Source organism: Odocoileus virginianus, chromosome 15 (assembly GCF_023699985.2).
Source record: "Odocoileus virginianus isolate 20LAN1187 ecotype Illinois chromosome 15, Ovbor_1.2, whole genome shotgun sequence".
NCBI classification, from domain to species: Eukaryota; Metazoa; Chordata; class Mammalia; order Artiodactyla; family Cervidae; genus Odocoileus; species Odocoileus virginianus.
Window position 1 is genome coordinate 35,179,127 of NC_069688.1, and position 576,716 is coordinate 35,755,842.

The window sequence follows — 576,716 nt, forward strand, 5'->3', positions numbered from 1 at the left end:
TACTGGGTAAAGTAAAACAGACAGAGAAAGACAAATATTATATGATATCACCTATACGTGGAATCTTTAAAAAAAAAGGTACAAATTAACTTATCTATAAAACAGAGTTACAGATGTAGAAAATAAATGTCTACCAGGGTTATGGGGGGGAGGGGTAAACTGGGAGACTGATATTGACATATGCATACCACACTGTATAAAATAAGTAACTAATAAGAAGTACTGTATAGCACAGGGAAATCCGCTCAGCATTCTGCAACGGCCTCCGTGCAAAAAGAATCTTTAAAAGAGGGGATAAATGTGTATGTGTAACTGATTCACTTTGCTGTATACCTGAAATGAACCCAGTATAGTAAATCAACTATGCCCCAATAAAAAAAAATTTTTTTTTAATTCCTTTTAGCTAAAGCAGTTTAAGTTTTCTCATCTGAAGCTGTGGGGTTAGCCTTGGTGAGGAAATGCTAATCCTAAAGTCCCCATAGCCAAGAAAATTTTCTTTTCTGACAGCACCTGGAAGGTGCTTCTTGCTCTTGCTGATCACTATGTCTATCCCTTAATCTATTCCTAATCTATCCCCTAATCTATAATCAAAATATTGATTATATTTTTCCTTATTACAGCAAAAGTGTGCCCTCCCTCTGTGGGATTACTTCATATTCACCCTGATGATCCCTGGGTTGGGAAGATCACCTGGAGAAGAGAATGGCAACCCACTCTGGTATTCTTGCCTGGAGAACCCCATGGACAGAGGAAGCATGGGACAGTCCATAGCGCTGCAGAGTCGGACATGACTGAAGTGATTTAGCATGCATGCACACACCCTGAAAGAAGCTTTAAATGTCTCTTACCTCTTTACAACCTAAGAGACCCCCATTTGGTTTACATACACATACATACACATACGTAAAGCATAATGAAGAGATTTTAACATTTCTTTTATGGCAAAAGAGTCTCACATTGTGATTCAGCTGGTAAAGCATCCACCTGTGATGTGGGAGACCTGGGTTCGATCCCTGGGTTGGGAAGATGCCCTGGAGAAGGGAACGGCTACCCACTCCAGTATCCTGGCCTGGAGAATTCCATGGTCTGTATGTATACATGTATACTGTATGTATACATCCATGGGGTCGCAAAGAGTCAGAGACGACAAAGCAGCTTTCACTTTCATTTTCTCACATCACCCTCAAATAAAGTAAGATGTCGAAAAATAATAATATGTGTGGCTGTTGTTTCTGCTCAGTAGGAGAAAAGGACACCTGATGGAGGTTTTTAGAGTTAATAGGATGGGTGAGGCATGCTGTACTGACTTCAGGGTTTGAATTCATAGCAATGGAGTTATTTTGAAAACTAGGTTAAGTCAAGGAAACAAACAATGTCTTAGTATTTCTCTCTAGTACCCAACAGGCATACATCTTTTCTTTTTCTTATTTTTACTTTTCTAAATAAAGTAAAATTTAGAAATATGTGTTTTATTTAACCAAGTGACACAAATAGCTTGAATGTTTTCCTTGTAGCAGTTTCTCAAGTATAATCACTATTACACTTGAATTGTTATGATACGTTCAGTTACCATGATTAACAAGTACAATAAATGATACATTTTAAATCATAGCATAAATCTATAGAAGTGAAGTAAAAACCTCTCATAATTTCTTCACTCCCCTTTCAAAAGTCAAACAATTTTCTGCCCAAAAGATAGAGCATGTGGTGCCAGCTTACTTATCCTCTTATGCCTGGTGGGGGGGGCTCATCTATAAAATAACGGTCAGATTATTTACTGAACAAGGTTGTCATGCCTCACACATAGAAAGTGATTAATAAGTCCTAACTTTTGCTCTCTGTTGGCAGTTACCTTTTTTGAAAGAAATACCCTTTTTTAATGTACCATAAAGAAAAGAAAAAAAAAAAGAAATGGTTACCACTTAAATTGTGAGAAAGAGCTGTCCTATTATGTAGTTCAAACTGGAAAGTGACAGTGAGAGGGTTAGTTTCTCAGTCCTGTCCAACTCTTTGCGATCCCATGGACTGTAGTCCACCAAGCTCTTCTGTTCACAGGATTTTCCAGGCAAGACTACTGGAGCTGATTGCCATTTCCTTCTCCAGGGGATCTTCTTTGATCCAGGGATCAAACCTATGCCTCCTGCATTGCAGGCAGATTCTTTTTTGTTTGAGCCACCAAGACATACCATAATTCCTGAATGTTAAAATATGAAAATATCCTGTTTCATAATAAAAGATATACATATACGTTTTAGATATATATATATATATATATAATTTTGTTTAGAAAGGAATCATTCACACATTCATTCATTCATTTATTCATTTAGAAGACATTTCCTTGGCACTAATTGCCAAAGGTCAAAATAAAAGGTTTAGTTTTAGGTTACACAGTTATTTATAGCACTTTAACAAAAGATGGAAATAAGAGCTAGCATTTTAATATGGTACAGAATTAATCATTTCTTTAAGAATAGACTTGTTTTCCATTTCTTAGAAAAGATATCTGAGCCAAGCTTCAGCGTAGATATTTAGACAGAAAGATGATAAGGAATTGAATCCTGTGCTGAAGGCATTCATGGTCCAGACAGAAGACAGACAAGAAAATAAGTAATTATATCACAGTGGAATCAAACCACTGTCAGTAGAACAAGGGAAGGGAGCAAATACTGTGCCTGTCTCAATACACAGTGACCGAAAAGTAAGGTGATTTCCTCCATCTTCACAATAAAAGTGAAAAAAGAGAAGGAAAATAACTAAACAATGTTTTGGACCAACTTGAATTAATATTTTAGGATGATGAATTAGTTAAGCACAATTTCTGCTATTTAGTTTGTTGACTATAACATCTACTTAAGATATAAAGTTAGCAATTCTGTTTTTACACACCATTCGCATATTCCATGAAGCAATTTTTTTCAAACTCTTCCTAGCACTTTAATATCAATGTCTTTATCATCACTAGAGCTGCTCCTGACCCATCAAACAGGTTTTCTGGAGCTTGTTATCTTCATTTTGTCTAAATTGTTACAGGTATAGCATTTGTTTAATCTTGGTATCATCACTGAAAATTTTGTCTAAAGTCTCAAGTGCCTATGTAAATAAACATTGGAATCACTTAAAAATATTTATCCTTTTCAAATACTTTTATGATCTCCACATTATAAGTACTTCCTATATTACATTTTTAAAGTGACTGTTACAAGACTTATTTTCAATAATATAATTTTTCCGGTGTGATATCCCATGGGAAAAATAATTTTTAAATCAGTGTAAATATATTTGCCAACTTTTATTACCCAGTTTCATCACGGACATCTTTAAGAACCAAAAGACATTACTTCTGCATAATTTGACTTCCCCCAAATAAATTGTTATGAAATGCAAAGAATTCTCCAGAATAGAAAATACTTTAAAAAGAATTAAGATGCTCCTCCTGTTTTTTGAAAGATAATGTTGAGGAGGAAACTCACTTTACATTCAGGCATGTATAATATTCCTGAGACCATCAAGGGAAATTTTATCTTTGGAGAATATGTGAGGACCTGAAGGGTTGGTTGGATGTTGTTAAGAACAAAATGAATGAAAGAGGGGGAGGAATAAGTGCATTCCATGCAGAAAGAGAATGTAGACTCAAATATAGTATCTCAGGAAAAAAGTAATGTATTCAGCTGGAGCTCAAAGTACAATGTAGACGAGAAACTGGACATGAAAAAAGAGAAGTGTATTGGGGTTAGATCATATAGAGCTAATGGATTTCACTTTTTATCTTAGAGGCAATAGGAACTTGTTTAAAAACCTTGTTTTTAAATGACTATAGAAAATATTAGATTCTTTCTAGGTACATAAAATAGCTAAATGCCAGTGACCTTACACTAAAAGAAATATAATGAGATAGGTATAATGAAAGCCAGTTTATGCAAAATGAATTACTATCACACTGATTATTTTTGTTTCTGTACCCATTTCCCCCTCTATAGTAAACTCATTTCTTTTCGTGCTACTTACTTTTAAATCCTTACCTTAAATCCTTTAAATCCTCCTTTAAATATCCCCATGTGCTCTGCTTCTTCTTCCTCTTTCAAAAATTTCTCTTGGAGAAAGATAGGAAATCTGTCATGGACTGAACATCTCATTTAACTGAACAACCATCATGAATAAGCTATATTATCAGTATTTTACAGACAACAAAACTCTGCCTTACAAAGGTTAGGTAAGATTTAGAGCTAGAATTTCAGAAACAGATCTATGGGAACACACATCCTTGCTCTTAATATGCCAGTTTAAAACTGTGCTGAGTTTAATGTGCAATATTGAGGAACTCACAATCCAACCGGGGAGGAAAAAACTAACAGTTGGGAGAACAAAGAGGGAAGACGTCAAGGGTGTGTGTAATTTAGTAGTACATCCAATTAGAGAGCTAAAGAGATCTTTGGGAGACTGAAGAGTCATGAAAAAAGGACCTTGAACATAGAACTTAGATAGCCAACAATGAGCAGGGATGATGGTGAATCTGAAGTGGGAAGTGCAAGAACAGACACATGTGTATAGAATGTTCAGGATCATAAAGAGTGACTGAAATAGGGAGAGGTTCCAGTTGTAGGAAATGAGGCTGGATATGGGTAAAGTGTTTATGGGCTTCCCAGGTGGCTCAGTGGTAAAGAATCTGGCTGCCAATGCAGGAAATGCAGGAGACGCGGGTTTGATCCCTCGGTCAGGAAGATCCGCTGGAGGAGGAAATGGTCACCCACTCCAATATTCTTGCCTAGGACATATCATGCTCAGAGGAGCGTGGGGGGTACAGTCCACAGGGGGACAAAGATTTGGAGGTGACTAAGCAACTGAGCCCAAACACACAAAGTTTATATGTAAAAACTCTGATGTCATAAAGAGCTCACACCAGATGCGCTAGTCCTTGTAAGTGATGATATGCTGTAGGTTTTGATATGATAAAAAAGGTAAATATCCAAAGACTCATCTGGCAGCCATTTACAGGATGGATTAAATTTGGGAAGGGACAGAAGAGAAGCAATAACAGGCGGTTTCAGTAATCCAGGTGTGGAATGATGACCGCCTTGACTTTTTTTATCCATTATGTAAAACTCATGGCAACTGTCATGTCTCTGAAACTTTTCAGAAAATAATACAAAAACATGGCCTTGCCAGCTTGGAGATTACCAGTTTCACTGGACAGAGGCCATAGACCAGTGAGTCACTGGAGACATTTTAAACAATGCATTCAGACAGTCTCACTTTGTATTCAGCTGCTATATACCTGGAAGGTAGGGTAAGGTTATCATCAGAAACTGTGCTGAATAATTCTGTGATGCATAGACCAGCCATTCAACTTATAAAACTACAGCCCATGACCTAACCGGCAAATGGAATTATATGTTGAGAAAAATGTCATCTACTGTTCTATATTCACGTCAATAGGTCCCACTAATTGAAAAAAGGTTGAGTTTATCAAGATTTAGAGAAAACAACAGTTTCTGTGGTCACTCTCAAATTATAGGGAAAACCCCTCAATTTGCTGTCATAAACAACGTCTTTAATTTAGGAAAATGGGTGAAAAAATGTTGATGTTGTTAAGCACTTCAAATGTTTTGGATTCACATTCATTTTCTATTTGCTTTTTCAGAACGTTTCTGCCTGTGTGCCCTGTTTACTAATGTGGGCAGTGTAATAAAGGCTTCCAGGATAGAAGTACTGCTTCCCATTGGTATTCTACAGGGTAGACAGAATCTACTTTAGGAGCCTAGGATAAGCACCTGAATTTATTCAGATGCTCCTGGCATTTCAGAGAACTTGATGCTTCTCTCTGCTTTACCCCTTTAGATCTTATAGGCGAGGCAGAATCTACACGTGCCTAAAATAATTCACCGAGGCGCAGGAATAGAACTAGGAGTGCCACCCATGATTTAGTGACTGATGCCTCTCGAACCATTGTCTCACCAGATATGGAATGTGCACTCTGCTATTAGGCTGCGGTCATTCTGGGAGAAAGGAGAGGAAGCCAGGCAACCTCTGAGGATAGCAACAGGGGGAACTAGGAGAGAAAGCGGGGAACCGGAGTAGTCCGGCCACAGTATCGGTTCAATACAGACCAGTGCTGTCCAACAGAAACGTCATGAGAGCCAAGATGTGAGCTGCATATGTAATTTAAAATTTTCTTGTACCCACATTAAAAAAGTAAAAATAAACAGGCAAAATTTGTTTTAATAATATATTTCATTTACTCTAATATATTCAAACTATCATCATTTCAACAAGCAATCAATAGAAACATTATTTCTACAAATCTTGTGTTCTATTTTGTAAGAAATCCGGTATCTATTTTACATCTTCAGCACATCTCAATTTGAACTAGCCGCATTTGAATTGTGTAATAACTACATGTGGTTAGTGGCTACCCTGATGGACTCTAACCTTTTGCAAAACTGCTTAAATCAAGAAAGGTGTTCTCATTCAAAAATAAGCATGTGATGTCACTGAGATAAGCTAATCAGAATTGAAGGAGAAAAAAGGGGAAGAAGATGAGGGAAAAAAAGAACACCTCAATTTTACAATCGTGCTAACCCAGTGTTGAAGTTTATTCTCACAAGGGAATTCTCTCCTTGTACCAAATGCAGACAGAGTGCTTGCAAATGAGGACACGATAGTAAAGGTTAAAATCGACTGATGGTGAAAGGTTGCTGGCCTACAACAAAATGAGCAAAACAAAGACAATATACTGAGATTTCCGTAAAGTCAAATGCATTTAAGTTAAAATGCTCCCTTTTATTGTGATTCTTTTTCCTCTTGTGTGTGTCAAAAAGCAATCTCTTCTATGAAACTTTAGTAATATTAGTGGTGGGTGTGTCTTTAATGTCTCTTCTGGCAAAATAAATCTTGGCAAATATATATTGATTCTGAACTTTCAAAATGTCTCTTTGAGATATGAAAATTAGGAAAATAAGTGTAGAGACAACCGTTAAAGGTGATAGAGACCTATTTTGGGAATCAGAAGTTCAAGTCCTGTTTCTACTAATAAACACCTTCAGTGAGTCTATTCCAATTTTGTTATTTTGTTCTAACTATCCATTTGTCTTACTTTTTTATGTTTGTTTATGTATTTGGCTGCAGTGGGTCATAGCTGTGGCATGTGAACTCTTAGCTGAGGCGTGTGGGATCTAGTTCCCTGACCAGGGATTGAACCTGGGCCCTCAGCATTGGGAGCAGGGAGTCTTAGCCACTGAACCACCAGGGAAGTCCCTGTCTTATATTATAAGTTCCACATATACTGAAAAAATACAGTATTTGTTTTCTTCTCTCTGACTTATTTCCCTAACTATAATACCCCCCAGGTCCACCCATGTTGTTCCAAATCATAGACTTACAGATACAGAGGACAAATTAGTGGTTCGGTGGAGAGAGAGGCGGGTCGAGGGGCAAGGAAGGGAAAAGGGATTAGGAAGTACAAACAACTCTGTATAAAATAAAGAAGATACAAGAATGAAATGTACAACATAGCAAATATACCCAATATTCAATAATAACTTTGGAGTACAATCTATAACAATATTGAATCACCATGTCATGTACCTGAAACTACTATTAATATAATATTGTAAGTCAACTATATTCAACAAATCAATCAATCAATCAATCATTTACTTAAAGCAAAGACAAAATACATTCAATGGCCTGAATCCACTCACTGAGATTCCCCGGTCCTCACATACTAATCTACAAAATGAGAGATTTGGATCAGGTTACACTAGAGTAGATTATAGCCATGAAAGTTTTTGCTTTTATAACTCAGCTAAGATCTGTTACTAGGGCAGTGGCAAGGTACTGAAGGCCGACTATAGTGGCTCCTAACACAGAACTGGTGCGTTTTTCCACCAAAGGCATATTATGTGATCCCTTTTTGAGAAACTCCTCCTTGAATGCCTATGAAAGAAAATGTGCTACGTAAATAAATGATCATCAAAGGAAAGATTTGCTTCTAAAATACAACCTGTATGTACATGGGGGTGTAGACTTGTAATACCTTCTGAGTCATGTCCACATTGCTGCCCCATCTCCTGACATGACTAACACACCTTCCCCAGTCCTTATGAGAAGCTGCATTATGGTTTTGGCAGTTAAACTGATTGATATTTGGCTTTATCATTTTAATACTTCTATAAAATACCTGTTTAACCTGTTCTAATCTGTTGGTGAGTAGGAGTTGAAATAGTTTCCAATAAGTAAACTGAAATGCTTCTCTTGATTTATTACCTAGAGTTAGAAGGAAAAAGAATTGAGTTCAGTATATAATAGTATTTGAATACATCATATAAAACTGAAAATTATTCACTGTACAATAGTATTGATATTTCACTCAAGTTAATGATGTGATATATTAAGTCCCTGTAGAAATTTGCATAGCTTTAAGTTTGAATTCTGCTACCTCGCACTTGCTGGCCTTTGGTAGTACTAGCAAGGATCAGTCTTCTATGCCAAAGCTTTCAAACTGATCTTTTGGTTTAATTGTCTTGAAAATGTGCTGAAATTGTCTTGAAAACTTTCAATAGCACAATTAACTTTGTAATGTGTGTGGGGGTAAACTTACTTTATGTTGCTTAAAGTTTATGTGTGGATATTATCAAAGGAACTCTGGTTCCTTTCCGTGTATTTTCTGCTCCTCATGACAGCAAACAATGAATGAATGAAGAAATAAATAAAAGTAAAGTTTAAAAAAGTTTGTCCCCAAACAAAAGTCATGCCTCCAAACAAGTTCTAAGTGCTTCAAACTTCTGTAAAATATATATATATATATACAAGGAAAATATAAAAATTAAAAGGGAGGGTTTTTGCAATATGACTCTCTAAATTCTAACCTTTCTAGTCTGATGTTTACTTATTATAGAGGACACTTCCCAATATAGACCTTTAGCTACCAAAGAGATAAATTTAGCTTGATTTCTATTTACCTTATACACACACACACACACACACACACACACACATATATATATATATATATATATATATATATACCTTAAATGAGTCAGGTTCAACAATTTCTAAACAAAAGTTTCCATGATTTCAGAAAGTGAGAAAGTTCCATGTAACAGATCAGAGTGCCATGTAGTAATAGGCTGATCACATTATCTTTTTCCTCTTCACACTGGAGAAATAAATAAGCTAATTTGGACTTCCTTCTGAGTAAGAATTCTATTATTCAGGAATTGTATGTATGTTTATTTTCTGAGAAAAAATAACTATATTCTAATCATTTTAAATAAAGATGAAAATACATAGAGAAGGCAGTTCACATAATTTTTCTCTGTCCCAATAAATTTTTGATTGATAAATATAATAGATTATCTATATGCACATCTTACTAAATACTGTAGAAAACATATTATTTTCTGAAAATTTAATAGCTAATGTTTTAGCAAAAGCAAGGAAGTAAACCAGATTTTTTCCCCAGAATTACTTAAAGCAATTCCTCTTAGTATATTTAGAATAGAACTAAATGTATGTTTCTAATGTGCCTTTTAAAATCTGAACAGATGATTTCTTTCATCTGAACAGTTGAAGATAATGAAGTCATTTTTGTAATAATAAATCTCTTCTTTGCAAGTATTTGTCCACCAGTAATGAGCAAGTTAGGCTATCTTAGCATTTGTTGAAAAATTCCACTCTCTTTTAAGCATATGAATTATGTTATTGAATCTGGAATTAATATTACTGAAGTAGTCACATTCAATCCTTTGTGGAAACAAGAATAAAATATAACTGATCATTTCCTTGTTTCTGCACTTAAAACTGAGTTGTCTAATAGTATGGGACACTGAACTGTTCATCTAATAAACTTTTCTGGAGGCGCTATTGTTCATACATTTGTCCCTCTGTCCTGCAAGTATTTTTTGAATCCCTACTATGTATCAGTCATTGTGTTGGACACAGAGGACACATCAGTGAAGAAGACCTTGGCTAACTACCATCTCCATGGAGCCTAGAGTCTAACATGGAGTGAGCCACATCGAATCAGTGTGCATGTGTGATGAATGTTGTAAAAGATAAGAGAGCCCAAAGCAGATTATAAAAGACAAAGGACAAATGAAGTGGGAGTTTTTAATAGCTCTTTCTGCTTTGAGAAGCAAAGGGGAAAGATGATCATGAGGAAGTGACATGTAAACTAAAAAGTGGAGAATGAGTAAGAGTTAATGTTAGGCTGCAAGAAAAAAAAGAGGGAAAGGACAGAGCATTTTAGACAATAAACCAATAACAGGTTGAAGGTCCTCAATCCTGAGAGATGTTGGACATTTGAAGTATAGGATGAAAAGATGGAAGAATGCTACAAGATGAGGTCTCCAAGAGCTAGTCAGGAGAGAGAATCTTAGGGGCTGTGATGCTTTGTATTTTACCCCAGGTGCAGTGGGAAGCTAGAGAAAGGTGCTAAACAGGAAGAGCCAATCTCAGGATGGAGCGTGGAGAACAATTTGATGAAACGTGAGAAAAAAAACAGAGAGACTATTCTGAGGTTATTGTAATTGTCTAAGCAGTAATGCAATCTAGAGGCAAGGCTGTGAAGATTGAGAGATGAGAGTAGAATTTAGATAATTAGAATATCAACTCAGTAGGACCTGGTTATTAGTTTAACTAGGTAGACAGTGATAGACTCCTAGATTTCTGGTTGGGCAACTGGGAAGATGGTGGATTTTTTGTGGAAATTGGACCAGGAAGACCAATTCTGGGGAAGTCAGGTGGACTCACTTTGAGCATGCTGCACTTAAGGTGCCTGTGAGACACTCAATTGTTGATGACAAGTAAGCATTTGAAAACATGATCTGAGGCTCAGAAAAGAGGTCTGAGCTGGAGATATACATTTCAGATTTGCTTTTATGAATGGTAATTGAAACCATGTGAGTATATGAGATTGCCTAAAGAGATGGTGTATAGAATGAGCAAGAAAGAAGTTACAGGACAGAGTTCTGAGAAACCTCACTACCTAAAGTGAAGAGAAAGAGGAGTGAGAAGGAGAAACTGGGAAGCAGTGGTCTGAGTCATAGAAAGAAAAGCAACAGAGGAGCCCAAGAAAAGAGCGTTTGGAAGAGAAAATTGATCAAAGTGTTAAATACTGCAAAGGTCAATTCAGGTATGTGTTGTGTGGAAGAAGTTATGCTGAAGACTTTGGGAAATGCATAGATGACAAGACATGGAACTCATCCTCAAAGAGCTAACTAACCAGTAGGGGAAATGGACATCTAATTAACTTCTGACAAAGTAGAGTACTTTGTGCTTGCTAGATTATGTGCAGACCCAAGGAGAATAAGGAAAAATGAATATTATTGTGGAAATGATTTTGAGAAATTGGTTTGAAGAATTGTAGACAAAATTTATACTTGAATGCATTTTCAAGGTATTCACTTTAAACACTGTTCTGCTTAATGTATGCCTTGTTTGGCTGGTATAAAGCAACCACGTATATCAAAGGAGAAAGAAACACTTTCATGTTCAGGAATCTGAGAGTTTTTGACATTGGCTTAATAATTCAGCTATGTATTAGCTTGTTCAAGGAAGTTTGGGGTCTGTTTTTGTTGGTTTTGCCACCATCCTGGCCACTTCATAGAAATCCAAGAATTTGGCCTTAAAGAAGACTGGACCTTAAGGAAAAGGAAGATATTGTTCTTTCCTCTTCAGGGTGACAAAGTGGCCCATCTGTTAAAATGATCAGCAGTAGCTGGGACAAATGTCATAGGCACTTAGTAATTCAAAATTGGAGATAATGTGAGCACACCACAATTCAATTATTACTTCAACAATCATTAATTCTTTAAAAGTTGATCCCAAATACTTGCACAATTTGCATGTATATTTCTCACTTTACCTTACAGTTCAAAACTTAAGCTTTCAAGAGAAACATATTCAAAACTTCAAAAAGAACTTTACTAAAAAAGTAAATTTGTGTATTACCAATTTCCTTTAAAAAGTGATCTCGCCCATGAATTTAACTTTTGTTTTCATTCATTTTTCACTTTTGTTTTACCAAAATTTGTTTACCAAAATTGCTTTTATTGCTGTTTTAGGAATACTTTTGTTGTGTGAATGAGATATTGTTGTAATATTCTTATTAATACTTTTTAATATCATAGTAGAAACTGCCTTATGCTTAAAAACACTGATATTTAAATGATTTAATTTAGAATATTCATTCATCAGCTGGAATTTCTATTTATATTTATGATAAGCTGATGAAACTTTACAGACTATAATTAAAATTATCAACTTAATTTAAATACCTTGAGAGACTTTGTTTTGGATATTGATTTTATCTTACCATAGAGTGTAGTAGGCAAAAAGTGGTTATCTTTCAATAACCCTGCTGGTATTAAGATGCTCTTCATGTCCAGAGCCTCCCTGTTTGCCTTAAGTATGTCACTAAAGTGTTGTTATTATAATCTTAAAATACTTAAAGTTTTGAAAGGAACAAAATAAAATGCTGGTTGTCTTGTGGCATAGTGAATTCTTTATATAAACTACTAATTTCAAACAAATTGGACAAGCCTTTATAGATGTACCTATTGAACTCTGTATATTTTGGTCAGTGGTTACATCTTAGGTGACATTTAAGGCTTTTTTGACAGGAACAAGCCAGGAATTAAAATTTATTTTTTTCCTAATATATTCTAAGAGAGTATCATTTTGTTTCTCTGGGAAATTTTTTATTGACGTTTCAGAGTATCTGTCACGAGAGTTTATATTTATCAGCTTGCTTAGTGCTTTTAAATTTAATCCCCAGCAATTTTGTCATCAGAAAATAGCCATATTCATAACAACCCACTTTGGGTTTAATTCACATGTCAGACACTCAACACATGTGCTTTCCTTTGGGCTCTGCTGGTTTTGACTCAATATATAAAGAGCTGAAGTAATGCAAGTGCCAGACTCTAGGCTGTATTCACCAAAGGATGCTGAAGGGAGCTGGGTGAGGGGGAGGGAGCATGAAACAGCACGGATGGGTGATCCAATTTTTGTTTAAAAAAAAAAAGAGTTAAAGGGATATGTTTAAACACATATGTGAATAGGGCAGTGAGATGATTTTTTTAAACCTTCGTTATATTTTCTATTATGTTTGAATTGTTTTTACTAAAATGTAGTCAATAAAAATATCTATCTTGCTTTCATTTCAGAGGGAAATGATATAGACTGTTATTGAGAGGGCACATGTTTCAAACTTGAATATTTAATTATTAAGCACAATTTTGAACAAGAAGTAGCATTAATATTTTGTTCTTATGTTTTAATATTTAAAAATGGCCAGTGTAAATCTGAGTTCCATTACAATTCTGAGTCTTTAAATAAGATACTAAACAGATTCTGCACATTGATTTTACAGACATTGGTTTCCAGATTTCAGATTTGAGGATGCACACCTTCCTCCACAAATTTGTTTAAAATTTCTACAGTGTTCACTGGTGTGCACAGAACATCATTTCAAAACTCAACTCTCCCTTCCACACAGAGACATCTTAGAATATTTACTCCAAAATTAACCTCATCAATCCCCATCACTCTGTTATACTCCTCCTGCCATTTTTCCCATTCCTTTTCACCTTTCTCTTCTCACTGTTGCTCTCAAGCATTCCTAGGAAAACACTTTGATAGATGAGAAAGAAATTCAAGTTGGACCACTTGGACTTGAATCACATCTCAGTCACTTACCAGAGAATGACCTGGAGTATCAATTAACCTTTCATATAATTGTCTCAACTTCCTCATCTCAGCAAAGCAGAGATAATTGTACCTGCCCTAAGTGCCCCACTGTGTGATTAAGTGCCCCACTGTGTGATTGTAGGGATCATATTATAGGATATACATATACTTTAAAATAGTATACAAGGAAAAGGTAATAGTGTAATTATTAACACTATTTTCAGTAGGTTCAGGAAAGCTAACAAAGACCATCTGTTGCCTCTTGGTTGTCTTTATTTCAGACTACAAAAGATAAAGCATTGAGAGTTTTGAAAATTAAAGTCTTACGAGCATTGATAGAAGGCCACAATTGTCTGGAGAGTAAGGGAACAGGAAGGCAGGAGAGAAATATGAAATACGTAAATATGAATGCATGTTCATTGGTAAGGGAAAATTGAGTCTCATTCTTACTGGATCCATGTATATTTCCCAACAGATGTAGAAGTAGCAAAGATAAACTTTCTTTAGTTTATCTCAAAAATCCTGTTATATAATTTATTTCTTTCTCTGTCTTAATTTGTAAAATGAACTTGCTGCTGCTGCTGCTAAGTCACTTCAGTCGTGTCTGACTCTGTGCGACCCCATAGATGGCAGCCCACCAGGCTCCCCCATCCCTGGGATTCTTCAGGCAAGAACACTGGAGTGGGTTGCCATTTCCTTCTTCAATGCATGAAAGTGAAAAGTGAAAGTGAAGTCGCTCAGTCAAGTCCGACTCTTAGCGACCCCATGGACTGCAGCCCACCAGGCACCTCCGTCCATGGGATTCTCCAGGCAAGAGTACTGGAGTGGGTTGCTATTGCCTTCTCCAAAAATGAACTTAATAACATCTAATAAAGGATTTTAGGTACTGCTTTGTGGTATGATAGAAGGATTTAATCTCATGACAATTTCAATAGATTCAATCCAATAAATATCAACTAGTTAGTGACTATGTGCAAGATAGTATACTTGGAAGGCAGAGAAACCACTAAAACACAAGATGTAACCCTTAGCAAAACATCTGTCCTGAAAAGTAGATAATATGTGCAAATAAATATGATATAAATAAAAAAGGCAAGTGCGTGATGGGAATAAAAGCAAATTGCCACAGAGTTCCAAGGAGGGAAGAAGCAATTTGGTTGCTTTAAAATCAAGAAGCTTTCCAAGAAGCCAGAGGGAGTGTGATATTTGATGTGAGTAGTTTGGTTTGGCTGCCAGATGGGTTTGTCGTAGTGACATCTGACAAAGACCTCAAAGGATTGTGATAAGGAGGAAGAAAGGAAGAATTCACTCATTCATGTCTTTGAAATTCATCGTGAGAGCATTGTTGGCATGCATTGTGCAAGGGCCTGAGATTAGGCTGGTGAAGCAATCACCCATGGGCGGTCATTAGGGAGAAAACCAGAGGAGGTGAACGTGAGGCAGCCCGTTCAGTTTGGTGGGAGCTGCAAGGGGAGATGGTCATAGAATGTGTCCTGGGAATAAGGACATGCTGAAAAGGACACAGAAGGGTCGGTTGAAGATGAAAAGGCATTTATGAACCTAGAGTTGAAATATTCAGGAATAGGTTTTGAAGTTTAAAATGACAGCCGAGTTCAGAATGAAATGACATGATCTTAAATGACCAGGTACACCCTGAGAACTTTATGTGAACATAAAAGATTTTAAGTATAGTCTTTCCTTTATTCCTCACACTGGTCTTGGAGGGAAGTGTCATGATTCCAATTTTAAAGATGAGGAAAGTAAGGTTCAGAAAAGGAAAAGGGGGCTTCCCTGGTGGCTCAGTGGTAAAGAGTCCGACTGCCAATGCAGGAGACATGGGTTCGATCTCTGGTCCAGGAAGATCCCACATGCCAAGAAGCAACTAAGGCTGTGTGTCACAACTATTGAGCCTGTGCTCTAGAATGCCCATGCCACTGCAATGAGAAGCCCATGCCCCGCAGCTAGAGAGTAGCCGCTGCCTGCCACAACTAGAGAAAAGCCCTCGCATCAATGAAGACCCAGCACGGCGAAAAACAAATAAATAAAATTATTTAAAAACAGAAAAGGAAAATGACTTCTTCAAAGCTATAGCTTCTATAAATGGCAGTACTAGGATTTCAACTCTGATGTTGACTTCAAAGTCTGTGATCTTGAACCCTGCCCTCCACTGAATTCCAGAGAGAAAGAAGTGAGCAGATAGAACCAAGCCATCAACCTCAACCTTCAGCACTGCCCTCGTGGAGTTATTCCATCCTCTTGACTCATCTTCATAATAAGGAGTTGATAAACAAAGCAAGACTTTCACATGTTATTCATTTATTCACTCCAACAAAATCTTTATTATGCCAAGTGGGGTGCCAGGTGTTTAGATATGAAATGAATAAGAATTTTTGCCTTCAAAGAGCTTAAAATCTAAAAAAGGGGAGATTTGGGTCAACAGGATAATTTGGGGCATTGAGGTAAATGGTATGGTAGGAGTCAAGGAGAGGATCTACAGGAAGAAATAAAAGAGGCCCCTAATTCAATGTGGGGAGGGTCAGAGAAGAAAGCTGGAGGAGCAGCTTCCAACATGAAATGAGAAAGGTAAGGGGTGCTGGTTTTATCAGTGAAAGTCAAGGAGACAGACGTGGAGGCCAAGAGCAAGTGGAATCTTGGTGGGCCTGTGGGTAGTTCGAACAGCCGCCTAGCCTAAAAGGTTTATCCTAGTGGTGATACAAGAGGGGAGTTCTAAAGAGAGAATCAAGATTTTTCTGGGGCTGGATTGTGAAGAGTTGCTCAGTCCTTTGGAAAAATGACAACTATACATTACTTTCTTGTTGCTAAGTCGAGTCCGACTCCGTGATTCCATGGACTGAAGCATAGCAGGCTCCCCTGTCCTTCACCATCTCTCAGAGTTTGCTCAAACTCAGGTCCTTTTGGGAGTGCAAATGTATCTTTAAACAACTTATTACAAATGCTCTAGATTTGTCATATTCTTTGATTTCATTCCTATGACACTTCTAGGAAATTCCATTAAAGGAAATAATTTGACATGTGGACACAGATGTCTGCAAAGTTATTCACTGAAGTTTTATTGATAATACAAAATTTTATAAAAACCTAAATGCTTAACAACAAAAGGACAATTCAGGCAGTGATGGTGCTTCAGTATGAATGTGAGATACGTCATCACTATATTATAGAGAGTTGAACCTCATTATTTTGGATTCCATATTTTTAAATTGGCCAACTCACTAAAAGTTATTTGTATCCCTTCAAATCAATACTCATGCACTTTACAGTCATACGCAGACATGCAGAAAACAGCACAAAAGTTGAATCACCAGAGACATACCTTCCCAAATGAGGTTACCAAGGTAACACTCTGTCTTCTCCTTTCAACCCTCATACAGTAAACTTGGGTTCTTTTTTTTAATCAACTAATTTATTTTAATTGGAAGCTAGTTACTTTACAGTATTGTGGTGGTTTTTCCCATACATTGACATGAATCAGCCATGGGTGTACATATGTCCCCCGTGCCGAACCCTGCTCCTACCTCCCTCCCCATCTCATCCCTCTGGGTTGTCCCAGTATACCAGCTTTGACTGCCCTGTTTCACTCATCGAACTTGGACTGGCGATCTATTTCACATATGGTAATATACATGTTTCAGTGCTATTCTCTCAAATGATCCCACCCTTGCCTTCTCCCAGAGTCCAAAAGTCTGTTTTTTATATCTGTGTCTCTTTAGCTGTCTTGCGTATAGCGTTATTACCATATGTCTAAATTCCATATATGTCTAAATTGCATTCCACCAATACAGTATATTGGTGCTTTTCTTTCTGACTTACTTCACTCTAAATAATAGGTTCCAGTTTCATCCACCTCATTAGAACTGATTCAAATGCATTCTTTTTAATAGCTGAGTAATATTCCATTGTGTATATGTACCACAGCTTTTTTATCCATTCGTCTGCTGATGGACACCTAGATTGTTTCCATGTCCTGGCTATTGTAAACACTGCTATGATGAACACTGGGGTACATGTGTGTCTTTCAATTATGGTTTCCTCGGTGTGTATGCCCAGCAGTGGGATCCCTGGGTCATATGGCAGTTCTATTTCCAGGTTTTAAGGAATCTCCACACTGTTCTCCATAGTGGCTGTACTAGTTTGCATTCCCACCAACAGTGTAAGTGGGTTCCCTTTTCTCCACACTCTCTCCAGCATTTATTGTTTGTAGACTTTTGGATAGCAGCCATTCTGACCAGTGTGCGATGGTACCTCACTGTGGTTTTGATTTGCATTTCTCTGATGATGAGTGATGTTGAGCATCTTTTCATGTAAACATGGGTTCTTCACACAGTACACTTAATTCTACCTTTTGTACACTTTTTGTGGGTTTTTTTTCTTCTTGGAGATTTTGCTATTTAAAATGGTCCCCAAGAATAGGGCCGAGGGCTGAGGTGTGGTCTAGAGATTCTATTTTTGAGGGGTGGGAGGCACGCCACACAGGGCTTGCAGGATCTTACTTCCTTGACCAGGGACTGAGCTCGCGGCCTCTGCAGTGGAAGCACCAAGTCTTAACCACTGAAACACTGGAAAATTCTCTCTATTTATCCTTAGCATAGGAAGGCTATGGTGTGGCTTACAGAGAAAGTTCACGTTAGATAAGACTTGTTCAGGTCTGAGTTACAGTGCTGTTGGCTGTGAGTTCAATGTCAGTGACTCAACAACATATATTCAATAGGGTGTCTTTAAATAGAAACACAGAATGAATGGTACATATTGATTGACTGATCAAGACGTGACTAGAGCTTCCCAGGAACTTAACCTCATATTTCCCCTAGGAACGATGGCTCAGGATTTGCTAATTCAGTATTAACAGCAACTCTAGGAACATAACTAGCTCAAATAGCAATTATACATATACACATATATACATATATATATGTGTGTAGATACCTATATTTATACATGGATGCACATAGACACCTGTGTATTTATACACAGACACACATTACCCAAATATTAACAAATTGCATATCTTTTTGCATTATAGAAGAGTGACTTTCTAATAATTTGTTGTAATATTCTATATGCCCTATACCCCTAATTCAGAACAAAACAATATTGGAAATACTTAACTAAGAGGATCAGCTTTGACTTAGGGGCTATTAATTCATAGTGATAGAATAATGCCACTTAATAGCAGCAAACTTAGATATTTAATTCTGTTTCAGTTGCATGGCGTGGGTATGGCTACAAGGCTTGTTTGATATTGTGCTTGGAGGAAATCGAGGGCTGGAGTTAATATTCTCTTAACCTCCCCCTGTGAAGAAGGCTGAGACACCATCACATCATAAGCTTATTCTCCTTAATCCTGTCTCCTCTATAAATTACCTCAGTCTTTGCTGATGTCATGAAACTCAGTTGATGCATATCTCAACTACAAAGCTGTTTATATCTCTTGGACAAAGTCCATGTGGGAAGGGTGATTTGCTGAAAGGATAACTTGGAATATTTTAAAGATAACCGAGGGAAAAATCATTGGCTCAAAAATAAAATCAGCTGACTGGGATCAAGAAAAGAAAACACACATACACAAAGTTTATGATGGCTGCAGGAGAAACACATGAGATGCCCTATGGTAGCAGGATTAATTGAAGGATTCCTTCAAGGTCCCACCACGTGGGCACAGGCAACAGAAGGAGATTTAGTGAGTTCTTCTGTTTCTTTAGGATTCTTCTTTCCTGTTTAAGCAGAAAATGCCATGATGGCAGTTGTATGGTTAAGACCAAGATGGCCAGATTTGGACTGACCAAAATTTGGAGAATTTTGACAAGGAAACCACAGAGTTTAGAAGGAGCCTTTCAGTGGGTCTGTGCACAATACAACTCAAAGGAATCAAAGAAATTGACTTCCATCCCCCCTGCCACCTTTTGTGGGAATGCGCCAGTTTGGAGGTCGAATTGAGGAAGCCTGTTTCTGGGAGCAGATATCTGAGAGGGGATTCCCTCTGTCATTTCTATTCAAAGTACTAGCATAATTCCTCAAGCACAGACTCTCTAAGATACCTTGAGTTATTTATTAATATTTAAATAGGTTATTTGGCATGAAGCATGGAGTATAATTCTTAAAAGGAGCTGACAGCAGAATACATTTGTTAACTAGAAAGACGTGTCTAAACTTTGCCAAAAGAAATATTGTGCATATCAAGAAGTCTTGGTGGGGAGGGTTGTTTTTCCTATGGACGTGTTTGTGTATGTGTGTCTGTGATTTTGTTGTTTCTCCTCAATTTCCACTGAGACACCCTGCCCCTGTGTCTTGGCCCATTTTTGAACAAAATGCTAATGACAATGAAAAGACAGACTTTTAGAGGCTGTGAAGACCCACACACACACCCCCCACCATGTCTGCTCCTGGGGCAATCTCTTCTTCTGGCTTAGGATTTAATAGTAGACCACCCTTACTGTCCTCCCATCTAACTTGTTTATATTTTGTTCATTTTCTTCATTTTAATGAGGTGATGAATAAATGTGCTTTACAAGGAAAAAGCGACTGTCAGGGCTGGAGACTGGAGCGCTCTGTTCATTCATACACTAGGTAAGGTACAAACAGGCAAAATGCAACTCTGTCTGTCAGTAATCACACATTTGGCCTAGGGGGAGAACTCAGTTAAGTGAAGGTAGTTAATTTTTCCTCCTGGCTGCTTCATTCCTGGGCCTCTTCAGAGGGGAGTTAGAGTTCTGGTTACTGATTTCTTTCTTTCCCCAGACCACTGACTAACACACTTTGTTTCTCCTGCAAGCTTCATCATACCAAGATTTTCAGCACGTGGTACAAACGTTGAAGTGTGCGGACAGCAAGTAAAGACAAATCAATATTGTATATACTTGTTTGAAAATGCTCTGAGAGCATCGGAACTATCAAAATTAAATACCAAGTATATAATGTCTAGGGGGTCAAGCTTGGGTGCCAAAGCCATATAAATAAAAGCAGTGGCAATATTATTTAAACATCAGGATGGTGGTTACCTTTGAAGGGAGGCAAGAGCTACAGTTAGGATGAAGCTTGTGGAAGGGCTTTGGGGTAGCTGACACAGTGCAGATTTTCTAACTTTGTTGTAATTTTTGTCCACCTCTTTGCGACCCCATCGACTGCAGCATGCCAGGCTTCCATGTCTGGATGCTGGGTATTAAGAAAGTGGTGACTTCATATTAGTTCACTAACCTCTCTAAAAAGGTAAGTAAAACTTTAGGATAGTGGGTGCCATTGGTAGAGAGAAGGGACCAGCCTGAGAGGTACTCATCCCTGGGATGCTGGCATTCACCGTTTGTCGGCCCAGAGTAATGGAGATATGAGTTTGTCCAGTTTGTGAAACTTCTTCCAGCAGACTATTTAGCTACAGTAGTTTATACAGAAATTATGTTTCAATCAAAGTGTAAAAATTCCAAACTAGACTTCTCAGAAGACATTAAAAACAGTTAAGATTTCACCCCAACTCTGTTTCTACATCCAATAAATAAATAAATCTCATAGCGATTAACAAAAATTCTTTCAATTTTCCTGAACTTTTCAGTGGAAAAGTCTAACCAGCTACCAGAAATACAAACTGTGTTCACGTAGGGGTGCGTAGGAGGGGACGGAGGAATTTAGAAGGTGGATTTAGAGAAAAACAATTTATCTAGGGAATGCCATAAGACTTCCCGAGGCTATAACTTTCTATAAATACAAAACAACATTGAACAACTCAAGGCAGCAGGTCAAAATAAATATATAGTAGCTTCTCAAACTTTGACCTTGTATGTGTTAGGATAACCAAACAGCACTCAGTAAGAGTGGTTGATTTGTTTTTCAGTTTGCTGATAGAAATTTTCTTTCTCCTGGGCTGTAAGGTCCTGTTAGGACTGAAGCCAACAGAGATATTTTGGTAGCTGAATTAACTTTTTTTTTCCCCATCTATTGAGAATGCTTCTCATTGAAAGTCAAGTCAGAGTCCATTTGGGATGTAATCTAATCTTTTTAATAGCTGATAAACGGAAATGAATCGCTTCTTGGATGCCACAGAGGTGGAGCAGGTTTGAACAGCTGGCATTCTCCTTTTTTTTACATGTCCATGCAAAGATAAACAGCTCTTCTAAAATATGGTATGGCTAGAGAATCAAGGAAGAAGATTAGTAACCATGTTCTAATTTTTTCCCCCGGCTTTTTACACGAGGCTTTTTCAAAATAGGTTTGTGAAAACGTAGGAACAGTTTTGAAAATCCTAATTTAAAAAAAAACAAAACCAAAAAAAGACTGCATTATTAGTGCTGCTGCTGCAGATGGAGTTCGTGGATGCAAAGACTGTCGGAATGATAACAATAAAGGGTGTGGGAAGACTTTCCCTGGCGTCATGAAAATTAACGTGGGCAGATTGCCTTTAATCATCACCTAAACTGACAAAAAGAAAGGGCAAGGATTCCTGAGTGACAAGAGGAAGGTGCTCTTTTTCTAAACTAGGATTACCATATAGTTCCCCAAGAAAAGCCCGAGTGAAGGTAAAGGAAATACAGTTTAGTGTAACATCCCTTAATTATTTACAGATGTTTATGAAAGTCCTAGTTGTCTCATCAGTTCAGCAAGGGGGAAAAACATAAATGGAAAAACAGGGATCGTATCCCTCTGTCTGCTATCAATTAAATCATCAAAACAAAATTATCATTCAAATTACAATGTATCATTTCACTTTTAGAATGTATGGGGGAAAACCATCTTATGGAAGAAAAATCTGTAAGCCATCATAGCAACAAAGCGACATTAAAGTTCAATAAGCAGTTTGTTCATGCATGTTTTAATCTAGTTAAAAAATGGAAACCATGTTCACGTGGTCAAAATAACACTTGCGTCAAAGGAGTCTTTGAGGTTCAATCCAGTGAGACAGGCAAATGATTTCTGTGAAACCCCAAAATATTTTCAAGAGGAGACAGGGTTCCCTAGAGATCTGAATACGGTGGCATTAGTGGAATTTTAATGTGGGAAAGTATCTAGCAATAAGACAAGCTTGTTAGAGGGAGAAAATATCAAATGCTCGACTTCTAAACATGCTCTCTTCCATGATTATGTAATTGAGAACAGTTTTTTAATTTCTATTAATACTTACATTCTATTGTTTCCTATCATGCATATGCTAAGCTTGCTTTGTATTAAGTCCTGTGTTATTGTGTCTTGCCATGTTAAAGTAATTATCTGTCTCTACAAAAGAGATTTATTACCTTCATGAAGCTGACCATACATACATCTTAAATAAATTAATGGACTGACAAACAAAGAGTGCCCCTTCATTCTAAGTAGCTGACAACTTTTAAAAGGCAGTCACATTGCAGTGACAAAAGTTTTAAAGAGATGGGCACTTTTGGAGGTGGAATGGAAATTATTGATATTTTCTGAATATCCAAATATCCTAACTGGATCTAAACTTAATCAAAAATCAATGCTATGACACCATTTTTTTCTAGAAAATGGTTCTGTTAGAGATCATTGAGTTATTTTCTACCAGGAGACCATGTCACCCTGCTGTTTCTCAAGAAGCCTTTCTCTGGATTGGCTTAGTAACTTTATCCAAAACATACTGACCAGTATGATTTAGTAATTTGAGACCAGGTATGTGGAATTTATTAAAGATGAAAAAAGATTATTTATTTATGGGCATGTGTAAAGAATTGGCAAAGAAAACAAACACTAGATATGTTTAAGTAAAAATAGTTTTCTCCAATAAAAACTTTTTTTAAAAGATTGTATTTCTTTAAAAAAGACTGCGTTGGCATATTTTTAATCTGACATTTAAATGTTGACTATTCCTTAGGTCTCCCGAATTATCTCTCATTCTCCAAAGAATAAAAAATAAGGGTCCATTTCTCCTTGTTCATCCATGTTGTTCTTTGAAATTTTAAAATTAATTGCAGGAGGAAGATAAAACTGAAAATTCTTGACTGAAGAATTATCTTGACCTGATTTTACCATAATTAAAATATAGGAGAGAGACACAGAATTTTCTCTCAGCTCGATGTCTGCTGGGCTAATTTTCTTTCACATAGCTAGCAGAGTATTATTTTCTTATTAAATTTTAAATCACTAAAATGAACACCACAAACATTTGACACATCAAAGAATCTGAGATGCCTCGTTTCGCATTTAAGAATCAGCATAGGAAGCTAGGACAGTGTTTACTTCTGAGCTTCATGGATCACGAGTTTTAAAAAATTATTGAGACAACTGGTCTCTGCTAGGAGCACGAGTAAGTAATTCCCAAACATTATTTTTAGAGTTTGACAATTATTTTTTTTCCTCATGAGCAAGGCTCCTAGGAAGATTTGGAAACTTGATTCCAAGAGAACTTCTAAAGAAAATGTCATGAGAAACAGTAATTCCTCCAGCACACAAATGTCTTCACTGTTGTGATTTCTTGAGGATTCTAGACGTGTTTTTTAACCTGCCAGGTTATATGTGAGGATTATAAAAACTATTTTGTAGAACTAGTTAACATATCAGGCCCACATTTCAGAAACTAGCTTTTCCAGTAAACAAAAGCCCCATATCCCCCTAGTCAAGTATAATCCTACATTTCTCTAAGCTGCTTGATGCAATTTTAAAATTTTTATTCCAACAGATTATCACTTTTGATTTACTAATAGTGGATTGATGTTGATTTTCTTTCCTTAAAATTCAAAACTAAATGCTTAACCTGAAAAGTGAAAACTAAATTTCTATAAATTTAAGGTGTAATTTTTATAAAGATATAAAAAATATCCATTACTAATATAGATCTATTACATCTTTTTGTAAACCCAGAACACTAGATCTTAAAGTTAAATTTTTAAAATTTTCTGTGCATGACAATATATATAAGTAACTATACCTTGCAACTGGGCTGCACTATAGTAGTTACCACTTGCTCCATGTGTGGCTGTATTGTATCATCATCATCATCATATCACAACGAAAATTTTCCAAGCACTTGTGTGCGATGCCTTGTGCTAAGTGCATTAAGTGCATCATTTCATTTCTTTATTTAGCTCTCACTTCCAGGAAAATCTCATAAAGTCAGTCAGCGATGTCTAATGTGAAGGTGGTTCCTGATAGGAAGATTTCACCTAACAATATCAGTCAACATATTTAATGTCCCTATTTGAATTAATGGAAAAAAAAACAACTCCTAACAAATTTGTACACTTGTGTTTTTCCAGTACACAGCAGAAAAGGAGATATTGGTGAGGGAGGGGTTGAGAAGAAGGAGGATAAAGATAATTGCATTGGGAGAAATAGGCAAGTAGTCTCTAGATTGGAGGGAATGGAATTATTCTCAAATAAGACACTTATTTTCATTATAATTTTCCCATTACATGTAGAGGAATGCAATTTATTGTGGATGCTATTTTCAATGAGCATTCAACAATTGTACCACTCTAATAATTCAAGTACACACAAAACTGAGTACTCTGAGGCCTGTGTTAGAACTGCCATATATTTCCCGCCCAATGAAAAGTTATTTCTTTAGAAAGGAAATACTCCAAGGTTAGCAATATTTTCTTGAAGCTGTGCATTTCAAATTTGATTCTGTTGGGTAACTTTAAGAGAAAGACAACATCTGAAAAACATGCAAACTTCATTTTATCTTTCATGTCATTTGATACCATTCCACACTTCCAGGAATTAATTTATGTTTTTATATTCTTTCACAAATGAAATAATTTTGAGTTGAGCTTAATTTTAACCCTGCTGCCAAAACATAGAGCCTTTTAATCCCCCAAACTCAACATTTTAAAAACATTGATTTCATATTTCTTAGGTAATTAAGAAGTGGTAATTTACAGATAACATTTTATTACCTAGGTTAGTTTTTTGGTTACTAAAGTTTCCTGATGTTAATCTCAGTACAAATAATTTTCTAAGAATCCTTTCTTTTTCCTCTTCCCTGTTTCATTTTTATTGACTATTTTGTCTCATAAATATTCCATAAATACTCCATAAATATTCTTGGATAAACAGTGCCTTGTAAATGCAAATATGATTTAATGACATTCTACCAAATGAGGTGAGTGAACACTCATTATTTTGCATGTCCTGGAAGAAGATCATTTCCAGAAGTAAGTTGTGCATGATATGAGTTCATGTACTCTGTCCCCTCATGCATTCCCCATTTCAGCTCTCCACCAGGAACGTTTTCTGAGAAGTCGAACTTTGCCAGGCCCTTTCAATATATTCCCTGGATGCTCAGATGATAAAGAATCTGCCTGCAATGCAGGAGACTCAGGTTTGATCCCTGGGTCAGGAAGATTCCCTGGAGAAGAGAATGGCTACCCACTCCAGTATTCTTGCCTAGAGAATTCCAAGGACAGAGGAATCTGGCAGGCTACAGTCTATGGGGTCGCAAAGAGTCAGATATGACTGAGCGGCTAACAGTTTCACTTTTTCAATATATATAACTTGATTTTCCTGTCCTTTGGCTAGAAAACAGTCTTGTTTTCAACTTTCAAAGAGTTCAGAGTAAATATAAAGTTGTATGCTTCCAAAGCAGAATATCCTGTCCTGTATGAGAATCTAATCTTTACCTGGTCATGAGGAAGGGGTTTTTCCTTTGTGAAAGTTTTAAATGGGCCAGTCACATTTATGTAAATTATGCAATGCAATAAGAGTCTTTTTTTTTTTTTTTAATGCCACCTACAGAAGAAAAGGAAAGAGAAAAGCTGTTCCTTTAAGATAGAGATCTTTTGGGGCATTCCTCACCCATTCAAAAGAATGTAGGTGTGGAGAATTAAAGACTGTTTCACCTGGAAAATTAGAGGAACTAAATCCTTAAATTGTAGGAGCAAATTATATAACGTATTTCTCAATCACAAAAAAATAAGCAAGTCAGAAAGTAATGTAAACTATTCAGTAGAAACCGGTTTATGTTTGTAATGTGTATATTAGTTCTCCTAAGAGTATCACCTATTTGTTAAATCAATTGAACTAGTCCCGAGATGCATTAACTTAAAGGGAACACTGGACGTCACAATAATTTTAAAAGGTTCATTTTTCCATAAACTAAAGTTATTTAACTTTATGATTTCTCATAGAGAGAAACTTTTAAAATCAGCTGAATTTGCCTACATGCAAACAGTTTTGAGGATAAAAATGGTTATTTAAAAACAAGGGAAATTTGGTCTGCTTGCAGAGAAGCAAGTGTAGCATATTTTTTTCCTTCTTCTAATCTTTCCACAGGTCATCAATCATGAATTTTCCCTGGTATGTTGCCAAAGCAGGGAGTGAAATGTGCAGCTGTGGGTCTACCAATAGGAGAGGTTTCCCGTACCTGCACATTTTAATAAGTCATCTAAACATAGCCAGAAGGAAACCCAAACTTTGTTTTTTTACCTCATCTGTGATTGTAGCTGACATCAGAGTGTTTTGGCTGAATGTATTATTCACTTCAAATAAGACTCCTGCATGTTAAAAATGAGAAGACATAGTTTAAAATTAATAATGTTAATAAGTTTATAAATTAACAAAATCAATTATATATTCTGGACGTTGCTGTAAGTTTCATTTCTCATCCTTCTTTTAAAAAAAATCTTAGTCCCATTAACTTAATGGCTTTACCTAGTACTTTTTCTGTGTTTTGATGTTTTTCCTCTTCATATCTGGCATTTATAATTACAAATTAGTTCATCAAAGCAATATGACTGGCAGGTTATGTGATATACATTTCCATATTTCCAGATAATAAAAAATTAGGATATTTATCTAAAGGTCATGAACAAAATGTGCTACAAAGAAAGACAAGACTTAGAAGCAATGAGTTTCTAATTAATTTGTTGAATCATTCTCCACTACTGTTTCTGAAAAGGGTCCAAGGTTTCAGAGCTTATGCTACAGTTTTCCACTAAAAATGTGATGGCATATTCATATTTTGCCTTCAAGAGTTTGATGCACTTTCAAAAGGGGAAAGTGGAAAATTTAAGTATGTTTGGTTTAACTCAGAAAAATTACTGAACATCTATAATATGATAGTGTTATCTTAGGCACGTGGATCACAAAGGTGATCAAGACATGGTCCTGCACCTTAAGGAACTATAACAGGAAATAAACACATGGAAAGAAGCATCCAGGGGCATATTGGAAATATCATAATGAAAAGGGAAGATGCTGCAAATCCGAGAAGACTTCCTGAAGGAAAGAACACTTAAGATGAGTTCAATATTATTGCTCTATTGAAATCTGTGAGATGTTGTGGGGTGGTCTGGAGAGGTTGACAGGTGGGAGCTAGGTCTTGAGAGGAAGAAGCATGGGTTTTCTCTCATGCCTGAGAAGGGCTTTAAGCAGCAGACATAGATTGTTTTCCAATTCATTCTAGAGTCAGTGTAAAGGGAGGCTGAGGTAAGAGGACAGTTGCAGAAGCAATGTACACACTACTGTATATAAAATAGATAACCAACTAGGACGTACTGTATAGCACAGGGACTGCTGCTTGATACTCTGTAATAGCCTAAATGGGAAAGGATTTGAAAAAGAATAGAAACATGTAAATGTACAATTGAATCACATTGATGTAGACCTGAAATCAACACAACATTGTAAATCAGCTATGCTCTCACATGAAGTAAAAATTTTAAAAAGCTGAGAGAGGAGATGATTCTAAAGTGTGATCTGCAGACAGCAGTGTGGGTATAACCTGGGAGCAAAATCTCCTCTGGTTCCACCCAGACCGCAGTGAGTCACAATCTGCTTGGTCTGGATCCCCTGGTTATGCATGTGCTCCTTGAAGTTTAAGAAGCCCTGATCCACACTGGATGGGATGAGGTGCTGGCTCTGAGAGCTATTGAGGAGGAGGAGCCTAAAGCCGAAGAAGTGAGAGGCACTGCAGGGCTCTTGCACGCCTTCCGCTAGAGGCTAACACATTCATGAACCATAGACATGAAAGTCCATCATCTGACTCTGTTTAAGGGCTGGAGAAAGTAACACGCATCACAAAGCAGGTGCAGAGTAAAGAACAGGTGACAAAGAAGATATGGGAGAAGATATTTTTAAATTTTAGCAAAGTAATATCTTCCCTGATGGCTCAGCAAGTAAAGAATCTGCTGCAATGCAGAGGATGCAGGAGATGTGAGTTTAATCCCTGGATTGGGAAGATCCCCTAGAGGAGGAAATGGCAACCCACTCCAGGATTCTTGCCTGAAAAATCCCCTGGACAGTGGAGCCTGGCGGGCTACAGTCCAAAGGGTCTCAAAGGATCGGGCAAGACTGAGCTCTATATCTCCATTAAGGTTATTGTTTCTTTCTGATGAATCGACTATTTCATCACTGTGCAATGTCCATCTCTGTCCAAAGAAGATGTGAGCTAACTGGGAAATTCAAAGGGAAATGTCCATTAGGAGTTTTGATTTACATATCTGTAGATCCGAGGAAAGATCAGGGTAGAGCTAAAGATGTGGGAGTCATCAGCCTATTTCTGGTTGTTAAAATCCTGATAGCGGGAGGTGATCACAGCGGGGGTGGGGTGGGGACTACATTGACTTAGAAGAGCATTGGGATGCAGAATTCCTGAGTACAACCCTGATTTAAAGAAACTCAGAAAGAGAAGTCAAAGATGCCTGAGAACATCCAGGAGCCCAGGGAAAGAAGTATTTCAAGAGACTGTGTTCAACAAATTCCACTGCAGCAGGGTTCCAAGAAGATTTATGTCTCTGGGATTTGGCAATCGTTTTAGTTCGAAAGCTGGAATATTAATTTCTTAAGGAGACTCACATTCACAGTCTTCTGCTAGCTAGCTCATATTACTTTTATAAGTGAAATAGAAATCATTACTGAGTCAGAGTCAAAAATGCAGACTATGTTGGTGGTTTTATGCAGTATTTAATTTTCCTTTTGACATTGAAAATATATCAGGTTTCAGTGGGACTCCCTAAGATGACACCTGAAGATCCAGGTGCAATGGAGCACCAGTAGCCCTAAAATCCCTTGGGGAGTGAGTCACACTCTGAAGGTTAATTTCCTGGCAGATTAGCTTGGCAGCACAGGATTACTTGTAGATAGTGTGATCCCGAGTGTGTGATTTGAAGCCGGGCATCTCTATGGTTAAAATCCATTTATGACAGTTACTAGTATATTTGTTTTCCTGGTGTCATTTTGCCCATCTAGAAAATGGGATGAATAATGCCTATGAAATCACTGAATTATGTAAGGGAGAGAGGGAGAACTCTTGCAGTTTGGCAGCCTCGATCATTCCCTCCTTCCCACCCCTACAGAATCACATTTGTGACTCTTACCAAAAGGTAGGTATAATTAAAAAGTTACTTATGTCACCTTCAAGTTATTTAGAAAATTATAATTTGGATGATTAACAGGGCCAGTATAGTATCTGTAATCGGAGTATTTGTAATATCAGAAAAATTACAAATATAAGGATTTAGAGAACTGCATGGAAGTTTCAGGTCCCTAACTAATTGGGTGAGCAAGTCATTTTTCTAACATATATGTAGCATACTCATTGTAGCTCAATTCTTTGGTAGGAAAAACAAAATGTTAATTCCATGAGGGAAAGTAAATTCCATGTTACTATTTATTTGGTTGTTTTAATTCGTTGCTATAACTTAAGATATAGTAAGAACACTCAAATATCTGCATTTACCTAGGTATATAAGCATTTTAGATTTTTGTTGTACATCCAAATTATTGTAGACCTCAATTTTATTGTATATAAAGTGGTATCTAGGGTGTTTTTCTGTTCTAAGACACTTTAAGTTTACAGTTATGGATAGAATACAAGAGATAGACAACTGTATATATAAATCAGAACATGAGCAATTAAAGTGTCCACACAGTTCATATAATTTTTTATTAAGTTTTGGGACTGGGCTGCCATAAATAGTCCATGTGGAGAATATTCAGCATATGTTTTTGTGTACCTAGTGTGTGCTAAGTACTGAGAATTGGTAAACAAATCTGATGCAGGCTTTGCCCTCACAAGACCGTAGCTCACCTTCTCTTCTATTTCCTTGCACCCAATGGCATTAACTGTGACATATCTGGCCAGGAGTTCACCTGTAGTTTATATGAATAGCCGTGGTACAGAATGAATTAAACTGATCTATTGTAGAGTCAGTTCCATTCCACTAAATGTTACCAAAAGACGGTGGTTTGCAAAAGATGAATCGATACTAGAATAATTTCTTCCTAACCACTACAGTTGTTTGAGATAAACAAAACAGATTATAGTCTACCATTGTAACAATCAGCAACCTGACCAAGTAGGGAGAAAGTATGCAGGCAAGCAGAGTAGGAAAAAGAGAAATAAATAAAACCACACAGAGGTAGAATCACAAGGGCGGTAAAAGAACAAGGGTGACATAAGTCACGCTGACAGCCTACTTGGACTGGGCCTGATGCAGAAGAATGTCTCTGCAAGCCATGGGTTTAAATCCCATGGGCTGTTGCTGAATGTTTAGTTGTATTTCCTGGTGTCTGGTGATAACCCCTTCCATACATCCCAGGAAGATATTCATCACCATGTATATAAGCCTTTCCATAACTTATCAGCCCCCCTTTATTATGTAGACAGTTTTATTTCACATATGTTTAGAAATACCATCTAGCTATTCCTACTGGTTGTGCTACTATTTATTTAATTTTGTTACACAGTGATGAATTTTAAAGTGTTTTTTAGAACTTTTGCTTAATTTTGCAAAGCAATTCCATTTTTAAATTTCTGTATGTTTTCCATTTTTATGGTAATAATGATTATCATTTAATTTGTCTTGATTTTCACCTAAAAATGCTATCAGTAATTCTTTAACCTGAGAAATTAAGATTAATATTATTCCTGTTTTTTTATATACTAGCATGTTGTGTGCATTTGTAATCTATCTTTAATAAGTTGAAGTTTTTCAACTATTTTGCCTGAAAATACACTGTTTTGGCAGATGTTTATATACAAAAATAAAGTCACATTTCTCTGAAGCATTAGCACTTTTCGAGCAAAACTCAAAATGTTTTTATATGTATGGTTTAAAAAGTGATGTAGTGAAGGTGCCTATTTGTATGCATAGCTGCTAATTAATGTTTCCTTATACTGAGAGTAATACATAAATGTGCACATATTGACATGTATTTCGTATAGGCAAACCTGTGTAAATAAATCTATTTAGCCATATGTTAAACAGTTAATACATATCATCTCCTAAATACTAAATACTAAAAAGGGAAACCCAAAATGCCTTGTAACATGTTTACAAAGTATTCAAAAGACCTCAAGTCATTGGTTCTTCCAGGATCCTTAAACCTGAGTGTCAGATGAATTCCCAATCTTTTACAGGACCTTGTATCCATGTTGTCTTCACAGAACTTCTACTAACCGTTGTAAAGTCTGCAAGGTTTAGAAAAACAAATTTTCCTGTCTTTCAGAATCTTTTAAAAAGGAAACTTTTAAACATACAAAGTAAAAGTCACAAAGATGAGCATATGTGCTAATAAAAATCCAAAACTTGATTTTGAATCAAGTTTTATTATTTGATTTAGAAACAAACCTTTCTCCTGATTTTACAACAACTTATTTAACTTAAAAAATAAGATAAAAGGAAACTGTTTTTAATGATCCTCTCATCACTTAGAAAAAGTATTGTGGAATTCAGATTTCATCTTGAATCAATCCCATACTATTTCTGTATGAGGGAGGTCTCCATTGCCGTGACTTGAGAAAGTCTCTGTACACTGATTAATATTAATACTTTTAATTACTAGTGATCAGAATGCTGACAATAAAAATAGATTTTTGTTGTTCTTGTTAATGCAACCGTTTTATTTCCGAATATGAACAAGGAAGGGTTATCCACATTGCTTAAGAAAGATGTTGTAATGTTAATAAGCAACAACAAAAAAAAAATAAGCAGAACTACACAAATTATTTTTTACCAACTTTTCTATCAAGGAGCATGATCTTGAAAACTGGAAAAGTTAGAACAAACATCGTTAAGAGGGAATTGAACTCCAGGATAGATGAGGAGATAGTAGAAAGTATTTAACCCTTCAAATGAGTTCCAGTCTCCTTGTGAATAACCTCCCGTGGTGCTGAAAGAACTTGCAGATGTGATGATGAAACCAGTGTCAGTAATATTTAAGAAATCATGGACAACAAAAGAGGTGCCAAAAGACTGTAGACATGAAAATATTCCAGTGCTCTAATAGGGGCAAAAGCAAATTGCATCAACACCATGTTGGCAAACTTGTCAGCTCCCAGTCAAATTTGAGATCAGGTTATCAAATAGATGGCTTATAAGTAAGTAAGAAAAAATGCAGTAATTACTAGAAGTCTTCATGGGTAACCTAAAAATAAAACATTGCCCAACACCTCATTTCTGAATTTCATCACAAATCACTAAAATGGTTATCAAAAACCATAATTTAAACCAAAGCAGTATAGTGTTTTAGTTGATAAAATTATTTACTATTTCAGGAGAGATAACAATGTATATATCAAGAGCTGTCTGAAAAGTACTTGTGGTTTTTAATTGCCAACATACTGTGTTAGGCCACTGGGTGACAGACGGCAATGCTAAAATGGTGACAACGTGACAGAGTCTATTAATGTTAGTTGAGGGAAAACAGTATTACCTTTGCATCTACGACTAGTCAGAACCCATCGTGACACTTTTGTTTCTGGTTTTAGTGGCACCAACATTTGGATGATATTGCCAAAATTAAGCCTGTCCAAACAAGAGTGAAAAGGTAGATGAAGGGCACCCCCATCCTAATGGCAAAGCACTGAGGGACTTAAAAAGATTGAAAGAGTCCTTATCAAAGATGTAAGTAGAAGGACACAGTCGTGAATAGATTGTTTTGAGCAGATCCAGCGTCCGTAGGCAGGAACAATTGGTGGATGTTGCAGGAAACCAGGGAAGAGGTTTCTTTCAATTTGAAATACCAAAAACTGAATCCGCCTATCTTATGAGGCAATCATTTTCCTGTCTCTCTTTGGGAGTGTTTAGGGAGAGACTGAACAGAACAAAGGGATTTCTACATTGCTTGGGCAATTGGTCAAGTTTTTAGATTCCTTTCAATTCTGTGATTATTTGATTCTAAGTATTTCTAACTCCCACTTAGTATTCTCTGGGTACAAGTAAAAAAAATAGTAAAAGAAACAGAGACAAAATATCGTGTGTGTGCATGCGTTCAGTCATGTCTGACACTTTGGGACCCCACGGACTGTGACCCGTCAGGCCGCTCTGTCCACGGGATTTCCCGGGAAGAATATTGAGCGGGTTGCCGTTTCCTACTCCAAGGGATCTTCTCAATCCAGGGATTGAAACTATGTCTCTTGCATCTCCTATATTGGCAGCCAGATTCTTTACCACCGTGCCTCCTGGGAAGCTCACAAAATATCTTAAACTCTCTAAATATTTAGAAAAAGTTGAGTGAGTATAGTAGTGTTTTATTACCATGAAGAAATGTACTCAGATGTCATCATACAAGATATCCCAGAAAAAGCTTTATTTTAGCTTTCTTCTTTGGTTATAGGCACAACATTTATATCATCTTAACAATGAATATAGATTTTGCTATTTTATCTGACTGGTTGTTATAAAAGAAACATGTTTAAGTTGTATACTTATACAAACTCAACATCATCTTCTCTTTACTGATTTAATTAAATATAGATTGCAAAACTCTGAAATGAGCAATTGGTTGATGATTCTCAGAACTTTTTTGTGCTAAAAATTTATAACTGAGAAAGTAAAGACTTCCAACCAAAGAAGACCAGTTGTAGCCACAGCCCACAGGTTGGAAATAATTTGCTAATGTGAAAAATACTACCATGTTTACTCTGTTTCCATGAGCTACTAAAATTCAACCTACATAGTAAGATATGTCTTCACAAGTGGCATACCTATACAATTTTTGGATTCCTAACTCAGGAAATTTGCATGTGGGTTAAAGATAAAATCTTTGAAATGTATATTCAAATCAATGAACCATATGCAAAAAACGAAACAGTCTCTAAATTGGAACACTTTTTTGAAAAATGCTAGTACCTTATAGCACATATTTCAGAGAGAATGGGAAGTTTTAAGATATAGAGAAAAGTTGATTTACCAGTTAGAAATATATGAAGGGTCTCCTTCAAAATCAGAGAAAGCAGTTTTATTGTCTTAGAGATTTTGCTCACTGCATCATAAATATTTCATAGACTTAACTCTGGACTGATAACATCAAGGAATATTTTTGAACATATGCAAAACATAAGCAATTTAGCTAACATGACTTTACATATTCATTATATAAATTTCAATGCTTGCTCAAGTTGAAGAGAAGTAATTTAATCATCGTAATGAGTGCTTATAGAAGAATTACACTATTGGCAAAAGTTACAATATGGAGTTGGATTTTAAAAATAATGTTGTACAGCGAATCTCATATATAATATATTGCATTGTAACAAGGACTCATATATGCCAAAAGGCAAACTAACCCATGCATTCACTCATTCCAACTCCCAAGCCTATAAGAACTATGTACAAAAAAGAAATAAAGAAGAATCTTGATGTATCTCTTTAGCCTTTGTTTTAGATATGACTCCTAAATGCTATATCCAAACATTGTAAATTATTTCATGGTATTTCAAAAATGAGAAGAGCTACTGTATTTTATAGTTAAAGTAAACAGATATGAACAGAAAACAAAAATCTTAAGGTATAGAACCTTAGAAAAAGAGAATAAAAATATAAGAACAAATTAGTTTTAGGAAAACATAGCATTTCTCAGAAGAATGTGAAATGAGATGAAATATTTATATTTCAAAAAAGCCTTAATTTTTCTTCCTAAATAACACTCACTGAATTAATTAAGCATCAAGAAAAAAATATATGAAAGAAAAAGACCAAAAATACAAAGAAAAAAAAAAGTTGCTCAGAGTATATTGTGTTACATAAAGGTAGTTAGAGGAGATTACACATATATTTTCCTTTAACTTCTTAAAGACAAGAAAGGCAGCTATATTAATGGAGTTTGCAGTTGAATGCCAACATTATATTAAATTGTCAACACTAAGAAATATGTTAAAAGATGAGTGTTCCTAAAGAACTGAAGATGGTTACAGAAATAATGATATAAATTAAGCAAATATAAAGCAAAATATCTGTGGAAAATCACTGAAAATGTACTATTCTGTGGTGAACCTGAAAGACACTTAAGAATTGTCATAGATCATTGGTTCCCTTCCTTGGGTCGTGACCCGGATTAACATTGCGGAGGGCCTACAGAAGGGTCAGGAAGGATCCTCAGGGGGAAAATATGTTCCCTGACCTCCTGGATAAACACAGAACGACACAGGGGAAGGTGGTGTAGTTTGGTTTTCTCTCTGCCCTTCCCCGCTGTTCCCTCCACCCAAGGAAAAAGGAAATAGCAGTGAGGAAAAATAGGGTGCTGAGAAGTCCCTCTCTGGGCCACAGCATCGGAGCTGGCAACCAGTATTTACAGATCAACATCACACAAATACCTTCCTCTCTCCACTGTCATCCACAACCCTCACTGCCTACCTGGGATTCAGGGAAGCCAATGACCCCCATGTTTTATTGCAATGATCCTTTTTTTATGTTAATTTCAAAAAAGCAAATAGGTGGAATTCTTTTAGTAACTTTTTTAGTCTGGCCAATGAAACCATTAGGATGACTCATTTATGGCTTCCTTAAGAGAAAATTGAGAAGCAAGGTAATAGATGATAGAAACTGAGCAGAAAGTTTGTTCACAAAGAAATATGTTGAGGTCCAAAAAGGAAGCAACATGTTTTGTGGTGTTTTTTTTTTTTTTTCTCTTTCTGGGATTCAAATAAGGAAATTTGGAGCAATTTTGATTTTTCTGAATGAGAGCCAAAAACAGCTAAAGTAGTGAAGACACTCCAAGGATATGTTGGAGGAGCAAAAGAATGTGTCAGTTAAGCTGCAGAAAGAGGAGCCTGCAAAAAAAAACGAGTGCGGCAGGCAGTTCAGGTGACTGGTAAGAATGACCTTGTAACTAACACTTAAAATTTAGCTTGACTATATGGAGAACTTTTCCCAAAAGATGAGCATCTAAACATCTAAGCTTGGATATAGGCTTTTAAAATGATAGATGGTATATTCATTTCTTCGTAAGATGAAGCTTAGTACTACATTTTCCGAAGTCAACTGCATAATCAGTTGCTATTCCTCTAGTAGCTAAGACTTCTGTTCCATCGACATTAAAGGGAGAGATCATTTCAACCTGATCATTTTCAGTTCTGAAGCTTCATTTTGGGTGCACACTCCAACCTGTATACCATCTCAGGGACTTGCACACTGTCATCAGTGTTGTGCTGTTCACCATCCTTTTCCTAGAACAATAAAGTCCTCCATACCTTTTCAACTTGTCACGTTTTCGCTGCATTAGAGAATTTAAGCAAGCTTTGAAGATGAAAAAGATTGTACACAAAGCTTAAGTGTTACTATTATTATGATGATGATGATACAGTCTACAAGATGCACAAGGGCATTTTGGAATGAATGTATTATGAGTCACAAAGTTGCAACTGAAGACAGCTGTTTGATCGCTACTTGAGAGAGTGGAGTTGAACAAGCCTGAATATGGATGATCTCATTTGGCTTTATAAAACTAAACAGAGCACAGGCAGTTAGTTGGATAATATATCTCCAAGGGAAAGAAGAGTTAGTGTAATTCATCTCTCTGCTGCAGTATATATCATGCTCTTGCTTATAAATGCCAGATAGGATTTCTGTTTCCAAAAGGTCAGATTATCTTTAGCATGGTGACCTCACTCTTTGGTCGCAACACATAAGCTTGTATTTTATTATTATTTTTTAACTTTGGTTATATTTTTAATTTTCTTGTTTTCATTTATTTCTTTCCACTCTTTTATCATCCTTATATTATTGATTTTTAAAATCATTTTCTCCTCCCATGAGAATGAAAAAAATTACTTAGAATATTGGCTAGTATTCATGAGCTCCCTTGCTACTGTAGAGTATGGAAGAAAATATGAATCAGAAATATGCCACCCACTTCATGATTCAAGACACAAAGAAATGAAGACTCAAATAGTTATATACAATTACATAACAAGTAATGTCAAGGCTATCATATGGTCTATTTCCAAATGAATCATATAGACCCAAAGGACTAGAGATTTATGCACAGAATTTATCACAATATATTAACTGGAACTAGTAAAGGTTGTAGCAAAGAAATCAGTAGCATTAGGAAGACAGGAGCAAGAATGTCATTTTACGCTAGAGGAATGATGTGAGACAACTCATAGATGTGGAAAAGACAAGGTGTTTTTCATGAAATAGAATGGTTGGAATAAAGAGCCAATGGAGAGTTTCTGGGGGAAAAAAATGAGAAGAAAGTTGGAGACAGATTTAGACAGATGTTGATTCTAGACTGAGATAAATTTCATTCTGAAAGCCTTTGGTGTCACATGCCGTAAATATCATGGTGTCACATCTGATTCATTCATTGATCTATAGAAAAGACTGATTCGTAGAGGATGATCTGAAATTTGTGTTAACAAAGATTATGAATTGGCTCTGGGAAGGATTTTCAAGATTAAGTTGGAGAGAGAGGTATGAATGAGGACTTAAATGAAATGGCCATATGGATGTAGCATGTACACTAGGGTTAACCCATCTGTAGGTTATGTAATATGGGAGTCAGTGAAGATTTTGATAAGAAGAAAAACTGGACTAAAGGGCTTAAATTAAATATGTAAATATAGATTAGAGAAAGAGGACAATGGAGTAAACTGATGAAGCATGAGATAGAGGTCTTAATAAGGACAAATGGCTGTAATGAAGGAAAAAACAATAGAAATAAATTACACGATAAAGGAAAAAATCAATAAGATTTGATGACTGATTGTTAATACGGGATATGGTTGAGAATGAATCAAAAATGAATACATAATTTTGAATTTGAGTGACTGAGAGGTTTTGTCTCATAAGTTAAAAATGTACTTTTTCTTTGTATGTGCCTATCTACCTTGTGAAACCTGGATCTGTGAAATCTGGGTCACTGAGCGAGCAGATTGTCTATTCTGAGTGAGTAGTACTCCAAAATGGAGTGGAAGGAACATGAGGAATGTTTGGTTGAAGAAAAGAAAAACATATCTAAAATAGAGGTAATTCATTGTCATTGTTGATAATATTTGAATGGCAATAAAAAAAGAATATGTGATTTTTAGTGGCCTATATTGCACAAGTGAAGGGAGAACGTATTATACTTTCTTGACCAAAATGTATTAAAAGGGCCGAATGTGTCAGTTCCTAAAAGGCTGAGACCATATACTTTTGATAACATATTGCTTTTGGCAACAATATAGAAGTAGAAGCTGTTTGGAGATCTCCAAATTAATGTTTTCACTGAAAAGGAAAATATTCAGTAATTTTTTTTCCAGAAATGATTCAATGGACTATGTGAAAATAACATCTTTCTTCCTCAGATCACACAGCTCCTAAAAATATAGCCTTTTAAAACAGAAAATTTTCTTACTAGGGTGTGACACTTTGGGTAGTATATAAGCTAAGTTAGGCACCAAAATATAGTATTTGGGAAGGCTGTCAATGAGAAATTGGTTTAAAAACACTCACCAAGAAGAGCAGTGAAGCTAATCCTTCTTTTTAAAAATTTATTATGAGGCACTATGGCAAGTGAGAACATCCAAGATAAAAAAGATCAAAATTACTAGTCATATACTATTGTTTTGCTATAGAAATATTCATCAAAGACTTAGTCACACATTCCCATAGTATGCTTAAATGTGTTTTATTCATAAGAATTTATTTTAGGAGGAGTTGTGGGAAAAGCTATTTGTGTCAATTCCTGTGGTTTTAATTTGCTGACTTTTGAGAGATGTCTTTCAAATCATGAGTACAGAGCCATGCCACACGACATAGAGCTTAAAGTCAAATCCTGAAAGAGATCACCTACTTCTCCAAATGCTTGACATATTTAAGAATGGCTTGAACTCATATGACATAATATAACCTAGAAATGGATGGAGGAAAATATCATAGCCTGGGAACTAAATTTGGTTCTGTTATTTATTTATTTGTTTTTTAACTAACTGACTATGTGAATATGAGTAAGTTACTAAATTTCTCTGGATTTTCACGTCCTTAGCTGTAAAGGGGGACCTTGCCTGGTGGCTCAGTAGTAAAGAATCCACCTGCCAATGCAGAAGACTTGGGTTCCAACCTTGGGGTTGAGGAGATCACCTGGAGGAGGAAATGGTAATCCACTCCAGTATTCTTGCTTGGAGAAACCCATGGACAGAGAAGCCTGGTGGGCTGGAGTCCATGGGGTTGCAAGAGAGTCAGATACAACTTAGTGACTAAACAACAACAATCAGAAGCTGTGAAGGGAAGAGATTAGACTAGATGCTCTCATGGAACTACATTTTATGAGGTTTTATCATGTGGAATCTGTGTAGGTGAACAAGTAGGCTGAACAGAAACCCATGAATTTCAATTTTGAATCTTGTGAACACAAAGTTTGGTGCTACTGGCTGACTGCTTTTTTTATGTTACTACATTCCTTCACTGATTCACAGAAGGAAAAAATATGAGAGGAATAGTAAATATCAACTTGATTATAGAGCTCCAGGAAGATCAAGGTTAGCTGCTTTAGAAGGTATGAAATTATATAGCCCTGCCCAGTTCCTCCAAGTGCCTTCAAAATAGTCTTGGTTCCCATGGGCACTTTCAAGCCATTCTGTTAAAGTTATAATCAGTGACTTATTTCTGGACATGATTTGGACAGTAGGTACCAGGAGGTGAAATGTGTACACCCTGTCTCCCAGCAATCCCTCTTCTAAGCATTTCGCCTAAGAAGATAACCATACATGTGTGGAAAGTTCTGTTCTGAAGAATGTTCATGACAGTGTGGTTTATAATGTGAAAAATTGGGGACATTTAAAATTCAAGAGGTGAATGCTCTAAACAGCCATTAAAGATATGATGTAAATAGAATGGGAAAATGTGAATATTTTACCAGGCATAAAGAGGAAATTAAAGACCTACATGTCTAATATACCATTTATGAAAAATTTTGTATATATACACATGTATACACACACACACACACACGTATTTGTTGTTGCTGTTTATTCACTAAGTCATGTCGACTCTTTGTGACCCCATGGATTTCAGTGCATCATGCTTCCCCATTCTTCATCATCTCCTTGAGTGTGCTTAAACTCCTGTCCACTGAGTCGGTGATGCTATCTTCTGTCATCCCCATCCCCTTCTCCTCCTACCCTCAATCTCTGCTAGCATCAGGGTCTTTTCCAATGAGTCAGATCTTTGCATCAGGTGAGCAAAGTATTGGCGCTTTTCAGCATCAGTCCTTCCAATGACTATTAAGGGTTGATTTCCTTTAGGATTGACTGGTTTGATCTCCTTGCAGTCCAAGGGACTCTTAAGAGTCTTCTCCAGCACCACAGTTCAAAAGCATCAATTCTTTGGTGCTCAGCCTTCTTTATGGACCAACTCTCACATCCGTACATAACTACTGGAAAAACCATAGCTTTGACTATACAGACCTTTGTTGGCAAAGTAATGCTTCTGCTTTTTAATATAATGTTTAGATTTGTTATAGCTTACCTTCCAAGGAGCAAGAGTCTTAATATATATATATATAAATGAATTGGTAGGATTTCAGAATTTTTAAATTCTTTTTTGGAACTTTCCTACAATTTCTTAGAATCAGTATGTATCAATATTTCAAAAATAGTAAAAGGAATAAAGAATAATGTTGGCTTCTAATGAGCTGAAAAGGAATACAGAACACCAGAGTAACAGCTATGCCAGTGGTGAAAAAAAATTTTTTTTTTTGGATCATAGTTAAGTTGTGAAATATTAAAACTGGGAATACCTTTTTTGCTTTTAGAAAAGTCTTCAGTATCAGGGATTACAATGTCTGCAACTGTGCTTAAGTATATATTACATTATTGTAACTAAAAGATTTCCCTTTTTTTCTAGCTTAAAATCTCTGATGTTACATACCTTTGTGTATTTTGTTATGATTTTTTTTGTTAGTATGTTTTGTCTTTCCTTGGTAATACTTGTGGCATACTTCTTTCTCCTGTCCAACATTCAAACTCACTCTTTACCATGTGAATCTTTGTAAGGAGTAAAGAAAAACCTATCCTTATAGAAGCTAATCATGTGACATACTTGCTTTTATCGTATTCTCGGAGAGAAGGCACAGCCTTCACCATCAGGCACTCCTGCATCAGACTTTAACTAAGGGGCTACAAGAAGAGGAAGAGAGAAAGGATGCTCTTTCTTTCCTGGTGGCAGAAACAGTGGTGATGGCTGCATGGGCAAGATTCTGGGGGCAAAAGTGCTCACTGTGCAAATGTCACATTTTGGGACCAGTCATGACAGCAGATATTTCTTTATCAGTCTAGTTCTGATAGTTTCACATGTTACTTCTGGAAGCTAAGCTCTAGATTGGTTTTCAAGCTCTCCCAGGAACCCTGGGAGCTTTGAGCTACCCTTTGAGCTACCAGGAACCCGGCTTAATACACTCCCACTTCTTTGTGTCCCATCATCAAATGTGCACACACGGTTGCTGTTGTTCAGTCGCTAAGTTGTGTCTGACTGCTTGCAACCCCATGGACCGCAGCAAGCCGGGCAGTCCCTCATTGTCTCTTGGAGTTTGCCCAAGTTTGTGTCTGTTGAATCGGTGTTGCAATCCAACCATCTCATCCTCTGCCTCCTTCTCCTTTTGCCTTCAGTCTTCAATCAGTGTGTATCTTTATCTTCCCTCTGATATCAGGAAGCATGTGTGCCTTCCCCTATTCAAGGAAGAGGGTATGTTGCAGATGCCATCTGTCACCATCTTAAGGACTTGGTTTCTCACTTCCTGCCCTTTTTTATCAGCTTTATCAGTTTCTCCCTTTTTACAGAATCTTTCCCTGTGAACATGTGGACATGTTGATGGATCTGCCCTCTTAAAAAAAATATGTCTTGCCCTCACCCATACTTTCAAATAACCTAGCCTCTGACTCCTTAACTGCCAAGCATCGTAAAAGGGTTATCTATTCACATTGCTTCCAGTTCTTCACCTCTGACTCAATCTCCAACTCTCTCCATTATGGTTTCAGTTCTCATTATTCCAAGGCAAAAGATTGTGACAAGGTCTCCAACACCCGAATGCCATATAATCTGACTTATGTAACTCAACCTCTCACCTTTCCCTTTCTTGCAATATTTCTTTCCTCTACAAGGTGCACTTGCAAACAAGCCCAGAAGATAGTTTTTATCTTTCACATGGTTTATCTTTCACATGGATTTTCCCCCCCAATCTCCTTTACTGGTTGAGAAGAAATGTTTGTCCCTAGTTGATCTCTATAGTCTCAGTACTAAATGCTCAATTTTTTCTAAAATTATTCTAGAAATAATGTGATCTATTTCAATGGCTTGAAAATGTCACTTGTATACTGATGATGATGATGAGATATATGTCTATATCTACCTATCTAGATTTAAATCTAGACATATACATATTCTTTCCTTCCGGATCTCTTTATTATGAGTTCTAGATGTCACAACTCCACTTGAAAGTTTCACTTGCCCCACTAAAACCTATTTCTTCCCTAGCTTTCTCCATCCTCGTAAATGGCACCACATTGCCCTATTTCTTCAGGTAGATACACTAAAGACCATACTTTTATCCTCCTTTTCTCTTATTTCTCATACTCAATACATTGGAAACACCTTATGATTCTACATGTGAGTTAACTTCTCTGCCTCCTTGGACACTACCTTCATCTAAGTACTAAGTAACCTGATAGCCCTATAACCACTCTTGCATCAACCCTTAGCTCTAGTGACTTTTCCCTGTAACACCATCAGCCTTATGCCAGAAGAATTCTTGTTTGGCTGGAATTTCTTGCTCTTAGCCCAGTGCCTTATACATAGTAGGTGTTTGGTAAATATTTGTTTAATGAAAAAAAATATCAATTCATCAACCAATCGATTAGTTCAGTTGGCAGCAAGTTGAGCATTAACTTGGTCTAGAAAGCTGAGAAAAAGCAGATGGTGATATGAATTGAATTCGAGTGCTTTACGAATATAATTAAAATACCCATTATCACAGCTGACAACTAAAGAACCTGAAGGATAAAAAAGGACTATTCAAAGTAGGGGGACTGAGAGGTATATTCTTGTTAATGATGTTGCAGTTTATCTAATTTGCAATGGAAATTGCTCTTAAAATAATATAACACATTCAAATACCATTAATTGATTAATTTGACAAATAATCACTGAGCACCTATTATATGACAGTTACTGTTACCAATGTAGGAATTCAGCAGCAAACCAAACAGACAAAATCCCAGCACCTACAAAGCTTACAGCTTAGTTAGGGAAGGGGCTTCCCAGGGGGCACTCGTGGTAAAGAAACCACCTGCCAATGCAGGAGACATAAGAGACACAGGTTTGATCCCTAGGTTGGGAAGATCTCCTGGAGAAGAGAATGACAACTCACTCCAGTTAGGGAGACAGACAAATCTCAGACAGGTAAATAAGCAAACTTCATATGTTCATGCTGAGTTGCTTCAGTTGTGTTGTGTCTGATTTTTGTGACCCCGTGGACAGTAACCCACCAGGCTCCTCTGTCCATGGGATTTTCCAAGCAAGAATACCCAAGTGGGTTGCCATGCCCTTCTCCAGGGGATCTTCCTAACCCAGGGATTGAACCTGCATCTCTTACATCTCCTGCACTGGCAGGCAGGTTCTTTACCACTGAGTTTCCCTTGTGGCTCAGCTGGTAAAGAATACACCCGCAATGCGGGAGACCTGGGTTTGATCTCTGGGTTGGGAATATACCCTGGAGAAGGGAAAGGCTACCCACTCCAGTATTCTGGCCTGGAGAATTCCACGGGCTGTATAGTCTATGGGGTAGCAGAGAGTTGGACGTGACTGGGTAACTTTTACTTCTTCACCACTAGCACCACCTGGGAAGCTCTAAAATTTCATAGTGTATCTTATGCTGATAAACACGGAGGATAAAGAATAAAGCAAGAAAGAGGGTGTAACATGTGAAGAGGGATTCAACATTTTAAGTGCCCAAGGAAGACGTTGCTGAAGATAAGATTTTTAAGTAAATGCTTAGATGAAGTGAGGGAGAGAGCCATGGGGATATTCATGGGGAAAGCATTCCAAGCAGAGGGAACAGCAGGTGCAAAGGCCCTGAGGAAGTAATGCATTTTCATATAAAATGGTATCAAAGAGGCCAGTGCTGGAGTGGAGGGAATGAAGGAGAGGTTAATAGGAAACTGAGAGGTAAAGTGGGGAGTGGTGGTGGGATTCTTTCACAGGTACAGTGAAGGCTTTGTATTTAACGCAGAATGACGTGAAAGCTATTAGGACACTTTGAATCAAGATGTGGTATATGATCTGGCTTAAGTATCTCATTCTGATTAGCCTACAAGATTAGCTGAGTGATGCAACATAAACCAGGGTCAAAATTATCTTAATTACAGAACTTGTTTCTGTTCAGTCGCTCAGTTGTGTCTGACTATTTGCAACCCCATGGACTGCAGCACACTAAGCTTCCCCGTCCTTCACCATCTCCCGGAGTTTGCTCAAACTCATGTCCATTGAGTCAGTGATGACATCCAATCACCGCATCCTCTGTTGCCCCCTTCTCCTCCTGCCTTCAATCTTTCCCAGCATCAGGGTGTTTTCCAATGAGTCGGCTCTTTATATCAGGTGGCCAAAGTATTGGCGCTTCAGATTCAGCATTAGTCCTTCCAATGAACGTTCACAATGTACAATGTTCATTATAGTTACATACTTCAGAGTATGTTAGTTATATGACTTTCTGATACTTTGGTCTAAGCAAATAAAAAGAAAGAAAGAAAGAAAAACCCATTAAGAATAGTGAAATAATATTCAAGAGCACTTACAGTAGTTATAATTCCTTATTTTAGGAAATTAATTAAAAGCAAAAGTCACTTGATAAATACAGCATTTATATAACTGACTAATTTTTAGTGAAAGAAAAGATTATTTTTAGCCTAGTAATTACTAATATATATCATCACTAACTATAAAATATAATATAAAATATCTTAATTGTTTTTTTGGGAAACTTCTTAGGCCAGACTGCTTACATTTAAATCCTAACCCTGTCCCCCACCAGCCATGTAATCTTGGGCAAGTAATTTCTCTCTATGCCTCAATTTCCTTATCGCTAAAATGTGAATAACAATCATAACTCCTTCAAAGAGTTGTTTGGAGAGTAAAGGACGTAACACTGTGTTTGACATGGAGTAAGTGTTCTATATTAATAATTATTATCATTATTGTGATTATTATCATTTCTTATCTTAAAGTTGTTGCATTTAAGATGGAACAATAGATAAATGAATCTTTAAAGAACCTTTCAGGTCTAACTTTTTATGATTGTATGTGGACTAGAGTAAAATTATGTTACATCTTGCCTCGCACCACAGTTTTATTTTTCTAAACAATATTTCATGAATAAATTGGAAAATATATATTTGAAGGTCAGAATAATTCAAATGTTTTACTTATTTAACAGATTTTTTAGATTTGGCATAAAATCCGAGGCCTAAGCACATCTAGGTCTCTTGTGCTTTTAGTGTCTCACACATTGTCACAGTACATAACCTTGTTTTGATAAATGCTGTGTTTATAGATAAATAGAAAATGGACACCATTAGAGCCATATTTCATAGTTTCAGTAACTAATAATGAAATGCAACACTAGAGGTTCGTATTTAATCCCTATTAAAAATGATAACAGGGCTTCCCTGGTGGCTCAGCGGTAAAGAATCCATCTGCAATGCAGGAGACGAGGGTTCTATCCCTGGGTCGGGAAGACCTCCTGGAGGAGAGCATGGCAACCCATTTTAGTCCTCTTTCCTGGAGAATCCCGTGGACAGGGGACCCTCGCAGGTTAGAGTCCATTGGGTCACAAATGAATTGCACGTGACTTACTGACTAAGCAACAAACAACAACAAAAAATGATGACAGAAAGGTCGTTTGAGTCTATCCCTAGATATGTTTAGGACAATAATTTTTTACAGCTGACAGCTCATAGATTGATGTATATAATCATCATTCAAATACTCAGGCTAACACTAAAGGTAAACTTTGTGCATCTTTTTTCTTTACTATAGTTTATTATAAGACATTGAGTATAGCTCCCTGTGCTTTATAGTAGGACCTTGCTTATTTATTTTCTATACAGCAGTTTGTATCTGCTACCCTCAAAGTCCTAATTTATCTCTTCCCCTGCCCTTCCCCCTTTGGTGACTGTAATTTTGTTTCCTATGTACCAAATAGATTTTAATTTTGTCCCTCATCTTTCTTTGAACACCAAGGACCTCTATGAAATCTCTATTGCCAATTCCTTGGTCATCTTCTTATGGAGACTTTCAAATACCAAAGGATTATCAATGTGTTAGGATGGACATTTTGCCTAGTTAGTCTTTTATTTCCTTCAGCATATTTTCAAGAGTATTGTACAAACAAACAAAAAAAATGTCTTCTACTGACTCAAGAATAGTAATTTGTGAAGTCAAGGACACATGTAATTTAAAATTGTTAAATACAACTGATGATTTAAACAAATACCCCAGAGCTAGAGAGAGGACAGGGGATTTCCTGGAGACTCAGATGGTAAAGAAACTGCCTGCAGTGCAAGATACCCTGTTTCGGTCCCTGGGTCAAAAAGATCCCCTGGAGAAGGAAATGGCTACCCGCTTTAGTATTCTTGCCTGGAGAATTCCATGGACAGAGAAGCCTGGGACCACAGTCCATGGGGTCACAAACAGTCAGACAGCACTGCGCAACTACCACTTTCACTTTTAAGAGAGAGTACAGGATATCTCAAATATTCTGCTATTGTTCACAGCAGTTATTGGAATTTGTTTTTGGATATGTCTATTGCATTTCTAAAACATTTCTAATATCTTCATGTCTTTGCTATTCGGGGGTGAGAGTGGATTTGATGTTGGATACTGTCAAAAATTACACAGAGCCAAGTCTGGCAAGTAAAACAGCTCATCAATCTGTGCAATACCATTTTGGGTAAAATATGAAAATTTATTTGTTTGACTGTCTTATAATTGGATAGAGATGCAATTATAATTTTTAAGTTCTATAATAGTATAGTTCTGTGATGCGTACATATTATGCATACTAAGTCACTTCAGTCGTGTCTGACTCTTTTGCAACCCTATGGACTATAGCTCACCAGGCTTCTCTGTCAACGGGATTCTCCAGGTAATAATACTGAAGTGGGTTGCCATGCCCTCCTCCAGGGGATCCTTCTAACCCAGGGATCAAACCCGCATCTCTTATGTCTCCTGCATTGGCAGGAGGGTTCTTTACCTCCAGCACCACCTGGGAAGTCAATTCACATTGGTTTAAGAAAACTGGAGAACTGACTAAGGAGCAGTGTAATTCAAGGGTCTCAGCAATATTGCAGAACCCAGATCTGTCTCTCCATGTCTAACGTCTGTTTTCTGTGTATTTACTGAAATCTTCTGTGGTGACTAGACAGCTGCAAGAGCTCCATCCTCACATCTTTGCAGGACCAAGTGTGATGGAAAGATCAACATTTCCTCTCCAATTGTTCTCTGAGGGTTCCATCACCCTCACTCTGTCAGGTTCCTGAATGTGAAGCCCTGATAAGCAAGGCTAGAGTTTGATGCTTGCTTTCTCGCAGTGAGCCACCGTTATGGATTAGAAATGGAGGCTTCTCTTCCTTTAGAGGAGACCAGTGTTCTTTGCTAGGGAAGAGAGAAAGGTTGTTGGTAGCTGAAAGCTAGCAGATGACTTACCATAAGTAGGGACACACACACACTGTGTGTGTACACAACACACACTTTGTATTTGCAAGGTTAAGTATCAAGTCAAAATCATAGGTTTTCATTTGAGTCACAATCCTGCCACCAGAATGAAAGCATAGTGTAGTGGGGCATTAAGCCCTTGATCCATCTACTTCTACACCTGACCACCTGACTACATGTGACTTTGGCTGTGTCATTGCATGTTTCTCAGTTTCCTTACCTATAAAATGGGAATAATGGGAAAACATTCTACCTCTTAGAATATTTATTCAGATTAAATGAATTAATAGACGTGAAAGGGACTTCCCTAGTGGTCCAGTGGTTAAGACTCTGTGATTCCAATGCAGGGGGCATGAGTTTGATCCCTGGTTAGGGAACTAAGATCCCACGTGCCACATGGTGTGGCCGAAAAGTGAAAAAACAAACAAAAAAAATAGATGTGTGATATTAAAGCCTGTCACATCACAAACCCTGCATGAGTGTTAGCCATTATTATCACTTGTGTGTCCTTGAGCATTGCAGGCATTCACTGCCTAGGCCTCTGTTTTCTTATTGGTAAAATTAGAGGGAAGATCTGCATTAAATGGAAAGTCCATGCTCCCTAAATCTGTGCTTTCAGAAGCATACCCTCTAATAGGGTTTTATAATAGTCCTTCCCAAGGAAGAGGAGGCCTAACATCCAGCACTAAGTGGTTAAATTTTGCCATGACTTCAGCAGAAATTGGGGCTTCCCTGGTGGCTCAGGGGTAAAGACTCTGCCTGGAATGGAGACTTGGGTTCAATCCCTGAGTCGGGGTGATCCTGTGGAGGAGGGCATGGCAACCCACTCTAGTATTGTTGCCTGGAGAATTCCGTGGACAGAGGAGCCTGGCAGGCTACGGTTCATAGTGTCACACAGAGTTGGACACATGACAAACCAGATGTTACACATGACAAACCAGCAAGATTTTAAGTGTTGACTGATGATGTGAGAAGTCACAGGATGGTATCCTTCTGAGCAGTGCAGACAGTGTAGCTGCTCAGAGCATAAGTTAACATTAGCCAATACTTGAACCATCTTTAGAACATATTCCATATATTAATCTAGACAAATTTTTCAGATGTGCCTCACAGAATTGGGTTGTTTCTGGATGGTTACTTTATGTTCATTTTTAATATTGTGGTCCAAACATAGACTTGCCTTTACTCATCTAATATGAGATAAAGATATGAAGTTACATGTCTCTCCAAATAATAAGAAATTTGGCACCTCAAATCTGTGCTGGACTCCTGACTTATATAGCAGTTAGAAACTCTAAGCATAATTGAAGGAGTAGTTGCATTCTTCATGTATCTTTATATTTGAAAAAGAGTAGGTGATACGCTTTGATTATGTTTCCTTTTTTAAAAACTTCATTATACATGTGAATATATGTATATATATTGCACCATGATATCCTGCATTATATCATAATTAACAATTGGATATGAACAGTTCAAGGATTTTGCCCAGGACTACTTTGAAAAAATAGAAGTTAAAAAATATTGAAAACATATTAGGTAGTACTGTCTCAAAACTTGGTTTAAGAATAATAGGAATAAAATGGTAATTCATATTATTATTTAATAAAAAGCTACTCACAATGATCATGATAGTGTCATCTGTAGTCACTGGCACGTCCCTTCCCTGGTGGCTTAGATGGTAAAGAATCTGCCTGCAATGCAGGAGACCCAAGACTCAGGGGTCGAGAAGACCCCCTGGAGAAGGGAATGACAACCCCCTCCAGTATTCTTGCCTGGGAAATCCCGTGGACGGTGGGGTCTGGAGGACTACAGTCCTTGGCGTTGCAGAGTCAGACACGACTGAGCAAGTAACGCTTTTTTCACTTATCCAAAGACCTTGGCTATTTTGGGGAGAGGTGAATAATATAGCTAGAAGTTTCAAATATTACCAGTGTTCTCAATTTCTAAGTTGTGGATTTCTTGGGGCTCAAGAAATCCTCCTTATTCCCAGGAGTCGTACCTTGTTTATCTTACTGACTTAATTAGCTTTGAACTATGAGTGTCCATGCTCCTCTTTCCAGACAGCGCTATCTCCAGAGTCTAGACTAGAGCAAATTGGAACAATTGCCCAGGGCTCTGCTCTGCTGGGGAAACCCAGCAGCAGCTGGGGCTGCTGCAGCGGGTTTGTGGTTGCTGGCTAGGGAGGAAAAGGAGAGGCTGGGAGTTACTATGATAGAACACAGTGATCGAAGACAATGATCACAGCTTTGTATAGAGTATTATCTATCCCCAACTTTTGACCACCCCATGAAGATGCAATAACCCCCAACTTTTGACCACCCCAAAAAGACGCAGTAACCCCCAACTTTTGACCACCCCTGAAGACACAGTAGCCTCAGGGTCTAAGCTCTGCAAATAAATGACCTTGCCCACCATATATGAAGAACCTTATTCCCCAAATTAGTTCAATCTTTATCAAGGTCTATCTTCACAGTTGTAGTGAATTATTTAATATATGTCATAGTCAAAAGACCACTCTCTCATTCTATAGTGAAGACAAGAATTGCATGGTGTCCTTATTTGAATTGCATTCTCAGGCCCCACCTCCAGTCAATCGGTGAGGCCCGTTGGGCTTTCTAGGTGGCTCAGTGATAAAGAATCTGCCTGCCAATGCAGGAGATGTGGGTTCGACCTCTGGGTCAGGTGATCCCCTGGAGAAAGAAATGGTAATCCAATTCAGTATTCTTGCTTGGGAAATCTCATAGACAGAGGAGTCTGGCAGGCTACAGTCTGTGGGGTTGAAAACATGACTTAGTGACTAAATGACGACAGCATCAAGATACATTTGTACTTTTTAAAAAAGCACTCAAACTAATTTAGTAAGTAATTAATTAGACCATAAAATCCACAAGGTGGATGAGGGTATGTCAGCTCATTTCCGCCTGGGACACTCACACCTAACACAATGTCTGGCATATCACAGTTACTTGACATACATTTGTTTAACTTTTTGAATTATAATTTATTGAATTAAAGGACTCTGCTAGACCCTCAGTTACAAAGAAGATTTTATCAATCAGAATCCAGGAAGATAACACGAGGGGCACTCAAAGAAAAATTTGAAAAGTATTTCATGAGCGATCATTTAAAAGTCATGGGCAGAGTTTAAGGACCTAAAAAGAGATGATGCAATATCCAGGGCCTAAAACCCACCAGAAGCAGTAACCCCTGGGCCTAAAATCACAAGCAGAGTGGGAGGGCTTTTTTACCGGAACCCACAGGACTATCTCCATGGTACAGGAGCTGCCAGGCAGGAGAGAGTTGAAAGAATAAGGACCCTGACTGTCTCTGTTCTCATTTCTTTGAGTTGATGACGTCATTGGTCAAATCCCTCCAGAATCCAGATGGCAAGGAAGCCCGGGGGGATGGAGTGGTCTGCTTCTCATGGTATACAGCACAGAAGAAGTGAAGGGTTGCTGCTTTCCAGAAGTGGGTCATCTTCTGTCTTCCGAGCAGCATACACATTCTGATGAACAAAGTTTGGAGTCGAAATGATACTTCTCACTGAATCATTTGGCCACGTCTACATGGGTGTTTATAGGCCAGGCCCTTCAAATTGTCTAGATACACCAAGGATGAATCAATTGTGTGAACACCAAGATGGAATGTTAACTACCTGGAAGTTGTCATTTACCAGATAGGGGCTTCCCTGGTGGTTCAGCTGGTAAAGAATCTGCCCGCAATGCGGGAAACCTGGGTTCGATCCCTGGGTTTGGAAGATTCTCTGGAGAAGAGAAAGGCTACTCACTCCAATATTTTGGCCTGGAGAATTTCATGGACTGTATAGTCCATGGGGTCGCAAAGAGTCAGACTGAGCGACTTTTATTCACTTTCACACACTCATAGACACATGCACATGTACACACACATGCACACATGCTCACACACACTTCCATGGGATTCATGTAATCTTGTGAAACATGATCTCTGTGAGAACCTGGATGTTTGGATGTTTTACTCCAATTAAGTATCACATAAGTGTTTGATAATTTAATATCTGAAAAATTAATAGCTATTGGTAGATTTGATGTATATTAAAATGATTCAATATTTTTATGTTATACAATAAAGGGAAAAAATACTGTTAATCCTTAAAGAGTCTATCTCTACCTCATTTTTATAGTTTTCCTAATGTACACTTATAATTTCTAAAACTACAAATAATCTCTTCCCATCTAAAGAATTCTCAGCTTTCAACTTCATTTTCTATACCCCCACATTTTAATGCCTAGGATTTAGTTAAAGACAATTTAATTCACTATTTTTAGAGCAACATAGAATTATGAATCCAAAGTTAACGATAATGAGGACAATATTTCAGAAGAGGACAAACGTCTTCTCTGATACGGTGCCAAAAATATGCTGCCGAGATGAAGACCACCCTGAAGCTTCAATTGGCACATAATACATCAGACCATATGTATTAAGGGAAAAAAGAACAGAAAGAAAGGAAGAAAAGGCCACATGGAGCATTTGAAACTTGCACTCCATAGTGTGTTTCTAAGTAAAATGTAAAGAGCCTGTTCCAACCTCCAAATTCAATTTAACAGATGTTACTGAATACCTACGATCTGATGGTCTTCTGCCCTCAAGAATCTTACAGTTTAGGGGGTGGTTAGGTCAACAAACAACATCATACGAGTCACCGTGATGAATTACTACCTAGAGAGAGAACCAAGTCCCATGGAAGCTTACTTCCTGCATTGCTGCTTGTCATTTGGGAAGGTTTCAAGCAGAAGGTAGGATCTGAGTTTGATCTTGGAAGAAGAGAAGGTGTTCAGCATGGAGAGCTAGCAGGAAAGGGTCCCTCAAAGCCTTCAGGGTAGAAGGTGGCAGTAAAGATAAAACAAGCATTTGAAATGTCAGATGGATCTGGGAAAGGGCTTGATCAGTGGATCAGGAGAGAATGGAAGAATGGAATGAAGAATGAGGCCGGAAAGGTGTTCAGCACTGGATTAGGAGGACATGAATGCCCTCATCCCCCCGGTGTTATTCCTTTGGCAGTTGGGAGTCCTGAGATTTTTGTCATGAGGAATAAAAAATGCTGAAGGGAGGTGATCTGACCTGCTAGCTCTGTATAATAATGAATAGAGGGTGAGAGGGAAGGAGGAAAAGCTCCAAGGGATGTCCTGGGAGAGATAATGATGTTTTAATTAGGGAAGAGTCCATGTGGATGGAAATAAAGGCAGTAAGAGGTACAAAAGCCTTTAGAAAGGGAACAATGGGAAGACTGGGTAACTGATTGGATGTGGGGCCTGTGGGGTGGGTATTGCCAAAGATGTCAAATGTCTGAGGTTTCTGGTCAGGATGACTCATGCCTTTAACAGAGATAGGGTTTGTCTATTTCCTTCCTCCTTCCATATTGTCTCTTGTTCATAGCCTCCTCTTCCTAATTTGTGATATTTGACATGTATCCTACCATTCAGATTCACAAGTCTGAATGTCCAGTGGAATACTACCATCTGATATTTAGGCAAAATTTGGTGTTGGGCTTGTGTATATACAACTTAGAATATTATTTGCACAAAACTGGATGAGTGAATGAGATGAAAAAGTGTTATAGCACTTTTTCTGAGAGCAGAAGTTAGAAATACAGAGAAAATTGGAAAACACCTAGTTTTCAGGGTCAGATAGTGAATCTGGGTTCATTCAGATGTAAACTTCTCTCTGATGTGAGAGAAGGGAAGTGAGTCCAGCTGTTTCCCGCACGGGTGGATTTGCATAGACAGTGCTGAGCTAGCCTATATGATTCTACTTTCAATCCAATGGATGGTATACAGTTGGACATTCATAAAAACTAATGAAAAAGGAAGAAATGTTATTATTATTCTCAGGCACCCAGGCAGGGATTGTGTGTGTGTTCATGTGCATGTATGCATGCTGTGTATGTGTGTGTGTGTCCACACCTCAGAAATTTGTTTCCTCTTTTAATTAAATAAAGCCCATGTTTGTTGGCTTTTAGGGTGGGCTGCAAGGCCCATCTGTTTAACTAGGCAGTTGCCTGATATTGCAGGGGGAGGATTGGCAAGTCTAAGTGTGAATTTGAAAACCAGATACAGGCTATTTAAAGCTGAATTTATCTTTAATAAATTCACCCAGAGGTGTTCAGAAATAGGTAGTTTGGAAAATGATCATAATTTGCGCAGAAGAGGGTGTTTTTTTTTTTTTTTTAAAGGTTGAGTGGTGTGTGATTGCAAGAAGAAAGGGAAGTTCACCTTTGATACACACAGTGTTGCTTCAGGTCTCAGTCTGAAGGAGGGCCGCCTGTTTCCATAATTGCTTTTGATATGCTGGGAGGCAAAATGGTCTTCCATTTCCTATGATATAGTACGGACTTGAGAGCAAATAATACGTAAATATTTTCTTGATAGTATGTGGTAAAGCAGTTGGCATTTAGGACCAAGGGTTGTCAATCTTTGAGGTTTCTGAAAGGAATTGCAATTTATGACGTGTTAGAGTAAACAGTTGGATTACATTTCTGAAATACGTGTTCCATCAGGTAAAATCATTGTGATTACAGGCACGGGGACTGTAAGTAAGTTATGTGCTAAAAGGTTGAAAATGTAAGACAAGCATGCTTGTGCGTAACTATTAATTCCTTCTTGCATCTCTGATGAATAAACTACAAGAAAAGGTGGGAAAGGAATGTTTAAAATAAAAAAGTGTATTATGTGATTTTTATAAATAAATAAGCATTAATACAGCTCAAGGAATTGTTTCATCAGTGGTCCAGCCTTGAGAGAAAATTCCAGAATTCAAAGAATTAAGGAAGATCATAAAGAAGTTATTTTAGTTGGAAGTTATTCCTTTTGTTTGCTTTTTAAAATTTCTCTTAATTTCTTCTTTATTTTCTGATGCACCCTTCAAAAAGGAAGGTTGTCATTTTAACATCCAGGCTCCATTGTTCAGAAATGCATTGCATATAAAAGCAAAAGAAGAGAATGGTTTTAAGAGCTTTGCATATGTTTGACAGCAGAAGATAATAAATGTAAATAAATCTTTAATATTTCCCCTAATTCAGTTTGTGCCATGCAAATGTCAGGACTATAAAAACAAATCAACAAACATTTGAAGGAAAACAATATACATAACTTATTTTATATATTAAAAACAACTGTCAAACAATTATGACCTCATGTATTAGCTGGTTGTTTTGAAATATTCCTACTAGAATTAAAAAATGCTAATGCTTCGAGGGCCTTTGAGCTTAAACATATTGTGTCAATCAAGAGCATATGTAATATATCTAAACCATGAGGTAAAAATTTTCTTCATAAATTATTTCATAAATAAATAAGTAATTTGCTTGAAAAGTTCACAAAAAATATTTGTGCTTTTATTAAGTTCTCTACAGATCTTTTGTGGTTAATATAAATGGATTGATACAGACAGCATTTTGATCTGCTATATATTCCAACTCGAAATACTAAAAAGAACATGGAGAGATTCTTCATTTCTCAGGCAAACTTCAACAAAATTGAGTCCGTGAAACTTCATTCATTACATTTTTAAGTGACCATGAATTTGTTGGCTTAGTACCTGAAGTGTAACTTTATCCTTTCAATTAAAGGACATAATTCACCCTCAGACCTTCGGCTTTAACTTTTTATATAATATATAATTTGGGGTACACTTAATGGTCAAATATTTTATTATTACAGGTGGAAAAACACCAGCCATCTCAAGGGTTTTGTGCTTGCAAAAGCGTGTAATTTTATTTTTTTTTAACCAATTTAATCAATGATTGTTTCATGTGAGTAAATTTACACTCTTGACGATTGCCTTAGATTTGAGGGTGACAGAGAGGAAGATCACGTCCCCTTTTAAAATACCATTTAAATCTTGGAGAGCAGAAGGAGATTAGGGACTATTACTTGTGATAGATTGTACTATTTAACTTTGTTGGTAGGATGCTATAGCCTCAGTTTTTATCAGTTCCAAACCAGCCTCATCAGTTTTAAGTGGTATTAACCCTTCAAATACAAGTGGTTTTACTATTTAGATACGTATTTCAAAATTTATTCAATATATTTTTAGTTAGTCATGGCTAAAGAATGTTTCACTCAGATCCTTTTTTTTTCGCTGAATAAAAATGCTTCTCACTGTGCCAGTGCATATTTCCATAAAAGTTGGTAAGCTAATTTATGGCTTAAAAAAGAAAATAAAATTCTATATTTAATATATGAATACTTTTTACAGTGGAAATTGGTGGTGGACAGTATTAAATGACTCTAGTGTGGAAATATGCAGGTGGTCATTAGTAGGTGACTATGAGATTTACTGAAGAGTTTGATATGAATTTTCCCTGAAAGCAAGACCATATATAAATCTTTTTCCAAATCTGTTTAAATTGATGATAACACATGAATAACTCCATGCATATGAGATTCATTGTCTTCTCACTGTTCTCGGGATATACTGTTTACTTCACTGTAGAACTGTGTTTTGACTCTTTTACCTGACTAGTTTCTACTGCAAAAGTGCTGTTGTTTATCTGCTCATAAAGAGTGTATGGGGCACAATTGTGGAACAAAAGTGTTACAAAATGGATTCATGTTATCTGTCTGACTAGTTGTATTAAGCAGAAATGAAGACCTTACAGAAAAAGAAGTTCTTAAGAGCACGTAATTTTTTTAAATGATTGGTTTTTTCACTTCTGATAATAATATGTTTCGAAAATATGCTCATCTTTTCTCTGAGAAGATGGGAGAATCACTTAGTGAAAAATATTTTGGAGGAAATTACTTCATCTTCAACTCACAGATTCATGAGCCATACCTCTCTAAAACTCTAATTTTAATCATTTTGTAGTTTGGAGAAGGAAGGATGTTTTTTCTTGTAGCACAAAATTAGCTTAAACTGAACTTCACTAGAGGAAAAACACGCCAAAGTCACCCCACTGAAGAAAATTAAGTCCAAACGGCTAAGAAATGTTTATTTAGTTTTTAGCACCTACTATACTTCAAATCCTGTCTTGGTCTTCTTTTATGCATTGTTGATCTTTAGAAGTTCAAGAAAAGAAAAAAAGAAGGAAAAAAAAACCCTCTCTCGATTCAGTAACTTCATGTTGAGAGAATTTTATTTCACAATGAGAGTATCTGAAGATGTGAATTGGTAAAAAGAATGTCATGCTTAATTCGGAATCCCTTATCTGCTACTAAAACCCCAAAGAGCAGCAGGTATTAATCTTGCTGCATTTGAATAATGTCCCCATTTTATCTATTTTGTCGTACCCCCTTTAAGCACCTATTGAGCTTGCTAGCTTCTCTCCAGCTCAGAAAACCATAGCAACCTCAGTCCGCACTTCTCCAACTCAGGATAGAGTTCAAGTTGTTCCCCTCCAAGCCCTCTGGCCATCATATGCAAGGGAAACCCTGAGCACCGGCTAGGTGTCCTAAGACTTGCCCGTCCTAGCGAAAGGGCGGGGGAGGGGCCACACACACACACACACACACACACACACACACACACGCACGCGATCCTCCACTGTTTAATTGGGAGCGAGAAGGGAAAGTAGCAACCGAAAAGGTAAACACTTTCAGAGTTCTTTTGATTGTTCAGGAGAGCATCTTCGAGTGTTTGGGGACCATCGGTTGGGCTGCCCTGCACCGGCCCCCAACCTGCCCCCCACCCCCGCCACTCCCCAAGGTAGGTCCTTGTCTTTATCACATTATCCCTAAAGCTTGCGGATTTTTCCTCCTTTTCCAGCCCGCACGTTCCCACACGGGGGGTGGGGGAGGAGGAGGGGGGAGAGGCGGGGCGGGAAGGTAGCTGGGTCCCTGCACCGCGCAGCTCTCATTCGCCGCGCTCCGACTCGGGCGAAGTTCTCGCGCAGCCGGCTGGTCGCGGCCGGGGCCGGTCCGGGCGGGCGGGCGGCGGCGGCGGGTGCTCGGAGCCGGGCGGGGCGGCGGCGGCGGCGGCGGCGGCGCGGGGACGCGCGCTGTCTCTTTAAGGGAGCTTGGTCTGGGGTGGCGCTTTCCTCCGCGAAGGCTCCTTTGATATTAATAGTGTTGGTGTCTTGAAACTGACGTAATGCGCGGAGACTGAGGTCCTGACAAGCGATAACATTTCTGATAAAGACCCGATCTCACTGCAATCTCAAGCGTCCTCTTTTTTGGTGCTGCTCCTGTCTCCAGACCTCGCGTCCTCTCCATCGCTCTCTCGCCTATTTTTTTTTTTTTTAAACAAAAAACAACACCCCCCCCCCTCCCCTCTCCCACCCGGCACCGGGCACATCCTTGCTCTATTTCCTTTCTCTTTCTCTCTCTCTCTCTCTCTCTCTCTTTTTTATAAGGGGGGGGGGAGGGAAGGGAAAGGGGGGGAGGCAGGAAAGACCTTTTCTTCCCCCCCCCTCCAATAATCCAAGATCAACTCTGCAAACAACGAAGACGGTTCATGGCTCTGGCCGCCGCGCCACCATCTTTCGGGCTGCCGAGGGTGTTCTTGACGATTAATCAACAGGTAAGAAGGGGAGGCCCGGGCGGGCCGCGGGGCCGGGGGCCGCGGGGGGCTCGGGGGGGCGCTGGAGCCCCTCTGCCGGGCCCGCGGAGCCGCGACGCGAGTGCTGCGCCCGCGCGTGTGTGCGCAAAATGTGGGCGATCGCGAGCGGGGAGCCCTGGGAATTAAAAGTGACTTTCTTTGAAAAAAAAAAAAAAGGAGCAGAGGGAGAGTGTGCAGAAAGCCAGGAGCAGGCTTCTCGGGTTTCACATGCATTTTCTTTCTTCCTTTTTTGCGCGTGTGATTTCTTTCTTTCTTTCTTTCTTTCTTTCTTCCCTTCTGCTCTCCACCCCCCCCCCCCCCCCCCCCCGGTGGGTCTGAGGCATCTGAGTCTTAGAAACGACAGACTTCAAACTGCAGTAGCCCTGGAGTCATGAGGGTCAAGTTCAGCCGCCGGGGAGGAGGAAAAACAAATCCCCATTTGCCAAAAAAAGAAGTTTCAGGCCGGTGCCCCCTCCCCCTCGCAGCCCCACTCCCCCCTCGCTGTCTCTGGCTGATTTTAATTCTCTCCTACCGGGCGCAGCGGAGGAGCTGGGGGTGGTTGGACCCGAGGGGCCGCCGCCACCGCAAGTTTTCTGGGGCTCCTGACAAGCGGGGAGCAGGTTAGGCACCGGCATGCAGAGTAGTAAGTTGGGAGAACTCGGGAGGGTCGGGAGGGTCTCAGAGAGGGGCCTTCGTGTGGTCCCCCAAAGTGGGAAAACAGCCCAGGACTGGCGCTGGCTTTGAAGAGTTTGCAAAGCCAGGCTTCAAACTTTTTTTTCCCTTAAAGGCCCAGCTGGGCTGGAGGTGGAGGGTGTCGCATCCCTCGGCGCCCCCGCCCCTGCGCGGCTCAGGGCAGCCGGGCCGAGGGGGTCTGTGCCCTGTCCGGGCCATGTGGCAGGCCTCGCCGCCGGGCGCTTCCGTAGGGGCCGAGGAAGGGGCAGACTTCCTCTGCGGTGCGGATGATGCGCCCTGGGTCGCGGGTCAGCGGACACTGGCCGGTGATGAAATGCCTGACAGCGGTGGGACATCCAGGCAGCCGGGCGCTTCGCCTTCTGTTCAGTTCCTGTTTGGGTTCTAGAGAGAGGCATCTTTGAAAGGCCAAGGCAAACACCGCTGTCCCTTCAAATAACTCCAGGATTATGGGACCCCATGAATAATTTGAGGGTGAGGCGGCGGTGGGAGCCGTTTGAAGTGCAAAGCTGTTTTTGTGGCTGGGAAAGCTTTTTTTTTTTTTTGTTAGTACCTGTGTGAGCTGGTGGTGTTTCCCCCTTTTCCCCAGGGAAGTCAGTGACTGTTTTATGACCCTAAGACTCTAAAGCAATTTAAGTTAGAGGGCTAGAGGGACTGGTGGGTTTCAGAGGGAAATCCTGGACGTAATATTAGATGTTAGGTCTCGCTTTACTTCCTCATATCTTTTTAGGCCTCAGAATTGGGACTTTGAAAGTTTTTTGAGTGAGAGCGATGGAGCTTAATGATATATCAAAATTATAGGAGCGTGTTCATCCTTATCCTATTTTGGAAAATCACGGCTAGAGTTTTAAGTGAGGTAAGTGAAGTGAGATGCTTAGCGGAGACGTTCAAATCGCAGACCAGTTAGGCCGATTCATTGAACTTTTGGAGATTCATTGAACTTTTCCTAAACGCACCAGGTGAACGGGAAAGGGGCTGAGAGCGACAAAGTACAAAAGGAAAATACAGATAGGGCCCGAGACAGAATTACCCAAAAATGCTTACTTTAGGCCTGGTCGTTGGCTGAAAATGTGATTGTCCAAAGGAAAAATAAACTAGGAAGCTTCCAACCACTTTTTCGAGTTTTCCAGCTCTTAGGTTAAAACCTATGGATCTTGGCTGGCATCATGTTACTTTTCCTGCTGGTTTTAGGAAAAGTTGATCATTTAGAAAAGCCTGCCAGAGTTAAAAATGCAAGGGGCAGCGAAGAAAAAGTCATGCGGGCGGCCAGTTCTTGACGTGGACAAAATGAGAATGAAAGTTCCTGAGCTCACTGTTGTCAAGTTTCTGACATGCTCCTCATTTGCTTAGACCGCTTTCTCAGATATTCCACCGGTTAATGTATAAAAGCTAACTAGCTCTAAAACGGTGTGGGCTTTTTTTCTTTCCCTTAGTATGCCAGGGTTGTGAATAAATACAGGGTTTGTATGGGAAGATGAAGCGTTTCCTGTAAGTTGTGATGCTGACAGGACAGTCTGGAAATGATACCAATATTTGGAGGATTTTTTTTTTACCTTCAAGTGAAAGTTTATTAATGACGTGCTTAATCTTAACAAGTCAAACATATGGGCCTTAGAGCTTCTCTGTCCTTAGATTTCATAACTTCCTTTTAAAGCTATACCCTTGAATGGAAACATCTCTAGATCCAGTTGTATACCGGGCCACCAGCGTGCTAAAGTTTGATGACGATTTCTGGATATTAGTAATGTGAAAATAAAACTCCTGAAGGGGAAAGAGAGTTTTAGTGCCAACACTCAGACTTGATTTCTCTAAACGTGAGGCATTCCTGGTCTTTATTAATACTCTCTTGGCAAAGTATTACTTACCATCGGCAAGCTGATGTTTATGGCTTCCTGATCTATCTGTTATATGTTAGGATATGTGTGTGCAGAATGCTTTTCCACACGTAGTAACGAAGTCGGACGCTCTCCCAGTAAACGGTGAAACATAGCAAGTTCCTCACAAAAAAGTTAGTCACTCTTTTGAATTTCAGACGCTGCAAGGGTCTTTGCTGCTTTTTAGATTTGGTCCTTTGTCTCTTAAAGGTAACATTAAAAGAAGAAGAGTGTCATCGTGGCTGGGAAGTCTGGCTTGATTTTAGAGCTCAGTGTTTTGAAGAGTAAGATTTTGAAGGGTTTTATAACATCTTCTTCATACTTGCTTAAAAATAGGTTAGAATCCATATGAGAGTGCTAGTCAGAAGTGAGTTACACATGGCCCTACCGTATTTTCAGTATTATTTTTACTTTTAAGTCACGTACCACTCCTGAGTTTACTCTCATTTCCACAGGGTAGGTCTCACTACACACAAGGAAATCTTCATTCATAAGGAAAACCTTCAAAGCAGGGAAGTGAATGCATCTGTGGAAAAGCTGCCTTTTAAGATTCTAGTATTTCAGTGATGTTTCTATTATTGTTATTATTTTTGGGGTGTGTGTGTGTGTGTGTGTGTGTGTATATGTGTGTGTGTGTGTATCTTGTGGAGTGAGCCAGGGAGAAGAAATGCAGAAGAAATATAATTTGCAATTTATGATCTGTACATTTGTGTTAAATACCACAGGGTGGTAAGTTTTAATAAACTCTTGTCTTGCCTTTTTTGAAGTAAATAAACATTACTGAAAGTTTTCAGAGGGCTTGCAGCAGATTGTTTTTGAGCTGAAACTTTATTTTGAATTTGAAATTAACACAGATATAGATAACCACCCTTTGAATGTTTCTTATAATACATATGTGTAAGACTTTTTCCCTTTCAGTATCCCTTTGATAACAATAATATAACAGCACTATGCTATTGCTATTGTGTGTACCAGACTTTAAGAAAGTTAGAGGCAGGTGTTTATAATTGATTTAAAGGGAAAATGATTATTTTTGTAATAAGTGATGCACTGAAAATGACTGGTGCACATTAAAACATATTCTCATTAAGATAGTCCCCGTCTGTAAAATACAGCTATTCATTCAACAGGCTGACAGCTTTCCACTTGGTATTTGCCTTTGCTTAATTTAGTTTCCTTAGGACAGTCAGTGTGGTAGTTTGCATCTGTTTTTGGCAGGCACAGAAAACTATAAACTCAGACAGTCCTGTCCCAAATATTGCAGCTCACAAGTTACAATCAATTTGATAAAAACAGGCAAGTTTTATGGACTTGCTTTTCTGTTGTTCATCCTTGGTCAAGCTTCCAGGTAACAGAGGTTTCTTTCTCTTCCCCTCTTTTGCTGGTTTTCAGTACTAACAGCCTTGATAACTAATTCTGAGTCTTTGTTTACTCATTTAGCTTCCTTATTTATTGCTGATTGAAATTTGGGGAAATTAATGACGGCATGTCTAGACTTGGTTTTACTTTGTCTATCTACGTGATAACTGTGTTCATCTTTTGATCCCACCGTAGACAAAGAAGTGAATTCTTTGTTACTAGTCTAGTTATGATTTATGGAACTGGAAGGTCCCCCTTAGATGAAATATGAAGAAACTCTTACAGCCTTTATCAAGTAGAAATTTAGTCTGATTCTCTCATCACATATAGAGAATACTAACGCACTTTGCAATTTTTACGTTGAAAAAATCGAGGAGACTTTTTTTATATTTAGCAAAATTATTTATCTCCTAGAAACTGTAACCAATAGGTTAAAGGAAATATTTTAAAATACCAAGTGGTGTTTTATACACCGTTCAGTAGCAAAGAGTTTTGCAGAGGGAATAGCCCTTTTAAAAATTTATCCTCGAATGTTAGTAGGTTTTAGGCCGTTTATTTGTATAGGATATTCTATCACTTACATATGACCTTTATAAATAATGCCTTTAATATTGCTATTATGGTCACCTTTAGAGTTGTCCCATCACTCAGTGGTTCTCAGGTTCCTGAAAACCGAATTCGTTGGCCTTTAATTTGGTTCTCTGATGGGTGTAATAATGTAGAACTTGGTTTAGGTTAGAAAGAGAGCATTGGGTTTAAGGAAACCCCTTTGCTGAATTTGCAAAAGAATCTGTGGATGAAAATGATTTGAATTGTTAAGAGTTAGTTAGATGAATAAGCCTAGATGGTCACTGCAGCTGCAGTAGCTGTTATAGGAGCAATGTCTACTTTTTATCGTTAAACTTTTTTTTGTTTCCTAAGAGCACAAATCCAGGTAGCAAAAATGAAGATAAAATTATCTATGTCCTTCACATTTGAAGCATCAGTGGAAATCGTTTTCTGACTCAAAGCTATGATTGAAATACAAGTAGCATTGAAATACCCCAAAGAAAGACATGAAAGATAACGCTTTCCGTTGCTAAGTACATTTCATTAAAAATGAGAAAGAAAAACTTTTAATTTTTAAAATGTTTCTAGCTCTTTAAAAACCTGCAGTAAATACTTTACAAGTGGCTAGACACCTTCCCTGGTGGTTTAGTTTATACAAGCAGGAAACTTTCTCTCCTACTCTTTCTCTCTCTCTTTCTTGTTTTCTTTAAACCAACTGACGTAATGCCAAACTTTGCTTTAAAAGAACAGACAGAAGTAATTGGTAGCTTTTAACTTTTAATAATGTTCTGGATTGGTTTTAGTGGCCAAAATGCCATTTAAAAAAAAAAAAAAGTTCAAGTAAGAACGGGCTTGTGGCCTGAGGAAGAAAGGCTCTGTTGATGCAGTTATTTTTATTCTGTTTTTCAATCTGTTATTAAAAATCTTTCCTGCTGAGCCCTGTTGGATTTCTCCAATTGCTCTCTGTGATGGATGGTGCATTTCAGGTTACCGTAACTTAAACAGTTTTTGGGTTTGGGGGAGAGTGGGTATTTGTATTGCGTTATTTCTTATGGGGGGGGGTAAAACATTTGTTTTTGTTTCATTTGTGATGAATTAATTAAGATTATCAATGGCGACAGGTCAATGAATATGTTTATGTAAAAAATGCTACACCTGTTAGCAAGAGTTTGAAATGTGGAAGTTTCATTCTGACATTAATCATTTTTATGTGCAGTGGAAGGAAAATAGATGAAACTTTACAAAAATATATTTTTAGATTGAAAGCGTTAATTTTAAGGGTCAGTTTGTGTGGGCGGCTCTTTTTTTTTCTCACAATTTTAGGGGATAATTTTTAACCGTGTTATCACACAGTGTTTTTAGTTTCTTTTTTTTTTTTTTCTTCTTATAAAATAGTCATTTTCTCTCTTCCTGGTTTATACAGGCAAATAGAACTTTCTCCAGTTTAGAGATATATTGGTGATGTTGGTTGACATCAGGGCAACTTCAGAAGCTAGCAAGTAGGAGAATCTTTTCAGAGGGCAAAAAGATTTGTACCAGTTTTTCCTTCGTTGGAGAGACACTGCACCCAGAAATGAGGCCCTCTGCCCTATTTGGGGGGCCAGAAGTACCAAAATTTCTGATAGGGATTGTTCGTAAGGTTCAAATCGTAATGGTTACTTGTCTGAGTTTAAGTCTTACAGTTACTTGTCTTGGATTTTGCTTTTAACCCTAAATTTGTGCTGAGGTTCTATTTTCCCCCTTTTACACAGAGTGTGTTTCAGAAATAATGCATACTGAAAATTAGCTATCTCGAAGATACCTTAAAATGTCTTTTAAGGCATTTGTAATTACCATTAAAAGCACCCCGTATATTCAGGGAAGTTAAAAGAGTTTCCTGCACGAAAATTTGACGGTTTTGATTTACCTTAACATTTTTCTCAGTTTTTCTTATAACTATAGACTTCAGTTCAGATCAGAAACATTCTTTCTCTGCTAACCACTCCTTACCATAAGGATGTGTCAGGAAAAACCGTAGGAACTTAAACTATAACTTGTTCATATCAGCAGAGCAGAAGTATCTTAACATGAATCTTGATTTGTTTTATTTTTTACAAAGTTTTCAAATATATCTCTGTCATTACAGTTTTGTTGATTGAATGTTGGTTTATTACTGCAAAACTGAGGTAACAGTAATAAAGTTTTGCAAGAAGGCAAAAAAAGGCAAAGGGAGGTATTTAGTGCTGCAGTCCTTTAATATCAGTAGTTTTGTTTACTGTTCAGTGGTGGGGAGGGGTTGGAGAGGCTTTGTGGAAGATGATACCAAAAAAAAAAAAAAAAAATACATCAATTGCGCATATGATCCCCTCCCCTTAAGCTTTACTTAAACAATATGTTTCGCTTTTGCCTCAAACCATTCCGCACCACTTCTCCAAGAATCCACCACTATCTTCGTTCCTGAGCGATTAAGGATGACACTTTCTGTTGTATAATGTGAGCTGCAGTATTGTTTGAACAAAGGTAACATATTTTAATTTGTGTAATACTTTGGTGATTAGCAGTAGTATGTCTGTAATGTGAGAGGAAATCTAGCACTATGAATACTTGAAAATGCTTGAAGTATCAGGGTAAGTTTCAATTACTGCTGATACATGTGCATGCTCTTGCAGGTATGTTTTGTGTATGTAGTATATGTGCGTGGGTAATACTAAGATACACCTTGATGGTGGAATCCACTTTGCTAAACAATTAACTCTGCACTTTAAACCATCAATCTTTTAAGGCATGACCTACTTTATAAAGTCTCGAAGTTTGAAATGAGTGGAGTTTAAACATAATAAAGCCATCATGATCACAGTACTTATACCTACACTGAATTTACTAAGGAATTTAAGAAAGAAATAAAAAAAAACCCCTTATACAAAAATGCCATCTTTCGGTGTATTTTAAGAAATAGTTCTGCAGATAATTTTTTTTTTAAGTCCCAAATTTCTGTTGAGAGGAGCAGTTAAGTGACAGTGCTGTTCCTGAATATATCTTTTTATGGAATAGCACTTTATAGTTTACAATACAATTCTGTCATCTTAAAACGTTATGTAGAAATAATATGGAACATGTAAAGACTTCGTACTGTGATCCAATGTGTTTTTCCCTAGGGTGATGGATTCCGTGCGTCACCCAAATGTGATGCTATTTGCCAGGCTTGTAATACTGGTTTTGAGGGTTGCTGTATGTCCTATTTCATCAAGCAACACAATACAACAACTTCGGTATCTAGGTAATGGACACAGTCAAAATAAGTTCTGTAAAATGTTCTAAATACTTTTAAATAAGTCAGAAGTTGACTTATATATTCACTTTATATAACGCAAATAAACAAATGACTCAGACCATCAACTATTAATTAAGGCTTCTGTAATAGTATTAGAGGGAAATATTCAAGGGTCCATACTTTATTTTCTGATTTTTTTCCCCTTTATTTGATAGAAGCATGATTCTCTTATTTGCATTTATAATTGCTTTATCTGTTAATTATTTGTATTCATGATAGTGAGTAGTGTAGAATTATAAAGAATAATAAACATTTGTATTACATGTTTGTGCCCTGAGCTTTAAAAAAAGCATTAATATCTTATTATTAAATTGAGTATTATCAGTATAGGATGATAGATACACCACAAATGCTATTTAGACATTGAGTATATTTTTGCTGTAGAAAAAAAGAAATGAAAAAAGATTTTTATTTCAGAGTTTTTTTCACTCGAATTTGGACAGAATTTATGAAAATTACAAACCAGCAAGCACTTTTACTATAACGTGTGTTTCTTGAGTCGATTCTACAGTATGGCTTTCAGTGAATCTTGTGAATCACTAGTTCTGTTTCTCTGTATAGAAGCATGTATTATATCTGAGATCAGATACATCTATAAATAGTGTAAATATAGACGGCAGAAGTTAGTTTGGGGAATCTAATTTCTCTATTACATGATACACTTCATGTGCAAAGGCACCAAGCATTACTAATCTGCTTCAGCTTTTTTTTTCTGTAAGCTATGCACAAGGGCAGGGTATGATTTTGTGAGTTCACACTCACTTTGTGCGAGCATACTTGCACACGCACATGCACATGGCTGTATTCTCACTCGCATAGAATGTTTTTGCATTACAGGCACCGAATGGAATTTTAACATATTACATATTTTTTGAAATGACTTTAGTCTTTGTAATATCCACTTTAATTACCTAATGCATCCCAACACCTATTTGAGGGTTTATTTAATTAAAATTTTGGTTTTGAACTGGGGGTAAGATTGGCAAGACAAATTAGAACGAACTTCTACATGTGACTTCCTTGTGATGTCAGTATTCACATATCCTTAGCTATGAAAGATGTAGAAATAAACATGTCAGCCTGTTTTATCTCTCAATATTATAATACTAAGAATTTCCGAACATACAAACGTTCCTAAAAGAGATTTTGGCATTTGTTTCTGCTTTGCTTTGACACCGTGAAATATTTTTGAGAAGAGAATCTAGGTCGTTTTAATTTTTTAAAATACCATTCAACTGACGGAAATTAAGACTGGTGATATTTATATATACACACACACATATATATATATAACTTCTAATCAGGGCTCATGTTATTAAATGTTCTCTATATATTTAAGTCCGATTATTGAACGATTAATAGTTCTTTACCAGTTGTTTATAGATATACCCTTGAGACTGTTTAAAATTGTGTATTTTTCTATATTTAGCTGCTACATTTTATGTTAATTAAATTATAAATTGAAAAACACAAATGATTATGTCTCATACTGTTTTTAACTTACTATTGGAAGTACAGTGTATTTTTTAAAAAAGATTATTGCAAATTTTACTGCTCAGTTTTGCAAACTTAGGTACGTTTTAGAAGCTAACTTTAGGTATAAGTGGCCAGTGTAAGCAATTACACATTTAAGTAATTATGGGTTAATATGAAACCTCATTTTCTGTAATTTATAAGCAGATAGTAAGGAGATGTTTCTCTTTTGCGTTTAGAACGAATTTGCTTTACATTCATTGGATGCAAGATGTAGTAAATTCAGAAACTCGATGTCATCTAAACCTCAATTATAATAAACTGTTTATTTTACTATCTGTCCCATCGTGTTTATTCTACTTTGAAATGTCCCGTTCTTAAAGACAATTTATGTTGTTGAAAGAGTGCCCTCATTATTTACATTTTACTTTTTCTTTGTACTTTGATAAGCTTTAAGTAAGAAAGCTGTCATTCAAGATTTCAAGTCAGTAGTAAAAATCATAAAGTACACATTTTATGTGTAAATGTTTGTGCATGATCTTGCATGTTCACTTTGTCAGGCATTTAACTCTTTACCGTTCCACATATTTGTGTACACCCCGACACACCTGTCCTGTACTTGTTACTCCTAGCATAGTTCAGTATATCATCATTAACGTTTACTTAGGTGGGTAAATGCTCGTCTCACTCCCTGAATAATTCCACTGGCAGTGATAAAAATTAAGAAGTGAGACCAACGATGATTAGAAATGGAAAGCAGAGTGGTAGATACTGGTGTAAGCAGATGTCCCTTTTTGTTTTTCTCATTTTTGGTTCCTATTTAGAACGATTTGTAAGTATGTATATCTGAACAGAAGGGGGACTTGGATACTGCACAAGACCATTATAACATAGGGAACTGTTGCTTTGTATGGCTTTACTTATTTATATGTTTTTGACATGGAAAACTCTGACCTCGTTGCCTGTGGTACTTGGGAAAGTTAGATCAAGCCCACTGGGGTCCCACTCATCAGTTCCGGCTTTCCTGACATAAAGCATCCTCTGGCTTCTGCTGTGCTACTGTGCTGCTTCCCTTCAGGAGTGGAGGCCCAGTAAGTTAATTTGGCATTTGAAAGCAGAACTAGAAATTTTTCCTTTTTGAAAATCCTCTGGATGGTTTTCAGAGGAGTAAGCAGAGATCACGGGCAGCGTGATGTTGTTCATCTCAGGTTGCTAAAGAAAATTATGCTGAGAGCAAGCATGTTTCCTCTGAATTTTTCTGCTATGGTTTATTACCATTTTTTTTTTGTTGTTGTTTGTTTGTTTCCTCTTTGGGATCGAATATTTCAGGTTTTGGAGGAATAAAGATTTCTCCTTTCAGTGAAAAAATGAGCCAATTCTAGGGTTTTTGCTTCCATTCTTTATAATATTTATATTTTGGGGAGGGAGCTGCATAAAAAAGAGAAGCTTATATACTGTAAACTAATAATTTGATTTTCTTGTTTGCTCTTGAGCAGGCTTTTGCCATTCCATTTCTATGAGGAAATACATCCAATGAAATTAAATAAAGTTTTGGTGTAATTTTTCAACAATTGTAAGCACCAACTGTGACATATTTCTGGCAAAAAAAATAAGGCAATTTTAGTTACTCAGTGCTTCCACCCAACTCTGTATTCCAAGTTTATAAATATGAATTTGATCGCTTGATCATGGATGATGCTTGAAATGAATGTATCTTGATTCAGGGAAGAGAGTACTTAAATTATGCTCACCATCAATATGCTTTAGATTTGCAAGAAATAGAATGCCAAGCATCACGCTTTCAGTCCTTTGAGATCTTTAGTAAAGAGTTTTACTTGTTTATGGTAGCTTATATTCAATAACATCATGCATAGACTGTTTAACATATTTGTGCCTTGAGCTGTAGTGAAGTTCAATAAATGACTGTATTTCCATCAGGGTTTGGGGAGTAATGAAGTGTTAGTAGCCATCTACTAAAAATGGTTCTGAGATTTGGAATTTGTCACTGATTTTTAGGAACCATGGCATAAATATAATAATAGGTAGAAATATTCAGTGATCACCTTTTATAAAGTTAGTTCTGTCTTTCATGTCTAGGAAAATAGAGCAGTGAATATTTGCTTTCTGTATGTTTTGTCTCCAAGCAGAGGAAACTGACAGTTTTATGTTTTAAGTGCTGAAAGTTGTTCTTGGCTATGCAGCCCCTGAGTTAATCACTGAGATGTTAACTTGATTTTTTTTGTCTTCAAAAAGTTTTTAAATTTTAAAACGAAATATGCTTCCATTATTTTCAAATTGACATCCTGCATTCTGGATTGGTTTTTAGAGAAATATTTTCCAAATTCTCTTGGATTGCTTGTAAGTTTGAAATATTGAGTTTTGTTTTTTTAACCAGAAAGGAGAGGAAATACTTTATCTTTTAGAGTTTTCTACTTATAGAACCCTTTTTATCTCCCATAAAGTGCAAATTAAATTTGCATTCATTTTTTATTCTTGTATGTGTATGTTATCTTTTCAGAAACTTATTTTGAGGGCATCAGAAATAGAGCTTCCCTGCCACACCTTCCTGTGATAAGATATTTTGGTCATTTCTAAGGAGTCGCTATGCAGAAATCCTTTCTTATGTCATTTGCATGCATATATTTTTACTTCAAACAGGAGTGGTATCCGAAAATCATATATTTATTCTTTGAGGTTAGTTGCCAAAATTATGAACCGTGTAAAATAACATGATATTTAGTTGTTTTTCAGATGTATCTTTAGGCAATTTGTATCAAAAATTTTGGTTGAAGGAGAAAGAAAAAAAAATATTTAAACAACTTTGAAATAGCGTTAAGGTAGTCCTACGGAATTTTCCAAAATTTGTAAGAAAATGTGAAATATTTTCAAATGCATAGATTTAAAATTCAACTGTGTATACAATGAAGACTTTAACCTGATGTATTTTACTGTAAAAATGTTTTAGTATAAAGAGAAATGTCTCTGGTGTTGCTTGTATTTTGTTTATTTATTTATTTTTGCAGACTGCTTTGCTTAAAATGATTGGCATCCTTAAATTATAGTTTTGTGTAAACCAAATAAGGCTGCTACCCTAAAGAAGCAGTGGCTTTGCACATTCATCTTAAAGACTATTTTGAAATACTTTCATTTGGAGCAAGTGCATCAAGCCCTAAGAAATAGATACCAAATAGCAAACTAGTAACCAGAACACATCACCCAACTATTCCCTGAATGTGGAATTGACTCTCAGAAAGTAACATTATTTCCATTCCGGTCCAGTGTGTTAACAGTATTTTGGTGTCTCCACTGGTAGAAATGTGGACGTTTCAACTAACCACCTTCTTGTTTTGGTTCCCGTGATGTCAGGCGAACGTTTTTCCAAAACTTTTGGTCTGGTTTAATCAAAACCTGTTGTGAAATTAGGCTAATATGATGATTTCAGATCATGTTTAATGTGTTATTTTGAAAAAAATACTTAAAAAAATTACCTATTTGGAGTATGGTGAAAGATCCTGGACAGTGTTATTAGATTTAATTCAAAGCCTTGAGCTATAGATCTAGGACAAAATTCCACAGTACTTCTTTTCCTAATGTAGGAGAAAATGGGGCTTTTTTTGCATAAACACTTTTGTAGAAATAGCTGGTCAACTTTATTTTGGCAAAAGATGATTGTATAAAATTGGAGCAAACTTTGTGAGCCCGACATTATGTGTGCATTTTTGTTTATTATGTTCCATCGATAAAACCATGTACACAAGGAAACTAAGAGGAGAATAAATTTCATCTACTATCTGAGGTTAGATGTAGAGTGAAGTGCTTAGTCAGAGAATTTTCTTAGGTCGGTGTCCTGTCTCCTTGACTGGTGGATAAATTTCATCATGTGCACAAGTGTATGATGTTGCATACGTGTGCACTGGTGGATCTACTCTTGAGAGTCTTTTAAAATTTTTGGTTGAGGAAAAGTGGACCCTGGCCAATGAAACATTTCTTTCTTTAATGGCTGGATTTTCCTTGAATGGTCTGTTTTGTATCTAATGCTCAAGTTTAAATTTTGTTTCTTTGTTTTTCTTTAATTCAGGTATTGGTCAGAGTGACCATTTGGTCCTGTTTTGAGCGTCTAATAGAAGGGACATGGGATTAATCCATTCTAACATACTCATTTTACAATTGAGAAAACTGACAATAAGTGGATTTTCCATGGTTATGTGGCTAGTTAAATAAAAGACTAAACTAGAATTGGCATCTGATTACCATCCTCATTTATACCTAGCACACTAGACAATTTTGATATTTGTTGAGGAAACCTGCCTAATATTTGCTACACATTCATCTTTATTTTTCCTTTTGTGATGGGTGGGAGAATAGAATATCACATTAATGTGCATCGGGAAATTGATGATCATATAATAAATCAATATATTCCATATTGATGCTTCCTTAGTGGCTCAGTGGTAAAGAATCCACCTTCTGGTGCAGGAGACACGGATTCGATCCCTGGGTCTGGAAGATCCCCTGGAGAAGGAAGTGGTAACCCCCTTTAGTATTCTTGCCTGGGATATTCCATGAATAGAGGAACCTGGTGGGCTGTAGACCATGGGAGTTGCAAAAGAGTCCGACATGACAGCGAGTGAATGACAGCAACATATTCTATATTATTTCTCTATTAATATCTATGAAGATATGAGAATCAAATATTTAGTCTAGAAGTTACTGTGAAAGGTTAAAATGTTACTGCAGAAAATCTAGGCTTAATGTTTCTTTCAAACTTTTGACAAGAGATGTTTCTTTGTGTTCATGTATAAAAAACCCAGTTGGTACTGAAGGATCGGTTATGAATTGATCATTAACAAGAACATACTTTGTATTATTATTCTCCCCTTAACTTAAAATACCTCCAACTTTTGTCTGTTTTGAGACCATTTTTTTAAAAAGCAACCCATTGGAATTAAGGATATTTTTTATCTTCTAAGAAACTGGGAGACTGGACATTTATTTGTAACACCCACAAACCCCTTGGCAGGTTGAAAACTACAGAAACATCTGTGAGATTAGGCCTGAAATGTGCAATTAGTTATTAAAACATGGTTGAGAAACAATTTGTGGTATTTTACATAAACTTCTCAGCATTTATGAAAGCAAATTAACAAAAGAATAATGAAGGAATCTCATTTATTTTAAATGCTTTTCTTATTAATCCTGTCTTTTGAATGATGAATTTCAGCCTACATGTAGAGAAAGTGAAATATTTTAAAATATAAATTTAATATATATTTTTAGGCATTTTTTAACATTCCATTTTAATCTATGACCCCACTTAATATGGATGCAGTTAACATTTGTTTACTGATTATAGTTAAGCTAATTTTAATCATTTAATCTGCTGCATTGGAAAAAACAGGAAAAAAAACTGACTTTTTTAGACATCTGAAGTATTTTATGTAATTCCTTGTTTCTTTTTATCTTTCAATTCTAATAGTTATATTTATAATTTAAAGTGTTAATGCAACTCGCTCATGAGTGAAATTTGTGATTTATACCTCCCTCCATGCCATCATTTCCATTTCTGTTTTAAAGAATTGTGGTGAATGCCTTGCAGACAAGTATTGGACCCAACACATTCCCAGACTCTTTCAGAGTGGCTTCAGAAGGCAGAAGGAGGTGTGTCTGCCCCTGGAAATGGGCTGGTTTGGTCCAGGGTCTGTATTTGTACCTGAGTGTTGAGCTGCAATGTGAAGATACCTGTTGGTCTGGCTTTTGTTTGTCTGGATTTCCCTCCATTTGTTTCTTAGCCAGAGGGCAGATTTTTTTTTTTTCCCCCTTAAAATATGGTTGTTTTGTTTCTTTAGTGTTTCTTTCAGGTGAAAATCCTGTATAAATGGCTGTGCAGTTATTCCTTTAAAAGGGTATAGTTTGCTTATGGAAAATTATATCAATCAGTTAGAAATAATTAAGTCAGAGAGTAATGGAATGATCTTTTAACATTAAAAAGCAATTCTTCTAAAATGGATTAAGGAGCCATTTAAACTATTACACTGATCATCCTACATGAAATCTCTTCCTTGGTATAGTGAGCATACAATACAGAGAGAGGCTGAAAACTTCCATTATTATTACATAAATATCTAGGATTTTTCTCCTTCTTTCCTCTGGCTCTTAGCTCTTCATATAATTTCTTTTTTTTTTTTTTTTTGGCCTGACTGTTAAATATTCACTGTATACCTAATCAAGCCATAGGAAATGCTATCAGCACCTATCTTGCCCTAGCCTTTCTTAATGATTTTCTTGATATTATTTTTGGAATTTATTTTTCTACTTGATTCTCTCCCTATATTCCAAGTATCTATTTTTCTCCTTTGACTTTAGGAGATTGGAACTTTATCCCTGTGCTCTTGGCATTGCTGATCAAAATAAATTTAAAGTGGCTCTTACTCTGAGCTTTGTTTATCGAAAGTACTTTTTTGTTGGCTTTTAAAACATATCAAATCCAGATAAGATTTAAATGAGATGAGTTTTTTTTTAATTTCATTCTTTTCTTTCCACTTATTAAGGGATTTGCTTTCCTGATAAAACAGTATACAATTAATTTTATTTGATTCTCCCTGAATCAAAATTATTCTCCCTGAATATTTTCAGCTTCCTTTTGGTAAATGCCTTCTCAAATAATGTTAAAACATTTTTATGCTTGTTCTCATAGGACATATTGTGAACAAAAAGTATCCTGGATGTTTTATAGAAAGTTGTTACATGGCATTTATCTTGTGCTCATTTGGATTATAATCCAACTGCAGTTGTTTAGAGTGTTCTTAAAGTCTCAGAAAAGGTCATTTGCAATTGTGTAGCTATATGGTTACTGAAGCTGAGAGATAGGTTATGGTTTAAGCAGTGGATTGATTTTAGGGAAAAGTTTTGGCAAATAGTATAGTTCCCTTGATAGGTTTGGAAAAAACAAGGTAAAATGAAACAAAAGGCTACTTTTCATTTATTTCCAGATGGATTTCATCTTGTACTTGGCATGGCACAATGTCAAAATGTTGCTCTTTGAGATTTATTAATTAGAATGTTTCTAAGCCAGATATGGAATCCAGTCTCCCTTTTTCAGATAAAAGGTAAACCTACTCAGATGTAAAAATAACTTTCGAGTGGGGAAAATATCGAAAGCCTAAATCTGAGGCTTTTTTCATGTACATCTCCATTTCTTAACTAAGTGAGCTCTGCCAAGATGCCCCGTTCGTGGACACCGCTGTATTGAGGACACCGGTGGCCTTGTGGCAGCCAGACCCAGTGGTCTTTCCATCTGCCTGCACCTCTTAAATGAGTCGGATGCTGCCAGCCATCCTCTTGAGTATCTCTCTTGGCTGGGCTCACGGGGCACTGCATCCCTGTCGCATTTGTTCTCGTCTGTCCTTGACTTTCCTCTTAAGTGCAGCAATTTTCCTTGAGGATTGGATGCTTGCACCTTTTGATCTGAATGAAGTCGCTCCAGGGTTTCATCTCTGGAACCGAGTTGGTTTCTGATTACAATATTATTGTTGTTGTTTAGTCGCTCAGTCGTTTCTCTTTGTGACCCCATGGACTGCAGCCTGCCAGGCTACTCTGTCCGTGGAATTTCCCAGGCAAGGACACTGGAGCGTGCTGCCGTTTCCTTATCGGGCAATCTTCCTGACCCAGGGATTGAAGCTGGGTCTCCTGCCCTGGCAGACGGACTCTTTCCCTGAGCCACATTGCTGGCCTTCAAGTGCACAGGTCCTTGCTTATGAATCTGTTTGTCATCCTTCGCTTGGTATGTGGGACCCTAAACTCTGCTCCCAGTTCACCAGTTCTATCTTTACAGTACCATGTGTTCTATCCTTAAAGTAGTATTGAGTTCCAGAACTTTCTCCAACCTGCCTTCCTTCATGTTCTCCCCTCTCTGAAATGCCTTTGTTTCATCCAGTCTTACTTGTATGAATTCTACTTATTCTTCAAATGATGACGTCTGTATTTCTGTTTCCTGAAGCTTTTCCATTTCTACTCACTGAGATTTAAACACCCTGGCCCTGTGCTTTCACTTATTTATGGCTTTAGTAGAGCCCATACCAGAATCCACTTGGCCATTGCAAGTGTGAGGAAAAGTGTGTAAAAGCACACCCAGCTCAACTTCTATTCTTTATACAGTGTCTTGAATACAGTGGTTTCTCAAAAGTGTTGCATTAAATTGGCACTTAGGAGGAGAATACTTTGGCCAGAAGAGCATAAGACTTTTCGATGTTGAAAAAATTGTGAAATTGGGTTGTCAGGTTTCAGAGAGGAGAAGGATTATCTGATGTTGCATAATTAATAAACATTTTTTGAAGTCTGCCCTAATGTATTGTTCTTTATTTTTTTGTATTGTTCTTAAAATGTCATAGGACTGGTTACAACTTATGTTGTATCTTGCAATGTGCTTTCAAGTTCTGCCTTTCGCTGATTAATGTCCTTGAGCCAGGTGTGACGGCGTCAGTGAAGCTGAGATGAAGGGAGGCCCACGTGCATTTTGCGAACTATAGAAAAATGAAAACCCAGAGTACCTTCTTGTGCTTTATTGACATTGCAGTTGAAGTGCTATGAAGTAGTCAGAGATGCAGGGTGATAAATGATGTGCCCGTAATGCATATATGTTTTAACTAGAAAAATGAAATAGATGACCTTATTTGCAAAGCAGAAATAGAGACACAGAGAACAAATGTATGGATGCCAAGGGGGAAAGGGTTGCCCTGGGAGGAATTGGGAGATTGGGATTGATACATATACACTATTGATACTATGTATAAAGTAGATAATTGAAGGGAACTACTGTATAGCACAGGGAGCTTCACTTAGTGCTCTGGGGTGTCCTAAATGGAGGGAAACCCAAGAGGGAGGACATACATGTTTATGGATGGCTGATTCATTTTGCTGTGCAGTAGAAGCTAACACAACATTGTAGAGCAACTATGCTCCAAAAAATTTATTAAAAAATGATAAAAGAAGAAATGAAAAATGTATCTAAGGGGGAAAAAAACCCAATGTGAGAGAGAACATTAGGCTCCAAGGTCGTTAGTCAGAAATACATTGTTTTAACTTCTATATATTGAATATTTGTCTGCCCAAATGTTGTGTTCTGATGTTTGTGGTTTATGTACTGGCTTCATGGTGAAAGTTACCTGTAAGTGGTTGATGTTTGGATGTTAAGGGAGCAAGAATGATTTAAACCTTAGGAAGGTCTAATAAGGATATTGATGAATAGGGTTTGTCAGGAGCTGAGCAGAACCATAAGTAATGCTGCCTGGGGCAGCTCAGGTTTATGGCAATGAGAGGATATTAGACCCTTCTTTGCTCTTTTTCATATCCATGCCTCCTTGAGAGATGGCCAATAAAGTGGTAACTGAATAATTGCTGCTGAGACGTTTCTTGTGTTGAAACAAGAATGTCTGAGACTTCTTTGAATACTTCATTTTTACTAATCACTTTAACTTTATCTTAAAAGCCAAGGAACAATTTTTGAAGCTTTTTTTTTTAAGATCATATCCTTGGCCTTCTCTCTGTAGTTTTTTTTTTTTTTTAACTAAAAAACTTTCTTTTATCTGAGAATTGGGAAGTCCCTTTGATTTCATATGTGAATCTGTTAAGCACTTAAATATTATTTTAAACAACTCTGGGAAATTATTAAGGCTTGCTGTTATTGTGTATTCCCAAATCTGTATGGACCCAGAACCATGAAGGAGAAATCAAGGAGAGGATCTAGGTAATGAATTTCTTTACTTCTAGGACAGCTCATTACTTGTAGGACTGGTATATGTCTATTTCTTCCTTCATAACAAAACATGCCGAAGCTCCCTAGAGACCTTAGCTAATTGCATCTTTCAAACATAGTTTTCTGATGTCACCTTGTGTCTGTCAGCAACTTTAAAAATCTTTTGAAGGAGATAGTTGGAGTTTATCTGTCTGAAATTTACAAGTAGTTAAGTGACAGGAGAGAGCATTTCCTAACTAGAAAGAGTACATTCTAGTTAATGAGTAGGGACTTTTAAATCTTCTGTACTTTTCCACAACTGAAGGGGTGCATATTTTTGGTTGGAAGTGAGTAGGCGAAATTTAGTCCTGCTGTTCTGGTAGTCTTGATGGCTTAGAAATCTCTTTATTGTAGTTTCATAATCCCTGACATGACTGTCCAGCTCTCGTGTCTGCTAAATACAGAAATAGAGGAAGGAAATGTATGTTTTGGCTCCATTAAAATGGAGCTTATCAGACTCTATGTAGGAGGAGTAGACTTTGTTGAAGATGCATCTATTTGCCAGCTGGATAGCATGTGCACGGGGCGAGTTTCCTGTCTGCTAAAGCTGTGTCTGCCCTTCAGTGATGGGAAGGAGCACACTATTAAATGGGTCGTAGTGTTTTCACTTGTGAAAATCAGGGTGCAGAGGGCATGCAAACTTTGCCCAGAGGCTGGCCACAGTTTGCATAGAAATGAGCGACCTGGAGCCACAACTGATTTGGTGGATGCCTGGTGAGCACTGATCACTAAAAAAATAAATGAGAGCCACTCCTGGCCAGAGGTGAGCTAACTTTTGCCTGGGAAAGACTGCATCCCGAGAGGTTAGTGTTCCATGAGGGGCCACCTGCAAATGATGATAATGGTTCACAGTTGTGGAGCAGTCGGCTGGAGAGGCTTGTCTCCACTTGAGAAAGGAACTGCTGTCATCCCCGTTTCCCAGGGAAATTTAATCAGTTGCTTAACCCACAAACAAGGAGCAGTCGAGTATCAGGATTTGAACCCAGGCAGTCTGGCTGAAGGACTCAGGCTTAGACAGTTCTACTTTATTTCTCATCCAGAGTGAGAAGGGATTTGAGAAACCCTAGGTGACTGTCCTCTTAAAACTGTTCCATTCGGCTTTCTTCTTAAGCTCTAATCTACCTTTATTCATTGTTGGAGAGAGAAAACCATCGCCTGTGTATATAAGACATTTTAAGTCTAGCTTTCGTCATAATTCATGTTCAGTATGTATTTTTTCTATAGCGGGACTGTAATCTCCTGTTAAAAAAGTCTATCTTAGTCTAAGTGACTGCCTCTTCTTGGCTCCATTACAGTAAAAAGGCTGTGATCAGCAAACTCTTGTAAGAGGAAGTTGTTGAATGACATGGGGCTGCAGTGCTGTCCTGGTAATCCTCTGGGCTTTGTGTTTCTTAAATTATTTGCACTCCTGGGTAACTGCCCCAGCTCCAAATGGGGTCTTGACAGCCTGGCTTTCTGACTCGGCTTCTGTTTGTTACAAACACAGAAAAATCAAAGGTTGGATTGGGTGAGACATACAGATAAACAAACAAAACCTTTTGTCATCTAAATATTAGCTGATTTGTCTCTGCTGGATTAATTAAAAAAAAAAGGAATTTCTATTTTATGAATGAACTTTAAAGCCCCAGTGTGTTTTGGTGGTTAGTTAACGGTCCCAGAACTAAAAGCCAAGAGTAAAACTGCGTTTTCATTTCGAAGGAGAACTGAAAAATCCGAACCGCAGGTCAGTCACAGGACCAGGATTCCATTTTCTTGTTAAGGGCTTCTCAGAAAGCGCCAGTCGGAGTTGTCGGCTGTCTGGGAAGGAGGCGGCTTGCTCTCGGGGGCCCCTGCCTTTGAAGCTGCAGCGACCGACCCGAGCTTTGTGTGTGGTGGGTGGCGCTGGCTGTCGCCCGCGCCCGGGGCCGCGGCAGCCACGCGTGCTCCGCACCGGGCCGGGGGCGCGCTGGCGCAGGAAGTCCTGCGGAAGCGGCCGCGCTCGCCGCCGGGCTTCCTCGGCCCGCCGCCGGGTGCGCCGCGCTCCCCGCCCGGCACCCGCGTCCCGCCCGCCGGCCCGGCCTCCCGTCCCTCCGCCCGTCTGCATCGCCCGCCTCTCTGCCCTTCTCCCCGCTCCCCAGCTCGGTTTCCTCTCTGCACTAACTCTCTTTCTCCCGTCCTGGCTTCTCCCCTGGCTCCTCTTCGGCGTGCCCTTCTTGGATCTGACGCTCACGTTTCATTTCCTCCTGCCTGCCCGGTTCCAGGATGGGTTTTCAAACCCTCACTCCCGGTTAAATCTTCTGATTCACCTGTGATCTGGGTGCCAGTGCAGTTAACACGGAGAGAGTCGCCAGTGATGAGAACTGAAGTTCTCGTTTTTTCATGAATTAAAAAAAAAAAAAGTTTTATGAGTCTTTCAGTGTTACACACTTTCTCATACTGAGTTTTCAGGGAGCTGCTTAAACCTCTGTTTCTGATATTTTGAAGTATGTGTACTTAAACACAAAACCTTCTTCAGTAGACAGAGGAGTAGGATCTCCTGTAGTCTCAGTGAGAAAGCTGTGAGTAAAATATGAAGGAAATGGCAACCCACTCCAGTCTTGCCTGGAAAAGTCCATGGACAGGAGCCTGGTGGGCTGCAGCCCATGGGGTTTCATGACTGAGCACGCGTATAGGAGGGTGGAGGGAGATGGGTTGGTAACAGTAAACTGGTAGAATTGGAAAAAAAAAAAAAAAAAAGCTGAAAAATAAAAATAAGAAATAAATAAACATAAAGTCATATGCACCAGATCACAATTTCGATCATAAAATAGTAGTCTTCATAAGCACGTGAAGCCTTCTGGAGTGCCTGAGGCTTCTAATTTTGTTTCTGGTGTTCTGGGAATTGAGACCTTCGTTTTTTTCTTAAATTACAAATTTGGAGACAGTTGCTGAACATGGATCCCTATCAAGTTTTATCCCTCTCTACATTATCAAGTTTATTTTTAAATTAATTCTTTTTAGGGTCATGCTTTTTATATCCTCTCAGTTAACTTCCTTTTCTGGAAGCCCATGTTATTAAGGCCATATCATACATGTAAATCCATGGCTAATTCATTTCAATGTATAACAAAAACTACTGTAAAGATGTAAAGTAATTAGCCTCCAACTAATAAAAATTAAAAAAAAAAAAAAGAAACATCAGTACTTTTAGTAGACCTGCTTTTAGTAGACCTTAGATTCCCTACTACTATAAGAGATATTTAGTAAAGATTGAGCTTTATTGATTCATATAATTTATATCCATTTGCTTCCTTTTTGCCTTGATGACTCCAGTATGCCTGATGTAAAGAAAATAGTTGATAGGTGACTGAATCTGAGGAGGACATTTTAATTTCTAGATGATAGGATTTATATATTGAAGCCTTGGTTGATTTTAAAATTTGAAAAAAAAAAAAGAAGCTTAGATCCTCCTTTTTAACTTGTAATAGATTAATTTCTAGTATTGAGTTCTATTTCCCTGGTGGCTCAGTGATAAAGTCTCCTTTGCAGGAGACTCAAGAGACACGGGTTCAGTCCCTGAGTCAGGAAGACCCCCTGGAAGAGGAAATGGCAACCCAATCCCGTCTTCTTGCCTGGGAAACCCCATGGACGAGGAACCTGGCAGGCTACAGTCCAGCAGCTTGCAAAGAGTTGGACATGACTGAGCACAGAGTAAGGCTGACACCGAGTTCCATACGGAGAGTATATAAATTGATATCGTAAGTTGATTTCATAAGGCAGTATGGAACTCAAGAGGATTGGTTGAAAAAAAGCTGACCCATTAAGTATGTGAAGTGATTTAATATAACACATCTTTTAAAAATAAAATGTTGCAAAAAAAAAAAATGATAGTCTTACGATAAACGTCAACACATACTAAACCAGTTATTAGTAGGTGCTGTTCTGTCCTCAACATTCTAAACTAAATAATTACCCTATGAAAACAAAGTACTGAAGTTTCAGCACCAGGAACACTGGTTCTCATATACAGATAATAAAGACTGAGTCTGCCATGCGTGCCTGCTTAGTTGCCTCGGACTGTTTGCAACCAGATGGGCTGTAGCCTGCCAGGCTACTTTGTCCATGGTGGGACTTTCCAGGCAAGAATACTGGAGTGGGTTGCCATGCCCTCCCCCAGGGTATCTTTCCCATCCAGGGATCGAACACACTTCTCCTGCGTCTCCTGCTTTCTAAGCAGATTCTTTACTGCTGAGCCACCAGGGAAGGCCTGAGTCCACCATGCATTTTACTTATTGTTGGGACCCCCACTCCTGGAGTTTAGGAAACATTTATTATTTCAGTGGTCATAAATGTGCATCACAACATTTTTTTTAAGCCTTTTTGGTTCTGTTTCTTGTTTCTTTTTCAATTATCTGAAGACTTTGGCCTCTTTTCAAGCTTATTTGTTCACCAGCTAGGTAGAACACAAATTAAAATGAAGAGGTTTCAGCCATCTCAGGGACATGTGATCGTCTAGATTAGGTTTATGTCCAGCTGTGTTTAGAAGATCCATCCTATTCATGGAGTAGCTTTGATGGAATAAAATCTGATTAGAGTCTCTAAGATCTCTAGTTTACAGCCTCCCCATCTATAGGCTGTGAGTTATATTACTTGGGCTCAGGTTGTAGGGCAAGGGAAAGAGTCAACTTAAATAATATATGTAGAACAGTTTAGGTGAATGCCAAAAGCCTGTGTGACTATCTATTATTATAATAGTGAGTATAATCATTGTTCTGTTTCTAATCCTTAAAATTTTCATATATCATTAACTATGGGAGTACTCACTAAACTGTTCGAAAATGGTATTCCCAAGGCCTTGTTTTAACTTTTAACTTAAAGAATTATGTTTAGGATATATATATATAGACTGGAATTCTAGCTATCAGGTATTATAGGGAAGACGGGAATCAGTTTATTCCAAAAGACTAGCCGGCGTTGTTCCCTTGGAAAAATATATGCCTTAATTCATCAGTTCTTATGTTTGAATTTTCTGTTGTATAAATTTTCGTATTTGAGGTCACTCGGAGTTGTAAAAGTTGTTGTAAAGAAATGTTTTGGGGTTATTTTTTCACATTGTCCCATCTGTGCTTTATTCTTTCGGTCATTCATGACCTATGCCCTCATTTTTATTTTAAATTGCATTTGTACTGGTACTTAAATTTCAAACAGGACTTTTCTTTTTTTAATACATGACTTTTTTGAAAGCCAGAGATTTCCTCTCATAGCTTACTTTTCGTATCAATTTTATGACATTTCTTCCTCTTCTCCAAAATGAGTCTTACAGAATTCCCCTTCAAAATTAATCACTGTCTTACTTGTCAGTAGGTTGTGGTGACTTGGTTAGAATGATCAGACCCTTCCTGAGGAGTAGTTTCTCACAGATAATATTTTGTGATTCTCTCTGGACATTTCAGAATTTACCTTTTTTATTTTTCCATATACGGGATAAGTGCTACATGATCAATGTACACTTTGTGAATAAAAATGATTTGTTGCTACTGAGGTCACCCAGTTTTTCCACAGGAGGATAATAGATAGTCATATGATTTCATAGCCGCTGTAGGTTATATTCTATGGCATAGTGGTTCTGAGGCATCATTTACAACCACGTGTCCTAAGTTTTCAAGCTAAGTGTGTGTGTGTGTGTGTGTGTGTGTGTGTGTGTTCTCTTTTATTTTCTCAAGAAGTAAGCCTGATTTTAACATCAGAGATGAAGATCTTACTTATTTATAAAATGTCTTTTAAAAATAACAAAATGATTAAAATTAATAAAGCTTGGTTTTTTTTTTAAGGTTAGAAGCCCAAATAATTGTCTTAATAGTAACACATAAGATGCCATTTAGAGTTTCTAGTGGAAATTACAGTGGACCATTGGAACTGTTTTTCATTTGATAGCAAAGAGAGCCCTACTGAGAGCACTAACTCTAAATTTTCTTTGGCAAGTGCCGCTGTCAAATTATATTTGGAGCAAAAAATCCACAAGTTCTGACTAGGGACTTGCAGATTGTATTGATGAGACGACTCAGATTTCTTTTTTTGCTATGCAAGTTTTCAGATAATGGAGGAAGTTTTAGAAATCATTCAAGAATTCCCCAAATGAGACTTTCTGAGGGTCTGAATGATACTGAGTCTCTGCAAACTTCTTTATCATTTTGATACAGTTCCCTATTTATTTTGTGTTCTGCAATACAAGACTCAGTAGGTTCTTGTCTATATTTGTGTTTTGTATTGTGTTTATGGTTATCGTGTGTATATATATGTATATATATATATAGTGTTTGTTAATAACTATGTGCCTATTGAAAAATATTGTTCCTTAGATTTTGGAAATTAAGGAAACTGAAAATGGGCTTTTTCCTCTCCACATCTGTTTTTTTTCCTATACTGCACAGACCTTTAGTAACTGGAAGCCGTTTCTGAATTCCAGTAATTTGATAACCCATTTTGAAATGCTTTTGTTAAGCTCGTTGTAATTCCGTGTGATTCTGATGAAAGGCACGTTAAAGTATAGACTGAGAAAATGAACGATAGTTGGTCCCTGGAGAGACCCTGCTGCCGCTTTTGGGCCATCTTTAACCTGGCACCCAGTAATGTTTTTGCTTAAACGGAGTTTTCAAAATTTAAATGATGTCACATTGGAAAGCGATGCCAAGAAACAATGTGGCAGTTTCTAAATTTTGTGAAGCTAAAATCCCTGGTTACAAGAAAGAGTCCATGTCACAGATGAGTAGTTAGTAATGACTTCAGTTTAACAGGAAAAGAGCAATTCCCATATGCTAATTCTAGTCTCCAACAAAGAATGCTATAGAAAGATTGCACCGTATTTAACAAGCTGTGAGTTAATGTGACAGTGTCAGTGGATCTAGTTCCAGAAGGATAATCACTTTACCATATTTCTTCAGAAATATTTAAGTTCTACAGAAAACTTGCTACAAATGAATCCAGACTGTTCCCCACCACAACCCACCCCCAGTTTAGGCAGTAACATTGAGTTTAGTTAAGCTAATTGCTCAGGACTGCTTGATCTTCAGTACCTGGATACATAAGTAAGTTTCATTGTCAGACTCTGATCCTGAGAGGCATGCCTGCAGTGTAATGGAGACTGGATATAAATGAGAGCCTTACTCCCTGAACCTTGAGTGTCCAAGAGTTGGCTTTCAGTACATCAGTTTATCTCTTCCTGAGAGCTTTACCCCATTTGAACATAGACTATCTCCTTCCACATTGATGAACACCTTAGAAATGGAGACAATGAAGTGAAATTGTATTGCTTTCAACCCTTTGGAATATATTCTGTGGGCAGTCTTTGATTTGATCGATTTGTTATCAACAGTTCATTTGCAAGGTCTTTCCCAGAGGGTTGGCCTCGTATGTATTTTCATATTGGCACTATGATTTCTTTGCTGTGAGCTCTAACAAATGGGTGGGTTTAATTTTGAATTGTAGGCTTGACTGTGTCCCTTCTAGAGCTTAGAACTCATCCATCATTTTGCGGTTGCAAAGATTCTTAAAGGTAGGGAAGTGGGGAGAGGGTCTGATTTCTTTCAGTGATTTAGAAAAAAGTGCACTCTCCATCATGGAAAAAGTACCTTTTTCAAAAGAGAGCATTGTTATATAACCTCGGTAATGAGCCTGTTTCTTTTTCCAATTAGCATATATTGTTGGATGTTAGGAGAGGGAGCTGTGTAAAATTAACAATCTTATCATGAAGAATTTTTACAAAATGCCTTTTATAAAGGATTTCATTTCTTTGAAAGCAATTATAAACTTGATAATTAAATGAAATGCAAATAAAATTATATTTAAATAATATTTTCCAATCTTCCTATTGCTTAAGACCTTCCCTGGTGATAGACTGTGGAATTAAGGCATTCTGACACTATAAACATAGTCTACTACTGCTGGATATTAACTTCTTTAAGATATTAAGGGCTCCTAGTTTGTTAAAGGAGACAAAGTTTTTAATTTGCAGTGATTACCTCATGAAGTGACTGACAAAGGAGACAGACATTCTGGTACCCCCTGTACTTCTAGTATACAAAGTGTTTAAGTGAGATGCTGACTTAAAAGTTAAAAATGCAGTGACACTTGAAAAAAGTGAGAACAAGTGAAATATAGAAAAATTTGCTCTTTTTCTACCCCAAAATATTCAGCTGCCTCCTTTTTAAAAAATCATATAATAACTGAATTCTTGCCTCTCATTCAGTTCAGTTCAGTTGCTCAGCCGTGTCCGACTCTTTGCCACCCCATGGACTACAGCACGCCAGGCCTCCCTGTCCATCACCAACTCCTGGAGTTTACTCAGACTCATGTCCATCGAGTCGGTGATGCCATCCAGCCATCTCATCCTTTGTTGTCCCCTTCTCTTCTCGCCTTCAATCTTTCCCAGCATCAGGGTCTTTCAGAGTCAGTTCTTCGAATCAGGTAGCCAAAGTACTGGAGTTTCAGCTTCAGCATCAGTCCTTCCAATGAACACCCAGGACCAATCTCCTTTAGGATGGACTGCTTGGATCTCCTTGCAGTCCAAGGGACTCTCAAGAGTCTTCTCCAATATCGCAATTCAAAAGCATCAATTCTTTGGTGCTCAGCTTTGTTTATAGTCCAGCTGTCACATCCATACATGACTACTGGAAAAACCATAGCTTTGACTAGAAGGACCTTTGTTGTCAGAGTAATGTCTCTGCTTTTTAATATGCTAGACAGCATAGGTTGGTCATAACTTTTCTTTCAGGGAGCAAGCGTCTTTTAATGTCATGGCTGCAGTCACCATCTGCAGTGATTTTGGACCCCCCTAAAAATAGTCAGCCACTGTTTCCACTGTTTCCCCATCTATTTGCCGTGAAGTGATGGGACCGGATGCTATAATCTTAGTTTTATGAATGTTGAGTTTCAAGCCAATTCTTTCACTCTCCTCTTTCACTTTCATCAAGAGGCTCTTTAGTTCTTCACTTTCTGCCATAAGGGTGGTGTCATCTGTATATCTGAGGTTATTGATATTTTTCCTGGCAATCTTGATTCCAGCTTGTGCTTCATCCAGTCCAGCATTTCTCAGGATGTACTCTGCATATAAGTTAAATAAGCAGGATGACAATATACAGCCTTGACGTACTCCTTTCCCAATTTGGAACCAGTCTGTTGTTCCATGTCCAGTTCTAACTATTGCTTCTTAACCTGCATACGGATTTCTCAGGAGGCCGATCAGGTGATTTGGTATTCCCAATCTCTTTAAGAATTTTCCACAGTTTGTTGTGATCCACACAGTCAAAGGCTTTGGCACAGTCAATAAATCAGAAGTAGATGTTTTCCTGGAACTCTCTTGCTTTTTTGATGATCCAGCAGATATTGGCAATTTGATCTCTGGTTCCTCTGCCTTTTCTAAATCCAGCTTGAGCATCTGGAAGTTCACGGTTCATGTACAGTTGAAACCTGGCTTGGAGAATTTTGAGCATCACTTTGCTAGTGTGTGAGATGAGTGCAATTGTGTGGTAGTTTGAACATTCTTTGGCATTGCCTTTCTTTGGGATTGGAATGAAAACTGACCTTTTCCAGTCCTGTGGCTACTGCTCAGTTTTCCAAATTTGCTGGCATATTGAGTGCAGCTCAGAAACTGGCATTTTAAAAATAAATTTTATTGAGTATAGTTGCTTTACAGTGTTATGTTAGTTTCTGCTATACAGTTGAATTAGCTATATGTGTATATATGTGCTTAGTCACTCAGTCATGTTTGACTCTTTGTGACCCCGTAGACTGTAGCTCAACATGCTCCTCTGTCCATAGGGATTCTCTAGGGAAGAATACCAGAGTGGGTTGCCATGCCCTCCTCCAGGGAATCTTCTCAACTCAGGGATTGAACCTAGGTCTCCCACACTGCAGGCAGATTCTTTACTGTCTGAGCCGCCAGGTAAGTCCAAGCATACTGGGGTGGGTAGCCTATCCCTTCTCCAGTGGGTCTTCCCAACCTAGGAATTGAATCAGGGTCTCTTGCATTGCAGGTGGTTTCTTTACCAGCTGAACTACCTGCGAAGCCCACGTATGTGTAGATATATATAAACACACACACATATATATGTATGTATATCCTCCCTCTCAGGCTCCCCCCCACCCCCATCCCAGCCCTCTAGGTCACCGCAGAGCCCTGGGCTGAGTTCCCTGCACTATATAGCTGCTTCACACTAGCTAGTTTACACCTGATAGTGTGTATATATATATATGTCAGGGATGCACTCCCAGTTTATCCCACCCTCTTCTTCCCCCTGCTGCATGTCCAATGGTCATTCTCTCCATCTGTGGCTCTGTTCCTGTCCTGCAAGTAAGTTCATCTGTACCGTATTTCTAGTTCCACATCTATATGTTAATATTTACTCAGCGTAAAAAGGAACGAAATAGGGTCATTTGTAGAGACAAGGTGGACTCAAGACTGTCCTACAGAGTGAGTCAAGGTGAAAGTTGCTTAACTGCGTCTGACTCTTTTCGGACTCCATGGACTATACAGTCCATGGTATTCTCTAGGCCAGGATACTGGAATGGGTTGTGTTCCCTTCTCCAGGGCATCTTCCCAGCCCAGGGATCAAAGCCAGGTCTCCCGCACTGCAGATGGATTCTTCCCCAGCTGAGCCACCAGGGAAGCCCATACAGAATGAAGTAAGTCAGAAAGACAGGGGTATCTTGGTGTCAGTGTGTGCTGTCCACTAGGGGCCTGTAGCCTCTCGGGGGAGATGTAGACCAACAATTACACCGCATTGCCCTTTACAGTCTCTTGTTTTATGCATTTAATTTGTACCCACTTCTCTTTTTATTCCTTTTAAAAAATACCTGCAAGATAGACATGTTATACATGTTTTATAGGAATAAAGACAATACAGGTAAACTCAAAGAGGATAAAAAGCCTGGCTAGAACCATTCTTGTTTATGGTTTACATGCTTCTGTAATCCTTTACGTGTGCATGTAGGTGTGTGTGTTTACATGTGTATGTTACTCTCTTAATCCTATTCAGTATCAGAAAAATGAGACAGCATGTCAGGGGTTGTTTTTGGAAGTACAAGGAGATCTCTGCCTACAACATTTTGTGAGGCCTATTACTTCAAATCTGAGAACAGTGTGAAATTTTCTGGCTAAAAATGCAGTGTGGTGTGCCTAAGGGCACCTTCCTGGCCTTAACACAGATTCTCCGGTAACCTTGGGTCACTCTCTTTGTTCACTCTTCAGGTTTGCTGCTCTGGTCTTGGAGGAATTATTCTGAATGGGCACAAAGAAGGCTGTTCTCTGTCTAAATGTAACCTGATTTTGGAGTGTTCCTACTTTAGAAACAAATTCCATCTGGATGTAGAACAGCTGGGACACTTGAGTGGTAACCAGGAAATAGTGTTGTAAAACGAAAATTTAGATGGATCTTTGTACTTAAATCTGAGGTCCGCTGAGTCTTCTTGCTATATTGATCTGGCTTGAAATCTTTATTTCAAGATGTGTTGTGTATAATGGCGTTTTTCAATAATTGCGTCTTTTTGGCCATTATTTTAACTACTGAATTCTGTGGGTCAGAATATACTAGTTAGATCGTTATGGAGTTTCTGACCGGGTTCTGAGTGAGTTCCCAGTGGAACTATGAAGATCTGGGATAATTTTGGAAGGCTTGCTTTTAAGTTACTTTGGAAAACTTTTTAAAAGGCTGCAGGTCCCAGAACTTAAGAGTTAGAATGGATTCAGGAGAAACAAGGCTAAAATAAAATACTGAGTATGGTCCCGCAGTTCAGAAACAAATAGGTGTCAAGTAGCTAGGTTAGTGAGCTGATTGATATTTGTACCATTTCAATAAGCTTCAGAAGCGTATTCACTAAATTAAATAACATCAATAAGTCCACTCCACAAATATTTACTAAGTAGTACCTACTTGTTTATGTCTCATACAGTTGATCACTAGACTGTCAATACGAATGACCAAAGGAAAACACTGTCTAGGCAGGAATTTAAATTTTGGAGCAGATACATAAAATATTGTATTGATAGTCATAACTATCAATTTGAGCTGTAGAAATACAGAGTAACACAGAAACGCCTAGGTAATCCAGTACCATTGATGTTTCACAAATGTATGTCAATAACCTCACCCTTTTTTCTGTACTGGTAAGATATTTCTGAGCTTTAAAAAAAAAATTCTTTCAGAATCAGAGTTGAAATACATTTGACTTTCTTTCACATACATGAGAGTCTTCATTTTTCACTTTTCTTCAATGGACACTTTATGCAATGTCTGGTTTGGTTTTCTTAATCTCTTCTATTTGGAAACTTCAAGTGGGTTCCTGTTTTCTAAAAGTGCTGGAGTCTCATCAACTGGGATGAGAGATTCTATCTTACAAACCTTTGTAACCACATGTTTTAGTGATGCAGACTCTTCCCTTGACGTGTTTGTATCAGAGAGTAACCCTTTGTTTTTCTTACGTCTTATTTGCTGCAGTGCTGTTTTCTCTTCCCTAGAATTGTGCATTTCTTATTTCTTCCTAGGGATCATCTTCACTCTCATCTACCTTAAATGTTTCTACTGCTCTTGACCACATTACATTCTTTTATTATGAGTGAAATTAATAGTGGAGATAATAACATTCATAAAAATATTAGTGGACATTTAGGAATTAACTGTTTGTCTCCAAAGGAATTTATTGTTTGCTCTGCTGATTTTGGTGCGTAATCTTATGTCATCCTGTATTGTTATTGAGATGCTTACTGTGAACTTTCTTTGATACAGGAAGCTTGTTTCTTAGAAACCAGTCATTTTCTCTTCAAGTTCCTTTCCCTTTTGGTCATTAGCAGCATTGTTTAAAATATACTATGTGCTCAATAAATTTAGATGGTATGAGTGAATTAATTGATTAGAAATTTTAGTATGAAATGTCCTTGTCCAAAAGCAGAATGTATCCATGATATTCAGCGCTTGTTGTGGTACTTTATGTTCCAATCTGATGAACCAGAATGGTTTTTTAAACCATTAATATTCTGCATTCATGGCAGAGTAAACAGGAACTTTATTGAGAATTAAATGTGTCAACTTTGGCTTCATAGCCAGAATATCAAGCTTTAGGGAAGAGATCAGTTTTCAATAAATTATATGCACTTACCATTAATAGGTTAATATATTAATGAACATTAATTAATCCAGAACATAATGACCCTATTTCCAGGGTTATAGCTAATTGCTTATGATAAGAAACTTTAGGATGGTTGGCACTATCCTATCAGATGGTAAAAAATTGCACCGAAATCAGAGACAGTATTTTTAATATTAAGCTATTTTTATCACAGTAATGCTTTTTCCATAACATATAGAAGTTTTATCCATGTTCCAATAATAAACACTTTGGATGGAAGAGCTTATCTAAAGTTTTGTGAACATGGATGATAAATGAGCTGTGTACTCCTTCCAGAAAAATAGAAATTTCCCACAGCATTTATGCGTTACCCTTTATTTTACAGAATTGGAAATTTTAACCAAAACACCACTGAAATGACTAACACCGCAAAGCCTCCTTCAGTTCCATTAAGAAGTCACGTTCTCTCTTAAGACAGGATGGCCTTTTCCACTTGTTCTTTCTCCTGCCTGACTCCCTTCACCCTCTGCTTGTGTTGAACAGCTTCTACTTTTTTAGTTTGCACACAGTTTTACCCCTAGAACTCTTTCTTTTATACCAGTTCTGGATCAGGCACCTCCCTTTCCTGGATTTCTTTTCTGTGGCTAGACTGGGAGCTCTCTGAGGACGGGCTTCCTGTCTGCCTCCCTCCCAGTTAATTCTCAGCACCTAACTCAACGCCCACAAAAATACATGTTCAGTGAATATATGTGATGTTAATTTATTCTTGAGTATAAGCATCAGTCATCATAGCGTATGGTCATTTTTGTCTTGGTTGCACAAAAAAATAAGGTTCAGTGCTAGATGGACATTGATGCCTGCACTTATACTTGACCAAGGATGCTGAGAAAAACATTCAGGTAATAGCTTGTTTGGGTAAACATTTGGAGTTTTCTCATGAGAGTTAAGGATGCACAAGGGGATAAGTTATAGGACATTTTGACAAGACTAACTTTATTCAAAGTTACTGAATCAGACTAAAACGGTTCTCTTTCAAGCAATATTCCTGGTCATCAATAAGTATTCTTGAGTAATGGTATCTTTTAACTTGTTAGTATTATCAGAGTATTTCATATATTTTTTTCAGCATTCCTACTGTGGACTACGGGGCTTACATTCTATAGTTCACCTACTCTTTTTGCTCATTTGGACCATGTTGATGATACTTTGTGAAGGAGAATTCCATTTTTATTTTCATAAACCAAGGCAGGATATTTGGGAACCTACAACCTGTTTTGTTTTGTTTTTTTTTCCCTCCAGAATATGGCAGCCTATTTAGTGGGCTACAGCTTTCTTAGAGAATTCTATCATGGCTCACTTTTAATGTAATTTGTTCTATTTCAACCTTAAAACAGGGCATTCTTAATATTTTAACAAGATTAATAGGACTGGATGTCACATGATATATTAACTTTTTCCTGAAGTCATTTTGGTAATAGTGTTTTATTTTCTGAATCAAACCTGATTTGTCACCTAAATAACCAAGTCGTCATTTGCAGGTGTGAAGATAACCTTACTAGATCCCAGTATTGTTTGTTTAGGTGAACTCTATCGTCATCTGATTTTGAAATAACTGGGTAAAACTGTCACTGTGAAGTGTCATATCACTTTTGAAATAACTGGGTAAAACTGTCACTGTGAAGTGTCATATCACCATAAGTTCAAAAGAAATGGGTGCTGTCTGCTCAGTTGCGAAGTTGTGTCTGACTCTGCAACCTGGTGGACTGTGGACTGCTAGGCTCCTCTGTCCATGGGCTTTCCCAGGCAAGAATACTACAGCAAGTTGCCATTTCCTTCTCCAGGGGATCTTCCTGACCCAGGGATCATCTCCTGTGTCTTCTGCATTACAGGCAGATTCTTGACCCTGAGCCATCTGGGCAGCCTCGAAAGAATCATGGAAGCAGTTAATTTTAAATAAAACAACACAGGCCTGCTCTTCTCTAGGCATTGTGCTGCTCCTTTCACGGTCTGTCCCATATATGCCTCTAGTTGTTTCCTGGAGTCAGCAGGTTAATGTCTAGAACATTCGTGTTTTGCTGTCCAGGAAGTGTAAGAAGAGGGGCCAGCCACCTAGTTCTTATTCTGCTTTAACTCAAGGTTCTTAAGCTCATTTAGGTGACTATAATCTTGGACTTCGTGGTTCTCTTGGGGAAATAGTGGTAAATTATCATGTCACATAAACCTGGAGTGATTTCCATCAGATAAAATGTGATTATGTCTGCTTGTGCCTAAAAAACAAATAGTAAATGTCCCATGAAATACATTAACACACTACTTTTGAGTTTTTCTGTTAACATTTGTGGGCTGCTTGTTCATTTTTTTTTAGAAGCCACGTGATAATAGAAGGCAAAGTCTTAAGAAAATATTAACCATGTGGAAAGTTTAAAACTGATAGAATTTTACCTATTAACTTATCTTTTTGGTGCAAGATGAGAAACACCTATCATTCTTCAATGTGTGAGATGGAATACCTTATTACATATTAAGGAGAGCAATTACCTTAGGTCAGGGTAGACTCTGCCACTCTTCATTTCAACAGGGCATGGTTCTGCCTTATAAAAATACTCAATTTCGATGTGTGGATTCTCTGAAAAAGCCACAGTATTGTTTGAGTGACTGTTTCTCATCTCTTCCATCCAGTCTTCGCAGGTAAGCGGGTTCCTTTAACCCCTTTTCAATTCCAGTTTTCCTGTTTGTTAAAATAGGGTGAATAGATTCCTCAGTTTCAGTGAGGGCTAAATGAGAAAATTGTGTGAGCCAAGAAACAGGCGACTGGTCCATGATAGATACTCAGCGAGTATCCGTGCTCTTCCTCCTTCACTCAGCCTGTCTCTGTGGCCTCCCGCATCTGCCTGTCCTAGGGGTACACTTGGTGACTGCGGATGGGTCCTTTCTGACCCCAGCCCCGCGCCAGAGTCCCAAACAGAGATTGCTCTCCCGTTTCCTTGTACGTTTCATTCTGCTGTCTTTGGGCCTCTGTTGCTTTTTGCCTCTGTTTTTGTCTCTGACCTCTATTTAATCCTTTTGCCCTTTCAAATCTCTTTTGTCCAGAACTCTTATTTTCTTCTCCCTTCATTTCTCTTTTCTTCTTTCTTCTATTAATACCATCTTGCTACCAACTTGGCACATCCCGGCTTGGCCAGAGTGGCCAATGACAACATTCTACTCCGCTGGATGGCTTGCTTTGCCCTCAGAGAATAGCACCTGAAAGGATTCCTCTCACTACGTTAAGTGTCCTGTGGTCCTGGCAGAGCAACTTCCGACTCTCTGAAAAATTGCACATGCACACACACACACACACACACACACACACACATGCATGCACATAAGCAATAACTTTTTATCTGGAAAATGCATTAATCAAAAGTCTGTACTTCAGTGAGCTATTGCAAAATAAAATACACCTGTATAATGGTCTCTCATGTCAACAAAGAGACACTGCTGATGCCCTCCAGGCCCCCTCCTGTTCTGTTCTTGTCCCTTCCCCAGAAGTTCATCAGTCTCCTGACTGCTCACACTTTAGATTGATTTTGCATGTTTTGAGATGTTGCATGCATTAACACCCAGCATTCATAATGCATTAAAAGTATGCATCCTTTTATGTCTGACTTCTTATCCTCAACATTCCCATTAGTGAAATTCATCCATGTTGTTGTATGTAGTTTATTTTTATTGTGGTATGATATCCAATTGTGTGACCATACATTCCACTGTATGTTGAAATTTTTGAACCTGTTCTGTTGATGTACACCTGAGCTGGTTCCAGTTTTGACAATTCAGATAATGATGTGAGTATTCCTGTGAATGTGTGTGTGTGTACACGTGTGTGCATCCTCACATTTTAAAATTGAACTTCTGGCTTTATGTCATTCCAGATGCTTTAAGTTGCTAGGAGTCTGATCCAGATGTTTGAGACTTTACTGTATTCTTTTATGTTCCAGCTTATTCCTTTAAAAGACAAACATTTATCTATTTTTATGCACTATGCTATTAATAGAGACTATTTTAGATTTTGGAATATTAGAGGATACGTGGTAAAATACTGTGAATAAAATATACATGTATAAATGCATGTAGTTGTGGTAAATATTAGTATATTAATATATCATAAATATATTAAGTACCATATGATATTCACATATAGGAGAAATAATCATGCAGATATATGAACTTGTAAAATTCATTTTACTGATTACAGGCATTATTGAAGAATTATTACTATATAGAATGTACTTAATTTTTAATGACCCTTCCTCTAATTAAGTGATTCAGTTCACAAATATTTTCAGTATGTACATTTATATAGACATATATATAAATATAGAACTCAAGTCAACCCAGCATAGTTGCGTGATTCACAGTTTCAAAAAATAAATAGTTCTTGCTTCTTAATACTTATGGGTTTATTGCTCTGTGACTATAGATCGAGAACTATGATATCTGATCCTTTGTTAAGGCTTAAATGTCAAAATTAGTACTTTGAGTCCCTGTGTGTCTTGGTTTTGTTTGTTACTAGTTGAAGGTAATGCCACCCCACTCCAATACTCTTGCCTGGAAAATCCCATGGACGGAGGAGCCTGGTGGGCTGCAGTTCATGAGGTCGCACAGAGTTGGACACGACTGAGCGACTTCACTTTCACTTTTCACTTTCATGCATTGGAGAAGGAAATGGCAACTCACTCCAGTGTTCTTGCCTGGAGAATCCCAGGGACGGGGGAGCCTGGTGGGCTGCTGTCTATAGGGTCCCTCAGAGTCGGACACAACTGAAGTGACTTAGCAGTAGAAGTGTTAATGATGGGGCATCCCAGGTGGGCTCAATGGTAAAGAATCTGCCTGCCAATACAGGAGACATGGGTTTAATGCCTGGATTGGGAAGATCTCTTGGAGAAGGGAAAGGCAACCCACAGCAGTATTCTTGTCTGGGAAATTCCATGGACAGAGGAGCCTGGCAGGCTACAGTCCATGAGGTCTCAAAGAGTCCAACATGACTTAGTGACTAAAAAACAACAATGCGTTAATAAGACCACTATAACATTATCCTGATGCTGGGAGGGATTGGAGGCAGGAGGAGAAAGGGACGACAGAGGATGAGATGGCTGGATGGCATAACCGACTCGATGGACATGAGTTTGGGTAAACTCCGGGAGTTAGTGATGGACAGCGAGGCCTGGTGTGCTGTGATTCATGGGGTTGCAAAGAGTCAGACACGACTGAGTGACTGAACTGAACTGATAACATTATCCTAGCTTTTATTCTTGTGAGACTAATGTCCAGAGATTCAGGCCTTCCTCAAACAGATAAACACTAGGTAGAACTTTCTAAGTGTGCTAATTTCCGTCTATCCAATAAGAACTTCTGTGAGTGTCTATGGGGTCGCATAGAGTCGGACACAACTGAAGTGACTTAGCAGCAGCATTCTGGTTGGTAGGCTAGGCTCAGTGGGGAGGGCTATGTTAGTATCACTGAACTTGTAAAAAACTTGTATGTCCCTTGACCAAATGTGCTACGCTATTTCCCTCTAATAGTCATTACCAGAGTGTGCTGATACAATAATAATTTCATTGTTCATCATGAGAGTGTGTCATAGCCTCTGCCAATCATTGATAATGTATAATATTTAAATATACAAATTAATTTTTATCAATTTTTATTAACATAGTCACTGACTTGAAGGACATGAGTTTGAGCAAACTCTGGGAGGTAGTGAAGGACAGGGAAGCCTGGTGTTTACGGGGTCTCAAAGGGTCAGACACGACTTAGCAACTGAACAACAATAATACATGAATGGGTCTATTAATACTTTAATTGACATTAATAATTTTACTAATGGTATTTTCTGGTCTGGGGGACTTCATAGCCTCGTGAGGTGTATGTGCGCTTAGTCGCTCAGTCGTGTCTGACTCTTTGTGACCCTAAGAACTGTAGCCCACCAGGCTCCTCTATCCATGGGGATTCTCCAGGCAAGAATACTGCAGTGAGTAGCCATGCCCTCCTCCAGGGGATCTTCCCAACCCAGAGAGCAAATCTAGGTCTTCCGCATTGTGGGCAGATTCTTTACCATCTGAGCCACCAGGAAAGCCCTTACTGAGGTAGCCTAAACCATAAACAAATAATTACATTGTGTTGTGGCAAGTACTTTAAATGGAGACATGCATACATTGCCACAGATGATAGTGGAAAAGACTCAACTTTTGCCCGAGAAAATTGTGAAGACTTTGTAGAGACTTGAATAATTTGGTAACTTTAGTAATGTGCTAGGTATTAGGAGGACAATTCAAAAGTTAGGATAACACTGTAGTCCATGAGAATATTGAGAAAGTTGTATGTTTGCTTGCCACAAGGATAGAACTGATCAAGTACGTTAAGTGCATTTGATGGTCATCTTTGTAAAATGCCATCAGGTAGTTTCTACCAGTTTTATATCTGAATTCCTTGCTTAATTATGATTCATAAAAATGTTAGGGGGTTTGTGAGAAATGCAATGGTAAACCAATTTTGGTTTTAGACTCCTTCAGACTTAATGCTTCTATGTCCTAAGCCTCTGACCTCAGCAAGTTGATTTAACTTTTCTAAATCTTAGTTACTTTGGCTGTAAAATGTGAACAATAATAGTATCTTACTTGAAGAATTGTTAAAAATGAAAATCAAAGGAGATAATACATTCTTGTCATAGTGCCCAGTTCATGGTAACACCATAGGAAATTTTTTGTATTAACTAAAAATTTAGGTTATGATATACATTAACATTCACAATTGTGAGCCTAAAAAAGTGTAGTTCTGAATTTTGTTTTCTTTCAAAATTTGATTAGATTTTGAGGGAATTATTTGTAAAACACCTGCATCTGGAAGTATATAAATATATATATATTTCCTTTACTCTTGTTGTGACAGGTGTCCACAACAAGATTGACAGAGAAAAGAAATTACTAATTGGGGTGCAGGTGGTGAAAATCTTTTCCAAAGATGTATGCGTATGTCTGTCTGTGTGTGTTTAGAGAGATTCTTAAGTTTATATTGAACTTGAATGTGAATATTGAATAGATTAGCTGTATAAAGTATGTAATGAGTGAGCCTGTTTCTGCTCTTATTAATTCTGCAGCCCCACTCATATGCATCACATCACCATTCTTTCTCGATTGGTGAATGGTGAAGGAGGCACTCGGGTCCAAGAGTATCCTGAATACATGCTGCTCCTCTCACATTTGGCCCTCACTGTGACCTCACTGTTATGCTGGCTTTGAGTTTAAAATTAACTTCAAATTAATTCCCTGTTTCACATTTACTTTGGCATCTACCCAGCTATTTCTATTTTTAAATGTATTTTTAATCTTTTGTTTTCATCGTTGGGGGTAAGGGGAAAGCAGTAACAATAGAGTAACAATCCAAAAGCCCAAGGAGCTAGAGCCTTTGATTTGCTAGGGTGATGTAGGGAGTCTACCCTCCATATAGATCGTTTCTCTTCTATATCACCCAGAAACACAAACCAGATTCTATTAAGCTTTATAGGAAAGGATGCAGTCACATACTCAGTCCTAAGACACATGTTTCCTGACAATGGTCCAGGCATTAGTTCTATCTTTTATTACGAGTAGAGATGAATCTGGAAGCAGAGACTGAGCTGGGAATGGGATTTGCATGTGGGTTAGATCTATTCTGTCCAGTATTTTCAAGCAATTGAGAACCACTGATGCTACTGTAGAGTCCCTCAGTACAATTCTGGGTCATTCTCTAGCCTTTATCCACACACTGCAGCTCCCTAAACTCTTTGCCATATTTCTGTTCCTAATTTTAATCAGATAAATTTTAAGGTATTATAAAAGAGTGAGACAGATTTAGTATCCAAGGTGATAGTGCCTTAAATTGATGAACTGTGGTGGACAAAATTTGAAAGAATCACTGAAAAAAAAATCCCATTAAAAAAAATTCTTTATGCAGTTATATCTGTGTAAACTGTTAAGCTCAGAAATAACACTGGGCTTTTATCCATACATGCTTATGCATATATGATTTGGACATCAGAGATTGTAATGTGCATTGATGTTTATCTCCTGCATTTTTTTCCCTTGGCCTTCCAGCATGACTGTGATCTCTACCATTACACATTCTGTTAAAATACTGAATCTAAATCTTTCATGATAATAGATCCTGATCTTCTTTTAATGTTTATAACCAGGCTGGAAAAAAATACAAAACCCTTCAAAATGGTCTACTTTATATCAAAACATCTCAGTTTTCTTGCCAGTTAATGAAGGGATACTCATTTTATTTTAAAACATCACATGTTATTTTATGTAATATTTTAGAAATTTTACATATGTGTAAGACAGGAAGACAGTTATTGTACAGAGCAGCATCCGGCACTGTGCTCAGCAGAACATTAGTGTTGTTGGTAAATGGCAGTAGGTGACTTAAAGCCAAATGCGATTGGGAAATTCCAATCCAAATAGAATAGACTCCCCCGCTGTATTAACTCCCAGGACTTTTCAGAGCTGTAGTAGCTAATGTACACTGTGCATCTATGAAGAGGCAGGTATAAAGTATACAGTTTCCATTAAACTTACTTTGAACAAAGAACTTCCTTACATTTCTTTTTAAAATACTAGTATCATTGAAAGAACATAGAGAAAATTTTTGAGTTTCTTCTTGTCAGCTGTGCTTAAGAAGTTATCAGTAAAATTCCAGGTAGAGCCTAGCTAAATTTGGGGTGAGCATGGGAAGACTGTCCTGAAATAATGGTTTATTCAAAAAAAGGTCTTACAAATTATGAAGGAATTCTGTGTGTACTTTTCTTTCCCTTCATATATAGAGTTTTTGTCATCCTAGGAGTCAGAAAAAAGTGATTTAACCTATTTTACTATAATAAGTTGCTTAGCAGTTTTAAAATACTTTCTGTTTAAGACAGGACCAGTTTTCTTTGGAAAATTTCAATGTACTTAAAAAGAAAAAAGATGAATGATTCCATCCTGTGTCTGTAAAGTTTTTTTCTTTTCATCAGAAGAAAATGATGCTGAGTTGCTTACATTAAGCATTTAGCAATAACTAGGGTATAATGGGCTTCCCCAGTAGTACTCAGATGGTAAAGAATCTGCCTTCAATCCTGGAGATCCTGGTTCAATTCCTGGTTCAGGAAGAAGAGGATAGGCTGGGAAGAGATACCATGGAGAAGGGATAGGATACCCACTCCAGTATTCTTGGACTTCCCTGGTGGCCCAGACGGTGAAGAATCTGCCTACAGTGTGGGAGACCTGGGTTCAATACCTGGGTTGGGAAGATCCCCTGGAGGAGGGCATGGCAACCCACTCCAGCACTTTTGCCTGGAGAATTCCCCATGGACAGAGGAGCCTGGCAGGGTACAGCCTATGGGGTGGCTAAAGGTTGGACATGACTGATTAAGCACAGTGCACAGGGTGGCCTATAAACCAGATATCACATCATTAGTGTGTTATTTGGGCTTTTCTGGTGGTTCAGACTCACCCTTACGGCAGAAAGTGAAGAGGAACTAAAAAGCCTCTTGATGAAAGTGAAAGAGGAGAGTGAAAAAGTTGGCTTAAAGCTCAACATTAAGAAAACTAAGATCATGGCATCTGGTCCCATCACTTCATGGGAAATAGACAGGGAAACAGTGGAAACAGTGTCAGACTTTATTTTTGGGGGCTCCAAAATCACTGCAGATGGTGGTTGCAGCCATGAAATTAAAAGACGCTTACTCCTTGGAAGGAAAGTTATGACCAACATAGATAGCATATTAAAAAGCAGAGACATTACTTTGCCAACAAAGGTCTGTCTGGTCAAGGCTATGGTTTTTCCAGTGGTCATGTATGGATGTGAGAGTTGGACTGTGAGGAAAGCTTAGTGCCGAAAAATTGATGCTTTTGAACTATGGTGTTGGAGAAGACTCTTGAGAGTCCCTTGGACTGCAAGGAGATCCAACCAGTTCATCCTAAAGGAGATGAGTCCTAAATATTCATTGGAAGGACTGATGCTGAAGCTGAAACTCCAATACTTTGGCCACCTCATGCGAAGAGTTGACTCATTGGAAAAGACCATGATGCTGGGAGGGATTGGGGGTAGGAGGAGAAGGGGATGACAGAGGATGAGATGGCTGGATGGCATCACCGACTCAATGGGCATGAGTTTGAGTAAACTCTGGGAGTTGGTGATGGACAGGGAGGCCTGGCATGCTGCAATTCATGGGATCGCAAAGAGTTGGACACGACTGAGTGACTGAACTGAACTGAACTGAGACTGTAAAGAATCTGCCTGGAATGCAGGAGACCATGTTCAATCCCTGGGTGAGGAAGATCCGCTTGGAGACTGGAATGGCTACTGAGTCCAAAATTCTTGTCTATAGAATTCCATGGACAGAGGGGCCTCAGTCCATGGCGTTGCAAAGTGTCAGACATGACTGAGCAACTAACACACACTGTTCTTCATTACACAGTGTGAAAGATATCCATCAGTACTGTTTATTAACTTAAATGAGCTTTTAAAAATACATAATAAACAAAGATCCCTGGCCTCTTGGAACTTACAGAGCAGCAGACACTCTGAACTTACTTTTCATCCTCTTTTATTGCCTGTATGCATTTGCTGATACCTCATGATATTTGTGCCTTACCTGGTAGTCTATTTATTGAACTGTTAGTATCTAATGGGTGAGAATTGTTAAGCTGCTTCCTATGGTGCCTTAGGGATGAGCAAGTAGGGGTTTGTGAGCTACTTACCAGTAACTTGCTGTTGCTATGTTAATAATAATGTTGTAAGCAAGAACTGTTGAATATGATGGCATAAATTTATGTTCCCCATCACTGGCTATTTTACATATATATATATATATATATATACACACATACACACATTTGTATATATGCACACACATTTATATATATATACACACACATTGTTATGAGTTATATATGACATCTGTTAGATTTCATATTATGAAAAATATTATATTTAACACAGAAAGTGAAGGTTAACACAGAACTACATATAAATTAATATTTTAAAATATGTGTGTATATGTGTGTGTGTATAAGTGTGTGTGTGTGTGTGTATAAGTGTGTGTGTATAAGTGTGTGTGTGTGTGTGTGTGTGTGCTCAGTTGCTCAGTCATGTTTGAGTTTTTGTGGCCCCATGGACTGTAGCCCACCGGGCAAGAATGCTGGAGTGGGTTGCCATTTCTTCTCCAGGGGATCTTCCTTACCCAGGGATTGAACCCATTTCTCTTGCCTTGGCGAATTCTTTACCACTGAGCCACCTGGGAAGCCTGTGTGTGTGTGTGTGTGTGTGTGTGTGTGTGTGTGTGTGTCGTGTACACAAAGGACTTCCCTTGTAGCTCAGCTGGTAGAGAATCTGCCTGCAATGCGGGTGACCTGGGAAGCCTGTGTGTGTGTGTGTGTGTGTGTGTGTGTGTCGTGTACACAAAGGACTTCCCTTGTAGCTCAGCTGGTAGAGAATCTGCCTACAATGCGGGTGACCTGGGTTTGATCCCTGGGTTGGGAAGATCCCCTGGAGAAGGGAAAGGCTACCTACTCCAGTATTCTGGCCTGGAGAATTCCATGAACTGTATAGTCCTTGGGGTCACAGAGTCAGACAGCACTGAGCGATTTGCTTTCATGTATATAAAACCAGTATTAGCTCTCGGTATCCTTCATGGCAATTATTTTAATCTTGTGTCTAGTTTTGTACTCTTAAAAACATGAAGAAAATCACAATGAAGAGCAGCCCTGGCTCTCCTCAACTAAAGAAAACCCTGTGCATAGCAATGAAGACCCAGCATAGCCAAAAACAAATGAATTTTAAAAAATGAGCCAAAACTTTGCCTAATACACTTGGTTAAGCAGTTATGTGAAGATGGTGAGCGTTCTTATTGAATTGTTATGGCATGCATCCATTAGACTCACCGTATTTTACATGCGTGTTAATTTACCAAATGGATTTGCAGTGACTGACACAGATTTCTTATGGGAGGACGAGACAGCTGTTCATCAGTTACAGAGCTGGATTGAGGTAATTGAGACTTTCTTGTCAATTGAATAACAGATTGGAAAACAGACAAAGCAACATTGATATATTAAAAGTAAACTGCCTTTAATATACAAAGATGTATTTTGGCAAATGCTAGGAAGAAAGTCGAAGACATTCCTACAGAGTGCAGCACTCGTTATTTTTGTTATCAGTAGAAATCCAATTTACATACAAATGAAATGTCAATTTCTCTCATAACCATCTAGATAAAGAGATGCATGCATACTTTTCCAAGAACTGTTCGTTTTGAACTGAAGTGCTATGTTTGGGTCTTTGCCCTTGGACCAGTTGGAACAGTCTCAGTTTAACAAAGAAGAAAGGATAAAGTTGAGCCTGGCTCAGGCAAACATGCAAAGTCAGATTGGCCTGTTTGAATCAACAGTTGTCATTGTAGATTTTTTTTAATTGTTTTTTTTTTTTTCTTGGAGAGGAAAACAAAAGGAAGAATGACATATGTATGGGCAATGAATAGTAATGTTTCTTAATTTGCCTAGTGAAATTGTGATCTTATTCAAATCAGAGTTTTTAATACATTTGCCTCTCACCTGTTATGAAGGGGAAAATAATGATCCTCCCTCTTTGATTTTCCATAGTGTACACTTACTCTGTTTCACTTTTCCCATTAATGAAGTAGCCACATGCTTCATTTTTTTCAGGTATATCCTACAGTTTCATTTAGACTTTTAAATGTCTAAAAGTCTTTAAAGTCAAACTCCACCCCCCCAATTTTTTTTTGGGGGGAGTAATTGTTTAATAGGAGTAAGTACTTACTGAAATTCTTTCTCTAAGATGTATATGGATACATGGATACTCATTTTGGCAAATACGACATTATTACTTATTTAGTCGACTATCTCCTTTTACCTAGACTAGTACATTTGAAATGAGATATTTAAAATATAGAGCGCATAGCATGATGAAATAAAGCCCTAATAAAATGTATTTGGGCCAGCATCAGAACTCTTTGAAATAGGATATCTAAATAGTGTGCATTTTATCTCACTAAGGCTCCAGTTAGTTCTAGTGTCCAGATGACTATTAATGGGCTTTGTGCTCTGAAGCATATGTTAATACAAGCGATCATTATGGATTAATTTGATGTGAATTAATAAGAGATTTATTTGATGGGAGTTGTTTGAAGGTGATGACATTTAAATCTCAACAGGATTTAAGATGTCCAAAAATACCTTTAAAGATTCAGGAATAATCAATTCAAAGAGAGCAAATTAAATAGACATGGATAGCAAAGAACAGGATTTGACATTGGGTTTATGAAGTTTGAAGCAGTTTACAAAAAAAGTGACCTACCATTGAAGTAGAAACAGAAAACATTTAAACTCGAGCAATTCTTGGGTTTGCGATTGGATAAACAATGTCCTCTTGTGTTTTATAGTTCACTTAAGCGATCTGATTTTGATCTGTATATACGGAGTAGACAGGATTCAAGTTTTTTTCCTCTAAACCAATGAGCAAACACATATGTTCTTTAAAAACTGAACTTTATATGTTGTTCATATGGAAGCTATCTAGTTTGCCATGAGCCCAAGATTCGACCTTCCTTTTATTTTGCTATCATTTGCTTAATTCTTTAAATTCTTTGTGGGGGACTTTTGATCAAAAGAAACAGTGTGTTTTTCTTTTTTTTCTTCTTTCCTTTTAATTTTTTTCTTTAATGAAAGCTATAAGAAATGTGTAGTTAATAACTCAATACTCTTGGGCTGTTGATACAAACAAGCCTGGAAGAAATATATATTAAGGAGAAGACTATCATATCTTTTCTTTTTGTGTTAAGCTTTGATTTTAAATCCTTGAGAGTTTTATGATCTGGAAAAACAAGAAGAAGATGTCATCTGGTATTATATATTATGATGATAAGAACTGCTACTTATAATGCAGATCATACTCAGCAGGATTAGAGATTGAGGTGAGATTACATCATCTTCTTTAATTTTCAGTTTTGTTCAGATTTTATATATATTATACACATATACTGTATATACATATATATGTAAACCAAATTTCATATCATTAGTGTGTGTTCATTATATAGTGTGAAGGATATTCATCAGTACTATTTTTTAACTTAAACGAACTTTTAAAAATACATACTTGGAACTTGATGCATGAAGCAGGGCACTCAAAATTGGTGCTCTGGGACAACCCAGAGAGATGGGATGGGGAGGGAGGTGGGAGTGGAGTTCAGGATGGGGGACACATGTGCACCCATGGCTGCTTCATGTCGACGTATGGCAAAAATCACCAAAATAATTGTAATAAAAGTATTTAAAAAATTAAAAAAATACATACTTGGAACTTGGAGAGTGACACTCTGAAGTTACTTTTAATTCCCTTTCATTGCCTATATGCATTTGCTGATTTCTCATAATATTTGTGCCTTACTTGGGAGGTAGGTACTCATTTTAGGTTTTTCTTTGAGCAAGAGAAGTTCCATATAATTTTTCCTTTACTTTTTGAAGAACGTCCTTCCTCTCTTAAATTGATGACAAAGATTAAAAGTGAAGTCCTCTTGCTTTGTGTTTTCAGCACATAGGTGATGCTGGATGGACAGTTGTTGAATGAATGAATGAGAGTGGAGGAAATGGAGAACAGTGAGTGGTAGGTGTCAGTGATATTTATGCCACTCTTCGTTGTTGATGGCTTAATGTTTTGTAGTCTTTCAAGGAAAATGAGTAAAGGGAAAACTAAAGTGCATAAGCCATTAGCCAGCATCATCATAGAGTCTCAGAGGCAGAGAGCAGGTTAGAAATAATTTATTATAATTCCCTCATTATACACATAAGTAGAGAGGTTCTGCAGAGAAGGCAATGGCACCCCACTCCAGTACTCTTGCCTGGAAAATCCCATGGACGGAGGAGCCTGGTAGGCTGCAGTCCATGGGGTCGCTAAGAGTCGGACTCGACTGAGCAACTTCACTTTCACTTTTCACTTTCATGCACTGGAGAAGGAAATGGCAACCCACTCCAGTGTTCTTGCCTGGAGAATCCCAGGGACAGGGGAGCCTGGTGGGCTGCTGTCTGTGGGGTGGCACAGAGTCGGACACGACTGAAGTGACTTAGCAGCAGCAGCATCAGAGAGGTTCTGAGAAAGAAAGGGGCTTGTCCTTAATTACATCAGCAGGTGATTTGAATCAGGTTCAGAAACTGGCTGTGTGATCTCTGTACCCTTCCACCTTCTTAAAGAGATTTTGATTCTTTATTGTGTTTAGGATCAAGTTGCCACAAAGAGCATAGAGGAGTTATCTCTTAGCTTCAAGGAGTTTCTCTTCTAATGGAAATAAAACTTCACCCTCATCTGCGTTGGATGGTTGTGTGATCTCAGCTCTCTTTTTAAATTACTGTGATAGTTTATTCCTGTGATAGGATAATTATTTTGATTATCTACGACAGGGTTATTTTGAGCAAGTGTATTCCATAAATATGTGTGTATATGGGCCTTTCTGGTGGCTCAGTGTTAAAGAACCTGCCTGCCAATGCAGGAGACATAAGAGACATGGGTTCAATTCCTGGGTCAGGAAGATCCCCTGGGGGGGCACGGCAGCCCACTCCAGTATTCTTGCCTGGAGAATCCCATGGACAGAGGAGCCTGCTGGGCTACAGTCCACGGGTCCGAAGAGTTGGACATGACTGAAGTGACTTAGCGTGCACGCATGTATGCATGCATGTGTGTATATGTTTAGATATTCATATAGATGAAATAAAATTAAATAATGGGCAGTTCAGAACATCTGGGTAGTAATAGAAAACATATTCCTTTGGTTCTAAAGGTGCCATTTTGAGAACATAAGTCACAGTCGTTTATAGAAAAAAATTTTTTTCCTTTTATATTTAAGCATTTTAATCAGTGAGATAAAGTAGTTACCAGAATTCTATTTTAAGCTCTAATGCTGATTATTTCCACTGCATAAACCTGTCCAAGTAATACTGCAACACAGAAATAGTGTGGTACCTTATGCTTTTTTATAGTAAACTCTTTCACTAAAAACGCAAAGAAAACTTTTAGATTTAAGTTTTAAGATAGGAGGAAATAATAGAAATTGAGATTTTCTGCAAATGGAATGTCATATCTAAGTAATAAAAGTTAATATAGATAGAGCATTTTTAGGAAGCTAAATTTATTTTGAACCTGCTTAACTGGACTGCAAGAAGATCCATCCAGTCCATACTAAAGGAGATCAGTCCTGGATGTTCATTGGAAGGACTGATGTTGAAGCTGAAACTCCAATACTTTGGCCACCTCATGCGAAGAGTTGACTCATTGGAAAAGACCCTAATGCTGAAGGACTGGGGGCAGGAGGAGAAGGGGATGACAGAGGATGAGATGGCTGGATGGCATCACCGACTCAATGGACATGGGTTTGGGTAGATTCTGGGAGTTGGTGATGGACAGGGAGGACTGGCGATTCATGGGGTTGCAAAGAGTCGGACATGACTGAGCAACTGACCTGAACTGAATTGAACCGTCATGGCACATAATAGTGTTCATGTGTTAGTATAGGTGGAAAATGATGTAAATGTGGGAATGGTCACTATCACCCTCCACACTCCTAGCCAGTTCCCCGGTCAGTTTTTATCTCATAATTAAATAGAGGACTGAAGTTGTCACTTTTGAGCTTTGGAGTGCTCATTCAGATTCTTCAGCTTCTTTGTCCATTCACTTTTTATTCATATATTGCCCTGTTGCCTAAATGACTGTCTATAGTGGACCTACTTTGATTGTCATTTTGAAATTTTATGGGAGTCAGTGTGAGGAATATTGCTGTATAATAGAATGAAAAAGTTTAAGAGTTGCCAAAACTGATGACTAAGGTACACTGATGTGATTATACATATATATATGGCTTCCTAGGTGGCACCAGTGATAAAGAATCCACTTGCCAGTGCAAAAGACTCAGGAGACACAGAGTCGATTCTAAGGTCGGGAGCCTGTTGGGCTCTAATCCATAGGGTTGCAAAGAGTCTAATACAGACTAAAGTGACTTAGCATTCACACACACACACACACACACACACACACACAATACATCTGTTTAATTATGTTATGACCCTACCTCAATACTTTCAGACAATAAAAATGATGATATAAGGATGGTTAAATGCTGGTTGAGTCATAACTTTACAACCTTATTTATCAAAATGAAAATAGATAGAAAGGTAACACATAAGGTGTAATGTTTCTGTAACTCTTGGTAAGGTGTACTTAGATCTGATACAGAATTCCTTAGGACATTGAAATAGTTCTCTTCTCAGCCTCATGGCATATGTGCACTGGTACTATGAATCTGTAGGAAACTGGTCATGGGCACCACTCCCTGGCTTTAGCTGTGACTGTGCAGCATTGGCAGGTGTACTGCGTATCTTTTCCAGAAGCAGATCCCCTCTATAATTATTAATTAAAATGTTTTATCCCCACTCCAGTATAGGTAAGTATTGTGGTTCTTAGGTTTCAGGGGGAGTTCGAGCTTAACTAATTTTGCCAACATCACAGTCAGCTGTGAGAATGACTTCTCTAATCTTTTGTATTGTGTTCCTCCTTCTCCTGCTGCTTTATTAAAACCCAGGGGAGGGAGAAAATCTTGCCCAAGCTTTGCTTCTGCTTTTATCAGGTATCTTTCAAGCAGCCTGCGGTGCTGGCATATTAATGTATTTTAGGTGTGATCCATTCAAATATGTTTACATCATTTAGGAAGGAAAATATTTTTTTGTTTTGTTTTGCAGATGTACAGATCAGCTCTCAAAATGTCTTCTGTGTCTTCTGAGCATCTTCTAAGACAATTGCATTAGCCCTCCTGCTAGTTGACTAATAGAATTAATAATTGTAAAAAGCACTCTAAAGCCACATGCCTTATGAAGTCAATGCTGGGTATGATTTTACAAGTATGTGATCTATTTTTTCAAGTGAAAATGTTAACTGGAAAAATTCTTGGCACACAGTACAACGTCATGCAATCTGTTATTTGTCTTAGAGATAATAACTTGAGGGTGGGTCTAGTCTTACGGTATCTAACTTATGAGTTGCTAGGGGAGTTTCTTCCACTTAAAAGTATTGCAAATGTGCTTATATTTACATAATATGTCATTCTGAAAAATTATGGCGATATCATTCCAGTAAAAAATTATTTTTTCTCTAACTACTTCAAAGTGTAGTCAAGTAAATTAACCATGATTTTTTTAAAAGCAACTAAAAAGAACATGCCTCGTCCCTCCACAGCAAAAAAAAAAAAAAAAAAAAAAACTAAGTGACCTTTCTGATGCTTCTTTGAAGTTTTAGCAGTTTAACATTCTTTGCAATGTATATTATTAAGGGCCTTATTCAGTGACTCATACGAGTTGTAAAGCTCTGTTTTTGGGTGGAAGAAGGCACTGAAATTTGGAAGGATGATAATTTAAGCAAATCATATTTTCTCTCAAGATAAATGCTTGTTGAATAGTTTTTTAACTATAACCAATTACTTTTCTTCATGATGATAATAAATCAGCAAGATCCATGTATTTTTTTGGAAAATATATTAATTTTTTCAATTATTAACACATTACTATCTGTTCATCTCTAATAAATGTTTTATCTTAGTTGCATTGCTATGTAAGACCTCGCTGTTTTTCTCATCTCCTTGACCTCGATATGTGGGCATAAACCATTTTGGGGCTTCCTTGGTGGCTTAGTGGTAAAGTATCTGCCTGCAATGTAGGAACCATGGGTTCGATCCTTGGGTCTGGAAGATCCTCTGGAGAAAGAAATGGCAAGCCACTCCAGCATTCTTGCCTGGGAAATCCCTTGGCCAGAGGAGCCTGGTGAACCACAGTCTATGGGGTTGCAAAAGAGTTGGACATGATTTAGTGATTAAACAACAGCAACAAAATAAACCATTTTCTTTTCATTTTAATAGAAGGATAATCTTAATGAATTGGATTATTTCATCCTCTTTTCTTCATGAATCCTGACTTTCATATAGATTTTTATCTTTTCTATGTAGCAGTATTTATGTCATTTTGGTGCATCACTGTTGGATTTTATTTATATGATGGAAGCAATGTTAAATCCAATGGAAAAACAAACAGGAAATTCTGGAGGGAAAGGCATACACAATCATCACATTTTTGTATGTAGGCATGGCTGATACCCTGTAAATTAGGATTTCCTTTTCTGTAGGTCAAGTTAAAACAGTATATTTTTTACTCAAACTCTTATATTTTAGGCCATAGCTTATTTCTCAAGCTTCCCTTTTATTCTCTTTTTTTCTTTCCTTCTTAGTTTTCCCTTTGTTGACTACCAGTGAAACTGCCTTCCAGTCTTCCATTCATTGGTACAAGTTCCCAAGCGCTGTCTCTTCTGACAGAAAAATAGAAGTCTCCTAAAATGTCAACATCAGCAAATGAGACATTAAAATGCAAATGTTATAAATTATTTAACCAGTGTTCCATTTTTTTTTTAAATGATGGTTGCATGGCTTAGTTAACTTTAGGAGCTAATGGTTGTGACACCAAGGTGAAGACCACACTCCATGCCCTATCCCCTTGCCAGACTGGCTTACATGGTTCATGACTATCACCTTCCCTTGAAACTGCAGCCTTTCATCCTATAAGTAGTTGTTTTCTTTTTGGTTTATTGTTCTAAGTGAGAGAGTCTTTGAATATTAGATGACTGATGTTTCTGGCATAAAAGAAGAGCAGTGTATTCTCTTAAGTACTGTTATACTGTTTGTGACATTATTCAAGAAAGTGAATTCTTACCTTCTAACCAATTCCTTATTCTATCTAGTGCGTTGTCTTGGTTCAGTGATTCATTTTATAAAAATTTTGCATAAGCAGCTTTTCACAAGCAAAGATTTACCCACATATCCGAAGCCAGTGTGGTTCTTAAGCACTTGTGAGAAATTATACATGAGAACAACTGAAATGTGCTGTTGATTTGGATTCTCCAGTAAAGGACATTTTGGATAATCATGTAACTCTCTCTCTTAAATCTGCCCTTGTGGTAATGTCAGCTAGTAAAGAAGGCTTGGTTTATTGGTTAGTCTACAGGTGGATTTTTCTGAGAGACAGTTGGGGTGATGGCATACAGAGTTCTTTCAGTTGTTTGGTTGGAGAATTAAGGAACACAGGCCATGAACATCAGTTCTCCACAAGCCGTTGTTACTGCATTCTTTTATTGACAGGATACAGTTTGTTTCTTATCTCCTTAGAGATAACTCCCTTAGATTTCTGATTCGTTAGACTCCCCACAGTTTTCTTCTGTGGACCCTAAAAAAGGCACAGTTGAGCTAGCATGTGAGGGTGTACCATAGGCAACTGCTAACAGTTTGCCAGAATGACAATGTCACATGGTTCAACTGAATTATTTCCTTTAGTCAATTTCCATTGTGTTCCTAATGGTGGGATTGGTATTGTTTCCACTACACTGTGCCTGGAAACCTAGGCTCAAGTGGGTCTCCATCATGCAGGATGGAGTACTAGCAAAGCCCAGTCTGGTCACTTTGATGTGTACCAGCTTCCCCTTCTTTCAGGCAAGCCCCCTCAAAAGGGGGCTTAACATAATTTATCGGTAGGGTAGAGATGAAACGTTTGTTATCCTCCATTTCTAAAAGTAAAGAGGCATTTTTCACTTTGTTTATAACATGCTCTTTCTGTCTTTTGACTCTGACGATATTTTGGTTAAAACTATATTTATATCTTGGTTGCGCAGTGTGTAACAGTATTGAGTTTCACTTTATAGTTGTTTATATACACATATACATATCATATAAATAAACACAAAACATATATTCTGTAAACATAAACAACTATATATACTCTATAAACATAACATGTGTACATATTACACATAGTATATAACATGGATAAATATAGACACATTTATCTGTCAACTCTAACTGAAGAAAGAAACTGAGCAAAGAGTGTAATTGGCAGGCAAGATGAACTTATAGGAGGATAGAGCTAGTAATAATAGTTAATACCTTGATACTCATGAAACCATTTTAAAGTAATAAATGAGCCACCCTTTGTGACAAAAATAATTCTAAATGTAAATTGTTGGCTTCAGTTTCATTTTTTTGCTATTTTTAAAACTGATTTTTTTTCCTAGAGACAATTTTTTGTTCTGTGCCTTAAAAAGCCTTGAATAGAGTAAGGAAATTGTTCTCGATTAGATTACATGCCTGCAAATTTCAAATAACCCTGTATCTTCCTTTCTCTTGTGTTTTTACAGATATGGTCCGGAAAAAGAACCCCCCTCTGAGAAACATTGCTAGTGAAGGCGAGGGTCAGACCCTGGAGCCTGTCGGTACAGAAAGCAAGGGACCTGGAAAGAACAAAGAATTTTCTGCAGATCAGATGTCAGAAACTACGGATCAGAGTGATGCTGCAGAACTCAATAATAAGGAGGAACATAGCTTGCATGTCCAGGATCCATCTTCTAGCAGCAAGAAGGACTTGAAAAGCTCAGTCCTGAGTGAGAAGGCTGGCTTTAATTATGAAAGCCCCAGTAAGGGAGGAAACCTTCCCTCCTATTCACATGATGAGGTGACAGAGAGAAATATGTTGGCTTTCTCATCTCCAGCTGCTGGGGGAGTCTGTGAGCCCTTGAAGTCTCCTCAAAGAGCAGAGGCAGATGACCCTCAAGATATGGCCTGCACCCCGTCAGGGGACTCACTGGAGATGAAGGAAGACCAGAAGATGTCACCGAAGGCTACAGAGGAAACAGGGCTAGCGCAGAGTGGTCAAGCCAATTGTCAAGGCTCAAGCCCAGTTTCAGCGGCCTCAAAAAACCCACAAGTGCCTTCAGATGGGGGTGTCAGACTGAATAAATCGAAAACCGATGTACTGGTTAATGACAACCCAGACCCGGCACCTCTGTCTCCAGAGCTTCAGGACTTTAAATGCAATATCTGTGGATACGGTTACTATGGCAACGACCCCACAGATCTGATTAAGCACTTCCGAAAGTATCACTTAGGACTGCATAACCGCACCAGGCAGGATGCTGAGCTGGACAGCAAAATCCTGGCCCTTCATAACATGGTGCAGTTCAGCCATTCCAAAGACTTCCAGAAAGTCAACCGATCTGTGCTTTCTGGTGTGTTGCAGGATATCAGTTCCTCAAGGCCTGTTTTACTAAACGGGACCTATGATGTACAGGTTTGTGCTTTGTATTGTGATCTTTTTTTACAGGAAAAGTTGTCAGTAATGAAATGTGAAATCCTACATGTGTGTTTAAGTCAAGCTCCCAATACCAAAGGGGTAGCCTGCTTGATGAAGCAGAAGAGACAGACACATTTGTTTGATCCAAATGTGTGTTCAAGAGTTATCTTTAGCCTCTCATCATGGAAACTAATCCCAACATTTCTATTAGGCTGGGAAAAGTCTTTTCATCGAATTAGCTAGGCTTCATATTTCTGGACATATTTCATGGTAATTTGATGTTTTCAGAATCTTCCAAAAATGGCACTAATCTTTATGGTTTGACATGATAATAATTCATGCTTTGTTCTAGTTTTAGCTTATAAAAATTGGCTATAGTCTTTCTTTCAGGAAGAGTCTTTCCTTCAGGGAGAGTTTTTCCTGTGTCTTGGATGAGGATTTGATATTACACTGAACTGGACCAGAATTGGGTCACACGGGTGGGTGCAGAGATGTACTACTGAAAAGCAAGATAATTGCAAATGAAACTTTGGAAATAAAATTTTACATTGATTCAGAAAGAAGTCAATGTGATTGTAACTACTAGGGACACCAGAATGACCTTGGTGTGGACCAGTAAAGCATTCCTTCTTGTATTTAAGGAAAATGGCAATTTATGAAAGCATTTAGTAGTTATTTAGATTTCTACTTTTATTAAAAATGGCATACCTTTTTGATCTGCCCTCTGTATTAGTTTATGGCATATGTGAGATGAAAAAAAAAATCCACCATTTGAAATAGAATGAAATGCAGGACGGACTCTTAAGTAATGTATTCATTTCATTTTAGCAATTTTAGTATAGTTGACACTGACGATCAGCTTGAGAAAGTGTATTAGTTTCTGTTACAGTCTGTAGATTTTTATTGTATTATTAGGCCAGGGATTTCAAAACATATTAGGTTTAATATTAACCTTCTTCAGGAATGATTAGAAGAAGTACTGGAGAACTAATGAAATCGCATCACACTTTATTTGACCTCCTCAATCCCTGAAAATATCAGTTATTTTTATCAACTCAGTAGTTATAACACATTTGTTCTAGACCTGTCTTTTGACCTAGTGCCAAATAAGAAAGGCAGGCAAAGGGGTTATATAACAGGGGGTGAACATATTTTGCAATCCTCGTAAGAGAGATCAGAAGAGAAATTTCCACGTCCTTTAAAAATGTCAGAATGGCAGTCTTATCACTTTAAGGGAGATATAAAGAAGATATAAAAAATCCAGTTTCATCTTTGGAAAGCTCTCTTAAAAATTCCATCTTACTTTGTGAATATCCACAAATAGAATGATTTCTGTGGCACAGCAAATTAAGCCAACATAGTTATTATGCATGAAAGCTACATGCTTTGAACTGCTGTCTTATTAAAGATCATTTCACTGTCTTATGTCAGATACACTCTGCTGTCAAACTGTGATTGGAAAGCAAATACGTGTCTTAGATAAAAGGGTTAGAAGTGAATAATGTTAGTATGTGAAATGGTGTTTTACAATTAGCGAGGAATATGATGTTAATACCTGGATTTCCGGTCAGAGTTTCAGTTTGTTCACTCTGGGGACAACTTCTAAGGAAAGCTGATCCTGGCTGTCAGGAAGGCTCTGAAACCAAGATTACTAAGGGCCTATAGTTTGGAAGAATTCAGATTTTTAAACACACTTCCATTTCCCCCAAACAGTTATTTGTTAGGTTCCTAGTTATTTATAGTAAAGTTTATGTTTGGGTAGAATGAGCTGGACACTTTTCCTGGGCAGTGATTTTAGAAATAAAACAGATGTGGGAGCTATCTGAGTTTGAACTAATAGAACTAGAAATAAAACAGCTGATCCTAGACTCTGCTGTCTCCTAAATCCTTGCAGCAGCGCCCAGTAAAGAAGACAGAATGGTAGGAGATCACATGCAAGGAGATAATCTTGTTAAAATCATTTTTTTTTCTTCCAAAGAGAAAAAATATGGTTAAAAATAGGGAACAGCGATCTATGGAAAAAGTGCATGATCCTTTGAAAGAAATGGTTGGAGAGAGAAACCAGCCTAAAGAGAGTTAACTTTCTTCAGTTTGGGAAAAGGCCACTGAATGTACTCCAGGCCAAATGCTAATCTTGAACACTTCATACACACACCAGATGTTGATGCAGAACATGTCTGAAGATAAATAACTTATTAATATTTTTATGCTGAATAAATATCAGATAGCTTCCCTATATGCACAAATTGAATAAAAGCACATCTGAACACTGCCCCCCCCTTTCATCCACATATGTTTGTGTCGCTGAAATGCCATTTGAGAGGTTCTTTCCTTGACACGTGAACTGTGTGGAGACTAAAAGCTGTAGGAAGTAAAATGCTGACTGTAGAATTTCTTTAATGCAGTTTTGTCAGAAAGTGATAGCAAATTAATGGCTTGTGTGTATTCTGATAGAAAGATGTTGGTAAATACAAGGATTACAGACAAATAGTCATTTCATTCCAGGAATTATTAACATCAATCTGTAATTTAAGCCAGTTGAAGTAATAGATGTGCGATTCATTCATCTTTTTCAATTAAGTTTTTCTTTTTTTTTTTTTAACATTCAGGACAGTTGGTGGTTAATGAGAGATTTATGACATTTTAGGCCATGAAAAAAGGAACAGAAGTCAGAAATAGAGGACTTAAGAACTCTGTGGCTTTGATCTATATTTTGGTTTGACATGGATGGTTTTAAATAATTTGAACTGACCTGAGTGCAAGCATGATATATAGGGTTGGGGAAAAAGATATAATTGAAACAAATTTGAAGATTTTAGTTTCAAGTTCAGATTATTTGACATTTATTTGGCTTTAATAATTGAAGTTTGGACTTGTTTGTAACTGACTGTATCCACTTCTGTGTAAATTTTATTATACATCATGAGGTCAAAGAATTACAGATTTGTTAAAAAAAAAATAATGTCAAATAACAATGTCTTTTTCTCCTTCATAATCGAAAAATCTCCAGCCAGATAATGGAGTTTCAAAGGTTCATCATAAAATCAGGACAGGCATTTTTGAGCCTGTTGAATTCAGATCCCTCCTGCCCCCCTCCCCTCCCACACCATGAGGTAGCATACCCAGCCCTGAAATCAGGAGAAAAATATTGATCTTTTACAAGAAGAAACAAGGAAAGATATAATGGCTAGGTTAAGACTCATGGACTTGACCAGGATGTTATTTTCTCAATTTTTAAATTTCCTCTGCATGTTATAGCGATTATTATGCTTAAGTTTTTACAAATAATGAATGCAACATGGTGGGTAAACCCTTCATGTAATTTTTGCTACCTGTGTTCAGCCTTTGAGGCTCACCAATAATAGGAGAAGAGATTGAGTTCTTCTAAAAGTAATTACAGCCTCTTTCTTTTTAATCTTCTTTATTATGCTTATATTTAAACCATTGCTGAGTGGAGGCCTGCGTTGTTAAACACGGATGTTGCTGTTTCATTGGGGCTTAATGTGCGGTGCATTAGGGTGTTTGCGTCATCTTTATGGGGGAGCTCTTAGCCCTCAGATCAGGTTATAAAAGTCGGAGTCTTGTCAAGTTGTACTTCCCACGGGAAAGTGTTTAAGCTAGCTCAAGTTTATAAATGCTCATGATGTGTATGTTGCCTTTGCATATTAGGAAACCTTCCCTGTTATTTTGCATTATTCAAGCCTGGATGCCAGCTATTAAATTCATTTTAGCCCTGAATGAAATTTTTAAGGTCAGCAGAAGTGTCTCAGTGACTGTCTTGTGTTTGAGCTAGGAGCACTACGTTTCTGTTTTATAAAACATGTTTAGCAGAGTTGCACAATATGCCATGTTAGAAGCAAGAAGAACAGATTTTCAAGCTAGGGAGTCGTCTTTTGTATTTGTATTTTCAACATATTTAACTCTATGAGCTTTATAGATTCTTAACATGTTCCCATACTCTCCTTTGAACAGGGGATTACAGTTTGGTCTGGGAAAAAAGAGAAAAATCCAGAGAACATTCATCTCATTTTGGTCGATTTTGACTTTTCTTGAATTTTAACCTCCAAATATTTATTTATTTGCCTTCTGTTTCCTTTGATTTGGAGCAAGAGGGAAGTTGTGGCGCTTAGGAGGTTCTCTTGCTTTATTTTTCTGAGTTGAGGACAATTGCATTTTAAAAAAACTGGTGAATGAGACTTGAGTCACTTCAGACTCTCTCTAGAGTACAGAGTGTTTGGTCTGTGAAGCCATACTTATTTTTCAGGACTGTGTCTCTTTAACAAGTAATAAAGTGTGCAAAATAAAACATATGCTCAACCTAAGGCTGTAAAAGGAAAGCAAAGTTCTGGCATTTACCAGGTTATTTTCATCATGAAGTTAACTGAGCTGGATAATGTAGCCACTGGGTGGAATAGAATAGTTTGACCATTTTCACTAATCCTTTTACCTGCATGATCATTAAATCTTCCTTGGGCTTTGTTACAGGAGGGTCAGCCTGATAAATGTCAATCCTTCTTGGATTTTCAGTTTATCTGCTATCGTTTGGAGAACATGTATCACTTTCTTGAATATCTGTATTTCTCTCTCGGCAGAATGTTTAGAAGAAGGAATCATGGCTATCTGTACGTTCAATCAAATTTAGCATTATTCAACTCTTAATAAAAATTTTATCCCCAAATGGCATGTTCTGCTAGCCATATCAAGTCAGCAGATTATTCAATGTTTTTGTTTCTTGGGTCATTGTAATTACAGCATACACACAGCTGTTGGAGACACAGATACATATGGAGTGTACTAACCCCAGGAAAGTTGGGAGAAGGAGAGCGGTTCTCTTTCATTTTCTGATTTCCTTTATGGAGTCTGTTTCTCAGAACCATTAGCCCGTAGACCTCTTGAATTCTTCATGATGGGATTCTAAAGCTTAAAGTCAGTGTTAAGCATGTTCAGAATATCAAAGAAGACCTTGTTTAATTTTAATTGAAAATCAAATGTAAAATTTTTCTGTATTACTTTAAATTTGACCAATCCTTCTTTTATTTTTTTAGCTTATATAATCAAAATTACATGTATGTCCTGTTTTTTACCCCAATTTTGGATTCAGTCCTAATAATAGCTAGTTTTATTAAGGGTTTCTCATATGTGCATATAGACCTAAGCTCTGTACATGTATTAATTAACTCATCTTCATAAAAACCCTTGAAGTTGACACTACCATTATATCCATTTTAGAAAAGGAGGGAGTAAGCATAGAGGAAAGTAACCCGCCCAAGTTCACAGAGTTGTGGAAGTGGGTCAGTGGGATGTAAACCAGGGTAAATAGGCTACAGAAAACTATCTTCACAACCACTATGATATAAGGCCTTCTCAATTGTAGGACTGAATTTACTCCAACTAGAAAAGCAAATAGGCGAAGGGAGGAGATATAAGATGGTACACCAGGTCTGTTTGATGCATATTCTCTGAGTCACATTGAGTTTGGGGACTTCAGTGATTTTGTGGGACTTTGAATTTGGGGACTTTGTGATGGTCTCTTATCCAGTCTCTGTAGTGTGATGCTGCTTTATTTGAACTTACTAGCTTATAATTGAAATCACTGAAAAGATAATGAGTTTCGCGGCTATGTCTTTTTTCAATTACGGTGATTCATTTTCACTGGTACTTTGGCTACAGAAGATACTTCTGATAGAGTGCGTAAGGGCCAAATTTTGATTTCATCGATTAAGGATGCAGTCTTTTATCCCCATATTTAGGGACACTTTGTCCATGTATTTACTTCATATGATTTACTACATATTCCCCTTGTTTGAAGGACTTATTTTTAGGAATTTATGAGTTAATAGATGATCTCAGAGTTGTATTCCCCTCTTCTGGTTATGAGGCACAGTTTAGGTTGGTTTTTCTATGAAGATTCAGTGTTAAGCAGATGCACCTAGTTTCCATATGTTTTTAAAGTTGTGTAATTAGGTTTTATTCTTTGCCTACAGTAAGTATAGGAATGTGTGTGGAGGCAGAGACGCTCAGAATGCCCTTAGCATGTCTGATTTATGTCATTCCCCATCACATGCTCAGAGCTGTGTGAAGTGTCTGGATCCTAAAAGTAAAGTAAGTTGGGGTTCCCATGAGGAACTTAGGAATTCTACTTGTCCAGTATTGCTCCTTTAATAGTTAGATGACCTGTTGATATCAAAGAGCACATGCATTCCTTCATGGGTCCAGTAACATATTGGGAATCTTACAATAAACAGTAGCTTATTCTAAGACCTGTTTTTCCAGCCGATGGGCAGGTAGCACCACCTCAGTATTCCATCTGGCATCTCAAAGTCAACACATGTAGAAGTAAAGTTGTTAGCTCCTTCCCTGAAACAACTTTGTGTTCCTCTTTTTTTCTAGGTTCCTATTTTCAAGTCAGTCAGGCTGGAAATGTCAGTTGCCTTGGATGTCTTCCTGATTTCTATCTCTCCAAACAATGGAACAATTTGTCCTGTCTTTCTTCTTTATTCCTTCCCCAGCTCCACCCTTAATGTTTTCTAAGTATATTCTTAATGGTTTCTTTGCTTATTTTCTTTCTCATTCTGTTTCCTTCTGTTCTTTTTCCTTCTCAACTCCTACCTCCTTCTCTCCTCTCCTTTTCCTGTTTCTTTCTGTTCTTTTTCCTCTTTCCTTCCTCTTTCTCTGTCCTTCCTTTCCCCATCTCTTCTCATACCCTTCCTTCACCCCTCCCTCCCTTCCTTCCTTTCTTTAATCTTTAAAAATTCCACTTATCAGTCTTCCTGTGTTTTATAGAGTCTAAAAAACTAGATTATTTAAATTATACTTGCATAATTAAATTTTCTATAAATTTTTATTAAACATTATTTTAAGTATACTCATATAATTCAATGTAAATTCTCCATCAAGACATCACTTTTCCAAATTCTCTCTCACCCCCAAAATTCCTCCATGTTTCCTGAGAACAGCCTGCACTGTATCATCCTCGTTTATGTTTTACTCATTTTGTTTCCTGCATCTGAAAAGCCTTTCTGAGATCACCACCTTTCAGTCTCACCCCAAATGCCAACTCATCTGTCCACAGCTCAGTTGTCACCGCCTTTCAGAAACCTTTGCAGACCAGTCAGGGTTAGTTAGGTGCTTTTCCTCTGTGTGATCACGGAACTTGGTACATCTCTGAGCAGAAAGTACATATTCCACTGTTTTCATTTATTTAGCTGGGAACTTTCTGCACTGAAATGCAGACATGTTGGGAGTTTGGGATTTTGTCATTTCTTTGAGTCTTTTCAGCACTTGGCATGTAGTAGGCATGCCACAAATCACCATTCCCTGAAGGAAGGATGTTCCACAGTGATTCAGCTCTCATTTCCCATTAAGACCCTCTTTAGAACAAACACACAATTAATATTTATCTCCATTCTGAGCCAGCAGTGATGGCAAATCAGATGCAGGAGAGGAGTGTTATGGATAATGGACTCAGCCTTATCATCTACTTGCACTGCATTTTCAGTTTTCTTTTGCATATTTTCTCCCAAGAGATTATCTTCTAAATTAGTGAGACTGACTTTAAAGTTTACTGGTTTTCTATCTCTCCAAATACCAAATAACCATAGAAAATTAGATTGATATTAAGCTAAGTAAAATGGGAAAACCAGTTTAAGATAGACTGTTTATTACTGTAATCCAAAAAGTTTATTATAAAAATGTAGATAATTAAAAATGGGCAGTATTTTACCCTTATATTTGCCCCTTCTACCAATTTAAATTATGGGTCCACTCCCACCCCTCCCCCGGCCCCACCCAAATAGTTGGCTTTTGTAAATCCAAATGACAAGGTTGTTTATGGGATTTATTCTGGCTATATATATATATATCACATATATGATATATATATGTGATATATGATAACATGAGACTGAGCTGATTGCCATTTAATTAGGTTTGTTATTGAAATTTTAAATATATAATTTCCATCAAAGATACATCACTGAAGCACACTCTATATTCTGCAGTGTTTTTTTGAAGCACTGTACAATGCAGAAACAGCCCCAATATAGATTAGCACTTTGATCCTGAATTTAGTTATTTTCAGCCACGATGGGCCCTGACAGATTTCTTCACATTATTTGTGAGTTTAGTATTTGAACAGTGATTTTTAACAACTTAGCTTTTTATTGTCAAGAATTTACTTTTTTGATGATCAACCAGTAACCTCAAGTCCTTTTAAATTAGTACCCTCCTAATTGTTTCTGTTGCTGTCAATTACAGTACTTGAAAATGAACCACATCTGAGGAAGAGTTTGTATTTAGTTCAAACAACTCTTTTTGTTCCATTGAAAATAAGTACATTTACTAAAGAGTCATTTTAAGAGTTCTGAGGCTTTAAAAGATCCTTCCCTTTGACATATTCTTTTAGATACGATTCTTACTAGTTTTTGTTCCATATTATTAGAAGGAAAGAGCTAAATTGAGGTTTAAGACCTTGAAAAAAGCCAACCTTTTATATTTTTAACTTCTGTAGTGAAACATTTTTGTGAAAAGCCATATGTAGATAAATTATAAATGAAAGATATGGAACAAACTACATGGAAGGAAGAGTTTTTAGAACTGAGGTTAAAATAGAATAAAAAGACGTCATAGTCCTCCATCAGTAAAAAAACAACTTATAATAAAATCTGTTCTTTTTCATGCCTTAACACATATCTTGGGTGTTTCTGTATAACTCTGATTCACAAGTGAATGACTCCATAATCTGTTTGTTTTGGGGTGAAAGATGCAATTTGTCTCATTGTTTGAAGAAGCCCATTTGTCACGTTGAGTTAATCACAATAAGGCTGTGAATTACTATAGCTCCCATATCCCAAGTAGGTGGGAGATTTCATATCTCCATTCAACCAAAGCGTATGGTGCTCCTGCTTACTTCCAAAGATGAATGAGATACCATTCATTCGGTCCAGTCCAAAAAGGAATGTAAATGAAAGCATTAGGTTAGTAACAACAGAATTGAGCTTTTCTGTTTACAGTTAAGAATACTAGCAGTGATAAGTATTTGAGTTTGACTTTACTACTTCCCCTTCTGTTTAGTCTCTTCAAGTGTCCGGAGAAATTCATGAGATAGTTCATTTTATTAAATAATAGTTTCATTCATGTGAATAGTACTGTAGAGTGTGCTGTCTGACATGGTATTCACAAACTACGTGTGGCTATTTAAATTTCAGTTAATTAAATTTATGAAAAAGTCATTAAAACAACATAAATTAAAAAAAATCAGTTCTTCATTCGTACTAGCTCTGTTTTAAGTGTTTAATAACCACATGTGGCTAGTGCCCGCCATGTTCAACAGGATAGACAACTACAGAACATTCCCATCAGATCAAAGAATTCTAGGCTGATCTAGACTTTTCAAATAACTTTCAAGTGCATTCTATCACTTGATCCTCATAATAATCCTAAAAAGTGGCAAGGCATACAGTAATCTTTATATCCATAAAGATGAGGAAACTGAGATTCCAGAAGGTTAAATAATGTGTCTTTGCACAGAATTTGACTTGAGACTTCCCTTGAGAGCAAACAAATGCAAGTAAAGATAGACACAAATGAATAAAATATTTTCCCTTCAAATTTTTATTATAAAATATAAGCATTTTTTTAAAAAGAGCTTTTAAAAAATGAATTAGTTTTGGCTACGCTGACCCCTTGTTTCTGCACTGGCCTTTGTCTAGTTGCAGTGAGCAGGGGTCCTCTCTAGCTGTGATGCTCACGCTCCTCACGGCAGTGACATCGCTTGTTTCTGAGCGGGGTCTCTAGGGCATGCAGGCTTCAGTAGTGGCGCCCAGGCTTAGTTGTGCCAAGGTATGTGGGAGCTTCGCAGTTCAGGGATCACACCTGTGTCTCCTGCATTAGCCAGCAGATTCTTTTCCACTAAGCCTCCAGGGAAGCCCCCAATATAGGTAATTTAAAAACAGAAGTGAGGTCTAGTTTGTTTACTTCTGTAACCTGATCTCTATTACAGAGATTAGGTGTCAGTTTTGGCCCAAATAGAATTTGCAGTTTAAAAGGAATTTTAAAATGTGGATATCTGTATCTAAGGCATTGCTGGATTAATAGATTTTTAGTAGAGCTCTGGTTAGCAAAAGAAGAAGCATTGAGGTTTATACTCTTTATTCTTCTCTGATCTCTTTTTAGTATAGTCATAGCTAGGGAATAAGTTTTTTTCTATCCTAATGGCTTGGTTCAACCGCTTGGAAAGTTGGAAATAATTCTCTAAAAGTGTAGGTGCTGTTTCCTGGCAATAAGATTAAATAAACTTTTGCTGCAAAACATTGATTTTGCATTAACTGTTCTTGCTGTGTATTTGGGTTTAATCTAGAAAAGAATTGTTTTAAGTCAACATTTGTGAGTCATGAAATTAAATGGACATGGTCAATAGTCTTAAGTATGGTGTCCTAAAATAAGAAATTATATTTTATTTCCGAATGACAGTTAAATGATATACATCAATCATATTTTGCCACATCTCTTATAATGTATAAAAATGGCCACAAATGTAGCCTTAAAACCTTCTTTTTGAAAGAGAAAGGAAATAGAACACTGAGTAATTATGTTTACTAAAGTTGACTTTTATAATGTATAGGATATGTAATTCCAATAGTGTATTAACTTTTAATAATATGTAATACTAATGTGATTAACTGCTGTTTACCAGGAAGGCAGATAGATAATCTGTATATGTCAGTTTTGTTCTTTTCATTAAATGAGATCCTTGTGTTATTGGTTGTTTGAAGGACAGTGAATAATATGAAGGCAGTTTTTAGCATAAAATATATAACCATTAAAAGCATCCTAAATAATGGAGTTCGCTCAGTAGCTCAGTGCATATAGAATCCCCCTGCCATACAGGGGACGCAGGTTTGATCCCTGAATTGGGACGAACCCCTGGAGCAGGGCATGGCAACCCGTTCCAGTATTCTTGCCTGGAGAATCCCATGGACAGAGGAGCCTGGCGGGCTATAGTCCATAGGGTTGCAAAGAGTCTGACCTGACTGGAGCAACCGCACATACCTGCACACTATTTAGACACATGGACACTACCAACTCAAAAAATTTAATACAGTTTTCACAGTAGTTTAATTAATTCCAGACCAAAAAGTTTAACTGGCAGTTTTTGGTATGAAATGTCCTGTTCACTGGATAGCAGTCTTTCTTAGCTTGGATTTTCTGACTCTTAAAGTTGATGTCAAATACTGAAAGAGATATTGTGATGCTTCATAGTCATTTTAATTCATTTCAAAATCTTAAGTTTAGGGCTTTCTTAACACTGGATGAGCTTTTTGCTCAGCCCTTGCAGTGTGGACTTGACACATGAGGCTTGAAAACTGCAAAATCAAAGAAATAGTGATGATGTGTCGTGGTTTCTCAGGAATCCTTGTTCTACAAGCAATAGTTCAAAACATTTTCTGTTAGGGGAACTCGGCAACTCTGAAGAAACATGGTAGCCCAGAGAAGCATATTTCCATCTTTAGAGCTTGTACACTGGCTTTCTTTGCCTACATTAGAGAAGATGGGAATAATTATGAATTTGTGCCTTTCGATTCAAATTGAAGTGCCTGACCCAAGTACCTGAGTAGGTGCCATGCCATTGAAAGCTTTCATTTTGATTTTGAAAGCAAGGATCTTCTCATTTCTAGTGAATTAGAAAATGGAGGAATTTACAGTGTTACACATTACATTTCACTGCAAGTTTTATTTGCTTTGGTTTCTAAAATGCTAGGTTAGAGCGGTGATTAGACTTATCTTGTGTGGTCTGGCCTTGACATCTTTTACACCAGTGATTAATTGTCAGGTTGCTGCCTGGGATGGTGCCCCCAGTCCTGCCCTTCTGATTAGATGATGCTGTGCTGCCAACAGACTGCGATCTGGGGGCTTGCCATGGTAAATTTAGACATTGTCTAGAGTGAAACGTTGTCATCTTCGATTAAGGACTGTGGGAGTCCTTTGTAATTTATTATCTTAATGTACAGTAAATGTTGAGCTGTTGGTGTGTTCATGCACATTTTTCAAACTGTAATATTGGAAGTAAGTTTAAAGGTTGCCCCCAGGGAGGAAGCTGTTGCTAGAGGGGTTAAGTCATTCTGTCCAGGTCACACCCCTCTTTAAGTGGCAGATGGACTTCTGTCTTGGTCCTGTAGAGTAGTGTACAGCCACGTCTCTCAGTGTGCTAAAGGAATATTATTTGCATGTTAAGTAGAATCTTTTAAATGATTTTGAGATGCTTGAGACTTCTTCTCATGGAGTGAATTGGATATGAGCAGTGATCACACATGTCATTTTTGAGCAGCTGTGAAAGAAGGAAGAACACAATTATGCCACGTGCTTAATCTGTTACATCTGGTTGCTGGAAAATTTTTAAAAATTCCCCTGATTGTTAAAAAAGGAAATTTCTCCCCCTTTGGACCAGTTCTGTCAAAACTCTTTCGAACCATGAATTTTGACTGCTGGGTGCTTGCACCCAGTTGAGCCACCTGGTGTGGTATACCCAGAGAAGAGTTTTATAGAAAATGCCCTTTGAAGGCTGTGGTTGCCCTAGCACTGTATACAATTTTTTAAATTTTGGATAAGAGACCAAGCTGTTGTGATTTTTATGGTGGAATTATTTTATTTTAGTCCTTGACTATCCCCATGACCAGCTCATCAGAGCAGCTGAGTCTTTGCTATGAGACAGAGCCTTCATCAAATAAGGCTCATGAAGCTTTTCTTCATTTTATTTGTTCTAGATTGGGAAACATTTTATTAAATTCCTTACCTTAGTCCTCCTTCACCAAGATTTCAAGCCCAGAGATTTCGTTTTTCTTTCAGTCTAACTGCGTACTTGGGCTTTAACCATGAACCATTTTGTGTGGTCATTTAGCACTTTTATTTTACCCGGAAGATAGACTTCATCTTTGCAGCCTCATTGCCGTAGGAACTGAACAGAGGATTTCCTTGGAGAGCGCCTGCATTGAGTAATTTCTGAGCAATTGCCTCTGGTTTTGACAGCAACCCTTAGCTTTGTGACAAGAAATCCCCAGTGATTTGGATGCTTCTGCGGGATTTGAAGGAGGCAGTCGTAAAACCTCTAATTGAAAGTCATCTTCTTAGTCTTTTGTTTAAAAGTATATATTATTAAATCCTTTGAATTTGTTATAGTACTTTTATTACTTACCTTCATCTGATACTTTGGCCAAAAATGTTTAGCATAATGAGCCTCTCAGAGAGTGGCTATTGAGTAATGAAGAGTGAATTTCTTTGGCTCTAATTATTCAAGTGATTTCATCATAAGCAGAAGCACTATTGTATTTTTTGATGTAGAATACCTGGCAGTGTCGCCTCCACCCGCCTACAGAGAACGCTGAATTAATGATTCCTTTAAAGTAACATCCATGTCTTCTCTGCCAGGTCACTTCAGGTGGAACATTCATTGGCATTGGCCGGAAGACACCAGATTGCCAAGGAAACACCAAGTATTTCCGCTGTAAATTCTGCAATTTCACTTACATGGGCAACTCATCAACAGAACTAGAACAACATTTTCTTCAGACTCACCCGAACAAAATAAAAGCTTCTCTCCCCTCCTCTGAGGGTGCAAAACCTTCAGAGAAAAACTCTAACAAATGCATCCCAGCCGTCCGGTCTGGTGATGCTGGAGACCTGGGCAAATGGCAGGACAAGATCACAGTCAAGGCGGGAGATGACACACCCGTTGGTTACTCAGTCCCCATCAAGCCCCTTGACTCGAGACAAAATGGTACCGAGGCCACCAGTTACTACTGGTGTAAGTTTTGTAGCTTCAGCTGTGAGTCCTCGAGCTCACTGAAACTGCTAGAACATTACAGCAAGCAGCATGGTGGAGCGCAGTCAGGCGGCCTTAATCCAGAATTGAATGATAAGCTTTCCAGGGGCTCTGTCATTAATCAGAATGATCTACCCAAAAGTGCAGACGGGGAGCCAATGACCAAGGCAGACAAGGGCTCTAGTGGGGTGAAGAAGAAGGACTTCTCCAGCAAGGGGGCAGAGGATAACATGGTCACCAGCTACAACTGTCAGTTCTGTGACTTTCGATACTCCAAGAGCCATGGCCCCGACGTCATCGTGGTGGGGCCACTTCTTCGTCATTATCAGCAGCTCCATAACATTCATAAGTGTACCATTAAACACTGTCCCTTCTGTCCCAGAGGCCTTTGCAGCCCAGAAAAGCACCTTGGAGAAATTACTTATCCGTTCGCTTGTAGGAAGAGTAATTGTTCCCACTGCGCGCTCCTGCTCTTGCACTTGTCTCCTGGGGCGGCCGGAAGCTCGCGAGTCAAGCACCAGTGCCACCAGTGCTCGTTCAGCACCCCCGACGTGGATGTGCTCCTCTTCCATTATGAGAGCATGCACGAGTCCCAGGCCTCGGACGTCAAACAGGAAGGCAGCCACCTGCAAGGGCCAGACGGGCAGCCGGCTGTCAAGGAAAGCAAAGAACACTCATGTACCAAATGTGATTTCATTACCCAGGTGGAAGAAGAGATTTCCCGACACTACAGGTAAGCCATGGGTGGGGGGGACGACATAGGAGAAAGTGATAGAAATTATCCAGAGAGCTGACTCAAGAATTGTAGGGAGTGATTGTGGTGACCTGGGAAGTTATGGAACAAGATTATGTTCTATAAGATCATAGAACTGCAGATTTCATATTGCTGGACATGATAACCCTAGATTTTAATTGAGTCACTTATTTCAGACTGTTTAGATTTATGTTTCATACCTGTTTTATACCAGCTACTGAATATATTTTAAAATTCACAATGATGCTGATAATGCTGATGGGTTTACCACAATTTGTTGATTTGCCTTTGCTGAGTGTGACCCCATATCCCATGATTTTTCATGGAGCAGCTTCCAAATGAAAGATGCCACCGTAATAGGTTCTATTCTCTATTCCAGCTGGGAAACAATTCACTTGAGAACATATTGCTTGTTTTGCTTTTCAAATGAAATCAGACATTCTTCTAGCTTAAAAAAAACTAAGCAACATCCTTGTTTTGCATACAGACGGTAGTCTGAAGGTGAGAAGTGGGTTTCTCTACACTCTGAATGAGTAAAGCTGCTTAAGTGTTTCGGATTCTTAAATAGATGTAGGGTGTATTAATGTTTCCCTTCTCCTTTCATCCTGTTCTCATTGTAGACATTAACTTTTCCAATTTGTCTTTCTTACTTTTTAGAGATGATTTAGAATTCATGTCTTTATTTATGTATCCATTCCTTAACTAGCTTACTCCAAAAATATACATATTGCCAAGACATTGATTATAAAAGGGAAAAGAAGATAAACATAGATGGTGCCCTTATGGAACTTATGGTTTAGTAGGGAAGATCTTAGCAGCTCATTGTAAGAGTGAAGAGTTTCAGAAAAGATGAAGTGGAGACCACTGCATTTGGATATAATGACAATATAGCCCAGTATGATAAAGGAGGAAATGTCTCTGCTAGGAAGGGGTATTTAAACTGAGACTGGGTTATAAGTAGGAATTAGTTCCACAAAATCTTTGTAGTATAGTGCATTCAGATATTACTTCCCAAGTACTGGGTATTTTCTTGTTGTTGTGCTTCTAAGCATCAAAGTAAAGAGCTTTATTTACTATTTGCAAGAGCTTTTCCATATGCAGATTCAATATCCTAGTTAAAAAATTGTTATTTGAATGTTCACATCCCGAGATTTTGAATAGTTCCTCCCATTCTTTTATAAGTTGTGTGTTCGTACCAGGGTGTATATGTTTTCTCAGTCACCAGTAATGAAGCAGTTTATGTCCAACAATAGGCTAATAATGTTAGATGTTAATTTGAAGGGCATCCTAATGTTCACAGTGAATCTAAATGTTCAGAAAACACTTCCTTGAGATTTACACTGTTTAATTTATAAGGTCAGACCTGGGAAAGACACAGTCCTGCAATCAAATATGAGTTCACACTTGCAGTGAGTGTTTTTGGCTCTTTTGATGTTAGCTGCATGCTAATTTATTTCTGGGGCAGGCAGACGTTAGCTTTCTTCCCAGCCGTTAGTATACATACTGTGCATATACATTTCTTAAGTGATACAAAAATTAGATAACTCATTCTTTTTTTTTTTTTTTGAAGGAGGAGGCTTTTTTAAATCATGAAGATATTAGCTAATATACACACAAACACACACACAGATATATGTAGATATCTGATCCCTTGAATGAGTGACTTTTTTTGAGGAAAGTGAGACCACTGCTTGAAAACTTGGCTGGAAAAATAGTGATTCCATGTTTTGGTTAAATAGACAAAAATCTCCTAAGAAATAAAATATGAATAAGAATATTATTGAATAATCTGAGTTTAGTTAATATTCAGTAATGAAAGTGAGCTCCAGAGACCAGTCTCTGTTTTGTTCACTGTTGTCTCTGCACGATTTAGCATAGTGCCTGGAGGAGTGATAGGTACTCACTGAGTATTTAAATAGATGAAATCCCAGTGAGATTTTGCCTTCACAGTAGTTATGAATGAGTCAAAATCTCCATAGTGAGTTTTAGTTTAACCTTTGATTATTGAATGGCCTTGGAACCCTTCTGAGGACTCACAAAATGATACTCTATTTTGAATGTAAATCAACCTCTCAGCATTTATTAGATTAAAACAAAATTAGCACCCCTTGTCTCTAAAATATTACAATACTCATGCACTTATTTTTAAAACCTAGTGTAGTTTGTGTGGTCCTAGGTCCTTTAGGGTGCTGAGTAGTTTATCTCTAATCAGAGTTCTTACAGAAATATTCTAAATGTGGAGACTTACAGTTTCAGTAGTCATAGCTCAGTAAGAAGTATGAAGAGAGAAAAAACAAACAAACAAAAAGAAGTATAAAGAAACTCTACTGAAAGTTGGACATTGGAGGCTCCAGGGATATAAAAGGAAGTAGTCACATGAATGTTGAAAACATTATCTGCTATCAAAGCACTTTCCCAAAATGCTAATTTTGGAGATACTATAAGAGGAGACAAATTTACCACATTATAACAGTTTCTAGTTAAATTTATATTTATTCATATTATTCATGTTGGGAAACTTTTACCATAATTCTGTTATTACTGTGGAATATTCTAAACTTTTGAGTACTTTATATACAAGACTTCCAATGTAGTAAAAAGATAGTATAAATGGAAAGCTATACAATGTGTGAAATGATGTAGCTATGAAATAACTATAGCTGAGAAGCAAGAGAGTTGATATAAAGCTATCAGAGAAAAACCTCAGTGAGGATTTCATCCCACGGGCTTTTCCCCAAAGAACCAGGTTTAACCTGAGTTGAACTGCCAACATTATCCAGTTAGTAAGTGAAATTTGACCAATTCTCCTTTCTTTATGTTTTATATTTACTTATGATCTCCCATACTTCACATTATGACAAAGTTATGTTCCACTCTTTGAATTTGTTTCTCATACTCTATTTCTTTTATTATGTATTATTTCATTTACCAGCCTGCCCATTTCTCTAATTGACTTATTTTCTTCTTCCGAATTTTCAGTGTTACAATTTAATGCTTCTGGTGTTATAGGAGAAATATATCCTTACAAAGCAACTATACCAGATAAAACATACTTCTTAGTGACATGTTAGACTTCTGTGAATTAGGAGAAGTTTCTGAAATTTTTCTTTTCTCTCCTTCACCAAAAGGGAGCTAAACCCAGTCTGGGGAGAGCAAGTCTGCAATGCAAGTTTGTACAGAGGGCAAATACTGACATTGACATTGCAGTCATATTGAGACTAACCCTGTGATCACTGGCAGAGCGAGGGTGTTGAATTCAAGGGTTTCACTGTAAGCTGGCATCATGAAGGTGACTAACATGATTCTATATTACTGCCTTCTTCTTGAGTCCTGTCAGAGGTAAACACAAATTTGTCTCTAGCAAGATACTCCAGTTTTCACTTCCATGTTTTGGATGGCCTAAGATAAACCTCATGTGAGCTCTCCATTATAACTGTTCACTATACAGGCAAGGCTTTAAATTGTTACATGTGAAATCTGTAGAAAATGGAAATAATAGCTTTAGATACCCAGAAACTTCCGATCAACAGTTTTCATTGAGAAAATAATAATTAATGAATGTTTAAATAAATGAAAATTGCACTTATAAATTGATCAAGCTACATGAAACTATAAATAGCCAGGGATATTAAAGAAAGAAACAAAAGCATTTTTGAGTGAACAATATAATTACTGAAGTTTAAATCATATGGATAGGAGAAGTAACAGATCGGCAAATGAACGAGAGCAAATGAGTTAATCAAAAGTTAAATCTGGAGGTATTAGCCAGAATACTTTAAGGGAGGGGAAAGGGATGGAAAATATCAATGGTGGCTATTAAGATATGAAAATACAAGATGTTCTAACATGAATCTAATTAGAGTCCCAGAAGAAAATAATATCGAATGGAAGATAGGCAATCAATATTTGTGGAGATAATGGCAGAAGAGTTTTTAACACTGATGAAAAACATAAATACCGATGCAAAGTAGGATACCATATACTAAGCATATACTTAGATTTGACTTTTGATGGGTCTTGTTGTTGTTCAGTCACTAAATTGTGCCTGACACTTTGCAACCCCATGGACTCTAGCCCACCAGGCTCCTGTGTGCATGGGATTTCCCAAGAAAGAATACTGGAGTGAGTTGCCATTTCCTTCTCCTGGGGATCTTCCAAATCCAGGGTTTGAACCTGTTTTTCCTCCATTGGCAGGTGGATTCTTTACCACTGAATCACCTGGGAAGCCCAGTATAAAGCCTGTTTTGTAATGAAATGATGAATATTTTATGTAATTCATTGACTATTGTATTGAAAGTGAAAACCAGAATGGTTGGGTACAGAATGGGTGCAACTTTATTGGTTGTTTCTTCTCATGGTCACATGGATGACTGGAAGCTGGGGCACCCGGCTGAGCCCAGCACCATTGTATCACATATCCTGTGTATCATCACCCCAGGAAAAGATCCAAATTAAAAATGCAAAGTACAGTTTGTACTGAATGCTTATGGCTTTTGCACCATCCTAAAAGGTTGAAAGATTGTAAGTCAAGTCATCGTAAGTGGAGGACAATCTGTATGCAAATAAATTCAGTCATAGACTGTTGTAGTAAAAGTTATAATGCCAAGGCAGAGAGATTCCTTAGAGCAGTTAAAGAGAAACAACAGCTCAGCTATTCAGGAAACAGTTTTTGGTTAATAGCAGATTTTTATCAGCAATACTGGAAACCAGAAGAGAGAAGAATACTGTTCACAGTTTTGAAGGGGGAAAAAAAAAGTCTACCTAGTGTTGTCTACTTGTCAAAACTATCTTCCAAAACTAAGAGAAAAGACATTTTCACATAAACAAAGAACAAGGAAGTGTGAATAATTATATTTAACAACCATAGCATGCCTAATTTATGCAGTTATAAAGGGATGGACTGAGATATTGGGCAACACTATTATGTTAATTTGCAGGGAGATTGATCAGAAGTAGGGTGTTTTAAGGTGCTTGAATTGTCTGGAGTTAGTCAGAATTTCGTTATGCATACTTTAATACTTTTAGGGATAACTAAGGAAAGAGTGGGCTTTCCTGGTGGCTCAGAGGTAAAGAATCTGCCTCCCAATGCAGGCTATGTGGGTTTGATCCTTGGGTAGGGAAGATCCTTTGGAGAAGGAGATGGCAACCTGCTCTAGTATTCTTGCCTGGAGAATTCCATGGACAGAGGAGCCTGGTGGGCTATAGTTCATGGGGTCGTAAAATAGTTGGACAGGACTTAACTAAATAACAGCAACGAAGGAAAGAGTAGGAGATGAGTACATGACTTCCAAAGCTCTAGAGGGGGAAAACGGACAACAAAATAGAGAACACCCATCAAATTCAATCTTTTTTTTTAATGGCAAAATAGGATACATGGGGAAAAGTGGACAAATAGATTTTTTTTAAAAAAAGATGGTAAAAAAAAGTCCATATATCAAAAATCTTGAACCTGTGGGATTAAACTTTCCACTTAAAAATATTATCAGACATATTAAAAAAGAATATTTAACTAAAGCTCTGTATAGGTTATTACACTTAAAGCATAAGGCTGAGAGCTTGAAAGAACAAAATATACTAAGTTATAGGAGCAAATACAAACCAAATAAAACTTGAGGTAGCTTTATTAGTCTCATACAGTTTAGACTCTTAACAAGTGTATGTGGGACAAGTCATTATCAATGAGAAGAGGTTTAGTTCATCAGCAAGATATATTAATTACTGATATATAAAATATGAATATAAAATATATATGTAAATAAAAAACGAATCAAGAACTACAGAGAAAATGTGACAAACCACAACCACAGTAGCACATTTTAGGAAACTTCCCATATTAAAGGTGGACAGAGAAAAAATTTTTCAAAATGTAAAATATTTAAGCAACAAATTAAGAAACTTTATTTATGTATTTATTTATTTTGGCCACACTCTGAGGCTTCTGGGATCTCAGTTCCCTGACCAGGGTTGAACCTGGGCCATGGAAGTGAAAGCCCAGAATCCTAACCACTAGGCTACCAGGGAACTCCCTATTTTTTATTTTTTAAACTTGATTTACTTAAAATACGTAATTTCTACACCCAGCAATTAGAGAATGCCTGTGCTTTTCCAGAAGATATAAAATGCTTATAAAACATGTCACATACTAAGCCAAAAATAAATCAGATTTCAAAAAAATAATATATAGAACATATCCTTCTATTCAGTGTAATTAGACCTTCATAGCAGGAAGATGAGGATAGATGACATCACACAAGGTAAGTATTAACCAAAGTGAAAAAATGAGGTCATTTTATTTATTCCAGAAAACATAGATATTAAGACAAAAAATATGTAACAGATAAAAAAATGGATAAAGTGGATAAAATTTGCCAGTACTTAAGCACAGGCTGGAATCAAGATTGCTGGGAGAAATATCAATAACCTCAGATATGCAGATGACACCACCCTTATGGCAGAAAGTGAAGAGGAACTGAAGAGCCTCTTGATGAAAGTGAAAGAGGAGAGTGAAAAAGCTGACTTGAAACTCAACATTCATAAAACTGAAATCATGGCATCTGGTCCCATCACTTCATGGCAATGAAGTGGAGAAACAATTGGGGAAGATGGGGAAGAATAAAGATGGAGAAACAATGGAAACAGTGAGAGACTTAATTTTCTTAGGCTCAAAATCACTGTGGATGGTGACTGTAGCCATGAAAATAAAAGACTCTTGCTCCTTGGAAGAAAAGCTGTGACTAACCTAGAGCATATTAAAAAGCAGAGACATTATTTTTCTGACAAAGGTCTGTCTAGTCAAAGCTATGATTTTTGCAGTAGTCATGTGTGGATGTGAGAGTTGGACCATAAAGAAAGCTGAGTGCCGAAGAATTGATGCTTTTGAACTGCATGGAGATCCAACCAGTCGATCCTAAAGGAAATCAGTCCTGAATATATATTGGAAGGACTGGTGCTGAAGCTGAAGCTTTGGCCACCTGATGCAAAGAACTGACTCATTGGAAAAGACCCTGATGCTGGGAAAGATTAAAGGAGGAGAAGGGGACAATAGAGGATGAGGTGATTGGATGGCATCACTGACTCAATGGACATGAATTTGAGCAAGCTCTGAGAATTGGTGATGGATAGGGAAGCCTGGCATGCTGCAGTCTATGGGGTCACAACGAGTCAGATACATCTGAGCGACTGGACTGAACTGATGACTGTATAAAATGAATTTATCAAATTCTGGCAATTTCAGATGCTCATATTCCTAAAGATCACATCATTTCAACTCTCAGAAGGAAACTTCTTGTTTGGGACCACTAGTAAACAAGTGAAAAAAAAGTTCAAAGTAGTATTTTTTTAAAGAGCAGAACAACCAAAACAAAAATAAAAAACCAAAACAAACAAGAAAAGACCTTATAATTTGTAAGAGATTAGTCACATGACTTGCAGATTTTTCATACATGGAATATTATGCAACAGTGAATTTGCATAAATGACAACTGAGTACAACGTGGATGTCTTTATAATTTTGACTGAATAAAAACAAACCAAAGGCAACTATTTGTAGCTTCACACCATTACAAAGTTCAAAAAACATCAAAATAAAACTGTATACATATATTCACATATATTTACTTATGTTTACACTGTATTGTTCATTACATTTATATACATATATTGAACTGCATCATAAATATTATTTTTCTCCATAAATATTATTTTTCCTCTTTTTGTATATATATGTGTACATAGACTCTGTGTCACTCTGAATCTCTCTATATGTGAAGAATATATATATATAAATCATATTTTATGATTCTATGATTATGTTCCAGTTTTCACTTTTTGCCAAATCTCTTTATAAATGTATATATATTGTGTGTGTACACATGTGTGACTAACATTATACAGTAACATTTTAAAATAAAAATGAGGCATCAATTCTCCTCATACACATATATAACAAACAATTGAGTAAATATTTAACTTCCCTTATCATTAAGGAAATACTTGAAAGTCAGTGATATTGTCATTATCTATCTACTTAACTAGAATGTGGAAGAATGTACATATTTTTTGGTAGTGTATGTGATGACAAGCATCTATATGTTCAGAGTTAAAGTTTTTTAAACAGTGAATATTTTACACATATATATCTCAGGCTGGAGGAAGTAGCATTAGATGCAGTAACTGATTAAATTAATGTAGCTACTGTACAATTTCTATCTTAAAAGAGCTCTGAGAAGGAGCATGAACTGTGTGCCCTGCTAGTTCTGAAGAATAGATTTTATGATAAGCACATAATTATCAACATATCTGAAAAAGCTAAGAACAAAGTGCATTAGTACAGTTTCCAAAAGGGTGAGTACCATAATAGTAACATCTACACTTGAGTCTTTTATGTGTCATGTTCTTTTGAACAGTATGTAATAAATCAGTTGCCTGTAAAACTTTGAAATATAATTCAAGTTGAAAATTCCCATTGTGGCACAAAAAGTTACCCAGGATGATATAGTTCATTAAGAAAATAACCCACAATTATATTACCTTTATTTGGACACATAATTTATTAGAAATTTCAAATTTGATAGTCCTGAAGACTTTATACAAGAACAATTATTGAGTTTTGGAATAAGGTAAGTGTTAATCATGATTTTCATTTCATATTGTGTTGTTTTATATATTACATAATTTATTTCTCACATCTTGTTTACTGTCTATTTCATGGAAAGATTTATCTTTCTATTTCGAACATTTGATAGGGACATCTTATTTTTGAAAGTGAATCATAAATTGAGGGTTTTTTTTTTTTCAGATATGACATTAGTTGTGTTTTCTCCTACCATGTGAAGGTGAAATCACCCCACACTTCTAAAAAAAGGTCCAATTACTCCAAATGAGCAAATACTCATCAGATCATTTCAATTAAGAAATACAGGATGAGCAGGTTGAATGGAATCTTCCTCATTCAGAATTTCAGTTTTCATTAGATTATATATTATGTATTGCCCTTTGCACTTGACTAAGGCTGAATATTCAATTTGCAACATTTAAAAGTTGATTGAACTGGTTATCCACCTACACATCTGTAATTCCTTTTCTTTTTGTCCCTCAAATACTCTCTTCACATGCTTTTCATTCCAATGTTTAGCAGTGCTGGTTACAAGTGCCACACCTGTAGACTTATGACACAAAATATGACTAATTTTATTAGTTGTCACATCTACTGAACTAATTTCAATTAAATTACTTCATTTACTCTGCTTTTGTGACAACTTATTTGTTGGTATTTGTTTACCTAATTACCAAAAAATACCTTGAAGTCTTAATGGATTAGTGTTTATACTTTATTCATTTACTTTGATGTTCACTTAGTCATTGAGGCAGAAAAACTGTGCTTAAAACTACTGAAAGTGAAATATAGGTTACTGGGTAAAGGAGAACTTTTTAAGTGATGGCAAAAATAAAGGAGAAAGGAGAAAAACAAAGTGCTGCTTAGAGCTGACTCCACAAATACTGTGAGCTGTTCATTATGAAAATTGAAATATACAGATATTATCAGAGTAGAGCAAAAGAGAAGCCTCTTAGCTGATTTTTCTAGAATTTGGAAAACCTCAGTTCTTTATGAATTATGAAAATAATTTTTAATCTCTACTAATGAATGAAACGCTTCTACTAGAATAAAAGGCACTGAAATATGAATGGATCTGAAATAAATGCATTTTATAACCCATGAAAACTCTGTCAAGTAGGATAAGGAAAAGTCATTTTTTTCTCAAAGAAATTTAAGCCACTTGAATCAAGTACGATTTGATTTTTTTATGCAGCTTGATCCAGTTTTCTTTGGAGGCAAAAGATGATTATCTCTTTTATCAAAGTTGATTGTCTTCATTGTCTTTGCATTGGACAAATTGAGATTTTATGAAAGTATGTTGGAAACATTGCATGAGACATACTTACACTAAAATATTTGCATATTTTCTGAAATTCACATTTAACTGGGCATCCTGTGTTTTATCTGACAGCCATGGCAGGGCGATCTACAGAATGACATCTTTTTTCTTCAGGTAGCATGAAGAGAATGTTTGCTATCCAGATGGTAGCAGATTATAGAATTTAAATTAGTGCAAATATATTTGCAGTGTCTTTTAAATTAGTTTTGCTTAATGTAGCTATTGATAGAAGTTCTAGAAGTTTTAAAATAATTAAGACTTTATTCAGTGGGCCACTGCGTTATGACTCTATGTATTAAGTCTAGTGTCCCCTGGGCTGTGGTTGTTCATTCATTTGGTTATTAAATAAGATATTTATTGACTCTCTGGATGTTCTGGGTGGGGTGGAAGGATGTGTGGGCTTTGATCTTGATTTTCAGGCAATTACAATATAACTGTAAAGAAAGACCCACATGGTTATTTTTTAAATGGGAGCTTTTTAAGTGATGAAATAAATCTTTTTATGCCATCACTTAAATCAAAGGCCATTTTAATAAAAAGCAACGTGAAAAAAGTCTTCAGAGGATGACAGAGTTTCATTGTAGCTCAGAAGATGTTAGGTTTACTCTTGGGTTGAGTCATTTGGGAAGTTTTTATGGATGAGAAGGTAGTTAAGGTGGATCTTGAGAATTGAAGGGAAAATTCTCTGAACCCTTTAGAGGTTTTTATATTAATGCTGATAAAATGAAGTGCAGGTAGGAGGTTAGAGTGGAGTCCAAACTAATGTAGTTTGTCAATGACTCAACTTTTACTCCTCAGTAATGTTTTTTATACTAGGGATTAAAAAAACCTTTTTATTTTGGGGGGGACACAGCAGTATGTTGAAGGTCTTTTCAGTTATTGTTGAGAGAGTGACACAAGTCAGAGAACATGCCCAAATGTTTCAGGAACTAGTTCCTGAATAAGCTAGTAACATTGCCTCTACCGTCTACCACGTACATACAAGTGTAACCGTGGACATGAGCTAAAACACTGTATCATGCCCTCCATATTCTTTTATGAATTGGCTTGTCTGTACTTCACATTCTTATTTTATGAAGTAGGGATGGAAATAGATAGTTTGTGTGATTGTTGTCGGATAATATATATAAATGGCCTAGCACTAAAGAATACTGAAAGATGATCCCCCAACAGTGAAATAAAGAAGATGAATTACTCTTTGGGGATTATGCTTGACAATGTCATGTTTATAGTTTGAGCTTATAAAGCTGTTAGGGTTGACTCTCAGAGGTGGGAGTATGTGCTTTAAGAGGGAAAATGATGTTGCTCATCATAAAGAATTCATTTGGGAATGTTCTTCTATCAAATACTGAGTATGTATACATTCTAGTCTAACTAAGACTCATCTTGACTGATTTCTGACCATGGTTTCATGAGTCCTACTATGTAAGGTATGGTCTGGGAACCAAAAGCATCAGCATCATCTGGGATTTTGTAAGAAACAGAGACTACTGGGTTCCATCCCAGGCTCCCGAAATCAAAACCTGAATTATGAGATTCCCAGGTGATTTTTCTGAATGTTTAAGCATTAAAGAATACTGGGCTTAAGAATACCTGCTCAGATGTTAGCATAGGTGATTAAAAAGTTCATGTAGCAACTTTTGAAAATAATGTTTTTTCTTACTATATTTCCTATCATTTATTTGATGAATATTATACAGAGAAAGAAGTTCTTCAGTTCTCTAGAGTATTAGGCAGCAAATGCCTTTTCTGCTTCACCTAGTGGTATTCAGTGGCCTGAAAGATGAAGTGCTTTAGCAGTTACTGCTTAATTGTCAAGCTTTGCTCTCTTTTCATTAATAGTAGTCACACTCAGAATCTTATGATTCTAAATAACATAGAGAGTAAAGGCATTACCTGTGCTTTATTAGAGTCAGAGGATGGCTTGAGTCTTGTTCATTCAGTTGTTTAGAACCAGGATATATCTACTAATGTAGTTTGTGACTAGCTCTGTATGGGTGTCCCCTGAAGACTGCTAAAAATTCAGATTCTCAGGTTATGCCCAGAGATCTTCAGTTAGGCATCTGTGAGATGCTGGAGACGTGGATTCAGCCCCTGGGTGGGTATGATCTCCTGGAGGAAGAAACGGCAACCCACTCTAGCATTCTTGCCTGGAAGCTGCCATGGACAGAGGAGCCTGGTGGGTTGTAGTCAGTGGGGTTGCAGAGAGTCAGATATGCCTGAGCATAGAGCACAGAGGCTCTGGAATCTGTAATAGCTAAGAAGCTTCTTCAGTTGCAGCACTGCATGCATCCCATTTTGCAAAACATTGCTGTAGTTGGTCTCACTTCTGTCCATTAGAAGAACTTTCTCTTCCCCTCATATTTTCATTTCTTATCCCCCATGTTTTCATTGTCAATATTGCCAGTGATTTCATTAATTTTTATATAAAGCTAAAAATTCAGGCAACTGAGGATGGAAAACTAGAACATGTGTCTGGAAGGTGGCAGTGAAGTCGCTCAGTCGTGTCCAACTCTTTGCCACCCCATGAACTGTAGCCTATCAGGCTCCTCCATCTATGGGATTTTCCAGGCAAGAGTACTGGAGGGTAGTCACCCTGTATCCTTGAGTTGATGTAGACGAAATGGACAAGACACTGTTTCTCCATTTTACTTATCTGTAAAATAGGCTTTATACATCAGTGGAACGTGAGATCACATATGGGTGAGTGCTTTGAAGTCTTCAAAAGAAAGGTGTGTGCGTTAAGCTTGTTATTGCCACCTTGCTTTAATATCCTTCCTGTTAATATGTGTTTTTCTTTTCAACGTAAAACCCAGTTCTCACTGAGCGCTTATCTCTGCAGTTTCTGTCTTCTTCCTGCTTTATTAAACAGTTGCATTCGGACAGTCCTCCAGTCCCTGTCTTGGTTTTACCTTGATCATTCAGAATAGGAACTCCTCTGTGGGCATATCAGAACAGCTCTTGCTGAGACCTGTAAGAAGTCAGAGAGTTGTCTGTTGGGGCAGGAACTTGGAACTAGAAAACCTAGAAGTCCCAGACATCTTGTTTCAGTGTGATACTTTGTGATGAATTCATTGCCTAGGCGAGACACACTCGGAGCTCCTTGTATATTTAGGAGGACATGTCAGTCAAATACTGGATAAAGGTTAGGTGTATTCATCTTTATTTGGCCAAGGAATAGGTTGGTTCAAGGACATTTCTAGATTGCAGTGTAAAGTAGATATTGATGGCACATAGTTACTGAGATATATTACTAGATATAGTATGGTTTTAAACCACCTTACTGAATACACTCACAAAGCATCCCCACCTCTGAATATTGTAATAAAACACAGGTAATGCCCTTTCTATCTTTGTTATTCAGAATTTTAAGATTATGGATAATAGTACTCATACTATTATTGAAAAAAGAGTAAGACTTGACAATTAAGTAAACTGCTAAACTGCCTCATCTTTGAGGCATTGAATTGAAGCTGAAGGCTTTGAAGCTGAAGGCTTTGAAAAGGCATACAATTCATTCTACCTGGTAATGTCTTAAAACAAAGAATCTTCTAGGAAATAAACATAGTTTTAAGAGAGATGTCTATCATGGTTAGGGTACATGGGAGAATAGAAAAGAATGATACCAAATTACCATTTGGTACAATAACCAAACCAAAGTTTCAGCTCCTTTGAATGGAGTATGGAATGCAAATTCACATATAAGCTGCCCTTTATTTAATTTTAGGATTTATATTGATTAACTCATGCCAGAAGCATTATTATTTTCATTTTGCAGGTGAGAAAATTGAGGCTGGTTCAGTAAATATCCAAAGTTGCATATAGAGTAAAATACAGAGCCAAGACCGAAATTTAGGCATTCTGGTTCTAGCATCTCTTAAGTGGACTAAATTGCTCCTCTAGTAAGAACTGTGAGTCTGCTGTTTTAAAATAATTTTGTCATGTCCTACTCGAGAATCTTTTATTTCCTCTCCTGTTTGTTGAATCTTTCTCCTTGTTGCCCTAAAATGAATTGTCTTTATTTCTGAAATAACATCACTGTAATTCTTGAGAACATTTGTCCTTTGGAATTTTTTGTTTCTTTGGTAGAAGTAGCAGTGGCCATTTATAGTCTTAATTAATAGGCACGGATTTCATCACAGACTTTAAGCAGAGACTCCACCTTGTCAGGGAAACCATCAGCATACTTGCCAGAGTAGATAGTGAGCTCATTAGAACTGTCTTGGGATGTAGGTCAATCAGAGCTTGTGAATGTGCTTCCTGATGGTGGGTTTTGTTTATGTTTAATTTTCCGGATTGACTAGATAATGTGGTATATCTTCAGTAGAGTATTTCTTGGGTATATTTAGACCTTTGACCATTCTGATAATTCATTTTTATCTGTCTGATCAAGCTTTGTAAAGCTAAGCTAACAATTTGGGGATACAGTTTGAGTTTAGGAGTTTATATTCCATTGGATGATAATCAGATATAGTTAGTGCTAGGAAGGTTCTCTGAATGAGGTTCCCAGATGTTCTAAGTCCTAGATTTTGAGTCTTGTCTATTGTCCTTTGTGATCTTAATTCTGTTTCACGTTTTCTGGCTTTGATTTTGGTGGCAAGATTCATCTGTATATTTTCTCCTTAAGAGCTGGCTTTTTTCACTTGAGAATAATTTATCTTACTATTATATTTTTATGGTCAATTCATGATCAAATTATTTATCATTTATTGTATATCTTCTTGTTTTACTTTTGCTACTTAATGAAGAAAAATAAGAGAAAAAAAGATTGAAAACAGCCTCCTTAAAAAGCAAAACTTTATCCTTATTTATTCAACGAAATGTAAGCTCTTAATGATAAGAAGATAACCATGTACTGAGTTAATTGCTCTCAACAAATATTGGCTGAGATTTTGTTACATGTCTTAATACCTTTGAGTTTTGCTTCCTTAAAATGAGAATGTTGTTTTGGATTCTCAGCCATCAAACAGGTCTTGGAATGAAGTCATCCAATACGGAAACTATTAAAGTCCCAAAGCTATTAGAGCACACATTTAACTAAGCTCAGTTCAGTTCAGTTCAGTTCAGTTGCTCAGTCGTGTCTGACTCTTTACGACCCCATGAATCACAGCACGCCAGGCCTGCCTGTTCCACCAACTCCCAGAGTCTACCCAAACTCATGTCCATTGAGTCAGTGATGCCATCCAGCCATCTCATCCTCTGTCGTCCCCTTCTCCCCCTGCCCCCAATCCCTCCCAGCATCAGGGTCTTTTCCAGTGAGTCAAGTCTTCGCATGAGGTGGCCAAAGTATTGGAGTTTCAGCTTCAGCATCAGTCCTTCCAATGAACACCCAGGACTGACTAAGCTACCCCTCTGCTTATAGCCTTACATTTGCTTCCTTTTCTCTCTGAAGAGACCTACCTCCTTGTCATGGTCCACAAAACTCTAGATGATCCTCAAGCTTGTTGATTATTAGCTTTCTCTTACTTATTCCTCTCAAACATCAGTGGCCTCTTTTAGTATCTCAGACTTGCTAGAATGTACTGCCCTTTCCCCTCCCTCCTTCTCCTCCAAGGATAGCTCTTTTCTATCATTTCTTTGATATGCTTCCCTGAGAAAGGCTTTCCTGGCATCCTTGAGGAGCCCTTCCACCCCACTATCACCCCATCCATTTCATTCTTAGCGTTTATCACTCTTTGTCCTCACATATTTATTTATAGTCTAATGTGAAGCTTGTCATTCCTGACTAGACTCTAAACACCAGGTGGACAGAGACTATGTGCCTTGTATTCCCCAGCGTGTGCCCAGTGCCTAGCAGAGTCATACTGTGATAGTTGTCTACAGATTACACAGAGGAGTACCTATGTTGCCTGAGCATTGAGCAGTAGCTCTCAAAACTTATTTTGCTACTTTATTTCAAGTTGTAACTCCTAACATATTTTATCAGTGGAGTAGCAAGTGTTTCACATGGTTATTTAATTAGAGCCATACAGGGTTTTTACAATTAAAGAATGTATGCTTCATTCTATTCTGAGTTGTCTGCACACCTTTCCAGTATGCTTTAGGATACATTGCCTCTGTTCTTCTTTATTAAACAAACGTTTGTCTTCAGTTAACAGTTACTGTTCTGTCTAGCAGCAGGAGATGCTACAAAAGCCAACAATAAGGTCTCCTTGTTTTATGCCTTTTAAAAAGAAAACACATACATAAACCCACATTCACACACCCTCCTTAAATGAATATATCTGCACAGCACCTGTCATGCTGCTTGGCACCCAAGAGATACTCACTTGGTCAAATGATCCTAAGTCCTTAAAGTTAAAAAAAACTTTGTCTTAAAAGTTTTCTGAGCTTCTGGTATATCTTACTTACTAGATTATATAAGGTGCATGCTCAGTTGCTCAGTTGTGTCTAACTTTTTGTATCCTGGACAGTAGCCCACCAGGCTTCCTCTGTCCATGGGATTTTTCCAGGCAAGAATACTGGAGTGGGTTGCCATTTTCTCCTCCAGAGGATCTTCCTGACCTAGGGATCGAACCTGCATCTCCTGCATTGGCCGTTGGATTCTTTACCACTGAGCCTCCTCGGAAGCTCTAGGGTAGTCAGCTTCATTTGGTTGATTCAGTGGATTTGAATTTATGATAGAAAAGAACATTTTAATCAGTTTGGTATAATTTATTTTAGTTTATATGAAGACTATATTGAATACTTCAGCACTAGAAATGTATGTATATTTAGAGTGAAAAAATATCTGTGTAGTTTAAATAAGCAGAAACAGGAAAGTCTGTTGATGAAATCAGGTGTAAAAATGTATGAATTTCTTTTAAATAATACAGAACTGATGATTATGCAGCCGCAGGAAAATGAACAGCGCAGGTCCTTCAATAATAAAGCACATCAACCAGTTTTAATTGTGGCTTGGCTGGTGTGTGTGCACAGAAGTGTGTCTGTGTGTTCATATCCCTGCTATTGCTAATATAACAAACGGGACTATCTCATGCCTCACCTCAATGTAAGAGGCCAGTTCAGTATATGCCAGTTTCTGGGTGCTGAGAAGACTGTATTTCGTTCTGCCTTATTACATCGCAGGGGATAAAATCCAGGTGCTTGAAGACGGTTCTTTTAAGCTGTGTGTGCTAGATTCGGAGTGACGGTTTTCTTCTCCTGCAGGAGAGCACACAGCTGCTACAAATGCCGTCAGTGCAGTTTCACCGCTGCCGAGACTCAGTCACTACTGGAGCACTTCAACACTGTTCACTGCCAGGAGCAAGACAGCACTACAGCCAACGGCGAAGAGGACGGCCATGCCGTCTCCACCATCAAGGAGGAGCCCAAGATGGACCTCAAGGTCTACAGTCTGCTCAGTCCAGACTCTAAAATGGGAGAGCCAGTTGCTGAGAGTGTGGTGAAGAGGGAGAAGCTCGAAGACAAGGACGGGCTGAAAGAAAAGGCTTGGGCTGAGAGTTCAAGCGATGAGCTTCGCAGCGTGACTTGGAGAGGGGCGGACATCCTACGGGGCAGCCCCTCTTACACCCAAGCCGGCCTGGGGCTCCTGACCCCCGTGGCCGGCCCCCAGGAGCAGGCGAAGACCCTGAGAGACAGCCCCAGCGTCGAGGCGGCGCACCTGGCGCGCCCCATCTACGGCCTGGCTGTGGACACCAAGGGCCTCCTGCAGGGGGCGCCCGCGGGCGGAGAGAAGCCCGGCGCCCTCCCCCAGCAGTATCCCGCGTCTGGAGAGAGCAAGGCCAAGGATGAATCCCAGTCCCTGTTACGGGTAGGAAGGTTTCATTTTTTAAAATAATCCTTTTTATCTTAAAGGGGAAGCTGGGGGAGTCCACATTCTCCAGAGTTAGTAGCATGCCTTTAACCAAGTGCAGCTAAATGATGCGTGTCAATCTGGGGGTTTATAGGTAATCCGGCCGAAGCGGGAGGAAGCAGCTGCCTGGCGTTTGTGTGAACGCGACACACACTTGATCGTGTGGGGGTAGAAGTCACTTGTTTGTCACTGCGTTCAGCTCTGATTGAATGTTTGTTAATCATTACTGGTCGTTTTGCAACGCGGCGAGGGTGCTTTTGGAAAAGGGAGGCTCGGAGTCCCAGCAGGATACACATCTGTTACCTTAAAATGACAAAACGGCTTTGAAGTTTTGAAGTGGCGTGACACAGTTGATGGTTAATAAGGAATGTGGCAGAGATGTGAATCACTAAGAATGCAAAGCCCTTGGTGAGATATGAATACAGAAATGTGGTATTTTTAAAACTCACAGCATAGTTAGATACACATGCTAGTTATGCTATTGCCAAAAGGAGGGGAAAAAATGAGATAGACCTAAGTGTGAATGCTGTGAAAAGTATCCAAAGAAGAGAACCATGAATTATATATTATTGGGCTCTCGTAGGGAGAAAGACATAGTCCCACCTGGAGAAAAAAAAAAAAAAACAAAACAAAAGCTAAGATCCTTGAGCACTGTCTTCATGCTGTGTAGACTGTGACTTATCAAGGAATATTTTAGATTTTGAAAATTCGTGAGCTCCCAGTTGAGTGATGCTTGCTTTTTGCCTAAGCCCACCACTTCAGCATCTCACCTTGACTCTGAGGAAGTTTTGAGCTTTCAGGCTGATTTCAAAGCTTTGTTCCTGCGTGGAAGGTAGGATCAGAAACCAGATAACCTTTACAGAAGAACTGGTTAGGAAATACAGTTCAGCCAGCCCAGTGCTTTGACCTGGAAGTTAGAGACCACTGAGTTCTCTTTGGACGTATTCTGGGGAGAAAAATTACTCTTTCCATGATGGCTTGGCTACTCTGCCCTCATTTCCTACAGAGTCTCTAAAGCCTGTCTGTGCTTCTCTGGGTTTTCTCTAGTAGCACTGAGAAATGCCCCTTAGAGGAGCACAGTTAATTGTAAAAGCTGTTACCTTTCCTGTCTGCAGTCATGCCCTGAAGCTAAGGAAGGGCTTGAATGAAGAAGAGGGGATGCCTCCAGCACACTGAAAGACAAAGTATCCTTCCTGCCTCCTGGGAAGGAGCAAGTTGATCCTAAGGAACTGGAAAGAAGAGAAATAGTTCCTGTGCTTTTTAAGTGGGTACTCGATTTAGGGCACTTCTTTCTTTCTTATCATATGCATTTTATCATAGTACATGCTCATCATTTTCTTAGGGAGTCAGGACTCTTCTGATCTCAAGTGGCTATATAACTTAGGAAGGACATGCCCTAGGATTTTTAAATTTTAGGTTGCATCTTGACAGCATGGTGGAATTGATGGCCTTACATATGTATCACTAGAGCACCCATGCTTCCCACCCCCAACTTAAGTGTTTTTTCATCCATGACATCTTCATTTGGTATCAAATTATGTGACTCTTTTACACTGTTTCTGGAATGTTACCTTTTCTGCCTCTTTTTATATACACTTAAGAATTTGGAGTGAGCAGTAATTTATGAAGCGGTGCAGCCTAAAATCTGAGCAGGATAGTTCTATTCTTTAAGCAGCCTGAGGATGATAATACTTTTCTAAAAAAAAAAAAAAAATTGTTTTTCTCAATTCCTCTACTTCCTTAATTCCCTGATTTCAACTTTCTGTTGCATCATTTCAACTGTCTTTTCAGTTCCTCTGCATTAGCTGCTGAAGTAGGAAATCTTCATCGAGAGGTTATCTATGTTTTATAATGACTAACAGATTCCTCACTGTAGGGTTTGTGATACTTAAAGGCCATCATCTACTAAATTTTGAGAGCTGACCCCCAGAAATATATACATGCATATATGCATATATATATACACACATATAATATATATATATATTTTAAAGCATCTTGGATCATTCTTCTGTAATTTCAGTAAAATTTGAATCTTTAAAATTTATATTTTCATTGGACTTGACTCGTGGTTTTGAAAGTCATCCGTTTTATTGGACGTTTGGGACAGGAAGTGTTAGTTGATTTGATTTATTGTGAAATATTTAGTGTATTAACTGAATTTAAAAGTTTTAATGTGCATATAAATTGATGATTAACCTTTTAAGATACTTGTGAGAGTTAAGAAGCATAGCCCATTCTGATTGTGAATTTGACCAGAATTTTACTTTGGTGGTAAAAATTAGTGTCACTAAGTTACCATGGCAAATACATACTTCTCAGTTCTTTTCTCTGCCATTAGTCAGAGGAAACCCAAAAGAATATCGCCATCATATTTATGAAGGCCAAAACAAAGTACTTTAATTCTGTAATTTTAGAGGTCCATAAAAATTTATAAATATACAATTGAAATATGCAAGCACAATTTAAATGTTTTAAATGAAAATACAGTGGTCTTTGTAATATATATCTACAGAATATTATTCATACTTGAATTTAAATAGTAGAATGGAACTTGAAATTAACTTGCTGTTTGGCATGTTTCAAAATAGTAGAGATTTAAGAAATCGAAAATAGCTTTTATAGTGATTTATTAAATTAAGTAGTACATCTGATATATCATTAATAGAACAAGTATATTTATAAATGCATTTATTCATGTAGTTTCTAATACTAAAATAAAAACTTGACCATCATCTTTGACTATTGTGCAGAGTGGTATCGAGAATTAAATGTGGAAAATATTAATTTAAAATAGTTTAACACTGTGCTGGTAAATAATGGAAACATTTTTTAACACATTATTAACTGGGGGATTTTTGCAGAAACTAACGCCTGTGGCATTAATACATCTCCCGTCAATAATGTGTTAAGAGTAAGCTGACTGGAGATAGGCTTAGGTCACAAAGCATGTAATTATAATGTTGCTTGCAGAGTACTGGTTTTTCTGATACTTGTTTTTAACTGGTTGTAGTTATGAAATTTTGCTATACTCCAAGTGAGGAAGGAAATAAAAGAATCACAGAGAAGAGCTCAAGTTTCAAAATATTCATTAGTTTTCTTCACTTCTTTTTTCTCTTTCCTTTTTTCATAGATCAGTGTTTGGCTTTTAATTTTATACTCAGTGGCAGCTCATATATGTATATTTTCATTTGGTGTATGTCTTTAGATTTCCCTTGTTACTAGTATGAAATTCATCTTGTTATAAAAATGTCTAAATGGTGTATGTGATCTGTGTTTATCACTGTGCTTTGAATATGTCAGGGGAACACATTAACATAAGCTTCATCTTGTAAATTGTTTTATGAAAATAGGGTTTTTCTGTGGATTAACAGTATTTCTATAAATCATTTTTTCCCTTTAAGAGTAGAAACACTAAACCCTGTAGATGCTTTGCTAGAAATAGTCCAAGTTTACAGGTAAACTTTAACTGTTCCTCTTTTAAAACTTCTAGATCTTATAAAACATGAATAAGCTCCTGAAAATGTTTTGAATATGCAACATTGAAGTTTAGCTCCGTGAAGAGGTTAACATATTTAATACTGCCTTGCTGAAAGCAAGATTAATTGGTTTTGTATTCAAATAGAGGTTCCCTTCTCATTTTAAACTAAACAGCTTAGTATAGTCATAACTCAGGGTAGGTGCTCTTTTCTGATCAGCATCTTGTAGAAATTTTATTTTCACAAGAGTGTTATTTATTTGGTAGCTTTCTTATGCAGATGTAACTGTATTCATTTTATTATTTCCTGGTTGAGAAATTCTAGGTTTCATTCTTGTAATATTTTAGATTGGACTGTATAACACAGAAAGCTTTGTCTTTTAGCTGATAACCACATTAAAAGGAACCAAACACCTGTCATTAAATTTCACAAAGATTTTACCAAAGTCAAATACATTTTAAAATATTTTTTTGTTTTTTTTTTAATAAAATGCAGACATATAAACATTTGGTTGGCAGATCTTTACTTGCTGTAGTAAACTTCTCCATGTCATATCAGAACAGAATGTCACAGCCAGATAACTGATAGTCTCTAATTCTTCCATCAGTGCAACACCCTAGTTATCAGTCCACTTTGCTCTTGCACTGAGGCAAAAAATAAATCTCTTTGTGATTGATTTTGGTTTGCAGTGTGTATTTATTTAGGGAAGTTTGTCCATTTTAGCATGTACATTTTGCACTGCTTGATTTTGACAGAAATGTCTGGCCAGGGCTGTGGAGTTGAGTTTCAAGTTCTGGGTGTTGAGATCCAAGTTGAACCATTGGCTCAAAGAAAGGGCCTCCCAGGATCCCGTTCATCTGTCTCCCAGAGAGGATCACAATGCCAGCCATCCTCCCAGGAGTACTGCGCAACTTAGTTAATTAATGTTTGTCAGGTCATTTGAGATTGTCAGATGCTGGGTTCTAGATAAGTGCAAAGGAGTATGATGACTTGTTCATTTTGTAAATGTGATACCGAGACAGTATAAAGCAGGTGTTATTTCCCCCTTTCTTCAGCGGCGTTAAATTTATAGTTTAAAGATTGTTGATACCGGACAGTCCATTGAGATGCAAAAATGTTCTTTTGGGGACAGTCCATTGGCAGCCAAACAGACGTTTAAACAAGCGACATTGTTGAATGCCTCTACAACCATTGACAGAAGATCGCAGGAACTTCTTTTAAACTAAAGATGATCTTTAGTGAGAAGTCTGATATTTACTGTTTTGCTTCATGTTTAATGAAAATAGAAGCAGCTATCATTTAAGTACTGTTGTCTTAACATAGTGTTTAGGTACGTAAATATTTTCCTGACTTCATTTGAATTTTGTACTTGCATATGTCAAATACCATAGAGAAGGTCTAAACCCGGACAAATGGGGAGTATGTACTTCCCTGATCTTTAGCATTGAAATAATAGTTTATAAGCCATGTTGGTAAAGTTTCTTTTGAGGTAACTGTTGATTTTGTTTTGCCTAAAAAGAAAATATTAAAAACCATTGACTCTATCCGGAGATGAACAATCCTTGTACATTGTTAGATTATGGTTTAAAACAGTATGACTTAAATTCAAGAATATAATAGGTTTATTTTAAAAATAGCAATCATTCATCCACTTAGTTTTTATTTAATAGTGAACATAATCACTTTGTTTTTATTAAAGAAAATCTAGGTAGCTTTTCTTCCCTTTATTGGCTATTTAGCTTTTGCGTTTAATATACCATATTTGACAATAGATCACTACTAAAATCAACTTGATATGTATATGTTTGAACAATGGGATTTTCTGTTATTCTACTTTCTTTCTTTTAGGTCGGCTCCCCTGGCTCAAGTATTTTTTAAAAGTGCATTTTTTCCCTCTTTTTTGTAACCTAGGCTTTTTGTGAAGTCTGGCATAGTTCTGTTGGCCCAGGTTTCTAAGGCAGGGGAAGCAGATGTATCTTTTAGTGAATTGGGCTGTAAGTTTGTAGTCGCTGTGAAATGGTATCCTTCAGCACAGTTATCTGTTAATTATTTCCTGTATAACTATCTTTTGCTTGGCTTCCTTTTTTTTTTTCACAGACGGCATGAGTCAGAAGATAACAGGGCCCAAAAAGGACCCTATTGTTGAATGTTCTTAGATGTTGGAAGTGAACAGTATCAGAAAGTGGCCCAAGTTTCAAGAGCACAGATGCAGAATGATTCAAAAGTGTGTCAGCCATGAGCTACACACAGCCTTGGAGTGAATCTTAATGTTGTTCTGGCAAAGTCCAGTCTGATGGATGGATGGATTTCATAGAAGTGTTGATTACCTAAAATCCAGGAAAATTTTTTACCTTGTATTTCTGTGTGTTTTCTTATTTGCTTCCACCAAAAGAAGAAAATATTGTTTTCATTGTTATATTCTTTTACTCTCCTTTTTCTTTGATTCTGTTAGTGAACTTTCATTAAGTATTTGTAGACAAGCATGTTGATTACTGGGATGGCCTACGAATAAACTCAAGGAAACTTGGCAAACAGGACCTGGTGTTGTGTTACTAGTTCAAGGAGATTCAAATAGTTTCAGTGAACTTCCAGAAACCTACTTCCTTAATTTTGGTGAAGCAACATTTACATTTATGTTGTGTTGTGTTAGTCCTCCAGTGGTGTCCGACTCTTTGTGACCCCTTGGACTGTAGCCTGCCAGGCTCTCATTCATAGATGTTTATGAAAGTGAAAGTGAAAGTAGCTCAGTTGTGTCCGACTCTTTGCAACCCCATGGACTGTAGCGTCCATGGAATTCTCCAGGCCAGAATACTGGAGTGGGTTGCCATTTCCTTCTCCAGAGGACCTTCCCAACCCCGGAATCAAACCCAGGTCTCCTGCATTGCAGGTAGATTCTTTACCTGCTGAGCTACAAGGGAAGCCCTTATAGATGTTTATGTTTAGCTATAATTTACAATAGAATAGAATCTGGATGATGACCTTATTTGGAAAAAATCTATAATATTCATCTTGTGGTATATTTTTATTCTGTTATCAGTGATTAGAAATAAGGCAAGGGAATATTAACTTTCATCTTATTTTTGTAAGGACAGGACATTTGCTATTTGTAAGTTGGGAGATATCATCTCTCATGTTAGGATGATCAGATAGTTCTCACACATAATTTTACATGTTAACCTGCCTTTTAAAAATGTTTCTCACCTTCCAAGATTTAATTTGGGCATATTAATTATGAAAAGGATGAGTTGTTTCATACCTGGAAATTTACCTGTCTGTAGGATCACGATTAACCTGCAAAACTAAGGATATGCACCTATACTTCTAAAAGGCAAAATACAGTTTATAATGTTTAAATAAGAAAATACATGACTGATAGCAAATGTTGTCCCATGTCATCTAAACAGGTCATTGTTAAGAGACACAATAAATAAATATTGCTTGGAAAATAATATCCTAGAAATATCTAATTAAGAATTAACTGTTAAACTAAATTAACTGGTGATGAATGCAGATAATTAAGGAAACAGCAAATGATATTAATAGCTATTTCTTATGTGTATGAAAAATGACAAATATCCAATAGCCAGACAATGATATGATATGCTTCCCTTATATTACATGTGCAGTACAGTTTATTTTTTAGAGAATTTATTTCTAAGTACTATTTATGTTCTTAAGCAGAGTTGAGTCATATGTCTTAGTGAAAGCAAACTCAGATACACTTACCTTTTGTAGGGGAAAAAAAATCTCTTTATTTTGCTTGTTTTCATTTTGCCTCCATGGATGCTGTTTTCACTACCTTTTACAGTTTCTTGACCTAGTTTTTATGTTCCTGGAGGTGTGTTGGATGTGGTGAATAATAGTGTGGGCTTTGAGGGAATATAAGAGAGAATAACTTAATTTTTCCTCTTTAAAATATGAAATTTAATGATCTTTATTCTTATTTGTTGCTGAAATATTTACATTGATTCCATTAGAAAGTATTTTTCTTTTGTAGGATTTTCAGAATGTCAGATAGAATAGTCTTTCTTTACTACTTCTTAATCAAGTATTAAAATGACAAGGAAAAAAAAAACACTTTCTTGATTAACATTGAATGTGGTTGTTATAGCCTAAAAATACAGAAGCTCAGGCCTTTCTTAACCAATTAATGACATTTATGAAGAGATGTCTGTTGTCACTGACAAAGAGGAGTTAAGTCAGACCTATATATGGAAATCTAAAAATTTACAAATGGAACATTTGAGAGAACTATTCCCCCTACTTGAAAATAATCATTTGCTTTAAAAATAAAACCTCAGTATAGGACTTTCAATATTTCTTCCCTGAAACCTTAAAAAATGAAAATGTTATTTACTTACAACTTTTTAGAAGTCTTATCTGTTTTGCAAAGCATGCTACAATTGAAGCAATGTTGGCCATATTTTAGGAGATACACATTTGGTTAATTTAATTCCTCTTAAAAAGTCAGGAATTCACAACCTAAAATTTTTTTGATAATTCAAGAAAATATGTCTACTTTGCCTGAATCTTGTAACTGATTCAAGGAAAGTTGGAGGTTTATAAAATGTGATTGTCCAGATGGGCAGTCTCTAGTCTACAAATTAAATATCCAGTTACTATGCCTCTCAAAACTATGCTATAGTAATATATCTCACACAGAATTTTTAAAAAAATGAATATTTAGAGCTTACCTAAATTCACAAACAGTTTAAATATTTTTAAGACTCTAAAATATATCCAAATTATTCTTTAGTAATATGCCTAGCCCTCTCAAGTTACAGTTGAGTTTGGAAGTGGGTGTGTTCCGCCTTTAATGGAGTGTCTCTGGTTGTGATTCAGGCTTGAAAGGATTTTATTTTCCAGTAAAATTATACTTTATATTTTCTTTTTTACTCTTCCCTTGTGATGTAGTGGAAAGAGTACTGGATTGGAGGAAAAAGAGGCTTTGTGTTCTAGACTCACTTTGTGACTGACTAACTGTGTGACCCTGGGTGAGTCACTCAATCTTAATGCCCTGTTTTCTTCTTTGGAAAATTATAGAGTTAGAAGCATACAATTGCTCACATCTCTTTAAGATTGCAAACTCTGGGACCAAGCAAATTTTTTATAAAACCTTAAACATTTGGATCTGTGATACCTGACTCAACTTTAAGACAAATATCTTAGTGATTCTGGTGTCCAAAGAGACATCATGTATTTGATATACAAATTTCTAATTCCCCTCTAATGGCTTACAACCCATAAATTATAAACAATGCATTCTAAAATCTTCAACAGTTGTATTATGGGGGCTTATCTTATACAAGAAAGCTCATTCTTTGACAATAACTTTGATTCAAAGACTCATGTTATTAAGGGGCCACTTATGAATGCCAATAAAGAGAAGTCTGCACAATGAGAAATAAAATAATTCTGGTGAGAATATGACATGTTTAAAGTCTATTTCCTCAGTTTCTTGGCATTGAGTGATGATGCCTGTTTTGTTCACAGTCAGATGTTCAAATCAGAATTTTGGATGCAGAAACTAATTTTAGTAGGTGGGGTGCAAATTTCTTATGAGTCCATGAATAGACTCTAATCCCAGCTGTTTCATTACAATTATAAAAATAAAATTGGCTGTGAATCATTCAAACTCTATTTAATGGATGTGAATAATTCAGTTTTGTCTCACTGAAATCTTTAAACTGTAAACCCATCTCAGATTCTTTATGCTCCTTCAGAGTTAATATCTCCAGCATTCTTACCTGGAGAATTCCGGACAGAGGAGCCTGGCAGGCTACCGTCTATGGGGTTGCAAAAGTCGGATACGACCTAGCAACTCAACCACCACCACATTCATGTGTGAATTATTTGCAGTATTAGTGGTCACAAGGAAAAGACCATATTTGTACTCAGTCCCTGTGGGTTTCAGGAGAGGAGGTGGCCTCTAGGGTGGGGCTGATGGTGAAAATGACAAAGAAATTAGGAAAGGTCTATGAAAGAGAAAAGGATATCAAATTAGTGTTTGTTGGCATTTTCTTTCCCATTAAAATATATATGTTCATTAGACATTTGGGAAAATATAAATAAGCAAAAGGAAGAAAATGACTACTCAACACTTTAATGTATTCCACACACACAAAAACATATACATACAAACATAGATTTGTATGTTTATTTTTAAGTAGCCTTCAATTTCACTTTATAATAAATTATCAACATTTTCTCATATTAGTGTATATTTTGCTACATCAGATTTACTGACTTCATAGTCCTTCATTATGTACTGTACTGGTTGTACCAGAAAAGATGATTATTGATCCCTTGTTTCCAGACCTTTAAGTTACTTCCAATTTTTGCTATGGTAGATAGTGCTGCATTGAATATATTGTGACTACATGATTGTATCTTGCTTACAATTTTAAATTGTTCAAACTAGCTTCCTTAAAATCAGTTTCCTCTATGGGGTGACATAGTAGTGGAGTTAATGGTGAGTGTAGGTTACTTTACCAGCCCTATGTGTATATATACTCTTTGGAAATGGGAAAATGTTTTACTGGTGAGAACTGCCTCAAAGTGGTAACTAGGAAATAACAAACCCCAACATTTCCTGTAAACATTATTATGGGAGAAAAGTTAACATGAGAGTTTGAATAAGGTACATTTCTGAAACACCAACAAAGATTTAGTGAGCTATTTCACTTTTACAGTTGAAAGATTCCTTAGTCATCTTGACATTCAAAGCATATTAAAATAGGGAAATGTACTGTAATGAGTCTTACAAGGTAATATATATATATATATATATAGTATACATACATTATATTATACATATACATATATTTAAAATATGCATATATTTAAAATATACATGTATATATTTAATATTTAAAGGGGTTTTACTGTCTCCAAAAAGATTCTTAAGGTTAATTTGTTTTGGTGATCACATAGAGTTGATGCCAGCAACTACTCAGTAAGGTACTTGGCACACACACAAACTCTACTTTAAACTATTTGAATTTATTTTATTTTCCTCAAAGTTATTTACATAGTTTAAGGTAAGGTAAGAATGAAACTCTGGTGTTAAAAGGAAGTGTAGAAAATCACTTTATTCTAAATCCCATTTTCATTTTCTTTTTCAATCATCTCACTGCAAAGTTCTTTCAAAGACTAGAGACTATTTGTATTTATAGTTCGTGAAATTTTAGCAAGATACTCTTTTGTTTGGGGTTTTTGAATGCATAATTGGTTGTATGTGAATTTAAATACATTAATACTCATTTAACAAAAAAAAAAATACTCATTTAAGTTAAGGATATATTTTCAAGGAACCAACATGTTTTGGGATTCCCAGGTGGCACAGTGGTAAAGGATCTGCCTGCCAATGCAGATGTAAGAGATGTGGATTCAATCCCTGGGTCAGGAAGATCCCCTGTGGAAGGAAATCACAACCTGCTCCAGGATTCTTGCCTGGAAAATTCCATGGACAGAGGAACCTGGTAGGCTACAGTCCATAGGTTGCAAAGAGTCAGACACAACTGAGCGACTGAGCATGAGCAACATGTGTTAAACCAAACTAACCTAGACTCAGACTTGAAAGAACTAGAAATCCAAAGTAAATGATAACTTTATAGAATAATTCCCTGGTATACTGGTTTTTAACTTTGCTTGTCCCATAAATAATGATTTAGCACCTACATTGTTTCAGGAACCATGAAAAATCCTGAGTAAATCAGGGTTCTTACCTTCAGGGAATACACAATTACATGTAGGTGATAAGCTCTGAAATTTTTATTTTAGAAGGAAATCGGGAATCATTATAGGATTTAGATCAAATATATTTATAGACAGACCTTTAACATGATTAAATTCTATCACATTTTATATAGAATGGCTGGGAATGGGGTGGATAGGTGGGCAGAACTGTAGACTGATTAGAGTCTGCTCTACTAGACGCTAGTGGATCCTAGTCTATTTTAGGGTAGTGAAAATGAGGTTAGTTTTGTAGATATGCTAGGTGTAGAATATTCAAGAGTTGGCAAAGTTGACACATGTGGGTGACCAAGAGCAGGAAAGTTGTGATAAATGAGGCTTAGAGTTTGGATGATTGGAAGAGGGGACTAACAATAGCTAACATTTGATAATCACCAACTATGGGCCAGATTCTCCTTTCTGTTTGTAGTATCTCATTTAATCTTCATAGTAATCCATGACATAGAAGATATCTTTAACTTCATTTTATAGAGGGAATAGGGCCTCAGAGATTTTAAGTCACTTGCCTCCTGAAGTCACCCAGCTAGTAAGTGACTGAGTCATGCTAGCCCATGTTCATATAGGCTTGGCTTCAAAGTCCATATTGTTTACTAAAGTGCTTTTCAATGAATGGTAGTGCTATTAGCAGAACTCTAGTGTGAGCTATTTTGTAAGTGTTAAATAATGAAGCTGGTCTTACACCTACAACGTTTGTAAGGCGTTCAGATGAAAATATCTAATGGCTAGCAAGAAATGCCTTCTCTCATGGGGAATGGAGGAGATGGAATGACTTCTAAATTAACCAAGATTTCTTTAATAGTTGAATTTTCATGTTGAAAGCCTAGTTTGTACAAAATATTCTAGGAGTGATATCATCATGGACAAGCTATGGATACTGATTCTTTGAATCATTTGTAAACCAGTTTGGGAGATAATGTTCAGAAATATGATTAGGGTTTAAGGAAAGGCTTCCCTGGTGGCTCAATGATAAAGGATCTGCCTGCCAATGCAGGAGACCTGGGTGAGTGACTAAACAACAACAACAAAAGGAAAGGAGTGCCAAGTGCCGTGGAGTGGAACAAATTGTAGTATTTAATTTAATTTTTAGCATTTTTTATTGAAGAATAGTTGATTTATAATGTTGTGTTAGTTTTAGGTGTATTGTCCATTCAGTTCAGTCCCTCAGTCGTATCTGACTCTTTGTGACCCTATGGACGGCAGCATGCCAGACTTCCTGTCCATCACCAACTCCTGGAGCTTACTCAAACTCATGTCCATTGAGTCAGTAATGCCATCCAACTGTCTCATCCTCTGTTGTCCCCTTCTCCTCCTGCCTTCAATCTTTCACAGCATCAGGGTCTTTTCTACTGAGTCAGTTCTTCGCATCAGGTAACCAAAGTATTGGAGCTTCAGCCTCAGCTTCAGTCCTTCCAATGAGTATTTAGGACTGATTTTCTTTAGGATAGACAGGTTGAATCTCCTTGCAGTCCAAGGGACTCTCAAGAGTCTTCTGCAACACCACAGTTCAAAAGCATCAATTCTTCTGCGCTCTGTTTTCTTTATAGTCCAACTCTGACATCCATACATGACTACTGGAAAAACCATAGCCTTGACTAGACAGATTTTTGTTGGCAAAGTAATGTCTCTGCTTTTTAATATGCTGTCTAGGTTGATCATCGGAGAAGGCAATGGCGCCCCACTCCAGTACTCCTGCCTGGAAAATCCCATGGATGGAGGAGCCTGGTAGGCTGCAGTCCATAGGGTCACTAAGATTTGGACACGACTGAGCGACTTCACTTTCACTTTTCACTTTCATGCATTGGAGAAGGAAATGGCCACCCACTCCAGTGTTCTTGCTTGGAGAATCCCAGGGAAGGTGGAGCCTGGTGGGCTGCTGTCTATGGGGTCGCACAGAGTCGGACACGACCAAAGTGACTTAGCAGTAGCAGTAGGTTGATCATAGCTTTCCTTCCAAGGAACAAGCGTCTTTTAATTTCATGGCTGCAGTCATCATCTGCAATGATTTTGGAGCCCCCTCCCCCCCAAAAATCTTAAAACTCAACATTCATAAAACTAAGGTCTTGGCATCCGGTCCAGTCGCTTCATGGCAAATAGATAGGGAAACAATGGAAACAGTGAGGTGTATAGTGATTTGCCTAAAACATGATTCACCTGTAAAGTGATTCATATGTATGAATATAAAACTGAATATATATAGATACACACCATTTTTCAGATTCTTTTCCCTTATAGTTTATTACTAAGTATTGAATATAGTTGTAGTATAGTGTTATACAGTAGGTCCTTATTGGTTATCTACTTTATCTATTTTATATATATAGTATATATGGGGCTTCCTGGTGACTCAGATAGTAAAGAATCTGCCTGCATTGAGGGAGACCTGGGTTTGATCCCTGGGTTGGGAAGATTCCCTGGAGGAGGGCATGGCAACCCAATCCAGTATTCTTTCCTGGAGAACCCCTATGGACAGAGGAGCCTGGTGGGCTGCAATCCATGGGGTCACAAAGAGTCAGACACAACTGAGTGACTAAGCAAAGCACATAGTGTACACACACACACACATATGTATATATATAGTGGTATGCTTATGTTAATCCTAAATTTAATTTTTTTTTAGAGAAGAAAATTCTCTTTTCTTAATTGAGCCAGCAAGAAATGTCTCCTGGAAGAGGTTTCTTACTGGTTAGTTCAAGAATGGTTGGGGTTTCAATAGACGGGCAAGGGATTACTGGGGTGCAAGTATGCAGTAAACCAACGAACAAGTGCTTTGGTATTTGGAGAAGTTGAGGAGCAATTGAAGTGCAAAAGTTAAAACAACTCAAAGGTGAGCTTTATAACTCTGGCTTAAAATGTAGCATAGTAGGTGAGCCCTGCTCTAGGGTGACAGTTACTATTTTGACATTTATGAGATTAAATTTTAAGATCCTCTGTATGGCCAAATTTTTTGTTAATTGATAGGATTCAGAAATTTGCAGAAACATTCATACCTCAGTGATCTTATTATTTGTGCAGTAAACTCAAAGAAATGAATAAATTTTAGAGCAGAGTTGGGTTATTTAAATCAGTCTGAAGTAAGAATTTGATAAATTCTTTAATTAGTGTAAATAAGCAGCAGAAGCATCATTATACTTTATATATGTATAGTGTATATATCATATATGTAAATTACTTTTATTCAAATATAAATTAAAAATAATTCTTCATAGGGCCATACCCTCCATCTATTCAAAAGAAATATAAATGAAAAAAAAAATCTTGAAAACCTGTTTAAAGCATATGCCATACAAACTATACTAGTTTGGTTGATTCATTAGATATAAGAACTATTGTATTTTAGTTTTATTTTTTGGTGTTCTGATTAATTCACTAATCATTTCTCTTAGTTTTAATCCCTTGGCTCATTTTCATGTCCTATTCAATGTATTTAGTCATTGAGAAAAAAGAAATTCTTGTCTGTGATATGTCACCTGTTGTTTAATGGCTCAAACTGTTACATATCTTAATACTGTATTACATTAAGTCATTTTAAAAGCATTGCTTTTCCTTTTGTTTAAATTTCTTACAGTTCCCGGGATACTGGTAGGGGGTTAATGGAAGTCTTGATTCAAATCTCCTAAGCTTCAAGGCTTTCAGTTTTTGTAAACAACTTGGATATGAGAGATAGGTTTATGTCTTTTTACTCATCTATTTACTGATTTAATGGTAATAAAAATCATAAATTTTAAAAATTTTGTTGTAATAAGTATAAATTAAAATGCATTTTAAGTCAACCACCATCCATTGTGTGATGACCACAGAATTTATGGCAGTTTTAAAAAAAATTCTCTGTAGCTAGATCATCATCTTTTAAAAGTAAACAAATTGTCTTCAATGTACAGATATTTCTTTATTAAAGATAAACCTTGTAAGTTTTATATCTAGACTGTTTCTAAGAGATTCTTTCTATACTCACAGGACTGTGAACTCTACTTATGACAATCAGTCTCACTTGGTTCATAATTGCTAACCCCAAACCGTAGGTGGGTAAAAGCTCTGAAATAGGTAAAGTCATAGGGAGTTCTACACTTGGACCCACGAGCTGAGATTCATAAGTTATCCATCTTTGTGACCAGACCAAACTTGTTCTCCCGTTTTGTGACTAGACCCTGACTGCGATATTCAGGTTCAGTCAGATGTCTTAACTGTTCTGTATTTAATGAATCAGATGAGTTTTAAACATGCCTTTGAGTTGGGATTCATGTGGAATTGAGTTTGCATTCTGTAGTTTCCAGTCCTTATGATTTTAATGTATAAATTTCATTGCAGTGTTGAGATTTCTGTGATATTCTCTGGACCTGAAATTGAGATCCACTGAGGTACTTGTGTGTGTGTGTGTGTGTGTGTGTGTGTTTCTGAGGTTTTTCCTCTGAAAGCCAAGGGGTATTTGGACAAGTTTGGAACACAATAGAGCAGTGATATGACAGAAACAGCAAATACCAGATCTTATAATTTATCCCTTTGTGAATTTTTCTCACTTAACAGATTGTGGGCTCCTGAGAGAGAAGGGCTGTGCCATTTTCATATTTGTTTCTCATCAGCCCTGACATATTGCTCATCTCATAGAAGGTCTAGAATCAATACATATTTAATTGAGTAGAATTCTATGAGGATATATGTACTTTTTCAAAATTTGAAAAAAGAAAGTGAAAATGAAGTCACTCAGTCGTGTCCAATTCTTTGTGACCACATGGACTGTAGCCTACCAGGCGCCTCCATCCATGGGATTTTCCAGGCAAGAATACTTAACCACTTTTTTAATTTCTGTGTGAGACTACAATACTGCTTGTATAATTTCCTACCATTAAGTTTATAATTATAGACATTAATATTTAAGTATCCTTTTTAGGACTAAAGGATTAGTTATTACTTATATATTTTTTTTCACAGTAACCTTTAAGTATTTGGTGAGTTGTTTACTCTGAGTCAAAAAAATCATAAAAATATACCAGTTTTGGGTTTACATTAAAAATTGAGCTTTCTCGGACCATTTAAAATATGAACAGTTTTCTGATTTATCTGTTGAAATAGAGATTTCTCAGGGTTGACAGACTTTTTTGATATAGGAATCTATGGAAGCAATCTGCCAATCTGTTTCTAGGCTTAAGAGTTCCAGTAAAACCTGTTTATTTTTAATTCACTTATCCAAAATGTATTTGTGTAAATTCTTTTTTTAAATAATAACTCTAAATTCCATTTTGGTTGAAATCATCAATCTTGTGCACGGCTAATGGTTTTATAGAGCATGAGGCTGAACACTGAAGAAAGTTTCACTATTCTCTACTATCCCTTGTAATACTGGGTTCAAAATAAGAGGGAATGGGCAATGGGACCCTTTATTTCAGTAATTTTATGATCAAGTCAGGGGATCAGAGGTTTGTAAGACTAGAGAATGTGATATGAGGAAGAGAAAGATATTCTAGCACCCCATTTGCTAGAGACAAAACCTGGAAAGGAGCATTTGAAAGCTTTTGTGAACTCAGGAATACATGTGTAGTTTGTACTACAAACTTAATCTCGTCATCTCAATTTCCTTGCTTAGAAGAAATGAATAAAAGTATAAGTTGTGTCTGTGTTGAAATCTATAAAGTCAGAGAGCTTTGTTCTTCAAATGGAGTTCTTGTTTATTTTCTTGACCCTTGTAATCTAGGGAGAAGAGTGAGGAGGGGTATAACTGAAATGCAAGAGAAAGCTGGTGATTTACTCTGTTCTTAGCCCTGATGGTGTTGAATTTTGCCTAACTATAGTATTCCTCTGGTACCAGATTCATTGCCTTTCAGGGCTGGCATCCTGCAAATAGGAAGGATTCATGAAGAAGTAGTCAAAATCAAGAAACACTTTTGCTGCAGTCTTGCTCTGTACAGTCAGTTATTTTTGTCTGGGTGGTTTACAGAGATATAACTCCTTCAATCATCTAAATGTGATGTAGTAAAAGTCATTTGCAGGAAGTGAAACTGTACTTGGTTACTTTTTTTCACTCAAAGGCTAATGTGATTAGCTCTAAAACATTTGTTCATCTTTTTATTCAGTATCTGAACTATGCCTATGGAAGACATATGGATTTAAATAGTACTTGGCTTACCATCTGCTGATAAAGGAAAGTGAGATGCTAAATCAGAGTGGCAGGAAAGTCTATTTCAGTAGAAGCTATTTCGATCTGAAATACTGTAGGCAATCTTACAGAGTATTTTAATTGGGATTATATTGATGTGTGTTAGTAAAAGGAGTATATTTGCTGGTATGGCCCAACTTAGATAATCATTAAATTTATTTAGAGATGTAGGGCAGTGTAAAATTTTGATCCCATTAGTTGTAGCCATTTCCCCCCTGAAACAGTCACTTGTGGGAAAACCTTTCTGATTTATTCTTTTGAGAGCAATGGTACATTGTATATGTCATACCAGAAATCAGAACTTAAAACATCAGCTTTTCAGATAAATTAATTATATATTAAACAACAATTTGTTCTTTTAATACATGCTTATTTGTTGAATATTTTATTGCAAACTGCATTTTTATAAACCCAGTTTAACCTTGGGGATATTAGAAGAAGAATAAAACAGAATATCTGTTTTACAATATGATAAAATGCTGATATATAATGCTGAGAAATCTGTAATTATGCCAAATGTATAAGAGATGCGGGTTTGATCCCTTGGTCAGAAAGATCCCCTGAAGGAGGGCATGGCAACCCACTCCAGTATTTTTGCCTGGAGAGGAGGAGCCTGATGGGCTCCACAGACATACAGAGGAGGCTGGTCCATAGGGTTGCAGAGTCAGACATGACCAAAGCGACTTAGCATGCACGCACATGCATGCACGTATGTTTCAGGGTAAATTTTTGAGAATGTGAAGTCATCTAGGCATTAAGAATTCTATGAAATACAGTATAGTTTGAATCATGTATAAGTACGTGCATAAATGTATGTGTGTGTTTATCTATTACGTATGTTTATAATCTTGATTAACTCTTACACCATATTCATTTTTGTTTCTCAAGTTAATCTGTTATTCTTTTATAAAAACACGTGTTTGGAAAATCACTCTTGGTTGAGTTGGTACATGGTTTCTGCCTCCTGAGAGGAAGTAGAGTAAAAGGTTACTTCACCATGTCCAGGAATTATGCCAAGCGCCTTCATAGGCATCATCTCAGTTAATTCTCTGAACAACACTGTAATGCCAAACAGCTGCAACTCCATTTACAAGAAGGCACAAAGGTATAGAGAAGTTGAGTAAGTTGTCCCAAAATAACACAGCTAGTTAAGTTAGGAAATTTTGTCCTTTGTGCTTTGGACTCAGTGCTCAGGACAAGATGAATAAAAGTCCTTGACCTTGAACAAAGTCTGTGAGATGACGGAAGCATAATGGGATGATGTTATTTTTTCTGGCTGCATCATGCAGAATTTTAGTTCCCTGACCAGGGATCAAACCGGTGCCACCTTCATTGTTTGGGAATATGGATTCTTAACCACTAGACTGCCAGGGAAGTCCCAAAATGGGATGATTTTTAATGCAAAGGAAAAAGGGTAGCCGCAGAGAAGGTGGTACTGTGTGCAGGCAGTTATTTTGGTCTGAGACAATACAAAGACACACTGGAGATGATGCCTGAACTGAATTTTGGTTTGATGAATAAGATGGAACAAGAGGCCAGGGAATCACAGCAGGAGCCTGGTATGGGAGTCCTGAACTTCAGTCTGAGCAGTTTATCTAAAGCGGCACTGTACAGTCTAATAGGAACTTGCCACACATTTTATGGAGCACCTGAAATGCCACTTATTTGAAATGAAATATGCACACCAGATTCCTCAGACTGGATGTGAAAAAGATCAATATTAAAATTATCATATTATACAATTTTATATTAATTACACTTTGAAATATCAGTATTTAAAATATATTTACTCCAATAGATATGCTTAATAATTTTGCTTTGATTCATTTAATTTGAGTCACAGATTTAACAAAAAAGAGACGGTTAAGTGGCTTGGAAACTTTAGCAGTAAAGTGTTACTTCTGTTGATACTTTTTTGTTGGTATGTTTGAGTTATTAAATTGACAGATTTTGGGCACACTGGTCTTTTTAAAGAAAGTTTTGGGCACCTCACCAATTTATCTCCACAGGAAAATATGAGTGAGGTCCTGAAATCTTATATATAATGCATCATTTCTTAGAACTGTTTTTTTTTTTTTTAAATTAGAAACTTCGCATCCAGTTTCTTGCAGGTAGGTTTATGGTTTTTAAGATATTTAAGACTATTTTCTACTCTGAAATAATTGCTCTTTTGAACTTAAATATTTTCTAAACTTTTTTTTTTTTTTTTGCAAAAGTATATATTTTTCAAGACGTGGAACCTCAGAAATTTCTGTTTTACTTTGTTTGCTACCAGTTGCCACCCCTGTCCCTGCCTGGCACCCACCGGCAGCTCAGATGGTAAAGAATCTGCCTGCAGTGCAGCAGACCAGGATTTGATCCCTGGATCAGGAAGATCCCCTGGAGAAGGGAATGGCAACCTACTCCAGTATTCTTGCTTGGAGAATTCCATGGACAGAGGAAACTGGCAGGTTGCAGTCTATGAGGTCACAGAGTCAGACATGACTGAGTGACTAACCCACACAAAAGAAATCTATTACATGGAAATTTAATACATTAATTTTCTTTACTAAGGACACATAAGGATCTAATTGAGAAATCTCAAGCAGTCAGTAAAACCCAGATCTTACGGGGGTTGGAAAAATATAGGTCAGCACTGCAGATTCTACCAAGAAGCTTTCCTTCCTTAAATTACAGGATGCAGCTTCATACTGAATGAACCCCATTCAATTGACTTTGTGAAGTTCCACAGCCAGGTTTGGGCCTCAGACACAGAAAGTGTTTCTCAAAAGCAGTTGTTATATTTATTTTTGTAACTGTTCACTCTTAGAAAGACCACAGTTAGGGTTAGCAGCACAATAGTGTCATTGATTTATTACAGACTAACCGAGAATTACTGATGAGTGAATGTCTTTTTTATATATCAGAGAAAAGCATTCTCCTATCTTTTTAAGTGAGAAAAAACCAAGTTGCCATGTCAGTATTTGAATGTTGGTGATAGCAGATGGTCCACACTCAGTAAACGCTTTTCCCATTTTCCCCCTCTTTCTTTCCCATCCCCATCCTTCCTTTCATTCTCTTCTTTTAGCTATTATCTTGAGTATAATTCTATAACTACCCAGAAACTCTCTTTGCAAAGGAATGATTTGAAATCTGGCATCAGAGAGGAAATAAAGCCTAGCCTCTTAGAACTAGGAGATCATTGATCCCAGTCTTCTCATCTCTACTGCATCATGAACACTTGGAAGAGGAGTTATTTCACTCTGCTCTCCAGTCATCCTGAGAGAGTTGCAGGAAGTACAGGGAATCATATCCACTTTGTGGATTCTACCATGGAAACAGAAATGGAGCCAGCTCACATGAGATTGGTAGTGAGAGGTATCTGGCACGCAATCTGCTCTTCTGCCCATATTATGTACGTGTGACCTGGTGGGTGGTACCTTTCTTAGCCAGGCTACTTGTCTTAGGGATTTGGAAGAGATGTTATCAAGGCAGTTAGAACTCTAAGTCACTGTACCAGTGTTCCAAATTCTTTCTTGTATTTTCCTTGACTATGTTTCTGAATATATAAGAAGACTTTGTCTTGGCTGTGTGTGTGTGTGTGCGCACACACTCAGTTGTGTCCGACTCTTTGTGACTCCCTGGATTATAGCCCACCAGGCGCCTCTGTCCATGGGATTTCCCAGGCAAGAATACCAGAGCAGGTTGCCATTGCCTTCTCCAGGGTACCTTCCCGACCCAGAGATCAAACTCATGTCTCCTGTGTTTCCTGTATTGGCAGTCAGGTTCTTTACCATGGGTGCCACCTGGGAAGCCCTTGTCTTGGATAGAGAGTTTTAATTTTTTTTTTTAAACTGAGCAACTTCCATCACTGTTATAGAAAGTATTCTCAAATATACCTTGTTTGCAGATTCTTCCAGGCTCCATTCCTGGAAGTGTAATTTCTGTGTCGGAGGATGTGCACATGAACACGTGGGCAGGTAATGCTGGATTAGTCTCTTGTTTCTGATATCAGCAGATGGTTGTGTCTGTTCAGAATTTTGCTAGATCAGAATGGCATTGAAGATAGGAATGAAGAATCAATGGGTGGAAAAAATATGTGCAAGCAAGAATTCTTGTACTCACTTTTTCAGTTGTGCTGATGTTTTAGTCCCTTGACGCCATTTATCGGAGCCACTTATTTTCATCATGTGGTGAATCATTTTATCCGTTGATCTCTCTGTCTTTAGAACGAGTATATTTTGGGTTTGACTGATAGCATATGACTTGAGAGTATCAACCAGCCTTTTCTTTCAAAGGTGCAAACTGCTACAGTTGTTAAGAATATTGAGGAACAAAAAATGTAAATTTTTTCAGATGAGTAAGATGTGCAGAGTGATTTAAGGTAAAAAGTGGAAATGTAAATGCTGCAAATACACTTAAGTCATGGAAAGATTATCACAGTTATCTTATCAGACGTCAAAGCAATGGCATTGTCTTAGTTTCTCAATTTTTCCTTCTGTTTTTCATCGTACTTCTTTTCTTTCATAGAACAGTGTGATGGATTTAGAGGTACTAGCCAATTTTAGCTACTTATCTTTTGGAAAAGTTTTTAACTGAACCTGGGTACATTGAAAATGTATAACTAGCCTCGATTTTATTATCACTTCCGTAGCTGTCTTACATTTTTACAGATAGTCAGAGGACCACATTGTGGTGACTTGGTGAAGATTCATCATCCCTATTTGGAAGAATGAGTGGCAAAAGTGATGACATTCTGTTTCTTCTCACTGTTTTCTGATTTCTGGAGCACTGCCATTCTCCACATTTCCTCTGGCCCTAAGAATGCCAGCTGGCTATTTGCAAAAAGAAGAGGAAAGAAAGAAATGCAAAAACAACAACAAGAACCCAGAAACCGTGGCTTAGGGAACCTGGATGCAGCCCTGCCTGAGTGCCCAGTAGCCTGGAGCTCGTTGGCCGAGCTGCTTCTGCTGTTTTTGATACTCTGAGCACCTGGATCCTGGCCATTTTCTATTCTGCCAACTGGCCTTGGGCGATAGATCAACTGTTCTCCTCTTTACTCCAGGCTTGGAGAAGCAGAAGTGTAACTTCTCTCCATAGTTCTAACCTCCCTGCTTTGGAGAAGTCTTGTTAGAGACTTTATTTAACGAAGCCAGCCTGTCTAGATTGCTTCCATGTAGCTTTTCTGATCATCTCCTAAGACCTCAAACAAAGGGGCTGCATGACACATAAACAGATAGACACATACGCACATAAATATGCACACACAAGCTTGTGTAAATGACTGTATGGTTAGATATGAATGGGCATAATGCAGTGTGTCCATTTGGCTTTAGGTTAGCATTTGACCATGCACTTGCCTACCTGTGTGTTATTGTGGAGGTATACCTCAAGGGAAAATAAAATTGCGAGGTAGACAGCGTTACTCATATGTGAACTTAGAAATTCCTTCCCTTTGAAGTTTCAAGTTAATTTTTTTTCATTTCTTTTAATTTGGTGTGATAAAAAATTGTTGCCCTTTGGTGAAATCGAAATTATGGAGCACATGATGCTTTTCATTTTTTGGAGTTTTTTTTTTTTTTTTTTTTTTTTACTGTACTGAATATGTGTATCAAATGGTATATTACCTCAATAGCTTTTGCTCATAGGATCATTTTCTCAGCCAGCTCACCTTGGAAAGACACCTTGTGCAATTTCCACCGAATTGCAGAAGCCGAGACAATCGGGTGGAATTTTTTCCTTTTGTTTTGATTTACTCTGTGCTACTCTGCTATGTCGTACTTTGGCGAGCTCACTGACATATGTATGAAAGCACAGGCTCATGAAATGGAAAATAAAATCAAAACAGGAAGCTCTAGTATGTTTTGTAATAAAGAAAACAAGAAAAAAAACGCATTATCATTTTTTCCAATGCAGTTAATTCAAAAGAGGCCGCTGATATTAACATTTATCTAATTAGTGTCTCTGCGGCGTAAGCCATCCTTCATCTTCATCCACTTCTTTTGACAGGTGTGTATGCTGTCAGAGTTGACCAGCAGAATACACAGTTGGGATTTTGAAAATAGACTTTGCCTCTTGCTGTAGGCCAGCTTGCTAAAAGATGGTGTTGGAAGAACCACTTGTGAGCGCCTTCTGAACTTAAAAAGGAAAACACCTGTGCTGTCAGCGGCACTGCTTCCAATCCAACAAACAGTTCACATTGTTATGTGTCATTTAACTGCTCTCTCTCTGTCAGCAGGAGTCTTTGTTTCACACCTGAGGGTTGTCAGGTCAGAAGTCAGAATAAAACCCCAAAGTCTCTAACTTGAATTTCAACAGTGAATGAAGATGAGGATTTTTTTTTTTTTTTTTTTTTTGGCCAAGCCAATTTTGCGGTTTTGTGTATACCCAGGAGTCTCATATACCCATGTGGCAATACCGTGTTAAACATTATTTTTCCATAAGAATGTTCTTGTCACTCAGCCATATTCTAGAAACCTGGACATTTATTAAAAAAATCTCTATTTGTGTATTATAGAGTGTGTAGAAACGTTTGACTGTTTTTGGTATGACCCTCTTGTTAACATTCAAGGGTATGTGCCACTATTTAGAAATCTGTAAAAGTTACATCCATTGGGGTTAATGTTCGAAACCTATGATGGATGTAGACAGTGGTCAGAGAAATATCCTTCTTCAAAAGGACAGACCTATCTCATCAGTTCGTGTATGTGACCTCCTGCTGAAGCAAATCGTGTTTCTCTTATCCAAGCCTGCTGCAGGAATGGACAGAAATCTTGGGGTCCCAACATTGTGAGGGAGTTGGTTGAATTCAGCATTTTGGCACCCAAAACTGGAAAGAGATAATTGATGGCCCATACGGTATGTGTGTAATGGGTATTATCAGCTGTTTAAACATACACCAGTTATTTTCAAGCTTTCCAAACCCATCTGTCACCATATTGTCCAGTCTCATGAAATAAATTGTCATTTCTCTCTGTATAAACTGATATGGTCCTAATTGATTTCTGCTTCAAACTTTTGTGTAAATAGACTTTCCATCATCAGGGTCTATTGTTTATTTGTTTCTGCTGTTGTTTCCCCTAGCAGTCATTTATTACACAATTTTTGCATGTTTGAAAAAGGAAAAAAAAAAAGCAGGTGTAGCTAGATGGCTTCACCATTAAAAAGAAAGTGTTAAAGACATAGATGTGGGATTAAAAAACACCTTGTAAAAATGACAGTATAGTTTCTTTTCTAAAGTGTATAGTTAAGAAAAGCATAGTACATTTTCATTGTAAATCCAAATAAGTGTCTCATAGGGTCTACCTTAATCAGTGATATTTTCCTGTTTTCTTCTTCACAATGTAAGGTGTGATTTGACATAAGTTCCTGGGCCTTTTAGCAATGTTGGCAGGCTTCATTCGTAACGGGGGAAGATAGGAGAGAGCTATGAGCACTTCTCTCTGCGAGAATGTGTAGGATGCTTCTGGTTCTCTAGAGAATTCTGTGGGGGCATTAGGGGGTGTGTAACTGAAGAGGAAAGTGCACTTATTTTTTTTTTCTCAGTGGTGGTAAAAGCAGATTTCTTGGTAACCGATTGATTGTCTGGTTCCTGAGTATGTTTTACCTCTGGCAATGTTAAATAGACCCAAGATTGCATTGGTTCCCCTAGGAGAGATATACTCCAGAAATACCCATTATCATAGCATGAGTTATCATAGCACCTAATACCTCAGCTGGAGTTTAAGCGTTATGACAGTTAGGGGACTACAGTGAGCACAGTAAAGACTTGGGAGGGCCTGTGAATACAAGTTTAAAAATCACATGGTTGGCTCCCATAGAAGATTTAAATTGCTACAGTAAACGCCTATGGTCACTTGGAAGTCTTAGATTTTCCAAGGAAATTAATGAACAAAGAGTATATCATTCTCCTTCAGTTTCTATGAGTTTTCTTCTCTCTCTTTTGCATTTGCATAAGAGGAAATGAAACAGTACAAAGTTTTAATTCTGCCCACCCCCCCCTTCAGCTAAACCACCGGTTTAGTGATTATCAGAGACTTTTATATTATGTTTTGAGCTCAGTTCTCTGGCTGCAATTCACTCAACCTTGACGTAAATCTGAAATAAGTACTTTGTGAGGGGTTAGCCGTTTGTGCTGGGTGTGTGAGAAATCTTGCTGGACCAGGTTGGTTGCAGAGAGCAGTGTCAAGTTGCCTTTCCTGAGGGGTGACTAAGAAGCAACAGGAAAGTAGGGGAAGGAAATCTGCCAAAGCACATCCTTACCTTCCACTTCCAAAAGGTTCATTGTCCACCTTTGGAGGACTCAGTCTGGTTTCATGATAAGTATGTGTTGGGTGGTTATTTTTTCTTTTTCTTTTTCAAAAATTATCCAGTCATTGCTAGTGGGTACAGTATGTCAGTACAGCAGATACGAGTTTCATTCACAGTACCCACGTTTTTGTGCGGTGCTTGTTGAGGCTGGTTGCTTTCCTTTAATCCATTTGATCGTGTTATTTGCCTTAGGTGATCAGCAACCTTTAATGTAAATCCTAGCCAATCTAATAAAACTAATGGAAAGAGAGGGAAAAAAATGCATAAGCACACACACAGGAACCATGGGCATGCCTTCATTGTTTATGTCTGTGTTGTCCTAGAGCATAAATTATATATCTCCTCCCCACCTTTGAAACAGCTGCTCTTCTTCTCTCTTAATTTTTGTTAAAGGAAGTACATTCTGTTTTCTAGGAAGAGAAGTATGTTTTCTTATCAGTGCGCTGCCTTGTACTTAGAAACTTTTAAAAACATTCAAAATTTTGTTTAGTCCTGAATAGGGTCTATTTCCAGTTAGCCTGAAAGTTGTTTTAAATAAATCATGTTCCTAAAATCCAACCGAAAAATACTTTTCCCCTTCTATAAACTGCAGTACGGCTTTGGTGAAGCATTTTTTTTGGCAATCACACTGACCGACCGACTTGAGTCTCAGCTCTTTTTGGAGAAAGAGAAGAGAGAATAATGCTTTGCTAAGTCCAATTACAGATTTCTATTAAGCACCAACACTAAAAAAAAAAAATGATTTTTTAGTAAGAAACTTACAAAAAATAATATAAAAAAATATCCCACCAAAGAGCTATGACAAGAGTATTGATAAATAGCCATGTTCTTTCTCCATCAGAACAGTCAAAGGGATATTGAGAGCTCGAAAATACAGGGAATGATCTCTTTGCTTCACATACATACTTTAAAAACATCCTGCTGAGTTAGGATTTTCATTTTTAATATCATTGAGTTACTTAAAAAATCATGTTTGTTAGGAGCATGAATTTTACCTGTCTGCAAAAAAAGTACCTCTTATAATTACCTTCTTTGATTCCTTTATTATTCTATCAGGTGTTTTTTTTTCCCCTTTTGGTCCACATTGCTAGAGTCTTGATGTATTGTCCTAGCTTCTTACTCAGGGAACACTTATACAAGCGCTAAAAGCATTTAAATCCTTTTTGGTCATTACGTTTTAAAAAATATTTTAGGATTTGTTGTTCAAGATCTGCAGGTGGTTAAGGCATTTGGCTTTCTTTCCCTCAGCAAGTTTGGTTGAGGTTGATAACCAGCTTTTTTTTTTTTTTTTTTGCTAGCAATTGGAGACCTTTTTAGATGGTATATATACTTTCAGTACTTCAGGATGTGCCTGGGAGTATTGTTTAGGGTGATCAGAACAGGTTACGTACTTTTCCTTGTATTTCTTGCTTTCTTCCTTCAGTAGTTGTGCGTGATTTGAGCCAGTAACTTAAAGATGTATATTGGGTGTGGTTGGATCTTGAGACATTATTCATGTTATCCTTGTCACCTGTAGGAAGTTTCATTTAATCCATTTTACTTGCCTGGTCACTAAGGATAAAATTTTATTTTCATTACTTACTTTTGTTTTTTATATGCCTTCAAAATTGCACCCCATTTTGCTACTGGAGTTCTGCAGTAATTGAGGAAAAAATAAAAACAACATGAAGTTGAGAACAAAATATCACCTTTCCTCCGATACAGCTGATAGAGAAGAATGTGGCTTGTCCTGTATTATTATTCAGACAGGCTTCCTAAAGTTGAACCATATGGCTTTGTACAAGTAGCAAGTGCTCTGTGTGTGTGTGTGTGTGTGTGTGTGTGTGCGTGAGTGTGCCAGGCACCACAGGCTTTATATACAGATAGCCAAGATAAGCCCCTGCCTTCATGGTTTTAGTCTAATAGGGAAGATTAGCCATCATGCAAATGACTAGAATATAGGTTAATATTTAGTAAGTGTCAAAAGTGAATAATAAGCATTTCAAAAATAAATCTAACATTCACACTTATCTCACTTTATACCATTTGGAGTTCTGTTTATAAAATGTTTTGAAACATTCAGATAGGAAAAAGTTGTGTTACTATAAAGTAATCATAGCATTGATTAATGTTAATGTTACTTTCGTCTTTATGAAAATAAAACTGTGCCTTTTGTACCCTGAGTTTTAGTAGATGTGTTAGAGGTGATAACGAAAGGGAATGTCAATGTCAAAATGGTAAGGAAGTTTAGATTCTGTCTTTTTTAAAAAAAATTTATTGGAGTGTCATTGACTTATGATGTAGTTCATTTCAGGTGTAGAGCAAAGTGAAATCAGTTATATCCTTCTTCTTTACCTCCTAAAGCAAGCCTTCTGCATTTGGGCTGAGGCTTTTTTTTTTTTGGTGTTACCAACTCAGCAGGGACTTTTCTGTCTGCTAAGCTGATGGTTCTTAATATTTCTCCAGTCAAAAGGGGAGGGAAAATAATTACTTGTTTCCTCACCAAGCTGTCTGCCAGGTATCATTGTGAAAACACAAACATGCATATCACTTTGGGGCATTTGTCCAGTCTAGTTTCTAAAAGACCCCTAAGTTCTGCCCAGAGCTGATAAAAGTAAAGTTTATAACTTAACAGGCAGTTTACACCAGTTTACAAATTATTTTACCCACTCACAGTTGTCAACGTTTCTTTTAACTTTTCTCACAGTGCATGTAATTTTGCATCTGGGACTTCCCTAAAATGGATTCAGCAGCAATTCCCTGGAATGTTCAAAATAGTTCAAGGCACAGAGTAACCTAGATATTTAAACGGCCTCTTTACACCTTAGCAACGTGGTTGTTATGATTTTATGAAAACAGTCTTTGTTTCTTTTCTCTGCTAACTCCTGGCTTTAGTCAGCAAAGATTCCTCTGCCTCATTAATGTTGTAAGGACTCTAAATAGAATTTTTCTCCCTGGACTGCTTTTGGGACAGACCAGATATTGATCACTGATTTTAGCGCTCATAGTTTTCTGAAAACTATGTTTTCTGTTTTATAGTGTGGGAAGTAGCCTTGGTAGATTTTGAACGCCCACAGTAATCCTTTTTCTATCTTTGGGAAATGATTTGTATCTGTATAAGCTATTACTTAAAGAATCATATAAAGAGGCTTAAAAGGCTACTTATCCATCATGGGCTGTTAATATAAAAACAACAGTTTGATGATTCAGTTTTATATTAAGGGTATACATGGTGGGGGCATGGGTATTGCACTTAAAATACAACTGTAAGGAATTTGAACTTTACAAGAATTTGAAGTTTTTTGAGTGTTTGGAAATTGATGCCAAATTTCATTTATACATATAGCATTATCCTAAAAAGGGTGTCCTCCTATGGCTCAAATAGGTTGATGCTGCATTTTTGCACACTTTCAGTAAACACATCAGTACTTACTAAGAGCAAGACTTTAGGCTGGGTACTGGCTAGTTGGGAGTAGACAAGGTAGAAATAGCCCTGCTCTTTAGGTAGTTACTTTGTTTTTGTATATCTGAACATTTAAGGCTAATAAACGTAAAATATTTGTGGTGCGTGAGGCTTAGTAATAAGTCAGAATAAGCTCACACCTACTTAAGTCTTATTATTGCCCTAAAATTGACACTGTATGAATTGAGTGTTATCCAAAGAATCATTCAATATGAAGATGAATGTCGAGATTTAAAATGCTAAAGCTTGGTTTTAGAAGACCAGTGAATAACATCCTCTCACTTGTATATCAGTACTCTGAGTGCTGCCGGATAACATATTGATATGCAGATACCAAACAAGGATGATAATAAATATGATATTTTTATTCATATTAATAAACTTGTGTAAAATAAATGGCTCAAACATCTTCATAGGATTTCAAAATGGATTTTGTCATTCATAAATATTAATACATTTTGCAGTGCTGAAGCATTAACATGAAGAACTAAAAGCAAGCTTTATCTTGAGATTTTTATAGTGTTTAGTAGATTTTAAGACATGAGTATAATTCAAATAAAGCTCAAACTCCTGTAAGGGCAACTAAAGACCACAGGTATTCTAGCAGGAATGTTACCCTTTCAAATTAAATCTTTAGGTAGAGTGTCTGTAAAAAAATAGTTGTTTTTAAAATCTCACCTCCCTGTCTTTTTTCTTAAAAAAAAAAAAAATTAGCATTCCAAAGATTCTTGATCTTTTCTAGTACCAGCATTTGTTTTTACATTAGCAAGGTGCTTTCATGTATCTGGCAGGTTTGATTCTAGAAAATTGGATAGCCCTAAAAGCACATGCAATCCATCATAAAAATAAAATGTTACAGAAATTTATTTTTTTACAGATTTGCACAGAACCCCACTGACTAGGATGGTAAGAAAAATAAATAAATAAAAGCAACAATGACTAAGTATAGGCCAGTAATGGAGGAGTTGAAATCCATGGAGTGAATCTTATGCTGTCACCAGTATTTTCTCATACTTAATTGCTAAAATGCTTTGCTGCAGTGAGAAATAGTGAGGAACAAGGCCATACTTTAACTTCGGATTCCACATAAGTCTGGTGCCGGGGGACCTAAGTGGATCTGGTCTCTGCTCTAGGGTCTGGTTTTCTGTATGTGTGTGTGTGTGTTAGTCACTCAGTTGTGTCTGACTCTTTGCAATCCCATGAACTGCAGCCCGCCAGGTTCCTCTGTCCATGGGATTCTCCAGGCAAGAATACTGGAGTGGGTTGCCAGTTCCTTCTCCAGGGGAATCTTCCTGACCCAGGGTTTGAACCTACATCTCCCCCAGTTTGCAGGCAGATTCTTTACAGTCTGAGCCACCAGGGAAGAGCTGGAATAGCTGGATTTAAACATTGAGCTGCCATTGCTTCCTCTCCTTGTTTCTGGTTCATTTCAGTTGTTCAGTTGTGTCCGACTTTTCGAGACCCCGTGGGCTGCAGCATACCAGGCTTGCGGCTTCCCTGTCCATCACCAGCTCCCAGAGCTTACTCAGACTCATGTCCACTGAGTCGGTGATGCCATCCAACCATCTCATCCTCTGTCATCCCCTTCTCCTCCCTCCTTCAATCATTCCCAGCATCAGGGTCTTTTCAAATGAGTCAGTTCTTTGTATCAGGTGGCCAAAGTTTTGGAGTTTCAGCTTTAGCATCAGCCTCTCCAGTGAATATCAGGACTGATTTCCTTTAGGATTGACTGGTTTGGTCTCCTTGTTTACTGATTTCCATTTATAATAATCTAAAAATTCAAGAGCTTTCCTGAGAAGCCAATAGTAGATTTTATTTTATCAGCCTTTCTCAATATTAACAATGAATGACTGCTCTCTTTATCAATACTGTAAGTTAATTTACTCAAATATTGTTTACCATCATGTACCCATTTATCCCTGGTCTTAGGCCATAGTTTATAGACTATCCCAGAAATTTTAAGCGTATAACGCTTAATCTTTCATTTGTGTCAATAAGAAGGGCAATCCTAAACTGAATTCACAAAACAGATTCAGTTTAGGATTACCCTTGTGGTTAGGAATCTGGTTCCTTGAGTCCCAGTGTTAGATTTTCTTGGCCAGCATAACTTATGTCTATCATAATTACTAACGTTACATTAAGATTTAGAAGTAGTGCTTTTGTATGTCTGTCATAGACATGTTCCTGATGTCATAGACATCATATGATGTCATATGATGACATCATATGATGTCATAGACATATTCAAGATGTCATAGACATCTTCCTGATGGTTCAGTGGGTAAAGAATCCGCCTGCAAAGCAGGAGACACGGGTTCGCTCCCTGGGTCAGGAAGATCTCCTAGAGGAAGAAATGACAACCTGCTCCAGTATTCTTGCTTGGAAAATTCCATGGACAGAGGAGCCTGGTGGGCTACAGTCCAAGGGGTCACAAAGAGTTGGACGTGACTTAGCATGCACAAACACACAGTGTCAGTGACAAGCGCATGTTTCTTAGAACTAATCTTCCCAATTCTTGAGATGAAAGTCAGACAATAGTTATGATGATTGTAGCATGCTGTGATGTTAGGAGCGGGCATAGTCATAGCATATTCTGTTTTAGGGTCATGTTTGCTCATCTTCATGGGTCTGGTGTAGGTTTTTTACATTTGGTGGGGAAGAGGAGAAAGTTTCAATGTGGTTTCACTCATCCTCCTGTGAATTTGGAAACGGTGAGAATGGGAAATAGTGTCTTAAGTAAACAGTAAACGTCAGCACTGAACCTATCCTTTGCATGGGCTGCATATTAATTACTGGGGTCAGAGTTGCCAAGGCTATGATTGTAAGCATCTTGAAAATATGGCATGTCAGTGTACTTAGCATCATAAAATTTTGAAAATGCCACTAGATATGGTTGAGATCCTAGGTAGATGATTTCCCAAATTAATCAGATCACGAGATTTACCAAATGGATGTTTGTGTTGAAGGAGCAAAAAGTATCAGGGATATATAACAATAGGATATGCTTCTTGGCTTAAGAAGCATGCAGTCTGTTTTGGAAGGAAGAACATAGGCCTGTGGATTGGCATAGGAATGACAGTGGCCCTCCCTTTTAACAGATATGGTATCAGTGTGCCGGATGAACGTGGAAAGGACAGAGAATAAAGGACATTGATTTTCAGGACCTGTACAATAAATGCTGGGATTGGAGCCAGAGTCAGTCCTGCTAACTAGGTATGGAGGCTTTGCAGAAGTAGTGAAGTGTTAGTTGCCAAATCATGTCCCAACTCTTTGTGACCTCATGGACTGTAACCCACCAGGCTCATCTGTCCATGGAATTCTCCAGGCCAGAATACTGAAGTGGGTTACCTTTCCCTTCTCCATGGGATCTTCCTGACCCAGGGATGAAACTCGGGTCTCTTGCATTTCAGGCAGATTCTTTACCATCTGAGCCACCAGGAAAGCTCCAGGATTAGTAGTAGCCAGTATAAGTAGGTTACTTTTGTGTCAGTAAAGAAGGGGATTTAGAATATCAAGGTTTTTCAAAGTAACCATTCAAAAAAATGTATACCTTGTGATCAGTTTCTCCATTATAGTTCTTGAAAAGACCTCATTTTTCCAAAGACAAATTCAAAACTTTTGGGGCGAAGCCATAGTAGCCAACCTGAACCTTGATATCTTCAGGTTGCCAGTATACTAGGTTAATCTTTTTTTCCCCTGATGTTGTAAACATTGGTTTTAAAAATACTGAATGGTTAATCTTTTACTGTCTCTATTTGAGATCAGCACACAGAGTTGTTGGAATATATTGAAATCACACTTACTCTTTAAAGTTCTGTAAGAGGTATAAGCCTCGTCTTAGCAGAAGGTGTTATGTGCTGGTTGCTGGCTTGCATATGTGGAAATTGACTGGTATAAGGTCCGCCCACCTGCCCATATGCTGATGTTATGTGTCAGTATCCTGGCCTCTCAGCCTTCTGCATTACATGGTGTTGTCTGAAGAGGATGGATTCACTGGGATGGGGCCTAGATAATTACTTGCCAAAGGAACCTGATTTTTAAAAATTCATGGAAAAGGTCATAAGTGCTTGATAACATATCGGAAACGTTATGAATGACTGTGAATTTTCCTTTCTCATTTTTAATCATTACAAAAGAACTCTCGGTGTCGAAGTGAGAGACACAAATGTCGAAATAATCTGTTTTCTTTACCCTGGATGCTCCTGCGTTTGGAACGTGTGACCTGGTAATAAAAACTCTTAATTGAAATTCTACTTGGTATTTTCCTGAAAGTTATAACAGCAAGGTTAACAGAGAGGGGAGGGGGAACAAAAACTCAGTTTCACTGTTAATAAATTGTTAGTTTGGAATCATCCGCTCGGAAGAGCTTGACCTGTGAAAGCTCAGTGCCTGTTGTGCTGTGTTTGCCTTTGGCAGTTAATAGCGTCTAGGGTTCGGGTGTTTAGGGAATGTGATTCCTGAAGATATTTGGGGAAGCGATAAGGAGGTGTCTGTAACCACCAAGTGGAAAAATGGCTCAGTGTTTGAGGTGGAACTGTTTATGTTCACCTCTTGGCCCTGTTTCATTCATGCTCGTTATCCAGCTGGTCTCCGTCTCCCTGGTCCTTCCCTGTCCCTCTTCTCACCTACCCCAAGCCTCTTGTCTCCCGCGTTACATCACCATACCTCTCAGAGGGCCTTCTCTGAGCCTGTGCCACCCGGAGCGCCCGCCCCTTTATCTCTCAGCTCCATTGCCTCTTTCTCTTTGGAAGACTTATCTCTTGGTTTGGCCTCCGCTCTGTTAATTTATTTCTGCTTCTATTATTACATTGATAACTCACACCTTTAACCAGACACTGAGGGGTGTGCTATTGAACTGAGGTGAATCTTTAATTCAAGACAGTATTACTTACCACCCTCATTTGCTGGGATGTGTGGCTGTTTTTGCACATAATGATTGCATGGGTATCTCAGTTTAAGATTTAAAAATGAAGTACAGTTCAGCTTTGTCAGCTTAGATCAATTATTTTATGTAGCATGGTGTTTTATTGTGTTTCTGGAGTAAGATTGGTTCTGAGAAAGGCGTGGTCATTGAATTCAGGGCCATAGAAATGCCCTTCTGTGGTTGCCTTGGGTTTGGAGTAGGGCTCTGGGTGGGGCTGGGAGGTCTGACTGTCCTGTCATTTTAAAAGGTTTCCTTTTAAGACAGGTGGGCAGGTGCGGCATCACCCTTAAGTCTACTCTGAGGGCTTGAGAGGAAGAAGAAGCCTCTCCTTTTATTCATTAATGCCTAGGAATGCTGAGCCAGTTTTACAGATTTTCTTTTGTTTGTTTATTTTGCATTAAACGTAAGAATGCTTTTGAGGCACTAGTTTGGTGAATGCGAAATAATATATTAATACTCACATGGAAATCTGTATTAGTATTTCAAACTGTTGAATGTTCCACAATATTAGCATTATTTCTGTAAAGTTAAAAATGTTTTCCTAAAAGCAGTAGACAAAGAAATGTGGAGGATTTTAGGAAAAAATAATAAATTCTTAATTGTCTATACATTTAGAAATTGAGTTTAGCAAATATTTAGTTATCAGAGTCTGATAATACATTTATTAGAGGAATAATTGTACAAGGAAGATTATGAGCTTCAAATATTCCCTGTTTATAATCAGATCAGAAATTTAGATATTTTCTTCCAAAGGCCAGCTCTTACTTGTTAAAGGATTCAGTAATTCTTATATTACTTTACTTACTTCTCTGCTGCTGTGAAAAAGAGGAAAAACATTCAAAGTTTCTGAATGTCAGTAATGCCTGTCATCATTGTATTTTAACCTAGAAAAATAAATGGATTGAAAATTAATCCCCTTAATATATGTCATGATGTTTACACTTTCCTAGTTTGTCTATTTACTTGTTTATTTTTACATCCACTTATAAAGGAGGAAAGTAGAATATTGCAAAATAACATTTATTATTACAAACAACAATAATACTTTTCTGTTCTAGAAAGTATTAGTATGTTATGTATTTGTATGCTAAGGAAGGAAGAAATATGAACTGCTTTTTGAAAAATTGACATACATCTGTCTTTCGAGTGAGTTAAACATTAGGAATATAGCAAGGCTTTATTCACTCATTCCTTTTTTATTTTAATAAATAGGTTTTAGAGCATTTACTCTAAATGAGCCAGACCCTGACCTGGGCATTACAATTATAAATTGATATATACAGATATACAAAGACCCTGACCCTTATAAAGATCACATCACAATAATCTTTGTAAAAGGCATTATTTTTTGAAAGAGTGTTAGTTATAATAATGTAATAGAAAATATACAATTTTGATATTATTTTAAAAATAATTTTTATGCAAAAATTAAAAATTAAAAATTAATTTAAAAATTAAAAAAAATTTATATAAAGTTACAACTGTCCCATTATCATAAGATACATGCTTTGAGTTCCTTTTGCTGTTTCAGCACATTTGTCAGTGTTCTTTTGCATTTGTAAATGCTTCTCGTCTCCTGTTGTCCTTTAGTTGCTAAGTCCTATCTGACTCTTTTTTTGATCCAAAGGACTGTAGCCCTCCAGGCTCCTCTATCCGTGGGATTTTCCAGGCAAGAATACTGGAGTGAGTTGCCATTTCTTTCTCCAGGGGATTTTCCCGAAACTGCGTCTCCTGCATTGGCAGGTGAATTCTCTACTACTGAGCCACCTCTAGAACACCTCTTCCCTATTAGATAGTGGTGCCTTTTTACACTTCAGCATTCTGAAACCAGTGTGGAGGGGGTGTAGCCTGTGACCATTGTACTAGGTTAAATTTGATTAGTCATTTCTTGGATGGACCTTCTCTACTGGATTTTTCCAGGATTAAAGTTTCAAGGTGAGAGTGCTTTGAAGAAAAAAGTAAGTGCTGACAGATAGTGTGTCTTCAGTCACTTGTGTAAAAGGGAGATTGTAAGCTTTACAAGAATTAAATTGGAACACTTTTTATAACGAAATTATTACAGAAATTAAAAGAAGTGTTAATGCTATCGCTCAATGACAGTGCAGTTTTGAGTTATTTTTAGTTAACTGGCTAAAAGTTACTGTGCTGTAGTTTTGAATTTAAAATGCTAATTTATTTCTGTACCCTAAGAAAGGGATGTAAACCACTGTCTCTCATTGTGTAGTATGCTTAGAAATTTCTGTTGAAAAATTATCCTTAAAATTCTTAGTTTAATATACATTTATTTTGTACTCAATGGTAGCTGAGCAGAATTGCTATTTTCTTCTGATATGGACCAATAAAGGGATAGTAGCAGAAGAGCAGATCAGAGTATATCCTATGTGTCTCTTTTTTAAAAGAGAAATTAAGTAACTCTCCCAAGAAATTCCAGCATTTTCAGATTATAAAGCGCATTATGTAACTTCATACACTAGTGTGGATGTCAGGACATTCTTTAATTTTTTTGGAAAGGCCTTGTAGCACACTTAATCTGCCGATCCTTTCCGGGGGGAGGAAGGGTAGAAGCATATCCTGTTAGATTTGGTGACATAAAGGTCAAAAGATAAACTGTAAGTGATACCTATGTTTATTTTTTTGACAGTGTTAAATTAGCAACCCCTCAGACCTCTCCCGGAGAAGTACAACCTGAGTAATTGAACATGTCACTAGGGAGTATGCTTGGTTAAGCTGATTCCTATTATGTTGACTTGTCAGGGGCCAATAATTAAAGCTGAAGAGCGATGCTCATTAGTGTCTGCAAGATGATTCAAAGAGTAAGAGGGAGAAGTCCTTGAGGCACACCTGCAAAAGGCAGGCGTTGCATGGAGGTGAGCGCAGACAAACTGGCTTGCTTTTCTGCTGTGTTAGCGACCCAGCTCTAAAAGGGAAGCACTAAATTAAGTGTTGCAAATGTATTCTCCTCAACTTCGATTTTAGAATGCATTTACTTCTGCCTTTGAACATAATTTTGTTCCTTGTAATCACATTCTGCTCAATTATGTTTTTAATGCTATATGCGATATTTTAGAAAATAAGATACAAGTCTACTGAAAAGCACTTTGAAAAAATTTTATGCGAGTAATCATTTCATTCATCTTACTGGAAGCATCATAATAATCAAAATCTGCTTTGCTTCTTTGAACTCTCAATACCCTGCATATAAAGCATGTGAGTTATCCAGCTTTGACAATAAAGGCTTTAGCAGCATACATTTGTCACATTTACTTTGCAGAAATGAACATATTTAATGTATATTTAACCTGAACCAAAGCACATGTACGTGAGCTTTGGCTCCAGAGAAGCCTAGAAGAAAAGACAATAAATATAGTAGGTGTAGATTTTAAACTTAATCACAACTTGAGTGAAGCTATATGTTTTTCTGGAATAACCCATATTTTTCAGCACTGGAATTGTATGGGAACTTGAATTGTGAAGCCATGAAAAGTTTTTATTCCTCTTCTTTTGAAACTTGCCTTAGATAAGCTCAGTTTTTGCAACCCCATCATGGAATCATGGAATCTTTGCATATTTTGGAAAATTAGGACAGATAATTTGTTGCCCATATATTTTTTTTTTCTTCTGTAATTGGGTTTTGAAAACAAAAATGTCTTAGATTGGTGAACTAGCCTTTTTGTTTCCAGTGTTGTGTCTATGAAATCTATCCTTCATACTTCAGCTGGAGGGATGTACCTGTCTTTTTACAAGTCTTCAGAATTAAGGCTGGAGTCCCCTTAACACAGAGGACACCTGTATTATGTATCCTTAGGATTCAATCTTGAGGGGGCTCTTTGTGAACCTGAAGTTCGTGGAGCTTGTATCGCTGAAAAACCACCTTAGAATGAAATTGTCTGTGTTTCTCTCTCCTCCAATTGAGGAGCAGGGACTGATTCTTGTTAATGTTTTTTTGCATTAACAGTGGTTGAAGCACAGTACAAGTTGGTTAAACTTAGTCAAGGTGCAAAAGAGACCTGCAGGAATAGTTACAGATTTCCAAGAATACCAACGGCTTTAGAAGTCAAGTAGAACAACCTCCTCCCCAGTGCCAAGAATTCCTTACGTGATGTTCTTTAATAGATCCTTGCCAGGCTTGATAGAAGATTTCTTGTGTTAGGAAGATTACTACTTTGCAAAGCAGCTGTTTCTTGATTGGGCAACTCCAGTTGATAATGATAACACATGACAGTTAAAAGGACTGTACTGTACATGAATTTTCATTTACATAAGTGAGACACAGATTATTATCACCTTCCTTTTAAAGATAAAGATGCTGAACTTCAGAGAGGTCAAGTGACTTCCCCAAAGTCCCACAGCTACTTCCTGGTTGAGCTGGCTTGCTGGGGGAGGGGGGCGGTGGGGGGGAGTCCACATGTGTCTGACTTAAGAGCTGGAATGCTTGGCTGCTAAACCTGCACCATGACTGCCTCTCTCTGTTATTGTTACAAAGCTACTTTTGATGACTTTTCTTTCTAAAAGCCCACTGTTAGAGATAGTTAAGACTCCACAAATTATTTGTTACCACTAGAAATTTTTCTTGATTCTTTTTTTTTTAAACAACGAGAGGCTTTTGCCACATTTTTTATCCATTCAAGCTTCTGAGGTCAACATCGCCTATCAGATTGTTGCCGCATAGTTGTAACATGAAAAGTACTACCCCAAACAAGTGGCTTCCTTGAGCTTCTCCAGTTACACTCAATTTTACATTTACTCTTTCGTGTATCTTACATCTTACTCTGAAGGACTGCGTTTAACAAGGTAGTGTAGTGAAAAGTCTGCTTGACCGAGATTCCTAAATCTGTCTTAACTCTTTGAAAAAACTTGGGTGAGCCACACAGCGGAAGTATAAGCCTTTAGCTGTCAAAGGAGGGTGGGCGAATCCTTTTTCTTTGAATCTTCTAGGGTTGATATTATAAAGTGGCCTGTATATGAGAGCACTTTTTATCAATGCATATATTGAAACTTCTTGCTCTTCCTTAGAGGTGTTTATGGTATTGATGCTCTCACTTTATACAGTATGATATTTCCTATAACCTGTCATATTGGAAACATAATCAATAAATAGTGCCTCTTGTGGCAGTAGTGCAATGGTGAGTACATACTCATTTTCATGAAGAAGATTGACAGTGCTTGAATTTAAAAGGCTCTGTCCTAAGCCTTGAGCAGTTTCTCTTGAAGCTTTCTCATAGTGGGGTAGTTAGGATAGGTGGGCAGGATGGAAAGATGTTTAATTAAACATTTTCATTTTTAAATGAATTTATTGATTAAAACTAGAAACAGTTCAGCTTCCACCCAACTCATAAATTTCAAAGATTTCTCTTTGCTGTAGAATGAGATAAACCAATTATATATTCTGCCCAGTATGTCTCTCATCTGTTCCTTTAAAAAATGTTAAAGCGCCATTGAACCAATTTTTACGGTACTATTAATCAGTGTAATCAGTATTAATACACTACTTTACCAGCTCAGTGCCACTTGTCAGTAATATGACAGGGCAAATTTTACATCTTCTTCACAAAGGCTTTCATCTGTTAGAAGGGAAAAAAAAAGGAGATCAGGATTTTAATTGTTAGCAATCAGAAGCCTATGTGATTAAGATTGGCATTCTGAACAAGACACATCAGAGATTTTGCTGGCAATATTTTTCATCCCTTACTAATTCTTTTGTGAATTTGAATATGGTCTTATTTACCAATATCTTGAAACTTTAATTATAGATCCACTGGAAAGTAATACGCCTGTTAGAAAGATAAAAGAATTTGATGTTCAGGGTTTTCAAATGTGATTTCAACCTGCCTTCTTCCCCTTTATGTCTTGGTTTGTAGGTTTATTAAACATATGCTCAACTTCCTCAATCCTCCAAGTGAATCTTACTGATTGGGTTTATAATAGTCCTACTTTAAGCTTTGATTTCTTTGGGTTTCAGCTTGTTATGAGTAAGTGTTTTCTGTGAAAATAGAAGTGATTCTTTGAGGCTGCTGCTGCTGCTAAGTTGCTCAGTCGTGTCCGACTCTTCACGACCCCATGGACTGCAGCCCACCAGGCTCCTCCATCCATGGGATTTCCCAGGCAAGAGTACCGGAGTGGGTTGCCACTGCCTTCTTTGGATTCTTTGAGGAGCCACATGTTAATTTCTTTCTAGTATTTTTACCCTAGTACAATTTAATTTTTAGGTGATTATTTAGCTGTTCAAAGCAGAGAATAAGATCCAAAAGAAAAATCCAGGTAAGTACAATAGGCCCAGAATGATGGAGAGACAGCGACCATAAAGGCTACCACTATTCAGGGGTGAAGCCTTTTCTAGTATGATAGCAGATCCAGATCTCTTTACAGGGAATCTGATAGGAGAAAGCAGGGAGAGAAGAGGGAGCCAAAAAGTTCTGATTTTCCCAGAGCTAGTTATGATGATTGCTTCCCATCTTGACCACTGAATAATGTGTGATGCTTTTAATGACCAGAAGACCAAGTCACTTGCTTAAGATTCCAGAGTGAATGTTAAGAGCTCCCACCAAAGTCATTCTGCAGTGCAGCCCATGAACTTAAACCCCAAGCTTCACTGGCCCAGTTGAAAGCTAGAGAGACTTACTGGATGATTTCAGCTTAGCACAGAGAATGACAGAATAAGGGGAGGGGCATCAGTGGTGGTCCTGTGGTTAAGCGCGTCCACCTTACAATGCAAGGGACACGCATTTGATCCCTGGTCTGGGAAGATCCCACATGCCATGGGGTAACAGAGCCTGTGCGCCTTAACTGCTGAGTCTGTGCCCTAGAGCCCACAAGCCACAGTTACTGAAGCCTGCGTGCCTAGAGCCCATGCTCCACAAGGAACCCACCACATGAGGAGCCCACGCACTGCAACAAAAAGTAGCCCCCGCGCTGCAACTCGAGAAAGCCCCCGTGCGGCCCAAAGACCCACCACAACCAATCATTAAATACATCTTAAAAAATAAAATAGAGAGAAGGGGTAAGAAAGAAACTTCCTGCCTCGATTTAAAACAAAAAGTAATGATAGTCATTTTAACAAACTATGGGTAATAAAAACATCTTTTGATTGTTTGCTATTTGATATGGCATTTTCATGATTTTTATCAGACATGAATTATATGGTTTGATATATTTCTTAATATAATTAAAAAGTAAAATTAAGTAAACTTCCTGTAATTTGGATGCTAGGTTAAAACCCTAATTTCTTGGAAATTACAAAGTCACTGATAAACTTCAAATGTAGTTGACAACTGTTCTGACAGTTTTATTAGTTAAACATTTGAAGTAGGCCTTTGTGGGGAGCATTAACACGGGATTCAGATTTTTTTTTGCTCAGAATTATTTAATAACTGCCTCTTGCCTGTACTTGTGGACATCTGTCTTCTTTTCACCATTCTAGATCTAGATCTAGAATGAACCTCTTCATGTTTAAAAGTTAGCCAGTTTCAGTCAAGGTAGAAGTTGTTTATTCATCTCACAGTCATGTTATGCATTTAACTGCTTTGCCCAAGTTTATCATGTCTGTCTGTATTAAATAATTATAATTGTAGGTAATTTTGAAAAAATTTAAAGTCAATTTATGGAAATACTAATTTAGCTAAACATTAAAAGTTCTGTGCAGGTTAGCCATATTTTTACATGCCAAGATTATTACATTTATACTTCTTTCCTACTTTATCCAATGGTCATATAGTATTTTCTTTCCTTGAAAAACTAAGGATAAAACATGTCAAATTCAGAATGACTTATAGAACAAATACTATTATGTAAGAGCTGTTATATTTCTGAAATTAAATAGCATCCCAGCTGTTACTTACAGATATTGAATGCTGATTTGATTGCTAGAGGAAAGTCACTGATTGGTATAAGGTTTTTATGTTTTTTTGTTTGTTTGCGTTGCACTTTTTGTAGGTAGCAGTGATTCTTGTTCAAAACATATTGCAAATGACTTTCAAATATTTATGTATGTATGTGTTTATACATAGATATGTAGGTATTACATGAAATGGTTTAATTATATTATTACTTATATATATATATATATTTCAATTTGAGGCTTTTTTTTCTTTTGAAAGTTACTTTTGCCTACTCTTGGCGTTTTCTTTTTTGGGCATTTTTTAAATAGGTTCTGGCATATCAGTAATATCAGGTCAAGTTTACAGTTTGGACTCTTTGAAAAGGCTTTTTTGTTTTTCCTTGAGGGAGGGATGGTAATAAATAACAAAGGTATTATCATGTCATTGTTGTATATATGTATTTTCAGATTTGAAAATGTCTTGTATTGTTTTCAGGTTTATTGTATGTATTCTGTGATATCTAGAGATAAAATGATCAAAATTGGTGAAGTGAGTTGTAATATGTGCATTTCACTTATACAACTTCATATTCACTTTCACTTCTTAGAACCTGTTCTTGAAATGAAATAGTGAAGCCATTCATCCTAAAACTAACTTTGAATAATGGATTTATAACGTGTAATTAAAATACACTTTGAGGTTGATTGTTGAGAGATCATTGGTTATTTGGGTTATTTTCATAAATCCTAACTGAAACACCTACAATATGCGTAATGAAATGACTACTGAGTTTTAATATAATCATTTTTAGTAAGTATAGAATATTCTATAGATCTGTTCAGTTGTTTTTATTTTGGCTTTAGTTTCAAATAGTTTCAAGAGTGAAATAACTGACATCACTGAATGTTTTATGACATTTTAATGAATACCTGTTCTTTAAGATTGTTCTATAGTGTCTCATGTTGAAGGCCCTTAGATATAGTAAAGAAGAGATATGGATTATGTAGCTAAGAATTAGAAACACATTTAAAAAAAACACGGTGTTGACTATTGAATAGTTTTGAATTCCTTGACCATCCACTCAAAGTACTACTGAATAGAGGATAGAAAAGTGTAATTCATGTGGTATAATCACACAGGTTACCACACTGACATCAGTAGAAGGAACTTTAATATTGGATCCACAGACAGCAATATCTTAGGTTTCTTAATTTTAGTATCCTTGTTCATCAAAATTTTATTCCTTGTGTTGGACTGCATGTGATAGAAGTAATTTCTGATGGAGTGAAAAGCAAAGTGAAAGCGTTGTAAGGAAATACTTTCTGAAATTATGTATAAGCATCCTCTTCATAAATTACATATAAGAATTTCAAGTGATGAGATTGATAAAGAGGATTTTGTTTGGAGAATTCTCATAAAAAACAGTTGTTAAGATTCGCTCACCTTAAGGCACAATACATAAGCATTTGGATATCATGTATTCTTTATATTTTAAAACGAGTGTATTTAATGGTAGGAACTTTTCTCCTCCTTCTCTACACTGTTACCCTTCTCCTGCTCCTCCAGTTAGGTTCACTTACTTGTAAGTTCTGAAGTCTTTTTGTGGTTCACAAAAAGCGAAAACCAAGAATCCCACAGAAGTTACACTTTCCTGGAGAATGAAGTGACTGAATGTAATAAAATGAGTCATTTGAACTAATACAGATGTTAAAGCATTAGTGGACTTTAGTGACTCTGTCAGGCAAAAAAGGCTAAAAAATGGTTTAAAAATGGTTAGGTTCATGTTGGTATAAATTTCTGCATGTTAGTGTAGGTATTGTCCATTTAGTGGATTTTCTGAGGTTGCTGGATGCCTGTTAGTTTTATTGAGTAAAATAATACAGTACAAATTTTAGCTACTCTTTTCAGGTATAATTAGAAGAAATTCTTCCCACACTGCAATTTTAGCTACAGCACTAACTGGCATCTCAGCTGATGCTGGGGAGACACAGGAACGAGAATTCAGTGCCTTCCTAACATTCCCACATGTGTGCAATCCAACATCATCTAGGTCATGATTACAGAGTTCCCGAGGACCAGATGGGAAAGCATTTTGTATATTAAAGTTAATTCATCAAATCTTCACAGCAATCCCATGACTTAGATACTACTACCCCATCTTACAGATGAAGGAAATGAGGTCTGGAGAAGGCAAGGGACTACTTAGTAATGGGCTGGAATTTAAATTTGAGATTGGGTACCAGATCTTTCCTCTTAAGCACCAGTTTCTTCTGGTTCCTTCCTATTGTTATAGCCACCAAACTGATGCTTCAGGGATTAAGAGATATTCCTCTATTGGCCTGAAATTTCCTTTAAATCATCTGATAATTTAAGAGGATTTTATTTCATATTTAAAGTACATTTTTAGTTCATTTTGCCTTGATAAATTGTAAGTAATGATTTGAGGGAAAAAAAAAATCATGGCCTTCCTGTTGAGGATATTTGCATTTTTCATGTTTTATTGTTAAGGCTGCTGTCAGTACTATGTTGAACAGACATGCATGGTTGCTTAGTCAAAAATGACTGCTACTACATGGACTGTAGCCCCCCTGGCACCTCTCTCCATGGAATTTTCCAAGCAAGAATACTGGAGTGGGTTGCCATTTTCTCCTCCAGGTGATCTTCCCTAACCAAGGATCTAATCTCATCATCTACGTCTCCTTCATTGCAAGCAGATTCTTTACCACTGAGCCATCAGGGGAGCCCATGTTGGACAGACAGGAGCGTCTAGAACATGCTGTTAGAGCAGTTTCAGGGAAACCATTCTTCCAATTGTTGTCAGAGAAAAACATGAGGATTTTATAAGATGAGTAAATGATCAATGCACTGATGAGAGGGCCACTTAAAAATCCAAAAATAAATTAGACTCATTGTCTTGAAGCATCATTTCATTTTTGCTTCATTTTTATTTGACCTTCTCATGATGCATGGAAAGAGACTTGTGCCTCAGACAAGTTACGAAAATGCATCTTGATGAAGGAAAAAATAGGTTTACCATTTTTCAATTTGATAAAGAGCCTCAATTTTTAAAATCTTCACAGGATAAAATTTTTTTTGATACTTCTTTGCATAAACTAAAATCAAAGACATAGTATTTAAAAAAAATCCAATACTCAGTTCTTTCAGAGGAAAATTCATAGATGACTAAAAAATTTAAAAAATGAAATTTTAAGCAGTGTTTGAAAAGTTAATGACTTGGCAGAGTTATCCCTTATCTTCAATGAAACAAAATTTACAAAAACTTGATATTAAATGTGGATGTTCATAATCCAGGGCTTCCCCAGTGGCTCAGCAGTAATGAATCCGTCTGCCAACGAAGCAGATACGGGTTCGATCCTTGGGTCTGGAAGATCCCCTGGAAAAGGAAATGGTAACCCACTCCACTATACTTGCCTGAGAAATCTCATGCACTGAGGAGCCTGAAAAGCTACAGTCCTGGCTTTGCAAAAGAGTTGGACATGACTTATCAGCTAAAACAACAAAATACAGAACCAACAACAAAAGCAACAGAACTCACATAAACTAAAATTTAATTTAATCCTTATCACCAGTGTTGTATCTTAACATCTTTGAAACTGTATCTTTTTCTATAAAACCAGTCCTGCCTCCATAGGAGATGACTGTGGAAATAGTAACAGTTGTACAACTTGCTCATTTTCCCCATACGCTTCAACTGCTGTTGAAAATATCCCGAGTCTTTTATTTTATTTTTTTTCCCTCTCTCTCCTTTGGGCCTCCACATCCCTTAGGATGTCAACCTGCTTCAAAAACTGTTGTAATGACCTCATGAAATTGTTTGTGTCAAGCTTTAAACTTTCGGAGAGTATGGATTCTCTGATTTTTGCAGATAATAAATAGAAAGCAGAGGTTTTGTTCTAGGATTTTGTTCAGTAAATTGAAAAGAGTAATCACCTGAGCTGGTGCTTTTCCTGGTGGACCTATGATTGTTTTGGAGGAGGTCATATTGTGAGACTGAAAATTGTTTAATTATAGCATTTGACAGTTCTCTCGTAATAATAATAGTTAGTATTTATATAGCCTGTTTCATCTTCAAAGCATTTCCTAAGCACTAATTAATTCTCACAACATGCCTGTGAGGGTGGGTATCATCATCCCCATTTGACAGATGTGAAAATTGATGCAACCAAGTTAAGGGTCTTGCCATAAGCCATTCTGGGAGCTCAGAATTTAAAACCAGAATGCAAACGCAGGAGTAGCTGACACCTAAATCCCCTTCCTTAGCCCTGAATTAAGCCTCCTCCCTCTTCCTCCCCATCTTCTCATCTTTTTTTTTTTTTTTTTTTCAGTCCTGGAAAGGACTCAGTGTGATGTTTTCCTTTTCAACCTTCCTTTTTGAGAGTAGTTTTTTTAACACTGCCCCAGAAATAAATAAATCATCTTAGTATAACAGCTTTAAAGACCTAATATGTCTAATCAGGATATAAATATTTCGGAAAGTCAGGAAATGAATTAGGTTTGGGTGCAAGAAAGGATTCCAAATTACATTTTGTCTAATAAATATTGCATCTGTAAACAGTAAAAGTAATGATAGTGATTAGTTAACAGTATCAAATAAAATGTGCATTTAAAATGAACCTGACCGGGCATTTTTGTGTCATCCTGACTGATGTGTACACAGTCCATTCTTTGAAAAATCAAGGCACTCATTTGAATTGTAAATTGCCAACATTGTAGATTGTAAATTGCAGTAGTCTTATTGTGCTGAGATGTGACAAATTACAAATGGAATATTGGCTGGGCTTCCATATCGTGCATTTCTCCTCCACTCGCTGCTCCTATCACCATTAATCTCTTTTGCAGAAGCCACATGGAGGATTGTTCTGGACGTGGAAAGGACATTAAGTCGCATTGTTGGCTTTTGCAGGGCTCTGGGTGGCTCCTCTGACCTCTAACTTTTCATATTGGTGTCATTCAGTACAGCGCTACTCACGTTGGGCCCTGCTGGGTGTGCATATAAGAGGTTCTGGCACAGTTTATGGCTGACAGCTCACTTAATAAATACTGTGTTGCAGTCCAGAATTTTGGCTATAACGTGTCAAATATATCTTAAAATGGAATATGGTCCTTAAAAAAAAAAATCCATATCAGAGTGATAAACTGTATCAAGGATGAGTGGATTCTTAGTCCAGTCTCTCATTTTACAAGTGAGAAACCTGAAGTTGAATGCTCTTTAGTAAAGATTAATTTTTGGATATGAGGCCACCTATGTAACTGTCAGAGCTCAACAGTGTAGTGTTTCCAAGTGGATTACTTGACCTCTGAACCTATTTAATTTTTCTAATTGTGAACTTGTCATCTTAAAACCCAAATAATTTGTGCATGTAACTTTGGAAGTGTATCTACATATAGAAGTTACACTTTCACTGGGTAATATGAAATGCTTCTACTGCCTTGGCATCACCCATGAAAATTGGTTGTGCTAGAATAAAGATTATCATAACTTGTTTTTAATGGTTCATAGTGAAAGCATTAAGGTATATTGAATGCAAGTGGAGTAGATAAGTTTGCACTATGATGATAAAGAAAGATGCATATTATGCTGATACAGTAGAAACCCTCTTAACCCATCTCCCTTGAGCCAGTGCTCCCTAGACCTGGTGGCCACACCACATGCTGAGTACCTCCAGATAGTAGACTATATTCTGTAATGTAATCTACATACACTTCCGGTACTGCTAGCTGACTTGTGTGTCCACCAAGAGTCAGTGGGGATAGTTCAAACCTGTTAGGGCTTTGGAACTTATTATCGTATTTACATAGATCAATTAAATAGTATATGAAGTTATGACATTTAAGGATGAGAAGAAAGTTCTTCCATGACTGCAACAGTGAATGCTTTAGAAAGATTTAATAAAGTATATTCTTGAAGATTCAGATTGTATGGGTGGTACAATTTTTAAAGGAAGGTTAGGTAGCAAATCATAAGCATTTGGAAATCTTAGTGGACCCATTATGTGCATGGATTTGTGTAAGAAAGATAACTTGGTATTTAATACAAAGATTGGTGCAAAATATATTTTATGTGTTCTAGCGTATGGAGAATCCCGTGGACAGAGGAGCCTGGTGGGCTGCTGTTCATGGGGTCACACAGAGTTGGACACGACTGCAGCGACTTAACATGCATGCATGCATTGGAGAGGGAAATGGCAACCCACTCCAGTGTTCTTGCCTGGAGAATCCCAGGGATGGAGGAGCCTGGTGGGCTGCCATCTATGGGGTCACACAGAGTCAGACACGACAGAAGTGACTTAGCAGCAGCAGCAGCATATGACAAACGATTTAATTGAATACTGTGAAAACCAATTAAGATACAAACTAATACTATATATATGGCACTTATAATGATTCCTCACTTTAACTGAGTTTTTTAAACTCTACGGATCTGTCAGCTGGTGAGGTGACTTCTACAGTGATGAAGATCAAGAAATGTTACTTATTGGTCTTGTTCATGCAGGTAAAATCAAGTCTTCAGTTGGTTGTTTTGAGTGTCCTTAGTTGCAGTCACGGCGTCGCTAAGAGTTGGACACAACTGAGCGACTTCACTTTCACTTTTCACTTTCACGCATTGGAGAAGGAAATGGCAACCCACTCCGGTGTTCTTGCCTGGAGAGTCCCAGGGATGGGGGAGCCTGGTGGGCTGCCGTCTATGGGATCGCTCAGAGTCAGACACGACTGAAGTGACTTAGCAGCAGCAGCAGCAACAACTTTATATTATTACTGATTTTTAAATAGCCTTTGATATTTTCTACATTTTCTCCCAAATTATATACTTTCCCAGTAGTATTCTGCTGTGATTATAGCATTTGTGTATTTTTAAATATTGGTATTGATTAGTGTGTCTGTTATGTAGTTTTGCTATTTTGTATGAAAAGTTGTTAATATTTCTTTCCTGATGGAGTTCATAATCCAGGAGACATACAAAGACAATAAATTCTAAATTTTGAGAGAAGAAGCGAGATTGGCAGGCTCAGGAACACAGCAAACACTATTGCAGTCGGGAAAGAAATGGTGTATGGAATTTGCCAAATAGTACCCAATTCTCTTTAAATAGAAGAATAATCGACACAGACTTTGAGGAGTGAGAGAAACGTGATTCCTGGGGGCAAGTCTTCAAATGCTTCATGATAGGCATTTGAGACGGGATGAATTATCCAGGAAAATGAGAAATTGGGAGAGGCTGGGGTTGGACCTAAGGATTTGGAAATGGTGGTGAAAATGGATTAATTGAAGCTAAAAAATTGAATTGGATTCCAGAGGGTTTTTTTTGTTTTTGTTTTTGTTTTAGCTTTACATTAGAAACTAGAGTGAGCTTGATCCTGATCCCATCACCTTTCCTGGTGACGCTTGTTGATGCTTTGCCAGTGAACCTCTTGTGCTGTGTTGCAGACAGCTCTCTGCTGATGCCTTGTCTGCAGCGGAGTGAGGAAGGACTCTTCTGATTTCCTTTCCTTCTGTTTCCAGTATCTGACACAGTATAGGCCAGCAGCAAATTTCACCTGAATGCAACAAGTCAGAATCTAGAGAACTGTTTTAACATACTTACTTTTAGGTTGACTCAGTTTTAACATGATGTGATATTTATAGCCATCTATAATTCACTGTATATGCATTTGTTTTTTCTTTCCCTTGTGGTTTGCTTTGATGTAGATCCTCATGGTAAGTGAATGCTTTACTTTTTTGATGTTGTATTGGCAAGATTGGTTGAAAAAACAAAAGCTTACAGAGTCCAAACTCTAGATCTTCTGCCTCTTACTAGCTCAGTGGCCACAAATAGGTTACTTTGGATCAATCATCTGTAAAATACGAGTTACTATTCCTGCCTTTCAGTATTTTTTAATACTTACAAATAGAAATGATTAAATTAGAATATTATAAAGCATATGGTATCTGGCACATAGTATGTTCTCTGTAAATGTTTTCTGATTCTAAATATTGCTTGCAGAAAAATGAGTACATCTCAGAAGGAATATTTGGAAGCTCACTTTTTTATTTTCTGAAATTGTGGAGAATTTGACACGATTCCACTCTTCAACATTACTTCCTCATGGTCATTTATGTAATTGTATTATCTTTCTTTTGATTTCATATGTGTGTGTGTGTGTGTATGTGTGTGTATAAGAAATTTCCTTATGAAATCATAAGGAAGATAATACAATTACATACACACACACACACATATACACACCCATACATGTATATGGCAAAGAAAGGCCTGAAATACTGAGAAGTACAAAATGGCAGTACTGTTGCAATTCATGAACATTTCCCAAATTTGCTGTCAAGACAGTCTATAAAATGTGTCATTTGTGTATCCTGTTCATAGAACAAACAAAATAATACTTAACAATATAATAATATACAGTATTAAATCCCCCTGGGAAAAGAGTTGGTTTTAAATAACTTTGAAAAGAAACTTTCAAGTTAGTGATTTACACAGTTAATTATAAACAACAAGGCTTGTAATTAAGTGTTGCCATTTCGGGTGGAATTGGTTTCACCCATCACTAATCCGTCTATCCTTGTCTTTGGCCTTTGAGAGATTACAGGAAAATGCACACGATGAAAAGTTTAACTTGTCAAGTATAAATTTAAATGCAAAGTCCGGAATATCAAACACCACAAGTGATAATTATCACCACCTGGAAATAATTTGTACCACTGAGTTAGTAAAGAATTCTCCCTTTCTGCTGATGGAGAGTATTTAACCTCCTGATCATCGAAGCACTCCCTGCAGTTTACAGTGATGTATCTTGTGGTTCATTCCCAGTAGTCAACATAGCACCAAGCAATTAGTAGAACACTGGAGGATAAGTGTTAGCTTTGTAAAATGTGACTAAGATTAAACCAGGAGCAAATTAGAAGCAAGGATGATCAGCAGTCCAGTGTTTAAGTTACCTGAAGTCCAGCCAGCTCAGTTACCTGTTACTTCAGGTGTCAACAAAACCTGGACCTTTTGTTTAAACAATGAATAAATAAAAAATTTAAATAGCTGGATTTTCTGAATTGTAGCTTAATATCTTACAGACACATTTTCATCTATATTAAAAAAATCTTTTTGAAGTCATGAGATGTGCTTATTTTATAGAGAAGTCCCAAAGCATGAAGGTCAGAGAATATAAGTATGGATTTTAAATACATTTTGCATAGTTGACCTGAAAAGTGAAAGTGTTAGTCACTCATCTGTGTCCAGCTCTTTGCGACCCACGGGCTATAGCCTGTCAGGCTCCTCTGTCTGTAGAATTCTCCAGGCAAGAATACTGGAGTGGGTGGGCAGCCATTCCCGTCTCCAGGGGATCTTCCTGACCCAGGGATCGAACCCAGGTCTCCTGCATTGCAGGCAGATTCTTAACTGTCTGAGCTACCAGAAAAGCCCCATAGTTTACCTACTTAGACTTATTCCAGAGTTTGGAAGGCAAATGTTTTTATTCCCTGATGGCTTTTTATATATGATTGAGTTTCTTAGCTTTATTGAATTTTTGTGATTGTTAATGGGATTTCTGTATAGCACTCTGTAAGCAGAGTTGATTTTAAAAGTTTTGACTGCTTATGTTTAACAAGATTTGATTTTCATTCTCAAACATTTACATGTATAATTCTGAGAACACATTTTATTTAACACAATATAGTAAACAAAATGAATCATAACTATGAACATTTCCAAAGGCATTTGTTGGATAAGTTTTTATAAAAAGAAAAACTAAGCTACATGTAAAAGACTTATGAGTAGAAGAACTTAGGTGTTTGAAGTTAGCTTTCCAGTTGATTTGAAATTATAGATTTTTTAAAAGAAGTCATTTAATAGAACATTTAAAACAGCTTTCATTTATCTAATGAGAGGAGATAGAAGAAAATCAGATATGTGTGAGCTCCTTCTGTAGTTCTGTAATAACATTTTATTCATGATATATGATGTGATGTGGAAACTTTTTTGCTAACGTGTCAAACCAAGTTGACTTCTCTAAAGGCAATTTATAATTTTATAAATTTAAAATAGATTTTAAAGGAAAGACCTTCACAATATAAAATGCAGACCTTTGAATATGTGTTAATATTTTTAAAATTATGAAATATTAAGAAAATAAATCTATTTCTTAACAGTGAAAAGGAAAGAAACTTCAGTTGTGTTTTGTAAGCACTCATTTAACTTCCAGACATTACAATAAAATGCAGCATTTATTGTTGTTCAGTCACTAAGTCGTGTCTGACTCTTTGCTTCCCCTTGGACTGTATCATGCCAGGCTTCCCTGTCTTTCACAGTCTCCTGGAGTTTGTTCAGACTCATATCCATTGAGTCGGTGATGCCATCCAACCATCTCATCCGCTGTCACTCTCTTCTCCTGCCGTCAATCTTTCCCTGCATCAGGGTCTTTACTAATGAGTCGGCTCTTTGAATCAGGTGGCCAAAGTATTGGAACTTCAGCTTCAGCATCATCGTATTAAGTATCAATTTGGATTATATTCATGACCAGATTGATTGGAAAACTAGAATCACTTAAATTAATACTGACTTTTATATTGATTAAAATAAGGAAATAAAAGAACACACACAAAAGTACATTGGTGAAAATGTGGAGTAATTTGAAGCTATGTAAATGATATTTTACAATCCTGTGAAGTGCTATTCTATGGTAACTTAGGTTAACTTTTTAAATATGCCTTATAAGTTCAAGGTTCAATGAACTGCATTATATAAATACTTGCTTTTTCCTGTGTCATGTTCCTGTATGCATTTGAGTGGTTTTGGTAACAAATGCCTTAGTACTTTGCCTTTAGTTACCTCAGTGATTTCACATTTTGAATAAGAATTATCTGATTTTACTCTTTTGTGTGTGTGTGTCACTCAGTCGTGTCCAAAGTGTTGCGACCTCATGGACTGTAGCCCGTCAGGCTCTCTTTAGAATTTAATTTTAAGAAATTCTGTTATGACAGGAAATGATAGATTTCTTGACTGTATGTATCTATTTGTGTAATAGTGGGTAATGTAACCCCTCAAAGTGAAATGTGAAATTTTGGGGTTTGAAATACTGCTCACACTCATATGCTACAGTTGCTTAAATAACAAGATTTAAGATGAGCTGAAGTACTAACTTTCTCTTATATTCAAAGCAGGCGAATCAAAAGTCTTGGCTCTGATGTATGATAAGTTTTTACTCTAGATATTATTAAAAAAATTTTTTTTTTCACCTCCTAAAACCGAAGACATTGATTTTGGGGAGGCAACGGGAACTTCCTAGTGAATTTTTAACTTTATAGAGAGCATTTCTGTCTTACTTAAATAATTTTTAGAAATGGTAATTGAAAAAGAATATATAATGCAGTTTATTTCTCCACGTTTCACTCCTTCAGACTCAGTTCCCGTCAGTTAGTATCCTGTCTAACATTTTCTGAAATCTTTGCTGTTGATTTACTTGCGATATCTTGGTCTGTAGAAAAGAGGCAAGAAAGGGATTACTTTTGAGGCATTATCATTTTTCCTTTTACATAATACCAAGTATATATGGAAAAATGTTTTTATCTTCAGAAGTCTTTTGCTGTATGTTATAGACTGAATGTTTGTGTCCCACGTAAATTCATATGTTTAAGCTGTAACCCTCCCCTCACCCCAATCATGTGATGGTGTTTGGAGATAGAGCTTTTGGGAAGTAATTAAGGTTAGATGTGGTCGTGAGGGTGGAAAGTGAAAACGAAAGAGTTTAGTCCTTCAGTCCTGACTCTTTGCAGCCCCCATAGACTATAGCCTACCAGGCTCCTCTGTCCATGGGATTCTCCAGGCAAGAATACTGGAGTGGGTTGCCATTCCCTTCTCCAAAGGATCTTCCTGACCCAGGGATGGAGCCCAGTCTCCTGGTTGCAAGCACATGAGGGTGGGACCTGGTCTAAAGGGATTAGTGCTCTTTAAAGAAGAGACCCAGAGAGCTTGCTATTGCTCTACATGGGTGCCTACAAAGGAGAGGTCATGTGAACACAGAAGCAAGAAGGCAGCTGTCTATAAGCTGGAGAGTCTTTACCAGAAACTGAACTCTGTTGAATCTGTGATTTTGGACTTTCCAGCCACCAGAGAGGTGAGAAAATAAGTTTCTGTTGTTTAAGCCATCCAGTCTATTGAATTTTTAATGGCAGCTTGAGATGACTAAGATACCATGTTCAGAGGGAGTTTAAAATGAAAATTTTAAGTTAACAACATAATGTAACTATTTTTGCTAGTGAGGAAAAGAAAATATATATATGTAGTTGGTAGAAAACTTTTATGTTTTTTATTCTAATTATGTAAGCATTATATTCTCTTAACAATTGGACACTTAAAATATTTTATTTTAACTTAATCACTGTCTTTTGGAAGTGTATTTTCAAAAAGACAAGTTACATGTAGGAAATGGGATCCTTCAAATTTGGCACTGTTCACAGCCTGGTTGGGGGGTAGTTTGAGGGAGGATGGATACATATAAGGGCTTCACAGGTGGTGCTAGTGGTAAAGAACATGCCTGCCAGTGCAGGAGACTTAAGAGACATGGGTTCAGTCCCTGGGTTGAGAAGATTCTCTGGAGGAGGGCATAGCAACCCACTCCAGTATTCTTACCTGGAGAATCCTATGGACAGGGGAGCCTGGCAGGCCACAGTCCATAGCGTTGCAGTGAGTTGGACACTACTGAAGCGACTTAGCATGTTCTTATAGATACATATATATGTATGGCTGAGTCCCTTCACTGTTCAACTGAAACTATCAACAGCATTGTTAATCAAGCTATACTCCAATACAAAATAAAAAGTTTAATAATTTGGCCCTGTTTGGTGTCTAAGCTTTGATATAGGCCCTCCACGTATGACACTGTAGATGGATTTTAATCATTGGCAACATTTCAAATACTGAGCTCATTTTCCACTGACTTCCATTTACAATGTAGTGGGAAGGTACGGGGAGGTATAGAGTATTGTGGACAACCTAACAGATAACCTCACAACTTAAGCCTGTGAATCTTCCATCTTGGAGCCCTTAACTGCTGAAAGTTTTATCAAGCTAGAATTTACTCTCAAGTTCCCAGCATTCACCATTGCCGCTGCAATATAAAAATTTGGACCTCCGGTAAAATTAGAGTGCAGAAATTAGAACACTTTACCTTAGTTTTCTTTACTCATATCTCATATCTGATTGATCGTTCATTTGTCTTCTTATCCACTTCTTTGGTTTGGGCCTTGTTTTCTCTTTTAACTTTCACAACTGGTGAACTTCTCTTGCCTTTGGGTTTGCTGTCTGTAATCCATCGTCCACTCTGCCAGCGGAGTCATCTTTATGAAATCTGATCATGATCCTGTTTCGCTCTTGCTGAAAGCCCATCACTGCCTTATCAACGTGGCATACAGATCTCTTCATGGGCTGGCCACTCTCATACAGCTCATCTCCTGACATCCCCCTTTCATATTTCGCTGTCCCGTGAGATGAACTCATTTACTAATCAAAAATTTTAAGCCCTTTTTGTGCAGCTAGGGATACTAAGGTCATTAACACACTGTGCCTGGGTTCTGAAGGGTGGTGGTTATGATCATATTCATGCTTCAGAACTCAGCCCAGCCACTCATGTCCAAGTAGAAGCTTTCTCTGACTGGTCCTACTCTTAGATAATAACTCTGTCTGTGGACCTTACTGATAGTTCTAAAATTGCACCATAGTGTCATTAGTTGTTTATGGCTCTATTACCCTTCTAGACTCTGAGCTTTTAAGACAGAGGGTATGTCCTATCCATGTGGTCTGCTGCCAAGCTTAGAGCTTGACTAAAGTAGTCGTTCAGTCAGTGTTTGTAGAATTTATTGCACTGGAAAATGCTTGAAAAGCCTGTCTTTGAATTGTACATTCTTCATCTATTCTCTGATTTATAGGTTTTAATCAATAAAAATATCTGGTGTATCATTGCCAGAAATATATAAGAATTACACTCCAATTTCAATTCCACTTCCTTCCTAGACCATGTAGACTTGTTTCAGAAATATTGGGCCAGTTGTAGCTAACTTTACCAGAAAGTCGTGGTTCAGACATGTACTGTCCAGTGTCTGATTATCTAATCTGAGGATTATTTTGTAAATTTGTGACTCCCCCAGTATTTTTTTTTTCCTAAGAGAATCTCAGCCTCTTCAGTGTCAGTAACCTTTACACTCCTTTTTCTTCAGCTTTTTGAGGATGTGCAGTATTTCAGATTTCATCACTTCGTACAAAGACATCCCCTTAAAACAGAGAACACAGAAACCTCAATCTTTGGCCACATCTTCCCATTCTTTCTTTGACCTTATCAGTTTTCTCCATCTTTCTGAAAGGATGCCCAGTCTATGCATCATCAGATGTTTGTATGCTCCTTCTCCCCTGCTGTCTCTCCATGGATGTTTACAATCCTTGCACAGATCTTTATTTGATTACCTATGATCTCCTTCACCAATGAGGGTCTTCTCTTGCTTCTACTCTTCTTGGTTACCATTCTAAACTCTCTCTCTCTCTTTTTTTTTTTTTTGGTAAATAATTGCTTATGTTTTATTGCAAGAGTTTCTGGAGCTTCTGAATAGGAAAAGGAGCTATCCCACTTCTTTCTAGCCTAATCTTTTTATTCCTCTGATCTGTTCTCCTGACTTTTTCATCAGTCCTTCCTTTTCGGTCTTCCTTTCTGCCAATCCGTTCACATCCGTATAAAACTATATTAAGTTATCCCCTATTTTATTAACGTTTGACTATGACATTATTTGGGTTTTTTGTTTTTTCCCTTCAGTTCCCAGCCTCTCGATTTTGAGAGATGTCTGGAGCTGAAAGTTTAGTATCACAGCTAATAGGTTCAGCAATGCCTGTGGCATCAACATGTTACTTGATGATAGTTCTGTCAGGTAGCCCTACTTACCAGACTCATTTCTTACAAGGGTACTTTGGTATTAGTTTAGTATTGGTAGTTAGTTAGGAACTAGGCAGTCTGCCGTCCTCAGGAAACTTCTGTTTCAGTCTACATGATTGTTTTCTTCTCTGCCTTTCTTTTTAGTGCCTATCATTTGCTAATTCATAAAATCACTCCACCAGAAGTTCTTTAAGCACCTTATATGTTTTGATATGAAAATTATTTACATATTCTTTTAGGGCAATTGGCATGCTTAAGAACGTGGTTATGTTTCTAATGTAGTTACCACCTTTATCTTGATATTACTTCATGTTTTCACATTGATATGCACATGTTTCCAAGTTTGATAAGTATGATCACTCCACTTCTCTTCCTTCTTACCCAGGACCACACAGCTGGTTCGTTTCCTCATACTGGTTAAATGCTCTTTCTAAACCCGCTCCCTGGGTTATTCATGCCTGATTTTCCTCAAGCAGACTGCATGTTCTACCATGGCTGGACTTTATCTTTAATTCATCTTATCTCCTCTAAAATGCCACTAGTGGTAATGAATCTGCCTGCCAGTGCAGAAGACACAGGAGACGCGGGTTCGATCCTTGCGTTGGGAAGATCCCCTGGAGTAGGAAATGGCACCCCACTCTTGTCATTCTTGTCTAGAAAATTCCATAGATAGAAGAGCCTGGTGGGCTACAGTCCGTGGTTTCACAAAGAGTAAGACACAACTGAGAGACACGACACAGCAGCCTCTAAAATATTCAGCACAGTACTAGATGTGGAGTTGACATGTGGTGATATATGTCAGCATCTTTAAAAAATACCTAGGGACTTCCCTGGTGGTCTAGTAAGATTAAGAATAAGCCTTTAAATATAGGGCATGAGGGCTTGATTCCTAGTCAGGGAGCTAAGATCCACATGCTGTGGGGCAACTAAGCCCGCAAGTGGCAACTACTGGACCCACACACTCTAGGGCTTGCATGTAGTGACTAAGACCCAATGCAGCCACATAATTTTTTTCTTAAAGAAAATATCTAAAAGTCATGTAAGATACATGTTGATATATTCTTTGTGATGGAATATTATAATGGAATTAAAGTCAAGTTTTTAGAGAATAATAGCATAAAATGCTTGGATTATGAAATGTGTTCAAAAAAGGCTTCAGAAACTAATACCATGAGGGATTTTTTTTTTTAACCATTGATATTTCCAGATTAGGGGGAAAATATAGGAAGCAGGTAAGAAGTCTCAGCTTTTCCTTTTATTTTTCTTTCTTTACCCCAGCCCTCATAGATTTGAATACTCTGATTTAAGTACCTATGCTGATTTAATTTTGCAGAGATTTTCTAAACACAAAGCATCTTTATATATCCCTGCCACTTGTTGTTAGTTATCTGTTTCTGTGAGCTTTGTAGCCCGTGCATTTTGAGGACCTGTGCTTTCCAAGTGCTGGTTTACCGGATGCTGAACACTAGTGTTATCAAGTAACTACCTGGCGTTGATCTCTCAACATCATGGGTACTGTTTGCACAAAAGTAAATGCACCAAAGACTTCCTGTGAGGTACTACAGATTTAGTGCTGTGGGAACAACTTGTGGCTGTTACCACTCCTACACGAATGGGGTGCAAAGTTGGTGTGAAATCTTTCTGCAGGATAAGCCTTCTATTCTTATTTGGGAGAGTTATTGATGCTGACTGCATGAAGGTGTCCTATAAAGGCACTTATTTTCTTTATAAGTTCTGTAAATGCTAAAGACAGCTTTTTCCCACCAATTTCCAGATTGTGTCTTTTAAAAACTATAAAGATATGGGGATGGTTTTAATAGTGAAAATATATATGTGTAATTTTCAATCTATATGTTGTATATACAGTTACTTTAAAAATTATTTAAAACCACAGTAAAACTTTGCATAGGTGTTTGAAAGTGTCCTCTTCAGTTCAGTCCAGTTCAGTTCAGTTCAGTCGCTCAGTCATGTCTGACTCTTTGCTACCCCATGAACTGCAGCACTCCAGGCCTCCCTGTCCATCACCAACTCCTGGAGTCCACCCAAACCCATATCCATTGAGTCGGTGATGCCATCCAACCATCTCATCCTCTGTCGTCCCCTTCTCTTCCTGCCCTCAATTTCTCCCAGCATCGGGATCTTTTCCAATGAGTCAGCTCTTTGCATCTTAGATTTCACATATTTGCTCACCTTACCACTCTTAGGTACACCATTTCTGTGCCTTCCCTGCTAGAAAGTTCAGTTCAGTTCAGTCACTCAGTCATGTCTGGCTCTTTGTGACCCCATGGACTGCAGCACACCAGGCTTCCCTGTCCATCACCAACTCCCAGAGTTTACTCAAACTCATGTCCATTGAGCTGGTGATTCCATCCAACCATCTTATCCTCTGTTGTCCCCTTCTCCTCTTGCCTTCAATCTCTCCCAGCATCAGGGTCTTTTCAAATGAGTCAGTTCTTCGCACAGGTGGCCAAAGTATTGGTGTTTCATCTTCAGCATCAGCCCCTCCAATGAGTATTCAGGACTGATTTACTCCAGGGTGGACTGGTTGGATCTCCTTGCTGTCCTAGGGACTCTGAAGAGTCTTCTCCAACATGACAGTTCAGAAGTATCAATTCTTCATTGCTCAACTTTCTGTATAGTCGAACTCTCACATCCATACATGACTACTAGAAAAACCATAGCCTTGACTATATGGAACTTTGTTGGCAAAGTAATGTCTCTGCTTTTTAATAGGCTGTCTAGGTTGGTCATGACTTTTCTTTCAAGGAGCAAGTATCTTTTAATTTCATGGCTGCAGTCACCATCTGCAGTGATTTTGGACACCAAAAAAATAAAGTCTGTTACTGTTTCCACTGTTTCCCCATCTATTTGCCATGAAGTGATGGAACCAGATGCCATGATCTTAGTTTTATGAATGTTGAGTTTTAAGCCAACTTTTTCAACTCCTCTTTCACATTCATTAAGAGTCTCTTTAGTTCTTCTTCTTCATACTCATTCTTTCCTTAAAGCCAGTTGGCAAACATGTCTTCTTTCTGCCAGTTTTCCTATCCATTTCCTCTTATTCCCAGTGTCACCACACCAACTTGGTTCTTCATCATCTCTTTCTTAGCATCACTTCCTCAATATTATAACCACAGTCTCCAGTGATATTGTTCTTAATTCCACTTCTTTGCATAGTGTCTTTAACTGTCACTATTCGATATGTTGATTTGTGCTCATAATATTTAACTGCTCTATGTTATGTGATTTTATTCTGATTTCATTCAATTTCTATTTTGAAATAGCCTGTATAAGAATTTTAAATAAATACTTTATTACATCACCTTTATATCCTGCATGTTGCATCATCTTTAATCTGAATAGTATTAGATCTAAAGCCCTTGTTTTCTTTTATGAGGGTTAAAGTGATTAGTGGTTGAAGACATACCTATTAGCTAGACCTTTGTTTATCTACTGGATTAGTTTTGAGCTTTGTTTTTTTTTTTTTTTTTTATTGTTTATCCCTCTTAGGATTTTAGCACCATTCTGAGGATAGTAGCTGGATTAATAATTGTCAGTGAGGTTGCAAGTATCATGTGAATGTATTATCCAAATATAAAAGTGAAATCAGGAGTGTTTGAATCTTTATCATCACTTAAAACTGAAAGTCAGTTTTGCTTTTGTATCATTATGAAATCAGATTCTCTTGGTTATAATCCTGACACCCTTCCTTCCTGGCTTAGGAAGGCTTTACTCTCTGAGTATTGTGAGAGTTGAAAGAATATATATATATATAACTCAATTCAGTGTAATATCTGCTGAGATTAAGTGTTCAGTGCGTGTTAGTTATTATTGTAATCAATGTCCTATTACAAAGAGATGTGCATTGGGCTTAGAGTTACTTAACAAAAGATTAATTCAACAACTTTTGTCACTTGAATTTCCCAGTTTACAAGTTACCACACTTAGTAAAAGATTAGTTTTGAGTTTTACATTCTTGTTAAAGGGCGTATCTTTTATGTTATCTATTTAGGTTATTTACTTTTTTTCCTTCAGTAATGCTAAATCAGAGAGAAAACAAGTAAAAAGAGGAGCAGGCAAATTTCAAACTATTATTTTGGAGCTCTACCAACAAGTAATTACTTATGCTTTGATTTTTTTTTTCCAGTTTTGCCTATCCATTGAAATCTAAGATGCCTGGTAATAAAATTGCCCTTATTTCTTTGATAAAGGAATAGGAAGGTTCTAACTTGGGGTGTCTTAGATTCTGACACTTTGAGAATGGATAACAGTGACTGTTTGATTTTTACCTGGACAGAACAGTTTATCTCAACTCTCCTGGCTCAAAGGAGGTAATGTCAGCTGAAATAGAAAACCAGAATAGCTTCTTTTTATTAATACTCAATTATCTCGAGTGTTTGTAGAAGTAAATATCTCCTCATTTATTAACTGCATTTTTTTAAGTTGACTTTTCTCCTCAGGACCATTTTCAAGTGAAGGTATAACTGGCTAGTGAAAGGAGCCTTTACCTCGTATAGTTTCAGCTTTATTATTAATTGCCCATTAGTGTATTAGAAATAAAGTAAAGGAGTACAGTTATAACTGTTCTTTTGTTCTCTTTGTTCCAAGCCTACCACTGAATTTTTCTCTTTCTTTCCTTTTTTTTTTTCTTTTATATAGGAACTCAGCATGAAAGATGTGGGGAGATTGAATGCATTATTGGTTAGATTGTCAGAAAAAGTATGATCCTTAAACATTCATTCTTCTGATTTCAGTAGTGAACAAAGCCTCACACATTTTGGGTTAAATTATTTCACCTTTTGCATTAAATATATAATTTTGCATATCTGAAAAATATATGCTGATATACTTACCTAAATGATATCATTCTTAGGCAGAGCACACATTGCCTTAGGAGACTGGAAATTAGAGGATAAAGATTTAAGTGACTGCTAAAAGCTAAGAAAAAGCTAAAGACACAATGAAAAAAAATGGCTGAGGGTTGAAATCTCTATTTACATCACTTATATAGTCAACACCTTCTTATTAAGCTCTTGAATCTACAAGTAATGAAAATTCAAATTTATTATGAACTTGATATCCCCTGGAATACATGGATATGAAATGCACAGTCTTTATACGTTCCCAAAGGGTGCTGGACCCTTAGGAGAAATACATTAATATACACACTTTGGAGAATAAGTAGGTAGCTGGAAAAAAATTTGTAAGAGGAAACCTCACACCAATATCTCTCTCCTATGAATTAAACCATTCAGATTCTCTTTACTAAAAATTTCTGGTAGAAGACCAAATTTGAATTATTGTTCAAAATTGGGCTACTGGGCAGTGTTTCAAGGGTCAGTTTTGTAATTAATCCTTATGTGACTAGCTAATTTATTGCTAGTAGAAACAAATAGTCTGGTTCTTTGCCACATAATTTAAGGCAGGGCAAGCTGGGGATTCCTTTTCTAATGTACTAGAACTAATGTTTTGTCTTTAGCACATAGTTTATGGCCTTCTCTTAAGTGAAGCATGAGTTTGTGATTTTTAATTGTGATTTCATTATTTTTTAAATTTCTAGTTCTTAGCTTGTTCTCTCTCCTCTCCACTCTCTCAAAGTTAATTCTGTTAACCTCCTTTTAACTTTTTTGTCTTTGTTCAAATTATAGAAGTTGTGTTTTGTTGGAAAACAGAACAAAGAAATTGAGGCAGCTGAAAGATAATAATAACACTACTGTTTTATTTTTATGTTATCTACTAGTTCAAAAATCTTCAGATTATAGAAAAATATGAAACCATTTAACTCAGATTGGGGATGGGACTTTAACTCATGTGCTGGGCCTCAAATCCACATGGCTAGGACTTGAACCCAGCCAAAACCCTGCTTGGGGCTTGAACCCACATGGGTGGGACTCAAACCCAGCCAAAAGCCTGTTTTGGACTTGAATCTAGCTGAAACACACAATACTTGGATTCAGGACCTAGTGAAGTTCAGGTTCTTGGTATCTCATCGCAGAAAGAATTCAGTGAGAGACAAAGTGATAAGTAAGAAATGGATTTATTTAGATTCAGAGAGAAGCACACTTATCAGACAGAGTGTGGGCCATGGCAGAGGGTGAGTGTGGCCTTGAAATGTCATGGTTAGTTTTTATAGGCTGGGTAATTTCATATGTTAATGAGTGAGAGGGTTATTCCAGCTATTTTGGGAGAAGGGGTGGAGATTTCCAGGATTTGGGCCACTCCTTGGTCTTTTGACAGAGCCTTGCAACTGTCATGGCACCTCTGGGTGTGTCATTTCACTAGCTGATTGAAGATCAAGGTCTAATCTTGTCTGCCATCTTGGTTCTATCTGATTATGATTGGTTTATGTTGTGTCCTTAGGCTGTGTCATTCTTTCAAAAGTTGTGCCCCTTTCCCTGCTAATAGACCCCAAAGCAATCCATTACAGCGTTATGAGTATAAATAAATGACCCAGAAATTTCTTGAGTATTTTACATGTTTCCATTTTAACCTGATTTAATCTGATATTGTAAAATCTTTCCAATTAGTTTCCTGCTCTCCATTATTTCTCACTGTTTACTGCCAGTCTCACCATAACTATTTTAAGTGAAAGATTTGCTTAATAGGCAATTGTCATTGTTATTGTTTTTTAAGTTTTATTTGTTAGTCATACCAAACAAAGGAAGCCCTATTTTGATTCCCACTCCTACAAACCCCTCTAAATTTCAGTCTATTTAGACTCTTCCTGTCTCTACTCTCCAGTAGAATTTTCTGTAATATTGGAAATTTTCTGTAATCTGTACTGTCCAAATAGGCTCAAGTCTCTATTGCACCCAAAAGAATTTTTTATTATATTTAATTTTATTTATTTTTAAAGTCTTTATTGAATTTGTTACAATATTGTTTTATTTTGTGTTTTGGGGGGATTTTTTTGGTCACAAGGCACATGAAATCTTAGCTCCCTGATCAGGGATCTAACCTATATCCCCTGCATTGAAACATGAAGTCTTGACCACTGGGCCATCAAAAAAGCTTCCTATGTTTAGTTTAATTATTTTAAATTTAAGCAGCCACATATGGCTAGTGACTACCATACTAAAGATTTCAGCTCTAGAAAATCATTCTTTATTATTACCATTGTTCTAGTATATGTCCATGCTATTAAATTCATCAAATATTTTGTTCTTAAATTAAAACAATGTGATAGGTTTATAAGACCTAATTTCATTTAGTCTCAGCCTAACACACATTTTATATCATTTAGCTGTATTTTAGAAACAAAGAACTTATGGTCTGTGTAAGACCTGTGACATTTATGTTGTGTAGCTAAATGTAATTAAAAAGCTGAAGGTTCTTCCTTTGCATTATGTCATTGACTCTTTCTTTTCATACCTTCTGTGAGACCTTGCTTCATCAATTATCTTCCTTAATTGTATCTTTATTTTCTACCTTCTTACATACCTATTTAGGGCTTCCCTGGTGGCTCAGAGGTTAAAGCGTCTGCCTGCAAGGCAGGAGACCTGGGTTCCATCCCTGGGTCAGGAAGATCCCCTGGAGAAGGAAATGGCAACCCACTCCGGTATCCTTGCCTGGAGAATCCCATGGATGGAGGAGCCTGGTGGGCTACAGTCCACAGGGTCGCAAAGAGTTGGACACAACTGAGCAACTTAACTTTAACTTAACTTACATACCTATTAGCATAAAATGTCTCCAGTAATACCTTAACAAGACCCTGTTATTTAGAGGAGATTATAAACTCCCTGAGGACAGGGACATTGTTGGGTGTGTTATGGCCCCAGGGCTTAGTTCAGTGCTGAGTATTGCAGGAAAGTGAAAGTGTTAGTCACTCAGTCCTGTCTTATACTGTGGGACCCCAGGGACTGCTGTGGGCCAGGCTCCTCTGTCCATGGAATTTTCCAGGCAGGAATACTGGAGTGGGTTCCATTGCCTTCTCCAGGGCATTTTCTCCTCCCAGGGATGGAACGCAGGTATCCTGCTTTGCAGGAAGATTCTTTACCAACTGAGCCTGCACAGTTTCATTTTGTGAATGAAGAAACAAATGTTATTGCCTCCCAATACTCTCTAACCCAGTGTGGTATAAAGACATGGCTTCAAAGTCAACTTCAAACTTAACATTTCTGAATTTCATTCTTCATACATAAAAATGAAAAAAAGTTTTATTCTTAAATTTGAACCAGAGATAAGAAACTAAAGAAAAATGGACTGTTGTATTATAATAAACTGAAATTGTCTAAAGAACAAATTGTAAAACCTGAGAAATAGTAGTGTCTCGTATTTGTCAAATAAATGAGTGCCATTCACTGATGTTATGGTTGGTATTAATTTATGAAATAAATTTATGAAATAAATTCATTAATTTATGAAGTAAATTGCAATTTATGATGGTCAGCTCTCAAAATTTCTCATATATTTATGAAAATAATATTATTGGATTTTTAAAATTATTGCTCTGTTTATTTAGTTCTATCATTTTAATCTTGAACAATGCATGATTGGTCAAAATTTGACATGATAGGTCAAAATACATAGCACTTGTGTCTTGCATCAGAGTGTTGAAAATAACTGTAATGACAAATAAAAGGAATAATTATTGCTGTCACATCATATTTCTTGCTTAGAAAGCTTTGATTCTACCCACTTACTCATGTTACTAAGGTGTTAACAAAAATGAAGGCTATGGTTTTCAGGAATCTTATCTCATAGTCAAGCTGAATGGTTATTACTATTATACTCATAAACCCATAAAATGTGTTTCGTTGCTATTTTCCATCATACCTCCACCATTTTTCTGAAGAAGTATCTTCCCTGTGGTTTAAAAGTGTGCTTATGAGCATAATCTTTGCACAAGGATGGGGATCACTGTGTGAGTCTTTTGAAATACAGAGTCTGCTTTCCTGGTTTCTTAAAAATGCAGGCAAATCCTCATTGTATCTGGGTTTAGAAGTAAAATTTAATTTGTAGGGCACTAAGTTAATAGCATTTTCTCACATAGGCTTTCTGTGTTGGGAATGTTTTCAACTGAATACAGAGCCATATGTATGTAGGAAGAAGAGTAAGTCTGATTTCATTGAATTCAGAATACACCAAAATACCTAACCAGAAGCTTGTCCTTAATACTTAGTTTATGGTACAGTGTTAAGATTTAATGCTCGGATAAAATGCATCAGATGCTTTCAGAAAAGTTTGATACATTTTTTTATCTTTAATCGATGAGCTTCTATATATTAGCCAAAATAAAAAAAAAACAAAAACCTTTAAAGGACAGAGTTGTTTGAACTTGGGCTCCTTCATTAGAAGTCATACTAAGATCTATATAAAAGTTAGAGAAATTCTGAATTCTAGAATGGGATTATAACCACTATCCTAAAGTTATGTAAAGCCAGTTGACTTTGATCACTGTTCTGAGCCAATAAATTATTGTTGAAGACATTAAGATAGTTATTCAGTGCTAGTTAATGTAATTGCATTTGTACACCTGTTTGAAAAATGTCACCAACATTTTAATACCGTCTCTGTTTTATTTGAGAACTTTCTATCCATTGTGTATTTACTACAGATTTATATTTGAGAGGACAAGTTGATACTAATACAAATGGCATGTCCTCTGAATCTTATTCTTAGAAATATGAAGAAAATGCAACCAAAACAAATGTTAGGATTATGTGAACTTTGTGGTATGAAACAATTCAGTAGTCTGTCAACACGTGCCAGTTATTGCTGAAGAATACAAAATAAAATGGCCCACTTAATGCCAAATCCTTGCTTAATGTGTATACTTAACATCTATATAGGCAGATAAAATAAATCTCACCCACTTCTGTGACTATTTTAATAACCTAATCATAGTCATGATTCAAAAATAAATTCAATTCGTATAGTTTTTTAGGAAGTTAAAATAAAAGGAACTTTCTGGACCCAGTGTGTTTTTGGTTAAAGCTCTTTTGTGTATTTTGAATTTGGCAATAACCTTCTTAACCATCCAGTGCCAACAATTCATTACAATTCATAACTGATTTGAATACCATTTTTAGTAGTTCATTTATAAGTTAGAAATGAAGCCCGCTTATTTACCAGCTGAACCTTAACTAGAGACTTAACCCATGTATAAACAGACAGCATTATTATAATACTCTTTCAGGCAGTGATTTTGTTTAGATTGGCTTATCAGTAGTAAAGTCCTGCTGCTGCTGCTGCTGCTAAGTTGCTTCAGTCGTGTCCGACTCTGTCTGACCCCATAGACAGCAGCCCACCAGGGTCCCCCGTCCCTGGGATTCTCCAGGCAAGAACACTGGAGTGGGTTGCCATTTCCTTCTCCAATGTGTGAAAGTGAAAAGTGAAAGTGAAGTCGCTCAGTCCTGTGCGACTCATAGCGACCCCATGGACTGCAGCCCACCAGGCTCCTCCATCCATGGGATTTTCCAGGCAAGAGTACTGGAGTGGGGTGCCATTGCCTTCTCCGAGTAAAGTCCTAGTCTCTAGAAAAACATCCTGATATTCAGATTGTAATTTTAGAAGTAGATCAGTGATCTTTCGAACTAGAGTTTGCAGAGTTTGGGACAACTTTCCATGTGGTTTTCATGGATAGATGCAAGGAACCTGGCTTCTGGATAGTGTGTATGATTTTATGATCATTTTAGAAAAGACATAGCCGTCACATATCCACAGTCTTAGCATGTTATCTCTCTGAAGGTTAGGACAATCTCCTGGGCACCAAACATTGGAGTAACTCCACGGCTAGTCTTCTTGGATGCTTCTATTTAGCAAAGCACCTTAAACTTTTATGCTTCCTGCCTTGCCCTGTCTTTTACATTTCTTACATATTTTTGGCCTGTAAAGCTTACATATTTGGGGCTGTGTTGTAATATTCTGAGTAGAGACTCTTTTCTCTCTGAATTTAAGATCTGATTTCTGAAAAGTAAAATGGAAAGGGTATCAGGGAGAAGCTTTGGGTGACTAAGATAGGACCAAGCTGCCTGAGAAACAATAGCGTGGCTATCCGTTAATCAAAATGACAGTACAAATTTCTAAATTAACATGTGAAGTGAAAGTCGCTCAGTCATGTCCAACTCTTTGCAACCCCATGGACTATATAAGTTCATGGGATTCTCCAGGCCAGAGTACTGGAGTGGGTAGCCTTTCCCTTCTCCAGGGGATCTTTCCAACCCAGGGATTGAACCCAGGTCTCCCATATTTCAGGCGGATTCTTTACCAGGTGAGCCACAGGGAAGCCCTAAATTAACATAGAAGTAACATAATCATAAGGAACCAGAGATGTTTTAGAATCAAAGGCATACCAGAGAAAGCTCAAAGCATAGAGACTTATTCTGGTGAACAGAAAGTTAAAAAATAACCTTTTACTAACCTTTACTCAGAACAGACTAAATGCTCTAAGACCAGTTTATCATTTAGCAGAGATTAAAAATAGATCTGATTTTGCATTAATTTATGGTGAGAAAGGATTCACAGACTTTTTATTTTACATTGTTTTATGAGTAAGTCTATTAAGTTGCCAAAATTAACACATTTTATTACTTTTTCAGGCTTGTTATTTTCTGATATTATTAAACTAATGCAAATAATGTTTCCTTCCCTCAACTCTTACAAAACTTATTGCTGACACTCAAGTTTTATCTTTTATTATACTTGGTCATATTTTGGAGTGACCAGACACTTCACTTTGGAAACTACTTTTTTTTAAAAAAAATTCTCCTTGGTAGACAAAGAACATATTCTATAACTTGCTTCAGTTAGACTTTTCTGCCATTATTGTTTATATGAAATCTTATTCACCATATTAACTATAACATTTAACCAAATTAAGTAATTTCTGTTTCACAAAGAGTCCTAAGAAGTAGATTTGAGATATGACTATTACTCACGACCATTTTATCAGATTTGCAAAGCTCACAAATGCTGTCACATGATCTTGTGCATTCACATTCATTGATTCTATACTTTTGTTAAGTGGAAAAATGAATACTTATATTAAAATGACTCACAGATATAGTCATGCTGAAATTTTGACAAATTGATGATAAGTTTAGAAATACCTCATCTTACTTAGATATTTACTAGTTATCTAAAGATTCATTAACTCAATTATGTTTAGCCTGACAAACTGTAGAAGGTAATTATTATTGATACATAATATTATTATTATTTACATTTTTCTCAGTCCTAGACATTGTGTTGGAAAAATGTTAGCATTTCAATTTAAGACAGCAGTGAATCTAGAATCATTAAAAATAAAAGCAATATTTTTAATTTTTCAAAATAAAAAATAGTTTAGGAATTTCAGGTTAACTGGTTTCTTTATGATGACCTTCCCTGGTGGCTCAGCTGGGAAAGCTGTTGTAAAGAATCCACCTTCAATGCAGGATCCCTGGGTTGGGAAGATTCCCTGGAGAAGGGAAAGGCTACCCACTCCAGTATTCTGGCCTGGAGAATTCCATGGACTGTATAGTCCGTGGGGGTCACAAAGGGTCGGACATGACTGAGCAACTTTCACTTTATGAGGACACAAAACTAAATTTTATTAAAAATGAAATGTAAACTTCAATTATACTTACCATCAATAAAATTAGGGGAAAGATATGTAGTTTTCAGACCAAAATGGTCACAGCAATTGTGGTAATCTAAAAATGTGCATCAAGTGTGTGCTTAGTCACTCAATCGTGTCGGACTCTGCGACCCCATGGACTGTAGCCCGCCAGGCTCCTCCATCCATGGGGATTCTCCAGGCGAGAATACTGGAGTGGGTTGCCATGCCTTCTTCCAGGGGATCTTCCCAACCCGGGGATTGAACCCAGGTCTCCCGCACTGCAAGCAGATTCTTTACTGACTGATCCGCCAGGAAAATGAAGTCACTCAGTCATGTCAGACTCTCTGCGACCCCGTGGACTGTAGCCCTCCAGGCTCCTCCATCCATGGGGTTCTCCAGGCGAGAATACTGGAGTGGGTTGCCATGCCTTCCTCCAGGGGATCTTCCCAACCCAGGGATTGAACCCAGGTGTCCCTCATTGCGGGCAGACGCTTTAACCTATGAGCCAGGGAAGCCCTCAATTATATAAACCTGGATTTGTGTTCTTATGTAAAAATGCTCAGAGCTAGCAGATTCTATGAGGATTGCAGTTGTTTTTTTTTTTTTAAAGACTAGCTTATTTAAATTTTAGAAGTTCAATTTCTTTATTTTCTTAAACTCTGAAAGCATTGGAATGAATGTCATTATACATCTCTCAACTGCAATCATAACATCTCATTTAGCTTCGACAGTATTATATACTTTATTAATACACTCTGGATATAGGAAATTATTTACTGTATAAATTCACACAAATTGATTAAGTCCTTTCTTAGAGAAGCATAGAAGCAGAGTTTTCAGCTCCAATTCTTCAGCCTCATCTATGGGTCAAGAGTAAATAAACATGAAAGTCCCTGGTAGAGATTGGAAATCTTTGTTCTGTTTTCTGTGGATTTGAAACATATTGCTGCACAAACAAATCAACATAAGAGGCTGACAAAGCAGAATTTCTGTTGTCTCATACCCAACAGAGTAGGACCCTGGTACTTGTTTTTTAGTCACTAAGTTGTGTCCTACACTCCTGTGACCCCATGGACTGTAGCCCATCAGGCTCCTTTGTCCATGGGATTTCCCAAGCAAAAATACTGGAGCTCTTTGCCATTTCCTTCTCCAGGAGATCTTTCTGAACCAGGGATCGAACCCATGTCTTCTGTATTGGCAGGTACTGAGCCACTGTATTTACCAGGCACTGTATTAACCACTGAGCCACCTGGGGGAGATCACCCAATGGTCAACAATAGGATTCCCTGTAGTTGGTTATCTCTAAAGGGAATAACTTATTTACTTATGTGCACATCAGAACCAGAACCAAATAAGCTAGCCAAGGACCAAAAACAAAACCAGGAAGAGAAACAAAGAACTGTTCAAACAAAAGTTTTATTGTTGTTTGGGATTCACTTCTGGAACCAAAAACAGAGTGCCTTTGCTTAACTACTTCTGGAAGATCAGTCCACTCAGGTATCTCAGTGGAATCTCCAAAACTGTCCAAGAATAATTTTAGGGAAGTTTAAAACAGTGTACTTGCACAAATATAAGCACATTTTAAAGATTTTTAAAAAACTGATTAATAGGAGAACCAGGAAGATGACAAAGCTGGTTTGAAGGAAAATTAGAGGAACATGAGTTATTTAAGTGCCTCAGGAATAACAGTCTGACTCAGGGACCAGACCTAGTGTCCAGTAGGAGAATGGGAACTGAGCCTTTGGGGTTATCATTTCTTTTGGAAAGAAAATTAACCTGTAACGCCATAGAATCTGAGTCTTTAACAGTAAATAGCAAAGTCAAACAGGTACATTCCCCTGGATAATTCAGTAATTCTTGTTGAGCCTTTAAATAATCCCCCAGTGTATAATTGAAAGAATATGCTACTTCTTATTTGACCTTTTCCCCAAGTTTTGGATAATTTTTCATAATAGGGCTGAGAAAAATTTTTAATGTCAGCTTAAAAATATGCTTGTTAAAATTAGGTCTTCAGTTTTTTTAAGACCTCCATGAACAATAAATTTAACTACAGAATAGACTTACTATCCTTACTATCTATTTCGGGCTTCCCAGGTGGTACTTGTGGTAAAGAATCTTCCTGCCAATGCAGAGGACATGAGGTGTGGGTTCGATCCCTGGGTTGGGAAGATCCCCTGGAAGAGGGCCTGGCAACCCACTCTAGTGTTCTTACCTGGAGAATCCCAGGGACAGAGGAGCCTGACAGGCTACAGGCCATGGGGTTGCACAGAGTCGGAAACGACTGAAGCGACTTAGCACGCATGCACACTCACCATCCAGTTCATTTATACAAAGTGTTAAGTGGCTTGACCAAGCATCAGGAATCTGTAGTTAGTTATGGGAAGTAGAGTTGGAAGATGCATGATCTGAGATGAACCAGGATAACGCCCAGTCCTGTGTTCTTTCTGTTAACTCTTCCTGCTCCTTAGTCTGTTTCTTTTGGTCTCCTGGTGCACAAAATATATATTTCTGTGCATATATACAGAACATTCCTGGAATTTAAACCTAAGGATAATCGTTTTGAAACTGCTGACAGGATCAAAACCTTTTATAATTAACACTGCCAGTCACAATCAGGGCATATATTAATGCTGCTTTTTTGAAGTATTTCCACCTTTTATGTTTTGATAAATTAGCAGAACAATCATGATTACATTGACATTGAAGAGGTATGTATATGAATCAGTGTCTGGAATCTAGATGTGAGTGTCTCCCACCCCGCTTTGCTGAATTGAATAGTTTAGATGGAATCAAGTGGAAACGAGAAATGCCATGAACTGCTGCCAAAATACAGTTAGGAATTTTATAAGAGGTATTTCTTGAAAAGCGTATTCTAGGTTTCTGTGTTTAATAATTAGTATTTTTGAGTTTTGGAAAAACCTTATATCCATTATAATTGACCCTTTTCTTTTGAAATGTCAAAACTTTACTCCTTCATCTGTGTTTTTAATAAATATATAATTCAAGTAACATCCTTTGGTTTTGGGTTTTTTTTTTAATTCTTTTTACATTATCATAATTGTTGTCTTTACAATGTTAGCCAAAGCTTTTTTAATTTAAAGTTGTAATATAGAAAATATTTTTATGTGTACTGGATTTCATGGCTAAATAATTTAGTATTTTTTGTTGGCTTCACATCTATTGTATATTTAAATACATTGGAAAGAGCAAAATGCACATACTTTTAAATTGCAGCTCTTGAGGTTTTTATTTAAACCAATGATCATCTATTGAAATGGACTTAGAGTCACTAAATAAATTATGTTGAAAGAGAACCTTTTTTATTAGATTATAATTTATTCCAAGCCCCTAACTGGAACAGATTTCTAAAGACAACATATTTCAAATTTACATTGTGGGTTTCAAAGTTAATTAAAAATTTAAGTTCAAAGGATTACTCTAATGAGCATTTATGAGAGTAAATCCTCCCTAGGAATATTGTTAAGAAATTATATTCATCTGAAGAATGTGTTTCTATGTAGTTTATACAGCGTGTGCCTCAATGACTGAAATTTGACTTAGTTTCCATGACACATTTGGTTTCGGGGTTTTCTCCTGTCAAGTTCACTGTCCATGAGATACTACTTTTAAGTTAATAACAACAACAAGAATAAAAAGCAGAGAAAGTTGAAATATATTATTGCAAAAATGATACATTAAGATTAAGATGAAATATTAATGGTTTTTTTTTCATCGTTAAAATGGGCACGAGTATGTATGTACTTTGAGATGGTTCCTGCCTTTTGGGAGGATGCTACATAGTGGCACATAACATCCATGACCTTGATAATCACAGAAGGCCAACAGTATTTATGACATATCTTTACACATTGTATCTGTGTATGAACAGTGTTTGTGTTTATTGACGTTATGAGAGAAGAAGTTTATGTTTCTACTAATTTGTAATCTTTTTCAGATGGTCATACTGTTTCTTTAACTTAATGACAAGTATATTCCTGTCCCTAATAATTTTCTCCATTTTGATTAGTATCTACAGGGTGAATCTAGATTTTGTGGCGCCTCAATTAAAGCTTACAAAATTTAGAGGCCTTCCTTTAAGAAGAATATTTCATAATAATGGATTTGCAATTAGGCTAAAAATGGGTATATATTTAGAATGAGAAAATAAATCACAGCACAGGACAGAATTTTAAAAGTTGACAAGTCCCATAACCATCATGAAAATCTAGAAGAATAGTATATTTTGTTGATTATCTTCTTGACCATCTCTCTAATCCCTTTCTCTTACATTCTTGTCTGTCCTGATCTTTGAACATCTTACCACATGACAAGAATTTTGTAACATTTTCAAGAGAGAGAATAACTTTTTGCTTTAGCCTGGATAATCAAAATTTGTCTTATGTGAAAGATCTTTTGTTTCCTTTATCTTCTACTAGATTCATTCTTATTATGCTCTCTTGGAGGCATACTAAATAGTCAAATAATAATCATAATTAACACAAATATGGGTCCAAAACAATTGCAGAAATAAGCGGTAAGTCATTCAACAACTAAGGAAGGCATAGAGGTCATGGTGAAGAGCAGAGTCTAGAGTCAGTTAACCCTAGTTTGAAACTGATGAAGGCTTGTTAGGGCTTTGAGTTCTCCCCAAAGTGGTCTGGAAATCAGAATTTGGAGGGTTAAACTTGAGCATAGTTAGAACACCAGGCATGTTTAAAGTTGTTTTCTATCATGCAGAAAGATATAATATTTAATATATCATTACATTAATTCAAACCATTTATCTGACTTTTTTCCCATATACATAGACTCCTGGAAGCTTCTCCCTACACTCCTGTTACCGTGTTGATGCTGTCCTTGGTAATTAGGTCTTCAGGACCCATGTGAAGTCCTCAGCTTGTTACTCTGCCTCATATTAATAGTGACTCTATCAGAATTACGGGAGAAAAAGGTCCTCAAGTTGAGGCCCTTGATCTTCTTTCCTTCTGTGAGCAGAAAAAGCAAATATCTTCCAGGGAAGGTGTGTGTTTATGCACAGACTTTCAAAAAGTGAAGCTTTTGCATGATTTGAATAAGAAAGTAATTAGAATATCCATTTAAATGATAATAAGAATTCATTGAGTACAGACTAACACTTTGAAGCTTATAGAAAGAAATAAACTTCATATTTTAAAACAATTTGTTAGAAATATCAAAACAGAAATCTTTCCTGTTTTTGACAAACACGGTGATTGTTCTAGACTCAGATGACCTATGGTATATTTGTTTAAAAGCGTGAAAGTCTCAGATTATTTTCTTGCTTTAGGAATGTACATATCAAAGACTATGGAAAATGATTATTTTTTACCACTACCTTTCTCCTGCAGTGATAAAATGAAATAGAATCTTTCTCCTCACTGTTTGCTTTTTTAGCTGTTGTTGTTCAGTTACTGAAGCTCGTGGGACTCTTTGCAACCCCATGGACTGCAGCACACCAGGCTCCTCTGTCCCCTACTATCTCACAGAGTTTGTTCAAATTCATGGCCATTGAGTCAGTGATGCTATCTAACCATCTCAACCACTGCCGCCCCCTTCTCCTTTTGCCTTCATTCTTCCCCGGCACCAGGATCTTTTCCAATGACTCACGTTGCTGTAGAGTAGAAATTGACATTGTAAAGCAACTATACTCCAGTAACAATTTTTAAAAAAGAATATCAGTATATTAGTATGGACCTCAAATGATCTTGTTCATGCTGTTTCTCCTTGATGGACCTCAGTGCTCTGTCCTGGGAAATGGGACTAATTATGTATACCTTGCTTACTTCTAAGTTCATTGTGAGGATCCAATGATCAAATGTGTGTGAAAATGAAAATCAAATTGCTATTATTGTTGTCATCCCTACATTGGCTGTTGTTATTTAAAGATATTAACAAGATGTTACACAATGGTTAAACTTCTAAATGGGCTTCTCTGGTGGCTCAGTAGTAAAGTGATCCTCTTGCAGAAGACTCAGACACAGGTTTAATCCCTGGGTTAGGGAGATCCCCTGAAGAAGGAAATAGTAACCTGCTCCAGTATTCTTGCCTGGAAAATTCCATGGACAGAGAAGCCTGGCAGGCTACAGTCAAGAGGGTTGCCAAGAGTTGGATACCATTGAGCACACATGCACAAATTTTTAAATCCTGTTCTACATGATGTAGATCATTGATCATATTCTTTGTTGTCGGACTAAAGTTCTCAACAGCAGCGTTACTGACATTCTAGGCCAGATGGCTCTTGACAGGTGCTATCCTGTGCATTGTAGCAGCAGCACCCCGACCTCTACTCACTAGAGGCCAGTAGCATCCTCCCAGCCCAGTGTGACACTGAAAAATGGCTCTAGTCTTTGCCGAATGTCCTTTTATGGCAAAATCACCCCAGGTTGAGAGCCACTGGATTACTGTAAAGTGGAAGGTCTCAGGTCAGTTGGTTAATGAACAAACAAAAAAGAAAAAGAGTGGGTGAGTTAAAGGAAGCAGCTATTTGTTATTGCAACTGAAACAAGCAGAACATGACATCGAGGTTTTCTCTTGAGTCAACACTACTGACCGTAGTCTTACCTCCTCTTTTTTTCCTAAACCAACCCTTTAACATGTTTTTTCCAGTTTTGGAGATCTAATTTTTAACAATTGGATAAAAACAGGCAGTTGTGAAATAATTGCAGAGTAGAAGTTGTAGGAGAAGAAAAACATTTTTTCCTCTACCCTCTAGGTGTTTGGCTGAAACCTCCCTGTAATAAAGACAGACTAACTAATAGGAGAAAAACAAACAGACGTTTAATAACATGTAGACCTCTTGTATACATGGGAGATACCCAGAACAACTGGATAACTTTGCAAATTGGCCCAAAGCACCAATTTAAATACCACCTCCAGCTAAAGACAGAAGATGATGTTTGGGGAGAGAGTTGGTGGTGGTGGTGTGGGGGGAGGTTTGGAGCCAGTTTTGAGAGAAACCAGAAAAAGCATGGTAAACCAGGCTAAAGTTGTCATGCAGATTCAAGTTCCTGGTTTTTCCTTTGATAAAAGAGTTTCCAGAGGTTTAGTCATTCTTCTCTTCCTTCAGGAGACACTTCTATAAATGGAGAGAAGTATTAGTCACTCGGTCCTGTCTGACTCTTTGCAACCGCATGGACTATAACCAGGTTTCTCTGTCCATGGGATTCTCCAGGCAAGAGTACTGGAGTGGGTTGCCATTCCCTTCTCCAGGAGATCTTCTCCACTGAGGGACTGAACATGGGTCTCCTGCATTGCAGGCAAATTCTTTACTATCTGAGCCACCAAGAGATATCTCTTATAAATGTAAATATCTTTTATAAAAGGGTATCTTCTCAATTTTCAGTTTCTGATGTGTTTACTATTTTTGTTTGTTTGTTTGTTTGTTTTAATAACCAGTGCAAACTGATCTGTACCAAAGAACCATGTTTTGGAGCCATGTTTTAGAACCATGTTTTGGAGTGGTATCTTTGCTCCCTTTTATCCTCTAGATATTATAACTTTTCTTATTTTTTTATATAAATCATCTGTAGTCAAACCAATGTTAATTTTGTGGCAGCTCATCTTTTTTAAGTCTTTTCAAAGATTTTAACTTACTTTACATAAAAATATCAAATATCCGTTTCTTAAATTTCTTAGGAATACTGACTAGAGGTCAACAGGAAATATAAAATTTAGAGACAAGTAAAAAAATATATTTAAGTTCCAGTATTAAATATTTTAGATTCATTTTCCCATTTGAATGGAGCAGTTTGCCATTTTCCTTCTCCATACACTATGAATGTGAAACACTTCAGTCAGTTCAGTTCAGTCGCTCAGTCATGTCCGACTCTTTGAGACCCCATGGACTGCAGCACGCCAGGCCTCCTGTCCATCACCAACTCCCGGAGTGTGTGCAGACTCGTGTCCATTGAGTCAGTGATGCCATCCTACCATTTCATCTTCTTAGGCCCCCTTCTCCTCTTGCCTTCAAGCTTTCCCGGCATCAGGGTCTTTTCCAGTGAGTTAGTTCACATCAAGTGGCCAGGGTATTGGAGCTTCAGCTTCAGCATCAGCTCCTCCAATGAATATTCAGGTGAAACACTTAAGGCTTATTAAAAGAGTCATTATTAATATCTTGAGGGCTTCCCTGGCGGCTCAGATGCTGAAGACTCTGCCTGCAGTGCAAGAGAGCCAGGTTCAATCCCTGGGTCGGGAAGATGCCCTGGAGAAGGAAATGGCTACCCACTTCAGTATTCTTGCCTGGAGAATTTCATGGACACAGGAGCCTGGTGAGCTATAGTACGTGGGGTCACAAAGAATTGCACATGACTGAGCCACTAAAATTTTAGGTCAGTTACATTAAAAAAAAAAAGAGAGAGATTGATCTGTATGTTTACACTAATGCTACATACCAAACTAGTTACATTTAAAGTCATAGGAAAAGGGTGTCTGGCATTTAATTTAATTTATACTTCATGGCAAAATGTATAAATTTGAGTATTTTGCAGAGTATTAAATTCTTTCTGCATAAAATGGTGAGCTAATTCTAACTTTTAAACTAAACTTGTTAATGTCACTTCATTAAATTTCTGGATCTGTTTAGATCATAATTGTCAAAGAGGAGTTTAGTCTTTGAGAATGTCAGATCTCCTTGACTTCTACGAGATGGTGTCACAGGGGTGACACCACCAAGGTCTTTGTGTCATTTATGCTACATAAAAAAGTAAAGAGTTTGGAAAATGAGGCTATGTCTTTGTATTCCAGCTTGACTCCCTTCAACTTAGTCAATGGCCCTGGAAAAGCTACTTCATTTTTCTTAAGTCCGCAACAAATTTCCCTTATGTACCAGCTTACTTATATCAAATATGTACTTGTATGTCATCTCTGGAGATCCCTTTTGGCCTTTTGTTCTACTATTCTCTGTCATACAAGAACCATATTAAAAAAAAACACACACCAAAATATATCCTGTTTTTCTTATATTGGAATTGACACATTACAGTGTAAAGATCTTTTGATGGTAGACGTCATGCATTTGAACATGAGAACATTAATGGAACCACAGTCATTTCCTATCCTTGCCTGGGAATTATTTTTTCCCATTCAGCTGGTTTTTTGTGTCTCTGCTATTTATTTGAAAGGCTCAAGTGAAATGTCTTTAGAATTATGGTGTGTAATAGTTCACTGCAAAATTAAACTATAATGTGTATAAATGAGAAGTAACATCAGCATGGCAAACTTAAATCATTGTATAAATAATGATAATCATAATAATTTAAGGATATTTTAAAAATAATTTATAGATGAAATTATTAAAAATAATAATAGCTTGAGAGTTGACCATGGGATAAGAAAGAAGGGAAAGGGAGGTTCCTTTTAAACATAAGCTTTATCTAATAAAAACAAATTTTAAACATTCATTACACCTACTGCTGTATTTTCAGTGAAGATCCTTGAAGTGGTCAAGATATTTTCACTCTGATTTTGTATTTGATTTTTACATCAAAATAGTATTTTTGTTTTGGATTTAACATGTTCACTTCCTTCTCTTGCTTTGAGGTTCTTTAGATATTGATCTGTCCATTCAGTTTAATTCTTGATACTATTTATTTTCATCCAGTTTCTGGTGTAAGTAGGAGGTAAGTGGTAGTTGTGAATTAATTGAGAAAGTTCTACAGAGAAAGTACTGAGTCAGGTTCAGCCTTGTGTTTTTGCAGACATTCTGGAGCTTGGATGACTTAGCAAAACCAAGCCAGCCCCTGGGGCAGCAGGCTGGAGACGCAGGCTGGCCCTTTGTGGGTCAGACTATGGAAGTGGGTATCAGACTGCGGAGTGGCATGTGACAGAGCCCTCGGAAAAGAAGAAATTAGAAAAATCACAGGAAGAAAATGGATTTTAGGTTTTAGAGTTCCAAGCTCTGATAACGAAGTCCCAGAGGCAGAAATGACACTTCCGAAAGGGAAGTAGATTGAATTCTGGGAAGAGCAAGGGAGAGTTGGCCTCTGTGTGAGCGGGATTGATTTGCTTTGGAAAGAGGATCACTATGGGTTTGAGGTAAAGATTTCCAATGATAAAAAGTATTCCAAACTCAGATGGTGGGAACTTCCCTGTTGGTCCAGTGGTTAAAACTCTGTGCTTCCAATGCAGGGGGCTAGAGTTCGATCTCTAGCCCGATATCCCATATGCTACATGGCACAGCCAGAAAAAATAAAAACCAGACTGTGATGAAAAGGTTACTTAACTATATAAGTGTTCTAAAATTCAAGAATGGAAGAAAGATAATAAGCCTATGGAGGCCACCTTTTCTTGAAAAAAATTTTGTAAGGAATCTATAGTCCATGAGGTTGCAAGAGTTGGACATGAATGAGCAACTGAACTGAACTGATTTATGGAATTTAGCATATGCACACAAAATTCAAGGGAACTAAATTGTGACTAAAACCTAAGATTATGGTGTGTGTGTATGTTACACAAAGAGAGTATGGATATAAGTATTATCATTTCTTGTGTCCAGTCCCATAAATAGGATTATGGACACCTTAGAAACAGGAACCAGGCCTTATTCATTACTTTTTGTGTGGCATTCCCACTCTTCATAATAGCATTTGGGACAGAGTAATTAGCTATTTTGAGAGGTGAAATAATAGTTAAAATTCTAATATATGTTGAGATGTGTTTGATGCAATACTAGACCAGCCTTATTCATATATGTAAGGACGTATATGTAAGATATATTTTTAGAGGCATGTATACAATAACCTGGGGTTCCCAGGTGGCGCTAGAGGTAAAGAACTCACCTGCCAATGCAGGAGACATAAGAGACTTGAGGTTCACTCCCTGGTTTGGAAAGATCCCCTGGAGGAGGGCATGGCAACTCACTTCAGTATTCTTGCCTAGAGAATCCCATGGACAGAGGAGCCTGGTGGACTGTGGTTGATGTCATCACAGAGTCAGATATGACTGAAGTGAAGTGACTGTACACATGCATGCACGCACACAATGACCTTACTTTTCCATGTGTTGGAAAAGTCTCTTGAGAGTCCCTTGGACTGCACGGAGATCAAACCAGTCAATTCTAAAGTAAATCAGTCCTGAATATTCATTGGAATGAGTGATGCTTATACTTTGGCCACCTGATGGGAAGAACTGACTCATTAGAAAAGACCCTGATTCTGGAAAAGACTGAAGGCAGGAGGAGAAGGGGATGACAGAGGATGAGATGGTTGGATGGCATCACTGACTCTATGAACAAGAGTTTGAGCAAGCTCCGGGAGTTGGTGATGGACAGGGGAGCCTGGTGTGCTGCCGTCCATAAGGTCACAAAGATTTGAACATGACTGATTGACTGAACTGAACTGATTTATGGCATTTAACATATGTACACAAAATTCAAGGGAACTAAATCGTGACTAAAATCTAAGACTTTGGGGTGTGTATGGTAATCTGTTGTGTCCAACTCTTTGTGACCCCATGGACTGTAACCCATCATGCTCCTCTGTTCATGGGATTTCCCAGGCAAGAATACTGAAGTGGTTACCAATCTCTTCTCCAGGGCTGTGGTAGATAGTGACAAATAAATAAAATTATTTATTATATATAAGCATATGTTTTATATATGTGTGCATATATATATACACATATATATATATGTTTTGGTGGAGGCAGAGATAGAAAATATAGTATTCTCTGACCAAAAATATGATGGTGATTCATTGAACTTTTTCACTCATGAAAATAGCTTCTTTAGCTCAGGGGAAAAAAAAGAAGTGATGCATTTATCTTTCAAATCCATATTGGAGGAGAGGACTGTATAGTTATTTCTGGAAACAGTCTTCTGAGAACAATGAGTTTCTTCCCTTCATGATCAGCTCCATTTTAAATTATATCAAATTCGTGAAGAAAGGGGGCCAAACTTTGAATTTATAGTCTGCAGATTTCCATTTTTAAAAGCAAAGTAGTTCCTGAGGAATGCAGATTTTTTTTTAAAAAGGCAACTAAAACCTCAAAAATTCTCTCCTTTTTGTCTTCTGGTGCTTAAAAAAGTACTTGAACATACTGTTTTTAAATTTAGGCTTTTAAAAAAAATGTCCTCATGCTGAGTTCTTGTTTGCCAAGTTTCAGCTTGGAGAGAATTTTTATAGCTTTTATAAACCCCTGAAAATAGAAAATTTTAAGTGGAAATCCTTACACATTCTTAGTAAGGGCCAGAAATCTTGCCACCTTTTGAGAATGAAGGTAGCTTTTCATTGTTTAAAGATGGTGGCAATGGCTTGTCATCATAGTTTTTTCTAAAGACAAAATTTTGTTTAGCTGTAAATTTAATATGTTAAATTTTGCATGGGATAAACATTTAAAAATTTTAGAACACATTTGTCTTCAACTAAGTGTAGTTATGTGGTGAAGCCTTTGTCTTGTCCATTTTGTGGATGTCACATATAGTTTAACTTCTTAATTAAATATAACTTGTGTTTTAGCTGCTAAATATGGTTTAGATTCACTGTGGAAGTTGAATTTGTCATGGTTGAATTGATTATGGCTGAATATCTTTGACAGTATAAAAGATCCCCTATAAAAGTCCTTGTTCTCTCATTTTTATCATATAAACCAAAGAGTCCGTTGTCCTTTGGGGAAACCCAGAATATGTTAGGTCTTTATTGCATCCCAAATCTGTTGTGGGAATTTTATGACATTGGAACCCAAAGTCTCACTTCCATAGTGATAGATAGTATGTGGTACTTTACTGCAAGTAGGAATCAATTTTAGATTGGCAAGCAGAAAGGAAAAGAGTGATTGAAACTTTGGGCACAGGGAACATGTTCTGAGAGGCAGATACCCAACAGAGAGAGTTGGTCATTTTTGTCTGGACCCAAACAAAATTGAAGACATACTGCCAAACAAAGACCAGTCAAATGCATGCATACTCTTTTGGTTGTCTCCTGAAAAAAAAACAAAAAATGGTTTCTAAGCAGCAATATATATATTTATTTTAAAGATAATCTGATAGAGCATAATGTTAGTCATGTAGAAAATTTACAGATAAGTTTTGTTGCCGCACATAATTCAGATTGAAAGAGACAAAAGTCCTTCTTTTCCCTGATACATGTCTGTGGCTTTTTTCCTCCACTGGAAAGGCAATAATTTCAGATTTGGCAGGAGCTATGCTTTTTAAACTCTTGACATGCATAGCCTTTGGCACAAGTGCCCCTAAAAGAAGGCCAATTTGATGAAGGACAACTTTAAAGGGGGAAAAAAAAGTAAAACAAACTACTCTAAGACTAATATTTAGTCCTTGAAACAGGTGCATGAATTAGTGATCCAATATTGCTTGACTACGTCCTTAAAATCCTTTACATTTATTTCTTCAATTGAATGAGACTTTCTAACATCTGTATCTGGAACTAATTCTGATAACCTTGACATTCAAAATGGAGATAAAGGATAGATAGCTTTCCTCAAAATGCTTCAATATGGCAGGAGGAATTATCTAATATTGATAAATAAAGCAATGTGACATCTGTGCTGAATTCCGAATCGACTTGTTGAGCTGTGTAAGAGGTAAAAGAAGGACTTATTTTCAAGATGTGAAATGCATTGGGAAAAGCCAAGGTCAAAGCCAAAACAGGACTCCCTGCAAAGATTTTCAATCTTAATGAAAATCTTTCAATAAGAAATTGACAGTTGAGGAACAGTGTCATTGTCAGAAGTTTAACATTCTTTTCAGAGCCTAAGAGACAAAGTCCCAGAGAACTGAGTTGTAATAATTGCTACTTTAAAATTTATGGCTTAGGAAGAACAGATTAATAGTTTTTGGAGGAAAGCCTGAATTATAGAGGGCTGACCTGAGCTCTGGTGTGAGTGATCAGTGAGTTCAGTGTCTGCAACTCTATCATTTTAAGAACCCTTAAAGATTCCTTGTTGGCCATTGGGGGGGAAAAAAAACATCATAGAGGATAAATCTGTTACAAGTCAAGTGTTGTATATGTGTTTATATGGCTTTATACTTCCAGTGTTTCTTTAAAGAGGAGAACCATGGGGAAATGGCTCTTGGATGTGTATTTCCAGATGTGTATGAGAAGATGTGACTGAACTGGGGTTTGAAGGATTGGGGAGACTCAGATAAGTGGGATGGATTGGGTATAGTGTGGATACTAGCGGAAGATGCAAGTTATGTGGCTCAGTGGTAAAGAAGCCACCTGCCAATGCAGGAGACACAAGAGACACGGGTTCTGTCCCTGGGTCGGGAAGATCCCCTGGAGAAGGAAATGGCAACCCGCTCTGCATTCTTGCCTGGGATATCCCATGGAGAGCGGAGCCTGGGGCGCTATAGGCCATAGGGTCAAAAAGTCAGACATGATTGAGCCTGCATTCTTTTGGATCTAGGAGACCTTTACTTTAAGGAATTAGACTTGAAGGCACAGAATTAGAAACCTTGAGTGTCATGCTAAAAGAATCGAACTTTGGTTAAGAGTAAAGTCACTGATGAAATTCCCTGGTGGCTCAGTAGTAAAGAATCTGCTTGCCAATGAAGAAGATGTAGGTTCACTCCCTGGGTCGGAAAGATCCCCTGGAGAAAGGAATGGGAACCACGTCCATGGGTTTCCCAGACAAGAATACTGGAGTGAGTTGCCCTTTCCTTCTCCAAGGGATCTTCCTGACCCAGGGATCGAACCCGCATCTGCTGCTTTGGCAGGCGGATTCTTTACCACTGAGCCGCCATAGAAGCCTATTTGGTCATATCTTGAAACATTTATTACTTAGTCCTTAGCTTGCTAGAATTTTAATTCAGCGTAAGGAGTCACTGGGAAGAATTTTAAATCATAAAGGAGAATATGTAGTGGGACACTTTTTATTTAGTTCAAGAGAAAGAAAGACAGGCCCCAAATGCTGCACTATATAAAACTTGTCTGAGAAGTGACCCGTCTTTCCAGGATATGCTGAACAGTGCATTAGACACAAATCCTCCAGGAAAGTCGATCAGGAGATGGAGAGTATTTTGGATTCACTTCCAAATGGCACTGGCCTCTGAGTTCTGCAGTAGGGAGCTAAAATCCTAGAAAGGTCTAGGTTCAGAAACAATAGCAGAGTTACAAGAAAAGGTTTTCTAGCTTCTCTTTCTTACGCCATTCAATAAGATTTAGAAGGAAATACAGCCAAATTTAATGGTTGTTACCTGATGAAAAACAGACATCCTTTGGATTATCTTCATGAAGTACTGATCAGGACTAAATGCAATTAGAAGACTCCACTGCGGCCAAGATGGTTGAGGAATCACAGAAAAACTATTGCATATGAAATATGGTCTCACTGTATTTAGGTAACCCATGCATTTTCAAAATAGTATTATAGGAAAAACATTAGAGCAACTGACTATGTCATGAAGAGCACATTAGATTTGTCAACTTAGTCAACTTAGTGTAGTATGAAGTCAGTATTTTCAGGAGGTTTGGAGAATTTTGCTTTCAGTCAGCTCCTCAAAGAATGGAGGAATCCTTCAAGCTTGCTTATCATCCTTTCTTCATATTCTACCCCCTTCCTTCTTTATTATGACATCATTTTTCTCCAAAGAAAGTTCATGCCATAAACATTGATTCCATTATACTAGTGATATATGATGCTTTTTGTTTTTAAAATGACAAATTCCTTGTGTATATTTATAGTAAACTTGGATTTAGTCCTTGTGTTGAACCATGCAGTAATTTTTGCATGAATTGAAGTAGGGCACCTATCTATCTAATTTAAATAATTATGGTAAGGTGGTCATTACTATTCAAGAGAAACTGATGTTTTACTTGTTTATTTCAGAAAGGCAAGTTATTAGTCTTTTTTTGCAAGGAAGAGAGTACAAAAATTATTGTGGTCAGAGCCTCCTTTTGAAAAGCTAGACCAACTCTTTCCTGTACACCAGCCGTGGAATGGCAAGACAATTTAGTAACTTAAGCAGTCATTAGGATTCACAGCCTATACAGAGGCTTCACCCTCGGGCCAGACCTATCGTAGTTGTAAGAAAATGATTTATGTGTTGTAATAAATGTTACTACTCAATCTGTTTGCTTGTTCAATGGTTGAGGTCCCCAAAGAAAAGGTCTATCTCAAATTAGGACTGGCATGTATTATCTGTCAACTTTATATAGTACTGTAAAAGTCATTCAGCTGACAGTAATATTAGCAGAATGTTTTATAGGTTTTGTACTGTGTGAAGCTTTGTATGGGTGAGGAGAGGCGATGGGTCTGTGAGGCTCTGTAGTCCGGGATAAAGTTGCGTGTAGATGAGTCGTTTCAATGCTTCTCTGTAAATGAACATCTGGCTCCCATATTGATTCCATGTGTGAAAATGAGATCAGCCCATATAATGACCAGAATCAATCAGACTTCAGCCGAGGAGTAACATACACTGGCCTTGATTTGTTAGACAACCAGAATTGGCAGCACCTTGCATAATTTGGCACCAATTGACAAAGATTAGGCTGTTTGGGGGCCTGGGTGGTTATTAATTTGAAACCCCCCCTTAAATATTTTGCAGAGTAAAATCAGCTGTAACTTATTTGTACCAACCCCCTCCGTTTCATACTCGCTCTAATTGTTTTAGACAAACAAGTGAGCTTGCGGCCTGTTCACTTTACACAGGAAGACATGAATTCTTTGATCCATACAATATTCTTTAGCTCAACCTTGGAGCTATTTACTGAGGAGATTTATTTGCAGACAGACAGTAGAACAGTTCTTTGTGAGCAGAAATGAGTACAGCTTCCATGGGTTTTCAGCTTGCATTTCGGCTACTTACTGTAAGAGAGATAAAACTGAGCCATCTTTATTTTTAACCTGAACCATTCTTTTTTTAAATGTATTTTTGAAAACCAAATGAGACTCGACCTTTCCGTTTTCTCCTCACCTTTTAGAGATCGAACCCAGAGAATGACCAGATATCATTTCATGTTTGTACTTCGCACAATCATGAAGAAAAAAAATTGTAAGTTTTAAAACAGGACAGACATTAGCTGTAAACATTTTACAAATAGGACTTCTTAATTTCTGAATATACAGGGAACTACTTATGCTATATTAATAGTAGATATTTGAAGAAAAGATATAGCTATAATTGTCCAAATATAATTTAAAAAATTGATTGTTGTTGCCCAACAGTTTTAAAGATACAGACTCTTTACTTTGAATTTAGGTCATCTTATTTAGGTAAGTATCTAAACCAATGGGCTTCCCAGGCAGCACAGTGGTAAGGAACCTGCCTAATGCAGGAGACACAGGAGATACGAGTTTGATCCCTGAGTCTGGAAGATCCTGTGGAGAAGGATATGGGAACCCATTTTGCATTCTTGCCTGGGAATCCCACAGACAGAGGAGGCTGGCGGGCTACAGTCCACAGGGTCACAAAGAGTTGGACAAAACTTATGCATGCACACATGCTAAACCAATGTTTAATGTTTTCCTCCAATTAAATAAGAGTTCTTTGAACAAAGCCTCTCTAAATGCTTTATATATAATGGACCAGACAATGCAATTGTAACAGTAACATGACACTTCTATAAATGTCTTTTTATAATGCTGTGAGATAAGAGCTCCATTAAGACTATTTGATTTCTGCTTAGAGAAAGTTGATTTATGAAATCAACTCTAGGGATAATTCTCAATTCTTAATTATCTCTGACAATTTATTTCTAAACTATATTCTCTTTTATTATCTCAGAACTTCATTTCCTGGGCCCCTTGATCCCCCAGTATATGAAAAGTCGAATCCCTCTTTTAATTTTTTGTCCTATACAAATTTGTAAATTATAAATTAAAATGTATTTCTTTAGAGAAAATTTATAATCTTCTGATTTTATCTCCTGGTTATTAAATCATATATGGCATTCTTTCCCTTACATTTTCTTTTGAATAATTTATTAACAGCATTTTAGAAAGCTGTGTGACATCATATAAATCTTTGTAGTTGGTTAACAAGATAGACTGCTCTCACTGAGAAACCAAAATTGTTTTGACTGAAAAAATAATCACATATTAATCAAATGTTTTATTTTGTAAAATTAAGTTGTGGATTAATGTTGATAGATCTTCAGATTTTCATTATAGTTTTGAAATACTCTTCTTTCCACTTGCTTAGAAAGGTACAAATAAATAAAACTTTGGGAGGAAAGCATTTGCAGACACTTACACACACACACACACACACACACACACACAATTAAATCAGGAACCTTTTAAGTCTAAACAAGCATTCAGCCTGTAAGTCATCATTTTTCAAAATCTTTCAAATTGCTCCGTAAGGCTTAAGACCTAACTTTGGTAAACAAAGGTGTCTAAGTTTTTGCCAATGCTTTACAAGATCACCTTGCAAGAATGATGTATAAAGATTTTGGAACAAATGCATACCTTTGGTAAGTAGTTAGATTATTTGTTATTTGTTAAAAGGATTAAGAGAAAGTTTTAAGAAATGCTATGTATGTATAGGTAGAAATGGCAACCCACTCCCAGTACTCTTGCCTAGAAAATTCCATGGATGGAGGAGCCTGGTGGGCTATAGTCCATGGGGTTGCAAAGAGTCGGACACAACTGAGCGACTTTTCACTTCACTTTCACTTTTCACATAGGTAGAAATGGGCATGCCAAAGGGTTTTATAATTTCAGGCCATTAACTAACACATCACACGTAACACTTATAGAAGATAACACTATCAAGACATCCCATGCAGTTGACATTTTAGAAAAAGGAGGAATGTGTGGTTGTGTCACACATTAAAACAGTTTTGGCACACATGCATTTTCCCGACTCTTACGTCTAGCCTCAGGTAAGTGTTCTTACATATTAAAAATATTACCACCGTGATTTCAAAGTGAGGCCAAGTCCTGTTAGGGGAATGTGTGATAATTTACCGTCCTGTCTACACTGTAAGTGAAACCATGCTAACAGCAGCCGTGCTTAAACATGGTTTTCGTTATATTTCAAACATGGTGTGGACAGCTTTATATTTCATAAGACACTTCTTTCTTGTCTTTTTTGGTACATTGGTTGATTTGGCATAATTCTTTCCTTGAAAGCATCCATAAATGGTAATTGATAATGACAATAACCTTGGAGCGTTCTACCAGATACCCTGAGAAGGACTGTCTTTTATTTCACATTTATTTACAGAGGCTTGCTGAACTTGGTAAGACATATTTTTTTTTGCCAGAATAACAGATGATACGGCTCTCAACTTGGATCTGATGGCATGTATCTTGTGCCTTACAAAAATGTCAACCAAAGTCCCCCACACAATTGCTGTATCTTTGAAGAAAACACTATCTAATGGTGATTTTTACAGTGAATGATTTTCTTATACCTGAATAAGTTCTCCTTTTTTACTTTATTTCAATTTTATTTTAAAGTGTTACTTGAATATATATGAGCTAGCTGTGAATGAATTCTTGAGGTAGGTGTTCATGCATTTCAAAAGCAACAATCTTTGGGGGATTTCAGAAATAAATATGCCTAGCAGATAATAATTTCATGGAAAATGACTCAGCACTATCAGTATCACTCATAACCACATGGGCTGACCTATGCTAAGAAAATTATTTCCCATAACAAGATTTTTGAAGCTGCCTATTCTATCACTTGTTTTTGTTTTTTCGAAAAATGTATTTAAAAATTGGGAAAGAACCAATTCTCCAATTGAGAGCTTTGAGTTTTGTGCATGAGAGCAGTGAGTGATAAGGACAAAAGTTTACATTCTGATGTTGGAGGGGATCTTGAATACTCTGAAATTATCTGGACTTCATGTTTTAGGTGGTACAAGTCATTTGCTCATGGTCCTGTTCCACCCCTATATCATTCAGTAGCTTAAAACAAAAAAGAAATAAAAAAGTATGAAAATGGTTGCTTTTATAGTGGTCCTCAAACATTCCAGAATTTCTCAGTCGATGGTGCCTTGTTCCCATTCCTTTTGTCCTAGGATTAGGACAGGCTAAAACAGACTAAATATTTGTATATGTATCTATGTATGTGTATTTTTAATACACAGTCTAGGTGAGACCTACTAATTTTCTGAAAGTAGAAGCATTGTAGTGGAGTTGACCCACCAGTTTTGGTGACTGGTTAGCTACGAGAACGGTTTGAGGGACGATGAAAAGGATGTAGGGCTTCCCAAGTGGCTCAGTGGACACGGGTTCAATCCTTGGGTCAGGAAGATCCCCTGGAGTAGGAAATGGCGATCTGCTCCAGTATTCTTGCCTAGAAAATTCCATGGATAGAGGAGCCTGGGAGGCTACAGTCCATGGGATCACTAAGAGTTGGACACAACTGAGTGACTGAACACACATACAGAAAGGATGCGAGGAAGTTACCCTCCCTGAGATGGGAAGCGTGGGACCAACAAGCAAGTTGTATAATTTTAAAAAAGCTCTTGGAAAAGTATGTAAGTTGTCATCTATAATGGTAAGGGTACATAAATTTAATGCACCGTCATGATAATACCAAATAAGGGAAAACATGGTTTTCATTGTAATAGTAAGTTGGTGGTACAAATTACATTACCATGTTAAGAAAGGAATGTTTGTTCTTTTCTGTTAACCCAGAAATAACTCCAGAATCAATCAAAATGAGGACAAAATGCAATTGTTTGTATATTTGCATCCTTGCTAATAAATGAGTATGTTTGCCTCTTTCAAAGTTATTTTTAACTTTTTCATTTTGTCATCCAGAGTTACAATTTTTCTAGAGATGTGGCAATTTGAAGAAGCTTGACCAAGCCATCTAATTTTAAATAAAACTGAATTCTGTCCGGTATTTTAGTTTGAAAATACCCTATATATTTTTTTTATACTATATTTTCTCTATTTCAGGATATTTAGATTTATTCCATTATGATTTACTTATGAAATATTTGTGAATAATATTAAATATTATTAAAATATTTCTAGTAATTTTGAAGGAGGCTCTTTCTTAAAATGTAGAAAATAAGAGGGTTTTATCCAAATCTGTGATTAGATTTGAACTATTTCTTTTGACTGTTGTCTTTTTAAAAAAAAAAAACTTATTTGAGTGCAGCTTTTTTGATAGGCAGCACTGAACTTTGGTTGAATTGTATGGTAATTCACCAATATCTTAAGTGTCAATCTTAGAATATTTTGAACACAAAGAGAAACACCATCCAGTAGGGTTTTAGCATTACATTATGGATCAAGGAAGCCAGAGTATTTCTGGGTATTTACATTGAAGACTTATGAAAATAAATTATCTAAAAAAAAAAATCTTCACTATGAATAATGATGACTATGCATCCTGCAAACTTGGGCAAACTCCAGGAGATGGTGAGGGACATGTGTTGCTGCAGTCTGTGGGGTCAAGAAGAATTGGACAGGGCTTGATGACTGAACAACAAAAAATAAAATTTTAAATAAATGAGATGCCATTTTAAAAAGTCTGTGTACATGTACATATATGTGTACTTTTAAAATTCTAAGCATGATTAGTTGACTTATTGTTTTTAACAGTTTCATTATTGTATCTAGTTGTTTAACACTCGAATACACTGCAGTTTTTTGAGCATCTCTTGTGGGCCAGACACAGTATATTGTTTCTAGATATTTTATTTCCACTCTGGACTTTTCTGTGGGCCTGGATACCATATAAACTGGAATATCAGAGAAACTTCAGGTGCTTGGACAACTCAGACCTTATGAATGTCCCCGTTTCTGTTCTGTGGCCTCTGTTTAACTTTCTCTTGTGTTTTGCCTGAATCCTCCATCAAATAGGTAAGGGGGAGGGAGCCAATGACTGGAGGTAGTAAGCCTTTCCTTATTCTAGTTTCTGAAGCTAAGGCTGATTAGTGCCCAGGCCTCCAAGTTATTCTCATCTGCTTTCAGCCGCTGGAGTCTGTCCTCTGTGGACTTTCTCATTTTGATCATTGTGCTTTAGGAGACTAAAATCATAGCTTGGAGGAGACTGTGGTGACGTACCTGACCTTGCCCTGATCCTCTGACTGTATTTTGCTCTATCAAGAAAAAAATGGGCTCAGATTTGTAGTGTATCCTAAGTGGGTGACTTTATTCTTCAACATCAGCAGTCCTCAATGTTTTTGGCACCAGGGATCAGTTTCCTGGAAGACAGTGTTTCCACAGATGGGTGGTGTGGGGGATGGTTTGGGGATGATTCAAGGGCATTACACTGATTATGTGATTTATTTCTATTATTATTATTACATCAGTTCCACCTCAGATCATCAGGTATTAAATCCCAGAAGTTGGGAACCCCTGTTTTAGATGATTCCATTCTTAGCTCATTTGTAGTCCACATAGAATTTATTTCCCATATAGTTAAGTATGTGTTGGCTCTATAATGCCAGGAAGGTAGATTTGAAAGGTGGCTCAAATGGTTAAGAATCAGCCTGCGATGTGGAAGACCTAGGTTGCATCCCTGGGTTGGGAAGATCCCTTGGAGAAGGGCATAGCAACCCACTCCAGTATTCTTGCCTGGAGAATCCCCATGGACAGAGGAGCCCGGTGGGCTAGAGTGACTAAGCACAGCTTGATAGTGAATCACTGAAAATTTAACCAGGGGAGGGACAAGATTGAATCTGCATTTTAGGATTCTGCTGGCAGTGATGGTGTCCAGATAAGAAGATACCAATTAGAAATCAATGGAAGCCCTGAATTAAAACAATGGAATAGATTTAGAGAAGGGTAGTGTTTCTGAGAAATGTAAGAGATTAAGTTACCTAGAGTTGGTGAAGATTAGATACATCCTGTGAAAAAATGACCTCCTATTTTCCCCTGGCTGACAGTGTGAAAAAAATATTCTATTACAAAGATAGAGAACTAAGACGTATTTTTTTTTTTTTTGATGTGTGGGTGGGTGGGAATCATCTTAGTGATAATGATATTGTTTGTTTGTCTTTGAGTTTCACATGTTTGGGTCCACTCCTTAAAAGTGTAAGCGGATGAGAAAGTGGCTCCAGTAGAGATTCTTGTTTTGACTATACAGATTTGGAAATTAGGGGTATTTAAGATTTAGTTGAAATCACAGGCATAAATGAGACTTCTCATTAAAGCTTCAACTGGAGTTTGTGGATACCTAGGTTATAGCAGTTACACTATATCATCTTTTATATTTGCATATTAATCTCCCCACTAGCTGTAAACACCTTGAGGCCAGAATCATCTTTCTTCCTTTTAACATCTCTAACCACCTAATATAGTACCTGGAACATGGGCAGGTATTCAATTATGTATTTAGTGAATGAATAAGTAAACAAATACATGAGTTAACCCAGGAAGCATAAAGTAAGGAGGGACTCTGAGAAAACTTGGTTAGGAATCATAGAACGAATTCTGAAGAGTAATCCCATGATATTGATGACACCTGGGAGAGACTGGGGGCTATAGCTTCAGCCAAGCGAGGAGTTAAGAATTCAGTATTCCCGGTCACTAGGCTCCTTACATGCCGTACCCCTGACTCTGTGGAAACGAGCAATGGAAGAAATCACCCCATAGCTGGATCTTTGCGCACACTGGGGGGCTGTTTGGCTCACAGGCTTGAAGTTTGGGATTCTCTGTCACTGTCAGGAACGCGTGCCATGACTGAACTATATTGGCATTAAAACCAAGTTCTTCATGTGTTTATATTCAAGTTAGCTGAATACCGATGACCTCTTTCTATGTTTTTCCCACATCAAATGATCACGTGGCAGAAATGTTTTTTAAAAGTACAGTTTTTATTTCTACAGAAATTATTTGAAGGTACAAACATTTAGCATGAAGATTCTTGCAGAATTCAGTAAGGAGGTGTTAATAACAGAATGTTGAGTAGTTAGTTGCTGTTGCATTAGAGGAGGTGGCTAGCTGAGACAAATCTGATTAGACAGAACCCTACTCTGTTTGGTAATGACAGAGGGATGGCATTGAACTTGTTAAGTAGCTTAAGGAATAAATCCAGCGTTTTCCCAAAGCTCTTCATGTTTAACCCAGTGTCACAAATACCGCCACGCAGTATCCCAGCTCCGTATATTCGGCCCAACTGTATGAAAATATCTTTATACTGCATAATCAGTTATGTTGCTCAGACTTAGAAAACAAACTCAATAATTTATTTTAATCTGTGTTCATTAAATTTTGTTTAACCTACAAGAATAATGAAGCAGCATTTCTTCTGCCCCCAGGAAATAGTATGGAAACATTTCAGACAGACCGACTCCATTACTAAAGAAAACTGTGTTTCGGGAGACACCCCTAACTTATGGTTTTGATTAAAGGTTCTTCTTGCATTCTTATTGCTTTTAACTTTTCTGTTGTTTGTTGTAAAACCTGATCTATAAAAGATCTCAATTTGAAAATCTTAGACTTTTAAAACCTAGAAAATTTTGCCTACAAAAAACAGGAAATATTCTCTTGAGGGTAAAGAGCACACAAACAGAAAAATGAAGGAAAGAAAAAGAAACCTAGTATTAAAACACAGGAAAGCTGTTGGCCCTGGTTAATCGTATTTTTGTGTATTATTATTAAAAAAACCAAAAATTTTTGTTTTCCAAAGAAGCTGGACATACTGATTCATCAATAGTACATACATGTCACTAGCATAGAGCACCTTCCACTTGCTGAAAATTTTTGTTCAGTAATCATCAAATGCATTATAAAAAAGTGAGCACAATTTTATTGGGAGATAACATGTAATAAATTTGAGTCAATTGCACTTTGTTATTTATCAACATAATTTCAGAGTTTAGGAAATAACCAAGAAGTGTGTCATCTCTGAACCTGCATAATACTTATGCCAAAGTAGGTCTTCATCCATTCCTGAATTTATTCCTCTATTAAGTAAAAATGGGAATAATAATAATTATATCACAGATTCTGCTTGAGACATAAGAATATTGCTAAGTGCAAAAAATATTATGTGGTTTCTGAGGGCTTTATCATTTTTGGATATAAAGGTACTTCATGTTTCAAAAAATTTTAATATTGTAATAAGTAGGCTAAAAGGATGAGTAAACATATCTAGTTTATGGAATTTATTCTGAGGTCTATCACACTTGCCAGGTGGTAAATACTTGTGATAGAAACAGGTTACTTTATTACAACTTCAATAAACAACCAAGACTGGCTCATTTCTGTCTGGAGTTATATGTGTTTTCTTTTAGTGACAAGAAGTATATTTGTGATGAATCATAGTTCCATCAGCCCTCCTGCCATTTCCTCAAAGAAGAAGTTCCTTTTGGTTTGATTTTCATTACTTTGTGTAACACGAACCTTTTGTTTCAAATACATTAAACTCCACACTACAAGATTCAAGTATGTGATCATGGCTTCTACTACATGTTTTTCTGGCTTGTCAAGTCCTACTAAGTGAATTCTCCAAATTCTGAAATTATTCCCCAAGATTAAAACTGGAAAAAAAAGGTTTTGAGGTGAAGTATTCCTAAAGTGTGTGGTAAACTACCTAGTTGAAGTCAATGAAACAACTGTGATATCTTTTGTATCTTTATTGATTTTTAGTATCAGAAGGTAGCAAGCAGCACCCGTTGTTTTCTACACTGCACCTTATATGTTTTTTGCTTTTGTCTTTTTATTCGACATATGACTAATATTTCTGCCTTGCTAGTGATGTTAGATGACCTCTCTTACCCTACACCTATGCCTTTCTCATTTGATGTCTCCAATCTGCTAAGACTTCAAACTGTAAAGAGAAAAGAGAATCTGATCAATTGATCAATAGATACAGTCAATTTTATTGATTCCGTCAATTTTATTTTTAATAAAAGCATGATCTTCATGTTTCCTTCCATTTGTTTTGACTGAGAAGATTTTATCTTTTGCATGTTTATCTTAATTTTGGAGACGGGGATTTATTTAATCCTTGATTTTGAACTTCAAGATTATTCCTAGAGAGAATAGGGCAAAAGAACCAACATAACATTCCATCTTGGAATTGATTGTCTTCTCAAACAGTAAGATTTCGTGTTCAAAAGAGAAAAGAAATCTTAGGTGAAGCACATTCACTTGCTGATTTTCATAACAATTTGTCAACCTCTGTCTGTAGTTCTTAAACACTAGCTTCAAGTATCTTAGTATAGTATAGACTCAGGGGGTGGAGGCATGCCTAGGGTCATGAATTCTTAATTCCACTGTAAGATATTTAACACTTGTTACTAATCTGACATTGTTCCAGGAAGACACTGGGGATACAGTGAACAAAAAAATCCTCAATTTCATGGGAGTTCTTTTAAATGCTAAACATCACCAATAATAAAAGGTCCTTTTTTTTTTTAAATGTCTTTGTTCCTGCTCAGATTAAGATCATGAAGTTAACTGAAAAAGACAAAACAATAATAAATGCTATTCTTGGTGAAATCTTTTCTCCTCTCTTATCTGTACTCTAGGAATATTTGTGTCTCTCAAAATTCTCTTGGCAACTCTTATATTTATTATAAACAAAATTTTATAAATCTTCAACTTCCTATATTCTAAACTCCTTGTATTCAAGGTCCATCTCTTTTAAGTATTCCCCCTATTTCCTATAGGGTTTTGTATATGGAATAAACTCAGATATTGATAAAGCTCATCCAAGCTCCTAGGTCCTTAACAGCATTGAGAATGTCTTCTTCTTCTTTTTTTTTTTGGTGTCTATGACATCTATAAACACTCAATAGATACTGACTTTATATGTATTCCTGTGATATTTTAATATCACAAGGATGCATCTTGTTGGCATATACCCACCTTCAAAACCTCAGCTTACAATAGATGCCTTCTACAGAGGCTTATTCATGTACCATACTTTTAATCTCTGATATTTTGTGTCATATGTATTGTCAAAAATTGAGCAAAGAGATGGCTTGTCTTCTTTGAAACTGAACAACATGAAATGGGAGAATTATTTGCTTAGGTCCCATGGTTGTGCCCCAGACAGAACTGGTAGAATTATCCCTTCCCCTTTAATCACTTTTTCTAGCTTGCTTGTGTACAATTTCCTCTGCTTTTCAGAAGAATTAAAACTTGAGGACCCTTGAGCCCACAATCTCTAGACATGATATACGCTACAACTATCATAAGTAAGGGAAGGAGGGAATGAATGTTTTCTATGGCATAAAACAAGCACTGAATTAGATTAATACTGTGTTTGTGCACACATGCTAAATTGCCTCATCATTTCTGACTCTTTGTGACCCCCATGGACTGTAGTCTGCCAGGCTCTTCTATGTAAGAATTCTGGAGTGGGTTACCATTTCCTTCTCCAAATTCTGTGTTCACTTAAAGGAATAATCCCTGAGCAAAGTGAAGATAATATTTGATATCTACATTTTTTACCTTAATTTTCTAAAGTTGTATCTTTAGTTTTTTTCCCTTGCTTTGGACCCAAGAGAACATTTCTTGAGACAAAAGGTATTTTTAGAGATTGACATTTGATGATTTAGCATCGAAACTTTGTAGCAGCAAAGTTGGTGTGGGAGGGATGTATAAATATAAAAATACATTTTTAGAAGCACATAAAATATATTAAAAATTTTGATTTAAAATTGATACACAAATGTAGGGATTTGATGATATAACACATATCTGTTGCAACTTTGCTGTATGTACTGTTTGAAAGTTCATAATTCAGTGGGTTTATTGATGTTGCTTTTTTTAGTTATGAAGCTGGCATTATCCTTTCTTCACAATGTTGAGAAATTCACTCTACCTCATTTTTCTGTAAGACTTGACCAGAAAAAATGCTGACAGCAAAGTTTATTCTATTTTTTTCCCTCCCTTGGTTATGTAGTAGTAAATGATAGCCATTATATTTCAGAATTAAAAAACCAAGTACTTGCATGCTTTTTAAGACGAACTTGTTATAGGATATTAATCACATTTAAAGTCTTTATCTTCTTTTGTGCCTAAATGATTCATTCTGTCTTTTAACATTAATGTTGATATGTGGCAAAATAGTTACCCATTTGGAACAGAAAGAAATCTTGTCCAGATGTAGGCTGTGTTTTTTATATTTAAAAATTGCGTGTTATATTTTAAAGACTTTATTGCTTATTGTCATAATACAAGGTCTAGAAAATGCTCTTATTTCCAAGGCAATCCATTGATTGGAAAGAACTTGAGTTTTGGAAGAAAAGAGGTGGATTCAGATTGTGTTCCGCTAGTCAGTGCCTGAATCTTGTTGCGAGTTCCTTAGTTCATTAGACTTTCTAAGTTGCAATTTTATTTTCCACCTAGTAGAAATAGCACCTATTTGTGAATAATTATTGTAAGGTTTTTTTTTTTTTCAGATGCAGGTTTTGACATGTTGTAGTTGCTCAACGGATACAGTTCTTAATTTATTATATGAGATGTGAGAAACAATGGGGAAGTTGATGGGTGGTGGTAATGGGAAGAGGACTCCTCAGGTGTTGAATCATTGACTTTAAAGTGACGATTGGAGCTAATCGTCCAGGAAAGGAACTAAGAGACTCCAACTACTCCCTTTTTGAAGGTACCTCCAAATTGAAGAAACACCATGCTTAATTTGGTCTTCCTGGGTAGCGCTAGTGGTAAAGAATCCTCCTGCCAATGCAGGAAACACAGGAGATGCAAGTTTGATCCCTGAGTTGGAAGGACCCCTTCCAGGATGGCATGACAACCCACTCCAGTTTTCTTGGCTGGAGAATCTCATGGACAGAAGAGCCTGAGAGGCTACAGTACGATGTGTCACAAAGAGTCAGACACAACTGAAGCGGCTTAGCAGGCACACATGTATGCTTAAGTCACCTTAAAATTCAGACTGTATAGAATTTTGTTTGGACTGTATGGTGAGCTCAAAACAAGCCATTATTCAGGTTAAACCTGGTCATCTGATTTTCCCATAGCCCTTTCATAGATTTTTATTTCATGTTGCACAGGTAATGGCGAAGCATGTTTAGTAACTGAGAAGGTAAATCAGTATTATTTTGTATAAGCAGTCGCCCTCTTGTAAGTTGTTTCTGTTCTTCAAATGAAAAACACTTTATTTCAAATTCTTTAGGAATAGGAAAAAGTTTCAATAAGATCCCATTCAAAAGGTGATTAACTCAGACCCTTATTTTTTTTTTCCTGCAGTTTCCACCATAATTTAGCTTTTATTTTTCTGACGTAAGATCTCTTAGACTATAGTACAGGTTTCATCACAGAAGTAAATAACAGCATGTTTCCTTGGGAGCAATTGAACAACAGAATAAAACAGTACTTGCTGTTTTTTAAAAGTTGTGTCAGATTGTCATGGTAATACAGAGTTGCCTTATGTTGTCATAGCAACCAGAATTATAAAACGGATTTAAAGAGGATGAAGAGATACCCTTTGGTGTTGTCATTCCTTTAACTTTAAAGGTTTCATTCCTCCTCTACTTCTGTTGATTTCATTTTGCTTCTTTTTTTCTTTGTAAAATGTAGAAGGGGAACTGTGGCTAGAGGGAATAATGGGAACCCACCCATACTTCTTCCCAAATGAAGAGTTGCAGTATAAAGGCCTCAGTCATCACATTTTCTTTGAGCCAGGTAGGATGCAGGGTCTGGAACACGGAATCAGATAAACTGCTGTGTCAAGCCCGACCCCAAGCAAGAGGAAGTCTCAACTCAAAGTGGGTTGAAAAGGTATTTCATCTTTCTTTATGATTATTCATGACTTTTCTTTCAAGCAAAAACATCCCAATCTTCCTCTGAACAAAAAAGCAGTATTGGGCTTCGGGAGCTGATTCATCAACTTGATCAGGCTTTGGGGAAGCCCATTTTTGCTCTGTAATTAGAATGATTTCAGTCATTAGACTTGTTCAAGAGGTTAAACTTTGACCCTTGAGGTGAAAAACTAATTTCAATGCTAAACCATTTCCATTATTCCACAGTAGGGACCAAAAAAAAAAGCTTTACAAGGGCATTGAGATATTTGTTGCTGCAGAATGCATGCAATGACAGATTTTACAAATAGTAACGACTAAAAAAAAAAAAATAATAAGCATGTTAAATATAAAACTTTGCTGAAAATCATTGTTTTAAGTATGTTTTCTCTTCACTCAGCCCTTAGCCTCTTGGCAGGAGCAGTTCCCTCTCATTCTCTTTGTTGCTGCGTTGCCTCCTCTCGACTTGCTATTTAACAGACTCTGCAAGTTGCAGCAAGTTTTAGGCATTAATAGTGGCCAGGTAGCATAATACTATTTTTAATGAATGTCTGTTTTCTATTCTTTACCGTGCTTTCTTTGGAAAGAGGCCCATGAAACAAAGTATTAAGAAAACACACTGCTGCCCTGGAATGTGTGTATTAGCTGCAGATTATTTCCTATTAGCAGATTAGCTGCAAGGCTATTGGCTCAGAAAGGTCTTTGAGAGTATTTTGTTTTGTAACTGATTCAAGCCATGGGAGAGAATTGCCACCATGATTGGAAAGAAGAATTAGCTACTGTTGCCGTGGACACTGGAGTTCACAGTCCCATTGTTACATCTAGTGCTTGAGAATGAGACGCCCCTGCGTGAGTTCAAGCTTTGTTAATGAAATGATCGAGTGTATTTTTTCGGAGCTGTGACAGAATCTTGTGAAAGATACATGAAATACATTTTGACTACAGAAGAATTTTGTTTCGTTTATAATTCAGTGTTCTCCACTAAAATAATTCCCTGTTATAGCACTTTATGGCAACTAATACCTGCATCTCTTTAAATCTTTAATTACCTTTGTAATACGTAACCATTTAGAGCATGTCTTGGAAAATTATGTTTTGGTCAAACATATAAAAATGACATTAAAATGCAAATGTTCAAATAATTAGAAGATCTATACCAGTATGCTAGCAGTATAAATAATGATGGCATTATACATGAGGTATATCTTTTAAAAATGTCTTTATAGAAGCATGGAGATCAAAGCCACCAATATGTTTTAAAGGTGGGCTGTAGACCATGGTGTGACATAGAGTAGATTTCAATTTTTAAAACTGAAAAAAAATTTGTGAAAGTTAAAGACTAGTGGCTTATGATGATGATGTGGGGGGAAACTTGTGAAGTTCAAAGAGAAAGTGACAAAATGTTATCAGCCCCAGACTTCTAATAGTCCAGTCAACAGATATTTAAGTGCAGGCTAAATGCCAAGCATAATGTTCTACACTTCAAAGAGAGCTTGTGGTCTTAACTAGGCTTCCCTTTTTTATATCTTACCACTCCTCTCCATCAAAACCACTTTTGTTCCATTTTTTTTCACCTTTATAGTACTGTTTCATTCATTTACTTTAGAGAAAGATGTAGGTCCCAATCATGTTTCTGCCACTTACTCTTCAATATGACTTTGGGTCAATTAATGGTCTAAGTCTTAGTTTCCTCATCTATAAAATAGGATGGCAAGAGCACCCACCCCTATAGAGATTCATGGATTAAATTAAATTAAAATGATAAATTTAGTGATGCCTGGTGCATGGCATTCAGTAAATGCAATTATTTCCTCAAAAGTTCAGTGTTTCCTATTTCTCACAAGATGCTTAGATATTCTAGCAATGAAACTTGGGCTATTCCTGCTAATTTATTGCCTCTCCAGTTACTTGTGAAAATGTATCTAGATATTGTCCCGATTACCTCCCAAATGTATTTCATGAACATTCTCTCCTCTGAATCTTTGCTTAGCAAAGCCCCTTTTTAGGAGTGCCCTTGCCCCACCCCGCCCCCCCTTTTTCTACCTAAAGTCAATAGTTTCTTTAAGATCCACAGTCTCTGAAGTATTTCCTGACTAATCCAGCCTCCTTCCCCCAATTTTTAAGATTTATTTCTGTTTTTTTTTTTCAAAAATTTAAATATATATATTAGAAGCCCAGTGAGAACTGGTTTGAAGTTAAAAGACTCTTAACTCTTCATCATCATCAGGGCCTCCTTGGAATATTTCATTTATGAAACAAGCATCACAAAAAGGAAGTATATTCCAAGGATATTAGCTTTCCACAAATTTCATTTATTTTAAACATTTGAATTAACCACTTTGTGCTTCGCTGTATTCTTCGTTGCCTAACCTGTTATAGGTCGGGTTAACTTGTCCTCTGGATACGTATCATTAGACAGTGACTAATTCTAATGGCCTTGTTGCTGCCCGGTTCTCGTCAGTAGGGAAGGCAGCATTCTCAGGCTTTCCATGAGTGCTTTCTGTTGGCACTGGGAGGGGAGAGACCGCAGCCAAGCCAAAGCAAAAGGACAAAAGCAAACCAGTAGTACTTCAAAATGTGTTGAGTAACAATAGGATCTGTTACTGGACTGTACATACTCTCTCTCCAGTGGAATATCTTAGAATCCAAGATTCATTCGGTTAACTCCTTTATTTGGAGGTAAAATCTGGCAAATGCAGCTACCTGTGACATGAAAAAGACAGACACAAAGGTCTCATGAAAGAGGATGGTGAGGAACAAAGCTGCACAAAAAGGAGTTGGAACCAACTTCGGCAAAGTCTAATTATTAAACAGTGGAAGTACAGATGTCTACTTCGTTTATCTTCCAGTTAGCACTTCAGAAGAAAAGAGAGTTGTTAACCATAAACTGACATTCTAAATGATACATTGAAAAATTTTTCTGAAAAATTAAAATTGAGAATATTTGTTCCAGTATTTTGTTGTTGTTTCATTATACCATGTTTAGATAATAATGGAATTGGATTATTGAGTATAAAGGATCCTTCTAGGTTTGTAGTCAAAGAGCTGTCGGTCTATCCTTGATTTGATCTGGAAGGAGGAATGATTGATTTCCAGGTTACAGAATTCTGAAAGAATAGTGTGTTTTTGTTTTTGTTTTTTTTTTTTTTAGTCCTCGATAGTAATTTAAAGGAAAGATTCATTAGAAGATAATCACAGTTTCAAATTCCATGAGATTAATTCTGTGGTCTGGAAGAATGGAATTATATGGGCAGATCAACCTGCGACTGTTGGCAGCAACAATAAAAGATAAACGCAAGTTTTAGGAGCAGAAAGGTCCTTTGACTCAAGGAAAGATATAAAATAAAAGACTAAAAAATGCTGATTACTGTACTAAATGTGCAGCCTCTTTTAGTGGAAGTATGAATATATACTCTGGGATTCCAAATTGTTGGACTTTTATTTATTGTCTGTATTAGGAAAAGAGTTATCTTTCTTTACATAAACACACATTTCATACAGATGCATGTATAGAGTATGTTTTTTATGGATTTTAGGATGCAAATTATAATTGAAAGATTATGAATAAATGCAATGGCATAATCAACTATGCTTAGTTATCCTCACAATAAAGATGTTTTAAATTGTCCTCACCTTTTAAGGAAAAATTGTAATGCAAAGAGTTATTTTACAGACTTACTACTTGCTTATTATAATTTCTGGACTTTATGAGAATTGAAACGTTTAAGAATTCCCTATAAAACTTGGTGATATCCCAGAAAAATGCCCTTGTTTTGTTTAGTAAGATAAAATGTTTGTTTGACAGAACCTCTATATGTGCTTTTCACTGATAACTATGTAAAAATACAAGTGTACAGCAAAATGTAGAGATAGCCATCAGACAAATTCCGTAGACACATTCTTTCTTCCTCTTCACAATTTGTTAGGTAAAAATGGGACATTAGATGATCAGTGACTTTTCCCTAGTAGAGGATAGAAGGACACAAAACAATGCAATGCATCTTTATGTATAGCATAGGAAATGACTTAAAAAAAATTAAGTTTAAGATGAATCAAGAAACATTACTTTCTTATAAGGAATTAATATAAGGAAATAAGAAACATACTGCTAGAGATATCAAAATGGTAAAATACCATGCACTTGCTTTTGAATGTTTTTAGAAAACAGTTTAAATGATTCAGAAAGCTGTAACTTTAAAGAAACTCTTAAAAGGTTGAATTCATACTTCTAGGGATTCTAACAAAAGTATATTTCTGATAGCATTTATTGTCATATTCAAAATGTCACAGGCACATTTTTTTCTTCCTGCTTAAAGCCACACTTGGCTTTGAAATTAGAACATAATGTGTCCTCAGAGCATCATAATTCATGATCTTTTGATCCAAGTAAATGAAAACAAAATGCATGCTCTTTAATTAATGTTTAAAAATCTCACTCTGTTAGTAAACCAAGAAATATTTGAATGCCGAACTGAATTCTGTCGTAGGCTGTAAACTTTTTAATTAGAAAAGATTGAATGCTACAGGACGAATTCTGCTTCTTTTCTAAAAAGCAGAATGGGGAGAAGCTTTGCTTTTCCTTAAAAACTTGTTGCTTTTTAAGACCAGTATTCAACCAGAGTTTTAGTTTTGGTTTTATATGTTGGGAATAACTGGGCAATGTGGCTGCACAAAAATGAAATAAGAAAATATGTCCCCACATGCTGTGATGAAAAATGCTAGCATTTTAATAGCATCCCATATATCTCATCCGTTTCTAAATGAAAATGTATGTACCACGTAATTCACTTGAGACTAGGTATGTATCCAAGTTTAAACACAGTGGGAGCTGGATATGGATACTAAACTAAGTCAGATAGATTGTTATCCTGTAGACAAAGGGTGTCCTTATGATGCAGAGTAAAAATCATCAGAATTGTATTCTTAGATAATAGGAATGCTGTCACTATTTAAAAAAAAAAAAAATGTAGAAGTAGTTGTGACGTACCAAAAAGAGTATGTAGTTATTTTTATGGGAACATTTTTTAAGTATTGAAACATGCATACCTTAACCTCAGCTGTGTGTGTGTGTGTGCTGTCATGTCCAACTCTTTGCAGCCCTATGGACAGTAGGTCACCAGGCTCCTCCATCCATGGAATTTTCCAGGCCAAGAACACAGGAGTGGGTTGCCAATTCTAACTCCAAGGGGCCTTTCTGACCCAGGGATCAAACCCACGTCTCTTGTGTCTCTTCCACTGGCAGGCAGATTCTTTACCACTGTGCCACCGGAGAAGCCCTGCCTCAATTTTAGTAAGCCGCGATGACTTACGAGCTGATTATTTTAATTCTGAATTATCCAGTCTGTATCGTCACACATCTTGTTCTCTGCCTTTGGGTATAAATTCTCCAAAGCCATCTTGGATGAAAAGGAAAGGATTTGGTCTCTGAAAGATTCAAGAGGGACTCTTTAAAAACTGTGCAGGGACCTCTCTGGCAGACCAGTGGTTAAGACTTCCCTTTCCATTGCAGGGGTTGTGGGTTTGATCCCTGATTGGGGAACTAAGATCCCACATGCCTCACAGCCAAAAATGAAAAACATGAAAGTGAAGCAGTATTGTAACAAAAATCAATAAAGACTTTAAAAAGTGGTTCACATTAAAAAAAAAAAACTTTAAGAAATAAAAAATAGCCAGTTGCTCAGTGGTTGTCTCACTTATACTAAAACTAAACTAAATTGATGGATCACTGTGACGCTCCCCCAATACATACACAATGACAATTAGAAAAGAAAAATAACAATTGTTTTAAAAGTCAAGAGAAACATGCTTTCTCATCCTCTTCCTGGATGGCCCTGAGGAAGTTACTTTAGCTTTGTGCCTTGTTCCTAGTCCTGGAAGTGGGAAACAGGCTACATTTTGACTTTTAGATATGGCTTTAGAGTCCCTGCTGACACTTCTGCTATTACTATTCACATACGTAAATAGTTCATTCGTTTCAGTTTTGCTTCTTCACTTAAATATTAAACGATCGCAGCTGTTACAACTTTTATTATTTTTTATGAGAAAAAAACATGTCATTAATTGATAATCACTTGACCTGTCACATGAGGCAGGGCATCATGTCATAGCCTATAAGGTTTAGGTAGATTGCTCCTGGGAGCGTAGTCAGCCACACCTTATTGTGTCATGAAAGGGCTAAACTGTGCCCTTTGCTACTAATATTACTAGGAGCTGAAATGAGGCATTAGGAATAGTCTCCTTTATTGTGTATGTCATTTTTACCATGTCATATTTTATTAGCAAATTTATGATGGTGAACCAGGTTTTCTCAGTGTATGAGTAATTAGGAAGTTGTAGAAGCTGAGAATGGTAGCACTCATTTTTATTAAAACTGGAAGTGAGGTGTACAATTTGCAAATTTCACTTTATGCAAGCAGGTTAATTCTTTATTGGATTTATCCGAAAGAATTAATTGTCAGACTCATTTTTTAACGTCTTTCATGTCAAAGCCATGGCTGTAATTGGGTTATAAAGATGTCTCCATATGTGGAAGGGCAATATTTCTCAATCTTTTTAGTCCATGCCCTTTTCTTTTGGATGAATATGAAAACCCTCATCTGTTCCCTTACTTGACTCTCTATCCATGTTCCAATCAAGAACCACTATTCCTGATGTTTAATAAATACCAGCAAACACAAACAATCCATTAAGAATTTTAAAAAATAATCCGTTATCCTTGACTTCAGATTTACAGTAACATCTTCCAATCTGCTGCCTTTGTTTGTATGAGAGAAATAGTGTTTCCTCTATAGAGTACCTTTAACAATAATAGTGTGGTATCAATAGTAGTCACTATTGATTTTTTTTAAAGAGTGAATAATAAAAATAGTAGCTTATTCTCACATCGCGTTTACTCTCTATTGTGCTCCATACAGCACTGTACATATATTAGCTTTTTGCTTCCTAAGAACCCTGTGAGGCAAGTCTTATTACTAGACTCGTTTTATCCGTGAGGAAACAGCTACAGAGAAGTTTGTTTCAGGTTTGTATTCTGACTTTGTTTCTTTCATGGGTATTACCTTTTCTTTAGTCTTTCTTGCACAAAAATTCAAATTGCGCTGGACTCTCACTCTTTTCTTCTCCTTCATCTCGCGTCTGTCATCTTTCTTGCTTATTCAAAGGTGTTAGGCTTTGCGACAGCAAACTTAGCACTGTCTTACATGATTTTTTTTGCTTTTTTACTTTCTGCTTTCTCTCAGAAGTAGAGCTCCTTCAAGGCGTGGTGTTTGTCATATCTCTTACTAGCGATGTGCCTGGCACATAGGGTGTACCCGACGAAGATTTGTTTGCATGAGTGGACTGCGAAGATTCCACTGCCCTCTAAGGTGTAGAAATGAACGTCTCACGGTGTGATGAAAAGGACAGTGGAGTCTAGTCTTTCAGTTATGTCACAGTGAATTCCTCCTCTTTCCTTCCCCTGCTGACCATAGGCCTCTTTCCTTCTCTCTCTCCCCCCACCCTTTTGGCCTTGTCACATGGCATGTGAGATCTTAGTTCCCTGGCCAAGGATTGAACCTGCACCCCCTGCAGTGGGAAGCATGGAGTCCTAACTCCTAGACTGCCAGGGAAGTTCCTTTCCTTCTCTTTTATGCAGTGCCTGTGGTCTATTACCTGGCCTTCCTGATCTCTTTATTCTCTCCTGTCCTCCCAGCAATTTCTGCCAGATAACCTTCCCAAATCATATCATGTTCTAGCTCAAACCCTGCTGATGACTCAGGCTGTGACGTAGATTGTCACTGAGCTGTATTTCCTATGTCCATGCCTTGTTCCCTCAACTCCACACTAAAATCTGGCAAGTATCATGGCAAAATTCTTTACCATTTTCCTTCAGAGTGGCCATACACCATATTGATTCTATCAACTGATTATATCAGTTGACAACAATGTATTTCTGTATCTATTCAGGAAGCATGGGATACATTAAAAGCTAAAGAAGCGGTATAGCCCTGGCATAGCACAGGAGGAGCTCAACTCGATGCTCTGTGATGACCTAGAGGGGTGGCTGGGGGCGGTGGTGGAGGGAGGGATCAAGAGGAAGGGAGTATATTTATGCGTGGGTGCCTGCTAAGTTGCTTCAGTCGTGTCTGACTCTTTGCAACCCCATGGACCCCATGGAATACTCCAGGCAAGAACACTGGAGTGGATTGCCATGCCCTCCTCCAGGGGATCTTCCTCACCCAGGGATTGAACCCATGTTTCTTGTGTCTTCTGCATTAGCAGGCAGGTTCTATATCATTCGCACCACCTGGGAAGCCGAGATATATGTATACATATAGCTGATTCACATTGTTATGGCAGAAACTAACACAACATTGTAAAGCAATCATACTCCAGTTATAAAAAAGGAGACAATTATAAGTGAAAGGGCTTCCCTTATAGCTCAGTCGGTAAAGAATCTGCCTGCAATGTAGGAGACCCGGGTTCGATTCCTGGGTCAGGAAGATCCCCTGGAGAAGGGAATGACAACCCACTCCAGTATTCTAGCCTGGAGAATTCCATGGACAGAGGAGCCTGGCAGGCTATAGTCCATGGGGTCACAAATGTCGGACACGACTTAGCGATTTAACTACTACTACTATAAGTGAAAACTAAAGAATCATATTACTTTCCTACTGCTGTGTAACAAATGACAAGTTTAGCAGTTTAAGATAGCATAAGTCTATCCCCTCACAGTTTCTGTAGGTCAGGAGAGTGGATATCTGCTTAGGGCCTAAGGGAGCTGACACTGAGGTGTTATCTATAGCTGTAGTTTTCACCTGGACTCGGAGACCTCCTGTGAGCTCACTGGCTGTCGACAGTTCATCTCTCTGCGGCCGTAGTACTGAGGTACCGTTTTCCTTCTATTCTTAGCTGTTGACCGGGGGCCGCTCTCAGCTCTTAACTGGCGGTTCCTTGCCCTGTGGCCTCCGTGAATGTTTCTTTCTTCTAGGCAAGCTGGGCTACATCTCTCTGAATTTTTCTTCTGTGTCCAGCCAGAGAAAGCTCTTTGTTTTTATAGGACTGATGGGATTAGCTCAGACTACCTGGATAATCTCCCCATCATAAGGTCAACTGATTTGGGACTTTACTTACATCTGCCAAAACCCTTCACAGCAATACCAAGATCAGTGTTACTGAGTGACTGGAGAAGACGTGTGTCAATCAGGCAGCCAGGAGTCCTGGGGGCCCATTTTAGGGCTCTGCTTATTCCAAAGAGTTCCAAATTCCATTGTCTCACAAAGAAGTGTAGTTCTTGGGATAACGGGTTCTTCAAGACTTCTTTCATTCAACTAATATTTCTGGAATTTCTCTTAAATACATCGAGCGCTATTCTAGGAGTTTTTGAAGTCTCTTTCAATGAGATAAAATTGGGAAACTAATATAGAGTTTGTGTGTGCTCAGTTGCTCAGTCTAGCAATAATGAAGTGATTTTTGTTACTGTTGTTCCGTCGCTCAGTCATGTCCAGGTCTTTGCGACCCCATGGACTATAGACACTCAGGCTACTCTGTCCATAGAATTTTCCAGGCAGGAATACTGGAGTGGGTTGCCATTTCCTTCTCCAAGTGATCTTCCTGACCCAGGGTTCTAACTTGCATCTCCTGCATTGACAGGCAGATTCTTTACTGTTGAATTACTGGGGAAGCCCTAACTAATGTAACATCTTCCCTCAAATACCAAATTTTGAAGATTGTATTGTAGACAGTGTTATTTTACAGAAGTAATATATTTATGATGTTAATTTAATTGAAGCTGAATCACTGAAGTATTCCCAAGACGAATGCTTTTATGATATGTTTCAAAACAAATACCATGGAAGCAACAGCTTCCTTTCTAAACAGCTGAAAGGAAACAGGACAAGGATTTAGGAAACCTGACCTTTAGTCTCTGTTTTCTTCTTGTGGGTAATATTTGAAATGTTTGTAATATCTTGATACTATAGATATTTCTTCTGTTGTATTGACTTGCTTCTCACAGGTTAGTATTATAAGACTAAAAGTTGCAAATCTATATGAAATATTGACTATTCTAACTTTTATTGAATCTTTAAATATTGAATATTAGATATTTAAAATGAATATGCACATATTGTGATAGTCAGTTTACCTATGTTTTCTTTGTCAGAACCTTATTTTAGGCTTAAGCTAAAAAAACTCACAAGCCATTACTTGTTATGTTGAAGATGAAGAATGCTTAGATTTTCTGGCTGGGAAGTAGTCTCCCTTGTTTTCAGATACACAGATGTTGGTTTATTTTAATGAAGAAAGATGCTTTCTGTGTATAAAAGATTTGACTTTTGATGACCTCATCCCATTCTATAGCAAAAATAAAATTATCTTTTCTCCAGAATTACAGGATTATAATGATTAAAGAGGGGAAGACATATTTTATAAAGCAACTATGAGTCAAACACACTTCTCCATGTGAGAATATTTGAAACAGGGAAATAGCCTCCCTTCTTCTCAGCATTTTTTTTGTCTGGAGGAAAGCCAGTTCTTGTTACTTACATCCCTTTCAAACCGTCATTCATTTTAGAGGCTACTGGGAACCAATTATAATGTGGTTTCTTTACTATGTTACACTGTATGTATGAAATTTGCAGCCTGGTATATATGTGTATCTAAGACTAGCTTACAATTAAAAAAAAAAAAAAGCTAGGCAGTCCCTTTGCACATATACCTGCAGTGTGTATCTACAAAGCTTTGGGAACCAGACAGACCAGAACTTGAATATTGACTTTGCTGCTCACTAGCTGAGTGAACTAAGTAAGGCTAGTTTCTTGTCTCTGAGTGTAAATCACATCTGTAAAATGGTGATAGTTATTTCTTTATCATGGGATACTTAGAATGAAATACAAAGGTTTAAGTACCTAGCATGATGTCCAGGACATTCTAATGACAAATACTTTATCATTTCCCACCACCTCCTATCTTTTATAAGTCATCATCATACGTCTATTTTGATAACAAACTCTTTATTTATTAACAAATAGTTACTGTTTATTCTGTGTTGAGATCTACATGGGGTTACATAAGAGTTGGCCTCTGCCTACAAAGAGGACCAGACCAGCTTCTATGCAAGAAATTCAAGACAGTTAAATAATCCTCATGAAAATGTCAAATTGCAACTGCTTATTACAGAAGATAGTAAATTGTGTTACAAGTTACATTGTTCACATGGAAATAATTACTTTAGTCTTCTTTCTGGGTTTTGCCATGGCTTTCCATTCATTTTGGTTGCACTTAAGGTGGGGTTCTTTCGTCTGAAATGCCCACAGGATATGGATCCTGGCTATTTAAGTTATATTCTTGTTTCCTTTGCTGCTGGAACTGTGTTGATGGTCAACTGAAGCTGTTTTCATACTCTCTAGATGTGATGTTTGATGAAAGGAGCCAAAAAGAATTCAAAGGAGTTACCTTGCCTTAGGGACTTCCTTCTATTAAAATGATGTCTTCCAACGTTGCTGGGGTTTGAAAAACACTAAGAGGCCCACGTTTATGCAGTTTTGACTTGAAAGTTGGGAGGGGGGGTGTGCTCTCCTAGTAACGTGCTGTTTGCAAGAGAAGATGTAGCCATTACTCATGATTTAATGCATTGTTTCTTGCCTTAAGGATTTTAGATATTCTTGGTAATTGGAGCGAGGAAAACTGCTTTGTAAACTGCAAAGTTAATTCTTTATTACCATGAGATTTTGCGTCAGAATTGACCTGTACATTAAATTATGGTTTAGTGGAATCAGTTTTCATATGGAGGCTTGAGTTTCATCTGACACATAACCAAAATGTGTCAAGCTAGGACTCTAAATGTCCAAATATATATATGGTTACCCTCATTTTTAATCATGCGTTTTTTAAAATCCTTATTGAATAGTTAGTTTTCATTTAAAACTGATAGTCAAACAAGAAGGTTAATGACCTGATTGGGGGAATGTCCCAGTGAATTATAGCAGTTTGGTGTCCTGACTGAGCCCCTTATTTATGCTGAATCTTTAGCCCAAGGATTCTTTATCTCCTCTGTCTTCCTTAGCATTTTCTGAAATATATGAAAAGCACTATCCTATCCTGCCCTGTATCCTGTTTATTTGTATCATTATACTTTCTTCCTGATCATATTGAAATTTCCCAAGAACCGTCTTTCATCTTTGTATTCGTCATAGCGCCTTTTGTAGCATCTCATCTGAAGCAGTACTCAGTAGAATATTTGTTCATCAGACCCTTAAGGGAAAAGTTTGATATTTGAGCTATACTGAAGCATTTTAGAAAAACTCAGAGGAAGGAAAAAAAGTCACTTTCTCAGCAGATGTACATATTCGGATTTCCACTATGTTCCTGAAAGCCGTCCTAAACATAGTCAATTTCTGTTCTGCAAATAGTAATCCTCTTTATTTGTGATGAGCCGACAGGAGCTTCTTCACACAGTGAAAGTAGCTGCTCATACTTTGGCATGAATCGAGTTCTCATCATAGTTTTTATGCCCTAGTTTTCAGATGATCCAGTTCAGTTAGATGAGGTGCTCTAATGCTTAAGTTATGAAGCAGTCTTGTTTCATTTCCAGCATATTCTCCCACCCTTGTGATTGTTAAGGACAAATAAGTAATATAATTAGTATTGGAATTTTTGTGGGAGAATGGTTGAGATTGCTTAAGATCAAAGGACTGTTTGGGATAAAATGAGGGATTGGTAAGCAATTCTGTGAGCTCCATTTCCTAGCACCAGAAAAGTTTTAAGACAAATTGAAATTTAAACTCCGTGTTATTGGATGAGTAGTATTAATACTTGGCTAGGGTCATACTTTGCTTCTTAATTTGTTTCATTAATTCTCAGCAGCAACCAGCCTTTTGAAGAGTTATTTGTAAACCTGAAATTTTTTATCTAAAAATGGGCAAACAAGTCAAACCTGTCTATATCTTATTTACCAAATAGTTATCTTTCTCTGAATCTGTCCCTTCCCTTGATTCTTGGGGGAAAGGAACAGTACTTAGAAAAATATAAACAGCAAATAAGAAAAGGCAAATATCAACACATTTCAAATAATAAATAACACCAAATATTTCTCTTTGTGATGGTGAAAAAGAGGCATAGCATTTGATATTTTATTTTAGTCTAAAATGCTTAAAAATATTTTGTAGTCAACCTTTTTCCTAACCAATGTTAATAAATCTGTCTACCTATCTTAATGGTTGAAATGCACATAAATTTAGTGTACTTATTGAATCAAATCATTAGCATGAAAAAAATTATGCAATAGCAAGTCCTGTTAACTAGTTAATTGGCTCTTCAGAAAAGGTTCATCACATACGAATATTATCATTTATAGAAAGGAATCTTTTCAAAGAAGGCCTCTATTTAAAACTTGTTAATGAAAGGAATTTAAAAAAATAGATATATACATATGTAGAAATTGTTTCTGAGGGTTATATGTGCATCCTTAACATGCATTCATCTTATAGTGAGAGGTTATGAATTAAGATAGTTTCCCAATTTGATGGAATGTTCCCGATTTTTTATCTTTGGAAGCATTAAGTAGAATAAAGGAAAAACAAATGAATTAAAGGAAGAAATAAAATGAATCTCTTACCAGATTAAAAACTCAGCATGCCTAGAAGCCATCAGGTTTTCCATGCCTTATAACATTGATCCTTTGTATTGAAATTAGCCAGACATAGAATATAATCTGTAAACTAACATTTTCCCCTCTAAACTCTATAAATGAATTTGGACACTTGGATAGCCAATTTCATGTTGAGTTCTTATGTATAAACATCTTTTTTTTTTTTTTTTTTTAGAAATTATCTTAGTTTTATTTTTTTTTTTTTCCATTTATTTTTATTAGTTGGAGGCTAGTTACTTTACAATATTGTAGTGGTTTTTGTCATACATTGACATGAATCAGCCATGGATTTACATGTATTCCCCATCCTGATCCCCCCCTCCCACCTCCCTCTCTACCCGATCCCTCTGGGTCTTCCCAGTGCACCAGGCCCCGAGCACTTGTCTCATGCATCCAACCTGGGCTGGTGACCAGATCAGTATTTAGTTAGAATTTCTAATAGCTGGGAGGAAGTCATTGGAATGGCAGTTGAGAGATACCTAAAAACCTTCCCTTATAAGATAATGATACAGAAACAGTTTTAGGCTCTTGAAGACCTCTGTAAGATGTGAAGCAAGCCAACTAGTCCAGAGCGTAATGTGTAAACCATTGGAACAGCACAGTAGGATATTGATACCCACTGGCACATCTGTATTTTATGCTCATTAAATATGTTCCTTAGTGCTCTTGTTAACTTTCTTTCTGTTACATGTTAGTTTATTATAAATTCATTAATCTTCCAAGTTTTATGGTTTCTTCCATATCAGTATTTATTTTCTAGGAATGATAAGTAGTGTCCTGGTATTTCTGTGACACATTTCTCTCAATCTATTCAGGGTATTATTTCAGTTTTTTAACCTAGTAGGAAAGGTGTAGGGTTTTCCAGGTGCCACTAGTGATAAAGAACGTGCCTGCCCACACAGGAGACACAAGAGACGTGGGGTTTGGTCCTTGGGTTGGAAAGATACCCTGGAGGAGGAAATGGAAACCCACTCCAGTCTTCTTGCCTTGGGAATCCCATGGACAGAGGAGCCTGGCGAATTACCATTCACAAAGAGTGGGACACCACTGAAGCGACTTAGCACTTAACATGTAGGAAAGGTATGGATAGTAAGGAAATTATTCTGACTAGCTTTAGCATATTACTGTGTTTCTGTAATAGTGTCTATAAAATGTAAGGTTATTTTGTGATGTGCTATTTTTTATATCGTCAGAGTATCACTTATTATCAATTATCAATGGTTTATTATTAATTTGTGAAAAATGCACACATGTTAAGGAACTATGTTATTTACAATATATTTGTTAGGTAGAGGAAAAGTAAGCATGGAAGTGTGGTAAGCAGTCTTCGAGTCTTATTTTGAGTGTATTTTCAGAAATAGTAATATTCTTTATTCACTGTTAAGACTTTGGATAGAAATCAAGGGCATCATGTCAGCTGCAGCTCCCAATATTGTATGGTTCTCTGTTTTGCTTGATCCTGTTGGTCCTTTTGAAGCTCAAACATTTATGAAAATTTATAATTTTGTGCAAATATTGAGAACCTAGATTTGCAAAATCTATATAAACCAAGATCTTCTGCTTGCTTGTTAGGCAAAAATGAAATTTCCGCCCAGCTCTTCCTCCCATTTTTAATTAGAATTACTTGTTTGTTACAATATGACTTTCTTCAGAAATAGATGCTCTGAAGCAAAAGAGGAACCACAGGCTATATGTTCAATAGAAGGTTGATTAGTTGGCTAGACTTCAGTAGTGGGAGCCTGCCATGCTTCCTAGGGAAATAATTCCTTCTGTGAAAGTTTATTGTGCTAATTACTAGTCCCAACTTGAGTTTAGTATTGCCAACAATTGTTTTAGAGCTGTTTTTGAATCAACTGCATAACGAATTGTGCATATTTCCTTGTGCCTAAACAAAAATGGATTTTCTGAACATCCATTTGTGATCAAGTGTATATTATCATTAAAGATCTAATCCCTGCTTCAAGTTTATCAAGCTATGGAACTAGAGCACATCATGCACAATAAATGTGGGAAAGGTAGTATACCTGAAACTCCTTTCATATAGTGGGATAGGTGACGACATTAAATGGTAATTGACAGCAAAGCATTCCTGGAGTATGTTTATTGTGTTTCTTCATGAGGCACAGTCCTGGGTTTAAATGATAACTATTGAGGTAGAACTGTTAAAGTGTATGACGGGCAAAATATAAACTGGGAATAGCAGAATCTTGGGATAATTTTTTTTAAGTACATGGTCATTCCATTAACATGTCATTTTTTTAAGACTAAACTGGTTTCTTTTCAAATTTCCTGATCCTTATCAGGCTTTTGTTCTGTGTGTAGCACCTTAAAGGTGCTTATGCAGTTATGATGGTTTCCAAGAAGTATTTCAAATCGGTACCAACTATTTGCAAAAATCGAGTGATCCAGGTTTCATAAAGAAAGAAAAGGTGAAGGAAGTAGGAACTATGTGTGTGTGTGTGTGTGTGTGTGTCTGTGTGTTTTCTTTATAATGAACAGAAATAATAAAAATCTCCTAAAATTACTTGCCACCATCCCCAGGAGCTATTCAAATTCATGCTAAATTTATAAATAGTACATGACTCAATATGTGTTTTATGATAAGAAAAGTTCATAAAGTAATGCTTTTGTTATGGTAGTCTTTTAAATATCATTTATGCATTTTTTATGAACCTAATTTTTCACTTAATCCTCTGCTTTATGCACTTAGAGTTTAAAAAGTACTGCAGTAAAAAGTTATTGTCTTTAGCTTTCCATATTTTTAGTTCAGGAAGAAAGCAGGTTCATTCTCCTCTTGATTTTAATTTTCTTTTGAATCTGGGAAGCCATTACTTTTTTTTCTTAGTGACCAGAGAGGCCTGCACCATTATGGTGTGCTATTTTTATAACCTGTGGGCAAAGAGAATTTTTATCTCTAGTCTTTTAAGTAGAGTACTAAATCCACATGCACAACTTTTAAAAACTCCCTTTCCCCAAAGTTTTTTTTTTTTCACTTCTTTAAATTTCCTTTGCTTGAAACTGAAAATTTGCCTTGACTTTACATATACAAATTACAGAAATACTTTAACTCCCTTCATAGTTTGATAAATGAAATTTACAGTCTGTTTAGTTGGCAATACCATTGTACACTATATTGTTTCTGCTTACTAATGAGTCACTTTGAAATAAAACTTTTCACTCTTCTAAGAGGAGAGTAAAGAACTGTTCTCTCTTCTCACTATTAACTGAATGGGAGAGAGTGTAACAGAAATGCACAAGCCAGTTCTAGAATAGTACCAATTGCTAAAGGGAGCTTTGCAAAGGAATGTGAATTCTCCCCCTTACCCCTCTCATCTTTTCCTCCCATCCATCCATTCTATAATGTGTTGTCATGCCTCCATGGATTTATTTATGATCCTAAATAAAGTTTTTAAAAAAGACATTTTGAGCTTCTTTCTATCGTGACAGTGATGAAAATAAGCTGTATATTTTGCGAATTGCTTTTAAGAATTTTCAGTAACTTAAAATTTTTCACCTGATATTTTCTTTCTTTTTTGGGAGGAGCGGGATATATTTATTTCCCCATGGCTACCGGAATTGTTATATTAGTTTAGTAAGATCTTGTAATGCTAAACTCTTGGCAATCCATAGTGAGCAATTTTCAGTAAATATCACAGGAAATTCTGTTACGGGACTCCAAATGGCTAAATCATGAAAATAATTCAAAATTATTTATTTAAGAGCTCACAGTGTAATAATTCTCAAATCTCTGAACTATGGACAAGTATCACAAAAGAGACTCTCCCCAGCACACTATGGTTATACAGTTTGTAGAACAAAATATTTCATCAAAACCTGGCATCTTCCTTTATTGGTGATTTTGCCACTCATAACTTGAATGATTTTTAAATTTTTGTAGCAGAAAGTTTTGCTTCCTTGTCTCTCTCAGAAAGACATATTTCTAGTGCTGAAAATCAAAACAATTCCTTAGAGCCCAAAGTCAGAAAACATAGCTTATTCCAGACCACTTCTCTAAATATTAATGTAACTTAACATGAATCACGCATAACATATACTGCTCCTTTGTGCTGGAAATGCCACATTTTTTATAGCCGTTGCTGAACAGCCAGGATAATAGGAACCAAAGTCGTAAAACAGTAATTAATACACTTCAGAAGTGAGCTGTTTTATTGGGTATATGCTAATTAAGGATGATAGATGGCAGTGATTGAAATAGGCATAAACCATTTGGTCAACACAAGTGAAAGGTCAGGTATCATCTTGAATGCTTTAATTAAGGAGGCTTTGCTCCCCCTTCCCCCTTTTAAATATCCAAAGAAACATGGAAGGAAAGATCCACTATAACTAAAAGTGAAACGATGTGTGGTCCTTTTCCTAGGCATCTGAGGGTGGATACATATATGTTAAAACTTTTGATTGATCTGACTCCCCATGAAATTGCATCATTCTCTGCAAACAAATCACATTAGTGCTTTCTGACCCTGGCACAAGTCAGTCATATCTTTCTGGGATTTTTGCATTAATCATAGAAGTGCTGCATTATGTTATGGAGACTCCTGCTGCCCACATTTAAAGTAAAGATTCTATGCCCAGAAATAAAAGTGAGGAAGTGGCTCAAGATCGGCTCCATCTAATGGAATGCTTACTATCTATGAGATCATCTGTAATACAAAATGAAAGGAACTTCACCAGAATGCAGGCTAATAAAACCTAGTACGTTTTCACATATTTGGCATAGAGATTATGAGCGGTAGATATGTTAGTTTTTAACTTTAATTTAATAGGTGCCTGTTACCCATTTGGTTACATTTGTTTGCTTTTTGTCTTTCTTAAATGATATATACTGCTGTCATTATGTTTAACAGAAAGATTCTTTCATTTCAGTGGCTAATGTTAAAATATCTTAAATAACTGGTCTTTGGTAAAATAACATTCACCAGACAAAACAAAGGCATTTTTTTCCAACCAAACTAATGCCTGATTATAATAACACAAGTACTTGTTATTCTGTCTGTATTATATACATAACATCCATAGATAAGCCTATAGTTAGACAACAGTCTTTAGTGGAATTGTCTGCCAACACGTATAATTATATTTTTGATATGTAAAAGCATGCATTAAAATGTTTATATAAGTGCAAAACAAAGTAAACAGAATTCTGCATTTTCCAATTTAGATAGTGATTTGATCTTGCATAGAATTATTTTAATTGTTGCATGGTATTATTTCTCATTTCAGTGTTTTAGCCCACTACTGGAAAGGACATTAAGTTTAGGGAAGTGTGATTCAAGATTGCTGATCCATAGAATGTTCCACTGTTTGAGTAGAAGCCCTAATAATACTGCTTAAAAAAAAAAGAATAAAGAGTAAAAGTTCTTACAGTTATCAACTAGGCAAGCCAAGAGTAAAAAGAGACCTCATCTTTTAAAATCCTGTCCTTATCACCCAATCACAGAGAGAGTAAGCTGTCAATGACCAAAGCATGTACAAGGCTGGACATGGATATACTCAATCTGGTTTCAGTAATAACCTTTTATGAAATAAATCTCCAGGTTTATATTGCAAAAAGTTTTCAAAGGAAACTGTACTAGGGCTGTAACCAGTGGGTAGCATTGATGTGGTGTAGTGGTTAATTTTTTTTTTTTTAATCCTGAATATATATAATTCATGGGCTTCTTGGTGGCTCAGTGATAAAGAACCTGCCTGCTAAAGCTGGAGGTGCAGGTTTGATCCCTAGGTCAGAAAGATCCCCCACAGAAGGAAATGGCAACCCACTCCAGTATTCTTGCCTGGAAAGTCCCACGGACAGAGCAACCTGGAATCCACAGTGTTGCAAAAGAGTTGGACACAACTTAGCGACTAAACAACAACAATATATAACCCATAGATAGTCTTTGGAAGAGAAATGATAATATAATTGTGGCTATATCCATTTGGGCATTATGGGCAAAGACATAGCTAGAAAAATTTTTTTCCTCAAATAGCCAATTTACTGAAGACAACACCAGGCACTGTCTTCTTACCACCAGTTAATGACGTTCTAGTTAATTTGTAACTTGCACAATATCTATTCTGGCAATTGCTGCCAAGCACATTGCAAATCAAGGAGCCTGTTATGCAACTGTGAATAAGAATCCTGGGCCACTTCACACTATTTCATCTTGCCAATTGGGAGTTTTGTTTGGTTGTGCATATGTGTGTGTGTTAAATAAAGTCTAATGACTTTTAAGCAAACAAGTAATGGACTCTGCAGATCCCCTTTTCAAAATGTATCATGAGTTCTTTAATTTCTAATTGCTCCATTTGTGCATGGATCCTTTGGAAGAAGGAAACATCAGTATACATACACTTTACTTCTGCTTTTCAAAATGATAGGCCAGCAAGGTAGCCATTCTGTTCTGCTGAAGTTCAGTTTTTTTGTGTGCTATTGAGGAGTAAGAAGCTTTTTACAAAGACATTTCCATTTCGCTTTGACATGGGATTTTTTTTTTTATTGTTCAGTGGAGACTCTCTCTAATCTGAAAATTCTCTGTAACTCAAACACTGTAACCACACAGTTCATATGTGGCTCATGGAAGCCTGGAAACACTGCCTACTTTTTCCACCCTGTCCTTCAAAATCCATTTTACCGCTTCTGCCACTTTATTCTGGGAGTCGACATTCATCCAGAAGTACTATTTGCTGGTTCCTGTGTTCAAGGGAAATTATTTTTATTCCTGGAACATTTCTCTCTCCTAAAATCCTGGATTAAATTAAGCAAATATCCCGTGTATGTAAATAAACGTTTAATTAAGCAGAGTGGGTAACAATGTCAGAAACAATAAAACGGATGATTTGTCAGAAATAAACTGCAGGGCATCTGATCCTTTGAAGATAATGGAAAGTTGACTATTTAAAAACATGAACTGAAAATATATAGAGATGGATCTTGATGAGTTCCAGTTACCTAAATTACTGTGGCCTGAATATTTTGAGAAGTAAAACTTGAAAACAAAAACAGAGGTCTCATGTGTCACTTCTCATCAGTAAAGCATTCTACAGCAAATAGTAGTAGAATCTTCATGGGCAATTTCTGTAGGTGAGAAAACTCTAGAGTGTCAGCCAGGAAAGGGGAAGGCGGGGTTATTCTCATCTCTGGTATAGTGGGACCTTGCTTGGATACCGTTCTTTTACATCCAAGTTTACAAAGGTTTTTCTTCAGTCACAAGAAGTTCGTTTATGATCGGTCTGGAGGAACATGATGCTATCCCTTGCTTAGGTAGCAGAGAGGGTTTCAGTGCACTCCAAGTATGGAGGTAATTTACATGGCAAGGTAAGTGTATCAGTAAGGAGTTTGTTGTGTAAGGCTGCTGTCTTATCCTGTTGAATGTCGCTCTCATTTCCCAGAGTGACTTTATGATGTGCCAGCAATCACATTCCATTCCATCCTCTTTCATAGCTATCCACATCATCTTCAGTGTTATCCCTCCTCATTTTTTTCATGTCTTCTTACTCTCTGTCTGGGCTTCCCAGGTGTTGCTAGTAATAAAGAACCCACATTACCAATGCAGGAGACATAAGAAATGTGGGTTTGATCCCTAAGTTGAGAAGATCCCCTGGAGGAGGGCCTGGCAACCCACTCTAGTATTCTTGTCTGGAGAACCACATGGACAGAGAAGCCTAGCAGGCTATAGTCCATGGAGTTGCAAAGAGTCAGACAAAACTGAAGCAACTTAGTATGCACACATGCACTCTCTGTCTAGGGTCTGAGATACACATATATCAATTTGGATCCTTTAGAAAAAGAGTTTAGAATAAATATGGTTTATTTGTGTTTAAAGAGCAAATTAGGAGGATTTCCCTGGAAGTCCAGTGGTTAAAAGACTTCCCCTTCCAATGCAGGGGGTACAGGTTCAATCCCTGGTCTCAGAGCTAAGATCTCAGATGCCTCCCAGTCAAAAAAAACTGAAACATAAAGCAGAAACAATATTGTAACAAATTCAATAAAGAGCTTAAAATGGTCCACATCAAAAAATATTTAAAGAGCTAACTAGAATATATATATATATATTTTAACTAAAGGCCAAATTCCTTTTTTATCAAGAGGTTCCTCCATTCACACCTCTGTACTACTGACTTCCTAGCAAGGCAGTGTTTCTGGACCAGGTTTGGTCACACAGCAGATTTTATCCTCCCTGTTTTGTTTGTCACTTTTCCTTCCACATACCAGACTACTTTTTCTTTTTCTTTTTAAAGCAAAAAAAAAAAAGGACACTACCACTCTAAATGAGGAAATCGAGTAATGTCAAACATGATTTTTTATGTTGTGACTTCTGCAAATTTTTAATATGTTCATTCTGGTCATTTTGTATATGTAGATGACTTTGGAGTGAAATAAGAACCTAATATGGGAATATGATTCAACATTTAAGAAAATTCAAACCTGGCTTCAAATACAGGTCTATGGTGAGATCTTACTAACCGTTACACTATACGATTACAATGAGAAAATTATTTTTATCCAGTTCTGAGGGGAGGTCTATTAAAGTGGTGCATAATTTCAGAGTAGTTCTCTAGAGATGAATTTTTTTATGGTAAAATGAAGCAATGTAACATAATGCAAATCATACTACCGTTACGAAAAGGAAATTAAAGTTGGAAGAATGTGTCCAAATATTGTGAAAGATGAGAAATCAAATTTTATTACTTTATTTTTAGAATTTGCAAAGATGTTCCACTGCAGAAATGCCTCTGGGCATTTGTGAAATGGGAGGGAAAGGAAAAGAGCAGTTCTACCAACATGCTGTAGCTTCAGCCCTCGGCTCCTCCTCGCTTTCGTCCTGAGCCTGCCTCACCCTGACCGTTCTGTCTGCACGAGGCAAGAGCCCAGCCAGCATCTGTTCAAAAGAGTTTTGTGATTTCATATGTTTCCCAGGGTGTAAGCTCTTCGGCATACTGATTGTTTCTCATGTTGAAACTAGATTGTGTTTCATTAGAAACCCTTCATCACTTTGTTGAAGAGTTTGCATTAAGGTTTCAGAAAAATTCTCAGACTCTCAAACCTGTAGGGCAAGGGAAAAAAGCATTTGCCTATAGTATATTCGTCAGTGGTTTCCTTTGCCAAATATATTAGGACAGACTTTATGATATTACAGAGTAATGTTTCCCTTTAATCTTCTCATCAAACTCCTGATGCCAGTTGCTTAAAAAAAAAAAAAAATCAGCACAATCTGGTGTTTGTGTTTGCTTTGTCTGTGGCATCACACAGGTATTAGTCATTTCATTTTTTAAAAGTTTAAAAAGTCAAGCAGAAGTGCCAGTAGCTACTACTTTCTAATGACCAAAGCCAGATTATAATTTAGAAGTTAAAACTAAAATATTGAGTTTTCGTTTTCTCTCCAAATTAATGTATGGAAAGTTTATGGGTGTAACAGCTTTTGAGTTCTGGGTTGAATTTGAATGCATGAGCAGAGTTGGTGCTACGTGATTGTAAGTACCTGCTTCTGTAGAGGTAGCCTTAATGATCTAAAGTCTCAAGCTCTGTATCTCTACCCTTGAGTGCAGTAAATGTCTCAATGATTGTTTTCAGATTTAAAATACATATTTAATTTTTAATTCCACTATGATAAGTTTCAGAAACTCCAATTAATTTTGTCAATTACTGCTTTTTTATAACAACTATAGTGTATGTAAGCTTTTATAATCTAAAGTGAAATGAACCCTCATCTTTAGATTTTATAAATGTGAGCCCAAAGCTTCTATGTCATAGTCAGTTCTTATGTGTGTAATAATAGAATCATATCTTTGCACAGAAATTAGATATGCTCAAAAATAACGTTATAACAACTCAATTTATTCCCACAAGTTCAAGCTTAAGAATATCGCTAATTATAGTTTATGTATCTTTTCTATTATATATATATGTCATCGATATTACATATAAAATTTAAGTATTTTATATGTAATAGTAAAAACATATATAATATATAAAGTGTATTTTTATATATGTTGAATAGATGTATATAAGAGAATACACAAAGATTTATTTTTGGATCAATTTAATATTTGAGAATTTCAGGAACTTAAAACTCTATGCTACTTCCTTCATCCTTCAGACTAACTAGAATTCTAACTAGCTAAGCTGCTGCCTTTGATGGTTTCTGTTGGCCGAGGCGGAGAAAGCCAAATGTATTATAAAAATTTATATTGAAAACTCTTAATAATGAGTTTAAGCACGCATTTTTTATGTCTGGTTTCCAAAAGCATTTAGAATTTTTCTTAAACCCTGGAGAAATGCCTTTTGAAATATTACCCTGATTTACCAACAAAACATAGCAATTATAATAGGACACATTGTAAAGATTTTTAATTTTCCATTTGTGATCTTATATTCTTTGGTGGTTAAGTCTTTAAACCTCTACTCTCGAGTGAAATTGGAAAGTTCTTAAGAAAAGAAAGCTGTTGTTACAGAGTCTAGGGTAGGGGAGAATAATTACACATAGCTTTTTGATAAACACTCTAAATTGTGCTTCAAAGGACAGATGTGGCTTTAATAATCTGAAACATTTGCATTTTCAGATTAAACTTTGCTTGATTGCATTGTACTTGATATGTATACTGGAATCTATATGTTAAACGTTATACTTTGATATAGCACATCTTGTTTGACTTTGTCCCTATGATCTGACAAGCTTCATTATATAATAAACTAGTTTAAATAAATCTTAAAGACATAAAAGTGTTCCTGACAGTAAGAAAAAATTTAAAGCACACAAATGATATATCGGTTAGATGTTCCAGAGAGAGTCAAAGTTTTTTCATTCAAATCTTTGAACATGTGTTTTGAATAAAGCTGTAAGGCATTTTCCAGTAACCAGTGTTGTATTACAAAAATGAGTAAAGTAAAACAAAAGGAAAACATGTTTCAACATTTTATTCAGTATTGTCACATATTGTTGCACATTTCCTGCTGGAAGTCAATGTGACATTTGTAATGCTAATTTTTCAAACCTAACCTTTTATATCATATAAAATATTACTGATATTATTGTACTTTTGTCAGACAAGCACGAATAATGAACTACTCCATCAGAGTTCAAATGGGTTCCTAATAGTTTGTGTACAGTTATATAGCAGCTCTGATGTAAATCCTTTATTATAATTTTTGAATTTTTCTACTAAATTCCATGTAGGAATAACCAATAATAAGCAGGTTACAGAACATTTGACCCAATATTGTAGCCTTTTATACAGGGTCAAAACCAGGAAATAACATCACTATAGTTAAACTGATTGCCAGAATGGACAAAGTATTTGGATAATATAATCTGGTGATGTAATGAAAATAAAAAGCAAGAAGTTTACTTAAAAGTAGGAAATTACATGCTCTATTACTAGGCCTTTTTACTCTTTTTCTTTTATTTGAAAATTAATAACTTAGCAGACTCTGAAGTACAGAAATACATCAGGACATCTATTTGGCTATTGTGCTTTTCATAATAAACAGCTGTCAGGCTCTAACTACATAGCAGTAAATGGGCAAAGTACTGAGCATGTACAATTTCCATATTTAAAATGCCAAATTGGGGAGAGAGGTACTTAAAAATCAAGCTATGAACTAATTTAGAGAAAGATGGATATAATTTATTTGAATGTTATATTTTGTTATATATTTTAGTAAAATATTAGCTTTGGAACCAGAGCTGCAGCATGTACTTTGTAAGCTATCATTAACAGCCCATATCTATGAAGGAAAACTACTTCTTTTGAAATAAGGAAAACTGAAATTTAATATTCATGCTGGGGACTGTTCCCTTTTTGCAATGTTAATTTAGGAAGTTGTTGTAAAATTTAAAATTGTTTTAAAATTACATTGTTTTGAATAATTGATAGCCTAAAAATCAATGCAACACTTTAGCCTGTTCCTTTAGCAAAGCTGGGAGTTCTATAATGAGGGTTTCCAGGTTGGCCAGGCCAGGGATGGGTATTTGGTTTCATACACGGAGTGTGGTCAGCAGCTGGCCAGGCTCCCTTGCACCACTCCGTGGGGTCCCCAGTCTGACCCTAAGGTTAGGAGTATTTATGTGAATTCTGTCATTGTTGTGTCTGGGAATTTAGAGAGACAGAATTTATGAGGAGTGTGGCAAAATACATTACTTTTCACTTCACTATCCCCTGAAGATAAAATAATTAACGTTTCTTAGGAAACAGTGAACATGTCTTTTCCTCGGTGTTTGAGTTGGTTATACTAAATTTCATTTTTATATCCAGCTGTTGTTTTTAGGATCTTATGTTCAGTCCACGTGAGGAAAATTGTGGTTGTCGGTTAGGTTTCTAGCTAAGGTTTGTGGCACGTGGCTTCCACGATCCATGCCCTGCCTGGATAGACCCGTGAATAGTTCTGAGGGAACACATCTGAATCCAAGCCAAAGTTGATATCATGAACTCTGATTCTGATGGTGTTTCAGCTTGCTCAAAGTTTGGTTATAGAAATGACTTTATTTCAGCTAACAGCAAGATGAAGAAGAGAGAGCAGGTGTAAAATAAATAATGCCCTTATTTTATGGATGAGAAATTGAGGCTCAAAATGGGTTGACATGTTGGGTTAGCAAATGAAGGATCCTACATTTAGTCAAATGAGGGTGTAATTGTGTGATAGTGTATGACTTTCGGGCAGTGTCCCATCTGGTTCATCACGCTGAATCCCTCATGCCTCCTTTATGGAATGATATTTCGTACTTACTCAATATGGGCATCGGTTGAATAAACCAAGACTGGAAGCAGGAGCCTGACTGTCATCTTCCACTGTGGGTATAGACCTCTAGGCTCCAGACGTGTGTGTTCTTTTTTGGGGTACATGCCTGTCTCTGAGAGATTTCTGGAGATGGTGAAAAGGAAGTAACTCTTCCCTTTATAGTTTGTTTATGAACCTAAGAAACAATAACAGTTAACATGTGTCAGATACTTTTTAAGCATTTTACATGCAGCCAGTCACTTAAGCTGAACAGCTCTATGAAGTAGATACCATGGTCATCTCCATTTTATAAAAGGAGATGACTGATGTACAGTGGAGGTTGAGTAACTTGCCCAAAGTCACAAGACAAGAGCAGTGGTCTCAAGCTCCAGCTGTGACCACGGCAGTATACTGCCCCTTGCTATCTTATGTATTTCTGTATTGATTTAAGTCATCATATGAAGGAGCTGTGACTGGTCACAGTGATTCTTCTACTTGGGCAGCTGCTAGATGGTTTGCAGAGATTTTTTTTTGTGCTCTCTGAGTAGTGGAGTTGCTTGGGAACAGCCTTGTTGCTTGGGGGCCAGTTGTGATGACCCAGGGCATTGTTGAAACTGAGATATTTCTTCAAGGTACCCTCGTGATGAACTTTGTTTCCTTCTGGCTGTGAGCTTTGCTCTTTGGGAACAAAAAGGATACACATCCAATTAGGATCATTGTTATCCTTTGTATAAGAAAAAGAAGCAAAGTATTGGAAACAGGCAAACAGGAGGTGTCTACTCCATTAATAGTAGGTTTGCTTTGTTTACTTGTGTATAATGTTTGTTTGCTTTAAGGTGAGAATCTGTTAGAGTATACTTCCATTGTGTTATTTTTATATGTGTTCAAATTCATTCCTGATTTTAAAAAATGAAGGAACATAAATCTGGACCTGCAGACAGTCGCTAAACATCTTGAACTCAGCGCTGATGGGTTCAAGAATAAAGTTTGTGCAGGCAGTTTTTATTCGTAGCCTGGAACAATCATATTCTCTTTTTTATCCATCTAACTGAGACTTATAGAGATAAGTTACTTAGAAGGAAAACTTCATAATTTTTTTTTTTACCTCAGAATGTCCTTAGAGACCAACTAGATGGAAAAAAATCTGAAGCATAGAAATATTAATTGACTTGAGAGATAGCACAAAGATAGTTGGTTCAGGTGTTCATTAGTTCCAGAAATTTTTATGGAATGCCTGCCATGGGGGAAAAAACCTTAAGTGTTGCTGGAGGCACATAGATGAATAAGACAGTGTCCACTAGGGACTCATGGTCTGTAGAGGGAAGGCATCTGAGTAAACAAATAATTATAATATGATCTATTAATTGCCTTAAAATAAGATGGCATTGATGGTCTGTCTCTATGAATTACGTATGTATCTACCTGTGGATGTATGTGACTATCTGTCTTGACTCATATGTATCTACCTGTGTATTTATATAAATATTTATCTGTCTCTGTATCTGTTTATCCTTCATACATGTAAAGCATTTAGCAGAGTACTTGGCACATAAAGAGCTCTTAATAAATAGTATTTGTGTGATCTTACTACCTATGATTCCCAGATTTTTCACTGTGTTTTATAGCGTTTAGAGAGAATTCTGCCAGGACTGCTTGTTCACCCCTTCTGTTTGTGAAACTACGAAACCTTACTTAAAGCACTCTGGCAAAATTGTTAACTGCTTGGCTACTGCAGGGCCTTATAAATACTCCTGTATATATACTTATTTGGCCATCATTGAATTATTTGTTACGTAATTTGGCCTCAGCTACAAGAAAGACTCATGTGTATCAGGCACTGGCTCTTACTTATATGTGTATGCTCAGGGCTTAAAATACAGTAGACAATCAATGGCTGTTGGTTGGTTGAATCAGTGCATCTTGCAAGGGTTCAGCCAGGTGCATAGTGAGGGCAGGGGGTGGAGATTGTAGAGAGATTAGTTGTCCAAACTGCTTCTTAGACCTTTCTTTGGATAAAAGCAATTTTGAAGCTTCCAAAATGAGGATATCACGGTGTTGATTGTAAGGCTTGACTTGGTTACAAAGGCTTAGCTCTTAACTCATTTCTAGATCATATGACTGATTCCTTTTATTATTTATCACCACGTGATGTCCCTACAATCTAATAGCAAAATTCTGCTCTAAAATAATGTTCGTGGGACTTCCCTGACAGCCCAGTGATTAGAATTCTGCACGTCCATTGCACAGATAAGGATTAATTATTTAGTTCCCAGGTGGGAAACTAAGATCCCACATGCTGCACAATATTTTGAACTTGCTATGGTGTGTTTGCGGGGGGTGGGGCGGGGACTTTACTGTGTAGAATAAGAAGGTAATATTTAGAAAAGGAAAATTATTTTTTAATCTGCGGTCTGATCATAAATTTGACTGAGAAGATGATTGTATTTAAGGATTTGCAGTTCCTTCACGTATCAATTATTTATTGAACACTTACTATGTGTAGGCCACTATTTTAGGCACTCACATAAACAAAAGAGACAAAGGTCCCTCTCTGCTCAGTACCTTTCTGATATTTTAAAAAACTGAATTCCTAACATGTAGCTAATTTATGTGACAAGAACTCACTAGTGTGTTACTAAAGTACATATTATATATGTACTTATATATGTATTTATGTATTATATAATTCCACATTTGGCCTTTGTTGCTAAATCACGTCCAACTCTTTGTGACCCCAGGGATTGTAGCCCACCACACTCCTCTGTCCATGGAATTTTCCAGGCAAGAATACTGGAAGGAGTTGCCATTTCCTTTTCCAGGGGATCTTCCTAACCCAGGGATCGAACCCAGGTCTCCTGCATTGTGGGCAGTCTCTTTACTGACTGAGCCACCAGGGAAACCCATATTACATAGTTTCAACTTTTATAATATCTATACATGATTGGCCACATTTTGGCACTATTTTTACTTAACTGGTGTTCAGAAAAGACAGGGATATCCATTTATTATAACTGCATACTGACAAAATCCTAACTTCAGAGACATGTGGATAACTTCAGTGGTCTGAATTTGATTATGCTGTCCATGAGGGGAACAATCAAAGTCGTGTATGGGCATTTCATAGTGTAACTCCAGTAAAATCAGTGAGAACTCTGCACACCTAAACACCTGTTCATGATTCAAAAATTCAGGCAGGCACTTCCACTTAAAAAATCACTAAATCAGCCGTCTAAAAGCCTTTGGAGGTCATAGTTTTATCATCTCACATGCATTCTCATTTAACTTTGTCATTATACAAACCCGTTATTACTGGTAAGAAAATTACACAATTCTTTCACCCCAGTTATGATTCTGGAGGTTTTGATGCTGTTTGAAGTAAGACTCAAAAACTAAATAAATTGGGGACTATGTTAGAAATATCACCAACTGGAACTTTGGGAAATATAGTGAACTGCTGGCTGCCCTCAAATATAAATCAGTTAAAAAAAGGTAAACTTTAAAACTTCCAAGACTTGTGAACAACCTGTGAATCTTTAATGGGTAAAAAGCACTCATTTTGGCCTGTGACATTACAGTGACTTGAAATCCATTTGGAAAACCAATAGCAACCAATTAATTAATTGCTTTCATTCATAGTGACTCTTACATTTTAGTTTTTCATGGACTCTGTTAACTCTGAGAGTGTTTTAAGTTCTACTGTGTTTTCAGAAATACATATGCTGGTATTTTACCCTACACTGCTCTGAAGTTTTATTTTCTACCATGAAGAAAAAATGTTAAATAAGGTAAAATGTAAATGAGGCAATAAATGGCTATTTAAGATTTTTTAAGGATCCTAGACTATTAACTATTTGTCTGTTTACTATAAATTATAAGTTAACTTCATCTACTCATTGGTTAACACCAACACTTGACTTTATATCTCAACAGTTAGCTTAAGTCGGTAATATGCATTGGAAAAGCACAAACCTGCATTAACAGTTGGCCTTCACAACTAATTTAATAGTTTTGTCTTTTATTATATTTTAAAACTAGAATTTAAACATAGTTTTGGAAGGATTTATTTTCTTTTTAATGGCAAATAGTTTTCATTTCTCCATAAATGGTTTTAATTTAAAATAGAATTACTGATGTCTATCACAATCAAGCGATACTCTGCTCTTTCAAAACGAATTCTCTAGTTGCTAAATTCTATGTTCTTCTATGTTTTCCCTGGTGGTGGATATACCAGGATATACCAGTACCAGGTACTGCCTCGGTTAATACTGCCTCATTAAATACATAATTACTTGTATTTTAATTCTCATCTGATTAATTTTCTAGAAATGTATTGTCAAAATTTGAATTGAAATTTGGCAACATTATTTCCTAGAATCATAGCCAATGGGAATGAAGCGCCTATCTGTATGATGTATCCAGCCCTTTCTGTTTACAGATGAGACCCACAGACGTGTAGTGATTAACCAACAGCAACTGCATACTGGGCTTTGATTTTGCCCGTTGGCTCAGCTGGTCACTTCAAGTTGCTATTGGTGCTATGATTAGATAGATGTATGTATGTTAAGAAGACTACACTATGGTGGCTCTTTTGAATTAGACTAACTACTCATTTAAGAGCCCTCTAGCTTCACATGTGCCATACACCATTTACAAAACAAAGTTTTCTGAGCAACGCAGCAGTGCTTCTATTTTTGGAACCCTGTAAACAGTCTAAGAGCACAGCCTCCTGTGAGCCATTCTGTAAGCTACCAGATCGTATCCCTAGGGACCCCCCTCTTTGACTGCCCCCCTTCCATTTCCTCACATCCAGTGATTGAACATCGGGGTCGAAAAGGAACTAAAAGTCATGTGACTTCAGGCAGAGCTGGAATTTGTCTTGTATTTAACCCTTCTTCGGGTTTGCTGCTTAGTCATCAGAACCTCACGGACTTCCTAAACGGACTGCAATTTTTACTTCTCCAATTCATATCCCATACTTCCCACAAATGTGTATGCCTAACACACAAACAGATTATGTTATATCCAGCTCAAAACCCCTTAATTGTCCTCCTTGTTTTTGGTAGTCACCACCAACTCTTTTACTGAGCAGTTCCATTCCCTTCTCTCCATAGGTGCTAACCCACTGCCCTTCCTGCTTTGACAGTCACTAATCTTCTGTTAGGCAGTCTGTAGCACTGCTCACCATTCCTGTCGTTATAAATGTTGAATCTGAGCCAGCCTTGATGGCATTTTTGTTTTTGCTTTTTCTTAACCTTTACCTACCAATATTTTAATCAATCTAAACTAACCTATATTGTTTACCTTTTAAGGTAAAGCTATTATACTTTATCTAATCAGTCTCAATGAACCACTTCCTCTTTGCATCAATACTGTTTCGGGTGCATACTGTACTTTCTCTCTTCATGTTTTTTTTTTTTTTTTTTTTTTTTAAGGACAACAGTGTTTTAGCATTTCTGTTCTCTCCAGAGCATTTGAATAGTGCATTATCTTCCCCACTAGAATGAAAGCAAGAAATTTTGTCTAATTTTTGTGTGTGTGTTCTGTCCCCAGATTACATACAGGATAACTTCTAGACTGTTAATGAGCACTTTTTGCATGCGTGCTGAGTTGCTTCAATTGTATTTGACTCTTTGCATCCCCATGGACTGTAGCCCACTAGACTTCACTGTCCATGGGATTCTCAGGCAAGAAGACTAGCCTGGGTTGCCATTTCCTTTTCCAGGGGATCTTCCCGACCTAGGGATTGAACCCATGTGTTTACCCCTAGCACCACCTGAGAAGCCCAAACACTTCTTAGATGAGCAAATAAGTATGCTCATTCCTAGATGCTGCACTGCATTAGTTTGAATAGAACACCTCTTGGAAAAAATGTGTTTCCGTGTGCTTTATTAAGATTTTCCTAAGTCATTCTCTTAGCAGTTTCTTTATAAATTTAGATACAAATGATCTTAAATGGTGAGAATTTTATTATATCTAAGAAAGAAGAAAGAAATGTGTTCATGCATGTTTCTTTGAATTTTCTTGGGGAATACAATAGAGGAGATACATATTTTTCTTATTATCTCTTTATGATTTGCTTAAAGATATACTAGGAAATATTCTAGACAATCTTCCCAAATAATTTACTGAGAAATATTCCAGATGATCTTCCAACATATAAACTTTAAGATGACCATTGCCAAAGTGAGTAGTTTGGACAAGATTTCTAAAATATTTTGAATTTTTTCTTAATCTCCAACTGTTATTCATTTGAATATTGTAAAATAAAAGGTAGAAAACACATCTTAAAAGTTAACAATATCTTATAGGTTAATTAGATATTCAGGATATAATTCAAGTCCCATACCAGAATAAGAATTTAGGAATGGAAAACAGTATCAATTCTGAATCATCAAGAAAGAAGGGGACTAAAAATTTCAAAGTTTCTGAGGGACACCCTGAGAAGTTAAAGCATATAATTCAAGGTCAGCTAGAATAAAATAGGATGTCTGCAGAGGTTCATCATAGATTGTCTAATTTTTAATCTAGAAAAATTTTCAATTACTTACAGAAATATAATACCATATTTTATAAACTGTGAGAGAAAGTATTTTCCTCTTTCAAAATGAAGCCATACAGTATAGAAAAAAATAATAATTTCAGCTTTGGGGGGAAAAAACTCAGATTTGAAGCTTATTAGATGATTGTATGGTCTCTCAGCCATGTTTCAAACTCTGGAAAATAAGTTTAGTTTCACCTGTCTAAGTTTGCTCTGGTGTTCAGTCAGGATTCCCCAAACTATCTTAATTGTGCAAGTCCAGTGAAGCCCTAAGAATTTTATCCAGCATTCTGTCTTCACAGCTTCACTTATACAAAATTATACAGATTGAACATCCTTGCAAGGTTTGAAAAAATGTTTTCACTGATACAAAAAATGTTTGAACACCACAGAAATAATGTATATAAGCCATAAATGATCATGCACTCAAATTATAGCTTCCATGATTTGGTAGTGCATGCTAAATCTATTCAACATTGAATACATGAACCTCCTATTAATAAATTGTAACCTCTTGGATCATGTGGACAAAATGTCTTACAGAGGCGTATATCTTATGTGGAATTAAACTCTGATGCAGGTATTGCTACAACCTGAGGTTTTACACTCGCTTAATTTTTTTTTTTTTTTTTTTTTTTGCTTTTGTTGAAATTGGTGCCATTAAAATAGGTCAGTGTGGAACTCGGCAGTGAGAACAACTATAAAGACAATTTTTTGCTGTAAAGTACAAAAAAAGTAACACGAAAATACCAACAGACCTTTGGTGTCATTCAAAGCCAGGAATGAATTCTTAAGACCTTTAAAAACACAAAAGAATTTAGAACAAATGATGGTGTTTAAGTTGACCAAGATACTATAACCATTCTTAAAAATAAATCCATATACTCTCTGGAAGTCAAAAGCTTATAGAGACCTCACTTACTTCTCTGCTAACTAATCTAATAATGGACTATTATGAAAAGTTTAGGAAATGGGAATACATTTTTAAAGTATATAGAGTTTAAGGTAAAATGTTGGTATTACAAAAGATTTACATTTCATGCTTATAACAATTTTTGGAAAGAAGAACCTTCTAATGTTCTTTCATTCTGTTGTATAGAATTCTTTTCTTTGAAAACATTCTATATTTGAAGATAATTCTGTGAATTTCATGAGAATGACACAATAGAATTGAACTCAGCCAGCTTCCACCTCATAGAGTTAATTAATGAGGAGTGCTACAGGATTTACAAATAATTCAATCCATCAAAGCACAGTGATAATAATATCGCTGTTGACTACATCAGATTGAGATTAATCAAGCATCAGTGTCTTGGGCTCTGGAAAAAATATTAAGTAATAGAGCAGTCTATCACTGCAGTAGTGTGAATGCTGATGAAAGAACTGGTGGTTAGAATCCTCTTGTGGATTAAATATGTCAAAACAACTTATACACAGTGGAGCTTACTTTGCATAAAAGCCAAAAACCTTGAAAAACTTAAAAGACAAACAGTCATAGCATGGAAGTACAGTAGTATGAGTGGAATAATTTAAAACATTACTAGAAGACTATTCGAATGTTTTTAGGCCAGCCAATTTGAATTACTGTATCCACGGTGATATTCAAATACTGAGTAGACAATATAGCAGACACCCAGTCAGTCATACAGACAGACTGTGAGGTACATCCTTGTCCAGGGTAAGTGCACACACAGTGCAAAATTGTACAGAGTGGAGAGGCTTCATAATGCATAGAAAAGTCTATTAATGGCTTTTATGAACAGTGTGGATTCCATGAGACTTTCAACTTTATACAGTTATGTGTTTGACTATTTTATATTCTAACATTACTTCTAAACTTTATTTTAAAAATAAATCTTTTTAATTAAAAAAGAGAAAGTAAGTAGACCCCAATATCCAAAGATTGCAGAGTACCATCTTAGAAGTCCTATCCTAGGCTGAAGCCTAGGGATTTATTCGTATTTTAATAGTAACCAAGGTGATACTGATAAATAGAGGAGTTTGGGAATGACCAGACTAGACACCCTATTTCAGCTTAACTCAGATTGGATGACCAAGTGAGTAAATTCCCTTGCAAGTAGAGATTTCTCTTACTCAGAAAAAGAATTATCTTGGGTAAAGGGCCAAATGTATACACTGCAATAAAAATTATCTCAGTGCAAACAGCAATTCATAGGTATTATGCAGTCAAATTTATCCAAATCAATGGCCTGTTTGTCGTTTGGGTGCTTTAGGGGTTGGCAGGCTTTTATCGCTGACAATGCAGTAGGTACACAGCTCTGCGCAGGTGTTCTGAAAACCAAGTTCATTTGTGTCTTTAGTCGTTTCTGTTGATGGAGTTGATGTGGCTTTCCCAGGGTGCCACGCTCACAAATGGTTTCACGTCTTGAACTAGCTTTCAGCTTTATCTAAGATGCCTGATGACACGTGATGAATTGTCTGAAGGCAGGTGTGGAACAGCTTCACTGAGATATCTACATGGGTGGGGGGTGCATGTGCGCACGCGCGCACACACACACACACACACACACAGTGATAGTCTTATTAGCAAAATTGAGAAACGGATCCAAAATCATGGAGGGGGTTTTTATTTGATTTTGTTTTTGTGTTTTGCCAGTGAACACTGAATTGATACGACTGCATCCAACTTTAGGTTTAGAAATGAGGGATGAAGGACATGTAAAACTCTTATGATGGCTAATACTCTTTTCCAAACACCCACCGAGATTTTTCGGTTTTGTTTGCTTTGTTTTCCGTTAGCCTAGGTTTGTTAAAACTCTGTTTCCATACTGATATATCTAGAGCGTTATTAATGGTGATACGACATTTTATATGTCAGGCTCTTGAAATGATTTAGGTAAAAGAGACATTAGTTTCCTCTGTTTCAACCAAAATGATAAATTCTTACATCTGTGCTCAAGGAAATGCCACTAATATCGTCTCATTTATATAAATACTTGTCAGGTGACTGCCTAATTTTCTAAGCATCTGAGCCTTCTCCAAGCTTGCCAAGGCCACGAGACTTGGAAGTTTCTTTGTATTTCAGTCTATGGCATCAAACATAGCTTCCCCTCCACCCCCACCCCATACAGAAAAGCAGTTTGAATGTTATCACATCAAAGGAAAGATGCCATTGTCTGTGAACTGTCTTAGATCTGTCAGAATAAATCAATTATAGGACTGAATTCATTTGAGGTACCATTTCTTCCAAACAAGAGACAACCCCTCTCCCCTATTTCCTTCTCAGAAATGTAAATATATAATATATATTTTGTGTGTTTGGTGAAAAGATACCAGTAAAGTGATAACATCTGGCTGGAGAGAAACGCTGCCAGCTAAGGAATGGTTTCCTCTCTGCGGGTCTGACCAGAGTCTGATGCTGTGCAGATGTGCGCCCAGGCCTGACTGTAAAAGTTATAAACATTGTCATAACATTGTTCGACTTCTCTAGTATTTCCTGTCTTCTGCTTAGCACTTTATTACTGAGTCTGGCCCGCCGCCAAGTGAAATGCAGGGAGTTAGGGCCTCTGGCTTGAAATTTAAAACAAGTCCAGAATTCATTGGGTTTAATTTGATATGCGAACTCCGATAACTCACACTTGTTAAAATAAAGCCGCTTACTATTCAAGTTAGATTTACACAGCTTTGAGAGAACACGGGAGAAGTGGGGCGGGGGGGGGGGGGGGACGACACACATTTTTCAAGACTTTAATATTGGCTTTTAGCTCTGGGTTTTCGAGGTGGGGGTGGGGAAGGGAGGAGGATGCTGAGCGAGGAACAGCTGATTCAGAAGCTGGACAGCTTACAGCAAACTTGTGTTCATTTCCTGTATTAGATGCAGTTCCCTGGGCACAGAATGGGTCTTTCTTTCAACACTTCTGAGCACGTTCTTTCTCTTGGCTCATTTTCAGGTTAGGAAGGCCGCATGAGGCTCGTTGCCTATATACATCATAACAAAATGGTGAGGTGAAAACAAACGAATGGTACAACCACCCGGCTGATTTTCTGCACAGGGTGTCTTCTGCCAGGGTGGAACAGAACGTCACTGAAGCAACAGCATGAAGACATGTTAACCCGATTTTCCCTGCAATGTACACATGATTGATTGGCAATTCTTGGACCACAGGCTGTGGTTAGGATTACATCAATCAGGAAGCAGTAACTCTGGAGGGGCTTCCCTTAAGTGACCCAGTGTTTATTGGCCAAAGTGGTTGCATTTTTGCTGTCTGTTCCTTTCATGTGTTCATCAGTCCCATTCTTGTTTGACGTGTGGTATCCGTGGATAGGTCGTTTTTTTCTCCTTTTATCCCCATTAGTCACTTAAAATGCAAAACGACGCACTTAGTACAACGTCTGGTACACAGAAGACACAGTTTTTAAAGAAGGAATGAATTTTGAATGAATGAGAGATGAATAGGGAAGCAGGAATACATTTAAGTGTGCATGCAACTGGATTTAGCTTTGATGCTCTTCAGAAGTGGTTCGGATCCCTCTGTGAGTTAATGGCATGCCAGACATTTACCTGGAGAGCATCACTGACCTGAATAGAGCTCTGCACATATAAATGTATCAGTTAACATCAATATGCAGTTTTTAATTTCCTTCCATAATTGTGTTACATCATGTGATCCTAATAAATAAAATTAAAAGTAAATATATGAAAAAGAATAGGCTAGAGGAGGAATTTGCTGGATGCTGGACATCCTCTATGTTCAAACACACCACACTTTCGAGGGTAGTAGGACAAATTTCATCTGCAATGTGCCATCCAAGTTCTGATTACAATCTCTGTTGTTTGATGGGTTTCCGTAATGGTGCTGAACATATATAACTTACTGTGTTCCCCAAAGGATATGTTATGGATCTGTGAAATTTTTGTAAGGTGTGAATACTAAAAAACTGTCCCAAGGCTCTGCTGTTAATTTGTTTTTCTTGAGGGGGAGGCAAGAAGGAGACACATGTGAGCAGAACCTCTTTTCCCTCCCCTATTTTTTTCATGTGTAATGGGTGTTGAGGATGCATGGGTGACACGCGAGTTACAGTTCATAACTCCAGAGCAGAAAAAATGTTCCTGACACAGATTTTCCAGGCAGCCAGATTCTAAACTTATAAAATGGAAAGGTAGAAAGCAACATGCGTACTGTGACTTTCAAGTTCAAGGTTAAAAGTTGTTTTCGAAAGAGAGCATTAGCTAGTGATTTCTGTGGACTTGGTCCTCACAAAATCATTGGCGCTTAATTGTATTATCTAATTTTTGGACATGGAATGTAAGGCATTTGAAAGTTAAATAGCGTGAAGAATGAAAAGCATGTTCAAAGCATTTAAGATGGTCAGCAAGGCCTGTGCCATTCACAGCAGCTCCTGCAGACCTAGAAGGATTCTAAATACCAATCATCTAATCACATCGGGTTTGGAATTCAGTTTCTGGCTCCACAGCACGATCAGAACAGATATTTCCCAGGCTGTATAGGTGGGTGCAAGAAATGAATTTCAGAAATAACTCACTCAATGTACAATCAGATTTTGGTAAGAAAACTTTGGACCCGTACTTCTCAGAATTCTCCATTACACACAGGCTAGTGGCTCAGATATGCTTGTCAATAATAGTTCATCACATTCCCGTAGACTTGTTTTTTTCACACAAGAAATTTCCTCTCTTTTTTCCTCTTCCAAGTATTGTGTGTGTGTGTGTATTTTTTTAAAAAATCACATATTACTTTGGCATCTCCAAGTGAAGACAACATGCATTTTATAGTATTATGTGTGAAGTTCAAAGTATTTCCTGTTATTTGGGACTGCTGCTTTGACCGTTATTTTTCTTCCAAAAGTCTGATGGGAACGCAGCATTAATTATGTATGCCTTTATTGAAATGATCAAGTGAAACAACTTGCTGGTGTTTACCCGTCTCCTTTGAATATTAAGTAGGCAGATAAGAAAAGCTCACCTTAATATTGATATTCTTAATCTCTGGTAGCCTGTTATAAAAGGGATATGTAGCAAAGAATACAGATGAGAAATCATGAAATCTTGGTAGGGGGCCAGCAGACCTGGAGCTGGCTGCTGAATTGGTTAAGAACGCAGCTTTCTGCTGTCAGAATCAACATCACTCAGACAGTTGCAGAAGCTCTGAAGCCTTTGGATTTGTTTGCAATGAGAGATTTGTTGTGGATTTTTAACAAGGCTCCTGTGTGTGTGCCATGCTTAGTAAATATTGGCCTTCAGGGTATTTTGCAGTCACGCTGAATGGACTGTTAGTTTCCCCAAGCTGCAAAGTGAAGAAAATCCATTTTCCTGATTTTTTTGCCACTGAGATTGCATCATAAGTTTTGCAGTACAAAAGCAAAATTAAATCTAGCAAAAAATCTTCAGAGCACTGGAAAAGCGATCAGGAAAAAGCATAATACCTGCAATTATATAAACAAATGGGCCTCGAAAGGATCTATACAAGTATTTCATAATTAAATAATTCAAAATAAAGTAGCTGGAACATTTTGGTTTTTTTAGAATGGGAGAAATGAATAATATCATAAGTATTATGACTAATGTAATCAGTAACCTTTTTTTATATTATGGTATATTGAACATACTTTTAAAAGCTTACCAAAATTTATTTTATAGAAAGTAAATTAATCAGAAATAACCATGCTTGAATGTATGTGAACCTCAGCCTATCACCAAATGTTTTCTTCTTTTATATATAAATTCTATTCTTTGGCAGGTTTTCCTCCAGCAAATGAGACAATATTGGCAATTATTTGTACTCTAATGACTAGCTAGGTGGCTCAGTAGTAAAGAATCCACCTGCCAATGCAGGAGATGCAGATTCAGTCCCTGGGTTAGGAAGATCCCCCGGAGAAGGAAATGGCAACCCACTCCAGTATTCTTGCCTGGGAAATCCCACGGACAGAGGATCCTGGCAGGCTGCAGACTATGCAGTTGCAAAGAGTCAGATACGACTTAATGATTAAACAACAGCAACAAAACAACAGCAATTTATACTCAAGGATTACTTGATATTTTTTAAATCGGTATTTAAGTCACTTTCAAAGGGTGATCACATTCCATTTGGTCTTTAAGAAAGAATTTCAGGAGCTATCGCCATGTGTCGAGGGCAAACTAACATTGGAGGTCTAAAGGTTTTATTATAATTGTTTAACTGTGAAGAGATACTAAAAATGAAGCTATCTGGCAGAGCTAGGGTGCTTTTATACTTTATGTTCTTTCAGAAAATGATCAACAGTCCGATAGAAGACACACTGTAGGACCTAAACACTCAAACTTGTGATATGTTGGTGATGAAGAGAGGTATTTAAAGACACCCATTTGAGCATGGATTTTAGAAACTTTCTCTGGCCTACATTTTCTTGCAGAGGCCTTATGCATGGAAGAATAACCGGAAAGAGGGTAGTTTTCCATATGTTGTCCATTTGGCTGTCAGCGCTTGTTCTGACGAAAAAGGAACAAGGTCTTGAGTGACTGCTAGTCTGTCTTAAAGTATGGTAATGAGGCTAATTAGGAGAGACGAGAGCCCAGCTAGATTTGTGAAGGCAATTATCCATCTAGCTTTTGTGCCATGCTTTATCTCTATCAGACCCCTCTTCTCTAATTTTGTCATTTCTCAAACATCACAAGAATAATGGAAGTGTCCAAAGCAATATAATCAGTATGGTTGGTAGAAAAGAATAAAATATACTAATGAAATTCTGTGAACCTGCTTTCTATTTGGACTCTTCCAAAATAAAGATTTGGAGCATAGCTAAGATAGATCTTGCTAGTAGTGTTGTTCTTTAGTTTACAGAAATGAAAATTAATTGTGCTTTATTATTATGAGTCTATATATCTTCCTTGGTAAGTGAACAGTATTTTGCTTGGTCCTTTTATGTTAGTCATCATGGCAAGTTAGTAATTTAGTGTACTTGAAAGGAAAAGACATCAGAGGCTTGCAAAGCAAGCATAAAATGTATTCTCTTTTATGTGATTTAGAAAGTTGAAACATTTTAGTCTCTGTTTTCAAAGGTTTAATACATTTTAACTTTGACAACAATTATGAAAGTAAACTATTGGACTCAGATCTCTACACAGTGATTTCATAGCAGATGACATTGAACATACATTTCATTTGTTCTAAGTATTTAATCACAGAAGTTAGCAGTTAAAACACTTGTCTTAAAAAAAAAAAAAAAAAACTGCCGAATTATTTCTGAATAGTGCTATTGACATTTCTGAGATGTATAAAATATGGCCTTCTAAGAGCATCACATTAGTTCTAAAGTGTAACTAATTTTAACCCCCTTGCCTCAAAAGAAGAAACCTACTAGAGTTATTGAAGATTATGCTAAATGTTTAAAAGTTTAAAAACTCATAGAAAAGTGATGAGACTTGGGTTTACCAGAGGCAAGAAAGGGACAGTTGCAGGAAGGTGGTCCAAAGATACAAACTGCCAGTTATAAGATAAGTAAGAACTAGGGATGCTTACATTACAACAGGACGCTTATAGTTAACACTGCTGCCTGGTGTATGGATAGGAAAATTGTTAAGAGAGTCAGTGAGAGTTTTCATCACAGGAGATTTTTCTTTTCTTTTTTCTGTTTTGTTTTTATTGAATCTATATGAAATGATGGATAGTTAGAGAACCTTTTGTGGTAATCATTTCACAATATATGTAAACCACACCATTATGCTGTGTGCCTTAAACTTACACAGTGATTTATGTCAATTACTTCTCAATAAAATTGGGGGAGGGGGATTGGCTCTGAGAAAAACAAGGGTTAGCTTAATCCAATAAAACCCCAAACTGGGTTTGATTGGGAATTGTTTATGCCCACATTGTATCTTGGGTCTTGGGCATACATTAAATTACTCTTAGCATATTTTATGATAATTTTTATTACTTCTCTCTTTCATACAGAAGTTCATCAGCCTGTAAGCTTCTTATAGACATAAAGGAGGAATTTGGGATAGAGTTGTTTCTGTTTTGAAGAATTAATGGAAAATCTAATAAACCAAGAACAACATATAGGCAGATAATCCAAATTGCTAAACAACTTTCCTACATATGAAATTCCAATCCCTTCAAGTAATTCAGTAGCAAATCAGAAAAACTCCATTTTATCTCATATTTCAGTGATCACAAGGGAGCAGGTACCTTAGCTACAAAGGTGTAGCTAAGTAGGTTTGACAAAGAACTTGTAGCAGAACTTGGACTTGGAATACATCAAAGTCCGACCAAAACCAAAGGACTTAGAAATGACTCAAACTTGAACACGCATGACAATCACTAGGGGATCTAATTAAAAATACAGATTCCGGACAGAATTGTAGACTTTATAACTAGTGATTCTGATTCAGTGGGCCTTGGATGGGGTAAAAGACACCATATTTTTCAACAAGTAATCCTGGGTCATTTTGATGCTGGTGCTATGATGGACCACACTTTGAGAATCTAGCTCAAGAGATTTACCATCCCGAATAGCAGGGCAAGGCTAAGGGGTGAAAATCAGGAGGAAAACTGAACTTGAAGCACAGGAAGACATTGCAGGAAAGCAGAAAGGAGGACTGAATCTGCAACCTCATAAACTACATTCTACTAGGTTGAAGCATTTGCATGCATACTGAGTCGCTTCAGTTGTGTCCTACTCTTTGCAACGCCATGGAGCCCTGCCAGGCTACACTATCCATGGAATTCTCCAGGTGAGAATGCTGGAGTTGGTTGCCATGCCCTCCTCCAGGGGATCCCCAACCCAGAAGTCAAACCTGAGTCTCATGCATTGCAGGCAGATTCTTTACTGTTGAGCCACCAAGGAAGCCCTGAAAAGGGTCGAAGTATAAAAATAAAGTGGAGTTACATAAGGTCCAATCTATAATTCTACTTTGTCAGAATGAGATTTTGTCATCCCCATAACTGGTTCATGATTGTAATCTGTAGGCTAGTTCTAGCACTTGGGGAGTCTCGAATAGGCATGGATAGAGAGAATGCAGAGTAAGAACAAAATTGGGAGGATGTTCACATCAGGGACTGAAAAATGTAAGTGATTAGAAACCATGCCACGAGCAGGGAACCAAGAATTTTAGAGGAGAAAAAACAAGGAAACTAAATTGATGCAAGATTCTTTCTCCAAACTGAAGCAGCCTTCTGCCTCAGGCCCAGGTCACTTTCCTGGTTGTTTTTGAAACAGGAACCAAACTCAATACAACTCTATGGGGTCTTGCAGGTGGGAGCAGGTAATTGGAAGCAGCTGGTGCAGGTGAAAAACATGAGATTAGGGGAAGCAATCTTTTTTTTTTCTTTTTTCTTATTTTGGTTTGATAGTAAACAAAGTCTTTTTCTTATAGGGGGAACAAGTAGTAACCATATACTAGTAATGTATACATAGCACACTGCTTTTTATGTAAATAGTATTTCTACAATAGCTTGAAACACTTACCTGAGTGTTTTAAATAGTCTCACTATACACATCCCTAAATTTTTAACAAACTCTATAAAGGAATACTTGGCAAAGGTGAAATAAACTGCAACTCATACCTACACCCACATATACATCCACATATGTGCAACATCACAACATCCACATATGTGCAAGCCCAGTGGTCATTTTATGGCACTTTCATTCAAATTCAAAATTTTAAAGTACTGTTTGAAAAGAAAAATTATTGCAACAAAGAATAGTATTTACTTAATGGGAAAACCATCATGATAAATATATGCATCCTATATTCATCCTTTATAAGTTAATCCATGAGTGAAATTGAGGTTAATGACTTGCTGCATTTTATATGAAAAGCTTTATGCATTGACATTTATAGGTAAATCTCTTAAGTCTGTAGTGGCAGTGTAGCAGTAATGTATTATTTTAGTGATTTCTCTCTGGTGACTCCACCTCTCTTTACATAAATTTAGTCTTTTGAAACAGCCATGTTTTGAAAGAAAAATTATCTGTAAGTTAAATCAGTGACCTCCTTTTCTTGAGTTTAGAAATTGAGCTTTTAATTCTTCTCAGTTCTTCACTGAACACAATTTTGCTTCATTTAATTAAAAGTCAGTTTCCCACCTCCTAGAATTCACAACCTAATACATAAAAATAACTCCATTTTTCATGGCTGTTTTTGTTCCCTTAAGTGAAAAAGGGATTTTGATGCAATTTAATTCCAACATCTCTGGACCACCTTACAGAGGTATATGATTTCAGGTGCATGATTAGAGAGTAGAGAAGGTTTCAACAGGACTCCTGTTGAAGGGAAATTTGGGAGATGATGGAGAAAAGGATAAGTAGAAAGAGAAAATAAAATGTGCATTTAGCTGGTGAGGTTGGTTATGAGAGCATAGGGGCAATAAAGCAAGTTACCTGGCTTAGAAGTGCTGGAAGCCACTTTTTAGCCCTGAATGCTTCTTGAAATCTGGACTGTTTGGCTGGGCTTTGAAGGTTACAGCAGGTTTTAGAAGGTTGAGAGGAGGGGAGAAAACAGTATATGAAAATGCACTGAGCTGGGAATGTACAACATCTGTGTGAGAAGCTTGGAGTAAACTGGTTTACTTGGAGGGTTCAAGGAAGGCTGCCTGCATGTGTGCATGCTCAGTCATTTCACTTGTGTCCAACTCTTAGAGACCCCATGGACTGTAGCCCACCAGGCTCCTCTGTCCATGGGATTTACATGCAAGAATACTAGAATGGGTTGCCATGCCCTCCTCCAGGGGATCTTCCCAACCCAGGGATCAAACCCATGTCTCTGGGCATTGCAAACGGATTCTTTACCACTGGGCCTTAGTGGAAGCCTCTCAAGGAAGTGTAGGGGAAGCTAATTGAAAAATCTAGATTGTGAAGAGCCTTAAGAATGTGGAACAAATAATTTTGGCATTTATTGATTGTCTTGTGAAAAGATGAAAGTTATGAACAAAGAAGTGATAAGTGTTAAGATTGTGTCTTCAGATAATTAATCTAGAAATGGTACTCTTAGTGGATAGGAGAGTAATAGAGCCACAAAAATAATGAGGAAGAGGAGGAACCAGTTGTTGATAAACAAAGATTTTCTTTGAACAGTTATTGGGTTTTGAGATGGTTTTTTAAAAGCATGATTTAATTGAATAATAAGCACTAATGATTTGCAAAACATTTTTAAATGACCCCCCCAAGAGTGTGTCCTCTGGCCTTTATTAGCACATGGTTTCATGGAAGTATCCATATTCACCAACACTACAGAAAACTTATACTTTGAAAATGTTAGAACTACCAGCAAAATGAATGAGAGAATGTAGGAAAGACAGATCTTTCTTCTTGAAAGAGGAGATAGAAGTGTTTTGTGCTGGACCTAGAAAGATGGATAAGAAGAACTTAAGTTGGCTTCATTCTTCATTCATTCATGCATTTAACAGAACTTTGTAGAGCATCTGCTCTATTGCAGGTACTGTGTTGGACACTAAACAGGGTGGTTAAAAAAAAAAAAGCAGTCTCCATCAGAGAAAATAAAGACTGGCAAGTACAGAGTCTGAGTGAATGACATGTGATCCCAAGTAGATGGAGCTAAGGAGTGAGGATGGAGGGAGTTTGTAGAAGATTAGATGGTAAAGATCAACTAGAACAAATATTTGGGGAAACGAGGTGGGTACTCAGTCACATTGTTCACTGAATGATGGAGAACTTTGAATGTTTGGGGAGATGGGGGGAATCTGTATTTTAGATTTTGAAGATATTGTAGAGATAGACTGAAGTCAGAGATAATCTAATTTATAATACTTACTTACAGAGAGATTGCATTTCAGATGATCATCAGTCACAGGAGATGTGAGCTTTCTAACTTTGAGTAACAGAAAAAGACTGAAGTCTGAAATCATAGTTATAATGACTGTCATTCATTGAGTATTTACCATTATCTAAGCACCAAATTAACTCCTTTACTCTGTGGAACAACCTGACAGGTACCATTATTATACCCTTTTTACAGATGAAGTAATGGATCAAAGTGAATTTAAGCAACTCACCTAAGGTCACACAGCTAACTAGGGTCAGATACAGGATGTGAATGCAGGCTGGCAGGCTCCAGTAACTCCAGATTATGAAGACAACTCAGACAGAAATGGCCTGGGATAACTAATATCAAAGGACTTGAAAGTTATCATGGCAAAATTAAGTGCTTATGGGAGCTAAGCAGGTTGTCTAAATGCCAAGGCTCAGAGGTCCTGTGGGGAGGTGCCAAATACAGTTTCTAAAAGAGGCAGTCATAGCCACCTCCACTGTGTCTTGCCACGAGAGAGAATGAAACTAGCAACATTGGACTTTACAAGTTCCAGTAAAACCTAGGGAGGAAAATGGATTTATGTGAGATCACCTAATTTTTAAATAGTGATAGCTAGTTGAAGTTTTCCTATTTTCAGACTTTGTGTGATCTACCGTCCTCCCGCAAACACATCAGCAAACAAACAACAGGAGGCTACACTGCTCAGATTGAGCTGTCTGCTCATCAGAAAGAGAACTCTAATTGACAATAAGCCCTTTGAAATCTTTCCATACACGTATATGTTCGTGAAGCCCCCTCTTTCTTGTCATGGACAAAAGTTAGAGAGTTTTCAAATATAGAACTCACTACAGTTTGCAGTTTTAGGTGAAAATTCCTAGTGACTTGTCTCCCACATTGCTGCAAGCAAAAACAGAATATCAGATGTATGTTCTTCCTAGAGAAAATCAATGGGTGGAAATGTTTTGTTGCTGCACATACTGTGTCATCCACCCAGAGAATTTGATTGTTTATACAATTCTGGTGAATCTAAACCTGACATTTGAAGTCAGTCCTCCAAGTTTTCAAATATCGACATGCCTTGCATCTTGTAGACTCAATAATGAACTTCACTCCAGTTATTTTTATACAATTTTACCCAGAAAAGTTAAAATATTAGTGATCCTGTGGGTCCATTCTTTGGTGTTGTGAACCACGGTAAGAAACCTGTGCATTTATGAAGAAGTTTAATAATAATAAAAAGCTATAAAGTTGTGTTAGTGCTTCAAAGGGAATAACATCAAAAACTTGTGGAGAAAAGCCACAGGCTACCATCAACCTCAAAACACACACACACACACACACACACACACACACATTTGGTTGGGAGACCTATTTTGGTAGAATGAAGCCTGGTTCACCAAAGAAGAGGGATAATGAGGCCATTTTTCATTATTTTCCCAGTGGATTTTAAAATAGTTACCTCATAAAATAAATAGTTTAAGTTTCCACATTACTTCTGCCTTTAATCTGTGCCTCTGATGCAAATAAATGAGGGGGGAGTTTTATACTCCCAAAGGTTTATACAGAGGCAAATATGTTAAAAAGCATCCAAGGTGAGTGTAACTTCTTACTCAAAACAGGAGTTTACAGGAAGCTCTGGTTGACAGAGGGAAGTCGCTTTATTAAAATGCATCTGTAAGTAGGTTTGTTTTTAGATGCATTGTTCAAGTAGAGGCTGCACTACCCAGTCATATCTTCATAGTGACATGGCTTTCTAACTTGGTCTTGGTCTCAGTGGAAGACTTTAAAACTGAACTGGGCTGCCCAGTGAAATATACTTTGGGAACGTGGGTTCCTATGGAAGAAGGTTGGACCCAAACTGCTTTTGATACGAACACCGGCAAGTCAGGGAAGGTGTTGAAGATCAGTACTAAGCTTTGATAAAATTAAAAACCCATGCGCTAAAATTAGAAGCCATTTACTGTCCTTGTTAAGAGGCAGCTGAATGAACCTAGCTATCTAACTAATAAACAGAAAGAGTCCACCTTGGCGAAGCTCTAATTACAGCCTCTGAACCTTTCAGTAAGTTTACAGCTTAAAACATCTGAGTGATTCTGCCTTTTGAAAACCATGTGAAGTTAGAAAGGCAGCCTAATTAAAACAAATCTTGGATAAACCACTTCACGGAGATAGAAGTTTGATGGTTGGATATATCAAAAATTGTTACCAGATGTTGTGCCGAGGTCTTAACAGTTTAAAGATCATGAGGGTTTTGGGGGGTTTTTTTGTGTTTTTTTTTTTAAACAAAGCAAAAATATTCTAATTGAAATTGTCAGCAGGAGTGAGACTAATATGCCTGTATTTGATTAAATAATAGTTTATTTAACATTCAGTGTGGCCCAAAATTGGCCAAGACAAAAGTCAGAAAACATTTTAGCCAGAAGACTTAAAAAGAAAAATGCAAAAAGCTGACAGCACTGTGTAGGTAACTCAGGCACTGTGGTTTGATCATGTCAGTTTTGGAACCATTTGCCCATCATCCTCATATGCCATACCGAACCTCAGAATTGATTCTTTAATGTACTTTGTATTTTCCCAAACAGAAAAGAAAGCTGGGAGACCAGTGCAAACTTATTATAAGACTTAGGGCTGAAACCCTGGAAAGCAAACATGGTGTCTCTTTCCATTATATAAATGTAAACATCTATATTTTTAGGAGTTATGTCTGTCATGTAGACTGCTGTTCTGACTCTCACTGGGATGTAGGGGTTTTCTCTGTATAAAATAGAGGAGTGTAAGACCCACGTGGTCTGTAACAACTTGCAGGCACCTTTTTCTGATTACATGATAGGAGCACGTAACTACTTCCTTCCTCTTAGGCAGACAGCTGTGCACGGCTCTCAGATGAAACCAAGCTTATCCTTCTTTTGAAGAACTCAGAGTCTTGCCTCATGTACATAGCCCTTCCTCGTGACTTGAGCCTCTGTCTCCCCTTCTGTCTTCTTCCTGTGTACACACAGCCTTGCACCCATGAACGGTGAGGCTAACTTGATTTTTCCAGAATAAACATTTTGGGCTTTGACTTGACATAAAATTTAAGAACTTATCTGTATACTTATCTGAAGAACTTATCTGAATACTGGGGAATGGATGGATCTTTAAAAAAATAAAATAAAATGGGTTTTCCACACAGTGGTCAATGCCCGAGCTCTCATTTGCTCTCCATAATACACAGAGGTCTGGATTTTCAAAGTAAATTGCAGCTTACTCTGTGGCAATTATGAGAAGACAACTACACTAGAGGGTCATTAATCATTTAAACATTCAAATAAAACTCAATGTTTCCTTTTAGATCTGAAGTGCAGCCCATAACACAATCGAAATAACATTAATGGGAGAAGGGAATGAAAAGACAGAAAACAGCTGTTGCTCCCTGGGCCAGGGTGCCCTGGGCCCTAATCAGAGGGTGAGACACTGTATATAGTCAGGAGAGGACTCTGGTTGGTTCCCGTCCTTTCCTACCGTCTTGAGCTCTCTTAGTTTAAAGGAAGTTAGGGTGGATGTTCTTACATGTCATAACACTGCGTTTCTGGACATTCAGCAGAAGAGACCAACGGCTGGAAGGTTTAGTTTTCCAGCTGCCGCAGAGGAGTGTTTAAAAGTTGCTTGTTAACTGCAAAGTGCTAATAATAACGTAAACAGGGTACAGAATGTCCCCTGAGCTAATGAGTAAAAGTTTTGCTCTTTAAATCTAACGTTTTCTTTATGAAAATAAATTTCAGTTTTACCAGCGGTTTGCTTTAAAAACAAACTTGGTGAAGACCTGAAGGACATGACATGGTTAACCAAATGTGTCCTAGATGATAGCACGGAAAATAACTTACAGGCCAGTTGAAAAACTAATGACTCCATCATGTCCTTGCTCTGTTTGCCGTTTTAACAAGTTCAGTTTCTGTCCGTTTGATAGCCTTTAAAATGCCCTGACATTGCGCTGTGACTTTCCCTTTCACGTCCATTTCCTGTGTCCTCATTTTTCTTATCTTGTTAGTGTCCCTGAAAATGGCAATGGGGGTGTCATACCTTCTTTTTTTTATTTAAAAAAAAAAAGTGAAAATTCTGTAAGAGAATAATAATTTGTTCCAGTCGAAAAATCATCCCAAGTAGAACCAGGCTACAATGTGGGTCTTTAGATTCCTAGGTTCCTGTGCTTGTCAGTACGCCGTGCCAGAAAATGGAAATCATAACACTTACCATCCTGAAAGGCTCACTTCTACTCCCCCAGGCCCTCTGGGTGATGAGTTCCATTCGTAGTTTATAGAAACGACAACTGAAGCCAGTAAGGAACTCGTCACCTACACTCCAGCTCAGGCGCTTTGTTGACTGTCTAATGTTAGCAAAAGAAACACATCTAATGCTATCTCCACGGGCAGTGAAGACCATTGGGATCCCTCCCTTCAACAAAAGTCAAACCTGGAAGTGCATTTTACTGAGTACTCAACAAATATGTTAAGGGAGTGAAATCAACATGAGTTCATCCTACTATGAATATGTCTTACATTAGGACAGATCAGACACCAGTCATCATATCATGTTTTTAAGAACTGCCATAAGATGATCTTGGAGTGTTTCTTTTATTGGGAAATAAAGTTTTATGTAGGATCACCAGTGTATAATGCCTGGAACTTGAGTAGTCTGAAAAATGACAAATGAATAAAACAAAGAAACAAGAAGGGAGGAGGTTGGGAGAAGGGAGAGAGAGGGGAAAGAAGACAGGAAGAGGGAAAGGAGGAAGGAAATGTGAGTCTCAGAGCTGATGAGGTCACTCCTGATCGTCTAGGAAAAGAATGAACTATTCATGGATTACTGGAACTGGAAGGGACCTTGGAGATCATTTGTTATTTACACTATCTGCACTCCCTTTTATATAAATATATAAAGTGAGAAGAAGGGGACTGATTTATTAAACACCTTTTATGCGACTGGCATAATACAAGGTGTTCTACGTGCATTTTATTCATGACCCTTCAGAAAGGTTTGTTGTTTAGTCTCTAAGTCCTGTCTGATTCTTTGCAACCCCATGGACTACAGCCCACCAGGCTTTTCTGTCCACGGGCTTTCCCTGGCAGGAATACTGGAGTGGGTTGCCATTTTCTTTTCCAGGGTATCTTCCCAATCTAGGGATCGAACCCATTTCTGTGTTGGCAGACGGATTCTTTACCACTGAGCCATAGGGAAGCCCTTAAAATTTGGGAGCTTTTACTGTTTTTTATCTGAGTCAGAACCTATTGAGAAGCTCTCTCATAGTTCTGTTAGATAGAGCACTTACGGGATCTTTGCTTATATGATTTCCCTGAGAGATGGTGAGTCCCTTGAGATGATGGGTCATGTCTTTTACAGCTGTGTGTCCATAGTATCAGCAAGGTGCTAGGCACAGGGTACATACTCTATGAATGGTATCAAATATTAATGAATGAGAAAATGAACTACAGATGAATATCCCCTGATTTTCCCATTTTGTATGTTTTATGGCCTTGGTGCTTATGCAATCCTGTGCATGGAAGACTTCTCGCTGCCAGATTTGCATGCTTTTAGCAGTAAGTGAGCCTTATGTTCTTTATGCTCTCTAGACCTTTGAGTATCTTTTGGGTGGTATCAGTTTGCTTTCATTTAGATGTAGAAAAAAAAATATGCCACATTTTAATGTTTTAGCCTTAATACCCTCATGTTTCACTTGTAAAATAAACTTGCTAGATTATAAGATGCTTTCAGTTCATAGAGGAAAATGGAACTCATAGCTATTCTTTACCTTAGAAAGAATATAGAAAGTAGTCTCATGGTCTCTTTAACTCTGGATTATAACCCAGACAAACTAGAGACATATCTAGTGATGCAAAATTCAAACAGAAGAGTATACCAACTCCTTCAGGATATGAAGAGACCAAAAGTTGAAACTGATAATGCATGGTAAGTCACTTCAGTTGTGTCCAACTCTGTGCAACTCCATGGAGCCCACTGGGCTTCTCTGTCCATGGGATTCTCCCGAGAAGAATACTGGAGTGGGTTGTCATGCCCTCCTCCAGGGGATCTTCCTGACCCAGGGATCGAACCCACATCTGTTACATCTCCTGCATTGGCAGGCAAATTCTTTACCATTAGCGCCATAGCTAATCTAATATTTACAGTGTAAATATGAGTGATGATCAGAGGAGGTATATTTTTTTTTCCCAGTTCATTTGGGTATCTCACATGAAAGAAGGTAAGTCTTTCTTCTTGTCCATGTAATTATTCAGTCTCTCTAAAAGATAAAGGACGACACTTTTGTCAGTTTTTTTGACATATGGGCCAATGGGATCAGTTATTGACCCATTAAATACTTTTTGATACTTGACACAGGATAGTAAATACTCGCATTCAGAAAACAATCTGATGCTACCTTTGTCATCATTGTGACACTTGAAAAGGTCTTTCGGTCTTTCAAGTACAGATAAACCTTCAGGAGAGTTCTCAGGTGAGCTGTCCACAAGGACTTCTATTGTGAACTGTCCACACATATCCTGTATATTCTTTGTGTACTAAGGAAATGGCATAGATCGAATCTCAAATCATTAATCGTGGCATCTGTTATCTGGATATCCTTGCTTTTCATGCCAACAACGTTTTTCCAAGTTCTTCTAAACAGACTCTTTGGTGGTGTAGTGACCGTTATACTCTTTTCTCATAGTGTAGCTTTTGTAGAAAAAATAGAAAATGGCAAGGATCGATTTTATCAAAAAAGTTACATGAGAAGTGTAGATAATGATGAACCCTTTCAAGGATTATTCACACCAAAGAAAATACTAAATGGTACGTATGGACTCCTAAAATGAGATCAAGATTGTCTCTGCTTAAGTAGAAATGCTCTGCTTACTAAAAGATTTCTCTACTGATAGCATTCAGATGAGTGTGTGTGTTATAGAACAAACATTTTCTTTTTTTAATTTTAACTTATTTTTAATGCCTCACTTCTGGGAACAGTATTTGATTTTCTTTTGAGAATCCACACTTCCCTCATTTTTATTTCATCTACTTTAGATGAAGCTGTTTTTGCCCTAGATTGAGGGCTTATTTACGTTTGTGCTTAGATCTGTTGTTACTCAGACAGGAAGTTGATTGAAAATGCCAAATCTCAGGTCCTGTTTCAGATCTACTAAATAAAAATTTGCATTTTGGTAAGACAAGTGATTTTTAACTCAGATTAAAGAAACTGCCCTAGACCTAATAAACTAATCTAGGCATTTGTGGACTTCCCTAGTGGCTCAGTGGTAAAAGAATCCCCCTGCCAATGCAGGAGACCCCAGTTTGATCTCTGGGTCAGGAAGTTCCCCTGGAGAAGGATTTGGCAACCCACTCCAGTATTCTTGATTGGAGAATTCCATGGACAGAGGAGATTGGCGGTCTACAGTCCATGGGGATGCAAAAGTGTCGGACACGATTGAAGTGACTAAACAACGAGGCATTCCATCATACATTCCACCTGGCCATAGTGGGACAGGGACATGACCTGAGTTTGGCCAACAAGGCTTCCTGTTTGGGGATTCTAAGTTGCTGCTGCTGCTGCTGCTAAGTTGCATCAGTTGTGTCCGACTCTTGGCGACCCCATGGACTGCAGCCTACCAGGCTCTTCCGCACATGGGATTTTCTAGGCAAGAGTACTGGAGTGGGTCGCCAGTGCCTTTTCTGGACACTGAGTTGAGTCAACAGGGAAGTGTAATCCTTGTTTACCCTTCACATGTTCAGTTGAGCATATGGTTTTCAATGTGCAACAGCGATGTCACCATCCTTGGACAAGGTCTATATGAGTAAGACTATAGTCAACAGGGAGGAAAGATGTTTCAGAGAGGGAGACAAATTGTGCTCTCATGATAGTATTTGAATCCTGGTTAAACTATGCCTAAAGTCAGGGTTTTTCCCAGTTTTTTCAGTTGCGTGAGTCAGATTTATCTTCATATTGATCTGGTTTGGGTTGTAGTTTCTGCCACAAGCAACCGAAAAAAAAAAAACTAAAAGATACAGTGATGAGTAATAATTAAAAGCTTGCTCAAGTCCACCACCTACTTGCATGAGCTCCTAAGCTCAGAGAGAGAGAGAGAGTTTGTGTGTGAGTGTTTTTCACAGTTCACATTGGTTGCAGCACTTTGAAGCAAAGGAATCATAAAAGTCTTGAGATTGAGACGTGTCTCCTTTCTTGCACCATCCCCTTAATTGCTTCATGTATATTTACCTTACCTCCCCTCAAAATTATAAACATTTCAAAGGCACTGAACTTTTCTTACATGAGGTGATAATTTAAAGTAATAAGACGTTTATAAATAAACATACTAGAACTTATACCAAGTGAGTGTAGGCTTTCAAAACCACCACCTGAGGAAGCTGCCAATTTATTCAGGTTTTGCTGACTTTGGAGAAAACATTGTTGTGAGTCTTTAGAATAATGATCACCACCAGTTTTTGAGCCATGAGATCACACCAGTGTGTTGCTAGTTGCGTCTGATTTTTACTAAAGTGACACTTCTGGGACCAACGTTCAACCGAGTCAGAACATGTTAATCGTGATGGACTAGTGTCAGCCCAGGTCCCCCAGAACTGAGGGGCCGTGATTCCGCGGGAATCCCAGCTTTTCCCTGAGCATGCCCTGGGAACCACCACCATCTATCAATAGTAATGAAGGGGCAGCTCCTGGCCTCATGGAGGGTCCCCTAAATTCTGCTCCTGCATGCTACAAACAGTGGGGTTCTGATTCTGATTAGTGTCCAGGCCATATGAATCCATTGTAAGTTTTAGAAACACCCTTGGGTATTACCTGGGTAATTCTGCCATCTTATTCATCAACTTTCCTCTGAGCAAATTTTGCCTTATTCAAGAAATGAAATTGAGTCCAGAAAAGTAGATTTTTCTACTGCAGAGAGAACTGGTTTAATGAATGTTGATGACCTCTGTGTGCACGCATTCAGTCGCTCAGTCGTGTCTGACTCTTTGCAACCCCATGGAATGTAGCCCTCTAGGCTCCTCTGTCCGTGGGATTTCCCAGGCAAGAATATTGGAGTGGGTTGCCATTTCCTCCTCCAGGACGTCTTCCCAACCCAGGGACTGAACCCACATCTTCTGCAGCTTCTTCATTGGCAAGGAGATTCTTTACCACTGAGCCAGCTGAGACGCTCATATGTATCTCTGAGCAACTTAGAAAGTAGAATTATGAGTTTAGATTCAGAGGCCTTGTCATCTTTGTATAATAGAAAATGACTAGCAGTCGTATTCACAAATAAGAGATGAATAATCTATAATGAACTAGTCAATAAGAACATGTTTCTCTTGCTCCTCACTGTTGTTGTGACTTGAGAGTTTTGATTTCATGCGAAGCAGAGAGTTTTCCTTTCTTTTCCTAAAAGGAAAAAGGAGGCCGAGTTTATAGAGAAGTGAATTCCTAAAGGAGAAAATCCTTTTATTGATTAACTATCAGGCATTTAGGTTGTGAGTTTTTTCCTTTCTTGTCTGTGACTTCTCCACGCCAAGAAGATTTCAACAGGTAATAAACATTCAAAGAAATAAAAGGGTGGAGAAGGCTGTGTATTGGTTGTTAAGGAAAATCTAAATCGACTTAGAAGGAAGGTAAAGGAAACCAATGTTTATGGCTTGAACCAAAATAAATTTTATTTAGTGTTCCAATGGAAAGTTACACCAGTATCACCAAGTTAAAAATTAGATATTTATCTAATAATAAAGCATGTCCAGCCATTTAAACTAAAACTTTATTTAAGCTGAAAAATGTACTTGAATAATAATTTTGTGATAAAGACAATTTTTATGAAATATATAATGTCTGTTACAATAATCTGGTGTAAATTGCTTTGTTAGACTATTAAAGCAAAACCTCTCTGCTAATATTCAGGAATTACATTTCAATAGAATATTGCATAGTAAATAAAGTAAAAGAATGGATCAGTTTCCAAAAGCCCCTCTGTTAGAAGTGAATATTGTTTTCAGAATTTGTTTTGAAATATGAATTTCAGAACTACAGATAGAAGATAAAACTTTAAATAATTTTATTATGTCTTGCATGTGTGCATGCTCAGTCACTATTTGCGACCCTGTGGACTGTAGCCCTGCTAGGCTCCTCTGTCTGTGGGATTTTCCAGGCAAGAATACTAGAGTGAGTTGCCATTTCTTCCTCTAGGGGATCTTCCCAATCAAGGAATTGAACCCTTGTCTCCTGGGTCTCTTACATTGGCAAGTGGACTCTTGAACACTGCACCACCCAGGAATCCCCTATTATATCCTAGACTTTCAATATTACATTCCCCTTACAGATTTGTCTACATTTTTTTTTCCTAACTCAGAATAAGCCTTTTAGAATCACCCACATAGAATATATGTATATGTGTATACATACACACAAAAGTGAGTATGAATATATGTATTCTGAGTTATTTATTGTGCTGTATGTGGCTGTTAATTATGCATGCTCAATTATTAACAGCAATAGAAAGCTTGGTATGATATAATAATCATTTTTAAATAATCCTAAATCTACTCAAGTTGAAAAGATTCTGACAGCGGGAGCCTAAACAGCTGCCCTGAGCAAAATAGACACTGCTTTCTTTGAAAATTGAAAAGGAGAAAGGTAACAATTATCCCTGAGACACTGGAAACAGAGTTGTCTGATTTTTTTTTTTTTTTTCTCAAATGCCTCTGCCTCTTGTAAAAAGAACACTGTGCCCAGAATGAACTAGGCGGTGGTAAACCTATCAGAAGCAGCACTCAGATAAGCAGATAATTAATGTATTAAAGGTGTAATTGAAATTAAAAATAGCTTTCATATGTGCTTCTAGTACTGTGCAATAATTTATTATTTGTCTGAGGTGCTTTCTTGAATTTTAAGTCACAATGCCATATGGAGCCAAGGTAGAAAATAATTCTATAGCATAACTATCTCTACAAGATGAAACTTGATACAGAATTGAGTAGGGGTAGAAACCATGATCATTAAACATATGTTTTGTCCTTTTATATTTCTTCCGCAAATCTAGTGTTGCTTTTTATCATTAAGAGAATTCGGAGTCAGACAGTATCAGTTAAGTCATACTATGTCCTTGCTATATGAAATCTATCTGTCTAGAGGTATTTTTAGCATAGATTAAAACTCCCAATGTGCTTGCAAATTATTTGCCTGCTAAAAAGTTTAGAAAAAAATTTCCCTTTGGTTGTCTAACTTAATCCTGATTTATATTTAGTTTTAAAAAATAAAAACCTGCAGAGGACCATCCTAAAAACTTTAAACATCTTCCCATTTATAATGAGTGTATAATGGGATACACTTATTGGTGGGAGCTTTGAAAATCAGAACATTCAAAGGAATTGTTTCTCCATTTTAAAAACCATACCTGCTTATATTAATGAACTCAGTTCACTGTGATATTTTCAAATGCTTTCTGCATCACTTCCTTAATAGGCCACAAATGTTACTTTCATGTTCTCTAAGTTTCAAAATAACTCCCTCAGATAGGAAATCATATTATTTTTCCATTTTTGATCCCTCTCTTCCCCTACCATCAGTATTTGTGCCTTGGTAAATCAGTATATTTTCATGCTTTCTTAAAAAAAAAAAGTCAAGTTCAAGAAAGAATAGCACAGCTGTTTGAGATGTCATGTCTTATAAAACAAATCTATTAGGAAGGTCAAATCCTGGAAGGGGTCAAGTTAATGATATAAGTGGAATAATTTGGTCATTTTCTGAAATTTGTAAACTTACAAACATAAAAGCCCTGCATTAGATTGACTAATTAGCTAAACCTCTGCTAATGGTGATTTTCTTCCTTAAAAATTAGGACTTTTATGTTTAAGGCACACTTTTGTTTACCTTTATTTTTTTTCTTTTTGGTAAATGTGAATTGCTTTGAATTTTAGTCTGGTACTAGTTAGTCCATTGTGTTTATTTTTAAATTATTGCCTTCATTTGGGATGAATTTAAAAGAATATGATTATTTCCATTCTTATTTTGTCAAAGAAATATACACATGGGCAATAAAGTATACACATATGTAGAACTCTATGTGTACATGTATGTCTAATATATAATAAAATTAATAAAATAATAAAGTCTTAGAAAATAGGTGGAAAAAAAGGGATGACCAAAGTCAGATCTAGCCACCTAAATTTTCTTTTGGCAAGTACAAAACTTTTTGAAGCATATAATATCTACAAATTCCTTTGCATGCATTCTAAGTCACCTCAGTCATGTCCGACTCTTTGCGACCCTATGTGCTGTAGCCCACCAGGCTCCTCTGTCCCTGGGATTCTCCAGGCAAGAATACTGGAGTGGGTTGTCATGCCCTCCTCCAGGGAATCTTCCCAACCCAAGGATTGAACCCACATCTCTTACAGCTCCTGCATTGACAGGCAGGTTCTTTACCACTAGCACCACCTGGGAATCCCATGAATTCCTTCAATCATACATAAATGATTAATTCTTCATGAAATCTACCTGTTGGTTTCTTACTTTCATTGATTTTATTTCTGCCATTACACTTTTTCATTTAAGATATTTTAACTTGTTGTCTGTTATAAACTTTTTAACCTGGGAAAGAAGTATAAGTTTGTGAGTTTTAAAAGCAGACATTTAAAAATATAAGACCACCAGTCCCTAAATTTTTTAAGGTATTAAACTGGATGACCTTGAAACCACTTTATTTTAAAGAAATGTGTTCATGTATTCACAGATACGTATTTTAAATATATGTTTGTGTGCATGTGAATGTATTCTTTCTGTGTATTTTATTTACATGTATATTGATACTTACATGTGTGATATATTATATATGTATTTTATATATAAATATATAAAATAATCCATGGGGTCACAAAGAGTTGGACACAACTGAAGCGACTAATCGCATATGAAATCAGTTCAGTTCAGTTCAGTTGCTCAGTCGTGTCCAACTCTTTGCGATCCCATGAATCGCAGCACGCCAGGCCTCCCTGTCCATCACCAGCTCCCAGAGTTTACTCAAACTCATGTCCATCGAGTCAGTGATGCCATCCAGCCATCTCATCCTCTGTCGTCCCCTTCTCCTCCTGCCCCCAATCCCTCCCAGCATCAGGGTCTTTTCCAATGAGTCAACTCTTTGCGTGAGGTGGCCAAAGCATTGGAGTTTCAGCTTCAGCATCAGTCCTTCCAATGAACACACAGGACTGATCTCCTTTAGGATGGACTGGTTGGATCTCCTTGCAGTCCAAGGGACTCTCAAGAGTCTTCTCCAACACCACAGTTCAAAAGCATTAATTCTTGGGCGCTTAGCTTTCTTCACAGTCCAGCTCTCACATCACATGACCACTGGAAAAACCATAGCCTTGATTAGACACACCTTTATTGACAAAGTAATGTCTCCGCTTTTTAATATGCTATCTAGGTTGGTCGTAACTTTCCTTCCAAAGAGTAAGCGGCTTTTAATTTCATGGCTGCAGTCACCATCTGCAGTGATTTTGGAGCCTGAAAAAATGAAGTCTGACACTGTTTCCCCTGCTTTCCCATCTACTTCCCATGAAGTGAGAAGATTGAGCTTTAAGCCAACTTTTTCACTCTCCTCCTTCACTTTCATCAAGAGGCTTTTAAGTTCTTCTTCACTTTCTGCCATAAGGGTGGTGTCATCTGCATATCTAAGGTTATTGATATTTCTCCTGGCAATCTTGATTCCGGCTTGTGCTTCTTCCAGCCCAGCATTTCTCATGATGGACTCTGCATGTAAGTTAAATAAACAGGGTGACAACATACAGCCTTGGCGTACTCCTTTTCCTATTTGGAACCAATCTGTTGTTCCATGTCCAGTTCTAACTGTTGCTTCCTGACCTACATATCCGTTTCTCAAGAGGCAGGTCAGATGGTCTGATATGCCCATCTCTTTCAGAATTTTCCACAGTTTATTGTGATCCACACAGTCAAAGGCTTTGGCATAGTCAATAAAGCAGAAATAGATGTTTTTCTGGAACTCTCTTGCTTTTTCGAGGATCCAGCGGATGTTGGCAATTTGATCTCTGGTTCCTCTGCCTTTTCTAAAACCAGCTTGAACATCTGGAAGTTCACAGTTCACATATTGCTGAAATAGAGGAAGTCAAATTCCAAATGATTATTTATGGACATAAATTTATCCAAAATAATTTCTTGTACAAAATTTTCTGTTGTGATCTATACAAATTTAAGCAAATCACTTTGTGTAATCTATGAATTAAATGTCCATTGTCATATTTTGTGATAATGTATATAATCTAAGTGATCACACCACATGAAAGGAAGAAAATTACATGCAGCTAGAATAAGTTATATATATAAGGGAACTTGACCTTAACCAACAGTGCATTTCTTTATGTTCTAGAAATTCCCAAGGCCACCTATTCCTTCTTCACGTTTCTGTTTAGCTTTAGGATGAGAAATATATATCTTTGACACACTTGTGAAACTTACGTAAGTGACTAAGTCATCACACACTGCTTTGTGTAATGAATCCTTTAAGGTATTTTGGAACACAGTCAAAAAAGAAAGGAGAGAGAGAGAAGTCAAAAGACAGAGGCAAGAGAGAGATTTCTATTTTTTTAATGTATAATTAATGTTATATACTTTTTTTAGGACAATCATCTTTATATGTGAGTTTTAGGATCACTATTCATACTTAAACATAACATAAATATGAGGTACTTTGTATATGTTTTCCTCACATTTTCATAAATATGTAGCTACACAGGTTGAACTTTACATGTCCAAAGGTTACTCAGTTACTCAATATCTTCTGAAATCTAATACCTATTTATATTATATTCTGAAATTAAGAGAGAAAGGAATTTAATGCTCACCGAGTGTCTGAGGCATGTATTCTCTCATACAATTATATTTATGTCAATTGAGTGCATATGTGAATTGAGAGAACTCTAACATAGTAATAAAAGTAAATCACAAATTTTGATGTCTTATTTCCCACCTAATAAAATCAATATTTATTAGGCTGACATTGAAAACACTCTCTTAGGTACTCTTACTACCTTTTTTTGCTACAATCTGATGTACAAGTAGTGAATTATATTTATTCTCAACTCTCCAGAAAACTCATGGAATTTTTTTTCTTTAGTCTACTAACATCATTGGTACTTTAGTTTCACTTATAAAATATTATATTGCTTTAATGAAAATAAAAGTAACTAGTGACATTTTACCATGTGTTAGTGCTGAAAATGTTTTAATGGATTCATTCAGTTGTGTATGTGTGTATATATACACATATGTACATGTATGTATATATCTGTGTGTATATATATACATGTATACACAAATACACACACAAACATATGCCACTTCTATGAGTTCTGAAAATTGATCAGAAGCTCATGTAAACAAAGCTCATTCCTCTTCTCTCCTGTCACATAATACATTGTTTAAATATGGTACAGAATTTATTAATTTTCTTTTATGTCTCAGAAGCTGAAACTGTTTTCAGTTTGAGTCCTATTTTCTGTGATAATGACCGCCATATATATTTCGTGAATACGGCTGCATTTAAAGTGATAACATTTTGATCACAGCATGTATGTATATGTACACATATGCACACATTTTAACAGACTGTTTATTAAAATTAGCAGTATCCTCTCTGATAGAGGTCAATTCAGTAAAACTGTCAATGATAAAACACCAACTATGTGCAATGCACTGATAATACAAAAGATTAAGGGGGAAAAAAAAAGCTCTTAAAAAGTCCCCAGTCCCTTAGGAGTGACATGCATTTATAAATAACTGGAATCCAGCATTCTTTCTCCTGTACCTAAACTCTGGGAAATCAGGGCTGTTTGATGATTTAAGACAATTTAGTATGTGAAAAATCTAAGGTGGAATTGGTATTCTGAGTTCCAAAAGCTAAGCTTACACATTGATGATGGATTACTTCTTATGAAGAAAAGTAGTTTTGATTTATTTGGGGTAAACTTATAAATGTGGAAAACAATTACCATTTGGGGGAATCTCTCTTTTTTTATTTTATATGTTTTAAATGTCAGCTTCTCTGTGAATCTTTTCTTTTTCAAACATTTTTAAGAGCTTAGTAATTGATGGTGTTTTCTTTTTTATTATTATTCCACAACAAAGAGAAGTGTTATTTCTTGTAGGCAAATGACTTCAAAAAATTAATTTGGGGTCCTTCCTTGCTTTAATTTATTTGCATCTTCTGCAGAGGTTGTGGACAGTTTAATAACCTTAATCCAGGGAAAAAATAATGCCAACAGAAAAATATATGTATAAACCAGAGGGAAGGTATAAGAAAGTCAAACAGGGCCTCTGTATCAACCTAGAGGGGTGGGATGGGGACGGAGATGGGAGGGAGGTTCAAAAGGGAGGGGATATATGTATACCTATGGCTGATTCATGTTGAGGTTTGACAGAAAACAGCAAAATTCTCTAAAGCAATTATTCTTCAATAAAAAAATAAATAAATTTTTTTCAATATATAAAGCAAAAAAACCACAAAAGTTCATTGCTGTATTGCAATATCAGAGTCCCTCTCATGAAATAAAGTCTCACTCATTAGGAGATTTGTGTCTCAGGATGTTCAGCCAGGCCTCAGTACTGGTTTCCTGGTATTCTGCTTGCTGCATGAAATGTCAAAGTCTGAAATGATTTTAACTGTTCCTTTTGGAAGGAATGACTGAGGGGTTGTCTCGAGAGAGAGTTCGTGATGTGATGAGGTAGTTCTTGCTTTGGTACGTGATACAGTGTGATTAACAAACTCCAGATTGCACGGAGAAGCGGGTCGGAGCACAGGTTATTAAGTACAGTTCCCTACCCAAGACGATGTATTGCCTCACGCTGATATGGCAGGACTGGAGAGGGAATATATACATCTATATAAAAGCAAAGACAATCCTTGCTTTCTTCTTGAGCAGCTGCAGCCAGTCCCACTAATGGACGTGCAAAAGCAGAAACGAGCAGCCCAAGGTATGTGTTCATTTTTACAGATGGCACTGCAGACAAGTTGGTAATGGAAAAGGAAGTCGTGTACGTGAGCTTTTTGGCCATGGGGGTGGGGGGTGGGGGGCGACAGAAGGACAGCCCGATTACACTCCTTTCCTGTGTAATTGACCGTGTGAGTTATGGAAGAAGCAGTTTTCCCATGAAAGATTTCACTTATTACAAAATTACACCATTACTGTTAAGGAAATGCATAATTCCAAGTTGTCTTTTTAAAATAATGTCATTAAAACTTTTAAAAATCAGCTTAGACGTCTCTGTCTGCCCCAGAGCCTCTATAATGAAATTATCTGCCGGAGTTGGCTTTTACCTGTAATAGTCACAGCATCCTCATTTAAAGACAAATCTTTCATTTGAACAATGGCAAAATGTCCTAGACACTTATTTTAAATCTTGGAAAAGTGTATTTAAATACTTGGTTTGGGGTCATGAAGAAATACAAAGTTGAATAAAAAATGAGATAGTATTTTTAAAGAATTATTTATAGATTCAGAAGTTAAATGAAGTTTAGGTTTATTTCCCTTAAGTCCACCCCCCTGCACCTCCATGTATTTAAAAATCACAGAGAATGAAATGGTGTGAGAAGTATTACAATATGGTCTAGTAAAGTTTTTAGTTATTTAGTTCAAATTGCATATTTGGTATCAGGGTCTCATATTGATCCATTTTCAGATTTTTAACATAGTTCTTAACTGTTTCAAACTTCAGGATATTTAACTGTATTTCTATACGTTTTGTTGCTATTGTTAAGTGAAAATAAGTGGCAATTACCATCTTTCTGCTGAGCAAACTGTATGCTATTTAATGTCTGATCTCAACTCAATACCCAGTAAAACATGCTTATAGAGTTAAGAATATTTTAGGCTTTGATCTTATATATATAATGAAATGGAAACTGGATCACACATGAAAAGTATCAGAGTCAACTGCACAGGTCACTGTAGAACATGTACTTTTATATCTAGTAATGGGGGAAATGTTTAAGGGAAAATAATTAAAAATACTTTCATATTATTCAAATCTGAGGAATTTGCTAAAATGACCTTATTTTTCAGAATTGGCAGTATTTTATCTTGAATAATGAGGATTCCGCACATTGCAAAAGGTCTCTGCCAAGGAACATGCCAATATATAAAATAAGTCTAGTACATTGTTACCTGAACATGTGTGTGTACAGCACTTCTCAAAACCCCAGTACTGTGTTTCCTGCCCCATCTCTAGCCATGGCGAATACAAATGAGTTCCTGGTTCACAGCTGCCCATGATAGCATTTCTAGGCACTAAGTCAGTGCACTCATTTTTGCTTTTCAACAGAGGCTTTGTTCACATATATTTTTTATTTTTATTTTTTGAGACAACAGTATCAAAACTCATGCACTGCACCCATCTGCCTTCCCCACACCACCCCTCCATCCCCCAAATGCTGCATTCCTCGGGCTTCGACTGTATCTTTCAACCTCAACACAGATCGTTGCCATATCTGATCAAGAATGAGTCATTTCTTTCTGGTACCTCAAAACTTGCATAATTGAATCAGCTGTTATAGGGTGGTTTGAAGAGATAAGGATTCTTCAAAGCTAAGCTATGGTGAAATATTTTTGGTAAAAATTCCCCAATCACTTCTTTAGTAATAGGACCTGAAACATGGTTAAGAACTGTGAAGTGAGAGATCTTACTATTTAGTATATGAAAAATGCTTCTAAGACTTAGTTTTCTCACCTGTAAAGTGGATAGAATAACAATAATGATAATAATAATGGTAATAATAATTCCTGTGTCTTAGGTTTGTTTAGAAGATGTCAGGTAAAGAAACTAAGTCTGTAGTGTATCATTCTACACAAAATAAATACTTGGTAAATATTAGAAGTGTGATGGTGATTATTCAGAAAGGGACAAGAAGTAGTCAAGTGAGTCTACCAGATAGCTGATTCAAAAATGGTGTTCTGTGTGGCCTTTCTCTGGTTGTGGTGACAGGCTTTTTATTGTGGTGGCTTCTCTTGCTGCCGTAGTTATGGTCGAGGGGCTTAGTTGCCCTGCAGCATGTGGAATCCTCCTAGACCAGGGATTGAACCAGTGTCCTTCTGCATGGGCAGGCGGATTCCTAACCACCAGACCACCAAGCAAGTCCCAAAAATGATTCTTAGAAAAAGTCTTGTGTTTTTGCCTGGACTTAAGAGACTGGGATGTATTTTTGACACTAGTTAATTCAAAAAATCATTCACAGTCTTTTACCTCATCAGTAAAATGAGAGAGTAATAATCCCTAGTAATACATTTTCAGTCCAAACTGATATAATTATATGTCAGGAGTTCTTAACCTCAGAATCCATGGGTACTCAGATCCGTGTGAAATCTTATGCATTTTCTGAAGGACATTCTTTTGAACAGCCTGAAGTTATTTGCAAAATATTTTACATATCTTTTTTATTATCTGGGGAGAGTGTTATAAATTTTATCAAAAGAGTTTATGACTCCCAAGAATGTTAGAAACCATTGATATAGATGTAAATGCCTTGAGGATGGTAACACTTCATTGACCAGTTATTATCTGTTAGCTAATATGAAAAGAATTACTGATTATTATCTGTTATTTTCCTTTTCTTTCAAAATGACCACGTCATCATCATTATCTATCATAAAACCAGTCCTGCTTAGGTAATACATAAAATACCTCTGTTTGTTTCTTAAATTAAGTGCTTCGAAGCTGAACCTTTTGAACTTTAGGTTTTTTCTAGAAAAGTCCCTATCACCAAGGTGCTTATTTTCTATACTGTGAAGAATTCGCACAATAAATGTTTGCCAAATATATTGTTTAAATAAAATTTGCAATAACTTTATTAAAACAGAATTGATTCCCATATTCTCATGCTGAAATTTACTTAAGAAGTACTAGAGTTGTTTAACTGTGCCTCCAAAAAGCCCCCCATTTTTTCCCTTTTCAGTGTCAGATTTTGGCACTGGCATAGAAGAAAGTCCCTGTTGAAATACTATTGACCATTGTTGTCACTGAAGGAAAGGTGAAAATGGATCTGTGGTGGCAGGTATAGAAGCAATAAGAGGCTTGGGCAGTTCTTTTGACAATAGTGACTTTCACGTGGAATGAAAAAAGACAATGTAGATATAAATCTTCAACTATATTTTCAGCTGTCCAAATACATATTGCTGTAAAGGCAGGACATTGTTACAGAAGCAGCATGGGTTAGAACTCCAAAGATCTGGGCTTTTCTAGTCCTAGTCTGTTAAATAATTTGCTTATGACATCACATGTTTGCTTTGCTAATTTTCCAAATATGGAGTAAGTTAAGTATGGAGATGGGGATCCTTCACTTCTATATAGTAGATTATATTATCTGTATGATAAATTTCTAAAATCAGAAGATTTGAAGAATCCATACGAATAATTTAAAATGTGGGATTTCCCCGGGGAACTCTTATTTTCTGCAATCCCGCTCCACGAGTCACCAATTGCATCTCAGAAGAAATGGAGCTAATGTGTTTTAACATGTCCTGATATAGTGGGCAACTCCAGCATGGTGACGTGTCAGTGGAAAAGTCTTGGGCACATTCATACCTGGGTACAATGTATGATTGCTAGAATATGAATTGCCTCATGTCCTGGAACAGAAGTTGTTCCATTGCTTCTAGCCAAAGATGTCAGTTTAGTTTACATTGGTCTCCATTAGCATTGCTGATGTGTTGAGGAAGTGAATTTAATAAGCAGGGTAAACAGGTTTCGTTTCCAAACTCTGAGATAGGTGATTATAAGATGGATGCTTGGCTGAACCTTGTAAAGTCTTCAGTTTTCTGGCAAGAAATCTGAGGGCATAGAGGGCTGTTTTAAAGCAGGCATAGACTTGCTATACAGCCCATTTCAACTGATTCTTTACAATTTTATTTGGAGCAAAAATCAGCCAAGGTATTGATATCTATTGCTTTCTGTTGGCAAAGCTCTCTCCCTGTTCTTGCTAAAATACTGGCCAACCTGTGCTTCTGATAAAATTCTGGCTGTGAATTTATTTAGGTGTTCATTGCAAGCCACTATCTGTTTTAAGTGGTGTTAGGTGTAGCGTTCTTTATATTCTGTAGGCTCTGCTGGTGGGTTGTCAATAGTCAGTTAATTCCTTAATGGGGGTAAGTGGGAGAGAGTGACCTTCTATGTCTCTTGGTGGTGAATAAGAGTGATAATGGCTAAAATATTATTTATCATTTATTCAATAGTTTATTGAACTTCAATTTTATAATGACAGTCATGAACTCATTATTTAGTTTGTATCAACTCTTTTGGTGGTTGATAGGACATTATTACTGATGGGACAATAAGCAAGGTTCTTGTTTCTGAAACGACTAGACTATTATCCATTTTTATAAAGGAACACAGAGAATAAGCCCTCTGATTATTAGATAACTTTCAGCCTTTAAGTGAGATGTATTTGTGGGAGATGCTTCGGTTTCTTCAGAAATGTTTTCATATAATTTACATGAATTAAACTGTCAATATTCATCAACAGTCTGTTTTTATCATGTTAACTGTATATATAGTATGTTTTTAGAAGATTCTACTGTGAACAGAGAGATTACAGACCACGTCTGCCATATACTTCACTGTAACTCCAGCTTCTAGCACAGTGCCAGGCACATGGTGGACATTTAATAATTAGTCCCAAAACTGAATTCAATTACATTTACCACTGAAGTTTTATTACTACAAAGTTGTACCAGAAGATTCTATCATAGCCATCTGTACATTTCCCTAAAATGAAGTTCTCAAAGGATTCTTGATATAATCAAATAAACATAGAATTGTTTAAAGAGTTAAAAATATTTGAGGTGCATCCAGACTAACAGCACGTATATCAAATTTCAAGTTGATTTCATTTAAAATGGCCAAGATATAAAACCATAAAAAATGTGGGTAAATACTCTGCCTATCAAGGCTTGTTATGTAATTACATGGTTTCAGTATGGTTTTTATTCATAGAAAACTATTATAAAGGATCATTTCTGCACAGATAAACTTCTCCAACGGGGACTTTTAATATCTTGAAGATGAATATCCATGTCTCTAAATGTTAAACCACTTGAATGAATAATTCAATCAAATTTACTTTTTATTGATCAAATGAAATAAGTTCTGTTAATAATGAAATTTGAAAACCTTAAAATGTTTGCTTTTGGCTGATCTTCAAATAGTAAGATAAGCTATAAAAATAGCTGAACCAGTTTAAAACTTTTGTTTCCATTCTTGTTCTTTTCTGAAGATTCATCTGGGTTTACCAAAATATGTGTCAGTGCTTAACACAGAGGGATCTGTAATTGACTGAGAATTTAAGCCGCCAAAAAGCAAAAATTTGAATCAGGAACTTTGAGAAAAATGTAGTGATCATGATGTCTTACAGTAGTTAGCTGTGAGCCTAAAGACTAGAGGTTTCTTCTGTTAGTTATTTACTCATTACTCTGCTTGGTGCACTCTCCAGCAGGGAAAAGAAAAAAAAATTATATTGGATTTAAAATGTACTTTTATTAAAAGATGGTATGTCATTTTCTGTTTCAAATCCTGGCATGGATGATTGTCCAGATTCATTACCTAACTTGCTGTTGTGAAAATCGGTATGGTGGTTATAATACATTTGAAATGTGGGAAGGAGAGAAGTGATCTAGAATTCTCAGTAATTGAAAAGCCTTGGAGATGCCGATCATGGGGGCTGGCCTCAGAATTCCTTGCAATGAACTATTCCCATCACCATCCTTCCTTTTTCACACAGAAAATTACCAGCAGCAGAAATAACATACGGGCCATATAGATTCGACCTAAAAGTTCTTGGGCAAACTATTTAAACTTGAAGTTAAATGCAGTCAGTTCCTTGTTGGTTCCAGAATTTCCTCTTTAGACATTTTCCATTGAGGTGACTTTCATGTAGATTTGGGTTTTCTGCTGACCATCTTTCACTCCTGCCGTCCGTTGAAACCACATATAAATAGAAGGTGCACTTAAAGAAGGCCAGGGGCAGAGCATGCTGTGACCATGCCTAGCTCTGGATATGTAAGAGGACAGCTTTCCTTCAGCCTGAAAGGAGGGCCTTTCGGGTACACCTTCGTGTTTTCCACTAACTGCTTATTCCTATCATTTCCTCTCCCAGAAGTGTCCTTATCCATATCTCTCAATTCTGTCTCCTGCACAAAGTCATGGAGGTTCAAATTATTATTAACTCCTTTTGGGGGGAGGCGGGGCCTCAGTTTCCACGATCTTGGTTCCGTGGCCAGGGATTGAACTCCCACCCTCAGCAGTGAAAGTACAAAGTCCTAACCACTGGATCACCAGGGAGTCCCCTATTATTAACTCTTAAAAGCAGCTTGTAGGAAAAGGAGAAACCATTTTATTATTTAAAACATACACATATACCATCAGCAATGCATGACTCTAATGATGTGTATACAGGAGAGAGGTAGAGCTTCATTCTACCTGCCTTTTACCTTCAGGACTTAGCAGGTACCTGGCTTCAGCTGTTTCTCAAAGAGAAAAAAAAAAAGCCTGGAACGTAGAATTGGAAAAACTAACTCTCTTGATTTTCTTGTCTCCATCGTCATTAACCATCTCTGCCCAACTGAAGATGGATTTGTCAATCCAAATGGGAGACATTTCTAGGGAATATTTTTTTAAAACTTTATTTTCAAAAACAGGAGTAATGACTAGTGATAAAAATTATAGCAAGAGAGATGATTTTCAACTTTATTAATATTTAGCCACTCAAGACAGATAGCACTGTCCTAGGTACTTATTACTTAGACTATTTGATGACTGTTAGGGGACATGATTTCTGTCTTTAACACAGTATAAAGGAGAATGGCAAACTGTTTTAAAACTCTGTTGTGCCTGATAAACTGTGAATGAAATAAGGTCTTTAATGCCTTTCTTTCTCTTTAACAAGCTTGTTTTTAAAAAGTGAGGCAAGGGAGACTTCTATTTTGCTTCCTTTGGCAACAGACTTTTTCTCAGCACTTGATTGGGTTAAGGATGTTGGTGACGTGGAACAAAATGCCATACTCGGTCCAACTAGGTGACATTATGCATGGTGTGGCTTTCGCTGGGGTCAGGCTGTCATCTGTGATGTGGTTTAGAGAGATGCGTCATGGTCCACGGTTCTGTAGTCACACAGCGAAGGACACTGCCCACTTCTCCCACTTACTCTGCTGCTTCCGAAAGTTCCAAGTGCATCAAACATAGGGTTCTACTGTGCTTACCAAAGTGATACATTTGTTAGATGGGAGGTAACTAAATGTATGAAATATTTCTCGCCTGCCTCCTACTCTCCGCCCCCACACAAGTACGGCTCCTATTGAATTCTAGGTGTGAACACCTAGATATTTCACTCTGACTCAACTTTCCATTCTCATATTTGATAAGAATGACACAAATGAAATGCATGTTCTAATACTCAACTGTATGCTTTAAGCATATCTGAAATGTAAAATAAGTAGATTGAGGTGATAAGAATGAAACGAAATATTTTTCTCTTAACAAAAGAAATACAGCTTAATCCTTAATGGATCAATGATGGATCAATAACTTGAGAGCTTACTGCATCCCTGACATTGTTTTAATTATATGTCCATTTGTCCACATTAATACTCAGAGCAGCTCACACTTTAAAGAGGGGGGCATTGAAGTACTGCTAGGTTAAGTAATTCACTCAAAGTTGTACTCAGCAACTCAAGAGAGAGGCATGTTTTGAATGCAAGCTGTCTGTCTCCTAAATCTATTAACCCCCATGCCGTACTGACTCCAAATAAGTGAATCCAAATTACTCTTGATGTATTTAAAATAAAATATGGTTTACCTAAAATATACCAGCCTCTATTGGAGCCTAAATGCTGCTTAAAGCAAGATGTGCCTGTGTAAACCGGCACTGTAATTTCAGGATTTTCCCTGGAACTAATGAAGGGCATTTTCTTTGCAAGAGAATTAAGTGCAAAATTGTGCAAGGTTGAAGCGTTCTCTGAAACCAGGATTACACCCACTTTGGCATGCCGCGTCAAGCAGCCAGGACGTAAGGAAAGAAAAGCAGGCTGCAGTGAATGGTTATACATTCAGGTTTGAGCTGCAGCCATATATGTGGGTTAGTTTCCAAATGGACATTTACATTGCCTTTATGTGGATCAAATTGGTGTTTATTTGCCAAATGTGTTATTTAGATCTCGGGGAAAAGACAGCATGGCCCCAGGGAAGTTTCACAATTATAACCTAACTAGGCTCCCCAGCTTACCTCGAATAAAGGGGGCTCCAGCGTGTTTGATAAACACAAGCTCTAATAGTTCATTGATTTTGAGGGAAATAGCAGTTTGTCCTTTTGCAGTAGGTCCCTATTGGGACTTTGAGGACCAGTATCCAGCATTTTGCTCTGAGACTGAGAAATTTATTATACACTCCTGGTCCTGATTTGGGGGGTTGGGGGCATAAGGAGAAAAGGGGAGCCAGAGATTATCTTTGTGAAAAATCTAGCTTTTATTACATCACCTGAAGTAGCACAACCTGCTACACTAATGAAATTGTGTTCTTGGTTGAAAAGGGCAATTGTTAGCCTGACTTTGTGCTCACTAAAAACATTCCCCCAATCTTGTTAAATTATTGCTCTCATTTCAGATTTTTATAGCTATGCAACTTACCAGTCCTCATTTCTTTACGTTTCATTCATTTTCCTTGTATTGATGATTAATGGAGGATGTCGAATGTTAGAGTGAGCAGGCATCAGCAATTGCAAGATCATAATTAGTTTAGCTGACGAGGGCCTCTGATAGCACTTGCATCTGGATGGAAAAATTACCCTATAGGGAACTGGCTGCTCACCAGGTCTTTTTAGTGATACATTGTGAAACACCCGATGAATCAAATGCCCTTTCAATGCCAAGAAAGTGTTCCAGTCTTGAAGCCAAAATTATGTCTGCAGAAAGCTTTCCATTTGAAATGTATCAGAGTACAATTATAACCATTGTATTTTCTTGGCAGGGATACCCCTCGTCTACAGTATGGACTCGAGTTAAATAAATTGCCTAAATTTTATGAATCCCTGAAATTTTGACTTATAGTGTTTGTAATTTTAAATTTATCACAAAATTGGGTTCCAGCAAGACTTTTTCCACTCCTTATCTAACATGCATATTTTATCATTAAAGGCTTTGCTTCCTAGAGAAAAGAGAGCAGAGTTGCAATTCAGGCTGTCTTTTTTTTTTTTTCCTTCTTCTTCTTCAGCCAGAGTTCCATTTCCTGCCTGTTAGTATTTGTGCCTATGAACACAGCCTGACTTTTGTTTCAATGAGAAGTTTAATGGAATCATTACTTGATAGCAAGAATGGGACAAGCAATGCTAACGATCTACTTTTAAATATTCTTGGATTATTTTTCAATCTGGTGATTAGAGAATTCAGTCCACTAAAATCCATTTGTGTTCAGAAAACGCTTGTGATTTCCAAGTCTGAGTCAAATAAAATAAATAAATAGCCATTGATGGGACTATGTTGTTTGGCTTAAGCACGCCCCTCATAAGGATTCTCATTAGTGATACTGTACTTCTAGTTGGCAGGAGTTTCTTCTGTTCCTCTCAGATTTGGGAGATAGAGGGTGTTCTCTTTCAGATTTTACAGCTGCAAATGAAAAATTAGAACTAAGTGTCTTATTAGTGTCTTAATACTTATGTTACATGAATGACATCCAGAAAGACATGCATCAGGTTTAATTGTAACTGGTTTACATGCTGCACTTATTCCAAGTTGGACTATATTTTGAAGCTCAGGTAACCTGGGCTCCTGTTTTTCCAAAATACATTAAACATATTGCCATGCTCTGTCTTTTGACTTTTGACACTTTTAAAAGGTATATTTTAGGGTTCAGCATTTAGGAGCCATCATTAAAGGCACAAAACCCAAAGTTCAAAAAGTTAAAGCTGTTTCTGTGAAAAGCCTTTGTTGTTGCACACACCTCATCCATCACTGTAGGGTTAATTATAATGAAAATCAGTGGTGCCTATTAAACACAATTGAACCTGACCTCATTATGGGCAGTGTGGTTTTATACTGTCATTGTTGCTAGTCTAAAGACAAAACTCCTGGGTTGATTTGGTCCAACTCCACTGATCATGTGACTCACCTCTGACCTTGTATTTTTTTTTCCCCATTTCAGAGGCGCAGAGGCTCGGGTGTTTTTTGTGCCAATTGCTTGACCACAAAGACCTCTCTCTGGCGAAAGAATGCAAATGGCGGATATGTATGCAATGCGTGTGGTCTCTACCAGAAGCTTCACTCGGTAAGAACTTGTTAGACTGTTTCAGGAACAGCTTTATAAAACAGCCTGGTCTGTGGTGTGATAAGTACCATTCCCTGGCTTGCGGTGCCTGCCCCTGCAGAGTTTAATCCAGTTGCTTTGAGCGCACTTGTGATTTATGGTAGACCGGCCTTAGATGTTATGGGGAGATTCATGTGAGATCATTACTAATGCATTATGTTTCTTTTGATATAAAAGAGGAAAATGATTGATTTCTGGGAACTTCACGTAACCGATATGTGAATGAGTGGGTATCAGAATTCAGTGACATTAATTTAGGTAGAAAGGAGAAACTTTTAAAAACTCAAAAGTACATAAATTAAAAAAAAAAAAAGCAAGAAGACTCTTCATTGTTCAGTATAAAATATAGGGCAAAGGAAAAAATGCTTCTTGTACAGTCTACTTTTGGAATTTGCAAGTGTCATCTAGGCTGGAAGTAGGACAAGTTCAGAAGAGTGGTTCTTACTGGGGCCAAGATGCCGGGTGACTCTCTCCAGGGTTCCAGTGGTACCTGAGGGCTTAAGGGGCGCACAGCAGAACAGAGGAAGGTGCAGAAATGCTCTGTGTCTTAAGATCTCTGGCTGGCTAGACTCTATGGCTCTCTGAGCTACGTCAGTTATTTCTAACCAAATTTTATGTAGGATCTTATAACATTTAAACTTACAAATCTCCCATCTTTATATGCATTTGACTTCCTGAAGGATTTTTTTTATTTTTATTTTTTTTTTCCTTTTTGATTTAGAAAGTTTAGGGACTTCCCTGGTGGGCCAGTGGTTAAGACTTCGCCTTCCAGTGCCAGGGGTGCAAGTTCATTCCCTGGTCAGGGAACTAAGATCCCACTACCTTTCAGCAGCCAAAAAACCAAAACATAAAACAGAAACAATATTGTAACAAATTCAATAGTCTTTAAAAATGGTCCACATCCAAAAAAAAAAAAATCTTTAAAAAAAAGAAAGTTTATCTGCTGACCAAAGCTGCCTTTAAAAATAGGAATGCCCCATCTAGTAAGCAAAACTCTGTTTCCTTCTGCCTTTTGCATTTTGTTTGGCATTTTACCACAGCTCTTAGCACCAGCCAGTGAATAGAATGCAGCTACGGGGAATACAATTTTAGACAAAATGTCCTCCTAAATGGACCACTGGAAGACTCTTTTAAAAATGCATGCTGCCAACAAGACTAATTGGTAGTAAACTGTAAAAACCTTATTTATTAGCATGTAGCTAGTAGAAGGAATCTCCACCTACCACCATCACCTTACTTTTTTTAAGCCTTCACCATTTAAGCAAGCAATAAGCTTCCATTTAACGAGTACTGACATTAATGATTTTAATTGAATGCTGTCCAATCAAAGGCCAAATATTAATTAAACTACTGCTCTTCCAGGTTATGGTAATTTAACAACTGCAATATAAATGAAAAAAATTTTAACAATTATTTTATTATTCATCTCTCCAGAGATGTTTTTCATTTTGAAGGTTTTTTTTTAAATCATAAATTTCCTATACTTTACTCCATGAATTCCATGGCCCTACATGCTCTTAGTTCTTATACATTTGTGCATAATAATTCTCTGATGTCTCTTTTATGGACTGTAATTCCTTTACCTGTCACTTAAATATTGGTCTTCTTTAGGATTCTAAAACAGACACTATATTTCTTCCACTCTTTATTCTACAGGATAAAATTCTTCATTCCCTTGCATTTTCCCATCAACTCCATATATTTACATTTTTTATAAATATAACCTTTATGTACAATGCAATGCACAGATCTAATATATAGTGTTCAGTGAGTTTTAATAGTCTCATCTTAATCAAAATATAAAATAGCATGTTTACCTTAGAAAGTTATCATGTAGCTGTTTTAAAATATACTATGTGTTAAAATATTGAATTTAAATATTATAATTAAATACAAGTTTTAAAATATATCAAGATTTGTGAAATTACCTAAAGCAGTGCTTAGAGGAATATTTTCAGCATTAAATGCTTATATTCAAAAAGAAGGATAGAGATTAAATATGTATGTTTGAAATATGAGATCTTTATAAATCTGAAATTCTGAACAAAGTAAATGAACATGGACTATCCAGGGGACGTGACATTTTCATTCTAAAACCAGTAATTTGATGTTCAATAACAAGTGCATTCTCCTTTTTTCTTCAAAATGTCTTTGTGACAATAAAAACACTCCAACAGGATTTGTATTTTGTTTAACACTTAAAAGATACTCTCTTGCATTAAGGTACATCATTTCCAGATATAATTCACAAGTTACATATTGTTCGTGTTCATATTTTATGTAGAGATTATTTCCTGATTTCAGTAATCTTTTAGAAAAAATCAGATTTTAGCCCATTTAAAGATTCTTTAAAATTTTAATTTGTAAATATGCATTCACTTATTAAACATATTCTCTTGATTTTATAAATGAAAGTTAAAGCTCCTACTGCAAGTAAAGTTTTTATTATAGTCTTATCTATGGATTTTAGTCATGTAATATAAACACCTGTTGAACATGTACATAAATACCAGTCATATCATACTTAAGCTGGGTGAAAGTCTGCATTCTATTTAAGTACAGAGTAGAATGACAGATAGGATATTTGAAGCAAGCCTACAAATAAATTTAGATTTTCAACAGAAAACAAATGCTTCACCTGTTAACAGGTAAAATCTTCCTTAATAGTAAGTACTTATATAATTAGAGGAAAAGAAATGAAAGTAGATTTATTAAAAAAAAAAAAGAAGAAGAAGAAAAGACAATCTCTCACTGGATATGGCTTTGATGCTGAAGAATTCCACGGTCAGAGGAGCCTGGCAGACTACAGTCTATGGGATCAGAAAGATTCGGACATGGCTGAGCAACTAACAATTTCACTTTCACTTCACTTGATATGTTTCCTTACAGTTCTGTCAGTTTGCCTTTGATTATTTATATTCTGATGTTTAATATTGTATATCCACACTTGCAGTTATTTAGGAGAATGTGTGTATTAGTCATCTGGGCCTGACATAACAAACTACCATAAACTGGATGGCTTAAAGAACAGACATTTATTTTCACAGTTCTAGAGGCCGGCAGTCTGAGATCTGGGTGCCAGTGTGGTCGGGTTCTGGTGAGAGTTCTCTTCCTGGCTTGTAGAAGGCTGCCTTTACTCTGTGTCCTCATTTAATCTTGTGTGTTAATCACTCAGTTGTGTACGACTCTTAACGACCCCATGGACTGTAGATTCCGCCAGGCTCCTCTGTCCGTGGGATTCTCCAAGAATACTGGAGTGGATAGCCATTCCCTTCTCCAGGGGATCTTCCCAACTCAGGGATTGAACGCAGGTCTCCAACATTGCAGCAGATTCTTTACTATCTGAGCTACCAGGAAAGCCCTCACTTAACCTTATTTACCTCCTAAAGACCTTATCTGCAGATACAGTCACACTGCGTGGTTAGAGATTCAGTCTATGAATTGGAAGGGAGTATCTGAGGGATGGGGAGGAAGACATAGTTCAGTCTACCGCCTTGTATTATTTTTCCACAGTTGTCATCAAAACCGATCTCTTATGTTACTGTTGACGTCTTCTTGCTGCATGACTCAAAAGTTGAGAAATCTTTCAGAAAAATCACATTTATTTGACTAACTTTCTACATCATTTTATCACAAAATAATGCAATTCCGAAGTCTGTTGAGTTTGGAAAGGCTGTTTTCAAGTAGATTAAAGTTTTTCAGTTCTCTCTGTAAAGATGGGCATGATTTAATTAGGGTAAAAGAGTGTGCTTCGGTTCTGTCCTCTGATCCTGCTTAGGGCAAAAGCAGGAGATTTAGTAAATCTATAACATAAAGCCTATCTTTGCTTTGAACTTGAACATGGTTTATATTTGTGAGGAATTGTTAATGCATTTTAATGTATTTTTTAATGTTTTCCTTTTATGTATTGTGTGTGTGTTCCCTGCAGACTCCCAGGCCTTTAAACATCATTAAACAAAACAACGGTGAGCAGATTATTAGGAGAAGAACAAGAAAGCGCCTTAACCCAGAGGCACTTCAGGCCGAGCAGCTCAACAAACAGCAAAGGGCCGGCAGTGAGGAGCAGGTCAACGGCAGCCCCTTAGAGAGGCGGTCGGAAGATCACTTAACTGAAGGCCACCAGAGAGAAATTCCACTCCCCAGCCTGAGTAAATACGAAGCCCAGGGTTCATTGACTAAAAGCCATTCTGCTCAGCAGCCAGTCCTGGTCAGCCAAACTCTGGATATTCACAAAAGAATGCAACCTTTGCACATTCAGATAAAAAGTCCTCAGGAAAGTACTGGAGACCCAGGAAACAGTTCATCCGTGTCTGAAGGGAAAGGAAGTTCTGAGAGAGGCAGTCCCATAGAAAAGTACATGAGACCCGCGAAGCACCCAAATTATTCACCACCAGGCAGCCCTATTGAAAAGTACCAGTATCCCCTTTTCGGACTTCCCTTTGTACATAATGACTTCCAGAGTGAAGCTGATTGGCTGCGGTTCTGGAGTAAATATAAGCTCTCCGTTCCTGGGAATCCGCACTACTTGAGTCATGTGCCTGGCCTACCAAATCCTTGCCAAAACTATGTGCCTTATCCCACCTTCAATCTGCCTCCTCATTTTTCAGCTGTTGGATCAGACAATGACATTCCTCTAGATTTGGCGATCAAGCATTCCAGACCTGGGCCAACTGCAAATGGTGCCTCCAAGGAGAAAACGAAGGCACCGTCAAATGTAAAAAATGAAGGTCCCTTGAATGTAGTAAAAACAGAGAAAGTTGATAGAAGTACTCAAGATGAACTTTCAACAAAATGTGTGCACTGTGGCATTGTCTTTCTGGATGAAGTGATGTATGCTTTGCATATGAGTTGCCATGGTGACAGTGGACCTTTTCAGTGCAGCATATGCCAGCATCTTTGCACGGACAAATATGACTTCACAACTCATATCCAGAGGGGCCTGCATAGGAACAATGCACAAGTGGAAAAAAATGGAAAACCTAAAGAGTAAAACCTTAGCACTTAGCACAATTAAATAGAAATAGGTTTTCTTGATGGGAATTCAATAGCTTGTAATGTCTTATGAAGACCTATTAAAAAAAATACTTCATAGAGCCTGCCTTATCCAACATGAAATTCCCTTCTTTTATTATTCTTTCTTTTGATGAGTAGGTTACCAAGATTAAAAAGTGAGACAAATGTTCAGTGAGAAAAAAAAAAAGGAAGATGGTTAATAGTCCTGCTTTAGAACCTAGTAAGTCAAAACCATCTTGGTGAATGTGTACTGTGGAAACTATCCATAAGAAGTATCACCAGACTATAATTATGATATCTGTATAGAAAGAGATCAAAGCTGTTTAGAATTTGGAAGGGTTTACATATTATGATCCTAAAGCAGTATTGGGCTGGCCATTGGCCCATTTGTTCAAAAACCCATAAATTATTGCCTCAGTTTCGAAGTATCATGAAATCCTAGGCAGATGAGGAGAAATTTAACCTCCAGGGCAGTGAAAGGAAAATGGCGCCCTCTTAGACGAGAATCCTCTCATAGATCATGTTTCAAATTTAGACCTAGAAATGAGAGCTGTGGTTAGGCTTGGAGAGAGAGCAGTGGGAAAAGTGACAGATGGTGGCACGATGATTTTGGCCAGCCCTGCCTGTACATACACATGCACACCCTCTCTGATATTTTTGTCCTTTAGATGTTCACATACTCCTTTCAAAACTAGTCCTCTTGTTTGCGATTTAGGTTCATTTTGTCCAAATATATATGCATTTTTAAAAAACAGTGTCCTCAGTGCTACGTAGTAACTTTATTTTAGCCAGATCATTCTTTCTTGTATGTGATGAACCAGTTTGGGTTTATTTTCTAAGCTTCCTTTGGGTCGCTAATCTCATTTGGCATGTTCTAACTAAAGGGATCCCCTCAGTTCAAAAGACTAAATGGATACAAAAGTTCAGACCATGGCATTCATTGATGTAGAACACATGGTATTTCTCCACAAGGTAACCTGCTGTATTTATTTATTTTCTTTTGGTTTAAATATAATTTCCAAACTTTGTGGTCAGGCAGCGTCTAAGGTTACGTTACCACAGGCTGACAGTTGGTATATGTACCAATCAATTCCTCCATTAGATTTATACAGGTTTAGTTAAGTAGCATTAAATAGGATTCTTAGAAGTATGTTCTTCATAGTACTTTTAATACTTAAGGCTTTGTAAAACTATCCATGAAGGGAAAGCCTCAGCATAACTGCTCAGGGAAATAGGGCTAAATAACTGAACATTAAATAATTGGTTAAAGGTGCTGTTAGTCGAGCCTCAATGCTTGCTACACAGATGTATGTACAAGGACTGACTTTAATAATTTGCATTATATTGTCCCAACCAGTAGTTTATTTTTTGCCACGGAGATGTAGAAGATATTACAAGCTACTGGATGCACTGTCAGATTAACTTATTTCATTAAAGAAGTTGGGAGAACAAATAGGAAAAAAAAAAAAACCTTATTTTTCTAGTAAATATTAATGTATTACATTTCAAATAATGGTGCCTGACATATTGAATAATTATTTTCTACAGTGTACGTATGCAACAAAGATATTCCATCATGCATTAGAGTCAGTTCTGACTCTGCCTAGCTGTTTACATTTGCAAATGTAGCAAACAAGGTAATGAAGCAACTATTTCTATTGCGGTAGATATCTTTTGTGTGTGTGTGTGTGTGTGCATTAAAATTGTAAACGGTAACATGAAACAAATGAAAGTTCTTGATATAATGGTATGGAAAACAAGAAGGAAATGAAAATATTTTTATGCCTACTTAGGAAAAAAGGGTAGCACTATTCATTCCAAGTACTTTTTTTTTTTAATTTTTAAGCTCTTAACTCACATTGTTATGCTTAAAATGATAAACATATATCCTCTTTTTATTGCTTTGTCTATGTTTCAGATGAAACATTTCAGAAATTATTTTGATAAGTGCTGCTGGAATCTGCAGCACTGATGTTTTTATTGCATTCTGTAGTCGCATTTGCACTCCATTTTTACATTAATTCGCAGTTGCTTTGTATTGTTTTGTTTGGGTTTTGTTTCTTTTTCCCAGTGCCTGGTCTTCGTTTCTTCAAGTTGGATGGCAGGTAGAGTTCAACCAGTTCGTGGCTGTTGTAGTGAATGAAGTTCAAACTGTCTTTCTGATGCTGTGTTGTCATTTCCATTCTTGCATTTTTGTTTTCATGTAAAAAAAAAAGAGAGAGAGAAAAAGAGAGAAAGAAATCAGGACTAAGCCTTTTGCTTCAGTTTCATTTTTAAAGGGTTGTTTTCTGATCTCACCTGTCAAGTAGCTCTAATATAATTCACATGAACTGAGATAAAGAGGTGAAATGAGGGGCTTTGACATTCAAATTATGTGATGTCATTTATCTTCCTTAGGAATTTTGATGAATGCATATCAAAATGTACAGGCAGATTGGAGAGGTGGCAATTAAAGATCTAAAGAGGAGATTTCCCAAACAACAAAACAGTATTTAATTTTCTCAGTGAAAGGACTAGAAACAAAGTGCAATGTGGCGGTCCTCAAGCACCATGGTACATGAACTGCTCAAATTAGGAAATATTCCAAGTGTGGTTACTTGGGCAATAGTACAGGTATGGCTTTTTGGGCAAAACTACTATTTAAGCAGTTTCTCCAGTGTATCTGACACAAGTATGTTGTTCTTTCTTGGCATATATGTCTCTTTATTTCATCTTTTTTTTTTTCCCCTCAGACACACAAGTAGTAATGGTTAGCATTGGAAATACATATCACTATTCTTGGAATATTTATGATCAGTCTACTGTAGGTAGAATATTCTTAGATAGCATTGTCAATAGATCTTATTCTGTATTCTTTTTATTATTGATTATTTTATTTTCATTTATTTCTTTTTCATATTTTGATGGAGAAGAGGTTGGGCTATGAAAAACAATGAAAATTTATCAAAACACTAAAAGAACCCCCCCTTTTTTTTTGACTTTTGAAAGCCTTTGTCCTAGCTCTCAAAATACATTTTTACAAAATTGATTGATTGGTATCTTTATTTTTATTTGGGTTTAGGATTTCTGAACTATTTTGTCTTAAATTGTGATTTTAAATGAGTTATTTAGATACCTAAAACCTTTTTAAGGATTCTCAAGATGACTTGGGAATTTCCCTTCTTGGAAAAGTCTTTCCCTATGATAAAAAACTATACGCTAGGTAAAATTGTATGTCATTTTAAAAACATATGTCTTTTTAAAGTGTATGTCCAGATTCTGAATCGGGCTTTGGATCAAACTTTAAGCCAGGACCAGCTCATGCATTCTCATTCTCTTTTTTCTCACTCTTTCTCTCTTCATCTCTCACCCATATATTCATATTGTTGTTTGGGATAGAAGAATCTTAAAGAGCCAGCCCACCTCAGAAGATTGTGGATTGAGAGACGCTACACTGATTACATGAAGAAGGATGGAGCTCTCGTGGTTAATGTGTTAACTCTGTAGTTCAAAGGAAAAGAGTGTTCCCATTCTTTCTACATGACATATTGAGATGTTCTTTTTAAAAAATCAACTTTTAAGATAATGATGTTTTCTTCTAAACTGTTCTCTTTTAGTAAAGGTAGGTTTTAGAAAACAAGCATGGGGATTTTTTTTTTTCTAAGGTAATATTAATGAGAAGAAGAGAAAAAGTGATTATCTTTAACAGCTCTTTGTTGAAGCCTGTGGTAGCACATTATGTTTATGATTGCACATGTGCACATAATCTATGATGATCCAATGCAAATACAGCTCCAAAATTATTAAATGTATATATTTTTAAATGCCTGAGGGTATACATTTTTCTTAATTAGTTGAAGAGTATCAGTACTGCTACTAAAGTAATGATTAGCCTCCTGCTGTGTGGCTGTGAAACATCAAAGGTGACCTGTCTTAAGACTTCTCAACTGCCTGCCTGTTTAGTTCGTGAACATGAACATAATTCTAGAGGGGGAAGATCAAACATCCCGTGGTGGTAAAGAAGCTGAGGGTCAGCTTCTGAGCTGTATGCCAGCTTTTTGCTTAAAGTTTACTTTGAGCTCACAGCTTTCTGTCTTTGGGTTGAGAACCATGGCAAAAAAAAAAAGCAAGGCATCTTTTGTGATCAAGTAAGTGTAAACTTGCTGACTGTCCTAGATCACAGGAGAAAATGGAAGAATGAAATCAAATCCAAATATGAGACTAAAGATGCTAACCAAAGGTAGGTACTAAGTGGAATTCTATCAGCAGGCCACTATAAATGAGAAGAGGATAGAGAGACATGTACCAGGACTTTGAAGGGCTGTTATTTTCCCAAAGAAAGACTTGGCCAAGGGCAGAAGCCATGGCTTCATTGCAGGGCACTTCCTGTGGGTCTCCATTAGCATTTTACCGCCATTGGACACACGTGTTCCTGCTAACCATCAGTGGTTTAGAAAGCATCCACAGTTATCTGCAGTAATTAGGACCTCTGGAAGATGCTAGGGTTGAAGTGTGTCAAGTCAGGGATAAAGAAAATGTGAATTTCAAATTGGTCCACACATGGAAACTGGATAATGTATCCTAACGTGTTCTCTTGAAGGGAAAAGTAGAGCTAAAAACTTCACTCCATCCTTCATCAGAGAAAATGGTCCTTCAAGACCCATGAGTCCCAAAACTGGATCCTGATTTTTACTCCTGGATTTTTGTTCATTATATGACCTGCAGCAAATCACTTTTTTCTTTTTGTGCCTCAGGTTCCTCACCTGTAAAATGGAAAAATATATTAATAATAATATTAATAATAATAATAATAATAATGGTAATGTAGTACTTGTTTGTAAAGCACTTTGAGATCCTTGATTGAAAGGCACCATGAGAGTGCCAAGTATTATTATATGGCTAAGGAGCTTATTTAAACTCTTAAGTTCCCAAGGGCCAGGAAAGGTTGGGGTCATTTTTTTAAAGATGAGCTGTAAATATCATAATCAGGCAGCCTATTGTGTTGACTCTGAAGAAGCGAAACTGTTACAAGGCTGATAAAATCATAGTTTCTTAATGGCTACCAACAAGGCAAATATCACAATTAAGAAATGCCAAATTCTTTAAGGTGACAACGTGAATAATTGGGGGGGTGGGGGTGGGATGGGGATGGGAAGCATCTCAATAATGCCAATGTAAAATTCACTTATAGCAATATTCACCAGCAGAAAATGTCTTTCATACGGAATGATTTCATGTTGCTAAGAAAAAATTCAATTTGTAGTCCTGATTTGAATATTAGAATGTTGGCTATAATAGTTCTGTTCTTACAACACATGGAATTTTTTTTGTTTTATTTAATTTTGTTTTCATAGTGCATGTTCATTTCTACTCACAAACATGTTCTTGGTGTATTTCTTATGCAAACAATCTTCAGGCAGCAAAGATGTCTGTTACATCTAAACTTGAATAATAAAGTTTTACCACCAGTTATACATGATGGTGTTGGTATGGTTTATATGGATTCACTTTCATCCATGTAGCAATAGGAAATTCAGACTGTTGTAACATATAGACAAGGCTCTGATGAATTGAGATGGTGAATTCTAGTCACCATTTTAAAAAAATATGAATAAGATTGAAAAAAACCTGGATTCTCTCAACTTGTTTTGTTCTGCTTTGCTTTTTTTTTCTTTTAACCTATCAATCTCTTATTGATAGATTTTGTGTACAAAAATTATACAAGTTTCTTTAGGAAGATTAACAATAAAAATCATGTTTATTTCAAAAACATTTATTGAGTATCACGTATTGAGTGTTGAGTACTGGATAATGATAATGTTATAATGTGTAAAAAATCCTGCTTTTGAAGTCTTAACTTTGAATACAATTTAGTATACCCATGAATATGATATAAAGATCCTGATAAATCATCTCATGAAATTTATATTAATGTATTATATGCCTTATGTGTTGGCTTAAGATGAAATTAATCAGAGAGATTTCCTGAAGGTGGATTTTGAAAGAGGCAAGAGGCAGAAAAAAGCCAGGTAGGCAAAGAAGACTCACCCAAATGTTTATGACCAGAAGGAAAAAAGCAAAGAGGACAAGACGTGAAATATATAAAGAACTCCTTGCTTCAGAAGATTTGTTTTGAAAATTTCAAGTTAATTACTGTCTACCCTCCTAGCACAAATGTTCACGTCTCATTTTTTTGTGAATCCAAATTAACAAATCCTTTATTTTTTTTCTAGCTCTCTCTCTTCTCCCCTGTTTTGAAAACAGCAGAATAGAGGCTTTGAGGCTCTGATCATAATGGTAATAAACTTGTTTCACAGCTGGAGGCAACATTCTGTAGATAAGTGTAGTAAAAACACTTAATGTGATTTCTTTTCCTTATATAGAATTTGATGCTTCTCTGGGGAGAACTTTGCAGATAAAGTTAAATACACTCTGTTCTCACCCAGGACGGTCAGAATCCCACTCAAGCAGAACTCTGTGCCCATCAGCTCTTTACCCTTGTTTGAGGGGAGGGAAGAAGAGTGAGTCAGCATGGACAGCCCTTCCTTCTCTTTTGGTTTTTCCATCTCTCAGACGGTGGAGCTGGTCACATCAGAAACACGGGGCACAAAAGGAGCAGTTAAATGGCCTGTGAGGGCGAAACCAGCTGGAGGATACTTCAGGAACCATAGGGCTATATGTTATGTGTGTGCTAAGTCTTTTTGGTCATGTCTGAATCTTTATGACCCTATGGAGCTGGACATAACTTAGCAACTAAATATATTGTTGTTTAGTCACTAAGTCATGTCCGACTCTTTTGCAACCCCATGGAGTGTAACTGCCAGGCTCCTCTGTGGGATTTTCCAGGCAATAAAATTGGAATGGATTGCCATTTCCTTCTGCAAGAGATCTTCCCGACCCAAGGATCAAATCCACATCTCTTGCATCGGCTGGCAGATTCCTTACGACTGAGCCACCAGGAAGGCCCACAGGGCTGTATTGAGGTAGCCTTTTCTCAGCTCTACAAATACTGCCAAGCTGACTTGCTTTCCCAGATTTGAAGTTTTCAAGAAAAACTGGACAAAGGAAATTTTCTATGAAATCTAATTTTGAATGTCAGTGACAGACTTTTTTTTTTTTTTTTTAATACTGCAAGCCAAACAAAACACTTGGTGAGAATAAATTTCACCCCTGGACAGGCAGAGTGTGTGTGACCCCTGGAGCATGAACAGTAGTGAACTCTGGTAACTGGCAGGGAAGAAATTGGGCAAAGGGCTGAGGTTAGCTGTGGTTCCTCTGGGTGTTGTCTCGGGTCCCAGTGCATCCCTGCCAGGAAACCCGAAAGCACTGTGGCAGCAGCACCTGCCTGACTCTTCCGCAGCCAACTTTGCTTTAGAGGAAAAACATTTGCACAGGGGAGAAAAAAGCCCTATTTTTTTTTTAATCATACTGCTAATTACTTTGTACTTCTGTTCTCCATCTTTGTAACCCCAACTCCAATTTTTCTTTTTTTAAAAAACACACCGGTAGAAACAAATCTCCAAAACCATTCGAAGTTGCTAAAGTTCACGTCCAATAATGCCCAAGATGTCCTTATTTCCCTCTCCAGGTCAGATTTTAGAGTGAAAATAACAGGGCTAGGAGAGGAAAGGAAAACAGTATGTGGGAAGGGAGGGGCTTTTTCATGATACGTAGAGTTGATCGTTTTAATGAATAAAGAATTTCTTCAAGTTAAAAATAGGTGATTTGTATATGTGATCTTATTGTTAGATTTATAATACTGTACTCCAATATATTCAGAATATCAGTTCTGAAATTCATTTTTCATAAATGTGGTAGTACAGTTGCAATACAGACCCTTGAACAACATGCATTCGAGCTGCACAGGTCCTCTTATATGTGGGTTTTTTGTTTTTAATAGTATATATCCAAAGTACTACATGAGCCATGGTTAGTTGAATATACATAGGAAGAACCTCAGATATAAAGGGATCACAGATATGTTGGGCCAACTATAAATTACATGTGTATTTTCAACTGCATGGAGGGTCAGCACCCCTAAAACCCAGCTGTTCGAGGGTCAATTGTACTTACATAAAATATTTTATGTGAGGTAATAACCCATTCAACCAATATCTTGTTCAATAATTAACAAATATCATTAACTTTTTTCTTCAGGTAAGGAATAGAGACCGGGAGAGCAAGGGTTCTTAGAAAGTATAATAGAAATTCTTTATATTAATTTCCATAAATAGAAGGTGCATTTCCAAGTTAAAATTGCATAAGCACTCACCTGTAAGCAATTTTCCAGGAGTATTCATGAACTCAAAAACCAACAATAAATAACAGACATTTTCTCAGAACATGCACCATCTCTTATGTGAAAGCAATGTCTGCCCCACCCCCCATCTTGTTTATGTATCAGTCAGCTTTTCTGTTTTGGGAGGGAAGGGGGGGTGCCACGGAGCATGCAGGATCTTAGTTCCCTCACCAATGAGGGGTTGAACCTGTGCCCCCTGCAGGAGAGGTGTGGCATCTTAACCACTGGACCTCCAGGGAAGTCCTCATCAGTCAGTTTTTAGAGTTGGTGTAAACTTTAAGCCTGAACCAGAGACAGGGAGGAGGGGGACTGGTTTCTGGATAATTCGAATGCATTACATTTCTTGTGCGTGTTATTTCTATTATTATCATGTGAGCTCCGCCTCAGATCATTAGGCATTAGATACCAGAGACTGGGGACCCCTACTCTAGAGAAAAGTAATGCAGATTAAAGGGAGATGAGTGAATGGATGTCATAGAGTTGGTGTATTTTTTTCAGAACTTTTATTTCCTTAGATATTTTCTTTCTACACAGCATATATTACCCAATGAGTGAATTGATGTATCCTAAAAAGCATACATACACAAGTGAGTTTACAAAGCTCAATTCGATATCCTTATGATGGTTTGCTTTCTATAATTTTACCTTTTATAATTGCCTTGATTATTTTTTTTCTCTAATGAAGTTACCATTGTCATTGTTTTGTTGTTGGTGATGACATGCAGTGTAAACCCAGGTTTCATTCATTTATTCAACAAATAGTAATTGAGCCTTTCCTGCATACCAGGGATTATTCAGACATTTGGACTGTCTCAATGAAAGAACACAAACCAAAATTCCTGTTTCTATGGGAGGGAGAGAGATATAAAACATACAGACACAATAAACAAACTGTAAGTAACATGTTAGGCAGTAGTAAATACTCTAGCTCAGTGGTCTCCAACCATTTTGGCAGCAGGGACTGGTTTCTTTGAAGAAAATTTTTCCACGGACTGGAGGCGGGGAGGAGGGGGAATGGTTTCTGGATGATTTAAGTGCATTACATTTATTGTGCACGTTATTTCTATTATTATCATGTGAGCTCCACCTCAGATCATCAGGCATTAGATCTTAGAAGTTGGGGACCCTTGCTCTAGAGAAAAAAGGTAATACAGATTAAAGGGAGATGAGTGGATGGATGTCATATTCAACAGGCTAAACAGTTCAGCCCTCCCTTGAGCCAAGACTTAAAGGGAGGATGGATAGAGTGAACAGCTGGTACAAAGGCCCTAGGGTGGGAAAGTCTTCCTGGGAATTTTGAGAAAGAGCAAGGAAGCCATGTAGCTGGGGAAGCGTAAGGTAGGGGGAGAGAATTTAGAAATCACTCAGAGAGAAAACATTGAGGTGGGAGGAAATCAGATCATTTAGGACATGGTAAGCCACCACGAGGACTATGACTTTATGCAAAGCGCAGACATAGTTATGTGTTTTTAGAAGAGGATTGTTTTAATGGGACTCTCCTGTGATTGGAATAAATCATGGAAGTTATTTATGGAATAAATCATAATAGAGGAGAAGCCAGGAGACAGGTTGGAAGCTAGTTTAGTCATTTCTGCAAGAGATGTGAGGAACAGAACAGCACTTAAAATTCCAGAGACCATTTTGGGAAGCAGAACAAAACTAGTTTGCCTGGATGTAGAGTATGAGAGAAAGAGTCAAGAATTATGCTGAGATTTTTTTATCTGAGCCACTAGAACAGATTTGATGGATCAGGTTTGGAGGGTGTAAGGAAAAGAGTTAAATTTAGGACAAGCTACATTTAAGATCCAAATGGAAAGGTCGAGCAGACTGTTAGGTCTATGAGTCTAGAGTTGGTAGTTGGAGAGGCATTAACATGTAGACAGTATTTAAAATCATGGGACTCGCTGAGATAATGTAGAGAGAGAATCATTAAAGAAGAAAATATGCCCAATATTTGTAGTCAGGGGAAGGAGACACAAGTGACAAAAACTGAAGGAGCCTGTGAGATGAAAAGAATTGAGGTGTCTTGGAAACCAAGGAAAATTAAAATGTATCACTAAGGAAGGAGCGATTGACCTGGGTGATATCATTAATAGGTCAAGTAGGATAAATACAGAGGATTGGCCACCAGTTTTAGCAATGTGAAGAACACCAGCAGGCTAGGCCGTATCATGTGTGAGGCCCGGAGCAGACTGAACATGTGGGGCCCCCTTGTCTAAAAATTGAGGATTTCCGGCTGGTGACATCAGAGCACTCAATGATGCTCCAGGCCTTGGGCAGCTGCACAGGTTATGTGCCCCATGAAGCTGGCCCCAGTCATTGGTGACATGGACTTTAGTACTTCATCTGGAGAGGTGAATGTGTCAGCCTGATGGAAGAAATTTAAGAGAATAGGAAGCGATTTGGAGACCTAAGTGTAGAAACAATTTGGGGAGATTTGGTGTAAAAAGGATCGGACCAAAAAAAAAAATGGTGATTACTGACAAGAGATACTGAAATCGGTAGAAAGTTTTTTGTTTTAAGATGGGAGAAATAAGAATATGTTTCTTAGCTAAGTGTGTGGGAGAGTTTATTCATCTGCAGCAGAGAGAGGAAAAAATAGTTCTCTAATAGGTGAGGAGGTGAAAGAAGGTAGAAACTTATGCCATGGCTTTAGAAAAGGAGGGAGTTGTTCACCTTCATAGTCACATTTGGCAAAGGAGACAGTGTAGACACAGATGTCAGTAGTGTGGATGTGATTGCGGAGTTCCCCAAAAGCTTGATTTTCTCTGTGAAATGTTTTTCGTGTGGCGCTGCTGTTCTGCTCATTACTCTAGTCAAAACTCTGAAGCATTCCATTCCGAAACAAGGCAACTTTATACATTGAACAAGCCAATACATTTTCCCTATATCTCAGTGGTGTTCAGATATTTGGATTAAGTCAAAAAATTGTCACTTGACTGAAAGTAAATGTGTTAGTTTCTCAGTGTATCTGATCTTTGTGACCCTATGGACTATAGCCCTCCAGGCTCCTCTGTCCATGGAATTCTTCAGGCGAGAATATTAGAGTGGGTAGTCATTCCCTTCTCCAGGGGATCTTCCCGACCTGAAGATGGTATTTGAATCTAACTTTAAAAACTACCCACATAAAAATTTCCCCCAACATATTGATTTTGTTTAATTAGTTCAAAATATTATTTCTGATTTTAATCCTGCTTTTCAAAAATAGCACACATTTAGTTACGCTAATTATGAACACCACAGGAAGGATAGCATTCTTAGTTTTTCTTCATACCATCTTATAAATTCCTAATGATACCCCCAGTAAAATGGAGGTTTTTACTAAATTTTCATTGTGGTTGTGATTGACTTTTTGAGTGAATGAATTCATGTTTGTTTAGTATTGATTCTGGACTCAGAACTGCACAAGACCAATAAAAGAAATAAAAGGGGTTTAAGATTGGTGCATATTTCTAGATTTTGACACAACTGTCACAGGCATGCCTCAGAAATACTGTAGTTTTGGTTCCACACCACCACAATAAAGTGAATATTGCATAAAGTGAGTCATATAAATTTTTTGTTTCCCAGTGCATATAAAATTTATGTGTGCATTATACTGTAGCCTAAGTGTATGATAACATTGTGTCTAAAAAACAAGGTACGTGCCTTAATTAATACTTTATGGCTTAAAAAATGCTAACCATCATCTGAGTCTTCAGCGAGTCATAATCTTTTTGCAATATAACATCATCACAGATCACCTTAACAAATATAAATCATAATGATAAAGCTTAAAATATTGCAAGAATTACCAAAACGAGCCACAGAGACACAAAGCAAGAAAATGTGGTTGGAAAAATGGTGCCAATAGAGTTGTTTGTGGCAGGGTTTCCATAAAGCTTCAATTTGTAGAAAACAGTATCTGCCAAGCACAATAAAGCAAAGGGTAATAAAAGGAGATATTCCTGCACAGTGATTGCATTTTCATGTTGCTTAGTTATAAATCTTTTCTCATTTGGGTGTATTTTCTGTACTTTAGTTGCTGCATTTCATTTCATTGTTTATTTTAATACTCTTGACAAAAAGTCTTCCCATTAATAAAATTTTATTGAGATTTTAAGAGAAACTCATCTTTTATTCCCCTATGACTTTTAAAAATGAAGATAATATATTTGGGGAAAAGTTTTTAGTATTTGATAACAGTACAACTTTTAAGTAACTTCTTAATTAACAGGGTAGCTTCTAAGAAAGCACTTCAGGAATGATACTTTACCGAAGGTGTCTAATAGAGTAAAGGGCTTCCTGGGTGGCGCTAGTGGTAAAAACCTGCCTGCCAATACAGGAGACATAAGAGACAGGGGTTAAGAAACAGGGGTTTGATCCCTGGGTCAGGACGATCCCCTGGAGGAGGGCATGGCAATCCACTCCAGTAATCTTGCCTGGAGAATCCCATGGACAGAAGAGTCTGGCAGGCTCCAGTCCATAGAGTCACAGAAAATCGGACAGGACTGAAGAGATTTAGCATGCACACAAGCTAATAGAGTAAAAGCCAAAACTTGAAAACAGAGAGTAAGTGAACATAGATGGCCCACAGGGTATTATACGATGAAATTGGTTTTGTTTCTCCTACAGTGTATTGCTCTTTAACTTGTAATCCTGCAATCAGCTGATGCAATTTTATCAATGAGTTTTCCTTGCCAACAGCAGCTGTCCTTGCTCTGTAATCCAGCAATCATACTTCCTGCGTGCATGCAAACATGAAGCTACAGGAAATATCTCCATAGGCAATGGAAGATCTTTACCATCATTGGAAAGCAGGATTAGAGTAGGTTGCCTGATGCCCTTATATGACTGACCAATGATGGCAATTTCAGTATTCTCAAATGCAGTGGAAAAACCTCTTTTTCTGAATTGATGCCAGCTGGCTCTGATTTCCCAGACAATCTCATATTTTAAGACCACAGTTAAGCTTTCCTTGACATGTTTGGCTGAAGCTGTCCACAGCAAAAGCACGGGGAAGCGTTTCTCACTTGATGCCTTTGTGTCCTCGGCCATCTAGTCTCCTCTTCTACAACACCACCTTGCTACATCTTAACATCCAAAACGAAAAGAAACATCATTTACTTTTGAAGACATTGGATTCTGGATAATGCACAGTTTTCTTTGCCATTTTGAGCCTTATGTCATGAAACTAAAGTTTGGTACAAACACAACTTTCAGGAGCATTTTCTTTGATTGAAATCAATGAGCTGAACTTAACAGACTCTAAGTAGACATATTTTCATTTCAATTAAGTTTTAAAATAAATGCTTCATTTTAACAAGGCCCACTCCTGAATGTCTTTTTGCCAGACTATACTCACATGCACTCAAGTACTGAGGCTGCCAAAACTTCCTCTTTTTAACCTTCCTGCCCCCAACCACTTTAACCTCAAAAACAAACTCTAAAATGTTTTTAAATTAACAAGAATTGTTCTTTTCAAGACAAACACCAATGTGCAACTCTGTTGATACATAGAAATATAGTTTTAATATTTCTTAAAGGTATAAACAACAGAGTAAATAGTACTGCCTACAGACACACACCATTGTCCCTGATGGTTTTTGATAACTGATCTTTTTAAGATGGACTATGGAAATATAAATCAGCATTTTATAAGCATTAATACATTCAGTCATGTTTTAAATTTCTTTGATTTGAAAGGAAGACATGAAAGATAAAACAACAAGAAGCTTTACCTTAAAAGTTGTTTTAACTTGATGATTTCTTTTCTGGGCACAATTTTCATGGAATTCTTGGGGAAATGTTATAAACAGTTCCCATAATATCAAAAACTCGAGTTACTGATAATGAATGTTTAGGATCCAATCAGCCATCAAGAGATTCTTTATTTTCCTTTTTAAAACTGTGTTTTTCCATTTTTCCCCTAGATGCATGTTTGTTTATTGACTGTGTTTATTAATATAAATAAATACATGCTGATACTTTGCAGTTTGGTGAGTCAGTTTACATATAATCACTCATTTGCCACTTACCAAACATGCGAAGTTTACAAAAGCAGACAACTGAAACAGTCTATCTCACTATAAACTTAAAGAGCCAAGGCTGGCAGGTTCTACAGGGCTTCTATATTCTTTCAAAGAATTGAGCTCCACAGCTTCTAGGACCATTTTCTACTTCCTAGATAACTAAATCAACCTGGCCTTGTCTACAAATATTTCTAGAAATTCTGTTGGTTATGGGCACCATCTTTACAGATGGGATCCTCAGGTATGTGTTCATTGTAATGGATTTAGTGGTGATTAAAATAACTAGATTATTATTTAATTTTCAGATAGTCAAAACATAACTTCAAAATGTAACAAACAACAAAAACATTCTCATAAGCAGAGTGAATACAAGCAAAAGATTTAACGAACTCATTAAAGAAGGAACCAGCAATATGACAAAGCTGGTTCAAAAAAGGATATGAAAGACTTGGGGGGAGACAAATGATGAAATAAGATTGCTAAATTAGATGCAAATATTTCATATTCTATTTGGCAATAATGATTATAACCTTTTGGGTTTTCTTCATTACTAGGTAAGAATCATTGGCCTTTCTTCTGGACAAAAACATAATTATAAATGATCATTTTTCTGTAAGGTAATGTTGCTGCTGCTGCTGCTAAGTCACTTCAAAATAGCAATAACAGTTATACTATCTTAGAAAGTAGGTAATAAACCTTTTATTTAGATCATGCCTTGAAAGTTCAATCAGTTATTTTTGCCCCATTTCCAAATTTAGTTATTTTTTCTTAACAAAATATAAAAAAAGCTGAAAAAAACTGAAAACATTTTTATCTTTCCACAATATATACTTTCTAAAAATAAAAGTTTCTTCTCCCTGTGAGTTGTTATGAATTACAGTTATATCAAACAACATGAATGGAGAATTTTCCAGAATTATAATTGAAATTAAATTTCATAATTTAAGCCTGAGATTACTCAAGATTTCTGTGATAAGTTGTTTAAAAAAATCACAAATGGAAAAAAATATTATTAAGAAAAAAACCTAGCATATTTGAAGTATATTTATGAGGAAACATAAATAACAGGTAATTTTTATGTTTTGAGTAAGTGATGTCTCGTGGAAATGTCACAGAAGACAATTAAAATTCAAGAAAACTTACCTTCTCTCAGTGTATATTTTCTAAATCACTATAGCTTCCTTCTTTTCCCAGGCACAAGAAATGTACAAAAATTCTCCTTTGGACAAAGGATATTTACAATATTTCTCTTAGGAAATTACAACAAAACAATTCTCACACCCACTATTATTTATTCCTATTTCTGCTATTCTAGCCATTATTTTTTAAATAATGGACTAATGCTACAGATGCTAATTACAGGCAATTTCTCCTCCAACTACTTGAATTTAGTCTATTTCAGAAAACTTTTCTATATCTACCAGAAGAGGGCAGGGAAGGGAAGAGGAGGTAACTATACTAGAACAACTTTGCTGGTTAATCAGAGAAATCAGAGCTCATTTCTTCTTTGTTCTTAGCTTCTGGAATTGCATCTAGTAATAGTGAGCATTCAGTAAGCATTTTTTTTTAGATAAAATGGAACCACTGGTTAATGGCTCTAAAAATATCTTCCAGAAGAGGTTTTAACAAAAAAGAGTAACATTTGGGGAACATTTAGGGATTAAAAGTCTTTAGAATTGCTTTCCTCTTTTCAATTTAGTACCTACTGAAACTATTTTAAACATAATAGTCAATGAATAAAACACTTATTGATTAAATCATGAAGGGTTAAGGATTGAGGGTATTTAAGCAAGGACTTTGAATGGAGGGGAACAATCTCAATCACAAAAATAAACACATGAGAAATTGCCAAGCCTGTTTGTTCTCGATTTCTTTCTTTTCTTTTTTCTAACTGAAATGGATTTGATGTACAATATTACATGTCACAGGTGTACAATATGGTGATTCAGAATTTTAAAGGCTGTACCTTGGTAGTTCAGTGGTAAAGAATCTGTCTGCCAGTGCAGGAGATGCGGGTTTGATCCATGAGTCAGAAAGATCCCCCTGGAAAAGGAAATGGCAACCCACTCCAATATTTTGCCTGGGAAATCCTATGGACAGAGGAGGCTGGGAGCTGTAGTCCATGGCATTGCAAACAGTTGGACAGGACTTAGTGACTAAACAGGAAATGATACAACTCTGCTTATACTCCATGCAGCTGTGAAGTAAACTCCATAAAACGCATAGCTGACCTTGTTATTCAGGTATTGAAAAGCTTCGCACTTCCTGCTTATTTTACAGGATAAAACACAAGTCTATTTGCACTGTAAAACCTTCAATGCCTGGCCCCCATAGATCTTGACAGCTCATCACATATTGCTCCTTAGTGGAAAGATACTGGTGCTCATTTCACAAGCACAGTGGCGACTCCTGGAATCTATACCATGACTTCTGATGCTGCCTCTGATACAAGCATCCTTCCCGGATTTATTTGCCTGTCTTCCTCATTACTGAACTGTCAAGACTCAGATCAGGAACAATCTCAAGCATGACTTCTCTGAACACAGTACCGAAAATTCCCCTCCTCTGGATTTCCTGGCATACACCTCTTCCTTCGCTCACATCATATTGAGAGTCATCCCCACCAAGAGCCACACTTGAAATGTGGCCAGTATGACTGAGCAACCGATTATTTTTTTTCATTTTACTAAAATTAAATAACCACATGTGGCTGGTTGTTGTTGTACAAGGCAGTGAAGCTCTAGACTATTCAAATAGCACTGCTTTTATTGCTGTTTTTTTAATTGCTCTGTCGTGTCCAACTCTTTTGCAGCCCATGGACTGTAGCCCACCAGGCTCCTCTGTCCATGGGATTTCCCAGGCAAGAACACCAGAGTGGATTGCCATTTCCTTCTCCAGGAGATAGACCTGACCCAGGGATCAATCCACGTCTCCTGCACTGCAGGTAGATTCTTTACTACTGAGCCACCGGGGAAGCTCAGGGCTGCTTCATCAGAGTGAAAATAACACCAGAAGCTTAATGTCCCTTCTTGCCTTTTGTTTCTAAGTAAAAACCTCAGGAATTAATTATTAGCATTTTATGGGTATTAACTTTATAAGCATTAAAAAGGGTCATTTAAAAAAAATCATTTTACTAATTTTTTGAATAATTTACTTTAGCAAATATATTAAAGTCATTTTATTTAAGAATAATATCCCCCTGCCTCTGTAGTCAGCTGAATTATGCTTTACTCCATGGACCTTATAAACCACTATGAAAAATTGATTACACTTCATTTGATCTCGGGTTTACAGTATCAGATAATTCGTGTCTTTCTGGACATTATTGGTGGCTTTATACAACAAGGAGAAAGCAAAAGCTGTGAATAATTTTCAAACTTCAACCTTAATTTCAATATTTTAAAATTTAACTGACAAGGTAATTATCTCAGAAATTGTCCTAACTAAATGATTTGTGAAACTATGATTGTCCTATTAAAATGACAAAGTACTCAATCAGAGGAGAAAAATGGTTCTCCAAGGTTCAGCCCTATTAAACAGGTTCTTTATATTATTATCCACTTCTCCTTTTGAATATAGACAGCTGTGTGTTCCTGGGTGTGTGAGAAAGAGTGTCACAAGCAGAAGATGGGTAACATTAAAGCAAAGCAGTGAAGCAGAGGGTGAAAAGGACTGGGTCTGTGGGGAGATGGTTTGAGTGGAATCCCACAGGCCTACGTCGTGTGGTGGCAGTGATGAAAATCATTCAGTTGCCCACTCTCTACCTGAGTTCCTTCGTCTGCAAATGAGGATGATAGTTTGACCTGTCACGCTGATCTGGACTGGGCTACAATAAAAACCCTCACATCTGAATTTTATAAAGCAACAGATGATACTTCTTGCTAACACAACACTTTCAGATCAGCTGGGGGCTGTGTCCCACATCACGCGTACTCAAGGACACCCAGTAGAAACTGCAGTCACTTTCAGGAATATTGCCAGTCACATTTCAGAGGAGGAAGAGCGCGGGAAGGGTGTCTGCAGCAAGGGCGGTCTCCTAGATGCGCCCAGCATCACTTCCCCTCGTAAATCACTGGCCAGAGGCAGCCCCGAGGCCGATAGCGCAATCCTACCACGTGCGCAAGAAGGAGGCCCAAACATCCAGCGACAAGGCTGTAACGGTTACCAGAGTAATTATACCTATCTGTGTCCTAAGAGTTATTTCACACAGATTGCTCGGAGCAGGGACCTGAAGTGAGTTATTTTTAGAAACTAACACAAGAGTAAATGCATGAAGTGTGAAATTAGATGATTTCAATTTCATGTCAAACTAAATGATTTTAGGACTCCAGGTCTGCTAAAGCCAACTAACCTGAGGGGAAAAGTTGGAAAGTTATCCAGAAAGTGAAAGTTTACTTCCACCAAGTATGATCTACTTTAAAAGAAAAGGCTGATTTATAACGCCTTCATGCAAAAGAAGGGGCAATTATTCACTCATTTCTACATCCTACAAATACATACAAGTACTGTGGTAAGTGCTGGGGACACAAAGGTGAACAAAATAGAAATGGCGTCTGCCTTCAGGGGAGATCTGATATTAAATATATCACAGGCAAAGAGTCGCTCAGGATTATGATAAATGCTCCAGAGAATTTCCATATAGGTAATAGAATCAATGATAAGTATTTGGGAATTGTGCAGTTCTTTAAAGTATTGTTGTTCAGTCACTAAGTTGTGTTTGACTCTTTGAGACCCCCCATGAACTGCAGCACACCAGGCTTCTCTGTCCTTCACTATCTCCCAGAATTTGCTCAAACTCATGTCCATTGAGTTGGTGATGCTATCCAACCATCTCATCCTCTGTCGTCTCCTTCTCCAGCCTTCAATCTTTCCCAGCATCAGGATCTTTTCCAATGAGTTAGCTTCTCCGCATCAGATGGCCAATGCACTGGGGCTTCAGCTTCGGCATTGGTCCTTCCAATGAATGCTCATTGGAAGGACTGATTTCCTTTAGGATTGACTGGTTTGATCTCCTACTATATAGTAACTCCTTTGTCATACATACATGTCGATACTGAACATCAACAAATCGTGTGGCCTGGACCTGTACTAGCCACCAGAAATAGATATTATTAAGGCATGATAGTAATAATGTGAAGGTCCTCCCTGAGGACTTTTCACATAAAGAAATCATCTTGATATGACATACTAAATACCCTGATTGAGATAAACGAGGGACTACCTAAAACAGTATGCAGTCAGCCTGGAGATCCCACTAGGCCAGGTCAAGGAGTGTCTAATGCAATGTTGAGTCTGAGTTTTACACCAAAATGTAAAGAGAAATTAAAAGTTAATTACTAAATCAAATTTCTATTTTACAAAGACATATCTATTAGTAGAATGATTTGATGGGAGGTTGAGATAGGGAAAGACAGACCAGTTAAGAGGTTTTTGCAGCCATGACTCAGTGGGATTTATTTCAAGAATGCAAGGGTGAGTTAACATAAAAAAAAAATTAATGTGACTTTATTACATTAATAAAATAAAAGGAAAAAACCATGCAATCATCTCAATCTATGTAGAAAATCATCTGACAGTACTCAATACCTCTTCATGATAAAAACACACAACACACTTGAAAGGGACAGGAAATTCATCAATCTAATAAAAAAAAAAAATCTAAAAACCTACAGCTAGCATCATTCTTGGGCTTCCCTGGTAGCTCAGTGGTGAAGAATCTACTTGCAATGCAGGAACCACAGAAGATGTGGGTTCGATCCCTGGATTGGGAAGATGCTCTGGAGATGGAAAAGGCAACCCACTCTAGCATTCTTGCCACGACAATCCCATGAACAGAAGTGCCTGGCAGGCTGTAGTTCATGGGGTTGCAAAGAGTTGGACACGAGTGAGGGACACTTCTTTCACTGAATGGTGAAGGAAGGTTGAATGCCTTATCCTGATCACCAGGAACAAGAGGAGGGTGCCCACTCTTGTACCTCTATTCAACATTGTACTGGAGGTTTAAGCCACATTGATCATGCAGGAAAATAAAATAAGAAACATCCAGATTGGGGAAAAAAAGAAGTGAAATTCTTCTATTACCAGATGATATGATGTTATATATAGAATCCTAAAGAATCCACTGCAAAAGATTAAAACTAATAAATAAGCTCAGTAAAATTGTAGCACAACATATACAAAATCAATTATACAATAATAACAACATTATACAATATACAATAACAATATAACAGTAAGCTGCTGCTACTGCTGCTGCTAAGTCAATTCAGTCATGTCCGACTCTATGTGACCCTATAGACGGCAGCCCGCCAGGCTCCCCTGTCCCTGGGATTCTCCAGGCAAGAACACTGGAGTGGGTTGCCAGTTCCTTCTCCAATGCATGAAAGTGAAAAGTGAAAGTGAAGTCGCTCAGTCATGTCCCACTCTTAGCGACCCCATGGACTGCAGCCCACCAGGCTCCTCCATCCATGGGATTTTCCAGGCAAGAGTACTGGAGTGGGGTGCCATTGCCTTCTCCAACAATAATCTACCTCCCAACAATTAAGAAATCTTTTATTTACAAGGTCATGCATGTTGTAATAACAGAACAAAATACTTAGGTCTAAATTAAACCAAAAAAGTAAAATTTATGTTCAGAAAACTACAAATTTCCAGAAGAAACTAAAGATCTAAATAAATTGAAAGATGGCCCATAATCTTGGATTGAAAGTCTTATTATTGTTAAGTCTGCAATATTCCCAAATTTGTTCCATGGACTCAGTTTGTTTCCTGTAAGAATCCAGTTGTCTTCTGTACAAAAATTGATGAGCTGATTCTAAAATTCATATGGAAATTCAAAAGGCCTAGAATAGTAAGACTAATGAAAACGAAGAACAAAGATTTAAACTTTCCAAATTTAAAACTCAATATACAACTACAGAAATCAAGACAGTGAGATACTGTCATGAGAATAGCCACATGGATAAATGCAATAGAATTGAGAGTCAAGAAATAAACCCTCACATTTATGACTAATTGATTTTCAACAAAGGTGCCAATATGATTAAATGGGGGAAAATACAGTCTTGTCAGCAAGTTATTTGGGAATAATTGGATATATATAAGCAAAATAAAGAAGTTGAGCTATTGCCTCACACCATATACAAAAATTAACTCAAAATCTATCAAAGACCTAAGTATAAAAGCAAAAACTATAAAATTCTCAGAAGGAAATTTAGGTATTAATCTTTACGATCTTGAATTATGCAATGATTCTTAGATAGAAGACCAAAAGCATAATTAACCAAAGAAAATATAGGTAAAAGGAACAGAGTTATCAGTGAGCTGTGAAACATCTTCAAGAAGCCTAATATATGTAAAACTGGGGAGGAAAACGAGGGATGCCAAGTATTAAAGGAATAACATCTGAAATATTTTTAAACTTGATGAAGACTATAAACCTACAAATTAAAGAAGCTCAATGAATTTTAAACACACACACATAAATGAAGAAAACTATACAAAGAAAATAAAATGACTTAAAAACACTTAGAAAAATTTTAAGAATGCCCATTGGTAAAAGAAATATTATATATAATTGCAAAGATGAGAATGACAGCAGATTTCTTGGAAACAATAAAAGCAGAAGACAGTGGAACAGTATCTTTACAACAATGAAAGAAAAAATTGTCACCTAGAATTTTACTCTTGGTGAAAATACCTTTCAAAACAAAAGTGAAATGAAAACTTTTTCAGACATAAAATAGATAAAAGAATTGCTTCAGACTGTTCTACAAGAAATGTTACAAGGAATCCACCAGGTGGAAGGAGATGATAACAGATGGAAAGCTGGATCTACATAAGCCATGAACAAAACTGAGAATATTAAGCAAGCAAGAGACAACAGATCGTTAGTTGCTATGGTTGGGATGGGTCCCAGGCAAAAGTTGGAAAGAGGTATTACAATGAAATTTGAGGAAATTTGGAGAATGATGGATATGTTCATTGTCTTTATTATGGGGAATGGAATCATGAGAGTATTATTTGACAACACTTAACAAATTATACACCTTTACTATGTGCAGTTTATTGCATATCAGTTATGGCTCAGTAAGTCAGTTAAATAAACAGAAAAAAACTGAGTTGCCAATGAGATATTCAAGTATATAAGATTTAGATTAGAACAGTACAACAGGTAGCCCATTAGATATAAGGGTCTGTAACTCAAGATTAAGGACTAGACTTGGAGTTATTTGTGTTCTGATATTCTCTGATTTGGGCTTTCTAGGTGGCGCTAGTGGCAAAGAATCTAGCTGCCAATGCAGGAGATGCAAGAGACACAGGTTCCATCCCTGGGTCAAGAAGGAAATGGCAACCCACTCCAGTATTCTTGCCTGGAAGAATTCCACAGACCGAGGAACCTGGTGGTCTGTGGTCCATGGGGTTGCAAAGAGTCAGACATGACTAAACAAAGCAAAACAAAAAAGTCTTTGAATTGTATAAAAGCATCATGTTTAGGAGGCTTCCCAGGTGGCACTAGTGGTAAAGAACCTGTCTGCCAATGCAAGAGACTTAAGAGATGCTGGTTTTATCCCTGGTTTAGGCAGATTCCCTGGAGGGATTCCCTGGAGGTGGGCATGGCAACCCACTCTGGTTTTCTTGCCTGGAGAATCCCATGGAGAGAGGCATCTGGTGGACTACAGTCCATAGATGCAGAGTTGGACATGACTGAAGTGGCTCAGCACACACGCACACATCTTGCTTAGAAGCCTGTGTGTGGAGTTAGTCGGCCTGACCTTAAACACTGCCTTTGCTGCATACTAGGCTTGTGACTTAAAATTCTTCTAAAAAATCCTCCATACCTCATCTACTAATAAGCAGAATAATAATATGGATATCACAGATTCATTATATGAAGTCCTCAGTAAGCACTATACAAACAAGAGCAACAAAAGTCTTGGGAGTGAATTAGAGTTTATCTTGGAGGCAGCATCTTAAAGCAGTGATTCATATCCTTTTTTTTATTACTTATATCCTAAGGAGACTTTTTAATTCCAATTTAATTGCTTTACAATGTTTTCTTAGTTTCTTCTGTACAGCAAAGAGAATCAACTACACGTATACCTATATCTCCTCTTTGTTACCACAGAGCATTGAATAGAGTTCCCTGTGCTATATGGCAGGTTCTCGTTGGTTATCTGTTTTATAGACAGTAGTGTATATATGTCAGTCTTAAACTCCTAATTCCTCTCACCCCTCTTTTCCCCCACCGGTATCCATACATTTGTTCTCTATATCTGCGTCTCTATTTCTGCTTTGCAAATAGGTTCATCTGTACCTTTTTCCAGACTTCCCCAGTGGCTCAGCAGTAAAGAATCCACCTGCAATGCAGGAGATGCAGGAGACAAGGGTTCGATCCCTGGGTCCGGAAGATCCCCTGGAGAAGGGAATGGTAACCCATTCTATATTCTTGCCTGGAGAATTCCACGGACAGAGGAACCTGGCAGGCTACAGTCCATGGGGTTGCAAAGAGTCAGACACGACTGAGTGACTAATAACCTAAATTTACTCTGGTAATCATGTTAAATACGTGCATATATCAAACCTTTATGTTTTACACCTAAAACTGATACAGTGTTTATGTCAATTAAAGCTCAACTTTTAAAAAATGAAAAATACAGGCTTTGCCTTTTCATTTGTTGAATTTCTCTCATTTTTTTTAAGCACAGTAGAAAAAGTGATTATTATGCTGAACATTAGGAAACTGGTCAAAAATTTCTTATATTAAATTCAATGTTAAATGTGCATTCTGGTGTCATAGTTTGGTGACAGTGAACTATAAATGACATAAGGATATAAAAATGACTTCCTCATGTGTAAAGGCTCCATAAAGCTCTATCTACAGGAAGACAGACATTGACATATCTTATCTTGATCCAAGGATCTCCTACTAGAAAAAGTGTGAATTCTTACAAATTATAGATGCAGAAAGATCACACATACCCACCTCTGAGTAGCTGAGCAGGAGAATATCTCTGTTGTGTGAGGATGGAAGAGGAATAGGTGAGACCAGGAGAAGATCCAAAAGATTATCTAATCACTTCCTCCACCTCTCATATGAGTTTTAACCAGATGCAAAAAAAGATAGTATAAGCCAAATATTGGTTAGCCTTCAGTTTTATCCTCCAAAGTACAAAGTTCACCATTCATCCTGTGTGGGAGGATAATGGCTTAGACTTAAAAGGAAAATGAGCCAATTAGCTTCTGTTTGAATTAAAAGTCTCCTGTACAAGTATTACAAGTAAGAGACTTACCTGAATTACCTGCCCAGGCAGAGAAGGAGATGCTGGGACAGAGATAATGGAAATCTGGATAACTGGTGAAAAAAAGGCCACTTCTGTTCTGTCTAGCACAGAAGTCTTCAAAGTGCAATCTTAGGACCACAGTATCAACATCACCCATGAACCTGTTGGAAATGCAAATTCTTGGACCCTAACCTCAAACTGCATGCATGCGTGCTTCTACCGACTCTTTGTGACCCCATGAACTGTAGCTCTCCAGGCTCCTCAGTCCATGGGGTTCTCCAGGCAAGAATACTGGAGTGGGTTGCCGTTTCCTCCTCCAGGGGTTGAATCCATGCCTCCTCCGTCTCCTGCATTGGCAGGCAGATTCTTAACCACTGAGCAACCTGGGAAGCCCTAACCCCTAACTAATGAATCAGAAATTCTGGAAGTGAGGCCCACCATTGCTTTCATCAAGTCTTCCAAATGATTCTGGTGTTTATTAAAGTTTGAGAGACACTGGTCTACATATGGAGAATGGAAATGCAAGACTCATGTGGTCCCTGGGATAGAAAGTCAGTCCTGCTTCCTGTGTTTAAGGAAAAATTACACACACCTAGGATCTGACCAGTGTCTTTCAGGCATTCACCATTCAGGTGAATTCTCTTCTCTTGATGGAAGAGAAGTGAAGAGGGGCTCATTTCTCCAGAGGCCAAAGTGGGAAGCTGAGAAGAGAATAGTTATTCTAACTGGGAAGAAGTTGACTGTTTATCTGAACATAAGGTCCATTCAAGCACCTGTCCATCGGTAAAATGTGAATGACTTAAGACTCCACTATTGTGTAAATTTGCCTTTGCTTTCTGGCCATGTTGACCAGGGTTCTGAAAGATACAGGATCTTTTTTTAGTTGATAACACAATATTACTTTTAAAATGAAACAATGCAGAGCTGTTTTCTTGTCATTTCTTCTCAAACATCTAAAAAAAAAAATGTAGTATTGCAAAGTCTTCAAAGTTTTGTGTAAAGGTACTTCTTATGCCAGTAAGTTTCAATTTTACAAAAAAGAAAAGAAAAAGTGTGTTCATTCTAAGTACATAGAGAGAAATCAGGAGACAGAAGATAACAGCCTAGATAAACAAACATATACATAAATGTTTAAAGACAAGCATTTTAAGCCAATTTTTGCACATCATTCCTTCATCAAATACTCAATTCTGGGTTGGGAAGATCCTTTGGAGAAGGGAATGACTACCCACTCCAGTATTCTGGCCTGGAGAATTCCATGGACTGTAATAGATAGCCCTTGGGGTCACAAAGAGTCAGACACAACTGAGTGACTCACTCACCAGTTTCTTAATAGAATGAATGAGGGTTCGTTCTGTGGCGAAAGATAAGTTACCCAAGAACAGTTATGAAAACAAATGGAGGTCAGGTTAAAAATATGAATTTAAAATTGAATAATCCCAAAAGTTGTTTTTTAAGCAGAATGTTTTTGCTTCATTAGATGATAATAGGAATATTAGCATGTAGGGTATGCGTAGACAGAGAGAAAGAAAGTATGCTCAAATAAGTTTAAAAAATACTAATTTAAGCACAGTGAAACAGCTTCCTTTTTAACACAACTCCTCAGAGATTTTTTGTATGTTAATGTGCATAAAATTTCCCAGGTGTATAGCACTTCTTAAATGTGTTTTACTATAGAATCCTTATTTCTCTACACACCTACCATCTCTGTATGGAACCATTTAGGAAAACAGTGACGCATCTTTGCTAAGTCTTAATGGATGTTTACATCTCTGCCCACTAGTTTTTATCAGTATGGAAACTTTACCGTTTCCCTGATTATTTTAATTCCCAGTTGAATAATATAAATAGTTTACTGAATAATTGAGAATTATGAATAAATTTAGAGAGCTTATCCATCTGTTATCACACTCGGATTTTTCGGCCTTGCTAACATCCTCTCTTCTTTGCTTTTGGGGTTTAGAGTATATGACATTTTATTTTACATTCCAATAAACTTTTATAAAATACTTATAACAGGTTCAAATGGGAGTCAATACAGGTAATGAAATATTTAGGTTGGTGCCAAAGTAATTGTAGTTTGGACCCTGAATTTCAAATCATTATAACTAGGCTCAAGCACATCTTTATTAATGAAAATAGGAACCATTACAACCAACACATTTTTGCCAATAAGAAATGTTTGTTTATTCTTGTAGCATAAAAATCCATCCTTCAGGATTCAATGAACCTTTGGAATGCATTTTCTGCATCTTGCTAGTTGTGAAGCATTTTCCCTGCAAAAAGTTGTTGAGATGCTTCAAAAAGTGGTAGTCAGTTGGCGAGAGGTTAGGTGGATATGGCAGATGAGGCAAAACTTCATAGCCCAATTTGTTCAACTTTTGACGCAGTGGTTATCCAATGTGTGGTTGGGCATTGTCTTAGAGAAGAATTGGGCCCTTTCTGTTGATCAATGCTGGTTGCAGGCGTTGCAGTTTTTGGTGCATCTCATCGATTGGCTGAGCATACATCTCAGAAGGAATGGTTTCACCAGGATTCAGAAAGCTGTAGTGGATCAGACTGGCAGCAGACCACCAAACAGTGGCCATGACCCTATTTTTGGTGCAAATTTGACGTTGGGAAGTACTTTGAAGTTTCTTCTAGGTCCATCCACTGAGCTGGTCACTGGTTGTCATATAAAATCCACTTGTCCTCGCACATCTGATTGAGAAATGGTTTGTCATTGTTGCATATAATAAGAGAAGATGACATTTCAAAATGATGATTTTTTTTTATTTTTAGTTAGTCCATGAGGCACCCACTTATTGAGCTTTTCCACCTTTCCAGTTTGCTTCAAATGCCAAATGACCATAGAATGGTCAATGTTGAGTTCTTCAGCAACTTCTCATGTTGTCGTAACAGGATCAACTTCAGTAATGGTTCTCAGTTGGTCGTTAACTTTTGATGGCCAGCCACAACACTCCTAATCTTCAAGGCTCTCATCTCCTTTGAAAAACCCCTTCTACCAGCACTGCACCGTACATTTATTAGCAGTTCATGGGCCAAATGCATTGTTGATGTGAGTTGTCTCCACTGCTTTATGACCCATTTTGAAATCGAATAAAAAAAAAATCACCTGAATTTGCTATTTGTCTAGCATTTCCATAGTCTAAAATATATGTAAAATAAACAGCAAGGGGATAATTCATTAGCAAAAAACATAAAACAATAAAAACACATTAAAATTATGTAAAACCTAATCACCTTTATTTAAGAATGTATTCCAAAATCAAATGGCAAATTTCAAAAATGCAAAACTGCAATTACCTTTGCACCAACATAAGTACACGATTAAAACATGTTTCTTAGCAGTTACAGCATGGGTGAACCATATCTAGATGCAGAAGCAGTGCTACAACACACTTCACAATCAAAATCATGTAGAAAAGGATTTTATTTGAAACATCACTGTTTACTCTTAAAGTAGGATAACATTTTTTACCTGTGGAAGTTTCTTTTTTCTCTTATACTTCTTTTCACTTTATCCTTTCAAGTAGATAGTGAACCCATTACTTAAGAGAAGGAAAGCAAGATGTCAGAAAGTAGAAAAAAAAAGTGGTATCTTCAGGGCTTTTGGTTTCCAAACATGTCAATCCACTAAGGAGATTTTACTTGATGCCTTTGAAGCAAACAGAGGGATAAATTTTTCTGCCTTGGATGAAAAGAGATGGGGCAGCATTATTGAGAAGCAGGACATAAGAAGAACCTGGAGGAAGGAACCCTAAACTTGGGAGCCCAGGAAAGTCCAGGAAAGCACTAAGACCTCAGAAAGGTGTAGTATGTCTAGATAAAGAGTTGTTCAGATAGCGTCTCAGGTCTTTTCATGTTCTTGTAAGGTTAGAGGTAGTGGGATTATTTCATTGCCATCAAGTCATGTGTTGAAGGACTGATGATTTATAGATTCTAGGAGTTTGAGGCTGATCCCAATCAAATGCCTTGTGAAACTGAAAGTCACTCAGTCCTGTCTGACTCTGCGACCCCATGGACTATACAGTCCATGGAATTCTCCAGGCCAGAATATTGGAGTGGGTAATCTTTCCCTTCTCCAGGGATCTTCCCAACCCAGGGATCGAACCCAGGTCTCCTGCATTGCAGGTGGATTCTTTACCCGCTGAGCCACAAGGGAAGCCCAAGAATACTGGGGTGGGTAGCTTATCCCTTCTCTAGTGGTTCTTTCTGACCCAGGAATCGAACAAGGGTCTCCTGCACTGCAGGTGGATTCTTTACCAACTGAGGTATCAGGGAAGCCCTATCAAATGCCTTGATAACATGTAAGAGCCTCAAACTTAGAAGCCTAGGGAAAATAGAAACTCTAAAATAACTAAGTTGCTATAATGCCAACAGGATAGTTTATATTAATTGTCACTGGTGTTAATTATCCAAGGGAACAGAGGTTCAATGCCAGCGTTTCTATGTGATAGCCATTCTTGAAGGCAAGGTGATTCAGTGTGAGGAAATTAACAAGATGGCACCAGTCAGGCTCTCTTCCCCATGCTCTCATGGCCTCTCACCCCATGTTCTGTAAACAATGACTTTGCATGGTTGTGTAACAGCTGAGATCAGTTATGGCACTGAGCATGAGCATTACGAGGTACTCACTTAGCCACAGCTACTTTTGTTCTGTAAGTATACATAGGCTTCACCTGGAAAAGCCCTGCAGGGTTGTGTGCATTTATGTTGTGTTATGTTATGTCTGCTGACGGCTGCTGCACCGGCCAGGAGAGAATAAATATATCTGAAGTTCCTATGGCTCCTAGAATTTTCTTGCAGCCTCTTAGCTTGTGCCTTGCCTACCATGGGTTCAGTGGAGTGCGCTCAGTGAGACACAGTGAGACAATCGGCACTGTGAACAGGATCAGCAAGACATCCAGGGAGGCCTATTTGGGTTGCAACTTAATGTTGGAGAAAGTGAAGAGATCAGAGCCCTAGACAAAGGGACTGAGGTCTGATGAGCACTTTATGATGGTAGCTTTGTTTGATCCTGTTTAAGACTCCAGTTCCTTATCAAGGGTGAGTGTGTGGTTTTAAAAAGTGTTCCTTGCATGGGAAGACCCAGAGGGATGGGGCGGAGAGGGAGGTGGGAGGGGGGACCGGGATGGGGAATACATGTAAATCCATGGCTAATTCATTTCAATGTATGACAAAAACCACTGCAATGTTGTAAAGTAATTAGCCTCCAACTAATAAAAATAAATGGAAATAAAAATAAGCTATGATTAAACCATTTGCTAATACTTAAAAAAAAAAAAAGGTGTGCTTTGCCAGGGCCAAATGGAAGAACGACCTATATCCTTCTCACCTTAGTTGTACTGAGATGTTTGTTTAACTCACATTTCTTAAATCTTATAGGTGCTGAGTTGGACACAAGAATACAGTGTTGAGACGTTCTTTATGGGAAAAGCAGACAAATAAATGAACAATTTCCATTTTTGTAATGAATGCAGAAGCAGTGAGAAGCCCTAGGTTTTTAGGGTACCTCTATAAACAGCATGAGCATATCAGGGATTGAAACAATGAGAACTTTGAACTTATTCTTTTAGAACAAGTAGGAGTTCCTGAGGAGGGCACCAGAGCTTAAAGCAGAGGATGAAACATTTGCAAAACCAACATAGCTGAGAACACTGGATGATGCTAGGGAGTTTGCTGTTCCTGCAGCATGAAGCCTTTTTTTAAAAAATATAATTTTATTTATTTATTTTTGGCTGTGCTGGGTCTTCGTTGCTGCCCGGGCTTTTCTCTAGTTGCAGCGAGTCGGGGCTATTCTCTAGTTGCAGTGTGTAGGTTTCCCACTGTAGTGGCTTCTCTTGCTGTGGAGCATGGGATCTCAAGCATGTGCTTTAGTAACTTTTGCAGGCTCCGTAGTTACAGTTTCTGGGCTCTAGAGCACGGGCTCAGTAGTTGTGGCCCACAGGATTAGTTGCTCCATGGCATGTGGGATCAGATGGAACCCGTGTCTCCTGCGTTGGCAGGCAGATTCTATACCACGGAGCCACCAAGGAAGCCCTACAGTGGGAAGTCTTTATTCAAGAACCACCAGAGAGAAGGAAGTCAAGCAGGATGAATCAAATCATAAACAGCCTTAACACCTTCATGATGTCTCCTCAGGTGAAAGTCTGACTCAAAGAATTTTAAGATAACTGATGGTCAGATTAACATTCCAGAAAGGTAAACTCCAGAGGTAAAGTAGAACATTTTGTAGGTAGAGAAATGCATGCAGACAGTGCAGTTGGAGACACTTGCATGCTTTAGGGAAGCAACAATGTGACCATGTTTGGGGATGTGAAGGCAGTGCCCTGAGGGTGAAGTGAACGTGGGAAATCAGTGAGAGAATGTTGAAGTTAAATAGTTCCAGCTGGGGTGAGCAAGGGATTTCAGTAGACTTGTTGTTGTTGTCCGACTCTTTGCGACCCCATGGATCTGCAGCACACCAGGCTTCCCTGTCCCCCACTATCTCCCAGAGTTTGCTCAAGTTCATGTCCATTGAATCAGTGATGCTATATAACCATTTCATCCTCTGCTACCCTCTTCTCCTTTCGCCTTCAATCTTTCCCAGCATCAGGGTCTTTTCTAATAAGTTGGCTCTTCATACCAGGTGGCCAAAGTATTGGCACTTCAGCTTCATCAACAGTCCTTCCAATGACTATCAGGGTTGATTTCCTCTAGGATTGACTGGTTGGATCTCCTCACTGTCCAAGGGACTCTCAAGGGTCTTCTCCAGCATCACAATTCGAAAACATCAATTCTTAGGTGCTCAGCCTTCCTTATAGTTCAGCTCACATCTATGCATGACTACTGGAAAAACCTTTCAATAGAGAAAGGTATTTAAATTATTTTTTACATTTCTGGCACTAACTGGAGAATAAGTGAGAGCAAAAGGAGGAGGAAGAGAGAAGGTGGGCACCACCACATGACTTCCAGTGGTCAGTCTGGGTCTCAGAGTAAAGACCAAGTGAAGCAGCATCTCTGCTGGATTGTAAAAGATATGAGATATCTCACCCCCCCAACCTCGCCCCAGGATTTGGGTATTGAATAATATCACTGTCTAGCTACTTCCCTGGTGACTCAGGTGGTAGAGAATATGCCTGCAATGAGGGAGACCTGGGTTCAATCCCTGGGTCGGGAAAATCCCCTGGAGAAGGGAATGGCAACCCACCCCAGTATTCTTGCCTGGGAAATCCCATGGACAGAGGAGCCTGGCGGGGCTAGAGGCCATGGGATTGCAGAGTCGGACACAACTGAGCTAACTAACAAATCTTCAGCAGATCCTGTTGAATTTTTCAGTAATATTTAATTTTTAAAAACATTTCCCTTTTAAATCTTTATGTACTTTTAAAATATTTAAATAATATAGGCATTTATAAAATAAAAAGCTTAATAAAAATTTCTGTTTAACTCTCCCCCAGAAACCCATGTTTGTCTCCACAGGTGACCACTGATAACACTCTTTCACAGACTTTTGTCAATGTATTTACGTATAGCTAACACACATGTAAATGTAAAAACAGAGTTTAATCACACTATATTACCTATCTGTTATCTATTATCACTGTCTTTTCCTTTTCTGCTGCTGCTGCTGCTGCTGCTAAGTCGCTTCAGTCGTGTCCGACTCTGTGTGACCCCATAGACGGCAGCTCACCAGGCTCCCCCGTCCCTGGGACTCTCCAGGCAAGAACACTGGAGTGGGTTGCCATTTCCTTCTCCAATGCATGAAAGTGAAAAGTGAAAGTGAAGTCACCCAGTCATATCCGACTCTTAGCGACCCCATGGACTGCAGCCCACCAGGCTCCTCCGTCCATGGGATTTTCCAGGCAAGAGTACTGGAGTGGGTTGCCATTGCCTTCTCCATTTCCTTTTCTACTCCTGCTCTAATTAATAATATGACTTGGAAAGAGTCATATTTTAAAACACACACACTTCTTCCTTGTTCACTTAAATCTTTGCACAGTATTCTGAGAATTTAATCACAATTTAGCTGTTTATTTATTAATAGTTATTTAGTTTGATTCCATTTTTACTGCCTAGTAAGCAATACATAATGAACAGCTTCCATGCCTTTATGCACACCTGCAAATGTATTTCTCTAGATTAGAATCCTAGAAGAATTATTGGGCCAAGGAGTAAGCACACTTTATTTTTTTTATTTTTTTTTCAGTAAGCACACTTTAAATGTTCATAAATACTGCCGATAAATAAATTTCCCTCCACAAAGTATATTCCAATTTACATTCTCATCAATAGTATGTAAGAGTTAGATCATTTTCTTCCTTTAACATTTTCTCTCTATTCCCTTTGCCCAACAGCTCAGATTTTTCTTTATAGTTATCTTGCATCATGGATTTGGGTGGCATGTATGTGAGTGTTATGGTTGAATGGGGCAAGGTGGGAAGAGTTTAAACAATCTTCATTTTCTTGCCTTGCATTATTTGTAAACAAATGTTTCTCATCATCTTTGTTAAAAATTGCTATATTATCCACAGTGCCTCATTACAAAACCTTTTGCTATAGTGGGCATCATTATGGCCTTAATTCAACACCTACTTTAATATTTTATGTCTCTTCAAGAGCATTATGGAGGTTTTCACATGGAGTGTGTGGCTAGCATACTGTTAAATAAAATATAGTTCTTTTCCATGTTAGAAGGTCAAGTCTTTGAGACATATCTTCATACATAGAGTTGCAGTGAAGCCAAACCTATTTCAATGTCTAATAGGTAAGGGACAGATTAAGCTCAGATGTTAGAAATCTCTACTGACATGCAGAAAGAATGATAAAAGTTCTCCCTGGTTCCAAAACAGAGGGATGAACTGGAACTTTACTAAACTGACTTTTAATTGCCAAATGCTCTTGTCTAAGTTTACTAGCCATAGGCTTTGTTATTTTTGTTGTTTAGTTGCTAAGTCGCGTCTAACTCTTTGTTACCTCCGTTGACTGTAGCCTGCCAGGTAAGAATACTGGAGCGGGTTGCCATTTCCTTCTTCAGAGAATCTTCCTGACCCAGAAACTGAACCTGCATCTTCTGCATTGGCAGGTGAGTTCTTTACTCCTGAGCCACGTGGGAAGCAGCCACAGGCTTCCAGGCTTCTAAACTGGGTTGTCTCCTTCCTCAGAAGAGTCCCTCACAACCGGTGTTTCCCAAACCAACTTACTCCTCTTGGCTGCGTGGCTTAAGGACCGTCTCTCAAGACAGGATTTAATCCAGAGCCACAGTGGATTAGGCAATCGGAGAAGGCAATGGCACCCCACTCCAGTCCTCTTCCTGGAAAATCCCATGGACAGAGGAGCCTGGTAGGCTGCAGTCCATGGGGTCACGAAGAGTCGGACACGCCTGAGCAACTTCACTTTCACTTTTCACTTTCATGCATTGAAGGAAATGGCAGCCCACTCCAGTGTTCTTGCCTGGAGAATCCCAGGGTTGGGGGAGGCTGGTGGGCTGCCGTCTATGGGGTCACAGAGTCGGACACGACTGAAGCGACTCAGCAGCCGCAGCAACAGTGCATTAACCTGAGTTCGAGTTCTGCACTGCTCTCTTTGTCACCTGTAACTGAGATTTAACCTGGACTGAAATATAGATACCTTGCTCTTTGGATTATATTTATTGAGTCATCGTTTGATGCTGGAATGAAAACCTGAGAAATCAAACCACCCCAATGCACCAGAGTCCAGGAAGGGCTGACAGCTCCTCTGCCGCGCCACGCACATCCTTTCCTGCATTTGTTTGGCTGCGCCTTGTGGATTTTTCAGAGTCTGACACTTCAGATGGTTTGGAGATTATGTCTAACCACCAACTGATCTATCCGGGCTGTTCCTACTTTTTAAATGGTTAACTGAGACGAGGGTAAGCATCTCATTTATCAGTCTTTTCCTGGTGAAGGGTAATTTTTCCTCTATTTTTCAAAGAGTCTCTATTCATTTGGTTGTCAAGCAGTCCTCCCTGACTATGGGCACACAGGTTATTTATTGCCAAGCTAGCTTTCTCTTTGCACGGGAAATCCCTGAGAAGGCAGGTTGGAAGCTGTGTCCCACTATCTTCAGGATCATTAGTGGCAGTGTAATATTTCGTGGCTGTCAGCCTCAGGCTCCTAGCATGGGAGAGGGGTCATCCTTTGGGGAGGACGTAATGATCCCAGAATGCTGGCTGACAGGGTCTTGATCTGTGCTTTTATTATGTTCAATTTATCAGTCTCTTTGGAAAGAATTGACCATGGGACTCTTTTAAAACATATGAAATCTTTGGATAAAAGCTCAGAGACAGGCTATTCCTATTTCCATTAATTTCATAATCAATGATGTCAATTTGTCACTATTAATAATGTTTCCATGACCACTTTCCCCAGGCTTTCCTGAACTTAAAAGCTTCTAGATAAACTTCTCCTCCTCCCCCTCCACTTCCCCCCCCCGGATCCCAGTTTTCCTTATTCTGCTGACTATACTCAAATTTACTTCGCTTTTTCCCGGCCATCAAAACTTTTTTTATGTTCTTGCAAGTCATCATAGGATAGTTTACAATACCCAGTAAAGATGAATTTTTTGAAAGCTGACAACCTGAATTATGACTGTCTGTTTTTAACTTTTTACAGTTTACCCATGTGGTTAAGTTTAGCTTTTCGGATTTTCTCACAAAAGCTATATGTAAGCTTGTTTTTCAATTTACTGAGACATTCTTTTTATGACATCTCAAGTCTGCCCAGTCTGTGTATGATCTCTCTTGTATGTTATTAAGGCAAAACAAAACATAGTACTTTTGTATTTTATATCTGAATAAAAATATAATGATTTATAAAAACTTTTGAATCTTAAAGATGGTTAAATGTGCGTATGTAGATGATACTGGTTAATTGCAGTCTGCCATTAACATGCCTAGATTGGAATATGGCATCTGTTTGGTAACTATGGGCAAACTACTTCGCCACTCTGGGCTTTTGTTTTCTTATTCATAAATAGTACTATTAATATTGATTGAGACTTCACTGGCAGTCTAGCGGTTGACTCTGTGCTTCCACTGCAAGATACACAGTTTCGGCCCCTAGTTGGGTGAAAAGATCCTGCATGTTGCATGGCCTAAATAAATAAATTAATAAATAAAAGCATTTTTAAAAAAGACTTTGAAATTCAGTGAATAACTAAAAAAATACCGATCCCCTAAGATTCTTTTAAAAATTAAGTGACAAAATGCTTGCAGATTGTTTAGCATAATACCTGATATAAAAAGAGCCTGACACATTTTATCTATAGTAATGATAGATAATAGCATTATAATAATGAGATGTAAAGTATAATCATAATGGTAATACTGTAAAAATATGCTGTTCCTGGGTCCAGAATATCCCCTGGAGAAGGAAATGGCAACCCACTCCAGTATTCTTGCCTGGAAAATCCCATGGACAGAGGAGCATGATGGGCTACAGTTCATGGTGTCCCAAGAGTCGGACACGATTTAGCGACTAAATCAAATCATGCTATCCAGTAGTATAGTTCTCAGTTCCTTGAGCTAGATCTCCCTCTAGTATACAAAAAGGAGTAGGCTTACAGATACAAACAGATCACAAAAAGCCAGGAAACTGGGGAAGAGTATGGCTCTGGAGAAGGAAATGGCAACCAACTCCAACACTCTTTGCTGGAAAATCCTATGAACACAGAAGCCTGGCAGGCTACAGTCCATGGGGTTGCAAAAAGTCAGACATGACGTAGGGACTGAACAGGCAGGCATATAGCCCTAACTAGAATTTTGTATTATTTTGTTAGAAAAATCAAGGTACGTTTCATATGAGGATTCATAGAGAATTATTATACAGGAGGTAGTAGAGATCATTATGTTACTGTTAAGGAAGCATAATAGTTTTGTAGTTACTAAATTTACTAGAGCTTTTGGAGTGAGACATTTCTAATACCTTTGAGTATGATGATAGCTGTGGATTTGTCATATATAAAGCCTTTATTATGTTGAGACATAAAAAAAAAAGAATAAAATAATCGTTGATCTATTATGTTGAGACATGCTCCTTTTGGGCTTCCCTGGTAGCTCAGCTGGTAGAGAATCTGCAAGCAATGCGAGAGACTCTGGCTGGTTTCCTGGGTCGGGAAGATCCCTTCAAGAGAAGGGATAGGCTACCCACTCCAGTATTCATGGGCTTCCCTGGTGGCTCAGATGGTAAAGAATCCACTTGCAATGCGGGAGACCTGGGTTTAATCCCTGGGTTGGGAAGATCCTCTGGAGGAGGGTATGGCTAACCATTCCTGTATTCTTACCTGGAGAATCCCTATGGACAGAGGAGCCTGGCAGGCTACAGTCCATGGGGGCGCAAAGAGTTGGACAGGATTAAGCACAGCACAGCATGCTCCTTTTATACCCAATTTTGTTGAGTTTTTATCATAAAAGATTTTAAATTTGGTCAAATGGTTTTTCTTCATCTATTAAAATAATCATAAGATTTTTATCTTTCATTATCTTAATGTGTTGTTTCATATTTATTGATTTGCATATCAGATTAAACTAGCACTGCATTTTGGAGATAAATCCCATTTGATCACAGGCCAGAGCCAGAGTTGTGCACACACTCGTCTGTGGGGCCACCTGCAGATGCCTGTGCAGTGGAAGGGGCCAGTGACCGCTACACACGCAGTGATGAGATCCAGGGCCGACTGCGGTTGCCGGAGCAGCTATGGAAGCCCTGGCCGTCAGGGGGCGCTCCTGTGGTCACAGGGTCTCACCAAGGGCATGCGCATGGCAGTGGAGGCTGGTGACATGATTCAGGGTGGTGGGGTACAGGTGCATGGCTGGACGGAGGGTGCTGGGAGGGAGTCAGGCTGGGTCTGAGAACATGAAAATCTGTGGGGTGAAAATGAGTGAAGTCTCCAGAGGGTCTTTGGCAGCTGTACCGACTGTGCGTTTCTTCAGTGGTGAAGCTGTTGGGGTTCTTGGTGGAGCTGGTAACTGGGAACCTCAGTCACTCCCACTGTGTAGCTGGTATGCATCTCAGTTTTACTGGTCTCTGGGTGGGTGAAACCAAAGCAGGGCATTTGTGTAGTGCCTGAAAGACTTCGGAAGCTGGACGTTAACCCACTCTCCCTTTCCTAGGGAGGGAAATGCTTTCTCGCTGGGAAGTTGCCACTTGGTGCTAAGCTGTCTCAAGGGATTATGCGGCAAGATGACGCTGTTCTTCCTGTTTTTTCTGGTTTTAGTCTGCTATCTGGTTGAAGTTTCTTAACTGGATTCTTCAGTTCTCCCAGAGCTGTTTCTGTTAACAGATAGCTGTCTAATTGTTGATCTTTGTTAGGGGCATGGAGTTTGAAGCCTCTTACACTGCCATCTTGGTGACATCTTCTTGAGTTCAAATTTATTAAATCAGTTTGCTCATTGTTTTGTAAATGGGGAAGACATCAAACTAAAATAGTCTTTATTGCACTGATTAAATTCAGTATTTATACATTTATTTTATTAAAGTTTTTAAAAATTCATTTGTAATTGAAGGATAATTGTTTTACAATGTTGTGTTGGTTTCTGTCATACAACAATGTGAATCAGCCATAAGTATATACACATCTCTTCTCTCTTGAGCCTCCCTTCCACCCCATCCCCATCCCACCCGCTAGGTCATCACAGATTACCAGGCTGATCTCTCTGTGTTATATAGCAACTTTTCACTAGCTGTCTATTTTACATATAGTAATGTATATGTTGCAATGCTACTTTCTCAATTTGTCCCACCCTCTTCTTCCCCCACTGTGTTTAGAATCATAATTGGAAAGGTCTTTAAATAACCGTCTACTTATGACTCTAACTCATATTACTAGACAAAAATCACCTTAATTTGAAATATAGGTAAATATGTGTCTTAAAGCCTGGGACTTGGCTTTAAAATCAACTTGTGTACATGGTTGAGCAACTTATATGGTGTAGTGGAATTGACACCTGTATGACCACCCTTGGCCATGGAGGCATGAGAACTGTTGAGTTCTCACGTTGGGTTTCCCCTTCCATTCCCTAAGGGGACAATGCTGAGATGTGTTTTATAAGGTCCTAGTTAGGGTACCTTGAGATTAAGCACTGGTGACCCACTTGGGAACAAACACTTGAACTGGTTATCAAGACTGCACACTTTTCGGGGCTTAGGTTTTATGTTTGATGGGCTTTGTATTTTGATTTTTTTTTTGATCTGTTTAATTATTTTAATAACTATTCTTGGATGTGTTTAATGTAAAGAATTTCATTTTTTAATTTATAAAGCTATTTCCTAAGAAGAGAAGTTTACAAAACATGGATCCAAGGATCTCAACATGATATATTAAAAAAAAATAATGAATATTCCAAGAGTTAGTATCTGCGGGGAAATTTAATACTTTTATGTGTAAATATATGTTATATGATAAAATCTTTTATGTAGATAAACAAATCTAATTAATCTCATTTTCAATAACCCTCTGTCCCTTAGAACTGGCATAAACTCTTACATTTTATTTGATCAATACTACCACATTATGATTCTTGCCCTCTTTTCCTTCAAAAATTTTAATAGTTTTTATGTCTTTCAGAAGATGAATAGATTTCATTAACACTATTCTTTTTGTGAAATAATAGTCTTAAAATTAGCCTTAAAGTTGTATTTTAAAAGGCTTAACTGTTTAGAAGAAATATAGTTTCATCTTTGGTTTTAAAGTTGAATTTTAAGACGGTATTCACTAAACTTGTTCAGAAGTTCATTCACGTAATCACACACTCCACTTTGATCGCAAATCAAAAAGTGACAAGGGAGGGAGTTGAATTTTGATCAATTTAAGAAAGTACAACTCTGGGATGAATAGTCTCAGCCCCAAATCTCACATTCTCTATAGCCATAAGAAGTATTGGTTATTGTGATGCTTCTGAGCAGGGCTGTCCGCTAAATACAGTTGTTTTTTAGTGGCTAAGTCATGTCCAACTCTTTTGTGACCCATGGACTGTTGCCCACCAGGCTTTTCTGTGCATGGGATTTCCTGGCAAGAATGCTGGAATGGGTTGCCATTTCCTTCTCCAGGGGATCTTCCCAACCCAGGGATCAAATCCTGCATCTGCTGCATTGGCAGGTGAATTCTTTACCACTGAGCCATCAGGGAAGCCCATTTAATGCTTAAGTTAGAATTTCCAAAAGACAAATGAATAATATTTTTAGTATAGATATGTCCCAAATACTACATGGTATGTTCAAATTTAACTATGAACTTTTATTTGTTAGATCTTATCATCTAACCTTTGTATGATTTAAAAAAAAAATATTACTCTTATTGAGTAACATTATATTATACACCAGCATGGATTTAATGAATCATGAGATGGGTAGTCTTCCACCCTAAACATGTAAAATAAAAGCTTGATGGTCATAGCATTTGTAGTAAATAAACATTGTGATTTCTGCTATATTTGTCTTCAATAGTGTAGTCTAAGCCAACTAATTAAATCCAAAAATAAACTTTTTACAATTTACAAATAAGATTTTTTTTCCCCTCAAATTCGATTGGCTGTCATCCATTGAGCACTACCCTACTGACCACAGTAGGATGCTGGCGTGTTGGATTCTTTTTTTGTGTGTGTGTTGGATTCTTGAAGAGAGTTACATCTGTTAGAACTCAGATGTGAATTTGCCTTATAATCAATTTCTTCAAGTAGGTGTTTTCAACATTATTATGAAGATTACAAATGAAGGATTAAATTAGTCCATGTTGCAACACCGCATACTGTGTGGGTTCTTCTTACCCTCCATTTCATTTAATTGAAAGAGGAATTCCAGCATGTGGCTATGTCTGTTCCTGACTTACAGTGCAGTTAAGGAGTTGTCTGGGAAGTCTCTAATCTAGTCATTTTGTTTTAGTTTTTCTCTTCTTTTTGTATAGAAAACCATTCTGCCTCTACATAGAACCTAGCACTCTTTTTTGAACTGAAACTAACAAAGTCTCCACTTCTCTACTTGTAATTCAGATCTCTGAGAGTAAGGGATGTATTTGCAAATATTTAGCACCTGCACCTCAATCTTTCATCTTCAAAAATCTTATTTTTATTTAAGAGTAGAGTGTATGACCAAGAACAACAGTTTACAGTGTTCACTTGATTAAACAAAAACATTCATGGAATTCGAGTGGCTCCATCTGAAGCAGACAGTTGAGACTGATGCAGTGTGGAAAGGATGTGGAATCACAGAAGAATTAATGTGAAGTATATGATTTGGCGCTAGGAATGCCTTATGAATACCATCAATTTGAGATTTTTTTAAAGTATCTAAATGTGTTTACACAGCTGGATATTCAGTTTCAGCTTGATCTCTTTTCTTCATGTTTCCAGGTTATTTACAAATGTGTTTCCCTCTGCTTTTTTCCTTTATGCATTTTATTTTCCAAGTTTGAATTTTAAAAGCTCAGATAGCAGCATAATATTGTGAAATACTTTCTGGGAGGTTTGTTTGTTGCTGTATTATCAGTATTAGAAAAAAAAGAGGCATCTGGAACATAAACATTTACTTAATATAATCTTACAGCTTTATTTAATTAAGGAAAATACTAATTCATTAAAAAATGGATTTCTATGTGGATGATTAATTTTTCTGTATCTTGGATCAGTGTTGACAACATCCAAATTTTAGCAATATTCTGAACTAGCAACTCACTTTAAATTTATATTTTCCTCTTCCTATATCTTTGATTATTGCCAGAATTCTTTAAACTTCATCTAAAGTCAGTGCAACGGAAGGGATGGAAAATGTGATGTGAATTTTAAGATCTCTGTCCTTGTCCCAGGCCCAATTGCTGGCTGTTTGATTTAGAGAAGTTATTTAACCTCTCCCTGCCCCAGATTTCTCTCTTGTGAAATGGAGTGTTATTTTTCAACTGCCTTCTTCATTTAGTATCAGGAGGCCTAATGAGATAATGTGCCAGAATCGTTATCCTGAATCATCTTTTTTGGGAGAACGCAAGCTCACAGGCACAAAGGCCAATCCATGAGAGCTGGATAGAGGCTTTCCTCTTCCATTAGTTACATGTAGATTGAGAATCTGCTGAAACTATTCTTGGACAATCCACAAGGGCAGGCATATACACAGAAGAGAGAAGGGCAAAGCTTTGGGAAATCCAAGAAGGGAAGGTACTGTAGTCTAGGGGTAGGAAAATGATCAGAAATCCACACAGACCTGCGTTAAAATATACCACCTGCTGTAGTGATTCAAGTTTTGGTCACTGACAAATTTGTTAGAACATTGCCTGGCACATAGCAGGACTTCAGTAAATTTTTTGGTGGGGTAAATGAATTACCATGAGTTTATTTCTTCTCATGTGCTAGAATTATTCCTCTAATTGACCTTTAAAGGCTTTTCCCCCCACTTTGTGCCTAGAGGAATCTTAGCTTGCAAAGGTATTCAAATGCAGTATTTGCTTGATACCAGAGTTTTTTTGCTGTCATTGTTCTGCTACTAATATGTGGTGTTTGTCTTTCATATATACCTATGGCTTGAGATGGTTTCTATGTACTGTTGCTTTACTCCATTCCATAGAAGATTTTTCCAGTCATAGAGAGCAAGAAATTCTGCTTTAATAAGCAAATCTGTTAGCAGGCAGGCAAAGAGAATACCTTGCATCTGGAGCTGGATCTTTCCCTTTGGCTGAGAATAAATCTGCCTGAAAAGGTGACTGTGGCCAGAGCTGGAGAGAACATCTCTCTTTCGGCCCTCGAGGGAATGTGTATTCCCTGGCACAAAGGGGAAAATCAAAGTTTCTCATTCTTCCAAATGGACATGAGTGCATTTTTCCCCTACACTAGTGGTTCCCAATCTGTTTTGGCTTGAGGCCCACCCCCGTCCCCGCTTCCTGTAATGTACTTTTACTAGAATTCCCATGACAGCTGCTGCTCTTTTCTTTTTTTTTTTTTCTGTAAGTCCTCTCTCTGTCTAAAGAAAACCTTAGTTAATAAATGTGTAAACTTTCTTTTTCTTAAACCCATGTGTCCGGCTGATGATCACATCATCTTTTCCAGATGATAGCAATTTCAGTGACTTCACAGCCTGCCATGCATCCATGCTCCCCATGGGGTCCATTTCCATGCACTATCGTGAAACACAACTCCACTTTTCTATGCCAATTTTGCATGTTCATTTTTTCTCAAGATTTGTATATGGCATGTCTGGCAGCCAATAAAGGACAAAATAACAAATTGTGGGTCAAAGACTTCTGCTTCTGGCGTTAGGGAGGGCCAGCTAGTCAGAGAACGCCCTGTCAGTATCAAACACCTAAAAAAAAATTGCTGGATTAAATATGAAATCTTATTAAAAGCCTGGCTGAATGAGCAGTAAAATAAAGGAAATAATCAGTGCCCAGAAATGTTTAAGTCCAGATGTGTAAGCAAGTGCTAGGTTTGGCATTTGCCTGTGAGTAGCTCTGATCTCTGGTCTAGAGCGAGTTGTAACAGACACATGTTAACAGAGGACAGCAGACGAGGCTGAGGGCCCAGGTTAGAGTGTGATAGATCAAGGCAAATCTTGAATAAAATTTAGACACCAAAGGATGGCATATTTTTAAAGACAAAAACTCTTATGTAGAAGGCCAGGCATGCCTGTCTCTGCCAATGTTGACCTTTGGTGGGAGCAGGAAAAAAGAGATCTTTGAAGATTCCTAACCACAACGTGGCATTCACAAAGATTTGCAGCTGAAATTTACACTGCTTTTGGGACCGTTCCCCAATTCCTGAACTACCCTCTTCCCTGCCAAAAAGGGTGAAAATTTAGCTTGATGTAGTCCTAGGTTGATATTACCTGCATGCATGCATGTGCGTGCTCAACTGTGTCTGACTGTTTGTGACCCCATGGACTGTAGCCCCCCATACTCCTCTGTCTTTGGGATTTCCCAGGCAAGAATACTGGAGTGGATTGCCATTTCCTTCTCCAGGGGATCTTCCGGATCCAGGGATCAAATCTGCATCTCCTGCACTGCAGGTGGATTCTTTACCACTGAGCCACCTGGGAAGCCCAATATTGCACACGTAACGGCAGGAACATACTGGCTGGATTTTTTGTTTGTTTTTTACATATGCAGTGTTGACAATCAGAACTAACTGTTGATCATAACACAGTACATCCACTCCAGACTGTCAAGCATTGTAGAAAGAAGGGAAGGTCCTGGGAGGGGCTGGAGCTGTAGGTGGGGTGACACTCACGGTCTCAAGGCAGCCGCTGTGTACAAGTTGGCATGACAAATTTGGTTGTTGAACGATGAATGAAGGGATATCAGACTTAGCCTTGCTAAGTTTCTCAGCTGTTCCGAGCCTTGGTTTCCTTCTTTTTTCTGGCCTGCTTACCTCACAGGGTTATAAAACAATGTCTGTGAAAACACTTTGTGCAAAAAAACAAGTAGCGGTCAATGAAGGTCCGACTTTTAAACACTTTCGCTTCAGTGTACCAGGTAATGCTTCATGGTCTGAAATAATTTAGCTAGTTCCTCAATGTGCCCAAAGTGGAGGTTTCATATGATTTTCTCATCTGATTTTCTATTGGATGAATAACGCTTGCTGTTAAGGGAAATGTGGTGAAAGATGGTCAGCAAAGTACGCTTTGGGGAGAAATTTCACAAAAAGCATAACTCTCTTCTTGGAACAAAGCTCTCACAAGTACTTAGAAATGGGGATGAACGGTGCAGGCGTTAATCAGGAAGGTGACAAGTCTGATGGTGGCGGTCTAGGGGGAGGGCCTGGCGGAAGAGGCGCCAATACCTTAGGAACTGCTGTGAAAACCAAAGTGAAAGCTGCTGAAAGGGGTGGTGAGTGGTGGGGGTGGGCAGAAGTTGGCTCCTGTCCTCCACAAAGGAAGAGAAGAGATCAAAGGCAAAGGTTCAAGCCGGTTAAAGGAAGAGATATCAAGGAAAGGTCAAACATTAAACCATGGAACAAAAGACCCCAGAAGTCCCGGCTGCACGTGCCCTGATCTCCACCTCTCCTATCAAGTAGGTCAAAGCTAAACCCTTTAAAGTGGTAACCATTTGTTTCCTTTTGCTGCCAGGAAATACAGCCTGGGTCATAAACAGGGGTCATCTAGGATGAAGAAGAGGGCTTCCCAGGTGGTGCTAGTGGTAAAGAGCCCGCCAGCCATGCAGGAGACATGAAAAACGCAGGTCCAATCCTTAGGTTGGAAAGATCCCCTGGAAAACGGCACAACAACCCACTTCAGTATTCTTGCCTGGAGAATCCCATGGACAGAGGAGGCTGGCGGGCTCTAGCTCGAAGGGTCACAAAGAGTGGGACAGGACTGAAGCGACATAGCACAGCACAGAGTGAAGAAGTAAGCTGTCAGTGACGGTGTGGGTCAATCCCAGAAAGGCTGCTCTGGTGCAAAATACGAGAAAATGGTGATACAGTCATCCAGTGAACCAGCTCTCTTTGCTGGTGCAGGCTGAAGTGTTCCAGAATTTCCAAATAGCAGTGTCCTGAAAAAGCAGTGGAGTTGGAAGTGTGCGGTGCAGGAAGGCAAGCATGCCAGAGACTAGTCTTGGAAAATGCTTGTAAGTAAAAAAGACTAAGTTTCTATTTCGATTTTCTGTTATAGATTTTTTAAAAGAGTAAATCATTCTACATATATTTTTACTCACACTTGATATGACTGAGAAACTCAGTTGTTGCTAGTACAGATTACTGAAAAAGCTAGTAGAAATTATGAGACAGCTTAAACTCTGCTAATCCCCCTCCCTGTCAACCTCTACCCCCACGCCACCTCTGCTCAGAGAACTGACCAAGGAAAGAGGCACGTCTTGATGTCCCTGCCTGGAGTAGCATTATTTCTCTCTAGCAGTTCATTTTTATATCTTGGCTTCCTTTTTTTTCCTTTTTAGAGTCCCTTTTCTTGGAACTTCTCTATCGTAACCTCCATTCCTCGAATTCTGAAAGCCTATGACCGTGACGGCTCCCCTACCAAGATAATTCTTAAAATAACATGTGCTTAGTCACTTCAGTCAGGTCCGACTCTTTATGACCCTATGGACTGTAGCCCACCAGGCTCCTCTGTGCATGGGATTCTCCTGGCAAGAATACTGGAGTGGGTTGCTGTGCCCTTCTCCAGGGGATCTTCCCAACCCAGGGATTGAACTTGTGTCTCTTATGTCTCCTGCATCAGCAGGCAGGTGTTTTACCACTAGCACCACATGGGAAGCCCTAAAATATTATGGTGAGAGCTAAACCAAGGAAGTATTAGGGGATTAACTTGCCTTTCCTCTCAGCTGTGTATATACAGGGAGCATTCTTTTTATTATTATTGCTAATATAAAATTACCTTTATTATCCATTTAGTTGCCTACATTAATATGGTAAACAATGATTCACAGTGCTAAATGTGTACAAGAACTTTGAAGACTCATTTTTTCTTTTTTCCATTCTATATTTCCTTTCTCTTACAGGAAAAAGCTGATTACATCTTACTACATAGCCACTGTTGTGCCATGGTGCAGTGTTTAAAATGATGTAATAGGACTTAACTCTTCTATTATATTTAACATTTTACTTTCTATGTATTCTTTTTTAATTAATTCATTTTAATTATAATTATTTTAATAAATAAGTTATTTATTTTAATTAATTTATTTTATTTAATAGTGATTTCTAATTACTTTATAATAGTGTGGTGGTTTTTGCCATACATTATCATGAATCAGTGAGGGGTGTACATGTGTCCCGCAGTCCCGATCCCCCCTCCCACTTCCCTCCCCATCCCATCCCTCTGGGTTGTCACAGAGCACTGGCTTTGAGTGCCCTGGTTTCATGAATTGAACTTGGACTGGTCGTCTATTTCACAGAAGATAATAGACATGTTTCAATGCTATTCTCTCAAATCATCCCACCTTTGCCTTCTCCCAGAGTCCAAAAATCTATTCTTTATATCTGTGTCTCTTTTGCTGTCTTATATATAGGGTCGTCATTACCATCTTTCCAAATTCCATATATATGTGTTAATATACTGTACTGGTGTTTTTCTTTCTGACTTACTTCACTCTGCATAATAGGCTCCAGTGTCATCCACCTCATTAGAATTGACTCAAATGTGCTCTTTTTGATAGCTGATTAATATTCCATCATGCATATGTACCACAAATTTTTTATCCATTTGTCTGCTAGGAGACATGTAGGTTGCTTCCATGTCCTGGCTATTATAAACAGTGCTGCAATGAACATTGGGGTACACATGTCTCTTTCAATTCTGGTTTTCTCGGTGTGTATGCACAGAAGTGGGATTGCTGAGTTGAATGACAGTTCTATTTCCAGTTTTTTAAGGAATCTCCACACTGTTTTCCATAGTGGCTGTACTAGTTTGCATTCCCACCAACAGTGTAAGAGGGTTCCCTTTTCTCCACACCCTCTCCAGGGTGTATTGTTTGTAGACTTTTTGATAGCAGCCATTCTGACTGGCAGTGAGATGGTACCTCACTGTGGTTTTAATTTGCATTTCTCTAGAGTGATGTTGAGCATCTTTTCATGTGTTTGTTAGCCATCTGTACAGGGAGCATTCTTTCAAGTGCCTTAACACTTGGTTTAGTTCTGCTATTTATGAGCTATATGACCCACCATATGACCACATAGGGTTTTAATTCTTTTCAGCTATTAAATAAGAGGTCATACAGTGTGAAGTAAATCAAAATGAGAAAAATAAATATCATATGTTCATGCATATATGTGGAATCTAGAAAAATGGTACTGATGAACCTATTTACAAAACAGAATTAGATACATGGGTGTAAAGAACAAATGTGTGGACATCAAGGAGGAAAAGGTGGGGTGGGATGAATTGAGACGTTGACATTGACATATATACACTACTATGTATAAAACAATTAATGAGAATCTACCAGTTAGCACATAAATGGGAAGGAAATTAAAAAAAAGAGGGGACATATATAGCTGATTCACTTTACCAAACAGCAGAAAATAATATACATTGTAAAGCAACTATAGTCCAATAAAAATTTTTTAAAACTTTTGAAAAAGACAGGTTGGGGCTTTAATAATAGACATGTCCCTTTTCTCCTAAACATCCTGGGACCAAATTATCTATATAAGGATGAGAACTGTATTTACTTTGTTTTGCTTTTGCCTTTTAAGCTCTAGAACAGCAAAATAACATATATTTAGCGTAACTTCCTCTAAACTTATCTCAGGTGTGTCAACTGGGTTCCCAGTGGTATTCCAGCCCATTCTATCTATCTCTCAGAAACTATTAGTAAGTGTTATGTTAGATCACATTACCTAAGTTCCGCAAGCCAACTGTGCGATTTCAGAGTTTTTCATCACATTTTCAATTACTTGCTCAGTGTGTGTTTTCTGCTAGATTATAAACTTGGTAGAAACCAAGTATGTGCTTGTTCATTATTATATTCCCAGCACTTAATGCCTGGTGCATAGTAGGTACTCAGTACACGTGTGTGTGCTAAGTTGTTTCAGTCATGTCCAACTCTTTTTGATCCTATGGACTATAGCCTGCCAGGCTCCTCTGTCCATGGGATTCTCCAAGCAAGAATCCTGGAGTGAGCTGCCATGCCCTCCTCCAGGGGATCTTCCTGAGTAGGGATCAAACCCGAGTCTCTTACATTTCCTGCATTGGCAGGAGGGTTCTTTATCATTAGTGCCACTTGGGAAGCCTTTGCTCAATACACACTGGATAAATAAATACTTGAATGAATGTTTTTATAAATGAAAGGGATGTGTTGTGCTAAGTCACTTCAGTAGTGGCCAACTCTTTGTCAACCCTATGGACTGTAGCCTGCCAGGCTCCTCTGCCCATGGGATTCTCCAGGCAAGACTGCTGGAGTAGGTTGCCACACCCTTCTCCAGGGGATCTTCCTGACCCAGGGATTGAACCCATGTCTTTTACATCTCTTGCATTAGCAGTAGTGCTCTTTACCACTAGTGCCATGGCCAGCTCCCAATGAAAGGAATAAACATCTAAAATCCAGTAAGAGTTAATAGTCTTAATCTAAAATTTAAAAAAAAAAAGTTGAGTGCTTTTGTTATTTAAAGTCCATCAGAAATAATCGTCACATGCATCTAGAAGGACTGGGACTCTGGTTGTTTTGGTGAAAATCTTAAAGAGATAAGGGAATATTTATCTCAGTAGTTTTGACTTTCTGCCTGACTATTACTAATCTCGGTGGATCTCCTATGTCACTTAAAGTTCAGAACACATTCTCCATCTGATTATCCCTCTGCTACCCAAAGGCCAATGTGATGGCATCTTTAGCACCTTATTGCCCCAGGTACCATTTTAAAGACAGTTCCAGTTCAATCACTAACGACTACAGTGATTTAAAGTTAATTTGCCTTCATGACCTATTTATGTCAACTGAGGTCATTAACTCTCCTTTGTGACATGGCTTGGGTTGGTAATGCGATATTCTTCTGACATATGAACTGTCCTGAGGAAGTCTGTTAGCTAATTTCCTATTCCTGTTTGCAAGTTACTATATTGTCATCGAGGAATTATTAATCCTTCCCTTTTCTAGCATATGTATAATCATGAACTTGTTCTCTGTCCTGGTGAGGTTGTTTTGTTCATTCATTCACAGAGCAGCTTTTAAGCACCTGCAATGTGCCAGGCACTACAGAAACATTAGGAATGATTATGTAGTTTCTGTTCTCCAAGAATCCTTGTTCAAATGTCCAGTGGGAAGTTTGGTTGTACAGTCAACTGGTCACTACTATACACTTGCTGACTATCATGCTGAAAGCTGATCTAGAGTACTCTGAACACATGGGAAGAATACATGGCAAAACTGGGGAAGAGAACACTAAAAGTTTCTAAAGGAAGTAGAATCTGAGAAGCAAGTAAGATTTTTGTCTTGCTATCTCTTTCAATCTATACCCTAAGAGTTTAATCTACCATTGCCTAACAGCTCATTGAGGTGTTTTCTTTACGTAAATAATTCCTTTCCTAAAAATATTCTCATGTTAGTTATCAAAATCATGCTTTAAGAGGCTGGGGGGTATGCACGGTCAGTCGTGTCAAACTCTTTTGCAACCCCATAGACTGTAGTCTGGCAGGATCCTCTGTCCTTGGAATTCTCTGGGCAAGAATACTAGAATGATTTGCCATTTCCTCCTCCAGGGGATGAACCTGCGTTTCTTGAGTCTCCTGCATTGGGAGGCAGATTCTTTCCCACTAGCACTTTTAAGAGGCTACTCATTAGTAACTGAATAATGAAGAAGTAGAGAAGAAGGGATTTAAATTGAATTTAATAGAGAAACCATGTGTATATGTGTGTATGTGTTTTAAGTATATAAAAAAATGACAGCCAAAAGCAAAAAGAAGTACACATGGCATATTTTAGGAAAGAATGAGTAGACTAATACGTTTGGAAAGAAATATTTGTAGGAGTAAGTGAGGATGAAGTTTTAAAAGTCAGTATGGGCTAGTTTCTTCAAAGGTTTGACTATCAGACTTCAGAGTGTGGATTTTATATGGAGGCATATGGACTTATTTTTGAATGAGGTATTATATTCCCCATCCCATCCGGGCTGAAACTCAAGGTCCTTTATATGCATATGAGGTCTTTCATGATTTTTCCAGTTTTATCTTATCTATAGAGGCATCAGGACATCAATGGTTTCATAATTACAAACCTTTTCTTATGCACATGTGCTTACCACCTTGAAAATTAATAGATTCTTATTCAAAGTCTTGTTTGTAATGCCTCTGTGAATATTTCATTGCTCCTGCTCTTCCCCCAGGCTTCCCTTGTGACTCAGCTGGTAAAGAATCTGCCTGCAATGCTGGAGACCTGGGTTCAGTCCCTGAGTTGGGAAGATCCTCTGGAGAAGGGAAAGGCTACCCACTCCAGTATTCTGGCCTGGAGAATTCCATGGACTGTATAGTCCATGGGGGTCACGAAGAGTCAGACACGACTGAGTGACTTTCACTGAGCTTTTCCTCCTCATCTGCCATAAAACCAGTTGTTTTTATCTTGATTATTATCTTTATACAATATAATACACTATTAGATTCACTTTTGCATATATATTGTCCCTAATAGACTATAAGATGTAGGAGGCCAAATATTCTTCCTCTTCCTCCTCCTCTTCTTCCTCCCCATCTGTTGTCCTTCTTCTTCCCTCCTTCTCTTTCTTTTTCTTCTCTTTCCCTTCTTTGGTTTTGACACCTCAGATCTAACTCAGTACCCGAATTATAGTAAATTCACCTTATTACAGTAATTTACCTGCATTAATCTGAAGTGCTATGTGAGCATGCAGAAATTATGAAACCTCACTGAATGTCATTTTCCTGATTATTAAAATGGAGATTGAAACCACTTTATCCAACTATCTTGGCTGTTAAATGAGATTGAACATGTAGACTGCCTAAGGACAGTACTTTGTGCATAAGATACATTTAAGTCTGTTTATCTGTTAGTGATTATTAGAATGGTGACTGAGTGTAATCTCATAGATGTGAACCCCTATTTGTTACAATCTTAGAGCAGTGCTACAATTAAAAAGAAAAACCTAATAGTATAGCCAAAAATAACTTAAATCTTTTACATGTATTTCTGAGAGAAGCTCAAAGAAGACTCATATATAATCCACCACACGTTATAATATCCTCTTTTCCTTTCCTTCCTGATATTTTCAAAGTGCATAGATACTTTATAGATGCTCTTTCCTCAAACCACTCCAGTGGGAGAAAAATTAAAAGGAGTATTGGACCATTTTTAGCACTGTATGTCAATTTGTGTCTGCCTGTCTGAGCAGGCACATGGATTTTTACCTTCACCAGTGCTTGATTTTTATTAATATCAGATAATATGAGAAGGTGCTGGAAGAACTCAGAAGAGGTGAAATCATGGTTTAAAGAAGTGATGGGGCAGATTTTGCTGAGGCATATAGGCAAGTGGAAGATATTACAGGAGCCCAGAAACAGAAAGGGCAATTCTAAAGTAGAGAACAAAGAATATTCAGATGTGTAGATGAAAATGTGTGAAGTGGCTGGGTGATTTCGAAAATTAGATAAATTAATTCAACACTGCTATTTAAACTGAATTGTCTCCAGTGTGACTCAAAGGGAATGTGGTAATAAATAATTATAGCAGAGAGTTAAGACCATGAGATTAGACCTAACAGATTTTCCTAGTTAGTCAATGTGTTGATGTCAGTACAGATACAGAAGCTTATGGTCTCCTTGTTGCTCAAATTCTGTGACCCTTGACACAGACAGATCTCTAAGTCCAAACTTTAAAAATTAATCACAAACACCTTATGCCAGGATGTGAGTGGGATGGACCTCAATTTCCAAGTGATTCAGCAAACATCAAAGCCACATAAGGTTTGCATCTTGTCCAATTATTTTTCTTTAAAGTCTCAATGCTTTATTCATGTACTTAGATTTCCCAGAAAGAATACAGGCTGCCACAAATATTTTTTAAATAAGTATGTATCAAATGTTTCATGGTGTATACTTACACTAAAAGTTCTTCTCTTGTTTATCTGAAATTAAAATTTAACTGGAAATCCTGTATCTTTATTTGCTTAATCAGACAAGCTTAAATAGCCTCTGTGCATATTTCATAGATATAAGAGTATGTAGTATTTAATAAAGCAATTCACATGCCCAGTTTTTTTTTTTAAATTCAAAATGAACTTAAATAACTTCTTTTAATATCCCATCCCCCACCTCAGACATGCACTTACTAATTGAGGGGGGGAAGTCCACCATGAATTTTAAGGACTTTTAGTAAAAATGTGTAGCTTCTCTTTGCTAACACCTTTCTTTATTTGATGGATGTGAATATTCTTTAAAGTAACTTCAATTATATAACATTTTAACAAAAACAACAATGAAAATCTGACATATCAATCTAGTTTTAAATAATCTCTTTTCCTGAAATCGACTGTCTGTTATTCAAAGCAGCTTTCTTCAAACAGAATTGGATCACATGCAAAAAAATAGATAAGTATTATGTGTCTGAAGGGAGTTTTTAAAAAAGTATGCTTTGTATTAAGGATAGTTTTGATGTATTATTCAAATATTTGACTTAGATAAATAAAAGATATGAACATGGAATTCTTCAAATTAATACATTTCTTAGGAAAACATTCCCAACTGAAACTTTAGATTTGGATAGGGAGTAATTCAATGTCCCCCTGTAATTTCTTATTGTCGGAGGGCTAAACAATTTTGCCAGGAAACAGTTTAGAGTAAATGCAATTTCTCCCTATGTCCTACATGGAGCCTCACCAAATTAGTTTCAAAAATGAAAGTGCAACATTTTGAAAACAGGGCATGAAGAGAATTTCAACCCCCTATCCTTGCTTTAGAAGATCTTTACAACTAGATAGACGCCTTTGTTCACTGTGTTTATTAATTTATTGTTTTATAATATGAAATATTACAAGAATTATAAAAATAGAGCCTGTTATTGTTTTTTGGATAAATTTCCTATACGTAGAAAAGAATTATATTATTTTTAAGTTGATGGTTAGTTGGTATAGTTAACGGGGAAATCTATTATTTGTATGACAGAATAGGAATACCCGTTTTATTTCTCTACCTCTAGTGAAAGTTTCTAAATTTTCACTAAAAAGAAATGCAAGATCCTAGACTATTCTTTGATAAATCTTTTTCAGAAGCTTACAACAGTGTTTCTATAATTGAAAAATAAAGTTAATACATGAATATTATATGATTGCCTTTACACTGTTCTAAGAACATTCATATGACTTGGGAAGGTAGTGATGATAAGACATACAACTAGGTAGCAGCTATAAATTGAGATGGGCTGGCATACAGTAGACACTTGAGACATGTTGATAAAAATGAATAAATGAATGGTCATGCTGACTTTTCTAATATATGTAAAAATAGAGAAGACATTTTCATTATTTACAAACTCTCCTTTTAAAAAGGATTGAGGGAATTCCCTGGTGGTCCAGTGGCTAGGACTCTGCACTCTCAATTCAGGGGGCCCAGGTTTGATCCCTGGTGCAGAAGCTAGGTCCCACATACTGCAACTTAAACAAAAAAGATCCCACCAGCTGCAAGGAAGATTGAAGATCTGCATGCCACAACTAAGACCTAGCAAAGCCAAAAAAAGTTTTTTTAAAAATAAAATAAAAAGGAATGAATAATATGATAAATCTGAATACAAAATTAAAAATAATAAAATAAAAAAGGAATGAATAATTTGATAAACTACTTGGAATAAAGAGGTGAAACTAACAGGGGAAGTGATTGAAAAAAAATAATGATTAAAAAAAATACTTGCAGGGTGATTGTTTTCTTGAATAGAGTACACAAGTTGAAGGTAGACATGAAAATGCTTAGAATGATTTAGGGGATTTTGTTAGAAAACTGGAGAAAGGAAAGAGGAAGAATGAAAAAATGGCAGTAGAGGGGAATAGAAATACTTAAGTGAAATTTTTACTATTACTATTGAATAAAACAAGCTGATTTCTGCACTTTCCTATTAAATTTTCTACAAAATATTTGTACTTCTGTTTAAAGTGTGGAGTTGGATCTATCCTGGAAATTGGTCAAGTGCTAAATATAGGAATTGGGTAAGAAGTGATACCCAATGGTCATGAAGGACCCATACATCCGGAAAGGAGGCAAATCTCTTTATTCACTTCTTTGCTCAGAATCCATCAATGGCTGTCCATAATCCACAGCAGAGATTTTTCAAATTAGGTGGAAAGGAGGGGATGTTGTATCAATCATCTGAGACATTTTTCAAAACACATATGGTAACCATGTGTATTTAGAAAAGGGTTCCTACGTGACTCCCCTATTTTTCCCCCAGAGCCTTTGTCCATTTGTGAATGACTGACATAAAGGATAAAATAAAACTTTCCATTTTACAGAAGGCTGTCAAGATGTAGTCTATAGTTTTCTGTTCAATATTACCTGGCCATTCCTTCTGCAAGCTTTATAATCTGAAAATGGGAAACAATCTATATTTGGTGTCCAGCTCTGCCCTTTTGCTTGTGTTTGCAAATGCTGTTCATTCCTCTTGGAATATCCCTTTCTCTACTACCTCTCCTGGTCAATGTCTATTCTTCTGCAAATATCAGCTCTCTGCTTCTGTAAGACTTTGTAAATGCCTTACTAGTTGTACATGCTATTTGCATATCTAATTGTTTAAGCTCTCAGACTTACAGGGCTGAGACTGTGTCTTTATTATTGTACTCTCAAGGACACTGTAAGATCAAATACATAGGTTCTTTTATTTAGAGCTAGGATTTCTTATTTTTTTATTATTTATTATCCCAGAGTTTGCTCAGACTCATGTCCATTGAGTCAGTGATGCCATCCAACTATCTCATCCTCTGCCATCCCCCTTTCCTCTTGCCTTCCATCTTTCCCAGCATCAGGATCTTTTCCAATGAGTCAGTTCTTTTCATCAGGTGGCCAAAGTATTAGAGCTTCAGCATTAGTCCTTCCAATGAATATTCAGGGTTGATTTCCTTTAGGATTGACTTGTTTGATCTCCTTGCTGTCTGAGGGACTCTCAAGAGTCTTCTCTAGAACCACAGTTTGAAAGCATCATTTCTTCTTGTCATAGCTTTTCTCCAAGGAGCAAGCGTCTTTTAATTTCATGACTACAGTCATTGTCCGGAGTGATTTTGGAGCCCAAGAAAAGAAAGCCACTTTAGAGAAGACTTTTCTTGCAGACACTGAGAATCCATAATTCTTTTTGCCATAAAAGAGAACCAACAACTTGATATATGAATGGAGAGGGAAATTGGGTCAAGAGAAAATATTAATTGAAATATTACATTTGCAAAATATTGGAAATGATTCAGTATGAGAGAAAAGAAAAGAAAATGGTATGAGGAGGAGACAGGAGAAGCATGAGACTGAAAAATAATGAATAATTATAGAGGTTTGCCTTTAGGGAATACAGGATTGAGCCACCTGGATGGACGGTCTGTGTTTAACCTCAAAGCCTAATTTGTGAGGAAATGCTACTTAAGGCATATCGTGAACTTGAAATTAAGATGCTGCATATTCCAGCCTTGTAGACAGGACTTGGGTAAACTGAAAGATCTTGGTAAATTATCCTACTATTAGCGTGCTGAGTTGTGTCTGACTCTTCACGATCCCATGGACTGTAGCCTGCCAGGCTCCTCTGTCCATGGGGTTCTCCAGGCAAGAATAATGGAGTGGGTTGCTATCCCTCACTCCTGGGGATCTTCCTGACCCAGGGATCAAACGTGATTCTCCTGCAGCTCCTGCATTGCAGGCAGATTCTTTACTGCGAAGCCACTGGGGAAGCCCACTATTAGTAGTTCAGGCCTATAAATTGATGGAAGAAATCAAATTGTATACAGCCCTGGAGTAATAGGTTCTGCTGCCAATATCCTGAAAACTGGACTCTAGGCCTATACTGTCATAGACTGGCATGGTATGTTCCTCAGTCACCAGTTACTATTTTTATACTGAAAGAAATTTTACTGGACTTTGGCTTTGGTTCTAAATTATGCTCAACTGACATGAAAATTGTTAGTAGAGGACAAAGAATGTACTAAATTGCCTCAGTGATATATTTCATTGTAGTGTACTTGGATGTTGCCAGTCTAAGCAAAGTATCTGGGACTATAGTAGCTCTTGATTTCAACAGTTATGCCATGTGTAGTCACATTAAAGATTGTAACCACATATGGATCCCTCTGGTGGATAGATTACATTTTTTTTTTTCCTCTGCATACTGACAGTGACCAGGACTTAGTAAGCACTCCCAGGGAATTGTTGAATAAATCACAGAAAACAATAGGAACAACCAAAATTTATCTAGGATGGTATCTTAGCCCTTTTCGTTGCCTCATTATGTAAAAGTGAGACTTCACTTTATATCCAAATTGAAGAACTAGGTTATATAGCTTATGCATCCCTGTGAGCTAAGTTGCTTCAGCCGTGTCCGACTCTCGGCGCCTCTGTGGACTACAGGCCACCAGGCTCATCTGTCCACGGGATTCTCCAGGCAGGAGTAGTAGAGTGTATTGCTGTGCCCTCCTCCAGGGGATCTTCCCAACCCAGAGGTGGAATCCATGTCTCTTACATCTCCTGCATTGCCTGGCAGATTCTTTACCACTAGGGCCATCTGGGAAGCCCCATATAGGTTATAGTCATTGATGTTTCATACAGTTCCCTGTGAAGTTCACCATCTATACACATCTATCAAGAGATTGTAATGTTAAAATATCACATGTTTATTCTATTAATAGAATACATGGAACATTCTCATTTCATCTGAACACCTTATGGGTATAGTGGCATGAATGAAATATATATTATATTCTCTACTGTTCAAGCCAGAATAAGTGAAAATTTATGATAAGTTTGTAAAGAAGTAGTTGGAAGCCATTTAAACAATCACGTTTTTGCTTCCTACTGTGTTGATTTATAATCTCAGTAGACACGGTGCCATGAAGTGTCTGGGGATTAAGTGATATTTACAAGTTTGAATTATAGTTTACAAATTTATATTCTTTATTTATGATATCCATCATATTTTCAGAATGTGAAAATAAGTCTTTTCATAGTGCTAATTCTCATAACCAAGTTTAGTTCTCCAATATGTTGAAGAGGCTACAAAACTATCTCTATCCTAATCTCAGAGAGATTATATGGAGCTAATATGTTGCAAAAATGGTATTTTTGTGGTTATATTCATCAGCTGGAGGAAAGATTATTGGATGTGGAGTCTGAGATTTGAGTTCTGGTCTTGGTCCAGATTATAAGTACTTGAGCAAACTTTGGCAGGTCACTTCTAGATTTCAATTTCCTGTACATTAAATGAGGGTGTTAAACCCGAGAATCACTAAGGTTCTTTCCAGCTCTAATGGACTGAGGATGTATGTGATGTATCCATTTTCTCCTGTTGCATGCATTACTCTTAACTGGCTAATGTCCAGTGAAGGTCAGTGCTTTGCTAGACTCAACAAAGATTATTTTGATACATTACATTTCCTGGGAAGAACAATAGACTTCCATTAAAAAAAAAAAGAAAAGACAAAAAACAAATCATTGAATGGAGACCAGTTCATGGAACAGAAGCATAATCTATTTGCTGAACTTTGTGAGATATTAACAGGTTATTGAAAAACTAACTGGTCCAGCAAGTATTTTTATGTGTATCCTAGATTTCAATTATTTACTTTATGTATTGCTACCTTGGAAAACTCCAGGGTTATAGAAATCAATTCAGGAATTCATGGATAAAGATATTCTATTGATAGAAGACAAAGCAGTTTATGGTTGCATTCTCTAAGCGGCCTTCCAGAAGTTTACTTGAGTAGGAAGAATCTGATAGACAAAGATAAGAACTAAATTTGTCTTATGACATATATAGAAGTTACTATTTTTCTTATTATCCCATCCGAGTTCTTCTCAGCCAAGTTCACTTCTTCAATTTAGACTGAACCTTAGATATTTTTTAAGTATTCAGTTTATTAAACTGTTAGTTTGATTTATTTTCATTATCTGTTCATAAAATGATAATATTTCTTGCAGCCTCTATTGATATTTTTTGCATCATATATAATCCTTGAAGAACTTTAATCACTTTTTCAAAAACTACTATTAACTTTATTCAAGAAGCTCACAGGCATTTAGGAACAAAAAAATAACCTTGGACCTTAGTCAAAGTATACAAAGAAGTTAAACTTGGGGGTGTATGTCTTTACTGTGTTTGTTTATTTTTGTTCTTCTTTAAAACATTGAATTGTGCCTTTCATTATACAGGAATGTGTACTATTGTGGTTTCATATATAATGTTAATTAGTTATCCATATATGTGTTGTATATAAGCATGCTGAATGTTATTTGATGTACAGAATCAGAGCTGGTTGGAACTTTTAGATGAAAAGCTTAAGGCCACCCAACTTGAGCCAGAAAAAAAACTTCAGTAAATAGCTATCTGTTTTCACTTAGGAAATGTGCATTTGAGAATATGCATTTCAGTGAATTTTAAAAACAATTTGTTAACACCTACTCCTTACAAAAACAAACACAAATTTTAGTGTGAAATTGTGAATTTGACTTTCACACAAACATTTCATGTAGTAAAAGGAATGACCTGTACCTTACAAAGATGGTTCAAGCTATAATATATACCTAAACTTATTCTTTATAGAAAATCAAGCCTTCTGCTTAATTAAGAAAGTCAGGGATGAATTAATCTACAACTTTAGCCATATCCACTTCTTCAAAAATGGTAGTATGTCAATCTCTCTAATTTTAAAATAAATTATTTTTCCTATCTTTCAGCTCAGATTTTTATATGTTGTCATTTCAATAACTCTCTGCCATTATAAAAAACATGTGTTTTTTCCTTTTGTCACACCTCCTAGCAAAACCCATTTTTCAAAACATCTGATTGCCAGCACAGGTACCACTGAGAATATCTGAGTATTACCGGAGAAGGTCACACCAGAGAGCACATTGTTTCCATTATTAATTTGGAACCACTGTGTTCAAATGGGGTTTGAATACTGCATGACCATTCCTTACATTTTTTTCTGGTGACGTATCTAATCTGCTCTTTTCTATGGCCATTTTTTACATTTTCCATCCTCCTTAAACATCCTAAGCACTATCTCCTCCTTATTCTCAGCCGATAATACAGCCTCCTACAGAAAATCCTTCCATTCGCCACTGCCAAACTAGATACTTGCCCACATTTGCTTTGATCATTTCCTCCTCCACTCTGAGAAAACTAAGACCTTTTTACTTCTTTTTAATGATAATTCCTTCTCCAGGGTTGGAGCTTTGAATCCAATTACCTATTGCCTTTTCAGGAATGCACATTTCACTCTTGCTTTCTGTTTTGTATGTGTTCACCCTCTCTTTCTCAAGAGAATCCTTCTCACTGTTAAACACGATGGAGGATCTTCAGTTTTAACGAATCAACCACATAGGACCTCACACCTACTTTCCCATTATACCTCTCTACCACTTTTCAGCGAATAATTATTCTTACTTGTGTTCATGTTTTTCTCAATTTTCACTCTCACTCCCACTCACTATGATTTGGATTTTACTCCCACCATTTCACCTGAACAACTTTGTTAAACTCATTTTTCTAAAACTGTCTGCCAAAAATATCTACATAAGGAAGTATCCATTAAAATAATGAAATCCAGGAATGTGGATGACCCATAAGATAAGTGAAAACTATTCCTGTAAAACCTAGTTGGAATTCAGAGACTGGAAAAAGTGATGGAGATGGGGGGAAAAAATGTGATGAAGACCAGTGATGCTATTTCTCTTGTCTCTGACTAGTTAAGATAATTATCATTGGAAAACCCACAACTGTCAATGGCTTAATTTTTTGCTTGTGTAAAGTTTGATGCAGGTTGGACAACTCTTTTCACTTTTATCTTTGCCATCTGGAATAGGTCCTTTTAGGAAGTGACACATATTACTTCTGCTCACAATGTAGTCATTGTAAAGAGCCACATGTCTTCCATTGTATCTGCAAGGAGACTGAGGATGTGGTGGAGGATGTGGCTATTTGGTGAGCACTAGTTTTCTTTGCCACAAAGACAGTCTTTAAGCAGAAAGAAGGTAGAGAAGGGAGAGAGGGGCAATTATCACCACATTTCAACAAAAAGTGCTTATTGAGATGCAGTAACCTCTTTGGCAGGAAAAAAGAACCAGAAGGGAGACATAAGAGAAAAAGAAAGCTAGTTTGAGTGAGAAAATGTTCAAAAGGAAAAATCTGAAATCTTGGATTGGAGCTATAGTGTACACCTGTTCATACATTCTTGCTTCACCTCACATGGTGTTCATTGAAACATAAGCAAAAATTGGAAAGGGAAAGCACCAGAGTTACGCATGGATGCCACATGTGCTAGGGCTTCTCTGGTGGCTGAGTGATAAAGAATCTGCTTGCCGAACAAGGGACTCGAGTTCGATCATGGGTTGGGAAGTTCCCCTGAAGAAGGAAATGGCAACCTAGTCTTCTTGCTTGAGAAATCCATGGACAGAGGAGCTTGGCAGGCTATAGTCCATGAGGTCACAAAAAATCGGACATGCCTTAGTGACTAAACAACAACAGCAACATATGCTCGTTTTGTCTTCTGGACCTCACTCACACTTTGTCTTTCTATATACTTTTTCCTGTACTTCAAGGGCTGGAAAACTGCAATTTCTGCTTCACAGTTTCCCTTGTTGGTGGATTCTAGTGAGGATCTTCCATTAAGAGGCACTGACAGAAGAGAGATGAAAAGGCAAGAGGGAAGGAGAAGCCACTTACTGTTCTATTATTTCTGTTTTGGCAAGGGCTATTTTGTGGATGATTGGGCCTCCTGCAATAAAGTTATTTGCAAGAATATTGTTTTGGGCAAATGCAGTGACCAAATTAGCTTTAGCAGTGGAACCTCTAATCATAGCAGTGACACCAGTGTCACTCCAGTAATCTCAGCGTCAGCACACTGATGGACTCCGGGTAACCTTATTTTCTTCCATTTGCTTCTCCAGCCCTAGAGATGTAAGTGTTTTCCTCTAGTTAGGGTGTCTGTGTGGCACTGGTATCATCCATTTGCTTTTCCTGCCCTCTCAACTCATTTGTATTTCTCTGGGTGGGGAAGATTCCTAGGAGAAGGAAATGGCAACCCACTCCAGTATTCTTGCCTGGAGAATTTCCTTGACAGAGGAGCCTGGTGGGCTACTGCCCATGGGGTTTCAAAGAGTCAGACACAACTGAAGCAACTTAGCATACTCTGTCTGAAAGACCTACATATTTGGAGGTGACAGATTCTAGCCCCCCTTTGGAAAATGTAGTTTAAAAATTAATAATGTACCTCATAGTTTTCTTTTTATAGCATTTTTTTAATCTAGAAGGCTATGTTGTAAAGAAAGTAATTGTTTTACAAAGCAGACTTATTTGTAAGCAAATAGGGTAGGGGGGCCCCAGAGAAAGAGAACCAGGCATCGCTTTCTTGACATAAGAGAAGCTATTTTTGGCCTAAGCCATTTTGTGAGCTAAGCCTGGGCACAGTGCTTATCCTTGAACTGATGTCAGTAAGTATTGATCATTCATTGAAACATTCCACCTCGGCCAGGAACAATTATCACCACTTGCTTGAGTTGTCTCATAAGAGGAGGTCCTGACTGATGAGAAACATGGTGCTGCTGAAAACTAACAGAAAATTCAGGAGGGACCAAAAGAAGGGTGGAGATACAAGCCCGTGATATTGTCTTACCAACTTCCCAGAATCCTTTTTTTTGGCTGTGCCTCAGCTTGTGGGATCTTAGTTTCCCAACCAGGGATCACACCCACGCCCTTTGTAGTCCTGCAGTGAAAATGAAGAGTCCCTAACCACTGGAAGACCAGGGAAGCTTCCCAACCTCCCAGAATCCTTTGTGTTAGAATTTGTTTTGGCTGAGAAATACACATACCACCAGGAAGTTCCCTGAGTCAGACCAAATATGGGCCATGAGAGGTGACTGGCCAGAAACAGCCGAGAAACTAATACTCCTTACCATAAAACTGAAGACTGTGAGTCACGAGGCAAAGCAGTTCTCCTGCATTTCCTTCCCCCAATGCTCTCTGCCCAGGGACCCTTTCCAATAAAGTCTTTTGCTTTGTCAGGTGGCGCTAGTGGTAAAGAACCCCACTGCCAATGCCGGAGACAAACGAGACATGGGTTTTATTCCTGGGTCGGGAAGATCCCCTGGAGGAGGGCATGGCAAACCACTTCAGTATTCTTGTCTGGAGAATCCTATGGACAGAGGAGCCAGGTGGAATATGGTCCATAGTGTTGCAAAGAGTTGGACATGATTGAAGCAACTTACCATGCATTCTAAGAATTAAAATCCCCCTTCAGGCACTCAACCACCATATCAACTGGAATCTAAGAAATGATGATGTTGACCTTTTCTGACGCTCATGACTTCAATTGACTAATGCTTGGACTCTATCAATTGCCCAAAGTCTCTTCATGAATATGCATGTACCCCTAGCTTAAAACTTCCCAAATCTTTCTGTTCAGGGAGACACTGCTTTGGGAAAGATCCTTGGCGTTCTCCTTAGTTGCTGTTAAGTAAAGAAATCCTCCCTTCTCCCACTGTCTGCCTTGGCTATGTTTTTGGTCTTGACACTCACCAAGAGGTGAGCACAATTTTTGTGTAACACATTTACCTAAACCCAAGTAATAAGAATTTTTTCAACCATTCAAAAACAAAGGAATTTTTCTAAAATATAAAAAAGAATGGGGGGAAGTTTCAAGACCTCCATGTAAGTGAGCTTATTTTAATTATAAATCAAGCCCGTAGGGGGAAAAATATCAAAAGAAAACAAAACAATAATCATCCACACACGTTGCTTATTTGTAAGATCTTTGTACCCTGTTATGGAGAAAAAAATCGTAGGATTAAGCCAGAGAACAGGGCGCCTAAAAGTAACTGCTACAGCATAGTGAGTGTATCCAAATGAGCTCTAAAAAAATTCCAGCGATAGAGATTCATTTCATGTTCCAAGGTTCCTGCTGGGATGACATTCTTTGCATTTTGTTAATTTGGGTTATGTTATACGATGTTCCACTAATGAGTGGAATAAATGTATCTACATGGTTAAAACCAAACCAGGAGTTTTAAAATATTTAATTATTTAAAGTAGTACATGAAAGACTGGGCAACATTTCTGTTAAAACCCACAATGTTGACTGGTTTAATACCAGGTTCTAAATATTTCTTTTAGGATAAATCTAGAAAATCAGAACAAATGCATATTTTACATGCTTAGATGGTTTTTATTTATACACACACAAATGCAAACACATATACACAAAATGTGTATTTTTTGCATATACACAAAAAAGAAATAAAGTTCAGTGCTTTAGTTCCTTTTGTTAATCTTTGCTCACAAGTACCAGAATGAACATTAAAGACTTTGGGAAACATTTAATCTATAATTTGGCCTAATTTTTAAAATAATTTATGAATAGAAAAAATTTTAATTAAGTGAATATTCTTGTAGGCCAGCCAATTCATCAACACTTTTAGAAGCATAAAAATCTACTACACTAATAATCCAAAGGCTGAAAGGATTTTACATGAAAAAAAATAGTAATGGATCCAAAGGAATTATTACAATTTGCCTTGTCAAAAAATCCATTCATTGAATTGTGTGGAATGAAGCATAATGACTTCTTTACAGGTCTAATAGTCAAAAAGTAGTGTGTTCATTGAAATATGCAGTTACTTATTACACTAATACTCAAATACTTCACATACATTTTAACATTTTCACTTCATTTATTTTCAATGTTGATGAAGAAGTTAGTCTGAGAAAAATTGAGGAATATGATTACATTTTATTAAAACAAAAATCAATGTAAGTCACAAGGAATAAAAGGAATCTAGATTTTATTGATTAATTGAAACAGAGTATATAATTCTTTTGGAGAGAATTGATGCTTTCTCAAATATTTTCCTTTCTAACCATTTTCACTGTAGATATCTGTTTGTGTGTGAATAATGTATATGAGTAGGAATGCATAATTTTTAATACATATGTTGGCATTTTAGTCATATTCCCACCAATATAATACCATTAAGTTTTAGGAAAAAGACTGCCTGTTGGATTGATTTTTTTTTTTTTTTGGCTAATTGCATTCAGGCAAATTTGTACTTGTGTCTCTATCCAATATAAAGTCTGACATATTGAAATGATTTACTTTCCTATAATTGAATAATTGAAATGTAAAGCAATGTCTCCCAAATCTTGCCAAGATATTTATGTGTAGCCCAAGAAAAAGGAAAAAATATTTAAATATTTCAATTCAAGGGTATAGAAACATGTTTATTTTTTGTTTAACTTAACATAATCCTAATACTATTTAGAAAATACATGGAAAATGAAAACCACAAAAAATCTGAAAATTTCTTTGGAAGTATTAAATTCCAAGATATTTTTTAAAAGACGGGTTGATCAATCAAAATACATGACTTTTAAGTTCACCTCCAAGTATTTATTACCCCATTAGGAGACTACAATCACCCCTTAGTATCTGCAGGGGATTGGTTACAGGAACTTAGAGGATAGCAAAATCCATGGATATTCCTCTGTGTGTTAGTTGCTCAGATGTGTCTAATAATTTGTGACCCCATGGACTGTAGTCCGCCAAATTCCTCTGTCCCTCTGATTCTCAAGGCAAGAATACTGGATTGGGTTGCCATTTCCTTCACCAGGGGATCTTCCCAACCCAGGTATCTAACCTGGGTCTTCTGCATTGCAGGCAGATTCTTTACTTTCTGAGCCACCAGGAAAGCCAGATACAAGTATATGGCTCAGAAGGTAAAGAATCTGGCCTTTTATTATAAAGGACAGATACTCAAGTCCTGTATAACAAAATGGCTTGGTTATCTGCATATGACCTAGCACATCCTCCCGTATACTTTGTCATCTCTGTGAAGTGTGTCCCTCTCGCTCAGTCGTGTTGTGTCTGACTCTTTGCAACCCCATGGACTGTAGCCCTCCAGGCTCCTTGGTCCATGGAGTTTTCCAGGCAAGGGTACTGGAGTGGGTTGCCATTTCCTTCTCTAGGGGATCTTCCCCACATGGGGATTGGACCCACATGTTCTGCGGCTCCTACATTGGCAGGCAGATTCTTTACCACTGCGCCACCTGGGAAGCCCTAGATGACATAATGTCTAATATAAAGTAAATGCTGTTTAATTAGTTGCTGGTTGTGAGGTCGATTCAAATTTTGCTTTTCGGAACTTCCTGGATTTAAAAATACATGTTTTCGATCTGTAGTTGGCTGAATCCATGGATGCAGAATTCACAGATACAAAAAACCAACTGTCAAAAAAAAAAAAAAAGGCAACTGTCTATCAGCCAGGATAGGGTAGACCAGGGATTGGCAAACTAGGGCCCCACAGACCAATCTTGATTCACCAATACCAAATGTTTTTGTACATAAACTTTAATTGGAACACAGTCACAGCTATGCCTTTATATTTTTTCCCCATGGGTGCTTTTAAAATTATTTAAAAATTTTTTACAATAGTGAAATTGAATAGCTGTAACAAAGATATTATGGCCTGCAAAGCCTAGAGTATTTATTATCTAGACCTTTATGGACAAAGGTGGTCATTTCTTGATATAGGCTATGCTGTAGGAATAAGTAAGTTGTTGGGTTTGAGCAAAAGAACATTTATTTCTCATTCACTTTACATGACTAACATGGGTAGGCATGTGTGCCAAGACAGGGTCTCAGGCTGACAAAAATTGCTTCTTGAGGGTCTTCCCTGGCAGTCCAGTGGCTAAGACTGTGCTTTCAATGCAGGGAGCATGGATTTGATCCCTGGTGGGAAGATCTAAGATTTCACAGTCCAGGCGGTGCAGCCAAAAAACAAACAACTCCCTAATCCCTTATCCCTACACAAAAAATGTTGCATCTTGATACATGCTTCTAAGAGCAGGGGGATTACACTGGAGCGCTTAAAATTTCCATCTGGAAGTGGCACATCAATTCCACTTGTACTTCCTCAGCCAAAGCAAGTCAGAGAATCATGCTTATTCTCAAAAGGAATGGGAAAATAAAATCCTGTCACATATCTGGAAGGAAAATTCAAATGTTTGTGAATAGCCCTAATAAATACCACAAACAAATTATCTGCACAATCCAAAGGATAGTTATCAGGATGGTTAAGAGGCGACAGTAATCTGGCCTGAAAATCTAAGCATGAAACAGAAGTATAAAATAAAATTATAATGTGTATAATAGCTGTAAAAAAAAAACTGTATTATTCACTGTGCAAGCAAAGGATTTAAATGTATCTGTGACATATATTTATAAGAAGATAATATTGCATATTAATTATTAATCTGCATGTGTAATGATTTTACAATCTATACTGTAAATTATAAAGAGGTGATTAAAGATGTTTCATAAAATATTTAAACCATGTGGTGGGTATTGTTATTTCATAACTATTTAAAACTTTAATAATAAAGGCAGGAATAGTTTTCTTGATCTATGTAGTACACCATGGATAATAAACTAGACAAAAAAGTTATTAATTCTGCTTAAAAGCATACATTTTAATGCCTTGCAAATTTTCAATGTCATTAATGCAGTAAACATAGCAATCTATTATATTTTATAACATAACAAAAAGAATCAATTTAGCTAATTTTTATACACAATTTTAAAGCACAAAAGAAAAGCAGATTGCCACTTAAAATTCTAGGTTGTACTTCCATTCATCAATAAATTGTTAAAATGAACACTGAAATAAGACTATTCATGTACATCTTTTTCATTCATTAAAAAATAAGCTTTATGTTGAAAGAATACATCTTTATAGAGTGTAACTTCATAAAACTTCTTAGAAAATAACTTTTTTTCTTCCTACACCCCTATTACAATAATCTGATCAAATTCACTCTGTTGGGCTTATTCTTTCTGTCTCAAAAGTAAAATTTTGAGACAGATCTCTACTTTTTTAGTAATTTTCATGTAATAAAAATCCTCTTGGCATTTTCAGTCACCAAATAAAAAGAAATCTCATTTTGTAACTATTGTTTTCATTCCAATGCGAAATTAGAATTTCTGAACTTAATAGAAAATTATTGTTTCCTCAGCTAGAATCTGCTTTAGGCTGTAAATTGTAGAGGGAAGGGGAAGTCTCCTATGTTAAATTTTCCTCTTTCCTCTTCCACCCTCTCACCACGAGGCTGCCTCTGTTTCTCCAGGAATAGAGATCAGGCTAGCATAGGAAGGTGATGTGAGAGATAGGAATAGTACTGCTGAAATTTCTCTCATGAAACACTTTTCATTGCTTCTGTAGGCTCACTGGGAATGTTCTTTCACCCTAATCTCTCATGATATGGAATCTTCATCTCCTCTGTTTGGGCATCTTACCTTGCTCGACCCTTTTTATTAAGGTCACATAGTAATTTCAGGAAGTCCTCTTACAAAGAATGTAAAACAGTTCTAGCCTGCCAAGAGATAACTATTCTTCCGCATTGTCAACACTGTGGAGGAAGATAGCTGCGGCCTCTTACAATGCCATTTTGCTGGTGTGTTTCAAACAGTCTTCTTGCGTGCTGCGAACTCCAAGGATCACATACGAATCATTCCAGTGTTGTTCTTGGATCTCTTCCTATAGGTTAAGAGTGAGAGAGAAGGACTCTTTGCTTCAATATCACTTTGGGGTTTTTCGTGGGAGCTATTGGTAAAGGGTCTCAAATGGGCTGACTTGCAGCCTGTTCTCAACATTACATAATATCAACCAAAACAAAGGCAGAAAGAGTGTGTTCTCACAGTGCCTATGTGTGTGTTCCGATTATATATCAGATATTATATTGTGCTGCTGTGCTAAGTTGCTTCAGTTGTGTCTGACTCTTTGCCACCCTATGAGCCATAGCCCGCCAGGCTCCCCTGTCCGCGGGATTTTCTAGGCAAGGATCTGGAGTGGGTTGCCACACGCTTCTTCAGGGGATCTTCCTGACCCAGGGATTGAACCTAGGTCTCTTATGTCTCCTGCATTGGCAGGTGGGTTCTTTACCACTAGCGCCACCTGGGAGGCCCTTCAGGCACTGGAATGCACTGGACAAGGTTTCTCCCTCCATATAAATGTTGGAGAACAGGGTGACAATCAGAAAAACATGATAAACTAAATTTAAAATTTGCAATAAATGTTATAGAAAAAAATGACATGTAAAAATTAGAATGTATAATTGTGGATCTGAATTTAAGGTGTCAGAAATGTTTACTTGAGGAAGTCACAAACATCCTTATTTAAAAATGACCATGAGTTAACCCAAAGAATCTGGCTGTAATGCAAGAGACCTGGGTTTGATTACTGGATTGGGAAGATTCCCTGGAGAAGGAAATGGCAGCCCACTCCAGTACTCTTGCCTGGAAAATCCCATGGAGGGAGGAGCCTGGTAAACTTCAGTCCATGGGGTCGCACAGAGTCCGACACGACTGAGTGACTTCACTTTCACCTTTCACTTTCATGCATTGGAGAGGGAAATGGCAACCCACTCCAGTGTTCTTGCCTGGAGAATCCCAGGCACGGGGGAGCCTGGTGGGCGGCCGTCTATGGGGTCGCACAGAGTTGGACACGACTGAAGCGACTCAGCAGCAGCAGCAGCAGCAGTATCCTGCCTTATCATGTGGCTTTCATCTTAATGCTCACTACTTTGTGGTGATGAGGTGCCTATTGGGTCTCCAGTATGATACCTCCAGTGTCATTCTAGGCAGAGAATAAGGCTAAACGGCAAGAGGGAGACATCAATTGAATCTCTTTCTTTGCCATGTCTCCTTCCTAGAAGTTTTTTCCTGCTTTAGCTACCCACTCCCACTGACATCTCACTGATCAGGACCTTGCTTTTCCTAGCTAAAAGGAAGGTTGTGAGATTTAGTTGTTTTCCAGGAGGAAGGCAAGGAATATTATTGACAAACACAGAATTGGGTAGGGTAGAGTAGAATAGATATTAGAATGGCAATAAATAATGTCTGCCACTATATTGAATCATCCATTCTGGCTTGTCAGGAACAAATTCTAGCTCTTGTCACACTTTCTTTGAGATTTCTTTATCAATTTCTTTTCTACTCTTTGTACTTAAATTTTTTTTTTTTTAGTTTTCCTGGGGCTATTTTCTCTGTCATAAAATCAACATAATGAAAACTGCATTTATATATCTGATGATTTATTGTATTGCAGTATATTAAGAAGGATTAAAAAATAAAGATACATGGAGTAGAGAAGAGAAGACCTGAGCAAGTGGATTATTACAAATAATTATAATAATGATTGAAGTCTGTTTGTCTCTATGCCTCTATCAATCTGTTAATTGTTCTATCTGCCTATGTATCTATCTATTTATCTATCATCTATGCCATCAATTCAATTTGTATAATTTTAGAGTGTAATGCTGCTTGGTGCAGTTGAATTCTCCAAGAGATTTTTTTTTTTAAACGTTTAGAAAAATTTTGATTATGCCACGCAGCATGTGGGATCTTAGTTCCTTAACCAAGGACCCAACTTGTGTCCCCTGCATTGGCAGTGCAGAGTCTCAACCATTAGACCAGCAGGGAAGTTCCCTCCAAGAGATTTTGAGAGATGGTTCACGTGGGTTTAACTCTACTAGTTACATCTGATCAGTCCAAAAATAAGACAAAACTGTACACCTTGGTTTTCTGTAAGCTGTGAAATGAGATGTATTATTTTAAGATGTCCCATTTTGTTAAAATTAGAGACCTATCTAATTTCAATTGTACTGAGTAGAAATGAAGTAAAAAAAAAATTAAGGAAACATACATTGATTATCTCCTCTGAATTTTTCCACAAAAATCCATATCAGTTGAAAACTTGTGTATTAAAAAATGGTATTTGCATGGATGTCAGAATTCAAATTTATTTATAACTGAAATGTTTTTACTCCATTTTACATTAAAAAATGTTGAACATGTTACCACAACTAATGACATGTTTACTTGGCTAATGCTATACCTGTGAATATCCCGGGGGGCAAAATACTGTTTTTTTTAGTACTTATGACATAAACAAAGCTCAGTATAAATGAAAGCATCAATGAAATCATTTTGCTAAGCTAAATTTTTGACTCCAAAAGTTGTAATTAGGCAAGTCCATTCCTCTGATTTTCTTTAACCAAATAATACTCTTCAATTTGAATATATTTTCCTGGCATGTAGACCAATGTAGATAAATTAGGCAGTTGGTTGTATTAAAATCCACATATTCTAGTCTGCCAAAACTCAAACAGTGCCGTATCATCACTAATTAGCTGTTTGCAACGTAGAGTTGAATAAACGAAGATATCAAATGTGAAGCTGGGTTATTTTAAGTTGAGTTGAAATGCAAATGAATTTACATTCAACTAATCATGAAATATTTACTAGGTACCTACTACAAGTCCAGAACTGTGCTGGGAATGATGGCTAGATTTTTAAAAAGGGATAAATGGAGTTTATTATGAATAACATTGTAATGTAAATGGGAAACCAGTAGTAAAATATCTGAAATGTTTGAAATTAAAATATCTACATGTGTCAATAATACTGGGGCTTCCCTGGTGGCTCAGATGATAAAAAATCTGTCTGCAATGCAGGAGACCCACTATTATTAGTGTAACAAAGAAATACAAACCCAACTCCATATTGAATCTATTTCTTTATCCTTTGTGCTCTATTGCTTGTGCTTAGTCCTTCTGCTCTTCACTTTTGTAAAAGAATGTTGCCTATAGTCTGAAATGTACAGGATAGCTCATTCTCAAGGCTCTGATCTTTAAAGGTACAGGACTTTTCCATTCTCGTAAAACTAAAAAGTTGCAGAACAGAGAATAAGATTTGTCTGGTGGAGGTTTATAAGAATGTGGTGACCAGACCTATGTTGACAGATGCAAAAACAAAGGATTCTGGCACCAAGAAGTTTGCAACAGTCAGTCACATCTCCTACCTTTTCAGTATAAAAGAAGCCAGAATCCTACTCAGGTAAATGATTCTTTGAGACACGAGTCCACCTTCTTTCTGTCTGCTGATTTCCTGAGTAAAGTCACTATTCCTTACTCCAAATCCTCTTTCAATTTATTGGCCTGTCATGAGCAAGCTCCTTGCTCCTTGGAAGAAAAGCTATGACAAACCTAGACAGCATATTAAAAAGCAGAGACATTACTTTGCCAACAAAGGTCTGTATAGTCAAAGCTATAGTTTTCCAGTGGTCATATATGGATGTGAGAGTTGGACCATAAAGGAAGCTGAGCACAGAAGAATTGATACTTCTGAAATGTGATATTGGAGAAGACTCTTGAGAGTCCCTTGGACTGCCAGAAGATCAAACCAGTCAATCCTAAAGGAAATCAATCCTGAATATTCAAGGAAGGACTGATGCTGAAGCTGAAGCTCCTATTGAATACTTTGGCTATGTGATGCGAAGAGCCAACTCATTAGAAAAGACCATGATGCTAGGAAAGATTGAAGGCATGAGGAGAAGGGGATGACAGAGGATGAGATGGTTGAATGGCTTCACTGACTCAATGGACATGAGTTTGAGCAAGCGCCAGGAGATGGTGAAGGACAGGGAAGCCTGGTGTGATGCAGTCCATGGGGCATCAAAGAGTTAGACATGACTGAGGGAACCACAGCCTCATGTGAGCATAGACTCTCACACCAGCAATGCTAGTGATACTAGGACAAGCACTAATACTGTTTCTGCCACAACCACTATAATACGGTAGCGATAGCAATAGTAGTAATATTAAGATTCTCCAAGCCAGGCTTCAGCAATACATGAACCGTGAACTTCCAGATGTTCAAGCTGGTTTTAGAAAAGGCAGAGGAACCAGAGATCAAATTGCCAACATCTGCTGGATCATCGAAAAAGCAAGAGAGTTCCAGAAAAACATCTATTTCTGCTTTATTGACTATGTCAAAGCCTTTGACTGTGTGGATCACAATAAACTGTGAAAATTTCTGAAAGAGATGGGAATACCAGACCACCTTGCCTGCCTCTTGAGAAACCTATATGCAGGTCAGAAAGCAAGAGTTAGAATTGGACATAGACCAACAGACTGGTTCCAAATAGGAAAAGGAGTACATCAAGGCTGTATATTGTCACCCTGCTTATTTAACTTATATGCAGAGTACATCATGAGAAATGCTGGGCTGGAAGAAGCACAAGCTGGAATCAAGATTGCCGGGAGAAATATCAATAACCTCAGATATGCAGACGACACCACCCTTATGGCAGAAAGTGAAACCCCAATACTTTGGCTACCTCATGCAAAGAACTGACTCATTGGAAAAGACCCTGATGCTGGGAGGGACTGGGGGCAGGAGGAGAAGGGGATGACAGAAGATGAGATGGCTGGATGGCATCACCGACTCGATGGACATGAGTTTGAGTAAACTGCGGGAGTTGGTGATGGACAGGGAGGCTTGGCGTGCTGCAATTCATGGGGTCGCAAAGAGTTGGACACGACTGAGCGACTGAACTGAACTGAATACTAAGATCCCGTATTTGCTGAGTTTTATGATATTCCAGTAAATTCTTCATTTCTCACAACAAGCCTGTGGATATTTATCATTATTAAAGCCATTGTGCAGATTGGTTAAAGAAACTTAGGCAGGAGTAAAAGTAATTTGCCTGATGTTACATACTTAAAGATAAGTATAGGTAGAATTTGAACTCAGCTCTTCTGATTGAATGTGAAATCAGGTGGTATGCTCACAGGTCATGAACTTTTCCGTGCCCATTACAATACGTTCTATAACTTTTGAATAAATGTGTAGGGCCTAATATGGATCTTTTGGAGAAAGGAATCAAAAAAGTTTAAGTACCGAAGTGTTTTTTTTTTTTTTAATAAAATGTAATTTTGATTGTGGCATTTCTATGTTGATTTACTTTATTTCATAAATACAAAATATAGAAGATAACATAACCATTTGTTGGTAATTTGAAACATTATGATGACCCTCTGCTATATATTATGATAGCTTTTTTTTCTTGCCTATCTGCTGCACTGTGATCGCCTCAACCCACTTCCCTTTTCTCACTAGGGTTTCCACCTTAGTTCAGTTCAGTCGCTCAGTCATGTCTGACTCCTTGTGACCCCATGGACTGCAGCACGACAGGCCTCCCTGTCCATCACCAACTCCCAGAGTTTACTCAAACTCATGTCCATTGAATCGGTGATGCCATCCAATCATCTCATCCTCTGTCGTCCCCTTCTCCTCCCACCTTCAATCTTTTCCAGCATCAGGGTCTTTTCAATTGAGTCAGTTCTTCACATCAGGTGGCCAAAGTATTGGAGTTTCAGCTTCAACATCAGTCCTTCCAATGAATATTCAGGACTGATTTCCTTTAGGATGGACTGGTTGGATCTCCTTGCAACAGTCCAAGGGACTCTCAGGAATCTTCTCCAACACCGCAGTTGAAAAGCATCAATTATTTTCTATATCTGAACACTCAAAAAAATCTGATCTTACATGTTTTTTTTTGCCCCTTCTGTCTCAAAGATGAAGACAATCAAGTAAAAAGTTTGGTGTTTTAAGAAGTTTAGTTTGTTGAAGAGCGTATGATTTCTTTAAGAGAGTATGAATTGATGAGCTATGCAAAAGGGAACTTTGTCAAATGCACTTTAATAAAAAAAAGTGTGCTTTATTAAATCCTGTCAACTTATCATTTGCTGAGTTCCTACTATATATCAGGTATATACTGTGTATCAGTTCTTCCCAGGTGGCTCAATGGGTAAAGAATCCTCCCACAGTGCAGGAAAGACAAGTTCAATCCCTGGATTGGGAAGATCCCCTTGAGGAGGACATGGCAACCCACTCCAGTATTCTCGTCTGGAGAATCCCAAGGACAGAGGACCCTGGTGGGCTATAATCAATAGGGTCACAAAGAGTCCAACACAACTGAAGCGACTGAGCATGCATGCACACATAAACCATGTATCAAGTGCTTTGCATGTATCATCACTAATTTTTCTAACAATCTTGTAAACTAGATGATCATAGATGGCCTAATTGAGATGTGGGTAGGTTTGAATACTTGCTAAATTTATTATTCAAGTTACTGATATAACTCATGAATACCTGAGCTAGAATTCAAACCCAGCCTGCCTGACCTGGCTCTGTCAGTGCTGAACCAATTATTTCAGAAAACATTTTTTTTTTTCTTTTTTGCTTTTTTGAGGTTCTCAGGTTTGTTGTAAGCTTTGATTTTACTGCAAGTTTGATCTCAAAGTCTATAAAGAGATAATCATATCCCGATGTTTCATAAATGTGCCTTGTAGAACCTAATGTTTCTATGAAAGCAGCTCAAGGGCAATCTGGAGGGCAAAGAGGAAGCCAGGTGGGTGAGGATCTGGACCCTCAACTCAGGCTTTAACCAAAGCCTTTTTCTCTCTATTGCTTTATGTGTGTGTCTGTGGAAGGGTGGCTTGGGGCTTTCCAGGTGGCGCCAGTGGTAAAGAATCTGCCTGCCAGTGCAGGAGATGCGAAAGATGTGGGTTTGATCCTGGATTGGGAAGATCCTCTGGAGCAGAAAATGGCAATCCAGCCCAGTATTCTTACCTGGAGAATTCCATGGACAGGAGAGTCAGGTAGGCTACAGTCCATAGGGTCCAAAAGAGTTGCACACTCCTGAGGACGCGTGCACTCATGTGTGCTTGAGTGTCCTATTCCCTTAGGGAAATAAAAGCTCTGCTATTTAAAGCAGTTTAAATCCTTTCTCCCCTTCGGTATGTAGACTGTAATACAATAGCATTTGGGACCCCTGAATTTCACTCAGCTTGAGTGAAATTCATCTCCAAACCCATTTCTGATCTGTACTGTAATGGGAATAATTTTACTCAGAATGACTGGAATATGTAGAAATAAAACTTGACTCAACTTGCTCCTGTGCTCACAACCTATTTCTACTCTCAACCTATTTCTACTCTTTCCAACAGAACCCACTTTAGTCACTTTGAGGAAATACAGTGTCATTCACTTTATATTATTTATTAATTGGCTGTGCCAGGTCTTAGTTAAAGCATACAGGATCTAGTTCCCTGTCTAGGGCTGGAACCCAGGCCCCCTGCATTGAGAGCACAGAGTCTTAGTCACTGGACCACCAGGGATGTCCTGCCACTCATTTTAGAATTTGATCCCTCCCAAAATAACTTCATTAATTTTGAGTAAATACTCAGTTTTCACCTCTTTTGCCTTTCTTTTCTCCCCACAATAAAGGTAAGCTTGTATACTATCATGATCTCCAGTAGAGTTCTCTGGCCTCTTGCTGTTCTCTGGTGCAGTGAGCTGTAAACTGGATGTAGGTCCCCAGATGAGTACCACATAGGGCACATAAAAACTCTCCAAGAGGCAGGCATGAAATGAAATGTTTTTTAGGAAATCAATGTCTAATATCCCATCTTTCATATATATTCTTCGCTAAAACTTATCAAAGGACTTTTCTGCAGTTGATATGTTGTATTAATAGCTTTCCTGCCTCTCCTTTATGATTGATTTTTTCCACACTTACAAAGATAAAGCATCCTGAATCTTTGGTGATTTGCTCCTGGATGTGAAAATGTCTAGGCTTCCCTGGTAGCTCAACGGTAAAGAATCTGCCTGTCAGTGCAGGAGATGCAGGAGAGGTGTGTTTGATCACTGGGTTGGGAAGATTCGCTGGAGGAGGTAGTGACAACCCACTCCTGTATTCTTCCCCAGAGAATTCTGAGGACAGAGGTGCCCGGTGGACTACAGCTCACGAGGTCACAAAGAGTCAGACACAACTGAGCACTCATGCACTTATGTAAAAAGATATAGGGGTCTCCAGGGATTTCCTTGGTGGACCAGTGGCTAAGATTCTGAGCTCCCAATGCAGGGGCCTGGATTTAATCCCTGGTTTGCATAGTCAGGTAACTAGATCCCACATGCCACAACTAAGAGTTCACCTGCTAAAACTAAAAATAAAAGATCCCACATGCCTTAACTAAAGAACCAGCATGCTGCAATGAAGACCAAAGAACTGAGTGCCTCAACTAAGACCTGGCAAAGCCAAATATATATATATATATATATGCATGAAATAAGTATATAACATACCTCTAGTATAATATATATAATACATATATGTATATACTACACACATATATATATATATGTTGTACTAGAGGTCTCCAAACAAATGGACACTTTGGATGTCAACAAAACCTCCTTTATACAAAACAACCAAACTGATAGCAGGATGTCCTAGATTTCAAGGATGAAGAGTGTTATGAGAAATCATGTACTTTGGTCTATATCAGGATGTTCTGGATTAAGATAGCACAGGGTGAGACAGTAAGAGTGATGATTTTGTATTGATTCAAAGCTCGGTCTGTTCCATTCCTTGGCTACTGTCAGAAAATGCATTGCTCCTGGTTGAGAATACAGTAAAGGCAGCATAAGAAAACTTTGGTAAGAAATACTCTGTGCTATGTGACCCAAATAATCTAAATGACAAATGCTTGGTGAGGCCTCTGCCTTATCTATTTTAGAATTAGTTTATCAGCAGTGGGTCATTGTCAAGAGAAAATATATGCTTATCTGAATAGATATAACAAGTTAGCCATTTTCTGGCAGAAAGTATATTATATGGGGCTAATGAATTTGACAATAAAATTAGCCTTTCCAATTAGATTATATGGCAAGCCATTTAAATAAATTAAATAAACTAAATTTTCAGCTTCAAGGTTTTAAAGAATATTTATTGAAGAGGTGAAAAGAGTTAATTCAGTTATTATCTGATAGATAATTAAAATTAATATCTATAATAGTTTACTACAGGATTTTTGGCATAAAACTTAGAAAGAAGCTTTTTTTGTAAAGGGTAAAGTGGCCACACAAAATTTCCTTCTCACATCTACTTGTATTGTATAGAAGGATTCTTGTTATTTTAACTGTTTATCAAAATTTATAATATTTCAGTGTTTTACATGATATATTAGTAATAATCTCACATGCACACACAGGCATAAAAATGTTTGTATGTCAAATGGTCAATAGTTCAAAACCTAGAATTAATTGCTTTTCAGTGAGCATCCTTCAATCACCCTTGCCTCCTCTACCTAGTACCCGACTCTACTCTCATCATAGGGGATGACTTTTTTTTTTTAATGTATCTTTTTTATTTTTAAAATTTCCTTCCCTGTACCACAGGGCATGTGGGATCTCAGTTCCCCGACAAGGGATTAAATCCATGCCCCTTACATTGGAAGCACGGAGTCTTAACCACTGGACCACCAGGGAAGTCAGAAACATCCCCATATTTTCTTAATAATATTAAATTTTTTTTTCTTTTTGCTTAAGAAATCAAATCTGAATATAAATTCTTATTTTACTCTTCCTTTTGACACATTATTCTGTTCCTTGTTTTTCACTTGAAATACTTTAAGGTATGCTCAATCTTGGCCTATAGATACATAGAGTCACTGCTGATTTTTAAGCTGCACAGTATCCCTTTATATGGTTTAACCCAGATTTAACCAGATTCTTATTAACATTTTCTCTATTTTTTTTTAACTTAGAGCTTCATGATCTCAGGAAGTCAAAATAAAAGAGAATTTCAATTTATATGCATGTTTTGTTACATATGAAATGTTGATTAATAAAATACTTTCAAATATAATATTGTAATATGAAATTAAAGTGAAAGTAGATGAATATGGAGTTAGTAGATAGATTTAAGTGACTAAATGTTTTTGATCCTCTTTTTCTATCACTCCCTCCCCCACAAAAAAACCCCTCATGGGCTTTAATAGGAAACAATATATGGAAATAATATCCATTGATTCCTTGGGATCAAGTGACCACGGGCACCATAAATCTACGTTCCTTTCCCAAGTTAAAACTTTTATAACTTTTCATATTGGCTAAAAAGAAAGTGACAAATGTATGGTTCTGTGTTCTCTGCGTCTTCTGTACTTTCATGAATCATTTAAAGATACACCTTTGTGGTTATAGAGGAAAGAGTTTCATTTAGGTGTAGTCTTTTTTTTTCTTTTTTTAAAATTTATTATTATTTTTTTTTCCATTTATTTTTATTAGTTGGAGGCTAATTACTTTACATCATTACAGTAGTTTTTGTCATACATTGAAATGAATTAGCCATGGATTTACATGTATTCCCCACCCCGGTCCCCCCTCCCACCTCCCTCTCCACCCGATCCCTCTGGGTCTTCCCAGTGCACCAGGCCCGAGCACTTGTCTCATGCACCCAACCTGGGCTGGTGATCTGTTTCACCCTAGATAATATACATGCTTCAGTGCTGTTCTCTTGAAACATCCCACCCTCGCCTTCTCCCAGAGTCCACAAGTCTGTTCTATACATCTGAGTCTCTTTTTCTGTTTTGCATATAGGGTTATCGTTATCATCTTTCTAGATTCCATATATATGTGTTAGTATACTGTAATGGTCTTTATCTTTCTGGCTTACTTCGCTCTGTATAATGGGCTCCAGTTTCATCCATCTCATTAGAACTGATTCAAATGAATTAATCTCAAAAATATACAAGCAACTCCTCCAGCTCAACTCCAGAAAAATAAATGATCCAATCAAAAAATGGGCCAAAGAACTCAACAGACATTTCTCCAAGGAAGACATACAGATGGCTAACAAACACATGAAAAGATGCTCAACATCACTCATTATCAGAGAAATGCAGATCAAAACCACAATGAGGTACCATTACACGCCAGTCAGGATGGCTGCTATCCAAAAGTCTACAAGCAATAAATGCTGGAGAGGGTGTGGAGAAAAGGGAACCCTCTTACACTGTTGGTGGGAATGCAAATTAGTACAGCCACTATGGAAAACAGTGTGGAGATTTCTTAAAAAGCTGGAAATAGAACTGCCATATGACCCAGCAATCCCACTTCTGGGCATACACACCGAGGAAACCAGATCTGAAAGAGACATGTGCACCCCAATGTTCATCGCAGCACTGTTTGTAATAGCCAGGACATGGAAGCAATCTAGATGCCCACCAGCAGACGAATGGATGAGGAAGCTGTGGTACATATACACCATGGAATATTACTCAGCCATTAAAAAGAATTCATAGGTGTAGTCTTTTGAAGGGGAACTGATTGGGAATTGGATTCTTTTGCCAAGCACTTCTGGTTTCTTAAACAGAAAGGTATCTTAGGGTGGGTGTCAAATTTTGAACACTGAATTTTGGCAGGGTTTGACTAAGCAAATCTGTGGGCAGCTTAGGTGGACAGATTTTCTGAAAGAAACCAAGCAAATTTATAAAGGGAACTTAGTGAAGATAATATGACAGAGAGGATGAGAGAGTCTGGGCCTTAAGGAGAGAGATATAAAGTAAAATCGGGTCAAATTTGTGGAAAGTCTGAATCTTTGGAGAGTACTGAAGCCCCGGCAGAGCCCCAGGGGTGTAGAACACTGCATCGGAAACTTTCGCAACAGGTTTTGTGGCTTAGGCTCCTGCCCTGGATGTGATTACATTTCCCCATATAATTAGGCACCTAATTGTGCTCCTACACTGAGTGGATACATTTATAGCTCCATATAACTGTGATTTACTTCAGAGCTCTTCACGTAGACCTGCCACCTCTTACATATCAACAGACCACATTTAGTTGTTGAAACTATTTGTGATGTTTTTCTCACTTGCTCTGATTAGATTTTGAATAATTTAAAAGATAACTTAATATTGTTTATTGTAAAGAAAATCTAAATATCCAAAATTTTTATGTCTCATCAATTAGCTCACAAAGGTGTTTAAAAGTAACCTCTGCCAATGCTGAAAATGAGGGCATAGGTCAAAGAATGCAATACTTTTAATGATCAAGCTGTTCATTATGAAGATGATACCTCTCTGCCCGTTGTAATCAATAACTCCATTTCTAGGAATTTATTCTAAGGAAAAAATTATAACATATATATATGCAAGTATATACAAAACTACATTGTTTAGAAGAGTAAAAACAGACAAAATATTAATGGTTAACATAATATGGAATACTATGGAGCCATTAAAATGATAAATAATAATGTATAAATTGCCATGGGAAAATTTACTATTAAATATTGTTGATCGGAAAATCAAGTTTATGATTCTAACTTTGCAATAAGTGACTAAGCATCAATATCCATCTAATTCTATGACAGGAAAAATGTGGAGGAATATATATTAACTATGATTTTTCTTTTCAAAGAGGAACACATTTGCTTTTCTCCTTGCAATGAATATGTATTGCTTTTGTTATAAAATTCAAATTATTATAATAAGAGATTTATTTGAGCAAGACAAAAATATCCATATCAGCTAATGGATGCCATAATGGGAAGATCTAAAAATGTGGAATCTCATGAGTAACACAAGGACCAGAATTCAGGTGTACAAAAACAAATATTTATTTGTTACATGATGCAGTAAAATGTTTAGTTGCTCAGTTATGTCCGACTCTTTGCAACCCAGTGGACTGTAATCCACTGGGTTTCTCTGTCCATGGGATTCTCCAGGCAAGAATCCTGGAGTGGGTAACCATTCTCTTCTCCAGGGTAAAGAATCCGCCTGCCAATGGAGATGATATAAGAAATACAAGTTGGATTCCTGGGCTGGGAAGAACCCCTGGAGTAGGAAATGGCAACCCCCCACTCCAGTATTCTTGCCTGGAAAATTCCATGGACAGAGGAGCCTGGCAGGCTACAGTCCATGGGCTCACACGGAGTCAGACATGACTGTGCAACTGAACACCCATATCCAAATAAATAGATATAAATACATACAGATATATAGATATATTTATTTTCCTGGTTGGCTCAGTAGGTAAAGAATCTGCCTGTAATGCAGGAGACACAGGAGATGTTAGTTGGATCCCTCAGTCAGGAAGATCCCCCACAGGAGGAAATGGCAACCCACTCCAGAATTCTTGCCTGGAGAATCTCATGGACAGAGGAGTCTGGCGAGACATAGGCTGTGGGGTCACAAAGAGTCAGATACAATTGAGGATATGGCATGCAGAAAAATGTTTAGAAAATAAAAGAAAGCTCTAAAAGTGCACTGGCTCACCTGCTGGAGAAATGAAAGCACATTATCAAGGTACAGAGGCTTTCTTAGGTAATGAAGTCCTGAATAGAATATTGGGGACACAAAAAAGCAAGGCCAGACCCTTTTCCTCAGAGCTAACAGCCTGCAAGTCTAGCCAAAGAACCTACAGTTGTGGTTTAAATATCTGGAGGTATGGAGAAATATCTTGGGGTTGGAGAAAGTGAGAATACCCATCAGATGAGTGAGCAGATAGGCATTGCTAGTGGAGGTGAGAGTTGATCTTTATATTCCCTTGATTAAAAAATTAAGATAAATATTAAAAGAGAAATAAATATAACAGAAATAATAATCGCATGGCATCATGCTGGTTTTTCCCCTCCTTTTTTCTCTCTCTCAAAAGATATAGCTAAATGTGGAAATTCCCTGGCAGTATAGTGGTTAGGACTCAATGCTTTAGGACTGCCAAGGACCTCGGTTTGATCCCTGGTTGGGAGTTAAAATCATGTAAGCCATTCAGATCAGCAGTAACAAAAAAAAGTATAGCTAAATAAATATATTCAATAAAAACATGTATTTATCACATATATGGTCGAACAACATAGATAAAAGTTTACTTGATTGTCATCTGCAATGCCAGTATATTTTCTTAATTTATCTTTTGTTGACTCGTGATATTACACAGTATTCACTTACTCTTCCATTAACTCAAAAATAGTTATTGAACTCCTCAGTTGTGGCAGACCTACTCTACAATCCTAGGTGTGTCAGTCGATAAAACAAAAACTATTGAGCTAAAAGAACTTACATTTTAGTGGGAGGAGAGAGTGAGACAGAGGGAAATGCCCTTCATAACTGAAATTAAATGAACTTGGTCATAATTCACTGTTTTATTGATAATTTGCTAAATCATGTTCAGTAATTCACTAGAAGACGCATGATAGATTTGAGACAGCAGAAAAAAGTGTCAGTGAATTGGATTCAGGTCAATACAAATTGTACAATTAGAAAGTCCAATCTGAGTGTTTTTGCCTTTTATTGAAAAATTTGAAAATTTACTTTCATATATAATATAGCTAGGTGTTACTTTTCATCCAATCTTTTGATATACTTCTAGGTACTATGATTATAATATTAACTAGACCTAATTTTGACCTTTAATAATTATAATCAAGTGGTCAAATACAGACCAGTAAGGAGATATTTTCAACACACTGTCTATGAAGTGCTATGATAGGATAGTTTAGATTATGTTAAAATAGGAAAGACATCATCTAACCCAGGCTCAGTAAGTAAAGATGGTGCTCAAAGGCAGTGGATTGTAAACCAAGATTTAAATGATGATTATCTATTAGTTAAGTGAAAAGGGATGCACAGGAGAAGAGTTGCTATCAGTAAGTGCAAAAAATACAGGTGCTCAGAGACATGGTATAATAAAATAAATTTAAATATCTTGATGGTTAAAGCTTAGAGCTTATGGAGAATAATTATGAGAGATGAAGGTGAAGAGGTAAATGGATTGAGGGACTTTCCTAAATCTTTCAAAACAGATTAAAAATGTTTTATATCCCATGGGAAATGGAAAGCCAACCTGTTTTTTGGTTTCTTTTCTCTTCTTTTCTTTGAAGAGCAGGGAAGTGATATGATTGGGTTTAATTTTAGAAACATCACTCTGATGAGCAATGGACAACAGAGGATTAGAGAGACCATGTAGGAAGACGTGGCAATAAACCAAAAAAGAAGTGGTGATGGTGACCTGAGTTAGCAAAATGGCAGTGAGGATGAAGAGAAGTGGGCAGATTAAAGATCACTTAAAAGAAAGACAAAATTTAAAGATTTTTTAGATGTGGGAAGAAAGCAATACAGAATGTGTCATTTACAAAAATGTACCCTCCATTACTTGGAGACAAGGAGATATTGAAACATCAGGGAAAGTAAGACATCTTAAAAAAAAAAATGAATGTCATTGTGCCAAATAAAAAAAATACTGGGTCAAAGCATATTGTATTCATTATTATTATTATTTTTTTAGTTTAAAATGTTTTCTTATTTCCATTGTAATTTCTTTCTTTATCCACTGGGTTATTTAAAAGTGCATTTTAAATTTTCTAAACTTAGCTGGATTTTCTGCTATTTAACAAAAATTTGTTAAGTGCCTAGTAGTTATGGGTTTTCCAGTGTTAACTGCCTTGATTGGTGTCTTTTTAATTTCTAAATTTATCAGAATTTTCTGCTGTCTCTTAGTTTAGAATATATCCAGTGTAATTTTCAATACTTTGATGATGTTCCCGATTGTTTAAGGATCTGGTACCTGACCAATTTTAGCAATATTCTTAAGGTACACATTGCTAATTATGCTGTTTGAATTTTCTCTATATTTCATTGCCTTTTTGTTTGATTTTCCTATCAATTATCAAAGAGGTGTAAAAAGTCATCCATATAATGGTAGATTTGTCTACTATCAATTTTGATTGACACATAGTGCAGCTATGCTATTACTGGGCTTCCATGGTGGTTCAGGTGGTAAAGAATCCTCCTGCAATGTGGGAGGCCTAGGTTCGATCCCTGGGTTGGGAAGATCCCCTGGTGCAGGGCATGGCAACCCACACTAGTATTCTTGCCTGGAGAATCCCCATGGACAGTGGAGTCTGCTACAGTCTATGGGGTCACAAAGAGTCGGACAAGACTGAGTGACTAACACAACGCACAGCATGCTATTACTGCAGACGAAGCTAAAACTGAGGTATCTTCCTTGTTGATTGAAACTTGTTCATCATTATGATGTGGCTTTTAATTTAATATCAATATTTCTTCTTAAAAAATCTGTCTTGTCTGACACCATTCCAGCTTTTTTTAAATTTGGGTTTTTCATGGCATCTCATTTTCTACACTTTAACTTTTAATTTTTCTGTTTTCTTATGTTTTGTATCTATTTTTTTTCATAATCTAGTTTGGCAATCTGTGACAACTAGACTATGTAGTACATTTATCTTTAAGATATCATTATATATTAAAATTTAAATCTATTGTTTAATTTGCTTAATCTGCTTGGGATTTCTTGGAGCTTTTAGAATATGTAGTGATGTCTTTAGTTTCTAAAAATTTCAACTATTTTCTCTTTAAATAATGCCATTATTTGATCCTCATTCTCTTCTTCTTCTGGATTTTTATTAAACCTATGTTTGACTTTCTCACACTAGTCTCTCTTTTACCCTCTATCTGTATTTTTGTCTCAGAATATTTTCTTCTAACTTATTTTTTAATTCAGTAATTCTCTTCTTACCTATATCTAGTTTCCCATTACAACTTGTCTAATGAGTTATTTATTTCAATATTTTTATTCTAGAAACTATATTTTGTTTTCAAATCTTTTTTTCCCCAATTATTTTTATTTGTTGGAGGCTAATTACTTTACAATATTATAGTGGTTTTTGCCATACATTGACATGAATTGGCCATGGATTTACATGTGTTCCCCATCCTGAACCCCCCTCCCACCTTCCTCCCCATCCACGTACCTATGGACACCTTATCTTCGACAACAGATGTTTTCAAATCTTTTATCTCACATCTTATAGCTTATAGTTTTATAGTCAGTGTCTTAGTTTTTAAAATGTAGACATATAATTACTGTATAGTCTGGGCTGAAAATTTCCCAAATCCAATTTCTACGCAGATTTGCTCTTGTTTTTTTGCTAGTTCCTGCTTACAATGTTTACTTTCCTTGTGTGCATCATCATCACTAACTGCGTATTGCACAATTCATTTGATAAAAATCTTTTCAGAAACAAAATAAAGTCTATAATGAAAATACTTTTATCCAAAGAAAATTGGTATTTGTTTCTGCTAGGAGACCATGGACACAGCCTCGAGTACTACTTTAACATGTTTTTAAGGTTTAAAACACCCCTGAACAACATGGGAGATTCATCCTCACCTTAAGTATATAGTCTATTCAGCTGGGTTTCCCGTTCAGCTTCCCACCTTATATGTGCAATGCTTTGCTTTCTGTCCCCGCTTCTTTATGAAGCTGACAAAACAAATATTATAATTTTCCTGGATCATCAAATCCTCTTGGGACAGAAGAAGATTCCAAAGCAGCTTTCTTTCTTAGTCCTCAATTTCCCTTCCATTTGAGCCTAGTAATTTTTTACCGAGTTGCTACTTTAAAAAATATATTGTTGACTATGTTTGTATCTATATGTATTTTATCTAGCTATTTAAACACCAGAGATTAGGAATATACTTACAGACCATGACACGGAGTAGGGAACAGGAACTTTTTTGTGCTTCTGGAAATTTCTTTGTCACAATGAACTTGTGTCAAGACTACTATTTGGCTGATTGTCATGAGTTGTTTATAGACAAGATCCATTCTCATTGGTTGCTACTATCATTTGGCATTATTATGATTAAGCATTATCCATATTCAATGGGCTTCCCCGATAGCTCAGTTGGTAAAGAATCTGCCTGCAATGCAGGAGACCTGGGTTGGGAAGATCCCCTGGAGAAGGGAAAAGCTACCCACTCCAGTATTCTGGCCTGGAGAATTCCATGAACTGTATAGTCCATGGAGTCGCAAAGAGTCGGACATGACTGAGTGACTTTCACTTCACTTCATATTCAATGGGTTGTTAAATATGCTTAATATTATCCATTTTCCCTGCTGTTAAGAAAAAAAAAAGCTATAATTACTATACTATAAAGTCATCGATGTCAAGATGTTAGGTAAGAGAGGAAGAAAAACATTAAAATCTTGGTTATGTCAATTTTCCTTCTGTTCCTAAGGACACATCAGAGAGAAGTTAAGTGCACTGTAACCACAAACAATGCAATAATTGCCATGCTCAAGTCTCTCTGTCTCAGAAAGCACGGTGGGGATTTTCACATAGCCTCTAGGATTTTACAGATTTCTATACAAATTAGAAGTTAGCTTTTTACAAAGAGAGATTTTGACTTTTTAAAATGAAACTTATGTCAATGTATGTCAATTTTATGTTTTTCATGATTTTGTTGCACTACTTATTCATTAACAGAAAATAATAGACCAAAAACTGCAGGGAAACTCCCTCACCAGTATTTGGAAAATAATTCCCAAGCTTATTTGTTCACATAATAATCTGAAGTTTACTAACTGTTTGAATTTGTGAATAGTTCCTTGGAAGAGAATACATACAAAATCAAAAAAAGGAAAACCTAAGGAAAATATAAATGCATGATTAGGTGTATTAAAAATCCCTACCTAAAAGAGAGATATACAAAGAGAATAATCATAGAGCTGTTGATCTGAAAGAAAAATAACATTTTACTTGAACTTTGACCTTGTCGCACAAGTAAGAATTTCTTTGCAGTGGAGATTTGTGAGATATTATAGATCAGAAAAGACTTCCCTTTTGTTTACCACTGGTGCTAGTGGTAAAGAACCTACCTGCCAATGCAGGAGACATAAGAGATTTGGGTTTGATCCCTCGGTTGGGAAGATCCCCAGGAGGAGGTCATGGTGAACCACTCCAGTATTGCATGGAGAATCCCTTGGACAGAGGAGCCTGGAAGGTTATAGTCCATAGTATTGCAAAGAGTCGACAGGACTGAAGTGACTTAGCATGAGATATGCATGCATATATCAGAAAAGCTGTTTTAATTCAGTAAATGATGGTTATAATATTGTCTGCACATATTTAGAATTAAATTTCAGAATAACTCCTATAACAATTGCAACTTCATAAAAATATGATTCTTTCTGGGGGAAAATGCAATACCAGTAGAAAAAGTAAAGGACAGCAATGGAAATGTACATAATTTGTTTGAAAACATAATATCATCGATGGGTATAGAATTTTTTCAATAGCTGTATTTGTTGTATTTCATAATAAACATACATACTCTCCATAACATACTCTTAACAATAATAATTTATCTATTTGATGATTGGTCCAATGCTTTCAATATGTAAGCTACATAAACTACGGGAATAAATTGTTTTAAAGTTACTTTAACTTTATCAGTTTCCTAAGTCAAAACTTAGTTACTCTGGAGAGCATATGATCTGAAACTCTGGAAAAACTCGGAAAGGACACTAATTTAATTCACTTTTCTCAAATCATTGCAAAATAATTTTAAAATTTCTGTAAGTAAAATTATTATTTATGTCAATACTATTTTTCCCTTTTGTAAATTAGTTAACAAAAATGTAAATACACTAAGTTAATTGTTCAAGGTTTCATAGAAAATTGCTGACAAACTTACCTCAGAACATCTAAAGAATTCCTAGAAGGGAAAAAAGCAAATGAGTATGGTCATGCACATTACCTAACAAATGGATATGTGCAAGGGCGTGTACACACACACACTTCTCCCCAGCAAAGTTCTATTCTGGGCACTTGACATACAATGTAGGAACTGAAGCGGTCTGTGCATGTCTGCTAAGTCACTTCAGTCATGTCCTACTCCTTGAGACCCTATGAACTATATAACAGCCAGATTCTTCTGTCCACTGGATTCTCCAGGCAAGGACACTGGAATGAATTGTCATTTCCTCCTCCAGATAGTGGTTCATTAGTTAGGGAAAAAAAAATCTTATTCAAAACAGAAAACAGAGGTGCAAATATTGTGAGTAGATCTTATATCAGAATGGTAGGGAAAAAAGTAAGTTTTCTTTATCCTTTTAGGTTCTTTTGTCTCGTATAATAATACATTGACCTGAGACAGATTAGAGCTTTCTTGGTAGCTCAGGAGGTAAAGAATCAGCTTGCAATGCAGGAGACCCCAGTTCCCTTACTGGAACGGAAAGATCTCCCGAAGGGTAAGGCTACCCATTCCAGTATTCTTGGTTTTCTTTGGTGGCTCAGATGGTGAAGGATCTGCCTGCAATACAAGAGACACTGGTTTGATTGCTGGGTTGGGAGGATCCCCTGGAGCAGGGCATGGCAACCCACTCCGGTATTCTTGCCTGAAGAATCGCCATGAACAGAGGAGCCTGGTGGGCCAGATTCCTTAGGGTCTCAAAGAGTCGGACAGGATGAGTGACTAAGCGACCCAGGAAAACTGAGCAGCTCACCAAAATGACCAAAGCCCTCACCTTAAATGCCATCTTCAACTAAAGATAAAAGAGGATGTTGGGATAGGAGTTTGGGAGTTCAAACAGATGGAAGGCAATTACCATGGAGATGGACAAGCAAATGAATGATAAGCAAATATTTTCTGAGCCATGCAGAGACAATAGGACAGAAAGTAGTTTCTGATCCCTAGGCCTTGTGATAGTTTCTCCCTGTCACATCTGTCCCATTCTTTTTGTAGATATCACTGGTGGTAGATCTATTCTGGGAAAAGGCCCCTTATTTAAAAATTTTTTAGGCAATTAAGGTAGGTAAAATGAAAGACTGTTGGAGTCTATTATTTCTTAAAAATAAACAACCTAAATTAATGCTCATGCCAAAGAGATAAATTTTGGGTTGGTAAATTTTGTTCCCCTACAAGAATATCTAAATGTTTAAGTCTTCTTCCAAACTTTATTCTCAAATGACTGGCTTTTAGGAGTCTATAGCAAATGTTAGCATTTTCATATCTTTTGATTATTTTAAACTTAACATATGCACAATTTTTCCATCTAAAAAAATATTATCTACTTCCAGCTCCTATATTTCCAGAAGGTTCTTCTTACTTATTTTCCAATATCTACTATGGCCTTGTGAGTACTTCATTGTTAGTCATACAAGGGACATTCAGATCCCAGAGCAATACACTTCCATCAGTGTAATACTTCAGAAAAATCTTTATATACTTATTTCTTTTAGACATTGAGATTTCTCTAAGATAGGAATATTAATAAATATTTTTTGAACATAGTATGCTAGTGGTAGTGTAAAAAACTCTCCCATTATTTTAATAGTGAACATTTTAGGATAGCATAAAAGTAATCCCCCAGACAGCTCCAAGACATAAAAATAGCTGAAGTGAGCTTCTCGCTCTAAAATAAGTGGAAAATCTCAACCCCTTTCAAATCCTTACCCAGGGGGAAGTTTGGGGAAAATGATGGCTATTAAAAACAAAATCAATGGTCATACTTGTTTTCAGAGATCCCAGCTATTTAAAGATAAAACCTTCTCCAAACTGAATCCATTAGTACTTTAATTTCAGACAAATTTTCTTTGTTTCTTAGAGTTAAGTGAATATCAGGGACAATCTCACTGACACATATTTTGAGACTTCCTGGGAGGTTAAATATGCATGGCATTGACTATTGAAAGTTCGGGGCTTCCCAGGTGGCACAGTAGTAAAGAATCCACCTGCTAATACAGGAGATGCTGGTTCAATCCCTGGGGTGGGGAAAATCCCCCAGGGAAGGAAATGGCAACCCACTCCAATATTCTTGCCTGGAAAATCCCAAGGACAGAGGAGCCAGGTGGGCTACAGTTTATGGGGTCACAAAACGTCAGACATGACTGAGCATGCACACACACACATTGAGTCTAAAGAAAAATCCAGAATGAATGTTTGGTATAAGCATAAATAGCAATCAAAGACAAGTTTTTACCTTTTAAAAAAATGAAGATGGGATGAATCATGCCTCAACTAATTCAATGTAATTTTTTTCACCAGGCTGTGACACTCACAGGATGGTTTTATATCCTTGCTTTCAGTGGAAAAAATAACTAGAGATTGAGTTAAATTTGAAAAGCCTTTCCTACAGCGCATAAATCATGGGCATCCTGACAGTCCATATGTAACACCATTAAACAGCCTCTGTAGCTATAAAATCTAAGTATTTTCCTCAGGACATAAAAGTGGAATTCCACTTTAGCAGTTACAGTGGTCAGAGGAAAAAAAAAAAAATAACTGCTTCATACATTCTCTGAACCTTGATGAATCCTTACTGATACAATTTTCATGCAAAGCTTTTCTCTAATGGTTACTTTTAGTTGTATGTTTTCAATCGATCCTGCAGTCAGAAAACACAGAAGTGTTTTGTGTTGAGCAATGTAGAGCAGAAAGGTGAGTTCCAAGGGCAACATTCACAAAGAATAAAGTGTGAATGGCACTCCTTAGATCATAGCATAGTAATCTCTGTGACCGCTGCGTCCAGGTTCTGTGAATGTTTTATGCATTTCTCAGGCTGCCTCCTCCCCTGGGTTCAGGGAAGGAAACTTTGGTAGAAGGGCAGGAAGAAGCACCAGCAGTGTGCTGAAACCACCTTATATTAGCTGCAAGAACATTGAAGTCCTCATTAACTTTTCCAGTAGGCTGTTCATTCTTGGCATTTTGAAATCAGTGACATTGGAAATATTTACAATATGGAAATTGGCAAACACTACAAATTGGGGATTTATTTTGCAGAGGGAAAACCTGATGAGCAGCACACTGAACCAGAGGATTTCTACCCATCTCTGTCTCTCTGTACAGGTACTGTCTCTAGTGAAGATGATTCTTCTCTGTGCCTCCAGCTCTGGGTTGAGAACTTCCCAGTGAGGTCCTGTTTCCCACCAGGGATGCTGAATTATTTCCACCCTCTAGTAGAAGGCTCTTGCTCCTTTGTTCTCTCCATTCTTAGAAGTAAGGGGTAGAAGTTTCTTGTGGTTGTTCAACATCTGGGTGGCCTCAGAATCCCCCGGTTAGCTGTTCAGCTCTTTAATTACCAATATATTCCATCTTCTGTATTAAATGACTTCTGTTTTCTGCTGAGCTATTGTAATCATTTCACATTTCTTCTTTTTAATCCTCATATACATTCAGAGAGAAGAACAGTATATTTTATTGAGTTTTTTACTTTTTTGGTTGCATTATGCATGCTTAATATCTAGGGAAAATTCTCTTAAGAGTTGTATTGCTTCAAATTCATGTGAGTGGGGCCATTTTAAAGCTGAGTTAGCTGGTGTGCTGCAGTACATGTGGTCACAAAAAGTAGGACTCAACTTAGCAACTAGACAACAACAAGCTGACCATAGCCTATGTAGGTCAGTGAATATCTGGACCTTGTAACACAGATTTTGTGACCTCCATTTATCCATTTAATAAGATTTTGTTGTTTGAATCATATACCAGGAACTATATCAGTTCGTTGGAAGAAAGCAGAATAAGAAAGGATTCTCCATCATTAGATATGAGTCACATGAGGGAAGCAAACTTATCTTTTTTATTCACTGTGGTAATCACATATTTTGGCATACAGTATGTATCCAATGTGGAATTAAACTAACTCCTATTCATTCTTTATGTTTCAGCAGAAATGTTACCTCCTCTATAAGAAGTTCCTGATGTTGCTAACTGAAGAGAAATTAAAGAATAGTAAAATACTTTTCACTATCTTCTGGAACTGCACTTACTATTTTATTTTAAAATTATTTGTTTAAAGATTTCACACTCTGATTGACTGACCATTCATGGAGAACATGTGGAACATACAAATGGGGTTCAATATATTAATAGAGGAATAAATGAATCAGTCTGGTCTGGTTATATAGGCGGGAACAATTGTGATTCCTGATAAAGACTAGAGTTGTAGTAAAAATTAACAAAGAACAGTACACACAGTAGTATACTCACCTGTTTAAATGCAGATTGACAAGACAAGTTGTGACAGTATTGATTCTTGTTGAAATTCAAGGGCCTGGAGCAACGTATTTTGGCAAAATGCCTGATCTTCATAGATGGGTCTAGTTTCAATTCTTTGCTCTTTTTAATTTTACCTTTTCCATGACAGTTCACCAGGCAATTTCAGAAGTGCCTTCAGAGATGAATGTGTGTTTAATCATCTGCCATCCACTTGGCAAATATTAAGTAGCTTCTACCACATACCTTCTCAATGCTTGGGATAAGCAGACAAATAAAACCCAACTTATACTTTCAAGAAGCTCAGAGTCTGTTAGAATCATTAGCACCAAGCAAAAGGCATTTCTGTACTATTTGGTGACATGAGTTTTTGCTTGGTGTAGGGAAAAAAGTCTCTTATAGAAGTTCATGATCAGTATAACTCCTAAAGAGAATTCTGGTGTCCTGCTCTGATGGGACCGCCGAAGCTGCATTGTGAGTTTACACATAATTGAACCCTAAACATGGTGTTTATTGTGCGAAGGAAGCACTGGCTCTCTTGGCTCCATCTTATTCTTAGAGAAAAATTCTCTTCCACAATTGAAAAGAAAGCCTACGTGTCTTGCTTCATACGCATTGTCTTCCTACATGTTTATATGTATTTTACTTTTAGCAGCAATGTAGGTATTTTGAGGGGTAAAAAATGGTATATCCTGCTTTCAAATTCTATTTTCTATAAGTTAGACTAAAGTTTTCATTGTGTTTGGCAGAAAAAATCAAACAGAAAAGTTAAAAAAAAAGTAATATTGCACTAAGTATGCAAGTGGAAAAGTGATTGATTATAATGCATATTATGTAAAACTTTATCAAAAAGGTGTATGCTAAAAATTACGTAGGTGGAGGAGATGACAACATTTCTACTTTTCTTACTTTTGAGCAGAAAGAGGAATGTTCTCTTCCAGAAGGCTTAGCACAAAAATCAAATAGAGAAGCACTAAGCTAGCTCCCTGAATCAGTTAGCTAAGACTACATAACAAACACTCACAACTCTTCAGCTAAATAAATGAAACATTTATTTATCTAAAGCGTGTCACATAATCAGGTCAAACAGTAAAGAATCTGCCTACAGTGCAAGACACCTGGGTTCAGTCCTTGGGTTGGGAAGATGCCCTGGAGACGGTCATGGCAACCCACTCCATTGCTCTTACCTGGGAAATCCCATGGACATTCCTCCGTTCATGGGGTCGCAAAGAGTCGGACCCGATTGAGCGACTAACGCTGTCACATAATCAGGACCTGTGTCAGAGCTGGGAAGATTATAAGTTTATATGACAAAAGTCTGGGACACAGAGAGGGGTGAGTTGGGGGTGGGGGCATTAATGTAATTGTTCTACCACACCCCTCCTCCTTGTAACTTGCCATTTGAAGAATCTGTTGAAAGGTCTGGTAGTAAAAGTGTTTTGATGAAAATAAAATTAGGGACAAGAACCACAAAAGATGATGGCCTTTTTACTATTGAATAAAAATTCTTATGTTTTTATTTTGATATTTAATTAAGAGCCCATTATGAGTTAACTATGATATTAAGGAGTTGGAATACAGTGACAATTAAGACATATGCTTAGTGTAAACTTGTTGGCAAATTTCAACATGAGCATTTTCACACACAACTGTGTACTCAGGACCTCCCTAGTGTTCCAGTGGCTAAGATTCTATGTTCCCAGTTCAGGGGACTGGGTTTGATTCCTGGTAGGAAAGTTAGGTCCCATGTGCTGCAGCTAAGAGTTGCATTGCTGCAACTAAGACCCGGCACAGCCAAATAAATAAATAAAAATAAATATTAAAAAGGTAAACTTGTGTTCTATTTATTATTTTTTAATATTACATTTTATTTAATCCAATATTTCTAAATATTATCATTCACCATGTAATCAATGTAAAAATATTATGAGATATTTTGCATTCTTTTTTTTCCATTTATTTTTATTAGTTGGAGGCTAATTATTTTACAATATTGTAGTGGTTTTTGTCATACATTGACATGAATCAACCACGGATTTACATGTGTTCCCCATCCCGTACCCGCCTCCCACCTCCCTCTCCACCCGATCCCCCTGGGTCTTCCCAGTGCACCAGGACCAAGCACTTGTCTCATGCATCCAACCTGGCTGATGATCTGTTTCACCCTAGATAACATACATGTTTCAATGCTGTTCTCTCGAAACATCCCACCCTCGCCTTCTCCCACAGAGTCCAAAATTCTGTTCTGTACATCTGTGTCTCTTTCTGTTTTGCATATAGGGTTATCATTACCATCTTTCTAAATTCCATATATATGTGTTAGTATACTGTATTGGTCTTTATCTTTCTGGCTTACTTCACTCTGTATAATGGGCTCCAGTTTCATCCATCTCATTAGAACTGATTCAAATGAATTCTTTTTAACAGCTGAGTAATATTCCATGGTGTATATGTACCACATCTTCCTTATCCATTCGTCTGCTGATGGGCATCTAGGTTGCTTCCATGTCCTGGCTATGATAAACAGTGCTGCAAAGAACAATGGGGTGCACGTGTCTCTTTCAGATCTGGTTTCCTCGGTGTGTATGCCCAGAAGTGGGATTGCTGGGTCATATGGCAGTTCTATTTCCAGTTTTTTAAGAAATCTCCACACTGTTCTCCATAACGGCTGTACTAGTTTGCATTCCCACCAACAGTGTAAGAGGGTTCCCTTTTCTCCACACCCTCTCCAGCATTTATTGCTTGAAGACTTCTGGATGGAGAGCCATCCTGACTGGTGTGTAAAGGTACCTCATTGTGGTTTTGATTTGCATTTCTCTGATAATGAGTGATGTTGAGCATCTTTTCATGTGTTTGTTAACCATCTGTATATCTTCTTTGGAGAAATGTCTGTTTAGATCTTTGTCCCATTTTTTGATTGGGTCATTTATTTTTCTGGAATTGAGCTACAGGAGTTGCTTGTATATTTTTGAGATTAATCCTTTGTCTGTTGCTTCATTTGCTATTATTTTCTCCCAATATGAGGGCTGTCTTTTCACCTTGCTAATAGTTTCCTTTGTTGTGCAAAAGCTTTTAAGTTTAATTAGGTCCCATTTGTTTATTTTTGCTTTTATTTCCAATATTCTGGGAGGTGGGTCATAGAGGATCCTGCTGTGATTTATGTCGGAGAGTATTTTGCCTATGTTCTCCTCCAGGAGTTTTATAGTTTCTGGTCTTACATTTAGATCTTTAATCCATTTTGAGTTTATTTTTGTTTATGGTGTTAGAAAGTGTTCTAGTTTCATTCTTTTACAAGTGGTTGACCAGTTTTCCCAGCACCACTTGTTAAAGAGGTTGTCTTTTTTCCATTGTATGCTCTTGCCTCCTTTGTCGAAGATAAGGTGTCCACAGGTTCGTGGATTTATCTCTGGGCTTTCTATTTTGTTCCATTGATCTATATTTCTGTCTTTGTGCCAGTACCATACTGTCTTGATGACTGTGGCTTTGTAGTATAGTCTGAAGTCAGGCAGGTTGATTCCTCCAGTTCCATTCTTCTTTCTCAAGATTACTTTGGCTATTCGAGGATTTTTGTATTTCCACACAAATTGTGAAATTATTTGTTCTAGTTCTGTGAAAAATACCATTGGTAGCTTGATAGTGATTGCATTGAATCTATAGATTGCTTTGGGTAGTATAGTCATTTTGACAATATTAACTCTTCCAATCCATGAACACAGTATATATTTCACCATCTGTGTCCTCTTTGATTTCTTCCATCAGTGTTTTATAGTTTTCTATGTATAGGTCTTTTGTTTCTTTAGGTAGATATACTCCTAAGTATTTTATTCTTTTTGTTGCAGTGGTGAATGGTATTGTTTCCTTAATTTCTCTTTCTGTTTTCTCATTGCTAGTGTATAGGAATGCAAGGGATTTCTGTGTGTTAATTTTATATCCTGCAACTTTACTATATTCGTTGATTAGCTCTAGTAATCTTCTGGTAGTCTTTAGATTTTCTATGTAGAGGATCATGTCATCTGCAAACAGCGAGAGTTTCACTTCTTCTTTTCCTATCTGGATTCCTTTTACTTCTTTTTCTGCTCTGATTGCTGTGGCCAAAACTTCCAAAACTATGTTGAATAGTAGTGGTGAGAGTGGGCACCCTTGTCTTTTTCCTGATTTTAGGGGAAATGCTTTCAATTTTTCACCATTGAGGGCAATGCTTGCTGTGGGTTTGTCATATATAGAAGCTTTTATTATGTTGAGGTATGTTCCTTCTATTCCTGCTTTTTGGAGAGTTTTAATCATAAATGGATGTTGAATTTTGTCAAAGGCTTTTTCTGCATCTATTGAGATAATCATATGGTTTTTATCTTTCAATTTGTTAATGTGGTTTATTACATTGATTGAGTTGCAGATATTAAAGAATCCTTGTATTCCTGGGATAAAGCCCACTTGGTCATGATGTATGATTTTTTTAATATGTTGTTGCTGTGTTCTATTTAAAATAGATAAACAAATAAATATGTTCTCAATTCAGTCCTGAAGAGAGGATGCTGAGCTCAGAAACCTTGTCAAGGAAGTTTTAAAAACTATATTTAATACCATCAGTGATTTTGATAAAACAAAGTTGGAATCAAAATCCAACCCAAGTTTGGACTTGGCATTTATGAGAACTGTGGTAAATATAGTAAGGTCCTAAGGCTTTATGGGATGATTCTTGTGGCTTCATTCTCTGGTGAGTAATCAATAGCTTCTGACTCTAGGTCATATAAATTATTATGATAATGTCTGGGCTGCGTTTTAATACATTTTGAAAGGTTGGATGACATAAAATTCTTCAATATTCCCCAAAGGAGTCATTTCAACATAGTGTGCACCCCTGGTCCAAGCAGAGGCTGTGTTTAATAGTTTACCAGTACTGCTGGAGAGTGGATTTATACTGCTTACTCTCGCTGAGCACTTTGACAGAACCCCATCTTTATCACCAGAAGATATGTTGGAGGGCAGTAAACAATAAAGGATAAACAGGCCCTCAACTAAAACTCTCAGTGATGCATAGATGACTTTGGGCTAATCCCACTCTAAATCAATATTGTATGGTTCTGTAAGAAGTCAAAAGAACCAAAAAGGAATATAAATACCACACTGATTTATATCACCCTCCTTTCCCCCTACTCATGGCATTCACAACAGTGGCAATGTTCCAGAACATCTCTTGCTGCTTTGATAACTCCTAAGTTAAGGAAGACAGAGCATTATGGGGCTGCTTTGGAGAACGATATTTTATATTCCTTTGGAGAAAAATGCATAGACTCTTTAAAAAGCCAGTTTTAGCATGTGTTAATGGCTGCACATCTGGGAATGTCAGTACCAGCTTTAGTAGGATTTCTTTCTATTCCTGTTCTGCCACATGGAAATGTGAGATCTGAAATATTATTTCATTAGCCTGCATGCTTTTTTAGATCTGTGTTCTGAATAAGCATTTGCTTCGTCTGTAAGTCTAACCATGTCTTTTCCACGGGGGAAAGTCATTAGGAATTCAGTATGCTGCAAACAAGCAGAGAGGTATTCTATCACAGGACGATTTGGTAATCCTGGAAATGGGAACTTCTAGGTGGACATGGACTTTGCACTTTTACTAATGGGAATTTATGTACCAGAGACAGAATGACTTTCACACTATGCAGAGACAACAATTTTATCCCCTTGGCAGCCCAATTGTGTCTCATATTTCAAACCAACTTTCAATTATGAGAGTTAATGAAAGAGAAAGATAATGAATATAGGAAGAACACATGGAAGATTTAAAATTTCTCATCTGTTGAAAACCTTACATTAGACATTGGTTTAAATACCTTTACCTGCACAGTGCTTGCAGCTTATTAATCAACTTGACAAAGACTTTTTTCCCCGTGCAGATTGATCCTGTGGCTACATCAAATAGGAGTGAATGTTTACTCATTTTCTTGGCTTTTTTTTTGAACTGTGAGTCAGACACATGAATCAGTGTTTTGTATATGTTCACTCATCTCATTCTCATATCAACAATATGAATTAGATACTATATCCCATTTGACAGGAAATCAGGTGTAAATAAATAATTTGTGTGGTGTTCCACGGATAGTATGATAGAGGAAATAATATTCAAAATTGGATACTTTGAATAATGCCTTTAACCACATTTAGCCATGCATTTAACCACTACACAATACTCCCTTTTTAGAACAGTGTTTTCCAATGGGTCATGCTCACCAGAATCATCAGAGATTCTGAAAAGAGAAGGTCCAGTTCTCTGAGACACCTCAGACCTGTAGGTGAGTCTTTAAATGTGCATTCTGAGCATTAGGCCCACATCATTGAGAGGACCCTCTGAGCCTCCTTTATTCATACTCCTCTCTGTAGGGTGAGAATTCCTTAGAGTCAAACATGCATACTCCACCAGAGCTGGTGCCCCCTCTTTCAGATCACACTCTGTGTCCTCATAATTTCTAAATTCCCTTGATAAAGAGTTCTGAATGGGCTTCCAGGGCATGCATGGGCCTCTGCCCAGGGCTCTCCTCTTGACAGCATCCTGTGTAATCACTGTACACATCCTCAGGTACAGGGTGACCAAAGGGCTGCTATTTGCAGGGAATGTGGACAGGGCTTGGATGTGCAGTGCAGGCTGTTTATACATGCCTTCGTCAGCTCGGGCTGCCAAAGCCAAATACCATAGATTTGGTAGCTTAACCAAAAGAAATTTATTTCCTTACAGTTCTAGAGGCTAGAAGTCTAAGATCTAAGTTCAGACCAATTTGAAACTTCCCTGATCCAGTGGTTAAGACTCCATGCTTCCACAGCAGGGGGCATGGGTTTGATCTCTGGTCAGGGAACCAAAATCCCACATGCTATGCAGTGTGGCCAAAAAATAAAAGAACTCTCTTCCTGGCTTATAAATGGCTGGTCTCTCCCTATGTCTTCATATGGCCTTTCCTCCCTGCGTGTCTGTGTGTGTGTCTGTGTGCGTGTACATGCATGCATGTGGGAGAGGTGGAGAGAGACAGAGGCAGAGAGATAGCTCTTCTTATAAGGACACTAATCCTATGAGATCAGGACCCTCCCTACCTTACCACTTCATTTACTTTTAAGTACTCACTTCCAATATTACCACACTGGGAGTTTAGGGTTTCAACATATGAAGTTAAAGGGAAGGATGCAAATATTTTGTCCTTAACAACACAGGTGTCTGTGAGAATTTTCACAGTTAGGGATGGAATACAGGTGATAGGAAATAGGGGAAAAACTGGGGGAAGCTGAATCTATCAGCACCTTCATGTTTTGGGGTGGAACTTCACAGAATCCAGCAAGTCTAAATTTGGGTCAGTTCTTTGAGTTGGTAAGAAGTTAGTAAAACTAAATACTTTTTGTTTATCAGCTTGTTGGCTTTATTTTTAACTTCAGAAAATTAAGCCTAAGGTGTGTAGGCCCCTTTACAAGCACTAGAGATAGACGTACTTCTTCCTTTACTGTCATGGAAAACACGTAGGATGACTTGCTCTCTGTCTCCACTCCATGTCATCTGAGGGAGCAGAAGAATTGGTCTTTCTATTCAACAGAGATTTGTGCAGTGATGGGAATCTGAATTGTGGTTAAAATACTCTAAAACACATTCTTTACTAGGGCCCTTCTTTCCTTACTTTCCTTTATTTTTTTTAACATTTTTCTCCTTGCTTTCTTTAACCTTTGAGAACATCAGAAGCATTTATTGTATGGTTTTTGGGATACTTGGTGTAAGTTTGGTTATCATTCAATCACATATAGCTATGTGAACCTCTATTCTGATATACTGGATGACCTTGCCTAATTTTTCAAAGTCTATTCAAGGTGGTGCTAGTGGTAAAGTATCCACCTATCAAACAGAATATGCAAGAGACTCAGGTTTGATCCCTGGGTCGGGAAGATCCCCTGGAATAGGAAGTGGCAACCCATTCCAGTATTTTTGCCTGAAAAATCCCATGGGCAGAGGAGCCTGGCAGGCTAGAGTCCATGGGGTCGCAAAGTCGGAAACTATTCCTGAGCAAAACTACTGGGAGTGAAATAATTGGCACCTTTTTATAGCTTTTTATAGCACCTTTTTATAGTGTCCTTTTTTTATAGCTATGTGGATGTACATGTTTTGTACTATTTTTTTTTAATAATAATATTAACTTATTCCTATTGAAAGTGAAAGTGTTAGTCACTCCGTCGTGTCTGACTCTTTGTGACTCCATGGGCTGTAGCCCACCTAGGGTACTCTGTCTATGGAATTCTTCAGGCAAGAATACTGGAGTGGGTTGCCATGTTCTTCTCCAGGAGATCCTCACAACCTAGGGATTGAACCCGCATCTCCTGTGTCTCCTGCATTGCAAGCAAATTCTTTACCCACTGATCCTCCAGGGTATCCCTTTTAGGTAGGAGTTAATTTGGATAACCAGACTGTTAAACAAGAAGATTGGTTACATGGAATGATGCTTTGGACTCAAGAACTGATTTATAAAATGATAGCAAGTTTTTTTTGAGCCTATTGCTATACACTAGGCATTCTGTTAAACACTTCACATACATGATTTGATTAATCCTTTTAAAACCCTATGAGGCAAGTAAAATTATTACCCTATATTATAAGTAAGAAACTAGGGCATAGAAAGTTGAAACAATTTTACCAAGGACATTTAACTAATGACAAGCTGAGCAATGGTTTGGTTAATATTTTTCTTTGTACCTACTCATTTTTATGCAGATATGTGTATTTTGAAGGCAAGTTCTTTATCACTAACTTTAACTGGAAAAGCAATATATTGTTATCAACAAAAGGCAGTCAGAGAATAAAGGCTGTGAAAATAAATCACGTTAATAAGTTTTAGGTAGACATGTTTACCTGTAAGAACTCTGGATCTGAGGTTTGCTCCCTTTTCCAGGGGATCTTCTCTACCCAGGGATCAAACCCAGGTCTCTTGCATTGCAGGCATAGTCTTTATTGTCTCAGCCATCAGGGAAGCCCCTTTTCTTTGTTAAAAGGGGGATTGCTAAGTGTTAGGGAGATGTTAAAAAGGCAGAGGGTTTAGAACCTACTGGTACTTTCCCTTTGAGTTAATTAGGAACTAACGGAACTTAAAAAGAGAAAACTCTTTCAGCAAGGAAGTAAAAAATATCTAATGTCATTTTTGGATACTTCCTGCAATCTCTATGATGTCATGATCTCCTAAGCCTGATTTGGTTCCCACTTTATAACACTGAATCCTACTAGCATGTAAGCATTACTACCTTCAACACTGTTTGCTCTCCCTAAACTGTTTTTCTTTAGAAAAAAATTCCTTAGAAAATTTGTTATTTGTTGATTTTAATCTCTGTTTAATTACAGGTCCTCCCCTTAGAACTCAGGCAAAGTTCCTTGTGTCTTAGGTCTTTATGGCATAGTAAGTTGAGACCCTAGTGTCTGTGATGATGATGATAATGACTGACTTCAATGGTTGAGCATCTATTATATGTCAAGAAAGTGTGGAAGTATTTATGAATGTTCTTGTTTAATTATCACATTAAGGTCAAGAGATCAATATCATTCCATTTTACAGGGAGAGCAAAACTGAATCTCAGATCATGAAGTAAGCTGTTTAATGTTACAGTTTCTCTCCTTCTAGTCCACACTCTTATTTTTTGAACCACGCATGAATTCTAGAGTGAACTCCAGCTAAGAATTTGTATTTCACATAAAAGGCTTAGAATGATTTTTCACAGATTAATAACAAAAATCTTTCACAGATATTTTGAGTTTTACAATTCCTAAGTACAGATTCAGATTTCTTTAAAAATTTCATTTTTTTTTCTCCCAAGCTTTCTGTTGGTAAATGATTTAGCTATTTTATACTTCTATTCTTTACACCTGTTTTTCCCTTTTGTCACTCTTATTTCATAAATGTATTTCCGTTGAGAGGCTTGTCTTCTTTATTACCCAATTACTGGCAGTGTCTTGTTTCACGTGGAACTGATTCCCTTCACACAATGAAAATCCTCCAGAAGAAGTAGAGTTAGTTGGTCTCTCTGCAGTTTGCCACATACAAAAGAATCATTATTGTTTATTTTTACTTTTCAGCATTTCCTCCAATTTCTTGTTCCTGTGACTGTTAGAAGGCTTGATTAAACGCTCGATTAGACTGGCTATTTAGCAGTTGCCAGGACTGAGTCAACTTTATTAAAGTTCCCACAGAGCAGTCACTGGAGTGCATCTGCTCCTTCCCACTGTCAGGCTCTGTCCTTCTTACTGTCTTCCCATGTAATATTTTCCCGTCTCCTTTGTGGTATTTCCCTGGCAACCCAGGATTCCACTTGCCAAACTGTGGATGCTGCATCTGCCACTCACCTTTCCTTGTTGGCGGGATAAACCACTTTTTTTTTTTTTTTTTGGTAATCAATTCCCTGGCTGAAAATTAGCATGTTTTTTCCTTTCCTTTGAAGCCTTCCGAATTCCTGTCTCTCTCCACCCTCCTCAAATTTTGCAGGAAGCTTTTGATTTTGAGATGTTCTAAATGGATCTTCTGAATTTCTTGGAGATTTCTGAGAACACCAGAAATAAAAAGCTCTTGAGTACAGAGCATCAATCAGTCATACAACTCCGAAATACACCTTTACAAACAAAAGAGTGAGATGACAATTGCCCTGGTCCCTGCCAGGTAAATGGCTCATTGTACATCAAGTCGTGATAAAGGCAAAACAAAAAGTCACAGTGCTATTGACATACGAGCCTATCTGGGCAGCTCTTTTGACTATCAGGGACTTTGTACACGTTCAGTGGCATTTCAACACTTGCCTGTTCTTTAAACATCATCATCTTCTAACCAGAATATAAATGTGTGATGAAAATTTCCACATATTTTACACAGTCAGCCTCTTGGTGTAGTATTTCCTGATAACAGAAAGTTGGTTGGCAAAGAGGAAGTTATCTGAATTGTTGAAGTAGCTCTCCTGGTTGAGATAAACCCGTGTTCAGCAACTTGTTTTCGATTTGTAAAAACAAGCCAGATAAGCCTCTCTTGCAGGGGTTATCTCGGCTCTTTCAGAGGATTCCAGGCTAATCGTGCACCCATGCAGTCTGCTGCCAAGGCTTATTTAGTGACAATTTTCTGCCTTGCAAATGAGGCATGAAAATTTAGGCAAATATGCCTGGAAACCTCCAGATTAAAACAGGAAAAGATAAGACAACTGGTTTGTTGAACTAGATAAGATATGAGAATGAAGCCTCAAGGGATCCTATTTCAGAAGATTGATGAAGAAAATTCTCAAAGGTAATGAGCCAAAAATTCAATATCTTCTTTGAGAGATGAAGGAAGAGTTTTATTTTGTTTCTTCCTTAAACACGCGACTTTGCCTAGACTTGAGAAGGAGTGCACCTTTGGAATAATCCTACCAGAATAAAACTGCAGTGCATCCTACATTTTCATGCTTATTACCCTCATGCTTCCTGGAGCACTTATCTGTACCACCCACTTTGGCATTTGATTGCCCATTCTGGTGATCTATCCTCACTTTTCTTATTATTCTTGTCTTTCCAAAGGCAATGAACATTGATTAAACAACTCTTTTATGGTTTATGGTAGGGATTCTTGCATAGTTTATCTCATTCAGTACTTGGGACAAATTTGTGAAAAATGTTTTATTATCTCCATTGTTTTAGTCTTGGAAAGAAAACAGAGAGATTTAAGTCACTTAGGTGGAGGAGCCTGGACATGAAGCCCCATTTATCTGACTCCAAATCTTTCTCCCACACTCCACATCCCTAATGATATTGTAAATTCTTTGGAAGCACAGATGGATCCCAATTGGATTGAATTTATTACACTTGGAAGGTTATCTCACTAAATCAACTCTCTCAGGCTTGAGAGAGGTAATGCAAATGACTAGGTCACCAACATACATAATAAATTCTTTCTATACATTATCTCGTTTGATCTTCAAAATAATCCCCAGAGTAGGAATGATGATTATGAACATTTACAGATTAAAAGATGGAAGCTTAATGAGGTTAAGACTGACCATGTCCATACAGCTAATATGTGACCAAATAGAAATTCAAATGCATATCCATCTGATACATGCTTCCAAAGTTTTGTCCACTCTACTGATATGTCAATGAATGAATTATTGAGCTTTTAACAACCCAATCAAGTGTGCCCCTTCTGCTATGGACTGAATATTTATGATTGTCCACCCCTACTCCCCACCTCCCACCCTGCAAATATGTATGCTAAAATCCTAATCCCCAAGGTGATGTCATTAGGAAGTGGTGCCTTTGGGAGATGGCTACGACATGAGGGTGGAACCTTGTGAATGGGATTAACGCCCTTATAAAAGAGGCCCTAGAGACTCCTGGCCCCTTCCACCATGTGATGTTATAGCTAGATGATCCTCACTATTCACCAAATAAGCTAGTGCTTTGACCTTGGACTTCCAGCCTCCAAAACAGTGAGAAAGAAATTTCAGTGGTTTATAAGCCTATGGTATTTTGTTGTAGCCGCTCAAAAGGATAAAATATCTTCTTGCTGAAAACACCTCCTTCTTCACGTTCTGTGATTCCCTATGACCATAGTTACCCTCATACATCTCTCATTGCTGTTTTAAAAACAATCTTTATTGTAATATGTCTCATGCATATAAAAAAGCATAGGGAATCATATCACAAATATTCATGATAAAGGCAACATTTTGGTTTCCTATTTGTTTTGAATTTTTCTTTTTTTTTTTTTTAAAGAAACGAAATATTACAAACACTAGTTAAAACTCTTTCTTACCCTTATTCTATTTCATTGCTCTCTCTTACCTGAGGCAATAGTTATCTTAAAGTTGCTGTTTCAGTTCAACAGAGCTCTTATTCACCTGCACATACTTTAACTACATGAATATTAATAATTATATATATATAAATATATGTGGGTATGCTAAGTTGCTTCAATCATGTCCAATTTTTTGTGATCCCATGACTACAGCCTGCCAAGCTCCTCTGTCCATGGGATTCTCCTGGCAAGAATACTGGAGTGGGTCACCATACACTCCTCCTGGGGATCTTCCCAACCCAGGGATCGAACCCTGGTCTCTTATGTCTCCTACATTGGCAGGTGGGTTCTTTACCACTAGGGCCCTGAAGAAACTCCAATTATATATACATATATTATTTTTTTACATATATTATTAATTTATTCACTTATTAATAAATGGTATCATTGGTAATGCTTTATTATGAAACTTTTCAAAATCATATTTTTTGTGATTTATCCTTGATGATAAAAGTATTAATTTATTGTTTATAGTGCTGAACTCTATTCCATTATATAGTACTAAAATTTATCCATATTTTTATTAACAGTAATTTAAAAATTTTTTGCAGGTTTATAATACTGTTATTGCTGTTGAATAGGAATGTTATTAATTTAAAAAAAAGTTGTCCTTGTATCCAGAAAGCCTTCGAAAGTCTATTAGATCTAGAAATTTCTCTCTATACTCTCCATGAGGATATTTATATCCCCTACACCTAATAATAGCTTTTTGTATTTTTTCTATTAATAATTATCATACATTATTTCTTGCTTTGCTCCTTTGTTAAGACCTTCAGCACAAAGATAAATAACAGCAGCAATAAAGTTGTCCTTAAATTATACTTTATTTTATACAGTATACTTTTTATACTTTATTTTATACACTTCACAATAATAATAATTTGATATGTTTTAATAATTTGATATGTTTTTGATAGAACACTTAATCAGGTTAAGGCTCCCCTGGTCGCTCAGAGGTAAAGAACCTATCTGTAAATGCAGGAAACTTGGGTTTAATGCCTGGGTCGAGAAGAACCTCCAGTATTCTTGCCTGGGAAATCGCATGGACAGAGGAGCCTGCTGGTCTATCATCTGTAGGGCTGCAAAAGAGTCGGGCACGATTTAGCAACTAAATAACAACAACAATCAGATTAAGTATTCAGAACAGAACAGAATACTGTCTGTTTCATTTTCTGCTTATTATTTTTTTAAAATTCATGATTACTATTGAATTTTATCAAATGCACCTTCAAAAATCTCTTGAGGTTTTTTAACTCATTAATTTCCATTGCCCATTTTTTTGGAGGCCTGGAAGTGTAGGGGGCCCAAAAGCCCATGGCATACCCTTCTTATCTTTATCAGGGATTCATAACTCAATCTGTGTGCTTGTGTGGGGAATTGGAAGAATCACAGATGCTCAGACTCTGTCTCAAGAGACTGAATAAATTGTTCCAGATGAGGTCTTGGCTTTACAACTTTTAAAAGCTTCTTAGGTGTTTTTGCCCTGAGTTGAGAAGCACTATCATCAAGATACTTTAAAAAATGATTGTGATACGAGAGAGATGGAGAGATCAAGGGAGAAGAATGTTTTACCGAAAGAGGGTATATTTTTCTTTATAAAATACCTTATTCACTATTATAAACTTGCTCTCTTTCTCCAGCAGCAAGTTCTTTTTATGATTATATCTTATAGGATGTTGGATGAGACCTGCAAATGAACAAACTGTGGCTGACTAGGGGCTTTTCCATTGCTGTAAAATGGAAACAACTGTCTTCATTTCATTCCATACATTTACTTCAGATAAAATATTTCCTCTTATATTTAGGAAGGTTTGAATATTAACCACTTCCTCCCCTCATACAAGTGAAAGCTATTTTTCCAAGTCAGACTCCAAGACAAAAAGTATCACCAGACAAAAGGATCTCAATACACAAAAGAAAAGAAGAAGGTTTAGGAGGATAATAAGATAAAAAAGAGAGAAAGAAAAAAAAAAAAGATTGCTAAACTGGTCACTTAACCTCTGTAGACCACAGTAAGGGGGAAGTCCTTAACTCAGAACTACCTGGTCAGCGATTGCAGTTTAACAAGATTCCTGGTGATTCACATGCGCAATAAAGTTTAGAAGCCCTGGTTAAATGAAGCATTAGATTCCAAACCCTGGATGCACAATGTAACCACTGGGGCAAATTTTAAAAATGAAATGCTGGGTCTTCTCCAGAGACTGTTCAATTGGACTGGGTTGGGGCATACTAGATTTACTCAGGGAAAAATTAGCTCCAGCTGATGGGAACAAAAGTGGGAGTTGGTACATTCCTAGTGACTCAATGTGAAGTGGTAGTATCCAAGAAGTTAGTGGTGAAATTAAAGGCAACTTCAAGGATTTTAAAGAATGGGGGAAACTGATCCTATTGTTGATAATCCTTCCTGCTTTTTCACTCCTGAGATTTTTGACTAATGGTACTTCTTTTTGCACAAAAGGTACACATTTAGAATATGGAACCAATCTTTCATGGATGCTGAGGAATGACTGTATAAATTGTACCCTGAGTGTTTTGAATTCATTTAATTATGGTATCCGTATTATTTCTTTACCCTAAATGATCTTAGAATGCTTTAAAAAAAAAAAAGCGTGTTTGGAAAAAGTTGTAGTTTGTACCAAATCTGAGGCTTTGTAGAAATAAAATCTCACTTCTGTGTATTTGAATGTTTTGCTCATTGTATTTTATTAATTCATGAAATTTCACAGCTATTTAGTCAAGAATTCAACTTGATAAATATTTTAAAACACATCAGTTATGTAGAGAAAATTCTGTATTTACAAGTCTGTAAAAGAAAAAATATCTAGACTTTGGTTCTAAGTTACAGCTAAACAAGTTGACATGTTATTTATTTATTTTTGGTCATATTAAGGACCTAAATCTTATATAGTTGAAATTTAATTATTTTCAAATTAAATAATTTAAAAAGTTAAATTCTCTGATTTTATTCACTTTTCAACCATTTGTTTCATAATGTTCAAATTTATTTATTTAACTCCTGGCCCCTTTGGTCATTAAAATGAACATCTCTGCCACTATAGTCTTTTCCATATTATTTCTCTGAAGCCCAACATACTTTTAAAATAGTCTTAAATTTAATATCTTTAAATTTTATTAAGGTTTCAGTTCTTTTATAGTTTTCTTTCTAAGTTGACAAATAGAATTGCCTTTTATTTAGTAGAATATCACAATATAATTTTGCTTCTATGTCAGTGTAAAAGGGAATAATCTTTCTCACTCATTTTTGGGATTATTTTCTAAATCTCTTCATAGTCAAATATAAGATTAGTATCCAGTTAAACTATCTGCAGTCTTAAATCCTCTCCTTTTTCTGTTGAACATCATTTCAAATAGTTCTTTAGCCTACTACACAGAATTATCATTTCTTACGCACTTAATAATAATGCAATGCTTCCTCTTTTTCAGGCACTTTCCACTTAGAACACCATTCTAAGCCTCTTGATCCTACTTTATCGTCATTTAAACCATCACTGAACTCTTTTTTCCTTCTTCTTTCCTCTTGGTTTTTTCTGACAAATTCGATCTACCTCTACAACTGCAGCTGCCATCCATCCTGACTCACCCTTATTTAAATTATAGTACCAAGGAGATAAAACTAATTGACTATGTAAGTTTGCTTCTGCTTTTACTCTCTGGATGGAAGAATTCATATTCCCCACTTTCATGAAATCTCTAGCTTTGGGGGCTAGGTGCTTGACTCATATAGTTTTCCTATGCTCCAATTCTGAATATATGGCTCCATTCAAGAATACATTGACCAATTGACTACTTTCATAGAAAGGAAGAAAACTGAAGTAAATGTATGTACTTAATAAGGCTTCACTTTTTTGAGAAAAAAATGATTTTGGAGGGCTGGGGTAGACATTTTGACACTTTTCCAAGTAGTTCTAGAGTTGTGTATGAATCTGTAAACAGTATCTGCCTACCCTGAAAGAAGTATTGGAAATTCCCAATGTGTCATCATGAGTATATTTTCTATTAGTCTGGAGATAAAACTTCACTGAAAAATCTTCCATATGGTTTTCTTCCCATATGCTAACAAGGGAAGGCTAATATTCTATGACTAATATGCTTCTGTATAGTCTATAAACATGATGCCAGGTATTTTGATGGGGTATTCTGAAAACTTGCTCCTACTCTCAAATTACAAGGTCCTTAAGAAGACATTTTCAAGGGTCCTTGTAAATCAAGGTAAATTTCATATTCCTGAGGATATACTGGGTGAAGAAAGGGGACAGAGAGGCAATTTTGGAAAGTGAATGGATGGGAAGAATAGTAACAAATAAAGTCACCAATCACATTTCTCTTGTTCTTTTCCTACCTGCTCTAAAGATCCATTAGTTGTGCACTTCCCAGAAATAGTTCTAAGGATCCTAATGGGGAATCCCATGTGCTTGATGTAGGGCTATTTTGGATGCATTCTAACTTCTGCTCTTTCATTTCCTTGTTCCAGATGGTTATGATGATGATTTTTAATATTGAAAATGTCCATAACTAACTCCTCTAACTCCTCATCTATTTCTGCTTTATTGACTATGACAAATCTTTGACTGTGTGGATCACACTTTGACTGTGTGAATCACAATAAACTGTGGAAAATTCTTAAAGAGATGAGAATACCAGACCACCTGACCTGCCTCTTGAGAAATCTGTATGCAGGTCAGGAAGCAACAGTTAGAACTGGACATGGAACAACAGACTGGTTCCAAATCAGGGAAGGAGTACGTCAAGGCTGTATATTGTCACCCTGCTTATTTAACTTATATGCAGAGTCCATCATGGGAAATGCTGGGCTGGATGAAGCACAAGCTGGAATCAAGATTGCTGGGAGAAATATCAATAACCTCAGATATGCAGATGACATAACCCTTATGGCAGAAAGTGAAGAAGAACTAAAAAGCTTCTTGGTGAAAGTGAAAGAGGAGAGTGAAAAAATTCACTTAAAGCTCAACATTCAGAAAACTAAGATCACGGCATCTGGTCCCATTGTTTCATGACAAATAGATGGGGAAACAGTGGAAACAGTGGCTGACTATTTTTCTGGGCTCCAAAATCACTGCAGATGGTGACTGCAGCCATGCCATTAAAAGACGCTTACTCCTTGGAAGGAAAGTTATGACCAACCTAGACAGCATATTAAAAAGCAGAGACATTACTTTGCCAACAAAGGCCTGTCTAGTCAAGGCTATGGTTTTTCCAGTAGTCATGTATGGATGTCAGAGTTGAAATATAAAGAAAGCTGAGCAATGAAGAACTGATGCTTTTGAACTGTGGTGTTGGAGAAGACTCTTGAGAGTCCCTTGGACTTCAAGGAGATCCAACCAGTCCATCCTAAAGGAGATCAGTCCTGAATGTTCATTGTAAGGACTGATTTTGAAGTTGAAACTCCAATACTTTGGCCACCTGATGCAAAGAAATGACTCATTTGAAAAGACCCTGATATAGGGAAAGATTGAAGGTGGGAGGAGAAGGGGACAACAGAGGATGAGACGGTTGGATAGCATCGCTGACTCAATGGACATGAGTTTGAGTAAACTCCGGGAGTTGGAAGTACAGGGAGGCCTAGTGTGCTGCAGTCCATGGGTTTGCAAAGATTTGGACATGACTGAGCGACTGAACTGAACTGAACTGAACTGAACTCCTGTAACTCTGAACACACCAGTCCAGCTTCTGGGGCTCCACAAACACAATACCTGTACATTTAGGAGTGGCTTGATGCTACTACTGAAATTTGGTTCCATCTGAATCTGTGCTAAGTGTCTCAACCATCTAAGTCATCTCCTGAAAGTGGTGTTCCTGATCACTATGTAGGAATGGCTGTTTTTTTTGTTTCTTACATTGCAATTATTATGTATTTTTCTTGTTCATTGCACAATGCCAGACGTTGTACAATATTTAAATGAATAAAGGATGATCACCTAGGCATTTTATTAAATATATCTATTATTAGACTCCATCCCCAAAGATTATGAATCATTGTCTGGAGTTGAATCTAGGGGACTGATTTTTACAAAGTGCTCTCATGTGATTCTGCAGGTGATCTGTCTAGGGACCATAGGTTAAGAAACACTGCTATAGAAGCAATAAATATGGGACTTGGCAAACTTCTACACATGAATTGGGTTTTACCATTGGAAAGAAAAGAAATTAACTTAAAGGAACTCCAGAAGGTAAATGAAATATGGATTTATTTAGCAGTTTATTTACATGTATCTGGCTTAGCAGGTAAAGAATCTGCCTGCAATGCAGGAGACTCAGAAGATGCAGGTTCAATCACTGAGTCAGGAAGATCCCCTGGGGGAGGAAATGGCAACCCATTCTGGTATTCTTGCCTGGAGAATCCCATGGACAGAAGAGCCTGGTAGGCTATAGTCCATGGGGTTGCAAGGAGTCGGACACGACTAAGCACAATGAGCACATACCTAACTACATCATTTATTACACAGATGCCATGCTAATTTTGAATCAAGAGCTATTTTCATTAGGAATGAATAACCCAATGATGAGTGACAAAGGCAACATCCTAACCCTGGTTGTTTTCTCTCTTATCCATATTTTTGAGGTTTTTTTTTTTTTTTTTTTTTTTCCCCTTGATAGTAAATATTGTCTTCTGTAAGTTTTGTGGCTATAATGGCTACTAATGTTTCCTTCAAATCATTTTGCCCAAATTAATGCTGCCCTTGCTAATATACTTTGTCATTTATCTCATTGGACATCAATTGCTCACATTTTGCATTTAAACTTTTGTTAAATTGTATTTTAGTGCTGAATATGATGGAAATCTGTCCAGTTAGGAAGATTTTATGTGCTACATTTTGCAGATGTGATTGTTTTTCTAAGCTAGGTTTCCCTGTGGGTTACACTAACCTAAGCTTCCTCTTTGTGATATTTGTTGTATATTTCTGTAAGGACCTCTTGTGTTTTACAGTAATCATGCCTTCCTCTGTGGTGGTGTTTCTCAAACTACAAGATGCAAATGAATTACCCAGTCCAGAAGGGGTGTGGTGGGGCTAAGGATTCAGCATTTAATAACAAGTTCCCAAATGCTGCTTGTTTACAAACCAAGCTTCAAGTAGCTAAGCTCCAAGGTCTTCCATGGTGGCTCAGATGATAAAGAATCTGCCTGCAATGTGGGACAGCTGGGTTTGATCTCTGGGTCAGAAATATACCCTGGAGAAGGAAATGGCAACCCACTCTAGTAATCTTGCCAGGAGTATCCTTTGGACAGAGGAGCCTGGTGGGCTACATTCACTAGAGTTGCAAAAATTAGGACACAACTGAGTGATGAACACTCACTTTCAAGGAAACCAAGAGTTGGTTTTATAGCCCTACAGCCATTGTAGGTCTGTAAATAATCCTTTTCCAGAAACATAATCCTTTTCCAGAAAGAGACTTTTTCCTGGTGAGCAGGAAGAAGTTTTGTTTTTCTCTCTGAAAAATAAAAATCACTTTAACTGTCTTATCATTTTGGCTACTTATCATAATATATATAATCACACTAACAAGTGTTGACTATGAACTATACTCTTGTCAATTTAACTGCATTATCTCAAGATTTTACTCAGCTCTTAGCCTCTTCCACATACCTCTACCACAAGAATGAGTTAGATCTTCATCATTTCTCATTTTAATTACTGTAAAATATACTAAATTTAATTACTATAAAATATACTAAATGCTTTCCTTTTCTCAGTTTTTCCTTGTAATTCCTGTTCCATTTATCTCCTCTTGCTTCCTCTTTCTTCACCATCCTCTCATGTGAAACAGCTTCTGATGTGCTTAACACAGGCACAGATGGAGCCTAAACCCGGAAGGAGGCAGAGAGTGAGAGTGTCTCCATTTCACCTAACCTACAGGCTGGACCCTCTGATTGAGTGCAAAACAAAGGCTGGGCGTAGTTCCCCTTTTATGCTCTGGATCAATTATGTGTTGTAATGAGACAGCATTGTACCAAGCCAGTGAGAGAAGGCACATCTCTGTGAACTGTAGAGGATTAAGCCTATAGATGCTCGGTATGCTTTGGTGAATCCAACAATCAAAGGTTTTTCTTTCCCCTGGCCACATTGGAGGCTGTGCTTGAGGTAAACACGCACCTGTGAGAAGGGGGTAAGTTAGTAAGAGCAGCATTTTCAGAGGATCATTGAGGTTGCTTTTTTGTGACTTAGAGCCTTAAGAAGTATATTTGAGTTCCCACCCCACTGGCAGGAAGAAATGACCAAGTATGCTCTGTAGACACAGCAAAGCACCTCAAGGAATTTCCAGAAATATTTGGGAGAAGTTCTCCCCGAGAGAGCTGGCTCCTGCCAATCGTGTTTTGTGGGTTCCAAAATGTTGAGATCTGTGAAGTGATATTAAATTAATGTGACCCAATTTCATACACAAAAGCTTTTAAACTTTTGACCTTACAAGTGCTCTCTCCATACCCAGGACCTGTCCATGCCTGGTAGATCAGGAATACCATTAAATATTTCCTGAATAAATTTAAATAGCTAAATAATTTTTTAATGTATTATATTCCAGGGTTTCCCTGGATCAGCTACCTAACATATCTGTTGATAGCCAGGAATGATGTCTTAAAATTTTTTTGTGAATATTATGCTAATTTCATTTATATGAAAATATTTAGCAATCTTTATTCTAAATTAAAAAAAAATTGAACTCTTCATAGAAATATATGTTATATCTGTTCTTTTTCAAACTATGTTCTGAAAAGCCCTGGAGTTCCCCCCAAATGTGGGAGACACTATGGGGACAGGAGAACCAAGGAGGATAAGCAGACCTCTGTATTCCTTATCCCATTTCAAGCAGATTATACCTACTTTCTCCTGTTTTATACATTGGATTTCCAAGTAGAGCTTCATTTGGAAAGGGGGATCTTCTGGAAATAAGTAAATAAATGAACTGGAAATTTGATGATTGACAGGTTTCTGAAGTGTGTTGGTTGCGTTCACTTTGCTGGGGCTGTTCTACAAAGTATGTTCCCTCCTTTCGTTTGCTACCAGCATGGTATCACAGGCTCTTCCACTGAGCGACTCCCTAGTGTTGAGAATTCCAGCAGCTTTCACAGGAAGCTGGGGCCTCTGACAAGTGTGTATGTGAGGAAGCTGTGTGCTCTCAGATCTCAATGTAGCCACTGAATTAATATGGTTACTTCTGAAGAGAGGTGACTCCATGAAATATTAACCAGACCTAGCTTCAGGGATAAAGGCTTAATTCCTGCTGTGTCATCAGCACTTTTGAGCATGAAATTTTCAAGTGCTGGAAAATTTCCTTCCTTACTTCATCTCTGTTAGTGTCAGTGTCATTCTCTTGGACTTTTTCTTTAGCTTGGCTAAGTGACCTTCTGATAAAAATTACTGAACTACATGGAGGTCAAATTCATCAGGGAATTCATTTTATTTTTCTAAGAGATCACATCACTGTCTGTGATCTCAACTTCAAATAGAGAAAATTTTATAATTTCAACTAATTTTCATTTGAGGATATTTTCTGCTAATTTTATCAGATAATTCTTGAAACTACTTATATTTTTCATCTGAACTACATTTTCAGATAACCACTTTCTGAGTATAATTCAATGGTTTATACAGTTTACTGTTTACTTTAATTTTGTTGTTTCAAATTTTAAGAGTCCCTTCTTTTTACAGTTCCAAAATTGTAGCAGTAAATTTATATTCATCTTCTTAATTTCCATTATGAGTTTTTAAATCCTTTTTTTAAATTGTGTTAAAAAAAGCAGAAGCTTTTAGTTTTTCACTGTTGAGTATGATAACTGAAGGTTTGTCATATATGTTTTTATTTTGTTGAGGTATACTTTGTCTATATCTTCTTTGTTGTGTCTTTATCATAAATGGATGTTGAGTTCTGTCATATGCTTTTGTTCTATCTATTGAGATAACTATATGATTTTCCCCCTTTATTTCATTAACGAGATATATCACAGTGACTGATTCACAGATGTTGCACCATTCTTGCATCCCAGGAATAATTCCACTTGATTGTGGTGTATAATACTTTTAAAGTATTTTTGAATTTGCTTTACAATATTTTGTTGAAGATTTTTGTATTTATGTTCATCAGAGATATTGGCCTGGAATTTTCTTTGGCATCCTTGTCTAGTTTTACAATCAGGATAATGCTGGCTTCATTAAATAAAAGGAAGAATTTGGAAGAGTTCTCTCCTCTTTTATTTTTTGGAAGAGTTTGAGAAGGGGTTGTTATTAATTCTTCTTTGAATATTTGATAGAACTTACCAGTGAGGCCATCTGGTCCTTCCTGAACATTTGTTTGTTGGGAGGTTTTTGATTACTGATTCATTCTCCTGACTTGTAATCAGTCTGTTCAGATTTTCTATTTTGTCATGATTTAGTTTGGGTATGTTGTATGTTTCTAGAAATGTATTTAGTTCTTTTAGGCTGTCCAATTTGTTGGAGTATAATTTTTCATAGTATTTTCTTATGATCCTTTATATTTCTGAGGTACCCATTGTAACATCTCTTTATTTCTGATTTTACTTGAGTACCCCCATCTCTCTTTTTTGCTTTTTCTATTTTGGTGAATCTAGCTAAAGTCTTGCAATTAAAAAAAAAATTCTTTTCAAAGAATCAGTTCTTGGTTTCATTGATCGTCTCTACTGTCTTTTTATTTTTTATTTCATTTACTTCTTCTGCAATCTTTATTTCCTATTTTCTACTAACTTTGGTCTTCTCTTGTTGTACTTTTTCTGGTTCTTTGAGATGTAAGTAAATTAAGCTTTTTACTTGAGACTTTCCTTGTTTCTTGGGGTAGAAGCAAGACTTTTCTTATTTGTTTCTTATAACGATAAACTTTCCATAAATTTTGATATATTTCCATTTTTGTTTGTCTCAACATGTTTTAAAACTTCTCTTTTGTTTTTTTCTTTGGCCCATTGGTTGGTCAGTTGTTTAAACTCCACATATTTGTAAAGTTCCTAAGTTTCTTCATATAATTTTAATCTTGCTATCTTTGTACTTGGATAAAATGCTTGATATGATTTCAATCCTGTAAAATTTATGAAGACTTTCTGGCCTAACATAAACTCTATCCTGGAAACTGTTCCAAGTGCACTTGAGAAGAATGTGCATTCTATTGCTTTTTTGTTTTGTTGTTTTTAAAATATATTCAGCCACTCTATGTCTTTAGATTGGGGAAGTCAATCTATTTACACTTGAAGGAAAAATGGTGTCTCAGTGGTAAAGAATCCACCTGCAATGAAGTGTCCCTGTCTCCTTTCCTGTAGGAGAGGTAGGAGATGCAGATTGGATCCCTGGGTCAGAAGACTCCCTAGAGAAGGAAATGGCAACTCACTCCAGAATTCTTGCTTGGAGAATCCCATGGACAGAGGAACCTTCTGGGCTATAGCCCATAGGGTTGCAAAGATTTGGACATGACTTAAGCGACTTACAACTTACTATTGCCATTTTTTCCCCCTGTCTTGTAGTTCTTTTGTCCACTTTTTTTCTCTCTTGCTGTTTTACTTTTTCTTCTTTTTTTTTTTTCCTTTAGTAACTTGGTTTGCTTTCTTTCTCTTTTTCTTTTGTTTCATTTCTATAGATATTTTGTGTTTACCATCAGGCTTACAAAAAAAAAATGTCTTTTTGTTACAGCAGTTTTTTTGTTGTTGATGTTGACAACTTAACTTCAATCACATATAAAAATTCTACAGATTACCATCTCTAACCCTAACTTTGTTATTCAACTCAATAATTGCATCTTTTATATAGTGTGTATCCATTAGTATATTTTTATAGCTATCATATTTTTATACTTTGCCTTTTATACCAGCGTTAAAGTGATTTATCAACTACTATTACAGAATTAGAATATTCTGCATTTGTCTATATTTATCTTTAACAGCAAGCTTTATGCTCCATATGCTTTTGTGTTGCCTTTTAGCATCTTTTCATTTTATCTTAAAGGACTTCCTTTAGCATTTCTTGTAAGGTAGGTCTAGTGGTCTAGTGAACAAATCCATCAGCTTTTGTTTATCTGGGGAAGTCTTTATCTCTCTTTTAGTTTTGAAGGACAGGTATGTTGGATATAGTATTCTTGGTTGGCAGTTTTTTCACTCAGTACTTGGAATATATTTAATTCCACTGAATACAATTTTCAGTTTAGTTATTGAATTCTTTAGCTCCAAAACTTGATTGGCTCTTGTTTATATTTCCTCTTTGCTGAATTGCTGTTTTCTTCTATTTTCATGTTTGAATTTGCTATATATTTTTTTAATGTGTTATTTTCTTTAGCTTGACCATCTTTATGAGTTAGTTTGGATTTTTGTCAGGTAATTCATATACCTTATTTCTTTCATGTTCCTTTCTGGAGATTTATCTTTTTCATTGGGTTGCACCATTTCCTTCTTTTTCTTCATGTTCTTTGTAACTTTGTGTTGGTACCTGCGTTAATAAGAAAGCAGTATCCTTTCCCAATCTTTATGGACTAGCTCCATACAGGGAAAGACCTTTACCCATCAGGCTTAATAGATATTCTAAGGGCCTTTCAAACTTTTCCTATGAATGTGTCTCTAGCTATAAATCTACACAAACAAGTCTTTTGTGTAGATTCCTAATTAAAGGGATACACTGTTCCTTTTTAAAAATTCTTTCTTTTTTCAAAAAGGAACTTGTAATCTCTTGCCCCCTCTGGTGTCTGTCTTCTATGCCACAGGTCCTTTAAAGTAGAGACATGGTACCAACTATTTTTTGGTCTCAACATCCTGTAAGCATTTAGATTATGTAAGGTCATATCACGTCCCCAAGTTGACACAGACAGAACTGTACCCTCAAGCAGCCCCTGGAAACCTGGAATGTTGAAGGCATGCCCCACTGTTCTCTTTCCCCTTGAAGATGTAGATGATGAACTATGTCAGTCTGAGTCTGCTGTACTGTGGGTCCTCTGGAGAAGCAGAATGACGCTCAGCTTTTATGTTTGTTGTTGTTCTCAGTGGCCCCTAGGCTCGTTGATTATGCTGAGTCCTGTCAGTGCTCTGAGATGAGCAAGATGGAAACCAATCCCTTGGGCAGCCCTTGCCTCCCAAGATCAGAAATTTGAATGTACACTCTTCAGTCTTCTGTTTGCCTCTCTGTGAAGAAGCCAGAAGCTGGGAGTTTTATTCTGATTATGTGAGAGGGCTCATGATGACAAGACTCCAACCGTATTCCTACTGGCTTTGATGAAGTTGGTTTTATGCTCATCTGGGGCACAGGGGCCTTTGAGCTCTTTCCTAAGGTTTCTCATAAAGAGAATCACTCTACATATTTTTGTTGAATAACTGTGGAAAAGGAGGGTCTTGGACTTCTTATTCTGCTATATAGCGATATCGCTTTTTAATCTTTGTAGAGGCTTTATGTTTACACCAGTTGATCAACTTATGTTGATCAACTTATGTATTAATTAAGGGTTTGATGTGATGGAATGAATATGATAGCTTTGAGTCCTGGTCTTCCTTCTTAAAAATTTACCATCTAGCTTCAGAAATTAGCAAGAGACATTCAAATAGATAGTAATGAAGTGAAAAATAGCAAGAGGGGGAAAATAAGAAGTAACTTCATAGGTACTGCTTTCACTGTGTTCAGAGCACTTTTGTCCCATGCAGGCTCAGCCTCACCTATCTCTTCAGATAGGGGACAAATATCAGTAGATATGATTGGAATTGTTGTTGTTCGGTCCTAAGTCCCTAAGTCACATTCAACTCTTTGTGACACCACGGAATGTAGCACACCAGACTCCTCTGTCCATGGGGTTCTCCAGGCAAGAATACAGGAGTAGGTTGCCATTTCCTTCTCCAGGGGATCTTTCCAGACCAGGGATCAAGCCTGTGTCTCCTGCATTGGCAGGCGGATTCTCTACCACTGAGCAACCAGAGAAACCCTATGCTTGGAAATGTCAGCACTAATATAGGTACAGTTGCTAGTCTTCCCAGGATGACAAATTCTCCCCCTTCTGCCAATCAAACCAAGATGCTTCAGTCCATATAGCTGCTCTTGGTTAGTAGAATAAATGGGAAGTCTTCCTACTATACTCCCAGCAATAGATTGAAAGCTTTGAATATTAATGTTAGCCCAAATGAAACCAGATTTCAGCATATAAAGCTATCCTTCAATGAGCAAAACTCTTCTGGGTTGGCAAGCACTTTTCTAGTCCTGGTTATTTGTTCTTCTCCAATCAGACCACAACATTGAAGTTCCAGTTTCTTGTGTGTTGGGTCCCCTAGGTCATGACAATTTCAAAGCCATAGTTAATTAACTACTGGATGAATTATAGTAAACAATTAATGATGAATTTGAAAAGACTTGGAGATTTCAGGTTAGAAAACACTGACCACAATTCATGATTTAAAAAATCTGTCTTCAGATGGAATCATCTAGTTCTATCCAGATCCTGTAAAAATAAAAAATGAAAACAAATGTTTCTTAACTCTTAACTCTGGTCTTTTAATCATGCTGTTCTCCTTTAGGCCAAAAAGTGATAGGCCTTCTCATCTCATTTCTTCTTTTTTTTCTCATTCAATTTCTATTCTGCCGTTTCTGATCTTCTTTTATCTCTGCCATTTCAATCAAATGAATCAATTTTAAGCTCTCCCACAACCAGTCCAAAGTTAACAAGTTTTGCACGTTCTTAGAGACTTCTCTGGCCATTTTAGATGCATTTTATAGTTTTTCTGCTTTAATTCTAGAGTTAAGTATACAAATGGATATCTAGAGATTAATTTACAAATGTGGAAACATTATTTTCAACAGCTCAACTAGCCTCCAATATGATACTCTTTTCTCCAGAAATTCCTCCCTCTCTTGCCCTCCCCAGTACCCATTCCCTCAAGCTCCTGGGTTATTTTCTCCATCAAGCCCTGAATTTGCCTTTGTTTTTTTCTTTCCCTAATATGTCCTTCCTTCTCTTTACTTCAAAGATCAGTTCCTTTGAGAAGTCTCTGGCCCTCTTTCTACTGATTTTCTTCTTTGTTCCCCAAATGGATTCTTTTGTCCATCCCTCTGATAAGATGACAACGTTAGAACTAAAAAATCATCATAATCGTGGCTCCTCTGATGGCATTATTCCATCATTACTACCTCTAAATCTGCCTTAAATTTTTATCTTGATTTCTTTAATGTTTCGATTATGACACATAACTTTCTCATTCCTTGAACTGCAGTTTTATGTAGCTAGCTTTTGGATTTTACCTCACTTTCTTAGCTTTATTTAATAGCTATGAAGACATCATAGTCACTACATAGTGGAGACTTCACAGTGCTTTGCTTAAAAGCCCCAGCACTAGGGACTGTCATTGTGAGTTTGGGTACTGTCTTCTCCATTTATTAATTGTAACCCAGTATAATTTATATTAAATCTCTGAGACTTAGTATCATCACCTCTCAATGGGTTCTTTTCATTAAAAAGAGAAAGTTTAAAAGAGTTTTTTTGAAAAGTATTTAGCACAATACCAGGTATTTAGTAAACAGTCTATACAGGTTAACTTAGCTTCTATTATTAAGTCAAAGTGAAATAGTAAAGTCAAACTTGTGCTTTCCTGCTTATTTTGATAAGAACTTAATAGTCTATAAGTAACAATTTACTTGTTTACTACATCATTTATATTTGCTGATATGTTCATATACAGGTGATGTGGCTTTCTTTTCCCAAACAAGGAGAGCTTTTAGAAAGACAGTTCTAGTAACAAGTAATGGGTAGAAAGAACAGTTTAACTCTGCCCAAACTATCTCGTACAATTTAACAGAGATTCTCCATCTTTTAATTGTTCTATATCTTATAATATTAATAGCAAAGCAATTCAAAGAAAAGCTTATTTCGCAAATATTTTAACATGGGATACTTTGTTCATTTTTTTTTTAATGGTCAGTGTTGAAACTGTGTAATAGTTGTTTGAATTTTTCTTTTAAGTTAAAATCTGTCTTTTCAAGATGTAGAATTTCAAGACTTCTAGTCCATTTGTATTGGAGTTGGATCACAGTCACTGTCTGATATTCTTTGCCTTATCCATGGATCTTCCCTTGGATCAAATCTGGGCCAAAATGAAGTAGTTTTTTGCATATGCATTGAATCTTTTAAAGTTTGTCAACTTTCTCAAGAGCCAAGGAAACCTACTTTGTACTTGGCTACTGGATATAGAAGATTATTATCCTCTTATGTAGCTGTCAGACAGTACTATATCTTCAGTTATCTCTCAGTCAGCCAATACTTTCCTCAAATTTATTTGGAATAAATTGCAAACCAGATGGATTTTTCTCTTTATCCAGATCTCAAAATTGGTCTTTAAATTAAACCAGATTATCCGAGAACTGTGTACTTAGGGTACATTTCATTGACCCTTTGTAGAGTTATTTTTACTTAGACTATTGATCTGTGTTGAAAGACTTTATAGGAAATGGCGTAAAAACTTTTATTGTATTTATTATAGAGATAATCTTGAGATTTTTACTGCATTCAAATGCTGTCAGATCCCTAGGCAAAATTTCTTTCAGATATCAATATTTCCATAGCTATACTCTTCTTAAGCATGTTAAAGAGGTCAATTATCAGGTCTTAGAAAATAGATATGTGAAATAGTAATTCAAATGTAAGTAAGATGCCTCACCATCTTGGTCATTTGGATGTTCAGTATTTTTAGTGGTACTACACAAAGCCAAACTTATATCATTGAATCTCTTGTTAAGAGGGCAAATGGCTATATATTATATCTATAAAAATTTGATTATAAGAGTTTAATCTGGTAGCAACGATACTGATACTGTGTGTTCATTATTTGACCCATAGAATAATTTTATCTGTGCTAATTTACTTTATTTGGTTATGTTAGATATTAATGGCATTCCTTACCAAAGTTTACTGTTTATTTTTTTCATTACATAACCAAATTTCTTTATCAAGTCGTTACTATATACAGAACATAATTTTAGTCAGTCTGAAAAACAACAAAAGAAAAGCAAGACCTACCACCCTTTCTTCAAGAATCATTTAGATTATTGACAGCAGATCAAAAAATATTCAGAAAACTAATTGGAAACTTTTCTTAGATTGCATAAGATTAAAATAAATTAAGCAATATATTTAAGTGCTATGGAAATATGGGGTGAATGAATCAAATAGCTGTATGAAGTAGTTTTTCTCAAAGTCCAAAAAAGGAAAGTAAAATATGAGAAAAGAACAATTTATATCTTAGAGAAGTAGGAAATAAGTTTTGTTATTCTTACTGACAAATAGAGTAGACAAAAAGAGTATTAGTGCTTCTGTGATATGCTGGAATTAAGGAGAATGTAATTAGATAGAAGCTTGGGCAAAATTTGGAAAAGTGAACAAATTGTTCCACTTTGAGCATTGACTTCTGTTCTTCTGAGAGCATATAAAGATTGAATCATCTTTCTTAAGCTTACTCATCAGTTCTCTTTCACTGCCTTTTTTTTTTTTAACAGACATTGCATTGTTAAATATACAGGAGTGGACTTTTATTATTTTAATATGGTGTGTTCAGTATTTTGATGTGTATATTTATATTATATATTACAATAGTGTTTACATAAAGCCCTGAATGGATGGATCCACATTCAACCACAATTGGTGTGTGATTTTACTTTAAAAAACCCAGAATCATGAAATATGCTTTAACTAGGATGACAAGTTTTTCGGCAAGGAAAGAAGTAAAGGGGAGCTTAGTGCTTTCATTTTATTTATTTATTTTTCTTCTCAAAATGCAAAAATCTAGAAAGAATATTAGCTTGTATCTTTGTTCAACTTAAGGCACTTCTTTCTCTCCTACTATCTAAAGAAGGTCATTGATTCTCATATACAGCTTTCTCATTGCACTTCTTTAAACTGGAAAACTATTACCCTGGAAATGGTGACAATTGTAAAATATGCTCTGTTTATATTTTAAAATGCTACAAAGATGCAAGCAAATTTAGTGTTCTATTAGGTGAAGGACAGGTGGATACAGACCCTTGGGGATTTCATTTGAATAGGAAAATGCTATTTTTTTCTGGAGTTTAAATACATGAGAAAAAATTCCTTTGTTTAAATAGTATTAGAGATTTAGAAGGAAAATATGCTGAAATATAATACAAGGAATCTTCTTGGGGAAGCAATTGATGATGCTGCTTTCTTAATTTGTTATAATGATTTAATTATTAATTTATAATTGGGAAAAATGTAGAACTGAAAACAGTTAAGAATGAGGTAGTTCATAATAGTGCCTATAATGAAAAAAAGCATTGCATGTTTTAAAATTAGGATAACTGGGAAACCATATGGGTCTTGGAATCTTTTAATGAACATTTGAAAGCCCTAGCACAGCATTTGGAAACCAAATAAGGCAAGTATTAATTTGGTCTTCAGGAGTGAATACTTTTAGTCTCTGACAATTGTAGGCAGATTTTAGGATAGATGTTCATGCAGAGCCAGACTATAAATGGATTGTAGTCACTCCCCTGAGTAGTTTCATTTTCAGATAAATTTAGAAAAATCCTGAATCTCTTCCTGAGTGAACATCAGTAAAACTGGGAACCTTTCCAAGAGAGCAGAGGGATTTATCCAGAGTCTGAATTTCTGTTGCCCTAGGAATGTCAGATAAGTACTTGGACTAAGAGCATCAGTGTCAGTGGGTTTGTTGGTCTCTATAGTAAATTCTGCATTTATAAGCTATTTGTGAGAACTTTATGACCTTAGATAAGAGAATAGGGCTGGAATCATCTCCTGGTTATGTAATGAATGCCATTAAAATAACTGGCTTTGCTAATCCTTCTATGGTGGGAAGCCCCTAAATATACAGTCTTCAAAGAAAAACAGTAAAGGAAAAAGAATTGACCAACAAAATTAGAAGTACCTAATTAAATATGAGGTGTCAAGACTCATAATAAAAATTATAGCTTGTGTTAAGTACATAATATAAAATATGTAAAAATAGTATGTTATTAAATAGTAAAGAAGGAAGGAAAAGAGCAAAACTACAAATCAACACTAAAGCTTAAAGCTTATAATTTGGTCCAAAGACACATACAATGTTTATATTACATTATTCTCTATTATGGATCCTACTTTTGCACCATAACTGCGTTAAAAAAGACCTAAATTAATTTTTACTATAAGAAGCTGGCCATAATAATGAAACTTAATTCTAGACTTAGGAAATAGATAGAGAAAACAACGTTCCCAAGTGTTAAAGACTTCAATTAGTTAAAGACTTGGTTTAGTTAAAGCAAAACTAAACCAAATAATAATGATAATAATGACTACTACAACAACAAAAATTTGAATTTCCTGTGACTGGAGCTTAAGAGATCTTTGCAAATGGTATTTTGAAAATGAATGCTGGTGTTTTATCTATAATGTCCATCTGCTTTACATTGTACAACTGCTACTGTGGGAATACAAAGAATTCTTGTTCTCATCCACTGTATAACTGTGGATATACAGTTCAGTGAAGGAAACTATAGGAAATATCATACATATTTAGGGTCTGATTGGGAGAAAAAGTGAAAAGAGCTAATATTTCTGCAGCATTTCCTATGTGCGTGGCGCTGAAACACGAGGGAAGGACACAAAAGTTAAAGGAATGACAGAGCACAAGGACGTGACATAAACTGATTAGAACCAAATATATTCAAGATGGCAGATGAGTTGACTCTCTTGAGCCTCAGTATATGCTTATTGTAACTCATTAGCAAGCTAAATGACACTCCCACCAGTGCCATGACAGTTCTGAGGTTAACCATCAAAGGCCAAAAAGTGGGTGGTAGCTCAGTTCCTGGAAATCCCCGCCCCTTTCCCTAAATAGTTGGAATAATCCTCCCACTCATCAGCCTATGAAATTACCCAGCTCATAAAAAATAACCACATCATATTTCAGGACTAACTTTTACCTTCTGAGATGGACTACACTCTGTCTGTGGAGTACATTTCTCTGTAAATAAATTCACCTCTTTGTCTCTCACTGAATTCTTTCTGCAATGGGACATCAAGAAACTGAACTTCATGAAGTCCTGAAACCAGGTGTGTGATCTCAGTTAAAAGCCCATGGGTTCAATTCAAAATCTGAGTTACATGGTTTCAGCACCACCATAAACAGTTAAGATGAAATAATTAGCTATTTAATCTTTATAACAACTATAGTCGATACTATTATTATCTTCATCATATAGATAAGGAAATTGAAGTTTCTCTAAGATGGACAACATGGAAGTCACAGTGGACCTAGGATCAGAATCCAAAGCATCTGAGCCCAGAGTCAGCACTCTTCTACTTGTTCCTTTGTGTTCCAGTTTCAGTAGCCTATTTTATTATTTTATTTTTCCTCAAATGAACTAGGCTATTTTCCCCTCTCAGGATGTCTATTCTTATTAAATTAATTATCTTTCCTATCTTCCTTCCTCCCCTAAACTGATCTGCACATTCAGATATTAATTTAAGTGATCTTTCTTCAGAGGAGCATTCTTAGTAACTTGGACTTCATCTTCACATTGCTTATCATGGTTGTAATGAAATAATCTTGACTTTGGTTGTGTAATTTCGGTATCACTGCCTGTAATGTTGGTTCCCCAAGTGAGGGCAGATGACAGCTTTATTTGCCTTGGTGTTCTAGTTCAATGCTTTGACCAAAGTGGGTGCTCAGTTAACGGTGAATGGATGAATTAAATAAAGAAGACTAAATTTCTGTGCTTGAATAAAAGCATGAATCTGAGGAAATAATATATATTTTTAAAGAAAACAAAGCATATGCCTGCATTCAATTTCAATGAAATAGGCTGACACATTTTTAAAGAGTAATTATGTATTTTTACATGCCATTTTTACTTCACTGTGGTAAACTTGAAAGCTTACAAATACCTCCTGCCTTCATTCTCCTATGATTAAAAATTTTTAAAAATTCAAAACGTGAACCCATTTTATTAATAAGCTTTACATATAGTCTGAATCAAACTGGTTGGAAACTTAGTAATTTTCCATTCATTGGTTAAATTCTCTGTGAATATTTCCTTTCATAATGAAACTATTTCAACTTAATGAAGTGTTAGTTACTGGAACAAAAATTATAGCCTCAAATGAATTAATGGTCCCACCAAACTGTGCCTGCTCTCCCACAGTCCTGTTGGTGGTACCGACATAGGGAGGCTTCAAACTGGCCAAAAACAAGGGTGATGGGGGTGCCTTATCATTTCCAGGAGTCACAGTACTGCGGAAACACAAAGTAAAGGTAAATTTGAAAGTGGAAACAAAGCAAATACTATTAAAAGAAGAAAAAGATTTTCATTTCATGAGACCCTATAGCTAATTATTTGTGTAAAAACAGAAATATCCTGGCAAGCTTACTAACATTAAACCTATTTGATCTCAAAACCATAGAGTTTCAGATGAAAAAAAAATCTGCATTCAGATGTTATAGTAAGTGAACTGATCTTTAAGAAAAACTCCCAGCTCACTATCGCTACACTGCTTTCTGTGAGAATTGGGTTTTTTATTTTTGGTGAAGGAAGTTATAACTTAGTAATATTAATATGCTATGAAAGATAGAACATATTTTGTTTCCTCATATCAATGAAAAAATGGAAAGCTCTGTTTGCTTCTGTATGGAAAAAAAATTGTGATTTTATATAAGAAATTCTGACAGATTTGCTTAAAAGCATTTACAGTAAAAAATAAAAAGAGAAAGACACTTTAGCTTTGCTTCCTTTTAAAAATTGAGTTAGAAGATATAGGTAATCTGAGCAAGTTTTAAAATAACCTTTTCTTAAATTTGAATTTATTTGTTATAGAATGAAATATTGGGCTACAGTTTGCTAAACATAGGTGAGATATATAAACAAGGACAGAGTCTTGCAAACAGAAATAACCTGTGAGAGCGGCATTTTAAAAGTTTGATTTCTGTTCCAGTGATAATCAAATGAGTATTGTAGCTTTGTTTTCTGACTACAGCTGGTGTTTCCCTGCTGCTTCACACAACAAAGAATCTGCCTGCAGTGCAGGAGATGTAGATTTGATCCCTGGGTCAGAAATGTCCCCTGGAGAAGAGAATGGCTACTCACTCCAGTATTCCTGCCTTGAGAATTCCATGGACAGAGTAGCCTGGAGTCCACGGGAGTTGCAAAGAGTTGATATTATGAGTAGTATATGAAATTAGAAGATGTTTTGTTATTATTATGATCGATCCAGATACATTTCAATATTGCTTAAGTTGAATGTTTTCTTAATGATGGATTAATTATATGCTAAAGTCTTTGACTGTGTGGATCACAACAAACTGTGAAAATTTGTTCAAGAGATGGGAATACCAGATCAACTTTCCTGTCTCCTGAGAAACCTGTATGCAGGTCAAGAAGCAATAGAATTGGGCACAGAACAACAGAATGGTTCAAAATTGGGAAAGGAGTACATCAAGGCTGTATATTGTCACCCTTCTTATTTAACTTATATGAGATTACATAATGTGAAATGCTGGGCTGGATGAGGCACAGGCTGAAATCAAGACTGACAGGAGAAATATCAATAACCTCAGATATGCAGATGACACCACCTTCATGGCAGAAAGTGAAGAGGAACTAAAGAGCTGCTCAATGAAAGTGAAAGAGAAGGGTGAAAAAGCTGGTTTAAAACTCAACATTCAAAAAATTAAGATCATGGCATCTGGTCCCATCATTTCATGGCAAATAGATGGGGAAAAAGTGGAAACAGTGACAGATTTTGCTTTCTTGGGCTCCAAAATTATTGCAGACAGTGACTGCAACCATGAAATTAAAAGATGCTTGCTCCTTGGAAGAAAAGCTATGACAAACTTAGACAGCATATTACAAAGCAGAGACATTGCTTTGCCAACAAAGGTCTGTATAGTCAAAGCTATGATTTCTCCAGTAGTCATGTATGGATGTTAGAGTTGGGTCATAAAGAGGACTGAGTGCCAAAGAATTGATGCTTTTGAATTGTGGTGCTGGAGCAAAGTCTTAAGAGTCCCTTGGACTGCAAGGAGATCAAACCAATCAATACTAAAGAAAATCAGTCCTGAATATTCATTGGAAGGACTGATGCTGAAGCTCCAGTATTTTGGACACGTGATGCGAAGAGCCAACTCTGGAAAAGACCCTGATGCTGACAAAGATTGGGGGCAGGAGGAGAAAGGGTGACAGAGGAAGAGATGGTTGGATGGCACCACTGACTCAAGGGACATGAATCTGAGCAAACTCCAGGAGCTAGTGAAGGACAGGGAAGCCTGGTGTGCTGCAGTCTATGGGGTTGCAAATAGTCAGACATGACTTAGCAACTGAACAACAACAATGCATATTTATAAGAAGCACTTTCCCTTTATGCAATTTTAGCTCTCTTTTAGTTAATAGGAAAAACTCTTTAATCCTATTGATAAATTATTCCTGTGCTCATATCCCAGAACAAACTGTTAACAAAGAGACACCTGAGTATATCATGCCATAGAAGTTTTGATTACTACTAATGACTAAATTATCAGATACATAACCAACACTTTTAGATGATCAACTCACACTTCTGCTTAATTTTACCATATTGATTTGGATTAGAGTTTTTTTTTTAAAAAGTTATCTCCACTTGATTACTCAATTTTATTTTGAATTGAGGGAGAAATTAGGACACTTCTTTTATTCCATATATCCATTTGTCTTCTCTATTCTAGGACACCATAGTAGTGGTAGTCTTTTTTTTTTTTTAATTGAGTATAGTTGGCATAGTATGGCACAATTTTGTGCCAATCTTTGCAGTATAGCACAGTGACTCAGATATATATATATATATATACACATTATTTTCTGTTTTTACATTCTTGTTCATTATAGTTTGTCACAGGATACTGAATACAGCTCCCTGTGGTATACATTAGGACCTCATTGTTTATCCATTGTGATAGTTCTTCTGGCTGCTTTTTGGTGCTTTTTATAGAAAATTTGTTGTTCAGTTCTTCAGTCATGTCTCTTTGCTACCCCATGGGCTGCAGCCCACCAGGCTTCTCTGTCCTCCACCACCTCCCAGAGTTTGCTCAAATTCATGTCCATTTAATTGGTGATGCTATTTAGCCATCTTTCTTTTATAGAAACTTGTCCCTTTGTAGTTGATCTGTATTTTTTTTTTTCTAACTTGTTTAGTGTATCTGGGGAAACTTCCAACATTTTTATTAAAAAAAAAGTTATGAAATTATGGGCTGTTTTTATATCTAAGTGGATAATTTAATCAGTGACTTGTTTTTAGAATGATCATTTGTTTCAATTTGCTTAGAAACTGTCCCAGCCTAATTATTAATAATGCTTGCCTTCACTTTTATAAGCGTCCTAAGTTGAATAATAAATGTAATCACCCTAATGTTACCATCTTAAACAAAGCGCCCAGTATTTTCCATATTGTTTCACACAGCAAACTTGCCAATAAAACTTTTAATTTGCCTGGCAATTTCTATTTACAACAGTGGCAGATGCTTCAATTTTACTTTACATAATATACATGCCTTATTCTAAAAAGAAAAATATTTTCCAGTGACTGTAGTTCCATATCTTTGATCTTTACTCTTTGAAATGGTATTTGGGTATTTAATTAGTTTTCAGAAATTAAGTGGTTTTGAACAGTTTAGATCCTTATGTCCTCAAGCCAAGTGAGGGAGTTGAGGGGTTAGGTTTCAGAAGAGGAAGATGTAGGGTTACTGAAGACTAAGATTTTTGAAACCAACATTCCTCTGCCTTTAACACTGATCACCTAGATGTGCTTACCCTTCACAAAATTTTTCAGATTCCTGAGACTTATTGTCTTAAAGAGCTATTGTTTTGTCTCTGTATTACTTGAAGAGAGTAGAAACATTAACAAATATAGACAATTTACTAAAATAAAATATTTCTCTATGGAGAGGGGCAAATAAATTGAGTATCAATACGTATCACAACAAGTATTACACGTTCACTCAGATTTTTTATTAAAAAGACTACCCAGTTACAGATATTTGAACAAAAGGTTAAGGAGTGAGTGCTGGGAAACTACATGGAGAAGGATAATAAATTATTATCATAAAAGGCCCCAATGAGAATTAAGAGAAAAAGAAAATGAAGGTTAGAATAGAAAAGTAAGTCCTGGATTTGACCAGAGGAAATACCTCACACAAGATTAATATGGTAGATCAACACAAGTCAAAGAAACGGATGGTTTATTTTTAATTTTTCTTCATGTATCCAGAATGTAATGGGTATTTTGATAAAATGCAAAGGACATAAAATTAGAAATAATAGGAATTTTGAAAATGGAAAAACAGCATAATCAGAAATGAGGAAGCAAAACTGAGAGGAAAAAAATGAGTAAAAGTATTATAGTGATGTGAATTCCACATTTAAATTCTGAGAAAGGAAGTGAAAGAATATGAAGATCACTGGAGCCAGGTTGGGAATATGAGTGCCAAGATCTTTCAGTTATCTCTGAAGATGTAAACCACATGAGTCCTTTAACAAATTCCATTGTAGCAAAATCTCATAAGAATATATACTTTCTATCTGTAAGACACTGCAGGCTAAACCTTCAAGAAGCGCACTTGGCAAAGATTAAATTTTAATGTATAAAAATTAAAACAACAAAACAAAACTTAGGTCCTTCTTCTTTCAAAGCATTTTCCATCCCCTTGATGTTCCTCTGCCAAGAAAAAGTTCTAGCCTTAGAGATTTCACCCTATGTATTAAAGCTTTGGCACAGATTATTGTCAAAGGGATTGAGTGGGTGTTCACTTGGACTTGAAATTATAATTGTGTGTTAGACGTCAAAGGTCAGCTTTTTGCCTATTGAAAATGCTATAAGATTCTAAATACCAAGAAACATGTAGCAGAAAAAAAAAATTAAGTGAATGGGTGTGGAAAAGACTTGGGGAATTCAAAGAATAGCATTTCTTGTACCCACACCAGTCACTGTAAGACTTGTTAGGAAGTTGTAAGTACTCAACAGGAAGATAAAAATACTGGAATCTAACATTCATTTCAGACCAAAGTTATTCTTTCCTTTGAATGTACCTCTCTATAAATCATTTTCTCTATATTCCAAATTGGAATATTCTCTTCTCACATTCCAAGTAGAAAAATTTTCTCACATACATATCAGACTATTTTCTTCCAGTTTTCTTCTCTGTTATATAGTAAAATCTGAGACGAATTTCAATCTTTTGTTTTCAATACAATTGGATTTTAAAAAAGATAGTTTTTCAAGTAATGGAGATGGGCTTGTCAAGAAGAATACTTATCTATCCCGGGATGAGAAAATGTCTATGATTAATCCATGTGGCATAGAGCCTCTCGCTCTGTGTGTGTGTGTGTGTGTATGTGTGTGTGTGTGTGTGTGTGTGTATATCAGGTAAAAACAGTGCTATTCTTGTTGAAGGAGAATTGAGGGGCCAGAACTCTTATTGCTCAATTATTTATTTGCTCCAGAGGCAGCCTAGGAGCATCTTGGCAGAATATTAAACCTTAGCAGAACAGAGTTTTTTTAAAAAAAATATTGCTAGACTAATCATAATACCTACTTCAACCTAAAAAAAATGATTACGAGTCCTTTAAAAGCAAAACATATACAGTAAAATGTGTAAAATAGATAGCTAGTGGGAAACTGCTATATAACACAGGAGCCCAGCTTGTTGCCCTGTGATGACTTGGAGTGGGGGAAGTGGGATGGAAGTGGGGAGGGACACTCACGAGGGAGGGGATAGCTATATAATCATGGCTCATTTGAGTTGCTGTAAGGCAGAAGCCAACACAGCATTGTAAAGCAATTATCCTACAAAAAAAAAAAAAAAAAAAAAGAACAACTGCAAAGTCTTTTTGTGTTACTATAGAAAGACTAATAATATTAGGACCTGTCTCTCTATCTTTTCAGTGATGGACAGATTTTAACCCTGGTTTTAGTTTGTCTATGGCTACCCAAATGGAGACTACATCTCCTAGTCCCCCAGGTGGCTAAGTGTAATCATGTGACTAAGTTTTCTCACACAAATGAGTTTTCTGTAACTTGTGAGCCAATGTCCTATGATATATAGAAGTCAAAAAGAGGTAAAATAAAATTAAAACTATAAAAGAATATTTAAAAAAATACTCTAACAGCAAAAAGATCAACAAATGTCAAAAGATCACCTGGGAACTATTATCTTGATCAACAGAATATTGAAATTAGTAAGGTGCACATGTATTGGTCATGGGAGAAAAGAACCAACTCACATTCAACTTTGACAGCTTGTGGTGACAACTGACCATATGGAATAAAGGAAGGATAAGAATATTTGAAATTTTGAACTTGGGAGAACACATAAATGGTGGTGTCAAGAAACAGTAAAGTTTGAGTTCCTGTATTTGCTAAGTAAGGTACCCATAAATTCCAATCAATTTGGAAAAAAGTGTATATACTTAGGTTTTATGAGAATAAATTAAGTGATATCTCAGTAGGCATGTTGGAACAACTAACTCTTGGTGATGTAAAACATATAGAATGCCGGTGATTTCTCTAGCAAAAATGGGTTTATTTGTGATTGGCAGAGGATTGCAACTCAGGCTCTGCAAATACTGCGAGCCACCTGCAAGTCCCCACTCTCCAAGAAATGAGAGACCCCCTTTAATAGAGAGAAAAGGAAGTTGGAAAGCTTATAGCAAAGGAAGAATCCATAGTTTTTCATTGGCTGAGTCCTTGCCAGGCAAGAATGGCCTTCTTCCTGTTGGGCTCTGTTATCCTCATAGGGCCTAAGGGCCCCGCTCCAGTGTGCCAACTCCACTTAATTGAGGTTTAGCCATTATTTTATCTATTTCTTATAGCTAGTATAATTATGGCTTTCCGAAGGCTGGTTTACTTCTAAATTGGTGCATATCCTATTAAGAGTGAATTTTATTGAGACATATCCCTATTTCCAAAGGAATACCCATATAGCTTTGCTCTAAAGCTGTGTATTTTACCATTTGTTCCTAGACACAGAAACAGCTTATTTAACTTCTACGCAGAGTACATCATGTGAAAAGCCAGGCTGGATGAAGCACAAGCTGGAACCAAGATTGCTGGGAGAAATATCAATAACCTCAGATACGCAGATGACACCACCCTTATGACAGAAAGTGAAGAACTAAAGAGCCTCTTGATGAAAGTGAAAGAGGAGAGTGAAAAAGTTGGCTTAAAGCTCAACATTCAGAAAACTAAGATCATGGCATCTGGTCCGGTCATTTCATGGCAAATAGATCGGGAAACAGTGGAAACAGTGGCTGACTTTATTTTTCTGGGCTCCAAAATCATTGCAGATGGTGACTGCAGCCATGAAATTAAAAAACACTTGCTCCTTTGGAGAAAAGCTATGACCAACCTAGATAGCATATTGAAAAGCAGAGACAGAGACATTACTTTACCAACAAAGGTCTGTCTGTTTAGTCAAAGCTATGGTTTTCCAGTAGTCATGTATGGATGTGAGAGTTGAACTATAAAGAAAGCTGAGTGCCAAAGAATTCTTGCTTTTGCACTGTAGTGTCGGAGAAGATCTCGAGAGTCCCTTGGACTTCAAAGAGAACCAACCAGTACATCCTAAAGGAAATCAGTCCTGAATATTCATTGGAAGGACTGATGCTGAAGCTGAAACTCCAATACTTTGGCCACCTGATGTGAAGAACTGGCTCATTGGGAAAGATCCTGATGCTGGGAAAGGTTGAAGGTGGAAGGAGAAGGGAATGACAGAGGGTAAGATGGTGAGATGGCATTTCTGACACAGTGGACATGAGTCTGAGTAAACTCCGGGAGTTGGTGATGGACCAGGAGGCCTGGCATGCTGCAGTTCTTGGGGTTGCAAAAAGTCGGACATGACTGAGTGACTTAACTGAACTGAACTGATAGAAACATTTCATTGGAAACTACCTAGAGGCTGAGAGGAAGTAGCTTTCTGTCTCTTGCTTTTGATTTTGTTTTGTTTGTTTGTTTGTTTTGCATCCAGATGTCTAAATTCATACTTGTTTCTATATATTTTCAGATTTTATTCATAATATTCTGATAAATAAACCCTTTTTCTTTGTTCACTTATTTTAGCAAATTCTTGCTACCTTAAAGCATAATTCCCTTTATATGTCATCTCTTGCCTAAGGAACTAAGAACAGCTGAGGTAATTTGTTAACCAGCTTAACATTTTATCTTTTATTAGTGAGACTTTAAAAAAACAACTGGGACATATTCATCCTAATTGATTCCTTTAATTATTGAAACTTGTTCTTAATATTTGGTGCTGGAAGGAACTAGTAATTCTCAGTGTGATTTTCTAAAATCTGTGTCTTTCATTCCTTACATCTCCTGGCTATAACCACAATATGTTTGCTCAGTTACTTAGGGACGAAAGTGTAAACATTATAAATACAACTTGAGGAAGAACTATCTATGCAGGAGAATCAAAAAGAAAGGACCTGGGACTTAGTTGAGTAAACTCTGAATGAGTCAGCAATATGATGCCATTATGAAAATAAGCCTACCTGATTTAGTGTAGAGAAAAGCAGATGACAGACCAATGGCTGTAATCTTTTCACTTTATTTTTCTGTACTTAAAGAGATGTGCAAAAATGGAAAATTACAAGATATTTGAAAGAATGAAAATGATTATATGGAGAATGGCTAATGGAGTTGGTTTGGGGGCTTAGGGGAGCACAAAGGATGTTTTGATTTGTGATCTTCATCCACACATACATTAAATTGAAGAGGTTTGCTCAACAGTTGTTCTCTATAATTCTGGACAACAAAAATATAATAAGTTGCAGTAAAAATAAGGGAAGAACGATTGGAATTAGGCAGAAGGAAGAAATTTTTAATGTGAAGGTGATGGAATTCAGTATCAAGGGATATTGCAGATGTTGAGATGACATTTGTTAGGTGCTTAATATATCTTTCTCTTCTCCCCCATCCTTACCCTCTCTCAGGTCTTCAAGAAACTAATTGTTTGTTCTGGATGATTCAGACATTTACTAATATGAAGGACTGAACTGGATGATCTTTATGAATTCTGCATCATCTCCACTTCTGTCTCTTTAAAAGTGGTCAGTTTTTTGGGTGAAAATGAACACAAGCTGGAATGATGAGAGTCCTTGCAGGAAGGGATTCTGAGAAAGTTTGTCAGCCTTTTCTCTTGGCACTGTTTAAGCCTCCAGCGACACTCTGGCAAACAATTTGAACCATGGGGATGACACTAGAGTAAATTAGATAGAATGGTAAGTCAACGTAGCAGCTAGACAACCTCCAGGCTAAGTACACTGTGCTGTCTTGTTGAAGCAAAAAGCTTTTCCAGAGTGAATCTCACTTCTGAGTCATTTCAGAGAAACAGAATCCTTAGAGAAAGCTTCCCTTACATTTACTTGTTTCACCTATTTTAGTTAGGTGTTTATAGTCATCTTTTAAAATATCCTAAAGATCTTTTCTTCTACAAATTCTGGATAAGATTGAGAGTCTATTCAAAGCAGGAATCTACTGACACCTTTCCCAGTCATCCAAAGATAGTCCAAGAGTATCTTATTTGCAGCTATAATATTTGTATGCCATTTCCTAAGTCAGATGCTTTCTAAATGGGTATTTGTGACCATTAAAAAGACTAGAGCTTTGGCTAATTTTGAGAGGCAAATTGAACAAAAGGAAGCAGTAATAAAGTCCAAAAATTTGGGACTAAATCGTGGAATGTTTTTCTCTTTTTAGTTAAAGATCTGGTGGCCTAAAGTAAGCTGTTTCTGATGATGTGAATACATGAATCTTTTGAGAGTTTAGGTTTTGCTCTACTAGAAGGCAAAAAGAGAGAAAAACAGTAAATTTGGAATGTTGAAGGTACTGATTCTAACTGCCCTTCTAACAGGCACGTTTAAAAAAAAAAATTTATTGGAACACATAAATGAAATAAAAACACAGACAGAATTATAGAGCACTACAACCTTTAGTTCCAGTCTTTTCGGGGGCAAGTTTCTCACATCAAGAGATGCATACAGCTCTGGTAATGTCTGGGGCATGAGGCAACATAATATTTGTGAGGTTGTCAGGTAAGATAAAATTTCCCAGGTTGTGGTTTCCATGCAGCTTTGTGACCCCATTGCGCCTCACTTCAAAAAGGAAAGATAAATATCATTGTTCAAAGTTATCAGGTGACTTCGCAATTTGAGGTTATTGATTCTCAGTTTATTTTCTTCTGGGCTTTTGTGCTTTGTACTGAGAAGACTCACACTCTTGTTCCAATGTGGGTTCTGAAGTTTGGGAGCTGTGCTTCACTTATTTTTTTTTCTCTAAAACTCATGCCCCCCACACTTCCTTTTCTTAATCCTTGCCAGGCTTGGGATGGGAAATAAATTATGATCTGTAAAAGATCTGACACTTGGATATTTTTGTGACTTTAGCTTATCATGCTGTAATGAAAGTTTCCTTGGTAGGTCTTGAATCACCACCACCATGCCTGGAGTACCCTGGAACTAAAGGGTAAATCTTAAAGTTTCCCTTTTATGAGTTAGACTTCTATTATTCTATCATCACACATGACCACTGGGGCAGTAATTAAAGAGCAGTTTCTCTGGTGGTGACATCCCCTGAACTCTTATCCTCATACAAATGTTCTCTCTGGAGTCAATTTACATCTTAATAGCTAACATTTCTTCTTCACAAACAGAGAATGTGTATGCCACTTTAAAAAAAAAACAAAACAAAAAAACCCCAAGATTAAATGACTTATTTCTAGTCCACCTTCCTACTTTCCTTTGTCCTCCTTCCTTTCTGTTTTCTCTTCCTTCCTTTCATCGTTTCTTCTTTCCTTCCTTCCTTCCTTTTGCTTTTCCTTCCTTTCTTCTCTTCTTGCTTTGTCCATTCTGAGATACTAGTATGAGAAATTCACTGCTCATTTCCCTCTTTCACGCCACAATTGATCAGTTCTGGTATGCTTCCTCTCTGCCCTGCTCGGGTTGATACCCTAGTATATGTGCCATTTCTAGACCCAATGGGCCTCTGAACTATTTTGTGTCTCTCCCTTATTCTGTCCTGTCTTCTGGGAAGTTTGTCTGCTGTCAGGTAAATGTCTCAGACTCTCACGTCGGCTGGATACATGTTAGATTTGCTCAACTTGCCAATAGAATACATTGGCTGAAAACCCAATAGAGAGGATTGAGAAATTCAAGATATTTCTCCCTCTTTCTCTGCCTTAGTTTGCTCCCCTGTAGGAGTTCTGTTTTCTCCATGGCTCCAGCTGTCTCACTTGGATGATCTGCGGCCATTGTTCATTTCTGTTAGCTGATTCTGGCCATTTTGTTTTTGCAGTGATGGAGTGACTTCCTGTTGTTAATCTCTCATTTTCCTACTTGTTCTTTTTTCATGTCTCACCTCTGTTATTGTCCCTCTAAGGATTCCCCGCATTAAATTCCTTCTGTTGTACTTAATGTGAATTTTAGTTTCCTGGGTAGACGCTGACTGATATGGTATTGGTGTGGTTGTTTGTATGCTGTCACATTCTACTAGACTTTGAAGAGAAAGGAAACTTTTAGACAGGCATGCGAAGAGATGACCAGAAAATACTGAGTTAAGAGTAAAATGTCTCCTTGTGAATTTCTCTACTGAACAAAGGAAATCCATTTAGTAAAAGTTTCAGCATTCATCTTTTGTTTTTTCATATTTTCTCCACTTAAAAGTGATGACACCACTGTTCATATAATCAACATGTAGGAACACTAAGCTAACTGGTAATTTTGCATTTCATTAATTAGTTCATTAAATGCATGGAAGTAAATCAGGCAGAGGCAAGCAAATCAGGCAGAGTCAAAGTAAAAAGTCCTAGAGCTCAGATCTGCCATTTTGAAAAAGAGATTTCTGAGACTTATATCTTAGCTTTCTTCTAATTTTTTTTCTGTACAGGCAAAACATGAAAAAGAAGAAAATAAACTGATCTGAAGTTTGTAAGAAAAGAAGATCTAATCATACACTTCTGTTTCTTTTCACTTATATTTTTCTAATTTCCAGGGTGCTAATCTAACTCTTAATCCTCTTCTTATGTACACTGATTGTTAAGTAGTTAGTCATGTTCAGGGTTTATGACAATCTTGGGAAGACCTTTTCTTCTGTTTTCTATACCATTAAAAACCCTGAGGTTCAGATAGGTTAATTAACCTGTCAAAAATCTCACATTTAATAATAAAAGAACTAGAATCCCAATCTGTGTACCATGGACTTGGATCCTTATATTATGCCTATGCATTTTTCCTACTTTTGTTCTTATGTTTTCTCTATTGGTTAGAGTTGTGAAAGTGTTAGTCGTTCAGTTGTGTCAGACTCTTTGCAACTGCATGGACTGTAGACCACCAGACTCCTCTGTCCATGGAATTCTCCAGGCAAGAATACTGTAGTGGGGAGCCATTCCCTTTTCCAGGGGGTCTTCCAGATCAAGGGATCAAACTCAGGTCTCCTGCATCGCAGGCAGATTCTTTACCTTCTGAGTGACCAGGGAAGCAATTACTTTAAAGCTGTCTTAAAAACTGAAGGAAACAAATATTGGTGAGAATCAAAACAACATGAATTCTCATGGTTAGGACATGAAAAATGTATAACCACTTTGGAAGACATCTGGCAGTTTTTACTAAGCTAAACATAAGCTTGTATGATCCACAATTTGACTGAGCTGAAAATTATTCCACACAAAATCCTTCACATGATGGTTTATGGTGACCTTATTTATAACTGCCCAAACTTGGAAGCAACTGAGATGTTTATTAACAAATGTGAATGGACAAAACAACTGTGATAAGTCCCAACAATGGAACAGAATTCAGTGATGGAAAGAAATGAGCTATTAAGCCATGACAAGATATGGAAAATTTTGAATGTGTATTGATAAATGAAAGAAGCCAGTTGGGCTTCTTAGAAATTTGTGTGAGCTAACTATATGACACTCTGAATATTGGTAGCAGTTGAATAAGATGCAAGAGTGGTGTAGGAAGAGATAAGGTCACAGAATTAGATAAAATTTAGTTTTATTAAATACTGAGTGGAGAATCTTGGGCCAGAGATGTGTTACAAGATGAACGCTTCCTTTTAAAAAGACTACACTGGTGTAGTTTGACTTGGATCGTAGGGGCACCAGGCTGTGGAGAAAGGGAGATGGTTTGGAGCCTGTTGTCAGGGACCAGATGAGAAGTCTTCAGGTAGCAGTAGCCACTGGAGGGAAGGACTGAGTTAAAGTTTCAGGTTCAGGGATAAAGAAGCCACCTGCCAAGGCAGGAGACACAGGCTTGATTGCTGGGTTGGGAAGCTCCCCCGGAGGAAGAAATGACAACCCACTCCAGCATTCTTGCCTGGGAAATCCCACGGACAGAGGAGCCTGGTGGGCTACAGTCCATGGAGCCACAAAAAGTTGGATATGACTTTGTGATTAAACAACAACAACAAAAGTACAAATTGCCTCACAGTTATAATCCATATATACAATAATGTGTATATACATAGCACTTCAGGGTAAAGTTTTCACACTCTATGCACAGTGTAGAAAATGGAGAAGAGCGTGAGGATGTTAGGAGCCTATAGTTGAGAAATATTGGTGTATAAAATTCTGGAAATGATGCTATAAAGATAGAAAAGGCCAGCTTCTTCCATGATACCATTTCTCTTGCAATGTCTTAATGTAATAGGATGTAAAAATGTAATAAATCAATATATTGTAAAGATAATTAGAGCAGATGTTGATTTGCATGGCAGAAAACCAACTGCTAAGCATAGATCACAAATTCACCATGACTGGGTGGATCTATTTGAAGTACAGTGTATGTTTTTCTGAATACATCCCCAAATGTATATATGTCCCCAAATGGATTTTAAAGATCAGTGCCAGTTTATGTTGGCAAAAAGACATCATAAACCAGATTGCAAACATGTACACTTCTATTTATGACTGATCTACTCCATTATGATGTTCACTAAAATACATTATCACCAAATAAATTTTGAGGGGAATAAAAATATATCTTTGCTAATAAATTATTCCTGTAAATTATTGCCCTTGGTTAGGATTTTCTAATGAAGGCAAAAGACAAATTTTGTCTATAATTCCTAAAGAATGATGCTTTTGAACTTCCTAAGTCATCACTTACTTAACAATTCAGAATTTAGAATGGTAAATAATTACTCTACAGAGTTTTGATCTGGTAAGACATTGAGGTTCTGAGTCTTGTCATTGGAATATTATGGCAGAGCAGGGGAATGCTACCATTTATTCCTTTTACTGATCATGAATTGGAAAAGAATGGTAACAGTTGGAGAACAGCCCATCTCCAGTTACCATCTGCTTGTTGTAACATGTATGTTGTCATTTTTTCCTCTTTTATTACTGTTATTAACACACTATAAAAACTGCATTTAAATAGCATTAAGTTTGAAACACAAACCAGCAAAATGGAGTCCCTCAATCTTTAACTTGTTCTGTGGAAATTGCTTTATTCCTCTTCTTAGACATTGTTTGGAGTCACGCAGTATCCTGCTGTTCAGTTATAGTAAAAACAGGTGCCCAGGAGAGGTAACTACCAATCTTACATTTGGTGCTTTCTTTTCATTTGATTCAAAGCCTTTTGTTCATTTACTGTGTACTCCAGTTGGTACCAGACTAATGTATGCAAGGATGTCTTAGAGTAGAATTGATCAAAGTTAAGAGAATTTGGCTTTCATAGAAGACATGACAGTTTGTCAAGCAATATAATAAAGTTAAATTTAAAAATAAAATAATATTAATTTAATAAACATTTATTAAATTTATTAGAAAAACATTGTGGTCACATTATTTTACATTGTATCTGATATTTCACCTCTAATTATTCACCTTACATATCCTGTCCAATTAATATAATCAAATTAATGAATATAAATTTTTATAATACATTAATGTTCTCTTAAAATATTTGAAGTTTTTTCAAAATGAAAATAACTTTATCAAATGATATCTGTTTTTAATACAAAAGATGAGAGCAAAAATCCTTCATATTCTCTACCATGAGATTATCATTAGTGTGACGATCCATATGGACATCTGTGTGTGTGTATACAAATGCATTTTTACATAAAAGGAATTATACTGAGATACGCTCCCTGAGAAGACTCCTTAAAGTGTGTGTGTGCCTGTGTGTGTTTGTGTGTGTGTGTACTATACATACTTATAGACCAAAAATTTGCAGATTCTTATACAGAGGGATGTTTTTCAGTCCCCACACTGTTGGCAATCCAGCAGGATATTGAGGAGACTGATTAATAGCCAAGTGCATCTGCCAAAGTCCAGTCAAAAAAATAGAAAACACTTTAAGTGTTTCAAACAGAGGGAATTTAATGTAGGGAATTGATTACACAGTGTTGAAAGGACTGAGGAAGTCAAAAGAGGAAGTGAGGCAATCCAGAGGTAAATGATGGCAGGAAACAACCACTCAAGTGAAAGAAACAAGAAAGGTGACTTTGAACTAAGGCTGGGGCAATCTGCCAGGCTGATTGTGGAGCAGGGGCACTGAGATAAAGGCTTGGTTTCTGGGAAACTGCTGCATTCTGCCTTCTCCATTCTTCTTGCCTATGAACCTTCCAGGCCCTTCTATGAAAACAGGAAAAGCCAGTTCGAAGGTAGCCTGAGAAATGGAGTTTCCCAAACCCTAGTCCCAATGTCAGAGAGTAGAGAGGAAAAGGACGGGTGTAGAGCTAAGAGGAATTCTAAGTAACTAACTCCACAAGTGAAAAAAACAGAGAATATTTGGGAGGCAAACCCTGGGAGTTGCCTACACTCTTGGATGATTTAATAGGTAGGGACAAAATCACTAAAGGGAAATTAAAGACCTTGCTTTTGCATTCACAGGCAGATGAGATCTGAATCATCTGGGCTGTGTGTGTGTGTGTGTATTTGTGTGCAAGACAGAGATAGACAGAGATAGTAGTGCTTGGCTCATAATAATGTCCCAGACTGGCAGTTATCATTGTCATTTCAAAGTATTTTTTTTTTTTTAATTTGTCTACACCAGGTCTTAATTGTGGTAAGCGGGATCTAGTTCCCTGACCAAAGATGGAACCCAGGCCCCCTGCATTGGGAGTGCAATTTAACCACTAGACTACCAGGGAAGTCCCCAAAACATTTTTAAATGTTTGAAGTTTTCACAGTTATTTTTACAAGTAAAAAATAGTCACATTATTTTCCCTTCTCCCATCCTTTCTCCCCTCCCAAAGTAATTTAATATGTTGATTTACCCCTTTGTTTAACAGCAACCAGTTTATCTTAAGCAAAACCAAAAGGGTAAGAGTTAATTCTTCAAGGCATTCACCTAGTTATGCGGACTTCAAGGTATGGATTATTAATAGTATTCACAAATACTCTTAGGAGATGTATGATGCCATGAGTAAGACCTCAAGACACAGAGAACACGGGAAGTGCTAAGAGCAGTGGAAGAGCTTGCAGTCTATATGGTGGTGGGTGTCGAAGATGTAAAGTATGATGAATAACAACAAACAGAAGCAAAATGTTAAGCTTTACTATTTTTCTCTTGTTTGTTTTCCTTTTCTGTTTCATACTCTTAATCTCCTGAAGTCTATCATAAAAGCAGCATAATTACTGTTTTGCCTATTTGGGTACATTCATTCAAGATGACAACAAACCAAAGCCAAAAAAAAAAAAAAATGACAACAAAGCACATGGGCACATGATGCCCAGGACCCTCTCCTTCTGTTTTTATATTCTTTGCTATGTGTGTAAGCGGAATGTTTATTTTCTTGTTAAAGCTGGAAGGCAATGGAAAGGCAGAAGTTGAAGCAGGAAACAGGGGAGTCTAGAAGAAGCCGAACTAGTTTCACATCTGGAGCAGAACTATGGGAAGAATACTATTTGAAGCCTTAGCATGGACCTGGATGTTGGTGGGTTCAGCTGCAGACAGGTCCATAGAGAACTGCAGTCACAGTCAGAGCCCTGGCCAGGACCAGAGTGGGGACACAGAGAAAAATGGCAGACACTGTGTGTGTGAAACTTGTGATGCACTCTCTTATGAAGCTTCAAAGTATTGTGGCCTTGATCTCCTTCTAGATTTGAACAACAGAGTTTTTCATAACTATTTTTTCCTCTCTCTAGGACTCATTCATGAATCTGTGAGGCTGATCCAAAGAAGTGGATGGTGAGGACCACTGGCTTTTATCCTAAATGTAGCATAGGCATAATTGACTGATAATCAGTGGAGTCACAAAATTAGAAAACATAAAGAGGTCAGAAAAGCAACATCAATGACTATCTTAAACAAGATTCAACAATATCTTCCTCCCCATAGACAGCACCCACATGACCTTATGCTAGGTGTGTGCACAGGAATTCTCCCTCTCCCAGGAGATGCCCAGGACTCATCCCAGTAGATTTCAAGTCTTCTCCTTCTTTAGCCCAGAGATATGCCAAGATAGTTCATAAACTTGGAATGGATATATAGTTTATGCTCAAATTTGGAACCTACAATATTTGTACCTAAGAAATTAATTATTTTACTAGTGAACATGAAGACATAAATTAAATCCATGGTGACAGACCATTTTATACCCTTCACACTGGAAGCAGTTAAGAAGATATGTACACTTATGGCTGATTCATGTTGATGTTTAGCAGAAGCCAACACAATTCTGTAAAGCAATTACCCTTCAATTAAAAAATAAATAAACTAAAAAAAAAAATAAAGTCTGAAAGGAGCTCAGTCCTGGGTGTTCATTGGAAGGACTGATGTTGAAGCTGAAACTCCAATACTTTGGCCACCTGATGCAAAGAGCTGACTCATTGGAAAAGACCCTGATGCTGGGAAAGATTGAGGGCAGGAGGAGAAGGGGAAGACAGAGGATGAGATGGTTGGATGGCCTCATTGACTCAATGGACATGGGTTTGGATGGATTCCAGGAGTTGGTGATGGACAGGGAGGCCTGGCGTGCTGCGGTTCATGGAGTCACAAAGAGTCGGACATGACTGAGCGACTGAACTGAACTGAACTGAATGATGTGCTGGTTCATGTGGAGCCATGTGAACTTTTAACTCACTGGTCAGAATATAAATTATAAGAGCCACATTGTAGAACCATCAGCCTTTTCCAGGGAACCAACACCTTCCCTCCTTGGTATTATCTTAAGGGAACTCTTGTGCACATGCTCCAGGAAACTTGAGTAAGAACAGCCATGAGGGGACTTTTCGAATCAAATGTAAAGCATGCTTATTAGGGATCAAACCTGGGTCTCCAGCATTGCAGGCAGATTCTTTACTGTCTGAGCCAGCAGGAAAGGATGTGTATTAGTCTGACTCTCTGTGATCCCACGGTTAACCCACCAGGCTCCTCTGTCCATGGAATTCTCTAGGCAAGAATACTGGGATGGCTTGCGTTTCCTTTTCCAGGGGAACTTCCCTACCCAGGGATCGAACCCAGGTCTCCTGCGTTATAGGCAGTTCCTTTACCATCTGAGCCACCAGGGAAGCCCAGGTATAAGGATGATCACCATATTTAAGATAATCACCATGGAGATGGGGAGGTGAGATTGAGATCAGTAAGCGGCATGACTGTAAGGGTGTTCATCTCTTTGGTGGAGGAATCCAGTTTTGGTGAGGCTCTCTACCATAACTGGTAAGGTTTTATTTCTTTGTTTGGGAGCAGGTTACATGGATTTGATATTATATTTGCTATTAGCTACTATATTTTCCAGGTTAAATATTAGTTTGGACTAGATGAAATTGTTTTTCATCTATAAAAATATCGGTTTTGTGTTGTTCAGCCTACTATTTAATTATGTATTTGTAATTACTTAGAATTTTTGAAACATTGCATTATAAAAAATATGAAAACACACCTATACCTAGAAATATCTTTGCAAGAGTTTTTTGAATCCTATTACAGAATGTCTTAATTTTGTTAACTCCACTGATGATCGGTCAAATTATGTCTGTGCTACATTTAAATAATTGTGGGTTTGCTTCTTTAAATATTGATAGAAACTCCTATCCAAAAATATAAAACACATGAAGACATCAAAAAGGCAGCACCATTGACTGTCTTTCTAGACACATTTCATTGGTGTAAACACAGGGTTGTCTCCACACTGTTAAGATATCATGACCTCCAGTGAGCATAGGAGGTGCCTATCTATAGTAACCTGTCTTTGTCAAGGTCTTTGTTATTTTTTTAACTTATTATACAATGTTTATTCCCCATAGGAATTAAGAATGGTTTGGACTACTATGTAAGGAACATAACAGAGTCACACAGGAAGTTAGGTTCTTGGACTAACCACTATTCATTTTATTTTGACAAATTGTATAAAGGGTGCCACATGAAATAATAACGATGTGAATTGTGTCAATTGTAACGCTATCAAGTGAGTAATAATTTTACAGACAAAATAGTCAAGTCTTAGTGATTCTTACTGCAAGATAGTTTTAAATATCATGTGTGTGTTCTCAGATGTTCAGTCGTGTCTGGTTCTTCGCGACCCTGTGAATTATAGCCCACCAGGCTTCTCTGTCCATGCGATTTCTCAGGCAAGAATACTGGAGTAGAAGGACATTTCCTCCTCCAGGGGATCTTCCTGACCCAGGGATTGAACCTGCATCTCTTATGTCTCCTATATTGTCAGGCAGATTCTTTACCACTAGTGCCACCTAGTAGAATATTTAGTTTTGTCTTTCACTTTACTGTTTATTAACTCAGTGGAAAGCCTTAGACCCCTTGCATAGGTGACTCCCTCTCTCTATTATTATTATTATTTTGGTCATTCCACAGGGCGTGTGGAACTTCCCTGACCAACGATCATACCAGTGACTTGTGTATTGGAAGCATGGATTCTTAACCATTATATCACTAGGAAAGTTCTGCTTCTCTCTAGAATTTTTTCAGCTGATGCTTTAAAAACAAGTCATTGGATCTGATCATTAAGTCCTCAACCTCGAAATGAGTATCCAACACAGACATACATATTTCTGAATGATTCAACTTATTTCAAGGTCATTCTTTATTTAATATTTTACCTCTGATGAAATCTTCCTTTTGAAGCTTTTTTCTGAGGGCTCTTGCTGATATGATTTCTTTATCCTTTGAAGTGTCTTGTCTCTGCTACTAGAGGGTATGTTTCTTGAAGGCAGTCTGCTTTGGGTAGCTTACAGAAGCTTGTATAATGCATTTGATTTGGTAACACTCCAGTCATGCTTGTATCTTTATTGTATGCTGTGCTTCCTTTGGTTATTGTGTGTTTCATATTTTTCTACCTAATTTATTTCTGAGAGCAACTGTCTCAGGTAGTTTGCATGTAAATTTATGGGTATTGGAATAGACCATTTGGACAAGCAAGGAAGCTATTTCTACTTTACAGCCAAACCCTCCTAAATGTCTATAATTTGTTGCATATAACGTGATAAATCCTCCATCAAAGCTTGACTGCAATTTGGCAATTTTCACTATATTTAAAGACATTACCTAAGTTGATGAAACGTTAGACCTGTAATTATAAGAACTGACCATGAATTGCCATTGTAGTTATGCTTCATTATTAATACATATGCTCAGGTATATACTAGGTGTTTGGGGCAACAATTAACATACAGTTCTTAGTGCAACAATCAGGTAGAGACCATATTGTCATTTTGTCAACTATAAAAATTTGCAGTATGGGATCATTTTATAGTATTTACATTTTAGGGGAAAAATAATCAAAATAATTGGCCCTATCTAGGGATTACTGAGGTTCCCAGGTGGTGTTAATGGTAAAGAACCCACCTGCCAATGCAGGAGACTTAAAAGATGCAGGTTTGATCTCTAAATCGAGAAGATGCCCTGGAGGAGGACATGGCAGCCCACTCCAGTATTCTTGCCTGAAGAATCACATGGACAGATGAGCCTGGTGGGCTACAGTCCATGGGGTTGCAAAGACTCAGACACGATTGAAACAATTTAGCACACAGGGATTATTATGTTAATCTTTTCCCAGCTCTGTGCTAGGTTTTTTGCTTACATTGTTCTATTTATTGTTACATTGTCCAGCAAATCTCAGAGGGAGATACAGTGCATCATTTTCTAGTTTGGGAAACTTGTCCAAAGTCATACAAATGGTGAGTTGTGGAAGAGGGACTTAAATCCCTGTCAGTAAGTCTGACTCCAGAGTCCAGGCTAACTTGCTGTGCATTTCAGTCCTTACTATGTTATGGGGTCTCTATTAGGCAGCTGCTGCTCTTGACCTCCTCTATTGCTTTCTGTTTTGGCTTGCATGATCCTGTTCCAGCTTGGCTCTCGTCTCTGCCCATTCCTTCTGCGGAGTCTTTGTGGGTTCTTCTTCCTCTGATTCCTCTTTTGAATTCAAAGTTTATTATTTCCCTCTCATTTCCATTCTTGAACTGCTCTTCTCATTCCAAACACCTAAACAATGTCACATTCACACTGTTTTAATTTGTAGGAACTTCTCCTCCCCGTGGGCCCATGTGCAATAGGCTCTCCAAACTTCACCCAACTTCAGCTTCCTGCTTAGCCTGGCTTCTCTTCTTCTGTTCTTGAGTGTAGTGAATCCGTGGTCTCAACTTCAGACTCTTCCTCCCTTATCATGCTGGCACATGCTCAGATCTTATTCATCAATGAGGCCTTGGTATTTCACATCATTTTTGGAGATCTAGCCTAGCTACTCTAGTCAAACTATTACTACCATAGTTGAGGCTATCTTCTCTTAGCTAATGCTTGAATTAAAATTTTACACACACACACACACAAATTACACAAAATTTATTGACTAGTCCTTTAGTCCTGTCCTTAATGCTGTTGAAACAGTCATTGAAAATGAAAATTTCTCTGTGCCACTTCACTGCATTAAGCCCTTCAACAGCTTCTCATTACTATTGAAGGAATAATTCCTACATGATGTCCTCTACATTAGTCCCTGCCATCTCTCCCATCACTTCCTCTGTGCCTCCTGTCATGTGCATTAAAGTTCCATAATTATAAACGTTTTTTATTACCCAAAGAAATCATACTGTTGATCAACCCCACTCCCATAATTAGGCTCACAATGCCCTTTTGAACTGAAATGCTTTTCAATCTTCACTACTTAGGGGAGCTTCACTAACTTCTATGAATCTTTTAAAATTCATCTCAGAAGTCACTTCTAGAACGTGTTCCCAGACACTAAAACACAAGCTTGGGGTTATTTATACAGAAACTTTCCTCATATACCTGGCTCCCTCAAAACACTGTGAAGTCTTTGAAGACAAAGAACAGGTCTTAAGCATCTTCATAGTCCCAGGGCTTAGAACAATGCTGGCACATAGTATCTGTTTAACAGATGCTGAATAACTCCTCCATCTCTGCAAGTAAGTTTGTTTTCAAATTTGTGTCACTTCTTGTCAACTTGGGAAAAAAGTAACATTGGCATATAGGCAAAATGTAGTAAAGTGAATAGAGTCATTCTATTTCTCTTCATATACATTAGTTTTGTGCTTGCTTTCTTCTGCCACCCAGCATGTTTCTAACTTTCCTCTAATATTGGCTGAAAAATACACAGGGAAATGCTTCTAAGAGAAACTTTAAAAATATCACAAAATAACTGAACTTCAAAACACTCAAATGGTGCACCGTGTATTATATTAAAAAGGATTATTAGCTATTATGTAAAAAAATATGTTAGGCCTCTATTTTCAATATTAATAAGTCTTCTGCCAGTTTTCTATATGCCATGTACTGCTACATTCTCATTATACTATGAAACAGCATTTAAAATATTACTCTAAATTTGCATATGAGAAAACTGAGGTTTAATGAGGTTCAATCAATTTAACCTAATAGCAAGCAGGGCCAAAATTTCAATAGACGTCCTTATTTAAAGCCTGAGATTGTAACTGCTGGCTGATTCTGCCAGGCATTTGCTTTATTATTGAACTATATACACAACACTTAAATAAAAACCACAAAGAAATAAACACTTTATGATTTTTTTCTTTAATCCTTTCCTTTAGTTTTATCCCTAGGAAAGATAGTATTGGCTTTACCAAATCATGGATTCCATGTGGAAATTGTATTTGTCCATAAAGCACTCTTAGTTTAGATCTAGGCATATAGAGATAAAAATGAATGAGAAAGTATTTGGGGAGACAATGGAAACTCTTGCGGTAAAGATGATTCATCCCAAGGGGAAAACAGGAGGAGAGACCATAAGACAGAGAGAACGTTTCCATCTGCGCCAAGTTCAGCTCAGCAGGACAATAGCTACTAGGCTGGCCACAAGGTCTCTTCTGCTACAAACCACAGAAATTCTGGTTCGAATCTCTGTACTTAAAATGTAAAGAAAGCATAAACAAGAAGTTCAGCTACCAGATGGGGACTCTTCTAATTAGTTAAGTCTGCTCTAATTTTTGGCCACCAGTTGGCAGATGCAACAGATGCCAAGGGAGTAAACAGAATATGTTGGCAGTTTTGAATTTTTAACCAGTATATCACAAATAGATTCAATTTAGAAATATTTCCCCCTTTGGTTAAACTCTGTAACTTAATTTTGTTAAATGTCAGGAAGTTAGAGATCTATTATGAAGCATTTCTTTTTCGACATTTCACATTTTTGCCTATAAGTCAAAGGCAATGAAATATATGTTTTCAGGCATGTTGTCTCAGACTCTGTAGAGTGTAACAGTCATGCTTGCATAAAAGAAATATTATATTATATTATAAAAAATCCAATAAGATGTAAGAATTGTTTTTGGGAAAAACATCTTTTTTTTTTTTTTTTTTTTTTGCAATTTTAAAGTGATATTTATTATGAGGGAAGGAGCTAAAGAAAGGTAGCATACTAACATCTTGAGATGAGCAAGGATGTTAAGAAATTGAAGAGCTCTGGTGATTATAATCACAATCTCTAGTGACTGTGCACTGGTGGTTCATGCTTTATAGGCAATTGGTAACTGGAAGCAAAATTACATAACTATATAACTCAGAGGATGAAGGACAGTGTTACTTTGACTTTTTTTTGGACATAACTGCTTTCTTTTGAAATAAATACATAGGTGATGGAGTTATAATTTTTCCATCACCAGGAATGGTTAGCAAGTTTCCTTAAATTACTTTTCCACTCAGCTGCTATCATGAGTGGAAAGGATGATTTTTAAATTATACTTTATTTACTATTGAAAATTGTGCCCTTGCTTTTATCTACATGTATTTAGGAAATCTTTGCAAGTACTTAGCATGTACTAGGCATGGTGCTTATCCTGGGTCCACTGAGTTAAACAATACCCAGTCCCTAATGATTTGCTCATGTTAACAAGAAGCCTAACAGCCACCATGTATTATGACAATGTCTGCATTGGATGTAGGTCAAGTGTGTCCTGGGCATTCACAGGAGCAAACATAGAGGAGGATAAGTAATTCTGCTTGATTTGGTGGGGTATTAGAGAAATATTTCTAAAGGTAGTGATATTTAACAAAAACTTTTTTTTCATTTTTTTTGAAACTAAGACTAACCAATAAAGTTTGTGGGAAAGAGGATTACAAAAACAGAGACATATTTTTGGTAAGATGTAGTTTGGGGCTTTTCTAGTGGTTCAGTGATTAAGACTTGTGCTTCCAATGCAGAGGGCATGGGTTCAATCCCTGGTTGGGGAACTAAGATCCCACATGCAGTTACATGGGACACAAATAGTAAATGGAATCTTGATAAAAGAAAGAGCTGTTGGTGTTGGTAGGGAATAACCAGGCAGAAAGTAGTGACTGAGAAGATGTTTCATAGGTTTTTGACTTAGAAATTTAAGAATGTTGTGCTACACTTGATGGAAAAGATAGGAAATGCAGGGGGACAAGCAGGTTTTATGTATGAAGAGTTACATGTTATAAACATCAAATTAACATTATTAATATTGATATCAATACCATTAGGATATTAGTATATTGTGTTGATCATGCTAATAATGTTGGTGATGATAACATAACATTTATTTGCTATTGACTTTGTGTCAGATGTTGAGACAAGTGTTTGATACTTACAAGCACATTTAGTCCTCATCGCAGTCTAATGAGGTTCATGCAGGAATCAGAGGTACTCTAGGTCATGGTAGAGTTGTGATTCAAGACCAGGTAAGTTAAGTCCATATTCTTCAATAGTTCACATAATTTGGACTCAGCTTTCACTGTATTCTGGTTGGAATGTCTAAAAAGCAGCTGGTAATATACTCCTGGATCTTAAGAATAATATCTGTGTTACAGTCATAAATTTAGTTTTCATCTGCCTTTAGATTGTAGTTAAAATTATAAATGTAGATTTTGTTTTTGTTTTGCATCTATGTAGGGCAGTGGTTTCCAATATGAATGATCTTCAGCCATCACCCTGAAATTATAGCTAAATACTGCTGTCTGTATTTCCCTGAGAGAAGAAACATTCTAAAGAGGTCACCATTCCACCAACATTTTAAGAACCTTTGGTGTTTGTTGAGAAGAAATCAGTATTATAATAATCCCTTGAATTCTTCATCTTGAAGAAACCTCTGGGACTGCCAAGTCTTTACTGAATTTTCAAACAAAGTAATAATGAAGGAACTTAGGATAAAAGGTTTGAAGGATGAAACGTAGCATGTAGAATCTTGGAATAGAATATCTTAAGGTGTTTCATTCTTGCATATCTGTAGCTTTCATCTTGGTTTGCAAGGGTGAGATGGTTTAACTAGAGAGGAAGTCATCTCATTGGTCTTGGTCTGTTTCTTTCTTAAACTGGTCCTTTGCTTCAGATATCATCAGGAAATCTGTCAACTCTGGTCCTTGGTATAAGTAAAGTTTTGATCTTAGAACTGATAATTGTACATATCTATCTTCTAGGCTCCATACTCTTACCTTTGGGAAATGATCTTGTGTTATATGGTCCAATGTGGATGATGGTAGCAAGAAGAGGCAGTCAGTTCAGTCACTCAGTCATGTCCGACTCTTTGCGACCCCATGAACCCCAGGCCTCCCTGTCCATCACCGACTCCTGCAGTCCACCCAAACCCCATGTCCATTGAGTCAGTGATGCCATCCAACCATCTCATCCTCTGTCGTCCCCTTCTCCTCCTGCCCTCAGTCTTTCCCAGCATCAGGATCTTTTCCGATGAGTCAGCTCTTTCTGTCAGGTGGCCAAAGTATTGGAGTTTCAGCTTCAACATCAGTCCTTCCAATGAATATTCAGGACTGATTTCCTTTAGGATGGACTGGTTGGATCTCCTTGCAGTTTAAGGAATTCTCAAGAGTCTTCTCCAACACCACAGTTCAAAAGCATCAATTCTTCAGAGCTCAGCTTTCTTTATAGTCCAACTCTCACATCCATACATGACTACTGAAAAAACCATAGCCTTGACTAGATGGACCTTTGTTGACAAAGTAATGTCTTTGCTTTTCAATATGCTGTCTGGATTGGTCATAACTTTCCTTTCAAGGAGTAAACGTCTTTTAATTTCATGGCTGCAATCACCATCTACAGTGATTTTGGAGCCCAGAAAAATAAAGTCAGCCACTGTTTCTACTGTTTTCCCATTTATTTCCCATGAACTGATGGGACCAGATACCATGATCTTAGTTTTCTGAATGTTGAGCTGTAAGACAACTTTTTCACTCTCCTCTTTCACTTTTATCAAGAGGCTCTTTAGTTCTTCTTCACTCTCTGCCATAAGGGTGGTGTCATCTGCATATCTGAGGTTATTGATATTTCTCCCGGCAATCTTGATTCCAGCTTGTGCTTCTTCCAGCCCAGCATTTCTCATGATGTACTCTGCATATAAGTTAAATAAGCAGGGTGACAATATACAGCCTTGACGTACTCCTTTTCCTGTTTGGAACCAGTCTGTTGTTCCATGTCCAGTTCTAACTGTTGATTCCAGACTTGCATATAGGTTTCTCAAGAGGCAGCTCAGGTGGTCTGGTATGCCCATCTCTTTCAGAATTTTCCACAGTTTATTGTGATCCACACAGTCGAAGGCTTTGGCATAGTCAATAAAGCAGAAATAGACGTTTTTCGGGAACTCTCTTGGTTTTTTGATGATCCAGAGGATGTTGGCAATCTGATTTCTGGTTCCTCTGCCTTTTCTAAAACCAGCTTGAACATCTGGAAGGTCACGGTTCACATATTGCTGAAGCCTGGCTTGGAGAAGGCAGAGTGGAGAATAAATAAATAAGCTGCTTAGTCTCCTAAGTTGCTATCTCTCTCTCTCTGAGTTATAACTTTGTTGCTCCATCTTATCTCTTTAGTGAATTTAGGTTATTTGGCAGAATTTGGCACAGAACCATTCTCCTTCCCTCATTTGTCATATTCTCATAGAGATTGAAAATCTGGTGATGTGTTACATTTTTACTCATTCTTTTGCTCTTATGTGTAAGACATTTTTTGAATCAACTTTTACAACTTTAGAAATTTTCCAGATGAAAGTACTATGCAATCTATCTAGTTATCCTAGTTAGCAAAAAGGCAAAAGTAAAGGAAAAAAGAGAATATTAGTTTGAATGCCTTGAAAATACCCTGCAGATAAGCTCTGTATGTTTAGTTGAGTGAATCAGAGTAAGAATTACCAGTACTTGAGAAGAGAAGGGGTTTCCCAAGTGACTCAGTGGGTGAAGAATCCGCCTGCAATGCAGGAGACGCAGGAAGATGCAGGAAGATGCAAGTTTGATCCCTGAGTCAGGAAGATCTCCTGGAGGAGAGAAATGCAACCCACTTCAGTATTCTTGCCTGGAGAATCCTATGGACAGAAGGTGGGCTACAGTCCATAGGCTTTCAAAGGCTCAGACACGACTGAAACAACTGAGCACAGATGAGAAGAGAAGGAAGGGATGTCAAATTCCATGCCAGAAGTTAACGGGAAAATAACAGTACCTACCTCATAAGATTGTTATGAGGTTTCACTGAGTTAATACATGTATATCTATTAGACACATGCCTGGCACAACTTTAGCCAATATTTATTGATTATCAACTATTTCTCTTTGCTATGGTTCATGATGGACTAAAATGCTCTGAAGCTATTTGATAAATAATAAAGCTTCAGAAATGTTTAGTTTTTAGCTAAATCTTGCTTAAATTTTAATATACATATATTACAATATTATTATAAAATTTGTATAAATAAGAAATAAAAAGATAAAAACACCTCCATCACCTCAGTTCCTACCGACCATAGCTGTGTATTTTCTGCACGAAGAAAATACATTTTCTGTGTATTTTCCCTACAAAGATCCTTTGAAGATATTAGATCATTGCCTCCATATTATTCTCCAGATTGCTTTAGAAAAATAACTCAAATATACATGGCATAAACCTTTGGGTTCATATGTATAGATCTGCCCTGCTCTAATTGTGGCAAATTAGTTCTTAAAAGGTATGTATAATGAAATCTATCTCATGAATGCCATTTAATTGTCTCTAAGTGTTATTTCAAATAGTGCCACCAATAGCATTCTTATACATCTAACAAAGTTCAATAACTGGCTCCCTTGAAGGCCACATTAAAAGTGAAGATTCATCTGGTTTGGGCTTTAAATTGTTTTATTTTTATTTTTAATTAATTTATTTTAAATATTTATTTATTTGGCTGTACTGGGTCTTAGTTGCAGTATGTGGGTCTAGTTTCCTGACCAGGGATCAAACCTGGGCCTCCTCCATTGGGAGCGTGGAGTCTTAGCCACTGAATCACCAGGGAAGTCCCTTCAAATTGCTTTAAACATTAAAAAAAAAAAGTCAACATTTATAAATCAAGTGAATTTAGATGAAAAATCCAGATTTTTGGATCCTTCTCTTAAAAAAACTAAAGATCAATAACTTCTGGGTCCATTTATTGAGTTGCAATAACAAGATTTGACAAAGTAGAGGTGGCTGTAATTATAAATTCACATCTATTCCTCCTGCTACTGTTCTTGCATTTTCCATTGCCTTGCACTTGGCTGGTTTTCCTCATTTATAGTACCTGCTTGAAACTCATGGGCCCTGAAGTTTGTGATACCTGAGATGTATCATTAAACATTTAGGTTGTATTACTAAATGATAAAGCCTAACTTGTGAATTTCTGGGTCAAAGGGTAGAATCACGCTAAATTTTTGATAGTACTGTCAAATTATTTATCACATTTTATTAAATACCTAGAGTGCTTTTACTTCTAGGCTCTCAGCTAGACCTAGCATTTATGCAACATAAATCAAGTAGAAAAAAAAAAGGAAAAATGTCTAAGTTTCTTCGAATAGCAAAAACTCAATGTAAGGATTTATAAGGGAATATTTAGAGATTGTATCATCCTGAGTCTTGGCGAGAAACAGAATGCATACTCAACCAAAGTCTTGAGGAAAATGGGTTGAGGGACTATTTACAGAGAAGGGTGGGTGGTTATAGGAACTTCCCCGGTGGCACAGCAGTAAAGAATTCACCTGTAATGCAGGAGATGCAGGTTCCATCCCTAGGTCAGGAAGATCCCTTGGAAGAGGAAATAGCAACCACCCCAGCATTCTTGCCAGGGAAAATTTCATGGACAGGGGAGCCTGGAGGGCTACAGTCCATCGAGTGGCGAAGAGTTGGACATGGTTGAGCACAGGTGGGATTAAGAGAACCAATCAAGGATGTGGAGTTTGATAAAGAAGATGTTTGTAACCTCAATCTGATGGGAAAGGAAGAGGACATGGTATTTCAAGAGGATATTGTATTCCAGGAGCCCCTGGGAGCTGGACTTCCTCATAGGAGTTGTCATGGGACACAGCCACTGCTAAAATTTGCTACTGAGATACAGTGGGAGTGCATCTCAGCATTTTCTGATCACTGTCTCCTTCAATATTGTGGTCATTTGATGGTGCCTGCTATCGGTTAAGCCCCTCTAAAGCCATACAGACTGGCTGAAGCAGTTCTTAGGGATCAGAACAGGAAATATGGAGAATACACAGGGGAGGAATATACAAAAATAGAACTGCTACCACAGGACAATCTGGTCTCAAAGGTCGTAGAACACTTTCACTCTTATCTTTTTCATGATCATTACATTAAAAAAATTATATTACATCACCCAACCATAAAAAATCTGTAGTTTATAAATATTTATTGCATTGATGAGTTTAAATGATTAAAGTGCTTGTGGGAAAATCCCCCACAATAGTAATAGGATGCATATAAAGTCTTTATCAATTTAAACAATGTTTATATTTTTTAAAGTTCATGTAGAATTACTTCAACGTTTTTAGCTTTACCAACAAGATAAAAATTTAATGAGCGCTCCCACAGGCTGAACACAAAGAAAAACCAGAAATGTATTTTTCAAAGGGGAAAAAAATCAGATACCTAAGTAATTATGTATTTGGGTATATAGTGATGAGAGTTTCAGATAAAGGACTTTGGAAGTTTGGAAAAAAGAAAGTTCATAGTGGTTTAACTCCCTTGACAAAGCTCCAGTAAGAGGTCTTTTGAAGTGCCCTTCACTCCCACTGTAAGGAAAACTGACTGAAATCTACAGCAAGCTAACAACTCTGCTCCTAACACTCTTCCCCTTCTGGTCCCTCCATCTGTGTTAAATTCCTATTAAGGGTCAATTGTAAATCTGATTACGCTGTTAAGTAAACCAAATCTGATTAAGCCAGTTCCACTAATATGATGACTCAAAGCATTCAATATTAAGTAAATGAATGAATATGAATTTTAAATGAAATTTATTTTTACAAGGAACTCTAAGTGGAATGTGTTTTTAAAGAAATCATTGACATAAGAGCTAAGAAAAGTTTGCTGTTGAATTAGAAGTAGAAATTTTGAAAGTTGGAAAAGTTCATAAAATGCAAGACTGATAAAAATTTTCCAGTGTAAATGTTTTCACTGCATTTAGAGTGCTTTGCACATCCTAAACATCTTGCTGCATCTTGAAGAAATAAAAAGTGCACATCGTATATTATGAATAGTGGATGTGTTTTATGCAAAGAGTAGAAGGTAGAACTCTGAGGATCACTCATCAAAGAAGACTCTTGTCCTCATCACAAGTTTGAAACCGAAGCATTTGTCTATATTTCAAAATTCATTAACATTCAGTATGTGTGTTGCATGTAAAAAGTATTTGTGGCTATCATAATTTTGATTAATTAACTCATTGGAAGTCCTGAATGAGTAAGAAGAGGGCTTCCTCTAATTTCGGCTAAGAAGATAAGGCACGTTTCCTAAAGAAAGGGTAATTTTCTTCTGGGCCCTTGCTAGATATCCCATTACTAGCCTTATTTACATAAGGAAGCAAACTCTTCCTCAGTGAGTAAATCAATTACATTGAGCAAACATTTATTGAATTTCCATGGCTTTCAGGATAAAAGGGAAATTATTGATCATGGCAGAAAAGTACATTCATGATCTGGTTCATCTCCCATTGCTCCTCACCTGACTTATCTTTTTAGAATAACAAGACAATGTACTTGTGAATTTTAAACTCCTACTATGTGTCAGTATTGTATGCTTTTGTACATTCTCTTTCAGAGGCCTAAAATGCCTATTATGTCATCAGGCATGTTTTGAATGCTGATTATTCAGTGAAAACTTTGTTTATTAAAAAAAAAAATCAGATTCATTCCTCTGCCATTTTTATACCAAATTTTCATTTTAAAGGAGAAAGATTTATATATAACTACTTATTGGAAATGTGTTTCTTATAACTGTATTAAGGATACTCAAAACCACACACACACACAAAATCACACTATTAGAGGATGTTCTAGTGTATTAGAACAAATAATTTAAAATGATGCTTGTATAGAAGTCATGTTTACAAAGAGACTTAAAGTTAACTGAAAGTATTTAAAGTTCAGTACATTCTTAAATGCTTGGTACATGTGCTGTCGGAAAACACATCATAAGATATAGTGTTAACCCAATAGTGTTAACCCAAAAGTGGATAGAAAATAATGAAAAAAAGTCTAAAAATTTATTGTGTGTAACTCTAGGTGGTGGCATTAGATTACAGGTGTTAGTCTGTACTCTCCATTTTTTTTAAACAGTTAAAATGTGTTACTTTGACAACAAATAAAATATTTAAACAAGTCTCAATACTTTGTTCAAGGGTCATCACTTTTCTTATGAAGTGCTCCTGAATCATTTATCCTTACCAAGCATTACCCTCTCTCCACTGACTTATTATTTTTTACAAATAGTAGCAAGTATATTGAGTTTATTTCTCTACTTTAAACTTTTGAAAGAGATTGTGTCAAAATTTTCTCTCCAGTATTAACACATATTATAGTATAACCTGAATATTGTGCATGTTTGGGGTTCAAGCAATATAATATAACATGAGTTTCTTCAACAAAATTAGCAATATTCTCCAACTACCTGGCAGAGGGGAAGAGGGTAATGTTCTTTATGTGATTTCTCATCATTAGGCCCAACTCCTCTAAAGACTCCATGATCTTCTCCTAGGTTGAGACAGTGCTAAATCATTTTTAATACCATCAGGCTATGAATATTATATATTTCAAGACAAAATTTTTCCTGAATTTTCTTGTGTTTCTTCAAATACTTCTCATTATTTGCTTTTGGAAAAAGCCTAAGGAAATTGGCATATTGTTTATTTTAAAAAAATATTAACAATAAGTATCACAGTTTTATTTTTTCACACTAGTAATCATGAAATGTTTTTTAAAAATCTGTTTATTTTCTAATTATGTATTTTTATGTTGAGTACCTTAGGGAAGAAAATAATTGCAATGATTTGAATTCATAATATAATTAATCCCTGGGTTCAATAAATATCTTTTATAATTATACCCAGTCAATATTAGAAATGTCTGTAGACACTAAGTCAGCTAACAAAATAATTAAAATAACTATATGAAATATAAATCTCAGGAATGGGGACTATCCATGATCAGTTAAGTCAGTTTGCCACTGTTTTTTTTTTTTAAACATGATTCACATTTACTTCAATCACAGACGCATTAATTGCAAGTATTTACTTACACCACTGATGCTAGCATCTTAAAACTAAGATCTTAAAAGAAACTTCAGTTTAATGCAAAGAAATTCAAGAAGAAAATTTTGGGACACTTGATCAGAAGATTTTGATGGCTGTCAAAATATTCAGGTGTACACAAAGGTGCAAGAAAGCCTGAGAAAGAAGAGTTGTTTGCGTTTCCCATTGAACACAGGATCCAAGAAATAAGTAAACCAAATATTCTATAGAAATTAGCCATCCAACCATACAGTGCCAATAAAGAATTTCTTACATTAGTAATGGACCACATTTTGAAAGCCTCGGCAAATGTTACAAAACAAAATATTAAGAGTAATATTTACAAATACAAACATAATTAGTTTTTTGCCTTCTATAAATAATAATCTTTGAAATGCAAAAAATGAGGTCCAACTGCAGTTCTTTTCTGGTGTGGCAAGCTGTAGGTACACATTGTCTACTGATTTACCTCCTTGAAGTTTTCTTGGAAGCAGTTGGACGGGGCTTAATTGCAGAAGCTGATGTCCTATTGGCTGGGCAGACTTCTCCATTGGTTTCCACAAACTGAAAAGCCTTCACCAAGCAGAGGGTTTCTTCCATGCTTCAGCCCACTGGGAGATCATTGATCCTCAAATGCTTGTTGACTCCATTGGCGTCAATTATGAAAAGAACACATAGTGAAGGGTCAGAACCTTCTCACCACAAACTGTAGTGTCGGGGGAGCTGTTTAGTCAGATCTGACAAGAGCTTAATGCTCATGTGGCCCAAACCAGCCTTCTTCCTCTGTGTGTTTCTCTAGGCCAGGGGGCTGAAGTGGGAACCCATTGACACTGCAGCAAGTTCACAGTTCACATCATGAAATTCATTGGCTTTGTCACTGAAAGCAATTGTGAAATTTCTGTTCACAAAAGTGGAATCCAAAGGATAGAAGAAGAGCACCAAATATTTCCCCTTGAAGTTGTCAGTTTAGTCGCTCAGTCATTGTCTTTGAACTCTCCCTTGCCAATGGCTGTACCCTTAATACAGGTCACTTGCTGGGTGATGGCAAGGATATGGTGTGAGGAACTGATGCTAGAGGCCAATTTTGTTGGACCAGAACCAGACCACAATGCATTTGTCAAGCATGTTCTTCAACAGACATAAGGGCTGCATAGGCAGAAATGCCTCAAGGAATGTCTTTCACATGTCAGACAAGCGATGCCCAGAGTAACCTTCCCACCATGGAGGCCATCTTCACTGTCAAATATGAATCTTTTTTTAAAAAAGTATACAGCTATTATTTAATGTATTGATTTATTGGCTGAGCAGGGCTTGTGGGAATCTTAGTTCCCCAACCAGGGATGGAACCCACATCCCTTGAACTGGAAGTGCTGATTCTTAATCATTGGACTGCTAGGGAAGTCCCAAGCATGGACTTTAATGATTACTTTCCCCTATTTTCTAATAAATAATTATGTATCTTTTTTTCCCCCTCAGAGGATGTATGACATTGTACTGGGTCCAATGGTGGTCTCTTATTGAGATTAAAAATATTTTTTTCTTAAAGTTTCTACCAACTTCATGAGAAAAAGACTAAAACCTGTATTTTTAGTTTTTAGACAAATGACTGGTTTGCCTCATTTCCAGTTTTTCAGTTTAAATTAGTAAGTACATAAGTAAATTGAGTGCTTTTATATCTATCTCTCTGCTAGATGAAAGAAAAATTAAAGATAATAAGAATAAGTTGCCCTAGCATCAGAGAATGGGACCCAAGGCTGTATTTGAATTGTGGTTGGAAGTATGAAGCTATGGTTGGAACTTGGGGAGCAGCAAAGAAGAAGTGGATGAATTGCTCGAGTGGCCCAGGTGTGAGAAGTGGCTTTTTGGAGGAGGTGACCTGGTTGCCAAGCAGCAGATGGAGAGTGGACCAACGTGGCAGCAAAATTGCACAGGCATTGATTGCAAAGACATATTTGTTCACTACAACTGCACTATTAGTTGACGCTCAGTGTCGCATCCTCTGTTTTGGGTATAGGTAGTTCATACTCTGCATTATTATCAGCAGAAGGAAATTCAGATGGGCTGAGCAGGTTTGTGAGACCAGCTATCCGTGAAACCCAAGTTGCTCAGTGGAGAAGACAGATACTGTATACCTTCTAGGATGAGTGTAAAACATGATCAGAAGGAAATGGTGATTTGGATTTATGTGTAATAGAGTTGGAAAACATAGAGAAACCATGTATAGGACCATATAGTGTAGGGGAAGGGAAGGAAGTTAATTGTATCTTTGGATACGAGAAAGTCTACTCTTAGGAAATGATGTTTGAGCTGATAAATGATGAAGTTGAGATTATTGGATAAAGGGTTGGATGTGTGAAATAAAAGGGTGGAAGTGTTACTTGCTCAATCTTTTTTGCCTCTTCGCTACACCATGGACTGTAGCCGGCCAGGCTCCTCTGTCCATGGAATTCTCCAGGCAAGAATACTGAAGTGGATTGCCGTTCCCTTCTCCAGGGGATCTTCCCAACCCAGGGATCCAACCTGGGTCTCCCACATTGCAGGCAGACTCTTCACCCTCTGAGCTATGAGGGTGGAATAAAGGATTGTTCTCCAACTCCTGGCTTGGACAGCTGATGGTGGAAATGCTATCACTAGTCTTGGAAAACTGATTTTGAGATGCCTTAGAGGCATCTTGAGTAGATAAATGGACCACATGTTTGGGTTTGAAAATTAGACAAGGTCAGTCTGGACTAGAGGTGAGATTTACTGAAGCCACAGACATATGCAGGATCACTTAGGAAGGTGCAGAAAGAGATGAGCATGGAGTCAGTGATAGTGCTGGTAAATTTCAACATTTAAAAAATGGGTAGCAGATGCCAAACCACAAAGAGATCTGGACAAGACAGCTAAAAAAGTGGGTGGGAAAAGAGTGTGTGGTGTTGACACTGAATTAAAAAGTGTGCAAGTGTGTGTGGTTAAAGGAGGAAGTGGTTAACAGGTCAAATGTCATGGCTAGGTCAAGCAAAATAAAAATTAGAAGGAGTCTGTTGGATTTAGAGATATGGGTAGAGATCATTGGATATCTCAACAAGAAGAGCTTCTTCTTGTTGGAAGAAGAGAAGGCTGGTTTGAATGAGTTAATGTGAAAAAGGGAAGTGAAGAAATGGCAAGGTCGATTGAAGATAACCGCTTTGAAAATTGTGGCTTTTGACAAGATGAGAAAGATAGGGTTGAAGCTAACTCAGTGTGAGGTAGCCTCTATTACTGTCCTGGTTTTAGACATAAGAAAACTGAAGACATGGAGAGGTTAAGCAGCTTGCCCAAGGTCACATGGTTAGAGTAAGAGTTAGAATTAAGCCCTAGGCAGTGGACTGTAAAGCTTGTCCTTTTACAGAAACTGTGTGTGCTGAATTGAGGAGTGTATGCCCTTTTGCCTTGTCACCTGGCATAACCTATTATTCCACCTTTACAGCTGAGGTCTGGAGTCCTGCTTGAGATTGACCAAGGTCATACCATAAGTGACAGAGATGGTATTTAACTTCAGCTATTTCTTCTACTCCTTGTCTTGTGTTTTCCCCCCTTGGCCATAATTGAATCACCTCTGTGTCTGGTTTCAGGCGCGGTGATTCCCTTTTGCCCTGAGTTTTGTTTGCACCTCCAGCCTATGTACCGCCTGCTCAGTAATGATCTAATACTTACTGTGTGGGCTTCAGAGTTTATTTGATTTGGAGCAACCGAAACGGCCTGTTGGCAAGGACTAAATATAAGATTGTGAATCCAGGGACAAGGATGCATATTTCTGGCCAAAGGGGATCTTGCTAGCTATGGTAAAACACTGCAAAGTATTGGCAACAGTTGCTATAACGAAAATGAATTCTCTAATTCTAAATGCTTGTGGTATGTAATGTAAATTCATATGAAAGGAAGGAATACAGAATGAAAGCAATGAAGTTTAATATTTCTAATGTATCACACCAGTTTAGAAAAGTGGAGTTTTTCAGTTTGCAAAGCAAAATAATTTTGGGAGTCTTGCCTTGACAATCACGTGCAAGACTCACTGTTTTGCACAACACTTGCGCCTTGCAGAGTTCAGAATAAATTACTTTTGTTGTTACCTCTCTTGTTTCCTCGCAACATCCTATGTTGTGACTGGCCAATACATTTTGCTACACTGATTTGACTGAGGGAGAAACCACAGCACCGTGTGGTTGAAGTGACTCATTCAGTCTCGTAAAAGTGGGCTGTGTGAGAGCCAGGGTTAGGAGTTGGATCTTCCATCTTGAATGCCACGCTTTGTGTTAAACCACATGGTGTTCCAATATATCACTTGGCCCATTTAAACCACATGGATAATTCATTTTTCAACACCCTGGTTATATGTCATCTTAGCTGTCATTTCCATTAGCTGCTTACACACCTGCATGTAGCTCACACCAGCCTCCTTTTCTGCCTGTTCTGACATCAGGAGCAGTGCTCATCAAGCAATAGAAAAAGACTAAAATGCAATGACGACAACAGCAGCAGCCTTCTTTCTTCGGTCCTGGTGTATTTTACTTTGTTTCTGTTCATATGGAACTCAGTATCACTACCCCTATGATGCTTGTCTAGGGGCTCTCTCTCACCTATTCTATTTTGTTGCTTGAAAACTTTCAGTGTCTTTCCTTATAGGAGAATAACATTTTTGCATTTATGTCTGATGGAGCTTTGGAAATATCAGAAAAATCTTTTACAACTATCTTGGTTAAGGAACACAAAAGGAGCCGGGGTTGAAACCCAGGGTACAAACCCCCATGACAGATGGTGTATTTTCAATTCAGGTTCACCACCAACACATTCTTAGGCAGAGAAGAAATACAGAATCGCATTCCCCAAGCCCCCCTTCTCCATATGGTTCCAGTTTAGTGTCTGCCAATGAAAGGCATTCACGTGAGATTTGGAAGACAGAAGAGAAGGAAAGATTGAATAGAGGAGAGAATGACCCTGGTTCATACATTTGTGCATCCAAAAAAATATTTATTAAGATCCTACATGTGGCAGACATTCTGAAAATACAGCCCCTAGTCTCACAGAATTCATCTTTTCTGAGTGAGTGAAGAGATCAAAATAAAAAAACAAAAGCTCACAAAAACAGAACAAAAAGTGAACTAACAAGAAAATATAAAGATATGTTTCAGACTATAATCAATAGTATAATGAACAGAACAAAAATACAGTAGACAGGAGATTTTAGAGAAGGAAGTAGATATACTTGAATTTTTGTTTAGGAGTATTCTTAAGTTCTAAAAGATGGTCTAAAGTTGATTTCTTGAGGGACATTTTATCTTTTGAAACCTTTCTGGAATTTCTTAATTGTTCAGTTTTGACTGAGTGGGATGTCATGCACTTGTGCAGTTAACAGTGATTTCTGTAAATACCCAGGGACACTAGCTGCTGTGATCGGAAGGCTGTCTTGATCTGTGGTTTGAGATGCTGTTTGTCTGGCTTCTGAAAATCTGTCATACTGTCCCTTTTCACAAAACCTGTCAGATCAGGAACAAATGGAATTTCAAGGGAGTCACTCTAACTTACCAATGGTGCTGGGATTGGGTTCCACAGATTTCTATAAATTTTATACTGATTTGCTCATATGCTATCAGTAGGTCACCTTGGTCCTGTACTTTACAGAATTCTACAGGAATGGGGCATAATAGGCACATGTCTGAATATATTTGGAGAACACTCTGGATAGGCTCAGATAAGGCAGATTTAACCCAAGCTTCCCTGTCCCTCTCCTTAGGGAGTGATGAACAAGCAGGAGGCCTTCTTTCTATGGACAGAATTGAGTATCTCTCCTTTGGAGATCGACGTTGATTTACGAGGAGGTACACGGAGTGTGTCTTAAGGGCATCGAGCTATAATTGCTCTCCTTCAAAGTGGACTGTCATGCCCTCATCCTTCAGCTAAAGGGTAACTGCATAACACCATGTGTTTATTTGACTTATGATTTATTTCTTTTGAAGGGATTATGTCCTTTGTCAAAACATTCTTTTCACTGGAGATGGGAGATTTAAGGAATAAAGAGAATTTAGTCTTAGCAGGCTTTTTTTCTGTTAATTTTGCTTACCTCTGGGATCCTTTTATTAAAAAAATTCCTTATGCTTTATATGCATGTATCTACTTTGAGACTTATAATAAAAATTATCTTTCTTCATTCTCTTCCTTTCATCTTTACCCACCCCTGTATCTTACCCACCTTTCACATCCATCAGGTTTAGGTCCTAAACTGTACCCGGAAAATAGTCCTTTTCTTTCTAGTTCAACTTCTAGAAATAGGAGCAAAGAGGTTGGATTCTGGCAAAGGCTTTTTACTTGATTACTTTGGTAAACTGAAGCCAGACACTTTCCTCAGATATGGGGATCTGAGTCTCACTGCCTTATTTGTGGAAAGAAGGAATTTTATTAGAAAAGCAGTTGTTAAACATTATAGATTCAGGACCCCTTTATATTCCAAAAGTATTTCACGTCCTGGGCTTCCCAAGTGGTTCAGTGGTAAACAATCTGCCTGCCAAGCAGATGTGGGCTCAACCCCTGCATTGGGAAGATTCCCTTGGAGAAGGAAATGGCAACCTACTCCAGTATTTTTGACTGGAAAATCCCATGGACAGAGGAGCCTGGTGGGCTATAGTCCATCGGCCACAAACAGTCAGACATGACTAACTAAACAACAACAGCTTCAGGTCTTATAGAGTTTCTTTTCCCGGGGAATGTTAATCCAGTGTCCATGTTGTGAAAGCCAATTGTTAACTAGTCAAGATTTCTACAATCTTGTGGTTAAATCATTAGTAGCTTGAAATCAACCATGGAGGGGATATTTACATCAGGGAAATTGGCCAGTGCTATCAAATCGGGTTTTTTTAAAATTAAGTGAACTGATTTATTAGCATGTTGCTGACTTATCAGGGAAGAAATTAACATTGAGAAATTAAAACATATTTGTTAAATTGAAAATAAAAATAGGTGCAATATATGTTATTCTAAATCTTTTCATAAAAGTTAGTTACATTTTCAGAAAAAAAAATTGAGCAGCTTTTCCAAGTACTTTTGATGTCTGACTTTATAGAAGACAACTGTATTATTACCTGAGCTTCTATATTCAGTAGGCTGTGATATAGGTCATGCAGCATTGGATAAGTTCAGTGTTTCGTTATGAAAGAAAGAACTTAAGTCAAATACTATCTTCATATTATTATAAAAATAGTTTCAATGTCATTGAGCCACTGAGGAGGTACCTCACGGACTTCAGATCATACTTTGAAAACTACTGTTAGAGAATTTCTAGAGTCATATCCCAGAAAAAAATAAAATAAAATAAAAATTCACTAGTCTAAGCTCCTCTTTCATGTATCTGTTTTGGAGTGGTGTGACTTAGGGAGGAGGCCCCTTGACAATTGAGGATGGGTTTTGAATAGTGGAACTCACATTTAAATCCATGGCTGATTCATGTCAATGTATGACAAAACCCACTACAATATTGAAAAGTAATTGGCCTCCAACTAATAAAAATAAATGAAAAAAAAATTAAAACAAAAAAAAGAGTGGGGACCCTCCCACTGCTCACCAGTGTGTTTGAACACCCATTGCCTTTCCTCCCTTCTTTCCCCCCCCTAATTTTTATTTGAGTATATTTGTCTTACAATATTGTTTTCATTTCTACTGTACAGCAAAGTGAATCAGCTCTATGTGTATATATATCCTCTCTTTTTTAGATTTCCTTCCCATTTAGGTCACATCAGAGTATTGAGTCAAGTTCCCTGTGCTATAGAGTAAGCTCTCATTAGTTATCTATTTTATACACAGTGGGGTATATATGTCAATCCCAGTCTCCCAATTCATCCCACCCCCTTGTTCCTTGGTGTCCATATGTTTGATCTCTACACATTGTCTCTCTTGATTCTTCTTTCCTTGTCGTTTTCCAGTCCACCAGGCAAAGTGAACAGGAGTTGAGGAATTCCAAGGCATTGACCATGTGTGCCCACTGCAACAGAGTTTGGAGCTCATGGGGAAGTAGCAGCCAGCTTGAGAGGTGACCATGATGGCAAACTTCAGCCCTGAGAACAGAAGGTGTTCTGAGTGTGTGTGAACTTGAGAGACAGCTATTCTCTCCAGGCACACCAGGGTCACAGCCATCTTTGCTGCCTTTGAGTAGAAAGAACTATCAACAATGGCTTAGAGCAGAGTTGGCAAACTTTTTCTGTAAAGAGCTGGACAGTGCTTTTTTCTTTTGCTTTGCACGCCATACAATCCTGATGTGATGACACAATACTGTTATAGTGCAAAAACAGCCATAAACAATATGTAATTGAATGGGATTGGTTATGTTCCAATAATCCATTATTTTGGAACCTCAGTCTAGGCATAAAACAAATTGGCTTTGTCTACTGGTAAAATTTGCTTTCTCACTTTGACATGTCTTGTTTGATAGAATCTCCAAAACGTCTGTGCAACTTAGACCTTTGTACTGAATGGCAAATGCTGGATTGTCAAAGATATCTGACTAGCTGGGATAAATCTAATGAGGTGGATGGTTGAAATAATAACAAGGATAGCACTTGCTATGTGCCAGGTACTGTTCTAAGCACTTAACATGATTTAATTCTCACAGCAACCCCATAATTAAGCACAAGCATTATTATTCTCATTTTATTTCCCAGGAAATGGATGCGTGAGAAGATTAAGTAATTTGCCCAAGTTTATGCAGCTAGTAAGTGATAGAGCAAGGATTTGGACCCAGGCAATGTAATCTATACTGCTCTGCCACTTGGTATCTAAAGGTCTTATGCACATGGGCACACATTTGGAGGTCAGCTGGATATGAGGACTAATTATAGTGGGGAGCAGCATCATGAGTTTAAATTTAAAGGTGGGCATAAGGCCTTCTTGGACTTTCCTGGTGGCTTAGCTGGTAAAGAATCTGCATGCAACGCAGGAGACCTGGGTTTGATCCCTGGGTTGGGAAGATCCCCTGGAGAAGGGAATGGCAACCCACTCCAGTATTCTGGCCTGGAGAATTCCATGGACTATATAGTCCATTGGGTTGCAAAGAGTCAGACATGACTGAGCGGCATTCAGTTTCATAATGCTTTCTCAAGAGTTAGATGATAAATTCATATAAGATGTTCAAAATTCTCTCAAAGTCAGACACTCTAATCACACCAAGCTTATAAAGAAGACACACTAGGGAGAACAATATTCTGACAGCAGCATTCTTAGTATCAGTAATGGAAGAAAAAGTGAACATATTGAAGGACAGCAAATGGTACCATCTCAGGAATGGAGAAAACAGCAAAGGAAGGAATGATAAATGGAAAAAGAGAGGTAAAGTGAATGCCCAGAGTATATTTAAACAAATCTTTAGACTATTAAGTAAATCATTTTTTAAATAATAATTAAATGTGATTATTTCCAATGGAGCATTTTGGTAGAAGCTGTGTATGTTTTCTTAAATGACTGTGCAAAGCGAGTTTGAACAAGTTAAATTGTCTGGACTTAACTTTCAAGGTTAAATTAACAGAAAAAGCAAAAGAGTAGAACATAAGGAGAATAAGGAAGGAAGCCACTTCCATAGATACCTCCTTTCGATGAGCCCTTCTGGACTGTTTTTTTTTTTTCTTCTCCTCTGAAGCAGTGTTCTATAACGTGCCTGCCTGCATGCATGTGTATTCAGTCTCTCAGTCATGTCTGACTCTTCCTGATACCATGAGCCAGCCAGACTCCTCTGTCCGTGGAATTTTCCAAGCAAGAATACTGGAGTGGGTTGCCATTTCCTCCTCCAAGGGATCTTCTCGACCGAGGAATTGAACCCATATCTCCTGTGTCTCTTGCATTGGCAGGCGAATTCTTTACCACAGAGCTGCCTGGTCCCTCTCTAAGTGCTCAAAGTTGAGCTCTAAGTTGCTCAAAAGCATCCATCGTGGGACAGAAAGAATATGCTAGAACTTTCATTTCTGTTTTGTTCTCTTTCTTGTAGAATAGCCTAAGTCATGCAATCCAGGGTTAGATTGGCAGCTTCATGATGATTGAAGACTTGAATTCTTTCTGTCTTCTCGTTCCACCCCTCTAAGGCATTTATCATTTGCAAAAAGACAATTCAGTGCCAGGGCCACCTTCAGTTCAGTTCGGTTCAGTTCAGTCACTCAGTCATGTCTGACTCTTTCTGACCCCATGGACTGCAACACGCCAGGCCTCCCTGTCCATCACCAACTCCTGGAGATTGCTCAAACTCATGTCCATTGTGAACAATAAAAGGAGAAGGACCTGAGAAAGAGGAGGGGGCAATCAGGAAGTCCCATGTTTTCCTTTCCCCTTCCCTTGGCCAGAGGTTATTTCCAGGGCCATACCCAGCTGCAAAGGGGAACTGAGAAATATAAACCCCAGCTCTGCTTGCTTGTACTTGTCTTTTAGTAAAGAAGAGAGGAGGATATAATTGGTGACAACGAGCTGATATCCCATATTAATTAAAGGGGGTTTTAGACTTAAAGATCAGTTATGCATTTTCTTTTACAAGATGAGAATGACAGTAAGTTTGCTGTGATGACTAACAGCTTTAGGAAAGGAGCTCCACTAACAGTCACAAAAAATTAATATGTATGCAATATTTCTTTTTAAGGTGATGATGAGAAAGGATTTTGTAAAAATACACATGCTATGGAGGGAACATTTTGTAAAAAAGATACTTGAAATTGGATTACTTTTTTTTTAAAAATAGTATTCAAGTGAATCACCTATAAAATATTTTATACAGCATGCTTAAAATTTTGCAAATAGAACTTTTAAGTCTTCCAAAGTTGTTTCAGTGCATTTATAATCAATTTATTAAAAGTAGAAAAACATAATGTATTTGCCTTGATATGTTTTTTAGAATGATCTAGATGAACTACTTTTTCATTACTATGTGAAAAGATGAAATTTGACTAGCCCTATTAAAACCTGAAACTTTGGTTACCTGTAGGTGAGAAGGAAAAACTGTCAACAAAATACTTCTCCAAATGGTATGTACACACATTTATAAGATTTCCTTTTATGCTATAATGGACCTTAAATTAGATATCAAAAACTATTAAGTTATATTTATTAGGGCACTAATTTTACTATTAATTTTTAGCATTTGGAGCATTATTAATTTGTAACATTGATAAATGAAGTAAAATGAAAATCTTTACAGATATTATTTACTTAATATTTACTTCATTTTTCTTTGATATAAATATGTTTGTGAATACTTTATAATATAGCCAACTTAATCATATGATTTTATATGCCATGTCTGTAAGCACAAATCAATAAATGTATGAATGATGCTGGTACATTAATTTTAGTGATGTAGTGGGAAATCAAAAAGGTTTGGAGAGCAGTAGTTTTCAAAAGACTGTTTTTGCTCCAGGGGGATGGAGCTTTTACTTTTTCAGTTAGAAATAAGAGAAATAGGCTGTACTAAAATTTAAAGTGTAGATTGACACTGATGAACTTACATGCTATATATGCAAAAGAGCCCAAGTTATCCTCTCTAGTCTCTGGATTAGTTTAGAAACAAAAATCTAGATGCTTTGTGAGGGGTTGAGTCCTGAGCATTCTGAGGGACTAGTGCACCAGTGTCTTCCACCTGTGACTTTAAGACTCTAGGAAACTATTGTGCATCCATGGCCAGTGCTACTTGCCAGGTGGAAACACCCTTCACTCTATTTTGCCCATATCCCTATTTATCTTCTTATCAGTATGCCTAACTCTTGAAACTAAAATTCAGAGTTTCTGGTAGCTGAGTTAGCTAGGTCATGTGAAGAGTTATGCTTAATTTTAGTCCTACAAAGAACAAATGTATTTTGATAGTAACACTTTGCAGCCCTAGGAATCAGGAAAATTAGGCAATGAAAGGTCTCTATGTGTTTAGAGCCCAGAGAAATGTGTATGTGTTTATTCATTTTTATTGGGCATTAGTTCAATGGTATATTGCTACTTCTGCAGTTACCATTTTCTTGGCCATAGGACAGATTACTTGTCAAACTCTTATAACTCTCTATACCACCTGAAGACATCATAGCTTCCTAAAGTTACTTTCTACATTAACTTTTAGTTTAAACTCTCATGGCCTATTTTTATTCCATGACAGTTCTTCATTTTTCAGCCTTAGCTGAGTTTAACTGAAAAATCACACACAGTGGAACTTGGAACTTTTCTCATCTAGGTCCGTCGTTTTCTTTCATCTTTTAGGGGACATTGGTGCTTAGTTTCAGGTTGCTTAAAACCCATGAAAATCTCAAACTGCTTGAGATGTTACTTACGAATACCCAGTAACTTAATCTAATTAAAAGTTCCTAACCTGTGTCATTTGTACCCGTTATTCCTGGCCCATTCCTCTAGTATTTCATTCCTCCTAATAGGATTTAATCATCTTTTTAGTCTACATTCTTTTAGGGTGAATGATATTTGGTTGGTAGCCAGTCGTCCATTGGTTGATAGTTGCCGCCTGCGATGTCATAGTACTTAGGTTCTTATCCTCAGATTGTCCTTGGCTCTATCTGGAGATCCCCAAAGGAGTTTTCAAGCTTTTCGGCCATGTCGCCATGTGCCTCAGCTTTGCTTTGACTCTCTCTTGTCCATATCTATTATCACTGCCTGCCGTGAAAAACCCAAGATTTCCAAACCTTACAAAAAACAGTGCTGGGGGCCATGCCACGAAGAGGGAAGGGGCATCTCCCTCCCCTTTGTGTCTTAAGTTATCTTCAGATGCCAGAATCAGCTTTTCACTCTGTCATCAACTTCCCTCAGAAGTTCTATTAGTTTCTTCCTATTTCTCTATAGTTGATTTATGCCTAACCCACAGGACTGGTGGGATAACGATCCTCTCCTTCTCCATTCTTCAGTTAACTCTTCCTCTGTCACACACTTGCTCCCACCCTATTCTGCATCTCACTTACAAAAAAATAAAAATAAAAATAAAATAAAGCATCCACACATAGTAATGAAGATAGTTTACCATTGGACTTGGGTGAAAGTGTGTAGGGGATGGGTTTGACATCAAGGGTTAGGGGTGGTCTCTTGACTACGTTAGTAGAAATTAGTTAAATATGCTCCCTCATAATTATTAGAGTTTTTCAGCTCATTTGCCATCTCAGTAGCCTCTCTGCATACGTTTCCATTTGTTAATATTTTTTTATCTTGAAATGGGACACATAATTGAACTAATGTTCCAGATGTGACCTGATTAGGTCAGTGCACAATAGTATAGTTAATGCCATTCTTCAAAATCAAATCTAATCAAAGTGGCTTCCTGCTTACAGACCTCAGATGATTCCCTTTCTTGGTATTTGCCAATCATACTCAATTTATATTGATGGCCTTGCTCTCACTCATTCCAATTTCCTTCCAAACAACTGATGTACAAACTTCTCAGAATTTATCATTTTTCAGTCTTTTCTGTTAGTGTTCTTCTCGTTGTCACCAAAAGAAATTTTTTTTCTTCAAACAGTTTTTTTCTCTTATTAGGATTAGATGGCCTCTCCAACATCATAGTATAAACTTTTATGGCAATTATCTCTTAAGTCTGTATCACCTACACATTTTCCAAATATTGAGGGCAGAAAATACATATTATTCACTTCTGTTTCACCACCTTTGACTCTCTGCTCCACACATGGAGATGTTCAAGAATTTTTTCAGCCAGTTAATGAATTATTGTGGCACTAAATTATATTATTTAATTTTAACAATTGCTTTATATTTAATAAACTATGAAATATGAGATGGCTTTGTTAAGCCTATTTTTAAAATATTGAATTACTCGGCTTTATTACTAAATTAATTAATGAATGCCCATATTAATGTTCCCAAATCAATCCTGGCAGAAATGGCTGGTGGTTTGTATTTTCCTACTTTTTAAGTTTTTTTCTTTTGATTTTGTCATCTGTCACTTGTACTATAATCATTATTATCATTTTAAAGAAAGAAAATTGAAACTCAAAGCATGTAATTGCTGAATTTTCATAACTGGTTAGTGGCATCAAAACCCATGTCATGGAACTCCCCTAGTGGTCCAGGAGTTAAGAATCCATCTGCCAGAGCAAGGAGCATGGGTTTAATCCCTGGTCCAAGAACTAGGATCCCACATGCTATGGAGCAACTAAGCCACACACCGTGGCTAGAGAAAGCCCACGTGCCACAACTAAAAGCTTTGCTTCCCAATGAAGACTCAGTACAAGAAAAAAGCACTCATACACACAACAGATTCTCAAGTTTTTGCTTTTTAAAAAAATATGTGTTATTCTACTTTCTACTATTATTTCTAATTCATCTTTCATAAAAACAACCTTGAACTTCTTTTTACTTTTTGCTACATATTTCCTTAGTTCCTAGATGGTTCATGGTAACAGCACAGGATTGGGAATCAAACCTTCAATGTTCATTACACTGGGTTTGAGTCATCATAGTTTGTTGACCTTGGCAAAGTAATTCAAGATTTCTGGGCCTCAGTTTTCTTATCTATGAAATGGGTATAATAATTGTAACTACTTCATAAATGATTGTGAGGAGTAAGAGATTTAACATAGGTAAAACACTTTGATCACTATATATGCAAGCACTGCGTATATTTGTTATTATGATAAGAGTCACCCTCTACTCTGTGCTTTTTTCACCTGTCACTAAACTTTATGGCTCTCTACTATAGCTCTGACATCATATCTCAAACAATTGGCCAATATCTTTGATTTTCTCCTTTATATTTTTATTAAAAATTTTATTTTGGAGTAGTTTTAAACTTGGAACTTCCCAGGTGGCTCAGTAGTAAAGAATCCACTTGCTAAGAAAGAGACTCAGATTTGACCCCTGGGTTGGGAAGATTCTCTGGAGAAGGAAATGGAAACCCATTCCAGTATTCTTGCCAGGAGAATCCCATGGACAGAGGAGCCTGGCAGGCTACAGTCCATGAAGTTGCAAAGAGTTGGATACAACTCAGCAACTAACAACAATTTTCAACTCACAGAAGAGTTGCACAGAGGGTTACCATAAACCCTTCACCCAGCTTCCTGTAGGCTGTCCATTTGACAAAGCTAGGAAATTAACACGGATACAATATCATTGACTAAATTTCAGACTTCCCTGGGATTTCACCAGATTTTCTGCTCAAGTCCCTTTTCTGTTCCAGGCCCTAGTCTAGAATACTGCATTGCACTTAGTACTCCAATTTTTTTTTTTAAAATGCTTCTTTTAAAATGGGCACCTATGATTGGACTTGAGAGTGCTAATATGGCAATTTTGTCTGGAGGATAGAGGTACCATTACCTTTTTCATGACCAGGATGCTGCACTTTAAAGACATCTAATCACCCCAATCTCCTGACAGAGACCAAAGTGAGCAGACAGGGAGATAATTGGTTGCCCTACTTGAAGGTTGTACTTTCAGCAGTTAGGGAGCACATGGGAATAAATAGAGGGTAGGAAATGGAGCTGCTGATCAGAAAGCTTTGTCAGGCTCCTGGGATTTGGTCCGGATTGATGGCTCAAAAGTAAAGAGAGTAAAGGCAGAAATCTCCCAGTCTCTTCTAATAAGAGAGAAAGTTCCTTGAGACACTTACTTATCTATTCAAATATATATTGAGAAGTTAATATTGGTAGACATTTTTCTTGGTGATAGATATTATTTAGAATCTATGAAAATGGTACAATCTTTCTCAAATTAATTCTTCTTGCAATATAAACAAGTAAAGAAATATTAATTTTTAACAATTGTATTGAACAGGAGCAGACTTAGCCCCTATAATATGTCTTTTTTGGTACAAGGATTATTTTAGGCTGATTATTTTAAAGAAACAGTAAGGATTGGAAAATCTATGAAAATGAAGAAGTTACCTTCTTGTAAGAGACATTTCCTTTTATAAAAGGAAAATCTCCATTTGTAGGTGTGTCTCCCTCTCTGTACCAGGAAGACAAGGATGACTAAATCTCTAGAAACTCTTATCAGTGGAGAAAGCAACTGATTTAAATCTGCATAACAAATTTATAAATGTTTACTGAGCTTTGCTTGATATCTTCCCAACTGGCTTCCCTCCTGGATCCTCTCTCCCAACATTTTTTTTTTTTTTTTTGGTCTTTAGCTGGAGATGGTATTTCAGGTGGTGACTTGGGCCATTTGAGGGAAGTACTGAGTTTTCACAGGTATCTTCCATGCATACAGGAGCTATACATGGTATTAAACTTCTGTTTATTTTTCTTCTGTTATTCTGTCTTTTATTATCAAAAAGGTCTCAGGAAGAACCTAGAAGGGTGGAGAGTGCCAACTAAGACTGTCACCATTTGGTTCTAGAAGGATACAGCCATTTGCCCTGTACTTGCTGACCTTCAACACACCCTGAAAGGAATTCAGGGTGAGATCAGGAATGAAGCACTCTGTGCTGTGGGATAAGTAGAAAACAGGTTTTCAAGTAACTCTTTTCAGAAGAAAATTTTATGAACCTCAATTCTTGCATCTTCCCATGCTTTGAAAAACTCTAAAACTGTTAACTAAGATGTCTGTTCCTCATGACTAGCAACAACATTTTACCAAGAGGTGTGCTTTATTGCATGTACCCTTTCTCCAAGTGTGTTAGGCACTCAGACATGTCTGACTCTTTGTAACACCATGAACTGTAGCCTGCCAGGCTCCTCTGTCCATGAGATTCTGGAGAATACTGAGAATACTGGAGTGGGTTGTGATTTCCTTCTCCAGGAGAGGCTTCCCTACCCAAGGATCGAGCCTGGGTCTCCCACATTACAGGTAGACTCTTTACCTTCTGAGCCACCAGGGAAGCCCCCTTTCTCCAAAATCACATATATTCTGATCTCTCCTCGTACTTCTTCAGAGAGGTTCCTCAGAGATAACTGAAATGCTGTCTCCTGGACTGTAGTTCTCAGTTAGTTCAGTTCAATTGCTCAGTCATGTCCAACTCTTTGCAGCCTCAAGGACTGTAGTATGCCAGGCCTCCCGGTCCATCACCAACTCCTGGAGGTTACTCAAACTCAAGTTCATTAAGTCGGTGATGTGATCCAACCACTTCGTCCTCTGTTGTCCCCTTCTCTTCCCACCTTCAATCTTTCCCAGCAACAGGGTCTTTTCAAATGAGTCAGTTCTTTGCATCAGGTGGCCAAAGTATTGGAGTTTCAGCTTCAGCATCAGTCCTTTCAATGAACACTCAGGACTGATTGATTGCCTTTAGGATGGACAGGTTAGATTTCCTTGCTGTCCAAGGGACTCTCAAAAGTCTTGTCTAACACCACAGTTGAAAAGCATCAATTCTTTGCCACTCAGCTTTCTTTATAGTCCAACTCTCACATCCATACATGACTACTGGAAAAAACCATAGCTTTGACAAGACAGACCTTTGTTGGCAAAGTAATGTCTCTGCTTTTCAATATGCTGTCTAGGTTGGTCGTAACTTTCTTCCAAGGAGCAAATGTCTTTTAATTTCATGGCTGCAACCACCATCTCCAGTGATTTTAGAGCCCCAAAAATAAAGTCTGTCACTGTTTCCACTGTTTCCCCATCTATTTCTCATGAAGTGATGGGACCAGATGCCATGATCTTAGTTTTCTGAATGTTGAGCTTTAAGCCAACTTTTTCACTCTTCTCCTTCACTTTCATCAAGAGGCTCTTTAGTTCTTCTTCACTTTCTGCCATAAGGGTGGTGCCATCTGCATATCTGAGGTTATTTATATTTCTGCCGGCAATCTTGATTCCAGCTTGTGCTTCTTCCAGCCCAGCGTTTCTCATGTACTCTGCATATAAGTTAAATAAGCAGGGTGACAATATACAGCCCTGACATACTCCTTTCCTGATTTGGAACCAGTATGTTGTTCCATGTTCAATTCTAACTATTGCTTCTTGACTTGCGTACAGATTTCTCAAGAGGCAGGTCAGTGGTCTGATATTCCAATCTCTTTAAGAATTTTCCAGTTTGTTGTGATCCACACAGCCAAAGGCTTTGGCACAGTCAATAAAGCAGAAGTAGATGTTTTTCTGGAACTCTCTTACTTTTTCGATGATCCAACGGATGTTGGCAATTTGATCTCTGGTTCCTCTGTTTTTTCTAAATCCAGCTTGAACATCTGGAAGTTCATGGTTCATGTACTGTTGAAGCCTGGCTTGGAGAATTTTGAGCATTACTTTGCTAGCATGTGAGATGAGTGCCATAGTCCCCAGATAAAACTGAAACTCACAACTCTCATGTTGTGTTTTATTTCAGATGACAAGAAAAAAATATTTTCCCTTTCTTATATTATCATTACCTGATTGTATTAGGGGAGCTTGCAATTTCCTCAGTTCTGTCTTGCTGCAGCAAAAATTTGAAGTGAGGTATGGACCAGTGTTATAGCTCATTTTTATTTGGCAAGCAAAGGAAAACACATCCTTGAGGTATGGGGGGGGGAGGGGGCGACCAAAAAGACTTGAAGAAAAGAGAAACCAGAGGTCCAGTTATAGCTCCTCTTTTTATGTGATTTTTCTCCTCTCCCTGAGCCTGTCCTAGGTAAATTGGGCTAGCCAGGAGGGCTGTTTATTTTACCTGAGGTTCTCACTCAGGTCCTTGGACCTTCCTATGTTCTATTTTATCAGGTTTTCCCTCTTCTTTTTCTTTTAGCCACCACTGTTCTGGGCTTCTCTTTCCTATTTTAACTACCTAACAATTGCAAATTCTTTGAAGACAATGACTGTGCCTTCTTATCATTTGCATCATTTAATTCTGATTTATTGGTTTATTTAATTTCACATTTTGTAGCAGTAGTGAGAGCATAAAAACTAAATACCATTTAAAAAATCTTGATTATGTGTCAAGAACTGTTGAATCAAATGAATACTCATTGAATCCTCTAAAGTAGAGATTTGTCTTTCACTCAGAGAGATTGACGGTTGGTTGAACTTCCTCCTTGTGACCTGAAGACTGTTGGGTTCAGAGGATGGATTTAATACCATCTTCTGTGAAAGCTGTATTTCAAGATTGCATTGCCTCATTCTGTGAAATATAAACAGATCAGGACTCTGTGGGCCTTCTGGGCACAGAAGTCTTTTTGTCCCCTTCCAGCCTCCATGATCTTCCCTGAGTTCCAAAGGGCAGATTTGAATAGCTGCTAATTAGGGAAAGGGAAAAGATGAAAAGACATGGGAGGGGCAGGCAGGAAACACTAGTACAACCTTGGGGCAGGGCCCTAGTTCCATCTCAAGGAATATACATAGTGCTTTCTTTCAGCCCTTTATGGAATTAAAACTCAGCCAACAGAAGTATTCTTCTTGCTGGAGAAGACCACCTTGTTGTTAAGTTGCCCAGTTGTGTCTGACTCTTTGCAACCCCATGGGCTGCTGCATGCCAGGTTTCCTTGTTCATCACCATCTCCCGGAGCTTGTTCAAACTCACGTCCATTGAGTCAGTTATGCCATCCAACCATTTTGTCCTCTGTCATCCCCTTCTCCTCCTGCCTTCAATCGTTACCAGCATTAGGGTCTTTTCTAATGAGTCAGCTCTTGGCATCTAGTGGCCAAAATATTGGAGCTTTAGTTTCAGCATCAGTCCTTCTAATCAATATTTAGGATTTATTTCCTTTAGGATCGACAGGTTTGATCTCCTTCCTGTCCAAGGGACTCTCAAGAGTCTTCTCCAATACCACCTGGGGCCAGACTAAAGGAAAGTTCATCAAGAAGATTACCTGAGATGGAAATGGTAACACACTCCAGTATTCTTGCCTGGGAAATTTCATGGACAGATGAGCCTGGTGTGTTATAGTTCATGGGGTCGAAAGAGTTAGACATGCCTTAGCGACTAAGCCACTATCAAAGGAGGGCAGGCCCTATACAGTCCTGATCTTTTCAGCAACCCCACCCTAGAACCACTGCCATAAAACTCCTCACTAAACTCCCCTGCGTTGGGACACATAGTTTTTGAGGGCAGGAGCCTGCTGTGTCTTCCTTTGCCTGGCAAAGCAATAAAGCTCTTCTTTTCTACTTCACCAAAAATTCTGCTTTGAGATTTGATTCAGCACCAGAGCATAGAGGCTGAGCTTTCAGCAACAAAATCAGAGTTTGGAAAGACTTTTTGCAAAGCAGACAGTTCACATGAGAGTAAAGAGCTAAGACTTACTATTCAGACGTAAGTTGGAATCTGCTCGTTTATGAGGGGGAGAATGAAGAATAAAATGCTGTTTTGTTTATGTGGTTGAGAGTGAGACATTATTGAAGGATTAAGGGAATCTGAGGAGAGGGCCATAAAATAAAAGTTTAGAAAAGAGAGTGGATTTTCTAAAGCAAAAATAAATTCATCAGAAGCAAAGTCAGTAAATCTGAAATCTTTTCTGTTGTGGTAAGTAATGAAAAACACAACACAAAATGAAGCCAAAGAACAGAACAGGCTTGGGAGAGGCCTCAGCCTGGTGTAGACCTGCCTCACTGCTGGGTCCTCTCTCTGGCCTCTTCGTTCAGGTGGCCTTGTCCGCCGTCGCCGCCTTAGACTCAGCAGCACCCCGTGGGGGGCATGGGTGGACAGGGGCAGGCCATCAGAGGAAGAAAGGCTGAAGCTGCTGCTGTATTACCCTGCTGCCTGGGCTGAAGATTTTATTTTTGCATTCTCTAGTAGCACTGCAGAGATTATGACATATAACCTAATGAGGTTGTGCCATTGCTTAGTGTCCCAGGAGGCTGCCAGTGGCATGTTTCCAGCATGTTCTCTCAGAAGAGGGTCATAGTAGGGCTCATCTGTAGAGCAATGTTATCCTTGCCTTTGATGGAGGACAGAGTATCACACCTCCTGTTTTTCTGAAGGTAAAACCTAAAATCTCTTTTGCTTCACTTCTGTGCCTTTATTATACCGATGGCAGCTACTTTGAAAGAAGTTCAGGGAATAATTAGGATTAACAACTCTTGTGTGTTACCATTTTTTGGGGGGTGGGGTGAGTGACTATAGGTTCTGAAGGATTCCTCAAGATAAATTAGAATGTGGTCTTCAGAAAAGATTGATACTCCAATCTGAAAGTGGAATACCTGTTATGAAGGACTTTACACGTCTCCTGGTTGAACTGCACTTTATTTTGTAGATAAAAAGGTTAAATGTTTTTCCTAAGGCGCAAAGTTAGCTATGGGTTCAGTTGTGACTCAAACCCTCATCACCTCATTTCCAAACCAGTGTTTTTTCTAACAAGACACTAAAAAAGAAGAAAGGAAGAAAAAGTCAAGAAATCCACTTACAATAAGATACACACACACGCATATATATTTATCTAATTTGGTTGGAACTAAAGTAAATAGTTTCTTGAATTTTTAAAAGAATTTTTAGAGGCCTGTGTTGGGTAAACACCAAAATTTTCCACTCTTCTTGAAAGCCTTTTAGAGGTTTGGCTGTTGGAAATGATTGGCAATTTTAAGAGCAAGGAGACGTTTCTATAAGTAAGTTATATTTCTGTGACCAAGTCAAGCATTCTGTTGAGAAACCCATTATATCATGGTTATTATTTTCCCTCAATAACTATGGAAATCAACTTCATAAAGTAAAAAGAAGCAAAAGCCTCGTAGGATAAAAAGGGGATACCAAGTATTTGTTTCAGCTTCCTAGTTTAGAAGCCTTGTAGTAATTAACATGTGACAAATGGTGGCCCAATAAATAGCAGACCACCAGCAATAGTGCATTAAGTTCAAAACTATTATCAGGGAGAAAACGGGCAGAGCAGAGCCTCATCTTGTTACTCATTTTGTGCCTCGGGCATTTGATCCTTTCAGAAATTGATCTGCCACTATGATTCTGTTACATGCTGTGGTAGTTCTCCTTATTAGTGAGGAAAGCAATGGGAACGGACCTTGGTCTCACTTGCCATTTGACTTGTGATATGTTGCTCTTACATAAGGTCTATGAATATATGTAAATTAAAGAATTATGCTATGTACAGCTGAACTCTTTTATTCCTAATCACGTTTGGGAGGGAAACAGAATTTTCTGAAATTCTTTTAGTGGAAAAAAACAAGGCGTAGACACATTTCTACTGCTAAGATTAGTTTTCTAAATAACTTTGACTCTAAAATGAGGACATGAGGCTAGATTATCTTTCAGATATTTTCCAGTACACAAGCCACAAGATTTACAATGTATATATATCGCTATTTCCTCTCTTCTTGGTGATGAAATAGATAGATCTTGAAAATTTATGAGCATGGGGAGGAACTACATATACACACACATTTCTTTCTCTTTCTCTTTTACACACACACACACACACACACACACTCACACATGCATTTCCCAAATTGATACAGCCATTAACAGGTAAGACCAAGCTATCTGACTCCAAATTCTATGGCTTATACTGGAGGATGAAAAGAAACGTCTGGAAACTAGGTAGGAACAGTAAGAGCCCAAATCACATCACCTTTATTCTCAAGTCTGCATTTTATTGCTCTTTCTTGGCAAGAACTAACTACATTCTCTGTCTCTTTCTCTCTCTCTTTTATTTACTTCTTTCCAAAGGCATTTTAAATGTTTTCTTAGTCCATCTCTCTGATTCCAAAAGAGGATAAACACACAAGATGAATCCCATCTGTATTTCCTATCTTGTTCCTTTGTTCTCTTAAAAGTAGATTTTGGGGAAGTAACACGATAACGTGGAAAGGACTTAGTTTGGTTTTCTAGTTTCTTGGTTTGTAATTTGAGAATGATAAGACACCCCCTGGGATTATTATTAGTTATGTAGCCCCACCTGAAGCTTTAATACCATGAGACTGGTATATGCTGCATCACAAAGTGTAATCTTCCAATAGTGTTGATAAAATGTGGAATGGGGAAGACTTGGGGAGAGAGGAGATGTGGTTGCCTAGCCTATGTAGTAAGAATGTCAGTTTACTTTACAGTGTATCCTGATATTAGCAGAAGAAGATATTCTTTTCAGGGAGATAAGACCCTGTGGAGGGCCTTGCTATGAGCCATCTGGACTCTTCTGGTGCAGGTGTAATTGAAGGGCTCTGTGCCAGGCCAAGGCACATCCAAGCGGCACCATCATCTCTATTTTCACATGTTGTGCAATATCTCTTCGTTAATAACAAATTCTGGTTATGACCAAGTCCCAGCTGGCATTAAAAATCTTCAGGGAAATGATGAAGATTAAGAAGTAGTATTATTGGAGATTTAGATGTCACCAGATATATTCATTCCCTTGTTTCATATTACAGTGATTGAATCATTTCTTTATTCATCCAACATTTATTGAGTATTACGGTGAACCAGGAACAATGGAATAAACATGACAAATAACAATGACAACTGACATTCATTAGGTGTTTCCCATGCCAAACTATATTTCGTGTTTTATAAAAATGTTGATTATGTAGTTCTCACAACAAACCAATAGAGTAGATACTGTTATCATCCCATTTTAAGAGTGAAGAACTAAGTGGGGCTTGAGGATTAAAAAAAGTTTATACTTTAGCAGGGATGATTAAATAATAAACAATTGGAAAATGAACTCTGTAACAGCGTTTATTATTCCTCTGCAACAAAACCTTTTCCACAAGAGTGATTAACTCTGAATAGAGACATTAAAATAAGATATCCAACTTGAGTTCATTCTTAAAGGATGATGTGAAAAAAAATATCACCTGGTAGACAAAGCAGAGAGGAGTATGCAGGCTGAAGTGCTATCTCTAATAGGCATGGGTATTTAAGAGAAGTGTGGCTTCCGCAAGGAAAATGCAAGTAGTTCAGAATGGTTCAATTGTAAGGATATATTCAAGCTAGAGAGATCAGAAATATGCCTATCATTAAAGCTTTTGAGTTGTAGAAATTCAGATTTTTATTCTCTAAGCAAAGGATAAGAGCTGTGGGGTTTTTTTTTATGACCACAGAACTGCCACACTGCAACTTAAAATTGATTACAAGGGAAGGGGGTGAGGATAGGGGAATCTCTTAATAGGACTATGCATTAATCTTCATGAGAAATAATTAGAAACAGATTGGTAGTTATCGAATTAAGAATAGAGAGGAGGGAGCAAATTTAACAGACACTTAAAGAGTTAAAATCTCCTAAATTGGGTTAGTGGGAGGAAAGATTGAAGCTGAATTGCAAAAAGAAGCACAGTCAAGAGACCAAGAGGAAAAAGTCTTGATCGTGCTTGATTTTGTAGCCTAATTGCTGAGGCTCAGCTGTACCCCTGCCTATGTGGCTTGGTTACATCAATTCCCTTTTTGTTCTAAGCTAGTTCAAATTGGGTTTTTGGCATCTTCAGCAAGAAAGATTTTTGACTAATATACCCAGGAGCCACAAACATTTAAGTTTTAGGAAGTGGAAGAGACAATCCAATACAGGATCTGACCTCACAGATGTGGATTATTGAAGTTGAATGTTCAGCCGAATAGATCATTCCACTTTCAAGGCATAAAAACATGATGCTCTTATGCATCTCTTGATATCATTTCTGACTAGAGGTGCTGATCCTTAATCCAAGCTTGTCCCTTTGCATAGAAATGATGTGAAGAACAGAGAGTTTCCAGAAGAGTTCCTCTTCAATTCACTGCTGTAAATTGTGGTGCTATGATTGATGCCATAATGAACTAGATTAAAAGGTGGACAAAATTTGTGAAATATCGAGCGAGTTGAAATCATTTAGCATGGAGAAAGGAAGGCAAGAGCACAAAATTGCTGTCTTGAGTTATTTGAAATGTTCTGAAATGGAGTTCCATGACAAATGTTTCTTTCTCTCCACTGAGGCCAGAGCAAGAGGAAATGGATTCAAGTTGAAGCCGGATCTATTTAGGTGAATTATATTAGAGAGCTTCCTGACCTTGAAGGCTATTTGGCATAGGAATGGATTGCTAAGCCAGGTCAAGGAATCTCTTTCTCCAGAGAGAGAATCAGAAGGATGAAGGGGATTTGGGAAGTCATTTAGGCAGATGGAAATTGATCCTCATTTTAAAAACCAAGCCCCCACAAGGAAGAAAAGCCATGCCTTCATACCAGTACCTAACAACCTTCACTTTGCTGTCAAACTTGCCTTTGCAGCTTTAAACCATTTTCTCATCTTCTCTTCCCAGTTAAGGTAGAGAATAGTTAGTCAGCATCTTTAAAATACTTGGCTACTCTAAAGGTCAATATTAAACCACCATTCACATCCTCCTTGCACGCTAAATAATCCATTTTCTGTAGCCTTTTCTCTTAAGTATTATTTCCTAATCCTTTAATTGTCTTTGTGGTTCTCCTGTGAAAAGTCTCCAAGATTTCATATCTGTCTGTAGTTCAGAGCCCCAAACTGGACACAATCGTCTAGTAAGGATTTTAAATGCAGAATACAGTAGACCAGTTGTTTCTGAGTTGTTAATTTTACTCCTGTTCATGTGATTCAATTTAACTTTTGTTTTTTGTTTTTTTTAAAGCAATGATACCTCGCACAATGCATGCTTACATTGAGCTTGTTACATTTGTCTTGTGCTTTCATCTTATTTTTCCCCCAGTGTTAATTCCTGGCATCTCATAAAATATCCAATAATTGAATGAATGAATTAAAGTTCTAATGACAACATTTTGGAAAGCTAGTTGTGAGTTGTTGGGAGGACTATTTTTCAAATTTTCTTTTTTTAAAACTTTTTGGCCCTTGCCTCACAGCATGTGGAATCTTAGTTCCTTGATCAGGGATGGAACACACACCCTCTGAATTGGAAGTGGGGCATCTTAACCACTGGATCACAAGGAAGGTCTAAAATTAGATAATTTATGATACAGTTCTTCATCACCTGAATGCATGCTTTTCTTGCACTGAAAAATTTGTATGCTTCTAATTTGAATATATTCCTTCAGTGTTCTATCATATAGTTTAAAGTAGTTTTGAAACCATTTATTTTTGCAGTATGTATAGTCAAAAGCCACATTTTCTAGTTTGTTTATGTTGGTCATTAAAAGTCATTAATGATAATGTCAAAGAAATAAAATTTTATATAACAATATAAGGTAAAATTAAATATCTCCTTTTCCCTAGAGCCAGCCAGAGCCCAGAAGTAATAACGGTCAAGAGTTTTCTATTCTGGGACTTCTCTGCTGGTCCAGTGGCTAAACCTCCAAGCTCTCAATGCAGGAGGACTAGGTTTGATTCCTGATCAGGGAACTAGAGGCTTCCCTGATAGCTGAGTTGGTAAAGAATCCGCCTGCAATACGGGAGACCCCGGTTCAATTCCTGGGTCAGGAAGATCCCTTGGAGAAGGGATAGGCTACCCAGTCCAGTATTCTGGCCCGGAGAATTCCGTGGACTGTATACTCCATGGGGTTGCAAAGAGTCGGACATATCTGAGTGATTTTCACTTTCACTTTCAGGAAACTAGATCCCACATACCACAGTGAAGAGCTCACATGTTATAACTAAAGATCCCACATGCCAAAAGTAAGACCTGGTGTAGCCACATGAATAAATATATATAATATATATATTTTTTATTTTTGTTTTTTTAATATCTATATAAAAAATAACGAGCGATTTACAGATCTCTTTCTCTAATCAGAACCTCAAGTGTATATATAAAGGTACTGTACAATATATAAACATTTACAACCAGTACATCCATATTTTGCTTAGCATTCCAAGGCCACATTGCTAAGTCAGTACAGAATCAGTACAGTGACCGGTTACTTAGAGAGGAAAGAGCCACATCAGACTGACAACAGATGACATCAAAGTTATGTCACAGTTAACAATAAAAATAGGATTTTTATCACTAATTGTGGACTATAGGGAAAATAAATCATTTCTGTGGTACTAAATTCTTAGCATTTATCAAGCCTTCTAATTTGTCTCTATTCAAGTAGTTACAATAGGTGGGTAAATATAGTTCTGGATGAAAAGGGGGTTTCAAAAAATCTCACTCTGGGAAGAATGTCTTATCTACAGGGGCTTCAGTTGTTATATTAAAGAATTTCACAGTCAGATTCTGAGAGGGAAGGACCTGAACATGATGTGTTTCACAATAACAAGATGAACCCAGGGTGACAGAACAACAGAGTTCAAATGCCAAAAAGTAAGACCTGGTGTAGCCACATGAATAAATATATTTTTTCAAAAAGAGTTTTTTTTTCCTAAATTTTCTCCTCTGTTACACAAATGATATCTTACTGCATATAATATTTATTATCTTTTTTTTTTTCACTTTTCCCCACTGGGTATGGTACTTTAAAATATAGGCAGAATCCTATAATCCTTCTAATCCTCTGTGTCATCATTTTTTCCCAAGCCACATCATCTCTTGTGAATTATTGCAATTGCCTTCTAATTTGTTTCCTTGCTTCTACTTTTGCAGCCTGACTCTACTTTATTCTCCTCACAACAGGCAGAATGGTCTTTTAACATAAAATGGATTTTGCCATCCTCTTGGTTTTAGCCCATGTCACCCAGCATTAAAGACAAATTCTTAGAATAAGTACCACTGCTATTATTTATGCCCCACATTTACTCATTCAGCCCAGCTTCCTTGCTATCCTGAAATGTGCCAGGTATAATTCTCTCAAATCTACGTGCTGGCATTTCATCTTCCCAGAATACTCTTCCCTCTTAAGTCCACAGAGCTAATTCTAATTCACTGCTTCCACATCCCTTATCTGATGCATCTTATCAGAGAGGACTTTATTAACAGCACCCTAAGCCTGTGTAGATGTTAACACTCTCACCCATATTTTGGATCTTTCTCTTCAATCTGGAATGGACTAGGGAGAGGAAGTTTGCTTACCCACACCCCAGTACTTATAAAAATACTTAGGATATCGTAAGCGCTCAATCATTGTTTGATGATTTAATAAATGACCTTCATAACCATATGGTATGGGCTTCCTTGGTGGCTCAGTGGTAAAGAATCTGCCTGCCAGTACAGGAAACGTGGGTTTACTCCTGGGTCAGGCAGATCCCTGGAGAAGGAAATGGTAACCGGTATTGCCAGGAAATACTGGAGAACCAGTATTCTGGCAACCCTGGTTGAACCAAATGGCAACCACTCCAGTATTCTTGCCTGGAAAATCCTATCGACAGAGGAGCTTGGCAGGCTACAATCCATGGGGTTGCAGAAGAGGTGGCCATGAGCAACTAAAACAACAACAAAACCATATAGTATGGTGATCATTCTGTATCAGCAAGTATAAGCTCTACCCTGTTTGGTTTTTAGTTATATGGATGTATCATAGATTGTATGGATATACACAGATTATTATGTTATTAGGCATTTCTGGTTTTTATTTTCCTATTAAAATATGCTGCAATAAAAATGTTAATCTGTTTTCCACTGTATATTATTGCAGTAATATGAAATATTGTCTTTAGGATAAATATTAACATCAGATATTCAGAATCAAGATACTATGAAATTTTAATTCAAAATTTAATTCCTTGGTATGTTGCCAATTTTATGGTAAAGAAACTGTGGTGATTTAGAAATATGAGTATATGAGAGCATAAGGAGAAGGTATGAGAATGAATAGCCCAGAGAAAGAAATATTTGTGATGTTTAATTTGCCAAAGAGACATGATATTTGAAGTTGGGATTGAATTGGGAAATCTGAGGAAAATGTGTGTGTGTGTGTGTGTGTGTGTGTGTATAGATGTTGACCCTTTCCATGTGAATGAATGTGCCTGACAATGTGACCATTCTCTTACTGGTGAAAAATGTGTGTAGAATCTTTTTTGGTGTGTGATTATGATCAGTACTTGTAAAATACTGCTCTTTTAACATTATTTGCATGGATGCCGATGAGGCCAGGCAAAAAGGTCACGCTGAGAAAGACTGAGCCTCTTCGTCATTCAGAAAGTAGGTTATTACCCTTGTTGCATAAAATTCCGCCATGTATATTCTGTACATCCCTTCCAATTCAGGAGATTGAACTGTTTTACTCATTCTGAGAAAGAACACCCCCAATAAGTTACACAGCAAACAGTAAGTGATTTGCCTAAACCCACACAGGAAGCCACCAGTATACAGGAATAGAATCAAAAGTTTCTGATTCCCTTTCCTTTGCTGATGCCACTAAATAATGTGTCAAAACACTTCAAGGTCCTTCTTTCAAAGTAAACGGAAAACTTTTCATGAAAGCTTGTGTTTCTGAAATTCACCTTCTAAAGGAAGAATATTTTAAAAAGGGTTGCTAGAAAACAAATATTGCAGTTATGTGTTTTCCAAAGCCACTCTTTGGAATATGAGCTTCTTATCTCTCTTTTTCTATCCCTTTTGTTTACTGCCTTCCCTTGGGGCAGGGCTTCCATGATGGCACAGTGGTAAAGAATCCGTCTGCCAATGCAGGAGATGCAGGAGATGTGGGTACAATTCCTCAGCCAGGAAGATGCCCTGGAGAAAGGAATGGCAAGCCATTCCAGTATCCCTTGGAGAATCCCATGGACAGAGGAGCCTGGCAGGCTACAGTCCAAGAGTCGGACGTGTACAGAGCACGCACGCTTGGGGCAGGGTCAAGAAGGAGCTATTCCAAAGGAGGGATCTGTGGGCCCCTCTGGGGCGGTGCTGTATCTGCCCACCTGACCCAGTGCCAGGATATAGGAGGCACTTGAAACATGGTCATTTAATAAATAAGTGAATAAGAAAAAAGATACATTTAAAAGTATTAATATGGAGAGTTACTGCTTCACGGGGTACAAGATTTCCCTTTGGGCTACTGAAAAAGTTCTACAACTAGATGCTGGTGATGTTTGCTCAACATTGTGATAGTCACTGTGATAGTCTTTGTGATACTTAATGCTCTTAAATTATATACATTGAAATGATTACAATGGTAACTTTTATGTTATGTGTATTTTATTATGATAAAAATGTTAAAATATTTTTAACTTAAAAGTTGTTTTGCTCATTATCTCTTAGCTGAGAAATTTTATCTATATCCTTTTTGAGTATCAGTGATTAGTTCAGGTAAATTTGCAAATGAAGACATCTGAACTAAATTAAAATAAGCATCTCATTCTCAGTCATAAAGCTTTATGAATACAGTCGGCCCTTCATATTCATAGGTTCTGAATCCACAGATTCAACCATTTTTCTTGTGGATTGAAAAAAATATATATATAAAATTCCAGAAAGTACTAAAAACCAAAACTTGAGTTTACCATGTGCTGGCAACTATTAAATTGTCCTTATAACTATTTCATAGCATTTTACATTGCATTAATAGATATGATTATGGGAGGATGTGCAGGGGTTACCTGCAAATACCACACCATTTTATGTAAAGGATTTGATCATCCCTGGATTTTGGTATCTGCAAAAGTCCTGGAACGCATCTCCTGCAGATACTGAGGGATCTGCCTACTTTGTCACTGATTAGTTTAACTTCTTCTAGAACTTTCATCTAAATGGACTCACTTATATGTACTATTTTGTGTATGACTTCTTTTACTCAGCATAGTTTTGAGATTCAGTTTATATAGTCATATTTTTTCAAGATTAAAATGGAACTTACAAAAGCAAAGTTTGAATGAGGTCCTCCAGTGCTTACAAAAATGGCATTACTTAAATCTGTTGCCTCTGAAAAACAGCAGCAATAAAATCTAGACCTCATCGAGGGATATATAAAAAATTTTCAAGTGGCTGAGCACTCAGAAAACACATATTTAGGAATATTACATGAATCATACTGACACTGAAAAGTACAAAACACATTCCTGGTTTGCTCCGTGCCCTGTGGAATTGCACACAGGAGTTTGTTCTGGAGTCAAAGACGTAGTGTTCTTTCTAAAGTCAGCAAGAGCTCCTGCTCAGATCAAGTCAGTGAAGGATGGAGCAAAACCAGATACAGGCAGATCTTCATCGCTTGCCACATTTAAAAACCATGCATCTGCTTCCAATGACGGGTACCAAATCATCTGTCTAGATATTTTATATTTTCTTACCTAAAGTGTGAAATGTCATATACCTAAAAGCAACAGGATACATTTAATGAAATCCTGCAATCCCCTGTTTTCTAGATGAAATTGCCATCACAGGGAGAGCTGACAAAACTGAATTCTATTGCTGAGCAGTTATATTTCAAGCTTCAATTCAAGTGCTTCAAGTTTACTTTAAATGACCTGATGCAAACATATGATTTAGATCTTTAAGTAAGAACTATAGAAGCTCTGCCAGGCTCCATTATTTAGTCTTGAAAGTTCCATTATTTCCAGACATCCCAAAGGCAGAGGCTGCCAAGAAATGGGAGGAACAGAAGGCCCTATCAAGAGATGTCCTGCCAGGGAGATGACAAGATAGATATAATTTCAACACCATTCTAATTTGCTTTGCTGACCAGAAGAGGAAGATTCCAGCTTTCTCCATCAACAAAATCTTCCACAACTGAGAACTCTATTTTAAATCCTGTCAGCTGAATCCTCCTCCCACTCTCCATGCATGCCTGCATTTTCCAGGTGCAAAACACTAGTTAAATTTTGAAAATGTTTTGCATAGGTTGAGGGGGAAGTGAGCAAATATGTAGAATAGCAACAAGTAGAATCGTTGAGAATAAAGCCTACTTGTTTTTTACCTTTATAGAATTCATTTAAAAATTAATGCAAAGGAGAATTCGAAAGAAGTTCTAAAGCTATCTAAGAGCTCCAAATTGACTCTTAATTTCTTAAAGAATGTGAGACATCTTTGTTCCTGAATTTACTTAAAACTAGGTAAAATTTTCATCTGTCTGAATGTAGAATGATATGGCTGATGGTAGGCTATGGAACTAGATGATATCAATATTTATTATATTTATTAAATAACTTTTATAAATCCATTGAAATAAAATAATTTTCCATTCATTAATAAATCACAAAAATATTTTATAACACATTTTCTGGAATGATAGCAATTAAATTCTCAAATTTTAGAATTATATGCCAATTTTTAAACAGTATTTCTTTAACAGAGTGTAGATTTCAAACAATAACTGTGAGTTAACATATTGACTTCTGTTAAATTTAAAGGAAGGGTTAAATTTTAATAAAGTCAAGATTAGAATTTTTTATTTTAAAATGACCACTTGTTTTGCATTTTGCTCTTTCGTCAGAAATTTTCCGTTATGTTCTTTTTTTTTTCTTGTGGATTTTACTAATAGTACCCTAGATAGTAAGCTACACTTTGTGCATTTGATCTTTTTTGCCTCTGTTTATTCACTTACTCAGTGAATATTTATTAAATATCTTCCAATTGTCAGGTTTTGGGCAGAATAGCTACTGGACTCAGAAGTTTCACTCAGGCAGGAAGCTCATTATCATTATTTGAAGATACTCAGAGGTTGGTTGTACCTTGTGCATGCATGCTCAATTTCTCAGTCATGTCTGCCCTTTGCGGCCCTGTGGACTAACCACCAGGCTCCTCTGTGCATGAATACGAGAGTCAGTTGTCATTTCCTTTTCCAGGTTGTGCCTTAGTTAAGCAATATTTGAAAATGCTGCAAGATTCTATGTATTTACCCCCAAAAGTCAACAGAAGTATTTATTCCTCAGCTGAATCAAAATGAGCCCCTTCTAATCTGAGAAAATGAGAATTATAGACACAGACCTTAGTAGGGTTGTTTTCCCCAGGGGCTCATAATTCATCAGAATATTGATCAAATAGTATGCATTAACACAGACTTGACTGGAGAGTCACTTTCTTTTTGATTCATCCAAATCACTGTTCTCACCTTTTTAATATACTCTATTCCAATCACTCTTTTTGAATTTTTGGAATGCTTCTTGTCAAATGCTAATTCGATGAGAGATTGCATTTTCAGTATTTCTAATTGCTCTTTTGTGTGTCATTTTCTGTGACAAATGAAATTTGAAAAATACAGAAAATAAGAAAGGAAAAAGGTCACTTATAGTTGAATTCTCCTTTCCTTCTGATATTTTTCTAGTATATGCTTTACTTTTACATGGATGTAATTCCAGTTTATATTCAATATGAAGTAGTTTCTCTTTGACTGTAAGATTGTTAACATTAAAAATTTTTAATACACTGATTATAAAAGTTATTTTAATGGTTACTTAATATCCTACTGAGTAAATCCTTCAAAATGTGTGCTTAATTCTTAGATCACCACACATTCATAAGTTTTATGTCTTTCAGATGGAGGTTTCCTGTTAAGTAGTGGCCCTCTGTATCCCTAATAATTTCTTTTCCATTTAACTCATTTTTATAAGTGCATGTAAATATATATAACTTTGTTTTAATAGTAATTGTCAAGTGTATTGTTTCTATACCTTTATTTCCAGTTCTCCTATCAATGTAATTTAGGCCCATCTCTTTGTAAATACTGGGCAATTGGATTTTATAATTTAATCTGAAAATATTTTTCATTAATTTATTATATATCAGAATATATATAGTATAAAATTATATATTTATATATTATTTTATGCTAAATATATGGTTATATTTATCCATCTTTAGTTAATTTATCCATCTTTTTTAAAGCTTTTTGTTTTGAAGTAATTTTAGATTTACAAATGTTGCAAAACTAGTATGCGTATTTTACATATACCTGCACCCAGCTTCTCCAAATAAATCTCACATAACTGTAGTGTAATTATTCAAGCCAGCAATCTAACATTAATGCAATATTATTAACTAGTTACACACCTTATTCATATATAATCAATTGTCCCACTAATATCCTTTTTTCTTGTTTAGAGTGCAATCTAGTAGTCCACATTACACTTATGTGTTGTAGTTAGCTTTATTATCCTCCAATATAAGGCAATTCTGCAGCATTGTTTATAACCTTAACAGTTTTGAAGAACTCTGTCCAATTATTCTGTAAAATGTCTCTCTGTTGGATTTTTCTGATGTTTTTTCACTGTTGGATTGAGGTTATGCATTTTTGGCACGAACACCACAAAAGTAATATTTTGTGGTTTTCAATACACATTATCTCATATTTTCTCTGCCCCAGTGCTGGAATCATACTATGTAGTCCATGTTCCTTTTACTATTGAATGGCATGAAGAAGTCAAGATCTTGTTGCTAGATGTGCTCATTGATTTTGGGATGTCATTGCTTCTAGAGCCTCTTAAGAGACCAAAACTACTAAATATATGTATGTACACACAAGGGCTTGAGTTTAGGCACACCCCTGCACCCATTTCTGTCCATATATATGTATTAAAAACCATGCATCTATAGTAATACCTCTGGTATCTTTTCTTATTTGTAATTTCTTTTTCCAACATTGTGGCTCAGCTGGTAAAGAATCCGCATGCAATGAAGGAGGCCTGGGTTCAATTCCTGGGTTGGGAAGATCCCTTGGAGAAGGGAACGGCTACCCACCCCACTATTACGGCCTAGAGATTTCCATGGACTGTATAGTCCATGGGCTTGCAAAGAGTCAGACAGGACTGAATGATTTTCACTTTCACTTTCCAACATAGATGACTGAGAGAACTGGCTCGCATTGTCTGCAATATATTTAATTATTTGCTCAACGCTAGCTGGATACAGGTGGGCAGGAATCCCTTAGAAGAAATGGAGTCACCATCATGGTAAATAAAAGAGTCCGAAATGCAGTACTTGAATGCAGTCTCAAAAATGACAGAATGATCTCTGTTCATTTCCAAGACAAACCATTCAATATCATGGTAATCCAAGCCTATGCCCCAAACAGTAACACTGAAGAAGCTGAAGTTGAACGGTTCTATGAAGACCTACAAGACCTTTTAGAACTAACACCGCCAAAAGATGTCCTTTTCATTATAGGGGACTGGAATGCAAAAGTAGAAGTCAAGAGACACCTGGAGTAACAGGAAAATTTGGCCTTGGAGTATGGAATGAAGCAGGGCAAAGGCTAACAGAGTTTTGCCAAGAGAACGCACTGGTCATAGCAAACACCCTCTTCCAACAACACAACAGACGACTCTACACATGGACATCACCAGATGGTCAACACCGAAATCAGATTAATTATATTCTTTCCAGCCAAAGATGGAGAAGCTCTATACAGTCAGCAAAAACAAGACCGGGAGCTGACTGTGGCTCAGATCATGAACTCCTTATTGCCATAATTCAGACTTAAATTGAAGAAAGTAGGGAAAACCACTAGACCATTCAGGTATGACCTAAATCAAATCCCTTATGATTATACAGTGGAAGTGAGAAATAGATATAAGGGACTAGATCTGATAGACAGAGTGCCTGATGAAATATGGACGGAGGTTCATGACATTGTACAGGAGACAGGGATCAAGACCATCCTCATGGAAAAGAAATGCAAAAAAACAAAATGGCTGTCTGAGGAGGCCTTACAAATAGCTGTGAAAAGAAGAGAAGCGAAAAGCAAAGGAGAAAAGGAAAGATATTCCTATTTGAATGCAGAGTTCCAAAGAATAGCAAGGAGAGATAAGAAAGCCTTCCTCAGCAATCAATGCAAAGAAATAGAGGAAAGCAATAGAATGGGAAAGAATAGAGATCTCTTCAAGAAAATTAAATATGCCAAGGGAACATTGTATGCAAAGATGGGCTCGATAAAGGACAGAAATGGTATGGACCTCACAGAAGCAGAAGATATTAAGAAGAGGTGGCAAGAATACACAGAAGAACTGTGCAAAAAAGATCTTCACGATCCAGATAATCACAATGGTGTGATCACTCACCAGACATCCTGGAATGTGAAGTCAAGTGGGCCTTAGAAAGCATCACTGTGAACAAAGCTAGTCGATGTGATGGAATTCCAGTTGAGCTATTTCAAATCCTGAAAGATGATGTTGTGAAAGTGCTACACTCAATATGCCAGCAAATTTGGAAAACTGAGCAGTGGCCAAAGGACTGGAAAAGATCTGTTTTCATTCTAATCCCAAAGAAAGGCAATGCCAAAGAATGCTCAAACTACCACACAATTGCACTCACCTCACACACTAGGAAAGTAATGCTCAAAATTCTCCAGGCCAGGCTTCATCAGTATGTGAACTGTGAATTTCCAGATGTTCAAGCTGGATTTAGAAAAGGCAAAAGAACCAGAGATCAAATTGCCAACATCTGTTGGATCATTGAAAAAGCAAGAGAGTTCCAGAAAAACATCTATTTCTGCTTTATTGATTGTGACAAAGCCTTTGACTGTGTGGATCACAACAAACTGTGGAAAATTCTTAAAAAGATGGGAATACCGGATCACATCACCTGCCTCTTGAGATATCTGTATGCAGGTCAGGAAGCAACAGTTAGAACTGGACATGGAACAACAGACGGTTCCAAATTGGGAGAGGAGTACATCAAGGCTGTATATTGTCACCCTACTGATTTAACTTATATGCAGAGTACATCATGAGAAACGCTGGGCTGGAAGAAGCACAAGCTGAAATCAAGATTGCCGGGAGAAATATCAATAACCTCAGATATGCAGATGACACCACCCTTATGGCAGAAAGCAAAGAAGAACTAGAGAGCCTCTTGATGAAAGTGAAAGAGGAGAGTGAAAAAGTTGGCTTAAAACTCAGCATTCAGAAGACTAAGATCATGGTATCTGGTCCCAGTGACAGACTTTATATTTTTGGGCTTCAAAATCACTGCAAATGTTGACTGCAGCCATAAAATGAAAAGATGCTTGCTCCTTGGAAGAAAAGTTATGACCAACCTAGACAGCATATTAAAAAGCAGAGACATTACTTTGCCAACAAAGGTCCGTCTTGTCAAAACTATGGTTTTTCCAGTAGTCATGTATGGATGTGAGAGTTGGACTATAAAGAAAGCTGGGCACTGAAGAATTGATGCTTTTGAACTGTGGTGGTGGAGAAGAATCTTGAGAATCCCTTGGACTGCAAGGAGATCTAACCTTCCATCCTAAAGGAAATCAGTCCTGAATATTCATTGGAAGGACTGATGCTGAAGCTGAAATTCCAATACTTTGTCCACCTGATGCGAAGAACTGACTCATTTGAAAAGACCCTGATGCTGGGAAAGATTGAAGGTGGGAGGAGAAGGGGACGACAGAGGATGAGATGGTTGGATGGCATCACAAACTCAATGGACATGAGTTTGAGTAAACTCCAGGAGTTGGTGATGGACAGGGAGGCCTGTAGTGATGCAGTCCATGGATCACACACAGTCAGACGCGACTGAGTGACTGAACTGAACTGACCTGAACTTGTTTTTCTTTCGGGTTTTTTTTGTTTGTTTGTTTTATTTTTTGGTCTTTTTACTCTCTGGGCTTCAGTATGGAAATTTTTCATTGCTGTATCCCTACATTTATTGTTTCCTTTCTTCTACAATGTGCGATCTGCTGCTAAACTCATCAACTGAAGTTTTCACTTCAGACTGATTCTTTTTCCTTTCTAGTAGTTCCATCTGATTCTTTAAAAAAAATATTCTGTTCCATTCTCATAATATTCATATTTCTTTTATATTCTTGAACACATTTATAGGAACTCTTGCTTACTTCTTGTCTGATAATTCCATCATCTCTCTCATTTTTGTTCTCTTTCTAGTTATTGAATTTATCGAATTTTCTCATGGTGATAGTTCCCATTTTCCTGTTTCTTCACATGTTTAGATAATTTTTTTTTTTATTACATAAGGGATGCATTGAATTTTTTTGTCATTGATGCTAGATTTTATGGTTTTCCTTCCGAATTTGTTCTGGCAGTCAGTTAAATTAAATATGGATTAACTTAATCCTTTTGAGTTTGGTTTATGTTCTGCTAAAGTGGATCTAGAATAGTCTTAATCTAGACTAGTTTTGCTCTCCTCTTAAGATGTACAGTGTTTATTGAAAGCCCTGAATATCAATTAGGATTATTCATTCTCACTGTTTGGAAATGGAGTTTCCCAATAATCTGTGATTACTGGACATTTGAAATTGCATTCTTTGCATCCACAGTTTAGATGTCAGCACACATTCACAGGAATGCCAAATTCTGGGGCTAATGCTTTGTCTATCTCCTCCATTTCTGATTTTCTGCCACACAAATTCCAGTCCTCTCAGCAATGTCAAATTCCAACCCTCAATTCCAATTTCCTCTATTTAGGCGAGACTACATGTTCAATTTGGGATTTCCTACCCTGAAAGTTCCTCCTGGACAAAATTAGGGCAATAGTAAATTTCATCTCATATGGTTTTTTCTCCTCAGGACTCTGAGGCTTGTTCCACAAATTGTTCAGTATTTGAAAACTGCTATTTTATGAATCTTTCCATCAGGAAGTTCTCCTGGAGAGGGGAATGACTATCCACTCTCCAGTATTCTTGCTTGGAGAATTCCATGGGCAGAGGAGCCTGGTGGGCTGTATAGTCCATGGGGTCACAGTGAGCCAGACACAAATGAGGAATTAACACTTTCACACTTTGACAAACTTCATCACATAAAACAGGAATGCTACCAGCCTTTGATCAATTTGTCTCCCTACTAAGGTCTTTGCCTAACATGGAAGCCTCATGTTCTTCCCCTTTATAGTGCCACTCACCCCATGATCCTTCTCCTTTTAGTGACTATTTACTCTTTTGCCCTTAAGAGAACTCTCTTTTGAGTGGAGTGTGTTTACTGCTAAATATTTTGAACTCTGTTCTGTATTGTTTTTAGGGAGTGTGTGTGGGTGGCCCTTAGAGATTTTCTTTTCTTCTTGAAAGCACAGAGTTACAATAAAAATTTGTTTTCTGCAGGATCTAGTTGTTTGCAGCAAGAGTGCCTCTCAGATTATTTTTTTTACTGTATTGCTGGGCGTAAAATTCTTCTGAATTTGTTTTTAACCATGAAGTTGATGTATAGATATTATTTTTAACATTATTTTTGGATTTATATTTGTGCATTTTTAAACTGCATTTTTAAACAATGCTGTTGCCTTATTTCATGGTTTTCTCATTTCCTGTCTCTTCTTGCATTAATATTGTTTCTCGCTTGCTTGTCTAAAAATTTGTGTGTTGTGTTGGTTGATTTTACATGTCAACTTGGCTACAACACCCACATATTTGGTCACACATTATTCTAGGTGTGTCTGTAAGGGTGTGTCTGAATGAGAATAACATTTAAATTGGCAAGTTACCTTCCAGAATGTGGGTGGGTCTCAAGCAATCACTTGAAGGCCTTAATAAGACAAAGACTGACCTTTCCAAGCAAGACATAATTCAGCCAGTAGAATGCCTTTACTTGGGCTGTATCTCTTCCTTGAGTATTTTGTTTGCCAGCCTACCCTGCAGATTTTGGATTCACCAGGCCTCCAAATTTCTGAGCCAATATCTTAAAATCAATCTGTCTCTTATCTATATAGTTCATCACTATCACATCTCATGTCCCAATTCCTAATCATAATTGACCATTAACTCCAATACTCTCATTTGTTTTACATGCTATTGCTTTCTTGTATTGGTTTGCTTTATTAATAAACTAAAATTGCTTATTTTTTATTGTAATTCTTTTATGCACATGTAATTCTTAACATGCATATATTTTTAAAAAGTATTCATTGCATCTTTAATTTTATTTATTTGAATTTTTTATTTGACTACCTTTTTTCCTCAAGTAAATCTTTCAATGTTTTAATTATTGAGTTAATATTAAAAAGAGTAATACTCAGAGTTTTTGAATAAAAAAAAATTTCATCTTTATTGGATGTGCCTTTTATTTATCCTCAATTTTAAATTACCACCTAAATGGGAATAGAAGTTTTAGTTCAAAATTATTTTATCTTAACAGATTGAAAGTATTGTTGGTGTGACAAATTTTGTTTTTATAATAGCTTATAAAGATATTTTCTCATCTTTTAAGTATTTTTCTTTTCTTTTCTTTTTTTTTAGTTTAGCTGTGTCTAATTACAGAATTGTTTTTATTTCACATCTTTGAGACTGAATACTCTATGCTGATGATCTAAGATTTTTATAATATCTGGAGAGTCTTCAGCCATCATCTTTTATTTAAATGTCTTACTCTGTTTTTTTCTTCTCTATTTAAAATGTATGTCAGCTCTTCTCATTTTATTCTGTATATATTTTAACTTCTTTTTTATACATGTTGTGTCGTACTTCTCCCTGTTGCATATGTGTAGTTTCCTCATTTTTATCTTTTGATTTGCTGAGTCTATTTTAGCTGAGTCAAATTTGCTGTTTACCCATTTGTTTTGCATTTTAATATCTATTTTATATATTTCTATTTTGTGTATCTCTTTAAAATTTGAATATTGTATTGCTACAGTTTATTTTTCTTTAACAATTTAAATAAATGAGTTTTCCCTTTCAGATTGTTCTATGATTTCAAAATTGAAGCTATTATTCTGCTGTTTTTTTATGCTCACTTTCACTATTAGGGGATGTTTCTTTATGTATTTTGCAGTTTTTGACTGTGAACTCATCTTGAATGGGATTGCATGTTAGAAAGAGAAACAAAGAGAAAGAGAGGGAAAGACAGAGAGGACAGAGACAGAGAGAGAGAAGAGAGAAAAAGTATTTTCTGGGTTCTGGATTTACAAACTTTCTTCCAATTTTGTTTGCTTGTTTGTTTTGTCCTTCTGCCAGGAGCTTCAGGCTCTCACTGGCCAGTTACAAAAGTCCTTGTTAAATTTTAGGCATGTGTTTCTGCATGATGGGAAAATTGTTAACTAAAACACAGAACCATATGGATTAGGAGAATGTGTTTTTTAATTTCCTAGAAATGCACATTTTTTTCTCTATTGGGAGCATAGGCAAAGGAAGGCTGTTTTGATTTCCTCTGCAGGGGATAGAATTATTTTTCTCTCGAAGTTGTTCTCCAGGGTCTTGACTTTGTGTGTGTGCATGTATATGGATATGATCATTGCATATCTCAAATTTTCAATTCCAATTTCCCAATACATATGACCCCAGGGCCTTCTCACTTGTATGCAAGTAAACATTAAAGCACTAAAGTTACTAGCATTGACAATTCCCCAGAACTACTTACAGCTTATCACTCTGGTTTTCTGTTATACTCTCCTCTGATCACTTCACTCACGTTGAGCTTGGATATTCTAGGAGATGCTATTAAATATGCATTTAAAATAACATTTGCTGTAATTTATTTAACAATTCTAGATATTTGTAGTGGAAGGAATTTTTGAAGTATGTGAACTGTCATATTTATATTTCAAATAAGTTAATTTAACTCAGCTAATTGATTATATGGTTATCATTGACCAGAAATATCTGTGCAGAACTGCTTCCTAGTGAGACCAGTGTTAAGTGAAATGAGGCAACTTGCTCTTAGATTTAGTTATTTTTTAAGCACATGGAGCCCAAAATTTATCCTTAATTTTATCTTCCCTTCTAGAAAAGTTTTGGGTTTTGTCAAGTGTTTTATTGTCTCCATTAAACAGATGGCTTTTCTTTTTAGCTGAATAATATGAAGGTTTACATGGATGGCTTTAGATTGAACCATACTTGAAATAAATCTCAATTAGTTGTGATGTATAATATCTTTATGCATTGTTTTTGGATTTGATTTGCTAGTATTTTGTTGAGGACTTTTGAATTTACATTTGTGAGACATACTGATTTATATTTTTCATTTCTTGTAACATCTTTTTAAAAAATTGTATTAGAGAAATTATGGCTTCTTCAAACATCTTAGGAAGTGTTCACTCCTTTTCTGAGTACAATTCACAAATAAAACAGTCGAGGTCTGGAATTTTCTTTTCAGGAAGTTATTAAGCATTGATTCACTTTCTCTAATAGACATGGGGTTATTCACATAATTTATCTCTCCTAGAATAAATTTTGGTAGTCTATGTCTTTTAAGAAATTGAACCATTTAACCTAGTTATATTTCTGGGCATACTGTTCACAGTATTCTTTTAACTTTTGCTTCACTCTTTTACTATTGATTTTCTCTTCTCAATTTCATTAATTTCTATTTTAAATTTTATTATTTTCTTTCTTTCTTTCTTTAAACTTAGGTTGCTCTTTACCCTCTAGTTTCCTAAAATGAAAGTTTAGGTTATTAATTTTATGTCTTTCATCTAAAAGATAAATGTATTACTACACTATAAATTTCCCTCTAAGCACTTCTTATACTGCATTACACAATTGCTAGTAAATTGTGCTGTCATTTTCCTTTGGTTCAAAATATTCACAAAACTTCTGCTGCATGTTCTAAAAATTCTCAAGCAGTTACAATATACATTTTTAACATCTAAATTTATTTTCAAATTATACTATAACATAATTGTGCATGTAGTATGAGTAACTCATAGCAGAATATGTGCATTTCTCCCTTCTGTTCTTTGTCACATTTCTGTCATTCATTTAACTTATAATATTTGCCATAATCATCTGATTTATCATTACTATTAGTTTTAAATATACAGTTATAGTTTTAATGGACTAATAATAAGAGAAACAAAATATTATATTTTACTTTTATTTATTTTTTCCCTGGTCTTTTCTTTACATAGATAAAAGTTTATGACCTATAATTATCTTTCTGCTTGAAGAACTATTTTAAACATTGTTTTTGCAGAGAATGTTTGCTAGAAATGAATTCTTTCAGTTTATCCAAGAAGGCTTTTTACCTCCTTCATTTTTGAAAGATATTTTTGCTGGATATAAAATTCTAGGTTAGTAGGTTTTTCTCTCAATAATTCAAATATTTTACTACACTATTTCCTTTCTTCCATGTTTTCTGATGAGAAGTCCAGCATAATTCTTTCCTTGGTCATATTGAGTCTACTGATAAGTCACCTGAAGACATTTTTCATTTCTGTTACATTGTTTTCTGTTACTCAACATTTTCTTTTGATGTTATTCCTTAGAGTTCTTATTTCTTTGCTTATACTGCTCATCTGTTCTTTCATACTATTTACTTTTCCCATTAGAGTCCTTAGCATACTAATTGTAACTATTTTAAATTTTCTGATAATTCCAACACCCCTGTTATAACTGAGTCTAACTCTGATGATTTTTGTGTCTCTTCAGATTGTGGTTTTCCTTGCCATTTGGTATGCCTTGCAATTTTGTTGTTGTTGTTGTTGTTGAAAATCAGACACATTGCTTCAGATAATAGAAAGGAAGGCAATAGGACTTCATTTTGAGAATTAGTTAATCTGGCTAGGGGGTTCTGCTTTGTTTGGAGTTTCAACTAAATTGTTATAGGCGTCACTGGCTTCAAATTCCTCTAAGTGTTTTTGTTTTGTATTCCTTCTTGTGTTTGGCTTTCTTTGGTAATTCTCAACGTAGAGAGAGTTCCTGTCTTGCAGCTCATTCACAGTTATCATCTCAGAATTCATTGGTGTGAAGGTCAAATGTGAAGGAGAGGAAGAACTCTATAATCTTCTGAATAAATTTACATTTTCTAGTAGGCTTGTTTCAGGGCTGTGATCACCACAAATGTTTCTCTCATTGTATAGATTTCTGCCTCTTTGTCGCCTACTCCTTTTCCTGACAACAGGGTTTCTTTTTCCTTACTTCTTTATTTTTGGCCCTGCTAGGTGTTTTCGGCTTTGTGGGCTTTTCTTTTAGTTGGGGCCCACAAAGCGGGGAGTGGAGCGGGGGCTGTTCCCCAGTCAGCGTGTTCAGGCTTCTGGCTGTGGTGGCGTCTCCCCTTACAGGGCACAGGCTCTAGGGCCCACAGGCCTCAGCCGTCATGGCACATGGGCTCAGCGGCTGTGGCTCTCAGGCTCTAGGGCACAGAGTCAACATTTGTGCATGGGCCTTGTGGCTCTGAGGTATGTGGGATCTTCCCAGACCAGGGATCAAACTGGTGTCTTCTGCACCATCAGCCATAGTCTTCACTACTCAGCTACCAGGGAAGCCCAACAACAGGGTTTCTAATCTATTTCCTTGAAGGTGTGAACCCCGTTGACTGTATCTACCCTCCTCCACTCTTCCACCCCAGGTGACTTGAGTTTGAGCATAATGACTTCCTCTCATAGGGATATGGTCCTGGTCATCTTTTCCTTGGGAACAGAGACCTATGCTATAGAAAAATATTGGGTATTTTTAAATGATTACTCTTCCCTTTTCCCTTCCAGAGACTTGAGGGCACTTTTCTCAGATCTTTACCATATAGACCTACTGGTATTCCTGTAGGGAAAACCCACAAATGTGTGGCAGTCCCAGTAAAACTGCAGGCCCAGTAATGTCTTACTGTCATTCTAGGATCCACTCAGCCTCGTGCAGTTCCTCATAGTTGCCTCTTAGGTATTCCTACTGGTTTGCAACTTCCGTTCTAAGTAAAGAGATCTCGGGTTTGTATCTCTCTGGATGCAAATACCCTTGCAGCTCTCAGGATGGCAGTATGCTCTGCATCCTATATTTTCTACTGAATCCAAGAACAGTTATTAATGTTTAGTTTGTTATTTTTTCCTTTTATAAGGGCAAGACTGAACATGTCCAAGTTCTTCATATATCATAGCTGAAACTGGAAGTCTGTGACATTTTGATTTTCTCAGTTTGTGTATGTATAAGTTATTTGTTCATGTTTTAGTTAGCCTTTTTGCACTGCCAGAAATCTACAATGATGGAAAACTCTCTGTCTTATAAGAATAAAGTCATTGTCAGTTTAAGTATAACCCAATCAGACAAATCACATTTTCACTTTTCTATAGAAAGGGATAATTAGCCTGCTCTAACAACAACAAAAATTATCTTCAGACTTTGAGCCATGTAAAGTTGCAGATGCTATTAAGAAGGCCAACCCATGCAGTGAAAATCTCAGCTTCCCTTTAAGGCCAATTAAAAAACCACTACCTTGTTATGAGCCAAAAATTGTAGAGCCATCTGGGATATAGAACAACCAATTTACTAAACATTTTGTATAAAATGCATATTTTCATATTAGGAGGTTGTGGATTGATTCATCTTCAGTCTGAGTGATTATAATACTTTCTAGACTTTGCCAATAGTGACTTGTGGTTTAAAAGAGGAGGTGGGAGGTGTGTTTATAATTTGTGCTCTGGAGAGAAGACCAGAAAAACCCTTTTACAAGATGTGCACGCATTTTTTTCTATGACAGCATGCTTCAGAAAGCATTTGTACAACAATCTTCTTACAAAGGTTTTTTAGGTTCAAATAAGACAGTTTGTTAAGGAAAAAACCACTAAGACAACAAAGTAGACAGCAGGAGATTCTTTGTACATCAGTAGGATACAGATTTTTCAATTGAATACTGTTAATAATTGGCCAGTATAAGGAGTCTGATGGAATAGAATGCCACAGCTTTTGTTCTGGTGTAACCTCCTGTGAGCTCTGACTTATTAAAGCTGGCAACTCTAAAATCTTCCTGAAAGACTTACGGTTTCCCATGATTCTTCCTGGTCTGATGCTATATTTCATATAAAACCACAAGAAACCTTCTCCAATATTCATCAGTTTCACAATGAGTCATTTTATTTTCCTTTTCATGGAGAGGAATATTGACCAAATTAAGCCATGATCCAGTAAATCACAGAAATGTGTTTAAAAATGTGTAAACCACTTTATTTCATGTAAATCACACAAAAACAATACTTCAAAAAGTTAATCAGTCATACACTTATGATTAAATTTTAATGAAACCTAACCTACACAATTTTCTTAAAATTCAGGAAGAACAAAACAGGAATACAAGAAAATTATCCCTAAACCTGGAAAAGTCAGTGACACTTGAGATACAGCAGACTAAACAAAAAACTTTTTTCCTTTCCTTTTCTTCATTTCTTCAACATATATTTCTTCATTTGCCTGTGATATAACTTGTCTTCAATGCTTTCAATTTCTGTGTAATGAAACACAGATTTAAATTTAAAGAATAATTTGTATATATTTTAAGAAAGGAACTGATATCTTTGCTTAATTATGTTAATTTAAAAGTATATTTTCTTTGTTTGACATACAATAAGCCAATTTAATTTTTGTTAACAGGCCTGGGTTTTGTCTTAATAATATTACAGACTCTAGTACAATAGAGGTATTGGCTCTCAGGATAATTTGAACTTTCCTGCATCAATTGGGTTAACTACCCTTTAAATTAGAGGAATCTTATTAGTGCCCTTCCTGCCTTTACATGCAGTCTAGCATATCGGCTTTACAAATAACATGAGTTTTTTTCTCCTTGCATTTGTAGACTTTAGTCCAACCTATAAAATTCAAAAATGCTTAACTTTTTAAAAAATTTAGAGGTATTAATTTTCTCTTCAATTGGTAATGTATTGTTTTGGCATCATAATAGAAAAGTTGTTTCAATTTTATCATAGTTTAGTGGATATTGTGGTTTCTCCCCAGTGTTAGTCGGGGTTTGTTTGGCTGGTTGTAATATAAATGCCCAACTAAGAGGTTAAACAATATAGAAGTTTATTTTTATTTCATGTAAAAGATGTCCAAAATAGAGCACTCCATGATTGGGCTGGTAGTTTATTGGTATCATGAATTCTGGTTTCTATTTTGATGTTATTATAGCAGATTTATCATTTAACTATATTGCCCAAGGTGGATCAGTGGTAAAGAATCCGCCTGCCAAAGCAGGAGATGTAGGAGTTGCAGGTTTGATCCCTGGGTTGGGAAGATCCCCTGGAGAAGGAAATGGCAGCCCTCTCAGAATTCCTGTCTGGAAAATTTCATGGATGGGGGAGCCAGGCGGGCTGCAGTCCACGGGCAGCAAAGAGTTGCACATGACTGAGCGACTCAGCACACACACACATTGCCCAAGAGGCTGCTTGAATTCTGCCCATTACATCAAAATTCCAGCCATCAGCAAAAACAACAGTCATCAGAAAAGTTTACTTTGCTTCTTTAAAGTGGTATTCAAAAATCCCATAAAGTATTTCCACTTACATCATATTGGCCAGAAACTAGTTAAAGAGCTACACGTAGGTACCAGGGAAATTGGAAATGTGCTATTTTATCTAGGTGGCAATTTGTCCAGGTAAAAAGAACATTTTTTAAAATTGAAATAGAGAACCAAGTCTCAGCCACTCTGAGGACTTTTCATTGTATGAACTTGGTTAGGCTGAACTACAATCCTAAGTCTTTCAGTCAAATACCAGTAGAGGAGCTCCCATGAAGAAATTGCACAGACATGATTACAGTCCCTAATCAGGAACTCTATGGTTAAAAAAAAGAACATTATCCTGAATAGGACTGACCTATTCAGGTGAACCCTTAAAAGAGGACTTAAGCTTTCTCTGAATTTTAAGATTATTAATGACTTTTGTTTATGTGGTTCTAGAGTACTTATACTCTTTTACTGACTTTTTCTGTAGACTTTCAACTTGCTAAGCTGGTGCCCACAAACACAAAAGCCAATTCCTTGTAATACATCAATATCTCTTTTCTTACATCTCTTTCTCTACGCACACACACACACACATACCTCCTACTGATTGAGTGCTAATATATACAGCAATGTTTTGCAATGTCCATTCTAGTAGTTCAGTAATTCCCTCAGTTTTCTCTCAACTATCTCCTTTAAAGTGAAGTGAAGTGAAGTCGCTCAGTCGTGTCCAACTTTGTGACTACATGTACTGTAGCCTACCAGGCTTCTCTGTCCATGGGATTTTTCCAGGCAAGAATACTGGAGTGGGTTGCCATTTCCTTCCCCAGGAGATCTTCCTGGCTAAGGGATTGAACCTGGGTCTCCCGCATTGTAGGCAGACGCTTTACTGTCTGAGCTACGAGGGAAGTCTCTGCTTTAAAAAATAGATTTATTTATTTGGTTGCATCTTGTGTTAACTGCAGCACTTGGGATCTTCATTGCGTCATATGGGATCCTCTGCTTAGGGCGCACAGACTCTTTAGTTGCAGCATCCAGGCTCAGAGGTGGGGGCCTAGTTGCTCTGAAGCATGCGGCATCTTAGTTCCCTGACAAGGGATTGAACCCATGTCTCTTACAGTGCAAGGTGGATTCTTAACCACTGAGTCACCAAGGAAACCCCCTATCTACTTTACCTGGAGCTGCCCATGTGCTTTAAGACTATTATTTTCACTTTAGCAATTGAGTGTACAACATGTCATCCTCTTGCCAGTTACTGATTCCAGAACAACCATAAGACTTAATTTTAGCCACTGTAGTATAAAAGAGATTTAATTCATGTTTCTCAAAAAGATAATTTCCGTCAACAATGAGATAAATTTTAGGAAACAACTTTCTCTTCTTGGCTTTAAAGTCAACAAGGGAAAATGGAGCCCTAAGAAATTATTGGCGTTGGAAATAAAAGAGAAGGCAATCTATGGATGAACATGACATATGGAAAACAGAGTGGATAGTCAGACTATTTTATTTTTTAAAGCTGTAGAATCTAGTCAGCCTTGACATTTTATACTGTCAGCATTAAGAGAAACAATAGATTTTGCTAATTGTTTAAAGCAGTTTAAATTCTGTTTTTATTACCAGGAATAAAACATATCCTAACTGCTAATAAAACTAGCAAATAATTCTTTTTATGAATGATTCAAAATAAATAAGTATTTAATTTTGGTATTGCTTAAAGTAATATCTGAGGATTTCTATAGTGTGTTAGACAGTGGCAGACTGCTGTTTTATTTGGCATGCAGACAATTTTTGATTTAGAGTTAAGTACGAAAACATAATCGTTTGTTGATAATTTTGAATATTGTGTATGTGAAATCAGTTAATTAGAAAATTACATGGAGCCCTTATGTTTTGCTGTAAAGATCAATGTGAATTACATCTATTCCTCTTGCTTTTTTCTGTGCTTATCAAGAAAGTCTATACAAGGAAGATGATGGCTCTGGTGATATGTTATGAGTTAAATTGTGTCCCTCTCAAAAATTATGTTGAAGTTTTAACTCTTCCTACCTGTGAATGTGATCTTTTTTGGACACTGGGTCTCTACAGACGTCATCAAGTTCAGATGAGGTCATTAAGGTGAGCTCTAGTCCAATAAAACTGGTGTCACAAGAGGAGGAGAGTGTCGTGTGATGACAGGACAAGAGATAAGCCATTCAACTGGAAGCCAAGGAATGCCAAGGATTATGGTAACCGGTAGAAGCTAGAAGCAGCAAAGAAGGATTATGCTCATGGTCGCAGAGAGAGTGTGAGCCTGCTGATATAGATTGCAGACTTCTAGACTCAGGAACTGTAAGACAATAAATTTCTTTTGTTTTCAGCTAGACTGTAGTAATTGGTTACTGCAGTCTCATAAAATGAATATAATATGAACATTCGAAAAATATGAAATAAGAGAGGAAAAGAGGAAAAGAAAAACTGAGAAGAGAAACTGAATCAAGGATATTCCAGTTAATTATAGTATGGGGGATATTTCTTAGATACTTTTCAAGAAAAATAAAATATGAGCTGGGAAGAAAATGAGGGGACTGTTGATATGTGCTTACATATTGGGCCAGGCATGGCATTAAGTGCTTAGTATGTGTTACCTGATTTAAGTCTTAGAATATCTTGATGAATTAGGTATAATTATCTTTATTTTATGGATGAGGAAGAGGAGACAAAATGAGGTTGAGTAAACGCACTTTATCACACAAGTGTTCGGTGTCAATCTAAGCTCCTTCCTGTAAATCAAGTGCGAGTGAACTGTGGTCTGACACAAGGGTCACTCTGGCCTGCTTCTTGGTTTTGAAAATAAAGTTTTACGGGAACACAGCCATGTCCACGACTACTTCTTCACTTTGACTGCAGAGTTCAGTTGTCACAGAGACCTACAGCCTATGATGCTGAGAACCCTTACTGTCTGGTCATTCACAAAAGTTTTCTAAACCCTGCTTGTACAAGAAAATCTGTATGTGAGTTTTGGCTCTTCTGCCTTCCTAAATGACAAATCTTGGGTGAATCATTTAAGGTCTCAAGCTGTTTTCCTATCTATAAATTGTGAGTTTATAGAAAAAAAAAAAAAACTATCATAGAGTTTTTCTGAGAATCATTTGATATAGTGAATGTTAATATACTTTTAAACTGTATAGAAATATACAAACCCTAGGCAGTTAACACTTAAAAGCAATAAAACCCACATTGTTTAACTAATTTATCACTCTAATATAGGAAAAAACACTATCATGTGGCTTTAGATTTCTGTCAATTTATGTCATTGGGTTTGTCTTATTAACAAAAATTACAGGCAGATTTACTTCTCAAGCTGCCTTCCTTGTCGGGGTCTTTCTGAGCGGGTGGTCCTTCTTTCCTGGGGATCTGTTTGTTCTGTGATCAAAACAGCAACTTTTTTTTTTTTTCTTCAAAAGGCAGAATTTAATCTTTGTGGTGAGCCACTATGAGAACATTCCTCAGATTCCAGAAGAGAGTTTTTCAAATTTAAAGACTTTGCAATCTCCTGATTAAGTCCAACAAATCTAATCTATTATCTTTAGGTGGGAGTTCTAAAAACATAAAGGCTGCTTCATTTCATTCAGTGTCTCCTGTCCAGATTCTAAATTTAATTCTTTCCAACTCTTTTAACAGGACATTCCCTTAGGGTCCAAGTTAAAGGCTGCTGGATCATAAAAAATGTGTGCTCATTTTATTAGAGCTCCCTTGATTGCTTGCTGTAGGCACATGGGGTAAGGTTTTAGGCTGGAAGCCATCTCTCTGAATGCATACTGATGCCTAGACTAAAACACATCCTCTTCTAAGAACCTTTCTTCATTGTGCTCCCAAATGATATCTATTCAAGTCCTTAGATGGTGTGGCTACCTGATTTCTTTTAATAAGACAAGTTGTGAATGCGTAGTACAGCATGAGAGAAATCAGTGAACTGGAAACACTTGTAAAACCTTTCTGTTTGAATGTAGAAATCAATGTTAAGGTGATCTATTATAAGTTAGTTTTTGTACTTTTTCAGAATTTAGATTCATCAACAGTGAAGACACTCTAAATGTTGATCTTTCTACTTTACTTTGCTTGGTTACATGATAAAATATAAGAACAGAAGTGGGGAACTCTCATACAGGTAGGATTGTGCTTGGGAAGCGGGCTTCCCAGGTGGCACTAGTGGAGAGGGGACACCACTGAAGCGATTTAGCACACACGAGCTTAGGAGCAGTCATGTGCTGGAAGTGGCTATCCCAGTTCAGGAGAGCTAATTGTTAAATAATCAGAAATTTTGTAAGCTGGTTATTAAGAATTGCCATAATAAAAATGAAATTATATGTGCATAGTTAATAAAGTCAAAAGTCATAAAGACTCAAAATATATCACTTTCTAATTATTTTACTACTTTGTACTATTTCTCTAGAGTGTTTTTATGTATCATATCTCTGTTCTGGAAATCTGGATGGTGCAATGTTATGCATATAGGGTATTCCTTCCCACCTCCACCAGTCAGTCATATCACATTGATGATTTGAAATCAGCCAGGGGGAGAGTATTTACACCATGGAAATTGACAATACTACAAACCAGAGGTTTTTTTTTTGTTGCTGTTGCTTCTTGAAGAGCAGGATTTTAAACTTTGCTGTGAAGAGTCCTATAATATTTTCTTGCTGCACACGTTCCCTGTGTTCACTCATTGCACACATAAAGCTTTTTCTAAGTAGTTGCTTTGTTAGAAAGCAGACTCTCTATTCATAGGTAGAATGGCTTCTATGTAGATTCAAAATGGAAACTTGTCCTCACCATACAATGTTAGCTATATGAAAGTAGGAACTTTATCTTGCTAACCACTGAATTCTCAGCATTTATTGAATGCTTGACTACATTGTAATGTATTGAATAATAATATTATCAATATCAATAAATAGTTCTAAAGCTTACTATGTATTGGAGGCTGTTCTACATATATTAACTCCATAGGTCTTTATAGCAATTTTCTGATGTGGATAGTATTATGATTTTAATTCATAGATGAGGAAACTGAGGTGCCCAGAAACTAAGCAATTTCCCCATATTCACACATGAACTATGCAGTTATCAGAAAAAATACATTTCTATAACACTGAAATGAAAAATAGCTTTCTTTTGTTAAAAAAAAAAGCAACAATTTTGCACACCTAAATAAATATCCTAATTTTTTTCAGTGCAGGCTTACTCAAATTACTTAAAGACTTTAAAGTTTTTTTGTTTCCCTCTAAAATGGCCAATTTAAAAACTTACTTTTACTGTATCTGTTTATATATTTTAATTCTCTTAGGAGTGTTTAAAATTCTATTTTTGATCTGAAATCCTTCATGCTTCTTGCGCCTGACATCTATTTCACTCTGATGACCAGTGGCATTTTTCACCTCTGAGTATGATTTGTGAGCTAACTAATCACATCCTGGTGATTATTGCTGCCAACTGATCCTGAGACTTAAGTTCTTAGTAGGCGTCATCATTGGATTAAATGTTTCTGTGACCAATATCTCTAAGCTGATGGCAAGAGAGTCATGGAGTTGTGAGCAGAGGGCTATACATATGCCTATGCATTACAAATTGGAGATATTTTTAACAAATAAAAATACTCTAAATTAGAAAGTTTGTTCTTGGCAACTTTGTGGTTGTTAGATTATTTGGAGATTCATTAGAAGGAATGTTGCCTCCAATCAAGAAGTTGGCATTGAGAAAATTGCCCAATCACTTCCAAGTAAGCAGTCCTGCCCACTTTTTTGTGTGAATATTAAAGCCACCTCTCAGTGAGCTGATGACAGTGAATGACTCAACATGCTTCTCACAAAGGTTGAAAACTATGTGAAAGACTTGATAAATTAAAAACTTAATGCCATGAATTGGATTCAGTAAAAATTTCTTTAAAAGTTTCAGCAAATGAGCATTTTGTAGACACTGTCTCACTTGATAGCTACGTCCCCATGAAATGAGATTTTTACAATATGAGTTGGTTAGATATGACAGTTTAAGTAGGAAATAGCATTAAAACTTTTTATTTCTTTTCTTTCTAAAGACAAGGAAGACAGTCAAGGTGGAGCATGGTAGGGCTAAAAGTGGGACTTCTGCATATAGTTACCAGTTACCAATATTTCTACTTCCAAATGATCACATGGAACAATATCTGGTCATGATTTAGGGAGTGAAAGAAAAAATGAGGACAGAAAGTAGGGAGACTTTGACTTATACTTACACATGTGAGAAAACCAAGGGTAGCAATTGCTACATTTAAAAACCCTTAAAACTATTTTCAGCAACAACAAAACCTTGAGGTGCCAAGCAGTCAGCTCTGTGCCTTGCTCACTTAAATATGTCAGTACCCTCAGTAGTCACCCATCATTAGGTTTTCTTCCTCAAAAAATACATTGCCTGCCTACCTGAGTTTATGTCAGCCATGCTTTCCCAAAAGAATGAATTTTTCTCAGAGCTAAGCAAGAAGAAAAAAAAAGTGTTTGTAATTGTATTTGTGCCTGAAAAAATTATATCTGTTTTTTCATTCGCTTCAGATGGTGTGCTTTTCCTAAATTAATGACTGTAGCTGGTGGATATTGAAAGTCTTTACTCCAGTGCATATTTATTCATTAGTATCTATATGTCTTTTACTGAAGGATATTGATGGAGTGTCATCACCTGCTGAAGTTTAGAATTTCTCTGAAAATATCAACACACAAACCTTATAATTCCCCTTTTCATATATCACTCTCAAATGCCTCCCTTGGCTGCCTTTATGTAGCAGTACTGGGCCAAATGGTGCCCTTGTGGTGGAGAACAGATATAGTGAGAGCCTTCATGCCACCTGACGTGCCCTGGCAGGCCCACCCGTGGACACACCTCATCAGGTCTCACATGCTGGCCACATTTTCTGCAGCCTGGTTTTATGTGGTCACCTCACAGATTCAGAGAAAAGGCCTCCATTGTACTCCCATTGCTATGTCAGTATCAAAACAGCAGGCTCTAGTGAGTAGCTTGATAAAAGGCTGCAAATAAAGTTGGGATCCTTAGGTGATTTTCTGTCCCAGAAGAGGCTCACAGCAATCCTGCAGAATCACAATGAAGTTTATCAGGGTTGGATATATTAAAAGCTCAAATAAGAGAGTACATGCATGTGTGCTAAATCACTTCAATCGAGCCTGACTCTTTGCAACCCTATGGACTGTAGCCCACCAGGCTCCTCTGTCCATGGAATTCTCCAGGCAAGAATACTGGAGTAGGGTGCCATGCACTCTTTCACTACTAAAATATTCTATTGTAGATTCAGACGTATAGTTCTGAGTTATATACAATATTAGTTTTGATGTCTAAGCAAAGAAAAGATTGGGAATTTCAAATATCATTCACATTTTATTAGAGGTGGAAAAATAGCAGAAAAATCACTGGTATTGATGGAGGATATCTGCTTTCTAATAGGCAGGTTAAGTATTCAAGACCATACTTCTAGGCATTATTACTCGTCTGGATTTCTCCTATTCTGGCCAATTACCTGGACCAAACTTTGAGTCTGTTTTAGTCTCCCTTAATTTTTCTCCTACATTATGAAGGTCCTCTGAGGAATATCACCAATTCTAACTGTGTTGTTTCTATTTCTTTGTTGCAAGTTTCTTTTTGCAACAACTAAGGATAAATTAGTATCTTTCACAATACAGTTTATTATAAATCACAGAAGACAATGAACCCAGCCAGTATTTTCTCTTTTCTTTCAACTTTGAACTTGAAGATAGGACTGCTGAATGAATGGGAAGTGTTCTGACAAAACCTCAATCTAGTAAGATAAGAAAATGTTGCATAATAAGGGCAGGACTCTGGAAATAGAAAGTTCCTTCCCAGGTGGCTTAGTGGTAAAGAATCTACCTGCCAATGCAGGAGACACAGGTTCAATCCCTGGGTTGGAAAGATTCCCTGGAGAAGGAAATGGCAACCCTCTCCCAATATTCTTGCCTGGGGAACCCCATGGACAGAGGAGCCTGGTGGGCTACAGTGCATAGCTTCACAGAGAGTCAGACACGACTGAAGCAACTTAGCACAGTGCACAGCGTATGATATTTTTCTCTTTCTGACTTACTTCCTCTGCATGACACCCTCTAGGTCCGTCCATACACTACCATGTGTAAAATAGGTAGCGAGTGGAAATGTGCTATAAAGCACAGGGAACTCAGCTCCATGTTCTGCAGCGACCTAGAGGGGCGGGATGGGGATGGGGACGGAGGGAGGTTCAAGAGGAAAGGGAATATATGTTTATATAGAACTGATTCACTTCATTGTACAGCAGAAACTAACAGAACATTGTAAAGCATTTATACTACAATAAAAAAGTAAGTGAATACAAATCAATCACTTAAAAATGTAGACTTTAAAATTTTTAATACTTAAGTTGTAGGGTAAGACTATAGGAAGAAAGAGTTGTGTTTTAAGGTTGTTGATTAAATTATGTGGATACAGAAGCTGATAATTTAGATTTGACTTTTAATAAATGATCAAACAGCATAAGTATGCAAACTTAAACTGTCTATGGTAGACTTCCATTGGTGTCTCCTAAAGGCCATGCCTTATAATTTTAAGATTTTGAGTAGTTATTTCTCATATTGGCTTTGGGCTTGGCCATATGGCTTGCTTTGGCCAATGGGACATAGGCAAGTGTGATACAGCAGAGTGCTTGATAAAGTGTTTGTTTCTTGGACCATGTGCTGTGTTGTAAAGAAGCTGGCGCTGGTCTGTCAAATGAGGAGAGAACTGCATAAAAAGAGATGATAGGGGATAAGGTCATCTTGGGCATTTTGGCCATAGCCGAGCTCCCAGTTGACTATAGTCTTATGAATGACTTTAGTTACAAAAGAACCATTCAGCTGATCCCAGTTAACTCTCAGAAACATGAGAAATAATTAATTATCATTGTTTGACACCATAGCTTTTGAGATGATTTGTTATTCAATAACAGACAATAGAAATTCTACCATTTATTTATTTATAATATCTATCTATAGCTATTTTTTTCAATAGCTTCAGAAGAAAAATCCATTTAATGAGGCAATGGTTAAATTAAATATTTACTGTTGAGTTACAGTGCCTTCCAAAATCCAAATGGGCAGTTTTTAATGTAAGTTATATGAGCACATCTAAATAGCTTCCTAAGAAGAAAAGATTTTATGAAGAACTATAACATTTAAAGGTTTCTAAGAGAGCTTTCAGTAGCTTGCAGCAGTTTATTAAATGATGTATTTTGTCATATATTTTAAACTTATGTAACAGCTAATTATATTTGTGCTTAAGCTCTATCATGAACCAAGTCACTAATGATTTTCTTTCTTTTCTTGGTGATATCATAAGAATTTCTTTGGGAGAGTAAACTAGAAAATTTTTTTCCAATAAACTGAAATTGAGGTTGATTATTTGTTGACATATTATTCCCTTTGTAAAAGAATTTGCCTCAGGATTCCTTAAAATTGTAATTCCTTCATTTGTTTATATGATCTTCTGTGGAACTGATATTAAACTTAATAGAAGTCCTTCTCCATTACATTATTCATTTTAAAAAACAATATATATCTCTATTTTCATATTGATCTAAAAAGAGCACACAACTGCATATCTTACCAAATGTGAATAAGTAGTTGTAACATATATATTTATGTTACATATGTATAATTATTGTTTCAACAGACAAATTCAGAAAAGAAGTTCTTTGGGTTACAGTTGTTTGTAAGTTAAGTAAAGAGTTGCACCTCTTCAAATGTGAAGGTAGATCATAAATTGTCATCTGGGAAATAGGTACAATAAAATTTAAATTTTCTCTACCTGTTTTTTTTAACAAAAATTCAATCAGGTATACTGTAACTTTCAACTATATAATACTTAAGGATTTATACAGTTCTTTCCCAGATGCTTGCATTGACTGGTCGCTAAATGAGAATCACTCTGAAGATTCCAAGGTATCCAACTTAAATCTAACAGATATATTGATATGGATCTCAGAGTGTGAAGGGCAAAATCATAAAATGTGAAAAGAGCCACACTGGGAGACGTAACTGACCGTGAGAAGATTTTACACTTGGTCCAAATCTGGAGTAACAAAATTCTACCTGGGAAGATAAGTATAAAGCTCTAGAGATGGGAGACCAAGTGCACACAAATAAAGATAGGAGAGGGAGGGAAAATAACCCCAAATCACTGGTACAGAGCTTATAGGAGGGAACTGGCAAGGGATGAGAGCAAAGAGATTAATTACCGTGTAGATCAAAACTGGCTTTTAAAACTGAACTTAATCTCAGGAAATTTTGATTGTATCCCAAGGAAACAGAGAAGGAGGACATGGGGAGCCACTGAAAAGTCTCTGAAGAAGGAAAACATGATCAGATTGCATTTAGAAATATTACCCTGGCTTTCCACATATAACATATGGGCAGGGGTAAAGCTGCTTGCAAGGAGCCCGGTTATGAAGCTATTGGCGGAATGTGGACCACAGATGATTGAGGATGTAGCTCATTATAACTATGATGCTCAGTTCAGCTTAGTTCAGTCTCTCAGTCGTGTCCGACTCCTTGTGACCCCATGCTAGAAGGAAGTAAATCAGTTGCACAGAGGTAGAATCAGTAACATTTGGTGATGTGTTAATTCAGTGGCTTGGGGAAGGGGAGATGTTGAGGTTGTTTTCCAATTGTAAGGCTTGAGCAAGAATACTGTTTCCTGTTGTACAAACTCTTTCCTGGGAAATAGGAATATAAGAGGAAAAAATAAGTGCTGTGTTAATAATAATACATTTCTATTGATGGAGATTGGTTGGTTTGTAGGTAACTGTTGCACAGATAAGTAAGATTTATAATAAAGGGTTGTATGAAAAATGAGGGCAGAGAGAGAAGAGGAGAAGGAAGAGAACAGGAGTATGCGAATGGTTCTTTTAAAAAATTGGCTCTAAAGGTGAAGAGAGAAGTGAAAGATGGAAGAGGATGTGTGGGTAAAAGAGAAATTAATGTTACTGTAATCTGAGCGGGAGAAAGAAACTGAAGACAAAGGAAGGAAATAATTGGGAAGTGAAGTCTGAGGACACAATGAAGAACTGATCAGAGAGCCTGTTATCTCACTGGAGTCTTTGTCTCTCTGTCTATAACACACACACTCGATAATAATCACCATGAAGTTATTAGTTCGTGGATAGTATACTAAGATGTAAGGATACATTACCCACAAAATGTCACTTACCTCATATAGGAGCGAGCGTGCTAAGTTGCTTCGGTTGTGTCCAACTCTTTGTGACTCTATGGACTGTAGTCCGCCAAGCTCCTCTGCATGTGGGATTCTCCAGGAGCAAGTACTGGAGTGGTTTTTCATGCCCTCCTCCAGGGGGTCTTCCCAAACCACAGATCAAACCTGCATTTCTAAAGTCTCCTGCATTGGATGGTGGGTTTTTTTGTTTTGTTTTGTTTCTTTCATTTTTACAACTAGCGCCACCTGGGAAGCCCTTACCTGGAAAGTCTGAAAGCTAAAACTCAATCCTTAGTCTCCTGACAGTTGAATTCAGAGCTTATTCCCCTAGAGATAGTGGGAACCAGGACTGTTAGTCAGTAGCTAGCATACATGATTGACCTCTAGCTGACAAATTAGTAAATCTATTAAAATAATTAGCCACAATAATCCTGAAGCTCCATGGTCAAACTGTGTTTCCTTTAGAATCTAAATTGATAAGGAGATAATTTTCTTATAACCTAGACTAGACTGAGGTTGCTTGACTTATTTGAAGTAAAGAAGTATTAGTGACATGTGCAATAACAGAATTTGCATCTCTTGATTCCAGCTGTGTACACTTCCAACTGCCTCTGCCATTTTTTAACATCAGTCTGTAATGACCCTTCATTAGCTGGTGTTCAAAAAATAAATACTTTGCCTTATGGTTTTAAAGCTACATTCATTTATTTGAACAACAATGTGAATGAATGGCAGGAAAAAATATAATGAGAGAAATAGAGACAATTATTTGACCTCATTTTTTTTTCTGTATAGAAATAACCCAGTAACTGCTTTTATTTCATGGCTTATGTTATTAGGCAGAACAGTTTTATTCCTGTATTTAATGTAGATTATTAGATGCTTGGCGTTTTTTCTTATTTTGGATTCAAGTTGCATAGGGCATGCATTATTCATGGGGAGAAAATGTGGTAGTATGCACACTAGCATAAACATCATATGTAGGGTATTTTAAATTTAGAAATAGTATTTCACCTTATGCTTCAGGAAACATCCTACTAAATCATACGATGACTAAAGCATTTGATAGACATTTATCAATCTATGGTAGGATGCCTGCTGTGACAAGCTGTCTTTAGGAAGCAAGGATTTGTGAAGATAAAGTTCTACTGGGTTTGTTCTATAAATGGCAATCTGTGTAAATGTACTTGCATTGTAATGTAACAGTATAGATATTGGACTTGTTGGAACAGTTTTAAATTTGAATGTCCTGACTCCTAACACATGATATATGAAACCATATATCTTGAAATTTTGTTAGGTAAATATAATCCCCAGGCTGGTGACTATGCACGCTGTTGCCAGCTTATTTTCTTCAAATCTCTCCTGTATTTGTTCTTATCCAAAATCTTCCCCAACCCTGCAGTAATCTGCCCTACATTGATCACTACTGTCTATATAATGTCATACCCAATGGCCATTTCTCAGACGTGAGAAGAGACCCACCAGATGCATTTGGTAGTTTATCACTTTGTCCTTCAAACCCTTTCTTCACATTGTCTCCAGGGCCCCATTTTCTTGGCTGTCCTGTGCCTCACTAGGTTCTGTTTCTCAGCCCTATGATCACAGGTTATCGGATTCCTCAGGGCTCAGTTTTTGAAATTTATCTATACTCATTTTGAAGGTGGTCTTGCTCACAGCCAAGGCCTTTCACTAGTTGAAGCTAATGGCTCTACATTTTCAATCTCTAGAATCAAGTGCTCACCTTTGAACTTGTATATTTATCCCACTTGAATATCTAATGAGCATCACAAATTAACAGGTTCACAACCAAACTCTGAATTTCTCTTAGCCCCTACTTGCTCTTCTCCTCATCTGTCCCATTACAGGATATGGCAAATCCTTTCTTCAGTTCCTCATGTCAAAAACCCTAGATTCCTTTCTTTCTGCCACACCTCACACCCAATCTGTCATCATATCATGTCATTTCTGTCTTCAGCTATATCCACTATCGAGGCACTTCTCACCTTTCATCACTGTTTCCCTCACCTAAGTCCCACATTTCTTTTATTTTTTAAAATATTTTTTCAAGCTTTAAGCTTTCTATTTTGTATTGGGGTTTAGTGTTTGAGTTTCCAGAGAAGCCCAGTAGCTGATTAACAATGTTGTGGTCATTTCACGTGAACGGCGAAGGGTAAGTCCCACATTTCTTGACAGGATCCTTGCAATTCCTTTCTAACTGTTTCCCTTGTATCCATCCTGGTTGCTTTACAGACTCTTTGTGACCTAGCTTCCAGGGAGATTCTTTTAAAGTTCATTAGATCAAATCTGTCCTCCACTCAAAATTTGCAATGGCTTTCTGCTTCACTGTGGTGATCCTCACAGCCCTGAGATCTGCCCTCCCACCCCCTCATCGCTTTTCCCATGATGTAATCTATCAATTCTCTCTTCTCCCACCATTTCCTTCAAGCCTACCAGCTGCATTCCAGCCACACCAAACTCCTGCTCACACTTCAGGGCTTGGGCACTTGCTATTTCTCCTGCCTGGGATAGTCTTTACCCTACAAAACCTGGGCTGTCCTTGTCTTCTTCCAGGTACCCATCATTTTATCTGAGAGACCTTTCTTATCCCTCAGTGATAAATAGTATCTATATTACCATGCATCTACTTTTTGCACTTACCACTATTTGACAGAATATTTCCTGATTTGTTTATTGCCTATTGCTCTTTACAATTACATATTTAAAAATTAGAATTGCATACATTTTTATTAGAATGTAATTGCTTTGTGATGTTGTGTTCATTTTCGCTGTACAATGAAGTGAATCAGCTCTATGTATATATATATCTCCTCCCTTCTGGACCTCCCACCCCCTACCCCCACCCCACCCATCTAGATCATCACAGAGCTTGGAGCTAAGCTCCTTGTGCTTTATAGCAGATTCTTATTATCTCTGTATTTTACACATGTTAGTGTATATATGTCAGTCCTAAGCTCCCAGTTCCTCCCACCCTCTCCTGGCCCCCCAGGCCCACAAGTCCATTCTCTACCTCTGTGTCCCTATAGAATTGCATACTACTAATTAGACAAGTAGGATAGTTAGCTCCATGGAAGTGGGAACTTCAGCTGCTCAATAACTACTGATAATGCCTCATACATGGGGAGTTCTCAATAAATAATTGACAAATGGATAATTGTATATGTATTCTTACTTCCTGAATTGAACACAGGTTTTTCATTGAATAACTATCAGCCAAAGCAAAACTCTCCAACATCTACCTACTGTAGCTTCCTTTGTAAATCAGCTTCTTAGCTATTTGGCTGGATTTCTGCATAGATGATGATCAGCTGGAGAAGACAGGACTTGTATGTACTCAGTGCAGACTCTAAGTCATAGAAATCTTGATTTTGAACCATAAACACAAACTGACTTAACCCTTCGATACCTGTGTTCTAAGTCATGATAATTGCTGACATCACATTAAAGGCATTGATCTGGCAAATTGTGGATTATAACACTGATTTAGGTTCTGTTACTTATAATAATTTCTTCCCAGGAGTGAAATTTGTTTAATATAACAAGTATATTATATTCTTTGCAGCCAAAGATGGAGAAGCTCTATACAGTCAGCAAAAACAAGACCAGAAGCTGACTGTGGCTCAGATCATGAACTCCTTATTGCCAAATTCAGACTTAAATTGAAGAAAGCAGGGGAAACCACTAGACCATTCAGGTATGACCTAAATAAAATCCCTTATGACTATACAGTGGAAGTGAGAAATAGATTTAAGGGACTAGATCTGATAGACAGAGAGCCTGATGAACTATGGTTCATGACATTGTACGGGAGACAGGGATCAAGACCATCCCCAAGGAAAAGAAATGCAAAAAAGCAAAATTTGTCTGAGGAGGCATTACAAATAGCTATGAAAAGAAGAGAAGTGAAAAGCAAAGGAGAAAAGGAAAGATATTCCCATTTGAATGCACAGTTCCAAAGAATAGCCAGGAGAGATAAGAAAGCCTTCCTCAGGAATCAATGCAAAGAAATAGAGGAAAATAACAGAATGGGAAAGACTGGAGATCTCTTCAAGAAAATTTGAGATATCAAGGGTACATTTCAGGCAAAGATGGGTTCAATAAAGGACCGAAATTGTATGGACCTAACAGAAGCAGAAGATATTAAGAGGTGGCAAGAATACACAGAAGGACTGTACAAAAAAGATCTTCATGACCCAGATAATCACAATGATGTGATCACTAACCTAGAGCCAGACATCCTGGAATGTGAAGTCAGGTGGGTCTTAGAAACCATCACTATGAACAAAGCTAGTGGAGGTGATGGAATTCCAGTTGAGCTATTTCAAATCCTGAAAGAGGATGTTGTAAAAGTGCTACACTCAATATGCCAGCAAATTTGGAAAACCCAGCAGTGGCCAAAGGACTGGAAAAGGTCAGTTTTCATTCCAATCCCTAAGAAAGGCAATCCCAAAGAATGCTCAAACTACCACACAATTGCACTCATCTCACACGCTAGCAAAGTAATGCTCAAAATTCTCCAAGTCAGGCTTCAGCAATACGTGAACCGTGAACTTCCAGATGTTCAAGCTGGTTTTAGAAAAGGCAGAGGAACCAGAGATCAAATTGTCAATATTCGCTGGATCATCGAAAAAGTAAGAGAGTTCCAGAAAAACATCTATTTCTGCTTTATTGACTATGCCAAAGCCATCGACTGTGTGGATCACAATAAACTGAGGAAAATTCTGAAAGAGATGGGCATACCAGACCACCTGAGCTGCCTCTTGAGAAACCTATATGCAGGTCAGGAAGCAACAGTTAGAACTGAACATGGAACAACAGACTGGTTCCAAATAGGAAAAGGAGTATGTCAAGGCTGTATATTGTCACCCTGCTTATTTAACTTATATGCAGAGTACATCATGAGAAACGCTGGGATGGATGAAGCACAAGCTGGAATCAAGATTGCCGGGAGAAATACCAATAACCTCAGATATGCAGATGACACCACCCTTATGGCAGAGAGTGAAGAGGAACTAAAAAGCCTCTTGATGAAAGTGAAAGAGGAGAGTGAAAAAGTTGGCTTAAAGCTTAACATTCAGAAAACTAAGTTCATGGCATCTGGTCCCATCACCTCATGGGAAATAGATGGGGAGACAGTGGAAACAGTGTCAGACTTTATTTTTTTGGGCTCCAAAATCATTGCAGATGGTGATTGCAGCCATGAAATTAAAAGATATTTACTCCTTGGAAGGAAAGTTATGACCAATCTAGATAGCATATTTAAAAGCAGAGATATTACTTTGCCAACAAAGGTCCGTGTGGTCAAGTCTATGGTTTTTCCAGTGGTCATGTATGGATGTGAGAGTTGGACTATAAAGAAAGCTGAGTGCCAAAAAATTGATGCTTTTGAACTGTGGTGCTGGAGAAGACTCTTGAGAGTCCCTTTGACTGCAAGGAGATCCAACCAGTCCATCCTAAAGGAGATCAGTCCTGGGTGTTCATTGGAAGGACTGATGCTGAAGCTGAAACTCCAGTACTTTGGCCACCTCACGGGAAGAGTTGACTCATTGGAAAAGACCCTGATGCTGGGAGGGATTGCGGGCAGGAGGAGAAGGGAACGACAGAGGATGAGACGGCTGGATGGCATCACCAACTCAATGGGCATGAGTTTGAGTAAGCTCCGGGAGTTGGTGATGGACAGGGGGGCCTGGCGTGCTGCGGTTCATGGGGTCGCGAAGAGTCGGACATGACTGAGCGACTGAACTGAACTGAACTGATAATCACTTAGAAACATTTTCTCCCAGATTTATACTTCCTACCCTACATGTTGAAGAAATCAGCAGTTTTTGTTTTAAACGCTGGCAGGCAGACCTCCACCATGACAGGGTCCAGAGTCTGTCTCCCCTGGTGGCTTTCAATCACCTAGGGCTAGTACTTTCTGTTTAGGAAGATCTGCTTGATCTTCCTAGTACTAATCATATGAATTTGGTTGAGTTCTAATTACCTTTCTCCAGTTTAGTTTGCTTGGCTGTAACATGGAAAGAATAGAAGCATTCACTCCATAGGGCTGCCTTGAGGATTAAATGAGGCTATGCATGAAAAGTTCTTAGGAAAATTCCAGAGAAAGTTCTTGCAGCTTCTCTTTCCATTATTATTGTTAGCATGGCATTTGCTGGTTTCAGTGTCCCTGACTTAAATGTCCTACTTCCAGTGGGTTTAATTGTCCAGAAGATTGCAGGGAAAGTTACAAATGCAGCCTATTATTCTGAGAATAGTTATAGGGGAACTAAAATTATTTCTTGTGTTTGGGAATTAATGTTCTCAAGTTCTTTTTGAGTTCTAAGGGGAAGTAAGATTAAATTTTTGTGCAATGTTTGCTCAAAAGTATGCAAGGAGGTTTTATCCTCCCACAAGAAAAAAGTAATTTTTGAAATGATTAAAATTTTTAAAAATCAACTTAAAATGCTTTAAAAACTGGGGCTCAGATGTCTTTATATTATAACATATTTTCCACCTGCAAAACTAATGCTACAGAAGTTTGCATCATGTGTTAGTATTTCTGTAGGAAGGTGTTAATGTTTCCTAAGTAGCATATGGGCTATTAGATCTGATACATAAGAATGACGTGTGCAGCAATCTTCTGAAAGATATTAAAGGATTTGTTGCAAGAGAAACAGAATTTCTAAAGACACAAAAATCAAAATACCAGCTTGAACATTATAATGACACTTTGTAGTTACATATCACCTTTTTCAAAATGCTTCACACCTATTTCGCATTTAAATAACATTTCTGTATATTAGTAAAAGGCAGGTATTAAGCTTCTCTTCATTATAAAGGAAAAAATATTAGGAAGTTAACTATTATGTTTCAGTTTGTACCAATGAGTTCCTTTTGATTGTATTTATTTATTCAATATTTTAATGTTTTTGTTATTTTACTGAAAGTGAGAAGATTCTCAGCTGTAGCATTATCTTCAAATATTAGAAATATCAAATATTGCAACTACCCTGGTTAATTCAAGGTTTGCTATATAGGCTAAAGATCAGGAAATACTGGCATCAAAATATTACTCTATTCTATTCAGAAATATAATTTACCTTGACAATAGGTGACGGTTTTGATAGATACAGTAACTCTAAATCAAACAGACATTTATTTATTTATTCATCAAGCATTTACTATGCACTTATTATGTACCCACAAAATGTCAGATACAATAGGTACTGAAGATACAGGTTGGATATACTCAATCTCTGCTATCAGGAAAATTCTAATTTTTTTTAGGTAAAAAAATATAATTTTTTGGCCAGGCCACACAGCATATGGGACCTTAGCTCGCCAACCAGGGATTGAACCTGTGCCTCCTGCGTTGGAAGGGCACGGTCTTAACCAATGGACCACCAAGGAAGTCCCTAAATTTCTTGATTACAAAATAAATTCATCTTCAGTAATAATTTTACTGGCATCATTAAATTTTAAAGGAAAATATCTAATGTAAAATGAAATAATGCCTCTATAACAGGTGTAAACAGGAGCCAAATAAATTAATTGGATAATTTGTGTTTCTCAATGCTAGTACTAGCCCTTGTTAGGCTTTCAGCTGTATAATATGTATGTTCACTGGACTTAGGTGAAATCTGGGCCAATGCATACCTGTCAGTGTGACTTTAGACCTAGAAGATACATGAAATATAGTGACCCTTCTTTCTAAAATGATGACAATTACTATCTGTAGGAGGAAGTGCCCAAGGTGAATGATAACTGGTAAATATTTTCTTCCATTCTGCATGTGCATCAGTCATGCATTTTTAAATAATCTGTTATTCTTTGTGGTATAAAGCTGAATCCAAAATCTTTCAGAATTTACAATATAGAAGTAAAAATGAAACCAGTGAACTGCTGTTAAGATGGAGACTTCTCTGGTGGTGCAGTGGATAAGAATCCGCCTGCCAGGGGACACAGTTTCAATCCCTGGTCTGGGAAGATTCTGCTAAGCCAGTGCACCTCAACTACTGAGCCTGTACTCTAGAGCCTGCAAGCTGCAACTACTGAAGCCTGTGTGCTTGGAGCCTGTCCTCCACAACAAGAGAAGCCACAGCGATGAGAAGGCCGTGCCCCACAATGAAGAGTAGAACCGGCTCACCGCAACTAGAGAGCCCACACGTAGTGATGAAGACCAAGCCCAGCCAAATAAATAAATAAATGAATAAGCAAACAAAATTATTTTAAAAAACTGTATCAACATGATATTCTGTAATGATGCATTTAGGAATGAATTTATGGTAGAATAGAATTTTCCATTTTCTGATATTAAATTTAAATTTACAAAGAACGTAAGGGTCAAAGTGCACTAACATTTCTTTTATTTAGTTATTCCTGTTTTCCTTTCTCATGAAGAATTGTAGCTTTTGCTCTTCTACTGAAGTTCTGTCTCCCCGTCCTTTCTTTGACTCCTTTTCAGTCTAAATGCATGGGTCATTAGTTCACTATTGTTTACATAACTAAACATCCTCACCTCATTCTCTTTCAATCTCACTTGTGCAACATATACCCAGTTCAGAATGAATGAATATATTACCTTTCTACACTTCTATTTGGCAGCTGAAAGAGTCTTGGGAGCATTGATGAAGGCCATGGTTTGACTTCTCTTGACAATCCAATAAGCAGCCATAAACATCAGCCTTGTCAAATACCAGATAATAATTATGTCCACCTGTGAAGAGAATAGCCAATGACCAACTGTCCCCTCTAACTCCAAGGAATATTTTCTCAGCTGGCGAAGTTGCTCCCAAACTGTTCTTCTATGTGGAAAGAGGTCATTTGGCAATCTAACTCCCGCATACATCACTTGAACCCTGGGCGTTGTCATATGGTACAGATTTTCCAGGGTCCTCTTCAGTATTTCATGACTTACTTCTGGACCAGTTCAAAGGAACATCCCTTCTGATCCTGATGACAGAAATTCTCCGTTGACTCTGTTCCTAAAGACAAGAAACTCCCATTCATTCTCTCTCGCAATCCAAACTCAGCTGCCACAAATACACCTCAGTTTCTCTCTGTTTTAGCATCCTAGTTCTATAGTTAGAATCTCAAAATGTATGTCCTTAGATGTGAATTCAAGGAGTCCTTCTTGTCCCCTTAGGCCTAGATGAAAAACAACATACTATCCAAATGTGTTTTTTGGTTGTCTCTGCTAAATACATTTGGAGGAAAAAAAAAGGATGAGTCCTTTTTTCAGTTGTGATGGGGAGAAAGGAAAGAGTTAATCTATAAAATTATTTACTGTAGTAAAGGTAAATATTTTAATAAAACAATTCTCCCCATTTTAACCCCAGTGCCTTTCGAGAAATAAGTCAAAAATTAGAGTGACAATTTTCCTTCCCCAAATTACTGTATGGAGCATATAGTAATGCTTTTCACCACAAGATGTTGGGCAACCACTGGTAATTGAGTTTTTAGTGATGCAGGAACAGAGAGATTGTCTTATGTGGATGAATGGCAACTTAGCTGATGAACTGGCAACTAAATCTGAAAAAAGAAATGACAGAATTGAAACTGAAAAATTAAAACTATATGGTAAATTTATGTGCAAATTTGAGGTGAGAGGTGTTTTAGAGAAGGTTGACTAGAATGGCAAGTGACTGGTTATGGACATAGAAGAGATTCAGCTCAAGTTACATGCATTTCATTGATTCCCAGGGTTAATTTCATGTCATAGCAGGTTTGGCAACTATTTCCTTTCTTTATCCAAACCACATGTGTTTACCTCCTAAGGTGATACATTAAGTCACAGTCAAGTTTATGAGGCAAAGGATATTGAAGTTAGGTAGAACCTCCAAACTAGCTCTCTGATTGATACTGTGAAAAGCAGACAGTTTGATTCAGTTCAAAGGAGCAATTTTTGTTCATGGCCTCTGTACCAACCAGTGTACTAGACAGTGATACAAAGATAAACGCATGACTTCTGCCACTGAAGACATTGATGTATGATTGATTTAGAACACCAATTGTGGAATTCTCCCTAACAGATTAGCAGAAAAGATATTACAGGAAAAAGTAGTTGCCTAAAATCCAAGCTGTTTTTCTCTGAGAACAGTACCCTCTGGGGTTGTGTGATGTAGAGGGCTTGGAGATAATCAATTTTCAGCAACAGCTTTATTATAAGTTTCTAAATATTTGAGGCAAAATTATTTCTACCATCTCCCTTTTTAAAGAGTTATTCTGGGAGGAATGGGGATAAGGATAATGGACCTGGTGAAAATGGATTGACTTGTAGTTATTGTGATTTCAGTTAAAATTAATAGGCTTTTAAAAAATACAGCTGTGAAAATCCTGTAGCAATATGTGATTAATCCCATTAAAAAGAGATGGGTACAAAAAAACAAAAGAACAAAATGAGAACAAACAAATAAAAAAGAAAAAGTTAATTTATAATCATAGAAAACAAAGGAAAAAAAGACAAAACAAAAGAGAGTACAAAAGAGATGGATGGAGGAATATGCTTTCCTTGGGAGAAAAAGTGTAATCCAAAAATAATTGTATTTGATAGAATTTTGCCTTAGATTTTTGTTTATGTTTTGTTCTTTGCAGATCAAATGGAAGGGTCTCCCATATGAATCTGCTTAAATGTGTTTAGTAAATACTAACTTCAAAATAATTAATCATTAGATTAGTCACTAATTGGTCACCTGATACAGGGTGAATATAGGACAGGAAGTTGGACATATATAGACTAGGAATACTGTTTATTTCTCTCATTTAATAACCATATACAAAGTATATTGCTTTATTACTTATTTTATTTTGAAAAATTCCCAAGGAGTGGACTACATATACTCTCTTTATTGTTTTGATTTGTTTATATATTTTTCTGGTTATTTTACTTTCTTAGGCTCAGAAGTTAATACTTAAACATTTTAAGAATGCAATAAGCTATGATTGCTGTGATGTCATATTTAAATTATGGTAAACTAAATAATAGTAAGGGTTTGGAAAATTGACAGTTGTGAGTTTACATTTAGGGAAATAAAATAACCTTGGATAAGAGGAAATGAACTTCACATAGGAGAAAAATAAAGGCACTGATATAGGTATGCCAGATAGCAGCTGGGTTGCCTACAAAGAACAGATAATTCAACTATGAAGCTTTAAAACATAGTGGTTTATTGTTTGGACTTCCCAGGTAGCTCAGTGGTAAAGAACCCGCCATCAGTGCTGGAAATGGTCACACTATAAGCAACCTGAAAGTGAGCTGTTGTGGTAAATGTGGGAATTTAGCTACCCAAACATAATGAAAATCATTCAAATTTAAATTTAAGTGATTTGCCCTGATTCACTAATTATGGACACAACAATTGTTGTACAACATTTATTATTATTATTACTGTTATCATTTACATAATCAAGACTTCATTATCTTTTTAAAAAATAATTTCTTCTCTCTTGAGAACTTCTGCTCCTTCCCTGATTTACCCAAATTCTCTAGGTCTCACTCTACCAAGTGACTTGGTCTTAATTCTGGAAGATCTGATCAGTTTATCAGTTCTAAGTATTTGTTCTTTTTGCATAGCATGTTAACTGGTAATCTTGTGGAAGTTGCTTGCATACCCACAGAATGAGTCTATAGTTGATCTAGGTCCTGGCTTGGACACAGTGACCTCTGGTTTCAAGTTTCAATCTATTTGGTTCAAATTTATACCCTCATCAGTTTTTCAAAAGTCTGAAAGGAATTTACCAAGAGAAAGTTGAGAAAAGAAGCAATGAGATGATGATATGAGTAAGAACGGAAAACAGACAGAACCAAGGACTTTTTTTATTGGTAGAATCAACAAAATTTGGCATTTTCTTGTGAATACTGGGTAAAAGTGAAAGATGAATTCAGCACTTCTGTCTTGAGAAACTGGGTGGGTGAAGGTATTATTTACAGAGGTAAGAAACAGTGGAAGAAGAACAGATAATGGAGCAGGAGAGAGAAGGTTTACTTTGAAACATACTGAGTTTTAATTGCTTCTAAATATAGAGGGATTAGTTGATACCTGGATACATAGTTTGGAAGATTAAGTGAGAACACTAAACTAAAATTCAGACTTTGTCATAAATGTATATACATTATTTATTCCTTAGGTGTTAGTTTCTAAAACTCTAGAAATTCACTTTACTGGAATGAAATGCCTTAAAAATATTGATCTCTTGTCAGTGAAAGGATTCAAGCAGAAGTTGAAAGTTTTTTGGTCATCATTATAGAAAATGAAATCACTGGGCAACTTCAAATTCTCCAGTTCTCTTTCCAAATTCTTTCTTAACTATGTAAAAATATGGAAATTTCAAATGCTGGTAGAAATAAACTTTTTCCCCCACAAAACTCAATATGTATATAATTCAGTAAAGGTCTTATTCAAAGACCATGAAGAGAGCTCTTATCTCTAGAGACAAGGCTCAGGTTATATGCAGTGTTCAGTTGCTTGTAGAAATGAAAGAGAAAAATATTGTCTGTAAAGCAGAAGAGGAGGAGTTGCAAAAAAAAAAAAAAGAGGGGGTGAGAGGCAGACAGATTTTTGTTCAAATCCAGGTTATGCAATTTATCTGCTACTTAACGCCAGACTACTTATTTAATCTTTCAGTGTTCTCACATTAGATTAGGGAAGTGAAATCTACTAGCTGTGAGGATGAAATAGAATATCTGTAGTGTCCTCAGCACAGCGACTTTCACATCTGTGGGTCCTAATGACATAGAAGTGGTTACTACTATCAGCACTTTGTATATTATAACTTAGATTAAACAAGTTAGTTTGTTCAAAATCTGCATTTTGAATAAAGTCACTCTATAAGTACAGGAGTTATGTAAATTACATATATATTATATAAATTAAAATATGTATCTATACATTTAGTTGAAAGTAAAATATAAACATGTGGAAACAAAATTTTTACTAAAATTTTATGGTTACTTGACACTGAAGCATTTAAAGAAAACCTGCATTCATTTGTTTATTTTTTTCCCTTGCTATTATTAGCCTAAGTGATGAGAAAATCAATTTTGGGCACCATTTGGAGTAAAAATAACTGGATTGGGCTAATGATTAAACACAGAATATTTAATTATCTATATTCCCTGAACTGGAACTAATATTAAGACACAGTGCTCACCTTTAAGCTAGCTAAGCAAGGATAGAAGTCACACACAATGTCATGTTTTTTTCTGTTATTAAGGGTGCCCTGATAGCAAATCATTGAAAGTCATGAAAAGAGAGGAAAACCAGTGTCTTTTAGTAGATCTTTCCTCAGTGGAAAAATGGAGGGTAAAGTTATGAGAGGAGTTCATGCCTAATGATCACAGAACAGGCTCCCAGACCAAAGTCTCCTGACTTCAACCCCTTCTTCCCATTCACAAACCTGTACTCCTTCTAACATAAACTGCCAGACAGTCTACACCACAGCAAGAATCTGTCATAAGCCCACACGACAGACAGCCCCTATGGATTCATAAGCTTGAGCAAGCATGCTGGGAAAAGTTGTATTGGATAAAACTATATTGCCTTCTTGGGGATCCAGACTAATTATTAATGAGCATATTATGATGAGTGCATTCTGTCCATCCAAACCGATGCATAAAGCTTGCTGGGGCTGCTGTTACAAGGCAATGGTTTGGCTTGTCATGATTACATCTGTTATGTTTACTTTGAATTTTCCCAGGTCTGAAGCTTGTTCTAGTTATAAGCCTTCAGTTGTAAGTGATACTACCTCTGCACCTGAAATCCATTTACATTCTCAGCTGCCCATGGGGGTACAACTCAAGTCTCAGCATTGTTTTGAAATGACCAGCTCCAGGACGCCAGGCCATCAAGATAGCTGGCGAGTAGTAGCTGATTATCTCACAGATGTTCCAGCCAGACACTTCCCAGCTTCGGGGCAGGAAATGGTATTTAAAAATGGAGATCTTACTTCCAGATACAGATACCTTAGAAGATACTGCATCTTAGACATTCAAGAAAGAGCATGATCTAAAAAATATTTTTATGAGAACCATGCACGCAAACAATGAGGTATTCCAGCCAGCAAACACTCATTTCACATTTTTACAAATGCATATTAAAACTGATGAAAGACTGCCAACTGTTTTTCCAGTGCATCTGGGGTTGGGAGAGCACAGGTAGTGAGTTTTGTTCTACTTTATTTCTCTTTCTCATATAAATGTGGAAGACTGTGTATTAATTTCTTATTTGTCTTTAACTAGTGTTTCTTAAGTAACATGGATCTTAGAGCAGTAACATTTAGCCTTTTTATCGGAGAGTTGGTGATTATTACCTCCATGTAGAATATAGTAAAAGATATGGCACTTTTTCCTAGAAAAATGTACTGAATTGCACATACATCCATATCCTCAAAACTTTTTGCAGATAATTTAGGAATGAAATGACTGAAAACCATCTGTGCATTTCTTAGGAGTTGAAAACTGAAGACTGAGAAAGTAATGAAGAAGACTTGCAATAGTTTAGGAAAGAAATAACAAGAAAACCTAACAGAGAGCAATTAGAGCTGCCTTCTATAGACTCTGTTGTTTCCATTTTATTGAAATTTAAAATTGCACAGGTATCTTGCATTGTATTTCTCTTGGGGAGTACTGCTTTAGATAATAGAAAGATATTTTACTCACTGGAGACACATTTTCATATATTTAGTATATTAAAAAGATTTTCAAAGATCAGGTGAAATTAATCCAAAGACATATTTTATTTGACCCAACATATTAAATGTATTAATATGTCAACATGCATTTACTTTGGAAATTTTCAATACTTCACTTTTTGGTACCAAGTCTTCAAAATCTGGTATGTGTTTCACACTTTTCACATTTAAAGTAGGATGCTAAACTTTTAGCATTTAAAGCGAAATGAAGTCTTGTTTCTAAATCATCATGTTTAACAGTAGCAACACAAAATTTGCATTGCTTCAAATCTGACATCTCCATTAATTAAAGTGGCATATCAGCAATTTAATTTCTCAGTTGCCCTAGCCACATTTCAAAAGCTCTGGGGCCACAATATTGGAAAGCTCATGTTAATAAGATCAAATTGAAATTCTATGTACTGTGGATTATGGAAAATGACTCTTGCTGCCACTCCTTCCAACACACCATCCAGACATAGCAAACATTTTCCACACCCATATGTACTGTGATGTTCTCATGCTTCTGTGTCTGAAGATCCTTGCCTCATCTTTTTTTACAACTCTCTTCACCTTCAAATATTTGACTCTGCTACTAGACGTCTCAGGACAACCCTTTTTATTCTGCTGCCATGCCAGCCCCAACTGAACATGGTTCTTCCTCTCTTCTCCTAGGGAAATGCAGCGTTACTGAGTACTTGCAACTAGTATAAGCCTCTTTCAGATGCATTTTCTCATATTATCCTGTCAATACAAGGGGAAGCTGAAACTCAGAGAAGTCTGTTGTTCACCATCATTTGCCTGGAAACCAGGGAAGGAAACAGAAGCTATTAGCCAGACATTACTTTGCCAAAAAAGTCCATCTCATCAAAGCTATGGTTTTTCTAGTAGTCATGTATGGATGTGAGAGTTGGACCATAAAGAAGGCTGAATGTTGCAGAATTGATGCTTTTGAACCGTGTTGTTGGAAGACTCTTGAGAGTCCCTTGGACTGCAAGAAGATCAAAGCAGTCAATCCTAAAGGAAATCAATTCTGAATATTCATTGGAAAGGCTGAAGCTGAAGTTCCAATATTTTGGCCACCTGATTCAAAGAGCCGATTCATTAGAAAAGACCGTAATGCTGGGAACAATTGAAGGCAGGAGGAGAAGTGGATGACAGAGGACGAGATGGTTGGATGGCATAACTGACTCAATGGACATGAGTTTAAGCAAACTGCAGGAAATGGTAGAGGACAGGGAAGCCCGACATGCTGCAGTCCATGGGGTCACAGAGTTAGACGGGAATGAGCAACTTAACAACAACCAACATGTTCTGAACACCAAATGTAAAAACCCACCTATATTTGCATAAGCCTTCTCTTATCTTCTATTGTGTTGGAGGAAATAAATCTCCAATGTAAATAGTGGCTTGTATTATTACATTGTAAAATATTACTATTTATATTATTTTCATAAGTGCTTTAGATGACATCACTTTTCACATTATCGACTTTGCTTGTTATTAATACCATAGCTTGCTATCATCTAAGACATAGAAGAAACATTTAGCAGTTGTCTGATCCATGATTTTCCCCATCCTCCTTCTCCTTCTAGTTTGTTTTTGTTTTCAAGCTCCAGAATATTTTGTTCAAATATAATGCTATAAAAGTTGAAGGCATAAAAGAGTAAAGAGAAAAAAAAGATTGAAAAGAAGCAGAATGTATTGTCCAAGATCATTAAGTATACCACTAGAAGAAGAAGGACAATGTGGACTTTTTCATTCTTGGTATAGTGCTCTTTCCATTTTATTGTAACTTCTCCCAAAGACCTTACTTCATGAAGAAGCAAACTGTTCCCCTTAAACTTTAATGAGTAGAAAGATATATCTTTGAAATTTCATCAAAAAAGCTAAGACAAAGTCTAAGGGCTACAAAACAAGTATTCAGTGCTAGGTACTGACGTTTTCAAACTGTAGGTAAATTTCTACAACCATCAGGATACAATTATATATTCATCAGGCGTTAAAGAAGTAATATTTCTTTTACTACTATATTCCATTGTCATCCAGGGTGGGCTTCCCTAGTGCCTCAGTAGTCAAGAATCCCCCCTGCCAATGCAGGAGACATGGATTCAATCCCTGGATCTGGAAGATCCCCTGGAGAAAGAAATGGCAACCAACTCCAGTATTCTTGCCTGGGAAATCCCATGAATAGAGGAGTGTGGTGAGTTACAGTCTATGGGGTCACAAAAAAGTCAGACACAGCTTAGTAACTAAAAACAACAATTGGCATCCAGAGTAGGGTGTTCTTGAAATTATTTTCAAGAGCTAAAACTGAAATTTTATTTCTTTTTAATGCCCATTTCTCTTCATGCTGTTCCATAATTTGTGTAAGAAAACAAAGTGAAAGTTATTAACTTGATGAGTAAAGTATTTTCAGGGTGTCCAGTTGTTAAAGCATTTCCCAACAATCATACTTAAAATTAAGCCTTCTAAACAGTGATGAATTAGAAAGCGCTCATCTTTCAATTTATCCCTCCTCTCCCTCATCTCCTGGTTTGTTTTTTATATCTGTAACTCTATTTGTGTTTTGTAGATAAATTTATTTGTAGATAAGTTTATAAGTACTTATCTACTTATTTGTAGATAAGTTTATTTAAATCTTTGTTTTAAAGATTCCACATACAAGTGATAGCTATAAAATTTGTCTTTGTCTGACTTATTTCACTCAGTATAACAATCTCAAGGTCCATCCAAGTTGCTGCAAATGATATTATTTTGTTCTTTTTAATGATTAAGTAATATTCTATTGTTTATATGTATCACATCTTCGTTCTCCATTCCTCTGTTGATGGATATTTAGGTTGCTTCTATGTCCTGGCAGTTGTAAACAGTGCTGCAATGAACATTGGGGTGCATGTATCTTTATTATGTTTTTCTCCAGACATTTTTTTTTATCAGAAGAGTGGGTATTTTGGTTAAAGTCCATGAATAAAAGAAGAATGGGGACCATGTCAGATTGTTCATAAAAAATATTTTCAGAATTTTCTATATCATAAGACTATGGGCCTGCATATGGATTTCTAATAAGCAAAGGACTTAAAAATATACCTAAGAGCTTATCTTGATCATGAATCTGCAAATCACATTCATTGTTTAATATTATTTAGGATATGGGGGTCAAATTGATTGAATACGACATAGCTAAAACAGGGGAGATGTTGACTATATGTTACCCAGATATTATGGAGGATTTTCCTGCTTTTCATGATCAGACAAACCTAGTTTAAACTCTCAGTTTCTCAACTTATTACATGTATGTCCTCCTGTGATTCTTACAAAGTTACAACCTTTCGATCAACTTCTTTACATTTGTCTTCTTGGGTACAAAACACTGCCAACTGATGGCCGTTTAAAGAAATGTAATCACAACAGGCAGAAGTTTGTTTGAGTTACTTCACTGAGACTATACAGGGGTTTATGTGCAGCAGGTCCAAAAGAAATGGGAGCTACTACTTTTCCATTTGACTTCATCTCTGTTTCCACTTTTTGGAGACAATATAAATCCCACCTGCAGCATAAAACCACCTGGAAAAGGGCCAGAAGCAGCTCCAGAAGCTATTTTCATGGAGCCTTCCTTATTAAAGCTTTAATATCTTTCTTAGCCAGCAATCATCCCCCCATTCACTCACTAACCCACCTGCCCTAGAATTCTGATGAAAAATACCTTCCTTTTGTGCAAACCCTGTGATCAGTCCTTGTGATAGCCCTTCTTAGCCCTGATTCTCACTTTCATTTACAGAAAAACGTCACTTAGTATTCATTTGAAGTAAAATCTCTCTCTCGTGCTCTCCAGCTCTGTAGATTAAACTTAAGCACGTGCGTGTGCACACACACACAAATTATCTTCTGTGATTTCTACATGACAGAGGATATTCAAAAGCTATGAGGTGGGACTTCCCTTGGTAGCCCAGTGGTTAAGACTTCGCCTTTCAGCATAGATGGTGAGGGCTTGATCCCTGGTTGGGGAGCAAAGATCACATATGTCTCACCACCAAAAAACCAAAACATAAAACAGAAGAAATACTGTAACAAATTCAATAAAGACCTAAAAAGAAAAAAAAAAGGCCATGAGGCTATGAAAAAAAGGATATCACACTACACCATACTACAACTCAAAACAACACAATACAATCCAATTTAACATAAAAAAGCAGCAAAGTCAAGTTTCTCCTGACTTTTAACATTCCTGACTGTTAACTGTCAAGAATAAGAAAGGTTCCTTAATTCCACAAACATTTATTTAAGAGTTATCTAGATGTCCTGCCTTGCACTGCCCTATGTTGGGTGCAAGGAATAGTGTAATGAGTAAGACTCACCCTCTTTGCTTGAAGGGGTTCACGGTTTGGTAAGTTATAGTAATATCTTTCTTTGGATTTATCATTAACCAACCAGTAGGCACAATAGTTGTGTCGGTCACCTTCATAGCACTCTGTAGAGGAAATGCGCTTTTCCCAAATATGCTTATGATCACCGCTCAGGAAGTTAATTTCATAACACGGTACTCATTCTCTCTGGCTTCCCACTCCGCTCACACCTATCAGTGTCAAAGGTTTGGGATTTCTTGGACCAGTGGAGAGTTAACTAACGTCATGCTTGATTCCCCCTTTTCCTCCACACCGTAGAAGTCCCCAGAAGCAACTCATTTCACAGTGCACTTAAGCCTGGGTCTGAACTAGTGAGTTTCTAGCTCTGCTTTTGGCATGTCACAGGACCGTCAAGTCTCTGGACTATGGACAGACCATTTTTTTTCACTTCCAACAAAAGGTAGGTTACAAACAAGAGGCTGAGATTTTAATCATCTCATAAAGCACTCTAGAAAGAATCTTAAAAGCAAACAAACAGAAAACACCTCTGTGGTAGTAGAGGATGAATCCATGAACTGAAGATAGGCCGGGATCGGTTAGCTGTTCTTCTGAGTTGTTTCTGCATCACCAGGGAAATCAGAATGGTTGGAACTCTGGGATCTGAGCGAGAAGCACAGGTGAGGAGCAATACGGCTGTGTATACCACAGTGGCTATTGTTGGTGGGAATTATTTGGGATGAAGAATGAGAAGAAATGGAAAAGTAAGGATTTCTCCTTATTTTGAGGAGCTTAAAAGCTGCCACTCCATCCTGACAAGTACAAAGTGGAATAGATTGAAGAATCAGGAACTCCTCTTGGATTTGGAAGGGAGAGGGGACATAGGTCAGACTGCTGACCCAAGATTGGAGAAACAGGCGTATGCAGGAAGTCACAGCTGCTTAGAGTCCATTAAATACACACCAAGCTCTAATGAGGCTCAGAATATTCTCACCTGCTTTTCTCTATTTCTTGAGTGTTAACAATCATTTATTCTTCAAATCTTAGCTCACTCCCCAATCCAATCTGAATACATCCCTTTTACTCATTCCCTTGGAATACTGAATGAATTAATGAAATGCATAAGGACATACTTCATTGCTATCACATGTCTCCTTTTTGCAGGTGACCCACAGTTGCCCTTTATCGACAAACTCATATCTAATGTATAGAGGCCATTTTTAGGCTTTGGACCTTGAATTCATTTTCATTGCATAGCCTGTTCCTATTTACAAAGTGTGTTCTTAAAGAGTCTGTCACTTAATTCTTATGAAGGAGACATTAGTTTTATTGCTGTTCTACAGATAGAGAAAGTTTCAGAAATGATCACATCCATTATTTGGTAAATGCCAAAAACGTAAAAATGGAGGCGAAAGTGATTTGGAGCCTGGATAACCTGAATGGTTTCTTCACTCTCTGCTCTCCTTGACTAGGTAAAGCTAGTTTGAATTTCAAAATGAATTCTCTTCTAGGCTCTGTGAAAAGACATCAACCATCAGACCCAGTGAACATTCAAGGCAAATATCGGAAAACCTCCCATTTAAACACCAAACACATAGTGACAATCATGAAAAGGGCAACTCTTTTCCCACCTCCCTTGCATCCATCTCCTCACCACAAACACTCAAACAGGCTATTAAATAGGAGAGAAAATATGTTCCAAATATTCACTCCAATTTTGATTTTTGATGTGATTATAGCCATGAGGAAATCACTCAGAACAGCTGTGTAGAAATTTCAGATGTTATCAGCTTGGCATTTCTGGGGGGGGAAAAAAAGTCTCTGAAACCTAATCATTCTATGGCATGAGGTTACACAGACCCCTAAGAAATAGTGGGAGCTTGAGGATTGTGATAGCCATTATAATTGGAATGTTATCTCCTATTAGATCCAGCAAAGCAGGAACTAAAAGCTCACTATGATTTTCTCATATATATAATTTTCTCATTATCATGTGTATATAAACTAAGTATTAACATAAATAGATATTTTAATATGAAGGCTTTTATTTTTGTCTCTCTCTCTCTCTCTTTTTTTTTTGAGTAGCTAACTAATCTTGCTGGAAATGTTCAAGTAGAAAAATATGTTGAGTAATAACTACATAGTCTTGGGGATTTTCAATAATGTTAGACTATAAACCTAGATAATCCTCTTTGGTTTCAGAAGAGAAATAAGTTTCAAGCTAGATGAAAACTACAGATTGAAAAAAGAAAGCCAACTTCTGCTCAGCTGTCAAAGTAGAAAATAAATCAGTGGACCTTGGGTAATAACTCAGTCAACCACTTGCTGTTCAGTCCAAATAGGTAGGCCAGACTCTCTTTCGGCAAAGAGTAAAAATTTTAAGTGTTCAAATAGCATTTTTCTATAAGTTAATGTAACCTGAAAACTAGATTTAGTCTAGCTTCTCTTGTTGCCTTGAAAAGACACGTGTAGCCATTTCTACAGGAAATATTATCAGACAGCTTGTTATATTAGTATAAATACATGGAGAAATGCCTTTGATATCTGCTACCATCTTTACATGATTGGCAGTTTTCAAGAATTCTGGTTGAGCTCATGACTACTTCAGCCAATAGAGCATGGGTGAAGTGACACCATGTGACTTATGAGATAGAATCATAACGATAATACTGTTTCTTCCTTATTCATTTAAATACTTGCAAATGATAACCTCAGTTGCCATGCAAAAATTCCAACTACCCTGAAAGCCACCATGCTGTGAAGACCCCAAATCACATGGAGAAACCATATATACCTGTAGGTGCGCCAGGCAGCCGCGTAAGTCTTCCCGCCGAGGGTCCGTACATGCAAGTGAACAAATCTCCACATGACTCTGGCTCCCAGCCTACAAGTCATCCTCAACCTCTAAGTTTTTCCAGGGAGGCCCTGGATACTGTGTACCAGAGACAAGCCATTTCTGCGGTTTCCTGTCTAAATTCTTGTCCTACAGACTCTGTGTGAATAATGGAATGATTGATTTGAGCCACTCAGCCTTGGGTTAATTTCATGATGCAGCAATAGGAACTGGAACAATGGGTGACTGGAATATTTTTCCAGTGACCGCAGCCTTCAGACTTATAAACCCAAATAGACTTCCCAACTCTTTGGCAGGCTTCCTCTTGGATGATGTTAGCAAAGAGCACCAGCTGAGTTTGCAGAAGCCGAGGTGCTAATCCTGCCTTCCCCACAGATACACCAACAATGTACAAGTGAAATGGAGGTGAGAGGAAGCAATTCACATGATTGAAGGAATATTTTAAATAAAGCGTAGCTTCCATGACCCAGAAGTATCAGGCAAAGATTGTATACAGTTTGATTATCTTGATATCAGTTTAAATGCTACTTCATTTTGCATGTATCATCTGATCATCGTATGACATCTACAGAAAGGTCTGAATTAGCAAAGTCCTCATTTGTTAGCAAATAATACTAGTCAGTTCTTATATGAGGTTTGACGTGGGGATTAGTAAAATGCATAAAAGCATGTGGCCCCCAGAGACTAACTCCATGATCATTCCACAATAATCAATTTGCCTTCCGGACTTTGTGACCAATACCCTGATGTTGACCAGCTCAGCTGGAAGTGACATCATTTAATTTGTGTTGTTGGAAGGAATAGTGGTTTCTCCTCTCATCTTAATGATCTAAAGAGAGCAGAAAAATCTATGTTCATATTCACCTCCTTTCTTTACCAACTCAGTCCTGGAAACTAGCATCTCACTAGTTTCTTTAGCACTATTAATACATGTCAAAGTAATTAAAGAATTTAGAAAACAATTAGGCTAAAAAAGGGTAAACATTCAGAGGTGAATTGATTCATAAACTTACTTCCAATTTACTTCTCCCCCAGAGAAGGACAGAAAAATCACTATGGCCCAAAGAAATTTAAAAGTGTACATACATTATTTTAAAAAGAGTTGAGTCCTTTTCCTTTTATTCAGAAGAAGTTGTTTAGTAAAAACATGCCAGGAGGCATATACACTGGCAGTATCATCCCTCCACGAAGTATAAAATTTATTCACTCTTCCAATAAAATATTTCTCATTTTCATTCCAACTATGTATCTTTGGTAAGGCAGAGTAAGGGGCTTCCCCAGTGGCTCAGTGGTAAAGAATATGCCTGTAATGCAGGAGACAAGGGTTCAATACTTGGGTTGGGAAGATTCCCTGGAGGAGGAAATGGCAACCCACCTCTAGCATTCTTGTTTGGAAAAAAAAATCCCACAGACAAAAGAGCCTGGCAGGCTACAGTCCATGGGGTCGCAAAGAGCCGTACATGACTGAGTGACTAAGCAAGACTACGAAGGCAGAATAATACTTTTTTTTTTTGGCTGCACCATGCAGCTTGTGGGATCTTAGTTCTCCCACTGGGGATCAAATCCAGGCCCTCAGCAGTGAAAACATAGAGTTTTAACCAATGGACTGCCAGGGAATGCCCTTGATTTTACTCTTAAACTCAGTAATGTCTGCATCTATAATGATAACTTTTGTGTTAAGTCACACACACTCATAGACGCACACATACACATGCACAAAGCCAAAAAAGGAGGTGGAGAATTAGTCAACTTTGTTCATCTCAGGCTGTGTAGACAGCTAAATTTGACAACTCAAGGCATCACACTAAACCTATATTCATTGTAACAAAGTGGGGGGTAAGCAACTATTCAACTTTACTTTGGACAGCTTAGTCCTTTTAGCTTTACTAGAAGATTATATGTACCAAGTTCACCTAGAACTTTAGTGGCTTCTGAGTGTAGTGGTGGAGAAGACAATGGCAACCCACTCCAGTACTCTTGCCTGGAAAGTCCCATGGATGGAGGAGTATGGTAGGCTGCAGTCCGTGGGGTCACGAAGAGTCAGACACGACTGAGTGGCTTCACTTTCACTTTTCACTTTCATTCACTGGAGAAGGAAATGGCAACCCACTCCATTGTTCTTGCCTGGAGAATCCCAGGGATGGCAGGAGCCTGGTGGGCTGCCATCTCTGGGGTTGCACAGAGTCGGACAAGACAGACGTGACTTAGAAGCAGCAGCAGCAGCAGAGTGTAGTGGAATGGAAAAGGGCCAGTCTACTGAGGTATTTAGTCATCAAGCAAAGACTTCATTGCTTTGATAGTAGAAGGATGGAGAAAACCCATCATCAGGTTAAAACTGAAATCAGAGCTCTGTTTTCAGTTCAGTTCAGCCACTGAGTCGTGTCCGACTCTTTGTGACCCCATGAACCAAAGCACGCCAGGCCTCCCTGGACGTCACCAGCTCCCGGAGTCCACCTGAACCCATTTCCATTGAATCAGTGATGCCATCCAACCATCTCATCCTCTGTCATCCCCTTCTCCTCCTGCCCTCAGTCTTTCCCAGCATCAGGGTCTTTTCAAATGAGCCAGCTCTTCGCATCAGGTGGCCAAAGTATTGGAGTTTCAGCTTCAACATCAGTCCTTCCAATGAACACCCACGACTGACCTCCTTTAGGATGAACTGGTTGGATCTCCTTGCAGTCCAAGGGACTCTCAGGAGTCTTCTCCAACACCACAGTTCAAAAGCATCAATTCTTCAGTACTCAACTTTCTTTATAGTTCAACTCTCACATCCATACATGACCACTGCAAAAACCATGGCCTTGACTAGATGGACCTTTGTTGACAAAGTGATGTCTCTGCTTTTTAATATGCTGTCTAGGTTGGTCATAAGTTTCCTTTCAAGGAGTAAGCGTCTTTTAATTTCATGGCTGCAATCATCATCTGCAGTGATTTTGGAGCCCAGAAAAATAAAGTTAGCCACCATTTCCACTGTTTCCCCATCTATTTGCCATGAAGTGATGGGACTGGATACCATGATCTTAGTTTTCTGAATGCTGAGGTTTAAGACAACTTTTTCACTATCCTCTTTCACTTTCATCAAGAGGCCCTTTCTTCACTTTCTGTCATAAGGATGGTGTCATCTGCATATCTGAAGTTATTGATATTTCTCCCGACAATCTTGATTCCAGCTTGTGCTTCTTCCAGCCCGGCATTTCTCATGATGTACTCTGCGTATAAGTTAAATAAACAGGATGGCAATATACAGCCTTGACATACTCCTTTTCCTATTTGGAACCAGTCTGTTGGTCCATGTCCAGTTCTAACTGTTGCTTCCTGACCTGCATGTAGGTTTTTCAAGAGGCAGGTCAGAGCTCTGTTTTAGGTTAGTACAATGCACACTTTTATATAGGCAACCTATATAAACTCATACTTCTTATGGATTAACTGGCATGTTACAGGTATTTTGTAGAAAAATCCTTTTTTTTTTCTATTTAATAGAGAAAAGTAGTCATTAACTCACTCATTCCTCAGTGGAATTCCTATGGGTAGATTTTATAAACAACTGATTTTACAGCCTGTGTATAGCACATGTGTGAATGTGTCTGTAAGCAAGCATAAAAATGAGCATAAATATATTAATAAAACAAACCAACCTCAGCCAACTTTTGTAAATTTTCTTTGTCTATAGGTTTAAGCAGCTTACCTGATCTGAGAATAAGGAATTCTTATTGTTCATAAATAAAATAAAATCATTCTATTTATAATAAGCCCATGAGTTTCATAAGGATCATTACTGACCTCTATACATTTGTGTTTTGAGGAAAGTGATGTGGGCTAAATTCAGTTGGTTTCAAGGATAATATGGCAACCATACCTTTCTTCTCATACTGTTCATTCAATATACAGATCCAATCTGCCTTCTTTTCTTTCACTCAACCTGTGTGTGTGTGTGTGTGTGTGTGTGTGTGTGTGTGTGTGTGTGTGGTGGGACAAGAAGACTTTTTCTCAACTTTCTATCCTGTAAATTGCCTTTTAATAACTAATTAAGAACCAATATGTATATAACTCTTCCTTGCTCATATAAATCCACTTTAAATATAAATTGATGGAAAAATAAAAAGCACATTTCTTTTTTTGCTACAAGTAATAGCAGATGTTTAAAAAATATAAGCTTTGATCATTAGCAGAATGTTTGAGCATCTATGGTATGTTTATTTAATGAAGTACTATATGATCCTGACAATGAATAAAATTTTCCTCCCTGCAATGGCAGGATGGATCTCCCAGACCAACATTGGCAAAATTAGTCAGAATCCAAAAGAATATATTCTATACAATTCCACTTACATGCAGTTTAAATCTAATCTATGGTGTCGGAAGGCAAGTTATGTTTATTTGTAGAAGAGTAACATAGAGGGGACTTTGGATTGGCTTTTAGGAACTGCTAATGTTCTTGTTCTTGATCTGGGTGTTAGTCACCTGAGTATGTTCACTTTACATAAATCATCAAGCTATGCACTTGGCAATAGTAATAAACAACCCACCTGCCAGTGTAGAAGACGTAAGAGACATGGGTTTGATTCCTGGGTTGGGAAGATCCACTGGAGGAGGGCATGACAACCCACTCCAGTATTCTTGCCTGAAAAATCCCATGGACAGAGGAGCCATGGGGGCTATGGTCCATAGGTTTGCAAAATAGAGTCGGACACAACTGAAGTGACTGAGCACACACGCATGCAGGTACACTTGTTATTTATGTGTTTGTGAATAATATCTTATAGTTTAATAAGAAGTTCAGAAAATAAACTAAAACTGAAAAACCTAAATCAAGGAATTCCCTGGTGGTTCAGTTGTTCGGATTCCGAAATTTAACTGCAGGGGCATGGGTTTGATCCCTGGTCAAGGAATTAAGATCCTGCATATAGTGTATTGTGACTGCAGACCAAACCAAACCAAAACAACAAAAAACTTAAAATAAGAAAACCATTTAAGTCCATCTCTGCATTATTTTGGTCCTAATATAACATTCACCTTCTTGTGTTCCATTTTTATATGAATTCTTTTTTCTTTTAGTTTCTTTTCACAAGGCCTACAGAATGTTTGACTACATCAGTGGTTTCCATTTGATGCTTGCCATTCAGGTCAGTAAAAGGGCTTCCTGGGTCAAAACCACAACACATTTTCCCAGGATTAATCAAATTATCTGGGTCATTCTTGGCAGTAATTAAAGCTGGCGAAGTTAGTTCGTAGTCACCTTTTCCTTTTTCTTCTCCCTTTCTTGTTTCCTTCCCTCCTCTATTCCCTCTGCCATTTTTCTCAACTTATTTTTCAGTGCCTTTTTGACCCCTCGATTATGCCCTTATATGTCAAGGTCTACTTCTTTCTATGATGGAAACCTGCTTTGCTAATTGTAGAGACAAGTTCTTATGTTGTTGTTTTTGTTTAGTCACAAAGTCCTTTCTGACTCTTTTGAGACCCCATGAACTGTAGCCCACCAGGCTCCTCTGTCCATGGGATTTCGCAAGCAAGAACACAGGAGTGGGTTGCCATTTCCTTCTCCAATGGACATTCCTGACCCAGGGATGGAGCCTGTGTCTCGTGCATTGCAGGCAGATCCTTCACACGAAGCCACCCGGGAAACCCACACGTGCCTATGCGCTGTGCTGTGCTTAGTCACTCAGTCGTGTCCGACTCTTTGCGACCTCATGGCCTGTAGCCCGCCAGGCTCCTCTGTCCTTGGGGATTCTCCAGGCAAGAATACTTGCCCAAATCCACAGAATGTACAACATCAAGACTGAACCCTAATGGAAACTATGGCCTTTGGATGACAATGATGTGTCCATGTAAGTTCCTCAGTTGTAACAAATGTACTGCACTGCTGGGGGATGTTGGTAACAGGAGAGACTATGCATGCATAAGAGAAGGGTGTAGGGAGGAAATCTTTATATTATCTGCTCAAGTTTTTAATTAAAAAATAGATATTTAAATAGGTATTAAAAAATGCTAAACATACCTAGTACTTACATTAGTGGACCTTTCCTTCTAGCCTTCAGCTTTCTTTACCTCTAAATAGCAGAAGACATAATCCAGAGTGTTATTCCAGTGTGTAAACAATAATTAGTAAGGACTAGATCCGGTCCCGTCACTTCATGGGAAATAGATGGGGAAACAGTGGAAACAGTGTCAGACTTTATTTTTGGGGGCTCCAAAATCACTGCAGATGGTGACTGCAGCCATGAAATTAAAAGATGCTTACTCCTTGGAAGGAAAGTTATGACCAACCTAGATAGCATATTAAGAAGCAGAGACATCACTTTGTCAACAAAGGTCCATCTAATCAAGGCTATGGTTTTTCCACTGGTCATGTATGGATGTGAGAGTTGGACTGTGAAGAAAGCTGAGCACTGAAAAATTGATGCTTTTGAACTGTGGTGTTGGAGAAGACTCCCGAGAGTCCCTTGGACTGCAAGGAGATCCAACCAGTCCATCCTAAAGGAGATCAGTCCTGGGTGTTCATTGGAAAGACTGATGCTGAAGCTGAAACTCCAATACTTTGACCACTTGATGTTGAGAGTTGACTCACTGGAAAAGACCCTGATGCTGGGAAAGACTGAGGGCAGGAGGAGAAGGGGACAACAGAGGATGAGATGGCTGGATGGCATTACTGACTTGATGGACATGAGTTTGAGTCAACTCCAGGAGTTGGTGATGGACAGGGAGGCCTGGCATGCTGCGATTCATGGGGTCGCAAAGAGTTGGACACGACTGAGCAACTGAACTGACTGAGACTATAATTAACCTCGGTGATGCCTTTTGTGAGCATTAGACAAAGAATTCCTTCCTCAAGTGAAAATGAAATTTGTTTGAAGTGAATGTATTACTGCACAATCTGAAAAGCCTGGATCAGTAGAGCTTTTTAGAGCCACACAGGCTCTGTGCACACATATATGCCCCCTCAAGTAAAGAATCCTGTCACATCAAAGCAGGATGGAAGTCAGCCTGATTCTTTGGGACCCCAAGGACTGTAGCCCACCAGGCTCCTTTGTCCATTGAGTTTTTCAGGCAAGAATACTGGAGTGGCTTGCCATTTCCTCCGCCAGGAGATCTTCCTGACCTACGGATTGAACCTGCATCTCCTGGGTCTCCTGCATTTGTAACCAGATCCTTTACCACCGAGCCACCTGTTAGTTTCTGTCAAATCAGAGGCCATTTATTTCATTCAGACCAGCTGACCTAGTTAATCTTAATACATAGTTGCATTAGAAAGAGTAGACATATTTTTACTGATAGCCATCATATGAAATGAAGTTGATTTTGGTCCACAGTTTATACTATTTTTTTTCTCACAATTTAGTTTAATAAGATCTGAATGACTTGCTATGAATAAATAATAAACTGTGATTTCTGCTGGCAATTACAAGTTTTTAAGTGCAAAATGTAGGAAATTAATTGACCACCTCTCTCCTCTTTCATCCCTACAGTTGTATATCTGGTTTTATTTTTAGAAACCGAATATCAGATTAGTTGAACATATTTTGATAGTTTTAAATGTCTTCAGTGCAAAGGAAATGTCTGAGGCCTTCTAATTTGAGTAAATTTTAAAGACAAGCTGGCTGGCATTAGGCAATCTGATAAATTCTTTTCCTGTGGAGAGCTGTAAGAAGGTCAGAGAAACAAAGCACTTAGAAAACTCTTTCCCCGGAGAGAGCAGGCGGGGGAGGGGACAGTGAGCGAGCTGAGAGCCGGCTTGTTCAAGATGCTTTCATCCGCTGGGTGTCACTGCTGATATGAGATTGAAAAAACCGAAAGGTATTCCTATGGCAGCAAGAATTTCTGAGAGACAGGATGTGAAAACCCCAGAGGTTTAGATGCTATCACTTTGCCTTGCTACACAACTGAAAATACCTTGCAGATTTGTTTCAGAATGGTGAGCATTCGGAAAAAGGTCCTGGTTAAAAAAAAAAAAGAAGAAGAAATATTAGAATTCCTCCCTGTGGCTGAGTAAACCTTGGTAATAGGTACATTCCTGCATGGATTAAATATGATCTTATGATATGTGTCTGTTTTTCTCAGTTTAGCAAAAAAGTGTTTAAGGAACACAGCTCCACTGAGGACTTTGGCACTGGAACATACCTGCAGTTTATTCCTTGGATGTTCCAGCTTGTAAATAGTGAACAAGGCTCTGGGTTGCCCAGGTAGACAAAAATTATGTTAATACTGCAGCTTTCTTCCTCTCATTTGGTTAAACAGAGCTGACATCTAGTCATGACTTAGGCTTTCTCTGGAGTATTTTTATTCAGTTCTTCTTCTTTTTTTTTTTTTTAGCCCATTAATCTTTTGCTTGAAACAGTTTAAAGAGACACAGATGTACAGAACAGACTTTTGGACTCTGTGGGAGAAGGCGAGGGTGGGATGTTTCGAGAGAACAGCATCGAAACATGTATATTATCTATAATGAAACAGATCACCAGCCCAGGTTGGATGCATGAGACAAGTGCTCGGGCCTGGTGCACTGGGAAGACCCAGAGGGATTGGGTAGAGAGGGAGGTGGAAGGGGGGATCGGGATGGGGAATACATGTAAATCCATGGCTGATTCATGTCAATGTATGACAAAACCCACTACAATATTGTAAAGTGGTTAGCCTTCAACTAATAAAAATAAAAAAAAATGAAACAGTTTAAGAAAGTAGATAGAAAGTGAAACAATTTTCTCATTATGTGATGTCCTTAGTCTTGTTTCTGAAATAAGACAGAAGTACTGACATAAAATAATGAGGTACAAATTTGGTGCTAGGACTGGAAAGAGAGTTCATTAGAGGATGCAAGGGGTGGGATGGGGAGTATCTTTCTAATAAGAGAAGAAATATGGAAATAAAAAGAAATAGAAGGCAATGCAGAAAGAAGGTAAAGGATAAAAGAATGAAGGAGACAAAAAAGATTAGCAACAGAAGAAGAAAAAGAGGAAGAAGCAGCAGGAGAGGAGAGGGAAGGGGCAGGGGAGGAAAGGGAGAGAAGAAGAAGAGGAAAAAGAGAAGGAGAAACGGGAAAAAGAGAGGAAAGACAAGAGGAAAAAGGAAGTAAATCCCTCCCACCCTCTTATTTAATGATTTTTGAATTGAGTCATTTTTGGTGCTCCATGTGCTTTGGCAGGGGGCGGGGGTGACAGATTGAGGGACATCAAGCGGTACCACCTGTGACTTTGGGTCATCCAGAAACCGAAAGCGGAACCTATTAAAGAGATAATAGGGAATCCATGGCCATTTTCAAGGCAGAGAGTATTTGAAAGTCTAAGAGCTGAACTCCGGAATTGAAGGGACTGCAAATCCTCCCATGCTCCCATTTTATCCTGGCTAGCTTCCTGCGTTCATATGAACAGAACTGCCACAGCAGATTGAGGTGGTTGTTATTCCACAGAAATGCCCTCAGGTAAAAAGCGGATCCTATTTAGAGTTCTCTAGTCAACTTCCTGGCATTTTGAAATAAGCCGACAAGGGTGGGGGTGACAGGTTTGTATAGGATGTTAGCTTTGTAAGATAGATACCTGTCCTGTTCGTTCACTGCTACGTTATTAGCACTCAGCACATAGTAGGTGTTTAGTCAATTTCTATTGAATTGTTGAATGGACAAGTCTCCCAGAAGAGTGAGTTTGGTACTTGTGACTCCCAGACATTTAGTTTGATCTTGTTTTCCCAGCATTTGCCCTTGTCCCAGAAGTGGGCACCCTTGTATATACTTCAGATGTGTCCTAAGTACTGAGTCTCTTGTATCCTACTGGATATTTCCTGGATCATTCAGCAGAGGGAGTCTTGAAAATCTATTTATTAATTAAATCTCAGCAACACTGGAACAATTGAAAGAGGAAAGAACATGGTGTTAAGTCACCAGAAAGGGAGCTGTAAGTACCTTGTTAAAGGATTATCTTGGTGAGTAGGTGACATGAACACAAAGCTCAACTCTCTTATTTTCAGAACACTGCTTAATAAGCTGATTATGCCTGCCAAAACATTTTTTCTTTCCAGAAAAATTAACCCATACTTGTGCTTAAAAATTAGAACAAACCTGGTGTAGCCAACAAAATCTATGAAGTCTAATTGCTTTTTAATGTAATTTTGATTTGGGTAAATGTAGTCCATAGAGTTTCGAGAGTAGGACACAAATGAGCAACTAAAAACAACAAATGTAGTTACATAGAAGTTGCAGCAAACAGATTGTTTTAATTCGTTGAAGTTATGGTGTTTAAAACCTTTTCCCCTCCGTCGTGAGTAGGCAAGAATACTGGCACTGGAAACAGAGTGGCAATGCACCATCTCCTTTGCTTTCTGTTTTCCACAGGACGAGTCTATGATTATCTTACGTGTGCATCTTAATTGGAAATATTCTTGAGAGAAAAAGGTATATTCCCCTGCATATTCTCACATGAATAATGTTGCAAGCTTAACTGATTAAAATTCGCTCTGGTTGGCAACTAAGTAAAACTGATTTCTTTCTTTTAGGTTTGTTTTCTATAAAATATTAATATATGTGTGAGTAGGTGTAGGTGTGTATGTGTGAGTGTGTGTTTACAGGCATTATATAATATATGCATATGTTCATATGTATATATATGTATACTTTTTTCTTTGGCTGGATTACATCAGAGGAATGGCAATTAATTAGTCACAAATATATGAGAGCTATAAGCAATAATAAGTAAAACATTATTACCCAATGCCAGGAAAGTCAGATAGGATATTTAGTGAAAATCTTTTGATACTACTGATTGGATTGAGATAATCTCCTGGGGGCAGAAATACAGACTTTGTCATTAAAGACAATTGCAAACTAGATTACTGAAAACATCAGCGGCCATACTATTGGAATACTTCTCTAGCCATGTAGGCCTGTCTTAAACGTTTCCTTAGTTTTTTGGATTTACCTTAGGCTTCGTATTATTTTTGTATTCAGCTTTATTTTTCTCTGCTTTTATTGTATAATTGCTAAGATAGTACCAGAGGCTAGTCTTTCATTTTTGTGCTTATCCTGCAATTTCCTTTAAGTGCATACACATCATTATTATGGCAATTCAATGTGTGTGATTAAATCAACACTATTAAAATTTAATGAGGAAAAATGTCTAAGATCTTCTTTAATAATTTATGCCTTGATTAGCTATTCTTGGTATTTTTCACATAATTCATGAGACAAAATGTGTGTGTGGCGGTATGTGTTTTCACTGGCAAATAAGCCTACAGTTGTGAAATGAAATTGTAAGCAATTCAGGGAAAATGAAGGCAATAAATAATAGGGTAATAGTAAAGGAAAAGGAAATTGGGGTTGACATATGTACACTCTATATATATATATATATATATACACACGCATGTATGTACAAGTATATATATGTATATATTAGTTCAGTGCAGCTTCTCAGTCATGTCCTACTCTTTGCGACCACATGGGCTGCAGCACGCCAGGCTTTCCTGTCCATCACCAACTCCCAGAGCTTACTCAAACGCATGTGCATCGAGTCGGTGATGCCATCCAAACGTCTCATCCTCTGTCGTCCCCTTCTCCTCCCGCCTTTGATGTTTCCCACCATCATGATCTTTTCAAATGAGTCAGTTCTTAACATCAGGTGGCCGAAGTACTGGAGTTTCAGCTTCTGTATCCAGTCCTTCCAATGAACACCCAGGACTGATCTCCTTTAGAATGGACTGTTTGGATCTCCTTGCTGTCCAAGGGATTCTCAAGAGTCTTCTCCAACACCACAGTTCAAAAGCATCAATTCTTCAGCATTCAGCTTTCTTTATAGTCCAACTCTCACATCCATACATGACTACTGGAAAAATCATAGCTTTGATGAGATGGACCTTTTTTGGCAAAGTGATGTCTCTGCTCTTTAATATGCTGACTAGGTTGGTCATAACTTTTCTTCCAAGGAGCAAGCGTCTTTTAATTTCATGGCTGCATCACCATCCGCACTGATTTTGGAGCCCAAAAAAGTAAAGTCTTTCACTGTTTTCATTGTTTCCCCATCTATTTGCCATATGTGTGTGTGTGTGTATATATATATATATAAAACCATGTGTGCTCAGTCACTTAGTTATGTCTGATTCTTTGCGACCCTGTGGACTGTTGCCCACTGGGCTCCTCTGTCTGTGGGATTCTCCAGGCAAGAATAATGGAATGGGTTGACATTTCCTACTCCAGGGGATCTTCCTGACCCAGGGATCAAACCCAAATTCCCTGCATCTCCTGCATTGCAGGCAGATTAGATAACTAATAAGGACCTACCATATAACACAGAAAACTCTACTCAATACACTGTAATGACCTATACAGGAAAAGAATCTAAAAAGGAGTGGATATATGTATAATTGACTTATTTTGCTGTATACCCCAAACCAATACAACATTATAAATCAACTGTACTCCAGTAAAATTTTTTTAAAAGAAAAAAATCTATTTTTCATATAGCAATGCCATTACTCTGAACACTGAGCTGGCTTGCACACAGGGAGCTGACAGTATCTATATATGGATCAATATTTTCTGTGAGCACTATTTTCAACTGGTGAGAATGTGTCCCATATAGGTAGGAAGAATAAAGAGTTACCCTAATGTCCCTTAATGAAAATCCCTATGTGAGAAATTGAGCCTACATTGCTGGGATAAAACCAACACTTTTTAGGCTGGAATGTGTATGCACAAGAGGCTTTATTGATATTTCATGGCAATTTAACGCAGCATAACTTGCAATCTCTAGTGCAGTGCTGCCCCCATACATAATTTTCATTGACTTCTTAACATTTAAACTAGACACAATTTAAATCTTTCTAAGCAGGTCAGCGTAAGGGAAAGCCTTATTGCCTACAAGTAGTTTCATGGTGGGGATAAACTTTAATTGCCTCTGTGTCGGTGAATAATTAGTAGTATGGCATGTTATGTGCAAAGAAAATTATAACCAACAGTAACCTGTTAAAAAGAGTTATAGTTGTTCTGTTTTTTCTTTTTTGGGGGAGGGGGGTTGGACTATATTAGATTATTAAATGCTCTGGGCTCGCAAATTTATTAGGTAGAGACCTTAAAGAAAACAAGTCTTAAAGATAATATTGCTAGCTAAGATATTATATCCTCTATTTCTTTCCTCACTTGAACTTTCCTAGTCCATAAAAAGGATCATAAACCATGACATGAGTTTAAATTTTTTGTTCTTTCTCTCAGTCAGAAGACAATGTTAACGTGGAGAGTGTATTCTGTATTTCTCCCATCTGATTCCATTGGCCACAGTGTCCTTTTGGATTTTAAAGAATACAGTTTTTCTTATCTTTCATGAATAGTTAGCTGTATTTTTAAACAATTAAAAAATATTGTCAACAATTGAAATTTAAGACAAAAGTTCATCTTATTCCCACAGAGCAAATGAACAACGTGAAGTCTCCTGAATCCATTCATTTCATGTTCTCTCCTGTTACTCTCGGGTAAACAGATTCCTTCTCTGAACATGACTAAATCGTGTCAGCAGACAGGAGATAATGGAATCTTTTAAGCTGGTGGTAAATGTCTCTCTCCCTGGGAACACTGGGAAATACTTGAGAATGATTTTATCACACGCCTGGGGATTTCCACAGCCATTTATTGAGTATTGGCCGGGGGCACTAAACGACTGCTATCCCAGGTACCGTGTTACACAATGAAGACCATCCTCACCCAGGGTACCAATAGTGCTTTGTGGAGGACCAGTTAGCATTATTATTATTTTTTTAAGTGTTTGTTTACTTTGGCCGCATTAATTCTTACTTGTGACATGCAGAATCTACACAGCAGAGACTCCCTAGTTGTGGCACGTGAGCTTAGTCGCTCTGCTGCATATGGGATCTTAGTTCTCTGACCAGGGATCAAGCCCATGTACCCTGCATTGCAAAGCAGCTTCTTAACCACTGCACCACCAGGGAAGTCCCAGCTTTATTCTTAATATGAGAGAAATCTCTAGTCTTCTCTGATTCCCATAAGTCACACTAAGTGTTCCTGTTCAGTGTTTCCACAGTAGCTTTTACATATATTTATCATACTATTCCATATTTGTAAAAAATTGTCACTCTGTGACTGTCTCCCACAGATGGTTCTGAGCCCTTGTGGCATATGGCTGTTCCTTGTTCATTTTTCAAGGTGGGAACTCAGTGCAGAGACTTTTCTTTCTTTTTTTTTTTTTTAAATTTCTTTGACTGTGTTGGGTCTTAGTTGTAGCATGTGGGATCTACTTCCCTGACCAGGGATCGAACCCAAGACCCCCTGCATTGGGAGCACGGGGCCTTAGCCACTGGACCACCAGGGAAGTCCCCAGTGCAGAGACTTTTAATGAAATAAACTAGTGGAGCATCCAGGAAGCTAAATTAGACCATATGATTTTAAAAGGATAAGAAATGTCAAATGTGGTAAATAGTGAAGTAGGATCTAAAATTTAATAAACTTCATTATTCAGATAAAAAGAGAAATATTGTTATTTTTCTTGTGTTGAATCCTGAAGCATCATATTCTGATGAAAATATGGTATGTTCAAAACTTAAGGAAGAAGTTTCTGTCAAGGCATTAGAATCATAATAAATTGGTAGTTACTTAATCAATCTCATTTCAAAGGTGACAACCCCTTTAACTGATGTGTTTAAGATTTCTTGTTCATATAGATGTTTTTTGGCAGAATCAGAACTAAATGTGGAAGTATTAAAACTCCCAAGAGGACTTTTCTGGTGGTCCAGTGGTTAAGAATCTACCTGTCAATGCAGGGGACGTGGGTTCGATCCCTGGTCTGGGAAGATCTCACAAGCTGTGGGGCACCTAAACCCATGAACTGGAGCTGCTGAAGCCTGTGCACCTAGATCCCACGCTCTGCAACAGAAGAAGCCAGCGCAGCGAGAAGCCCATGCACTGCAACTAGAGCAGCCCCCACTCACCACAGAGGAAGACCACATGTAGCAACAAAGATCTGCTGCAACCAAAAGCAAATACAGAAATTAAGAAACCCACAGAGACAGGAGTTGTACTCCCCAACATCTAACATGGGGTGCCTGCCATTTGTGAGAACTCTATAAGGTCAGTTGAATGACATTGAATGAATGAAAGCTTCTCAACTCTTAGCTCACAGTTCATTCAGTTATACCACATGGCCTCCCTGGAATGAAGCTGATGGATGACTTAAAGATAAAACAGATACACATTGGTCCATAAAAAAGTTTTCTTTGAGCCAGGATCAGTGTCTTCTCTTAACTAAAATATTAGAAGATGGTAAGTCAAGCAGTTTCTCAGTAGCAAATTTCACATACTTCAGTCAATTCAGTTGGACTCTGTTACGTAAGGGGTCAGGAAGATCGCCTGGAGAAGGGAGTGGCAACCAATTCCAGTATTCTTGCCTGGAGAATTCCATGGACAGAGGAGCCCGGCAGGCTATAGTCTGTGGGGTTGCAAAGAACCGGACATGACTGAGTGGCTAATACTTACAGTTTACTACATGAAGCTTGTTTCTTGGAATTCACCTGCACATGGTGGATAGATCAATTTAGGTGAACTGGATGAACCATGCTAATACTATTTTAGCAGCAATCTGTTTCCTGGCTCTGATTTATATTCTAATGTATAAAACAAGTTGTTGTTGCAGTTGTTTAGTTGCTAAGTCATGGTCTGTCACGCTATGGTCTGTAGCCTGCCAGGCTCCACTGTCCATGAGATTTCCCAGGCAAGAACACAGAAGTGGATTGCCATTTCCTTCTCCAAGGGATTTTCCCAAACCAGGGATCAAACCCACGTTTCCTGCATTGTAGGTCAATTCTTTACCACTGTGCCACCGGGAAGACTATACATTAATTATACATTATCTCCTTTTAGCTGCACATTTTCTCCCTAACAACAATGTAAAGTTAACAAACGCAGTGGCTGTATATCTTTTATAGCAGATGATAAGAGGAGTAGCTTCTCTTTGTCCATGATTTTTCAAAACATAAAAAGAAGCATTATGAATAAAAATATAAATGTGCTTACATCTT

The 576,716-nt window shown here is 37.2% G+C and overlaps 1 protein-coding gene, 1 long non-coding RNA gene and 1 pseudogene across 4 annotated transcripts; 2 read left to right on the forward strand and 1 right to left on the reverse strand.

The window, feature by feature from the left end:
- The first annotated feature begins 58,516 nt into the window (after window positions 1–58,516).
- TRPS1 (transcriptional repressor GATA binding 1) lies at window positions 58,517–328,061 on the forward strand. 3 transcript variants are annotated; one of them, XM_020883381.2, is made up of 7 exons: window positions 58,517–59,057; window positions 109,002–109,160; window positions 112,489–113,417; window positions 126,843–127,969; window positions 145,075–145,678; window positions 317,434–317,556; window positions 321,524–328,061. In XM_020883381.2, exons 2-7 carry the CDS (start codon window positions 109,124–109,126, stop codon window positions 322,583–322,585), a joined length of 3,882 nt encoding a protein of 1,293 aa, XP_020739040.2. In that variant the 5' UTR covers window positions 58,517–59,057; window positions 109,002–109,123; the 3' UTR covers window positions 322,586–328,061. The 3 variants fall into 3 exon arrangements, with proteins under 3 accessions (XP_020739040.2, XP_020739044.2, XP_020739046.2); XM_020883385.2 differs by having other exon boundaries at window positions 109,002–109,146; XM_020883387.2 differs by lacking the exon at window positions 109,002–109,160.
- Window positions 242,832–249,471, forward strand: LOC139038473 (uncharacterized). The gene is made up of 3 exons (XR_011491483.1): window positions 242,832–244,352; window positions 244,521–244,616; window positions 247,316–249,471. It is a non-coding gene; the product is annotated as an uncharacterized lncRNA (long non-coding RNA).
- Window positions 328,062–481,470: 153,409 nt separating the features above from the next.
- On the reverse strand, window positions 481,471–482,244 carry LOC110131032 (thioredoxin-dependent peroxide reductase, mitochondrial pseudogene; annotated as a pseudogene).
- Window positions 482,245–576,716: the final 94,472 nt, after the last annotated feature.

Coding starts and splice junctions, on each gene's coding strand:
- TRPS1 (XM_020883381.2), top strand. CDS start 109,124: ATGCCTTATGAAGTCAATGCTGGGTATGATTTTACAA. Junction 127,970..145,074: donor GAGATTTCCCGACACTACAG/GTAAGCCATGGG, acceptor CTTCTCCTGCAG/GAGAGCACACAGCTGCTACA. Junction 145,679..317,433: donor AATCCCAGTCCCTGTTACGG/GTAGGAAGGTTT, acceptor TCCCCATTTCAG/AGGCGCAGAGGCTCGGGTGT.